Source organism: Stenella coeruleoalba, assembly GCF_951394435.1.
Source record: "Stenella coeruleoalba genome assembly, chromosome: 1".
NCBI lineage: Eukaryota > Metazoa > Chordata > Mammalia > Artiodactyla > Delphinidae > Stenella > Stenella coeruleoalba.
In genome coordinates, this window is record NC_137169.1 from 187,840,572 (window position 1) to 188,274,066 (window position 433,495).

Consider the following 433,495-nt stretch of genomic DNA (forward strand, 5'->3'; position numbering starts at 1 on the left):
GCTGCACAAAGCTCTAAAGCAGTGGCCTTAGGCTAAGTAAATATTGAGCTCACTTAACAGCCTTGCATCACGTCCACAGAACAAGAAGGACAGCCTTCTAGAACCACTTGACAGTAAGGGGCAGGGCACGAGGAAAATACTCAACAAACTTTTGTTGCCTAAGCATAGCACGGATAAGTTGCAGAGAAAATGGGAGCGCAAAAAGAAAATGGTGGAGAGATGCAGGTGACGAAATTAGCATTATCCAAACTAAACCATCTCCCTGTAGGCTTCTGGTATAACCCCGTTCACTGGGGAGACTCTGCAGTCTGACTCACTGGGATTAGTAGGTGAGACTTCTAAGAGCTCTACACCTAGCAGGTTCTCTGCTGACAACTTTCCTAGGATCCTGCTTAACTATCCAGCGAGGAGGGAGACTGGCGCCCACCCCCACCCGGGCTACCACAGCCTGAGAAGGGATGCGAGGTCACTGCTGTCCAGGTAGACACAGCGATGCTGGTCAGCGAGGGCTCCCCCAGAACCTCCACACCAGCCGAAGCAGGAGCCTGGGTGGAGAGGGGCGAAGTCACAGCTGGATTACCCAGGAGAAACGCTCCCGGGGAGCCGGCGTGCACCTCTGAGCCCGACCCAGAAGGGCCCCCGCCACCGTTACTGATGGTCCACAGGCACGGGTAGGGGCTGCAGAGAAACAGAGAGAGAGAGAGAGAGAGAGAGAAAATGCTTGTCGACACACCCAGGAAGGATTGCCACCTGACAAGCACGCACGCAGTGCTGAGAGGGGCACAGGTCTAGGAAGAGGGCATCGGACCATGGCGTTATTTCTAGCTCGGACACACACTGGCCCAGTTTCTGCAGAGAAGCAGCAAGATGTAGTAGAATACACATAGGATTAGGTGTCCTGAGACCCGCATTTTGATGCTGGCCCTACCTCTAGCAGGTTGTTCAGTGCTGAACATGCATTTTATTTCTCTAGGCCTCACTTGCCACCTGTGTAAATGGACAGGGGAGTGAAAGGATGATATTTGGGCAGCATGATCTGTGAGTAAGGTCCCTCACTGACCAAGAGAGGTGATGTGGCCTAATAGCCAGGATACATTGTTGTCAGAAAACCTAGGTTTGAACCCTCGCACTACCACTTATTAGCTCTGTGACTTTGATCAAATTATTTATTGTATGAGCCTCAGTTTCCTCATCCTCAAGATTTGGAGTGATAATTAGACATACCTTACAGATGTTGTTATGAGGATTAAATAAGGAAATGAGTATGTGATGACTGACACATAGGACTCAGTAAATGATGGTTCTTATAATTAATTCTTCCATTCCAGGTTTCTACCTGTCAGCTCTGGTCCCTGGTAGAAAGGCTGGGGAGCTGTACCGCTATCTTGGACTTCTCTTATCCTATGTCACTGGTTCACAAACTTGACTGCACACGGGAATCACTTAGCGAATTAAAAAAAAAAAAAATACCGATGCCTGGGTTCTATCCCCCGAGATTCTCATCTAATTAGTCTGGCATTGTATTGCTTGATAATAGGCTCATTAACTAATGTCAGTACTGAACACATTTGCTTTCCTCTAGCAAAACCTTTATAGCATCAGCAATGGGTTAAACATGCCACTGATGAAGCCAGAGGTAGCAATGCCACCCTGCACTCTCTGCCGTATTTCAGATACCGCAGACCTCACTGGACCATATGAAACCTGCAGAAACCCAGGCTTTGGGGTTTTGGTGTTTTTGTTTTTGTTTTTTAGCCAGCTCAGCTTGCTGGGATTCTGACCCCAATTCCCCAGTTTCCAGAAGAGACTCTTCTACGATATCAGTCAGAGCCCCTTTCTCATGCTTCCTGGGCCGGTGGGAAAACCACGGGCTCTGAGTTACATTACTTACTGTATGACCTTCAGGCAGTTTTTTAATGCCTCTGAGCTTTAGTTTCTCCATCAGGAAAATAGGAATTTTAATAGCAGCCTTATGGATGTCTTTGAATCCTATAAATGACTTACATAAAGGATCTAGTACAAAACTTGGCACATGGTTGTTTAATATCTTCAAAGACACTCTTTCCCTCACTTTCTACACAGTCCCAGTCAGTGCATTTCCCTGAGGTCCTCCTGTCAAGCACTGTCCAATAGGCTAAACTTTTGAGTAGCCACATTTTAAAAAGAAAAAGAATGAAAAGAAAACAATGAACTTACTGTTAATAATATTTTATGTAACTGAGAATATTCAAAATGTTATCATTTCCACATGCATTCGGTATTAAAAAATTGTTGAGATTTTTATTCTTTGTTTTGTACTAAGTCTTCAAAATTCTGTGTGTTACACTTACAGCACATCTCAGTTCGGAACAGCTGCATTTCAAGGGTCCAGAGCCAGAGGCGGCTGGGGGCTGCTGCATTGAACAGTACAACACTAGACCCTCGGGGGCCCCAGCAACATTAGCAACAAAATCAAGATCACAGTTTACAGCAACACCTGGAAGCTGGTTAAAAATGCAGAATCTCGGGCTTCCCTGGTGGCACAGTGGTTGAGAGTCCACCTGCCGATGCAGGGGACTCGGGTTCGTGCCCTGGTCCGGGAAGATCCCACATGCCGCGGAGCAGCTGGGCCCGTGAGCCATGGCCGCTGAGCCTGCGCGTCCGGAGCCTGTGCTCTGCGGCGGGAGAGGCCACAACGGTGAGAGGCCCGCGTACCGCAAAAAAAAAAAAAAAAAAAAAAAAAAAAAAAAAGGCAGCATCTCAGGCCTCAACCCAAACCTATTAATCAGACTGTACAGTTGAACAACATCCCAGGTGATTCTAATGCACATTAAAGTGTGAGACGCACTGCTGTGGATCAAAGTTCTACCTTCCCCAAACTTTTTCTAGACCTGCAAGTCATAAGTCATCTACCATCGGCCCCCTCCACCGCCAAAAATAAAGGATGGGGACATCTTTTCATTTTGAATCCCCTTTTGGACCTTCTCAAAATTCTGCCTACTTACATTGAACGTAACAGTTGACGTGTATATATGGATAGAATGTTACTGCTTACACTGCATTATAATGCTTTTTCTAATTTGGGTGCTCACCATACCCTACAGGGTAGCTCACATTATTGCCATGTTACAGATAAGAGAGCTGAAGCTCAGTGAGGCTAAGAAAATTGCCCAAAGTCACAAAGTCAATAAGGAGTCAAACTGGGGCTCAAGCCCACATTTGTCAGACCCCAGGCCCCTTCCCTTTCCCCTCCACCACGCGGATTTCCAGTCAGAACTGAATGCAGGTCTCTGGTGTGAGAGGTATGCCATGGGTCCTACAAGCTGCACTCAGCCCTGTTGCCTCCTATTGCCTGGGTTGAGGCCCGGACACCCAAAAGCTGTCCCCCTGTTAGAATGAACAGCTTGTAAGGATATGGACAATCAAGGGTCTTGAATTCTCAGTGTGTATTTACACGTTTCCCCTTCAGTTTCCCAATATTCGGTATCTATCTGCTACCACCACAGTTCACAGTATTTCTTCCTGGTTCGAGATAAATGATTCCAGGCCATAATATCTTTTCCCTTCTAAAAATAAAATACGGAAGCTACAAAGAAAAGAGTACATGACTGAGCACGTGCCTTCCCACCACCCTTTCTCCAGGAATGACAGGTTGATCCTGTCGTTACTTCTACTTCCTAGTGGCTTAGAAGTCAGGACAATAGCTTAGACCAAGCCACTCCAGGAAAAAGAATGAACTCGAGTCCCCAGTGCTGAAGTCAACCCTCAAGACCAATGAGCAAGTTGCTGGTGTTGGGCTTACCTAGGCCCTGGATTGATCGGTCCGCTGGTGTGAGGTACAGACAGGATGCTGGCGTGGGGTGTGGAGGGTAAGGAAGTCCAGCTGTCGGCTCCAGAGAAAACTTGCAGATTATTGCTGGGGCTTTCTATCAAATTCACTTTTGGGAAATAACAACAGTTCAATCGATGGAGCATGGAAAACATAAAGATGGTGACCAATGACATTATCCTAGGTCAAAATATAACCACGGCCTGTGCCACATGTGCCAACAGTTGTTCATCCTTTCTGAAGGCCACAGAAAGGAGTGTGGAGCTTAGGTTAATTCAGTGGCAACCATATGTCACGTACCGCTCATCTCTTAATGTTCACAACAGTGACGACTCATCGCCATTTTATAGATGAGGCTCAGATAGGTGGGAGGATTTGTCCTTTATGACACAGATCTAGCTCATGTCACCGCACTCACCTCCCCTTTAAAATGGGCCATGTCATCATCTCAAGACAAGCCTAAGGACCACCAGTGTCCCAGATGAGATTCTGAGGACCAGGACCTATCTTCTCAGCAACCCCAAGGAGATTTAAACATCTCAAGAATAGTGCCTTCTGTCTTTGAATCGCCATTTGCATAAATAGTGCCTATACAATAGAGAGGAAGAAGGAGAAGAAGGAGGGGAGGAAGGAGGGGAAAAAGGAAAGAGAGGAAGAGGATTCCATGTATATCTCTGGCCACGTCACTCCTTTTCATGATGTGGCCCTTGCAACTTCCTCAGCTTCAGCTCTTTCATCCACCACCTCGCCACCCCCTCCCTCTACACTCTTTTCCCAAACTATTCCCCAGACAACCTAGGTTCTCTCCTCCTTCTGTGTCTTTGCTCATACCACTCTCTCACCTGGAATGCCCTTCACCTCTGCCTGTGTCCCATGTCATCTCTCTTTCACCCCTGCCCTCTCCCACCCCTGTCCTTTTCTATTTATTCTTCAAATCTCAACTTAAACGCTAAGCCGTCTGGGTAGATCTAGCTGCTCTTTTTCCTTCATTCCCATAGCACCTTGACTTGTGTGTTCTATAGAATGTTTCTCAAACTTTAATGTGCATAGGAATCACCTGGGGATCTTGTTAAACTGAAGACTCTTTCAGAAGGAGAACCTGAGAGCCTGCATTTCTAACAAGTTCCCAGGAGATGCTGCAGGTCCGAGGACCACATTAGAGCTCTCACTACGTTGTATTAGGATTAATTATTTATGTATTCATGTAGCACTGAGCTCCTTCAGGGAAGAAATTAGACCTTAATCACCTTCCTAGCCCCACTGCCTAGAAGAGTGCCTGGTGCATAGCATTTGCTCAGAAGATGTGTTTTGTGTGCTGACCATGGGAAAGAACCAGAAAGTAGATGAGAACCCTGCTCAGTTTCTGATACATTAACCTACATTTTCTCCCTTCCTGGCAGCAGCTATCGAGGCTGCCGAGAGTAGCAGGTGGTGGGGCACAGGGACAGGTACCTGGTGACCAGCAAAGCCCTCTGCAGGTACAGAGCTCAGAGTGTCCCTGAGGCTGGAACTTTAACACTCTCCTCCATCTCCCATGCCATGAACTTTACCTATTTGTTTCATTTAGTGTCAGTCCCCCCATATGAGAATAGAATCTCTTTGAGAGGTAGGTATTAATTTATTTTGTTCATGGACAAAACCTGGCTCATAGTCAACCCTCAATAAATATTTGCTGCATGAATAACTGAATGAGAAATCAACCCTTGGTTTCATGTCTCCCTTCCTTCATACGAATCTAATAACCAGGCAAGATCTGGGCTTACATGAGGCCAAGGCAGACAAGGCAGCAGCCAATGAGGAAGAAACTGCACAAACAACAGCATCAGCTTAAAAACTAATCAGACTGCAAAAATTATCAAGGTTGAATTTGCACGCCTCCAACTGAATCAGACCAAAGCAAGGATGTTGAGTCATCCACCTTCCCAGAGACCTTCTTAATAGCTCTCCAGTACTGGGCCCAGTATTCCCTGGACTGAGCCATACACTACAAATGTAGAAAAGAGCCATGTGAGGGCAATGAGCTGAGGGTCTCAGAGTCCCACGGCTTAACTTGGCTTTTAGAGATGCAGCCTGAAACTGCCCAGTACACCAGCGCCCTGGGAGGAGGACTTTCACAACCATTAGAAACTGGGTGTCTCCCTGTTTTTGTAATTATTTGAAGTAATTACAAAACACTAATAATGTTGTAACTATATAATCAACTATTAGTATATAAAATAAAAAATTAAAATATTAATACACAATAATTTTACATATATTAGATGAAAGGGATTCTATCTTCAGATATTTCCCCATTTCTAGCTGTTTATCCATTTCTCACCACCACCACCGACACCCACACCCCCAAGGGTTTAATTAGCAGAATCACACACCTGAGGGAGAGTGGTTTCTGTGCATGTACGCAGAAGGGTATGGAGCCTGCCGGTGGTGTCCTCGGAGGCCAGAATAGTGCTCACAGCCATGGTGGGTGTGGGGAGCAGACAGAGGCAAAGGAGTAGCATACTGGTAATTGGCGTTTCCTGCTGTGCATACTCCATCCGGATTGGAAAAGATCCAGCCTCCCACTAGAAGAGATAAGAGGAAGACACAGAGAATGGCTCTGAACTTCCACACCAAAATCAGGTTACCAGCCACTTTGCATAGTTATGTTTCTGTGTGAATGACACAATGGCTGTCCATGTGGAGTTACATACCACCACCCCCACTGCCACTCCCCTTCTATGTTAGCAGCAAAGTTGGCTTCTTTGGAAGTGGATGAAGAAGCAAAGTTGGCTTCTTTGGAAGTGGATGACAGGTCCTATCAAAGTTTGCAAAACCTCTTAAGAAATACTGTGGAATCACAGCTATATAAAATATTATTTGAATGTATAAGTCAATAGAATTGCAAAAGTTAAGTTGCTTCTGACTTAATTGGATTAAATTAAAAGTCAATCTAAGAAGGAGGTGTTAGATGTATATCCTACTCACTGATCTACAGCTACCGAATGTTTAATTTGGTTACCCAGAAAGAGTGAAGGCCTCTCTGTTTCTGCCCAGTGGGAAGGTATCTTTAGTTCTCACTCCAAGCATGAGGAGACATGATCCCTCCCATCACCACCCCACAAAGAGGATTCTGAAAGCAAAAAGAGAGAGAGCTGGCTAGACAACTTGACAAGAATCTTGTGACACATTTTGGAAAACTGCAAAATATTTCACAGAAATGTGTTTGTGAATGACCATCTCAATTGATGCAGAAAAAGCATATGACAAAAGTTAACACCCTATCGTAATAAAAACACTCAACAAACATAGAATACAAGGAAATTGCCTCAACATAATAAAGGCCATATGGGACAAGCCCACAGCTAACATCATACTCAATGGTAAAAAACTGAAAGTTTTTCTCTAAGATCATGAACAGGACAAGAATATCCACTCTCACCACTTCCATTCAACATAGTACTGGAGCAAACTGGAAAAAAGGAAAAGAAAGAAAGAAAAAGCATCCGAATTGGAAAGGAAGAATAAAATTATCTCTGTTCACAGATGACACAATCTTACATGTAGAAAACCCTAAATATTTCACACACAAAAAAAAACTTTTGGAACTAACAAACAAATTCAGCAAAGTTGCAGGATACAAAATCAACACACAAAAATCAGTTGCATTTCTACACACTAACCATGAACGATCTGAAAAGTAAACTAAGAAAACAATTCCATTTAGAATAGCATTGAAAAGAGGAAAGTACTTTGGAATAAATTCTACCAAGGAGGCAAAAGACTTGTACACTGAAAACTACTAAACATCGATGAAAGAAATTGAAGAAGATATAAATAAGTGGAAAGACATCCTATGTTCATGGATTGGAAGACTTAATATTATTAAAATGTTCATACTACCCAAAGCAATCTTTATCAAAATCCCAATGGCATTTTTGTCAGAAACGTAAAGCAATACTAAAATTCTAGTATTCTAGCTAGTTGGTGAAAGTATGTGCTTCTTGTTCCAGGGCCTGTATTACTAAGTCTCAATCTTTTCCCATGAATTCACTTGAAGTAGAGCCTTCTACTCAGAATGTTCACTAAATTTTTTTTATTGTGGCAAGAAAACATGACATAAAATGCACCCTCACAACAATTTCCACATGTACAGTATAATATTGTTAACCACAGGCACATTTTAGTGCAACAGATTCCCAACACCATTTGCTGAAGAGACTATCCTTTCCCCATCATGTAATCTTGGCACCCTTGTTGAAAATTATTTGACCATATAAGCAGGGTTTATTTCTAGGCTCTCTATTCTTCCATTGGTCTATATGTCTTTATGCCAGTACCATACTATTTAGAGTATTGTAGCTTTGTAATGTGTTTTGAAATCAGGAAGTGTGAGGCCTCTAGCTTTGTTCTTATTTCTCGGGATTGTTTTGGCTATTTGGGGTTCTTTGAGAGTCTATATGAATTTTAGTATCCGGTGATATCCACATGCAAAAGAAAGAAGTTTAACTCTTATATTACACCATATAAAAAATTTAACTTAACTTAAAACAAATAAATAAAAAATGTAAGACCTATAAAACTTCTAGAAGAAAACACAGGAGAAAACTTCATGAAATTGGATTTGGCAATGATATCTTGGATATGACACCAAAACACAGACAACAAAAGCAAAAATAGACAAACTATGTCAAACTTTAAAACTTCTGCACAGCAAAAGAAGCAGTCAACAGAGTGAAAAGGAAATCTACCGAATGGAAGAAAATATTGGCAAACTATATATCTGATAAGGGATTAATGTCTAGAATATATAAAGAACTCCTACAACTCAACAATAAAAACAGCAACAAAACTCCAATTAAAAATGAGAAAAGGACTCGAGTAGACATTTCTCCAAAGATATACAAATGACCAATCAGTATATGAAAAGATGTTCAACATCACTATTCATCAGCGAAATGCAAATCAAAACTAGATATCACATCACACTATTAAGATGGCCATTATCCAAAAACAAAAAAAACAAAATAGGAAACAACAAGTGTTGGTGAGAATGTGCAGAAATTAGAACCTTGTGAACTGCTGGTGGGAATGCAGAATGGTGCAGCTGTCATGGAAAACACTATGGAGTTTCCTTTAAAAATTAAACACAGAAGTACTGCATGACCCACCAATCCCATTTCTGGGTATATATCCAAGAGAATTAAAGACATTTGCAAACCTGTGTTCACTGCAGCATTATTCACAGTAGCCAAGAGGTAGAAGTAATCTAAATGACCAACAACAGGTTATTGGATAAGCAAATTTGGTATATACATGCAAGTAAATATTATTTCAGCCTTAAAAAAGAAGGAAATCCTGTCATATGATACAACATGGATGAGCCTTGAGGGACATTAGGCTAAGCAAAAGAAGCCAGTCACAAAAAAACAAATATTGCATGATTCCTCTTACACTAGGTATCTAAAGGATATGCAAATAGAGATAGAAAGTAGAACAGTGGTAGCCAGGGGCTTTGTGGAGCGGGAGATGTGAAGAGATGTAGTTTGGTGAATATATGTAGTTTCAGTCATGCAGGAATGGGGGCGGGGGGCGGGCAGGTGGTTCTGGGAATCTGTTGCACTAAAATGTGCCTGTGGTTAACAATATTATACTGTACATGTGGAAATTGTTGTGAGGGTGCATTTTATGTCATGGTTTTTTGCCACAATAAAAAAAATTTAGTGAACATTCTGAATAGAAGGCACTACTTCAAGTGAATTCATGGGAAAAGATTGAGACTTAGTAATACAGGCCCTGGAACAAGAAGCACATATTTTCACCAACTAGCTCTCAACTGAGGGGCCCACAGATAAGGATTCAGACACACCAGAGATGTTCCTTAAGAATATTGACTAGGGATTGTCACCAGGGCTTCAGTAATGTGGAAATGGAACTTTTATTAAAAACCATTTGCTTAATACTTTTTAAGTATAAGTAAGCAAATTGTACAGAATTCATATTACAAAATGTATGTCAGTCATTCTCAACAAATCCTTTTGTTATCTTCATTTTCTCATTTTTGTATAGACATGTGGCCCAAGGGATCCCTACCTGAACAATAGATCAAGATTCAGGTGTCCAGTGAGCAAAGCTAGGCAAGTGGTCCCACAGAACTGGACTTTTGTCCATGTAGTTTGCCGCATATAAGGTATATATCTTAAGAAGCTTACTAAGAAGACTGCAACATATGAATTTTGAAAAGGTATGGTTCCACATGTGATACTATCCTATACAAAAATGCTTTTTATTCCAGGTCACTTAAAAAGTGCTTTTTCTATGGATAAATTTCTAGAAATGTACAATCTCCCAAGACTGAATCAGGAAGAAATAGAAAATATGAACAAATTGATTACCAGTAATGAAATTGAATCAGTAATCAAAAAACTCCCAACAAACAAAAGTCCAGGACCAGACCACTTTACAGTTTAATTCTACCAAATATTTTAAAAAGTTAACACTTATCCTTCTCAACTATCCCAAAAGCTGAAGAGGAAGGAATGCTTCTGAACTCATTCTATGAGTCCAGCATCACCCTGATACCAAAACCAGACAAAAGCACCACAAACAAGAAAATTATAAAACAAAACAAAAAGGAAAAAACAACAAAAAAGAAAATCACAGGCCAATATCTCTGATGAACATAGATGTAAAAATGCTCCAAAAAATTAGCAAACTAAATTCAACAGTATATAAAAAGGATTATATATCATGATCAAGTAGGATTTATTCCAGAGATGCAAGGATGGTTTGATATCTATAAATCAATGAATGTGATACACATTAATAAACTGAAAAATAAAAATCATATGATCATCTGCATAGAGGTAAAAAAAAGCTTTTGACAAAATATAACATCCATTTATGATAATAACTTTTAACAAAGTGGACATAGTGGGAACATACCTCAACATATTAAGACCATATATTGACAAGCCCACAGCTAACATCATACTCAATGATGAAAAGCTGAAAGCATTTTCTCTAAGATCAGGAACAAGACAAGTGTGCCCACCCTTGCCACTTTTATTCACCATATTATTGGAAGTCCATAGCCACAGCAATCAGACCAGAAAAAGAAATAAAAGGAATCCAAATTTGAAAGGAAGAAGTAAAACTGTCACTGTTTGCAGATGATACTATATAATGAAAATTCTAAAGACACCACCAAAAAATTACTAGAACTAATAAATGAATTCAGTACAGTTGCCGGATACAAAAATAATATACTGAAATCTGTTATTTCTATACGCTAACAATGAACTATCAGAAAGAGAAATAAAGAAAACAATCCCATTTATAATTGTATCAAAAAGAATAAAATATCTAGGAATAAATCTAACCAAGGAGGTAAAAGATCTGTACTTGGAAAATTGTAAGACACTGATGAAAGATAGTGAAGATAACACAAACAAATGGAAAGACACACCATGTTCATGGATTGAAGTAATTAATATTGTTAAAATGACCATGCAACCCAAGGCAATCTACAGATTCAGTGCAATCCCTGTCAAAATACCAAAGATAATTTTCACAGAACTAAAACAAATAATTCTAAAATTTTTATGGAAACACAAAAGACCTTGAATAGCCAAAGCAATCTTGAGAAAGAAGAACAAAGCTGGAGGTATCATGCTCCCTGATTTCAAACTAAACTGCAAAGAGACAATGATCAAAACAGTATGGCACTGGCACAAAAACAGACACATACTTCAATGAAACAGAATAGAGAGCCCAGAAATAAACCTACACTTACATGATCAATTAATCTATGACAAAATAGGCAAGAATATACAATGGGGAAAAGATAGCCTTTTCAAAAAGTGGTGCTGGGAAAACTAGACAGCTACATGAAAAAGAATCAAACTGACTACTTTCTCATATCATATACAAAAATAAACTCAAATGGATTAAAGACTTAAATGGAAGGCCTGAAAGCATAAAATTCATAGGAAAAAACATAGATAGTAAACTCTTTTGACATCGGTCTTAGCAATATATATATATATATATATATATATATATATATATATATATATATATATATATATATATAGGATCTGTCTTCTCAGGAAAGGGAAACAAAAGCAAAAATAAACAAATGAGACTACATCAAGCTAAAAAGCTTTTGCACAGAGAAAAAACAAAAAAGGCCACCTACTGAATGAGAGAAGATATTTGCAAATTATATATCTGGTTAATATCGAAAATATACAAAGAACTCATACAACTAGTCATCAAAAAAGCAAACAAGCCAACTGAAAAATTAGAAGAGGAACTGAAGAGACATTTTTCCAAAGCAGACCTACAGATGGGCAACAGACACATGAAAAGATGCTCAACATCATTAATTATCAGATTAATGCAAATCAAAACCACAATGAGATATTAGCTCACACCTGTCAGAATGGCTATTTTCAAAAAAATAATAAGCGTTTGTGAGGATGTGGAGAAAATGGAACCCTTGTGAGTGGTTGGCAGGAATGTAAACTGGTATAGCCACTATGGAAAACGGTATGGAGTTTCCTCAAAAAATTAAAAATAGGGACTTCCCTGGTGGTCCAGTGGTTAAGAATCCACCCTCCAATGCAGGGGACGTGGGTTCAATCCCTGGTTGGGGAACTAAGATCCCACATGCCGCAGGGCAACTAAGCTCATGCACCACAACTGCTGAGCCCGCACACCCTAGGGCCTGCACGTCACAGCTAGAGAGAAGCCCGTGTGCCACAATGAAAGATCCTGCATGCTGCAGCGAAGATCCTGCGTGCCACAACTAAGACCTGACACAGCCAAATAAATAATTTTTTTAAAAAATTAAGTTAAAAAAATTAAAAATAGAACTACTGTACAATCCAGCAATTCCACTTCTCAGTATTTTTCCGAGGAAAACAAAAACACTAATTGGAAAAGATATATGTACCCTTATGTTCATTGCAGCATTATTTACAATAGCTAAGATAGGGAAGCAACTTAAGTGACCATCAAGAGATGAATGGATAAAGAAGAGATACAGATATAGATATATCTAGAACTATCTATATCTATAGATAGATAGATAGAGATATAATGAAATATTACTCAGCCATAAAAAAGAATGAAATCTTGCAACAACATGGAAGGACCTACAGGGTATTATGCTAAGTGAAATAAGTCAGATTTAAAAAGTTAAATACCATATGATTTCACTTACACGTGGAATCTAAAAAACAAAATAAATGAGCAAACATAACAAAGCAGAACGGACTCATAGATACAGAGAACAAACAGGTGATTACCAGAGAAGAGGGGGGTGGGGAGGAAATAAATAGGTGAGGGAGATTAAGAGGTACAAACTTCCAGTCACAAATGAGTCATGAGGATGAAATGTACAGCATAGGGAATATAGTCAATAATATTGTAATAATTTTCTATGGTGACAGATGGTAACTAGACAAAAAAAAAAGACTCCTGAGAAAAGTTTTTTTAAATGCTTTTCTGAGAGCTGCTTCTCTTCATGGGGCTATACTGCCACTTCTGCAATGAAAAATGCACTGAGGTTTAGGGGAAGGAGAGAGTGAGGAATACCATAGCTGGAAAACTGCAGAAGGAATCCTAGCAAGCCACTATCATCTAAAATAAAGAGTATCTCAGACACTGATGCCACTGACTGTGTGTTACTGTTGCAGGTTTAGAGGACCTGCTCCACCATGGGACCTTCTCTCTGATCTGAGACATGGAGAGAGTGGCACCCTGTCAGGAACATCCAACCTACCTGCAGAATCCCAGGTATCTTACTCCACTAATACTGCAGCTTTCCAGTCAACAAATGCAGAAGCTTCCTCATATGCAAAGCGATAGCCTTCCTGAGGCATTGCAACAGCGACCAACTCAAAAACTAGCAAGCACTAAGAACAAGAGAAATCCAAAACAGAGAGGCGCGAGCGGAGTGTAAGGGTAGGAGGTACACCCAGAATGCATTTTTACGAGCTCTTTAGCCTCACTGACACTAAAACGAGAGTCTAAGAAATTTACTATTTCCATTCTTCTCTCCTGCCTAGGATTTGAGTAAGCCCCCCATGAGCACTGGTTCTCTCTGGGAATTCTTGCAAGGGAATATACTTGTCTTGAGTGGAAGAAATAACCTGTTGGGTCTTGATAGCAGATTTGGGACAAGCCTGAAGCAGTCATGACAGGTAAAAAGTCTGAGTGCGGTGGAGATGCTCCTTGTGTAGCCCCAGGCCTCTCCCACCCAGTGTTCACCCAACTCACAGTGAGAATAGGCCACATGCTGGCTCTCAGACATAGCTTCCGGAACGTCTTTGAGGTGGTTCCTGAAAGAGCAATGAGAGTGCACCATGGCTGTCCAGCTTATTATACAAGTCTCGTATCAAGTACACCCAAGATTCTCTTTGGAGAGCAATACATTTCTTGGAATAAGAAAATCAAACACCTTTTTTTCCCTCAAAGTTATTATCTTTCCCACAATATCCTTCTCTTACTTTACCTACTTGTGCAACTGCTATTTGAATTGCAATTTTATAGTCACTCCAGTTTACCTTATTTACACCTATCCCTATTTAGCTTGATCTTACTGATTTGTGATCAGTGCTCCTGCTGACAAAATTCAAGCAACAATAACAATAGCTAAGATTTGCATAGGACTTCAGGGCACAATCACATCTGTGATATGCTAGATCCACCAATGATCCTGTGAGAGAGTATTACTACGCCCATTTCGCAGATTTAAAAAATGGGTCCCAGAAAAGTAAACTGACTTATGCAAGCCAGGAAATGGCAAAGCCAGGACTCAAAGCTACAATCTCTCACTCAAAGTCCTAATTTTTTTTTTATTATACTCCTTTTCTTATCTGAAAAAGTTATTTCTTCTACATAGTCAAAATTAAATCAAGTATTGACAGCACAGACCCCTGTGACGCATCACTGTAAATATCTGTCTATTAATCTAGAGCCTTTAAGATGAAAAGGAAAAATTAGACAGTTATAGGAGTTAGTGTAAAGATTTGAAACAGACAATAAAATCTGAACACTTCAAAGGAAATCATTCACACCCCCAAAAGTCTCTGACTTCTCTTCTCTCAGACCTGAAAGACATGAGCCTCTCACCTTTACGAATATCTCATATGAATTACTCACCTTTCCTAGGTGAAATCTAGTTTTTTAAAAAAAACTTATTGAAATCATATTATTCAGATAATTGTAAGAAAGACAGAGTGAATTATTAAAAATTTAAATCACTCATTTTTTTTAATGGGATTGTACTACTTTTAAGAATCTGTAGTAAAACAGGGCTAATGAAACATGGCCAGTTCCGGGATCTCCTGGACCCATATTATAAGGGACAGGTAATTATGAGTTTGTTCTATTTTGCTGATTTTGTTGGACATTGAATTGAATATTAAAAACATGCTTCTATCAAAGGTAATGCAAGTGCTACTAGTTAGTTCCTTTTAAGATGATTATAAATTTCACATTTACAGAAATCATAAGATTTCACTGAAATTTCTCTACTCACCTTTCCTTAGCATCCAAGAAGGCTTTGGCAAAAGGGTTGTACTTGATTTTGAGAGCTGTTATCTTGTGTTTACAAAGACAAGAAGTGTTAGTGAAAGTAGAACATGCATGGGCAGACAGAACCCTTTATCTTCACCTGTGAATTTCTGTAAAATCAGAATAATTCTCCTTTCTCTTTTTTTCTCCCGCTCCATGTCTCTTTGCTTACTTCTGCACAAAATCACTATTGCACTGTCCAACAAGAAACGTTTTATCGTCACATGTGGTAAAAATGCCAAATATAGTATAAAGTGAGCAAAGAAAGGACAAAGCATTAGACATGCACAAGCCTTATGTGCCAAACCCAGCATTCATTCCGTTACTCATTCATTCTTTTCAACAACAATTGAACACCTACCATCTGTCAGTTAGTTTTCCAGTCACTGAGACACAGAGGAGAGTTATACAGGTGAGAACCTGCCTCCAGAGTCTTGAGTACGGACTAGTAGCAACTCCCTAACTCTTAAATAATCACTTACCCTTTGGGCCATGTTAACACAAAAAGCAAACTATCACTTCCAACCACTGTCACTCTTTATCCCCCTGGCCTTAGCCTGCTTCATTTTTCTTCAGAGCCATCTGACCAAATATATATATATGTTTGGTTTTCATCTCTCCCCACTGGGATTTAAGTGCCTTGAGGACAGTGCAGTATTACCAGCATGTAGTAATACTCAGCAAATATTTGCTGAATAAAGGAAGATTTTGGCTCCCTTATCCACCCCTGTGGCCACTCTCCTCTCAGGGTGCATCTACATCAAATTGGCAGGGATCCGTCATCAGGAGACGGAGGCTCTGAGGTTAGATTTTCCTGAGCTTGATTCCCCTGAGGCATGTTCAAGACCAGAATTACAGCATCAGGCTGGTAGCTTGCTGGAGGTGTGGCCTTAGCCCTGCTTGTAGTTCAGAGGGAACTGTCCAGCCCATGTCTAGGAAAAGCTTCTGAGCACTTACCCAGAGGGCAACCAGATGATAGATTCCACCAGCCACGCACTAAGAGAGCAGGCAGCATGTAAGTGGATAAGGGGCATTGCCCGGAGGCCAGAGGAGGCCAGGATGGGGTCCCCAACTCCTCCCTACTTTCCAAAATTGCAAAAGCCCACCCTCCCCTCATAGACCCAGACTCCATCCTACAGAGAGTAGCAGAGGGAGGAGGGCAATCTGATGAACAAAGTGGTTCAGCCTGTAAAAACTGAACAGTACTTGAGGGCCTATTTAAATTAAGAGATATTTAGTTAATTTCTCTTCCCACTGACCTGCTGGAGGGGCTCAGCTAAGAGGCCAGATTACCTATAGAAGAGAAATTACATTTCCCTGCACATCTGTAGCGTGAGTTAAATCTGCAACTAATTTCACCTGTAGGCACTAAGGCAGCAGTTTCCAAACCTGGATGATTATCAGAATCCTTTAAGGGGACTCTTAAAACTACAGATTCTGGGCACCGTCACTGGAGATTCTGACTCAGTTGGCTGGGTGGGATGCCAAAAATCTTTTAAAGCTTCCCAGGAGGGCTTCCCTGGTGGTGCAGTAGTTGAGAGTCCGCCTGCCGATGCAGGGGACACGGGTTCGTGCCCCGGTCCGGGAGGATCCCACATGCCGCGGAGCGGCTGGGCCCGTGAGCCATGGCCGCTGAGCCTGCGCGTCTGGAGCCTGTGCTCCACAACGGGAGAGGCCACGGCAGTGAGAGGCCCGCGTACCGCCAAAAACAAACAAACAAAAAATGTTTAGGGGTGGGGGAGGGATAGATTGGGAGTTTGGGGTTAGATGCAAACTATTACATATAGAATAGATAAACAACAAGGTCCTACTGTAGAGCACAGGGAACTATGTTCAATATGCTGAGATAAACCATAATGGAAAAGAATATAAAAAAGAATGTATATGTATAACTGAATCACTTTGCTGTACAGCAGAAATTAACAACATTGTAAATCAACTATACTCCAGTAAAACAAATTTTTAAGTTTAATCAAAAAGAATCCAGCCCATCAGGTGTCCTGGTGACCAGCAGGCCTAGAAACTCCTAAAGTATGTGGATGGACCAAATAATTCTGCTCCCACAGAGTTCACGGAGACCAGATTCTGGCTACTCCGCTCTAACCACCAGAGGGGCTCAAGTTAAGCAGGAAAAGACCTACATGTGCTCCAAAAAAGCTAACAAGTGGGACAGATAGCATCACACAAACCCGAAGAAGATGCGCGATTGGATCAATTCCCACAGATTTGCTTTAAAATAGGAGAGACATGCAGCTCTTTGTAGGCCAAGGGCCTGGAAACAAAGACTTCTGAGTTTCTGCTAATTGTATTACAATGCACAGCTGTGCCTTATTGGCACCAGGAAAAGAAGCACTGGGGGGCCTTTGGCAAACGAGGAGGAGGGTGTGGAAAGCGACTACTGCACTGTTTAACTTCATTTTTGCTGAGTGTATCTGAGTCCTGGAAAACCTACCTTTCATCCATGCTTGGTCATGGCAACAAAAGCACCACCACCCAATCCTACCACATTCTCCCAGGTGACATCTACACACACACACACACACACACACACACACACACACACACACACACACACACACACTCACCTCCTCGTTCTGATAGGCAGTCACAGCTATGAACTGGGTTTCAGGGAAGGAGCAGTTCATCACCATTCGATGGGCACCTCCAACACGCACTATGTGAACCTGGGGTTCATATTTATGCAGAGAATTCAACATTATCTGTTGAGGTGGAAGGAGAGAGAGGACATGCAAAGCCTGGGGCGGCACAAGTGACAGATGACCCAGCGCCTTTGGTTAGTCGCAAGCTCAGCACCCACCTCCGTGAAGGCTACACACACCGAATCCCCGGTCGCCCAAGCTGCCTCCACCTCTCTGAGAAATTACTGAGGGGACATTTTTTAGAAGCTCTCAGGGAGCATAACTTTGGAGATGCTTATAGCAGGGTGAGGGGTGGGTTGCCAGGGAAGAGCTGGTCTAAAGAGTGTTCGGTTTTCTGCCAAAATCCTGGCTTCCTTTTTTTTCTCTCTCATTTTCAGCACAATGATGTGGATTTTGCTCTGTTAAAACATACTGTTTTTCTTCCTATAAAGAATCCTAATATCTCAAAATCCTGACACGGGCTGCATTACCTAAAGTATAATGACAGCTGACATCTGCCAGCTACATAAAATCCACTCTTGGTGATTCAAACCAGAGGTTTATTGAAAATCTCATGTTATGAAATCTGGGGGGGGAATAATAGTTTACTTTTCAATTTCCTGTTTTAATAAATAACTGGAACCTTCTGAATATTGCAAAGACTTAGGTGGATGACTTCCGCTCTTAAAACAAGAACCCCTATGTCCCAGCTAGGTAAGCACAGAGATCAGAGAAGGGGTGAAAACTCTGAGGGCTAAGAGGCTGACCAAAGGGAAATCTGGGGGAATGAGACCTCTTCCTCCCAGCTGTGTCTCTAATCCCCCAAAACAGTCTACATTTTATAAAGCAAATAACAACCTTGCACAGTACCCTAGTGTTCACAATTCTACCAGAGGAAACAAAAGAATAAAAAGCCTCAAAATCTTGTTTACTCTAATTGGAGACCTTAAATAAAACCTTCCTTATTTAAGGTTTGTTTGGATATTTTTTTCTGAAAACCCAAAGCTGATTCAATATTCTATTGATAATTATCACAATACCCAAGTGGAGGGAGCAATTATTTCATTTCGAAGCAGCTTTTTATTAAGGTAGTTGTCTCTTGCCAACATGCCACTTACACCAAAAAGAGGGGAGAGGGAACAACAAAACCCTGGTACCCACAAACATCTCCCTCCTCCCCAGCTGGGTAAAAAGCACCACACACAAGACAAAACTCTGAAAGGCCCCCCGATGATGATTAAGTAAACTACTGTGCTCTCTCACTCTCTCTTAACATCAGGAAGTCCATTAAAAACTGAAAGCACCAATTAAGAGCTGTTTATTCCTGTTCACATTTGGACTCCGGGGAATAATTGGCTTCCGTGAGAGAAGAGGTCGGTGAGGACCCCCTAATTGCCTAAATGCACCCTTGAAATTTCTTGATTGGTGTAGTGGGGTTAGGGTGGCCAGGCAACAGTCGTACCTGCCCACCTCCGTTGAGCTTGTTGGTCAGCTTCACTTTGCTGAAGGAGATGGGCGCCTTCATCCAGTGGGCCCCGAAGTTGGGGGAGTCCGGGTGGATGTAGACACAGCTGTGGCTGGAGACCTCTGGCTTGCCCGCGGGCACCCATTCCCCATTGACGTACTTCCAGCGGTGACTGTCCGTTGGGACAAAGTCCAGCAAGAGCGAGTACATGGCATTGGGGTCCAGCCCCGTGACGCTAATCTTTAGGACCGGGAACATCCGTCTAAAAGAAAAGGCAGAAATTGAGCCACAGGAAGGATGTTAGAGTGTTAGGGACATCTCCCTGCTTGTCCAGCCCTCTCTCCACTCAGAGGAGACCTTGCATTTTCTGTCCCAGGGGTGCAGAAAATGCCCCGGGGGAGGCCAAACAAAGAGGGGCCAGGCCAGCGGCCCCAAGACCAGCTAAGCCTCTTTTTAGCAATGTATTTTATATTGGAATTTTACTTTTAAATGTTGTGCTCCACTTTAAAGTCTGAAAACCACTGATCTAGTCATTTGACTAGAATGAAGTACCTCCTGAAGCTTAAGGTATATAGTCGGATGCCAGGTTCTCACAGAGCTTTCTCCAGAGGTTTCCTCCCAGCCTACGTCAGATTCTCATGCTACTGACACAAAGCAGCCCTTCTCCATCTCACAAAGGACACCAGTTCTGAATAATAGTAATAGCGTTATAGGGAAAACATGGTTTTTCGGTAAAGTGAGTGAAGGGAACACTTGACTATACATCAATTCAGACCACTTCCTTTCCTGCAGGACTTGTCAGAGGCTTTAATGTGCACTGTGAACCTTTGGAAAGGAGGTTCGGGGTTGTGCACACTCTGCACTTATGTACCAGTGCTACCTTCTCACCTATCATCTTGCGGGAATTTGCATTCAAGAAATACACTTTGAGACACGCTGATCTGGATTTGGGGGTCCCTTCTCCCACCCTCTAGGGCAACACCAGCAAGCTTACTCTCACAAATATTTGGAGAAGCTATCTCAGCTGGCTTCTGATTCTCTTTAGTTGCCTTTCCCTTCACCAAACTTTCCAAGTTGCTCCAATCTCCTCAAAAGACCTAGTTTCCAGACAGACCCTCACCACCTCGCAGTTGCCCCAGAGGCTGTCTTATTTGTCAATACATCTTTTAAAATCTGAATCCCCAAGTTGAGAAGCTAACAATCTAGGGTCTAGACATGTGCTGCTCAGAGTGGTCCATGAATCAGCGGCATCAGTATCAGCTGGAAATTTATCAGAAATGCAGAACCTCAAGCAGCACTCCAGACCTACTCAGTCAGGATCTGTGCTTTTGCAAAATCCCCAGGTGAGTCGTTGGAACATTAGAGCTTAAAAGGTACTGGTCTAGGGAATCTTTAGCTTTTAAGACAATAACGAAGGAGATATCCAAGGGAATAAGGGGGAGTCACTCTGAGGATTTGTGCTTCTGGTGAGGCTGGGAGGAGAATGAAAAGGGGGAAACTGGAATGTGTCCACTGCTAAGAGAAGGGGTTGCCAGGAGCGGAAGTGTTAAAAGCAGAATGGCCAGGAACTGGAGGGTCACAAAGAGCACCTCCTGTGTCCAGAGGTTCCTGGTTTTGAGGTGAGGTACAATGGGAATTGATACGTATGTTAAGTGAAGAAACTGACCGACAGATGACAAAGGATGGATCTAGAGATGGACTCGATCCATCCAGGCTTCTCAGTCTCCTGAGTTCAAATTACATGGGCTCCCTGAGCTCTCTGGACAGAAAGGATTTTTTTCCCTTTGGTTCGCCCACCTCATCAATAGTTCCTTTCCGACTCCTTTGCTGGATCCTCTTCCAGCTTAGTCCTCCAGTTGTGGATGCGTAATGGGGATCTGTTTTCAGCACCCCCTCTTTTCTAAATGTCCTACCTTAGAGACCGCTTCTAATCTCATGGCAGAATACAAAGAGCCTGGAGGATTTTATACCAACCAAGTTTCATACCCCTGGTAGGGTGCTTAGCAAGCATTTAATAGATAGTACCTTTGAGTACTAGAGGGTGGGTGACTGAGATAATGAAATTGAAGCTTGGTGAGTTTAAGTAAACTAGTTTAAGTCCATATATTCAGGAAGGGTGGGAGTTGAAACCAAACAAACTGAACCAGAACCTACCCTTGAAATCATTCTTCACACTCACTAGGATGGCTATAATAAAAAAGGTGAACAACAGCAAACACAGGTAAGGATGTGGAGAAACTGGAACCGTCATACATTGCTGGTGGGAATAGAAAATGGTCCAGCCACTTTGGAAAAAAGTCTTGCAGTTTCCTCTGTTAAAATACAGAGTTGTCATATGACCCAGCAATTCCATTCCTAGGTGTATACGCAAGAGAAATGAAAACATACACCCATAAAAACTTGTATACAGACAGTCACAGCAGCATTATTCATTACAGTCAAAAAATGGAAACAACACACGTGTCCATTGATGAGTGAATAAATAAAACGAGGTATATTTATACAATGAAATGTAGTTTGTCAATAAAAATGCTATAACATGGATGAACCCTGAAGACATTATGCTATACTTTAAATCGGTGAATTGTACAGTATGTAAATTATCACAATAAAGCTGTTAACAAAAGAAAAGTAAAGAAGCAAAGACGCCATGGTGTCCTGGCTCTTGGAAGGACACATCCAAAACGTGGTAGAACCATTTGTTGCTTTATTCTCTAGTACTTCATTTGCCAAGGATTTTACGATTTTTATTTTTTATCACAACACAAATGAACTAAGAGACGCTATATATTTTTATCTCCATTATGCCAATGAGGAGTAAATATAAGTCAGTCAACCAGCCAAAAGTCTTGTAACTGGCAATGGAACTCACCCTGTCTCTAAGCCAAGTTCAGTTCCTCCTGCCTCCCCCCTGCCTCTTTCTCTGGCCTCACAAGGACCGGGATGTGTTATCTATTTACTTATGGGCAGCACTCATGACCAGGCTATGCTGTGAGGGATAAACTGCACTTCTTATCAATTTGATCTTTTTTCCCTTTTCCTCCCAAGGTGTGGCTAACCACAGAGATGGCCAAGAGTCTCTGAGAAGCTAAGAAATATGTAAATCAGACCCGATATCAGAGAGAGAGAGAGAAGCAAATGTGGCAGGGCATATAAGCACTCCTCAAAACCGGGCTTGAGGAACCACACATGCTTAGGCTTGGCCAGTGAACTCCGTGTTGATTTGCTGTGAGGCTAGTTTTTCAGTTTTCATTTCTCTAACAGAGGATCTTGAGAGCCAGCACTGCTGGAGAAGGCTCTGAGGAGTGAGGTCTGTGGGAAGGAAGAAAGAGGGCAGAGGGCTTCCCTGGTGGCGCAGTGGTTGAGAGTCCGCCTGCCGGTGCAGGGGACACGGGTTCGTGCCCCAGTCCGGGAAGATCCCACATGCCGCGGAGCAGCTGGGCCCGTGAGCCGTGGCCACTGAGCCTGTGCATCCGGAGCCTGTGCTCCGCAACGGGAGAGGCCACAACAGTGAGAGGCCCGTGTACCGCAAAAAAAAAAAAAAAAAAGAAAGAGGGCAGAGATAAAGCAGATTTTCTAGGAGATGGTTAAAGGCAAAATTCCAGAAGTTTCATTTGTAAACTCCTTCCTCCATTTCCCCACAGAACTATAATAATCCTGAAACACTCATCAGAGCTTTTGGAGTGCGCGTGCTTGTGTACCCATAGGACACGGATGTTGAGGCGTATAGGAAGAGCAGCAAGAAACCAAAGCAGCCTGGTTAGAGGCAGATCACACAAATACATATGATCCTCATCAACTGCAATTGTAAACTTCAGAGACAAATATCCATGGACTGCAGGGACATGGAAAATTATTTCCTGATGTGCAACCTTGGTTTCCTCTCCTCTTGCAACTCCATCCCTGGAAACTATGAACATCAGCTCACTGCACCAACATCACTTAATCACTGGCAAGTTCAACTTAATGATCCTAACACTTATTTTATGATAACAAATGGATTCACCAATGACATCAGAAGTCCTTCCAATTTCTTAAAATCTCCTCAAGGCATATTTAATCCAAATGAAATTAAATTATTTAACTGCATGGAAATACACATGAAATATAGCTGTTTCCCCTAAGGTGAAGATGTTACCGTAGAGAAAACAAAAGGTGCAAGAGATTTCACTTACCTGCCACTGAAAGCTGAAATAAATTTTTTTCTGCAACCTAAAATATAAGTTCCTAGCTTAAAGGATGGAGATAAAAGGAAGTACTTACAAGCTGGATGCACTAGTGGTGATTCAAATGAGCTCTAGGGGAGTATTATAATTGTTATTGTTAGTTCTGAAAGACTATTGAATATGAATAAGTAAACATTTTAAATAAAAAAGAAGAGAAGAAAAAAGAAAGAGGAACGGGAAAAGAAATAGTAAAACGGGGGGGGGGGGGGACAGGAGTGGGAGGAATGAAGAACCATCAAAATCCCAGTTTCTGGGGATAATTCAATGATTTTCAGGGAAAATCTCTGTTTACTACTTCTGATCAATGTCAGAAGCAAGCCTCCTATTTACACACATAAATAAATCTCCATTTGAAAATGACTCAATTCATCAGCCCGTCCTATGCTGGGTTTTTTTGGTTTGTTTTTTTTTTTTTTGCGGTACGCGGGCCTCTCACTGCTGTGGCCTCTCCCGTTGCGGATCACAGGCTCCGGACGCGCAGGCTCAGCGGCCATGGCTCACGGACCCAGCCGCTCCGCGGCATGTGGGATCCTCCCGGACCGGGGCACGAACCCCTGTCCCCTGCATCGGCAGGCAGACTCTCAACCACTGCGCCACCAGAGAAGCCCCTATGCTGTTTTAAAACTTGCTATTACACAGAACAATTACACTCAAATGTGCAAGAGCTATCTGATTACCCTCACTGAAGCTTTAGAAAAGTCAGAAAGTCAACTGCCTGCAGGGGCAGGCGAGTAACGCGAATGAAAAGGGCGAGGACTGGGTGTTAACAACCAGGAATGTTTTTCTCCCCAAAGAAGGGCCACAAATCCATCTACCTCAGGCTCAGGAGTTTGTGTGAAAGGCAGGGATGCTGCATCTAGAGTAGACATCATTCTACAGCCAGAGGAAAATGGGTAAAATGGAGAGATACAGGAATAGATGGTGAGGAGAAAAAAAGTGGGGGGGGGGGGGGGGAGAGATGAAGATGAGAGTAAAGAAAACAACAAAACAAGAAAGATGTGTCTATATCCAGTGTTGTTAACAATTTATTCTGAGAAGCTAAGAGATTGAGAGTAATTCCAAACCACGCTCATTCATTATCAACCACATCAATTTCTTAGAGATCTGTCTTCCCTTCTTTATCTGAAGTACAAAGGGAACTTTCTATCTCCTGGCAAAATCTTGACGCTAAGGGGTTCAGAAACCCTAAGAAAAGATTCAGTTCACTAAGGAGGTGAAACGTCGCCAGGACCTCCACAGAAAATAAGAATAACCATGTTGACCATAATTAGACTCTTTCTACAAAGAATAAGTTTCACATAGTTAATGACTTTAAACATGTGAAGACTTTTCAGTTTTAAATATGAAGAAAAAATTATATAGGCGCAAAAAGGCAAGAGAAAGCTCTTCTGAAATTATAAAAGTACATACCAATGTGACATATTATTAAATTGAATTTTATAATGGTTTTAGAAACTTTTATTTATTCCTCATTGAAACAGATTAACTATATTTTTTTCTTGACGGTTGTACTTATTTTACTTCCATATATGACTGCTTTGACAGCCAAACAGATAGCATGAGGCTAAGTATTAGTGTAACTACAAAGAATAATGAACAGAAAGTTCTACCTGTCATCAGACATCATAAAATTTTTACCATTGTGTCATCACTCATCTTTGAAAGGGAAGAAAGTAAATCCAATTAGGAATTGGGGATGATTCTTTGAAATTAAAAACACGTTTTCTATTTCTTTCTACCAAAAATAATGTGTCAATACAGATCAAGAGTAGGAACAGGTGTAATTATAATTACAAATATTAAAAATAATAAATCCTATATATGAAATAAATATGGGACCCATTTAGAGAGCGAAAACAGAAGCATCAAGCAAGGTTGATATTCCTGCTACTATTAATAATCACAATTTATTGAAACGCCCTTATTTCTGGAACACGTTTTACTTACCAAGCACTTTAATGTCACACAACAACACTCAAGTTCATAATTTTCCCGGATAGATGGGAATGGTTCATTCTCTATACCGTGCATTTTATGCAGCAATGGAAAAGTGAGACATCAGGAATGGAAGCATTTTTCACAAGGACAAAAGCCTGCCCGAAGTTCAACTAGCTTGGACTTTTCTGTCATTGGAGAACAGAATTTCTCTCAAGGGTCATAATCAAAGTTCTGCTGAAACTAACCATATTGAAAATGCCTTTCGACGTTTTGTACTTTTGTGACCATGTGAACAGAAAGATCAGTGTCAACTGAATGTTGGGACCTGTTTGGCCAAGCTGGGAGCACTGAGATTTTCTTTCTAAATATTTTTATCTCCTCTACTAAATAGAAGCTCTTAATATTACCTAGACGTCACTTGGCAGGGCTAGATTTAATAGAACCCAAGAAATGCCAACAGAGATCCATTTCAGTTAATCCCTAATTTGTTGCAATGAAAAAAAAAAGGAAGGCATCTTCTCTTTACTCAGGTCAGTATATTACGGTTTCATTAACTATTACTGCAACGACTCTCACATCGTCATAAACACACACAATCTCAAATGAACACTCACCACAAACACACAGGAAGAAGCAGATGCAGGGATAGGCAGTGAGATTAAATTTGCCTTTTTGCCTCTGAATCTTCAACTAGTCAGAAATGTCTGGCAAGTTCGCTACACTTCAGAGGAAACCATCCAGCTTCCAAATAAAGTTGCCTGTTACCTTATCTGAACAGAGTTGGGGCTCAAAGAATAATAATCTGCTCCAGGATATACAGTCAGTCAAAAATTAACATTATTTTCTGACATTTGAGTGCATTTCCCAAACCCATGGGACATGCCCCCCTTTATAATAATTTCCCAGAATTTCTTCATTTAAAATGCACGCAGGACAGGTGGCTTCACCCTCCACTTCTCTGATGATCTCAGAGAAATTAATTAAGTTGGCTGGGGGAAAGCCGTGGGAGACTGTCCTCCTCGGGAGCATGTTTAATCAGACCCCGCTGCCTCTGAGTTAAGAGCGGCAGCTTCTGCGATACTCAAGGGGCTTCGCTTCCCTTGCCAAGCCCCGCCAGCCCAAGCAGGGCCGTGGATAAACTCACCTGCCGTTCTTGGTCACGATCATTTCATTAGTGACTTCCTTGAACCTCTGCCAGAGAGGGGCATCCTCCAGGATGATCTGAAGTTGCTTCTCCGTAGGGTCGCCTTTTTCCCTCCCTGCCTGAAGCTCACTTTCCACCACATTGAGCAGGCGAGAGACGGTACCATCGCTGGTCTTCTGTGTGCCCAGCTCACTCATGGCCACAGGCCCCTCTCAAACTTTGCTGAGAAACGTTACCTACTTTGCCTGCTTCCACCTCTTTCCTCCTGTCACTTGCCTGCTTTTCAAATCCAGCTGGACATGCCTGGGGAGCTGGGGAAGAGACGCCCTGTCTCTTGCCTAAGCTCCTAGCATGACACCCCTGAAAGTCTCCAAATTATAACACCAACCTGTTAAGCTTCAGTTGGGGTGGGGGATGGAGGGAGGGGAGAGATGGGGAAGAAAAAGCCCTCTCTTAATTACTCATTGGATCAGGTGGGAGACAACCTGGCTTTCCCATTGGCTGCTGTGTATAGAGTAGACATTTAAGAAGAGTACTCCATCCAAATTATCAGGCTTTTATCTTGCCGTACCTGAAGAGGTCTAATCGGTGTATTGAGGGCCATTTTCCTGTTAATTAAAATTGTTCTGGGCCCAGACTGCAACAATCAGGCAAATCATGTTTGTGTATAAATCATGGCATGTGGCACCTATAGGGAAAGAGGTCCTGGGGAGGATCGACAAACTTGATGCCAATACAGGTTTCCTGACCCAGTCGAGAACCTAAATCCATAAGCTATTCGCTAGCTCTGAATAGAACAGCATATATGGAAGGCCAAGGGCACGGTGCCAAGGAATATGACAACTGTGTCGCAGAATGAAGGACGGTACTCTGTGCGCCACCTGCTCAAGGGTCAGAGATCAGGAGCAAAGCGCTAAGGACCTCTTTCTCCCAGGGTATCCCGTACTGTCATCGCTCTCCTGAGGAATCCTACACATTCACACCCTGCTCATCTCAAGTGTCCTCTTGTCTCTACAAGCAGATGAGCTCTGAACCTGGTTCCTCCTCCTAGAATCCACAGCCTAAGTATTTCTTATCTCCAAACCCAGCCAGTGGGAGAAAAAAAAAAAATCATTTCGCATCATATTAATCTAAGGAAGCACTCTGCCCCCAGTGAGTGAAAATAAGCTTTTTACATTATTAGGCAGGACAATTTTAATCCCAAGTCCAGAAAGGCATTCTGGCTTTCCCCTTAGACGGTCCATGGCCTATCTGGCATTCTGGGGTGAATCCCCACTTTCCCTTGGGAGATAATACTAGTAGAAAACATTTCTTTTACCCATGACACATAGTACAACTGGGGAGGGGTGAAGGGCAGAGATAGCTCTACCTCCTCAACTCTGAGTAGATCCTGGGACTTTGTGAGTTTTTCTCTTGCTACAGCAGAAAGCTATAGAAGATACAAACAAAAGGAAAATAGTATAACTGACTCACTCTGCTGTACAGCAGAAACTAACACAACAGTGTAAGTCAACTATACTCCCACAAAGGAAATTTTTTTAAAAATGTATTTTCCCTTAAAAAAGGAAAATAAAAGCAAAAAGGTAAGATAAAGTCAGGGTGAGGATAATATACAAAATGCATTCAGTGCCTCCTAAGTGCCAAATACCAATGAAGCATCCAATGACGAATGAAGCAGAAATGGCCCTGCCTTCGTGGAATTAACAACCTGAGAGAGAAGATGAATGACATAAACAACAACTGAGTAATTACCAATAGTGATAAGTCTATGAAGACTATGTAAAGGCGTGAGGTGGTGGAGAAAAGTGGGTGCAAAGCAATGTGGGGTTGTACGGACAGTCATCTCTGAGGAGGAGACATTTCAGCTGAGACCAAAAAGATGACAAGGATTTAGTCAGGAAAGAGTTGGGGGAAGAGTTCAGGCAGAGGAACCGCATGCAAGAAGCATGGCTTGGGCCATTTAGAGAAAAATGAGGGGGGCTGGCGTGGCAAGAATATGGTGGTGAAGAGAGCAGAGTGAGATGTGCTTTAAGAGGGGCCTTATGAGCTCTAGGAGGGAGTTTAGATTTTATTCCATATGAGAAAGGAAACTACTGTATTAGTGTGTATTAAAGTAGGAAGATGGCATGTTTTGCTTTGTGGTTTTTGTGTTTTTTTTAATCTGGATGATTTATAGAGAATATAGTAAAAGGCAAGAGTTGAAGAGAAAAATTAGAGAGCTGTTATGGTGGTTCAGGCGAGAGATGGTGGTGGCTTAGCCTAGGGTGGTGGCTGTGGCCACAAAGACACGTGATTGGACTCTAGATACATCTTAGAAGTGGATATGGCAGGACCACATGAGGGACTGGATGTGGGGGGAGGGAGGGAGTGTCTGCGGTGAATGATTAGTAGATGGGAGGGCCATTTACTGAGATGGGGAAGGATGCAGGGAGAGGGGTTTACAGAGGTACTGCTTTAGTTAGGGAAAGAAAAATGTTCATTTGCACAGAATTAATATTGAGAAGATTGTGACAGTCTGAATAAGATGACCATGCCCTAATCCCCAGAACCTGTGAATATGTTACCTCACGTGATAAAAAGGAACTCTGCTGCTCGACATCATAGGTCCTCAGGAAAATGCAGGTTAAACCAATAATGAGTTAACACTACATGACTATTAGAATGACCAAAACCCCAAACACTGACAACACCAAACGCCGATGAGGATGCAGCACAATAGGAATTCTCACTCACCACTGGTGGGAATGCGAAATGGTACACCCGCTTCGAAAGACAGTTTGGTGGTTTCTTATGAAACTAAACATACTCTTACCACACGATCCAACAATCACACTCCATGGTATTTACTCAAATAAGTTGAAAACTTATGTCCACACAAAAACCTGCACACATGTTAACAGCAGCTTTATTTATAACTGCCAAAACTTGGAAGTTACCAAGAAGTCCTTCAGTAGGTGAACGAATTAATAAACTGTGGCACATCCCAACAATGGAATATTATTCAGTGCTAAAAAGAAATGAGCTATCAAGCCACGAAAATACTTGGAGGAAATTTAAATGTATATTGCTAAGTGAAAAAAGCCAATCCAAAAAGGCTACATACTGTATAATTCCAACTATATGACCCTCTGGAAGAGGCAAAACTATGGAGACAATGGTTGCCAGGGGTTGGGAGAAAGAGATGAATAGGCAGAGCACAGAGGAATTTTAGGGCAGTGAAAATACTCTGTATGATGTCACAATAATGAATACCTGTCATTATACATTTGTCCAAACCCATAGAATGTACAACACCAAGAATGTAAACAATGGACTTTGGGTGATGATGACATGTCAATGTAGGTTCATCAATGTGACAAACGTACCACTCTGGTGCAGGATATTGAGAGTGGAGGAGGCTATGCACGTATGGGGGTAGAAAGTATATGGGAAATCTCTGTACTTTCTGCTCAATTTTCCTGTGAACCTAAAACTGTTCTAAAAACTAAAGTCTATTAAAGGGGCGGGGGGAGGAGGCTTTGCAGGTATGACTAAGTTAAAAATTTGAGATGGGGAGATTTTATCCTGGATTATCAGGGTAGGCTCAAGGTAATCACAAGGGTCTTTATAAGAAGGAGGAAAAAGGATCAGAGTCAGAAAGGATGTAGGCACAGAAGCAGAAGTCAGAGAGAAGAGAAGATAATGTGCTGCTGGCTTTGAAAACGGAGGAAGGGGTAACAAGCCCAGGAAGTTGTAAAAGATAAGGAAATGGATTCTCCCCTACAGTCTCCAGAAGAAACACCTGCCAACACCTGGATTTTAGTCCAGTGAAACTGATTTAAGATTCCTGAGCTCCAGAACTGTAAGGTGATAACTTTGTGTTGCTTTAAGCCACTAAGTTTATGGTAATCGTTACAGCAGCAATAAGAAACTAATAGAAAAACCACAAGACATCTAAGCAGAGATTTCAAGAAGGAACTGCTTAGAACTATGGCACAAGTGTGGCTGTGAGCTTCCTAGCAGCCCATGCAAAGTGGGGGAAATACAATCTGGCATACATTACACTGTGCTCCTAAACTAAAAACAAGCCATTTGCCCAAGAAAAATTTCTCCTATGAATCTTTAGAGAAAAACACTGTGTGATACACTGAGCAGTGTTTTCTCAAACAATCCATAAACACCAGTAAGATGAGGATCCCTACCTTCAAAGACTGTAACGATCTAGAAGAGAGAAAAAGGCATATGCCCAGGGAATTCCAATACAGATATGTGTGAAGCGTACCAGTAAGGGAGAAAAGAAGGAAATAATACTATTTTTCTTATCAGTTATATCCAAATCAGTGTGCTGCTGAAAACTAGGTTAGCACATGAATATCTTCAACCAGTGGGCCCAGTAAAGAATGGCCCTTGGAGAATAGCACAGGCAATGGCTCTGGGGTGAACCCCAAGAGTCACCTAGCAATAAAAGATGGTTTACATTCTCTTGACTTTTAATCTGACCTGAGTAGACAATGGCTTCACTTTCCAGGCTATGTCTCCTCTAAGGTCTGTACTATATTAGATAGTTTAGATTGAACCATATGAAATTACTGTTATTCAACCTTTGTTTTATTTGAAAAAATAGCAATTTCATATGATTCAACTAATCAGATTTGAAACTAATATAAAATGCTTTGACTGAGACAGCTATCTAATAATATCATTTTACTTAGATCATTGTTTTCTAGTTACTAAGTATCTTGCTATAGATAATTTTGAAAAATATAAGCAAGTAAAGAAAAACTACCCATAATCACAACACCCAGAGATGACCTCTGCTAACAAGTTTGGTGTAGATATTTTTTACTTACAATATATGCATACTTTTTCCTTTAAAAATGGAATTTTTAAATGCTTCTGAGTAGGCATGGCAGATTGAACACATTCTTTTCTATCTGCTCTCCAAACAGCTCTAAAATGGTACTAAGGTAAAATGAAATGGAAACCCACAAAGTTGAGGAGTACAAGAGAGGAAACAACAGCAGATAAGAGATGTCAACAAAATTCTGGAAACTGACAAAACAAACGGCTGAGTGGTAACTGATGAGGCAGATCAGAGAAAGTTGAAATCTAAGTTTCAAGGTGAAGAAGCCAATAAGAAGCAAGCCAACTGTGCCACAAAACTCTGAACTATCTCAGGGATTTAATTCATCATATACCTCTGAAAGGAAGAGTGGGCAGGTAGTTCTGGCTAGGACCAAATAGGAAAATTTCTTGACATTTTATTTAAGAAACGGTTAACTTTTGAGATCTTTACCCCTCAGCCAGGCAATTGGGTCTACCCATCGCAGCAGAAAACAAGAGAATGACTTTCAGAAGAGAGGGGATTTGAGAGGATTTGTACTCAAAGACAGCAGTCGCTGGTGGGGGTAGTGGTGAGGAACATACTGAAAACAGAGTATTATGACACACTCCTTAGGTAATAAACTTGGTGATTCCTCAATGCAATGACCCATCCCCAATGACCACTAACCCCAATCAAATGGGAAAAGCAAACCTTTGTAAAACTCTGCCCATGCACATAGGCATTCCATTGGCATTTACAGGCACACCTCAGAGATATTGTGGGTTCAGTTCTAAACCACCACAATGAAGCGAATATTGCAATAGAGAGAGTCACATAAATTTTTTTGGTTTCCCAGTGCATATAAAAGTTATGTTTACACTATACTGTAGTCTATTAAGTGTGCAATAGCATTATGTCTAAAAAACAATGTACATACTTTAATTAAAAAATTCTTTATTGCTAAAAATGCTTTATTGCTAAAAAAATACTTTATTGCTAAAAAATGCTAACCATCAGAAAATGCTAGCCTTCACGGACTTGCCTGGTGGTCCAGTGGCTAAGACTCCACGTTCCCAATGCAGGGGGCCCGGGCTTGATCCCTCATCAGAGAACTAGGTCCCACATGCTGCAACTAAGGGTTCACATGCCACAACTAAAAGATCCCACATGCCGCAACTAAGACCTGGAGCAGCCAAATAAATAATTTTTTTTTTAAAAAAAGAGTGGGGGCTTCCCTGGTGGCGCAGTGGTTGAGAGTCCGCCTGCCGAAGCAGGGGACACGGGTTCGTGCCCCGGTCCGGGAGATCCCACATGCCGCGGAGCGGCTGGGCCCGTGAGCCATGGCCGCTGAGCCTGCGCGTCCGGAGCCTGTGCTCCGCAACGGGAGAGGCCACGACAGTGAGAGGCCCGCGTACCGAAAAAAAAAGAGTGAATTTAGAAAATGCTAGCCTTCAGAAAGTTATAATCTTTTTGCAATAGTTACATCACACAGATCACAACAAATATAATAATAATGAAAAAGCTTGAAATATGGTGAGAATTACTAAAATGTAACACAGAAACATGAAATGAGCAAACGCTTTTGGAAAAATGGCACTGATAGACTTGCTCGACACAGGGTTGCCACAAACCTTCGATTTGTAAAAAGAACCCACTATCTGTGAAGTGCAATAAACCAGGTATGCCTGCATGGGCCTCAGCCTTAAATATGACAGTAAGAGACCATCAGACATCAGATGCGGAAGTCAGAGACCAAAGCAATAAACAAATAAATTTAAAAAGGAATTCTGAGTAAACAGAGACCATGCAGGGAGCAAAATATAACAAAAGAAAACTATAACTATTTTCCAGTTAAACATAAAAGAAAATCTTGCATTCATGAAATAAGACAAAGAGGAAGGAAGGAAGGAAGGAAGAAAGGAAGGAAGGAAGGGAGGGAGGGAGGGAGGGAGGGAGGAAGGAAGGGAGGAAGGGAGAAAGGAAGGAAGGAAGGAAGGAAGGGAGGGAGGGAGGGAGGGAGGAATTGTGGAGGACAGGAGAGAAGGAAGGAAGGAAGAGAAAAGGGGTCAGAAAGGAAGGGAAGGAAGAACTGGAGGACAAAATAGAGCTCTTGAAAATTAAAGACATCAAAACATGAATTTAAAATTCAATAAGAGCTTGGAAGATAGAGTTGATGAAATCTCTAAGAAAGTAAAACAAAGTGACAATGAGTTCCAAAAAGAAAGAACAGAGAAGACAAAGGGGCAGAAATTCTCCAATAAATAATACAGAAAAAGTTCCCAGAATTGAAGAACATAGGTTTCCAGAATGAAGAGTCCATGGAGGGCCCAGCACAATGAATAAAATATATATCTGCTCCAAAACACATACATCATTATGAAACTTTAAACACTGGTGATAAAGAGAAAAAAAACATAAAAACCTTTTAGAGAAAAAAAACAGGTCATATACAATAAATCATAAATTATAATGCCATCAGCCTTCTCAATAACAACCTGAAAGCTACAAGAAAATTAATTAATGCTCTCAGAATTGTGATGGAAAATTATTATTCATTCAGAATTCTATACCCATTCAAACTATCCAGTGTGAGACTAGAATAAATAAATTTTCAGACCTACAAGATATCAAAAATTTTATAATACTTCCCATGCCCTTTTGCTCAGAAGTTGCTAGGTAACTTCTTTTAAGTGTTCACCTGATGAGGCCAGACCCACCTAAGATGATCTTCCTTATATTAACTTAGAGTAAACTGATTAGGATTCTTAATTACATATGCAAAGTCCTTTTTGCCATATAATTAGCATAATCTCAGGAGTGATGTCTCCTCATATTTAGAGGTCCTTCCAACACCCAAGGGGCGGGGATTACACAGGGCATGTCCACCAGGGAGCCATCTTCGAATTCTGCCTACCAGAGTATATTAAAAACAAACAAGCAAGAAAACAAATGAAATAAACTGAAGCAACTATGAACTACAAGGGAAAAAACAAGTTGTCCAAGAAAGGAAATGTAATCACAGTATATAACAGCTCAGCTGGAACCAAAATTGTAAAAAAGTAAATATTAAATGTTGATTTAGTAGAATGATGACAGTTGAATGATGAGAAGGGGAAGCTTGTATTGTGAGAGGAAGGGGATGCTAAATTCTCATCTTCTATGGTAGGAAGACAGTAAATATTGCCTAAAATGGAAAAATCAAGAAAGAGCAGTACAAATACGATGTTTAAAAATCTAGAGATAGGGGCTTCCCTGGTGGCGCAGTGGTTGAGAGTCTGCCTGCCGATGCAGGGGACGCGGGTTCGTGCCCCGGTCCGGGAGGATCCCACGTGCTGCGGAGCGGCTGGGCCCGTGAGCCATGGCTGCTGAGCCTGCGTGTCCAGAGTCTGTGCTCCGCGACGGGAGAGGCCACAGCAGTGAGAGGCCCGTGTACCGCAAAAAAAAAAAAAAAAAAAAATCTAGAGATAAATGGCTGAAGAAATAGTAAAAAGAAAGGAAAGTGACTACTTTTGGAGAGAGGGACAGATGAATGCTGGGTTTTTCCTTAAAATAAGTTTTTAAACATATGAGTAAATAAAATACTAATAAGATTTATTATTTTTAACAATGTATAAAGAATATTTTCCCATATCATCAAATAACTTCCTACATTGTTATTTTAATGCTTGCAACTTATTCCATCTTATGAATGGGTCATGTTTTATCTAACCAATCTTTTATACTTACATATATGCTGTTTCTCCATTTTTTATCATTTTAAATAATTAGATAAGAATTCTGGACAACAAATATTTGGGAAAACATAATGATTGTTTTCTTACGCATTCTAAAATTACACATGTAATTTTAGAAGCAGCGCTAATTGACAAGAACAAAATATGCTAACTATGTTATATGCATTATCTTATTTAATCCTTGTAACAAGTCTATAAGGTAAGTGCTATAATTATATCCATTTTTTAGGTGAGAAAAGTTGAAACTCAGAGTGGTGAAGTAACTTGTCCATGGGCATCTAGACAATGAGTAGTAAGGCCAGTATTTGAGCCTAAGGATAGTTTATTCTCTTAACCGTTACATTATACTGATTATTTACTATAGACCAGGCACTGTATTATGTGTTGTATGAGTGACTTCATATAATATTCATAACCTTGTAAAGAATCATTGCCATCCCCTTTTTTTAAAATGAGGAGGGCACTCCAGCTCTGAGAGATTATGTATGCTGCCCATGTCACATAACAAGTAAATGGTAAATCCATTTCAGTCTGGGTCATTCTCGTTCTGAAGGCTGAGTACCAATTTATAGTCCAAATAGATAGACTTTATTTTAACCCATCTATCTCCAGGAATTTATTCATTCAGCAACTTAATGATGAAATCAGGAGATCCTAATCATCTCCATATTATAGTAGATGAAAAAACTAGGTAAAGAAGGAAAAATGATTTGTCCAATAAGACGTGAACCAGGGAAAGAGTTAGAAAAGAAATGACCCTCCCACCCCCCGTGAATCTCCACCTGAGTACACAGCATCCCAGTGCACAAATAAGTGCACTTTTAGGGATCAAGGAATACCTCATGGGTGGTCCTCTATCCCCTTGCTAGGCTGGACAGTTAACAGGAAACTAGCAGGTGGGAATCTTCACCCCACCTTCCTCTTGCTCCACTGAACATCCTTCAATCACAGAAATTTTTTTCTACATTAGATAATGGGCTGCCATGGAACTTTTTGTTTGTTTTTTAAAGAAAAGGTGGGAAGGTGTTCTCATATTTTAAGAATAGATATATAAACTTTAAATATACATTTCAAAATCCTTGGACTAAATGATGCCAAAGGTGTTTCCCAGCTCTAGCAATCTAGCATTCCCTCTGATATATATTGGTGGTACTACTATAACTGTTGTTATTTTACGTACTAGCAAAGGACCTTTTTTTTTTTTTTTGGCTGCGTTGGGTCTTCGTTGCTGCATGTGGGTGTTCTCTAGTTGCAGCAAGCCAATTATTTTACATATTAAAAAAAAAGCTCAAAACCCCTCTTGGAAGTCTTCTCTTCCTCAGATATAATATGCTATTCCAGCTTTCCATGACAGTGAGTTGCCACTTTCTGAATTATTTTCTAAAAGCCTCACATGTGGGTCCCTGGCATATTTTATAAGTAGGGGTTCTGGTCAAGCTTCTTAGAAAACAAATCACTCGTTTTTTTTCTCTCTTCAGGTGTCTTTACAGCACGATGCCTACCTGTAGAGTTAAATCTTAGACAATATGTGATTCGGTATCATATCTTCGATAGTTTAAAATAGAGCTTCATATCTACATGTTAAGATTAAATCACTAAATTGTTTTGCCTCCAATATCATAAGCTCTTACTACTTTTAACCGTAAAGTCAAGTAGCTAGCATATAGTAGGTCCTTTATAATTAGTGATTGATTTATTGTTTAATATGTCAGATGCAATGAAGTAAAAATTCATGTTTATTAAGAAAAAACCATTGTGTTTATTTAATGACATACTTTTAGAGGCATCATAACATATTTTTATTAAAGTATAGTTGATTTACAATATTATATTAGTTTCAGGTGTACAGCATAGTGATTCAGTATTTTTACAGATTATACTCCATTAAGAGTTATCACAAGATAATGGCTATATTCCACTATGCTATACAACGTATCTTTGTTGCTTATCTATTTTATACATAGTAGTTTGTATTTCTTAATCCCATACCCATAACATGCCCCTCCCCCCTTCCCTCTCTGCATTGGTAACAACTAGTTTGTTTTTTATATCTGTAAGTCTGTTTCTGTTTTGCTATATACATTCATTTCTATTATATTTTAGATTCCACATACAAATTATATCATACAGCATTTGTCATTCTCTGATTTATTTCACTAGTATAATATTCCCTAGGTCCATCCACATTGCTGCAAATGTCAGAATTTCATTCTTTTTATGGCTGAGTAATAGTCCATTGTATATATATACATATATATATATATATATCTTCTATATCCATTCATCTGTTGATGGACACTTGGGTTGCTTCCATATCTTGGCAATTATAAATAGTGACGCTATGAATGTTGAGGTGCATATATCTTCTCAAATTAGCATTTCCTTTTGTTCTGGATATATCCCAGGATGGGATTGCTGGATCACATGGTAGTTCTATTTTCAGTTTTTTGAGGAACTCCCATACTGTTTTCCATAATGGCTGCCCAATTTATATTCCGACCAATAGCGTATGAGGGTTCCCTTTTCTCCACATCCTTGCCAACATTATTTGGAGGCTTTTTCATAATAACCATTCTGACAGGTGTGAGGTGATCGCTCCTTGTTTTGATTTGCTTTACTCTGATGAGTCACAATCTTGAGCATCTTTTCATGTGCCTATTAGCCATGTGTATGTCTTCTTTGGAAAAATACCTACTCAGATCTTCTGCCCATTTTTTTTTTTGATTGGGTAGTTAATTTTTTTGATGTTGTATTACATGAGCTGTTTATATATTTTGGATATTAACCCCTTGTCAGTCACATCATTTGCAAATATTTTCTCCAGTTCCGCAGATTGTCTTTTTCTTTTGTTGATGGCTTCCTTTGCTATGCAAAAGCTTTTAAGTTTAATTAGGTCCCATTTGTTTATTTGCTTTTATTTATTTTGCCTTGGAGACAGATTGCAAAAAATATTGCTATGATTTATGTCAAAGAGTGTTTGTTCTATGTTCTCTTCTAGGAGTTTTATGATTTCAGGTCTTACATTTAGGTCTTTAATCCATTTGGAGTTTATTTTTGCATATGGTGTGAAGAAATATTCTAATCTCATTGTTTTACATGTAGTTATCTAATTTTCCCAGCACCATTTATTGAAGAGACTGCCTTTTCTCCATTCTTGCCTCCTTTGTCAGAGATTAATTGACCATAGGTACATGGGTTTATTTCTGGGTTCTCTATTCTGTTCCATTGATCTATGTGTCTGCTTTGGCTCCAGTACCATGCTGTTTTGATTACTGTAGCTTTGTAGTATAGTCTGAAGTGTGGGAGGGTTATAACTCCTTTTGTGTGTGTGTGTGGTTTCGTATGAATTTTAGGATTATTTATTCTACTTCCGTGAAAGATGTCATGGGTATTTTGATAGCAATTGCTTTGGATAGTATAGCCATTTTAACAATATTAATTCTTCCAATCAAAAAGCATGAGACATCTTTTCATTTCTCTGCATCACCTTCAATTTCATCAATTTTTTTTATAGTTTTTAGAATATAGGTCCTTTTACCTCCTTGGTTAAATTTATTCCTAGGTATTTTATTGTTTTGATGTGGTTTTAAATGCGATTTTTTTCTTTACATTCTCTTTCTGATAGTTCATTACTAGTGTACAGAAAAGCAACAGATTTCTGTATGTTTATCCTGTATCCTGAAACTTTGCTGAATTCATTTATTCTAATAGTTTTGGGGTGGAGACTTTAGGGTTTTCTATATAAAGTATTAAGTCATCTGTGAGTAGTGACAGTTTTACTTCTTCCTTTCTAATTTGGATGCCTTTTATTTCTTTTTCTTGGCTGACTGCTGTAGCTAGGACTTCCAATACTATGTTAAATTGGTGAGAGTAGGCGTCCTTGTCTCATTCCTGAATTTAGAGGAAAGCCTTTCAGCTTTTCGCCATTGAGAATGATGTTAGCTGTGGGTTTGTCATAAATGGTCCTTATTATGTTAAGATATGTTCCTTCCATACTCACTTTCTGGAAAGATTTTATCATGGATGTTGAATCTTGTCACATGCTTTTTCTGCATCTATTGAAATGATCATATGATTTTTATTCTTCCTTTTACTAATGTGGTGTATCATATTGATTGATTTGTGAATGCTGAACCATCCTTGTGTCCCTGGAATAAATTCAACTTGATCATGGCATATGATCCTTTTTATATATTGCTGGATTTGGTTTGCTAATGTTTTGTTGAGGATTTTTGCACCTATATTCATCAAAGATATCATTTTCTTTTTTTGTAGCATCTTTGTCTGGTTTTGGTATCATGGTATTGGTGGTCTCACAGAACGAATTTGGGAGTGTTCCCTCCTTTTCAATTTTTTGGAATAGTTTGAGAAGGACAGGTATTAGTTCTCCTTTATATGTTTGGTATTATTCCCCTGTGAAACCATCCAGTCCTGGACTTTTGTTTGCTGGGAGCTTTTATTACAAATTCAATTTTACTAATAGCGATTGGTCTGTTCAAATTGTCTGTTTCTTCTTGACTCAGTTTTGGAAGGTTGTACATGTTCAAACAATAACAAGGAGTCAAGCCTGTGGAATATTAGACTAGAGAGGAAATGATAAATTGCTTTGGATACTCAGTATTTCCCACAAGGAAACAATTTTAGGTGGCACGCAGCCTAACACTGATTATTATAGTAGTTACAGCAGAGAACTGTAAGTAGCATGTGAAACCCATGCCTTTAAGGATAGTATTTCCGAGGACAAGTAAAAAGTAAAACTAAAAGGAGAGATGTGGTTTAAATTAAAATAATAATAAAGCAATAGTGAAGGTAAAATTTGAACATCACAAAGATGGTAAGAAGATGATTGAAGATTAGCAAAAGCAGCTATAGGTGATTAGGAGCCACTGTGTAACTTTAAGCAAGTAGACAACCTGAGGAGATTGACACTTTAGGAAGAGTGCTTTGGTGGCAATGTGGAAGCTGGACAGAGAAGTGCTGGGATTGCAGGCAGGCAGGGAGAATGCTGCAGAAACCCTCAAGAGGGGTGGTGAAGGAGAACAAGGCAGGTGCAATGGAAAAGGAGAAGATGCAGTAGATGCGAGAGCTATTTAGGAGGTAGAAGGCATATGCAATGATATCAAGCATCCGGCTGGATGACTGGGCAGACCATAGGACCATTCTCAAATAGAGAAAACACAGAGGAGACGAGTTGGGAGGAATGGTGTTCCACATTCACCAGGAGATGGGGCATTAACTTCCAAGAACAGCCAGTAGCTCACAGGCTGTCTGTGAACACACCCTTAGACACCACTTGAATATTCGGAACGGGGAACTTGAGAAAGCAGATGCCCAGTTCTGTGACCTCTGGTGCTGAATGCTGCTAAAGGGATTAAGGGGGCTAAATGTTCCTCTTCTTCCTGATGACTTAATGGAGTTATACCCCACAGGCCCAGCAGCTGCCCTGCTGGAGGTGGGGGGCTACTAATTAAGGTGTGCAGTCTAGCTGATACCTGATAGCACTGCTGTGTCCTCTGGCACACGGCAGCCCATGTCTCAGACTTAAAGGGCAGAAATTGAACGCCACGCAACCTGAGCTCATGAGCTTGAGCTCCCCTGAACAGTGTCCACATCCCTGGCCATACACCAGGCAGAATTCATGTCTGCACATTCAGTCCTTGCAGCGTGCAGAAACCTAACACCTTTCTCCACCCACCTACAGTGCCACCAGGAAATTAACACTCACCCAGGTACTGGGTCATAATTAAACTGAACAAAAAGACAGCTGCTCCTACCTTTCTTTTTTAATCACCAACATGCAGCCCTAGGGATTACTAGCTTTGGGGTGATTTAGGGAGGATTACTCTTTCATTAGTGTCTGGGGTCAGTTCCAAATCAACGTCACAAGAGCTTTTTAAGATACCCTCCCATGCCAACAGCTCATCCCTCTTCCACGTCTGAAAGGTTAGATTTTACAAAGCCACTGGCAATCTATTTGTCAGACCCCCAAATATCTGTGATTTTTCACCAGAAACCTCACTCAAAAAAAATTAATTTGGCCCTGAGTTTCTAGGTGGCAAATGGTAGGTTGGAGCCCACGATCATAAACACAATTTGGGCTGCTTTTCACTGTATGCTTAGTCATCTACCACTTTTGTGACAATTCATAAGATTTGGTTGGATTTTCCTGCATTTTTCCATCAGCTCAGAATTTTTACTTTTCAGATGGATTTTGCATTATCTACAAATTTCTCAATTTCACCTGTAATTCCTCTGGAGGAATATTTATGAAAATGTTGAAATAGAAGCAACCTCAAGTTTGATCCTCAATGGACCTCACGGTTTGACATATTCCTTTATTTCTTACTTTAATCCCCCAATCCCATGATAATTGAGTAAAGTTTTACTTGCTTGTTTAGAAAATAAGACATTTCTATGTAGAAACTTATTAGTGATTTTTGGAGATATTGCCCATTGGTTGATTGGCTTATCTACCTTAAATCAAGTTCTCTGATGTTCTTCCTAGAGGGCAACATTCTTCCCTTCTTCCTAAGTTAGCTTTAGGATAAACATAACTCCAGAAAACAGAATCATGAGTTCCATGAAATAATTCAGATGAAAATAAATTGAAAGATTTTTATTAATTACCCACTATGAATATACATGTCTAATGAGAATTTTAAAAATTATATATATATATATGAATAACCAAAAGACAAGTTTTTAAAAAATGTACAGCTCAAGCGTTTTACCTAAATTACTAAATATTATAGTATCTTCTAATACTAAATCCCCAAACAAAAAATTTCTAAGGCCCAACAAACTACTGTTTTTATGAGGAAGACAGGAAGAATGAAAACAAATTTTACCTTGCATATATAGACATATTCACAACACAATTTTTTTCTTTTGCATTCAGCTTTGATATAACTCGAGAAAAGATGCCAAATAAAAAAAGAAAATGTGAAAGCTGAACAAAAAATGCAAAGAAAATAAAAAAGGCAGGGAAGGAGGCTAAATAAGGTCATTACTCTTATTAGTCAAAAGCTTAAACATCATAAAAAGCATGAAAAGGCCATTTGTGACTATGATAGAGGGCATCGCAAAAGTTGATAGGAGGGCATTTTTGCTTCCATTAATAGCAAGCCAAATAATCTGAACCAACCCTCATCCTGAGGACAAACAGAAAAGCTGGACAAAATATAATTATCTACTTGAAAGCATCAGAGATGCAACAAAGTGGTGAGGAATTATAAAGTCAGGATAGGGAAGAAGACAGAGTCTGGGGAAGTGATCTGGGTGTTTGGGGTGCTTTTTCTGGGAAGGTTTTGCTGATTCCAAAAGAAGAGACTAAGGGTCTAGCAAGCACTTCTGAAGGCTTCCTGAATCTTGGTAGGGGCAAGGAGACTAGGACATAAGGAGGGGAACAAGTGATGGATCCTCCTTATCTTTGGGTTTGGCCTTGAAGAGCTGTGCACCAGGAGATAGAGTAAACCAGGAGTAACTTAGCTACCAATCATCTTGAAATTACCCTCAGTGCTGGTACTTCCAACCACTTGCCAGAAGTAAATATAAATTATCTATGGAAGATTCTAGGCTTCAAATTATTTCAACATAGCTTTCTGCAAATGCAACACCTAGCACAAAATAAAAATAGTCAGGTAGGGGCTTCCCTGGTAGCACAGTGGTTAAGAATCCACCTGCCAATGCAGGGGACACGGGTTCGAGCCCTGGTCCAGGAAGATCCCACATGCCGCGGAGCAACTAAGCCCATGAGCCACAACTACTGAGCCTGTGCTCTGAAGCCCGCATGCCACAACTACTGAAGCCCGCGTGCCTGGAACCCATGCTCGGCAACAAGAAAAGCCACCACAATGAGAAGCCCATGCACCGCAACAAAGAGCAGCCCCCAGTCACCACAACTAGAGAAAGCCCGCGTGCAGCAACAAACCCAACGCAGCCAAAATCAAGTAAATAAAATAAATAAATTTATTTTTTAAAAAATAGGCAGGTAAACAAGGGAACAAGACACGATGAATGAAAACCAGAAAAACCAAAAGACACTATAAACAGAACTATCGGGGCCTTCAGAAAATGGATTTAACAGACACATGCTGACCATTTTCAGGGAGATAAAAGATAGTATAGGGATCTTTCAGCAGAACACTGGAAACTATTTTTTAAAGTACTAAATGAAAACTCTAAAACTAAAAACACAACTGAAATTAAGAATTCAATGTGGATAGGTTCAACATTATATAAGACACAGCTGAAGAGCAAATGAACTGGAAGAAGCCAGAAGATAATACCTAGAATTAAATGTAAAGAAATTAAAGAACTAAAGCACACAGAAAATAGGGTAAGAGATATAAAGTATCAAGTGAGACTGTCTATCATATTAATTAGAGTCCCAGAAAGAGAGGAGAAAAATAATGTAAGAGATAACCGCTAAGACCTCTCCAAAACTAATGGAAGACACTGAGGTAAAGGTTCATGAAGCCGTAAAAGTTCTAAAAAGATAATAAAAAGAAATGGACATTTAATTACATCACAGTAAAATACTGAGTACAAAGAGCCAGGTGGGAAAAAATAGATTGCTTTCAAAGATGCACCAACTATCATAAAACTGATTTCTTAACAGAAACAATGAAAGTAAAAGATGATGAAAATTCTGAGAAAGTGGCAGAGTAGAAAGCACCAGGAATCTGTCTCCTCACCTAGACAATAACTGGACTGGCAGAATCTATCTGATATAACTATTTTGGAACTCTGGGGTCTGTTGAAGGCTTGCAACTTTGAGGAGAAGGCTTGGACAATAAATTGTGGTTGATTTTAGTCAATTTCAGCTCTTACACAGTAATGGCTACCCATCACCCATCTCCAGCCACCTGGAAGGCAGCTAGGCAGTGTGTCTGGAACAGCCTGCACAGAGCTTATGGGAGCTAGGGTGGTAAAAAGGATTCAAAGGTGGATTTAAGCAGGTAGAAGAAAGAATCAGTGGATTTAAATATAAGACAATGGAAATTATCAATGCTGGGAAACAAAGAAAAAAAGATTGAAGAAAAGCGAACACAGTCTAAGGAACCTTTCCAATACCAGCAAATACGCCGACATATGCATTGTGGGTATCCCAGAAGGAACAGAGAGAAAGGGAAAGAGAAAATATTTGAAAAAATAATGGCTGAGAACTTCCCAAATTTCATGAAATACATGATTATAAACATCCAAGAAGCCCAACAAACTCCAAGTAAAGTGAATTCAAAGAAACCCACACCAAACTTTCAAAAGCCAAAAACAAAGAGCAAATATTGAAAGCAGCAAGAGAGAAGCTAATCATCACATACAGGGTATCCTCAATAATATCCTCAATGAGATTTCTTATCAGAAACTTTGAAGGCCAGAAGACAGTAGGCCGATATATTCAAAGTGCTAAATGAAAAAAACTGCCAGCCAAGAGTCATATTCAGCAAAACTGTCCTTCAAAAGTGAGGAATAAATCAAAACACCTAGAGATAAACAAAAGCTGAGGGAGTTCATGACTACTAGACCTGCCCCACAAAAAATGCTCAAGAGAGTCCTGCAAGGTGGCATGAAAAGATACTAAACAATACCTCAAAGCCATATGGAAGAACAAAGATCTCAATAAAGGTAAATACCTAGGCAATTATGAAAACTAGTTTTATTGTAACAATGGTTTATAATTGTATTTTTGTTTTCTACATGATTTTAGAGACTAATACATTTAAAGAAAAAAAGCAATTATTAGTCTAAGAGCTTGTATTATTATAACTTTGGTTCGTAACTCCAAATTTTGTTTTCTACAGAACTTAGGAGACTAATGCATTTAAAAGAATTCTTAGTTTATATTTTCAGGCACACAATGTATAACGGTGTAATTTTATGGCATCAGCAGCCAAAAGAGGTGACAACAAGAGCTGTAAAGGAACATAGTTTTTACATGTTACTGAAGATAAGCTGCTATACATTCAACTTAGGATGTTAAACATAATTCCCAAGGTAAACACAAAGAAAATAGCTATAGAAAAGCACCAAAGGAAACTGTGAAGGTTTTTAAATAATTCACCACTAAAAAATCAACTAAACACAAAAGACAAAAATGAGGGGCAAAAAAGTTGTAGGGCATATAGAAAACAAATAACACAATGACAAAAATAAGTTCCTCCTGATCAGTAATTACTTTAAATGTAAATAGATTAAACTCTCCAATCAAAAGACAAAAACTGGGGCTTCCCTGGTGGCGCAGTAGTTGAGAGTCCGCCTACCGATGCAGGGGACACGGGTTCGTGCCCTGGTCCGAGAAGATTCCACATGCCGCGGAGTGGCTAGGCCCGTGAGCCATGGCCACTGAGCCTGCGTGTCTGGAGCCTGTGCTCCACAACGGGAGAGACCACAACAGTGAGAGGTCCGTGTACGGCAAAAAAAAAAAAAAAAAAAAAGACAAAACTTGGCAGAATGGGTAAACAAACATGGTCCAACTACATACTGTCTACAAGAGACTCACTTGAGAGCCAAAGACAAACAGGTCGAAAGTAAAAGGATGGAAAAAGATATTTCATGCAAATGGTAATAAAAAGAGAGGAGGAATGGCTATACTTATATCAGACAAAACAGACTTTAAGCAAAAAAGTTTACAAAAGACAAAGAAGTACATTATATATTAATGAAAGTTTCAATACAGCAAGAGATATAACTATTATAAACATTTATGCACACAATGACAGAACATCGAAATATACGAAGCAAAAACTGACAGAACTGAAGGGAGGAACAGGCAGTTCTGTTATAGTTGCAGACTTTAATACCCCACTTACAATAATGAATGGAACAACCAGACAGAAAGTAAGGAAACAGATGACTTAACACAATAAACAAATGAGATTTAATAGACATACAGAACACTCCAACCAACAACAGCTTAAACATTCTTCTCAAATGCACATGAGACATTTTCCAAGATAGCCCATATGTTAGGCCATGAATTAAGTCTCAGTAGATTTTAAAAGATACATATATCATACAGAACATCTTCTCCGACCACAAAGGAATTAAGTTAAAAATGAATAACATAAAGAATACTGGAAAATTCACAAAATTATGGAAATTAAACAACACACTGTTAAACAACCAATGAATTAAAGAAGAAATCACAAGGGAAATTAGAAAATATTTAGAGATGAATGAAAATGAAAACACAACATACCAAAATTTATGAGATGCAGCAAAGGCAGTCCTGGGGGAAATTTACAGCTATAAATGCTTACATTAAGAAACAAGAAACAGTACTTCCCTGGTGGTCTAGTGGTTAAGAATCTGCCTTCCAATGCAAGGGACACAGGTTCTATCCCTGGTTGGGGAACTAAGATCCCACATGCCGCAGGGCAACTAAGCCCGCACGCCACAATTACTGAGCCTGCACGCCACAACTTCAGAGCCCACGTGTCACAACTACAGAGCCCACACGCTCTGGAGCCTGTGTGCCACAACTACAGAGCCTGAACACCACAACTAGAGATAGCCTGTGCACCACAACTACTAAACCCACGTGCTCTGGAGCTCACGCGCCACAACTACAGAGTCCGCTCACCACAACTACAGAGCCTGTGTGCCACAACTAGAGAGAAGCCCACATGCCACAATGAAGAGCCCACACGCAGCAACGAAAGATCCCGCATGTTGCAACTAAGACCCAACGCAGCCAAAAATGAAAGGAAGGAAGGGAGGGAGGGAGGGATGGAGGGACAGAGGAAGGAAGGAAGGAAGGAAGGAAGGAAGGAAGGAAGGAAGGAAGGAAGGAAGGAAGGAAGGAAGGATGAAAGAAAGATCTAAAACCAACAACCTAAATTTACAACTTAAGGAACTAGGGAAAAAAAGAACTAAACCCAAAGCTAGTAGTAGAAAAATACTAATAATAAATGTTAGAGCAGAGATAAAATAGGGAATAGAAAAAAATCAATTAAACAAAACAGATCAACAAGATCTATGAAAAAAAGAGCAACAAAAAGATCAACAACAAAAAAAGATCAATAAGATCAACAAACCTTTAGCCAAATGAACTAAGAAAACACGAGAGACAACAGGAATTACTGAAATCAGATATGAAAGTGGGGGCATTACTACCAATCCTACAGAAATAAAAAGGACAAGAGAGTTCTATGAACAATTATATGCCAAATAGTCAGATAACCTAGTTTTAAATGGACAAATTTCTAGACACACAACGTTTGGTAGTCCTTTACCAAGACTAAATTACAAAGAAATAGAAAATCTGAATAGACCTATAACTAGTAAGGAGGTTGAATCAGTAATCAAAAATATCTCCACAAAGAAAAGCCCTGGACATGATAGATTCACTGGAATTCTACCAAACATTTAAAGAAAAACTAATCCTTCACAAACTTTTCCAAAAATTGAAGAGGGAAGACTTCCTAACTCATTCTATGAGAACAAAGAAACCATTAAAAAAAACTAGAGGCCAATATCCCTTATGAACATTGATGCAAAAATCCACCCCCCCCAAAAAGAAAAAACCAGCAAACTGAACTCAGCATGATATTGAAACACACACACACACACACACACACACACACACACACACACACACACACACAGGAATACTATTCAGCCATAAAAAAGGAAACCCTGCCATTTATGACAACATGGTTGACCTTGAGGACATTATGCTAAGTGAAGTAAGTCAGACAGAGAAAGACAAATACCGTATTATCTCACTTATATGTGGAATCTTAAAAGACAAACAAACAACAACAACAAATAAAACCTCACAGAAAAAGAGATCAGATTTGGAGTTAACAGAGATAGCGGTTGGGAGGTATGAAAACTGGATGAATGTGGGTAGAAGTTACAAATTTCCAGTTATAAGATAAATAAGTGTTGGGGATATAATGTACAACATGATAACTATAGTTAACACTGCTGTATTGGTGTATCTGAAAGTTGTTAAGAGAGTAAATCCTAAAAGTTCTCATCACAAAGGAAAAAATATATTTTTCTTCCTTTGATTTTTTTTTTTGGATCTAAATGAGATGATACATGTTAACTCTACTTATTGTGGCAATTAATTCAAGATGTATATAAGTCAAGTCATTATGCTATATGCCTTAAACTTATACAGTACTGTTATGTCAATTGTATCTCAACAAAACTGAAAGAAAAAAACTCTGAAGAAAACCAAGGAAGCGACACTATAAAATCAGGATACTGGTCACCTTTGTGAAGGAGGAATACAAGAAGCAATAACTGGAAGGAAGCATAAGGGAACTTTGAGATGCTAACAACATTCTATTCCTTGACCTGGGTGGTGGTTATACAATCATTTTGTAATAATTCATTGAGCTATACATTTTTGTTTGTTTCATATTTTATTTTGTTTCTCTATGCATATTTTATTTTTTAATGTTTTAAATAAATTATAAAAAAGCTGGTTGAATGGATAGTTAAATTCAAATTATAATTAACACATCTCTCTCAGTAACTTATAGAAGTAGACAAAATCAGTAAGGTTAGAAGGTAAACAGTACTATCAACCAATCTGATCTAAACTGATAGCTATACAGCACTCCACACAGCCACTGCTTAATATACATGCTTTTCAAATATACAGGGAACATCCATCAAGATGGACTATATGCTGGGCCATAAAACAAGTCCCAATATATTTAAAATCATGAAGATAATATAGAATATGTTCTCTGACTACAATGGAATTAAGTTATAAATCAATAACAGACATCCAGAAAATCTCCAATATTTGAAAATTAAACACACTTCTATATAATCAACAGGTCAAAGAAAAAAATCATGGAGGAATAAGAAAATATACTGAACTGAATTAAAATGAAAATACAATGTATCAAAATTTGTGAGATGCAGCTAAAACAGTGCTTAGAGAGAAATTTATAGTATGAAATTATATTAGAAAAGAATGATCTAAAATCAATTATTTAAGCATCTAACTTAAAAAGCTGAAGACAGCCTCATCCACCAGAGGGCAGACAGCAGAAGCAAGGACTACAGTCCTGCAGCCTGTGGAACAGAAACCACAATCACAGAAAATTAGACAAAATGAAATGGCAGAGGTATATGTCCCAGATGAAGGAACAAGATAAAACCCCAGAAAAACAACTAAGTCAAGTGGAGATAGGCAACCTTCCAGAAAAAGAATTCAGAAGAATTATAGTGAAGATGATCCAGGATCTTGGATAAAGAATGGAGGCAAGGATCAAGAAGACGCAAGAAATGTTTAACAAAGACCTAGAAGAACTAAAGAACAAACAAATAAAGATGAACAATAAAACAATAAAGTAACTGAAATGAAAAATATGCTAGAAGGAATCAATAGCAGAATAACTGAAGCAGAAGAACAGATAAGTGACCTGGAAGACAGAATGGTGGAAATCACTGCCATGGAACAGAATAAAGAAAAAAGAATGAAAAGAAATGAAGACAGCCTAAGAGACCTCTGGGACATTAAATGCACCAACATTCACAGTATAGGGGTCCCAGAGGAGAAGAGAGAGAGAAAGAACCTTAGAAAATATTCAAAGAGATAATTGCTGAAAACGTTCTTAACGTGCGAAAGGAAACAGTCACCCAAGTCCAGGAAGCGCAGAGAGTCCCAGGCAGGATAAACCAAGAAGGTACATGCCAAGACACACAGTAATCAAATTGACAAAAAGTAAAGACAAAGAAAAATATTAAAAGGAACAAGGGAAAAACAACAAATAACATACAAGGGAACTCCCATAAGGTTAACAGCTGATTTCTCAGCAGAAACTCCGCAGGCCAGAAGGGAGTGGCATCATATATTTATGATGAAAGGGAAGATCCTACAACCAAGAATACTCAACCCAGCAGGCTCTCATTCAGATTGGATGGAGAAATAAAAAGCCTTACAGACAAGCAAAAGCAAAGAAAATTCAGCACCACCAGACCAGCTTTGCAACAAATGCTAAAGGAACTTCTCTAGGTGGGAGAGAGACCAGCAACTTAGAACAACCTTGTACATATATAGACTACTATATTAAAACCTCATGGGAACAGCAAACCCAAAAACTACAAGAGATACACATGCAAAAAAGAAAAAGCAACCCAAACACAACACTGAAGAGGATCATCAAACCACAAGAGAACAAAAGAGGAAGGGAAGAAAAAAGACCTACAAAAACAAACCCAAAACAATTAAGAAAATGGCAACAGGAACATACATATTAATAATCACCTTAAATGTAAATGGATTAAATGCTCCAACCAAAAGACACAGACTGGCTGAATGGATACAAAAATAAAACCCATATATATGCTGTCTACAAGAGACCCACTTCAGCCCTAGGGACACATACAGACTGAAAGTGAGGGGATGGAAAAAAGGTATTCCATGCAAATGGAAATCAAAAGAAAGCTGGAGTAGCAATTCTCATATTAGACAAAATAGACTTTTAGATAAAGACTGTTATAAGAGACAAAAAAGGACATTACATAATGATCAAGGGATCAATCCAAGAAGAAGATATAACAATTGTAAACATATATGCACCAAACATAGGAGCACCTCAAATACATAAGGCAAGTACTAAAAGTCATAAAGGGAGAAATCAACAGTAACACAAGAATAGTGCAGGACTTTAACACCCCACTTTCATCAATGGACAGATCATCCAGACAGAAAATCAATACGGAAACACAGGCCTTAAATGACCCTCGAGGACCAGACAGACTTATACTTAATTGATATTTATAGAGCATTCCATCCAAAAGCAGCAAAATACACATTCTTCTCTTGTGCACATGGAACATTCTCCAGGCCTGACCAAATGCTGGGCCACAAAGCGAGCCTCAGTAAATTTAAGAAAATTGAAATCATATCAAGCATCATTTCTGACCATAACACTATAAGATTAAAAATAATGAAAAAAAACTATAAAAATCACAAACACGTGGAGACTAAACACTATGCTACTAAACAACCAATGGGTCACTGAAGAAATCGAACAGGAAATCAAAAAATTCCTAGAGACAAATGAAAACGAAAGCACAATGATCCAAAACCTATGGGATGCAACAAAAGCAGTTCTAAGAGGGAAGTTTATAGCAATACAAGCTTATCTCAGGAAACAAGAAAAATCTCAAATAAATAACCTAGCCTTACACCTAAAGCAACTAGAGAAAGAAGAACAAGCAAAACCTAAAGTTAGTGGAAGGGAAAAAAGCATAAAGATCAGAGCAGAAATAAATGAAATAGAGACAAAGAAAACAATAGCAAAGATCAATGAAACTAAAAGCTGGTTCTTTAAAAAGATAAACAAAATTGATAAACCTTTAGCCAGCCTCATTAAGAAAAAAAGAGAGAGGACTCAAGTCAATAAAATGAAAAAGGAGAAGTTACAACTGACGCCACAAATATACAAAGGAGCATAAGAGACTACTACAAGCAACTGTATGCCAATAAAATGGACAACCTGGAAGAAATGGGCAAATGCTTAAAACGGTACACTCTCCCAAGACTGAACCAGGAAGAAGTAGAAAATATGAACAGACCAATCACAAGTACTGAAATTGAAACTGTGGCTTCACAGGACAATTCTATCAAATATTTAGAGAAGAGCTAACACCTATCCTTCTCAAAACTTGTCCAAAAAAATTGCCGAGGAAGGAAAACTCCCAAACTCATTCTACGAGGCCACCATCACCCTGATACCAAAACCAGACAAAGATACCACAAAAAAAGAAAACTACAGGCCAATATCACTGATGAACACAAAAATCCTCAACAAAATACCCGCAATCCGAATCCAACAATACATTAAAAGGATCATACAAATGATCAAGTGGGATTTATCCCAGGGATGCAAGAATTTTTCAGTATCTGCAAATCAATCAATGTGACACACCACATCAACAAATTAAAGAATAAAAACCATATGATCATCTCAACAGATGCAGAAAAAGCTTTTGACAAAATGCAACACCAATTTATGATAAAAACTCTCCAGAAAGGGGGCACAGAGCGAACCTACCTCAACATAATAAAGGCCATAGATGACAAACATACAGCTAACATCATACTCAATGGTGAAAAACTGAAAGCATTTCCTCTAAGATTAGGAACAAGACAAGGATGTCCACTCTCACCGCTATTATTCAACATAGTTTTGGAAGTCCTAGCCATGGCAATCAGAAAAGAAAAAGAAATAAAAGGAATACAGATTGGAAAAGAAGAAGTAAAACTGTCACTGTTTGCAGATGACATCATACTATACATAGATAATCCTAAAGAGGCCGCCAGAAAACTGATTACTAGAGCTAATCAATGAATTTGGTAAAGTTGCATGATACCAAAAAAATGCACAGAAATCTCTTGCATTCCTATACAGTAACAATGAAAGATCAGAAAGAGAAATTCAAAAAACAATCCCATTTACCATCAAACCAAAAAGAATAAAATACCTAGGAATAAACTTACCTAAGGAGACAAAAGACCTGTACTCCGAAAACTATAAGATGCTGACAAAAGAAATTGAAGATAACGCAAACAGATGGAGAGATATATCATGTTCTTGGATGGGGAGAATCAACACTGTGAAAATGACTATACTACCCAGGGCAATCTACAGATTCAATGCAATCCCTATCAAACTACCAATGGCATTTTTCATGGAACTAGAACAAAAAATCTTAAAATCTGTATGGAGACACAAAAGATCCCAAATAGCCAAAGCAGTCTTGAGAGAGGAAAACGGAGCTGGAGGAATCAGGACTTCAGACTATACTACAAAGGTATAGCCATCAAAACAGTATGCTACTGGCACAAAAACAGAAATATAGATCAATGGAACAGGTTAGAAAGCCCAGAAATAAACCCATGCACCTATGGTCAATTAATCTACAATGAAGGAGGCAAGACTATACAATGGAGGAAAGACAGTCTTTTCAATAAATGGTGCTGGTAAAACTAGACAGCTACATGTAAAAAAATGAAATTAGGACACTCCCTAACACCATAAACAAAAATAGACTCAAAATGGATTAAAGACCCAAATGTGAGACTGGACACTATAAAACTCTTAGAGGAAAACATAGGCAGAACACTTTCTGACATAAATCACAGCAATATCTTTTTTGACCTGTCTCCAAGAGTAATGGAAATAAAAACAAAATTAAACAAATGGGACCTAATTAAACTCAAAAGCTTTTGCACAGCAAAGGAAACCATAAACAAAATGAACAGAACTCACAGAATGGGAGAAAATATTTGCAAATGATGTGACTGACAAAGGATTAGTCTCCAAAATATACAAGCAGCTCATGCAGCTCAATATCAAAAAAACAAACAACCCAATCGAAAAATAGGCAAAAGAACTAAATAGACATTTCTCCAAAGGAGACATACAAATGGCCAAGAGGCACATGAAAAGATGTTCAGCATTGCTAATCATTAGAGAAATGCAAATCAAAACTACAGTGAGGTATCACCTCACACCAGTCAGAATGGCCATCATCAAAAAATCCGTAAGCAATAAATGCTAGAGAGGGTGTGGAGAGAAGGAAATTCTCCTACTGTTGGTGGGAATGTAAATTGGTACAGCCACTATGGAGAACAGTATGGAGGTTCCTTAAAAAACTAAAAATAGAGCTACCATATGATACTGCAATCCCACTCCTGGGCATATATCCAGAGAAAAACATGGTTCAAAAGGATACCTGCACCCCAATGTTCATTGCAGAACTGTTTACAGTAGCCAAGACATGGAAGCAACCTAAATGTCCATCTATAGAGGAATGAATAAAGAAGTTGTAGTACATATATACAATGGAATATTACTCAGCCACTAAAAAGAATGAAATAACGCCATTTGCAGCAACATGGATGGACCCAGAGATTGTCATACTGAGTGAAGTAAGTCAGAAAAAGAGAAATATCATATCACTTATATGCAGAATCTAAAAAAAAAAATGATACAAATGAACTTATTTACAAAACAGAAACAGACTCACAAACTTAGAGAATGAACTTATGGTTACTGGGGGGAAGGGTGGGGGGAGAGGGAAAGTTAGGGAGTTTGCGATTGACATGTACACACTGCTATATTTAAAATAAATAACCAACAAGGAAAATAAAAAATAAGAGACTGAGCCTTAGTCCATTGGGTTTTATCCCCAAAGTCTCCATTTTTTTAACTAAATATGTTGTTTTAAATTTTTATAACTTGAATGCTGGATGTATAAGAATAAACAGGAAAAATGTAAATAAATTTTAAAAAGGTGGAAAAGATAAATCTAAAGTAAATATAAGAAAAGAAGTAATAAAAAGAAATCAATTATTGTAAAAGCAAGCACAATAAACAGTTATTGGACAAAACAAAAACAAAAAGAAATCAATTAAATAGAAAACAGACAACCAATAGTGAAAATCAATGAAACCAAAGCTGGTTCTTTTATTATAAAATATAACACATCACAGAAGTGCACATACACAGAAAACACACAGTGCAATGATTTACCTGTGAACACCTTGTAAGTACCACCTGATCAAGAAATAAAACACAACCAATACCCAGGGTTTCCCTCCACATCCTGTCCCTTCCCAATCATTAACCTCTCCGTCCCTCTCAAACCAATCACTATGCAAACTTTTATGCAAATAACTTCCTTGCTTTCATTATAGTTTTACCACCTAAGAATGTGTCTTTGAAGTCTAGAATTGAGTTTTACCTGTTTTCATTAAACTTCATATAATGATAACATTGTATGTATTAGATGTGCTTGCTTGCCATTCACATATCTTCTTTAGTTAAATGTTCAAATTTTTTTAACTGAGTTATCTTTGAAACTATCAATACAATTGATAAACCTCAAGCTAAACTGATAGAGATAAAGAAAGATACAAATAACCAGTATCAGCAATGAAAAACTGGCATAACTACAAGTGCTACAGACATTAAAAGAATAAGGAGATATTATTAAAAACCTTTTAGTAATTAATTTGACAACCTAGTTTACATAAAGTGACTTATCCAGCTAGGTGTGTGGGAATATTCCAAAATAAACATTTGAAATGTCTTACCTTTCAAAAACCTTCAGAACTGTCCTTAGACCTGTGTTTATCCTGAAGTCATTTGAAAGAGAGGCTAAACATATCAATTTATCTCAAAAAACATCTTTTAAGTGCCTACGATGTACACTACCATTAAGGATTCATATTAAAGACATGGTCTTTTCTCATAGTCCTGCAATCTTCATTTGGCTCAGTGACTCCTGGAAAAACAAACATGAATAAGAGACAACACTAGATTTACTAAAGATCATAATGCTATCATTTATTGGAGGAAAAAAGCAAAAAAAAAAAAGAATTGTTTTGTGATACTTGGGGGAAAAAACCAGCTTACTTAACAGTAAAATTCTTTCTCTGAAATGAGTTAGTAAAAAGAAAACAATCTTCACTGTACGAAAGAGCATCTCAAGGTAGGAAAAGCAGCACACAAGAATATATTTTGCGATATGAAAATTTAGGTATGCCACCAGCAGCATTCAAAATTAGCTGAGTATCTATACAATTACAAAAATTGATGTTTTAACAAAGTGTTTTAAAAGCTCATCATACTAAAACAGGTACAGCGTTCTGAACGCATATAAATTCCCCATGGGCTTTTGAGCATCCTTACCCTTAACTGCACAATCAGAATGTACAAAAGCAGTGAAAGATCAGAGGTTTTTTTTGTTTTCCTTGTTCCAAATGGCAAAGTCAAGCAAAAATATTGAAAAAGGCAAAATAAGCACTTCTCATAGCACAAAGACCACAAGATTGCATGTAAACTATGGTTCCCCTTTAAGACATTACACAAGGTTCATCTGTACTTAAGGCTCATTACTTCTTGTAGTATGGTAGTTCAACAGGCAGAGGGCAACATTCTCTGACAAGTCTCAGTTTGGTCTCAAAGGATACCTCCCAAGGATCCACAAGGATATTAAGTCTACGCAGCCATTTATATCAGGGAACTTTTGTCCATGCTATGTCTATTTTTTGGTGCTGTTTATTAAGTGTAGTGTCATTACTTTGTTGTGAATATCCACATCAGTAGTAATTGTTTATTACGATGCTGTGGACTGACCTTTCACTCCAAATAGCCATGTTCCTCCTATCTAGTGAACACACTCTTCCCTGCTTTCAGCTCATCCCGTCTATAGAAAATGTTTTGTACATTTCCAAGCCCATCGTCAGTTTATCAGCTCCTGCTAAGAAGCACATAATTTTATTCAGTCAATGTACATTAACAAAGGCTCTGATGGACCATGGGCTCTGCTCACAAGCTCTGCGGTGAGACCTCTGCCGGTGCTTTGTGAGGCCCTTTGTGAGGTCAAGGGACAGAAATCTGAGCCCTCAACAGCAAAGCTTAAGTGTACCAGGGGCTTAGGAGTGTCACCTATGCATTCAGGGTAGAACTAGAAATAACCGAAAAGCGGGACTAAACGCCCTATCTCAAGTAAACTGGAGGCAAGAACACTGCACGGCACTCTCCTCTTCACTTGACAAAAAATCCTCCAGATCTCAGAACTGCATAAAATTATGAATTAGAAGGTGCTTGAAAGTCACATGATTTAATCCCCCAACTTCTTAAATAGAAATTGCTAAAAAATTTAGACTTCTAAATGTAAATTCTTTTGTCAGTCTTACCGAGAGCTACACAGATATCAATCAGTATTTAACTTCAGGTGAAGGTCTGTTCGCTTTCTTTAAAATGCTATCTGCAAGGAAGCTACGGCACATCTTCAAACTTATCTTAAAAATTTTGTCTTGGATTTTTAAAACCAAAAGAACAATGCCTGTAATCTAGCAACATGGCTCTATAAACCTTAAACACTGATTTCTGTCGTTGTTGATCTGCTGAAAATGAAGTTGAAGGATGGGTTGTGGATTTTGAAGTATCTGGAATCCTACAGCAGACTCTAGTCAGAAGTTATCTAAGGAAAGAGACGAGAAGGCAAGACAGGTGTAGGCAGCCCCATAGAAAAAGGACTCCACAGCCACAGGGCTGCAGCTCCATTCCCTAATTCATTCCACCAAGTCTCATCACACGTGTTCCAACACATGTCACTCTCGTGGAGCTATCAAAAGCAGAAGCAGCCAAACCGGTATCCTCACACCCCTTTTGGTTTTTTTTAAGGTATGACCCACTTCTTAATTATCTTTTCTAACAGAAGTATCCAAAAGTAATTTTATTTAGAGGCATTTCATGATTGTATTTCCTGCTCCCTGAGCATGTACCGATTAGGGTGGAAGGTAGCACTCAGGTGGATAACCCACAGTCACCGTATAGGCGTGATATGCACAGGAGCTCCAAGCACTGAGACAGTGAAGCCGGTGAGAATGCTCAGCTGCGGAGAGTGGTCGGTCCTTCCCAAGGACAAGACGGCCCGTCTGTGGGAGGGAGGGAGAGCAGGAACCTCGACCGGGTCTCTGCAGCAGTGGCCACAGGCACAGCCACGCAGAGGGGCTGGAGAGCCAGAGGTTCCCCTGAGCACATCGGGCAAAAGGGGAGACCTCTTAGACAGCGAGACAGGAGGAGATGGGAAGCAGCGAGTTAGTAAACAGACCCGCCCAGTCTCTCAGGGGTGGGGTGAAGGCAGAGAGGGCCAAGAGCACTGGAAGCCGATTCTCCAAGTCTGGAGAGCAATGCTGCTCCCAACACAGCGGTCACAGGCAAACACGGCCAGGGAAGAGCGTTCAGGCCAGCGCTCCCACCCAGCGGTTGGAAGCACAGCCTTGCATGAACACATTCCTTGTCTACAAAACAGCTGCCTCAAGGGTTCCCTTCGTTCCAGAATGCAAGGATCTCTCCTTCACCCAGCAGTGAACAGGGTAGGATAGAAGGCAGGGGAGCAGGGAAACAGAGACCACAACCAACCACAGGACCTAAAACCCTAACTCTCCACTCGTCATCTCACCCACGAGGTTGCTTTTAACCAGCACAGTTGCTTGGTAACAGCTTTCAGCATATTTGAAGTAGATTTCTTACTCCTACAGGCCGGCAGACAAAAACAAGTAGGGAAGCAACCAAAGGGTAAGGCGGCAGAAGGAAAATTTCAGTCTGGAAGATCCTGGAAGGCGGGATCACCCACAAGCTGCCGAGGTGTCCGGACTGGAGCTGTCTGAACAAACTGGCCACAGGCCTCCAGAGATAAGGCAAAGCATGAGCTTTCACGCAAGAGCTAGCGCCCTCGGCTGGTGAGATCTGGTACAGACCCCTTACCCGCTCTGAGGCTCTCTAATAATGGAGACAAGTCTGCTAGCCTGGCAAAGTGATTGGGAATATTCAACAAGATAGTGCATGGCAATGCCTACAGTGCCGGACACATACTACCAAATAAGCTTTTTCAGATGAATTAATGGCCAGAGATAGTCACCCTATCACCTTCAATGGTCATCCATTATTTCCGGGATTAAATAATAATACCCACCTTTGACGGAGATATCATTTACCTATGCTGGGCCCCATGCTAAGCACTTGACACGTTTCTCATTGACATCCTGTGATGATCCAGCAGGAATCATTATCCCCATTATTTTTAAACAGATGAGCGATGTGAGGACGAGAGGTTAAGGAGCTTGTTCAACATGACACTAGCAGGTGACTGAACCACAATTCACACCCAGCCCTGTTTCATAGCCCACGTTCACCACCACTACATTACACAGGCCTGGTGACATCTTAACCTCATGTCTCACAAAGTCAAGTCCAGCCTCTGAAAAGGGCCCAGAGGGGTCAGCCTTTTAGGTGTATTACTCCAGGCTACTTGAAGCTCATAGTGACCAGGCTAGCCTCACATCAGCTCTAAAGAGAAGACGACTTCTGACCGCCTTCACAGAGCCCTTCTGAGATCTGAGCTGTCTCCTGGAAGCACCTGGCCTGTGAACGAACCCCACACAAGCCAGATGGTAGCATATACTTTCCACTCCTGGCTGAAGGTAGGTTAGGGGCCTCGGCAGAAGACAGGATGCCCTCAACAGCCTAGAAAAGGACCCAGGAACATTGGCTCCACACTCTGGCCCCGTCAGGCCTGTTCATACCTCCCCAGTTCAGAAGAAAAGCCTCACCGGTCTGCGGTCTTGGCCGCAGCAGGAAAATGAATTCAGCAATCGGCCACAAGCAAGGAGACAAGCAGTGGACCACTGCCTTTGGTTTGGAGATTCCCAGAGCAAGAGCCTGAGCGGACCGGCCAACCTGGGAGAAGAAGAGAAAGGCAAACCCAAACAGACTTCTCCTCTGGAGGTGACTTTGGAGGTCCTGTAATGCCAAGAACTCCAACGATCAAGATAGGGCATTCTGATGGTCAGGCCTCAAGGAGGAGCTAAAGGGCACAAAAGGCCTGATGGAGATCCTACAGAGCCAAGAGGAAGCTTCCCAAAGGGAGACTGAGCAGGAGAAGATACAATGACGTAGAGAGCTTGCAACCAGAAAAGGCACAGGCCTGGCGGATGAAAACGGGGAAAACAGTTACAGGAGGTAACACCAGAGCCACACTGGCAAAACGCGGTGTCATGAAGGGGACAGAAGCCGGGGCACCCAGGCTTGGGGCTCAGTTCTGCCATCGACTGTGGCTCTGGGCAGATCTCGTAACTTCTCTGAGCCTTGATTTCCTTGACTGCCTAGTGGGATAACAATCCCTGCTTCATCACAAGGCTCCTACAAGGACTAGACAAGATCAGGGACATGAAAGCACTTTGTCTATGGCCAGACATCAAGCTGCAATATGGCCACCCCGCTGCCCCTGGTGTCTTCTCCCACCGTTTCTAGGACAGGCTCCACTGCAAACGCTGGGACTGTTTAAAGGTCACTGGGCAGGCGTGCCTACTTCCTGCTGCCTCCACGACAGGGCTCTGTCTTCCCACCTACTCTCCCCTGGCCCCGTTTTAGGGGAGAATGGAAAACAAAATCATTTTAAAAGCAAACATTTATAAATAATGGGGGGAAAAAATAGAGCAGAGAGCAGCAACATTTTTCACCTCCTACCAGGTCTTGTCCAAAGGGAAGCAGTGTTTGCTGCTGCTGCGTTGTTCTCTCTCAATCTCGTTCCAAGAGGTCAAGAGTAAAGATATGTGGCGGGGAGAAAGAAAAACCCAAGAGAAAAAAAGTGTGCACTGAATGTTAGAAAATACATTCTATGGGCAGATGTGGAATCAGAACAGCAAAAGAGCCACGGCTCAGGTCTAAAACAACACACATCACCAAAAAGTGCTCCTTTTCTACTTCAGTCCACGACCAGACTCGCCACGGGCTCGTGTGCAGCTGTCAGGAGGGCAGAAGCACTTGTTCCCAGACACCAGAGTAGAAGTGTGTCCACGCTGTGTGGGGCAGGGGTGACGGATGCCACGCTGAGGAACAAATCTACGAAGTCCCTGTAGACCCCCAAACTCTATCCCTTCCTGTTGCACCCCTGGGACTCCAACAGGGCGGCCTGTTGCCAGCTGGGAATCACTGGCTCCCAAGGCTTATCTGCTGCTGCTTAACAAGGTTTTTATTTACGAGAACTCAGTGGAACACCATGCAAAGGCGCATGAGGAAGATTCCACTCCATCAGACACAGAACCCATCTCTCATATCGTGCTACAGACATTTGCGTTTGGGAACACACCGTTGCCTCCAAAAGCAACCCTCAGGTGTTCAGAATGCAAGCAGCATGTCGCTGCAAGATCAAAGGCACATGTCTGTGAGACAGAGATTTAGAAGATATTTACAACACGGTCCACGAGCTTCCATCCACCATGCTTTCCAAAGCCTTGCAAAACCGGCCGTGTGTTATGCAAGACATACAGCAAAACACTTCTTCACAGCGTTCCTAGGAAGAAAAAACACAAAGATAAATGGGAGATCATCACTCCAAAGGCTCCTGGAAGTGGTAAAGATCTTCCTTGAGATTTTCTGGGTACCCAGAGTAGCACGCTGCAGAGAAGAAAGCACCCAGACCATGGAGTCAGATCTACATGGCATCAAACCTCAGCTTCAACATCTACTACTAATATTATCCCAGGGAAGGGACTTGCCTTATTTGAGTATCAAATTCCTCATCTGTAAAAGGGCACATCCCCACTTACCCTGTAGACCAGTCTGGGAATTAGTGCACTGAACAGAGTAGGTATTTAATAAAGAATCGCTACCATGACCATCAGAGGAAAAGATAGGAAGAAAGTGGAAACTATCTAAAACCAAGAAATTAGTCAGGACTGTGTACTTTAATATCAACCATAATCACAGGATGCACCGGAAGCATTAAGTCAAATAGGCACTAGGGCCTTTCTCCTTTCTAAGCAGGCAGCAGAAACTTGCTAAGGGACATCTTGCAGGAGTTCCCTAGCACAGGGAGCTCTCTATAGGTACTGAGCACTTGCTGCCCTGATGTATGAGCTCTATCCCAGGCACTTGCTCCTTGGAATTCAGTGTAGAGCGTGCAAGGAAAGAGTGAGGGCTCAGCAAATTACTATTCTATTCAAGCAGGCACATCCATCCCACCGCCATATCTGGCCATGTTCTAGGGCTTCTCACCCCAGTTCTACTCCTTTTGTTCTCAGCTGCATTTGTGCCAAGGACACTGGAGTCACATGAGGGAGGGAGGGAACATGAGAGAATGTATTCGCATGAGCGGGCGCTGCATTTTGCTATCAAGATAATTCTAGGACAGCATTAATTTTTTTTTTTTTTTTTTTTTTTTTTTTTGCGGTACGCGGGCCTCTCACTGTCGTGGCCTCTCCCGTTGCGGAGCACGGGCTCCGGACGCGCAGGCTCAGCGGCCATGGCTCACGGGTCCAGCCGCTCCGCGGCATGTGGGATCTTCCCGGACCGGGGCACGAACTCGTGTCCCCTGCATCGGCAGGCGGACTCTCAACCACTGTGCCACCAGGGAAGCCCTAGGACAGTATTTCTTAAGATACGCTCTGCACTGAAGTCCCAGCGGTTGCTCTGCACAAGACAGGGTTTTAGGGACAAATAAGGTCCCTTGTGGCAGCTCACAATACACATATTAAAGGACCTGGAAAGCCTACTCACAAAGCCACCCAGCTGCCTTTAACGTGGTGGGCTGGTTAACTTCTCATCTAATCAGTCACTCGCCACCGTCTTCCGATCACTGTCAGCAGCAGCCTCGGAAGGCCTAAGCTTGCTCTCCCTCCTTCCCAGCTCTCGCACATGTCTCATTGCCTCAACACGGTTAAGGAAAAGCCTCTTTTTAGTTCACAGGTCATGAAAGAGAGGAATGGAAATTAAATGGTGACATGAGAACAGAGTCAGAGGCAAAGATCACTGAAAGTGCTAATTAAAGGAGGTTTGGAGGTCAGAAGCTCGGAGTGAGAAGGGGCCAACCCAAGTCAGTTATCACGAGTCCTTTCAGGCCGGGTGGGGGGGGCAGTCAAGTGAGCTGCTCAAGGTCACACTGCTAATTAGGAAACCCTGGTCCTCCAGAGTCCTGGCCCTGCCTACTTTCCCTTTATGAATTCTTTTCTGAAATGTTCCCATCAGTGGGATAGTCTAAGAAAACAAGCATGAACGTAGACCCCCTCCATCCCTCGCTCAGTGATACTAAGGTGATATTCACCTTTAGGAAAATCTCCTCAAACCTACAGGTTAAAAGAGTGATAATGAGCATATACATACTGTCTATCACAGCAGAATGTTCCCAGCGCCAGGAATCGGTAGACCTGGGTCAATGCCCATCATTGGTTGTATTATGGGGTGGGGGGGGCATTACCTTACTAATCTATAAAATAGGTGTATAATATCTGCCTATTCGTCTCAAAGGATCTTCATAAAGATAAAATGGCATGAACTCTCTGAAAGCACCCTAAACTAAAGGGCCCCATGCAAACTACCCTCATCCCCAAATGACAGACATTATAATCCTAAAGACACTCTTACCTTGCGAATGGTATGTAGGAAAGGCTATACCTACAATGAAAAACAAACAGAAGATCAAGTCAAATGAAGGGAGTGGAAGATGACACAGTGGACTGGGTTTCTGAGCTGCAAGAGCACCTGCGGTGATGTATCCAGACCCCCTCCCTCCTCAGCGTGGAGGGCGTATGCGCACACGCACACATTCACGCGCGCGCGCGCGGTGCCACGTGTATAACAGGGAAGGGGGTGTCCTCTGTAGCCAAAGTAGGAGGGCAGAAGGCCCGTAGGGAGACAACTGTCACCTCAGCCTCACGGGGTTACTGCTTTAACCAAATGAGCCAGCAGCCTTACCTACAACAGGCGGATTCCAGATAGCCAGATGACCTGGAAGCCCTATGCTAAAGGAACATCAAATAAAACGCAGATCAGCTGTCCTCTAACATGTTACAAGTTCGCAACAGAATACAACTTCTACCCCGTTGGCATAAATTTTCTGCTCTGTGCCTAATAATTTTAAAAGAAGAGAAAAGAGAGCAGGAAAAGAAAAAGAAAAAAAAAACGCACTACCAACTGCCCTGTGGATGAAAGTATATGCAAGCTATGATTCTTTAAGAACCCAAGCCCACAGATACCTTGGTGGTCCCAGTTAGCTCAGCCCCCTCGCCCAGAATGGAACCACAGAGGGGAGGAAGCTGGCCACGCCCCCAAAGACCAGGCCTGGGTGTCAGGCGGGCTGGAAGCCAATCAACTCTAAGAAGGCACATAGAGTTGGAACACATCAGGGTTGGAATAGGGCCGTCTGACTATGCACATATGAACGCGGAACCTTTAAAAAATGGCGTCAGAATCAGTCTATATGCAAAGAAAGGCATGTGTACGTAGGGATTCATTTCTGCCCCGAGAAGAAAACCAAAATATAAACATAAGCCATCACACCAGGCCCTTTCAGTACCCACTACCACACTGTATGTGTCACATTAAAATCAGGCCGTCCTGCTTCTCCGTAGCTGACTCTCACCATGTACAAAAGCTGACTTACTTGGAATAAATTCCAAAGGGCATTTTGAAAGTACATTTATTCAAAAGTCGAAAATTACTAAAAGGAAGGATGGGTGTTAAGCTTGCAGTCTCAAGATGCATTTCTATCAAATAAGACAACATTTGATCCTTGGAAGCTTTAAAACGTTCACAGTCTTCCTTTCTTCGCATTAGAGCCAACATTTTTTCCCAAAGTAGATCAAGTCACATTTTTATGAAACTGTTCTGGCAGATATCATCCCTTGATAAACCGTGAACATATTATAGAAACGTCTCAGAAGTTATTGATTCCATACGTGCCACCACCCCCGTACTTTGACGTTGGACAGGTTTGAAATGGCCATGAAGCTACAGCCCCATCCATGGCTCTGAATGATAATGTCTCCAGTGGTCCTCTCACTATGCTTGGCCCCTAGGGCACAACTCCCTGGTTTTGCTACGGCGCACAGCCACACGGTTTTCCATTGCGTCAGTCACTGCTACTCATCTGCCGCTGACAATTCACTCTTTGTCCTTCTGTTAAATGATTCATCCCACCACAAATGTAACACTCACGATTTTCCTTACCAGTTTCCCTTTTCTTTAATGCCTGTTTAACTCACAAGCGTCTTTTTACCAGCCCCTACACAACTTCATTGTCCTTGCCCTTACCAGACGTGAGTGGTTGAATAACGTTTGTAACATCTCAAAATCAACCCTGAGCCCAGCAAAAATGCCACAGTGGGCAAAGAGCCTCCCACGACCACTCAAGGCCACTAACGCCACCTACTGGCGGTGGGCTGAGTCGACAGGCTTTGGTGCTCTGCGGTGTGATTTGACTCGCATCATTAAGGATTCTGAAGTCGAAAAGCTTCTGTTTTCCCAATCCTCCTACCCACACCATGTGGGATTTTATCTCCTTCAGCTGCGTTAGTCAGAGATCGATGTGGGAAGGGACTGTCGAAAAGGTTACTTACCACGTCAGGGCCAGAGACTGCAAAATGCAGAAGATGAGAGCAAGCCCTCTGTTGTGCCACTGGAAGAAAAATGATACGGTTACAGGTACGTGTGTGACAAGAGGCACACACCAAGAAGGTTAAGGAAAATTAAAATACACACTTACCCAAAAGGCAGAACACAGGGTAAGCGTAATGCACAACTAGAGAGAGAAAGGAAACTTTATTTAATTAATACAATAACAGGGAGGGGAAGAAACTGTAAAGACATCATTCTTGACAAACTTACAACAACACATCAAACTGCAGTAATCAGATTCTGTGGTTATCACAGCAACCAAGTGCATCCTTCATTTCAAAGCACTGAAGCTACGCGAGCACCCGTCTTCAGCAGAGGAGTTCAAATCCCAGTGAAATGAAACTGGCCAATAAGGATTCATGTAGATTAAAAAGAGAAGGATCCTCTTCTACTTTCAAATTTTCCCAAAATCTCTGCCCAGCAAACACAAGCACATTTCTGGTCCACCCATCCATCCATCCTTCCATTCCAACATATACTAAAGTAGGTTAAACAGACACCTCTTTAACTCCTGCCAAACACTAGTGTCTGGAGGAGAAAGGGCATGTGAGGACAAAGGTTAACACTAGATGTCAATCTCACAGCCAGAGAGTCAATTATTTGTTTACACGTCACCTAACACTGTCCCTGAGTCCTTTCTTAGTAAGTTCTTTTTGCAAGAGACTTATCCAGGCCATCTACATCCAGGGATGGCCAAAAACAAAGAGTAGTCCAGCTGTCAGTCATGCCTGTCCTCTCCGTCCTGCTGTATCAGTAACCACTCAATAAATATGACCAAAATAATTTCTTGGTGTCCAGCATGGTGCCCAATGCTCTGAAAGGACACAAAACAGGAGCAAGTGTGGCCACGGCCTTAGAGAACTTACCCACCTGAACAAATGAGACGTACACAAATGAAACTACAAAGTATGCTGCTCAAGGTCTGGACATTGCAATACTGATAACTGTAACAGCAGTCCAGAGGACGTGGTCTGGAATGATGGGATGGTCCCATGGAAGGAAAGGGCCCAAGGAAGGGACAGGCATTCTGGGTTAATGGGACAGGAAGATAGGACAAGACTGAAGACACTGTGGTGAGAGCAGGGAACGGGGGTGCTGGGCCATGAGGAAACCACACGTGCTTCAGGAAAACTGACAAAAACAAACAGGATCCCAAAGTCAGAGAATGACAAGGGGAAAAACAGCCCATGCTAGGAGACTGGACACCTACTTGAGAGGATGAACCCTGTGTTCCCCAGTTATTCCCTCTAAGCTTTCCTTGTATGTGGCATCACCCACCACCAGGAGGGTGTCCGAGTCCTCTTATTACCACATGAGTTTGCCAAATTTAAGAAGCAACACCTTCTGGAGGGGCTTTATAGAAATGGTAGTACCTTAACACCAACTGAAACACAAGTCGGGGGAAGAGAGGAAAAATCATTAGATGAAGAATGCTCCCTTCTGCCACAGTGGTTACAGGCATCAGATAGTAAGTCAAGATGAAAGGGAAAAGGATAGAAGTCTTTAGGTTTAAGAGGAAAAAAATTGCAAACAGCAGAAACAAACACTCCTATTTTAGACATCCAGGGAACAGGCAGACCTTACCAGCACCATGATGGTTGCAATCAAACGCGTAGGCTCTATCATTCGCTTCAGCTGTTTCATTGGTCCCATGAGGAAGACAGTGCTAAGAGGCAAACGCACACAAGCCGTTCAGACCGGAACAGAACCACACGAGGTAAACCAAGGTGCCTCCCCATCACCTCCCCCAGCTCACCTGCGGCAATAATAGCAGTAATAGTAGCTGACCCTTGAAAAGCTCCGACTGAGCTAGGCACTGTGCCTCAGGGCCTTTTGTGCCTTATTCTTATTTAGTCCATTAACAATTTATGAAGTTGATTATAGGAACAGTCATCATACTTATTTTGCAGACAAACAAGCTTAAGTCCAGAAAGGACCTGTTACTTATCTAAGGCCACCCAACTAGAATACACGGTAGAGTGAGGACGTAGATAGATGCACGTAGGTCTGACTCCGCAGCCACGTCCATAACCACTAGGTTAGAGGACCCCTCCCTTCCAGGTGCTGCCTTGCCTCCTTCACAACCTACCCGTGGAAACAAACAAACCAAAGTGACTCCGGTAATCTAAAAAAGAAAAACCACATCTTACAGGCTTAGGTAGTTTATGTTAAAAGGTAGGGCATTTCATTTTCTTTTGTAATTTCCAGAGGATAGTTCTAATGTTGATAGGAATATCATCTGTGATGCGTGGAACACTTGCTAAGCGTTAGATATCGCGTACATGATCTCATTTCATCCCCTCAACAACTCTGTGAGTTCGGTGTTATTACACTTATTTTAGAGCTGAGAAAATAAAAGCTCAGAAAGGTTAATTTACTTATCCAAGATCACACAGCTAAGCCCATAAAAGAGCTGGCATTCCAACCCACATCTATTGGATTCCCAAGCTCCAAAAGACAGCCCCAGCATGCCTTCTGTAGGGATGGAACTTGACAGGTGGCCAGTGAGAAAGAGTAAACACAAACGAAGCAGACACGCACGCCTAACACGGCAAGTGCCAGGGCCCGGTATAGGTCATGCTTCCCGACTCCTGACAGAAACGTCCCGTGTGGCATCACCCCAGGCGTAGCTGGTTTACAGCCAGCATTTAATACAAGCCCACCAGCAGGTGACATTAGCTACTGAGTGTTCTAAAAACAAAACTTTGTTAAATAAGTCTACCTCTCTTTGAAGTGTCACTAAGCTTCCATTTGAACTCAAAGCTGCACTCCCAGGTCAAGTGTTTGCGCTGAGTGCACTCTTGAGCCTACGTTGAACAAGAAGCGATAGCCAAGGGTGGCCTTAAAAATTACATGCAGCATATATACAAAAATATAAAAGATTACAGGCAGAGCCACAAACTCCTAGACACACCCAGTAATAACAATTCGCTCCCTTTATTATCTCCCTGGGCAGTGCTTCGAAAAGTTGGTCCCATTAGGATTTGCTAAATAGTTCTTTTGGACTAACCAACACACCCATATAATTATGCTCAGTCTAGACTATACATTATAACCTATGCTGTCTGCCCAAAGCAAAACCCCCCAAAAGTTAGTATTTGAGAGAGCTTTGGAGGCAAGATTAGACATCTCCAAGGGCCAGCATTATACTATCATAAGAATTAATAAATTTAGAGATCATACTAAGTGAAGTAAGTCAGACAAAGAAAGACAAATATCATATGATATCACTCGTATGTGGAATCAGAAGAAAAAAATGATACAAATGAACCTAAAAAACAGAAACAGACTCACAGACTTTGAAAACAAACTTATGGTTAACAAAGGGGAAACGTGGTGGGGAGAGATAAATTAGGAGTTCGGGCTTAACATATACATACCACTATACGTAAAATAGATAATCAACAAGGACCTACTGTATAGCACAGGGAACTCTACTCAACATTCTGTAATAACCTATATGGGAAAAGTGTCTGAAAAAGAATAGGTATATGTATATGTATAACTGAATCACTTAGCTGTACACCTAAAACTAACATAACACTGTAAACGAACTATACTCTAAAATAAAATAAAAATTAAATTTAAAAAAAACAACTTGAAAGAAAACAGAATTAATAAATTAAGTTTAAGCATGGCCAGTGCATTGCACTTAATCATTTGGTTAACATTTCCAGGCAGAAAAAGACCTAGGTTTGGGGACAATTAGGGACAAGTAAGACAGAAGTGTAGCCCTTGTCAAGTGGTAGACTTGTAACAAGTCAGTGTAATAAAATGCTATCTGTGTTGTCACATAAATATATATGGGATAGACAGAGCCCATATAAAGGAGGTCATTGATTCTGGAGGGGAAAAGGGAATTAAGAGAAGTCTCATGGAAGAGGTGACTTCTGAGTCAGGTCTTGACAAATGAGCAAGTACCCATCAAAGGGGGGGCGCAGACGGGGCAGCATCCCAGGCACAGAAAACAGCCCAAGCAAAGCACAAGGACGTTTGGAGAAATCCAAGTTCAGCCTGGCTGAGGAGAACGACTCGAAGAGTCTGTCCTATATGCATGCTGAGGGTTTTGGACTTCACCCGTTGAGAGGGAATGGGAAGCCACTAAGGGGGCTAAGCAAGGCTATAAATGAATGGCTCCACAGTTCTGTGGAAAATGGCCTGGCGAGGGTCCATAAAAGAGGCAGAGAAGCCCACCAAGGAACTCCTGTAGTGAGCAGTGATAGAGGCCAGAGCTAAAAGCAGCTCAGATATCACCTTCTATGGGAAGCCCTCCGGTCTCCCCAGGTCACGTCAGATCAGCTCACTTGCCCTTCCCTGAGCATTGCTCAGGGAGCAACTGAGCATTGCTCAGTTTATATGTCTGTCTGCCTGGCCAGCCAGTGAGCTCCATCACAGCAGGAACCAAACCCTTGAATCCTCAGAGCCCAGTACAGGGTGTGAGCATGTGAGTCAATCAGCAAGGGGCAGCAGCAGTAAGACTAGAGCAATGGAGAGGGCAGTGTGGTAAACTTTGAAGAAATCATACAACTCTTCCGTGCCATGTAAAACCACAATGGTAGTACAGTTCCTGCCTTCTCCAGTGGTACTTCAAGGATGAACTAAGATATAAAAATATGTTGAAGTTAAAAAAGAAAAAATATATATATGTTGAAGTTTGGAGGGTTTTTTGTTTGTTTGGTTTTTTTTGCAGTACATGGGCCTCTCACTGTTGTGGCCTCTCCCATTGCGGAGCACAGGCTCCGGACGCGCATGGCTCACGGGCCCAGCCGCTCCGCGGCATGTGGGATCTTCCCAGACCGGGGCACGAACCCACGTCCCCTGCATCGGCAGACGGACTCTCAACCACTGCGCCACCAGGGAAGCCGGAAAGTGATGTATTTTAACTACTTCTTTTCTCTCCAAATCCTTAAAACTATGGAAGCATCCTCTTTCACCTCCCTCCAAACACAACGCACGTCCATTTTCCCATCTAATAATTGGCTAAGGTTAGATTTTACAAAACTGTTACCTCCCAAGAGATGCGATGTTGCCAAAGGTGTAAAACACTGCGAAGAGGTATAGTCCCTTCCTGGGCACCCAGAGCAGAAGAGTTCCCTGAAAGATAAGGCACAGATAAGATAAGGCACGTGTTCCGCACGTGCAGAACACCCCACCACAGCCACCGAACCAGGAGTGCACAGAGGAACCTTTTCCCCTCCGCGCCCCCCTTACCTCCCTCACCACTTCCCTTTCCTCCCCCTCCTCTTATCCATGCATTTCAGTGAAGAGCAGAAGAGAAAAGGAGGTAGATGAAAGTGGAAAGATAGCGGGAAGGAACGCAGGGGGAAAAGATGGCGGAGGGGTGGGCGGTCTTACCAGCAGTGAGCAGAGAATTCCTGCAGCAAAACAGGCAATGAAGCCTTTTATTCTGGTGCTCGAGCTTAATGAAGCTGCCTCCACAACCTGAAATATTTAAAAAACTAATTACATACATGTATATGCATATTTAATCACCAAAAACAAAGGACACATACTTAAATTTAGAATTTGTACAGAGAAAGGCAGCAACACAGAATCCTAGTTGTGCACAGCTACAGGAGCCCTCATGATCACTGAATCCGGCCATGAATCTCTTCTCCAGCAGCTGATTAGAGGCTACCGATCCTCTGGTTGGACATCTCCAGAGGTGGAAACTCTGTCTCAAGCACAATGCACTTCACAAACAGTGAAGTGGATTGAAGAGATGGGCTGGTGGGACCCGAGCTGTGTCCCACAGCTATGCTGTGTCTCACCCAGGAGCCCAAAGTTCACGAACCGGTTCGAATTGCCTATGACAGGCCTCGGGGTCGTCCCGTGTCCAAGAAGAAGAAACGCCAGGACTTTGATTTCGCCCAGCAGAAACTGACCGACAAGAACCTGGGGGTCCAGATGCTACAGAAGATGGGCTGGAAGGAGGGCCACGGCCTGGGCTCCTGTGCGAAGGGCATCAGGGAGCCCGTCAGCGTGGGAACTGCCTCGGAAGGGGAGGGGTTGGGTGCCGACAGGCAGGAGCACAAAGAAGACACGCTTGACGTGTTCCGTCAGAGGATGATGCAGATGTACAGACACAAACGGGCCAACAAATAGTTCCAGGGTCTCTTCCATGAGGACGACAGGCATCCGGAAAGCGCTAACTCACCACTTTGGGTGCCTACTGTCTCTGCCTTGTTTCCATCACTGGAAATCATATAGAGAAATTTAGCATTTTTGGTTCTTGGTAAAATCTGTGGCACAAACGGAAGTCCCTTAACTTTATCTTGACAATGTATAGGTATTATCTACTTTCCTACTCCATAATGAACTGCAAAATCGTCCATGGAAATTTAAAGATAACTTCTGGTTTCTTACTCCGTAGGGAATTATAAAATTATCCAACAGATGCTATTGAGTTCGAAAGAGGAGTTAAAGAAAACTGTGGAAAAATAGTGAATGGAATGATCACTGGGTTCTTTCTTTTGAGTGCACTGTTCTTTATATTACAAAATTTTTAAAGTTTTATTGCTTTAAAGATATGTGCCTTTGTAATAGATTTAGATCTTAGAAAAATTATATTTGAAAAACACATGCATTCCATTTTTCCTAAAGAGTGTTTATTATAAAAAAATCTATCTAGTGCTGTACTGTGTCATGTATGCTATACGTACTTTCTCTTGTTTTTACCACAAAATGATTTGACCATGTTTATGACGAAATCACGGTACTTAGAATAAGATACCGTTAAACCACAAGTCAAATTATGCCAAGGTTGACCTCAGAGACTGTTCCAGAATATTATCCTATGCATAAATGCTCCACCATGTTCTGTTTATTATAAGTAAAATCATCTTCAAATATCTTTGACATTAAGTAAGGACAAACATATTAGTATGGGATATTATGTAGCATGAGACAGTTATATTTCAATTTAGATGATTCAAATTCCATGAGAAGAATGGTCACTTATTACTGTTTTAATAATAGTAAAATATCTTTTTTTTTTTTTTTTTTTCGGTACGCGGGCCTCTCACTGCTGTGGCCTCTCCCGCTGCGGAGCACAGGCTCTGGACGCGCAGTCTCAGCGGCCATGGCTCACGGGCCCCGCCACTCCGCGGCATGTGGGATCTTCCTCGACCAGGGCACGAACCCACGTCCCCTGCATCGGCAGGCGGACTCCCAACCACCGCGCCACCAGGGAAGCCCAGTAAAATATCTTTTGATAACATTTCCACTCTCTCTGATGTGGAAAGATATTAGGTGTGTGAGTACAAATATGGCCACTTTCTCTTGGTCATTTATTAAATTATGTATACTATTTGTTGTTATATATGAAGTAGATATTCAAATACAGAAGCAGAATTAAAGGATCCAGGCCAACATAAAGAGCTGACAGAAACCATACATGTGAAAGAAAATACAGAAACCTGGAAACGCTGAAATCTAAAAAGGACCCATATTTAAGAAATTTTTGGCTACGCATGTCAAAGACTGTTACGTCCAATTTTCTGCTGGTTTCACAGCTATTTAGAAGTGTATCGTTTACTGTCCTTAGAATAAGATGTACTTTATTATAATCACCACTCCCCTTTAATTAATTTAATTAGTCTTACATTGTAAATGAGCTTGTCTCCTCAAATTTTAGGTAGATACAATTACTCAGTCTTTGAGTATAGCATGATTGTTTTTTAAAAACTGTAGTTGATTTACAATGTTGTGTTAGTTTCAGTTGTACAGCAAAGTGATTCAGTTATACATGTACGTATTCTTTTTCAGATTCTTTTCCATTATAGGTTGTTATAAGATATTCACTATCGTTCCCTATCCTATACAGTAAGTCCTTGTTGTTTATCTATTTTATATATAGTAGTGTGTACCTGTTAATCCCAAACTCCTAATTTTATCCCTTCCTTCTCCCCCTTTCCCCTTTGGTAACCATAAATTTGTTTTCTATGTCTGAGTCTGTTTCTGTTTTGTAAATAAGTTCATTTGTATCACTTTTTCAGATTCCACATATAAGTGATATCATATATTTGTCTTTGATTACTTCATATGATAATCTCCACATCCATCCATATTGCTGCAAATGGCATTATTTCATTCACTTTTATGGCTAATATTCCATTATATATAATTAATATGTATATTAATATATATATTCCATATAAAATGGAATATGTGTGTGTGTGTATATATATATATATATATATATATATATATATATATATATATATATATATATACACACACACATACACCACATCTTCTTTATCCATTCCTCTGTCAATGGACACTTAGGTTACTTCCATATTTTGGCTATTGTAAATAGTGCTGCTATGAACATTGGGGTACATGTACCTTTTCAAACTACAGTTTTCATCTTTTCTGGATACATGCCCAGGAGTGGGATTGCTGGATCATATGATAACTGTATTTTTACTCTTAAAGGAACCTCCATACTGTTCTCCATAGTGGCTGCACCAATTTACACTCCCATCAACAGTGTAGGAAGGTTCCCTTTTCTCCACACCCTCTCCAATGTTTACTGTTTGTAGACTTTTTGATGATGGCCATTCACGCTCTAGGCACGTGGACTTCAGTAGTTGCAGCATGTGGGCTCAGCAGTTGCAGCACACAGGGCCTACAGCACACGGGCTTCAGTAGTTGTGGCATACAGGCTCAGTAGTTGTGGCCTGCGGGCTCTAGAGCGCAGGCTCAGTAGTTGTGGCGCATGGGCTTAGTTGCTCTGCAGCATGTGGGATCTTCCTGGAGCAGGGCTCGAACCCATGTCCCCATGGACACGGCACCCCACGTCTGCAAGACAGCAGACCCTAGAGCAGCCTCAGCCTTTACGGCAGCCTAGGCAGGATAAGGACCACAACTGGAAAGCTGTGAGCTCCCCCAGGCAGGGCCCAGGGAAAGGGGAAAAGACAGGGGTGGCACTCGCGCAGTTGGATCCAAGGGGCACCGTCTCCTAAGTCAACCAGCCAAGCTTCAGGACTCACTGCTCCTGCTGGCCTTTCTGGGACCCGGGAGGGCTCAGGCTCTCATCCTAATCAGGACTCTAAGCCGAGTCTATTCACTCTTGGTGCAGAAGTTGTTCTTCAAGGTGCCGGCATCAGTCAAGTCATCCACATGTGAGACGGATCCTAGTTAAGTAATGACTGCCCTACTCATCCCTCTGTCACCACGCTTAATCCTTCCCAAGAGCAAAGTTCAGAGGAGGCCGAGATTTCCAGAAAAGCCCCACTAAAGCACGGGAGCCTGTGAGTAACTCCTGAGGATTTCTTCCCCATGTCAAAGATGACAGTCAAGTGTCTGCACCAGAGACCTTCCTAGTCTGTCAACCTCATGCAGTGGCCACAGCTGCTCCAAGCTGCACAGGCAGCTGCCAGGGAGACCAAAGGCCTTTCCTCCTGCCCAGCCAAGGCAGGGCAGCCAGGCCCCCTGCATATTCATTCACCCAGGGCTCACCTCAAGTGGCCAGCACAGTCCCCATCTGGCAATGTGGTGACCACACGTGCCCCCAGCTGATGGAGGAAGGCAGTGGTGGCAGAGGTCCCCAGGGTCACTAAACCGGCAACTCCCTCAGCCTTGACTGCTCCCAGCTCAGGGGCCTATTCTCAACCCTGTCTCTAAACTTCCTGTCAAACTAGAAGCTGGAAGACCAGAGGTTTCCTCAGGCGTGGCAGGCTTCACTACAGCATGGCTTCCTCCCCACTCATGAGACAGGTATTCAGGGCAGGTGATCTGCCCCATATGTTCACACATATTGAAAGTGGGGCTCATCACACACACACAGCACTTGCAGAAACATATGGCAACATATGACCCTACACAGAATGGCACGCTCAGGATGGTGACACTCCGGGGGAGTAGGGTGTTAGGAGCTGACAGAGGGGCCACCTGGTCCCACGTTAGGAACCTCTCCCCCAAAATGAGCCCTGTGATGCTCTGTTACCAGTCTTCACTGGCACCCCAGACACTCGGGTTAGACCCCTTCTGACTCACCTGTTCAACCTCCCACAAGGACAGGAGAAAATCGAAAGCCACCACTCTTCCTACTCATGCAAGCACCGAAGAACTTACCTTGCCAAGGTGGAAAACTGAACAGAGCTACGTGGAAGAAGAAAATTGTGGTAGTGGGATTGCACTGGATTCAATCCAATGCTTGCCTGAGCATTACTTGGCATCAACAGAGACATTTTAAAAGATTTACCCGTTTGTTTGTTTGTTTTTTGCGGTACGCGGGCCTCTCACTGTCGTGGCCTCTCCCGCTGCGGAGCACAGGCTCCGGACGCGCAGGCTCAGCGGTCATGGCTCACGGGCCCAGCCGCTCCGCGGCATGTGGGATCCTCCCGGACCGGGGCACGAACCTGTGTCCCCTGCATCGGCAGGCGGACCCTCAACCACCACACCACCAGGGAAGCCCTCACCCATTTTTTTACAGGATAAGCCACAAGGTTAAGTATCAATTTGACATGGCCTTGGTATTTAGAGCACAAAATAGTCTCGACAGGACAGTGAGATGCCAGCTCTTGTAAAAATTAAAATCACTCGTGATAGGAAGCAGTTCTGGTTTCTGCTTTAAAAAGGAAAGTAACACGCTGGTTCTACATGTCTCTCAAGCTGACTCCCATCCAAATGTCACCCTATTTGCCAAAATGAGGGAGGGGGCGATAACTTTTCATCTACATGGTTGCACGTTCTTTCACTAAGCATGCTTAGTCACAGGCCAGAGGAAACTGTTGCTCCACTTCCAGCCGGATCCAGTGAAAGCTAAACACTTCTTTGTGCCAATTTGTGAAAATCAACTCCATTGATGTAAAATAACTCCTTAAATTCATGGTTTCTGGAAACTGTGCTAGCGCACTTTTGGGAAATTAGAGTAGCTGGAATAGCACCTGGATAGAATCTGTAGGCAAAGAGCTCACAGGCTGTCTGACGGGCAGTTATGCACAAGGGTCCCTTTGACTCTGGGATGTGGAGAGAAGAGGGGCTCTTGCCAAAAGAAGAAAAGCTGAGAACTGTTCGGGGAAACAGGGTTGGTAACAGGAAGAAGGTGAGAAAGGAACACTGCCTCATTCCTGTGCTTTCAAACCAGGTACAATTCAGACCCTCCGTGTCCCTGCAATCCTGTAGAGAAAACACAAAGCCCGTAGTTTCAGAAAGAAGCCCATAGAAACTGAATTGAAGATTGAAGGTGGGTTTATGAAGACCAGGTATCAATCACAAAACTCATCAAGAGGCCATCTGTGATTAGACATCACCAGGCAAGTTTTATACTTCCCCAGTTTCATATGTAGGAGAAACAGAACTAGTCATATTTTTATTTTTGCATTAAAAGAATAACAATTTTTTCACATCTTTATTGGAATAAAATTGCTTTACAGTGTTGTGTTAGTTTCTGCTGTATAACAAAGTGAATCAGCTACATGCATACGTGTAACCCCATATCCCCTCCCTCTTGTGTCTCCCTCCCACCCTCCCTATCCCACCCCTCTAGGTGGTTGCAAAGCACCCAGCTGACCTCCCTGTGCTATGCAGCTGCTTCCCACTAGCTAACAGGATAACAGTTTTTTAAAGCACTCACTTCTGGTGACGTCTGACTGTTTTTATAACTGAATGTGAAGAGACTTTAAGGCCACCAAGTCCAATATCCCCCACAAAACAGAAATTTCACCAGCATCCTCCAGCCTTGCCAGCCTCAAAATCATGGGAAATGTGAGACAATCAAGTCAGTACCAACATTTTCAAGGAGGTCCTGCCCTAATAAGTAAAAACTGAGCCAAAAACAACCCTGAGAGTGAATTCAGCTGGACGCAAAATGCTTCCTGGTTAGTTGCGGACTCAGGAAGTGCCACACAATGATGTAAACAGGAATCTCACACTCAGAGAGAGGAAAGTGACAGCAGTGTTTTAGAACCAGACAGAAGCACCTAGTCTTTCTAAAATAGATTCTACATGCCTGAGCTTACAACTCTTTAAAGCCCTTCATTGTGTCCAACACAGGCATTCACTATTTTAGGTAAAAACTAACTCAGCATTTTATGTTTTCAATCTGCACTACATCGTTCACTCCTGAGTGTCTGTCCACTTCATGATGATTTTCTAAATCAAAATATCTGCATCATCCCCGCTCTCTCCACAAGAGTCCACAGGAAGAGAAAGCAACGCCCTCTTGAACCCCAGCTGCTCTAAAACCTTATTGACAGTCCGTGCAACAGAAAGCTTTAGATAAGCATGACTGTCAACCACATAAGTTTTCTTAGGCCCAGTCTGAGGTTTGGCTTGTGAGTTCATACAAGAAGCCAGATATCAAAAAACGAGGAACTCATGAAATTATTAGCGAGCCTTGACCAATTCATAAAGGCAACAGATTTAAAAGAAGCCACAGGCTGTTTGGAAATGTCAAAAAAAAGTTAAACTCCAATTTCTAAAACACTCAATGTCTGTAGTGTTGCTTCTTCAAGGTGAAGATTCAGAGAGCAACTTTTAGGGTTCCAAGATTTCATGGTGGGCGTGGAGGTATCAGGGTCACACAAAAGTCAGAATAAAATCAACAACCACAAAAGCGAGTGAAAACAGCATGCTGAGATAGCCACGTGAGACACTGATGACAATCAGAGGGAAAACTTAGGCTCCAACTTGAAAGAAGCCATATTATCTTGTGCAGGAGCTTCATTTTACAGATGAGGAAACTGAGGCCCACGGAATATGCCAAAAAATAAAGAGAAATCTTATTTTATCATTCACGGAGGAAAAAAATAACAAAACTCTAAGCACTAGAAATAGGAAATAAACATCCTGTGTGGCTCTAGAAGATAGGGCATTAATGCCCAAGTTTCAGCTCGACCAAACCTTTCTAAAAAAACAAACAAGTGTGCAGGCGGCCTCATGAGGTCCTGGGCGCCTACGGAGTCTACGTGAAGTGTGTGCACAGAGAAACAAGATGTGGTCCCAGCCGTCCAGGAGTTCACGGTTTTCCTGGGGGTAGTTTACAGCAAGAGTGCGCACAAGGTCGGGTGCGAGTGTCACACCCCACAGCCTAAACTGGGCAGGAACGCAGCCGGGAGCACCTGGGCGCGGCCACCAGCCCCGCCTCGCGCTGGGCAGCGAGGAGGGGCGGTCACCCAGGCCCCCGGCGCAGGCGATCTACCCTAGAGGCCCCAGCCTAGCTCGGCCCTAAAGCCCTTTCCCTGGCCTGCAGGGATGGGGCCGCCGAACGGGAATATCCGCCCTCCCCTTCGCAGATGTTTCTAGGTTTTGCTCCAGCTCGGCCCTCCCTTTGTGGGGGGATGGGACGCGGAAGGCTGAAGGGTGCAGGACAAAAAAGTAAACAGGTGCCGACTGTCCTGTGCAGAGTGTCTGGGCCCAGGTGCCTGAGGTGGGGAGTGGGGGGAGCGCGGGGGTCCGGAGCTCTGGAGAGGAGGGGGAAGGAGCAGGGGCAGAGCTGCTTTCCACGAAATCCTGGAAGTCCTGCTTGCCTTTCCTACCAGCCAGCAACAGGCGCCGGCGGAGCTGGGGGCGGGGCTCCGGTGTCACCCGGACCCCCGAGCCCCGGCGCGCTCCCAGGCCCCCCGCCGACCCTCCACCGAGGCGGGGGCGCAGCAGCCTCGGGGCGGAGAGGGCGCGGCCAGGCGGCTGGGCGCCGCGGCGCACTCACCTCTGACAGGCCGCCCCGGTCCTCGGTGTCCTGCCCGCTCAGCACCTTCTTCAGCTTGTCCATGGCGGGCCCGGTCCACCCCGGTTCCAGCCCCCGGCCAGCCGCCTGTTGCTCTGGCTGAGTCGCGGGCTCTTCCGAGTGCTCGGCCCCCGCCGCAGCCAACCACGGCGCGCCCCGCCCAGCTACCTGCCCACCTGGCGGCTGCCTGCGCAGGCGCCCGGCGATCCCGCACCCGCCTCTAGCCTGCGCCTAGCCCGCGTTTAAGGGCTGGTTTTGGTCCGGGAAGGAGGGGCGGGCAGGAAGAGGTTTAAGGTCGACCGAGCGTGGCTAAACCTCAGTTCTGCGTCCGGCGCAGCGTTCCACGCCCTAGCCGGCTCCCCTCCCTCCCGGGGCCCTCGCAGGTTCAGTCGACAAACGCGGAGTCCCTAGCACATGCGAGGCACTGCAGAAACAAAGACGGTGAAGCCTGGACCCCCCTCTCCCCGTATCCTACACTCCCTCTGGTGTGGTTGCAGACTTGTAAACAAATGCTGTGGGGAATCCGCGTTCTGATTGTAGTTATACTGGAAACAACTGTTTAAAAATCCCTTGAGGCCAACTGGAGCAAATTCAATCTCTAACAAGCTTTGTGGAAACATTAACAAGAAAAACACTACTGTAGTTCCAACTGAAAATGCATCGAGAGGAATGATTTGGGCAAAAACTTGAGAAACGGGTAGAACTTGGGTGAGGGAGTGGGGAAAGGTATACCAGATCGTTTTGTGTTTCTTGGATGGTTTGTTTTACTGACCTCAAACTGGACTCCAGCGCTAATGATTCTATGTTGGAGAATCCATGTAACCCCCAGGATGGTGCCAGAGACAGGACGTGGGCTCACATCTCAAACTGCTTGCTGGAGAATGTCTGGAATACTAACTTGGAGATTAAATAGGCTTAGAAAAAACAAATCCAAGAGAGGTTACCAGGAATAGCCACTAGAGAATCTTCCTGCACCCTCCTGCACCCCCATACACACACACACACACACACACACACACACGCGCGCGCACACACACACACACGCGCGCGCGCGCACAGGAGAATATTTATGAAAGAGTAGGAATCTGTGTCTGAATGGAGAGAATTTAGATGTTACCAAGAACTTGTTAGAAGGTATTATAAATCAACCAAGCAAAGGGATTTGCAAAGGACCCTATACAAGTCAGTCAAATGGCTGTAATTACACCCCTATGTGATTTCATCTTTATGGAAGGCAAATATGCTATGCTTTATAATTTTAATTTACACCTGAAATCTTGAATAACAAATGCCGGTGCTCTTGCCTGGGTGCTCTTTACCCTCTTGTTTCACTCAAGTAAATTCCTACACATCTTTCAAGGCTCTTGAAATATCAGCACAGAGTGGAAAGTCCATCCACAGTGGAGTTAGGAAGATCTGGGAGTTACAACTCTTAACACCACCACATACTAGATGTGGGGTATTGAGTTACTTAACCTTTCTGGTCCTCAATTTTCTCATCTGTAAGATGGACATAAATGACCACCTCTGAAAGTTATTGTGGGAAGTAAACATGACAGTATATGTAGAGAGCCTGGAACATGGCAGGCATTCAGTTAGCAACTAATGGAAGCTAATATTACTCTGCCATGTCCTCTGACGCCTTCTCTAAGCCAACCCACACTGATGTTGCAGTTGCTCTTTCCTCTGTGTTCCCAAAGGACCTTAAACACACCTGTAAGTACTCACCTCACAGTGTTACCTTTATTCATGGTCAAGTCTGTCTCCTCTACGTTGTGAGACCCACCTCACAGTGTCATTCAGTTCTTTACTCCCTGAACCCAGAAAAACACCCACAAAACGTGCTCAGAAAATCCACATTGAGTGAGTGAATGAATGAATGAGAAACTTTGTATCTGTCTTTTGCAATTCAGTGAATTGTAGCAGCCAGATTGGCAGATAGGGCAACACTTAAATGACTATGCTACCCAAGTCAGCCGGGAAAGCCTATTTTTGTCAGCAAAGTGAGAACGTTGGGCCGCCCTCCACCTCCACCTCCACTCTGCATTCCTCCCAGAAAATGAGATTTTGATCAGAAAGATCATATACCTGTAATCTCACCCCATGCGTAAAATCAGTATTTCTCTTAGGGCTGCGTAGGGATAGACTCCGCTCTTGGCCCATGCTTGCAGGGAAGCCTGCCAATCACAAACACACACAAATGCGTTAAAGAACACACGACTCTTTGGTTACTTGGGACCTGACACTCAGCACTGCGACACCCCCTCTCGTGGATAACACTGCTCAGGTCCCAGGGAACTGCTTCTTCATGTTTCCTGCCCAATGTCCTTGACACAAAAGGTGACAACATCTGAATGCTGTGAAGCTCCTGGGTTGTGCCACTACCTGTGCACACAGAGACTGTTTCAGAGCCAGTAGGATATGAAACAATGCAAGAGCTTAGGTAACAGGAAAAAGACAAGTGCACTTGTCAGATCCCCCCACTAAGATGCCTTGGATGCAATAGATTCTTGTATGAGAAAATACCACCTCCCAGTAGCACCAAGTATACATTTTCTTGTTTCTCTACATGCTCTAATTTAAGGTCCCAGAGGTACGCACAAATTAATGCAGTATCTGCAACATATCACATGGAGGCTGATGAGTATTTTGCAAAATTAAACACTTCGTATTACTCTTAAATGTATATATGTAGGTCTAGGCATAACGTATGTGAAACGTGACACTGACTTGACACTGAACACTAGAATCATCAGTAGCTTTTGATAAAAATATTTAATAAGATTTTATTGCATTTTCAAAAAGTCAAGTAAAAAGTTTCAACTTTATTTAAATACTTGGTTTAATTTTTAACATTTGTTAATTATAAATTATATTTCTTCCCTTTAACTTTTAATTTTGAATATTTTAGAAAAATAATTCTTGAAAACATAAAAAGTGACAATTTTATTTGAAAATTGAATTTATGTTGTCATGATAATATATTCCAATTTTGTAATAATAATTGGATTCAGTCATCTTTGATATTTTGCCAATTTTCAGTCATATGAAAACTACAGAGAATTCCCTGGCGGTCCAGTGGTTAGAACTGGGAGCTTTCACTGCCAAGGGCACAGGTTCAATCCCTGGTTGGGGAACTAAGATCAACAACAAAAAGAAAACTATAGCTCTACGTGTATTTGTCAATGTAGGAGGATCAAACATAATTTAACAATTGTTTAGCTTGATTTATAGCTTTAAAATATTTAGACAGGGGCTTCCCTGGTGGCGCAGTGGTTGGGAGTCCGCCTGCCGATGCAGAGGACATGGGTTCATGACCCGGTCCGGGAAGATCCCACATGCCGCGGAGCGGCTGGGCCCGTGAGCCATGGCCGCTGAGCCTGTGCGTCCGGAGCCTGTGCTCCGCAACGGGAGAGGCTACAGCAGTGAGAGGCCCGCGTACCGCAAGAAAAAAAAAAAAAAAAAAAAAAAAAAATATATATATATATATATATATATATATATATAAATTTAGACATATGGACTTCCATTTGTACTATTTCCCAGACCCTACAAATCTTAGGGGCACACTTGCCTGTAAGTGGTCCAGTCAAAGGATTTGGGTTGCCTGAGGGGAAATGCTAGATGCGTTCAGATGTAAAAGGACAAGGATTTTCTGTTTTAAATTAGGAGAAAAACAAGCCTGCTATCAAAGTATCAGTGTACAAGCTTTATGTTCAAGCAGTGATGAAATTACCTGAAGCAGGGGGTTATAAGTCTTATAACCCAGACAGCCCCACCTACAGCAAAACTCTTAACAGAATTTCAGCCTGAGGAAGACGGGTGAGGTATCTGCATCCAGCAGGATTGGAGCATGGGATCTTACCCCAGGGAAAACCTGGTCAGTCTCCTTTCCCTCCAAGGTCTCTCTACTTTCTCCAAGGCAGCCTCCCTGTCCCCCATTGACTTAACCTCACAGAGTCCTTCAGTCCTTTCACATTTATTGAGCACCTACTACATACCATACACAAGGCCAGGTGCTTGATGTACAAATACAAAACTAAAGAGACATTATCCCTGACTTCAAAGAACTTTAGAGACCAACCTCCTCTCCTGCTGGAAAGAGGAAGGAAGCACTTTGAGTTAATTGCAGGACCCATAAGAAAGAGGGAAGGAGGCAGAATATTAGAATCTGCGCTGGAGCCCAATATAACTAGTTATATCACTATGCAAGTAGTTATGTAATGCTTGAGGAACATTATCTTAAAATATAAGGTATCTTAAAATATCTTAAAACTAACTTCCTCCCCCCTCCTTGTTCTCAAGGTTGCTGATTCATTTTTTTAATTGGTCTGTTATTCGGTTAAAAAACATTTATTGAGTGCTATGTGCCAACGAAGAAATATGCAGTTCCTATTTTCAAAGAGGATAAAGTTACAAATGATGACTTTTTGACCATTTTAGCAGGGAAATGAGGTTTTGACCATTTTAGCAGGGAAATTTTAGCAGGGAAATGAAAAAAGACAAAAGAGAACCCACAGGACATATGTCAGCGCTTATGAAATATTTACTATGCAGTATATGACAATGTGTCATGTGTATGTGGTGGTATAATCGCCACACTTCTTGGGAAGAATTGTTCTTTTTTCTGTAATTACTGTTGATTTTCTGAAGTGATAATGATAGAAAAAGGCAGGTGTTTTTAAAATATTCTTAGCAGGATTAAATATTTGTGGTCTTCCACAACTCTGTTCATAGTGCCTTGACCTGACGCTTATGTGAGTTATATACGTGATATTACGGTAAAATGGTCAAGATATCAGTTGTCATACTGTGAAAACCATGTCTATGAAACCTGTACGTCTGGGAACCACTGGTCTCATGGATCCCCATCTATAACTAGTTCTTCTCTACCTTCATTTCTTTTTCCCAACCATAAAATAGGTGTTGCCTGCTCTCTGTTTTCTCTCTTTACACATTCACCTTTGGAAAGTTTATTCCTTTCAGGGTTTCAACAACACATTTCTACAGTGCTTTACAATTTATAAAGATCTTTTACAGCATAAAGTAGTCCCTAGTGTCGGAAGGATATGGGTTTAAATCTAGTTCCTCCTTTTATTAGTTTTGTGATCATGTGTAACCAAACTCAGGTTTGGCTGTTTGCCACTTGAAAGCCGATGCTCAAGAGAAAAGTGTTGGTTGGAAAGGAAAGGTTGCTTTATTCAGGAGGCTGACAACCTGGGGAGAAGGTGGACTCATGTCCAAGAACCAACTTCGAAGATTCTGCTTAACCATGAAAGTTTTTAAAGGGAGAAAGTGGAAGTTAATCACAGTTAATCATTTGGGGAGGGGGTCAGCATCTTCATTATCTTCCACTGTGTGCAGACTTTCTTCTGATTGGTTGGTGGTGAAGTAAGAGGGCAGTGCTCCAGGAATCTGGTGCTCAGCCTGAAGTTAGCATCATCCACCTGGGTGGGGGCCTCAGTTCCTGCAGAAGAACTCAGAGGTATATTTTATGTGTATTCCTTGAGGGGGAACTAGGATCCTTCTTTATCACTGCATTATTGTTTCTTGAGTGCTCCTCCTTTGTTTCTGCATTCCCTCACTTTTCTGATCAACAACTGTTTGAATCTGCCCTTTGGAATTCAGGGAAGGTCTAGGAGGCTGAAGTCTTTTTCCTACAAACAAGAAATGGGGGGACACAGAGAGGATTTGTACCCAGGACAGCCCCACAGAGTCCTGCTTGGTTTCACATGGTCAAGTTATTTCATCTTTCTAAGACTTGATTTCTTCATCTGTAAAAAGAGATAAAAATAATACCTGCTCCCAGGGTTTTATGGGATGTGAATGAGATAATCAGTATAAAATGCTCACCATCTCTTTCCAACAAAAGGTGCCAGGACTACTAGATATTGACATACAAAAGAATGAATTTGAACCCTTTCCTCAAGTCATATATGAAAATCAAGTGAAAATGAATCATAAGCTTAAATTTAAGAGGCAAAACTGCAAGCCCTCACCCCAATTTTGCCTATAAAACTCTTCCCTGAAACCCAACAGGGAGTTCAGGTTTCTTGAGCACAAGACACCCATTATCCTTGCTTGACCTACAGTAAACCTCTCTCTGCTCCACACTCCTCTGTTTTCGTTCGTTTGGCCTCACTGTGCATTGGGCACATGAACTTGCATTTGACAACAAAAGTATACAACTCTTGGGAGAAAATATAGGAATAAATCTTCATGACTTTCGGTTAGGCAAAATCTTTTTTAGATTTGACATCTAAAGCACAAATGACAAAAGAAAAAAAATAGAAAAATTGGACTTGATCAGAATTAATAGCCTTTGTGCTCAACGGACACCAAGACAGTGGGAAAAAACAAGCCATCGAATGGGAGAAAGGATTTGCAAATCATCTATCTAATAAGGGACTTTTATCTAAGAGGTGTAAAGAACTATTACAACTCAATAATAAAAGGACAACCCAATTTTTTAAATGGGAAAAGGCTCTGTATAGACATTTCTCCCAAAAAGATACACAAATGGCCAATGAGCACATGAAAAGATGTTCAACATCATTAGTCATCAGAGAAATGCAAATCAAAACCACAATGAGATAAAATTTCACATCCACTAGGATAGGTATGATGAGAAAGACGGATAATAATAACAAGTGTCATTGAAGATGTGGACAAATTGGAACCCTCATACACAGCTGGTAGGAATACAAAATAGGGCAGCCACCTTGGAAAACAATTTGGCAATTCCTCAAAAGTTTAAAAATAGAGTTACCACATGACCTAGCAATTCTACTCCCAGGCATATCCTCAAAAAAAGTGAAACCATATGTTTACACAGAAACTTGTACACAAATGTCCACAGCAGCATTATTCATAGTTACAAAAAAGTGGAAACAACCCAAATAAATAAATAAATAAAATGTGATCGATCCATACAATGGAATATTATTCTGCAATAAAAAAGGAATGAAATAATGATACGTGCTACAAAATGGATGAACCTTGAAAACACGCTAAGTGAAAGAAGCCAGACATATAAGATCACATATTACGAAAAGACAGTCCACGGAATGGGAGAAAATATTTGCAAACAAATCAGCAGACAAAGGATTAATCTCCAAAATATATAAACAGCTCATGCATCTCAATATTAAAAAAAACAAAAAACCCAATCAAACAATGGGCAGAAGACCTAAATAAATATTTCTCCAAAGAAGACATACAGATGGCCAAGAGGTACATGAAAAACTACTCAACATCACTAATCATAAGAGAAATGCAAATCAAAACTACAATGAGGTATCACCTCACACCGGTTAGAATGGGCATCATCAGAAAATCTACAAACAGCAAATGCTTGTCCATTGACAGATGAATGGATAAAGATGTGGTCTATATATACAATGGTATATTACTCAGCCATAAAAAGAAACGAAATTGGATCATTTGTAGAAACGTGGATGGACCTAGAAACTGTCATACAGAGTGAAGTAAGTCAGAAAGAGAAAAACAAATATCGTCTGTTAAAGCATATGTGTGGAATCTAGAAAGATGGTACAAATGAACCGTTTACAAGGCAGAAATAGAGATATAGATGTAGAGAACAAATGTATGGACACCAAGAGGGGGGAAAGCTGGGGGGAGGGGGGAATAGGATGAATTGGGAGATTGGGATTGACATGTATACACTAATATGTATAAAATAGATAACTAATAAGAACTTGCTGTATAAAAAATGGATAAACAAAATAAAATTTTTAAAAAAAAGATCACATATTATATGATCTCATTCATATGAAATGTCCAGAATGGGCAAATCCAAAGAGACAAAAAGTAGATAGTAGATTAGTGGTTGCCAGGAGTTGGGGCAGAAGGGAATAGAGAGTGACGGCTAATAGGTACAGAGGTCTTTTGAGGGTGGAAATGTTCTAAAATCAGTTGTGGTGATGGTTGCACAAACTGTGAATATACTAAAATTTAAAAGCTATTGAAGTGTACTCTGAGTGAATTTTGTGGGATATGAATTATATTGCAATAAAGCTGCTTAAAAAATGCTTAGTACAGTGCCTAGTACGTTTCCCAATCCATGAATGTTATTTATTGTACAATGTAGCAGGTGTCCATCCTTATCTCACCCTAAATGTGTCCAAGTTTGAACCCTGAGTATTAGACTCTTAATTTATCTGCGGATACGTGCACATGCGCAAACTGGCCTGTGTACAAGGCAATTCATCCTGGCATTGTCTATAATAGCAAAAGATTGGAAACAACCTAAAAGTCCATCAGTGGGGGGAATAGTTAAATAAATTATGATATACTCAGTCATAAGAATACAAAATAGTCATTAAAAGACTACTAAAAAAAGAATGAGAGGGCTTCCCTGGTGGCGCAGTGGTTGAGAGTCCGCCTGTCGATGCAGGGGACACGGGTTCGTGCCCCGGTCCGGGAAGATCCTACATGCCACGGAGTGGCTAGGCCCGTGAGCCATGGCCGCTGAGTCTGCGCGTCCGGAGCCTGTGCTCCGCAACCGGAGAGGCCACAACAGTGAGAGGCCCGCGTACCGCAAAAAAAAAAAAATAAATAAATAAATAAAAAGAATGAGGGAGTCTTAATATACTGATAATGAAACTCTTTCCAAGATATACTGTTAGGAGAAAAAAATCAAGTCTAAACAGTGTAGGAGAAGATAGATAGATGATGAATACATAGATAGATGATAGACATATGTGTGTATATATATGTATATTTGCTGTTTTTCCTTTGTCTTAGTTTTAATTAACTCTACAATAAATGTATAATCCGACAAAACACAATAAATTTTAATTTTAAGAAAAGATGGTGGGTTTAGAGTCAGATAACAGAATTCCTATATAGACCTGGTGAAAATATTCATCTTAACTCAAGTGATGGCATTCCATCATACTTATAACATAATAAAGAATGGTAGATTAAAGAAGATATATATTTATATATGCATATTTGCTTTTATATGCATGAAATATACCTGGAAGGGCAGAAAAACAAAAATAATAATAAACAAAAGATACTGAGGTCACTCCTTACCTTCAGGGAAGGAATTAAGCGACCATGGGGCAGAGAACATATCACTATCTTTCACTGACTTTTCAATTATGAAACTTGTGAATGTGCTGCTACTCAATAATAAATATAGACACAAAAGGTCACATATTGTATGATTCCATTTATATGAAATATCCAGAAGAGATAGAGCCATAGAAACAGAAAGCAGATTGGTGGTTGCTAGGAACCGTGGGTGGGGGCGGGGGGGGGTGGGAGGCGGGATGGAGAGAAACTGGTTCCTGGATAAGGGGCTTTACTTTAGAGTGATGAAAATGTTTGGAAACTCAATAGCGGAGGTGGTTGCACAATACTGTGGATGTACTCAATGCAACTGAGTTGTTCCCTTTGAAATTGTTAATTTTATGTTATGCAGATTTCACCTCAATCATTTTTTTAAAAAAGAAAGAAAAATGGAGAGGTAGGGGAAAGAGAGAAAGAGAGAGAAGAAAGGAAGGAGGGAGGAAGGGAAGTATGCAGAATTTCCATCTGAGGCAGCTGGCTTGGAGGGGTTTTGTGCAAACAGCCTCTCATGGAGTAGCCTGTTGCTAAGAAAGGAAACGAGGGCGGAAACAATTGACACAGCGACCAGGGAGGTACCGGTGAGAGGACCAGGCACTGGGATCGGCGCCAGAGCACAGCGACGCATGCGTCCTTCTGTCTTCTGGGCCCTCCGCTGTGATGTTCAGCGTGTGTCCTTTAACTACCCGCACAACAGCTGGAATCGGCCGCGGCCTCGACCTCCCACCCTCGAGAGGACTCAGAACACTACACACTCCTTCTTCCCACCCCCTCCTCAGAACCACCCTCCTCCGGCCCCTCTGCGCTTAGGACCACTCCCATCCGGTTGCCTAGTTGGCGGTGGCCCCCATCATGGCCAGGCAACTCCTGCTTTTAAAATTTAACACAAACGGCTGATTCTCCCAGGAGAGTAGGGGTAGTTCCTGCTCCTCTCCAGGGCCTCCCAGAACTTCCCCTCTGCACAAACCTCATTTTGTCATCCTCAGCAGTGACCCACCCTTCCCAAGGTGAGCAAGCCAGCTCTGACACCTCCCCACGAGGGCAAGCAGAAACTCTCAGTGGCTCCCACCGCACGGTTGTCACTCTGCCTGCCTACCAATCTCTCTTGATCCTACCCTTGTACTGTTACTACTCTACCACCTGTCGTTTGAACCTACCCTTATCAGCTCTAATTTATTGGAAGGAAGATTTCCTTCAAGTTTTCTTCTCCCCTCCATTCCCCCTGCTTCCCTCCCAGTCGGGTCCCAGTCACCTCACATGTGGGAAACTGCACTAGCTTCCTAAGTGGCCTCCCTCTCTCTTCCTTGCTTCTACCTCAGATCCCTCCTGCCACCAATGCACGTTTTATCACCTTCAGTTACCGTTTTCATCAGGTCATGCCTCTGACTCCAAAGCCTGCACCTGCTTCCCTCTGTCTTCACCATCAAATCTGAAGGTCTTACCTGCCACTCAAGGCCCCTTTAGACTTCCCCAAACTGACTTTCCAGTCTGTTCCCCAAGCATAATATTCTGTTGCCCAAATCATTATGTTCCCCAAACATGATGATTTAAGCATCATGCTCTGCACAATATATACTGATTGACTTTAAACACTACACATTAAAATTAAAAATGTGGGCTTCCCTGGTGGCGCAGTGGTTGAGAGTCCGCCTGCCGATGCAGGGGACACGGGTTCGTGCCCCGGTCCGGGAAGATCCCACATGCCGCAGAACGGCTGGGCCCGTGAGCCATGGCCGCTGAGCCTGCGCGTCCGGAGCCTGTGCTCTGCAACGGGAGAGGCAAGCACTATTCCTGCTAAGCATTTATCAATTGTACGGTGTCAAGTCATGAGCAGGCTCTGATAGTCTAAGAGAACAATATTACTTGTAGGTGATTTCTGCGTTTAAATGTAGCTAAACCATCCCACTAAGAACCAGGAATTCTTTCAGTGCTGCGCATAAACAATATCTATCTTTTCGTGGACTGGTTCAACAAGTTGATCAGAGGCCACTGGGTGAAATGTGCTCCATCTGATGGTTTTCCAGCCACCTCTGCTCAGGAACCTGATGCCAGAACATTAGTCATCACCAGAATGTGCTTTGTTGAGTCCTACTCATGTGCCAATCAATGTATCATATTTAGTTTACTCCTCTCAACAACCCCAAAAGGTAGATACTATTACCATAATCCAGCTTTCACAGATGAGGAAATTGAGGCTTAGAAAGGGGAATTCACTTGCTCTGGGTCTCTGAGTTCCACATTCATCAGTCTAACTCCTAAGCCCCTCTTCTAACCAAGGCTGCTACCCAGGGTGGGTACAGTGAATTTGCTGTAACTTCCTTCAATCCACTGTTCCACCATGCTATTTCATGTTAGGTTTTATAAATGTCTTCAGGGGGTTCTTTCTGACTGGGTCACTCCACCCCCTGTAGGATCTTTGTAAACCTAAGTGTTGCCCTGCTTAAAATCTCCCACAATGTGGTAAACTGAAAAATGTCCCCTACAAGATATCCATGTCCGAATCACTGGAATCTGGGGATGTTATCTTATATGGCGAAAAAAACTGTGTGTGTGGCAGGGCATGGGGGGGATTATGCGGATGTGATTACTTTAAGAATCTTGAGATAGATTATCCTGGTTTATCCAGGTGGGCCCTAAATGCAATCATATGTATCCCTAGAAGAAGGAGGCAGAAGATTTGACACAGACAGAAGAGGAGAAGGCAACGTGACCAGAGATTGGAGGGACACAGCCGCAAGTTAAGGAATGCCAGAGGCCACCAGAAGCTGGAAGAGGAAAAGAAAGGATTCTCCCCTAGAGCCTCCAGAGGGACGCAGCCCTGGCAACACCTCGATTGGTGCCTTTCTGGCCTCCAGAAGTGTGAGAGAACAAATTTCTGGTGTTTTAAGCCATCAGATTTGTAGTAATTTGTTACAGCATTCCCAGGAAACGAATGCACATGAGTCCCCACTACCTACAGATAAACTGTGGCTGACTCAGCAGCACATACTTTCCTTTGTGAATTCATTTCTCCCCTTTCTCTGACATGCCTGGGCCCCAAACATAAGAGAGAGTAGTTCCTGAACTCATTGCGTTCCCCACCTTGTCCTCCGGGAAAACACCTGCTCTCTTACCATCCTTGACCCCTTCTCTCTCCCAGCACACAGTACTCCCAAGTCACCTGATTCTTACCTCTATTTTAACACTTAGCACAGAATGCTCTAGTTGTTCGCATGCTGTTTCTTCCATTCACAAAAAGGTCCCTACATGGCATGGACCCTGTCTTATTTGCCTTTGCATCTCCAGCACCAGCACAGCGCAGGAACACGTAGTAAGTGCTCAAAGAATGAATAAGTTTAGCACCATAGTAGGTGTTAAGTAATCTACTGCATCATTGCTACTAGCCATTCTTCTCACTCCCCACTGTGCAATGCAGAGGCAACCAGCTCCTCCAGGCTGTGTGATGCACTCCTGCAGAGCCTCTCTGTACGTCTGTCTTGCCAGGGCGGACAAGCAGGCAGCTTTTAGTTGAAATTTCATGTGTGCCTTGTCGAATTGCATCCTCAGCAAGAGCTAAAAGGAAAACAGCTTTTAGAGAGTCTCTAAGAAATCTGTATTCAGGGCACTTTACGGAGGTAGCCCCGAGGGAAGAGAAAACAAGACAGACCTCTGATCCTTAATGCATGAAATTAAGACAGAAACCGTTGGATTTATCCAATGGATTTTCTTTAAAATCACATTCCTGGTGATTTTAAAGAAAAAGGCCTAAAAGACGTTAAGATATCAAGATTGAATGTCTTAATATATCTGGAGAGGAAAAAGGGGGAGAGAGGGAAGGAAAGCCGATTTTTCAGACTGATTCATCCTAGAGGCTAAAGAAGAGTCTAAGGCAATGTTGGCAAAGCCCATTTAACCACGGGACAGGTAAGATGTGGTTCTGGTGCATGAATTCTGCCTAAACCAGGTGCATCCCCATCACACTTGTGAGAACCTGGGGCCACTGACTGTGCAAATCCTGAACTTTATTCTTTTGCCCTGGTTTCTTGCTTACCAAGCAGCTTTCTCCATTATAACCTGCCGCTCCCAGGAAGACATCAGACCTCCGAGTGGTCGCAAGTCAGGCCTTGAACATCTGAAGCCAAAAGGCTGGACTAGGGAGACCTCCTCAGGGTTATGGTACCCTGTGGGGATTTGTCCGGGCAGCCAGACTTCCCCTCTCCATCCAATGCATATTCTTGCCTTTTCTTGAATCCTCCACATGAAGTAAATAAGTGAAGTAGAAAAGGAGCCTTGGTGAGCCAATGAGGATAGCGGTTCTTATTCTCTTTTGGTGTCATAGACCTTTTTGAGAATATAATTGCTTAGAGCCTCTCTCCCTAGCCCATGTGAAGAAAGGTTGCCTCCAATTCCAGGGGACTTAACGTAGAGCAAAAGTTCAGCCATTGCTTATGGGTGCCTGGTCGAGAACGCAGGTTTAGCAGGGAAACAGACACCAGCTTTCTTTTGCTACAAGCCCTAGATTGTTTTGCGTGTTCACTTGATTTTAATGGTGGTGTGAGAGTTTAGATATATTTTTTCAAAGTCCCTTTGGGGAGAGGCATGATCATTTCAAGGAGGAAAGAGAACTGAAGAGAAATGGTTTGACGTCCTATCACCACTCTTCGGGGATTCTCACCACCTGGTAGCCCCTTGATCAATTACAACACAGCTGGCTGATAAAGGAACAGTTAAGTGGACAGGGGTCAGAGAAACCATTTCAGTTCAGGAGTGCACAGAATTGGGGATAATAAAAACAAGACTCTTCTCGTCATCACCGCAGGGGAGTAAGTTTGCAATACATGAATTTGGGGTTTTTAGTGAGGGCTGTTGATGCCCCCTTTCATATTCCTTCGCCCACCTGGATCCACTTGCACCTGTGGCAGACATGCTGGCATGCAGACGGCATCTCTTCCCAAGCCCTTTCTTGCGCATGCATGTGTGTGTGTGTGTGTGTGTGCGCTGGGGTGTGGCAGTTAAGGGGGGAGCTATCCCCTGGAGCCAGGTCCAGTGGGGTGGGATTATAAATGCCCCAGGCCCCCCTCCTCTGCTGGGACAATCCAAGGCTCGTTCCTTGGGACAAGGCATCTCAGAAGTCTCCAGCAAGAGGTAACCTGCTCATTCATGACACCACATTGTGCCTTGCCTCCCTATCTCCCTTTCTCCACGTTCTCACTTGTTTGTTCTTCCAGAGATCACGTCCCAACTACCTGCATCTTAGTGCTGGTCTCAGGCTATGCTTTGCAGAAAACCCAAACCAGACAGGGGTGATATTTGCTGTAATGAGCTTTTATTTCGGTCTCTGACAGAGTCAGGTCTCATGCTCACACAGAGGCCTGTCACTCTAACACTAGTCCAGCCTTCGAAGCCACACGGGTGTCTCTCTGCCAGTGCCCTAAATACACCCTGAGTAGGAAACCCCACACACCTAAACATGTTTCCTGGAGATGATACCAGTGCAGGCAGATTTCCCATAAGCACCGCCTGACCTAATAGTTACAGTGCAACTCAGTGAAGCCCCAAAGCAAGAACAGGGCTCACATTGACAGGAGTATTACAGCATGACATCCTAGGGACAACTAAGTGTGTGCCCCTAGCAAAGATTAGGGAAAGCCTTTGATGTTCTGTAAATGCCTGAGGGAGGCTATGTGGTTAAGCAAGCAAGGAAAGAAACTAGATAATTTCTGGTTTTTGGAACCAGTGTTATCTGGAATCTTATTTTGATAGACTTAATAATAATTCTTTACAAAGTTATTGTGAGAAATGGCTGATAAACGAGTATAAAGCATGAGGCTTTCAATCGCTTCACTTACAATAATACCAATTGTTCCACTGGTTATACCCTCTCCTGAATCACCAGTCTGATTACTGGACTATTCCCATAGATGTAACTGTCCCAGCAACACCCCAGCTACCAGCCCGATTCTGTGAAGGCAGCTTTGCTGAAAGCTCTGTCATTTCTACATTTGCTTTTCACAGTCCAGTCTGGCTTCTGACGTCACTACTCCCCCAAAACTGTATCAAAACCAGCTATACCTCCATGCTGCCATTAGAAACCCCTGTCCCCTTACTAGCTGCCTTGACAGCATTCCCCACGAATGACAACTCCTACCTTTAAATATGCTGCTCTTCCCTTGGCTTCTGCTGCTTTCCCCTGGTTTCATCTGCTCACTGGCTGTTCTTTCTCCCGTCTCTGACGTCCAAGGGTTGCTCAGGGATCCCTGCAAGGCCTTCTTCATTTCCTTAAAAAATTCTCAAAGCGATCTCAATCATTGCTATGACTTTAAATGTTATCTATATTAGCGATAACTTTTCTCTCTTTTTAAAAACTATTTATTTATTTGGCTGAGTTGGGTCTTGGTTATGGTGCGTGGGATCTTTGTTGCAGCAAGTGGGGTCTTTTGTTGCGGTGCGCCAGCTTCCTCAGGGCGTGTGGGATCTTAGTTCCCCGACCAGGGATTGAACCCGTGTCCCCTGCATTGGTAGGCGGATTCTTAACCACTGGACCACCAGGGAAGTCCCCACTGAGCTATAGATTTCATTACCCATTAAACTACACATTAAACATTTCCACTTGGACATCTCAAAGGCATTCCAGACCTCACGTGTTCAAACAGAACTTTCATTGCTCTAAATTTGTCTCTCCTTTCTGTCCCCATCACATTGCATAACACCAATATCTCCCTACTTGGTCAAAATAAAACCTTAAACGTCCCCCTTCATGCCTCCATTTCCTCCATTCTTCATGTTGAATTTATCAGAAAACCCAGTGAATTCAACTTTAAAAGTATATATATATATATATATATATATATATATATATATATATATATATATATATATAATTTTTTTTTTTTTTGCAGTACGCGGGCCTCTCACTGTTGTGGTCTCTCCCATTGTGGAGCACAGGCTCCGGATGCACAGGCTCAGTGGCCATGGTTCATGGACCCAGCCGCTCCGCAGCATGTGGGATCTTCCTGGACCGGGGCACGAACCCATGTCCCCTGCATCGGCAGGCGGACTCTCAACCACTGTGCCACCAGGGAAGCCCCAAAAGTATATTTTGAGTCCAGTTTTCTTAATAAGCTCTGCTGCAATCCTAGTTCAAATGGCATCACCCCTCACCTGGCCTACTGCTACAGCCTCCTTAATTGATTCTCTGCTTTGCCTCTTCACACCTTCAACCCATCCCCACATCACAGCTAAAGTGAATGGAAAATATGTCAGATCACTTGCCTCCATACTTAACTTCTCATTGTTTCTCATTGCATCAAAATCTATCCTCCTTACACATGGACTATAAACCCCTAAATGATCTGGCCTTAACCAGTTTCTTTAACCTCACTTTGTGTTCAAGCAACCCAGCTCTGTCCACTTCCCTGAATTTGCCGGTCTTTCCTACCTCAAAGACTTCTCATACTGTTCCTCTCTTAGAAAGCTCTTTCCACTCCCAAACAAATCACATGGCTAAATTATTTTCACCCTTCAGGTTTTAGTTTAAATGCCATGTCCTCAGAATAGTCCCCAGACCAACTCTTCTTGTTTTTTAAATTGCTCCTCAAATTCTTTTTGTTTCTAAATTCATGTTTATTGAGGTATAATTACATATAAGGAAATTCACCCATTTTATGTGTACAATTCAATGAGTTCTGAGAGACCTATATGGTCATGTAACTACCACCGCATAAAAACATGGCATATTCCATCACCTCCCCCAAACTTCCCTCATATCCCTTTGTGTTCAATAATCTCCCTTTCTCTTGCAACCACTGATCTGATTCCTGCCCAGTAAGTTTGCCTTTTCCAGAATGTCATTGTGATGGTTAATTCTATACATCGACTTGTATGGGCCAGACGGGTGCCCAGACATTTGTTCAGACATTACCCTGGGTGTGTCTGTGAGGATGTTTCTGGAAGAGATTAACATTTGAATATGTAGACTGAGTAAAGCCAATTGTCCCCCCTAATGTTGGTGGGCCATATCCAATCAGTTGAAGGCCTAAATAGAACAAAAAGTCTGAATAAAAATGCACTCCTGGCTACCTTGAGCTGGGACAAAGGTCTTTTCCAACCTTTGGACTTGAACTGAAACATGGGCTCTTCTTGGGATTGGCTTTCAGACTGGAATTTACCCCATTGGGTCTCCTTGGTCTCTAGCTTGCTGACTATAGATCTTGGGAGTTTTCAGCCTCCATTATCACATGAGCCAATTTCATATAATAAATCTTTTATACATGTATATATCTCCTGTTGGTTCTATTTCTCTGGAGAGCCCTAATACAGCTATATAAATGAAATCATACAGTGCATAGTCTTTCACGCCTGGCTGCTTTCACTTAGCATAATGGTTTTGAGATTCACCCATGTAGTGGCATGTATTAGTAGTTAGTTCCATTTTATTGCTGAGTAGTAAAGATACACCATAATTTGTTTATCTGGACATTGTTTCCAGTTTTTAGCAATTATGAATAAAGTTGTTACAAACATTTGTACATAGGCCTTTGTGTTGACGCGTTTTATTCCTCTAGGATTATTGGGTTGAATGGTAAGTGAAAGTTTTTACGAAACTGCCGAACTGTTTTCCAAAGTGGTTGAACCATTTCACATTCTCCCTGGCAATGTGTGTGTGAGATTGCAGCTGTTTCACATCTTCACTGCCAATTGGTATTGTCAGATTTTAAAAGTTTAGCTATTATAATAGGTGTAGTGATATCTCATTGAAGTTTTCATTTGTATTTGCCTAATAACTGATGAATTTTTAGCATTTTTTTCTTTTTAGCATCTTTTCATATGCTTATTTACCATCCACAACTTTAAAAATTGGATTGTCTTATTATTGAGTTGAGTTCTTTATATATTCTGGGTATAAGTCCTTTATCAAATACATATCTTACAAATATTTTCTTCCAGTATGTGGGTTATCCACTGATATCCTTAACAGTATCTTTCAAAGAGTAGTTTTTCATTTTAATGAAGGCCATTTTATCATTTTTTTCTTTATGTTCAATGCTTTTTGTGTTTTATTGACGAAACATAAAGTCACTAATGCTTTTTGTGTTTATTGAAGAAACCTAAAGTCTAAACCTAAGATCTTTGTTTACCTCCACAACTTTCTTCATTTTAGGTTTTACATTGAGGTCTATGATTTAATATTTGTACATGGTGTGAAATAAGGTTCAAAAAAATTTTTTTTTGCATTTGGATGTCTAATTGTTCCAGTGCATTTGTTGAAAAGACTATAATTTCATATAAAATAAACAAGGACCTACTGTATAGCACAGAGAACTATACTCAATCTTTTGTATATTGAGTATACAATATAAGGGTAAAAAATCTAAAAAAGTATATATGTATGTATGTGTATATATATACATACATATATAACTGAATCACTTTGCTGTACACCTTGAACTAACACAACATAGTAAATCAACTATACTTCAATAAAAATATTCTTAATGTTAAAAAAAAAAAGACTAACGTTTCTCCACTGAATTACCTTGGCATTTTTGTTCAAGGTAGATCTTTAGGTCTCTTTCTTACTATTCTGTTCCATTCATCTGTATGTCTATGCTAAAACAATTGTCATGTGGTCTTGACTATTGTAGCTCTAAATGTTGAAATCAGGTAATCTGAGTGCTCCAACTTTATTCTTTTCCAAAATTGTTTTGGCTGTTCTAGATTCTTTGGATTTCCACACATATTAGAATCATCTTAAAAAATGTCTAATGAAAAAGCCGCCTAGGATTTTGAATGGGATTACATTGATTCTGTAGGCCAATCTGGGGAGAACTGGCATATTAACATCTTGAGTCTTTCATTCTATGATCATGGTATTTGTCTCCCTTTACTTCTTTCTCTCATCAGAGGTTATTTGGGTATTTTCCAGATATCTGTTACTGGTTTTTACTAGTTTAATTCTGTTATGGTCAGAGAACATAATTCACAAGATTTCAAGTGTTTTATTTATTGAGGTTTTATGGCCTAGAATATTCTGTATCTTGGTGAACGTTCTAGATGCACTTGAAAACAATGTGCATTCTACTGTTGTGTGAATTTCATGCCCATCTCCCAGTGGTAGACTTCTCTTTTTGCTATCCATATAGTATCCTGGGCCCAGGTTTTTCTGTTCCTCCTCCAAGGTCAGAGGTTACTTGCTTATACTCCTTCTCCAGTAGTAATGGTTCTTCGTGGCCTGAAGGCAGAGCATTTCCTATTCCTCCTCCCAGAAGCAGATGGGTTTTGCTTTTATTCCTCCCCCAGAAATAATGGATTTTGCTGGGGTCCTGGGGGGTGATATTTGTTGCTCTTCCCCCAGCAGCTTAAGTCTTTTGCATCCTTCAAAAGAGGGGTCTAGGACAAATGGGCAGGGTTTCATACCTATCCCTAAGCAGGAGCCAATTACCTCCTGCATGCTTGAACCACTGACAGGGACTTTCTGGTCCCCTGCCCTGCCCCAGTGTTTCTTGTGAGCACTGGGGTAGGCCCCTGGGAAAGAACCTGTTGAGTGTATGAAGTCCTCTTATTTGAGACTCTCAGCTCTTCCAAACTGACAACTAGCCCATACTAAGCCTTTCAGAATTTATTAAAATTTTAGTTAATTTTTTTCTTACCTGCTTGTACGTACAGTGGCCACCTGTTTCTCTCATGCTCTAAGATGAAATGATTGGTAGTTTCCACCTCTTGTTGGAGGGCTTATCACTCTTTGGGATTTAGTTTACTTTGCTTTGCAACCTCAGCTGTCTGATATGCTCAAGAAAAACTGTAATTGTATAGATTACCCAGATTTTTCTCCTGGGTAAGTTAGGAGTGACATTCTCTTGAGGCTTTATACATGCTTTTCCAGGTAGAACTCTACTTCTACCAAAGGTGATTTTGTTATTCTCTTTAAAGTCAGTATTATTTCTGTCATTGCAATTACTAAAATTTGTAATTATTTTTACTTTGTCTCCTCCATTAGACTTTAACTCCATGAAGACATATAATACAGTCATCCCTCAGTATCCACAGAGGATTGACTCCAGTCCCCTCCCCCCACCAAAATCTGAGGATACTCAAGTCCCTTATATAAGATGATGTATTTGCATATAACCTACACACATCCTCCCATATACTTTAAATCATCTCTAAATTACTTACAATACCTAATAAAACGTAAAGGCTATGCAGATAGGTGTAAATACAATGTAAATGCTATGTAAATAGCTGCCGGGTACACCGCAAATTCAAGTTTTGCTTTTTGGAAATTTTTTTCTTTTTTTTTTTTTTTTGCCACGCCGCGGGACATGCAGGATCTTAGTTCCCCTACCAGGGATTGAACCTGTGCCCCTTGTATTGGGAGCACGGAGTCTTAACCACTGGACCACCAGGGAAGCCCCATGGAATTTTTTTTTCAATATTTCAATCCATGATTGGTTGAATCCGCAGATGCAGAAACTGAGGATACTGAGGGCCAACTGAATCATCTCTTCATTACTGTAACCCCTGTACCTAGCACCATATTGGACAGTACTTAAAACTAAATGGAATGATACATACCACAAGTATTTATATTTTCAAAAACAGAAAGCATTAACCTATCATAGAGAAAACAATGGCTAATTAAAACATCCACAGAAGTACTGGGTTGGCCAAAAAGTTCATTTGGGTTTTTCCACAAGATGTTACGGAAAAACCCAAATGAACTTTTTGGCCAACCCACACTAGGGGACAGAGAGAGAGGAAGAACAAGAGCCCAGTAGCTAAACTGGAGGATTATATTCTGGACTATCTGTTAGATTTTCATTTATAATCTGTCTGGAGAATCTGGCTATAATGTTGACCAAGTTCAAAACATAAAGCACAAACAAGAAAGGTATACCAAACCATTTTTTAATTAAGCTTCAAGAAAAACGAAATTAAATGAAATAGCAAAACACAGATGGGTAATTATTTATTGTTTATTCTCCTCTTACAAAAAGACACTTGGAACAAATAAATATAAAATGGTATATGTCTTGTTTAGCAATGGGCAAATATAAGTTTTCTTGGCATTCTCCACAGGAATAAACTAATGAAGCTTTCAAAAGTACACTCATCCTATCCACCTCCCACCTTCTTCTATAAAACAGTCAATTCTACAATTTTTAACAACGGATTCTCAAAATAAGTAATTTAAGACTGACTCAGGGACTAAGACATCTGAATCAAGTTAAAAGTATATGTGTAATATGATGCTGCCCAGAAACCTCTAATTCAACTAATAAATATTATTACAGTTTTTCATTTTTTAATAATTTGTATGACTAAAGAGTCTGTTCTGTTCAAATCTGCATGGCAAATAAAATAAACAGAAAGCAGAGTACAATATATACACTTTTCTGTCCTAAGGGAAAACATTAAGTACCGGTATACTTAACATACAGTGAACATGCCATGTATTTTCTCAAAGCCAACAAAATCCTGATTTCCTATCCCTTGAAGGTGATGTAGCAGAGAGCAAACAAATACCCAAATCATTTGTGACCAAATTTAGCTAATAAAATTAGCTAAAAAAACAATATACACAGCAACACACCAGAGTCTGAGTAATGATGAATATCCAACTGTATTTGTTTCACTAAAATTTATCTTCAGGCTAATACCTGAAGAGTTTTGCTAATACTTACAATTAAATATTCTTCTTTAATGATTTATGTATCAAGTGGAAATATGTACAATAGCTGTTTCAAACAAGAAAAAAAGGGGGTAATTCTTTTCCCCTGCCCTTTAAATAAAATATTTTTTTAATCCATTTAAAGTAATTTCTTACTTGGTGCTTTATAACCACTTGCTACTTTATGGAGACCATTTTAAAAGGCAGAAAAGAATATAAAATGTTTAAAGGGTCACCATCAAAATAACCAAATGGATTTCAAATTTACTTTTGTAAACTTTCTGTACTACCTAGATCTTGTACTAATTAATTACACTTTATTGGATCCCCTGTAATGTTAAAAACATGAATCTTTTTTTTTTTTGGCCATGCTGCACGGCTTGCTGGATCTTAGGTCCTTGACCAGGGATTGAACCCAGGCCCTTGGCAGTGAAAGTGTGGAGTCCTAACCATTGGACTGCCAGGGAATTCCCAAAAACATGAATCTAAAAAAGGAAAAACTGGCTTTTAGATTTTAAAATAAGCCCCTTCCTCCTCCACAGCTACCCTTCAAATATTTTAAGCAGAAAATTAATCTGGTTGCTTCAGAGGCTGATGTAATTTCTGCTTAAAACAATCCATATTAACACTTCAAACCTTTTAGGACCAATATCAAATTCAATATCCAAAAGATTTATTCACTCTGAGGGTGCGTGGAAGCTGGAAGTAAAAAACGTCAGTACAAATAGAACCACACATAAGAAAAAGCACCTAAAGATGGAGGAGAGACAGCTCTGACACCCTGTCAGTGGCAAACCATGATTGTGTGTTTCCATGGACACAACACCTTAAGTTCTCCAAAAACCTAGTTTATTTGTTTCTATGTCTGAAACTTTCTTTAAACTTCAAAAGCCAATTAAAATTTAGGAGGGTAATTTTTTTTTTAATTTCTGGGTACAGATCATTTAAGATCAATTTCCTAGGAGGGAAGTCATGACTCTCCAGAAGTGTGAATAAACATCAAAAAACCCAAGGTAAAGAGCCACTACATCAACGTGAACAATTAGGAATCATATGAAAGTCACAAGGTGTTACGATTCACTGATTTAAAGTAACTTCCTCGTGGTAGAAGATAGTGTTTCATGATAGATACAGGTTATGGCCACTGCTTCTGAGAGATACACACATCACCCCCTACTGGTGAGACCCCACTTTGTGACAATTTAGAAATCTGAATTTAACTCCAGAAGATATAAATTTCTGGAATATGAATTTGAAGACAGAGAGTACAACAGCAGTTGAGTGGAAACTGCCTGCGACACTCTTTTATTTATTTATTTTTCCTTTAAGGCTACAGAAAATCTGCACATAGACAAGGCAATTAATTCTCATAATAAAAATACCCCCTCCAAATAGCCCCAAGGTCTCCAGTCGGATTCCACGGTCAGTATATGTTGTAATAAATTCTATTCCACAGGTGTACATTCTTTTGAGTCTGCAGGGTTAGGATCAATTCTTTCTGGAAATATTAGCTTCTCACAAACTGCCTCCTTTATCGGCAAATACTGTGATATTTCATTAGGTTCCGTGAAGAGGGAAGGTGAAACATGCTAGGAAATACATAAATCATATTAGCATATATTAAATTACTGCACTGATAGTTTTGAAAATGCTTTCGTTCAAGCATTCCTAAAGCATGCCAATTTTAAAATGAGATGCCATATATATATAGAGAGAGAGAGAGAGAGAGAGAGAGAGAGCGAGAGCATCATCAGGTGTTCCTAATAATATCAGGTATCTCTTGTTACTGACTCAGCTCTGTTACTAGATGGTTTCCTCAAAGATCACAGGAATATATCATTTATAATGCTCCCATAAATGTTCTAAGAATTTAATACATCTTAATCTAATCCCTTTTTCCTGTTATTTTTGTACCTTGAAAGCACTAGCCTTCAGTTAGATGCCAATATGTGGTCTACAAGAGACCCTATGTAACTTTTCTAACCTATGTATATTCTATATATAGACAGAAATAAACACTAAGAGTGAATAAAAAAATCAAGTTAGCAGGAAGGTATCAATTTTTAAACAACCCATTATCAAATGCTATAGACTTGTAGAAACCCTTTACAAGTCCCAGGGGAGCAAAAAAAAAAGCAGGGGAGATTATGCCCCCAAAAGTAAGTCATGGAAAGAACATCCTATTGCAGCTCCACCACCAACTAGCTGTGCGACTTGGAGTCACACCTCTGGGTCTCAGTTTTTCCAAAATAAAATGTGGAAATTGGATTGGATGATGGTTAAGGTACCTAACAACTCTAACTGTAATTGAGATAAGTTCCAGAAAAAATACACTCCAATAGGATTTCTCCTATAGAGCCCTATTAGGTAAATGAATGGATTTAGGGATGTAGATTTGGTGGATGGGTGGGGCATGGGGGAATACCATACTTAAAATAAAACATTAAAATTTAACTTCTAAAAACTGATATTTAAATACTGTACCATTAAATTAGCAATTTTGCTCTCTCGTGATGTATATTCTCGTAACATGTAGGTCTTGTCAGCCTATGTTTAAAAATCAAAAAAATTGCAATAAATTTATTTATATTGATTAACAAAATTCTTTCTATTAAACAGAACTGCCCACATTTTAGAACAGGTTGTGAAAGTACCATTAAGTCTGATAAGAACATCTAATTCTACAGTGAGATAACTAATTCAAGAATTATGAATTATTAATTCTAATCTCTGTAAATCACATTAATATCTGATACGTATATGTAAACAGATTTAATAATTATCATGTAAGAAAAACACAAGCAAAGGTTTTACTTTGAAAGAAAATGTGTATGTTTGTAAATGAGATATGCAAGAGATTTTAATATTACTTCAAGTTTGGAACTACATCTTTTCCTTAAGCTATATTACCATCTACCTATATAACCGTGGCTACTTTTTATGTTCCTCCCCAAAAAAGTTTAAACAAATTTTATTCTTTCCCATTTCTAATAAATTCTTATCAAATTGTTTATTTACAGCCACTTTTTTGGTACTTCAATTTTCCCATTTAAGACTTTTTAAAGTGAGGTTTTAGAAAGCAATTTATTACAATTTGTTTTTTGGTAAAACATTATTTAATAAAAGAAAAATCACAAGATTATGCTCCCTTAAAGTTTCAATCTTTTATATCAACAAAACAGATTAATGCTCATTGTTAAAAAAAATCAAACACTATAAACGTATAGAGTATAAATCATCAGCAATCACAATCTCTACAGATAACACTATCCTTAACATTTAGAAATCTCTACATAAAATCTTATATAGATTCATACTTGCATCTTAAAAGTCAACATTAATATGCGCATCTTTCCAAATCAGTTAAACAACTTTCTGCCATTCATTTTAATGGTTGCATATTTTTCCACTATATGGACTGTAAAAAATTAATAAACAGAAACCTCAATTAAATAGATTTGGGAGACTAGCATGGGGAGCTCTCATACCCAGCAACCATAGCAGAGCCCAACAGAAAAAAGAAAGACTCCTCTTATTTCCTGGCAAGGACTCAACCAATGGAAAGTCATGGATTCTCTGTTTACTGTAGCACTCCCATTTTCCTTTTCCTCTCTATAAAAGCATTCTCCTTCCCTTGCCGTGTGGGGACTTGCACATGGCTCACCATGGTTACAGACCTGAATTGCAATTTTCTGCTGATCCCGAATAATTCCAACTCTGCTGGAGAAATATCTGGCAGTCTATTTGTTGTAGGCCAACAGGATATAAATGGCCATTTAACCAATGCTCATTCAATGGGCATTATAGCGCCTTCCTTCTTTCCTTTTAGCTATTATAAACAATAGCATTGCCATGAATATTTTATATATACAACTCTATACAGCTGCCTGATTAATATTTGTGGGTTACTGTATGTAAGAATCTTTTGAGGATAAATTCTGAAAAAAAAATCAATATTGTTGAGTTAAAGTATAAGCATTTCTAAAAATTTAGATTTCATTTTTTCTGAGGGAGTAAAGTATAGCTTATTTTTAGTACTTTACTATCACTTTTAAAAAGAAAAAGATCCATCACAGTGACCATGTTATTTCAAAAGAAAAAGAAAGTGCAGGATTTAGGAAAATACCAATCCAATCACATCTTACTGGGCTTAAATTCCAGTTCTGCCACCTATTAACTGTATAACTTGGGCAAGTTACTTAATCTCTCTTTGCCTTAGTTGCCTCAGCTGTAAAACAGAGATAATAATAGCATCTATTTCATAGGGTTGTTAGGAGAGTTAACTATTACTACGATTACCCTGACTGATACTGCCGGTTTCTTCTTTCATTCGTCATTCTATGTGATCACAAATATGACGTTAAAAATTCATTCAAAAAGGATAGGCTGCTATAAAGCTACAAGAAGAATTTTCATGACTCAATTTAAGCCTCCCCCCTAGTTTCTTCACTTATTTTTTTAAAAACTTCGTATGTTAACAGTTCCTTGAAATGGAGCACAGAGCTTTCAAATATTAAAACAACTATCAAAATAATTGTATAATACAAATTTCTGGAGGCCATGAGATTGGTATTTCTAATATCAGGACATTACATAAACAACACATACTACAAAAAAAGTAAGAGTTAAGGGACAGTTTTCTTAAAGAGATTAAGTTTAAGAGGTTTTTAAAAAGCATCAGACTCCCCTCTACCAGGGAGTGTCTTTTGGAAAACATGTTCAACTCGTAGAACTTTTGGAAAAGAAGATTTAATGTTTCGATAACTGTGCAGTCAACAGTGAATATGACACACCCGATCTTAAAGGTTAGACAAATAGCCTATAATATAAAGCACTACTGAATTTCAAACTGTCAGACTGACAACGTAACAACATGAACAAGCTCAACGTCAATTAGTACTTTCATTAAATGAGAACAGATACCTCATGGTAAAGTCTTGTGTCATTCATCCTAATAAGCACCCCATCAATTCTCAAGAAAAACCGCAACAGCAAGAAAAAGCTAGAAGGCATCACTCTCTGGAAAAGAAAAACGTAAAAAGTGTTTTATGAAAATTAAATATTTTATTACTTTGCTGAAAGAAAAAACATTTTTAAGGCATTGGAGGAAGGCTCAATTAGCCCTATATAAAACTCTCTGAACTAGAGGTTCTTTGCCCTAGCGCCAACCAAGGCTCAAAACCTTGTTTATACTACGTAACATACTGGTTTCAGTTTCCTACAATAGAAAAATATTTTTTCTAGGTCAAAAGATAATGAGGTTAAAAAGATTTAAAACTCACCTAAATAATGTGAAAAAAATAATTGTACTTATAGTAAATGTCAATACCAGTAATATCAAAATGAAAGAACAACCTAGTTCTTTTATTAACTTTACATAAAGACAAGAGGGCTTTAATGGTATGCCCTAATTCAGTGCAACCAATTAAGTACTATTTCATACTGCCAAAGTCTGGTTTATGAGATCATTATAACACGTTCTTAACATCTTTGATCTGTGTCACATCCATGTATTTCTATTTTCCAAGTATTACCACTGAAGAAAGTCAGAGTTAGTGGAGAGTGGGTCCTGGTGGCAGGGAGGGAGGGGATGGATGAGGTGTGGGGTCTTTAGATCTTTCAAAAGAATATCCCTCATGGGAGTGCTGTCAGAAACATGGCTACCCGTCTCTCTCCTTCAATCTACAGCCCGCAAAACATCCACAACTCAACAAAAGTATACCTCTGCCCAACTCAACAGGACACTGGAGAATTCCACACATCTGTATATCTAAAGGTGGGTGGACTGGAACACATGGAGGAGGCGGAACCAAGGGAACAGTGAAGTCGGTGCCTGCAATCCCAGCCCTATGACCGAGACGGATGAGCCCACAGCTTCAGAAAACCCAGTAGCAGCAGGAGAACCAGCACACAAGACTTTGGTCTCCCAACTGTGGGAGCACCCGTGGCCACAGGTAACTGGGAAGCAGTGGCAGTGGGGCCTGGGACCCTGTCCCTCCCACAGCCCTGGCCCCCCATCCACAGTAGCAGAACCCTTATGACACTCAACATGGTGGAGGAGCCTGCACAACCCTGCTCCCCTCCAATTATCCTCCTCTTCCCACAGAGCCTGTGTCTCAGGGGATCCCAGACACAAGGGAAGAGCCTACCATCCTCATGACATAGCAGCTCCGGCAGAAGCAAAGCAGCAACTACCCCAGAGGCACAAGAAGTGACAAAGAAGGCATGGAGCCACACCTCTTACAAAGACAGTGGGGGCTGGAAAGTGACAATTCTCAAAAACAACCAGAGGTAGCACAGATAAGATAAACCAAAAACTTGTGTTACAGCACCACCTACCAAAAAACAAAAGAAAGCACTCTCACTTCTAACCTGTCATTTAACTTCAAATGCACAAGCAGAGGAACATTTCATTAAGCACCATGAAGAACCACAGTAATACTATACGACAAAAAGAAAATGACAAATCTCCAGAAACCAAACTTAAAAGTCACAGAATATTTCAATCTAACTGATAGAGAATTCAAAGTAGCTCTCATGAAGAAACTGAACGAGATACAAGAAAACTCAGACAGGCAGTTTAATGAGCTCAGAAATAAAATTAATGAGCAGAAGGAATACTTTACCAAGAAGACTGAAACTCTAAAAGACCAAACAGAAATTCTGGAGCTGAAGAACTCAATAAACAACATGAAGAATGCATTAGAAGACACTGGAAATAGAGCACAGCATACGGAAGAGAGTATTAGTGAGCTCAATGGTAGAAATCTAGAGATGATACAAGTAGAAAAGGAAAGAGAAATAAGATATTTTAAAAATGAGAAAATTCTACAAGAGCTCTGTGATTCTTTTAGGAACTGGATAATGGGTATCTTAAAAGAAGAAGAGACAGAGAAGGGAGCAGAGAGATTATTTAAAGAAAGAACAGCAGAGAACTTCCCAAACCTGGAGAAGTAACTGGACATACAAGTCCATAAAGCTCAGAGAACACCTAACCACCTCAATGCAAAAGACCTTCTCCAAGACATAATATTAAAACTGTTGAAAGTCAATGACAAAGACAGAATTTTAAAGACAGCCATGGAAAAAAGGATAGTAACTACAAAGGATCTCCCATTAGGCTATCAGCAGATCTCTCAGCAGAAACCCTACATGCCAATAGGGAGTGGAATGACATTCTCAAAATATTGAAAGACAAAAATTGTCACCCAAGAATACTCTATCCAGCAAAGTTGTCATTCAGATATAAAGGAGAAATACTTTCCCAGACAAACAAATGATGAGGAAGTTCATCAACACTAGATGAACCTGCCTTATAAGAGATGTTAAAAGGAGCTCTTTTCCTAGAAACAAAACAGCAAAAATACACAAAACTTTGAGCAAGGTGATAAATAGACAGAACCAGAGAATTGCAACTGTTTATCAGAATAGGTTGTAAAGAAAGCAGAAAAATAACTATCGCTATCTCAGTTTGGTAACAAACTCACAACATGAAAAAGGATAATTTGAGACAACAAAAACATTAAAAGGGAAGAGGAAAAGGACAGAATTTATACAGGTAAAAGAAGGTGAGATGCTATCGGCAGGAAAAGGACTATTTTCTCTAGGAGAGGTTTAATAAAAACCTCAGGGTAACCACAAAACATAAACATAGAGCAGAGATACAGAACAGAAAGAAGAGGAATTTGAGAAAGGTTTAATAGAGAATCACCAACACAAAATGGCAAACAGAAACACAGGGAAAAACAATAGAAATATAGAGCAACCAGAACACAAAAGATAAAGTGGCAGGACTAAATCCTCATCTATCAATAATCACACTAAATGTAAATGGATTGAATTCACCAATTGAATGACAGAGAGTGGCTAGATGGGTTAAAAAACAAGACCCAACTATATGCTGCCTCCAGGAGACACCACTTAGCTCTAAAGAGATATACAGGCTAAAAGTAAAGGAATGGAAGATAGTCGATGCAAACAGAGCCAAAAGAAAGCAGAGGTATCCATGCTCATATCAGACAAAATAGACTTCAAGCCAAAAAGGTCAACAGGAGACAAAAATGGACAGTATCTAACCATAAAGTGGACAATTCATCAAGAAGATATAACGGTGATTAACATGTATGTACCTAACAGATAAGTACCAAAATATATGAAACAATTAACAGACCTAAAGGGAGAAATTGGCAGCAACACTAATAATAGCAGGGGACTTTAACACCCCTACTATTAGCGGCCTTAAATAAAACATTAGACTAGATGGATTTGATAGAATTGTACAGAACACTCCATCCAAATGCAGCAGAATACACATTCTTCTCAAGTACACATGGAATTTTCTCAAGGATAGAACATACGTTGGGACACAAAACAAGTCTCAATAAATTTAAGAAGACAAATCAAGCATCTTTTCCAACCACAACAGAATGAAACTACAAATCAACTATAAGAATAAAACTGGAAAAATCACAAATATGTACAGACTGAACAACATACTACTGAAATATTGCTATTAGATCAATGAAGAAATCAAAGGAGAAATCAAAAATTACCTGAAGACAAATAAAAATGAAAATACAACATACCAAGATCTACAGGATACAGCAAAAGTAGTACTAAGAGGGAAATTTATAGCAATACAGACCTACCTCAAGAAACAAGAAAAATCTCAGCAATCTAACCTTACACCTAAAGGAGCTAGAAAAAGAAAAACAAATAAAGCCCAGAGTTAGTAGAAGGAAGGAAGTAATAGAGACAAGATTGGGCACATTCAGGGTGGTATGGCTGTAGACGGAAGGAAGTAATAAAGAGCAGAGCAGAAATAAATGAAATAAAAACTAAAAAGATAATAGAAAAGATCAATGAAACTAGGAGCTGGTTCTTTGAAAAGACAAACAAAATTGACAAACTGTTAGCTAGACTCACTAAGAAAAAGAAAGAGAAGGCCCTGATGAATCAAATCAGGAACGAAAGAGGAGAAATAACAATGGACACCACAAAAATACAAAGGATTATAACAGAATATTATGAACAGCTATACACTAACAAATAGGACACCTAAAAGAAATAGACAAATTTTTAGAATCATACAAACTTCCAAGACTGAATCGTGAAGAAATAGAAAATGTGAATAGACCAGTCACTAGTACAGAGATGGAAGCTCCCAAAAAACAAAATGTCCAGGACGAGACAACTTCACAGCTAAATTCTATCAAATATTCAAAGAAGGGGCTTCCCTGGGGCGCAGTGGTTGAGAGTCCACCTGCCAATGCAGGGGACACGGGTTCGTGCCCTGGTCCAGGAAGATCCCACATGCCACGGAGCGGCTAGGCCCGTGAGCCACGGCTGCTGAGCCTGCGCGTCCGGAGCCTGTGCTCCGCAACAGGAGAGGCCACAACAGTGAGAGGCCTGCGTACCGCAAAAAAAAAAAAAAAAAAAAAAAATTCAAAGAAGATTTAATATCTATCCTTCTCAAACTATTCCAAAAAACTGAAAAGAAGGGAACACTTCCTAACTCATTTTTCAAGGTCAACATCATGCTGATACCAAAACCAGACAAAGACACTACAAAGAAAGAAAATTACAGGCCAATAACTCTGATAAACATAAATGAAAAAATCCTCATCAAAATATTAGCAAAATGAAATCAACAATACAGCAAAAGGATCATACACCATGATCAAGTGGGATTTATTCCAGGGATGCAAGGATGGTTCAATATATGCAAATCAATAAATGTGATACACCATATTAACAGAATGAAGGAAAAAACCATATGATCATCTCAATAGATGCAGAAAAAGTATTTGACAAGATTCAACACCCATTTATGGTTAAAAAAAAAAAAACTCTCAAAAAAGTGGATAGCAAAGGGACGTACCTCAACATAAGAAAAGCCATATATGACAAACCCACAGTTAACATCATACTCAATGGTGAAAAATTGAAAGCTATCCCTCTAAGATCAGGAAAAAACAAGGATACCCACTCTCACCATTCTTATTCAACATAGTACTGGAAGTCCTAGCCAGAGCAATTAGGCAAGAAAAATAAATAAAAGGCATCCAAATTGGAAAGACAAAAAGTAAAATTGTCACTATCTGCAGTTGACATGATTTTATATACAGAAAACTCTAAAGACTACATACACACACACACACACAAAAACTATTAGAAATAATAAATGAACACAGCAAAGTTGCTGTGTTCAATATACAAAAATCTGTTGCATTTCTATGTGCTAATAATGAGCTGGCAGAGAAATTAAGAAAACAATCCCATTTACAATCACAACAAAAAGAATAAAATACAACTTGTCAAAATTTCCTTATTACAGGGCTTCCCTGGTGGCTCAGTGGTTGAGAGTCCGCCTGCCGATGCAGGGGACACGGGTTCATGCCCCAGTCCGGGAAGATCCCACATGCCGCAGAGCAGCTAGGCCCGTGAGCCATGGCCGCTGTGCCTGTGCGTCCGGAGCCTGTGCTCCACAATGGGAGAGGCCACAACAGTGAGAGGCCCGCATACCGCAAAAAAAAAAAAAGTCTTTATTACATAAAGCAATCTACAGATTCAATGCAAGCCCTATCAAAAGCCCAAGGACATTTTTCATAGAAATAGAACAAAAAATTCTAAAATTTATATGGATCCACAAAAGACCCTGAATAGCCAAAGCAATCCTGAGAAAAAAGAACAAAGCTGGAGGTATCATGCTCCCTCTTTTCAAACTATATTTCAAAGCTATAATAATCAAAACAGCATGGTATTGGCAGAAAAACAGATATATGAATCAATGGAACAGAACTGAGAGCCCAGAAATAAACTTACACATATATGAATCAATGGAACAGAACTGAGAGCCCAAAAATAAACCTACACATATATGGACAATATATGACTAAGGAGCAAAAAATAAACAATGGAGAAAGGACAGTCTTGCCAATAAATGGTTCTGGGAAAACTGGACAGTCACATACAAAAAAAAAAAAAAGAAAAGAAAAGAAACTACAGTACTATCTCACACCATCACAAAAATTAACTCAAAATGGATTAAAGACTTGAATGTAAAACCTGAAACCATTAAATTCCTAGAAGAAAACATACACAGTATGCTCTTTGACATTGGTCTTAGTAATATCTTTCTAGATATGTCTCCTCAGGCAAGGGAAACAAAAGTAAAAATAAACAAATGGGATTACATCAAACTAAAAAGCTTCTGTACAGCAAAGGAAACCATCAATAAAACAAAGACATCGAATGGAAGAAGATATTTGTAAATAATATATCTGATAAAGGGTATAATATTCAAAATATATAAAGACCTCGTAAAACTCAACAACCAAAAAACCAGACAACCCAGTTAAAAGATGGGCAGAGGAGATGAACAGACATTTTTCCAAGAAGACATACAGATGGCCAATAGGCACATAAAAAGATGTTCAACATCACTAATTATTACAGAAAAGCAAATCAAAACCACAATACAATGAGAAATCACCTCACACCTGTCAGAATAGGTATTATAAAAAAGATAAATAACTGTTGGCAAGGATATGGAGAAAAGGGAAGAGTCGTACACTATTGATGGGAATTTAAATTGGTGCAGTAACTATGCAAGACAGTATGGAGATTCCTCAAAAAATTAAGAATAGAACTACCATATTAACCAGCTATCCCACGTCTGGGTATCATCTAAAGAATATGAAAACACTACTCTGAAAAGATATCTGCACCCTCGTGTTCACTGTAGCATTATTTACAATAGCCAAGATATGGAAACAACTTAAATGCCCATTAACAGATGAATGGATAAAGAAGATGTGGTATATATATAGAATGGAATACTACTCAGCCATAAAAATAGATGAAAGCTTGCCATCTGCAATAACATGATGCACACTGAGGGTATTATGCTACATAAAATAAGTCAGATGGAGAAAGACAAATACAGCATGATTTCACTCATATGTGTAATATAAAAAATAAACAAACAAAAACAAAGTAAGTGAATAAACCAAACAAACAAAAACAAACACATAGATACAGATAACAGAGTAGTGGTTACCAGAGGGGAAGGGGTTGGGGGGAGGGCAAAATGGGTAAAGGGGAATCAACTGTATGGTGACGAATGAAAAATAAATTTTTGGTGATAAGCATGTTGTAAAGTATGCAGAAGTAGAAATACAATGTTGTCCACATAAAGCTTATATAATGTTATAAATCATTGTTACATCAATAAAAAAATTAAATTTTTTTAAAGACTGACATAAATTGGTGTGTGACAAGTACATATTAATTCATTACTGAATTCTGTCTAATCATCAGGGAAATGCAAATCAAAACCACAGTGAGATACCACCTCACACCTGTCAGAATGACTATCATCAAAAAGAACACAAATAACAAATGTTGCCAAGAATGAGGAGAAAAGGGAGCCCTCGTACACTGTTGCTGGGAATGTAAATTGGTGTAGCCACTGTGGAAAACTGTATGGAGGTTTCTCAAAAAACTAAAAATAGAACTACCATATGACCCAGCAATTCCACTCCTGGGTTTATACCCAAAAAAAACCAAAAACACTAATTTGAAAAAATACATGCACTCCAGGGAATTCCCTGGTGGTCCAGTGGTTAAGACTTTGCCTTCCGATGCAGGGGGTGCAGGTTTGATCCCTGGTCGGGGAGCTAAGATCCCACATGCCTCGTGACCAAAAAAACAAAACACAAAACAGAAGCAATATTGTAATAAAGTCAATAAAGACTTTAAATATAGTCCACACCAAAAAAATCTTTATAAAAAAAGAAAAAGAAAAAATACATGCGCTCCAATGTTCATAGCAGCATTGTTTACAATTGCCAAGATATGGAAGCAACCGAAGTTTCCATCAACAGATGACTGCATAAAGAAGATATGGTAATATATATACAATGGAGTACTACTCAGCCATAAAAAAGAATGAAATTTTGCCATTTGCAGCAACAAGGATGGACTTGGAGTGCATTATGGTATGCACTCCATACCATTATGGTATGGTGAAATAAATCAGACAGAAAAAGACAACTGCCATATGATATCACTTACATGTGGAATTTAAAAAATACAACAAACTAGTGAATGTAACAAAAAGGAAGCTGACTCACAGATGTAGAGAACAAACCAGTGGTTACCAGTGGGGAGAAGGGATGGTGGGGGGAACACAGGGGTAGAGTATTAAGAGGTACAAACTATTAGGTATAAAGTAAGCTACAAGGATATACTGTACAACATGGGGAATATAGCCAATATTTTATAATAACTATAAATGGAGTATAACCTTTAAAAATTGTGAATCACTATATTGTATACCTGTAACATATAATATTGTACATCAACTATACTTCAATAAATTTTTTTTAAATAAAAGAGAATTGTGTCTACTTTTGAACATATTTGAAAGTTTTATAATGAAGGATTAGTAAAAAAAAAAAAGAATACATTTGACCATTTACTAAATAAATACTATTGTCTACTAAGTGTCAAGTTCTTATTATAGTAGGTCTTGGATTTATACAAATGAAATACAATCTCAATTCTCAAGAAGTTTATCAAAGAGGGAAACAGTCAGACAGACAAAATGATGTGGTAGCTGCTATAACAGAGGTACACACAAGGTTCAATAAGCACTCAAAGAAATAAGTAGCTAAGCCTGCTGAAGAAAATCAGAGAAGGCAATCTTTGAGCTGACCATGAAAAGAAAAGCTGGGGTGGGAAGAAGAATTCTAGAAAGAGGAAATAGTACGTACCAAAAAAAGAAAAAAAGTACTGGGGCATGAAATAGTAAGATACATTCAGGGAACTGCTTGTAATTCCAGATAAGCACAGGGCAATGTTAATGAAGAAAGAAGAAATAACAAGGATAACCCAGTAACCAAAGTAGCTTTACTGCCCGGAGAGTCACCAGCCACAGGCCAACCTCTCCTGCCCTAGGACCTTTCAATACCCTGTTCCCTGACTTGGAGCTGTTCTCCTGGCTAACGCTTACTTGTCCTTCAGATCTCAGAATAAATGTCACTTCTACGAGGAGGCCTTTCCTACTGTTTCATAATCACAGAGATTTCTTGTTATTCTCTCTCATAGTTCTCCATCACAAATGAATGAACATACCTGTAACCGTATTCATTTATGTGTTTACTTGCTTAAGCCCTCTCTCCTCCACTTGGCTGTAGGCTCCACAACAGTGGGAATACCTGCTTTGTTCATCATTGTGTCCCTATTGCCTAAAAAAGTTGCTAGCACACAGCAGGTGCTCATTAACTATTGGCTGAATGAAATAGAGGCTAGAAGCTCTTTGATGGAGAAAAGGCTCTGAGTCAAACTGTATTCTGCAGGTTAACAACAACAGACTTAAAAGCAAGACTTACGGTAATGAAGAGCTAGAGGAAGAACCTGACTTATGATAACTTAGTATCACAACAAATTGAGAAGCACATCATTAGCACTGACAGAGTGCTGTTTGTAATTATTGGAAAGACTTATTTGCAACATTTCTTCAGATTTCAAAATTAATTATTAACAGTCATACTGGACATAACACGTGAAGCAAGTTGAAGTATCGTTTCAGCATGGCACAATGGGGAGACTAAGAATAAGGGACCAAGTTCTAGTCCCAATTCTACAATTCAGCTGTATATTTTAAGGCAGTAGTTCTCTCCAAGGAGACGTTTGGAAATTTGAGGGTGTTTTTCGTTGTCACAAAGATGAGCAGCCAATACTAGCAATTAGCAGTTAAAGACCAGAGACATCAGATGTTCTGTAGTACCCAGGATGATCCTTTACAACAAAGTCCAATTCTGCATCCCACAAAACCGTCAAATATCTCACCTGGCATTTATGTGGGTGAAAAAAAACCTGATTTATAATTATCTGACGTTTGAACCTAATTCCATTTTACATATAAATATAAAATTCACTCAATTTCCAGGAAGGCAATTACCTTGTAAATCAAGGGAAGATTATACTTTGTTTTATTTGACACTTCACTAAGAGTTGTTCACCACTTTGAAAAATTACATCACTGATGACAGTCCCGATTGTGTTAACTGAGTCACTGACTGATACCTGGCATATCTGTCAGCCTACACTTGTAGCTGTCACATTCACAGTGATTTAGTATGCAAATATAAGTATCTGACTACTTATACAGTCATACTATGCATTTACATATTGAAATTCCTATCATTTTACTCTAAATCAATTTTTAAATTTCCCTTTTATCTTATAATTAGAACATTATGTTGATTTATTAGAAAGAAGGTGGCTTATATTATCTATGAATTTCTTTCAGGTTAGTAAAAGGTAGAGGGTGCTTAAAGTATTTGGTTAAAAAAAAAAAAATGGAGCAATGGGTCCGATAAGGTTGAGAACAACCAACTTAGAGCAAGTTTCTGAACCACCCAAAGTCTTCTCTTTCACCTACAAAGATAAGGGATGTAAAGAAACAATCTCTTGGGTCCTGTGTCTGTAAAATATGACAATTCTATGGGACTACGCGTCCAATAAAAGCTACCTCTGTACAAGCATTGTAGAATTCTCTGTACACAGAGATGAAAGATATGTCACTGCCCAGTATACTTGGACTCTAAATAAAACATGGGAGAAGGCAGACAATGTTCACTTTTGACTCTACTCAGCATGGAATTAACCACTAGCTGTTAAAGCCATTACAGAACATCACAGTGCTGCCAGTATTTGGTAGATAGGAAATTAATTTTCTTTGAAAGTTAAAAACTAACATTAGCACAAAAAGAGCTTCTCTTTAAGTCTCTGTTAGAGCACAGCCCTACAAGCTGTAAGCCCTAACAAGAAAGTAGGTTAAGACACAAAATCCTAACCTAAAAACAAACATTGCTGAGAGAAGCTAATTTAGAAATACAAAAGAAAATTAATTTCTGAAACAAATATCTCCTAATTAGATATAGGTAATGCCACTCACACAAAGTTATCAAAACTCATAATAAACTCAATGAAGCAAATCCAAAATATCCCAGGCCTCATGGTGCACAGAGCTCTAAATCCACTCTTTCTCACTAGGGAACTGTACCACAAAGAAATTATGATTATTTTTTAATAAAAGTTGTCTGGGTTGAAATTTGAAGGTGGAAAACACACTTTAAAACCTGAAACAGTTAAATAAATTAAGAGAATCTAAAAGGCTCAATCCAACAATATCAAGAATCTAAAGTACGTTATTTTGTTTATTTAAGCATCTTCCACATTTCAACAGCATTTTTCAGAGTGTTTTATAGTTATTATGGAAACTGGAAAAACAAACATTCGTAATCAACTACTTTGCAGTTCTAATAACTTTTTAGCCGTCCTCCGGCCAAGGTTAAAACACCAAATAAAAGCAATGTATCTATTCTTTGTCCTATAGTGTTAAAAAAACAACTAAATCTCTAATGTGCCTAGGAATTCTGATAAAACTCCAGGTTTAGGAATCACTGGCATAGAGGCTGACTTAACTGCATCCTGTTCTCCCTTCCTCCTATCACTATGGAAGAAGCATCTCTCTCTCTTAAGGCTAGTCCTTCTACTGATGATCTAGATCCTAAAAGATTATGAACAAAGGCAGAGAGACAAACGTATCCATTGTATGACTGATGTAGGGCAAGTTACTTAATATTTCTGAAAATAAGAATAAGTATTCACTGCATAGAATTTTCAGGAGGATTAAATCAGATAATATAGATAATTATCTAGCATGGTATCTGTGAGATAATAGAGAATCATACACTGGTCTCTACCCCTGGTTTCTGAAATAGGACTTCTGAAACCCTTATAAATCCCTAACCGATAAGAGCACTAGAAGCAAGCAGCTTTTGTTCCAATGAGGTGACTCTGGGTGGGCTCCTGGATGGGAGCTGGTACCCAGAAAGGCCAAGCCATGATTATAAGCTCGGAATTTCCAGGCCCACCTCCACTCTCCAGAGAAGGGAGAGGGGCTAGAAATGGAATTACTAATTGATCATGCCTATGTGAAGAAGCCTCCATAAAATCCCAGTGGCGTGCGATTCAAAGAGCTTCCAGGCTGGTGAACACACCCACATACTGGAAGGACAATGCACCTCTACTCCACAGGGACAGATGCTCCTAGGCTTAGGACCTTCCCAGACTTCACCCTATGTATCTCTTCATCCGTATTCTTTAACACAGCCGTCCCCAACCTTTTGGCACCAGGGACCAGTTTCGTCGAAGACAATTTTTCCACGGACCGGTGCGGGGGGCGGGGGGATGGTTTGGGGATGATTCAAGCGCATTACATTTATAATGCACTTTATTTCTATTATCATTACATTGTAATATATGATGAAATAATTATACAACTCACCATAATGCAGAATCAGTGGGAGCCCTGAGCTTGTTCTCACTTGCCACTCACTGATAGGGTTTTGATATGAGCCTGCAAACAATTGATTTATTATGGTCTCTGGGCAGTCAGACCTCTCTGCTAATGATAATCTGTATTTGCAGTCACTCCCCAGCGCTAGCATCACCATCTCAACTCCACCTCAGATCATCAGGCATTAGATTCTCATAAGGAGCGTGCAACCTAGATCCCTTGCGTGCGCAGTTCACAGTAGGGTTCGCGCTCCTATGAGAATCTAATGCCATCGCTGATCTGACAGGAGGCAGAGCTCAGGCAGTTATGCAAGTGATAGGGAGCGGCTGTAAATACAGATGAAGCTTCTCTCACTCACCCGCCCCTCACCTCCTGCCGTGCAGCCCGGATGGGGACCCCTGCTTTAATATTTTCTTTAATAAACCGGTAAACATAAGTGTTTCCCTGAGTTCTATGATCTGTTCTAGCAAATAATCAAATCCAAAAGGAGAATGTCATGGGAATCTCCAACTTGTAGCCAAGTCCAACAGAGATTGTGGGTAACCTGGGACCTACTACCTGCTATTGGCATCTGGAGGGAGGGCAGTCTCATGGGACTGAGTGGGACCTGACGTTATTTCCACGTAGATAATGTCAGAACTGGATTAAATTGTAGGACATCCAACTGGTGTCACAGAATTGCTTGGTGCTGGGAAAAAACTCACACATCTGGTGTCAGAAGTGTTGTGAGTGGGAGAGTAGTGTGAGAGTAAAGGAGAAACACAGGAGAAGACTGGAGTTTTTCCAATCAGTCTCACATACAGCAAAGGCTCAAAGCCTTCCTCTTCCTCCCATACTCATCCTCAGAAACCTCACTCCAGCCATTTTCACCCCTTTCTCTACAAGTCTACAAGTGAGTCCTTCCTGTACCTAAACATGCTAAAGTCTTCCCCATATTTAAAAACACAAACACACACATTCCTCTGTCAACCTCATGTTCTCTCTTAGCTATATCTATTTCCCCTCCTATATCAGTAAGCTTTAGGAAAGTTTGGTCTTTATCTACACTTTGTCTCCACCTCCACATCTTTTATTTACCCCCTAAGTATGTAACTTACCTTGATCTTGCCACAGTGAAGAACAATATCCTAATTGCTAAAACCAATAAACAAATGTTTTAGTCTAGCAGACCCCATCCCATTCTAAGCTTATTAAGATCTCTTTTCAGCATACTGACCTCCACGCCAACCTTGAGAAGTTCTACTCCCTTCGATTCCCAGGCACCACATTCCTGGTTTCTCACCTACATCCATATTTACCAGCCTAATCTTTGCTTCTATAGGAAAGAACTTCATTTGTCCATACCCTATTGCCTCTAAGCCAGAAATTATGGCATTTATTTTATTTACAGCAATATCTGTTACATTCTGAGAAAGAAACCAACCCAGAAAGGAAATTCACTGTTCTAATGAAATCCTTCCAGGCATTCTTAAAATGGAACCCTATCACATACTTTTTAAGAGTTACACTAGGTAAGAAGAAAGCATTTTAAGATGATGTTATGCTTCAGCTTGAGACTTACTATTTATTCTGATACACACATAATACATTTATGCCCATACCCTCTCCAACTCCTTCAGCTGCAAAAAACAAGTGCTCCCTACATACCTACTCACTTGTATACACTGTAGACTATCTACCCACTCGGATACAAATGCACATCCAGATATGCAAACTCATAATGAACATTCAACATAGTCAATTCCGTAGGTAGGCAGACAAGTGGAAAGGTACATGACTGGATGAGCTGGAGAATGAACAAATCTAAATGACAAGAGATAAACTGGGGGAAAACTATAGGTGAACAAGGAACAATCATCTAATGCTAGAATAATGATATATGTTAGATGGTACAAAGAAAACTTTGTCACTAATTAGTGTCACAACCTTAGATAAACTAACATTTTGGGCCTCATCTACAGAGGCTAGACTAAATGATTCTCTAAAAATTCATTACAATTCCAAAATCCTATGATTCTACAGAAAAACTCAGCTTAAAACACACTTATTGCTGCTTTTGACTTACTGTTTTCATTCTTTATTATTATTTAAATCACAGTATCCATAATCGTGCTCCAAGAACAATGTTTGATGCTGGGGTCCTTGTTTTTGGCAGTCGTTATGATAAGTGCTATAATAGAGGGGTTAAAAAAAAAGTAAAAAGGGCTTCCCTGGTGGTGCAGTGGTCGAGAGTCCGCCTGCCGATGAGGGGACACAGGTTCGTGCCCCGATCTGGGAAGATCCCACATGCCGCGGAGCGGCTGGGCCCGTGAGCCATGGCCGCTGAGCCTGCGCATCCGGAGCCTGTGCTCCGCAACGAGAGAGGCCATAACAGTGAGAGGCCCGCATACCGCAAAAAAAAAAAAAAAAAAAAAAAGTACCATATAGGAGTATTGTAAAGGGATATTTGACTCTGCCTAGGGGAGCTGTGGAAGGCCTTATAGAGGAGGTGATATTTTAGCTGGATCTTAAGGATAAGGCATTTAATAAAAAGTTTCAGTTGAAGTTTCTCTGGAAAGTGTTAGAAACCCAATTATAACCTAATAGTAAACAAATAGGGGGTCTATTTATTATTCTTTTTTAGCATCTTCCACCAATAACACTGTTAATGGAAGTAGTCTGTCCTCCACTGGTAGAAAAGAATACAAAAAAAAAAAGAAGGAATTAACACTTGTCATTTCTGTTTTCCACTTCCATGCTGGAGACTAAAGTGTATTTTAACAGGGCACTGAAAATCTGACACATGGGTGACTTTTTAAAATGACATCCAGGGGCTTCCCTGGTGGCTAGGAATGCATCTGCCAATGCAGGGGACACGGGTTCGAGCCCTGGCCCAACAAGATCCCATCTGCCACAGAGCAACTAAGCCCGTGCACCACAACTACTGAAGCCCGCACGCCTAGAGCCCGTTCTCCGCAACAAGAGAAGCCACCGCAATGAGAAGCCCACGCACCGCAACGAAGAGTAGCCCCTGCTCAACGCAACTACAGAAAGCCTGCGTTCAGCAACAAAGACCCAATGCAGCCAAAGATAAAAAAATAAAATAAAATAATTTTAAAAATAAATAAACAAAATAAAATGACACCCACTGTGCTGTCTGCAGATCCTTTCAATTATCATTTTTAATTCAGAAATGTGAAAATTGAGTCACAGTTTTCATTTAAATTAAATAATAAACAAACAGCAAAGTAGCCAGACAGGTCTACAAAAAAATGATTTGCTAAAGTCTTAACAATATACAAAATATACAGAATACAATATATAAAATACGTAAGATTTCGTGAATTTTATGATGGATATTAACAAGATGTATTCTAGACCCAAGTGAAACTTTGCATGACATCACGTTAAGATGGTATGATTTCAAGTTAGTCTTGTATTTCTGACCAATGGTAAAAATGGAAGAAGTTAATTTTAAACACATCCACAATACTCACAATTTTCACACTCAGGCTTGAAACTCCATGATCATGAAGTTCATCCTCAAACAGGAGAACTTCTTCAAAAAACTTAATCTGTTCCCTGGCTTTCAATTTCTCTGTATCTATATGATCTGTTGTAGGTACAACCTAAAAGAAAAAATATAAGAAGGGGCACATAAAAAAAAAAAAATTTAGACAGCTTTCCTACCAGTATTTTCTGCATAGCCAGAACACCCGGTTCTAAATTTGGGTGTTATCAGTAGACACGAAAAACGAGATACAAGCCTTGTCCCTGAAAAACCTAAGATGTCTGATATTATAGCTTCACAACACAAAGAGTCAAAATTCATCGTCTTTCATATGAAAATCATTAAACAGAACACATTAAAATCAAGTGCTCTATTGTGACTATGAGAAAATTAACCATCTGAAAATTAGTCAATGTGATGAAGTACTACTATCATAGAAGTTCAAAGCAGTTTTGTGCCATAAAAGTCTACTTTTACGACATTTATTTGGAACTTAAAAAATTTTTTTCCCATTAGAATGATCGTATATATTTTAGATCCACAAATCTACAAACAAAGGTGCTTTAAATTCTGAGGTAAATAAGAACTTTCAGAGAAATCCTAAGGGAAACTCGTAGCATTCCAAAGGGCTGTAGAGGATACCAGCTATTTTTTCCAAAGTATTATTTTGTAGCCCCCGGACACAAACATACATAACCCAACAAAAGCACCAACAATCTCAAGGCAGGTCACGTCAGTAGGTCACTAAATCCAAGTGTCTCCTAATAGTAACACGAAAGTATGATTTGTGATACCATTCTTTACTACATTCAATTTCACTACAAAATGTTCAGCTTTTCAATTCTTTGACATAGTTGTAACATAAATAAACACAACAATGCTTGTCAAACCATAAGAATTCAGTAAATGGTAGCTATTATTTTACTTTACTTAGCAGCTATGACTAGGTCATTTGTTTGACTCATGCATAGAATTAAGAAATGAAGAGTAGTTTCAGAAAACTGGACAAGAATTAGAAAAATATGATACGGATGTCCAAGAGATTACATAGATTTTGTGGGAAAATGATCTTAGGGAGTATTAAGTGATGCAGAGGGGGAAAAGGTTGCTATGAAAGAAACTAGCAGTTTGTATGTGATTCCCAAGAGGTGAAAAAAATGTCCATAGTTCTTCCATGTTTACCTACAGATAACATTTTAGCCCTCTGCAATTTTATTCCAACATGAGACCACACGTGAAGGTGAAATTCGGAATGGGGAAGGAACGTGAGGGATAGGGATAGGGCAGCATATATAATCAGTCCCTTGCATCACTTGCATGTTTGTGATCTATTTAAGACCAACGTTGGTGCCTCTAGGATTCCCTAAGAGCATAAAACTTTAGTTACTATTAAATAAACACAACTTCTAAATTCCTTACTTTTTAATTAGTTTTAGTTCAAAGGAACACATCTGAAAATCCTCCTTATAGATACATCTGACTTCCAAAAAATTAATCATTACATGAATTTTCTCATTAGTAAATGGCTACTTCACTAATATTTCATATATGCCTTCAGTAAGTGATTGGTGAACATGAATCCATCAGTTTTGCCAGTTACTTGTTCTTATAAAATGTTTGAAAGAGAAAGACAAAAAATAATTAGATAACACATGGATTAGGGAAATTCAATATATTTATCTATATACTATCTTCTTCATTCATAAGGACAAATATGTTTAAAACTTTGTATTTCTCTGCCTTTTCTCTTCCTCAACTCCACTTATCTCCTCCCTGAACGCAAGCATCTGAAAAGAAAAGGTAAAACAGCTACACTTAAGACATATGGAACATTTCTGGCTTCTGGTATTGTCAAAATAAGTAACCTGGACAAACCCTCTTGCTGAAGACAATTTAAAAAGCTGGATGAAAAAACAAAAACTTCTTAAAAGCATTATATGGTCAAGGCACTAAAGAATGACTGGACTGATATCTGGAAGAGGACTGGAGCCCAGGAAAGTGAAACTGAGCCTACGGTTTTCCAGCTTTGGCCTTGAGGCATCAGCAATGACTGGACAGAGGAGAGGCTGAGCTCTGCTGGCGCCATAATTGCTCAGTATTCACTAAGGGCAGAGGCCTTGGAGAATTCCTTGCCCTGCTCCCAATTTTGGGATAACATCTCAAAGTGCTATGCTGGCTGCAGAGCTTCTTATATTACACGCCCAGTAAACCTCAAACCCTGGCCCCATACCAGAGGTTAGCAAACTAAGACTTCCAAGCCAATGTGGGCTGCCACCTATTTTTGTATGAACTGCAAGCTGAGAATCCTTTTTACATTTTTGAAATGACTGGGGGAAATTTTTTCTTAAGAATATTTCATGTCACATAAAAATTATATGAAATTCAAATTTCCATGTCCATAAATAAAATTTTACTGAGAAACAGCTATACCCATTCGTTTGCATATTGTCTATGTCTGCTTTCGACTACAGCAGCACAGCTGAGTAACTGCAACATAAACTCTATGGTCCTCAAAGCCTGCAATACTTACTATCTGGTCCTTTACAGAAACCGTTTGCAAACCTATGCCCTTGACTATGAATGCCGTCAGCTGCCCACCAGAAATAAACAAAAATCTTCTGTGGAGGAAAAACAGGATTCAAAGAAAAATAAGAAAGCATATTAGGAGTCTAGACACCATAAATCGGAACCAACAGAAATAACAAGACAATAAAAGACACTGGGGACTCTAGATGTTGAAAATATGAGGCCCAAACTGTAAAACAACAATGCACACTAGTTTCAAGGAAATAAAAGCTAAGGTTGAAAATTTCAAAAGATACTAGGAAATATTTTTTTAAAAGAACTATGATCGGGAAGGGTCCTGCTTGGGGGTGCTCACAATGTTCTATTTCTTTTCCTGGGTGGTTGCATTTTTCAGTTCATTAAACTCTACCTTCATGTTTTATGGACTTTTCTAAGTTATTCCACAATCTTTAAAAAGCTTAAAAAACATACGGAGCACTACAAATATTCTTGATACATTACAAGAAAAATAAGTCCTGGTCACATCTTTCAAGTGGAACCTCCCTCACATCAGATGGAGGCTTATAATAAGGAAATTACTTGACATAAATATTTTTAAATTTATCATATAGTTAATTAACAGCAGATGCTAAGAACCCTATGTTAAATTCCCTTTTTGAAAACTGCTGAAAGTTGTGTGTGTGTGTGTGTGTGTGTGTGTGTGTGTGTATACATCCCATTAGGAACATACAGTGAAACTGCTATGTTTTACAATGATTTTTCTTTTTTTAAAAAATGGAGACATAACTCCCATACTATACAATTTACCCTTTTAAAGTGTACAATTCAGTGGTTTTTAGTATATTCACAAGACTGTGCAGTCACCACTATTATCTAATCCAGAACATATCATCATCCCAAAAAGAAACTGCCATACCCATTAGCAGTCACTCTCCATTCCTCACGTCCCCCGGCCCCTGGAAGCCAATACTCTAATTTCTGTTTCTATAGATTTGTTTGTTCAGCAAATCATTCTGGAATCATATACATGTACCCTTGTGTCTCGCTTCTTTCACTTAGCATACTGTTTCCAAGGTTGTAGCATGTATCAGTGTTTCCTTTCCCTTTTCAGGACTAAATAATATTCCACTGTCTAGATATACCAGTTCTGTTTATCCACTGATGAACATCTGGGTGGTTTTCACATTTTAGCTATTATGAGTAATGCAGCTATGCATATTCATGTACAGGTTTTTATGTGGATATACAGTTTTCAATTCTCTTGAGTGTACACTTAGGAGTGGAATTGCTGGGTTACATGGCAATCATGTTTAACTTTTTTTCTAATTGCTGGCCAAAAAAAAAAAGGGCATAACAAGAAATCCACCATCTTAACCATATTTAAGTGTACAGTTCAGTAGTGTAAATTATATTCACATTGTTGTAAGATGGATCTCTAAAACTTTTTCATCTTGCAAAACTAAAACAGTATCAGAATTGCTAACCCATACCTCTGAGGAAAACAACTATCAACAAGCATACAGTACTCATATGCAGTTCTTTTTGCCTTTTGTCTTATAAACTCCATTCATTTCCAATGTTTATGTCAGCACATTCCTGCCCTAAAGTTACTTTTAAAAGCTCAAGATATTAAAGATGATATACAAATGACCAACAAGCATAGTGATGTTCAACATCACTAGCCATTAGGGAAATGCAAATCAAAACCTCTCATACACTGCTGGTGGGAATGTAAAATGGTACAGCCGCTATGGAAAACAGTACAGGGGTTCCTCCAAAAATTAAAAAAAAATTACCATATGATCCAGCAATTCCACTTCTGGGTATATACCCCCCAAAAAAATGAAAGCAGAATTTTGAAGAGATATTTGCACACCTATGTTCACAGCAGCACTATTCACAATAGCCAAGAGGTAGAAGCAACCCAAATGCTCACTGACAAATGAATGGAAAAACAAAATGTGGTATATACATACAATGGAATATTACTCAGCCCTAAAAAGGATGGGAAGTCTGACACATGCCACAACATGGATAAACCCTGAGGACATTATGCTAAGTGATATAAGCCAGTCACAAAAAGACAAATAATGTATGATTCCACTTATATGAGGCATCTAGAATAGTCAAATTCACAGAAACAGAAAGTAGAAAGGTGACTGCCAGGTGCTGGGAGAAGGAAGAAATGGGGAGTTGCTGTTCAATAAGTATAGAGTTTCAGTTTTTCAAGATGAAGAAGTTCTGGAGATTAGTTGCACAACAACATGAATATACTTAACAGTATTTAATACACTTAGAAATAACTATGATAGTAGATTTTATGTTACATATTTTTTTACCACAATGAAAAGAAAAGGAAAAAAGAAAGCTCAAGATACTGAATCGCACTAAGTTGGGCAAATGTTCCAATGTGCTTAAAAAAAAAAAGCTTTTTAAAATGCATGAACACTAAGCATGTTTTATTCCTAAAAAGCAGTATCAATAGAAGAGGCAGTCTTCTACTTATATTCTCCTGCATATTCAATTTATTTATTTAATAAGAAAACAGCCAAACGTTGATAGGTTACTATAGGCCAGGTACATATTAGGCATTTGACCTGTCTTCTCATAACATTCTCATACCACAGTCTGAGAGAAGTGCCTATGGTAGCCCAGACAACAAATGACAAGGCTGGATATGAATCCAGCCAGGTCAGTACAACTCTGTGACTGGCTCTCTCCTCTTACACCATGCTACAACTCAGAGTAATAGGCTTAACAACCTAAAGAGTGAGAAATCATTAAACACACACACACACATACACACACACACACACACACACCAACAGGCCCCAGCAACTAAAACCCAACAATTTAAGGGCAAAGGAAAGGCTTCATTCTAATGCCTCATTCTCTGATATTCTTACTGTACACATAAAATACCTTCTCCCACACAGGCAAACACTTCCTATACATACCAGGGCTTCTGAATAGTATTTTAAGGAAGAGCTGAAGGATTAAATAATTTAAAATCTCAAATAATATTACAGGTCAAAAAATCCTTAGGTATTAAAACAAAGTTAAAAGTAAAAAATGTTCCTATGAAAGTGATCTTCCACATATAACAAATGTGCTTAAAAGAAGCTCTAACATCAGTGTTATGTTACTAAGAGACACATACTTTAAGATCTTGAACCCATTTCTTCGTCTACAAAATAAGGATAAAAATGCCTATCCTACAAGACTATTTTGAGAATTAAGCAACAAAGTCCTAACAATTTTACCTGGAAAATAGTCACTCTATTTTTTAAGGCAATAAAGGAACACATTCATCAACTCTGTTTAGACCATAAAGCAAGGGTAAATACTATTTAGACAATATAGCTACTTTTACTCTTGGTATTTCAATAATATTAACTTAGTTGCCTTGACATTTGAGATATGATGTTATCATAATAATAGCAGCTGCCATTTATTAACATCTTATTGTGTTAACAGACACTGTGCCATAAACACTTAATACATGTTATCTTATTTACTACCTCACAACTGATATTATCCCTAGTTTACCAAAGTGAGAACTAAGGCTTAGCAAAGATTAAATTGCTTTTCCAAGCTGTTAAGTGATGGTGCTGGGATTTGAACTCAGGTTTGCCAAAGCCTGAGCTCCTTACCACTAGTGAGTGTTTGATCACACTGACATTTGTCAGCAACACCTTAGAACAAATTACATGACAGGCTGACGTGCCAATAAAGGGTACTGAGCACATGTCTTTCACCTCCTACTACTCTCTCACTCCCTGTCTCTACTGCCGTGGATCTTGCTCCTTGATCACAGCTAATGCTACTTCATAGCCTCCAGGAGGCTTTTGTAAGTCAGCCCGCAAAGTAAGTCATCATCATTATCGCATTGGGTTAAAACAAGCTCTCGTTTCCTCACTCCTTGAAATGAAATATCAAAAAGCCTACACACTTTGCAAAGTTTTTCAATCAGGAGTGAAAAGAGAGAATATTAATCTATGAAGTATTAATGGACTAGAAAAACCTTCCTCCCCCATTAGACTGTAATGGAAGGATTTTTTTGTCTGTTCCCTGCAGTATCCATGGCTCTATGTAGCTAAGCTCCCAATATGAGGCCTACCAATTCCACCGTCCTGGTGTCATTTACCACGAAGTGAATCTCTTCCTAAGCAGGGCTTACACAGATGCAACTTAACATTAATATAGAGATTTAGAATTCACTGGGAATTTTCCCTTAGATTTATCTTATATCTGCTGTGAGGTAGATATTTCTGTTTATCCAATTTACTGATAAAACAAAACCAGTCAGATTAAATAACTTGCTTGAAGTCACACCAGGTTCACACATAGTGTAGGCAAACAATAATCCAAGCTGTCTGACCAAAATTTCTATCTGCCCACATATCTGTTCATCTGTAAAACTGTAAGCTACTAGCTAGCAGGTTCTGTCTAAATCACCTAATACATTACACCAAGAACAGACACATTTTAATGCTTCTTGATAGCGATAATGATAACATTAAGGCAGTCTGCCATTGCTACCAACCACATTTTTAGCAAAAATTGTTCCCCTATGGCTTTCTTTTATTTTGTGCTGATAATCAACAAGCAAAATCCCTTTACATTAGGTTCTGAAGCCTCGCACAATAGAAAGTAAAGTAGCAGCATAAAATAACTCATTACTAGAAAGTTCTAACACTGAAACTGTCCAAGGCAATCAATGACTCATAAAAGCAAAAAATAAGATTTACCTTTAGCTTAAGTGATTCTCCAAGTAACGTTCCCTTATAATCTGTTGTATAGGTCCAGTCATACGGCTTAATAACCTCCTTCGAGTGCTCACCCTCCGTCCTCAAACACCAAAATGAGAAGGGTCAGTCAGTGATGTAGAATATAGATCATGTGTCTTCATTTATCACACCCAATTACATTCTACAGATAATATAAAATACCCTACTAAATACATATGCTTGTCATAATTCACTAACACAAGATCTGTCTTAGTTTTTCTGCACATTTATTGTTATTTAACTTGTCATGTACTGATAGTGTCGTCTCTCCAATTAATCTGTACACCGCCTGAGGACATGGTTTAAAGGCTTATACTTTTTTCAAAGAACCTAGTACACAATAGGCACAAAGTAAATAAATGCTGATTTGATTATGAAAGAAAATACATTTTTCTTAATTTCAGTGCTCCTCAAATTTTCAACGCAAATCATAAGTAAACACTGTTCTTCAAAACTAGGAACATTAAAGTACACGGTGTAATGCCTCTTCACTAAAGAACACTGAAAGCTCAAAAAAGTAAACCCTACATAGCTCAGCTCAATTGTAATTCAATTTAATTCAAGAAGTGTTCAAGAGCAGGGTAATTAACCTCCATTTTATGGATGAGAAAAATGAACTCTAGAATGATTCAACTATCAGATTTAATAATAGTACTAGCCATTCTAATAAAATACACATATCACAACTGAATATTTTTTCAACTCTTTTCTGTTTTGTTTAACCCATAACTACCCAGATTCTCACCTGCTTTCCTGCCACTCTTCAGCGCAGGCTACTTTAAGCATTCCTTGGTAGTTGTTCACACATCTTAATGCATCTGTAGCATTGAACTCAATCCCAAAGCCAGAGCCATGCTGGATTCTTAAAACGTTGTCTCCAAACATCATTTCAGGGAGAGATGGCATATGCAATTCATCAGCTAACCTATGTATAACCAAAAGTCAGCAGGATTATTTTATATCACTGTTGGCACTTTTGCTTCCTTCTGATCCCCACAGAATACCTTCTACTCCTAAATGAGTTAAATAATACATGATTTAATAAAATGATATATTTGTAAAGTCTATAAGGGGTTTCATCATCCATTCTCTCTGTGTATATCTTTTTGGCACTGTATTAGGTAGTGGGCTAAATTAGACAGATAATAAATATACAAATAAATACACAATATAATGTCAGCTAGTAACAAGTGATATACAAAAATTAAAGCAAGGTGATGGGGGAGGCACTGTTTTAGGTAGGATGATCAGAGATCACATCTGAGACACTTGAATTTGCGCCTCAAAACTACCCTGTGGGGCTTCCCTGGTGGCGCAGTGGTTGAGAGTCCGCCTGCCGATGCAGGGGACGCGGGTTCATGTCCCGGTCCGCGAGGATCCCACATGCCGCGGAGCGGCTGCGCCCGTGAGCCATGGCCACTGAGCCTGCGCGTCCAGAGCCTGTAGCTCCGCAACGGGAGAGGCCACAACAGTGAGAGCCCCGCGTACCGCAAAAAAACAAAACAAAACAAACAAAAAAAAACTACCCTGTGAGCTAAGAAAGGCTCAGAGAGTTTAAGCAGCTAACTCGAATCACAGAGCCAGTTAAGTGGTAACACCAGGCCTATTTCCACTATATAAGACTGCTTTTAAAGACCTGGACCTCATCTAGCTAGCCTCATTACATAAGAAAGTTATATTAGACATACTATAAGACCAGGATCACAAATTATGAACCCACAGATGTGTTTTGATTAGCCTACACAATATATTTTTTAATATTTGAAATAACTGGCAAAATTATTGAGGTGCCAATAAAAATTGAGAGATTTTTGAGAAATCTGGACTTCTAGTTTCTCTTAAAAAAAAAAACACTTGGCAACATTGGACCTGTATTTCCACGTGACACCAACTGGCTGGAGCTGAGTGGAGGTTGCCCCCTTCAAGTGGGGCATAGGCTCTCTGGTTCACCAGTCTCCTTGGCCCTTTAAAAGCTGAGTCTGTGACCCCTGTTATAAAGACTTTTAAGTGGCTACTCGTTACTTCTGAAAAAAGTAGGTCAATGTATAGGTTACCATGCCTTATGACCCCAACCCCTGAGTGACAACCAGGACTGTCAATTTAGGGATGAAAGTTTTGCTTCTCAACCAAAGGCAATTATCTATGGGCTGGCAGGAACCCCTGAATTTTAGCCTGAGAACTCTGCCCGAAACACTCATGCTGAATTGAATAACGGCCAATTAAACTTACTCTGATCCCTCTTTTTATAAGTCTGAATGACAGTTAAATGAAGCACAGACTAAGAGACATGGCATGACACAGAACCATGAGGTAGAGAAGAGGGGAGAGTGAAATTTTTAAGTAATAGCAAGAGAAGCAGATAGAGCAAAGTAGAGACTGAGAAATAAGGGTGACAAGAAGATTAGAGACATCTATAGTTGGGGCCACAAGAACTGCTGTTCATTTTCTGAGCTAATTCCGTGTTTAGTTATTTCCTCATGTATGATTAAATTCTCATCACTTGAGGCAACACGGGGGTGGGCAGTGGACGGGAGTCTCTGTTCCTTACAACCTGAAAGCACAACTAACACAGAGGTTCCATGGAAGTGATTTTCTGGTTATCTTATGTACCAATTTTTTTCTGTTAATACTGATTTTGGAAAATTTTCATAATGTATTGTACACTTCTCTTTGTTTTTAAACAAAATATATAAAATGTTATTTTACCTTTTCTTGCTGACCAGAGATCATCATATTTTTTTTTTTTTTTTTTTTTAGTGGTACGCGGGCCTCTCACTGTTGTGGCCTCTCCCGTTGTGGAGCACAGGCTCCGGACGCACAGGCTCAGCGGCCATGGCTCACGGGCCCAGCCGCTCCGCGGCATGTGGGATCTTCCTGGACCGGGGCACGAACCTGTGTCCCCTGCATTGGCAGGCGGACTCTCAACCACTGCGCCACCAGGGAAGCCCGAGATCATCACATTTAACAATCTTGTAAGACAATGTCCTCAAGTTCAATTGCGTGTGTATACCTCTAGCTACTCTAGAATGTAGGTATCTGCCCCTGAAGCAACCTCATCCCTTTTTATGGAAAGGATGGAAAATCAAACAATCATACTCCTTAAAATTGCATAATGAATAAAAAAAGAACATGAAAAATGCTAACAATTCATTTATTAGGGCAAAGTGACTATATGGAACTCTTTTCCTTCCTTACATTTCCAATATGGTTACAATTATAAAGTATGCAATAGAGTCAAAAGTGTAAATATGCTCTGAATGAAGTTCTAACGGATCCTGAACAAAGCACAGAATTTTAGTGCAAGTGTTATATGATAGCTACTTTAGCAGAACCGAAGGCTTTTTCTTTTTTAAGACTTCTGGATTTTTGAACAGCTACATAGTTATACTTGTTAGGTAAAGTAAAATAATGCTATATTAAAGAATATATTCTGACATAAAACTAACAAAGGATCTATGCATATCCCAAGACCACAATTACTCTCTTTCCAACTGCTTTAAATCTATTTCCAATCAGACACACCAATCAAGTCTTGTATATATATTAAAAACAAACAAGCAAAAAACCTTGCATAAACAAATTAAAATACTTAAGCCTTAAATGGAAAAAATATTGATTCTTATTATAAACAACTACTTCATTCCTGGATCATCAAAGCCCCACCACTTTCAAGAATAAAGACGGGTTCTAATTCCACCATGACTGCCCAGGAGAGGACTTAATGCACCACAGTCCCATGTTTCCATAAGCTTCCTATCTCTGGTGAACTTTTTGTTCTTACACAACAATTATATTAATTTTGGCTATGAAGAAAAGATAGCAATTAAAGATCCTGTTTCTTGTAGGAAAACACCTTCGCCAGTAAAATTCTCTACTTGTTGCAAGCTTTAAAAAAAAAAGCAAAAGCACCCACTGAGGGAAACAAGCACTTGCTCACTTGATTTTCAGAAGAACTGTATCAATTTACATTCCACCCTGAGGCAAAAATTAAGAAAAAAGTACCAAGAACTTAATCAAATTTATATTCTTTGACCCAAAATATCAGCTTTGGGAAATCTGTAATATAGAAATAATCCCCAATGTAGGAAAAAAAAATTATACACATTAATACTCATAATCATCTTATTTTTAATAGAAAATACTCTAATTATAAAGAAATAAATGGTTAGGTAAACTATAGTATATCTATATGATGAAATATTATGGAACCATTAAAAATACTTAAAGGGAGAATATAATGGAGAAAAATGCTTATGATACAATAGTAAAGAAAAAACAGGCACACTGTATGTTTATTTTATCTCTGTGTTTATGTATATGTGCACATATCAGTGATCTAACCTTTTAAGTTGTCCATCTTTAGTATGATGTCTAATAACATTAATTTTTCATCATAAATTTAAGTGAAATTTATTCTTTTGCTATTAGGAAATAGAAAATATTAAATACTAGAGAGATCAACACTCCCATGCAAATGTCCATAGACATATGAATGGATAGAGAAAACGTGGTTTAAAAAAAACAAAAAAATAAGAAAAGAAAATGTGTTTTACACATACAATGGAATACTATGCAGCCTTTAAAAAGAAGGGAATTCTGCAATTTGTGACAACATGGATGACACCTGAGGACATTATGCTAAGTAAAATAAACCAGTCAAGTAGTAAAGTTTTAACGACTTTACTGGATAATGCATACCAAACATGAACTAATATAAGATGTGATTCTCTGGATTTTTCCCAACGTATCTGGAAAAATCTGGTAGTCCTATGAAATATTCCAGTCATATATGTAAAAGAATCACTGCCACTAACTTACACTTCTTCAAATGTCCTAAATTCCGAGTATCTTAAACACAGGCCAAACACAGAGTATCTTAACCCCATTTCTAATGTCAAGCTTCACCATTAACAAATAGGTAGGACCATTTATAAGGCAAGGAAGACAGGAAGCCTCTATGGGATTAAGATGCCTAAATTCATTAAAGGAAGTTTCGTTAATCCAAAATTTCCCCTAATTCATTTATATAGCACCCAAGAGGTTTCTATACCCTAGGGCAAGGCATCACAGAAAAATTTAGGATGGGAGCAGATAAACTTTTCTTTTTTGAAGGAAAAAGGACTAAGTATACTCAGGCAGAGCTGTTTTAGAAATAATAAACAAGGAGATTAAAGATCTGGAATTTGATTCCCTTAGAACTCTCCATGCATCCAGCACCTCTTAGGGAGTCTGTAAGTAAATTATATGGGTAACCGCAATTTGAAGCTGACTGCTTTATATACCACAATTATATATATGGTGCAATACGTAACAGAGAAAGTTATATGGAGAGGAAAACTCAGAGAGTAACTCAGTCTGTGGTGGGATGAAGGGAATTTTTTCCCTTTCTTTTCTGTATTTTCTCAATTTTTCTTAGTGACTCTGCAAGAATGTTACTTTTTTTTTTTTTTTTTTCAATTAGGAAGCTAAACATCCTTTCATGACTCTCTTCTCTTCCCTGGTCACTTCCCTCTGCCTAAATCTTAAAATGTCAGTGCTCCCTAGGGTTCCATCTCATGACCTTTTCCTTTTCTTCTGGATAACTTCTAGATGATCTTAATTCACTCCCAAGGCTCCAGGTATCAACTATAAGCTGATGATTCCCAAACCTAAATCCATGGACAAGTCATCTTTTTTAAGCTCCAAAATAAACGCCTAAGACACCTCCACTTTATAACCCACACACAACACATATTTCAACAAAACTAAACTCATCCTCTATCCAACATCTGCCCCCAATCTGCTCCTCCTCCTGGGTTTCTCACCTTGTCCAATGGCAATGAAATCTTGCCAAGGGTATAGATTCCTCCTCCTATCAAGTGGCCATCAAATTCAGGCACTTAATCTTCTAAAACCTCTCCTCTCACCCCTTCTAACCGGTTTCCTTACCCAGTCCTGCAGCCCACCAATCTATCCTCCACATCACCTCCAGAGAAATCTTTCAGAGTGTACATCTGATAATGTCGATCCTTTGTATAAAATGGCACCCGGTAGTAGTCAGATAAAATTCGAAACTCCTGAGCCTGGCATAAAAGTTCTATCAGTGGTATCTCCACTGCCCAGGGCCCTACCTGCCTCTGGCTTCTCACTACAGTACTCCCCCTCTGATACCTCACACTCCAATCACACAGAAACAGTCCTTCATGGCTCCCACTCTCTCTGACCCACCGGCTTGCCACGTGCCCCCGGACCCCGCCCCACCCCCCGACTTTGTCAAGATTCAGTTCAGGCATCACAAACGCATCACAGCTGTCACTCTCCCTGGCCTTACACAGGCCCCCAAGCCCCACCCCATCCCACCGACTTTATCAAGATTCAGTTCAGGCATCCCAATTTCCCGGATGCCTTGTTCCCTTAAACAATCTCAAATAACCCTGCATATACACCTATATCAATTCACACTGTATTATAATCGTCTGTCTCTCTCACAAGACTGTAAATTCCTCGAGGCAGACGCTGTCTTTCATCTTCTGTATCTCACGTGCCTGGCACGGCCCCTGACATGCTAAAAACCAAGCATATATATCATCCCCGTTATCAACCCCTAAGAAAACAGGTCATATCCACCCAGAAAGAAATAGTCTAAAGGTGGCGCAGGCTGCGTCAGGTAGAGACCTACGGGAGGGGAAAGTCCACCGCAACAATCATGCTCTGCTCAAATCCAGGCGGAGTGACAATTTCACGAAGGCAGCGCCTGGCGGCCCGAACCGAAGGACAGGAGGTGGAGACAGGAATATTTCCTGGTGTTGTCAATTCAAAGGTTCCGTCCGGAGGGACCCGAGCCTCCGCCCCCCAGAGAAGGGCTGGGGCTCCGCCGAGTTCGCCCTGCCTCCCGCCCAGGCCCAGCTCCCCAGCTCGCGCCCGAATCCCAGCCCCGGAGCCTCACTTCTCCACATCCGCTGACTTCATGATGTGGGTCTTGGACGCCGTCAGCTTCCAGGGCCCAAAGGAGAAGTCCTGGTGGCTACTCTGGAAGCCGTGGATCATCATGGCCGCAGCGGGGCCCGCGTGGGCCACACGGAACAGGCTGGAGCAGCGGCGGCAGCGGCGGCGGCGGCGACCGACACCGGTCCCTCCGCCTCCCCCCGACCCAGCCCCCTCGGCTTCCGAGCCGTTACCATGCCCGGCCCCACCCCGCCCCCTGCCGGCCTACCCGGACGCAGACCCTCCTTTCCGCCTTCTTCTCCGCCCCTCGGGTTTTGCTTCCGGGACCAGTTGCCAAGGTTGCGTGACCTACGTCTTACGTCACGACGCACCTGAAAAGAGGGGAAAAACTGCTGAGGGGCGAGGCTCTGGCAGCAGGGGGTGTGGTCAGGGACGCACCGCCCCCTGAACTCACTGGATGACGTCGTCTTGGGGCATTTCAAGGAAGGTCAGTGTTGGAAAAGGCGAATACAACGTAATGCTAGACGACTTTGCAAAGCAGGGAATTACCTCTCGTGTTGGCGAATTGGTGTAGAGAGGAAATGCCCTACATTTTTCCGTTGAGGACAAAATTTTAAAGTCACTCAGAATTTAGGAGTTTCAGCATCAAGTGCTGCATGACAAGTGGACATCTAGCTACTATGGACTAAGACTCCTATCAAAAATTTCATCCTTCAAGGCTTCCCTGGTGGCGCAGTGGTTGAGAGTCCGCCTGCCGATGCAGGGGACACGGGTTCGTGCCCCTGTCCGGGAAGATCCCACGTGCCGCGGAGCGGCTGGGCCCGTGAGCCATGGCCACTGAGCCTGTGCGTCCGGAGCCTGTGCTCCGCAACAGGAGAGGCCACAACAGTGAGAGGCCCGCGTACCGCAAAAAAAAAAAAAAAAAAAAAAGATAGAGGCTTACTATCTCTAAATAGCCTGTGCCCTTTAATGATTAGAGCTTAGGTTGAGGTAAAACCTGCTTCCTTGTTACTTACATTATTTGAACTTGGTCTTGCCCTCTGGGGCATCATAGAACAGGCATATTCCCTCTTCTTCATGACTGTTCTTGTTCTTATTTTAAAACAACTTTTACACCTTTCCCTTGTCTTTTAATTCATCCATTTACTTATATATCTACCTATACATCCATTCACCTGTCTGCTTATTTAGTCAATGAATATTTACATTTCTAAGGTCTGAAGCACAGTACTTGGAGAAAAGCATTAAAATGAAAAATATGAATATGCTATGACATTCCCCAGCCTCAAGCAACTTTGTTCATCTGTGCCACATGCTAAGCATATTAGATACATAAGACATTGTCTATAATTTCAAGTATGAGATCAATTGCACTCAAGTATAAGTAACAAAGTAATACAAACAATACCATGTGACATCTGGGCAATAAAATGGTATGTGTACATGGACATGGTACAGGAGGCAAGAGTAATTAACTCTCTCTGTATAGGTTAGGAATGATTCACAAAGAAGATGATGCCAGAGCAAGATTTTAAAGAGAAGATAAACGGTTTCACCAGGAGGAGACAGTCCACTTCATGGACAAGAAACAGCAGGTGCATAGGCATGGAAGCATAGAGCAGCACAGAATAAGTAAGGAGTAAGAAGTCGTTGAGAACAACTGGAACCTAAACTTTTATGTATGTAGGAGGATGTAGGGGATGAGGTAGGTGTGGGCCAAATCAGGAGGGAACTTAATGCTGTGCTAAAGAACTTGGGATTTCTTCCAATGGATGATTAGGGGTCATTGCCTAGATGAGCAACCTTGATGGCCTAAACTTGTGTCTTCAAAGCCAGATACACACACATACACCAGGGTATGTACCAAATGCACTGGAATGGAGGAAGAAAATATTTATATTTATCTCATCTTTTTTGAATTCTATTTCTGTGTATGTTTCATAATGTACATAATAAATCATATATTCACATGGCTTTTATTTATAAACAAATATTGGGATACATGCTCGGTTTTTTACAGATATTGATGGCAAGTGATCAAAAGACTTTGTGGGGCTTCCCTGGTGGCGCAGTGGTTGAGAGTCCGCCTGCCGATGCAGGGGACACGGGTTCGTGCCCCTGTCCGGGAGGATCCCACGTGCCGCGGAGCGGCTGGGCCCGTGAGCCACGGCCGCTGAGCCTGTGCGTCCGGAGCCTGTGCTCCGCAACGGGAGAGGCCACAACAGTGAGAGGCCCGTGTACTGCAAAAAAAAAAAAAAAAAAGACTTTGTGGACCATTGGTCTAATTGAAGGGCGTAGTAGAGGGGTTAGAGAGGACATATATGGGAGAGGAGTAGGGGACTGACTGAATGTAAGGGGAGAAATATCCAGTCTGTGGTCTGGAGATCACAAAGCCATAATCAGGGTATTGTTCAACTGGTCTCTGTATTCTGTAATGACGAGGAGGAACAGGGACCACCAAGAGAAAATACATGGCCATATGAAAAGAGAGAAGAAAACAGGATTCTCTGAAGAAGAGCCAGTGCAAAGGAAGTTTCAGATCTGTCTGAACTTCCTTTGTTCCCCCTCATGTGACAGTTCATATGGTGCACATTGGCAGTGAATGCTAATACCTGCATGTGGGGTCACTTCTGAATGAATGATCGTGATTATTAAAGAGAATCAGTATTGTTCAAATTTGTATACTGCATCAGTTATAAATTGATTTAACTGTCTCTTCTATCTCAGAATGATTTCTTTCTGCACTATAGAATGGCATGCAGAAAGACTGATCTTGAAATTGCTAATAATTTGGCCAAATTGCCCATCCTCAAGGCTACCCAGCTTCTCCTTCCTTCAAGGAGTTCAGGATCTGTGAACTGACTCAGATCTGAGAGTTAGGGGAGGGCTCTGGCTCCCATGGTGACACCATCCAAGTTGGGGTTCTTTTTGGTTTTGTTTTTTAACTATACTCACGGTTGTGTTTGTAATATCGATCAAGTAGAACCTTAATGATCTGCCCATCTATTTCTGACCCAAGGACCCATCAACAGTTGCCCCTGCCCAAGCTCTCTGTGGGTCAATTCATTCTGATGATCACTTTGTCCTTGCTGCCTATTGTACTTACCGTATTCACATTGCCTCTGGTCAATTAAATGCTCCTCTTAGGCTTTTGCCATCTTGGACATTCCAACATCTCTATGGAAATCAAGGAGCCTATTCCAGTGGAACATCTCCCACCTCTATCCCTTCACTACAGAAGTAAGCCATCGAAGCACTTTCCAAGGACAGTGGTCCCCCTTTCACCATTGCATTTCTTGGTGAAGAACGTGTCCTCTAATCCTCGCAGGGAACATAATTAGGAGGTGGATGAGCAGGTAACATGTGAGAAATTCACCCCCACATTCTTATCACCCTATGTTTTGGCTTTACTTCTACATTAAGCCAAGGAGAATCTGTATCTCTAGTTCTGTCATCGTCGGTCATGGCTGCATTCAGGTTTCAGTCAGCCTACTGAGCAAACGAGTCCCAGCTGTTCACACCAGCCCTGAATGGACATATCAACGCATTCAGCTCACTCTAAAATTACATTCCTCCCGCGCTGGATCAGCATCCTCGGATTTTATTCCTACACTTGTTTCCTGGGACTTTGCCAATATAAATTAGCAAAATATTGCAATTTTCTTGCTGTTTATGAATTCTGGATTTGACTTTGCAACTTGTTCTCTGGATAGGCTGAGAATGAGTATAGGTAAGGATCTAGAGGGAATGAGAAGTGCTAGGTGTGGGGCACAGAGAGAACTGGAACCCTTTTGCAAATTACCTGCCTCAGATGAGGTCATCCTAGAGTTTTCAAGCAAGGCAGGACTATCTCATCTGAGAGAGGAAGAGGGGCTGGGGATTGCAGGATCAGAGTACTTGAAGTTTTCCATAATATGAATAGTCCAACTCTAAATTTCCCACTTCTGGTTTAATAAATGTCCTAAAGTCACATAGGCAACCTGCACACGGGCAAATTGAATCTGTGTTTATAGTCAGCTACCACCTGCAGGACCGTCACTGAAGCTAATTTTTTTTCTTTCGGTACGCGAGCCTCTCGCTGTTGTGGCCTCTCCCGTTGCGGAGCACAGGCTCCGGACGCACAGGCTCAGCGGCCATGGCTCACGGGCCCGGCCGCTCCGCGGCATGTGGGATCTTCCCGGACCGGGGCACGAACCCGTGTCCCCTGCGTCGGCAGGTGGACTCTCAACCTCTGCGCCACCAGGGAAGCCCCCACTGCGCCACCAGGGAAGCCCCATGTGCACTCTTTATTCGTGGTAAATAGAACCTCGAAAACTCTGGAGAATAATAATAAAAAAAAGACATGGAGATAATCTTCTTATGTGAGCTCCGTGAAGGCAGACTTTGTCTACTTCCCCTTAGTAAACCAGCCACCCCGAGGGTGCTTAGGAGATATCAGATGTGTGAAAGAAGGGCTGAGCAAGATAAATGCCTCGGGAGTTCAGAGAAAAGAAGGCTGCCCGGTGGTCAGGGAAGACAAAAATGCTTACATTAGGACTTGAAGGACAAAGTACGATTCAAACAGCAGAGGAAGGAAAAATTACTCCAAACGCTGAAGCATCATGTCCAGAGGCCAAGAGCTAGGAATGCTCAAAAGAATGAGAAAAGGGGCAATAAAAATGGCCAGTGATGGGCTGTTCTGGACACTGTCAAGAGACACACTCCCATCCAATCTTCACATGCAACAACTCTGTGAGTTATGTATTATTATTGCCCGTTGTACAGATGAGGAAGCTGAGAATAAGAGTTAAATAACCTACTTGCCCAGTATCATACAGTAACACAACCAATAAGAAAAAGAATAAAAATATGATAGGTATTTGATATAGCCAATGTATTTTCTTTAAATCATATTAAATCCAGCTCAGACCCTTGCCAAATAGAATAGGGACTCCTCACCCCAATACCATTCACCACTATCCTTAGGATAATACAAAGGTCTAAGGATCTAGACCTTAGGCAGGGGAAAATGCTTGAGGCAGCTTCTCTGGTTTTGGCCCACGTGCTCACCCTGAGATGCCCACAGCCCCAGCCTGCAGGCTTCCAGAAGCTCTGCTGCCTGTGCTCAGCCTCCTGGGTGTTTCCATCCCTCTAAGACTCGGCTCTCTCCCCAGGCTTCAGGAGGGGCAGGGATGAAGGCGGGTGGGGAATGGAAGCAGAGAAGGAGGTCTCTCCCCCTCAAGGTTCCCCCAACTTTCCATATCCTTCTCAGTTTGGAGAACTGTTAGTGTCTCTCTTTATGCCTATCTCTCACCTACCCTCCCCTCTCCGTCTCCCGCCAAACACTGCAAATCTCCCTTGAAAGTAGGAGCACAAAACCTTGGCTGCCTTTTAGAAGAGTGGAAGGAAAATACTGAGAGCACAGCACAGATAGCTTTTTCTTTTGGACAATTCCACAGTAGTAAAAAGAAAATGCAAATTAGTATCTCAATAAATTACTCTACCACAAATAGCTAACATTGTTTTAAAAGTTTGCTGCATGGCAGGGACTATACCAAGCCCTTTACAAAGGAGATAGATATAATTATTATCCCCATTTCATAGCTGAAGAAACCAGAGCTTAGAGAAGTCAAATATCTTAAGATCACAGGGCTCCTAAGTGATAGAATCAAAACGCAAGTTCAAGAATGTCTGGTTGGAAAGCCCAGGTTCTCTTCCCTGCACCATATAAGGGAAGCAATCCTTCCCCTCTAGAATCCAGAACAGAGGTTTTTTTGTTTTTTGTTTTTCCTTTCTCTTTAAAAAAAAGAAAAGCTACCTAATTACAGATACTGCATTCAATAACAAATCCAAGAAGAAACTTACTCAGTCTCATAAAAAATCAAATCAAATTTCATCTTCGTCACCTTCTAGAACTTTGCATTTACATACATAATTTTTACATATTTACCATAATATCATAAATAGAATTTTATAGCCTACCTTTTCAATTGCCTTTATACTGCTACAGCCTCACTGTTTTAATATATTCTATCTACTTTATAGGTTATATGTACATATATCAACTTTATATATTTTATTCTTTCATATATGCAAACATAAATATATTTCTATAATTTTGCTATTGTTTCTCTTTAAATACCCTTGCCCTCTTCCTATGCCCACCCCTGTCCACAAACAAAAACAATTGCAGCTTGGTGTGTATTTCCCATACACTTCTCCATAGTCATACAATCACCTAATAATACAAGCATTGGGGGATTGGCCACTGATTATTTTAGACACTTCCTACAATACATAGTTTTATACACTTATATACTCTTATGAAATATCTATTTTCACTTATTGCTTTATTTTTTTTAACAGTATGCATTGTGAAAGTCCTTCCAGATCAGCTGATGTCCCTTTAATGCTTTCTTGTTGAATGATATAATCCATAGGAGGGGCTACCCTACAGTTCATTCAGCCTTTCCTCTATTGGATGGGCATTACCCTTTTTACCACAATGGTCAATGGTGTAATAAACTTTCTTGCATATGTATAGTCTCCTGTACTGGTGCTTTTATTACTATGGGATAGATTCCTGGATTTCTGGGTCAAAGGGCATATAGTTATTTTAATTTAATAGATATTGCCAGATTGCTTTTCAAATTGTTACACAGATGTACGCTTTTACCAGCAGGGCCCCGGTTTCAATGCTAGCCTGAGGACAATCACACCTCCAGAAACGTTCGTTTAGTAGTGTCTCCTTGTACATTAATAGGTTCATTAATAGGTTCGCCTCAGTGCAGGATCCACCACAAGGGAGGAATAAGGGGCAGGGATTAGGAAAGTCATTCGACAGGGACTCCCTTTTACAAAGGGCTTCAAATTTAGACTTTACATGTTATCACCAAATAAGTCATAAGTAACAAAGGTACCCTGACAGGACTAAAAAGAAGAAAGTATTAATAATTCAACCTTACATTTATATCTCATTATCGATCATCCTCACTGGTAATATTTATCTTTTATTTTTATTTTTTTTTTTGCTGTACGCGGGCTTCTCACTGTCGTGGCCTCTCCCGTTGCGGAGCACAGGCTCCAGACGCGCAGGCTCAGCTGCCGTGGCTCACGGGCCCAGCTGCTCCGCGGCATGTGGGATCTTCCCGGACCGGGGCACGAACCCGTGTCCCCTGTATCGTCAGGCGGATTCTTAACCACTGTGCCACCAGTGAAGCCCAATATTTATCTTTTAATAAATTTTTGTCATCAGCACAATTATATGGTAGAACACTGCCACTTGTGATGGAATATTTTAAATTCAGTTAAATCTATAGCTTATGTATGACATATGGCCATCATTCAAACAGTAATTAGAACAATTTTTCTGCAATATTACTTTTCTGTATTATTTTTCTTTATGTCAATCAAAAATATTTCAATGTTCTAATTTTTCTGGGTAGAGAAACAAATTATTGCATCATTTTGGAGAAGATTATTAAAACTATTTATTTACTAAAAATAACTACTGAATATACCATATGTTTTATAAGCCTGTACAGGCATTTCCTCATTCTTTTTTCTTCTCTTTTTCTATTCTTTACACTCTCCCTCCCTCCCTCCCAATCTTTCCCTCGCAGCTTTTTCCTCTCTCCCTGCTTTCCTCCTTCCCTCTTTCCCTCTCCCTTTCTGTCCCTTCCCTCTCCCCCTGCCTTTCCCAACGCCCCTCTCTCATTTACTAGCACCAGATCCACCTCCAGGCCCACCAGGTCTTAGGCTGGGGTTACTGCAGCTCCAACATTGGCCACTAGGGGTCCTCTGTTCTCCTGGCCTGAAGGAAGAGAAACATGCCTTTTCTCTTTTCCAACTTTCTTAATAAAAATAGTCTCATGGGTATTTTCAAAAAACTATCCCCAAACAAACCAAGGGAAAATAAAAAGAAATAAAGAAAAGATGCTCCAAACAGCAAATGTGGTTTCCGCGTTTAAGCTGACTAAAACCTACTTTTAGCTGTCTTGATTGAGACAGCTGACTGGGCACAGCCTTTGTTCCTCTCGTACCTTATCTGCGGAAACAGACCAAAGATAGTTAAATTGGCCATGATATGAAGGTTAGCAGGAAACTTACTGCCTCCCAACTCTTCGCTCTTAGTCATCTCTCTTGGTATGACCTTGGGAGGATTCTCCCAGCTCCTGCCTCTCCTCTTGGGGGAGATTTTCCTCTGGAGCCATCCTGGTCTCTGACTATCCCTCCACTGGCCCAGAGGGAAGATCTCTGGTCCTCCAGCACCAGCCTCACAGGTGTTTCTTTAGCCCTCTTAGAGGTCTTTATGACTGTCAGCATTGGCAGTCGTGGTCCCTTCAACTTCTTCCCTTGCTAGTTTCTGACTTGACCCTTTTAATCCCCATCTCACTGTGGAGTCACCACTATCAGCAAGCTGGGGGCAGAGTCAGGAGCAGAATTCAGGTCTTTTGACTCCCAAACTGTGGACTGCCATGTACACTATAATCTCTCCTTCAAAGGGCCATATGTAGAGGTGATATATATAAATAGATATAAATACACATATATATATGACAGTGTCAATAAGAACAGAAAGGTATGCATTTAACATAACTAGCAACACTAATGGATCTTGAGCTCTAAAACTGGACAAATTAAGTGTGCAAAATAAAATACATCTATGCCTTTTCAGCTGGTTCAGATTTTCATTGGAAAAAAAAGATGATTTTCTCCACCCTGCAGTGTACTGGTCTTCAAAGACTCACGTTTTAATCTGACAGGATACTTTCAAGGTACTCTGGATTTGCATTCCATTGCTGGCCAAAGCCAATTGCTAAGAGGCAACTCGAAATTAGCACTGCAGCAAACTGACAATAAACAGCGGAGAGAAAACCTACTCAGGGTAAAAACCATAAGGCAGGCGGAAAAGTGTTGGTAATGTTCCTGACTTTGCCTCCTATTCCACTGGGCCTTTTTTCTCAACTGACAGTCAGTTAAATCAGTAATTATTGCTTCAAGTTTAGCATAGCCAATTTTTTGTCTTTTCTTTTCGCCTTGCTCAGCATCCATCCCCCATTGAAACATTTATGCAAGAATACTTTCTAGATGGTGCTCTGCACTTTTTATTGTATATTGCATCCCATTTTTTTTACGTGATACGAAGATTAATCAGTTGTCCATCAACCATTCCCCTAATGATTTTAGTATCCATTGATGATTGTCGCCTACAACTATTATTTCATGAAAGGATGAAAAATGGTGATTTTAAAATTCTATTCTTTCTGGAGGATTACAGTGGAAGGGGCAAGCTGTCGTCCATTTCAGATGGGGCTCGTCATGCCAAGGGCTCAGGGGTCACTGGTTCTCCAAGTGCCAGGGATGGGCAGGTGGTGGCACCGAACCCCCTCCAACACTGTGCCCTGGTGGAGAAAGCACTGACCTGTCCTGCCCCCCAGTCCCCCTCTTCTGACATGCCTTTTGCACCCCTCCCATTAGGATAATCAGTCCCCTCCCATTTGGGAGCCCCCTTTTCTTTCTGTCTCCTAGCCTCTCCTGGCACCCAGCCACCTGCCCAGGGGTGCCCCTCCTCTCCCATCCTCCCCACCCTTGTGGCCAGCCCAGCTGGTTTTGTAACATACTGGGTTGGTATACAGTCATTTTTGCTTCTTGTAATTTAAACAGGCCCAGCATTGTTGGTTTTATTTGATGGACACGAGATAATGTTAGAGGTTTTAAAGTGATTAAACATGCAGACTATGCAAAACATATAAATAAATATAAATTAAAAATAAAATTCTGGGCTTCCCTGGTGGCGCAGTGGTTGAGACTCTGCCTGCCGATGCAGGGGACGCGGGTTCGTGCCCCGGTCCGGGAAGTTCCCACATGCCGCGGAGTGGCTGGGCCCGTGAGCCGTGACCACTGAGCCTGCGCGTCCGGAGCCTGTGCTCCGCAACGGGAGAGGCCACAACATTGAGAGGCCCGCGTACCGCAAAAAATAAATAAAATAAAATAAAATAAAATTCTATTCTTTCTTGTGCATTTATGTGCTGGAATTTTACTATCAAGAACTTTCCCTCACATACCCTTAGGTTACATTGAAATGCAATTCTTACAGGAAAGGTGGAATGAATGTTTGATTTATTCCTTTTATTAATTTTTCAGAGGAATGAGTTGGTTACCTAGCAATCACCAATGGTGACCAACAGATTAAAAAAAAACCTACAAACACAAAGACTGTTATATATTGGATATGTTCCACTCCGTTGCAATTATTATTCTTTCTGATGCTCAAATTGTCCCTTTAGATCGACTCTTGTATCTTTGTGAAACTACTTTATCAATCTTTGAAATCTCTTTTCTTTTCCTGTTCAAGAAGATGTTCCGGACCCATTTTATACATTTTCTAGTCCAGAACAGTAATATGCCATTTCTGCAAAGAGCCTTAGTATTTCTTAATGAGAAATGGTATTTTGAGACCACATCTGGTTGCTACGGGTATTCGTTGCTGCAAAAGTGCTCATTACTTCCGGGTTGTTTTTTCTTTTTTGCCTTTTGAGTGGATAGAGTTAGAAAATAGACTTTTTAAGAGGAAAAAATCATGAATTCATGCTAACATTTCCAATTCAACTTACTCTTTTAAGACTTTTGCTTAACCTTCTCAATTTTTTACTTGATCTTTTTTTTTCATCACTAAAAATCTCAGGTCCCACAGCATAAACATAATTACTTATTTGCTTTTTCCTACATTACAGGTACAATTATTTCAAACAATACCAAATTACCACTGACATAAAATGACTAAATTAGATTAAAATTTTTATAAGGTTCTTTTTATCCTTAGAACATATCCCACTAGCGAAGTACAGTCAAAATACTATATTCTAAACTCATTTTAAATTCTTTCTCTACTTTGTTGTGGCAGAATTTGAAGGAAGATGGCTTCACAAAGGCGTCCCACCATAATCCCTGAACCTGTGAATATGATATCACGCCTGTGATTATGTTATATGGCACAATTGACTTCAAAATAGGGATATTATCCAGGTAGTCTGACCTAATCACATGTGCCCTGAAAAGCAATGAGGTCTGTGTAGCTGATTGGGGACTTAGGGGAAGCCAGAGAGATTTAGAGTGTGAGGAGGACTTGACACTCCTTGGTTGACTTTGAAGATGGGGGAAACCTTATGACAAGGATGCAGGCAGCCTCTAGGAACAGAGAGTGGCCCTTGGTTGACAGCTGGCAAGGAAGTGGGGACCCCAATACCCAAACCATAAGGAACTGAATTCTGCTAACAACTTGAATGAGCTTGGAAGCAGATTCTCTCCTAGAGCCTCTAATAAGAGACCAACATAGCCAACACATTTTTTTAAAATATTTTATTTACTTATTTTCTTTTACTATTTTTTGGCTGCGTCAGGTCTTAGTTGCAGCACGCGGGGTCTTCTTTGAGGCGTGTAGGTTCTTTTGTTGCAGCGCAGGGGCTTCTCTCTAGTTGTGGCGCGCAGGCTCCAGGGTGCGTGGACTCTGTAGTTTGCGGCACTCGGGCTGTCTCGTTGAGGCACGCGAGCTCAGTGGTTGTGGCACGTGGGCTTATCTTAGTTCCCCGACCAGGGATTGAACCCCCAGCCCCTGCATTGGAAGGCAGATTCTTTGCCACTGGACCACCGGAGAAGTCCCCTAACCAACACCTTGACTTTGTCATTGTGAGCCCCTATGAGCAGAGAACCCAGCTGAGCCCACCTGGACGTCTCCCTAAACTGTGAGATAATAGTTGTTTTAAGTTGCTAAACGTGTGGTAACCTGTTATGCAGTGCTAGAAACCTAATAAAGGTCTTCTACCACCAACTTGAAGTTTTTTTTTAGTTTTTCTTCAGATTTTATGGGTTAATTTCTTTTTGAGTTAACTTTTTTCAATTTTGTTGAAAAAACTATATCTTTCAATAAAGATATAGTTAGTTTCTAAGTCAAAATTGCACAACCATAATATTTCCAGAAATCTTGCTTTCTTTTCTGTTGCCTTTACCTATTTCTCCCTTTTCTTTATTGGAAACCACCCTTTTATTAGCTTTTGGTTTGTTCTTCCATTTTTTAATAATTTAAAAACTATAAGCAAATACCCATATATTCATATTCTTTCCCTTTCTCACACTAAAGATAACATATAATAAATACTCCTACACGTTTCATTTAACAATATATCTTGGTGGCCACTCCATAATGGTTTACAGAGATTTTATTCATTCTTTTGTACTACTGAATCACAAATTATTCAATCAATCCCCTATGGACAGACATCTGGAACATTTTGATGTTTTCAGTCTTCTTTAATGACAAATAATTCTGCCTTTTAAAGGCAACACTTTATATTTTAGATAGATTCCTTGTAGTGTTACTGTTATAGATCAAAGGGTAAACGTGTATGTAACTGAGGGTCTCCCCCTCCCCAATTCCAAATGCATGGTGTCTTTTCCAACACCAACAATTCTCTGAATCTCTGACTCCAATCTGGTTGTCTAACAATTCAATTCAAGGCTGACACAGGCTCCTGGAGTCAGCTCAGGTCCCGGCAGTCAAGGGCTCAGTCCCACAAGACTCCCTCCACTTCAGATGCCAGCCATAAATGAGGTGCCCAGGCTACTCACAGTTCTTTCCAGGGACTACAAATTCAGGGGTTCCAATGGCTCCCCGACAGGTTCAATAATTTGTTATAATGACTCACAGAGCTCAGGAAAGTACTTTCTTACTATTATTGGATACTGCTTTCTTATTATTACAAAGGATACACTCAGGAACAGCCAGATGGAAGAGATGGATAGGGCAAAATATGGAGGTGGGCGGCGCAGAGCTTCTGTGTCCCCTCCAGCTATGTGTGAGTGTGTGAGAGTGCCTGGCTCCCTAGAGCCTTCTCATGAAATATGGTGTCAAACTTTTGAATTCTTGTCAATCTGATAGGAGCAATACAGAACGTTAGTGTCGTTTTAAAAAACTATCTACTGAAGTGTAATACACATATAAAAAGTGCACATACCAGAAGTATACAGCTCACTAAATTTTCACGGTGAACACCATTGTACAACCAACACCCAGCCCACAAAACAGCAAGTGACCCGCACTAACCACCACTGCTACGCACACATTCCCTTCCAGTCACTGCCCGCTCACTGCACCCATGAACCCAAACTCTAAACGCAGAGATTAGTTTTACCTCTTTTTGTACTTTTTATAGACGGAATCGTATAATATAGCTCCTTAGGGTCTTCTTTAAAAAACGTATCATTCTGCTTGTGAGATTCACCCATATAGTTGTGTAAAACAAAGAATATTGCCCGCAAGGTTCAGGTCATTAACCACTGCAGTCAGTCACTGACCTGCTATCCACCCTGAAAGGAGTTCAGGATGAAAAACAGGATGAAGCATTCTGTGTTGTAGATATGTGGGTCCCTAGATAGTTAACATGCATATCTAAGGAAGAATTTCAATGACCCCAGGTTCTTGCGTCTTCCCATACATAGATAAGCACTAAAATCATTAACTTGAGATGTCTGTTCCTTGTGATGAGCAGTCATCTTTTACCAAGATGTATGCTTCACTACATGTATTTCCCAGCCAAAAAATTCATAAATCCTGGTTCCTTCCCAGTTCCTCAGAGCTCTCTGAGAGGCTCTTTTCTGGGCTCTAGTCCTCAGTAAGGTTTCCAAATACAACTGAAACTCACAGCTCTCATGTTGTGCATCTTTTATTTTAGCCAACAGTTGTATGAGGTTGTAAGTCATTCATTCTCATCACTGCATAGTATTCCATTGTGGAAATATTTTATGATTTAGTTATACATTCTGTTATTGATGGGCCTCTAGGTAGTTTCTACTTTGGGGCTATTATAAACGGTGCTGTTATGAACATTCTGATACATGTCTTTTGTGAACATATGTACACATTTCTGCTAGAAGTGGAATTGCCAAGGCATAAGGTATGTAAGTTTAGGTTTAGTAGACAATGGTTCACATTTTTGCAACGTGGCTGTACCAGTTTACACTCCCAACGGCAGTGTGTTTGAGTACTGGTTGCTCCACTTCCTGGTCAACACTTGGTCCTAGAGCAGTTTTAATTTGCTTTTCAGTTATTAGGAGTGAAACTGAGCATCTTTCCCTGTGCTTATGGGGCATTTCACGTTTCTTTTTCTGTCTTCATCATTTGCCCATTTTTAATTGTTTGACATTTTGCTTCTGAATTTTTAACAGCTCTTCACATATTAGAGATACTAGCTTGTGCTGGTTATTATCTGTTTGCCACCTCCCAACCGTCTGGATGTATGCCTGGGAGGCTGCCCCTGACATATTCCATCACCCTGACTCCCCTGATAGTTGGCTTCTGGTTGGGTGTAGGCAGTGGGGGACACTGGCAGAAGAAGGGAGGGTAGGATGAGAGAGAGGCTGAGTTATTTTCCCCTTCGTCTTCCTGGTTCAGCAATGACTGCATGCCCCTTGATAAAGTTCTCATTAGCACTTCCTTCTCAACAGTGCAGCTCCCAGCAGACTCTGATAACAGTATTTCCTCCTCGTCTCTTCAGCCCTAGGGGAGCTGAGGACATCCTGATGCTACTTGTCTCTGCGAAGGTCACACCCCTGGTTTGCTCCCTGCTTATAGCTCTGCCTGTAATCCCTTCATTAAAATATCTTTATTTGAGCCATTTGGGAGTGAATTCTCATTCCTGCCAGGACCCTAATTGTTACCTATTGCTTTGTTTGTGACACAAGTTGCAAATATTTTTCCCCCCTTTTATCATTTTTCTCTTTGACTTTGCTATGGTGATTTTTCACCAAAAAAAATAGTTTTTTCAACTGTGTGGTCAAATTTATCTTTTTTATTATTATTACTTCTGGATATGATGTCATAGGAAAGTTTTTCCCACTTATAAAGGAATTCATCGTTATTTCCTTCCAGAATTTATTTGGGTCTCATTTTTTTTTTTTTTTTTTTTTGGGTCTCATTTTTGACATTTGGATCTCTGATCCCTTTGGGGTTTACACTTTACACAAACTCTTGAGCCACCACCTGTGCAAAAACTTTATTGGTTTGGTATATGCTACTTTCTGGGGAGAGTCGTAATAACGGTGAAAATTATTATACTATTTTACATTCCTCTTCAGTACATTACAGTTTAAGACAGATTCTAATATAGTAATAATCTTGATAATAAAATAGATGACAATAGCTAAACTTAACTAGAGCTTTAAATAACTAGAGTTTGCTGAGTTCCAGGCATTTTACAAGCACTATAGCATTTAATCCTCATCACAGCTCTATGAAATAGGTCCCATTGATATTATCATACCCATTTTTCAAGGGAGGAGAATAAAGCTGAGGGAGAGTAAAAGGGAGTAATTGCCCAAAGATACTCCATCACCAAGTGCTGGTGATGGGGTTTCAAGCTAGGCAGTCTAACTCCAGAGTTTTCAGGTTTTAAACCACTGTGTGTATGACCACGTTTAACTCTCAGAAAGAATCCGTGAGGTACTTTATTACTATCCCCATAGTGTATTCGAGAAACTGAAGTGAAGAAGCATTACCTGAATTAGCCAAAGTTTGCATTTTGTAAATGGGAGATCTGGGTCTGGCTGGAACCCAGATCTGGGGACTGGGAGACCTGGGTTTTTGACTCCCACCTCTGCCTCCCATACCTGTGTAGACCATCAGAGTCAGGTCCAGCAGAACCCTGCAGATTTAAGGGGGGGCAAGCTGAAGAGGGTGGAAGCAGTTAATCCTGGCTATCTTGAGCAGTTGCCAAAGTCTCCCTGGCCGGAACCTGAAGGCCCCTCACTGCCCTGGGAACCCAGGTTTCCACTCTACTTGTAACCAGAGTGATGACCGATAACATTGTAATATGAAGTTCCTTGGGAAAGCTAATAAACTGTGTGGCAAAAAAAAAAAAACCCCAAAAAACACTTTCACTTAGCAACATGGAGAAAATTCGTTTGAATGAACTGAGAGACCTCCGTAAGCCTTAAATCAAGGCATTCAAGGGGGACACAGGGTATCCTTGGTAAAAGGGTCCAGAAGACTGGCTTGGAATAGAGCCGGGATATATGGATATCGGGTGTATGTGTATGTATATGTAAATTGTGTGTGTGTGTATTGTTATGTATCTATGTATATTGGCATATGTATATACATATAGACGTACAAATGTATCCACATATATTAGGATATATGGATATATTTCATCATTTTTTAAATATTTTCCACCTTTTAACATCTCTGAAATCATAACCTATCTTACCATCAGTGGTATCTTGGATTCGATGAAATACTTTATATTCACACTTGAATAAAAATAGCTACCCTGATAGGTTCCACTTTAAATTCATATCATGAAACTAATGAGCGCTTGAGGCTGACCCACAATCATACACCAGACCATTTGTTCACATACTCTCCTGGATGATATTTTCACGACTTCTCTTCTTAGCCCGCCCCAACTCTCATTCTCAATCTTGGCTTTTTACCTTGCTTCCTTCCTCATTAAGAAAATTGAATCATTCAGAAGAAAACGTCCACGGACTCTCACCACCACATGCACTACAGCCAGGTCTGGGGACTTCCCACCACTTCCACAGATGACCCACCCCTGCCGCTGCCTAAGCCAACCCCTCCATCTACGCACTGGATCCCATTCCTCCTGCCACTCAAGGGCATTTCTCCAGCAATTCTCCCCTCTCTCTCCTACATAATTTTTTTCATTCTACCTGATTATTCCTATCAAAATAAAAGTATGCTCTTTCTGCTCCTATTTAAGAAAGAAAGAGGAAAAAAATCTTCTCTGGACACCATTTCCCATGCCAGGCAACACTTGATGTCTTTGCTTCAAAACTCCTCAAATGAATTTCTATACTCATCTGATTTCTCTCCTCCCTGTCACTCTTGAACTCACTCCAGTCAGGCTCTGGCCCACACACTCCTCCAAAATGCTCTTGTCAAAGTCAAGTGGAACCTTTATGAAATGCAGAGATGAATTCTCAAGCCTTCTCGTCCTTGACCTGTGTGCAGCTGATCACTCCCTTCTCCCAGACATGCTTCCTGCACTTAGCTTCCAGGACACCTCCCGTCTCAGCCTCCCTGAACAAGTTCTCCTTTTCTCAACCCCTCAGTGTTGCAGTGCTCCAGGGTTCAGTCCTGGGTCCTTTTCTCTTCTCTACCATCACTCACTCCCTTAGTGATACTATCCTCAGTGTTATGGGTTGAATTGTGTCCCCCAAAAGGTATGTTGAAGTCCAGTACCTCAGAATGTGACCTTGTAATTTAGAAATAGGGTTATTGAAGATGTAACCAGTTAAGATGAAGACAAGATCCTACTGGAATAGGGTGGGTCCTTAATTCAATATGACCGTCGTCCTTTGAAGAAGAGACATAGAAATAGAGATACATGGGGGAGAGCAACATGTGATGACAGAAGTAGAGACTGAAGTGCTGCAGCTGAAAGCCAAGGAATGCCAAGGAGAGCCAGCAAACCCCCAGAAGCTAGGAAGAGGCAAGGAAGGATTCTCCTCTACAGGTATCAGAGAGAGCATGGCCCTACTGACATTTTGTTCGGGGATGCCTAACTGCTAAAACTGTAAGTCAACAACTATTTTTGGTTTTAAGTCACCCAGTTAGTGGCACTTTATTACAGCAGCCCTAGGGAACTAACACACCCAATCTTGTAGCTCTAAAAACCATTTATATGCTGAAGATTCCCAAATTTATGTCTGTGGCTCACACTACTTTTCAACTGTTTACTTCCCATCCCCACTTGGAAAACCAACAGACATCTCAATCTCAATGTGTCCAGAATGAATTTCTGACCTCCATCACTTACCTCCACCTCCAGGCTGCTCCATCTCTGTTGACGGCAACTCCATCCTTCCCCCTGCTCAGGACAGTAGCCCTGGAGTCAACCCTGACACTTTTTTTCTTATACTCCACATCCAACTCATATTACTTATGAAATATAGCCAGAATCCAATTCTCTCTCACCTCCTTCACTGATTGCATCCTGGTCCAAGACACCATCATCCTCTGTTCAAATTTCTTCCAATTCCACTCCTAGTAAAATTCAAAGTCCTTGCCATGAGCTGTGAGGCCCTAGATGAATCCCCTCTTCTCTCTTATCTCTTACCTGTCTGACCCTGTCTCAGACTGCTCCCCTGGCTTGCTCGCTCTGCTCCAGCCTCCCCAGGTTACTCGCTGTTCCTTAAAGATGCAAGGAACACTCTTGCTTTAGATTCTTTGCCCTAGCTGATCCATCTGTCTAGAATGCCCTTTCTCAGACATCTTAATGATTCTCTCCCTCACCTTCTTCAGGTCTTTGCTCAGGTATCAAATTCTCAATAAACCCTATCCTCATCACCCTATTTAATGTCCTCTGCATGCAGATCCTCCTTTTCCTGCTCTAATTTTGGTTAGAATGTAAGTCCCCTGAGGGCAGGAATCTTTGTCTCTTTTGCTCACTGATGTATCTCAAGAGTACTTGATATGTGCTCAACACATACTTGCTGTAGATAAAAACACGTATTAATATGTATATTTGGATATATTTATCAAATGTTTAACTGCATTTTTGCTTTAAAATTATATCTTGAAAATCATGAACTAATACATCCTTTCTATAAAGAATTCAATACAGAAAGTGTATAAAGTAAAAGTGCCTGTTTCCACTAATCCACATTCAAATGTAACCACTGTTTCTGGTTTGGTGTGTGAAAATTGATAAAGGGAAACCTCACGGAAATAAATTCCGGAGGCCAGAGGAGGAGCCCTCAGGCAGAATCACTGCACCTCAATCACAGGAAGAATTGTCAATTACAGACAGAGGAATCATCAACAGGAAATCATCATCACCTACAGGTCCCAACAGGGAAAGATGAACATTGTATCTCCTAAGAAATCAACTACCCCAGCAATTCAGCCAATGAGAAACCGGTCATCACTCTGAATTCTCACTTTTCTCCAATGGACTGTCATTCAAAACAACCCCTCCCAACTTCCTTTTTTTAAAAAAAAAAAAAAAAGATTTATTTATTTATTTTTGGCTGCCTTGTGTCTTAATTGTGGCATGCGGGATCTTCACTGAGGCATGCGGGATCTTTCGTTGCGGCGCGCGGGCTCTTCGCTGTGGTGCACGAGCTTGTGGCGTGTGGGTTTTCTCTTCTCTAGGTTGAGGCACGCGGCCTTATTTGCCGCGGCATGTGGGGTTCCCTGACCGGGGATCAAACCTGCGTCCCCTGAACTGTAAGGCGGATTCTTTACCACTGGACCACCAGGGAAGTCCCCCCTTTTTTTTTTTCTATAAAATAACGTTCCTCTCCTTTGTCTGTTGGACTTCCCTGTGGTTTTTACTGTGGCTTGCTTGTCCTGAATTGCAATTCTCTGCTATTCCTGAATAAGCCCATTTTTGCTGGTAAAATGACCCACTGTTTCATTTTTAAGGTCAACAGGTATATACTCTTCCAGACTTTTTTTAGTGCACATGCAAACATGCACACAGACACATATATGTTTACAAAAATGAGATCTTCCTAGTTATATATTTCCTGGAACTTTTAAATTTCCTATATCATGGGCAGCTTCCCATTTCAGCACAGATAGATCTATTTCATTATTTTTGTCTCGTGTGTTCTACTGCATGGATAGCTAAGATATTTTTTAATGATGAAGTCACTCGTCTGTGGAGATGATTTATTACCTAAAGTTTAATTCTAGCAAAATGTCATCAATTTTAACTTGAGAACTGAGATATTTGGCAAAGAGATTGTTCCAGTTTACCTTTACCTATAAATAAATTATAAGAAGAAAAGTCATTTGTAAATAGTATTACTCATGAACAGATAATATAAGAAAATAAGTACTTTTATATTACCATCTAATAAAGGTCATACTAGAGAAGGCCCATTTATTTTGAAACTATATATATTATATATATTAACCAGAGGCCACTCTTTACCATTTACTAAACTAGTTTGGGACTGTAAGGTCAGAGCTCTTTGGATGACCCATTTGTGCTTCCCTGTCCTACTGCACCCAGAGATAGACACTGCAGATACAGGTCTGACTGAAGCATGGCAAGGCTGCAGAGGCAGCAGGGTGGAACACAGTTCATATAGTACTTATCCAGTGGCTGAGAAGTCCAAGACCGAGGTGCCAGAAGATCTTGGGTCTGGTGACGACCTGCTTTCTGGTGTGCATATGGCTATCTTTTTGTATCTTCACAAGATGGAAGGCAGAGAGAGAGAAGCAAAATCTCTTGCATCTCTTCTTATACAGGTACTCATCTCACTTATGAGGGCTTTGTCCCCATGACCTAATCACCTCGCAAAGGCCCCACGTCCAAATGCCATCATATTGGGGATTAGGCTCCAACATGTGAATTTTGGGGAACACAAACATTCAGTCCACTGCAGTGTGTGTAAGTGTATGTGTGGGTACACATAAGTGTACCCACACACCTGCATTTATTGAACACCTACTATGTGTGGTATTTTCATTTGTTACTTCATTTAATCTTCACAAGGATCTAGTGAGTTAAGTACAAGCATGGTCCCCAGTTTACAGACGTGGATACTGAGGCAGAGAAAAGTTACATAAAATGTTCTGGTGGGGGTGGGAGAAAGGACTGATTACAGAATTGAAGTTCTCACCTTTGAATTTGACGAACAGAGGTCTCTGGCAACTAGCAGCTCAAAAGTCATTAATGGGACTATGAAATAATACAAATAAAATGCCCAGTAGGGACATCAGAACATAGTAGGAGCCCAATATATATTTGTCAGATCTGAATATCTGTGTACTCTGTACAGACCATCTTTAGAAAAAGTTGCCTGGGTTTAACCAACAATTTTACACACATAACCCACCATCCTAAAAGCAAAATGTTTCTATAGAAATTTTCAAATGCCCGTATCTCCTGTAATTTTGGACAGATTCTTCTCCCTTCTCTTTTTCCATCCTATACACACACACAAACACAGAGCAGATGTTGCAAGGTGAGACTGTTGCAGGTGAGGTCTGCAGCCCATAGAATCATGGATGGCTCCACTCACAGGTAGACACAACCCAGAGTAAAACCCATCCCCAAGAAACCAGCTTGTGGGAACACTTGCTCCCTCTTCCTTTCCTGGTTTTCAGTTTTCTAGAGCTATTTTATCAGTCATATTGTGTCCATGTCTTCTTTTGTAAGACTCCTCCAACATGTTCTGGAAGCATGCACAATGCAAAGGCAGAAGAGAAAACTGCTTACGTACGAGATATCACAAAAGAAGAAAGAACTGAGCTGGAGGTTTGAAGGCTTGTTCTCCAACTCATGGGTCCCGGCCATGTGCATCATGATCACCTGGGGGTATGTGACAAGATGCAGAATCCTAGAGTGCCATCCCAGACCTGCCATATTCGTTAGTGGAACAATTCTCAAGTCTAACATACCCTTTTAAACAAAGAACAAATATTTGATAACAACCTTTTAGTATCCTGAAATGAAATTTATAATAACATAATCTACTTACATATGGAATTTCGAAACTTCAAAATGATACTCTTAATGTTAATAATCATAATGAGTGCTTAATTCACATTTCTATCCATAACTTTTCTCACCCAGAGAAAAGCCAAAGGATCTGTAAGACATCTGGCCTCCTGTTTCCTCTCTGAACTCAGATTCTATTTCTCTACCTCTTACTCATGCTCCTCACGCCACACTCATCTGACTGTCCCTTTAACAACCTAAGGATGTTGCCTCCTCTGGGTCTCTGCACTGGCTCTTCTCCATGCCCGAAACACTCTTCCCCAGATGTCTACTTGGCTGACTCCCTCACTTCCTTCAAGTCTTTTCTCGAAAGATACCTTCTCAGGGAAGTTCTCCGTGACTACCCTATTCAAGCCCCATCCCTACTTCTGAGACTTCATCTTCCTTTCTCAGCTTCATTATTTTTCTTAGTACTTATCACTACCTAAAATAGAATATATTTTGCTTTTTTATTGTGTCTTCACCCAAATATCAGCTCCACGAAAGCAGGGATTTCTTTCTTGTTTCCTGGCATATTGTGGGTACTCAGAAAACAGTTGTTGAATTAATGAATGAATAAACAACAAAATTATACTCATTTCAATATGTTAACCCTACTAGATGACACTATAAAGTGGTCAGACACTCGCAGTCATAGATAGGGTCACTGTGAACATGACATATAAAAATGTAGACCTAGTCACCTAACTTGTATTGGTAAAACTGATACCTTAAGTGACAGTGATTTTCCAAACTGATGAACAAATCTTGGTGAAGTCTGAACAAATCAAAGTACACTCTTTCCTCAGTTTACACAGTAATGGCATTCCTGAACACACTGGTGTATAACAGAACCATGCAAGACAAAGCAAACAACACCTTTGTGATCAGATTAAGATAGTTTGATTCTAGACTCAGAAAATGGTAAAGTTTTTTTTGTGGGTCCTTCAAAAGTCACAGCGTTCTTTTTGCCTAGGACAGTCCCACATACTTCAAGACGTCTGGTATCCTTGGTCCCCCCCCCACTAAATGCCAGGAGTGCCCTCTAATTATCGTGACAACCCCCAAATGCTCCCACAGATTTCCAAAATGTCATATTGAGAACTACTCAGTTCGATGCTTTGTGTTCCAAGTAACAGAGAAATAAACCCATATAAGCTTAAAAAAATATTTGTTGGGTCCTGTAACTGATGGGTCCAGGGGTACATCAACTTCAGGGAAGGCTTCATCCAGGATCAAATACTTCAGCCAGGGCCTAAATTCTCCTATTTCTCACCCCCAACACATACCTTTCTGTACTTCCTAAGCTTTGGTCCCACCCAGCATTGTCAGCAAAATGTCCTTGAGGCTTCAATCTGACTGGTCTCCATCCCTGAACCAATTATGTGGTTGAGAAGGATGGGAGATGCTGACAATCAGAGTCCAACCCTGGAGAAGGAGGAGAGGTCAACTCTATGTAAACCCCATGGCTGACCCCTAGGGGGAAGCAATGGTTTCCCGAAGGAAATTTAAGGCTATACTGCCTGCAGGAAAGGAAATGGATGCTGAACAGCAAACAGCAGCTACCCACACTCCTGAAGAGTCATTCTCTCTGGGAATGCAGCCTGAAACTCAGCAGCTTAACAAATTTCCCAAGGGATTCTTTTGATTTTTTAAAAGAGCTTTATTGAGACATAATTTACATACCATAAAGTTCATCCATTTAAAATGTAGAATTCACTGTTTTTTAATATATTCACAGTTGTGTAACTATCACATGATCAAATTTTAGAACATTTTCATCATCTCTAAAAGAGACCTTGTACCCTATTATCAATCACTCACGGACCACTCCACCTCCAGCCCTAGGCAATCACTAATTTTCTTTCTCTCTTTAGATTTACCTATTCAAGATATTTCATATAAATGGAATCATACAGTATGTGGCCTTTTGTGTCTAGCTTCTCTTATTTAGCATAAATAGTGTTTCCAAGGTTCATTCATGTTGTAGCATGTGTCAGCACTTCGTTCCTTGTTATGGCTGAATAATATTCCATTGAATAGGCCACATTTTGTCCATCCATTCATCCACTGACAGACATTTGGGTTGTTTCTACCTTTTGGCTATTACGAATAATGCTGCTATGAACATTCATAAACAGATTTTTGTGTGGGCGTATGTTTTTAGTTCTCTTGGTTAGATATCTAGAAGTGAAATTACTGGGTCATAAGGTAACTTTATGTTTAACATTTTGAGGAACAGCCAAACTGTTTTCTAAAGTGGTTGCATCATTTGACATTCCCACCAGCAATGTACAAGTATTCTAATTTCTCCACATCTTCCACAATACTTGTTATTGTATTTTACATTATAGCCATCCTGATGGGTGGAAGGTGGAAGCTTATTGTTTTGATATGCATTTTCCTAATGACTAATGATGTCCAGTAGCTTTTCATGTGCTTATTGACCATTTATACATCTTCTTCAGAGAAATGTATGTTCAGATCCTTCACCCATTTAAAAAATGAGTTGTTTACCTTTTTATTATTGAGTTGTAGAAGTTCTTTATATATTCTGGATACATGTCCTTTATCAGATATATGATTTGCAAATAATTTATCCCATTCTATGGGTTGTCTTTTCATTTTCTTGATGGTGTTCTAGGAAGCACTAAAGTTTTAGATTTTTATGAAATCCAACATATCAAATTTCTCTTTAATCACTTGTGCTTTTGGTGTTGTAGCTAAGAAATCTCCAAGGGCTGCTTATATATCCCAAAGTTTGGGAACCAGAGGCCTCTGAAGACATACTTTATTTTTATTTTTTCATTAATATATTTTAAATATTTTATTGGGTTAGGCCCTGGTCCTATAATGGTAAATAAAACAGATAGAGTTCCTATTATCATGGAATTTATGTCTACAAGTGGAGGTATACTATAAACAAATACATAGAAAAAAGATATATATATATAATAAATTGGGATATATTTTATATTGGGGATCTGAGAGAACAGGGGTTAGAAAATGTCATTTAGATTGGTCAGGGAGGACATTTAAGCTGAGTTGTCAAGGGTAAAAAGGATTCAGTGTGTGAAGAGTGAGGGAATAATATTCTATGTGGAACATGCAATATACGTCCCAGTTTTGCTTTGACTAGTTTTATGTGAACTGCTATATTGAAAAGATATTTTATATCCCCAATGTCTCATCATGTGTAGATTCTTCAAGCAGCATTTAGGATTCATTTGGATGAGGCCTCGCATCTTTTTAGTTCAGAAGTCTTTGGGGGGAACCCCAAAGGAAATGGCTTATGAAACTGATTTGGGAGAAGAAAATTATTATATATCTTTTGTTTAAAAAAAATAATCCTTGCACAAAAGCAATGTCATGTTTTCACACGACTGTCATCTGCAGTATAGTTGTATAGATGACATCTATACAGTATCATCTATACAGTGATATATAGTAAAATAATTAATATTTTTTGTTTTTTTCTCTGTGTCTGACTGAATACTCCTCCCAGCTCAAGACTAACTTTAGAAGAAAAAAAATTTAAGAGAGCAATTGAAAAAATGCATTTGTTGGCAACAATTTCTATCCTTGAATGCACAGTAAGTTCTGAGCTTATGAGCTATGGGAAGAAAAGCCTTTGTGATAAATAATATATTTGATAATGCACAGCAGGAGAAAAAAAAAGTTTTCAATTGAAGAGTTCAAAATGAAATAGAATAAGTCTGGGAAGGACCTCTCTTGCATCATGGGTGGATATGGAGCTGAAAGAGCCATAATTGTTTTTGATTCTCATTCTCTCATGCCAGTCTATGGCATATATTACCAGACCTTTCTTGAATACCAGCTTTCAAAAGGGTTTAGTTCTCTATGGCATTGGGTGACTTAACTTACATTCTCTCATTTCATCTTTTTAACTCTACAGTATAGGCAGGTGTGAGTATGCCTATTTTATATATGAATAAGCTGAGATTCAGAAAGGTTAAATAACTCCCCCAGGGTCACAAAGCTTATCCAGTGTCTGAGTCAATGCAAATGAAAAAACTAAACAGGGATTTCAGAATAAAAGTCTAAGATATGCTCTAGAACAGCCTGCTTCAAGCTCCTTCAAACATCTGGCTTACTGGTGACCTAGACTCTGAGAGGAGTTTCAGTTTTTAGTTTTTGACCAAATAGAGCATCTGTCCCATAGGAATACTAAGGCATCCATTTACTTTTTGTGTCCCCATTATCCCATTTGTCCCTGAAGACAAGCTGGGTGTTTGGCAGGTGCTAGATAGTAAATTATCATTCTAAAGGGTACCTCAGGGTCCTAATGATAGTAAGGAAGCAGCTCCCACAGTGCCAATCTGTAGACAAGGGAATAACTAATGCGTTTATCAAAGCAGATGGATTTCAGAGGAATTTGAATCCTGCTCTGGGCGTAGCATCAGTTTTTGCTGGAGTTCGGTGAAATGGGCTTTATAACTTCTTACCCGATTCTTTTGCTGCCCCATTTCTCTCCCTTCGTTTTTAAAGCAATTCTATTGTTTGCTTCAACTTTTTGTCCCCTTATTGAGGCTGCTCCACAGGAAACGCAGAAGGCTAGGGATGGTATAGAACGTGGGTAGTGAGGAAGGGGGAAAAAAAACCCAATATGGGAAGGAAGTGTTCTGTCCTCTGAACTGGCAGCACCCTGGTTTGTGTACTGTAATTACTGCTCCCCAGCCTTTTGGCTCAGAGGGAGAGTAGAGTAGCACTATAAACATCTGTTTACATCCACCCTCCCACTCCCAGGAGCTGTGGGCTCCTCAAAGGCTGGCTTCGCGGGTTGATTCACTGTGATATTCCCAGGGCGCAGGACACTGCCTGGCACCAGGCAGACGCTCAGGCACGTTGGCTACGTGAATGAAAGGTGAGCAGGAAAGGCAATGCCAGGAGTCCACGGCGAGACTGGAGGAGGAGAACGGGACTGTGCGGAGCCTACGGGAAGAATCCGAAAGTATAAGCGTGATGGAAAGACAAATGGAAAAGGGGACGTCCCAACGGCTGGAACTGGGACGGAGGAACGGGATCGGGGAAGGCCCGAGGAGGGACCACAAAGGTTTACGGGAGAGCAGTGGTGCGAGCCGAGAGGGTAGGGGCGAGACAAAGAGCAGCAGCTGAGGCCGATCGTGGGAAGAAATGGAACAGTGGCCGGGAGGGAGGGCAGACGCGAAGGAAGGGGCGTGAGGGATGGGAAGCGGCGGCGCCCGGGCGGGGAGGAGAGGCGGCGCGCGGGGCTCGGGTGGGGCGGTGCGGGGCGCGGGGGGACTGGGGTGGCCGGCGGGCGGAGGGGCCGGGACGGCGGAGGAGGGGCGGGCGGCGCAGGCGGAGGAGGGGCGCGAGCGCCGCAAAGTTACTTGGCCTGCACCCGGGCAGGGTCCGCGTGCTGGTGGCGGGGCGGCGGGAGGAGCGAAGCGGGGCTCGGCGGGGTGAAACCCGAAACCTCCGGTCCCCGAGCGCGGCCGAGAGGAAGGAAGCGGCGGCAGCGGCCGAGGCGGGGAGGCGGCCAGGCGGGGCCCTGAGCTGCCGCGGCGTCGGCTCCCGGGTGAGCGCCGGCGGGGGCGGGGGCGCGGGCACGGGCGGGGAGGGGGGCGCTGGCAGGGTTGGAGCGTGGCCGAGTTCATTGTGCGGGGCGGGAGGGCGCGAGGGCACAGGCCAGGCGGGGTCTCTGCGCCCCCTTCCCCCACGCCTCCCCGCCCCCACGGCTCATAGCTTCTCTACGCGCCCCCTTGGAGGTAGGGGACTGTCCTCCTGGGCGCACTCCGCCTTGCTTCGGGGAGCCGGGGCTCTTTGTGGGAAGATCTTGGGGGCGCGCCCCTCCCCTGGGGCCAGGGGCCTCTGAGAGGCCCTTCCCACTAGCCCGCCCCGCTTTTCCGGCGCCGCCCGTAGCCCCATTCTGAGACCCCCGGAAAGGGAAGACCTTCGTTCGGGCCCGCGACCCGGCTGATAGGGATCGGGCCGAGGGGCTTTACGCCCCGCTCCGGGACAGGTGTGTGGGGCAAAGCGGCCTCGACCCTCAGCTGAAATCCGTGAGGACCAGGTGAGCTACATCTTTTCTGTCGGGGCTCAGGGCGCTGTCTCTCGAGCAGGGCGGAAGATGCGCCCAGAAGTCGCTCGGCCCACCTTAGCGCCGCCGGGTAGGCGTCTCTGTTCCTCAGGTCTTCGAGAGGGAGATTCGGTTAGCTTTGGGGGCACTTGGCCCACCTTCTGGGCCAGAGCTTAACTCCTGTGCAACCGTTTGACAAAGGCATGTGGGATGAGAATTGTCTGTTGGTTAACTGGGATGCTCTGGGGCGCTTCAGAAGGGTCTGGTCTCCAGTAACCACACACTGGTGTGTTGGCATCACTTTATCTCACATCTTTGAGACTATTTTTGTTTTTTATTGTACCTTTCATCTGTTTTGCAAAGTGCTTTCAAGAGCAGGTCATTTGATCCTACTGCCTGTGAAGGTGGTGTGGTTTTGGAGGGAAAGGACTTCAGCTCCTTGATGTGTCCAATTGGGATAATGATAACACCAGGCGAGGGAGGGGGGCTGGGGGGTGGCGATGGAATGGGCATCACCGTGCACCCTCCCCATCCAGCCAGCGCAGATTCCGCCTAGCCTCTTCTTCCCCAGTGACCTGGACCTGGAAATGAGCTTCCGAGAGCTACTCCGTCGGGAAATACTAGGTGGCTTTCCCTCATTATCCCTCTTGCTGCGCCGCCGAGACAGGTTAGGAAATGCCTTTCCCAGGCCCCCAAAGCAGAGAGAGGAGGTGGGAGGTACCTCAGATTGTACAGACAGGGGTTCTTCATCCAGCTCTCTTTAACTGAGATCCAACCACCCATTTCAGTCACTTCCTCCACCGTGCCCCTCTTTTGCTGTCTTAGTCTACACTCATTTTATACTTCTAAGATGCTTCCAAGCACTTTTATATACACTTTAAAATCTCATTCACGTAACAGCCCTGTGAGATGGTGTGAGCTCGTTTTACAGGCGAGGAAACTGAGACTCAAGAGAGAAGTGCTCTGCTCAGCAAGGAAGGAGCCCAGACTGAACTCGGGTCTTTTGACTTGGCAGTGCTTTTCACGTGGGCTCCATCACACAGGTGGCTCCTGGAGCTCAGGATGTTCTTTTGCCCTACTGCTCCAGCGCCGTGACAGGAAGAATAGGAACTTTTCCCGAGGAGGCCTGCTTGGCATTTAGAAACTAAGTCCAAGCCTCAGGTAGTCAAATCATACTCTTGTGTTGCAGCCCTGTGCCGCGGGGGTCAGGAACGAGGCCTGGCCTCGTGATCAGAGGGGCCGCGTTCCTTGTTTGGGTTCTGTGGAGGACCGAATGGGCTGAGCTGGAACTGATCTAAATGTCAGGCAAAGGAGGTACAGTTCTGTGATGTAAACTCTGCTGCTGGGGCCCGTCAGGAAGGCTGCGTGCAGGAGGAGGGCTGTGCGGTGGGGGGGGGGGCGGGGGGCTGTGTGTAGAGCACGCCTTCCCATAAAGAGACAGGAGCAGGTGGGACAAGGTTCCAGCAAACTGCCTGATCTGGATTTGGGGGGAAGCTGCAAACTTTCATGGAAGAAAGCTTCATGTTTGTAAAGTTGGCAACTAATTCAAAACATTTTTCGAAATGTGCCAGGCAACCAAATTATGTGTTCGGGCTGGTTGTGACCTGCAGACTGCGAGCCTGCAACCTTAGGAAGTACTTGCTGTCCTTCTGAGATGCAGTAAAGCATGACTGCAGGGGAGAAGTGGTGTCTTCTTGCTGTTTTGCTTGGAGAGCAGAAAACATCAACCAAGTTGGAGATAGCGCTCTGTGCTACCTGGAGTTTGGAAGAAGCATTGACCTGGTGACTCAGTACTTCATTCATTCAGCCAGTACTAATCTCATCTGTGATTCTAGTCCTACACCAAGAGAGTACTCACACTAGTTGCTATCTGTTTCGCTGGCCAGTTTATGTGCATAGCAGGGCAGAGGATGGCATTCATGGCAGATATGTTCAGGGAACGATGGGAGCATAAAGGAAGGAGTTTTCAGTGTGGCCAGAGGTAAAACCTGGAGGTGCATTTGCTTTGGGTTTGTGTTTGATTTTTACTCAAGTAACAGGTAAGACCACACCGTATTAAGAGCACAGTCTGACGTCAGCTAGCCTGCACCCAGCCCTGCCACTTACAAACCTGTGACCTTGGATAAATAATGGAAAGCATGCCAGGAATGTAGTAACTTTTCAAAATTATAGTTATTATAAAAGATTTTAAAAATATAAAAATATATAGGAAAATAAAGTTCCCTCTACCTCACCTCAACTCCCTCTCTCCATCTGAAAGGTAACCTCTGTACCTGTATTATTTTCTAGGTCTTTTTCAATGCAGAAATAAATGCTCACCCAGTCTGGAAATACAGGTGAATATGAATACACAATATATAGTTTATTGATGTTATATTGTAAAACATGATAAAAATATTATTTGCATTTCCAACTTTAGGACCAACCTTAGTATATTGGATATACCTTTAAAAATATATAAGCGGGGATCATATATAATTATATGCTCTGTGACTTACTTTTTTGATTTAACAGTAAGACTTGGATGTCTTCCAATATCAATATCATAGATACACGTCATTCTTTTTAATGGCTACATAGTATTTCATAGTACAGATGCGCTGTAACTCATTTAAACATTCTCCTACTGAGGGACTTTTAGATTGTTTCCAACTTCATCTATTATAAACAATTCTATAGTGAACATCCTTGTACGTAAGTCTCTGTGTACTTGTAGAGTATTTCTGGATAAAAGTTACTCTTAGAAGTGGAGTTAGTGGGTCAAAGGGAATGTGTATTTTAAACATTTATTTAAGCAGAATTCCCTGTGTGTATTGGGATCTGGAGACTGTGCAGAAAAAGAGATTGAATTTGTTTAATTACTTAGGTTTACTTTTTGGAGATAGGTAGTATGCATAAAGAATGACATTCAAAGGCTATAAAAGGTAACACCTCCCTCCTACCCTAGCCCTCTATTTCCCTTTTTGGGTACAACTAATTTTGCCAGTTTTTGTGTATTCTTCTAGAGACAGTCCATGAGTCTATAGGCCAATTAAATGTATCTTCTGTTTTCTTCCTCTAAAAAAATAAATATGGTAGTATGCTAAATACCCTCATTCTGCTTATGGAATTAAAAAAATTTAACCTGTATCTTGGAGACCATTCAATATCAAAGTTATGTGCACTTTAAGTGCTGATAGATTCTTCCATGTCTACCCTTAAAACAACAACAACAACAAAAAGCTTAATGAATTTACACTCCCTCAAATTGCCCAACAAATCCTTTAACAATTTTTCCATTGAATTGTTGGTGATTTCATCAATTTTTGAGGCTTTTTCTAAATTTTGGATTTTAATCCTTTTCTTGTTAATAAATCAAATATCTTGCCTTTTTTGTCTTCCCAGCTTATTGTACCTTTGATTGTGCAGAAGTGTTTAATTTTTATGTGGTTAAATCTATAAGACTTTTCTCTATGGCTTCAAGTTTTCTGTTTTATTTAGGAAGTCCTCTCCTATCTCAAAATTAAATTTTCCTAAATTTTCTCTTTCCTCTCCATTCCTACTTTGCTTTTTTCATCTAAAAATACTTAAAATTATATCTTTTACTTTTCTGCAGTTTCCCTCCTTTCTGACACTGGGGAGGTCAAGGTTTGAATTTGCTGGTGAGCCTCTTTAGCCAGTGTAGCATGTTTATTTCCTTCTATTTTTACAGTGACTATTTTCACCAAGTCTTAAGGATGAGCCCTTCTCCAGGTGGGAGAATAGAGAGAGAAAGGGCATTCTGGACAATGGAACCATTGTCAGGTACATTGTCAGGTACAAAGTCATGGAGAACAGCAGTGCTTACTTGGAGAACTGTGATTTATTCAGTATAGCTGAAGTGGAGGGTCCTGTAAATGAATAGATTCTGCAGATGCCAAAGAATGATATGGCATGACCAGGTTTGTGTAGGGGGTGATCAGTCTTGTAGCAGTGGGGAGGACAAATTGGAGTGAGGGTGAGATCAAAGACAAGAAGATGAGATAGAAACATCTGATTGTCATTCAGGGGAAAGATGGCGAGGCTCTGAGCTGGGGTAATGGTAGTGAGGACAAAGTTTTTTTTTTTTTTTTTTTTTTTGCGGTACACAGGCCTCTCACTGTTGTGTCCTCTCCCGTTGCGGAGCACAGCCTCTGGACACGCAGGCTCAGCGGCCATGGCTCACGGGTCCAGCCGCTCCGTGGCATGTGGGATCTTCCCGGACTGGGGCACGAACCCGTGTCCCCTGCATCGGCAGGCGGACTCTCAACCACTGCGCCACCAGGGAAGCCCAAGGATGAAGTTTTAAGTTAGGATTTAGTGGTGCCCTAGATGTCTGTGATGGGGAATGGAACCAACCAACATTTATTGCTCTACATACATTACCTCATTGAATCCTAGCAATTCTGTATGAAAATCCAAAGCTCAGGTATGTCCATTACTCTACCCAAGGTCACACAGAAAGTGTCATTCATGGCCTTAGCCCCATCAGGATTATCTGACAAGAGTGGTCTAGGATGTCCCAGGTTCTGTCTTGAGTGATTTGGGTGAGTGGTGATTTTTGTTCTAGGGTAGAGAAAAACATGAAGAATAGCATATTGAGATGATAGAAGCAGAGATGATGCATTCCATTTTGCACGTTATATCTGAGGTGTCTGGGTGTGACATATGGGGGAAAACATCTACTAGGTGGGTGGATATGAATCTGGGGCCCCCAAGAGTTGTCTAGGCTATAGATGGAGATTTTGGAGTCATCATTGTTTCGGTGAGTACGGAGACGGAGCACACAGAGAGATGAGGTATCAAATAGGACTCTTCTCCTGCAAGTCGTAGAAAATCCAGTTCAAATTGGCGTAAGCAAGAAGGAACTTATTGACTCTTATCACTAAAAAGCTCAAGAGTTGTATTTGGCTTCAGGCATGGGTTCAGGATTCAAATGATTGATCAGGACTTGTTTTCTTACCTCCCCTTGTCTCATGCTGTCCTCTCGTGATGGCTAGGCGAAGCTGCAGGTTCAGATCCAATGGACGGGGGAAGCTGTCTTTCTCCCAATTATCCCAGCAACAGTCCTGTTACGTCTCATAAACTGATTTGCTCAGAGGGACTTGGAATGTGCTCTTGACCAGGTGTCGATGGTGTGTCACATCCATGAAGGCACATGAGCTCAGAGGAGGAAAAGGATGAGTCTTCAGAGGAAACTCGGGCAACTACAGAGCAAGGGGAAGAGAAGGAAGGGAAGTAAACAGTTAATTTCCTCTGCAGATGAGAGGAAGAAGTAGTGCCCCAGATGGCATCTTGGGAAACAGTAACACTTAGAGGACAGGATGATTCCAGGTAGGTATAAGGCTGGTAGGGAACAAAGCGGGGAGAGGCAGGAGAGAGCTGGGTCAGGGGAGTCAAGGGAAGAGGGAGTCTCAGGAAAAAATGAAAGTTGTCAAAGGTGTCAGATGCTGGAGAGACCCCAAGGAAGGACCCATTGGATTCGGCTAGGAGGTCATTGGTGACCTTGCCCTCAGCAAAGGTAGTCATTTATTTTAGACTTGACTGGGACTACTTTCTAGAGGGTTCATATTCCTACATGTATTCTGCATTCCCCACCCAGGCCTGGGGATGGCCAGGTAAGGGCAGAGGTGTCGTGATGGCAGTCAGGAAACTGGGGTTTGTCAGTAATTAGGTATATGACTCTGTGTAACTCACTTCACCTCTTTGGACTTTCAAGTTTCATCATCTGTAAAATAACACAGTTAGAATGAGTTACTTCTAAGGCCTCGTTTAGCTCTCAAATATTGGGGATTAATGAACTTGATCCCTTCTCACCATCTCTATTACCACAGCCCTGATCCAAGCCTTCATCTCTCACCTGGGCTGTAGCAGCAGCTTCCTGATTGGTGTCTCTGTCTCCGTCTCCATGCTTGATCCCTGCAGTTCCTTCTTCACCCAGGAGTAGAGTAACCCTTCTAAAACATGAGTCAGATGCATCACTCCGGGGGCCTCCGATCCCATCTGGAATCTAATCCACCCTCCTCACCACGGCCCACAGCACCCTGCAGAATCCAGCCCCTGACCGTCTCCATGTCTGCCATTCTCCTCTTCCCTCACTCCTCTCCAGCTTCATTGCTATTCCTTGGACATGCCAAACTCATTCTGGCTCAGGGCTTTTGCGAGGGCTCTTCCCCTGGCCTGAAACTCCCTTGCATCATTTTTGGTCTCAAATGTCAGCTCCTTGGAGAGACTGCTGACTCCTCACTCCCAGCCCACCCACCCATTCACCCCATCTCTTTACCCTGTTTTACTTATCTTCATAGCACCCACCACTCTCTGGAATTAGTTTACCTATTTATTGTCTACTTTTTTAGATTTTAATTTTATCAGATCATTTCTTTCTTTTCATTTTTTTCCAGATTGATTGAGATACAGTTGACATACAGCACTGTATAAGTTTAAGGTGTACAGCATAATGATTTGACTTACATGCCTCATGAAATAGTTATCACAATAAGTTTAGTGAACATGCATCATCTCATATGATTCAAAATAAAGAAATAGGGAAAAATGTTTTTCTTTGCGATGAGAACTCTTAGGATTTACTCTCAACAATTTTCATATGGCTGTGTTAATTATATTTATTATGTTGGACATTACATCCCTAGTATTAATCTTATAACCAAAAGTTGCTACTGTTTATTATTTATTTGTTTGCTGTCTGTGTCCCCTGCACCCTGAACGGAAGCTCCAGGAGAGGAGAGATCTTGGCGTCTTGTTCAGTGCTGTGTCTCAGCTGCAAAGTGGAGCCTGGGACCAAATAGGTATTCATTAAACATTTTTGGGGGTAGCTGAATGAGGAATGAGAAGGGGGAAGTTAAGAGTGTCCAGGAACGAGTGGCAATGTGGTAAGGGAGGGAGGGGACATCCCCTGTTCTTCAGGGCTGTATATGATGGCATCTGTCTCAGACATGGTCATCAGAAAAAAATGTATTCAGAAGGAATACCACTTTAAGCCATTTAAAAATATTATTCTCAGTTTTAGCAATATGAGCTTAATTAGTTTGCTGGGCTCTATGAGGATAATGAGCAAAACAAATAATTAAGGGTAAAACCAGTTAGCATAGTAATCATTGTTTATCTTGTGATAGAAGTAATCATCTCAGTCTTAAGTCTCAGCATAGCTTCTGTCTCTTCTTGTCTCCGTGGAGCATCTATGTGAATTTGTTTATGGAGGGAGTTGTTTAATTTTTCTTCATCTGTTTATTAAGGATAAATAGTAAAATATAGAATGAACTCAGTTACTCCTATAGAACAGGATTTCTCAACCTCAGCACCACTGACATATTGGGCTGCGTAATTCTTTGCTGGGGGTGAGCGGGAGGCTGCCCTGTGCATTATGGGACGTTTAGCAGCATCCTTGGACTTAGATGCCAGTAGCATTCCCTGAGATGTGACAACCAAAGATGTCTCCAGAAATTGCCAGATGTCCCTTGAGGTGGGAATGGGGACAAAACCGCCCCTCCTTGAGAACCACTGATGTGGGGGAGTGACTGAGTCTGATTGTTATCTAGAATCTTCTGATTGGACATTTTCAGACCCTCCCAGCCATCCTGATTCCCTCTTTAGCTTTAAAAAAAGCGATTTGCTCCTTCAGGGTAGGGGTTGTGAGCATGAAAGGTCAGTTCCCCTCATCGCAGATGGAGGTAAATTAAAATTGCACGTTTCTCAGTCAGCGAGCACCTGCCTTACTGGTTACCGAGCAGCACAGTTCTGAGCTGAGCGCTTTTCTGCGTTGACGGAGCTCTCAGGCCCTGAGCCCCCGAGTGGAGTCAGAGATGCTTCCATTTTGCAGTCTCTTGCAATGCAGCTTTTCTCTCCTCTTTTTATCCACTTAAGTGGTCAAATGAAACCTCTTTGATTTAATTAAAATTTGAAGGGGAAAAGAGAATTGAGTTTTCTTTCCATGTCTTAAATAACTTTCTTAAACAGTTTTTGAGTTTATCTCCCAACAGCCACTCCACTAGCTGCTTTCACATGTGTTACTTCATGTAGTCCCCTTGATAATTATATGAAGTAGGTTCATTCCACTCTCTTGTTCCTCTCGGAGAAATTGAGGCTCAGAGAGGTTAGGACATACACAGGCACATGAAATTCAAACCTAGGTTCAGTCCAGATTCCAAAAAACATGTTCTTTCTATTGACTATCAGATCAAAGTAGATGTTAATGAGTAGGGGGAATATAAAATATTTATTTTCTCCCACATGCAAAGTGCTTTTGGGAATTCAAAGGGGAAACCGAGGAAGAATTTATAATCCATCTGCAGGGGAAAGCATCCTCACCTAAAATAAAAACTTGTGCTAAGACATGCGTGTCTGAAAAGATAATATAAAAGAAGAACTAGATATAAGGTGTGGTCAGGGTCATTGTGGGGATGGAATGTTCCAGAAAGACTTCTTGAGACTTTTGCTCTTATGGTAGATGTAAGGACCTGCAGCCAGATGTTATTCATATAAGTGTCAATAAGGGGGTAGGTGGCCTGGGCTTATGATAGTGGTCTCCAAGCTCTGTCAGGCTATGTGGGTCCACCTGCCCTTTCAGTATCACTTCAGTTGGAGAAAAGAAAATGCTTAATTACAGAAAGCTGCTGTGAATCAATAACAATGTAAAAAATGAATTCAAATTTTATTGACCACAACAGCATATATAGACATTTGAAGAACAATAGTTGGCATATGTGTGAGACATCATTTATTTGGTCTACAAACAGTAACTGCTAACTGGAGTTTGGGAATGCCTGACTTAGAGGACGTGTGATAGGATAGTTTATAGAGGAAATAAAAATAAGAGGGAAGCAAGGTAGCTGAGAAATAGTAATACTCTACCTTGTTATGCAAGCCTGTGCAAATATCTTCTGCAAATATAGCTATAGTCTCTTCAAAATTCATATTTTTTAGACTTAGCCTTTTGGAAGATTCTAATGTCAGTCCTTCACTATATAACAGATTTGTCTGCACTTACATATCTGTCTTTCTGGTGGTATAGAATCCAATAGGACTCGACAATCTCGCTTTTAAATTCGCAGTTTTCCTCTTACCACTTAAAAAAATATTAAAGTTAAATGGAGAGCTCTGAGCTGTTTCAAGGGTCGTTGTTTTTCTGGAAAATGCCACAGTTACTCACTTGAGCCATATAGATACAGTTAGCATGTCACTTATCTGGCAGAGTGCTGAGAAGTAGAAAATCAACCCTCCCCAAAGGTGCAGGAGGAGATGACATCTGTATGACAGAAGCCATACCTGGAGCACTTTGCACTGAAGCCCCCCCTCAGGATATCAGCCCCTACTTTACATAAACCTTTCCTTAGCTTGGCAAGGAAAACTACAGGTAATTATACTCTGTATAGGGAAAAGGGCCACCAAAGGTTGAAACAAGTTGCAGAGAAAGTTTCAAAAAGAAACAATGTGCAAGGCACACTTGGTACAACAGGAAATAACATTACCCTTATCCAACTTGAGGGAATCACTGTGTTTCAAATCATGAACATCTCACAGTGATAACCCCCCAGCTGAGTGGGAAGCTGAACAGTCTTCTCTAAGATTTTAAATGAGAGCAATTATATTAGCACTGATCTGTAAGGTCAAAATTTCATTTATCTTGGCATTTAATGACCTTGAGTCGTCATGAAAATCGTTATGTTTTGTATCCTTTGTTTTAAAATATAGGGAAATGTATGATGAATTTTCATGAATTTTGCCTAAAGGCTTGAAACAAAAAGTTTTAATGTCTTAAGGTGATAAAGGCCCGCCAATTCATAAAACTGGCCTATCCAGAATGAGGCATTTCGAAGGATTAGCTTGGGTTTTAGTGCAGTTTTGGAGGGGAAGTTGTTACTGGAGGCCCTCTCTTTTTCTTTTTTTTTTTTAATTGAAGTGTAGTTGATTTACAATATTGTGTTAGTTTCAGATGTACAGCAAAGTGATTCAGTTGTACATATATCAATATATGTATATTCTTTTCCATTATAGGTTATTACAAGATATTGAATATAGTTCCCTATGCTATACAGTAAATCTTTGCTGTTTATTTTATATATAGTGACGTGTATTTGTTAATCCCATACTCCTAATTTATCTCTCCCCTCCTCTTTCCCCTTTGGTAACCATGAGTTTGTTTTCTATATCTGTGAGTCTGGTTTATAAATAAGTTCATTTGTATTATTTTTTTTAGATTCCACATGTAAGTAATATCATATAATAGTTGTCTTTTTCTGTCTGGCTTACTTCGCTCAGTATGATCATCTCTAGGTCCATCCATGTTGCTGCAAATGGCAATGTTTTGTTCTTTTTTTGTGGAGACCCTCTCTTTCTAATGATTAGAATCTTTGATTGTATATAGAGTTATCATGGAAAAGGGTGAACAAGTTAGGGTTATAGGGTTGTTTGCACCTTAGGGTCAAGGGGAATGCAACAGGGGTAGATGGGAGAAGAGGATGGGTGGATAAATGGAGACCCTATAGCACCAATCCGTACCAGCAATTTTTTTTTTTGCACCATAATATTTATGCACAGCACGGTTTGCCTTCCTCAGCATCTCTTCTCACCTTTGACCTAAGTGTCAAGTTAGGATAGCTTTCACAGCATGTAAAGGAAACCCTACTCCAAGGACTTAGTCAGTAGCCGTGGCTGGACACAGTGGCTTTACAACTCAGTAGCTGATTTGGGCTACTGTAGTCTTTCTGCTCTGCATTGCATGGGACATCCAGCCACATGGTCAAAAGATGGCTGCTTCACCTTCAAGCACTGGGTTTGAGTTCTAGTCAGGAGAAAGGGAGAGGGAAAAGGGCAGAAGCCACAGCTTGAGTCTGTGTCTTTTTGTCAGGAAATGGATAGATTTCCGTCACCTTGTAGACTTCTGTTGACTGGAACTGGATCTAATGGCCACCGAAGCTCTGTGCAAGTGAGTTTATTTTTGTAGGTGCATTTGATGTCCCACATCAAGTGAGGGTTCTGTTGATAGGGGAAAGGGGAGAATGGATATTGACTGGATAATGAATAGTTTAGTAGTTTATTAGTTTAATATTTGCTACATCTGCAAAAATAATTCTCTGAAGGCAAGAAATGCCTAGTGTGCCAAGATGTTCAGTGTCCCATTTTTTATACATATCTTCACTTATTTATCACAAATATTGGGCACCTACTGTTTGCCAGGCACTGTTCTAAATGCTGACCCCAAAATTTATAGGCCAGAAATTTCTCAATTTCAGGGAGCCTACAGTCCAGTGAAAGGGAAAGACATTAACAAGATAAATAAGTACAGACATATGCACTAAAGAGAAAAAGTAAAAAAGGGAATGGGGCCATGAAGTATGGGGTATGAAATGTTAGGTAGTGTGAACTGGGAAGGCTTTGCTGCAAAGGTGATATAAATTAAGGCCTAAAGGAAATGAGAGAGCAACCTACAAAGATATGTGAGGTGAAGCCATTCTAGGCATAGGAAACAGCAAGTGCAAAGGCCCTGAGGTAGACACATGCTTGATGTGTCTGAGAAATGGTGAGGAGGCCAGTGTCATCGGAATGGCAGTAAAAAGGTAATTTTGATTATAAGTTGGACCAGTAATGGAGAGCCAGATCATGTAGGAAGCTGCAGGGCTTATTCTGAGTGACATGAGAATCCTTTTGGGGTTTTGAGTGAAGCAGTGACTTGTTCATGTTTTTGACCTCTGTTTTAACCAGCTCACTCTGGTTGATGCGTTGAGGAGGGGGGCAATGGCAGATGCAGGTAGACTAGTGAGAAAGCTATTCTAATAACCCAGAGAAGACATAATGTAGCCTGGACCACAGTGATGGTAGCAGAGATAGTAAGACATAGTTGAATTCTAGACACATTTCAAAAGCAGAGCCAGTAGATTTGCTAATGGACCAGATAGGAGATGTGAGAGAAAGTGAGGAGTCAGGAGTGACTCCAAAGTTAGGGTCTGAGCAACTGGAAGGATGGGGGTACCGTAACATGAGATGAAGAGATATGGGAAGAGCAGGTTTGAGAGGCAAAGGACTTGAAGTCTGGTTTTGGACATGTTAGGCTTGTGGTGCCCATGCCATCCAAGTGGAGATGTTGAGTAGCCAGTTGGGAGCTCCAGGGAATGGCATTGGCTTCTCTGCCTGAGCACGGCCTCCTAACCAGACCCTTGGTCCAGTTGCCCCGTGAATCACCATAGCCACTTCTGGCATCAGCGCCAGGTAGACTTAGAACAGCCTAGGGCAGGTCTGACCTGGTCCAACCCAGCTTTGCCTTTGGGATTTGCTGGGATCCCAGTTTCAGGCAGGCTGGCCATGGGCCAGTGTCTGTGGAGGTGGAGGCTTTTCTGAGCCTGCCCTGGGAAAGCTGGCGTTTCTGCTCTTCTCCCGCCCAGGGGAGTAGCGTGGTCCAGGCTGGTGTCCAGTGGCTGGCAAAGGAAAGATGGCTGCCTCGCGTGCAGCTGGGAAAGCTATTTCTGTAGTGAGATCCGGCCCGACCTTCAGGCTGCTAAGGCCCTCCCCAGAGAGCTGTGGTCAGCCCGCCACTGCTTTCCCTCCCTTTCCCTAAAGAGCTTTTCTGCTGGGGCTTAAGACTCTCCCCTGAGTGAGTTATCTTCATCATGACTTCAGCCGGTATTTTGTGGATTTTTTGGGAGGCCGAAGTGGACCCTCCCCATCCGTGTTCACCGGGAAACACAAGGGCAATGATGGCCGCTTTCAGTGTCGCTGGGGGAGGCCTGGGAGAGAGGCCAGTGGCCCTTTGAAAAAAAGTCAACAGACAGTCCATGGCTCAGAGTCCAGCTTGGCTTAGTACTGAGTGTTCCTCACATTCTACGACAAAAACTGCACCAGAGAAGTTTGATGAACAAAAAGTTGAGTTTTGGTTTACCATGTCATCTGGGGACAGTGCAGCACGATGAATCATTTTACTCAGTGGGTTTACCTTGGAAGTCACTGCCGGACTAGTCCCTAGTGAGGAATAATCCAGGGCAGACGTAGCCTGTGTTTCCTCGTCCGATGCAGGAAAAGGTTACTCTACGTGCCGCTGAGGTTCTTCTCTTCTTCATCAGCGGGTGAGATGCCGTGAAGTCAGCTGACTTCCTTCATTTCATGACTCTCCAAACCCCGTGGGGAGAGAAGTTAAAGAGAAGGTACCCTGGTATATTTCTCCAACTTTTTTTTGTTGCTGTAAAATATGCCTAACATAAAATTTACCACCTGAGCCATTTTTAAGCACACAGTTCAGTGGTATTAACACACTTATATGGTGCAATCATTACTACCGTGCATCTCCAGAATTCTTTTCACCTTGTGAAACTAAACCCATTAAACAGCTCCCCCTGTCCACCTCCCACCAGGCCCTGGCAACCACCATTCAACTTTCCATCTCTATGATTTTGACTACTTGTAAGTACCTCATATAAGTAGAATCCTACAATATTTGTCTTTTTGTATCACATAATGTCCTCAGAGTTCATCCATGTTGTAGCATATGTCAGAATTTCCTTCCTTTTTAAGGCTGAATAATATTCTTTTATGTGGATATACCATATTTTGCTTATCGGTTCATCAGTCAATGCACCCTTGGGTGGCTTTCATGTTTTAGCTACTGTGAATAATGCCACTATGAACATGGTGTACAAACAGCTCTTTGAGATCTTGCTGTCAGTTATTTTGGGCATATAACCAGAAGCGGAATTGCTGGATCATATGATAGTTCTATGTTTAATTTTTTGAGAAACTGCTGTACTGGTTTCCACAATGGTTGTACTGTCATCTTCACCAACACTTATTATTTTCTGGGTTTTGGTTTTTGTTTTGGACAGTAGCCATCCTAATGAGTGTGAGGTGGTATCTCATTGTAGTTTTGACTTACTTTTCCTAATCATCATTGATGTTGGGCATCTTTTCATGTGCTTATTGGACAGTTGTATATCTTTTTTGGATGTGAGTTGTTCTTTTTTGTTGTTGTTGAATTTTAGGAGTTCTCAATATATTCTGAACACTAATTTCTAGTCATATATATGATTTGCAAATATTTCCTCTCAATCTGTGGGTTGCTTTTCTACTCTGTTCGTGGTATCTTTTGATGCACAAATTTAAAAAGTTTTCATGAAGTCCAGTTTGTCAGTTTTTTCTTTTGTGCCTGTGCCTTTGGTGTCATATCCAAGAAATCATTGCCAAATCCAATGTTCTGACTTGTTATATTTTTTGTATTGCTTTAAAGCCTCATCGCCTGTACACACTTCTTTCTTTCTTTCTCTCTTCAATCAAGTTATTAGACCAATAGATCAATAACACATTTTAGACTTCATAAATCTTTATTCACTCATTCCACAAACAGGGAGAGTGTTCCGACTAGAGAATAGGCAGAAGCCAGAGCAAATTGGAAATGGAAGCACGTAAGCACAGCTGGCTGGAGCGGAACGTACATGAAGGGGTTGGTGGGTGAGAAGTCTGGAATTTAGATGAGGCCACACCATGTCGAATCTTATCTGGTGTGGTGAGTAGATGGATTGAAGGTAGTCTCACAGTCATAGAAGCAAGTTGGAGAGCTACTACCTAATGCTCTGTTGAACTGGGCACTTAACCTTTCTGAGCCTCAGTGTTCCCATTTTATTCATTTATCAAACACGTGGTACCAAACTCTATTCTAAGCACTGTATAAATATTAACTCATTGATTTTGTCCACCAACCCTATGAGGTACTTACTCCTGAGCAAGGAGTATTATCTCCATTTGACAGAGTGGGGAGCTATGCCCAGAGAGGTTAGGTAACATGTCAAGGTCACAGAAGGCAGTAAGTATTGGAGCTGGGATTTGAACCCAGGCTCTCTAGTTCTGGAGTTCATGCTCTTAACAACATGTTGTATTGCTTCTGTGAAACAGGGAGAAGGGTAATTCCTTCCTCTAAAAGTTATTCAGAAGGTGAAGTGAAACAATGTATGTAAAGTTACATTGTATGTTGCACACTGTTTTGCCAATACTGATTATCATTAGTTAATAATAATTTAACAACACTTTGGAAATGGGTAAGATTCTCAAGGACATAGGGAGAAAGGAATGGATCAAGGACTGAGCCTTGGGAAATGTTTTTGCTGAGTAGCAAGAGCTTGGTTTTGGAAAGACATTTGACAGAGTCATGGCTGACGCCCTTGTGGACAGGGTCATGGTCAGTGAAGAGCCCCAGCCTCCAGACTTTCAGTCCCTGCTGAAGGAAGTTTTGGAGGTTGGTAATGTTGATAATGTACATACAGAGGGAACCAAAGCCAGGTCTCTCCCACTGACAAACCAAGAATTCGGACAAGGACCATAAGGCCACTAGGGTTCTGATTCTAGCTTCTCTCCCACCTTCTGGTGCATGTTCCCAAACAGACCAGGGCTTGGACCAGCTTTACAGGTGAAGTGAAAGGTTTCAAACCAGGAAGTTACTAGGTTTATGGTGCCCTTGTGGGGACAAGAGCAAAGCACTGTACATTGTAACAGACCCTGGACTGGCTGGGTGGGGACATCCCTCTGGGGTTGCAGAGGCTGAGTCGCTGCACCCACCATCTTTGGAACAACTTTCATGTGTGTGCCGCAGAAAGACGGAGGGAATGCAGGGAAGGAGACCGGGGATTCTGTGATCTCTTTCCGGCTCTCAACGAGTTGTGTGGTCTGGTTTGTGGGCGGGATGGGGGATTCACTGTCTCTCTCAGTTACCTTAGTGCAAATCAAATGGTTATTCGAACCTTCCTCCCAAACTCCACGCCCTCAACTGCTCCAGCTGGTGATTGATGTGTATAAAATGCTTTGAGGTGCTGAGATGAAGAGCCCCTGAGAATATGGCCAACATAGCATCACAGTGACCTCACGTGAACTTATTTGAAGTGGTGTCTTAGGAACATTTCCTCACCTGGAGAGTTGTTTATTCGAGCATCTTACGTGCCTACCTGTTGGCATGTGATTTCTTTAGAAGAGGGCATCTGGTGGTCCCGGCTTTTAGGGTGCTCAGCTCTTCATAAAAATGGGAGACCACAGAGGAGGAAGTGAGCCGCTACCCTGATTGGGTATATTTAAGGATATCAGAAGAGAACCTTAAACTAAAAGAAATGATTTGCTCTGGAGAAGACTTTTGAAGAGGTCAGGTGTGTCTTGTCGTGTCCAGCGCCCTTGTTAGGTGCCAAGAGTCCTGCATCCTCTGACCAGCATGGTCTCCCAACACAAACCCAAGCCTGGGCCTGCTGTCTGTGGACTCTCAGGCCGCCCCTTCGATGGGCATTTGTAATGGGCATTGTGCAGGTGAGTGAGGCCTCCTTTTCCTTGCAGTGGCTTATTGACTGGGTCACGGACCACCTGATCCCCAAGAGACTGCATATACTCTGGGGGGTGAAAAGCTTCTCTCTGCTTCCATATGAAGAAACTCCACCGTACTAGGGTCCATGGTTCCATGGCATGGTCCGTGGCGAGAAGAAAAGGATAAGGTCTCCAGCAGGAGGCTGAGGAAGGCAGAGCTGTGCCTGAGGAGTCGGCCTAATCCTGAGAAAGGGAAGGTTCCTGGTACCAGTGTCCAAAGAGGTGGGGTCTTGACGTGTTATATGCAGATCATGGTGTATCAGAGTATCAGTCAGGATTCTTTAAGTTGCAAGGGCCAGAAACCCTGCCAAATTAGCATAAGTGAAGGAGAAAATTCACCAGCTCGTATAACTGAGGAGAACAAGAAAATTCAGAATCACACATTACTTCATCAGCATTTGTGAATGGATTCGTTGCATGTTCTCCCTGCCCCCTTCTTTTTCTCTCTTGCTCTCTTTCTCTCTTTCCCCCTTTCTCCCTCTCTCTCTCCTTCTCTCACTTTTATTTGCCTGTAAGCACTTTCCATGTAGTGTCTAAGATGGCCAGCTGCTGCAGCCCCAGGCTCATGGTATCAGCCTACCAACCCCATGGTAGGCTAGTCTGTCCTCCGGCTGTTCCAGCCAAAGTCCTGGGTCATGTGACCATGGCCTAAGAATACGGGAAGGGTCCTCTCGCAAAGTAAAATCAGGGTGAACGCTTCAGATAGAAGCCACAGTATGAAGTGAAGGCTCACTGTGTGCCAGACGCTGTTCTAGGCACTTGATACAAATAAACACACTGTTCTTTTTTACAGGAGCTGGGCTTCAAACCCAGGCAGACTTCAGAGTCTATACTCTTAACCACCATGCCACACAACCTCTGACAAGTATAGGGTAACAGCCATATGAGCAGGAAAAAAGTCGGCTATAAGTCAATGAAAATCAGAGTTCTAGGTAAAAATATGAGGTGGGACTAGCACATATCCAAATTTATACAATTAAATAAGGGAAAGCGAGGGCAGCCACCTTTATATTGTAGTAATTCTGTTTTTGCAAAGCAAGGCATTTCTAGAATTATTTCTTGGGAATTAGCATGCAGGCCAGTTTATAAAACACAATAGATACCTGTCTCAATATTCTATAGTGTTGCCTTGTTTGTTAACCCAAAATGATATTGATCACTCCCTCGAGTGACAAGATTTGGCTTTGAATGACTTGAAGCTGTTGCCAGTCTAATCCAGCAGACGTGTCACCGTCTGTGGGAATATTCAAGAGAACTGAAGGCAGTTCCCAAAGAGGACTGACTGATACTTGGAGCCATGACAGTAAAGACAAGGACCCGCACGCCCAGGCTTCCCTGGTGACCTGACTGAGAGGGCTGGCTCTCTTTCCCAGGAATGATTTCCGATACATTTATTCAGACCTCAGTCATGTTCCAGTGGTGTAAAGTGATTTATTTGGTCATGGCAGGACGTGGAGAGTGTGGGAGTCTGAAACACCTTCGTGTCTGGCACCAGCACTGGCCAGGAGAGTGGTAATGTGAGTCACACTTGAATTTGCTTCCATTCAAATGGGCCCTGGGGAAGCTGGCTGCCTGCCAGGAAGCCTTCCCTGGCTGGGACATTCCACATCCTATCTCTTGTTAAAGTACACCCCTGGGGAATCTGCTGGGGCTTGTGCCTTTCCCTCTCCAGGCCTCCTGGCAGAGGCTGGGGCTTTGGATTTCCCTGGGTGGTCAGCTCTTTGACCACGTCCCCCCGCGCCTCCCGGAGAGGGCTGTAGCTGAGGACCTCAAGGATAGCACTCAGCCCTGGGCTCTCTGATTCTGGCGTTCACTGGTGTCCCTGCTAATAGGGCCACTAGAGAGCCACCAGGTCAAGTAATACTTTATTCCTCCCCCCCCTTTTGGATTGAAAGTTTTGCATCCTATTTTTATTCTTTTAGTGGCTACCTTTGTAATGTTAACACTCATATTCAACTTAACAATGACCGAGTTTTGAAGGCTAGTCATTCATCAACAAATCATTATTGAGTTACCTACTATGTGCTAGGCACTTGTCCGGGTGCTGGGAAAACAGCCTAACCAGGTCTGCCCTGAGTACAAAGTAACTTGGAATATTTTTACTCCAGTCATACCTCTAAGAGCTCCCATTTTGCTTAGTGTTTTAATTTCCTCTTGTTTTCAAAGCTCCCAAGTTAGCTATTTTTATAAAATTTGTTGTCGCTGTTTAACTTTTAAAATTTAATTGTTTGCAGTTCTGATTTTAGATTCATCCATATAGTTACCATTTTCTTTTCCTTATTTCTGGATTCAGTTTCCTTCATGAATTGTATCTTTAAGGGCATCATTCAATAAGGAGTGATTAGTAAACATTCAGTCTCTGCTTGCCTCAAAAGTATATTGTGCCCTGTCTTGAATGGTATTATAGAAATTTAAGGCAAGAGTTCTTTTCTTTAGCACTTCCAAGAGATTATTCCACTGCTTTCTTCAAAAGAAGAGTCTGCTGTTTATCTAATTGTTGCTTCTGTATAGGAATTTTTTTTTTTTTTTTTTTTGCTGTACGTGGGCCTCTCACTGCTGTGGCCTCTCCCGTTACGGAGCACAGGCTCCGGATGCGCAGGCTCAGCGGCCATGGCTCACGGGCCTAGCCGCTCCGCGGCATGTGGGATCTTCCCGGACCGGGGCACGAACCCGTGTCCCCAGCATCGGCAGGCGGACTCCCAACCACTGCGCCACCAGGGAAGCCCAGAAAATTTGTTTTTACCATTTTCTCTTTATCTTAGTGTTTGTCATTTTTCGTTGTGTTGCACCTTGGTATAGACTTTTTCTGACTTATCCTTAGAACTTGATATGCTCTTTTGTTCTAAGGACTCATGTGTTTCTTTAATTCTAGAAAATGTTCAATTATACCTCTAAATAATGCATCAACCTTAATGTAGGCAGTGTAGGTCCACCCTAACATAAGTTGGATGCTTTTGACTCAAGTAACAGACACCTAACTGGAAATAGCTTTAAAAATAATTTTTACAAATGTATTACTTCGCATAACCAGAAGCCAGGATGAAGGTGACTTCCGGATTTGTTGATTCAGCAGCTCAGGGGTCCAGGCTTTCCTCTTTGCCATTCTCAGCATGTTGGCCTCACACTTCTAATGATCCCAAGGTGGCTGCCACAGCTCTGTGCTCTCTAGTGCCTTTGTGAGATCATCAAAGCAGCTTTTCCCAGAAATCCACTGACTTCTGCTCCTGACTAATATGCCAGAATTGCAAGGAGAAAGGCAACACAATGATTTGTTTAGCCCTCTCAGGACTCTGAGAACCAGGGATCCGATCAGCCTTCTCTGAGTCACTGGAGGAGGATTGGACACCAAAACAAAGTCAGAGGTCTGCCAGTAAGGGAAAAAAACCTGACACTGGTTACTGGATAGGCACCCAACAGTATCTGCTACCCTTTCTCTCTAATCTCCCCTGATACCACTTCTTTCAAACATACGTTGAATCTTCTTAACCTGCTCTTCATGTATCTTGACTTTTATTTCATATTTTCATTTTCTTAATCTTTTTTTGTTGCATTCTGGATAACTTCCTCAGAGCTGTTTTCCAGTTCACCATCTTTGTCTTTAGCTGAATCTGCTGCTCTGCATACCCATTGAGTTTTACATTTTGTTAGCTAAAATTTTAATTTCTAGAATTTCTATTTGGTTCTCTTTCACAATTGCTTATTATTTTTTTCATGATGTCTTATTCTTTCATTATGGTTTCTACCTCTTTTCCTTTTAAAGCTTTTAATTGTATTTATATTATGGTCTCTTTTATGTTTTTCTATTAATTCAGGTTCTGGGAATGTCAATTCTCCTGGTTTTTGTTTTGTGGATTCTCCCTCATGGCAAATGCTGTGCACTCACTTTCATTAAATGTTTGTTTTGTGAGTGTGGAAATTCACTATAGAGCCATTTTGTGTTTACTTTGGCCAGCATTCATTTTTGCATGAATTTATTAGCTTGGATTTCTGCACCACGCAGAACTTATAAACTTGGTACCCTCATCAGCATGGCACGTGTCTCAGTGTTTGACTTCTCATGGAAAAAAAACTTCAGTGCTCCACCCAGAGCTTCAGGTAAATGACTGTTTTTGCCACTTCCCTTTGCCAGTAAGAGGAGTTTTTCTGATTCTTTTTCATGGAGGAGGCAGCCCTTCTAGAACCCACTCTTTAGGCAGGATATTGGTTCCAGTTCTCTGCCTTGTGGAACCCAAAGTCATCCTCCCACATAAAAAATCTCAGCCCAGGGCTTCCCTGGTGGCGCAGTGGCTGAGAGTCCGCCTGCCGATGCAGGGGACACGGGTTCGTGCCCCGGTCCGGGAAGATCCCACATGCTGCAGAGCGGCTGGGCCCGTGAGCCATGGCCACTGAGCCTGCGTGTCCGGAGCCTGTGCTCCGCAGCGGGAGAGGCCACAACAGTGAGAGGCCGCGTACTGCAAAAAAAACCCTCAGCCCTAGGGGTCTTGAACTAGGTCTAATACCCTTTTGGCCACAGTTGTGAGATTACAACTCTGGCTTTGAGTTTTCTCTCCGTTTCTGTTACCTATGGATTTCCCTTTCTTTTTCCAAGGTTGGCTTTTTTTTTTTTTTTTAAATTTTGGGTCATATCTAACCCAGCCTTTCTATGAATTTGGAGTAGGAAAGGTGTTCCCATCAGCTGAGTTCACCACGTTCCCAGAAATGATTCCCATAATAAGTGAGAAACACTGCTTCGCTTGGGTAAAGTAATTATACCTTATAAAGTTCTTTCTGTTCATTCTCTCATTTGCCTTCTATATTATATTTTTAATTTCTTAATTTTTCTGACTGCATTCTGGGAAATTTCCTTGAACCTGTTTTTTTTTTTTTGCGATATGCGGGCCTCTCACTGTTGTGGCCTCTCCTGTTGCAGAGCACAGGCTCTGGACGCGCAGGCTCCGCGGCCATGGCCCACGGGCGCAGCCGCTCTGCGGCATGTGGAATCTTCCCAGACAGGGGCACGAACCCGTGTCCCCTGCATCGGCAGGTGGACTCTCAACCACTGTGCCACCAGGGAAGCCCCGAACCTGTTTTTATATTTATATTTGAAGAGTGATTTCATACTGATGCCTGCAATAACCAAGCTAACACCACAGGGTTCTTCTTCACCTTTATTCTGTAATTCATATCTCCTTTCTCCCATGATTAGAAATGTGTTTCCCAACATAAGCATGTATACTCAGTTGCTGTACACTCAAAAGAATTGTAAACTTAAAACACCATTAACAACATCTAACCTACTAAGTAAACTTAGTTCTCTTGTCTTTACAATATATGCCATTAAGAGTTTACAGTCAAAATATCATATTTAAAAGCTACTTGACTTAATTCTTTTCTCTGTATGATTATGTTATCAATCTAATATATACTTAGCCTTATTTTTTTTCAGTTTGCAGTCAATTTTATATCTACTTTTTGCATCCATTTTTACTTAACTTTTTTAGTATGTAAAATAGTTACTTGGTTCAAAAGGCAAAACTGTAAAAACAAACTGAGAGAAGTCCACTTCCTTCTGTATCTTTGCTTCTGGTTATCTTTCCTATTTTTCTTTTTGTATAAGTAAGCATATATTTATGTATATTTTATGGGCAAATGTATTTTTATTTCCCCCTTTTTCTCACATATTTTCTTTTTATAACAACTACTGCCTCAATGAATAAAATAACCGTGGGCATCTGTTACTTAATATTACGAACTTATGTCTTCAGGATAAATATCTAGAAATGGAATTGCTGGATCAAAGGCTCTGTGCCTGTGTAGCTTGGTTAGGTATTGCCAAATCCCCCTCCCTAGGGCTGTTACATTTTGCGTTCCCATGTGGAGCGTTGGAGAATGCCTGCTTCCTCCCAGCCGCACCGGCAGGGACTGTTGCCAAGCTTTTGAATCTTTAGTGGCATGAAAGGAAAGAAATGGTACCTCAGTGTAGTTTTAAAGTGCATTCCTCTTATTTTGAAGCAATGGGGCATCTTTTCATGTGTTTAAGTACAAATGGTATATCTTTTTCTGTGAACTCTGTCTTTTTTTTCTAGTTTTATTGAGATATAATTGACACATAACATTGTATAATTTCAGAGGTACAACATGATGATTTGATGTACGTGTATATTGCAAAAAGATTACCACTATAAATTTAGTTAACATCCGTCACCTCATATCGTTACACTTTTTTAAAATGTCTTTTACTCACTTTTCTATCTTTTTCTCTCTCTTTATTTTTAAGTTAGAATGATTAGTCCTGTGATATGTTTTAAATAGTTTCTCCCATTTTGTCATTTGTCTAACGATTCAGAATTTGTTTTCTTTACCACACTGTTATCACTTAGGCAGTTAAGTATAACATGCTTATGTAGGACTTTATTTTGAGATACCAGTTAATAATTTACTTATAAGAGTGAACAAAATTCAGAACTCAAAAAATAAAAGCAAAACCCAGAAATAAGCTTACAAAGACACAGACATAGAAGGCATAATTCTAAAGTATATTTACTGCACAAAGCTAGAGTACCTAACGTATTGCATAACTGAATCAAAATTCAGAATATTTTAGCAGCCTGGAAATACGGGCCAAAAGGCACAAAGTAAAATTTAGTAGACATAACGTTTTGTATTTAGGCTTAAAACCACTAATGCCATACATTTAAGCCTGGGGAAACCTGCCTTCACAGAAACTCAAATGTGTGTAAACTTTGGGTTTTAATTGACCACACATTTATGTAAGTCCAGCAGGGTAATATGGTTGCCAAAAGAAAATGCACTCCTAGAGTGAATAGTATCAGAAGATTATCCTGATCATGGAGAAAATTGCCCCTTTATGTACTTACTAGACCATGTCCAGAACGGTACGTTCAGTCTTGGGGTCCACAAATCAAGAGGGTCATTGACATCCATGGGCAAGTCCAAAGCAGGGAGTCTGAGTTAGTAAAGAGTCTAGAAGTCACATCAGGAACCTGGGAGTTTTAATCTGGAGAAAAGAAAGCAAGTAATCTGTGAAGTATTTGAAGGCTGTCAAGGGGAGGAGGGATTAGAATTATTTGACGTTACTCAAGCTCGCAGCATCTGTGGTTGTGACCTACGAGTGCGCCTGTTGGTAAAGGGAGACTTTCTAACTGGCCTTTAGGGCTGCTGGGAAGAGGAAGAGCCGCCTTCCTCACCTACCAGCTCCCTATGGCCAAAGGTGTCTGGACAGAGGTGCCAGGTCGGGTGGGCGCTGTCGGGAAGGCTCTGCTGCTGTGTGTAGGCAGTCTAGGCACCAGGGTTCTTGCTTTCTGGCTCGGGGAAAGCAATCTTTCCTTCCTTTCCAGTGTATTCTCTTTGCTGGGAACAAGAGCAGGTGGGGAAAGTGATCTGTGGGATTTTTTTGGCTGATTCAAGTAGATGAAACTTTTGGAGAAACATTCGTCTGTAGGATTGAATGTTAAAATGTGTCAACCTTGAGTTTTCAGCAAGATCCGGAGCCAGCGTCCCAAGAGCAGGGACTGCCCCTTGTTGAGAACGGTGTTTGTGGGCAAAGACCTCAAACTGTGCCGCCTCTTACCCATTTATCATTAGTGCCAGCTCCTTGCCCTCCCTCACCGTGGCTGATGAGAGCAGTAGTGATGCCTCAGTATGAACTGTACTTGTTTAAACCCTGCTTAGGGATCTCAGAATGATTCCTATGCTAATCTTATTGTCCAACTTGAATGGGCACATGAATCAACTGGGGACGGCATTAACGTGCAGGTTCTGATTCAGCAGTTCAGAGGTGGGCATGAGATTCTGCATCTCTAGTAAGCGCCGGGTGATACTGATGCTGCTGGTTCCGGGTCCACCCTGCATTGCAGGAGTCAAAAGCAGCCGTCCGCCTAGCCCAGGTGGACTGAATCAGAATCACCTGCCCTGTGGTTGTCTGAAATGCAGACTCCTAGGCTGTACTTCTGTTCTCTGGGACCAGACATCTCTAGGGATGGAGCCCAAGAATCAGCTCTTTGAGATGGTACTGCAGGTGATTCTTAGGTACATTAAAGGTTTTGAACCACTGGTCCTGGGGAGAATGGATAGGGTGGTTTAGACTCAAGGAGCGGGAGTGGACTTCCCTGGTGGCTCAGTGGTTGAGAGCTCACCTGCCAATGCAGGGGACACGGGTTTGAGCCCTGGTCTGGGAAGATCCCACATGCCGCGGAGCAACTAAGCCCGTGCGCCACAACTACTGAACCTGCGCTCTGGAGCCTGCGAGCCACAACTACTGAAGCCCGTGCGCCTAGAGCCTGTGCTCCGCAACAAGAGAGGCCCCCGCTCACTGCAACTAGAGAAAGCCCGCATGTAGCAACGAAGACCCAACGCAGCCAAAAGTTAAATAAATAAATAAATAGATAGATTGGGGGAACACATCGTTCACAGGGACACGGTGAGTCGCGTAGAAAGTCGGTTGTGGAAAGCTGGCCACTTCTGTAGAGCTTGCGTGGAGACGACTGGCTGGGTGACCCGGGGCCTCTGCAGCTCTTCTGTAAAGTGCCATGCTATGGATTGATGACTGCTCTCCTGTCTCTGGGTCTTGTCTTTCCAGTCGTCCAGCATGCTCTGCCCACCCCCCGCCGAGGCGCACTGACCATGAGCTTCAACTCCTCCCTCAGCCACAGGAAGGAGCTGAGTAACCTCACCGAGGAGTACGGTGGCCAAGGGGGCGTCGTCGTCACCGAGTTCATCGCCATTGTCGTCATCACCATTTTCGTCTGCCTGGGCAACCTGGTCATCGTGGTCACCTTGTACAGGAAGTCCTACCTCCTCACCCTCAGCAACAAGTTCGTCTTCAGCCTGACGCTGTCCAACTTCCTGCTGTCCGTGTTGGTGCTGCCTTTCGTGGCGACCAGCTCCGTTCGGAGGGAATGGATCTTCGGCGTGGTCTGGTGCAACTTCTCGGCCCTCCTCTACCTGCTTATCAGCTCGGCCAGCATGCTCACCCTCGGGGTCATTGCCGTCGACCGGTAAGCTTGCATCACACTCAGAGAATCGAAGGGTTTAGGAGTGTGGGTGGAGGGGGAACCTGAGAGATCATGTGGGCTGTGCCCTCCAGGCTGCCTCAGTTCCTCGGGAGGGTGTCACGTCTGTGCTGGGGAGGGTGAGAAAGCAGAGTTCTGCCTCTTCTTCTATCCCCTCAACCAGAGCACCTCTGATTTTATCTGGTCTAGCTTGCATGTAGCTGGGAACTTCCCTGGTGGTCTAGTGGTTAAGACTCTGCGCTTCCAGCTGCAGGGGACGTGGGTTTGATCCCTGGTCAGGGAACTAAGATGCCACATTCTGTGCAGCGTGGCCAAAAAATGAGAAAAACAACTTAGAAAGAAAAGTTCTATTAACTTCTGCTTCTCAGTTGATAGTTGAGAAACAGAAGCTGAGGGAGGTGACGTGGCAGAGGAGGTATCAGATCCAGGTCTTCCCCAAAGTGCTGCCTGCTGTCTGTTGCTTTGGGTTGGGCCAGAGCTGCACCAGGGCAGCCCAAAGAGGAAATACTCTCTATCGTCCACAGTGCAAGGGCCTGAGCATCAGCTCAGTGCTGGATGGAAGGAGAGCAGGGGAAGGGAAGACAACACAGGGAGTAAGATGGCGCCTGGGAGAGACAGTGTGTGCTTTAAAACATCTGGGCTCTCCCTTCTTGTAGCATAGCTGGCTCCAGCAAGGAATAGCACTGCTGACGCCCCTCAGCTCTATCTAGAAGGTTCTTCCAGATTCCTGCGTTAGGCTGTCAGATTTAGTTGTGAAAGTCCTGCAGGCTTTGACAGAGAGTTTCCGACCCCTGGAGTCTTCTTTATTAGGATTTTGCCAATGGTCACTTCATTCATCCCAGGCAAGGGTTCAACTGTACAAGGGCAGAGGGGGGAGATTCAGAGTCTCTGTGATTTATAGAATTGGGGAGGGAGTCAGGGAAAACACAGAGGGGTTCCCCAGGACTGTCGTCACTGGGTGACACGAGTCCCCTGGCTCCCTTGGGATCGTCCATTTTTGAGCCGATGAGCGGTGGCTGGATGGTCTACCCAAGGTGCAGGCCTCCACTAGGGCCGAGGCCGGAATCCTTTCAGCCCTCTGCACCTGAGGGGGGTTAGAGTGAAGGAAGCCATTGGTCAGAACTAATCAGGTGGCTTCTCCAAATATCTCCTTTCCCCCCAACAGAAGAAAATAATACCAAAAGTAGAAAAAGTACAATCAGAAATATCCATAATCCCACCAATCAGAAGCAACCACTGTTTACTTTTGTTTGTTTGTTTGCGGTACGCGGGCCTCTCACTGCTGTGGCCTCTCCCGTTGCGGAGCACAGGCTCCGGACGCGCAGGCTCAGCGGCCATGGCTCACGGGCCCAGCCGCTCCGCGGCATGCGGGATCCTCCTGGACCGGGGCACGAACCCGTGTCCCCTGCATCGGCAGGCGGACTCTCAACCACTGCGCCACCAGGGAAGTCCTCCATTTTTTTAGTATACTTGCCTCCAGGGATTTTTGGCCGCATGCAGTAAATTTAGAAAATAGACTCAAGGCACATGTGGTTTTGTGACCTGCTTTTTCACTTAACAAGTGATTGTGAGCATTTTTCCCACCTGCAGATATCCCTGGAGAACATGATTTTGAATGGTTACATGGTATTCCGTCCTCTGGATGGACTGCAGTTTATTTTTACAGTCCCCTGTTAGCTTACTGTTTTATATAGCACTTTGATGAAGATGTATGTTTGTGGAATTGTGTTTTCAGTCACAGGAAACACACTTTGAAGATTCTTGATGTGTAAAAGGCAGGCTCCCCTTCAGAAGCTTGTACAGGTTGTTACTTCAGCAGCCGTTCATCGGCGTCCTAGCAAGACTGATAATAAGCACTGCAGACATAACTGGAAGTCTGTTGGCAGTAGGATGGGATGGGGAATCATTACTTTTGGGATATCCCGTCCTGGGTCCTGTGGAAGGTGGAGTGGGGGCCAACAGCTCAGGAGCAGAGCGGAGAAGTGGGTTTTTAGATGCCTCTCGCAGAACTGTGTATACGTGGATTCTCAGTAAGTGGAGGCAGCTCTCGGAGGCCGTATACTGCTTATTTGGATCTGAGGTCTAGGTAAGCGCGAGTGCGATTTCCACCAGCAAGCATGACCGATTCTCAAATCACGCCATCAGAATGCATCAAACGAGAGAGCATTTGCCTCTTTCGACGCCTTGCTCTTTCACGCTGGGAATATTTGCTGGGTGTCTACTCTGTGAAAGGCCCTGTGCTACATCCTCGGATGGTAGGATACAGCATGAGCAGGACGCAGCCCTTGCCCACCAGGAGTTCACAGCTTCATGGCAGAGGCTGACCCGTGGGAGCTGGTGTGAACACAAAGCAGAATTAAGCGCTATGACAGCTCCCGTGGCTGCTTCTGAGGGCAGGGCCTGCAATGCTCCGGGGAAAAGGTGGCATTTGAGCTAAGTCCTAGCAGTGAATAGGATTGCAGGGGCCCTTCCAAATGAACAAGCCGCCTCCATTTATTCATTTGATAAAGTTATGGAGCACCTAACGTATGCCTGGCCAGGTGATTGGTGCTGGGAACGCGCAGCTGAAGGAGATGAACAGACACGCTGAGGAATTCGCAGTGTTGGGGGGATAGACATGTGGCCAGGTAATTTTAGGACCACGTGGTGTGTACGCAGAGCCAGTGTGTTCGAGGTGCTGTGAGAACGCAGAGGAGGGAGCAAGGCCGGAAGTAGTGAAAAAGCATGGCGCGTGGGACACAGCTGGAGACCGGGGGAAACAGCTGGTCACGGAAGAGGTGACGCACGTGAACAAATTGGCGTCACCGGTCATCTCACTAGAGATTTAATCCAGGCACCCCAGACCCCACAGCCCACGCCAGGGTCACCCAGTGACAGAGCTGTGAGTCGAGAAAGGGCTTCTGCCTCTCCCAGCGGTGACAAGTCACCAAGGCCTGGTTGTCTCTGGAAAATAGACCATTTCCTCCTGCGAGTGTAGCAAGATGGATTTGGCCATCACAGTGCTTTGCCCAGATCTTTGACTATAAGATATAGACTGCTGTCAAATTTGGTGTCTTCAAATATTTTCATGGCAGGTGCGATTAATTTTTTTTATTATTGGTCATTCGTGTGGCTAAAAATACAAATGGACTGGACCAGCGAATCGATCATGTTCATATAAATGATCACCGTCTGACCAGGATTTCAAATACCCCTTCCCCTGTCCCCATGAATTTTAGGGAATTAAATTTACTTGATATTAGTGATTTTGAAGGTTACATATTTGCCTTCTATGTGGGAAACCTAAAGATGCAGCTGTGTGTGTGTGTCTGTGTGTGTGTGTGTGTGTGTGTGTGTGTGTGTGTGTGTGTGTGTGAGAGAGAGAGAATGAGAAAGAGAGGGAGAAGCAGAGACAGAGAGAGGTGGAGGGGATGGGTAGGAAGGAAGGGAGAGTGAGAGGGAGGGAAACAGGCGAGAGGAGGCAGTAGTAAAAGATAAGTGAGGAGAGAGGAGAGAAGAATAAGAGAATGGGGGTGGAAGAAAGAGATGGGAACATCGGTAAGAAAGTGGAAGAAAACAAGGGCGGGGGGCTAGACACCTGCCGGGCACTGCACTATGCCGTTAACAAATGTTTATCCCAGCTAATCCTCACAATCACCCTATCAGTCCTCATTTTGCAGAAGAGCCTAGCGAGGTTTTGCAAACTCGCCCAAGTCCATGTGGCTGGTAAGTAACTCGCTCAGTTTCTGAGATGCTAAAGGCTTTGGTTTTAGGCTTCTTTTGGCTAAATGTACATACATTGCAATGCTCACATCTACACCTTTATCAAGATATAAACATGCCAACATCTGTCCACAAAAAGAATTTCTTTAATGGGTTTCATAGATTTGAAACTTCATTTTTTAAACTTAAGCCTCATTTAGGCCTAGTTGCAGGTTCAAAGGAAAATATAGAACAAAAGCAACTCCCTATTCCCTGCAGGTTAATACAGGCCAAAACGGAGGGGTGTTCCTTTGTTTTCCGTACTCTTAGCTGTCTTCTGAAGCTCTCCATCTTTTCTCCAACAACTCATTTTTAGACATGAGCCCAAGCACCACCCTTGGTCCCCAAAGAGCCTTTTGTGATGTCACGTGTAACTTCAAAGTGGTAATGCCTGTAGGGGCTCCAATGCTTAGCTCTCCTGCCACGAATCACCCACTTAGATAATGACCCCTGTTTTTACTTTTTTTTTTTTTTTGCGGCACGCGGACCTCTCACTGCTGTGGCCTCTCCCGTTGCGGAGCACAAGCTCCGGACGTGCAGGCTCAGCGGCCATGGCTCACGGGCCCAGCCGCTCCGCGGCATGTGGGATCTTCCCAGACCGGGGCACGAACCCGTGTCCCCTGCATCGGCAGGCAGACTCTCAACCACTGCGCCACCAGGGAAGCCCCATCGTAATGGTTGAACGTGGCTGGTCAGAGGAGGTGGGGACAGCTCATGTTCCCCAAGCCTGGCCTCCCACACCTACCTGTACACTCACCCCTGAAGTGTTGCCTGAGGTCAGAGGGCCTGCACGCATTTTAAATGGGCAGAGGAAAGGAGAAATATCCGCCTTGTTTCTTTTTAAAAGTGGAGAAAACCTTCCTGGAAGTGCCCCCAGTCCCACCCCAGCAAACTCCCCTCACATTTCATTTGCCTGATGATGTCACACAGGTCAGTGCCTCAGCTGGTCACCTGGCAAGGGAGGGGATACCACCAGCATGGCCTGATTCATCCCCTGGTGCTTAGAAGGGCCCAGCGTCCCCTGTGGTCACAGCAGTTTTGCAGGAGCAAGATAGGGATTCTGTCTTCAGGAAGAAAGGGGGAAAGGTCAGTGCACAGTGTCCCAGCTCTGTCCCCGCTGCCATCTGAAGGGAGGTCCCATCCAGCCCTTTCCCCCGACTCGAGCCCATTCTGTCCTTGGAGCAGATCCATGCCAGACGTTCTGTGATTCCCATCTTCCTGGTGAAGGAACTGAAGCTCTGAGAGCTTAGCTCAGCTACCCAAGCTCACACAGCTAGTGGACAGCAGAGTCGCCATCTGAACCCAGGCATCGCCAACTCCAAAGGCATGCTTCTTTCACGGGGCTGCACGGCCTTTGCAAGATGCGAACCCAGATGTCAGCAGAAGACAGGAATTGCTTTACCCCAGGCTCTGTGCAGGGGTTCTGTTATCCATACCATAATCGCGGTGGTTTCCTCTCATCAGGCTCCACGCTCAGAAACACTCCTTCCAGCCTAGACCTTGGTGGGGCCTCGAGCCTTGAGACCAGCAGTCCCCGTCTTGCCTCTGATTTGGAAGGCCTTTCATACAGGGACCCCTCCATGAGAGCCTGCCCCAGGCAGCAGGTGGTAATTCAGGCCATGGCCCCCGTCCCTGAGCTCTAGTGCCCAGGGGTGACTCAGGAAGATCCTGGTGGAGCAGGTGGTTCACAGGTGGTGTGTGAGGCTCATAGCCACAGTCATCTCCTAAGGTTCCGCCTGTAGCAGGCAGCCTCAGCATGGTCACCCCTGTCCCGCCACACGTTGCCCTCCTGCAGAAACTCCATCATTACAGAACATTTCCTTTGGATAAAACGTCCGGGTGGGGAGGCTGGTGGTTTACTTTCAACCCCATGGTCTAAATCCTCCCACTCACTCCAGTTAAAGGGTCAGAGCTCAGCTGGCTGGCAAGTCTCTGCCCGTCCCGGCCCCCTGGCTCCTTTTCTCCCCGCGCACCATCACCCCGCGCCGGCCTTTTTGAGCTACAGGCAGCTTCCTCATTGAGCCGGTGCTCAGGTACATCTCCGCGTCTCGCCAAGGCTGGCGTTCTGCCTCAGCTGCTCCTGGGCCAGTGCCTCTGTTCGTTCAAGACCTGAGTTTGTGTGCCATCTGGTCCAGGAAGTCCGCCCTGACCCTGCAGTCTGGATCCGAGGCCCCGTCAATATGAATCAGTCGCTCTCCAGGCCTCTCTCCTTCTTCACAGAGCTGAGGGGTTAGGAACCACCCCTGGTCTGTGGACTCCGGAACAAGCCGGTGTGCAGGGAATTGCTGGCCTGTGCGCTGGGGACTGTAGAGTTAGGTTGCCCGGGGTTTTATCTTGTTTCTTCCCCTTCCTTATCTAGAGCAGATTATTTATCCTTTCTCTGCTGTTAAGATGAGGATAATGATAATGCCAGTCACTCGAAAGACTTCTTGTGAGGATTAAATATCCCCTTTCTGCTCCAGAGCCTTGTACCCTGCTCATGTGTCTGTCTCCCCCCGCACCTTCTTACCTGTATTCCCGGTGCATAGCACGGTGCTTGGCATGTGGCAGGCCTTCAGTAAACATTCACTGAATGAATGTACCCCATAATCCTTAGATGTTCTTCTGGTTTCTGAGGACCCTCTGAAAACAGCTCTAAAAGGATTACTGTCAGAAACACAGAAGGGATCTGGCTCGATGCACGGTCCCTTAGAACTCCTGGAGATGCCTGAAGACTAGCCACACCCCCAAATGTGAGTGGGCTCTGGAAACAGGGCCGCCTGAGCTCTGTGTTCTTCCTGGTGTCCAGCCGTTCTCCGATGAAGAGTTGCACGGGGCTGGGTCACGTGGCCAGGCTGTGACTTGTCCGGGGAGGGTTGAGAGGAGGTGCTCCTTTTAGAAGCATTCACCCATGGCCGTGTTGAGTGAGAGAAATCCAACAGAGCTCGCCACCTAGGAGAGCGGTGGGTGCCCCTCCTGGTGTGTCTTCTCTATTTTTAGTCCTCTCCCTCACCTGCCTCCGTTCTTTTTCCAGCTACTATGCGGTCCTGTACCCCATGGTGTACCCCATGAAGATCACAGGTAATCGAGCCGTGGTGGCGCTCGCCTACATCTGGCTTCACTCCCTCATCGGCTGCCTGCCACCTCTGTTTGGTTGGTCATCGGTGGAGTTTGACGAGTTCAAGTGGATGTGTGTGGCCGCGTGGCACCGGGAACCTGGCTACACCGCCTTCTGGCAGATCTGGTGTGCCCTGTTCCCCTTCCTGGTCATGCTGGTGTGCTATGGCTTCATCTTCCGCGTGGCCAGGGTCAAGGCACGCAAGGTGCACTGTGGCACCGTGGTCCTTGTGGAGGAGGACGCGCACGGGAACGGGAGGAAGAACTCCAGCACCTCCACCTCTTCCTCGGGCAGTAGGAAGAACGCCTTTCAGGGCGTGGTCTATTCGGCCAACCAGTGCAAAGCGCTCATCACCATCCTGGTGGTCATTGGGGCCTTCATGGTCACTTGGGGCCCCTACATGGTCGTCATCACCTCTGAGGCCCTCTGGGGGAAGAACTATGTCTCCCCAACCCTGGAGACCTGGGCCACTTGGCTGTCCTTTACCAGTGCCGTCTGCCACCCGCTGATCTATGGACTCTGGAACAAGACGGTTCGCAAGGAACTACTGGGCATGTGCTTTGGGGATCGGTATTACCGGGAACCGTTTGTGCAGCGGCAGAGGACTTCCAGGCTCTTCAGCATTTCCAACAGGATCACAGGTAACTTGGGAACTTGTCAGGGAAGGGATGCCCACCCTCAGGTGGGTGTAGCCTGTGGTCCTGCAGGCGCTCGGGCAGGTTGATGGGCGAGGTCTCAGACTGACTGCTGCTTCAGGGCTTAAAACACAGGTTTCCTCTGGGGAAGGAACATCGCAGAGTGTCCACTGTGATTCCCAAGCAGATTTCCTGAGCTTAGCAGTTCAAGACAGGGTACACCAGAGTTCAGAAATCCGTGTTCTGTGACCCCAGCCATGGCCCGCTGGCCTGGAGAGTAGATCTAGATAGATCTATCTAGAGAAAAAAGAACCCAAGCATTGGACCAGGCTGCCTTCACCTTTCAGTGTTCCTTGGAGGCAGGGTCCTCTTTAAAGCACTTCCTGCCCTCCTCAGCTACTCCTCCTGGACATACTCCGTCTTGGGCCTTTCCTCACGGGTCGGTGGTTTCCTCGTATTGTCGCTAATAATTCAGGACGTGTCGATGACGGACCTCCACTCTCTCATTGAAATGTCACTATCTGGTGTGTGGACAGCTGCTCCTCCATTTGGTAATTGATTTCGGAGCTCACAGTTTCTGGACATGATCCCATCCCCTTTGATGAGACCCAGAGGAATTACTCTAGTGGGGGATAGATTTTTTTTAAAAAAAACCTTTTTCTTTTGAGATAATTTTAGACTCAGTGAAGCGTTGGGAAAACAGTACAGAGAATACCCATCCACCCAACTTGTCCTAGTGCTGACATCTTGCCTAACCGTAGCACAGCTACCAAACCTAAGACATCGCCAGGGGTGCAGCGCTATTAACAACTACAGACTTGACTCGGATTTCACCCATTTTCCCATGATGTCCTTTTTCTGTTCCAGGATCCAGTCCGGGATCCCACGTTGTATTCAGTTGTCACATCTCCTTTGTCTTCTTCAGTCTTTGACAAAGTCTTTTTTTTTTTTTTTTCCCCTTGTCTTCCATGACTTGACACTTTTTGTAGAGTCCTGATCGGGGAATTTGTAGAAGGCCCCTCAATTTGCATGTAGCTCATGTGTTCTCAGGGTCACAATGAGGTAATACCTTTTTGGCAGGCAAGGCTGGGCGGGTGATGTGCTCTTCCTAATGAGCGTGCCAGGGGTACATATGTCAGTAGGTCTTCTCACTAGCTAGTTCTTACCCTGATCTCTCGGTTGATGTCTTAGCTTGGGCTGCTACAACAAACTACCGTAGACTGCATGGCTTAAACCACAGACATTCATTTTTTCACAGTTCAGGAGGCTGGAAGTCTGAGGTCAGGGTGGCAACATGGTTGGGTTCTGGTGAGGACCCTCTTGCAGGCTGTCCTTTTGCTGTGTCCTCCCATGGCGGAGGGTTAGGGAGAGGGACAGGAGGGAGCAAGCTCTCCGGTCTCTTCTTATAAGCACCCCACCCTCATGACCTCTTCTAAACCTCAGTACCTTCCCAAGGACCCATCACATTGGGGGTTAGGGCTTCAGTGTATGAATTTGGTGGCAAGTACTTTCAGTTCCTACAGTTAAGATGGCGTCTGCCAAGTTGCCCCACTGTAAACTCACTGTTTTTTCCATTGTCATTAATAAGTACAACATAACAGATATTTTGAGGCTCCCGCTGTTTGTAGCATGCACTCGTGGATCTTGTCCCTGCAGTTATGACTGTGTTGTTTGAGGGAGACTGTCATCTGGACAGGCTGTTGGAAGAGAGACTCTGAGGGCATTTATCAGACCATATTCAAGGAAAGCTCCAGTTCAGACTGCAGTTCTAGTCTCTTGCCAGATGACTTTGGGCAACTCATGCTGCTCGAGATAATTTTTCCTCCTCAGGAAATAGGTCTTCCACCTACCCTCTCAAGAGAGTGGAAAGAAATAACAACTCTTAATTATCATGAATATTCAGTGGTAGTGATGATAGGAGTCTTTTCCATGTGGCAATTAAACAAACCAATGTCACTGATTTATCTCAGGGACTGATGGAGTGTTCCTTCTTGAGAAAGGAAGGAATTCTGGGACTTTTAATTTTGACTATAGGAGAAAAAAATCTCTCAGGACCCCAGTATTTTAATTCCTGAAATGCCCACCCCCTGCCACTGGCAAGACCATGATTCCAAGTGTGACTTGTGAGCCAGGAGGAGTACATTCAGGGTTTGGTTTCATTTCACTGATGAACTTATTTGTTCAGATTTTGTAAAATCACTTACCTTCTAGGCAAAAATAAATAAATAAAACATTAAATGTTTTCGATTCCATTGAAGTTAGGAATGAGGAAGGGAAAAAAATGAGGAAGGAGAATGGAGGAGGAGAGGGTAGATAGAACAGAAAGAAACATCTGCTTTGGGGGCCAAGATTTTCCATGCAAGCCACTTGAGATTATCCTGGAAGAGTGTGTGAGGCCGTGAGAACAGGCGGAAAACACCCGCTGTGGTTGGGTTGGCAAGTCCAAGGCGGTGAGCAGTCTCCTCACCGAGGGAAAAGCAGTCTTGTGGGATGTGTTTGGGCTGAAGAGCATGTGGGATGATGGGTTCTGAGTTGCTGGCCTTCCCCTTGAATGGGAGCTGGGGGCATCCCTGCTGTCTCTTCCCGGGACGTCCTGACATCAGGAGGTGGGCAACAGCGTCAGCAGGAGTCTTGGAAAAAGAGCAGAATGCAGTGCCCACCCCAGCTCCGCACTCTGCTCCAGCCACGCCAGGAATGCCCACAGCCTTTCTGGTCAGGAGGGAGAGCTCTGCCTTCCACCTGGCATCCCCGGTAAGAAGGATGTTAAGATTTGTTCCAAAGCCAGCAAGAAAAGGCTCGGAGGCCCTGTCTCGGTTTTGTTCCTCTCCGTTTGCATAGGCATCTGCAAAATTTTCTCCAGAGGATTCAGTACATGGAATTATAAACTTTCCTAACCGTGCTTGTGAGCACAGGTGCAGTGAAGTGGCATTCCACAGACAGCTGGCGCTTTCCTGCTGACTCCGGGAGGCCAGGAGTTTTACACATGCAGTCATGTTTATTTCATACATAGATTTCAGCCATAATCCGTGGATTTTGGTCTTCTCGTTCTATTAGCCCCAAACTGAAGAAGTGCAGCAGCTTACGTTTTCCCTGGGTGCCAGCTGTCACCAGGCCACCACAATACGTTCTGCTTGTGAGTCTCATTAGCAGGTTCCCATGGGGCTCCCCTAGGAATTGAGATCTCTGGCCTCCCTGGGCTTTGCCGGGCAGGGCCACTGGATGGTGGGTAGGTCAGCCCTGGAGTGGACCTTGATTCCAGTGCTGAAACGTGAGCTAGATGCTTACGTTTGGTCTTGGGAGGCCAGACGACAACTCCAAAGCTGACAGGTGGCTACGGGTGATCGGAGCAAAGAAGGGGCCTTCAGGAGAAAGGGCCACGGGCTTCTCCAACAGCTCTGCCACTCGCCAACCCAGTTGGGGTGGACAGCCCAGACATCAGCCCAACCCAGGCTTCGAGGGAGGCCTGGGCATGGTGGGAGGCCAGCCTCTCCAAATGCTGCCCTCGTGTGATGCTCGAAGCTCCTGGAACCGGGAACAGAGCCTTCCCAGCTGTCTTCTGCAGGGAAGGACGCTGACTCCCATTTGCTCAGAGGAAATGCCCCACCTCAGGGCCCTTGTGAGGTCTGGGCTGGAGGGAAGGAAGGAGACCCTGGGGCCTTTGAATTTTCCTGCCTTGTTTTGCCAAGTTCCCTTCCTGGCGCCACCTAGAGGTCTTCTGGTTACTTCAACGTGCCAATGTCACCCCAGAATTGCACTCTGTTCTTTTAGCCGCTCAAAGGCACTCATGACTCTTCTGGCCACTCCAGGCTTCTGATCCGATCCCTGTGCCTGTCGTTTTGTGCCTTTTTCTTTCTTTCTTTTTTAAAAAAATTTTGTGAAAGGGGGTGGATTGGGCCCAGCCCAGTAGATGTGTTGTTGTTTCATGTGAAAAAACTCAGGGTAACTGAGTCTGCTCTCCAGGGGTAAAATGCTGGATAAACAGGATAGAGAGTTGCCGCCCGGCTGCCCTGTTTCCACGTCTCTTAGCCGAGCCGCATTGGTCTGGCTCCAGTGATTTCTCCCACTGGTAGAGACCAGGACTTGTGCCTGGCTTTCACTGCAGCCTCAGAGATGGCGTCCAGAACCCACTGTGGCCTCAGCCGTCCCGGGTGGCAGTGGATGTTCCCCCGGCGACCCACCCCTCCGCAAGCCGGGCTTCCAGCTGAGACATAGTCATATTCTGAGGCCAAGACCCTGGAGGTGGCTGACCATGTTTGGGCTCTTCTCTGGCCCCAGACCTCCACACCAACCCCCAGGAGAGGGGAAGGCTCCTTGCAAAGGTGCTTTCCCCACAGGCCATGACAGGGAGCTTCTGAGAGCAGCGTGCTCTGACTGCACGGGTTCAGCCCCCATCATTTCCTCCATGGCTCTGAAGGAGAAAGGAGGGCATGTGTGTCATGTTGCTTTGTCCCCTTCATTAGGATGAAGGTACAGGGTGGAGGTGTCTCCTGTGTGTAGGTTTGCTGGGGAGGAACGCTGGTGGCCTTCGTGGCAGGTAGGTAGGTCTTCCTCGTGAGATCGGAGGAGTTTGACTTTTCTGTGCTTTTTTTTAATTGCTAAGAGTGCCTTTTTTGTTAACTCCATGGTCTTTATGGCCTCCAGCTCTTTTGTTCATGGAGTCATTATTTTCTCAATTTTCTGAGGACACCCAATTAGAATTCTGTTTGTTTTCTGAAGCTCCCTGCATCGTCTCCCGAGACATCCTTTTTTCTCCCTTCTCTCCTTCCTCCCTTCCTTTTTTATTCCCCCATTTCTGCTAGTGCCTTTCCTTAAGTATCTGGTGATCTCCGCCGTCCCTCACGGTTAGTAAGTCGGCCCAGGAAAGCCAGCGGGAAGCCCTGGGCGGTGGTGGGACTGGGCCATCTCACGGGGCGCCCAGATCTTGGGGTCTGTGGGGCTTTTCTCTCTGGCTGGCTGGATTTCCCTGGGGATGGGGTCTCTGGTCTCCTGCCCAGGTTAGGTGAGGCAGTGGGGCGGGGCCCCCACTGGTAACTATGTAGCCTCTCATTGTTCCCTCGGTTTTTGCCACGTTGCCATGTGCCTGGTGTCGCTAAGGCCAGAGTCCCCCAGTTCACTCTATCCACTCTCCTGCCAACATGGGGAACGGGAGCCTGGACCCCGAACTGGGAACAGCAGTGGAGGGGACCCACTGCTTCCTGTAGAGACTTTCCATCAAGCCCCACCTGCCTGCAGAGACTCCGGACCTCCAGTTCCTGAGCTTCTTGGGGGCCTCCTTCCAGGCCTCCCCCTCTGCCAGCCTCAGCTCTTTCCTGGGCTAGTTTCACTGCCCACTTCCCACCTTCCAACTTACAAACATCCTCTTCATTTGGGGGTTTTGGCCTCTTCAAAAAACATCCCTTTTGGTATTCAGGTAGGATCTCGGGAGTTAAACACGCACCCGTGTTTAACTGGAAGATCTTCTCCCAGGACTGTTCACCTCATTTTCTCTCCCACCTGCCTTGTTGGTGTTTGACGTTTGTCACGAGCGCTCCCCCTCTGGGGGGACCCAGTGAATCCTGTCACAGACTCCCCGGGATAGGAACAAGCGGCGAAGTGAAGGAAGGGCAGCTAAGAGCTTCGTGTCCTCAGCGCGTGGAGAGCACGCTTTGCGAGGAGGACAGAGCGGACAGGGGAGCGGAGGCGAAGCCCCTGGGGACTGGGTGGGCCGTGGATTGTACAGTCAGTGCTGACCTTGCCTTGCAGACCTGGGCCTGTCCCCACACCTCACGGCACTCATGGCAGGCGGGCAGCCCCTGGGTAACAGCAGCAGCACGGGGGACACCGGCTTCAGCTGCTCTCAGGACTCAGGTAAGCCCCTCACCTGTCGCGCTTCCCCAGTGCCTGCCGGGTGGGAGCTGGTGGGGAGAGGGATGTCTCCCAGGGTGTGGAGGGGCGAGAGGCAAGGGTCTGGGTGTCCAGTCACGGCTCTTCAGCATCTCTGTGCCCCAGTTTCCTCCTCTCTACAGTGGGGATCTCAGCTCCTGTTCTCTCTGCCATGCAGGGTTGTTGTGAGATTCAAATTAAGTGAAAGCTTTTGAAAAGTTAAAATGCTAAATGATTGTCAGTTGTTACTCGAATTATAATAACCATCGTCCAGTGCAGGCTCCGGAGTCAACCTGCTTGGTTTTCAGTCTCGAATTGACTTTTTTTTTTTTTTTTTTTTTGCGGTACGCGGGCCTCTCACTGTTGCGGCCTCTCCCATTGCTGAGCACAGGCTCCAGACGCGCAGGCTCAGCCGCCATGGCTCACGGGCCCAGCCGCTCCACGGCATGTGGGATCTTCCCGGACCGGGGCACGAACCCATGTCCCCTGCATCAGCAGGTGGACTCTCAACCACTGCGCCACCAGGGAAGCCCTCGAATTGACTTTTAAGAGCTGTGTTATCTCAGACAAGCTGCTCAGTCTGTTTCTAAACCTTCGCGTTTCTCCATTTGTGAGCTGGGGCAGCCGTCCCTCTATCAAGGGCAGCTCCAACCAGGTCAGATACCTTGTCACCATCATTAGATGCCCTGCAACATGCCTATGGGGAACTCGGTCTCCCCAAAGAAACACATCTCCAGCAGCATTCTCCAGACCCTCCCTGTAGCTGCGGCCCAGGGGATGGTGCCGCCCAGGACTCCTCCCCCCAGCGGCAGGCTCTGTGATGTCACAGTCTGCTGTGGACCCAAGTGCCACACCCCGTGCTTGCCAGTTCATGACTGGATGAGAGGCTCGTGGGCAGAGGCTGTCGGTGTCCCTACGTCAGTCATTCATGGAGCTGACGAAGCACCCCGTCCCGGGGCTGCTGTCTGTCCGTGTTCTGGGCGTGAAGGGAGGGTGCCAAATCCTGGCCCTCGACAGCAGGCTGTCTGTGGGCATTTCCCTCCCTGCTCTTGCATCTCTCCTGCCGGGACCTTTGGAAAACTCCTCTCTGCCTTGACCTGTGTTTCTTGGCCTGAGCCTGTGTCCCGGAATTCCGGGGGGCCCGGCCGTGGGCAGGGACCCAGCCCAGGCCTCCTGTCGTGGAGCATTTCCCCGCAGGCAGAACGTTCCCTGAGGATGTTCTCCCACTGGCAGCCCGGAGGCTTGAACCACTGGTAGCACCCGCCCTTGTAGGCCCGAGTCCCTGCTGTGACTTGAAGGACGGGAGGGTCTCTGTCTCTCCTCGGGCTCTCTCCCTCTTCTCAGACAACCAGCAGGAATCCAGAGGCAGAGTGACATTCATTCATTTAACAGAAATTTACTTGCCAGGCCCTTGCTTTGAGCAGACACTGCGCTAGGTTCCGGAGATGTAGTGGTAAACTGCCCTCATGGGGCTTTCCGTCTAGTGGGAAAGACGGCCATCCCATGCGCTTTAAATGGGTGAATTGTGTGGGATGCGAATTATACCTCAATAATTCTGCTTTTACTAAGGGTTATAAGGGTGATGAGAGCTATGGAAGGGGAAGCCGAGTGCTGTGAGGACACGTAACGGGGTCGTATGTGCCCCCTGTTGGGGAGAACTTGTCGGCGGGGAGGGCAGTGTTAGAAAAGCTTCTCTGAGGAAGTGATGTGAAAACCTGAAGAGTGAATAGGAGGTGACCAGGCAAAAAGGAGTAAGGGGACAGTGTCGTAAGCCAGCGGTCCCCAACCTTTTGGGCACCAGGGACCGGTTTCGTGCAAGACAATTTTTCCATGGACCAGGGAGGGCGTGGTTCAGGCAGTGATGCCAGCGATGGGGGAGCCGCAGGTGAAGTTTCGCTCACGTGCCCACCATTCACCTCCTGCTGTGCGGCCCGGTTCCTAACAGGCCGCAGCCGGTACCGATCCGCGGCCCGGGGCTTGGGGACCCCTGTTGTAGGCAGAAGAAAGAGCATGGGCTTTGGGGGTCACACAGACCGGAGTGTGAGCTTCAGCCCCGCTGTTTATTAGCCGTGTCCTCACGCGTGATGACTTTCATTGATGAGGCACCTGTTGTGCGCCAGGCAATGTGTCACATCTTCACACGTCTCAACTCAAAATCCTCCCAACAACTCTATGAGGTAGAGAGAATTACCATCCCCATTTTGTAGGCATGGAAGGATGCTGAGGGACTAAATATCCTGCCTGTGATCGTAGATCTGTCCGATTTGGGAAGCTGTGTGCTTAACCACCATGTTGTGAAGTCCGCTAGAGGAACACGCCTTTTCAGGTTGCTCTGCAAAAACACATGAGGGGGGCTTCCCTGGTGGCGCAGTGGCTGAGAGTCTGCCTGCCGATGCAGGGGACACGGGTTCGTGCCCCGGTCCAGGAAGATCCCACATGCCGTGGAGCGGTTGGACCCGTGAGCCATGGCCGCTGAGCCCGCGCGTCCCGAGCCTGTGCTCCGCAACGGGAGAGGCCACAGCAGTGAGAGGCCCGTGTACCGCGGAAAAAAAAAAAACAAACCATATGAGGAGCTCCCAGCTCCCCTTTCTTCCTAATTTCCTGAGCACCAAGGCCTTGAAGGACTGATAGCTGGAGACTAAGACAGAACAAGACTGGTCCCCCCGCCCCGCCCCTGCCTGCCCACCTGCCCAGCTCTCTCTCATAGGACTTCCTTCCTTTCTGCCTTTTCCCCACTTTTTGGAGGGCATATTTCTCAATCCCTTTTTGGCCCCCAAAGAACTTTACATGTTCAGCTTTGAAATGTTTATTTAGCACAGCATACTTTAACTAGAATGATAGAAATTCACACTGTAAGAAGAATCACTGTGAACACAAAGCCCCTTTAATAGAGCCCCCTCCTCCGCTCAGCCCGACTGCCCTTCCCCATTCCAGGTCTTGTGAGTCTGCTCGCTGTGGCGGGTAACCCGTCCGCCTGGATAACGCTGCTGTATTTTTGGTGTGTCTGAAGCAGCCCCAGTGGCTGGCTGCAAACTCCCTGAAATGGGACGAGAGACAGTGTGTGTCCTGGGCAAATGCTGCAGGGCACTTGGTTGCACCTGATTGTGGGTTTGAATACATGAAAGGGGAGAGAGGGACGCAAGGGGTGTGAGCGAGGGCGAGAAAGGTGGCGAGAAGGACTTGGTGTTGCCTGTTGTAGGCGCACAATCGGCCCTTGGTTTTAGGAACGGATGTCATGCTGCTCGAAGACTTCACGTCTGATGACAACCCTCCCTCCCACACTTGCCCACCCAAGAGGAGGAGCTCAGTGACGTTCGAAGATGAAGTGGAACAAATCAAAGGTGGGTTTCTGTGACTGACGGCTTCAGGGAAACGGGGGAAGGGAAAGGATCTTAGGAAAGCTCCTTGGCCCAGCCTGCTCCCATCCCCAGCCCTCCGCGGTTTCTTTCCTTCATGGATGATGTGTGGTTACGAGTCTGAACCTGCCCTCTTTGAGCCTGGCTTCCTCCCGTGGAAAACGGAAGTCGTTGCGCAGTGAGTGCGCCGACTTCCCCGGAGGCAAAGGCCGCCGTCTCGATTGGCCTGTTGCCTCTGAAGCTGATGGGGGCGCTGGGATCCTGTGAGAGGAATGAGTTCTGCTGTCATCCAGTCCCTACGTTTTTCTGCTCCAGTTGCTCTGAATTCAGCCCTCAGCGCTCTCGGTGCCTCTGGAACTTGGGGTCTAGTTTCCCATCCAGATATGCTGATTAGAAGAGCGACAAAGGAGCCATCCAGGCTGCCCACAGATGGAAGAATCTCTTTTTTTCTGAATCCCACCCGGTGGTGAGGACAGCCACCGACATGGCCGGATGTGGATGTGGTGGAAGAGTCCAGGGACTTTAAGATATAAATTCTTCAGAAATGCTGAGTACCAAAATAAATATGGGCCGGGGCAGAGTTTGAGGTTCATAATTTGTCCCATCTCTTCTACCACCCCCTCCCCAATTCCAGATGAATGGAGGGGTGGTCATGGGCGTCAAGGAGGCAGATATCAACTCGTCTGCTTTACGGGCAGAGTGGATGCAAGAACAGAGCTTGGATTAGCAGCTTCATGGGCTCTATAATATGTTACTCCCGTGTTAAAAAAAATGGATTGAAGCCCTCTGCAATCCACCCAGCCCGCATAGGGCCAAGCCTGCCCCATCCAGCCTACGTGTTGGGGGACGGCAGTTCCAAAGGCGCCTTCTCTGCACGCAGGGCAGGGAGCAGGCACGTGTGTAAGACCTTGTCAGTCCTCCCGGGAGTGAGTGGCAGGGCAGAGGTCCTCCCCTCTTTCCCTCCTGGAGAATGGGGTGGAAGTTGCCTACTCTAGACAACGTGAGGTGTAGGGGATACGCCGTTCCTCCCAAAATGTCAGGAGAGAAACAGGCAGTGAGATTAATAGTCATAAGGCCATGGATGTGAAATTGAAGGGCCCCCTCCCTCCCTCCCTCCCTCTCTCTCTTCCTCCCTCCCTCCCTCCTTCCCTCCTTCCCTCCCTCCCTCCTGTGCACTTTAGGTGTCAGGAGTCCTAATCCTGGGGGAAGGGGCACCTGAACCTTTAATGTCCTTCCAGTCCTGAGGTTCTCCATGGCTTTGGGGAATCTCTGAGCGAGGGTGGAGAGGACAGAGACCACATTCAGGTTTGTGGAAGTTTAGAGCCAAAGCTATTACACACTCCAGGGAGCTGAAAGACCAGAGAACTCTTTCAAAGATGTAAAAATTTGAATGTCATTAATAGAAAGTATTTATCAAGCCTTTTTCTATGAGCCAGACCTAGGCTAAAGCACCTTAGGAAGAGCTGTCTAATTATCACGGGCACAGGAACCCCATGACGTAAGGAGTGTGCCAGGATCTTCTCTTTACAGATGAGGTAACCGACGTGAGATTAAACACTTCTAAGATTTCCCAGATAGTAAGTAGGGGAGTCAAGGATCGTCACCTTACGGACTGTGACTCCAGAACCCACACCCTTAACCTCAGTTTGCTTCCGCTCCCAGGGGCAGTAAAGCAAGGGCAGGCCTCTCCCGGGACAGCCACGGTCCTGGTCCCTCGCTAACCTTTGCTCTGCCTTCTCTCTCAGAAGCCGCCAAGAACCCTGTTCTTCACGTGAGAGCCGAAGTGCACAAGTCCTTGGACAGTTACGCAGCCAGCTTGGCCAAAGCCATAGAGGCTGAAGCCAAAGTCAACTTATTTGGGGAGGAGGCGCTGCCTGGGGTCTTGCTTGCCGCACGGACCGTCCCCGGGGTTGGCTTTGGGAGCCGCCGAGGCAGCAGAACTCTCGCGAGTCAGAGGCTGCAGCTGCAGAGCATCGAAGAGGGGAACGTTTTAGCCGCGGAGCAGACGTGAGGGTGGATGCCCTCAACATACCCTGGTGTGCAGCCATCAGAAAAAACGCTGAACACAATGTCTGTAAGTGACTTCCGTGTCTCTGTGAGACCACACGTGGGCTTCCTTGAGGTCTCAGCGATGGGACCAGAGGCATCTAGAGTACAAAGCAGAGCCAACGGAGGTGTGGCTGAGACTTTGTGGGAGGTGGGCCGTAGAGGGGAACTAGAGACCACGGCTTAGACGGAGACCGCCGCGTGGGTCACTTCCTCCTCTGCACATCCTGTGCCCTGGGGGTCCAGCCACGCACTGTCCCGGAGGCCTCAGGAGGCGAGCCCTTCCCAGGGCCCTTCGGAGGATGACGCTGCTTCTGGGTGGTTGATGTGGACCCTGCCGGGCCGTCAGTTTTACACTAAATGGTCCCCAGAGGAGAGCCCAGGAGCCGAGCTCCCCAGATCCAGGTGCTGCGCCCTGGGGTCCTGGTTATGACCTCGCCTCTGGTGGCGCCACCTGCTGGTGCTAGTAGGGACAGCTCACGGGCCGCTGGGCGGACGCAACAGGCCTGGGGCTGCTGTGGCTGAGGACGGGGCCGCCTCCCTAGTGACTGAGTCTTTGCTATTTCATAAGAAGGGAGAAACCACTGTAAAAGACAGGAGGAAGGAGCAGATACCAGATGTTTCATTTCTAGAATTAAAAAAAACAAAAAAATCCATTTGGTTAGGATGAAACCACGATCTTAACTGAGCCTGAAAGGGCCATGGGGCCAAGCGCTGCTGGGAACTAGAGATACTGTTATCGTTGGAGGGAATCCCCTTCACATAGGAAGACCTCATGGAATAGACTCGGCTTGTGATGTTTGATGGACTGTTTCATTAGCTGGCCTCCAGGGAATACTCCCGTAGGCAGCAGCTACTGTTTCCCCGCCCTGAGCAGTGTAAGAGGAGACAGACTTGAAGAAACGCTGGACCTGGCGTCAGCAACCTGCGCGCAGGCCCGGCTCCGCCGTACCTTCCTCATGTCATTGGGACTCCCTGTCACCTCTAGGCCATCTGGAAAATAAGGGAGTGAGGAGTTGGATTGAATGGTGGCCGGGATCATTTCTAACTCTGATCTTTGATGTTCTCTGAATTTGTAAGTTAGAAAAAAAAAAAAAAGTGACCCATGGACCAACATTTGCACAGCTTTTGAGTGTGGTTTCTAGTGGGCACGTGAAGCACTGCTGCAAGCCCGGGTACGTGGGCTGATCCGATGTGTCTAGAGCACCGTTCTGACAGGATGCCAGCCGGCAAGACACTTCAATGGGGGCAGAGGCGGAAGTGGGCCACGCATTGTGGCTTGTATGTTAGGTCTCTCTCCCTTGGAGTTGGGATGGCCGTTACATGTGTGGGCTTGGAGCGGTGGCTGTGGTGACGTGAACCACCTGTGCCTGCCCTTCAGCTTGGGTGATTAGGCCAGCCAAGTGCAGGCCTTTCCCCGCCTTCAGAATTCCGGGGGGTCAGCAGAGGGTACATCCTGAGGAGATCTACCTGCGTCTGCTATGAGGCAGCCATCCCAGAAAGGGAATCACTTTTGTGGCGTTCCATTGGGGTCTAGCTAGCTCTCAGTGAGGCAGTGTCTCTTTGCTGCGTGGCAGAGACCCAGTGGTTGGCTGGTCCCCTGGTCTGCAATTTACAGAAGACTTCCTGAGACCTGGGGGCTGCTACCTTCACGGTGATCAAACTCATCAGCAACTCCTGTGGGTCAGCCGGGTGCCAGCCACGGGTCTGCATTCTGGATGGGAGTGGGAAGGATCAAAAGGTGGTTTCACCCTTGGGTTCTGCCGATGAGATGTGCAGATCAGTCAGACTCTGCTGTCACTACTGGGTGGCATTCCGAAACCTGAGGGCATTTTATGTTTTCTGCATGTATTTTTTCCTAGCACTGGTCCTTGTCTAGTTTCGAAAGGGACCATACGCCTGAGCTTCTAGTTCGCACCAAGGTGGAACAGGGCAGGGACCTTTACCTCTAGGTTGGAATAGCCCACGATGCCACCCCTCCCCCACCCCTTAGGGCATTTTGAGTGCCGCAAAGTGACTTGCAACCCAGGGGCTGGAGAGTGCTTCCCCCGGACTGTACTTAGCTGGGCTCTAGGGAGAGAGTCCTGAGACATCTCCCGGCCTCCAAGTCCTCACTGGCTGATCCCAAACTAGCTTAGATACACGAGGATTTAATCTAAGCCAATCTAGCAATACTGCACTTCCTGAAAGCATTCTGTGCGTTTCCTCTTTTCTACCGAGGTCCGTTTATTTATTCATCTACCAGACACTGCACCTCCAGCGTGTGCAAGGCACCAAGCTAGGCTCTGTGAGTACTAACACTAAAGTGTGTTCACTCTAATATAGGGAGAGACCTGGGAGAGACTGAGGCTAATAAATTGCAAAGTCCATGAATGATTATAGAAAGAACTGTGGGCTCCAGAGGGAGGTGAATATTTCCGATTAGAAGGAGTTAGGGGTAGCACCATGTAGGAGGTGACTGTTTGAGCCAAGCCTTGGAGGATGTCTGGCAGCTGGAACCATATTTTCCATATTCATGAATTCAGATTTTCCTTGATTCAGCCTAAGCGAGAGAAAGGAGAGCAAAAGGAGGTGGATGGGGGAGAGGGCGAGGACATAATCCCCACATGCTCTGACGTTTCTGAGAGGATTTTTGAGGACCCCTGTCCTTAGTGCAGAACCCCAACTGCCCCCGCTGAACCCAGGCCCATTATAATGCTTTATTCTGCTGTGCAGTGGCAGCCTGAGGACTTCCTGAGGGGGCCACGTGGACAGTGGCAGGTGGGACACTTGGCCACTTGTTCACGTCAAAACCTCAGTCCTGCATCTTCTGGTTTTGACAGGACCACGTTTAGGACTGTTGCCCATCTCTGCTTCTTTCATAGAGATTGCCACTTGACCGGGTCCCCCCCAGTGCTATACCCCAGATACCAGGTTTGGGGGCTAGTGTGACCCAGAAGGCAGTGGAGTGCCACGCCACTGAGCACACAGCTCAATCCCTAGCCTTTTCCCAGGCCAGACGCACCAAGACTGGAGTTCAGGGCCTTCGACACTAGGTGGCAGCAGTGTGGCTGCGATGCCGCTGGCAGTTCCCCACCGGGAAGAGCTAAGGGTAAAGCTGAAGGCTCGTTTGCTTCTGGCTTCGAGCACCTACTCTGAGCTCCTGGTCTCCACTGCAGTCCTCGGCCTTTAAAGGACCACCCAGCTAGCTTGCTTACAAGTGTGACCCCATTCGGGGTTGCAGGTACTGCCAGTGCTCAGCTGTGTGAGCTTAAGCAAATCACTGCTGTAGAAACGGGGTTGAGGAATGTTAAGACAAGGGCCATCTGGTGCTAATGTTCTTTGATTTTCATTTAAGGAGCTGCTGGGTAGTCTCTGAGTGAACGGCGGGACTAATTCAAGTGTTTGCAATAGGCCAAGGTAGTTTGGAGTGGACAGGAGAGGGAGGAAAAGCGCTTTGATACAGTGAGAGACTTTACTGGCCTGTTCAGATTTAACTAGATGAGTATTTTGTCTATCCTGATAGTGGGTCCCTGAAATACTCGCAGATTAGAGACAGGTCTGCGGATGGACCACGGGATATACTCACGACAAGGGTTCAGCCTTGAGCCCCAGCCGTCTCCCGTCTGGAAGGAACTGTGAAGGTGATGTGGCTACCAAAGGATGAGACAGGGAACTAGCACATAGTGCCTACTGTGTGCCTGACCTGTTAAGACATCTGAGTGCCCGTCATGTGCTAGGCATTAGTTGGGCACTTCCAAATGCTTTATCTCACTGCAAATGATACAGTGGGGATAGTGCAGGCTTTGGTATGGGACGTTCTGGGTTCGGATTCCACGCTGCTGCTTCTGAGTAAGGTGTCCTTGGGCTAATTACTCGATCTTTCTGTATTGCAGTTTCCTCATCTATAAAATGAACTTTGTATTCTGTTTCTATGTGGGGACACAGACTCCAGGGGGCCCTCTGATTATGTGGATTAGGGCATCCAGCACAGTGCCTGGGGCATAGCGGATGCTGAACCCTTGCTGTTTCTTCTCCACTCTGCAGGTGGGTGTATTATTCTTGTTTTACAGGGCTCTGGTGATAAGAAGTGAGAATCTTAAAAAGATAACCGTTATCCTAGATAAGAGGTGTTGAAGGTTGTTGCCGTAGGAATCGTCACGTCTGCCGTACAGCATGAAGGGATGTGGTGAGAAAGGAGAAGACGATAGAGAGGAGGGGGTAAAGGCTAAGTGGCACTTGGGATTCAGGAGATCTGAAGGGGCGAAACTGAGCTTTTCTGTTACTGGCTATCGAAGATGGTAGAGCCCCAGGCTGCTGTGGCATCTGGAATCAAAGCACAAGCTCAGCTTTGAGCTCCCTTACAGCCCAGAAGGGATGCTCTCCCTGAGATGTGACCTGGAGTCTCAGGGCAGCCCCATCCTGCAGTGACAGTGACTGCTTGGCCTTGGCTTTGGGGTTCAGATTCTCTGAGTCTCCGAGCCCCTGAGGGAAGAGGCAGCGCAGGGGCAGGAGTCCATGCTGCCACCCACAGTGTACACAGAACCCCAGGTGAATTCCATGGGAGAGTGAAGGGAAATCACATTTTTCACCCTGAAGCAAAGGAAAACGGCTGTGAGCACAGTCGTATGTGACTACAAGAGGGGGCAGAGCCGGACCGTCCTTCTGGGTTGGGAAGGGGCACACACAGAATCCAAGGAGGCCTAGGGAGGTGAAGGGAATTGTCCAAGGTCTCAAAGGAGATTAAGCCAGGGTGGGGGCTGAAACGCCAGGTCTTGGCCATGTGACTGAGAGAGGGAAAGAGCCAGCTTTGCAGCTCGAGGAGGATGAGGGATAGTTAACAGTCATCATTATTAGAAGGCCAGTAGGGCTTTACTGGGTAGGTAGGACTATTGTAAAGCAAGGAGTTTGGGAGACTGGAATATCTGCTTGCCAGACCTATAAAAAACTGCAGGCCTAAGGTGGCTGGATTCACTGGAAAGAATTCAAAGCACAAACTCAAATCTGCATAAGATTACCAAGAGCACAGTTCTGCTCACTGTTATTTTTAGGAGAACAAAGTACGCAAAGCTGTGTTCATTTCCCTCAGAAAGCATTTTCCTGAGCAGTATTAACAGCTTAAGAATTAAAAGCCACTTCTGTTTTTCCTTTTTTTTTTTTTTTTTTTTTGCGGTTTGCGGGCCTCTCACCGTTGTGGCCTCTCCCGCTGCGGAGCACAGGCTCCGGACGCGCAGGCTCAGCGGCCATGGCTCACGGGCCCAGCCGCTCCGCGGCACGTGGGATCCTCCCGGACCGGGGCACGAACCCGTATCCCCTGCATCGGCAGGCGGACTCTCACCCACTGCACCACCAGGAAAGCCCTGTTTTTCCTTTTGACACCACCATCTTGAAGTATCACTAATCATTGGTGAGTCTGACCCTCCCAAAGGAAAAGACAGTCCTAGGGAGGATCACAGGCCCGGGCAGGCGGCCAGGGGAAAGAGCCTGTCTGGCTGGAAATAGGTCTGTCAGTGACGTGGACATGCTTAAGGGACAGAGCCCTATGCTGTGTTCTGATAAGGGACCCCTGGATGCAAAGGTGGTTCAAAACCAACCTTCAAGATAAAGACCAGCTGATCCTAAAATATAGTTCACTTGAAGTTTTTGGACGCTTATTTTTAAGATTAAAAAATGCTTAGGATTATTATAAACCAATATTTATCAAAAAGTAAGAGTGTACTTAGAATAGTTTTGTTTACCTGATTAAGTATCTGGGTTTTGGTCTGTGTAGGGCTGTGCAAATTGTGAACTTGTGCTTGAGCTTGTGGACGTTTTCGGGTGTCTCCCCCTTTACCCCCACCCCTGTTTTCCACAGACTTGTCTCTGTCTCCAGCCTCCCTTCCCATGGGCTAAAGAGAGGAAGGAGACTGAGCAGGAAGGGGCCAACCGTTGCACAGTCCATACCACAGTCGCCTGGGTCCATCCATCCATGTGTTTTTCATGAATTCCCGCAAGAAAATTAGCTTCATGGAATATCGTTAAGTGGCGTGGAAGTGACCAAGAAAGAGACAACAAACAAACACTGTTAACCCAGAGTTCTAAAGGAGGTTTAATGAATAGCAGTGCTGTCTCTCGATATGTCCGTCCCATAACCGAAGTCAAAGGGCGGGTGGTAGATTATCAGAGACTTGGAACAGCCTCAAGGCACAGAGCCCACCACCTCTGTCTGACCCAACACCTGCCACCACTAAAGCCGCATTCCTTGTCTAAGTGGGTAAGTGAGCCCTGGGGTCCACTGTCTCCCCTGCAACAAACACTGGACCATGGAAGCGGCCAGGACTCGTGAACTCTGCCTCTGTAGAATGTCTTCTCTCCTAGCTGCCTCCTTGACTGCTTGTCTGGCCTGCCCTGCTCCTTTATAACATATAACACCCAAACTACAAAATCGCTAAAGGCAGGGGGCCTGATTCCTTGGACAAATACCACTTTGTAATGTTTGGGTTTTAAAAAAAAAAGAACAGTTTTAGAGCAGTTTTAGGTTCCCAGCAAAACTGAGCAAAAAGTTCAGAATCCCCCCACTCCCACCTGCTCAGCCTCCTCCACTATCGACATCCTGCGCCAGAGTGAACAAACGCCATTGATTTTCTCCTCTTGCTCTTCCTGCCAGAGTCACCCTTGACCCCACTGAGTACTCCAGTCTGGGCTGTCGGTTTTCCAGCACTTCTCTACGGCATAATCCCTCTGTAGTGTCATATTGTGCGCCGCAGTTGTCCTTTCAGTTATTCTGTAAACCCTTCAACCTCTCGTGGGGTCCTAACACAGCCCCTGGGACATGGGTGGTGCAAATATGACTACCTCTATCTGAGGGAGGAGGAAACAGAAGCCCAAAGAAGTCACATGGCTTGAGCAGATCACATAACTATTTGGGTACCAGAAACTGAGACCTGGCACTTTTTGGAAATCATGCCTTTGCCCTGTTTGGCTAAACTTCTAACTCACTCCTTTCTTTCCCTTTGACCATTCAGCGTATTCCTAATATGGAGACATATGCGTCCTGCCCAGGCTAAGAGCTAGATGTTGAAGTCCAACTGAAGTTACCGAGCCAACTAGAGTTATTTTTCCTCTCTCCAGAAAGCCAGTCTGTCTTCTCTCAGCATCAGGTGTCCTTGGGCTTGCAGCCATGTTCCGGGGAGGCGCCATCCCTGGTCTCCACACGGGAGAAGGATGCTTTGCCTGGCCACACCTGTGAGTCTGTTCATGGCCCAATGAGAGTGGGCATGACAGTTTAGGAGACAGGAGAGAGGATGGCTGAAGGGTTAAGTCTGCAGGTGCAGCTTCAAGTCGTAACCTGCAAGACACAGACCTGGGTGTGGATGGCTTAAGTCGAGTGAAGGTGGACCCCAGAGAGGAGGAAGACCGGGAATTAGAAGACTGGATGGTCAACACTTTCAGTTGAAACCTAGAAGTTGGAGAAAGGAAGGCTAGAAGCCAGAGCTCTCAGAACTGGCTTGTGCTAATATGGTGTGTGAGTATCCATGATGCTCTGGGATTGCTCATAGCCTGACCCCTGAACTCAGGTAATGAGGGACCACTGATCGTGAGAGATGATGATTGGGGGTGGAGATAAAGTACTTTGAAAGGAGAAATGAAAAAAAGCTCTTCTGTGTGATTCTGTCACACAGAAGTCAAAACTGAAAAGGTTATTTAATCTAGAAAAGAACAGAGAAAGACAATCTTAGGTTACAAGAAAAGATTTGGAAAACGTGGGTCAAGGTATCAAGGCATTAAATAGTCAAAGTCAGGATATCTTAAAACAACCAACTTCTTTAATTAGAAAGCAACAAACATGCAAATGGCAAGTGTAGAAATTTATTTGAACCAACATTTTCACTATAATGGAAATTACTCTTCAACAGTGATCCAAGCTCCCACATTTGAAGGTTAGGGAAAATATTGCACTTTGCATTTTCTAGCACTCCTCATACATGGCAAAAAGTTTTTAAAACATTTCGCTAGTTTTGTTTTACACACACTCCCAAATTCATGCACACAGTCATTCCAAACCAATGTTAGGTCATCCCCCCAAAAGGGAAAAACTCCAAAAAACCACAACCTTAAAATTGCACTGAAGCTCTGTAAAGAAAAAAATATAAATGTCTTATACAAATTTCCGAACATCTAAGTGCTTGCCGATAAGAGCTGATTATTCCTCGTCCTCATTTTCATTCTCCTGACCGGAGCCTTCTGATCTGTCACTCTCCAACCGGTCTGGAAGACACAGATATGAGACAAAACGAAATACCTTTATTATTACAATTAAAATAAGTTTCAATGCCTTTTGTTCAAAACTGATTAAAATGTATATAATTCAGCACATCATCATGTAAAAATCAGTTCACAGCTGTGTGTAGAAAAGTTATTTTTGCCTCTGGAGACAAAGAGTAAAGGAAACACAGCACTCTCAACTTTGAATATTCATGTAATTCCAAAGATATAAAAAGTACAAAGAAAAAACCCTAAAGATCTTGATCTACTGTGGTCTACTGCAATGATTTCAAACCGTGTTCCTGGGAGCCTGGGAGCCCTAGGAGGTGTATCAGGTGTCACCAAGGGGAGTGAGAGGCAAGCTGTGCGAGAGAATTTGGTGGTCGTTCTTGAGGATCTGTGTATTTGTTTATAAAAACATTTCTTAAATATCTGCTATGTTCCAGGATACAATGGTGACCAAAACAGTCACAGTCTCTGTCATCAAGGAGCTTATCTAGACTGAACACTCAAGGGAGTGTACAATTACAGCCCGGCGAGTGAGCACGGCACGTCCTCTCAAGTTCCATGATTTACACTTGCTGTTCCTCTGCTTGGGACACCTTCACCCAGTTCTTCAGCTGTAATGGTTCTGCTTACTCATCTCAATACGACTATTATTCCCTGTGTGAAACTTCCCCCAGACTTTTTCAAATACCCAACCTGCAGAATTATGAACTCCTTCCTTCACACTCCAGAATATTCTGTGTGTATCGTGTAATAATTACAGTAATAGCTTGTTTGCCTGTCTTCTTACAGACTAGACTGTGAGCTCCCGGGAAGATGGTAGTTATTTCTTTTATGTCCTAAGGGTCTAGTAGAGGTTCAATGAAGGTTTATCAAATAAATGAACGTCAGTTTTACTAAGATAAGATATATTACGTTAGGGTATGTAAAGAAGGCAACAGTACCGAATCACTACCACCACTAGCGTGGAACCCTTTCTATCACAGAAAGATTTCTCCAGGGTAAGCTGCGGGAAAAAAGGCTTAGACACGGGGGAAACAGTTCCGTCCCACTGTCAACACCAAGAGAAAACGGAATCCTGAGATTTTATTATCTACAGAGGCTTAAACACTCCCATTGGATTCTAAGTCAACAACACCAGTATACAGAAGGGATTGTATGTTTAATTGTCCAAGTGAATTAGATTAAATCCCCTCAACGCCAACGCCATTTCAATGTCAAACTAATGAGATAATGTATGTGTGTATGATTTGTAACCTGAATTATACAAATTTTAGCTGTTATTATATAATAAGTGTTCAATACACATTTGTAAAATAAATGAACAAAATAAGATGATGACAGACCTTCACAGGTCACTAAGGAATCTAAACACAGTGGAAGACTTTCTGATCAATAAAAGGCTACCTAAGGGATGTTAGTATAAAAGAGATTACACTCTTTTTATTGGATGATATACTTTCATGAGAGAAAAAAACATGAAGTTGCTATTCTGCTTAACCAGAGTATCGTGAATAGGATACAACAACTGAGTATATTCAACAAACCTATTCTGTCATATTACTGGAGACTGAGGAAGCACTATCAGCCTATTTCAGAATGTGTAGGGTGGCCCAAATTCTCTCTGGTTGTCACACTTACGAATGAAGAGGGGGACATGGAGGGGAAGGAGGAAATGTCACAGCCTTCAAATCAAGCAGTTTACAGCAGACATTAGAATTCTGCAGAGTCCAAAGCAAGTGATAAGAAGGCGAGGGAGGGCCCATGGAGTCTCATACGGGTCACACGGTAACTGACAGTGGCTTGTGGAATGAGGAAGAGGGCAGAGCAGCTGTCCGTTTCTCAAATCCTTCTCACTTAACTGCTGCCGAGTCATGTCTCAGAATAGAAACCCAATTTCTAAGAATAAATTAAATGAAATCTTTTTGTCCACAAAGTGCTACTGAGGTAGGAAAACTGATAAGCAGTTCAACACTTTCACAAATCTCTGGCTGGTAATTACAGACCACGGAGATCTGAGAACACTGTGTTCTTTTAAATGAGAACTAGAAATAATCACTTCTGTATCCACTGTTTTCAAAAGTTGACAACACCAAACTGCTCCTGTAAGTAAGGTTTACATTTGTGGAAAGGTTCCTGTAATTCCCTGTTAGAAATATTTCTTCAAGAAATTATTTTTGATCGGAAAAGATAAGATCATGAAGAGATATTAAGTTTGCTGGGGGTGTGGGGAGGGGACAAGGGAGATATGAAAAAAATACCCCAAGGAAACCTGTGTTCCAACAAAACAGAGTCAATACAAGACTCATCGTTAGCTAAAGATTTGATACTAGAAGTTCATTCATTTGTTCACCCGTTCATTCACAAAACACTATTATATGCTAGTCACTGTTCTAGAAGCTAGCTGTCCAGCTGTGAATAAGACAAACTAGGTCTCTGGTCTTAATGAGCTCACTTTCTAGAGGAGAAAAACAGAAAATAAGAAAGGTATTTTTCTCCTTTAATCTGTGTAGCAAGACAAAAATAAAGAAATGAAGTTAGAATAAGTACTTGATGAAATAGGCAATGACCAGAGAGTGACTGAATGAGAAGGAGGGTGTGAGAAGGCACATGAAACAACTTCACACTGGGCAACTAGGGAAGGCTTTTCTAAGGAGGTAACACTGGAGCTGAGACCTCAATTGTATGTTCAATTATTAGTGAAGTTGGACGAAGTTGCCTAAAAGGCAGAGGGAACAGCCAGTGAAAAGGTCCTAAATATGCTAACAAGCTTGACGAATCTGAGGAGGAAAGTAGCCATTTATGGCTGAAATGTAGTGGGCGAGGAGAAAACTGGAATGTGTCGACTCAGTGGCTGGCAGGTCTAGGTCATGTAGATCAGAGTATGAAGTCTGGGTTTTAAGAGCAGCTGGGGAGTCCCTGAGAATTTTAAGCAAGGGTGACATAACCTAATGTATATTTTTAAAAAATGGGTCAGCAAACTATGGCCCCTGCACAAGTCCTCCCACAGCCTATTTCTGTAAATAAAGTTTCATTAAAGCAGAGCCATGCCCTTGATCTACATATTATCTGTGGCTGCTTCTGCACCACAATGTCAGAAATGAGTAGCTGCAACAGAAACCGCATGGCCCACAAAGCCTATTTACTGTCTGGCCGTTTAAAGAACAAGTTTACTGACCCACGTTTTAGTTTTATTTTTGGCTGTGTTGGGTCTTCGTTGCTGTGTGCGGGCTTTCTCTAGTTGCGGTGAGTGGGTTTCTCATTGCGGTGGCTGCTTCTTGTTGCGGAGCACGGGCTCTAGGATTGCGGGCTTCGGTAGCTGCAGCATGTGGGCTCAGCAGTTGCAGCCCCTGGGCTCTAGGGCGTGTGGGCTTCGGTAGTTGTGGCTTGCGGGCTCTAGAGCGCAGGCTTAGTAGCTGTGGCGCACAGGCTTAGTTGCTCCGCGGCACGTGGGATCTTCCTGGACCAGGGACCGAACCCGTGTCCCCTGCACTGGCAGGCAGATTCTTAACCACTGCGCCACCAGGGAAGTCCCTGACCCATGTTTTAAAAAGCTCCCTCTGTGCTGTGGAAATCAGATTGTATGAAGGCGAGAGCAGAAGCAGGGAGACCAAGGTAGATGAATATGTGTTATATTCTGGAGTAAAGCTACCATAATTGATGGAGTGAATCTGTGTATGACTGGGTAAGTGCCTGTGAGTCAATATGATGTTACGCTCTATAGATCCATCGTGGAGAACACTGTGGCGATCTAGATGTACGTGTGCCAAGGTCCAGAGGTATGAAGGGATGCTTCAGGGTTTTATAAACCATATTAACATATTTGGACTCTATCCTAAGAGCATGAGGAGGCCCAGGAGAATTTTAAGGAGGGGAGTAAATTGATCAGATTCTAACATATTTTAGAAAAGATTAGAATGGTTCACACACCATCTCTCCAAAGCCTGTCAAAACTTCTAGGAATCTCAGAACTGCCTTTCTCTCTCAAGAAGTTGCCTAGACTAAAAGTCTTTAGTACAGCATTCATGAGAATAATTTTGGTTGCTTTTTTAAAATGCAGGAGCTCAAACGCTATTCAGATGAAATGAATCAGAATCTTTCATGGATAGGAACCAGGTATTTGTAGTTTTAAAAGGGGGATTTAAAGTGCACTCTTCATTAAAAATCACAGCTTAAGCAGGAAGGAGCTGATTTCCCAGGAAGCCTTGTGGAGTAATGGAAAGGCTGAAGTATTCTGTGGCTAGATTGTGCTTCCATGATCAAAGTCTATTACTAACTCTCCTTGAATACGCAGACATTATTGTACTTGGAATACAGGACAATGAAGGGAAAGAGAGGAAAGGAGTAGTTGACTCATCAAATAACTAGACATCTTAAGGATAAAAGCAGCAGAAATACAAACTCTTGGGTACCTTTTTCTATCTAGTCTTTTACCTAAGAGAAACAAGAGGGTGAGTTAAGTTGACTAAACCTTGACTGCTGACAAAAAGAAATAGAAGAAAGGGAACCTTTATATTATAAAACATCTAATTCTAAAATCAAAGAAGGATGGTAATAACTATTAGTTAACAAACCATTGACACATTAGCACCTATTTAAAATAGATTCTTGGACTTCCCTGGTGGCGCAGTGAATCCACCTGCCAATGCAGGGGACACGGCTTTGAGCCCTGGTCCGGGAAGATCCCACATGCCGAGGAGCAACTAAGCCCGTGCGCCGCAACTACTGAGCCTGCACTCTATAAAGTCTGCAAGCCACAACTACTGAGCCTGCATGCTGCAACTACTGAAGCCCACACGCCTAGAGCTTGTGCTCTGCAACAAAGAGAAGCCACGGCAATGAGAAGCCCGCACACTGCGATGAAGACCCAATGCAGCCAAAAATAAATTTATTAGAAAAAATAAAATAGATTCTTGCACAAATGAAAGGAGAATTAGTTTCCTATAGGAAAACTCAGGAAGAACCATTCACCAGATGAACTCTTCATAAGAACAAGGAAATTTTAGTTGTCATAATCAGCAAATGTTTTTCTTGTTCTATAAAATGCTGCCTCCTCAAATCTGAAATCCAAGTGAATTTTTAAGGTTACTGATTGTTACTGAAGAAAACAGATCAAAAGATGTTACAGTGGTTAGAAGTACTACAATAATATTTTGTTGGACTACAAACATTTTCTGTTTACATTTTAGGTTTATTTTTTGTTTTGACTATTTGAAATTTTCACTCTTTCCTGGTAATAGTTAATATTTACAATTTGAGGGTTATTTTCTCTCCAGCTCTTTTAATTACAGACATAAGGGGCTTCTTTCAATGCTTCAGAGGTACTACAGTCTCTCTCCTCCAGGACTTAGACAAATGCTACATACTCTTTATTTTGCCTGGAATACTTAGCTCTTCCTTCCCCACCCTCTGAGAAAGTGATATATAATCTACTGCTTATATAGACCTGAAGGTCTGAAATGGAAGTTATCCTAATAAAGAGTGAGGATGGGAGGGGACATCATGATTAGAAAGATCTCTGAAGTGAAAGAGTTTGATGTACCCCAAAATTCAGAGAGGGCCAGAGTGGATGGAGTGGATAGAGAAGGAAAGAATGCACTAGAAAAGCAGTTTGAGGTCAGGTCCTCCAGAGGACTGTGTGTCTTATTCATGACTTGAACGTGTTCCTGAAAGTGAAATTTGTAGGTAAAAGGGGAGTAAGTGCTTGGAAGCTAGTTTCAAATTCAGGCTTTACCATTTATCAGTTATGTGACCTGGGGTGAGTTATTACAAATAATCTACTTTGTAAAGGGTTGGAGCTAACTGAGGATAAATTTGTGAAATGACTGGTATATTGCCTGATACATTACAGGTATTCCATAAATGGTGGTGGTTGTTTTTATTAAATAATACCCAACATATGAAGAAATTTGTGATATCAGTGAAGAGTGATAAACACTTTGTTTATAATGGATACTGGATATTTTCTACTGTTATGAACACAGGTTATTCCATTCCTTCTTGAATATTAGTTATAATATATGCAATTTTGTATCTGTGGCACTGAACCTCACAGTTTATCATCTAAAACAGAAAAATACTGAAAAAAACATACTGAGCTATCTGTTTCAACCTCTGTAGTAACACGTTACATTTATTTTTGTCTCGGCTGTGACTGATTTTGACCAAACCTACCATTAAAGGGTACTTACTATAACGTATCTTAAGGTTTATGGTATGATCTTCCACTCTGAGAAGAAAAGCACAGCTGATAAAATTTTCAAATGACTTCATCTTTTCACTTTGACACTTTTCAATAAAGTTGGCTCATGGGGATATAAATTACTGTACTAAGATCAAGAATTCATAGAACTCATTCAAAAGTTAAGCTGCCTTCCATGCACCTGTTCCCTCTGAGAGGACTTAATGTCAGCAAGAAATAAACTTCTCTTGTGTTAAAAAAAAAAAAAGTTAAGCTGCCTTGACTTTGTAATTTAAGGAAATTTTTACTTTACTTTTTACTTTTACTTTACTTTTTACTTCACTTCACTTCACTTTATTGGCTGTGCCGCATGGCACACGGGATCTTAGTTCCCCAACCAATCGAACCCATGCCCCCTGCAGTGGAAGCTCGGAGTCCTAACCAACGGACCACCAGGGAAGTCCCCCTTTTTTTAAAAAATAAATCCCTTTAAAGTAGATCTTAAATAATAATGTTTTTCAAATATAATAATGATTTTAATAGTACACTGACAGTTCTTACCAGCTCGAATATGATTCAGTGAAGCCAACATCCTCAACATGAAAGAGGCTGGAACTGTAATGGTATTTCTAGTCTCTTCCAGCATGAGTTCATTTCGAGTTATAACCTATGAGGCAAGTTAAATAACCATGTCAAAGATCACAGGGTAACTGTACCTTTTCCTTAGAGATTAGGAGAACAGTAAAAAATTAGCAGGAATTATTTCATTCTTCATATGTATCTATATATGTCTATATTTCCACCTTAAGGCTACTCAGTACCAAATAATTACTTTAACTTGCATTCGACAGAGTAAGATCAGAGAACACTACTCTTTCAACTGGCAGAAAGACAAAGGTCAAACCTTGAGGCTACTTAAAACATTCAAGAATTCAATTTATTTTTACTTATAATTTGTTTTCCAGAGCAGTCTACTTTGTGTCAGTTTATTATTTTCCCATCTAGTAGAACTGATACTTCTAGTGACAGAGCAGTGTTAAATTATTATCCCTGGGTCACTTGGGTCCCTCAAGAAAAATGTTACCTTGACTGAAGCAAAGTAATCTTGAAAAATAAACCTTTGGATAAGAGTTACCAATGAATTTTGTCTTAAGTACCAAGCATTGGACTAAATGAACATCCATGAACACCTAGGGAGCTAATGGATAATCACAGGCAAAGGAAAAAAGAAAGAGGAAAAGCAAAGGTCATGGCAAAGGAAAAACAGGAAGAAAGAAAGGAAAGCATGAGAGGAAGAAAAAGATGCTAACCTGATCAGCAGTCCCCCAATGATATTACAATACTTTTTCAACTCATCGGGGTGCCCGACAGGGCCCTTTACAACCATGCCCCAACCTAGCTTTTTAGTCCAACTGAGCTGCTTTCATATGTGTCCTCTAGGTTTCAGCACACTGGTGGTTCACTTACCTTACAGTAACTTGAAGCACACTGATCCTTCTGTCTCAAATGTTCCTTTGATCCTTGTATGCCTAGGAAACTCAGTCCAATTCTTATTTCCTCTGTGAAGACCGTCCCATCCCATCTATTCCATTTGCAAGCATGGCTGTTCCTTTCTACGGGCTTCCAAAACACTATGTGTACATCTCTGACACTGAGCACACTATATTCTAGCTGTTTATATGTCTGTTTTTTCCACGAGTCTTTCAGTTCTGAAGGAGGGGGTTATCTTTCTAAATTCAGCACTGTGCCTGACATACACCAAGTGTTTTATATATGTCTATTAAATGAGTAAAAGTATACGTGGGAATTTCACTGTGAACTGTCAACCTTGGTCTAGAGAACTAGTTTTCCAACTCATTAATATTTTTAGCAATGAACTCTTATTTTATTAAGAGGGGGTGGTATCAACCTTAGTTGCAATCCCCTCCTCACAGAAGTTCAACAATTAGTTAGTAGCTGATTAATGCAATGGATCCTTATTTTCATAAGAAATCTTATACGGAAACCCAAAAATGAAAACCCTCGTTGCAGTTGGGAAGGAAATGCCCAGAGTTTAGCTTTCATATCATCCATCTTCCTGCTTCCAATTCTGTAAAAAGCCTAGAGCTTCAGAGAACTCAGTTTGAAAACTAGTGATGTAACAGTAGCTTCAGAAGCTGAGGAAATCTTAAAATATAATCGTAAAGGAAAAGAGTCTCCAATCGTTTGTTCTGCTACCTATTTGGCTATGATTATGGGGAACAGCTATAGCAAAACTATTTTCTTAAAAGGACATCGTGGTTTTTTTTTAATGATTCTTCATTGCAATAAGCACAAACAGTCACCCTATGTTTCTTCAACTACAATATACTATATCTGTTACTACCAATAATCAATATTCTACTTATCCAAATAATATTCCAATTTTTACCTCTCTAGTATTGTGGGCATGTTTTATTCTTGACTTTTCTTTTTCTTAAAATTTGACCTCATTAAATGAATTAACTTGTTTTATGTTACCAGCTAATAACAAAATGAGCTGCTTTGATTCTTCTTCAAACAGCAGTTCAGGAACAAAGTGACATATGTTCTATAATAAGTATAATAAAAATCTTACTTCATCGGCGAGTTTTCGGTTAAAAATCCTTGACTCTTCTAGGGGTGACCAGATCTTTATGTCATAATCTATGCCAGATGAGGCTAGAACTAGAAATAAAATGCTCACATTAATATAAAGCTTAGAAATATGCCATTAATTCATGTACATTTATAATGTATATATGCATGTATGTATATGTTCAGCAAAATTGAGTTAGAATGGAAATTGTACTGATACATTTAGTTGTTAACTGAGAATATTATTTTGAAGATTTCCTAAAAGTTACTCTAGAACACAATTTTAAGACCATCTTGAAATCACTCGAATTTTTTTCTTACTTACTGCTCTTTTATGAGAAACATGGGCAATTTCAAATGGAAGGCAAGAACAAGCCAATGCTCCTTTGTTCTGGTAAATTAATTCAGACATGTGAAGACTAAAAGGCTTGGAGGTTCAATTTGGTTAAGTAGTGAAAAGTTCAATCAGCCAAACGTCTTACAGCTGAAAAAACTTAGAAGCACTCTTAAGAGTATAAACTCGTTAACCTATTTCCCCATATTTTCTGCCCAAAGCAGGTTATAAGTGTTTTTTGTTTTAAACCCCAAATAGTAATACTTGACCCTAGTGGCTGCCTTCTAGGATAATTTGGATTATTTTTATATTAACAACTAGGAAAAAGTTGAAGCTGATTAATTATACTAATGATTTCTAGCCCTTGCCTTATAAAAGGTCATCTTACTTGGGTCAAACGGGTGTGGCTGCAGGCAGTTTACCACGTGATTATCAGCTTCCAGAAGCATTAAATGCTCAGCAGTGTGACGATCCCAGATGAAGATATGGCCACAGTCAGAACCACTCATTACAAAGTTAGCACCCCAGAAATTGGCTTCTTTTATCTAAGGGTTAAAAAAAAGGAAATGATAAGAGAATTCAAATCAAAGTTATTAAAAAAGATTTAGTCTATTCTCAAGTTAAAACAGTTAATTGGCTCAGAAAATAAAAAATTGAAGAGAGCCTTTGTCTTCTAGTATATTGAAATCATGATAGAGATTTATCAGCAGGGATAAAGTGGCAGTAAGTAATGAAAAGTCCCCCATGAAGATAGGGATTTGCTTTGTTCAATGCTATATTTATAGTGCCTGAAACAGTACTTGGCACACAGTAGGTGCTGAGTTAATAACTGCTAAATGAATGAATGGGATTTCTGCGTTTTGAACAGTATAATGGAAACATATATATATGTTATTGAACTTTCCAAAAACGGTTCCATTTTCGATTTTACAAGATAATAAAAACAATTCATAGAAAAAAATGAATTGTTCCCTCCTGTATCTTGCTTTATGCCAAAAGAACAAAAAGTACCAATCTTTTTATTAGCTATTAGAAGCTCTCACAATCAAGAAGGAAAGATATAAATACATATTTACTTTTATGAAGCAATGAGACAAAGGATATGTTAGAATGGTTATGATGGAATTTTTCAGCAGATGCACATGAATGAACCATCAAAAATCTTTCTTTGTACTTCATATCAGAATTTTTGAAATCATTTTAAGTGCAGCTGCTACTTTGCTATTTTTGGCAAAGCAAAGGAGGGGAGGAGTTTTTTTGTTACTTGGAATACTTTTATATTTACTTGTCTTCTTTTTTTTTTCCATTCCTGTCCCTAATTATTTTCATTCAAAATTTTAACCAGCAAAATGCAAGAAATATAAATTGGTTACCTCTATCAATAATGAGTATGCTTTCCAGAATGATTAAATTATTACTACCAATGATATCTATAGAGACAGCTAATTGTTTCCCCATCCCAAAGTTACTTTTTGCCTTGACTCTAAAGAAAGCAGATTAAAACCGATTCTGTAGATACTTTTTGATAACTCAATGAATATATGAGAACACTTTCTAGATATAAATGGTTCGGAGTAACAGTTACGTTAATCATCTCACAAGATTCTCTTAGTAAACAGTTAATATTGCATTGGGTATATAGACTTCTGGGTTATAAAAACTTGAAAAGATCTTAGAGATCATCTGGTCTATTCTTATTTCATAGATGAGGAAATTAAAGTCTAGAAAGACAAGGTGACTAAAACAAATCTTTACTTGTCAATCTTTAAAAGAGTTATCATTAATATGACTATATTTTGCAAGGAACCTGGATTTCATGTATCCAAATCTTTCTCTCCAAAACCAACAAAGGGCACTAATATGAACTAAAAAAATCTAGGAAAGTAGACAACAAGTGTGAGAGAGCAAAAAAGAAGCAGTGGGGACTTCCCTGGTGGCGCAGTGGTTGAGAGTCCGCCTGCCGATGCAGGGGACACGGGTTCGTGCCCTGGTCCGGGAAGATCCCACATGCCGTGGAGCGGCTGGGCCCGTGAGCCATGGCCGCTGAGCCTGCGTATCCGGAGCCTGTGCTCCACAACGGGAGAGGCCACAACAGTGAGAGGCCCGCAAACCGCAAAAAAAAAGAAGCAATGGTTACTTGTACAAGCTAAAATTTTTAAAATTCTACAATAGTTCCTCAGTAGGGTAGAGTTTTCTTATAAAAAATGATGGTCTTTCACAATATATTATAGGACGAAAAGAACTATGTTTGGGTAAAGAGATAACTGTGAAGGTGCAATAATATATTGGAGTCACACTAGCATATATGAAAATAATCATTATGGAAAAAAATTCATATTACAAAATTGCAGTTCTTCCAAAGAATGTCATGAGTATATGGTACCATTGTCCTGGAGTTGCGATGGCCCTTATAAACCATCTTTACTAGTGGCCTTCGAATGTTCAAGGTATCCAATTCCTCCATTTCTTTTCTTTCTTTTCTCCGCCTGAAGAACTCCTGAATTCGGGCAACAGCAGAGCGTCTATAAATTACATATTAGAAGAAAAAACAGAAATAAGTAAAAAACATTCACAGGCCACTACAGAATGAAAATGAGCAACATTAAAATACAGTAAAGTCTAGAAAACATTTAAACTAAACATTATGTCAATAAGGCATCCCCAACCAAAAGCATAAAGAGGCAGACACAACAGTGAGACTACACCAGACTAGTTGAGTTACTAAAACAAAATGTTTTAGTTAAGAGATCACTTAGAAATTTGGTACTGGTTGAGAGAGTAAAGGAAGTAGCATGCGGCACACTTTTTAAATGGCTGTTTTATAAAAACATAATACAGACAAAATTAATTGCAATTTACTACAAATAAAACAAAACCTATTCCATATTATTTGTCCTCTCCATGTTAGGATATGTAAAGGCATAAAGAGAAACCAGAAGAAGAAACTAAGGTTAACATATAATTTCAGTAGATAAACTTATGTTTTGAGCTTTTGTTTAAAGATATTTGTTCTCAGCAAAGAACAGACTAGTCAAGAAAAACAATATTAATATACATGAATAAAACAAGGACCTTCAAATAGAATCTATTCTATATGAACTCCATATTAGAGTACAGATTTGGAGCTAATGAGGCTGATTTTACCCTCCTAAGAACTGAGTTGGCCACAAAACTAGAGAATAAAGAACAATGGACTCTTTAAGACTGATTTAATTATTAGAAGGAACTTTTCCTAACACATGTTTACTGAATAACTTTGTTAGTTTGAACTTATTTAAAACATTATATTTTGCCATATAATAGACCAAAAATCCAAAATATATAAAGTGTCTACAAATCAGTATGAAAAATGAACACTATAATAGAAAAAGAGTAAAGAACATGAATAGGGAAATTATAGAAAAAAGAGACTTAATAAATATACAAAAGGATGCCCAGCCTCACTAATATTAAGATAAAAATAAAAAGAAATTGATCTTTTTGTATGTCTATCAGATTAAAAATTTTTTTACATCTATCAGAGTGGCAAGAATACAGGAAAATAGGCACTACTGGTAGGAGTTTGAAAGTTTTATATATAAAAAAGTGCACTCTTCTGTTGTAAACTTTTGACTGAAGTAGAACACATATTCAGGAAGGTATAAAATCATAAATGTGTAGCTCAGTGCATTTTTGCAAAATAGCCCCATGTAACCAGTACCAGTATGAGAGAGAGAGGATAAATAGAATTCCAGGAGTCTCTCTATGCTCCATTCCCATTATTACGTTCCCCTTATAGGAAACCACTATTCTGACTCCTAACATGATGGATTAGTTTTGCCTGTTTGTGAACATTAACTAAATGGAATCATACAAAATATATTTTGTGTCCAGCTTCTTTATCTCATTATTACATTTGTAAGAGTCATCCATGTTGTTGAATTTCGCTATAGTTCATTCATCTTCTTTGCTGTAGAGTACTACTTTGTATAAATACATTATAATTTACTTTTTCCATTCAACTGTTGGTGAACATTGGGTTGTTTACTGGTTTTGATTACTGAAATAGTGCTTTGGCGAACATATGTACATATTTCTGTTGAGTATATATCCAGGAGTGGAATTGCTGGACCACAGGTATGTGCGTATGGTCAGCTTTAACAGATACTCCCAAACGATTTTCCAAAGTGGTTACAGCAATTTATAATTCCACTGGCAATATATTAGTGTTCCAGTACAATATATTTTTGAGGAGAAATTAAATAATATCCATTAAAATTTAAAACATATATTTGCTTTGATGTAGCAATTTCATCTTTTAAACATATATGCTGTAGAAAAATATGCAAATATATATATATATATATACACACAATATATACAGACACACACACACACACACACACACACACATATTCACTGCAGTACTTTGAGAAACACTGGAAATAATCTAAATGTCTTATACACAGAAAGGATAGGTTAAATAAATTATGGTACATCCATATACTGGAATACTTATGCCACCATTAAAAACAATAAGAAAGATCTATAAGCAAGAACATGAAAAATGTCAGCATTATCCTACTGAATCTACAACATAGGTTAAAAAATAATTCATAGGGGAAAAATTTATATATATACATAGAAAGAGTCTAGAAAACCAGACACTAAATTGTTAATAACACTTTCTAAAACAATTACATAACCATTATGTAGTCTTATAATAAAAAGGTATTTTCTTTTTCATAAAATGGTATCATAAATTCTATAGGCTTATTTAAAAAGTGTTTAAAAAACTTTATCCTATGCTATATATATGTTAAAAAAAACAGGGTCTGAAATTTTAAGTTAGATATCGTTAGAAACTACCACACAGAAAGCTGACATGTTTAGGTTACTCTGATTATCTCTTTCTGATTGGGAAGTGATAAATGGGAAGGGCTGAGAGTTCAAATGTTCTCAAAAGAAACATAATTAATATGATTGAAACTCTCTTTTTTCTAAAGTGGAAGAGAAAAGGACACTCAATCAGTTAAAAGTATGTGATTAACAAGAAACCAATAAAGAAAAAAACCCTTGCTAAGAAAGAGTATCTAGAAACTAACACAACATTGTAAATCAACTATACTTCTATAAAATAAATTAAAAAAAAAAAGACTATCAGGTAGTAGAGGAAATAGAAATAATCCTGCTGATAAACTGAAGGCCTTGGGAGCTATAAATGGAAAAAGAAACTATATGACAAATTAAGAATTAGACAAAAGCTGAAATCACTTAAAACAAGGTATGTGGGCAAAATTAAAGTTGAATGAGTAATGAGATGATAGTAATTAAGAATTGATGGTACCAAATCATAAGTGTTCATTTCACTTAAAAGTTTGCTGTAGAATATGGTCTAATTTATTGCTTAATGTTTGTTTGGCTTAATCCTGATAAAGAATAATTTTGAAAAATAGATCTCAAGTTATGTAGTCTGTATTGTACAGTTTAGATAAAAGATTAGGGCACCTACCACTATCTCGCTATAGGAAAATGATCTAAAACAGAAAAAAAAGCTTCAAGTACACACATTTCAAATTAGACGATAAAAAGTGACAGTAAATGTCAGGTAATGTCCAACACAGCAAACAGTTCTAAAAGAGATGAATAAACTTAGAATAAATACATTGAGGGGAATTCCCTGGCAGTCCACTGGTTAGGACTCAGCACTTTCACTGCCAAGGGCCTGGGTTCAATCCCTGGTCAGGGAACTAATATCCCTCTGGCTGTGTGGCCAAAAAAAAAAAAAATTAACACACTGATACCACTTTCCTAGAGGATATTTCATAAGAAACATCAAAAGAATATAAGATGTTGAAAATAATAAATTTGTAATTTATTACTTTGCAAATTTAATAAAATTAAAATGATACATACATATGAAGAACACCAATCAGCAAATAACTATTTATTAAAAGCCTACTATTTGCAAAGTTGTTTTTGAGATTATTAGTTATGAGTTCTTTTATATATATATGATAGCTTATGTTAACTTGGCATGCAATTTAAAATTCATAAAAGATAATACAAAGTTCAGTAAGCATGGAAAATTTCAGAAGTAAACAATAAATAAAGAGTATACATTCCAACCCAATGGAGGAAAGAAAATGAAAAAAGCAAAATAACATCAGCAAAAAGATAAAAATCTTAATCCTAAAAAAGACAGGAAAGTTAAAAAAAATTAGGTAAAACAGGATAATCAGAAGTAAAAAGTTGGAAACAAGTCCAAAAGTAGCCATGATAATAATAAAGAGACTAAATTCACCAATGGAGAAAAATGAGATTGTCTCAGGCATACCTAAAGTATTATGACAAGGAAAGATTTCAGGGAAAAAGGATATTGTGCAAATACTAATCAAATGAAAGGTGGCATAGCTACAGTAATATCAAACAAAACAGACTAAGATAAAAAGTAGCATTAAAGGTAGAGAGGATTACTACATATATAATAAGTTCAGTTTACCAGGAAGATATAACAATTTAACATATATGCATACAATAAAAAGCCTCAAACTGCATTAAAAAAGAAAATGACAGAACTACAAGGAGAATTAGATACATACACCATTTTAATGATTTCAATACCTCTCTCTCACTATTTTATACGTCAAGCTAGCAAAAAATAGGGATAATATGAACAGCACAATTAGTCTTAATCGAATGGTCACATATAAAATTCTACATTAAAAATTAAAGTCATATGCTTTTCAAGCACACAAGGCACATTTACAAATTTATCATGTACAAGGCCACAAAGCCACTTTCTACAAACTTCAAAGTATGCGTCTAAACCAACCATGTTCTCTGACCACAAATTAGATGTTAATGAAAAAAAGCTGAATGTATACAACTAAAGAAGTTAGAAAAAGAACCACAAAGGAATCTCAAACAATATACAAGGAAGGAAATAATAAAGAGAGAAGAAAACTAGAAGTATAAAACAAAGGGGTTAACAAATATGAAAGAAATCAACAAAGCCAAAAGTTGTTTCTTTTTCTTTTTTTTTTTTCTTTTTTTGGCTGTGCCACATGGCTTGCCAGATCTTAGTTCCCTGACCAGGATAATGGAGAAAAAATTAAGGGGGTTCAAAGAAATAATGTTATGAATAAAAAGGTGGCTATAACTAAAGACACAGCAGGAATTAAGAAGACAATAAAAATACTATAATAAATTTGAAAAGTTAGATGAATCGACAAATTGAAAAATATCACCTAAAACTGACTAAAGAAGAGAGAGTTGAAATAGTCCTGTAATTATTAAAGAATCAAAATAATACTTAAAAAACATACCCCAAAGAAAATACCAGTTCCAGATAATTTTATAAGTAGGGTCTAGTAAATTTTCAAAGAAAAGATCATTCCGATCTTATACAAACTCTGCCAGAGAAAAGAAAAAGAGGAAATATTCTTCTACTCATTCTCTGAGGCTACTGTAACTTTTTACCAAAAAAAGGGTCATGAGACTATAAGAAAGGAAATTCAGTCAGAATATAGATGCAGAAGTCCTCACAAAATATTAGCAAACTAAATCCAACAACATGTCCAAAAGATAATCTATCATGACCAAGTTAGATTTATCTCAGGAGTATAAAGATTGTTAAATCTGCTTCCACATGCAAGGAGCTTGAAGGTTCCCACTTCAAAGCTAATAAGTAAAAGCTGAATGGACTGAAAAATCAACAACTCTTCTTGGATCCCTAAGAGAGGGGAGGACACCAGGCATCACAGAACTCCAGAATGCGTCCCCTCCCCCCCACATCACCACATTACTAAAGGCCTACGTACCACAGTTCCTATTACCTAGTACAACATATACAGCTATGGAAAAAAATTACAAGGCATAACAAAAGGCAAAAAACAATCTGAAGAGACAGCATCAGAACCAGATATGGCAGGGATGTTGGAACTCTCAGACCAGGAATTTATTTATTTATTTATTTTAACATCTTTATTGGAGTATAATTGCTTTACAATGGTGTGTTGGTTTTTGCTTTATAACGAAGTTAATCAGCTATACATATACATATATCCTCACATCTCCTCCCTCTTGCGACAGACCAGGAATTTAAAACAACTATGATTCAGGACTTCCCTGGCGGTCCAGTGGTTAAGACTCTGCACTTCCCATGCAGGGGGCGTGGGTTTGATCCCTGGTCGGGGAACTGGGATCCCACATGCTGCACCACGTGGCCAAAAAAAAAAAAAAAAAAAAGATCCTTCCTGCCATCAGCATCCTCAGACCTCCCCTGTCCTCCAGACTACTGCAACAGCTCTGAAAGCTTCCTGACCTCTCCCAACGCCAGCCAGCTTATAAAGCCTCCTCCCCCAGCAACTGGGGAATTTGTCTTCAGGGCTTTCATTCTCCTTTAAAAGAATAAAAAAATATATAAAACAACTATGATTAATATGCCAAGGGCTCGCTAACTGATAAAGTAGACAGCATGCAAGAATAGATGGGCAATGTAAGGAGAGAGATGAAAATCCTAAGAAAGAAACAAAAAGAAATGCAAGAGATCAAAAACACTGGAACAGAAACAAAGACTACCTTTGATGGGCTTATTAGTAGACTGGACATGGCTGAGAAAAGAATCTTTGAGCTAAAGGCTATATCAACAGAATCCTTTAAAACCAAAAAGCAAAGAGAGCAAAGATTGAAAAAAACAAACAGAATATCCAAGGACTGTGGGATAACTATCAATACAATAAGTGTAACATAGGCATAATGGGAATATCACAGTGAGAAGAAAGGAACAGAAGAAATATTTGAAACAATAATGACTGAGAATTTCCCCAAATTAATGTGAGACACTGAACCACAGATCCAGGAAGCTCAGAGAACACCTTGCAGGATAAATGCCAAAAAAGAACTATACTTTGGCATATCACTTTCAAAATATGAAAATCAAAGATAAAGAAAAAAATCCTGAAAGAAGTCTGAGGAAAAAAAAAACATACCTATAAAGGAATAAAGATAAGAATCACATCCTACTTCTCCTCAGAAACCATGAAACAAAAAGAGAACAGAGTGAATTAATTAAAGTGTTGAGAGAAAAAACCAAAACAAAACCACCAACCTAGAATTCTGTACAGTGGAAAATTATCCTTCTAAAGTGAATGAGAATAAAGTCTTTCTCAAACAAAAACTGAAGAAATTTGTTGCCAGTAGACTTGCCTTGCAAGAGAAGTTCTTTACAGAGAAGGAAAATAATAAAGGTCAGAAACATGAACTGACATAAACAACAGAAGGGCATCAAAGAAGGAATGAGTGAAGGTAAAATAAAAACTTTTACTTTTCTTATTCTAACAAATAACACTGTTCAAAATAATAATAGCAACAAGCATTCCATTATCTATGTACATATATATATATATGCTTATGTATGCTTACATTAAAGTGAAATGAATTACAGCAATGACACAAGGCACAGAAAGAAGGAACTAGGATTTTGTTATTATAAGGTACTCTACCTATGAAGCGGTATAGTGTTATTTGAATTAGCTGTAAATTTATATTGCAAACTCTAGGGTAACCACTAACAGAGGTAAAAAAAGAAGTACAAATGCTATGCTAAGAAAGGAGAGAAAATGGAATCATATAAAATGCTGAATTAAAACCACAAAAGGTGACCTTCGAGATGGCGGAAGATTACGACATGGAGATCACCTTCCTCCCCACAAATACATCAGAAATACATCTACATGTGGAACAACTCCTACAGAACACCTACTGAACGCTGGTAGAAGACCTCAGACCTCCCAAAAGGCAAGAAAGTCCCCACGTACCTTGGTAGGGCGAAAGAAAAAAGAATAAACAGACACAAAAGAATAGGGACGGGACCTGCACCAGTGGCAGGGAGCCATGAAGGAGGAAAGGTTTCCACACAAGAGGAAGCCCCTTCGCGGGCGGAGACTGCAGGTGGCAGAGGGGGGAAGCTTCGAAGCCGCGGAGGAGAGCGCAGCCACCGGGGTGCGGAGGGCAAAGCGGAGAGATCCCCGCACAGAGGACTGGTGCTGACCGGCACTCACCGGCCCGAGAAGTTGTCTGCTCCCTGCGCTGGGGCGGGTGGGGGCTGGGAGCTGAGGCTCCGGCTTCGGTTGGAGCGCCGGGAGAGGACTGGGGTTGGCGGCGTGAACACAGCCTGAAGGGGGCTAGGGCGCCACGGCTAGCCGGGAGGAAGTCCAGGAAAAAGACTGGAACTGCCTAAGATGCAAGAGACCATTGTTTCGGGGTCTGTGAGGAGAGGGCATTCAGAGCACTGCCTAAACGAGCTCCACAGACGGGCGCGAGCCGCAGCTATCAGCGTGGACACAGGGACGGGCATGAGACGCTAAGATCCCTGTGTGCAAGCACAGGTCACTATCCACACCTCCACTCCCGGGAGCCTGTGCAGCCCCCCACTGCCAGGGTCCCATGATCCAGGGCCAACTTCCCCAGGAAAACACACAGCGCACCTCAGGCTGTTGCAACGTCACACCAGCCTCTGCTGCCCCAGGCTCGCCCCTCCCTTCCCTGCCTGAGGTGAGCCTGAGCTCCCTAATCAGCTGCTACTTTAACCCTGTCCTATCTGAGCGAATAAAAGACACGCTCAGGCAACCTATAAACAGAGGCGGGGCCAATCCAAAGCTGAACTCCAGGAGCTATGTGAACAAATAAGAGAAAGGGAAACCTCTCCCAGCAGCCTCAGGAGCAGCGGATTAAATCTCCACAATCAACTTGATGTACCCTGCATCTCTGGAATAGCTGAATAGGCAAAGAATCATCCCAAAATTGAGGTGGTGGACTTTGGGAGCAATGATAAATATATTTTTTTGCTTTTTCTCTTTTCGTGAGTGTGTTTGTGTATGCTTCTGTGTGTGATTTTGTCTGCGTAGCTTTGCTTTTACCATTTGTCCTGGGGTCTGTCCGTTTTTTTTTTTTTAGCATAGTTTTTAGAGCTTGTTATCAGTGGTGGATTTGTTTTTTGGCTTGGTTGTTCTCTTCTTTCTTTCTTTTTTTTCTTACTTTTTAATATGTTTTTATTTTCAATAATTATATTTTATTTTAATAACTTTATTTTATTCTTTTTCTTTCTTTCTCTCTCTCTCTCTCTCTTTCTTTCTCCCTTTTCTTCTGAGCCATGTGGCTGACACGGTCTTGGTGCTCCGGCCGGGTGTCAGGCCTGTGCCTCTGAGGTGGGAGAACTGAGTTCAGGACATTGGTCCACCTGAGGCCTCCGAGCTCCATGTAATATCAAATGGCGAAAGCTTTCCAAGTGATCCCCATCTCAATGCTAAGACCCAGCTCCACTCAATGACCAGCGAGCTACAGTGCTGGACACCCTATGCCAAACAACTAGCAAGACAGGAACACAACTCCACACATTAGCAGAGAGAATGCCTAAAATCATAATAAGGTCACAGACACCACAAAACACACGACTGGACACAGACCTGCCCACCAGAAAGACAAGATCCAGCCTCATCCACCAGAACACAGGCACTAGTACCCTCACCAGGAAGCCTACACAACCCACTGAACCAACCTTAGCCACTGGGGGCAGACACCAAAAACAACAGGAACTACGAAACTATAGCCTGCGAAAAGGAGACACCAAACACAGTAAGTTAAGCAAAATGAGAAGACAGAGAAACAAACAGCAGATGAAGGAGCAAGGTAAAAACCCACCAGACCTAACAAATGAAAAGGAAATAGGCAGTCTACATAAAAAAGAATTCAGAGTAATGATAGTAAAGATGAGCCAAAATCTTGGAAACAGAATGGAGAAAATATAAGAAATGTTTAACAAGGACCTAGACGAACTAAAGGGCAAACAAACAATGATGAAAAATACAATAAATGAAATTAAAAATTCTCTAGAAGGAATCAATAGCAGAATAACTGAGGCAGAAGAATGGATAAGGGACCTGGAAGATAAGACACTGGAAATAACTACTGCAGAACAGAATAAAGAAAAAAGAATGCAAAGAATTGAGGACAGTCTCAGAGACCTATGGGCCAACATTAAACGCACCAATATTCGAATTACAGGGGTCCCAGAAGAAGAAGAGAAGAAGAAAGGGACTGAAAAAATACTTGAAGAGATTATAGTTGAAAACTTCCCTAATATGGGAAAGGAAACAGTTAATCAAGTCCAGGAAGCACAGAGAGTCCCATACAGGATAAATCCAAGGAGAAACATGACAAGACACATATTAATCAAACTATCAAAAATTAAATACAAAGAAAAAATATAAAAAGCAGCAAGGGAAAAATAACATATAAGGGAATCCCCATAAGGTTAACAGCTGATCTTTCAGCAGAAACTCTGCAAGCCAGAAGGGAGTGGCAGGACATATGTAAAGTGAAGAAAGGGAAAAACCTACAACCAAGATTACTCTACCTGGCAAGGATCTCATTCAGATTCGAAAGAGGAATTAAAACCTTTACAGACAAGCAAAAGCTAAGAGAATTCAGCACCACCAAACCAGCTTTACAACAAATGCTAAAGGAAATTCTCTAGGCAGGAAACATAAGAGAAGGAAAAGACCTACAATAACAAAGCCAAAATAATTAAGAAAATGGTAATAGGAACATACATATCGATAATTACCTTAAATGTAAATGGATTAAATGCTCCAACCAAAAGACACAGACTGGCTGAATGAATACAAAATCAAGACCCATATATATACTGTCTACAAGAGACCCACTTCAGACCTAGGGGCACATACAGACTGAAAGTGAGGGGATGGAAAAAGATATTCAACACAAACGGAAATCAAAAGAAAGCTGAAGTCGCAATTCTCATGTCAGACAAAATAGACTTTAAAATAAAGACTATTAGAAGAGACAAAGAAGGACACTACATAATGATTAAGGGATCGATCCAAGAAGAAGATACAACAATTGTAAATATTTATGCACCCAACATAGGAGCACCTCAGTACATAAGGCAAATGCTAACAGCCATAAAAGGGGAAATCAACAGTAACAAAATCATAGTAGGGGACTTTAGCACCCCACTTTCACCAAAGGACAGATCATCCAAAACGAAAATAAACAAGGAAACACAAGCTTTAACTGATATATTAAACAAGATAAACTTAATTGATATTTATAGGACATTCCATTGAAAAATAACAGAACACACTTTCTTCTCAAGTAGCCATGGAACATTCTCCAGGATAGATCATATCTTGGGTCACAAATCAAGCCTTGGTAAATTTAAGAAAACTGAAATCGTACGAAGTATCTTTTCCGACCACAACGCTATGAGACTAGGTATCAATTACAGGAAAAAATCTGTAAAACATGCAAACAGATGGAGGCTAAACAATACGCTACTTAATAACCAAGAGATCAGTAAAGAAATCAAAGAGGAAACCAAAAAATACCTAGAAACAAATGACAATGAAAACACGACGACCCCAAACCTATGGGATGCAGCAAAAGCAGTTCTAAGAGGGAAGTTTATAGCAATATAATCTTACTTTAAGAAACAAGAAACATCTCAAATAAACAACCTAACCTTACACCTAAAGCAATCAGAGAGAGAACAAAAAACCCCCAAAGTTAGCAGAAGGAAAGAAATCATAAAGATTGCCTTACACCTAAAGCAATCAGAGAGAGAACAAAAAACCCCCAAAGTTAGCAGAAGGAAAGAAATCATAAAGGAAAGAAATCATAAAGATCGGATCAGAAATAAATGAAAAAGAAATGAAGGAAACAATAGCAAAGATCAATAAAACTAAAAGCTGGTTCTTTTAGAAGATAAGCGAAAATGATAAACCATCAGCCAGACTCATCAAGAAAAAAAGAGAGAAGACTCAAATCAATAGAATTAGAAATGAAAAAGGAGAAGTAACAACTAACACTGCAGAAATACAAAGGAGCATGAGAGATTACTACAAGCAACTCTATGTCAATAAACGGACAACCTGGAAGAAATGGTCGAATTCTTAGAAAAGCACAACCTACTGAGACTGACCCAGGAAGAAATAGAAAATATAAACAGACCAATCACAAGCACTGAAATTGAGACTGTGATTAAAAATCTTCCAACAAACAAAAGTCCAGGACCAGATGGCTTCACAGGTGAATTGTATCAAACATTTAGAGAAGAGCTAACACCTATCCTTCTCAAACTCTTCCAAAATATAGCAGAGGGAGGAACACTCCCATACTCATTCTACAAGACCACCATCACCCTGATACCAAAACCAGACAAAGATGTCACAAAGAAAGAAAACTACAAGCCAATATCACTGATGAACATAGATGCAAAAATCCTCAACAAAATACTAGCAAACAGAATCCAACAGCACATTAAAAGGATCATACACCATGATCAAGTGGGGTTTATCCCAGGAATGCAAGGATTCTTCAATATATACAAATCAATCAATGTGATACACCATATCAACAAATTGAAGAATAAAATCCATATGATCATCTCGATAGATGCAGAAAAAGCTTTCAACAAAATTCAACACCCATTTATGATAAAAACCTTTCGAAAGTAGACACAGAGGGAACTTATCTCAACATAATGAAGGCCATATATGACAAACCCACAGCGAACACTGTTCTCAATGGTGAAAAACTGAAAACATTTCCACTAAGATCAGGAACAAGACAAGGTTGCACACTCTCACCACTATTACTCAAGATAGTTTTGGAAGTTTTCCCACAGCAATCAGAGAAGAAAAAGAAATAAAAGGAATCCAAATCAGAAAAGAAGTAAAGCTGTCACTGTTTGCAGATGACATGATACTATACATACAGAATCCTAAAGATGCTACCAGAAAACTACTAGAGCTAATCAATGAATTTGGTAAAGTAGCAGGATACAAAATTAATGCACAGAAATCTCTTGCATTCCTAGACACTAATGATGAAAAATCTGAAAGAGAAATTAAGGAAACATTCCCATTTACCACTGAAACATAAAGAATAAAATACCTAGGAGTAAACCTATCTAAAGAGACAAAAGACCTGTATGCAGAAAACTATAAGACACTGATGAAAGAAATTAAAGATGATACAAACAGATGGAGAGATATACCATGTTTTTGGATTGGAAGAATCAACATTGTGAAAATGACTATACTACCCAAAGCAGCGTACAGATTCAATGCAATCCCTATCAAATTCAGTGGCATTTTCCACAGAACAATAACAAAAAATTTCACAATTTGTATGGAAACACAAAAGACCCTGAATAGCCAAAGCAATCTTGAGAAAGAAAAATACAGCTGGAGGAATCAGGCTCCCTGACCTCAGACTGTACTACAAAGTTACAGTAATCAAGACAGTATGGTACTGGCACAAAAACAGAAATATAGCTCAATGGAGCAGGATAGAAAGCCCAGAGATAAACCCACTCACATATGGTCACCTTATGTTTGATAAAGGAGGCAAGAATACACAATGGACAAAAGACAGCCTCTTCAATAAGTGGTGCTGGGAAAACTGGACAGCTACATGTAAAAGAATGAAATTAGAACACTCCCTAACACCGTACACAAAAATAAACTCAATATGGATTAAAGACCTAAATGTAAGGCCAGAAACTATAAAAGTCTTAGAGGAAAACATAGGCAGAACACTCTATGACATACATCACAGCAAGATCCTTTTTGACCCACCTCCTAGAGAAATGGAAATAAAAACAAAAATAAACAAATGGGACCTAATGAAACTTAAAAGCTTTTGCACAGCAAAGGAAACCATAAACAAGATGAAAAGACAACCCTCAGAACGGGAGAAAATATTTGCAAAGGAAGAAACAGACAAAGGATTAATCTCCAAAATTTACAAGCAGCTCATGCAGCTCAATATCAAAAAAACAAACAACCCAATCCAAAAATGGGCTGAAGACCTAAATAGACATTTCTCCAAAGAAGATATACAGATCGTCAACAAACACAGGAAAGAATGCTCAATGTCACTACTCATTAGAGAAATGCAAATCAAAACTACATTGAGATATTACCTCACACCAGTCAGAATGGCCATCATCAAAAATTCTACAAACAATAAATGCTGGAGAGGGTGTGGATAAAAGGAACCTTCTTGCACTGCTGGTGGGAATGTACATTGATACAGCCACTATGGAGAACAGTATGGAGGTTCCTTAAATAACTAAAAATAGAACTACCATATGACCCAGGAATCCCACTACTGGGCATATACCATGAGAAAACCATAATTGAGAAAGAGTCATGTACCACAGTGTTCATTGCAGCTCTATTTACAATAGCCAGGACATGGAAGCAACCTAAGTGTCCATCAACAGATGAATGGATAAAGAAGATGTGGCACATATATACAATGGAATATTATTCAGCCATAAAAAGAAATGAAATTGAGTTATTTGTAGTGTGGTGGATGGACCTAGAGTCTGTCACACAGAGTGAAGTAAATCAGAAAGAGAAAAACAAATACCGTATGCTAACACATATATATGAAAGCTAAAAAGAAAAAAAATCGTTATGAAGAACGTAGGCACAGGACAGGAATAAAGACGCAGACGTAGAGAATGGACTTGAGGACACGGGGTGGGGGGGAAGGGTAAGCTGAGAAGAAGTGAGAGAGAGGCATTGACATATATATACTACCAAATGTAAAACAGATAGCTAGTGGGAAGCAGCCGCATAGCACAGGGAGATCAGCTCAGTGCTTTGTGACCACCTAGAGGGCTGGGATAGGGACTTGGGAGGGAGACGTAAGAGGGAGGAGATATGGGGATATATGTACATGTATAGCTGATTCACTTTGTTATAAAGCAGAAACTAACACACCACTGTAAAGCAGTTATACTCCAATAAAGATATTTAAAAAGAAAAAAAAAACACAAAAGGCAAAAAAAGAGTGGAAGACCAAAATAGGAACAAACAACAAGGGCAAGAAATAGAAAACACCAATGAATACGGTAGACATTAATCCAACTATATCAATAATCACTTTGAATGTCAATGTTCTAAATATACTAATCAAAAGACAGAGCTTGTCAGAGTGGATCAAACAATATGACCCAACTATCTGTTGTCTACAAAAAAACTCCCTTTAAATACAGACTCCCATAGAGTAAAAGTAAATGAATGAAAAAATATATATACCATTCTAATACTAGTCAAAACAAAGCAGGGGTTAACTATAATTTTTTCAGAGGGAGTAGACTTCAAAGTAGGCAAAATTATCAGGGGTAAAAAAGAGCATTACATAATGATAAAGGAATCAACTCTTCATGAAGACATAACAATCCTTAATGTGCATGTCTAACTACAGAGGGTCAAAATACGTGAGACAAAAACTGATAGAACTGCAAGGAGAAATAGGTGAACCCACTATTATAATTGGAGACAATTAGGGACTGAATATATTATACTGAACGAAAACATTTAGAGAATACGGAGAAAGACGGGCATTAAACAAACCATCCCTGAAATAAATGTATGATTACATACATACATACATCTGTCCACTCTTCTCATTTCCCACTGCTATCACCTTAGATTGGACCCCTCATCATCTCTCACCTGGCCTACTGCAATAGCCTCTTATGTAGTCTTGCTGTTTTCAATTTTACTCCCTTCCAATCAGCCATCTATGAAGCTGCCAAAATGATCTAAGACATAAATCTAGTCATGTTTCTCCCAAGTTGGAATAATTTCTATAGCATCCCACTGCTTAAAAAATTGATTTACTCACTCATGCAACAAATATTTACTGTTTAATGAAAACAGATATGCTGTTACGTCTTAGAAAATTAAATCAGAATCCCAAACAGCGTACAAACAAAAGAGGCAGCTTATATAAGGACATTTTAACAGTGTATAACCTTTTGCCAAAGATGTTTTTTTGCTGAATATGTATACACTGTGATTGGAATGTAATTTTTTGTTCAGAACTGAATCTCTGTGTCCATTGAACAATTCTCCTATTCTCCCTTATCCCAACCTCTGGCAACTACCGTTCTACCTTCTGTTTCTAATGTTGCATCCTGACACTGGAAAAGAGACTGTTACAAACTAAGTGCTTTAAGCACCTTCAGCCCTCTAATCAGTCTTTCCAATGTCCTCCCAATTCTCAAAGATGGGAGCTCAGAGGAATATTGGCTTTTCCCGATCCTCCCTCTTAATTGGCTTGGAGAAACATTTCTCCAGATTGGGGAATCTCTTCCAGGCCTGACACCAAAGCCACACTCAGTGCTCAGCCCACTACTATAAAACGGCCTCTGCCTCGGAGTAATAAACAATTCAAATAGTGGGGATCTCTAATGAACCTCAAGGGGGTTCCTGCCTCTGAATCTATTCCTTCTCGTTTAGGTGTTTGAGAGATACATGCCCTATTCTCCTTAGTTCCTCCATCCCTCTACCCCTACCCATTTATTAAACTAAGACTTCTTAGAGAAGTATCATGCTGGAATTTATTTCTCCCAAAAGGGAGAAATAATTCTAGAAATTGATAGTAGTCATCAAAGTAACCCACCAGGTGAATTAAATGCTCCTTCGACATCTTTTATTTGTTTAGTTTCTAATAGAAGTAGAGCAGAGTCTTGGAAACACTGACCATTTGTCCCTATTGAATCAACTACCACCTTCCTTATGGGCAAACTGATGTTGGCAAAATTCACAGTGCACCTCCCATCAAAATTCAAATAAGTCCCTCAAAACTCTTCCCAGAATTAATTAATATCCTTTAAGTATAGAAGCCCTTCAAGGCATGAAACCCATAATAGAAGATTACAAGGCTCAAGGTCTCATTACCCTTTATACTAGCCCCTATTACTCTCCCATTCTTCTGGTGAGAAAACGTAAGGGCCGAGGGTGAAGGTTTGTCCAGAACCTCTGAGCAGTAAATAACACTGTCATCCCTTGACACTGTTGTTCCTAACACTCATACGTTACTAACAGCCATTCCTGCCGGAAGCAATTTTTTTTTTTTTTTACTGTAATTGATTTATGCAGTGCATTCTTTAGTATTCCAGGTGATGAAGCTAGCTAATACCTTTTTGCCTTCACTTAGGAACAAAAAATTTTCACCTGGACAGTAATGCCTCAGCGTTTTACTAAGAGTTCTTATTTAGCACAAATTCTGAAGGCTGATATAAAGTTCCCTAGAAACTTATTTACAAACAGAAGTAGAGTCACGGATGTAGAAAACAAACTTACGGTTACCAAAGGACAAGGATGGGGAGGGATAAACTGGGAGACTGCGACTGACATACACACACGACTGTATATAAAATAGATAACTAAGAAGAGCCTGCTGTATAGTACAGGGAACTCTACTCAATACTCTGAATGGCCTATCTGGGAAAAGAATCTAAAAAAAAAAAAGAGTAGATGTAACTGATTCACTCTACTGTACACCTGAAACTAACACAACATTGTAAATCAACTATACTCCAATAAAAATATAAAAAACAAAACGAAACGGAAAAGTTCCCTAGAGGTTCTACTTTGCAATATGTGGGTGATTTGCTTCTTTGCTCTCCTTCTCAAACCTCCTCAAAGGAAGACAGTATTCACTTGCTAAAGCTTTTAGCCTTAAAGGCTTAAAGTTGCCAAAGAAAAACTGCAGTTTGCCCAAACCCAGATTCAATATTTAGGGCATCTGATATCAGAACGAGGGCTAAACCTAGACCTGGACAGACTTCATGATGTCCTAAGTTTCCCAAAACTCAAAACCTAGTGCCAACTGTGAGGTTTTCTTGGTTTGGTTGGTTATTGACGAAACTGGATTCCAAATTTCTCTCTTATGGCCAAATTTCTATGTTTTCCTTAACAATAACAACCCTGGCCCAATTTTATGCGAAGAAGGAGACAACATAGACTTTAAAGGCCTTAAAGGAGAATTTGATGAACCCACCCGTCTTTGGGCATCCCAATTACCACATCCCCCCTTTTCTTTTTGTATATGAAAAGAAAGGGAATGCCCTTGGGGTGCTGACCCAAAAACATTGTCCCATAGGGTATTACAGCCAGCAACTGGACCCTGTGGCACAGGGATACCCCCCTTGCCTTAGAGCTATTAAGGCCACTGCCCTTTTGGTTAAGGCCACTGAGAAAATCATTATGGGATCCGCTTTAACCATTTTTGTACCTCATGCAGTAGAAGCTCTCCTGAATTCTCATCACACTCAACATTTCTCTGCCAGCTACCTCACCTCCTGTTAAATCCTTCTGTCAGCTGCCCCTCACATCATTCTTCTACGTTGTAATACCTTATCCTGGCTACTCTTCTCCCCTCCATCATTTTCAAAGTCCCTCATGACTGCTTAATGCTGATGAACTAACTCCTGACTCCTGGTGATGATCTACAGGAAATTCCATCAGGTAATAATGCCGACTTCTCATGGCTCACTGAGGGTTCTTTAAAAGGTGACAATGGCGAATACTGTGCTGGGTATGTTATTCCAATTCCTTTTAGTGTTGTTGAGGCAGCATCTTTTTCTATGGCTACTTTGACCCAATAGGCTGAATTATACACCCTTACACAGGCTTGTACTTTAGCCAAGGATAAAACTGCCAATATTATATTTGAGTTGGCCAAAAAAGTTCATTCAGTTAGTGAATACGTTGTTCAATAGAATTCTTGATGAAAATGAAAAATGTCTTTTATTTTTACTTAAAACAGAAAGAAACTTTTTAGCCAACTCAATACTAATAGTAGATATGCTTTTGGAGTAGCTCATGATTTTGGAATGTTATGGAAGCAATGTGGCTTCCTTACTTCCGGTGGACATAAAATTTTAAAATGGCCCCTATGTTCAGAAATTATGAATGCAATACTCTTACCTCCCACTGTCAGCTATTATTAAGATTCTGAGGCATTCTAAACTTGACTCTCTGGAAGCTAAGGGAAATCACCTTGCCGATATTTCTGAAAGGAAGGCTGCCCTTAAAGGAACCAACAATAGCCAAACCACTGTCATGGTCCAAAGGGATATTTCTCCAAATGATAATTTAGAAAAACTGGCTAGAGAATCCCAACAATTGGCCTCAGAAAACGGAAAACAAGATTGGAAATTCAACAACTGTTGGTGTGATAAAAAAGAGAAAGCTCTGGTTTGGACCAAGTAAGAACCCAGTTTTACCCTGGAGTCTAAAATTCCCACTTCTCACCACTGTACATGCATTAAACCATTAATCTACTAAAAAAATGTTAGTCTTCATGAATCAGTATTGATGGGGAAACATTAATAAGGTTGCAAAAGTATCTCACTTGTCCCACTTTTCCAAAGTACAACCCAGGGAAGCCTGTTCATACTGTTCCCAGACATTTTAAACTGCTTAATGGACCATTAGGGATCCAGCAAATGGATTTCACACAATTTACTCCATCTAATGGATACAAATATGTTTTAGTTATGGTCTGTATGTTTTCACACTGGACCAAAGCCTTCCCTTGCAGACAGGCTACTGCCTCTTCTGAGGATAAATTTCTTTTGGAAAAGATTATCCCTACCTGGGGAAATCTTCCTTAACTTCACAGTGATTGCCCAGGTGCTTCAAAATGTCTATGCTGTTTGGCTAGTTTTACAACACTATTACTGTTCTTACCACCCCCAATCCTCTGGTTTAGTCGAACACACTACTGGTATTAAGATTCAACTGTCAAAATTTGTAAAGGCCCTCCAAATACCTTGGCCAAAAGCATTGCGGCTGGTCCTTCTAAATTACAGGTCCGCCCCTTTTGGAACTCATAAACCCTTAGCCTTTGAGATAGTCACGAGATGCCCAATGCACTTGGCTTCTGCTTCTTTTGACCTAAAACTGATAAAAGGAGAGATACTCTAATATTGCAAAAGCCTAATTGCTTCTATTAAAAATAATGTTTTGGGAATTCCCTGGTGGTCCAGTGGTTAGGACTCCATGCTTCCACTGGAGGGGGATCAGGTTTGATCCCTGGTCAGGGAACTAAGATCCTGCAAGCCGTGTGGTGCGGCCAAAAAAAAAAAAAAGTTTTGACAGATCAATCTTTTCACAGTGTGCCCTTGGGAGACAAAAACTTGAAACATCACACCTTGCAATCTGCAAATTTTGTCTTTTAAAAAAGACACTTCCAGATGAACTCTCTTCAACCTTGCTGGAAAGGCCCCTATCGAGTACTGCTAACCAACCCTTGTGCTGCTGCCAAACTCCCAAGGAATAGACTCTTAGAGTCACATGAGACACCTAAAGAAAGCACCAAACCCTGACTGGACCTGCACATAATCTGGTGACCTGAAAGAAAAGATTTCCTGGAATTGACGCAGATGACATCTGATGAAACAGTTTTCCCCAGATATCCAGAAAATGCTTGTTGGAAATTTGTTGCTAAACCTTTGATGATGACATAATGCTTCAGGTGATCTCCAATGTCTATGATCTTGATAACATATGGCCTTTAGACATAAAGTACCTTAGAGTTTTCCCTCCTACCCCTCCTTCCTTGTTACTCAAATGTGACCTTAACAGGCTTCTAATCTGTGCACTTTCCCTCCAACGTGAGATGCTACACCCAGCAAAAGTCCTTCATGATACTGAAGGACAAAAAGCTAAAACTAGAAAACGTGACTCTTGATCAGCAATGCTTTCAGAGAAAGGTCTTGATCAAAAGGGGGAAATGTTAAAAATTAAAACACAGAAATTTGAATTAAATACAGTTGGGAGTTTGGAAGGGGGAGATCTCATGTCCTGCGACTACAGCAGAGCCCAATAGAAAGAAGGAAGACATCTCTTCTTTCCTGAAAAAGACTCAGCCAATGAAAACCCATACTCTTTATTTACCATAGCCCTCTCACCTTCCTTTTCCTCTCTATGAAAGCATTATCCTTCCCTTGTGGGGGTGGGGTGGGGGAGGGGGAGACACCTGAGTGTAGCTCATCATGGTTGCAGACTCCAAACTGCAATTCTCTGACTGATCCCAAATAAACGCATCTTTGCTAGAGAAATATCTAGCAGTCTATTTGTTTCAGGTCAACACTGGAAACAACCTAAATGCCTATTAACAGGAAAAAGGATAAATTATGGTAGAGTCGTACAATAACTTATAATACAGCAGTAAAGCTGATTGAGCAACAGCTATACATAACAGTATGGATCAATCTTAGTAACATATTGTTGACTGGAAAAAAAGACAGCAAGTCCCATTTATAGTGAGATGTCCTTTTTTATAAAGTTCAAAAGTGGGTAAGATAAATTAAATAATACATTGTTTTTGCATTTACGTCTGGTAATTATCTGGTAATTCTTTGTTTTTTAAAGCAAGGCACGATACACATAACATTCAGATGAATGATTACCACTGGTATAGTGGGCAGGGGGACAGAATGAGGAGGAGTATAGGTAGATCTAAGGTACTAGCAGTTTTCTAGTTCTTGGGTTGGGTGGTGGGTTCATGGGTATTTATTACATTAATAAATAATAAAGAAAATGAGCCAACCATGAATCAACAATGATAGTGTGTCACAAACCAAGAATTATAAAAATACAATTCTCCCTTTCCTCAGATTAGGCCCTTAATAATCCCATTGCCTATGCAAGGCTCTATCACTGCAATTACTGTGTTGTAATTATTTATGCGTGTCTGTGTATCTCACTGAACCAACAGCTCAGAGAGAATGTGTCTTCATTATCCTTATATCACCAGCATCCACGACAGTGTCTAGTTCATACAGTTTATTGAATTAACTAATCAATACAAAACTGATTATCCGGGAATTTCAAAGTAAAAACAACTCAAAGTATTAGCTATTATTTTATTTTGAAAATATCATTTAATAGATGGGAAAAAAAGACAGTGAATCTGAAGGAAGTACATTTGACCTAAGAAAATAAAACCTAGATTCCTCACTTTACATTTTGATCCTTTTCTCTTCCCTGAGTCTTTATATTTTATTTTTAATACTTCATATTCTAGAAAATTCTGTTTATAAAATGGTCAGCAAAATTTCTTAAGATGTCTCCAAGCTCAAATTAGAAAGTTACATCAATCAGAAAGAGTCTATAAGCCTTATTTTTTAAAAAAGATATTAAACTGGCACATTTAGTAGTTAAAAAGACAACTAGACCGAACTACAAAAAGACATTCTTAAATAGCACTAAAAATATAAAGTGAATTACTTTGCCCATTGTTTTCAACATGGTAAAAAAATCCTTTTATAAAACATATTTACATATAGCTAGAGTTGGAAATTCCCTGGCGGTCCAGTGCTTAGGACTCTGTGCCTCCAGTGCAGGGGGCATGTGTTCCATCCCTGGTCAAGGAACTAAGATCCCCCATGCCAGGTGGTGTGGCCAAAAACCAACCACAACAAAACATATAGCTAGAGTGGTAAAATTAATCAATACTATTGATATTATTAAAATAGCTTGTAAAAGAACAAAATATTAGGGTAGAAAAAGATGGCTTAATCAAAAATTAAATCTTTCCATCTTAAAATAAGTTGAGTTTGCAGACTTCCCTGGTGGCACAGTGGTTAAGAATCTGCCTGCCAACACAAGGGACACGGGTTCAAGCCCTGGTCCGGGAACAACAAATCTCATGTGCCACAGCTACTGGCTGAGCCTGTGCTCTAGAGCCCACAAGCCACAACTACTGAGCCTGCGAGCCACAGCTACTGAAGCCCACGTGCCTAGAGTCCGTGCTCCGCAACAAAGAGAAGCCACTGCAGTGAGAAGCTCGCACACCGCAAAGAAGAGCGGCCCCTGCTCGCCGCAACTAGAGAAAAGCCCACGCGCAGCAACGAAGACGCAATGCAGCCAATACATAAATAAATAAAAATAAGTTGAGTTTGCATTTATTTATAAAACTTGAGATTGACTTTTTCCATTCAAAGATCAAAATATTAGGTTTTTATAAGCATACGGATGCTATTCTCAATCCCTACCTCTTCCCCTGCTCCCTGCAACAGGAGAGTTTCTGTAATAAATATTTTCTCTATTTTCAGAACAGCTATAAGACTTTGGGACGAGAACCAAGTTGCTATGGTATATGTCAAAGAAACATTCCCTAGGCAAAAGATATTAAAACAAAAGAATAAGTTAAATTCTACTTACTTATGCCTCACTGAATATGCTCATTTTAACTCTAGATACCAGTATACGAAGTTCAATTCTCTTAATTTATACTATATATACATTTTTCTCATATTAACTTAGTGGTTTTTAGAAAGAAAACCTCATTGACTTGAGCCTCCAAATTTAGAGTTTGTGATTATTCTGAGTTAAGCTCAAATTTACCTTTAAATTATCAATTAAAAAAAAGTTTGTTGGCCAAATGAATCTATGAATAGAAATTTAGAAAAGATATGTTACTTGTGTTTCTAAAAATAATACTTTTGGGCTTCCCTGGTGGCGCAGCGGTTGAGAGTCCACCTGCCGATGCAGGGGACACGGGTTCGTGCCCCGGTCCGGGAAGTTCCCACATGCCGCGGAGCGGCTGGGCCCGTGAGCCATGGCCGCTGAGCCTGCGCGTCCGGAGCCTGTTGCTCTGCAATGGGAGAGGCCACAACAGTGAGAGGCCCGCGTACCGAAAAATAAATAAATAAGTAAATAAAAATAATACTTTTAAGTTCTTTAAAGCACTTGTTTATAGTAAAAGCCATGTTAGTGTTACTAAGTCATCTACTGTCACCAACAAGGTCTCTGGATTGGAATTTCAGTCATTTCAACACATACCTTTTACAAGTATCCGAAATAAGAGAGGTGGATGAGTTGCTAGAGAATCTTGCTGTTTCTAGTCCTTTTGTGTCTGGGTGGTGGTGGAGGCAGGCAGATTGTATTCTTTGCCTCAAAATGTGTTGGTAAATAAAAATAAAGGATGGCAGGCCTGATGCTTCTACCTCTAAAGAGAACTTGACCTTTATGTAATGTTTCCTCCATTGTTCTGCCTGTCTGAGACACTGAACCCTGATGTACCTGCTTGCCTAGACGGTCTGTACAAATAATGTGATTCATGGTGAACACCTACTTTCCTTCAGGGTCTGGAATTTAGGGGGTTGTGGCTGGGTGCAGAGGGTGCCTATATGATCAGCCCCAATAAAACTGCTGGATTTCGAGTCTTCATTAAGCAGGCTTCTCTGGGCACAGAAGCAAGTTAACAAGTGTTAACTGCTTTTTATCGCTGGAAGAATGAGCACATTGTATGGACCACACTGGGTGGGAGAATGTTGGAAGCTTATGCTTGGATTCTTCCAGAGTCCATCTGATGTGTTTTTCCCTTGTCATAATAAACTATAGCCATGATTACAAGTGACTCTTAGTTCTGTGAGCCTTTCTAGCAAGTCATCAAATGTGTGGAAATGTTGTCAGACTCCTAAAAAAGTAATTCATAGCTTTTCATTTATTTCAACTTTTAGGAAGCAGAGGAAGAAGACAGTAAGCTGGATTATCTAAGGAAATATGAATAAAAATTTAGTTAGCTATAGTTTTAGATAAAAAGGTGTCTTCTTTGTCAACTTTTATTTATGTATTCATGTATGTATGCTGGCCTTAAAGGTGCTTACATCTTACATAGGGAAACATGTACACACATATACACAATAAAGTGTTACAGGTAGCATAACAGATACATATAAATGCACACAGAAGACATGTTCAATCCTACTTGGGATTATGCAATGTATAGCCAGGAAAAATTTCAAGAAAGAGCAGCTTAAGATGCATGTTGAGGGGACCTCCCTGGTGGGCCAGTAGTTAAGAATCCGCCTTCCAATGCTGGGGACACGGGCCGGATCCCTGGTCGGGGAACCAAGATCCCACATGCCACGGGGCAACTAAACCTGCATGCTGCAACTAGAGAGCCTGCATGCCACAACTACTGAGCCCGCGTGCTCTGGAGCCCACGCACCACAACTAGAGAGAAGTCCATGTGCTGCAACTAAGACCCGACACAGCCAAAAATCAATCAATCAATCAATATTAAAAAAAAAAAAGATTCATGTTGAAAGTTGAGGTGGCCAAAATGATGATGATGGTGATGGTAATAGGAGGTCATTTCAGTTAGAGGGCACAGAGTAAGATATGGAGGCATAAGGTGTATTCAGAGACACTCCAAATATGTAGAGTATGAGCAATTCTTGGCAACAGCCATAACACAGAATGCCTTCTACTTCAATGTTTTAGCTTTTCTATAACTCACTTAGAGCGACATGGTACTTTTAGGTTGCAATCTTCACTGTAAAAGTAGAAATTGGCTTTGTGTGCTTAGGATGCAGGGTATAAGTCAGAAAATCAAAAAGCCCTGAAACAAATTCCATTCTACTATAATTTAATTAGAAAGTACTAATTACCAACAGACCAGTTTGCAAAAAGTTACTCCAAATATACCTTAATGTTAAAAAAGTCTATAAACACCAGCACAAAAGCAAAAACAATTTTGAGATGTTTATATGAGAATCCTTGTGAGAATGGGAGGTAACCAGGGCTTTCTATGTAGCTACAATATTTCTAGCTTATTTCATCATTTCTGTATTCCCCATGAGGAACTCTACGAATTTTACATTTCTGATTGTTGCTATATATTATGTTTTATATTCCCCTTTGTTTTAGAAACATATGATAAATAACAGACACGTGCCACTAGAATTAGGTACAAGGTCGATTTTGTCAGTAACCCAGGTTTTGGGTAAATGAATAATGGAACTGAGGTTCACTTTAAAGTAACATTTAAAAATGTACCCCCTTGCTAGTCTTCAAATTACAGAAGTGTTTGAGAGTTATGTATCACTTGACATGTGATACTAAGTTACTAACCGATTTATGAGAAAACTGCTTTCTTTAAAAAAATCAGAATCTTAAAACTATGCACAGAATTAGACTCAAGTCCATTTTTTGTTACTGATCTCAAGGAAAAGGAGCATTTTTGAATAATACCAGAAGGTTGCTAATTGTTACCTCCAATCAAGTTTTAGAAAAACATAAGTTGCATTCTTCAACAAAATAGTCAAAGCAAGTAACTAATATTTAAAATACATCATTTCACATTATAGTTACTTTATCATATGACACACTTGAAGTGAACATCAATTATATCTGCACACAGGAAATTTCTTTTCATTCTATTCCCATGCAGTGCATGCAGCTAAATATAGCTTGTGAAAAGCAACCCGCTTTATAATACTTAGCACTTAGAGTTCAGTTAAGTTCAAAGAAGTATTAACTGTTAATAGGAAAGGTGGTTAGCTGTGGAAAAAGAGGACCTGCAAATTCATCATAAAGAAAAAGTAAAATAATGAAGGAACATACTGAATTACCTCATTATTCTATCACCTATTGTTGTTCCTCTGATATTAAATCTAGTGAAGGGAACACAATAACTAAAGTCACTCACAAAGACTTCAAAGAACCAAATATTTAAAGCATTAAGGCCACCACTTTTATCGTTAATCATCTAAATCTAAAATACTTTTGTTTCCCTTTGTGACTTAGGGTATTATGTGAGAATATGTCATTCAACTAAATGTGTATGAGCAAATTAAGGAAACAGAAACACTCACTGAAGATAGATTAGAAGGAAGACATTGCACTTAATCCCTTTTATCTTTAAAAAAAATTAGAACCTAACCCTGTTAGGTTCAGATTCATATTATCAATACCCTCAACTGGAACACACTAGCTCCCCAGGGCTGAGTTGCTCTTTGGGAACTAAATAATTAAGTCCTGAGCTGGCTCATTTGTCCTAACCATAAGACTGTATAACCAGCAAGCAAAGAATAATAGAGCTTTTAACTCCCTAGGAGTTCAGTTCTTTCTCTATGATTACTTTTCCTCTGCAATTTTAATAAAGAATAAACTTGAATCACTAGAAATACTGAGAAAGTGATTATAATGATGACTAAATAGATGACAGCAAATTTACAGTATGCAAAGGATTTTGGCTTTAAAAATGAAGGCCATGTTCCACAGAGTCCAGAGTAGGTAAATGGAACCAAATTTCTATGCAAATAAATATTTTTTTAAAAAGTAACTAACAGGCAATATACAGTTAATATCTTTAATCTTTACATAAAAAATCTTTACAGTATCTTAATTGAGTCTATTAACTAAAAACTATTCAAGACTATGTGAGAACTTCTTCAGGAAGCTTACTTAGATACTCGTCTTTTTTTTAGAGAGCAAAAAACCTCTCGGGTTTGGCAAGAGGAAGAGCTATCAGCCAGGCCATCATTCTGTTTACTAGAAGATGGATTTGGCGCTGTGAAAACAGTTTACATGAAGACCATCTAAATAATATACCTGACCACTTTCCTTTCATTCCAAGGGCACCTGTTTACGTTTCTAAATCCAATATATAAAATCACTAAGAGAAACACATACTCCTTTCATTTACTGCTTTTTTTATACCATATTAGAAAGTATATGTTTGATTAATTGTTTCTTTCTTCAATTTAGTTTCCATTTAACGTTCTGTGTTCCTGCTGTAGACAAAGTTAAAGGGGACTGAACGTGGTGATTCATAGATTTCACTGTTTTAAACTTTGGTTATCTGTCAATAGAGGCATTTTACCATACACTATAGCTTGGTTTCTCTCTATAAGACCTATTTGCTATAAAGCAGGGATCAGCGAACTATGGCTCTTGGGGCAAATCTGGCCAGCTGCCTGTTATTCTAATGGCCCATAGAAGAATAACAGTTTTTACATTTGTAAATGGTTACATTTTTTAAATGATTATAGACGTGCCTACATAACTGCCTCCATTTTGCCTCTTGGCCAACAAAGCCTAAAATATTTACTATCTGGCTTTTTAGGAAAAAGTCTGTTGACCTCTGCTATAGAGAGTCCCAGTTATATTTATACCGAGACTAGCTATAGTTAATGAGCAGAGCATTCCATTTTAAAGTACCTATGTTAGTTGTTAAGGCCTTTATTTTCTAAGACATTTCCTTCTCATGCTTGTTCTCAGCTCAGAAATGAAAACCTGGGTCATATTTATTTAACCAAATTATAAGAATGCAAATCTTTATTAAAAAATCATAACTTTGTGTTGCAAAGAACTGTTTTGATATTTTTGTTAAATGCGTTGAAAATGGCTTAGCTATAAACTTTTTAGGTTTCATTTAAAAAATTAAATGTGTGGCAAAAAAATTATGAGATCCACTATGTAATTCTTCATACAAATTAAAGTACAGATCTAAGTATATACTCTTTTACCATTTTCAATTTTGGGACCATCTCTAGCCTAACCAAACTAATCTTAACTGGGTTTCTTAATGACCTTTAAGACATGCATCCTTTTAGTTGGGCATTTCATCCAAGTGTGAAATGTTTCCTTAGATTCTAAGAACCAAATGGTATTTTTACAGTAGAGCTTTGAAATTCTTTGTCCCTTTGGAAATAGAAATTCTCAAAATTCATATGCCTATTTATAAGCTGGTAAATTATTCTTTTCATGTTCTGAAGAAGCAAAATTTTCTTAAACTTTCTCTCTTTAGAATAAAAGTCAACATACCCATTCCTCCAAATTTAGAAGTAAGATAAATGGGCAGTTTTCTGAAGGATGAACAGCCCTTAGAAAGGTACAGAAATGAAAAGTACATTTTATATAGGTAGTTCAAGATTTAATCAAGATGGTGCTCAGGAAGTTAGGAACTATCAAAATTACTTAGAGAAAAGTCAGAAGGAAGATTTTCCACCATTTACAAATTTTTGGTAAATAGCTAGGAAAGAATAATGCAAAGGAAAACTGATGTAACTGTGAAACAGTCACTATAATCACTTTAGCATTACCTCAGTATGCACAACTTTGTGTGTGTGTGTGTATATATACACATATATACATATATAATATTGAATTTATTTCATATATTTATGAAAACTGTTTTCCATGTTCTTATAAATGGCTTGTGTATCTGTCTTCTCTTTTCAGTAAGTTAACTTTCTCAATGGGAAGAATTTTATTATTCTTCTGTTACTACTACTATGTCCTATAGAATAAAACAAAATAATATATAGGACAAACTAAGGTTAAATACCTAAACTGAGTGTACAGAATATTAATAATATTTAGTTTAAAAAACAAAAAAAGCAGGGAAGCAAATGTAGACCCAGAGGTGGTTTCCAATCTGGACCTAACCATGAGAGCATGAATTCAAGAGTACGTGCGTGAAGTGGGGTCACTTCCAGGTTGTTGTCCCTGATCATCTCTCCTCTAAAAGAGTCTGCTAGTCTAGTTCAGCACCTGGGTTTCTTGGGTCAAGGAAGCTATCAGGTGCCAATTTTGTGGCAGATCCAAATCTCAGGAGAATCCCTAAAACATATAAATCATCTAAGTATTATGAAAATGATAAGTAAGTGATAACACTCTATAGAAATACACTATCATTTCTAGTCAGATATCCAAAATAAGGACAATATGCTGCAAGATATTTTGCATTCTCTAGGACCCACTCTCCCCACAAATCCTCCTTTCTCATTCATGTTATACTACTGTGTAAAAAAAAAAAATCTCCTTAGGTCTAGAATATACAAAACCCCTGCTTAGCACCTCAGTTTCCTCAGCTATAAAGCAGGCTAGGTAAAAGTGTTAAATAATTAACCTAAATAGAAGATGCTAAATAATTATGATTTTTTGCAAGTGTCTAATATTTACCAAAAATATATGATTTCTTATTTAAACAGACCTGGTAAGTGACATGGTGCATTTTACTAGAAGTTGATACTTAAATTTTATTTTCCATTATGACCTTAGTATCATTTTAAGCTATGTAAGTACAGAAAAAAACCAAGGACATATGTTTGCTTACATCATTAGAAAGCCATAAATTTACGAACTTAAAATAATTATAGACTCTAGCTCTCCACCCAGGGTTTTAGAAACCATCAACTTGATTTTCAAATTGTGCTATGCTTGCCCACCTTCTCTGCATACATCAAGCGGTAATAATATCGTAAGGGACTCCCTCTGGGTATGGAAAGAAATGAAACTAAGTTTTACTTGTCTAAAATATATACTAAGAACTTGAAGACTAATGTGTGGCAGGTAACGAGAAGATGTTTGATTAGTCTCTAAATACAAATATAAGCAAAGATTACTCCCTCTACATTTAAAAACAGGGTCATTGCAAAGTAAACACGTTGACCAAATATGACCAAAGGAAGATACATATCTATCTTCATAGTTAAGAAAAGGCAGTTTCACTGAACTGCAAGCTACAACGTTCAGGAATTTTGCTTGTCCTCTGTTAGTCTTTATCCCTGTAGCCATTCTTACTGTAATTGCTTTTTAAAGTCTAAGTAGCTACACAGAATATCTTGGTTGTTTAATACACCTGTCATTTATTCAGTGCTTTCAATTTGAGACAAGTCCTTGCACTGATTGATTTTTTTCTAAATTCTGACAACAATTCTAGACAATCATAACCCCATTTTATAGATAAGGAAACTGAACCTTAAAGAGACATTAAGTAATTTGAATGATGAAGCAGCTAGTAAATGGTAAAAACAGAATATAATTCATTATGCTCTTAACCATTATATAACATTGCCATTCTTTAATGGGAAATTAATCTTTTCACTTGACAGAAATGTCAGCATATTTTATAAATAGCAGAACATTGAGCATAAAAATATGTGATGTGGGTTCTTCATGCTTGTGTAAGCTAGGATTTTAAAGATAAAATTTCATTCTCTGGAAGAAGACAGAACTTACAATGAGATATGATGGCACTGATTATGGAAATAGCTTTAGAAATGTACGGAATGCAATACAGTTTAAAAGATTTACTTTATCTACTAAAAAATAAAATATATCCTTATGAACACATAATATGAAAAATGGAAAAAGTATATGAACGTATTAGCAATTTAATTCTTTACTGTAGTTATAATATTTGTTACTTGGTGTGATTTTTCATTTTTGAAATTGAGTTACTAAGTTTAGTAGAAGTCAGAGAAAAACATACTGTTCTCAAAAAGAGAACTTTATCACGCTACCTTAATCCAGGGTCAAGAGAGAAGCAGAAAAACTGAACGTTAAAAAAACCCAAAACTGATAAAGGCCAGGATGTCTACAGGGCAATCTGACAACTAAATATAACTAACTTCATAAATAACCTGTTGGTCATTCTCAACATTCCTTTCTCTTGATCTGTAAATTGAGGACCAAGCCTTAGTGCTGAAGATACAGAGCAATGAGACATTCTATTCTCCACAGTTTGCTCAAAGAATGTAATACATGAAATTATTTATAATTTAGAAAATTCTATGAGTTTATATGACTGAGACACCCTTAGAGGAAAAAGCTGTCAAAAATGGAGAAACTCCTTTATGTGACTTCAAACAAAGGCTTGTGAATTATACTCTTTATAGTTCATGTTAATTAAAAATTTACCAACCTATCACCAGGTCCTGCTCGATACCTTGCACCTGGGATCAGCACTGGGTCATCATCACTGTCATCTGTGTCCTGGAGAGCAGAGTCCCTGGCCAATGTTTCCTCATGAGCCAAAGGCCCAATGGCTTCTGTTTGTGATTGAGGTTCGGGATTGCTGGTACTCTGACTGGTAGCACTTTCAGTGCTAGTTTGATCTGAAGTTCCTGGTTCCTTGCCTTTTTCAGACAAAGTGGATTCTTCGGGGACCCCACCAGGGCTATCAAGATTGAAGTCATTCCTTTCTCCTGAACCGGAATCCAATGGCTCAAAAGTAAACTTATCTGATTGTGCTGTCAGAAAATAAGTAGTAACAATTGGTCATGTTGGCAACACTAATTATTTAATCTAACTTCAGAGCTGACACTTAGACAATTTCTAATATAAAGTCTAATCCCCCTATATGAAGAACAAAATTCCACAACACATCTATTTGGAAATGGTCTCTAACTCTGGAGAGACTAATACAGATTAAGGCTTCTTTTTCCTATATGAAGGAATTATCTAAAAAGAACATGACAACTCACCTATATCTATACTGTTCTGAACTGTGCTTTCTGCAGACGTACCTCCCTGAAGTGTTGTCACATCCTCTGATGATTCTTCAGGAGCTTCTGGGAATTCAACCAAATTATCATTAAATCCTAATTTTGTTTTTTAGAAAAATAAACACCAATTGAATACTCCAGCTTTCCTATATATAAGCAGTTCTTAACCCTTTTGGGGTCGTAGAAACTTTTGACACTCAGATAAAAACCTCGCCCTGCCAGTGTAATGCAAATACTATGTATGTACCCACAAAACTGTAAAACGCTATTAGGAAGAAATGTGCAATTGTGCCCACTGCCTCTTCCTAAAGCCTATGTGTGGACCTTCGTGAACTCCATGTGAAGAATCTCTGCTTTAGATTAGCCCTCACAACTGACATTTCTCAATCTTGCTTTTTTTTCCTCTAAACTTCAGAGAATCTAAACTTAAAACTGAGTATTTTTCTGCCCTTTTGTCATGCATTTGGTCTAATTTGAACTATCAAGAACAAATAGTAAAGTTAGCCCCACCATAAATTCTGTTTGGCCATTGAAAATACTTATTTCTGGATTTCATTCCAAGACCCATGAAGGATCAGTCTTTTTTGTTCCTAATTGGACATTTGCTTACCAGACAGTCATCTTATACGTACTTGATTCTTGTTAGCTCCATTATACTGAGGTATGTATTCATTTAATGAAAAACAATTCATTTATTCCTTCATTTATCAAGTATGTACTGAAAATCTACTCTGTTCTAGGCTATACTAACCCCTAAATTTCATTTGATGATCACATAAAACTATTCTAGGAAAGGGTTCTAAAAACATACTCTAAATGGCACTTCTTGTATGAAACAGGATTTACTCATAACCTGTTTAAAGTTTATCCCTTTTTTCCCTCCATAAACCACCTATACTCTTTGAAAAAATCCAGATAGGTACTCTGTATTTCACTGCTAGGTATAAAAATGGTAAAGATAATTCAAACCAACATTTCTATCTAACGTACTGTCAGTACGATGACCACCTATCCTGGCCACTGTGTCCGCAGAGGGGAACTGTGCTTTACTGTGACGCCCCATCTTAAATGCTTAAGGTCCTTATCTTTTGCGTTTGTTATCTGTTTATCAACAGCAGTAACTGGACTATTGCGGCAAAAGTAATTGATTAAAAACAAGAAACAAAACTGTAGCACTGAGGTATCCGAAAAATAGGCAAACATCCAACACTGGGTTTTGTCATGACAAAAACAAAATTAACATCTTACTTGCTTCATTCTCTCCTCCTAATGGTTGCATGGAGCTCTGTGGGACCAAGGATTCCTCCTGACCCTCAGATTTGCAGTGGCTCCCATTTCCTCTAGAACTTGAGGCAGTACTGCTCCTACCATCAAGACAAGATAAGTGATCCCACCAAGAAGTTAATAAACATGAACTTTTAGGATAATTTTTATATTTTACAACTAGAGAAGTTGATCAAAAAACTTGACTACAAATAAAATACAGGATTTATTATTTTAATAGTACTTGAAAAACATCACTTTAGAAAGTCTAGGTGGTTATTCTAATCCACTTTAATATTTAAAAAGAGATTTAAAAATATGAAAGGACCACTTCTTCACTATTTTGATGCTTCTACGATCTGGTATATATTTTTACAAGTCTCTCTATTGAATTTTAACTTAATTATATATTCTCTCTTCTTGTTCTCACTACAGATGGTTCACCACATTCAAATTCTTAATGATTTTATAGACTCTGATCATAGGTCCTTTTAGACTTTGTTGTTCTAGGCTACTTTTAAATTAATACTTGAAAAGAGGCCTGGAAATTTCTTTGGTCTTTGAACTGCCCTCTGTGGACCACTGCCAGTTATAGATTGTTGTTCAAATACGGCAAGTGATTGAGCACCATGGTTTTGTAGAAGGATAATGTTTTCTGTTTTAGTTTTAATACCTACCTGATGATGATCCTAATTCTGTTAAAATTTTTAGCTAGAGCAGAATACCAGACCAATTTAAATAAATAATTTTCAATGAACATTCTGTGACAAATCATGACATATGTGTAAGAAGGGGACTGAGTGGGAAGGAAAATAGAGGAAAATGTATAACAATCTGACTAAGATTAAAATTAAATTCACAGAAATGCAACAATTTCTTAAATATAGTATAGATGTGAACAAGAAAAAGAAATTGAACAGCTACAGTAACTTAAAAAACGTTAATTATAGACAAACAGCAGTGACTCAATAAACAATGCAAATTATCATGGAACTTTTGTCAAAATTTTATAAAAATCTTTTTAGGTTAATTGCAGAAGTCAATTTGATTTTTTTAAAAGGGCATCCATATATAATATAGTTTTAAGAAAAACGTATATCTACATGGGTATATGAGCAGAGAAAAATGTCAGAAAGGATATTCACCAATGTTAAATGTCATCTCAGTAGGATTACTGTAAGTGATTTTTTTCAATTTCTCTCTAGATTCTGATTTTTTTTGCAATGAACACATATTTCTTTTTAGCCAGAAAGAAATGCATAGCAATTTTGGTAAAGAGAAGCCAATGTGATACATAAATCTTTTTTTTTTCCCATTGAGAAAGCTATGATACAGGCTTAAATAAAATGCTCAATGTAGAATAGTTATGATAATTAAAACATTATGGCATTGATGTAGGAATACAGAGCCATTAGTGGAAAAGACAAAGTAATCAAGTAAATACATTTAGCGTGTGTTAATATGGCATTTTAAATCACAGATAAACGACTAGATTGCTCAATAAATGGTACTGGGACAAGGGAAAAGCCATGTAGAAAAATTGAGCTATAAGCTCTACATCATACTTTATGGTAAAATAAATTGTAAAAGGATTAAACATATATTTTTGATATAAAATCACAGAACTATAAGAGGAAAACAAGAAGAAACTTTCCCCCTAATCCTGGGAAGGACAAGGAGTATCAGCTCACAGGCTGAAACCATAAAGCGAAACTACCATAAGTAAACTGAAAGACAAACAACAAACTGGGAAAAATATCTGCAACGAATGAAAGACAAATGATATTACCCTCACTTAATTCTATAATATATAGCTCTTATAAATCAATAAGAAAAAGATAAACACCACAGTAAAAAACTGGGCAAAGGACTTGAAAGGCAATTTATAAAAGATGACTATTGTAGCTAACAATTATTTAAAGCCTATCACGTGCTAAGTGCTATGTACTTTTTCTGCATGTTCTCATTAAATCTTCCCAACAAAGTCTGAGGTAGGTTCTATTAAATATGCCCTTTTTCAGATGAGAAAACTGATACTTAGAGAGGTTCAACAGCTAGTCAGGTTCAGAGCCCAAACTCTTGGTCAGTGTGCTCAATTGCCTTATCTGGATCAAAGAAACTAAAATAAAAGCAAGACACCATGCTGGCATAGATGAAAAAGACTGCATACTCTTTTGAATTTTTTTTTTTTTTTACAATGAATACAGAATACTTTCATAATCAGAAAAAAGTTAATTACTTTTTTGATAAAGAAATAAGAGAATATAATTCATGGTCAGTTTTTAAAGAAGGAAAAGTAGCATTCAAAAGAAGAGTGGGACTAAAGATGTTTGGTTAAAAAATGTTCAGATGAGATTGTTTGTAAGATATCAGTCCCTTCTGTACAGAAACATGAGAATAGAAAAGACTTAAGAATAACTATGACAATCTTCTGTGATCTTAAATCATGTACTAAGAAAAAGGGCCATAGATATCATTATTTTTAAAAGTTGAGGTCAAACACTAGAGTTCCTAAGGAAATTCTATTAACGGTACCTTCAAATATATATCTAGAATCCAGTCTCTTCTGACTACCTCCATTGCTCCTATCCTGGTCCAAGACACCACTACCTCTCACCTTGCTTACTGCCAAAGCCTTTTATCTGGTCTCCCAGCTTCTACCTAAGGCCTATTCTCTACACAGCAACCAGAGATATCCTTTAACCTTTTAAAGACCCTTCTCACTTACCTGGCTGACCTTATCTGCTACTACTCTCTCCTTTGGTCACTCTACTCCAGCTACATTGTTTTTTTTTTTAAAGATCCTTGAACATACTAAGACTGCTTCTGCTTCAGAGCCATTGTACTGGCTTTCTCTCTGCCTAGAATGCTCTTCCCCCAGATATATGCATGGCTCACTCCTTCTTACCCTTCAAATTGTCCAAATGTCATCTTCTCAATGATGCCTACCCTTTCCCTAGATCTCCCAAACATCTTTACCTGTCTTATTTTCTTTCATAGCACTTAATACCATCAAACATACTACACAATTCACTTATTATGTTTATTGTCTGCCTCCCATACCTAGAATGTAAGCTCCAATAGGGCAGAGATATTTTTGTCTATTTTTTTCATTGATGCATTCCCAGTGTCTAGAACAGTCTTTGGAATGTAGAAAGGTATTCAATAAGATGTGAAAATCCTATTTAATTGAAGCGTTTAATATTTAAAAACACACAGAAACACAAATGGAAACCAGTGAATTGGAATAAATAAATATTATCATATATCAACATATAATTAATTATATATTAATAAACAATATATAACTATATTATATATTATTTATATGCAATATTATATATTATACTAACATAATATATAATAATATACAATTAAATATGTTAATATAATAATATATTAATCATATAGGATAATTAATATATTGGTTATTAAATGATTAATATAATCACCCTGTATTAATCACATATAATTATACTAATATATAATTAATTATATATTAAGAAAGATGGATTATCTATATATTAATTTATATAATAATAGTAATAAATTCAAATACAAAATTTTGGGTGCTGTCTCTCTCACACACAAGGCAATGAGACAGTGGCAAAGAATTTAAGAAGTTCACATAACTAGATTTTTTTTTTAATGTAAGATTTAACTAGATTAAATGAACAATAAATATAATCAGAAATGTCATTAAAAAGAATCTATACAACTATTAAATAAGTTCAAACTCACCAGTAATAAATTAAATAAAAATAATTTAAAAATCAAATATATGTTACAAATAAATGAATATATTGAACATTGGTCTGGAGACAGCAAAACATGTACTTTCATATGCTGCTGGGAGAAATGTAATAACAGATTATCCTTTTGAAAATAATTTTGTAATATCTTTCAATCTAGATATAGTTTATTTCTAGAAAAATATCCCAAATCCATAAACTTAAAGGTAGGAAAAAGCTTGTAAACAAAGATATTCATTATAGTTTTATTTGGTAAAAATAAACAAATAAATTCACTGCCTAATTAAAGGGAAATGGTTAAGTAAAACTATGGTACATCCACTTGATGGAATCTGTTATACAGAAAATAATACTTATGAAAACTAAGTAGTATTGCGGGAATATTTACTATAAAGTTAACTCAAATAAATGCAGGGGAGAACTGAATATATTAGGTATGATTAAAATCATGTTTTAAAACTCAAACCAAAAATATATACGTATATATACACATACACATACCTTTTACATAGGACCAAGACTGCAAAAAGCTCCAAAATGTTAGGTTTATTAATTTTTGCACTGGTGGTCTATTGGTGATTGATTATTTTTATCTTTTGCATTTTCTATCAGAAGAAATATCCCAGGACCAGCAATATTAGTATCACCTGGGAAGTTTTTAGAAATGCAAATTCTCTGACTCCATCTCAAACTCTGAGAGTGGGGTCTAGTAATCTGTGTTTTAACAAGCTCTCCAAGTGATCCTGAAGCACACTAAAGTTTGAGAACCAATGTATTATTGCAAAACAAAGATGATGAAGTGCTAAAAATAATATCTAATACAATCCTACAAAATGGCTAAGAACATCTTCACAAAAATATTAACTTACCATTCATCTGTAAAGTTCAGTTTTATTGTGCTTGTAGTTGTTCCTTCTGTGCTGTAGTGCAAACTTAAAACTGGTTCACCTGTCCCTGGTTTGGGGCTCAGCTTTTCATTATTGTTATCTGAAAATTGTGTTTAAAACATTTGAAAAAAGTCTCTGAAACCAATAAAAAGATGACATTTCCTAAAATTTATAAAACTTAAATTAGGTTGTCCTTGTCATAACTCTTTCTCACATCTGCATGGTTCTCACTTAAAGTTCAAAGCAAGTGTTATAGAAACACTCTATATTTCAAAAGTGGCATTGCATCATTTTCTAGCTTTGTGTACATGACTCCCTTTGATTCAGATGAAAATCACACACATTTGAGAACCATATTTAGTTTTTAGGGAATCAAAGAATATTAACATGCAATGACATACTTTATAAACTTGGTACTTTTATTTAATGGAACGCTCAGGATCTTTTTCTTCAGTTGCTACAGCATCAAGAATAACTATCATTGGCTCCTTCAGAAACACTGAGAAGTAAGATGCAAGGGCTCCAAAAGAAGTTGTTTAGTAAAAACTTTGCTGCAATTAAATGCTATCAAATTCTTTCTGTTCTTTCAAATTCATAGACTTATAATCTAGGGAGGGATTACAGCCTGTACACTATTGGGAAGGAGGCGGGAGAAGAAAATTTATTGTGCTCTGTTATTTTCTAAAACTCTATGTTATAAGATCGTACGTTTTGGTATAATTCCATCCTCTTCTCCTGACTAATCTTGCAAGAACTTTGTTTTCTAAATTATGGAAAGGCAACTCCACCTTAAGAGTCTATAGGTGATAATCATAATATACATCCATCTCAACATATAAAATCTTTGTAAAATGGTAAATAAAAATCAAGAAACTCTACAGAAATGGATACAAACCACTTTGAAGTCACTTCTCCCCTCCCCATCCAAAAGGAGTACATGGATATTCAAAGACAAATTTGAATAAAGCTTTAAATTTTTTTTCTTTTTATGATGAATAACAGCTTGAGGGATCATTAAAATATATAGGGAATAAAAACTGCTATATAATCAAACATGTAACATTTCTGCCAGTCGCTTGCAGAAAGGAAACTCTTCTGTGTCATAATTGTTTTCTCGATACAAGAAACTCTTCTGTGTCCTAATTGTTTTCTCGATACAAGTTCAAGGACTTGATGTAATAGTACTAAAAATAAGCTTTCTGTCTTGAAAACGGTATCAACAAAAGCATTAACAACTTAATGAAATCAAAATTACTTAGGATTTTTGGTTATTAGGTCCACTTTATATTGCAATGAAGGACATATCTTTTTGCATTCCTCTTGAAGACGGTGGAGCACTTACTAAAAGAGATTCTCATAGAAACTCTGCTCTAGCTTTTATCCTGTGAGAGGACAATTAACAAGACTTAAAAATACAGAACTGTAGCAGAAAGGAAAAAGGATTCTCCCCAAGAGATGAGAAGCCAAGCTGATAAAACTCAGGATTATCAATTCTTACGTCTTCACTTCTAACTCCTGAGAAATCCTCTCCTATAACATTAATTACTATTTGAAAATAATAGTATGAATCAATTATAAAGCTGGCCTACGAACTGACAAATTCACTTTGTTTCTGTACTACTTTTGTTATGATTATGTCCTTGATATAAACAGCTGCTGGAAAAAGAATTAACAATCCATTATGACTTTCGAAGATTCAATATTACATTCAATGTTTTAGAGGACGTATTTTACCAAATGGCATTCTGATAAAATAACCAAACTAACATATTTTAACTTACATAAAATTATCAAGAACACGACTTTTTTTTTTTTTTTTTGGCCACGCCGCATGATTTGTGGGATCTTAGTTCCCCAACTGGGGACTGAAGCTGATCCCTCGGCAGTGAATGCCAGAGTCCTAACCACTGGACCACCAGGGAATTCCTGAACGGGATTTTTAAAATATCTGTCCTATCCTTGACAATCTTTGAAAAATGTGCTGTTAGTCATTTGTCCACATACAGTTTTCCCTTATTCTTTAGTTATGTTGCTAAAATTTCTGTCCCACTGCTGCCCAAACCACAGTCATCCTTAGGGATCTGGAATTGGTGAAGATAGCTGAAAGACTGAATGAATGATCAAGGAAACTAAGAGGTAGAGCTGGGGCTACTTCTTTCATTATCTCTCACAACATTTTGTAAAGTGCTTTGCTATTATTTTTCTTTTAAAGTAGAGAAGAAATAGGGGGGGAAAAAGCAGGTGTGAGAGAATTGTAGGATTAAATTTCATAGATCTACCTTGATTATGGGAGCATAAGTTTTAAGAAGCCATTTAACACCTGAAACTAACAAACACAACACTGTAAATCAACTATACTCCAACAAAAATTTAAAAAAAGAAGCCATTTAAATGCTGTATCAGAACTTCCTTTTTGAGTAAAATTAGAGGCAGCTATAGATATTTGCATGCTATGACTAAAGGAATATAGTAGACAAATAGCTAGCTGTTAAGAGGTCAAAATGGTGTAGAAAATATCTACCAACCTCCAAGAGCACCCCCAACCTCCAAAAGCAAGAAGCTTCCTGAGATGATCAATGTTAATTCAAACCTTCTTCTTAGGTTATCTACTACCAAGTTATTATTTAATCTCTCTGGAATATAGTAAAAATCATGTAAAACACAGTAATAGTACTCATTTAATTTATAAAGTGACTATAGTTGACAGGATTTGTTCATTTAAGTTGTCAATGAAGTCATCAGCCTGGAGTAAAACTGGCCCATCACATTATTTCTGTTAGCAACAAATACTTCAGACCCCTAGTCTAGTTATCTCCTTGTAGACTGCATATAAATAATGTCTCTGGCAGAAACACTATGCAGTGTAGAACATGGTTTCTTCAACTGAGGCATTAATGGAAGTGTATAACCGAGGTTTAAAAATCCATTTCCTAGCCTTGTTCCATTCTACTCTTCCTAGTTTAATACTCCTCTTCTTGACCATATACAACCTATCAAATTGAATTTTCTTGGAAATGTAGATCACTGGTTTACTAGTAAATTAATTAACAAATTGTTTCTGATAAAGTGCATATTTTAAGTTAAAAAGGTCTATAAAAAATCTACGTTAAAGAACTAAAAAATAAATTTTATTATTACTTTATTTGAAGAAATATTTGTAACCATTTTAATTTTCCATAACTTGCTCTGTGTGTTAAAAGTTGGATTAGCAAACACATTCTAAAAACTGTATTATTCAAAGCCTTACTTATATAATGCACAGAAATATATTAATATTACTGAAATATTTTGCTTAACAAGCAGAGATTTTAATTTAACAGCCTTAGGGTTTAGAACTTCACCAAACCCAATGACTTTATGTAGAACGCACAATCATAACAATAACCAAAATTTCGTTAACTACTATGTCCCAGGATATATATGTATCCTTTGTTAAATCTCTGTAGCACATATTTTAATCTCCATTTTATAGATGATGAAATGATGATAATGAGCTAGATTCTTTTTCTCTAGTAACCTAAGTTTCTTTCTATATGAAGTTGCTACTTACTATACTATCTTGGAAATAATTTGAATACTCAGTAGAAAATAAGATTCCTTAAATAAATATTTTAATTAAGAAATATCAACTGCTGGTATTGTTATCTCTCAGAAGTGATGTATAATTCATAACAGCAACTTTAACTGATAAAAGTTCTGGTAGTCCAAACTGTCACTTTGGTATCAGAGTATTGGAAAACTACACTGTATCTTTTCCAGGGCACTGAAAGACTGAACTATTTCTTCTCACTCTAAAAACATTATAGGAGAATAAAATTAATTGTGGTGCACTCAGCACAAGGACAGTGTAGTGGGGGGGAAAAATCAGTTTTAACTTGTTCAACACTGCTAAGATGGCCATATATATTGCTTTGTAGTTTAATTATTAAAAACAACTGATGATGTTAGTAGCTTAGAGCAGTCTCTATCCAGGCAAATGACCAGCCTTTATTAAAATACATGCTTTAGGGCTTCCCTGGTGGTGCAGTGGTTGAGAGTCCGCCTGCCGATGCAGGGGACACGGGTTTGTGCCCCGGTCCAGGAAGATCCCACATGCCGTGGAGCGGCTGGGCCCGTGAGCCATGGCCGCTGAGCCTGCGCATACGGAGCCTGTGCTCCGCAATGGGAGAGGCCAGAACAGTGAGAGGCCCGCGTACCGCAAAAACAAACACAAAAACAAAAAAAAACATGCTTTAGCAAGCACAGTCATAACCACATAAAAATCAAGACAATATCCTGTAAAAGAGTTTTTGGAGTTAGAAGTGAATAGTCAGTAACATAAGATTCTGGGAAGCAAATTTAAGAGCTCCTTTCCCAAAAGAGCCCTTTCAGATTAATGCATTGGCTCAGAAAAAAATCTCAGAATGGGCTGGAATACAATTTGAAAGCAACTTCTTTGAACTTTAATTAGGTATCTTTCAAGCTTTGATTCACAGTAAGAACCACAAATAAACTTTTTTTTGGTTAATACACATATTTTCAAACCATTCAATCTGTGCATTTCAACTATGAAATTAATCATTTGTGGTTCTAAAAAAACATGCTGAAAGGAGTAATAAAATATGCTATCTTGGTAACTAGGTTTGTATATCATCTAAATATTGATATGGATGTTTGGTGTTTTAGCTAGGATATCCCTGGAGGCCCATCCTATGTGTAAATTTAAACAAAGTTATCAAAATGATGATAATTAAGTAGCATATGGCCACAATAATTTGTTTAGAACCACTATGCCCAACATTTTCTCTGCTGCTGGGTCACCATTCTAACTGTACAATCATCCATTAATCACCTACAGTAGCTTAGATATCCTGTGGATCATATAGAAATAATATATTCTTTGCCTCAGGGATTTTCTATTGCACAAGGAACTTGTCAATATTTTTCCTTCGATTTTGCCAAATGTTTAAAATAAAAATCAATCTAAAAGGAAACAAAATATATGATGAAATCCTCTGAAAAAGCACTGACATAGCAATGATAAAGCTCAACTATCTCCGCAAATTTTGCACCCCAACTTGCTTGGCATACATAGAAGAAAAGGCAAATTTCTCAAGTATAATTTCTAGGCCAATGCAAACTTTCCAATTTTATAGGTCAGGGACCTGTAACTTTTCTGCATACCTCAGACTACTGGATATCCAGGTCTTCCAATCATTTGTATAAGGAAGCATATTCTGATTCAAAGTGCAGAAACTGTTTCTAGGAGTAGATTCTAAACAGAGAACTCCTATCCACCACATAGGTGACTGTGAGGCAAGGCTTTTATTCTAAAATTGAGTGTTCTCACTAGTGCAATCTGACTTTACCCAGAAATTAACAATAGTTAATTATGAAAGCCAAAAACAAAGTGCAACTTTAATACTGATATTTACTAGGAAATCTCTCCTATGTAATCTTTTGGAAATAATACCCTAGTCAAATTTTCTTCCTGACAATCAAAACTCAACCTGTGTATCAATGACAATAATTTTAATCCAATACCTTTTTTCATAACACAGAAATGTGAATTGAACTTAAACGTGGGGTTGGGATACATACAGACTCAGACTGTGCCTGGTTCCATTTTCTCTCTAATATTTAAAATGTATGGATTGAAATGTAGTAGTCATTTTACCTATGCTACCTAGGCTTTCTTTCCCTGTACTTCAGAACTGCTAGTCTTATACCCCTCTGTTCATAAAAGTCTTCTATTCCTAGTTCACTTTCAGTTTGGAGGGAGAACACATAGAAAATAAGTAAAAATGTGTACCCCATGTGGCACATAAACCCTGCCAAAATTCTCATCCAAGATTTTTCTTTTTATGACTGTTTCCTCACCTATATTCTCTATTAAAAAATCAAACCTGTCTGTCATACTCTGATTGAATAAATGTGACTTCCAGATGAAAATGAACGAATGAGGTAGACAGCTTAGGAGAACACTGTCTTTAACCACTTTCCCCTCCAGCTACTGTCCTCCTTGCTTATCGTTTTTAAGTACTTTTCTTAATTCTCATCTCCATTGAGAAGTACTTTTCATCTTCTCCTACTCTACTCTGGCCTCTATCAGCCAGGTGAAACTGCCCTCACTAATGAGATTGATCACCTCCGTGTTGATTAATCTAGTGGAGAATTTTTAGAACCCATTTATATTTGGCCTCTCAGCAGCAAATAGACAACTCTCTTGTATTTGAAAATTTCTCTTCTTTTGATCTCATGACATCACACTGTTCTACTTTACCTATTACCTCTCAATGTGGTTGCTACTTCTCCATCTCCTTTATCAGCTCTCCTCTAGCAAAATATTTAATTCTGGAATCTTTTCTGATTTTTTTTTAGATGTTTTAGATGTCTCACTTTTTACTTTCATCCTAGGTGATTTCATCTACTTTCGTACCTTCAATTATCATCTACATGCAGAAAATTCTCCAATTTTCTTCTCTAGCTCTGCCATCTTTGCTAAATGCCACAACGATACAATCAACTGCCCAACAGACTTTCCTACTTGGATGCCTCACACAGATAACTCAAATCAACATATTCAAACTAAGCTTGTGATCTCCACCTCCTTCTACATATCCTCTCCCATATATTCTTCCTTTTCCAGGGTCACCTGTTTCAGGAAGTAGCCAATCAATTGTACTCAGTCAAAACTTGGGAGTTACCCTTGCAGCCCTAGAAATGTCACCTGCTAGTCTCTATTATTACCTTTCCCAAACCACCACAAATAAATGTATAATCTAAGTCAAAACACTGCATTTACTGTATAAAAACAGATTTAAGCGCTTCCCTGGTGGCGCAGTGGTTAAGAGTCCGCCTGCCGATGCAGGGGACGCGGGTTCGTGCCCCGGTCCGGGGGAATCCCGCATGCCGCGGAGTGGCTGGGCCCGTGAGCCACGGCCGCTGAGCCTGCGCGTCCGGAGCCTGTGCTCCGCAGCGGGAGAGACCACAACTGTGAGAGGGCCGCGTACCGCAAAAAAACAAAACAAAACAAAAACAAAAAACAAAAACAGATTTAAGACACACCCTGACCCTGCTCTCTCCAAGCAGATTGCCATTGCTAAACCACCCCCCCACATAGAAATTCCAGAGTTGTTACTGCAATTTATACTCTGCACTCCTCCTCAATCCTTTGCCTCGTTCATCAAATCCCATGTACTCTACATTTGAAATATGTCATGAATCTCTTAACATCTCTACCTTACTTCTATCATCAGGTCAAAATCCTTATTACCAGAAGAACCACCTAAGTGATTTATTAGTCTCTAATCAATTTTTCTTACTCTATTCAGAACAAACCAGATCAGGCCATGTTCCCTATTTTAAATCCTTCATTGGTTTCCTACTGTTCCTAAATTAAAATCTAAAACCTTAAAAAAGTCTAAAAGGTCCTTCTCAATCTGGACTCTACCTATCTCTTGAAGCCAGAGCAAACGCCAGCCATACTGGGCCTCCTCTAGTCATTCTAATGTGATTATCTCAGAGCCTCTGCACATGCTCTTCATGATCCCCTTTCCTCCCTCTCCTTGACTTAACTTACTCATACTCATCTTTCAGACTGCAGCTAAAATGTCTCATCCTCAGGAATGCCTTATTTGGCCCCCTACCAGAAGAGACAGACTCATTCATATGCTCCCCACTGAAGCTTACTTCCTCTTTTATAACACTTAGGACACTTGTATTTATTTTTCTCATCACCTGTCTTTACTGTTAGATGAAGCAAAGGACAGTGGTTATGATCACAGACACTGGAACCAGGCTGCTTGGATTTGAATCACATCTCTAACACAGACACACAGTGTGTGACCTTGGACAAGTTTCTTAACCTCTCTTTACCTCAGTTTCCTCATCTGAAAATGGGGATAATAATGGTACGGCTTGTATACGGCTTTGGTGAGGATTAAGTAAATAAACATATAAAAATTGCTCAAAGTAATGTTTGGCACAAAGAAAATGTAATGTAAGTGTCTATGTTGTTATTATTACGGTTAATCAACTCTATTATCATTATCATTATTATTATTATTAATCAACTCTGTTCCAAGCACAGGGAGCATTAGCTTTATTCATTCATGCAAACTGGTGCCAAGCCCAGTATTTGCTACAAGGTAACAGGCATTTAATATGAGTTGAATTAATGAAACAGATATACAAATATGGCTCTACCACTTATTTCACTTGTCTTTACATATTTCTTGGAGTCTTGGTTTCTTCACCAGTAAAATGAGGATTACATTAGTACTCACCTCATTAAATTACAACAAATGAGATAATACATACAAAATTCTTAACACAGTGCCAGTTACATATTAAAAACTCAATAAATGTCAGTTATTTTTATCATAGACAATTCTGAGTTAGAAAACAATTTAACTAGAAATATAGATATTGATTTGGTTAGCAGGAGTGGAACAAGTAAGCATATGCAATAAAAATTAAATAGTGTTTACCTTCCAAAAGATGAAATACATCACTAATTTTAAGAACCTAGACTAGTAGTTGGGGAAAAGGGGATTAGCTACTTCATTCTAAGCAACTGAGTGATAACTAGTTCTAAGGAATATAAAAAAAATCTAAATGAAGTCTGATTTCACTAACTTTATTTTCTAGAATTTAAAATACGACATATACAGAGGTAGTCCAGTGTAATGAATACTGAACTTATCTGTCCCACTAATACAGCAGTCTTCAATCATCTGATATTTATTTAATAAAAATTAGAGTTGTCAAAGTACATTTAATGGCAATTTAAAATATTGCTTGATGTACTATCATCAAGATGATATTATTAAAATAAAATTTCAACTTGGTGACAGTATATAATCTTTTTTTTTTTTTTTTTTTTTGCGGTATGCAGGCCTCTCCCTGTTGTGGCCTCTCCCGTTGCGGAGCAGGGGCTCCGGACGCGCAGGCTCAGCGGCCGTGGCTCACGGGCCCAGCCGCTCCACGGCATGTGGGATCTTCCCGGACCAGGGCACGAACCCGTGTCTCCTGCATCGGCAGGCAGACTCTCAACCACTGCGCCACCAGGGAAGCCCAGTATATAATCTTAAGGGAATAATACTTAATGCAAGACAGGTCCAGTTTTTCCATTCCCAATCTACCCTAGTAGATTTAGTAAAATCTGTTTCACTGCTTTCTGATCATCCACAAGTCTCTTTCTGTGAGTAAACATTTTATTAATGTCAAAAGAAGTCTGTTTATATAAAATAATGGATAATTAGCATTTATGTTTCTAATGCCTACAAATTAGCATTTTTATTTCTTTAAATCTAGAGTAGAAAATGAGTGTCTGACAGATGCACAATTGCCTATAGGTGTAAGTTTCAAATTTAATGGCATTATCAACTTCCACTTAATGATCATCACTGTAAAATGAATATAAAGTAACTTGCTATAGTCATGGCCAAAATTTAAAACTCAGGCAAAATTAATTCCTCATATCCTCTCAAAAATTAAATGTTAAGATTATGGGTTTCTTTTGTTATTGTTGTTATTGTTAATAAAAGAAGGGGGAATTTCTGGCCTAAATATTTTTAACAGGAAAAATTTGTTAGTTTTAGTAAGAGGCAAGAGAAATATGTCCAAAGAGGATTTTCCCCCTTACAATATAGTTATAACAGAGATATAAATAAAAGGAAAATCAAAACTACTCATTAAAATATATTGTTCAAACTAAACAAAATGCATGACAGATATAACTGTGCTTATTCAAATACTTTCTAATTAGCACAGAAGGGTTGTCAATGTGTGTACCCACCGCCCTAAATTTGGAGAGTAAATCAAAGTATGTTATCACAGGATAAAAACAATGTGCATGCTGTACACTTATTTCCCTATCATTTATTTCTTTAAAAACTATTTTGATAAAAGAAAATAAAAACTACTGAGGCAACCAGGCAGCTGCATTTATGGCCTTAAGGTTTACATTAAATATATTAGACAAAGTGTGGTGCTTTTTAAAATAATTCAAGATAAATAAGCAAAAACACTGTTTGCAATCAACCAGTTCAATAATGTGTATATAATTGTTGAAAGAAAAGAAATCTTTTCAATGAAACAAGTCAATTACAATTTAAAAAATTTTATTAGTAACATTTTTAGCCTAGTAATCCCTCAAAATAAAGAAAATCTAGGACTTCCGTGGTGGCACAGTGGTTAAGAATCCACCTGCCAATGCAGGGGACAGGTTCTATCCCTGGTCCAGGAAGATCCCACATGCCACGGAGCAACTAAGCCTGTGCGCCACAACTACTGAGCCTGTGCTCTAGAGCCCATGAGCCACAACTACTGAGCCTGCGAGCCACAACTACTGAAGCCCGCTCGCCTAGAGCCCGTGCTCCACAAAAGAGAAGCCACCGCAATAGAGAAGCCACCGCAATGAGAAGACATCGCACCGCAACGAAAAGCAGATCCCGCTCGCCGCAACTACAGAAAACCCCGCACGCAGCAACGAAGGCCCAACACAGCCAAAAAATAAATCAAAAAAAAAAAAAGAAAGAAAATCTATGAACTACTATGGGAAATTAAATTAAGCAACATGTAAAAGCACCTGGACAGCTGGAAGATGAATACTGTCAGGTAAATATAAAACTGAATTATCAATTAAAAAATATATTAGTGTCTTTTAAAAGTATGAAAAAGACATTTAAAATATGCTTAAAATAATCATTAGAGATATATCCAGGAAAAAACTTATTAAATGTACTACTTTTTCCATTCTACAGGGTAAAATAGAGAACAAGGGTCTTGACAAAGATTAAAACTTGAAATAATAGCCTATCTGGGGACATCAACTATTCACTATACCTTTAAGCTCTTCTACAAAGATTCTTTCTTATTTTATAAACATGCTCAGTTTTGAAATTGTAACTCCCTCCCAGACATTACCTTTTCTCTATCTTTTCATTTTTAATTGAGCTTATTGAAAGTCATCTACATACCAATGTGTCCACTTTTTTAAAGAAATCTTTCTCCTCAAACCACTGCTATCTGGCTTTTGCCTCCACATATAACTGCAGTGCCGAAGCAGTCAGTAACCCACATAGTGCCAAATTCAAAAACATTTCTCTGTCCTTTCACTGTTTCAAATGCACTACTGACCAGTTCCTCCTTGAACTTTTCTTTTCTCCTGACGTTGGTTATGGCATTCTTTCTGCCCTATTTCTCTGATCATTCCTTTTCTGTCTCCTTAGCCAGATACTTTTCGCTGCTTCCTCCTTGTAGCATAGACTTTCCTCTTTTCCTAGACAATTTTATCTACTCTCGTGGTTTCAACTGTCATCTGTAAATTGACGATTCCTAATTTTTATCTCCACCTCAGGCTTCTCTGTTGACTTCCAGAAACATATCATATCTCCATCCAACTGTCTATGATATTTCTCCATTTGGATGTCCAAAGGTACTTCAAACTCAACATATCAAGAAAATCGCATGTACCTTTTCCCCCCTATAACTGGCTGTTTCTTCTGAAATCCCTATCTTGGTTCAGTATTACTATCTATCACCCTATCAAGACACCTGGATATCATTCTCTCATTTTTAATAACTAATCAGTCTCAAAGTCCCATCAATTCTAGCTCTTAAATATTTTTTAAAATCTGTCTATTCTTCTCATTTCCCACTGCTATCACCTTAGATTGGACCCCTCATCATCTCTCACCTGGCCTACTGCAATAGCCTCTTATGTAGTCTTGCTGTTTTCAATTTTATTCCCTTCCAATCAGGCATCTATAAAGCTGCCAAAATGATCTAAGACATAAATCTGGTCATGTTTCTCCCAAGCTGGAATAATTTCTATAGCATCCCACTGCTTAAAGAATTGATTTACTCATTCATTCAACAAATATTTACTGTTTAATGAAAACAGATATGATGTTAGGCACTGAATATATTATAGTGAATGAAAACATTTAGAGAACACGGAGAAAGATAGGCAGTTAAACAAACAATCCCTTAAATAAACGTATGATTACAAATTTTGACAAATGCAACGAAGGAATATAGCAGGTCACAAAGAGAAAAAGAGGGGAGAACTATTTCAGATTAGAATGTCATATTACTTTTGGGAAAGTAATATCTAAGTGAGTTTTGATGAGTACAAGTTGCTAAAGGGAAAAGCATTTTTGGTAGAGGGAATACCATATACAGGAGATTTGAGAGGGAAACGAGCTTAGAGTGTTAGAAAAATTGAAAGAAGGCTTAATTGGCAAGAGCTTAATGAGTGAGGGAAGGGGCCAGGTCATGTACAGCTCTGCAAGCCAAGTGGTATGGATTTAGATTGCCTAAGGGCAAACGCACACAGTTTAAAAGTTTTAGGCAGATGAAAGACATGATTAGATGTACATTTTTAAAAGTTCACTCTGGCTGTTGGTAGAGAAGAGATACAGCCTGAGTGGATGTGAGGAAACCAGTTAAGAGGTTACTGCATTAGTCCAGGTGAGAAAGACAGTTGTGGGAAGTTTCTGTTAACTTGTATAGTAGAGGTTATCTTTAGGTAATATAAGCCTATAATGTAGAAGTCCCCAGTACTTTAAAAGATGTCATCCTGCTGAACAAAAAGGCATGTAAAAGTTCAGGATTCAATTCATTTGGATATACTGTCATTAGAACATTTCTGCTCAGAGAACTTATTGCAAAGCTACATTGATGACGGTCTATCATCATGCAGCTTCTGCCAAACCTATGCAATATCTGACCTTTTATCTAACATCTCTACTCATATGACTAAAAGGCATATCACACTTTACATGGCCAAAAAAATAAAGAACCTTTTGATTTCTGCCTCCGAACTAGTTTACCCTAGTAAATGGCACCATCATTTACCCAGGCATTGATGGCAAAAATATGGGAGTTATCCTATATTCTCATCTCTTTCTGTCATATGCCGTAACATATGTACATTAATTACCAACTTAAATATAATATTCAATGTAATTCTATGGAAATTATTCTGTAAGATTAAATAAAATATGAATTTGGCTACAAACTCTCTGGTAGTATTTACATTCATATAGCCTTACCAAAAACAGATTATTTCATTAGAGGGCAGTTTTAAACAGTAGTAAAATATATTATAATATAGTGCTATAATTGTTTTATACCTTAATTCTTCTTTACTGATAATACCTCTACAATAAATGTATAAAGATAAAGCACGCATAATTTCTTAGTTCTCAAATTCATTCATTCATTCTCAAGAACAGAAAAATCTATAGCAAATATCTGTCAACTCAGGTCTATAAAGAATAGTAAGATCAGATGTACAGAAGTTTTCTAATTTGTTTCAAAATTAGTTTCTGAATAATTCTCTAAGAAGACAGTTAAAATTAGATCTATTTCACACACAATAGGTACTTCCTCAATATTTCATTTCCCCCGATACTGTTGACCTATGAGTCATCCTACATATGTAAACTTTTAGCCAACTAAAGCTTACGGCTATAGTGCTAAGTTATTCTTTTTTTAAAATATTTGTAAAATCTACTTCATCAGCCTCCGCTCAAGGCTTCAAGGTGGATTCTATACCTCTCCTACTTCAAAAGTGCAAGTGGAAGTGGAAGCTACTTTCCCTTCTGATTGGTGGCTTTGGAGCTTATCTCTGCATTCGTAATTGTATTCCTTAAAGTTAAAGCTATCAGGAGTTTAACTACCAGATAAGTGAGACACAAAATCAAGTATCATTATTATAGCAATGCAGTAATACAGAACACTACTATGTTCAAATAACTTTTTCTAAATTAGCCACTAGGTAATATGCTAACTTCACATCCACAGTTCTACACAATTTTATGACAGCTAGAATTAAAAAGAGGATCGATATGATATCCATTATAATACCATTATAGGAAGGGATTCCAAAGTTGGCATAAAGGGCCAAAGGTAGAAATTAGCTTATACAGAAAATAATTTGTATAGGCCAAGGAGGCCCTTTGTGCATAATACCACCTAAGGTAATTCAGCCCACAAAATATGGACTATCAGACCATAATCAAAATGAAATGCTTTGAAAAAGTGAGAGAGAGCTTGGTTTATGCATTGCCATAAAACTATGGATGGATGGGCATAGCGCATCTCCTGTTGCACGCACCCTGTTGCTCGTCAAGTGACATGGATCCGAGCTGTTTGTTAACCACAGAAGAAGGAGAATCTGAAACAAAAATGAGATTTCAACTTAAAAGTAAGCAGCAGAAAACTGCACAGCAATGTTATGATCATCTCTAAGCTTAAGAAACAAATGTATAAGGTTGGGGAATAGAAGTAAGTACTGTGGTGTGTTTCCCAAGCAGTGAGTAAGCAGGGCCATGTGCTTAAGATATGTTATTCCAGGCAAGCGTTTAGCAACTTTGAGAATGAGTTGAGAAAATATTCTTCTACTTCCATGCATATACCTTTTATCAAATTCATTTAGCACAGGCACAAGGTGCAAGGTAGATAAAATAGAAACAGTGTATCTCCCTCGCTAAAGGGAAGACTCCTTGATCTTCTCAAACCCTCTCTCCAGCTCCTCAAGATGGCTTTCATTTTGGATTGGAGGATTCAGAGCCTGAAATAAGATGTTCACTACACTTAGCTAGATGTTATCTTGAGCTGAAAAAAGAGCTCCAGTGAAGATTTATGACAAAGAAAATAGTTTATAAGAGAAATATTCAATGAAGTAATTACCATTACAGAAACATAGATGACTTTTAAAACTCTGTGGTATGTTGTGCATGTTAAAACTGTACTGTGAAGGCTTAGGTTTCTTTAGGTGCCCGGTGAGAAAAGGAAAAGAGAGGCAACGAGAAGGCTTATGGTCTGGGCTTCATGCTTTCCACCTTGGCTTCAAACAGAACATTTTATTTTTATCCTTTGGATTTCTATGTACAATAATTTGTTTTATAAATAAATGGGTTCTATTGCTTGAAAAACACTGGTATAATGAAAGGCAGCATGATAAAATGGAAAAGCACCGGTCTAGAGTTATTCAGTGTTGATTCCAACCCTGGTTTGACAATAATTAGCTATGTGACAGAGGACAAGTCCCATTTTTAGATCCAACACTCTCCTTCCTTCCTGGTCATCCTAGGGACCTGGTAACTAAGAAAGGCACTGGGGAACAGAAGGAGGTGGCTACTATTCCTGGCTTGGGTTCTAGTGTGCTAGTGAAGCTACAGGAAGAGGGAAAATGTGGATAGCAAGCATAGCTCTCTACTAACTGTAAGAATAATTCCTAGTTTCTAACAGCCTATGCTCTGTTCATAGCAAATGCTGTTAATAAAACAAAAACTCTGCACTTTTGACTGATCGGTTTCTATTCATAGTGGTACATTATTCCCCCAAATGTAAATATTTTGATTTAAGAGTGTCCTTAACTCAATAGCTAAGAGTTTCTTAAATATCCTTGATTCTCAGCAATTTCATACCACTTGACTGCTTCAGTCTGTACACTTTAAAAAGTCTGAATCCTGCTACTGGGACTACTGGTATCAATCTTAAATTGTCTACCTTCTGAGATAACCAGTGTGCTCATAGATTTTTGTATTACTAGATTTTGATAAAGCATGATCATTATTTAAATAATAGCTTTTACTTAAAGTATCCTTACTTATCACCTCTTCATCAGAATATTCAGCTCAAAAATCTGTATTACACAAAAAAGAAAGCAGGAATGATAGTATTTTAATCGGTTCCCTAATCTAGCCATGCTTTGCTTTGCTTTTCTAAGACTTCTCAAATATCCATCTCAGAGTTAGATACAACATTCCTATCTATGTTCTTTTTGAAGAGCAGATGAGTCAGTCTTTAGAGACAAACAAAATTATATTCTTTAAGAAAAACAATAAAAATGTGACTCACAGTGAAATAAATATTGGAAAATCTTCCTAGAAAGCCTCTCATGAAATATTTTTTATCCCTTTGGATTTGTTATACATTTCATTATACTCTCATTAAGAACCCTCAGAAAAGTAACAACTCTCCAAGCAATGTTTTTTCAAATATTTAATATTTTCATGAATATTATGGAACGTACAAATCTTATTAAAGTGCATGTTATGTAAGCTTTTAAATAAAACACATTGAGAAAGGATCTAGAATGCTATCATCTCCACAAAATTGTGTGTTTTCAAACTCTTGAAGTATTTAAAATATTAACAAAGTTTAGGTTAAGACAGAAAGATATTAAGCTAAAAGGGCTTCCGTTTTGGTTTTACAGTCTGTCACAGATATCGTGTATATCTGGGGAGTTGTCGTTCTTTCCATGTTGAAGACCAATCTTTAAGAAGAAATCTTTCTTGATCATTGCTTCCATTCTATTTTTAATTTTGAGTAACATGCAACTGTTTTTGGAAGGATTACTTTTCCTGTCACATAAAACATTTGAAGTAAAATGTTTCTATATCACTAGATATTCAGAAATACAATACCCATATCTTCCAACTTACAGAAATATTTCCAAATGTTAACACAATAATCATCAGAATATCTAATATTAAAAAGACAAACAAGTATTAGTTCAATGCTGATTGTTTCAGTGTTTGCATACTCTATTCCATCTTTCTGTGAAATGTCTTCTAGAAAGCACTATCACAAAATAAAAATCTGACCATATGGTCCAATGATAATTTATTACAAAATGCAATAGAGTTGGTCAGCCTATTGGAAATATCTTAGATTATTATTATTTTTAAAGTAGAGATAAACTTTAAGCAAAAGCTCCTTCAGTCTAAGCTCAAGGTGTCTCATGGTTAATTACTGTGTATCTCCAAAAATTTTGTGTTTTAGTTTTGAGAAAATTCTTTAGCTCCTTGACATCTGAACTTTTTCAACTGTAGAAAAAAATAAGTAATTATAATCTAAGTAACAAGAACTCTTTAGTCAGACTCCCTGGGTTCAAATCTGGCTTTCCTACTCAGTAATACTGTAACCGTGGGCAAGTTATTTAACGTCTCTAAGTCTCAGTTTCTCCATCTGTAGAATGGGGATAATTACAATATCTACCACATACTGTTCTTGCGAAGATTTAATGAGATAATCCATGTAAACGACTTAGACAGCATATATGTTATTACTTGCTTGTTTTTCAGAAACATGGTGTTGAATGAAAAATGATGATAGGAGGCTGTTCTGAAAAACATGGAGCATGGTCCCGCATTTAAAGTGCCAAGAGACCCATCACTGTTTTGCTCAGAACCCTATCATTCAAAGTAGTTAAGAAGTACTTGCAGAACTATGTCAACATTACATCTGATTTACTAACTGCGTATGTTATTATAATCACTAAAAACCTGGGTCAAACGCATCCGTTTGAGAAGAGCTACGTGTAACTGACATCACGGACACTGTGGGGAACTGGATGTTGTATAGAACCTGCTTGCACAGGACAGGGTAAGTGCTGATTTTTTCCAATATGGCTCAGTTTTGAAAAGCCCTTTAAAATATTCACCAATGTTTTATACCCTTTAAGGGGTATAAAATTTACGTTTTTCTTTTCCAATCGGCAAAACCGTGCCATAAAGTGAAAAAACAGTTCCTACCTGACACCCTCTCTAGGCTGGCTCCATGCTCCAGTGGGGCTCTGTGGTGGTTGGGCCAGTACCAGCAGACTCCACAGGGTGTTGTCACTCTGAGCAGGAGCCAGCAACCCATGACTTCAGGGGACCTGAAATGGAAAAAAAGAGTTGGGTTTAAAATCAGCCATATGCTGAATGCCTCTGCCATAGGTGTTTACGGCATTCATCTGATAAACATACATACAGCTCATTCAAAACCCTGAACGCGGGCTTCCCTGGTGGCGCAGTGGTTGGGAGTCCGCCTGCCGATGCAAGGGACGTGGGTTCGTGCCCCGGTCTGGGAAGATTCCACATGCCGTGGAGCGGCTGGGCCCGTGAGCCATGGCTGAGCCTGCGCGTCCGGAGCCTGTGCTCCGCAACGGAGAGACCACAACAGTGAGAGGCCCGCACGTACCGGAAATAAAAAAAAAAAAAAATACCCTGAATGCTATCAACCTTACATGGCCATAAAATGAGGACATCTTGAGGTAGTAAGTTAAAGTCACTATAATTAAGATAGTCCATTACTATGTGTACTGTTCTACTTAGGAGTATAAAAACTTTATACAGTATTCTCTATCCCATTCTTATGCCATCTCTATAAATTATGGCAGGCCACGCTACTTAAATAAATCAATAATTGGGAAACTGAGGCATAAAGCAGCCAAACGACCTGCCCAAGGTCATTTGTCATAGGGCCAGGGACAAGAACTCAGTCAGTCTAACACCCAGGCAGTGATCTGATGAAGGCAAATTCATCTCTTTATGATTAAAAAAAAAAAAAAAATGGAAGACTAGAAATGAGTTGTGATGTATTTCCTAAAAGCCTAGAAAAAAGTGCACTTTTTAAAAAAAACTAAACTGAAAATATTTTTAAAACATATATACACTGACTTTGAAAAATAAAAATTTGGAAATTAGCTATGAATAATTATCATTTACAGGTGTCAAAAATTCTTTTAGAGGAGTGGTTTTCAAAGTGTGCTTCAGAGAGCAGAGGTGGCTTGGGGGTGGCAAGAAGGACAAGGAGTTGGGTTGTCATTTCTTAACTCTCTTTATGTTCAATCACAACAGTGTCACTTTTATGTATTTTATATTAGAACTTCTCCATGAAATTCTGATTTCACAGCTGAAAAGAAGGGGGGGAAACCATTGTTTAAACATACCTTAACATCTATCTTATTTAGCTCATTTTAAATAGCACTTGGCGCCTTGGAATGATGTTTTAGTTTCCAACTGCCAAGAAATATTGCCATCACGCGCCTTCCCATTTGATCTCATTAAAATGTAGATTATTTCTATAAAATGGCTTGATGGCTTGATCCCATTTTCCTACAGAAATTAGGTATTAGGCAGATTCATCTTACACTTAGCCTTTCACAAAATATTCTCATGAGTCCTATATTTTGAAAAGAGAATGAAGTATTTATCAGACAATGTAATCATTCAGAAATTCTACACTTGTTAAAATTTCTTGGTTTCCAAATCACATTAATGGCTCCTTTGAATATCTTATACCTAAAAGGCTTCAATAGGTGAGAAAATGACAGAAGTATCATTTATTGACAGTATCATCACTTGCTGACACTGTGAAGACAACAACATATAATGGGAAAATGTTTTATGAGAATTGCAGTCTTCTAGTGTTAAAAAGTTAAAATCTAGAATGTTAATTCTGTGCTATTCTATATTGATGATTTTAGTAGTAACATCTAGCATGAGTGAATGGATCAATTAATGTCCATAATATACATACACAAAATTGTATTCATACATCATGAAGTATAAGAAAATGTTTTGCTAATTGTTATTCAAATAAAACCTATCTCCCTGTTGAATTTCATAAATTTAATTCCTATTCTGTATTTTTATAATTTGAATGTTTTGAAATGAAGAATTTTGCATTAAGTCAACTCATCTTTCCTCGCACCCAAAATTTCCTAAATGGACAAAATATATATACTTTATTAGTTGCCCTTTGTAACAAACTAACAATACATTATTTAACTGTTCTTAAAGTTTTTAATTACCAAATAGTGTTCCTAACATATGAGGATAGAATAAGATAAAAGTAACACTAACAAATGAACCCAGGCCATGTTACAGGTTAGACTTACTAGGGGTCTCATATGAATGCTATGTTAAAAGCGTATGACATAGATGACGTATTTCACCTTGTAGGTGAAGGGAGCAACATACACTGAGTGACAGCACTAAGGGCCTCTAATATTGGTCCACGTGGGCAGCCTCAGCAGCCCAAGTAAGTTGTTTAATAACAAAATTAAGATAACATGTTTCTCAACTTCAAAACTGGCAAGGCATCTAACTCAAATTTGGCTTTTTAAAATATACTGGTTATCAAACTAGGCACTATTTAATAAGAATGATGCTTAGAGTTGGGAAAAGAGCATCTTATTTTACAAAGACCATATAATCACACTAAACCTTTCTGATTCTATAAAGAACTTGCTTTGATTCAAATTGATAAACTAGATATAAAGACTGAGTGTCAATATTTTCCTAATGTCCACAATGTACATTTCCCTACTGATAATGTAGACAGTTTTGCTTTATACTCAAATTCACTTTAATACTTGGTTTGTTATCTGCTAAATTTCAGTATTTAAAAAATATTTATACATGTAGGGATATTTTATCTTCCTTCTTATTGTTTTATATGTTGTATATTTTTACTTTTAAAACCCCTGAGCTAGAGTTTTATACACAGCACAAAATCATAGCAAAATTTTTATTATTAAATGTCACAACTGTAATCTAATCAAACTTTCTTGTGAGTTTTAAGTATAGGAAAAGATTTCCCTATAGTAAGAAAAAAAAAAAAACCGACAGAGAGAGAGACATCTTCTTTGCTTGACTGATATTCTCTCTATTAATATAACACTAAGTTAAAAATCAGGTCCATAATTTGTTCCAAACATCACACCTATATTGCAGTTATTCAAATCTATTTTTTTTCACCATGGTATTATATAATATGCTTTTATTACCACAGCACTTAGCGGAACAGATATTTATAAACTGGAGGTTGTCCAGTTCTACCAATAAACAGATTAATTCCAAGTAATTTAATCAGAGTTCTCAAAGTGACTAATTCCCAACTCATCACTCCTTAGGGTGCCAAAACAAAGTGTATCGAAGTAGTATAATCTCGTTAGTATAATAGCACCTACTATAGTACCTATAGTACAGGATACATAGTATCTACTATCCATCTTGAAAGAATTAAGTTGACAGATTCTTTTATGTGATGTCTTTCACTAATTCTTTCAACAAATGTTTATTGAGCATCATGAGCTTTTTGGCCATAAAAAAAAACTTGAGCCACTAAAATACTCAACGAAAAAGAGAGTGACACAGATTATTACTGTCTTATCAGAGTTTTATCACATAAAAACAGGAACATAAAACTGGAATATTTTTGTTGCCCTGTATACCAGAAAGTTGATTATGTGTAGGAGGAATAAGTAAGCAAATATTGAAAAATTTCAAATAATTACAGAAGGGGATGATTGAGTCAGCATGCTAGAACAGCCAAACAACATTATAATTCTAAAATCTATCAGTACTAGGTTTATATGGGAATAGAAATACTGGTTAACTTTCAAAGCAAAAAAAAAAAGAAGAGGAGCTAGGAGCCGTAAGTACAGTTATCATCTCAGCATATAGGAAATTTCAACAGAACTATCAATGCAGGCTCTAAGTTCACTAGATTATCACATAGTATCTCATTAGCCATAAAAGTAATAAATATTTGCCCTTCTCTAAAACTACAAATAAAATAATGGACTATTTTATATTTGTCTCTCTAGCAAGTGCTGCTGCCAATCTGTCCCTCTAGCATGTGATGGTAAATTTCACCATATGCAAGAAACGGAGGGAGAAGCTGCAAGCGCATCAGCTTTCTTTGGAAGGGGAAAAGGGAAGCATCTTATTACACAGCAGCAGTGTTAAAAAACCAACTCTACGAGCTGCTTAAGGACACTGGACATTAATAACCTGAAGCCTGAGGGTCCTGTGAAGAGCCCTCACGAGAAGACTGATCAGAAGTGGAAGGCTGTTGCTGGGTACGCACAGCTAGCTCCTGCTGCCTCTGCTGCTCAGCCTTCTTAAGCCTCAGTTGTTGCAGGCGCTTACGGAGCAAAGCTATCTCAGGCCCCCTTAGAAATTCTGACACAGATAGGAAAAGAAAGGTGAAAAGATAATAATAAAACAGAACATAGTAAGAATCTGATTATACATTAAAGACAGAAGGGTATAAATAAAACACATGTCTCATAGAGGAATACTAAAAACAAATTACTCAAAAAAATTACTGATCATTAAATTACGAAAAACTATACATACTTACACACCCAAATGCTTCTATTTAACTATGATGAATTAGACACATAGAGTTCTCTAAGAGTATTTAAGTAATTAAACGGAATGAAAGTAAAGTCTTCCATAAGCAAAAGTGAACACTGCTTTCCTAATTGCATCTCTTTTTACAATACTAAGAAAAATTGAAAACTATCAGTTACCTCATTTACTCTATATACAAAAACTACTAATTTCAATCAAATAATAATTAAGATTATGAAAAAGTTATGCATTTGGAAATAACTCTTGAAATTTATTAGTAGAGAGCCCTTTAAAAAGTAAAAGTTTTATATTTTTCAGCTAAAATGTTTCTTTTTATGTTGGAATTATCATTTACTTTTTCTTTTGAGCTGAAAAATATTTACATAATCTTTAACATTTTCTTAAACTTTATCTGAGGCAGTGGTCACAGATAAAAAATAAAAATAGTATATATAACATGAAATTCTGCAGAGAATACTGAGTACCTACTAGGTATGAGGCACTGTTTTAGGCTCTGGGGATAAATAAAACATTGAACAAAAAAATAGTCCCTACTCATTTGTTCTGAGAGGAAAACAGACATCACTGCACACATACACACACATATATAATATACATGTATGCATTTATCTGTGTCAAGTAGGGATAATTGCTATGAAGTAAATTGGGCAGGGTAAGATCAGGGTGATGAAGATTGTGGGAGAGTGGTTGTTGTTTTATGTATGGTCATAAGGGAAGGCTTCTCCTCCTAAGATGATTTTTGAACAAAGACCTCAAGGATGTGAGGGAGTAAACCACATGGATATCTGGAGGAAGAGTGTTCCAGGCAAAGGAAAGAGCAAACACTAATGTTCAGAGGGGGAAGTATATCTGGATGTGGGATATATACTACAGGTAACGGCAGAAAAATTTGCTGATAGTTTAGATGCAGAGTGATCCCAAAGTTTTTGGTGTAGATAACAGGAAAAATGGAGTTGCCATTTATTGTGACGGGAAGAATAGAGAAGGAGCAAGTAGTATTGGAGGGAAGAAAAAAACTAACAGATATCCGAGTGGAGAAACTGAGTAGGGACTCACTGTAATAGTCTAGAATTCACCAGTAAATGTGGATGTCACTGATGATGTTACTTTAAGCCACATTAAGAGAGTAAGTGATAATAAAGAAGTCTAAGAACTAAATTTTGGGACACTTCAGTGTTTAAGAGAAGGAAGAACAGGAAGAGTAAGGAGAATCCAGTGAGGAGGCTGGAGAACTGAGTGAGCCAAGTTTTGTGAGCTCAGTGATGAAAGTGTGTCAAGAAGGATAAAGTAAGCAGCTGTGCCTGCTGATACAATGAAAAAGATACTGACCAAGAACTAACCACAATGAAGACTTTGACAAGAGCCATTTCAGTGAAGTCACAGGGGCCAAAACCTGGCTGAAACAGGTTCAAGAGAAAGGGGAAGTAAAGAAGTAGAGGGACAAAGCATATATACTTTTTCTAGAAGTTTTGCTGCCAGTGAGGAACAGAGAAATCGGCTGATTGTTGGTGGGAGAACAGAATCAAGGGAGGTTTGTTTGTCTTAGTTTGGGAGATAATTCATACGTTTGTATGCTGATGGACAATGTTTAATTGGGAGGAGGAAGAAAGATAATGAATGAGAAGTGGGCAAATGTGGGAATGATGTCCTTGAGTAGACCAAAGGAGGTGAATTACAGTGGATAAGAGGAGGAATTGGCTTTAGATAGGTGCAGAAAAATGTCATCCACTCTAACCAAAGAGGAGGCAGAGTATATGAGTAGAGATTAGTTGTAGATTTGATGGAGGGAGCACATGGAATTTCTCTCACTGACACTGACAGCAAATTATACAAACTACCAAATAACTTTCAGCCTCTTTTATATAGATTATAAGAGTGTAAAATTTGGTTTGTTGTTTCAGAATCAATCATGCCAGAGACACTAACCTCTTGTTACCATGTCCCCTATTTATAAAGAATTTTATTCAATTGGCAGTTAAGGTTTAACAATTCAAGTGTCATCATAGTCTCTCATTGCTAGCTCCTCCTAGAAAATTCTCCAGTACCAAGTAGAATAGTATTCATTAACAAATAAATTGTGACACTCAATAGTGTAATGCCTTCTTTTTAGGTATATACATATACCATAGTTACTGTCAGCATAGTAGTAACACTTTTAGCAACATAAAATAAAGCATTATTATGCAGCCATAAAGTTTGTCATTTTATACTTCAAAAGAAATTACCATAAAGAGAGAGATTACAGATATGTCAAGTTTTGCTAAGAAAACTGGAAAAAAAAACTCACAAAAAATTCACCCAACTTCATGGTTGTTTCAAACCCTCTCTCTTGCACTGCCAAATGTTTTATGTCTCCATCCTAGACCCACTAGGTGATGTAGCAAATCAATAGCAGGCTCTAAATATAAGCAGTGGTGCTCTGTAACTTGGAAAATTAAGATTTAGTTACCAAAAAAAAAAAGATTTAGTTATGATAATGTCATGAACCATTAATTCAATGCTCCCAGTGCTTTTCAAAGAAGAATTTGTTTGCTTATTTGAAGGCTGGTTGTATGTCTCCCCAGCCAAGTTAAAAAAAAAAAAAAAAAATTGAGGCTAGGGAAAGAAGTCATCACACAGCTAACTAGGAAAGGCAAATATTGAATTAAAAATTCCAAGCAGAAATACCCATCTAAACATATAGTTCTGCTAGCAGTTTGAAGTATTAAAGGCACATAAGACACATACACATTACATCTTTTTAAAAATGTATAAACAAACATATATAATTTGTAATATGAATAAATGCTTGGAGAACTAATTTTTGTTAACATTAGCCAAAATCGAAAGTGAATTCACTGAATACCTTTGGGTTGAATTTTAAAAACAATAACAAAACAATCCTCAATAATGAGTCAGGAACTGCTAATGGGAAATTTGTACTTTCATCTCCTGAAACTACTAACCTTGCTCTTCTTGTTTTTTTCTGAAAGACTCTAGGCTAGTCTCCCTAATGACAATTCCCACTGATGGAAAAGAACAATAAACAATAGTTGAGCCAACAAAGGTCCATTTGGTTCTAACCTCAAATCCTGCCTCTCTTCCAATACATAGGGTCTTTTGTCCTAGACACTGGATTATTTTTATATCTAATTTGGTGATACTTTATCTGCTTGCTATCAACTGTCCCCCACTCCCAACTTGCTCCTCTGTCCAGGTGATCCTTGTGTTTTTTTCTCCTAGAACTGCTCACTCCTTTACTGACTTCCAAGTTCCTCTGATCTCTTCTTTAGTTTCCCCAAAGTGGAAGTGACTAACCTAATATTTCCACTTGTTTCTAATCTCTAAATTGCCTATATCTCATCTGACTAGATGCTGATCCCCTTTAAGGAAATTATAAACTGAATATCTGGGCTTTGAAAGGTTTGTTTTGCTATGCCATACAACAAAGTTCTTACTTCCCCAGGAATTTTTCTACAGAGCTCAATTCAGCTATAACAATTATGAAAGGACCTAAATAAATGTATAAACCTGAGCAGACACAGTAATTTGTAAATAAGCAGGAATCCACACACAAGCCATGAAACACTATCTTTAAAAAATTCAATTCTCATGGTCTGAGTGGTCCATTAATTAGAAACACATGGATCCTTTAGGTGACTCACTTCTCAAGGTGAGCCCCCAAAACTGAGTTTTGTATGTACTGATATCCCCACCCAATCCAAAGAAACCACCTTCTCTTTCTTAGATTAAAGTAAGACCAAAGGAGGCAATTAAACTATAACACACTGGAATGAATGCCTCATTTAACAGTCTCTCATTATAAGAAGCTCCTTACCATGGAAAAAAATTACAGATAACACACAAAATGAAGACATTTCTAGACTTAGTTTAAGAAACAACTAAAAGTGATGTCTGATAGGCATTACCAAGAAAGAAAAAAATATTTTATAGTTACTTTGAAATATTTTTTATAAATAAAACTATGAAGATTTCATTTTAACCTATATAGTTTCAGCTCACAGTCATACCTATCTGGTTTTTAAATAGATAATCTTATAAACATATTTTCAAAGGTACAGTCTTTTGTTAAATATTCAAAAAAAGAACATGTATGACATAATAAGAATCAAAATGTTAGATTCTGGGTTATATATATATAGAATGTAGTTTCAAATGGTCTGCGTGAATGAAAATAAAATTCAAGAATATGAAGGGTGAAGATGTCCAAATTGTAAAAAAAAGATCTACCAACTGACTTCAAATTCCACTTCAGTATATTTTATCTTCCTAATTCAGCTACTATACCCAAAGCCAACTCTGTGGCCCCCTCTAGATACACTATTCTTCAGGTATGCATTTTATATATTAACCTCACTGTGGCTCCATTTCTTCTTCCTACCCATATTTCTGTCTTGATTTTATCATTTATCAAAATGATTTTTTAAAAGTATTTCCAGGGGCTTCCCTGGTGGCGCAGTGGTTGAGAGTCTGCCTGCCGATGCAGGGGACACGGGTTCGTGCCCCGGTCCGGGAGGATCCCACATGCCGCGGAGCGGCTGGGCCCGTGAGTCATGGCCGCTGAGCCTGCGCGTCCAGAGCCTGTGCTCCGCAACGGGAGAGGCCACAACAGTGAGAGGCCCGCGTACCGCAAAAAAAAAAAAAAAAAAAAAAAGTATTTCCATAAGTTATCATAAAATATTTCTGGAACTAAGTTATTCAGTCTTATGTGGTCTGGACAGCCAAGGGCAAATAATGGATCCAAAAGCAATAAATGACGGGATATCCATTCACAGCATCTTCCCTAGGTATCATAAAATTTGCAGAGCCTACTGGAAACATCCAGAATGAATGAAACGGGACTGAAACTATAAAGACTATAATATAGCTAAATATTCTATATAGGTTATACTAGCTTAAAGATAACAGTCTTAACAGTATCACTAAAGAGTGACTATTGTTGGGAAGAAAAAGAGGCTTAGGTAGAACAAGATAAATAAAATCTCTGTCTTTATGAGAGCATTTTCTAATAAGAGAGAATAAGTCATAAATAAATGAATAAAAAATAAAATAATTACAAATTTTAATAAGTACTTTTCAGGAAATAAATAGGGCTATATAAAAGAAAAGAAAATTTTAGGGAGGATAGGAAAGGAAGATGAATCTAGCTAGGGTAGTTATCAAAGACCTCCCTTGGGTGACATTTGAGCTGAGAACCAAAAAAAAAAAGGAAGAGCTTCTCAGGTACAGAGATCAGTAAGTACAAAGACTCAGAATCCAAAAGAAAGAGGCAGAAGAAAACTTGGCACATTCCAGGAACTGAAAGAAAACCAGTACAGCTGGAGCGTAATGATCGTTAGGAAGTGAGAATGTGGTATGAAATGAGGCTAGAGATAGGCAAGGGCCCAGCCATATAGGTTCTTTTAGGTCCACAGTAAGGACTTTGAGTTTTTTCTCTTGTATTTATATTTATAAACGCAATTAGAAGTCTTTGAAGGGTTTTAGACAACAAAACTATATAATCTGATTTTACATTTTAAGATACTCATACTGGTTGCTGCATGGAGAATAAATTATAAGGGAACAAGAGTAAATGAAGAGAGATCAATTAGTGGACAACAAATGATGTCAGATGGAAAGATGTAGAACATATTTTAGACACAGAACAGAACTTGCTGATGGATTGGGTGTGGGACATGAAGGAAAGCAAGGAATCAGTAACTCACAGCCTATTAAAATAAGCACATGAGCAGTAGTTACAATTTACTAAGATATGAAATGACCAAGATGAAAGAGATTAGTAAGACTGGAAGGATAGGAGGATAAATTAAATTTCAGTTTGGACATGTTAAACCTAAGATGTCCAAAGATAACCAAAAAGAAGTCAAATAAGCAGTTGGACACAGGAATCTATAACTCAGGGTAGAAAATCAGATTGTCAATATACATTTGGGAATCATCAACTTAGAGGAGATATTAAATGCTACGGGAATTGATGCAATTAACCAGGGATACAGTGCATGTAGAGAAGAGAGCACAGACTAGGGGTTTTACTAAAATACTGAGAATTATAGAATAAGAAATATCAAAAATGGTTGCTGAATACCAGCCAGAGTTGCTAATAAGAGTAAGTAGGCAAAAGTGGTGTCATAGATGCCAAAAAAGGAAAGCGTTTCAAAAAAGAAGTGACAGGCTATGTTAAAAGCAACTGGGTTAAAAAATCTACTAAGTACGAACAAAGAAGTATACTTTAAAACAGGCAAAATGGAAGTCACTGGTGACTTTGACAAAAAGGTTCAGTGGAAAAGGAGGTTAAAAGGCAGAGTGGAGTTGGTTGATAAATAAGTGGAAGATGGTAAGAAAATGGAGACAGTATATGTAAGCTATTCTTTTGAAGACTCTGATTATAAAAGGAGCAAAGACATGAGTCTGGAGGGGAATATGGGACAGTTAAGAGATATTTTTAAGACAGAAGATAATTATAGAGCATGTTTGAGGTGGAAAGGAAAAATTCAGTAGAAAAGGTAATAATAAAGACGCAGGAGAAGGAGCAAAGTCCTTGAGAAGCTGGAAAGAGGTGCACTGGCCAGCTTGTGTTAGGAGCAGATACACTTCTTCCCAAAATGGGACTGCTTCTGTCACAGACAATGTGAGTCTAGATGCTGGAAAGTTGGGAGATTCAAAAGAAGGAAAGTGAACGCTTTTTTTCCCCCACTGTGAATGAAAGAAGGTTATCAGCTAGGGGGTGGGATGAGGGTAAAGGGCGGTGCTAAAAGTTTGAGAAACTTGAAGGTGTGAAACAGACATCCTGTCTAGGTGCTGAGCAACAGTGTTGGAAGACTGCTTTAACGCGGAGCACCAATGAAATCTGTGGTCGTGAATTTCTTCACTATCAGTGACTCAGCTGCAGACTAAGAGAAGGCAAATAATTAGGTTCAGTCAGAAATGGAGTTTTGCCAGGCAAGTCTTCACATTCCCACTGTCCCTCTCCCTCAATCCGGTAAAAGTGACAGAGGAAATGCAAAGGACCTGAATGAAAGATACAAACATTTACATAAAGAGGTATACACAGCAAGGCAAGAAGTTTGTTTTCTCCATCTCTATGCAAGGCAATAATAGAAATCATGGTTCTAGGGTGATACTCCCACCTACATGGACAATTCCTACCATCCACAAACCCATCTGGACTTAGAAGCGAATAAAAGATTGAGAAAAAAAACAACACAAAACATAAAGAGCATTAAGTCCTTATTGTTAAAATGCTAAACTCTGGGATTATGAAAGGCCTATTGTCAAAACAATCACAGACATAATCTTTAGATGTTACATCTAATATCAAATCATCTTCCTCAACAGCAATACTGTCTTGGTAACATGGAAATATTCCAATTTTCCATAGTTTAGTCAGCCAAAATTCTTTCCATAACCTACCAGTTAAAAGTATCTCCTATGTTTCTTTGAAAAATGTATAGACAAAAGTGCCAAGTCATGTTCAATGTTGCTTGATCATCACAAAAATGTTGTTTTCTATTTCAATGATTCAATGAAATAAATAGTATTCAAGTATTTAATACTTACATCAAATATTAAAAAGGATTTAGTAATTTCAAATGTAGTATTAGAATGTGTTAAGTATCTAGGACAAAAAGGAAAAATGAAATTCCATACTAAGTAGTTTACTCAGAAATGTGTTTAAGAAACAATTGGAATCAGTTAAGATTCAGTGGAACGTGAACATGAGCTAGGGAATTCTTCTTGCTAAGTTTTGGCCAAACTTATAATTGATCAGAATCTTTAAGACTATTCCCAAGAATGCTATCACTTTAAAAAGTCTTGTTTTTACCAATTTTACCTGTTTTGAAAAGCAAACTTTTAAAGAATTCTGTCCAGACTTCCTTAACCCTCCAAAATATTTTATTTTCCCATAACTTGAAATGCTGTATCAATTAGAATGTGGAAAATCTAATTTCATAGCTCATCTTTAGGTTATTATTATAGGTAAATTGTACACAAGTGTTATTTAACAGCCACATAATTGAGTCTGGCTTCTATTCCCCTAGAAACTGAAAATGAATTACCAAAAATGGGATATACTGATAGAAGAGTGCTTAATTTAAAACACCCCATATTTGGTGATCTGGCATCAGATTTCAGAGAAGCAAGAATAAAGTGACAGTTTGGCAGTTAAGCTGTTAGGAATTTTTTTTATAGGCTTTAGCTGAGGCCTGCCAGATGTATCTTTAGTTGCTAATATTTTTGATTATATATCGAGGAATATACTTCCTTAGAAAAACTCAAAGAAAAATATGAATGAACATCTTGTTGGTTATTATAATTACATGTATATATTTAAAATGTCAAGTAAACTACAGACATATCTGCTAAAGATTACTATGTAAACGCTAGCACATTCCATAGCTGGGGGTGGGGTGGGGTGTTTGAACATGAGGAGTTGTAATATTGAGAGGAAAACACAATTTTAACAGAATTTAGAAGTTGATTTTTTTCACTAACATCAAATACCAAGAAGACAAGGATTTGTTAAAATAATTTTTTCACGTAAATACAGGAGAAGTAATTCTTTTGGTAAATTGTATACATTGTTGACAAGAGACCATGTAAAATTCATCATAAAGAATGTATTAAAAGTATGTCATGATTTGAGGAAAAATAATAAAAAAGAACATAAATACAATGGATCTAATAATAATCAGGGCTATATTTTCACTATCACTTTAACACAGACAACCAAAAAAGCTTAAGAAAGATATTTTGGTCTATAAAAATAATTGTTAAGTCAAGTGCATTAAACTATGTCAAAGTACTATCTGCGGGTACTTACATTTTTTAAAGAACTGTCTTGTGTAAACTGAAGATTCCTGCTATCAGTTAAAATTCATGCAAGTGAGGCATACTTGAATTTTGTTTTTAAGTTACACATTCACATATTACATGTCACTTTGATCATTTATTCCAGCAAGAATAAGTTGATGTGATTTAGTATCTTTCAAGATAGCCCCAAAAGAAGTTTTCATTATCAGAAATCATCAGATGAACCACAGCCTATTTAAAGAGTAACATCCTCACCAGACTGATGATGTGTATGGTGTCCAGATGCCTCAACAGACTGCCTTTGTTCACTGACTGGAGAAGACAGCAAAGAAGTAGAATGAGGGCTTTCTGTAGAAGATGATGCTGAATGAGCCTGAGCTGACATCGTAGAGGATGTAGAAGGTTGAAGAAACTGTTCAGCTGGAGTGTCTACTTCCATAGCAGTTTCATTTTCCCCCACTTCCAAATCAGTACTTGATGGGACCGTAGGAAGAGTTGAAACATCTGACTGACTAGTTCCACCTTCAAAAAACACATCATAATACAAATTCAAATACTAAATGCTTTCCAAAACTAACTACTCTAGAGATATGTTCAAGAAATACGTGTGCGCGCGCACACGCGCACACGCACACACACACACACACATACACACACACACACACACACACACAGAGAAACAGATAATTTCAGGATATCAAAAACACCCACCAGGCTAATTAACAGGGGTAAAAAATCTACCTATGGCACATTCTTGTTGTAATAATCAACCTTTCAAGCAAAATGCTCAGTATGGTAGCTTGACTTACACAAAGCTAAATAACAGCTTGAAAGATTCCTATTAATAATGTCTAGTTCCTTAAGTTTGAAGATGATGATTCTGATTTAATAGCTGGATAATAGGATAATGGACTTATATTAATATATTTCTACTCTATAACATAATGTCCTTGGTAAAATATTTAATAAAAAAATTTTATTAACAAGAGTAAAGCTACAAATAGGTCATAACAAGATTAAGTTCCTGATTCCCATTTCATTAGCAGTAACGTTTTAACCACTAAAATAACATGATGCAGTCATGATTTTAAAAGGCTTGAATGTCTACTATGTGTTGTGCTAGGCCTTGTGCTATCTGCAAAGGAATAATTAAGAATACTCAATAAACATTAAAAATTTCCTTGATTTTGCTTCAAATCTATATTATTAAAAGAAAGATAGAATGAACTAATCAAGTTCATGTCTTGCAAGATCCAACTACTACAGAATATAAAAATTTTTCTTTTAATCATCTTTATTTAAATATTTCTTAAATTTAAGCACAAATGTAATAACTCTTAAGCAAATCCATAGTCTAAGAAATTTTTTTAAGTTTGTATGCAGAATTTAACAAGAACCATTTATGGATGAAATTCAATAGAATTTTTCATTTTGGGACTTAAAACATTTAGGAGTTAACTTTCACACTCCTGATTTTGGACAGAGATAAGTAACTTGCCAAAGACCACAAAGCTGGAAAGTAGTGAACCAAAATATGGAAACAGGTCAGCTAACACCAGACACAGCAATTGACAGCCATTGTATATAAGTAACCAAAAGAAGAAACTACTTAATTATATAAAACTTATCTAAAGAGTTTTATCTGTATCCCTTCTCAGAGCACATACAAAAGTATTTACAGTATGGGATATCAGACTCTCTTACTTTTTATGAGAAAAGCAAAAAATGAAGGCTAGGTCTAGAGGAGCAAATTATACCAAATACCCTTTGTTCTCTACTGCTCCACACAATACAATAAGAACCTTATGATTACTAAAGATATAAAATATGGTATACATTGGATGATATAAATAAAACTGACTTCAATAAATAGTTTTTGCAGGTTTTCTGGTAACTTTAATTAATAACAAAAATTACCTCTGGGTCGAGATCTTCCTCGTCCTCTATTGCTTTGTGCGACTTCGCTTGCTTCTTCAAACCACCTTGATAACATGTCAGACATTCTCTGCATCAATGACACGTTGGGACTTTGCTCTCCTATGACAACACAGGTCTTATCAGTGAATTTAGGAATAGGTCAGGATCTTTCATTAATGCAAAAACCTTGATTTGAAGGCTTTAAAATGAAAGCAATTTTAAAAACTCAAATTGCCTAAATAAATTATATGACTGTATATATAAACCTATTAGGGCTATCATCACATTTTATAGTAAATGTTTATATGAATGACTCTCCATCTCTATTTTGAGTTCCTCAAGAACAGGACTTACATCTCCTACACGTTTGCCAATTCTTAGGTACTTCCACACTACCACCCCTACCCCAACCCACATCTTTAGTTCTAAGAGCAGACAACTAGGAAGGGCTCATGAATTCTAAGTTGAACAGATTGAAAGAAAAGTTTGACCTCTCACTTAAATTTCCTTAAACTGAAGGTTTGCTCTCTCACTTAAATTTCCCTAAACTGAATTTATTTTTATCATCATTTACTGCAAATTCCACATAACTGAAATTAACAGAAACCAGAAAATTTTTTATTTATCTCTTTCCTCCCGCCTTGTCTCCCCTCAAATATATGAGTATTTTCTTAAGGACATTTTCAAATTAAGTATCACATCAAATTGAAACTGTGACAATTCTATTTTACAATCATATAATTTAAAATGGAAATCATTTGTTTTTGAATTTTCTGTGAAAGCAGAATTTATTTTATGCTTTATTACCTTTATATAATGTAGCTTTATATTTTAAAATATATTAAATAATACCAACAATAATATATTGGGAAATATGCTTTTGATCTTAAAAGATTTCAGAAATCATTAGAATAAGATTTTTGCTATAGATCCGTTTATTAAAATCACACATATTACTTCTATTTTAAATGTGCCGTCTTAAGAGACTTCCCTGGTAGCACATTGGTAAGACTCTGCACTCCCAATGTAGGGAGCCCGGGTTCAATCCCTGGTCAGGGAACTAGATCCCACACGCATGCCACAATTAAAGAGTTCACATGCCACAATTAAGAGTTAGCATGCCACAACTAAGGAGCCTGCCTGCTGCAACTAAGACCCAGTGCAACCAAATAAATAAATTATATATATATATTTTTCTTAATTCTGTAAAAAAAAAAAAGTGTGCCATCTTAACACTCCCAAAATAGTAGTTTCTTATGCTTATCAAAGGCATCTGATAGGAGGAAAAAACAATTTTTTAATGTGCTCTTATAAAACTCTCAGATTGGAAACTGGGAGTTTTCATTGCTCTTTATATCAAATACAAAGGCAAAAATTACTATGTTTGATAATACCCAATGTTTTTGTGGCAAAAGACATTCTTACACTTTCAGTAGGAATACAAAAGAGTGCATACTTTTCAGAGGGTAATTTGATAACTATCAAAATTAAAATGTAATTATCCAGTGACCCACACATTCTACTTTTAAGAATTTATCCTAAGATACACTTGCACAAGTATGGTAAGATATGTATGAAGATGTTTGTTACAGCATCACTTATAATAGTGAAAAAAATGGAAACAAGTTAAAATGTTAATTTTTAAATACCATATTTTTTAAAAGCTGACCAAAGTATAGTTACCATCTCTTTCTCGTTCACTTTCAGGCCTTGCTCGGGGTCCAGTATCTGACCAATCACCACGAAGTCTCAAACGCTTAACTGGAGGCTGTCGTAACTAAAAGATGAGGAGAGAACTCTCTTGCTCAATTCTTAAAGCACACTGTAAGTCTAATAGATTCTTTCCATCTTCTTACTTCCTTTATTGAGATGCTAATCAAACTATGAAAGATAGCCATAAATATCCACTGATGTTGACAGCCTGTACTTATTATCTTTAGCCTAAAGTTTGAATGCAACTTTAAAATCATGTAAATGTGATATCGAATCCTACCTGTATCACTTTCCAACTGACAAGAGGAAAGTTATCTAACTACATTGAGCCTAAGTTTTCTATTATTATGATAAATACAGTCTAGGTAAAGTACCTAAATACCGAACTGGCAATAGAAGTAATCATTATTTTATTATTATTATTGACAATTTGCTCTCTGGTTCTCCCCCAGTACCTATTCCAACCCTGCATTACTCACCTCGGTGTCTCTACTCTACCTTGTTGCTCTCATTCTCAACTATTAACTTTTCCTCCTACTTCAGAGAAAATAAGGTCAGTTCTATAGAAATGACATAAATTTCCTCAGCTGCATTCTACAACTTACCTATATCTACTTCTTAATTCCTTGCAATCATTCTCAGGACATGGATCACTTGTTTTGTTTAAGCTTAATCTCTACCTGTGCTTTTTATTTCAGTCCTTGAACAATTATTCTCTCTATATCTACATTCATCTCTTCTCTCTTGGTTCTTCCTCACAATATGCTAGAGGTTCTTATCATTTTTAATAAACAGAACACCTCAATTTCAAATTTCTATCCAGCTACACTCTTTTCTCATGCTTTCTGAAGCTTTACTGTCAAGCCTCTTTTAAAAAGTCTATATTCAGGGTGGGGGGGATCAACTGGGAGACTGGGATTCACATATATACACTAATATGTATAAAGTAGATAACTAATGAGAACCTGCTCTATAGCACACAGAACTCTACTTCACTGTACGGTAGAAACTAACACAACATTGTAAAACAACTATACCCCAATTTTTAAAAGTAAGTCTATATTCGTTCTATTTTTATCTACCACTCCTCTCTCAATTCATTGAAGTCAATCTTATGTTCCCATTTTTCCACTGAATTCATTCTCACCAATATCACCAGTGAATGATCAACGACTAAGTTCACTGATCAATGATAAAATGATTAAAACTCAATTTCCAATTCAAATGGCACCTTTCAGAGATTATTTTATTTGGTGTCTATGGCATCTGACACTCTTAATCACTCCCTTTAACCGTTACATTTTAACATCTTTTTATTGAGATATAATTCACATACCATAATATTTACCCTTTTAAAGTAGACAAATCAGTGGTGTATATTCACAAAGCTATGCAACTACTTGTATCACACTAATCCAGAACATTTTCATCACCTTAAAGAGAAACCCTATAGCTATCAGCAATCATTCCCCACTTCTCCCTCTACTCAGCTCCTGGCAACTACGAATCTACTTTCTGTCTCTATGGATATGCTTATTCTGGACACTTCATATAAATGTAATAACATAATATGTGGCCTTTTGTGTATGACTTCTTTCACTTAGCTTAATATTTTTCAAGGTTCATCCACGTTGCAGCATATATCAGTATTTCATTGCTTTTTATGGCTCAATAATATTCCACTTTTTGAATACACCACATTTTGTATATTCATTCACCAGATGATGAACATTGAGTTCTTTCCACTTTTTGGCTACTGTGACTAATGCTGCTATGAACATATGGGCAAGTTTTTACGGGGACAGGTTTTCAATTTTCTTGGGTATATATCTAGGAGTGGAATTGCCAAATCATATGATAACTTCTATATTTAACTTTTGAGGAACTGACAAACTGTTTTACAATGCACCTGCACCATTTTATACTCCTACCAGCAATGTGTGAGGGCTCCAATTTCTCCACATTTTCATCAACAATTGTCACTGACTTTTTTATTTTAACCAACCTAGTAAGTGTGAAGTGGTGCCTCACTGTGGTTTTGATCAGTGATGTTGAACATCTCTTTATGTGCTTAATGGTCATTTGTATACCTTCTTTGGAGAAATGTCTATTCAAATCCTTTACCAATTTTTTAATTAGGATACTTGTCTTTTCATTGTTGAGTAGTAAGTGTTCTTTATATAACATATTCTGGATACTGGATTCTAAATCATAAACCAGATATATGATTTGCAAACATTTTCTCCCACCCTGTGGGTCACTCCCTTTTATTTTTTTCTAACATAACATTCATTGATTTTTTTTTTCTTTCACAATTAAGCAGGTTTTAATAGAAATCTGGTGACAGCTTAGCTGTAAATTTTCTATTTTCTCCTGGAAACCATACCAAGCAACAAGGAGAACGGGAAAAAAAAGTCTCCATCCTCAGCAAAGGAAACAGAAAAAAAAAAAAAAAGAACCCACAAGTTCCATGTTATGTGTAAGTATGGTTAAAAGCAACTGAGAATAACAAAATCTGCAGAGGAAGTCACAAGTGTGACAAAGAATAATCATTAGATTAGAGGATGCCTAGTGTGGCAGTTATCTAAAATCTCAGACAAATAATCATTTCCAGAAAGAGAGAGCCTCACCCTGTATATAAATTGTACTTAGAATTAAGAGCTCTGTTCCATGGTTAGAAGAGAGAAATTTTTATATTATACAGGCAATGAACTGATGTTATAATCTATTATAATATATCTATTATGATCTATAATCAGCAACTATTTATGGAACAAGATCTTCAAGTTAAAAACAGTCCTAAGTTTGATTTTTTGATATATGCGAAATAACCGACTCAAGAATCCTGAAAATCATACAGCATTCATTCAATCAGTCATTCAATAAAAAATTTTTTAGCACCTTTCATGTGTCAGGTACTACTCTAGGTATTGGGGAAAGATCAATGTATAAAACATACAAAAATTCCCAATGTCACAGAGTTTATAGAATACATGAAATTAAAAAATAAAATATACAGAGAAAGTGGTAAGTGTTACAGAAAAAAATAAAGTATCAATAGAAAAGGGTGATAGGTAGTACCAGATAATTAAGGGTTACAATTTTAAATAATGTGGTAAGGTAGGATCTAACAGAGAAGGGAACATAGGAAAAGCCCTATAAGAAGTAAAGGAAGAAGAAATCCAGATATCTAGAGGAGATCATTTCAGGCAAAATAAATGCAAAAGCCATAAGGTAGCTTAGCCTGTCTGAGTAAACAAGTAAGTAGATGTAGGTAGAGCAGAGTAAACAAAGGAGAGAGCAGTAGAAGTAACAAGAACCAGATGATCTAAGATCTTGAAGCCACTGTAAGGACCTCAGTTTTGTTCTGAGTGAGGTGGGGAGCCATTTGGAGTGTGGATCAGAACAGTGGCGTGATTTGACTTATGTTTTAAAGGATTACTTTGACTACCGTGTAGCTAACTAAAGGACTGGAGGGGGTGGGTATGAAAGCAGGGACCTGGTAAGAAAGCTACCATAATAATCTAGGAGGAGAGATGCTGATGACTCGGATTAGAGTATTAATAGTAGAGTGGGAAGCAGTACTACAGACTTTGGATACAGGTTTCCCCTACTATCTGAAAGCAGAATGTTCCTATGAAAACTTTCATACGTCGAAATGGAGTAAAATGAAGAAGCAATTACCTTAGGACACATCTTGCTAATGGATGCACAGAATAAATTGAGATAAAGCACAGATGCTCACAGACACAATTCAATGCTACGACAGCTTGAGGCTGAGACAGAGACACAATTCAAAGCTACGGCAGCTTGACGCTGAGATAAGACACAATTCAATGCTATGGCAGGTTGATGCTGAGATGCCGAGTATATTTCACTGGGAAGGAGCTTGGTGATGCCACTTGCTGCTCAGGGTGCACACTGCAAACAAACGCCAAATGCCATTTTCGCTTTTCACCTTTTTTCTGTAAAAGCAAAAATCCTCTTTGGATTTTTTAGTTAGTGAAAGCAGGTACTAAGCAGGTCTTTAGTAAAAGCAAAGTGATATAGAAGCAAACATTCAAAAAGCAGGGGATACATGCAATACTTTTAGGGATAAGTTATGGGGACCAGGAGAAAATGAGAGATTGGCTTCAACAAAGCAGTCCAATAATGTGCTAGGTAGGTGGGGGAAATGTCAAAAAGATATGAGAGAAAAACGAAAAGAAAGAAAAGACAATAAAAAGGAAAAAGGAATACCAAAATAAAGGAAAATGAGAAGTGGAAAAAATTTGAATAAGACAAAAGAATATGCTAAATAAAGAAGGGGAACAGAAATTCCCTGGCAGTCCAGTGGTTAGGACTCTGAGCTTTCACTGCCAGGGGCCTGGGTTCAGTCCCTGGTTGCGGAACTAAGAGCCAACAAGCCAAGAGGCGTGGCCAAAACAAAAAGGGGTGGGGGGTGAAAGACAAATTATTAGAGGACAAAGGAAATAATATAGGAAATAAAAAGAGACCCCTACAAGTTAAGAAAATATAAAAATATGAAAACGTAAGAAAAAAATCATATATTAAACTTTTATTCATACTTTAAAACCCTGCTCAAGTGTTTCTTACATTCCCAATCAAAAACAATTATTTCTTCTTTTGGTCTACTTATATAGAACATAATTCTTACATACAATTCTATTATTTTAAGTTTCACACATTTATTTATAAACTTTATTCCTTTATAAATTTATTTATTTGTAAACTCCTGAATGAGAGATCATGTCTTTGTTACAGTCATCCTTGATTTTCTAAAGTTTAGTATAGTAGGTAGTATAGTAGCCACCCAGTAAATATTTGGTGAGCTGAGATGAGTTTGTCTGAACATTACTGTCAAGGATTTAGCATAAAACACTGAAAGAAAAGATGGCTAGATTAAGAGGAGGACAGGTTATTAATTTCTTTTTCTATATAGACCTGTGAATTATTTCATTTATTACAATAAGCATAATTTATTTTTTTAATTTTAATTCATTTTCAGAATTATTTTTCTTAATTTAGTTAATTCAACAAAGAATACTGAGAAAAACATGTTCAAAAAAACCAACTGTTCATAATTAAGCCTCTTTCACTCATTATATAAACATCTTTAGGCTAAGTATTCTATGGGATAAAAAAGCTAGTTGGCTCACTTAAAATGTTTCTGTATTTCCAACCCTTTCATTCTGTAACAGTCACAAAGTATGACTGTAACTTTACTGAAGCGCATTATCTCAAGAGGAAATTACATAGCAACAACAAAATGACAGAGCAGATTTCACATTTTCAATCAGACCAATAAACTCAAAAATTGCTTCATTAGCCATCATACCCTCTTCTTCACCAATTTCCTAATTCACTTAAACACAGTGCCAAATTTAAAATCCCAAAAACACATTTATAAAGTAATCTTGATTTTTTTCTAATTTTATAGCCCTCTCAACCTGCAACTATAAGAACTGGATTTGGTTTTGCATCTCATAGGAATTACAAAATTGTTATTGTTCTTTAGTACCTTTAAAATGTATTCATTAAGAAGAGTTGGACCAATACCTAAAAGTCACTGATAATTAATAAAAAGCAATGGTTAATTTCAAAAGACATTTATAATCCAAAGAATAGAGTGATTAAACACAGGACACTATAGGGACCTCCCTGGTGGCGCAGTGGATAAGACTCTGCACTCCCAATGCAGGGGGCCCGGGTTTGATCCCTGGTCAACTAGATCTTACTTGCATGCTGCAACTAAGAGTTCGCATGCCACAACTAAGGAGCCTGTGTGCCTCAACTAAGGAGCCCGCAAGCCGCAACTAAGGAGCCCACGTGCCGCAATTAAGGAGACCTGGAGGTGCAACTAAGAGCCGGTGCAACCAAATTAAAAAAAACAAAAACAACCATAGGACATTGTAAAATAAAAAAGCCAAAGTGAAAAACGTGGGGAAAGAACCTCAACAAGGTTAAAGCAAACATTTTTCTACTGCTGTGTACTGTCAAGGATATACTATTTCTGGTTATTGCTTTTCATAAGTAAGAAAAATGATTTAGTATTTTAGAGTCATTTTAGGAAAAGTAGTTCTTTCACCTAGGTTCCAATACATAATATATATCTATATTTATATCTAGAAATTGATAAAGAGGGTATCTACAGATATAGATATATAGATATAATGTAATGTATAAACTTCTAAAAGACTAAATGTTTATATTCATGCACCAATAGGAGTTTTACCTATTACCATTCACTATTTATATGAGGACAGCAATCCCCTCCTCTCCCAATTCTGTGTATGTGTTGTGTTGTGTGTGTATGTTCAGACACTTTAACTTACCTTTGTCTCACTCACTCATATGGGTCATTGTTTTACAAAATGTACCTAGAGATAATATTACATGTCACTAATTCATAACTGTGAAAGAGGCAGAATCAGGAGAAGACAGGAAGGACTGCTATCAACATATGAATAGTAAACATTGTTGCATGAATATAAACATTTAGTCTCTTGGAAGTTTATACATCACATTTATTTATTATTTTAATTGCCTCTTCTGCAACTGTCAGAACTGTTCATCTTTCTTGCCTGCTGCTGTGCATCCATAAACTTGGAAAAACATTTTGCTATTAAATATTTTCTCTTTAAAAATACTTTCGCCTAGCACCTTATCCTTATTTATTACTCCCATTCTTTCATGCGTATTTTCATGTCTTTGCTCCTTAGACTGTAAATGCCATGAAAATTAACTCTATTTTTTGAAGCCCTTCAGGCCCTAGGAGTTACTGAATTAATGCTCCAGGAGTTAGTGAGTTAATGTTTTCTGAATTCAATAAAGAGCATGGTTTTGAGTACACTTACCTCTTCTCTTCTCTCTTCTGCAGAAGGAGTTTTAAGTTCTCGTGCTGTATCATCTTTTGGGTCAAAAAGATATATGTAATCTGAAGAGTAACTAACAAGAATCTCTTGACCATCTTCACTGTAACACAGAGATGTCACCCTGCAGGACTTGTTATTAAGATGGGAAGGGATAAAACGGGCAACCATTCCAGTAGTTCCTCGACCTGCATAATTCCCTAAATAAGAAAAAAGGAATTGTTTAAAATTCAGAATATTTTTCAAGAAAAACACTTGAAAAACTCTTAATCTGAATTATGAGATATGTGATTTAACGTAGCAATATAAATCCAAGCGATCATATTCTATTTCTGGAAAAGACTCTTTAATCATCAGTCAACTTTTGTAACAAAATAAAAATGAATATAATATAAAGGTTACATATCTTCCAAAAAGAATTCATGATTTTCTAGAATTCCAGATTACATCAATGTTTTATTGGAAATATGAGTTATTTAATCAATTTTATATTGTGATTACAGTCACACTAAATCATCTCTTAAAAATTCCCCACATTAAGATAATATAATTTTATAATATAAATCGGAAAGCTGATATTTACTAGCATACTAGATAAAACAGTACAGTATCTTTTTAATATGATTTACCTTTTACTTTATGTCATTAAAAGGTTTTTGATTGCCATGAAATTCTCCTCTTATAAGATAACAGAGTGGGAATACCACTCTAATTTTAATTAATTTTGGTGGTCGTCAACATAATGCAATACGATAGGGAGAGGTACGACTGGCACTTTGTGCTCTGCAGACCCAGGAATGCTAAATTCTAAGAATCCCGCAAAGCTGTATTATCCTGCCCTGCCCAAAATTTCAATCATGTCCCATCTGTTGAGAAATGATAACTGAGCCTACAGTTCCATATATTATTACTGTTCCCCCTAAACATGCATGTCCAAATAGACAAGACTCCTCAATCACAGTTCAAGAAAAGAAAAAAGATCCCATCTGGTTTTCCCATTTCAGTAATCTAGGTCCATTTTCACTGGACATAAACTGACATTGAGATCAACATAGTTAATTTCTGGCCCAAGTCAACTTTTATTTTTGATGCCATAAAATATGTGAATATATATATAAATGTGTACATATGTATGTATATTTGGGGTGTGTGTGTGTGTGTGTGTGTGTGTGTGTGTGTGTGTGTGTGTGACAGAGAGACAGAGAGAGAGAGAGAGAGAGAGAGAGAGAGAGAAAGAATGTGCAATCTTGACCTTCCTTGACAGAAAATGCTAATGGAAGTTAGCTTTGAGGTGAATATTTCAGAAGTGGTTTGATCCCAAAGCAGATGAGGAACAAATAGGAGTTTAAGGCAAATTCAAATTCAGTACTGCAGCATCATTTACAGTACTTTAGCTAGGCTACTAAGTAGGCATAAATATGTTATATATTAATACACACTCAAGTCACTGTTCTTTCCTAACCTTTCTCTCCACCACGCTTACTATTATCCCCTTGATTGAAAAGATGGCAAAGAGAAATTAGGAAAGCCAAGTGTTGTGAGCTGAAGAGTGTCCCCTGAAAATTCATGTCCACCAAGAAACAGAACGTGACCTCATTTAGAAATAGGGTCTTTGTAGATGTAATTATCAAGATGAGGTCATACTGGATTATGGTGACCCTTAAATACAATGTAACTAGTTTTCTTATAAGAAGAGGGAAATGCAGGCACAGATACACAGGAGAGAATAGCATGTAAATATGGAAGCAGGGACTGGACTGATACATTTAAAAGCCAAGGGATGCTAAGGATTGTCAGCAACCTCCAGAATCTAGGAGAGAAGCAGGCAATAGATTCTCCATGAGAGCCTCCAGCAGAACACCACCCTGCAACATCTTGATTTTAGACATTTAGCCTCCAGAAATGTGAGAGAATACATTTCTGTTATTTTAAGCCACCCGGTTTAGAGTAATTTGTTATGATAGACCCAGGAAATTAATATATCAAGTGTTACAACTTTTTAAAGTGATAAACTGCAAAAGTATCACACTGATGGGTCATAAAAACTTGGTGATATGCTATTTTTTATAATAATCCATAGTATTTAAATACATTCTATTTACTAAATTTTACGTGAAACTAATGAAATTTTTAAATTGCAATACATCATAAAGATTTATCCTTTGGGGACTTCCCTGGTAGTGCAGTGGTTAAGAATCCGCCTGCCAATGCAGGGGACATGGGTTCGAGCCCTGGTCTGGGAAGATCCCACGTGCCGCAGAGCAACTAAGCCCATGCGCCACAACTACTGAGCCTGCGCTCTAGAGCCCGAAAGCCACAACTACGGAAGCCCGCACACCTAGAGCCTGTGCTCCGCAACAAGAGGAGCCACCGCAATGAGAAGTCCACGCACCACAATGAAGAGTAGACCCCGCTCACCGCAACTAGAGAAAGCCTGCATGTAGCAATGAAGACCCAATGCAGCCAAAACTAAACAAATTTATATTTAAAAAAAGATTTATCCTTTGAACTGATAGGATCTCATATTTTCTCCAATATATGTCTTTTTACCTGTAGCTCTTGTACCCAGCATTCGCCGATCATATATTCGTACTGAGCTATCAGAACAACCAACAGCAAGATAATATGGTATTGGTGGACAAATAGCTACAGATGTGGCAGCACGTCGGCAGTTAATTAAAATATCCTACAAAAGATTAAAAAATACCAGTTACATAAGCTTTACAACAGATAATAGTCTATTTAAAACATTTTCCCTTCAATTAGAACAAGAAAATCTTTTTCAGAAATCCTAATTCAGTCAGTATGACAATGAGGGAGGAAAAAAACCAACATGCCTCCTAAATATTCTCATACTCAGGAATAAAATGATCATCTTTAGAAATATTCAAAAACTCATACATTACCTATGTAATATGTCATTAATGTCATTAGAAATGCCTGCGATCATTGGTCCACTGGACAGTAAACATGGAGGTATAATCAACCTTTGTCTATCATAAGTATAATCATTTTATACGGTACTCATGATATTTTAATTTTAATTATTGCTATTAAAATATAACAAAAATATCATAACCTGATATTAAAATTTTGTATTTTTAACTTATAAAATCTGCCTCCTTACCCGTTCAAAAACAAAGTACATACATACATATAAAATTGAAGCCATGTCAAAGACAGGCTTCACTATAATGTCACTACTTATCTCTATACAAGCATTAGAAAATATAAGAGTTATCACCCCAAAGATATAGCTTTAAGGTACTGTTAATTCTATACTATTTTGTCTACAACTCTAACTCCTCACTCTTCTCAGAATAGCTGAGTTTGTAAGTTACATTTATGCTAAGTTTTATGTATTTAATTATGGGCCTCAGAACATTATTCCTATTACATAGAATTTATTCACCAAATACTGCTCATAATTCTAAATTTTTAGGATTTAAGAATTACCCTAGTTACCAATTTTCTTTATACTCTCTCTATTCCTTTTTACATATAAAGAAATCAAAAGTTTTATTGAGAAAAAATTTAACAATATTTCACTTATTAGCTTTGCTTTATTCTTTAGTTTTACAGAGTTTTTGATTATAAAAACAAAATTAAATCCAACTACATTGTATATGAAACTACTGCTTAAAAGATTTTGACATAACAAATTTTAGGACCTATTATTTACTAAGAAACAGGTAAACCAAATGCCCCTAATAAACAACCTGCTATTTTAACCTTATTTCTGCCTTCAGTTCAACGTTCCTAATTGTGTATGTGTATACATGTATACAATATAAAAACTGACAACGTTTTTTTATTTCTATTTTTTTTCTTCTCTGTTTCAATGTATAAAATAATCTTTTCTCCACCTAAAGTATGTTAACAATAGTAACTGGTTTAATTAGCAAACACTCAACCTGATTACTAGTAACTTTTTTTTTTGTAACTATCAGTAAAAATGTATTTAGCAATACTTGCTTACTTCATTTACTACTCTAAAATGATCTGAGACAAAAGCTACTGTCTCTAAATAACATTTAGGGTTAGTTGTCTGGGGCCTTACACTGACTGATTTCTCAGGTCTTTTTCAAGTTTAAAATACTATTTTAAAAAATACAAAATTGATAGTGAAGCTCTGTCTTTAGAGAAGTGAGCTAAATCTGAATGAACATGTTGATAAAATGGTATCTAACTGTCTAAAACAAAAGATAGCATATAAATAAATCTTGGTTTAAAGGACAGGGTAAAAATAAAAAGAGACACTAAACTTCTACATGCTTTTATCACTGCTATTGGTAAGCCAAAATTGCCTCCATAAATAAATGGAATATACTGATAAATACTTCAAGTTTTTATAATGCTATGGTATATACTGAAAAATTATATAAATTTTTATAAATATATTTGAACTGTACAATTTAAGTATAAGTTCCTTAACTTTACTATTAACATTTTAATTAAGATTTTTTTTGATTATAAAAATATACTTATTGAAAATTTTATAAAATAAAAAATTCTTAATTTATCCATAAGCTCATAACAGAGTTAACTTACTACCCAATTTTAAGGATAATCTTAATTTTTTTCATCATTTGTACAAAAACTTGATTCTTACATCTTTGCAATCTTCTTTTGTGCAGCTAGTTTTGATGCGTGTATCAAACCACCTAACAGTTCCATCTTCACCACAAGAGAGAAAAGTATACGGGTCATTAGGTACAGTCATAATCTGAAGATGAAAACAAAAGTACAGGTAATGTTTGTGAACATTTAAACAGATGACTTTGAAAAACATTATTGCTATATCATAAAATGATTATGGCAAAAGCAACTAAGAACCATTTATTTTAATTATTTATGACTTACCCGTATCATAATGCAAAATAGTGCTATACATATAGAAATATGCAAGAGGTAACTGTTGAATTAATGTGACTCATTACTTTGAAGTTTGACATTAATGTACCTTCAGACAGAAAGCTCTTTACATTATAAACTCCTAACAACTTGACAAGAAAAATCCTACCCTTGGAAGCTTGTTCAAACTTCGAATAGCCAAATTTTTGTTTTCTGGATGTGAATTTACACTTGTATTAGAAATACACTGTAAAATTTTACTCTCTGATAATGTTTATAAAAACTATGTGATGCTGAATTAAGCATTTAAACTGACCTCTCAAAAATTTTTTGAGTGATGGTAATGGTTCTATAACAATGTGAAAGTACTAAATGTCACGAACAGTACAGTTAAAAATGGTTTGAATGGCAAATGTTATATTATGCATATTTTACAAAAATTAAATTTTGTAAAGAAATGAAACATTTTAGATATTCCTGTATCCACTTCTGGTTTAGCAATAATACTGTAAGTTGAGGCCCTCTGTGAACCCACCTGTCCAACAAATTCCTCCCCTTCTCTGTCCTTAGAAGTAGAAACTGCCAAAATTGGGTATTTAGCATTCTCACAAAGGTTTTTATGTACCCATAAACAATGGAAGGTATATTCCTATGTATACATGAAAAGGTGCTCAGATTCATTAGTGATCAACTAAACACAAATTATAATCCTAAGTAAATATCACTACACATCACCAGAATGACCAAAATGAAAGGGACTAGATTAATATCAAATGTCAATGAGGACATGGAGCAACTAGCGCTTTCACACGTCATTGATGGGGCTGTAAAACAGTACCATCACTTTGAAAAACCATGTGTCAGTATCTACTAAAGTTGGTCATATGCCTCTTGCATGACCCAGCAATTCCACTACAAATAAATGTATGCATAAAGGCACCTAAAGATGTGTACCAGAAAGTTCATAGCAGCATGATTCATATTAGTTAAATACTTGAAACAACCCAAATGGCCAGTAAGAGAATAAGAACATAAATTGTGATTTACTCTTAAAATACTAAAGCAATAAAAATAAAGAAATACATTGCTCTCAAATTATGTAAAACCAGTGATTAAAAATAAGATTTCTTGCCAGAAATCAGTGGAGTAACATCTTTAAAGTAGTAAAAGAAAAAAAAAAACTGTCAAACTAGAATTCTATACCCACAGAAATATCTTTCTAAAACAAAAATAAACTAGACTTTTTCAGAAATAAGAAAGCTGAAAGATTATTCAGTAGCATAGAAGCCAGTAAAGGATGCCTCTTACCTAACTATGACCCATTATTTTTGTAAATAAGAGTTTGAATGAAACTCAGCCACATCCAATCATTTACATATTATCCAAGTCTGCTTTCCTGACACAATGGCATATTTGAGTAGTTGTGACAAAGATTATATGGCACACAAAGCCTAAAATATTTACTATTTGGTATTTTACAGGATAATTTTCCAAACCTCTACAATAACAGACAAGCACAATATAAATACATCTTCTAAAATCCTTCTTGTAAAAGGAAAATAATACCTGTCATAATCTGGATCTATGCAAAGGAATTTAAGATTAGAAATAATAAATATGTAAGTAAACATAATATAATTTTTACTTTGTTTTAAAATCTTTTTAAAGATAATTGACTATTAAAGGAAGACTATTAACAATGTATTAAGGAAATTATGAAACATATAAGAATAAAATGTAAGAAAAAAATATCCAAAATTCCAGGAGAAGAAAACTGAAAGTACAGTATTATAAGATTCTTATACTATATTTGAAGTGGTACCATATTACTTGATGGTACACTGTGATAAAGTTCATGATGTATACTATAAACCCTAAAGCATACACTAAAACATCAACAAAAAAAAAGTTATAGCTAATAAATCAACAAAGGAGGTAAAGTGGAATCACAAAAATACTCAGTTCTTCCAAAAAACAGAAGAAGGGGAAAAAACTGATGCAACAGGAACAGAGGGAAAACAAAGAGCAAGACACAAAATTTAAATTCAGATACCTACATATCAATAATCACATTAATTGTAAATGATATAAACAGCCCAATTAAATAAAAGGCAGATGTTGCTAGATTGGATAAAAAAGCAAAACCCAACTATAAATTGCCTGTAAGAATCTAACTTTAAATATAAAGACACAGATACCTAGACTAAAAATAAAAGGACAGAAGAAAGAGATACCACAATAACTCTAATAATGAGAAAGCTAGATTTGCTACATAAATAGCAAATTTCAAAGCAAAGAGTATTAATGGGGATAAAGAGAGTCATTTTACAATGATAAATGGGTCAATCCAAGAATAGAAACATCAAAATCCTGAATGTTTATGTAACTAAAAACAGATTTTTGAAATATATGAAGCAGTAATTGACAGAACTGAGTGGAGAAACAGTCCAAAAATATTAGATTTCAACACACCTGTTTCAATAATTGATAGAACAATCAGAAAATCAGTAAGAATACAGAAGAATTGAACATGGTTATCAGTCATCTTGACATAACTGATATTTATGGAACACTCTACAAACAAAAGAATAAGCAGTTTTTAAAGTGCATAAGATAAATTTACCAATAGACTATATTCTGGAACACAAAACCAGTCTCATTAAAATTAAAAGGATTTAAGTCATACAAAGTACATATTCTGACTGAGATGGATTTAACTAGAAAATAATCATTGTAAATCAATCCATACAAAGACAGTTACACAAGTGATTAAAATAGCTTCAACTGCAATTAAGCCCAAGCTGGAAAACAACTCAAATATTCTAATATTTCCAAATATTTGGAAACTAAATGACATGTTTCTCAATAAATGATGAATCAAAGAAGAAATCACAATGGAAACTAGAAAATATATTTACTAATTTACTAATAGAAGAGAAATGGAAGTTCAGCATATCAAAATTAGTGAAATTTACCTAAAGGAATACTCAGTGGAAATTTTATTTTACTAACTGCCTGTATTAGAAAGGATAAAGGTCTCAAATCAGTAACTTCAGCCTCTACTTTAAGAAACTAGAAGAAAGAGAACAATGAAACTCACCATAGTAAACAGAAGAAAGGAAAAAATGGAGATCAAAAATAGAAAAAGAAAACAAGAAAATAGAGAAAACCATGGAAACCAAAGTTTGTTCTTAGAGATGATCATTAAAATTGATGAAATCTCTACTCAGACTGCTAAGAATAATAGAGAGAGAAAGAGAGAGAATACAAACGACCAATATCAAGAGTGACAGAAGTGACATCACTATAGATTCTACAGATATTAAAAGGATAGTAAGGAAGTACTGTGAACAACTTACACCAACAAATTCAGCAATATACATGAAACAGGTTCCTTGAAAAGGATAAAATACCAAAGCTCATTAAAGCAGAAAGATATAACCTGAATCACCAAATATTCATTTTAAGAAATAAATATGCAGTTATAAACATCCTACAAAGAAAACTCTAGGACCAGATGGCTTTATTGGTGAATGCTCCCAAACATATAAGAAACAAATATTACCATTTCTACACAAACTCTTTCAGAAAATTGAAGAGGACAAACTTTCCAAGTTATTGCAATAAGGCAGCATTATGCTAACAACAAACCCAAAGACAGTGCAAGAAAACAAAGCTAAAGATCATCTCTCATGAACACGTCTGCAAAAAAAAAGTCCTTAACAAAATGAATACAACAACACAGAAAGAGGATAATATATCAATATATGACCAGGTGAGGTTTATCTCTGGAATGTTAAGTTGGTCTTAATGTTTGAAAAATAAATGTAATTCACCCTGTTAAGAAACTAAAAGATCCAATTAAAGATGTTTAAGAAAAAAAAAAGAGTGGAATGCACATTGATCTCAAGTCCATGTGAAATGTTTTTCAAGATGGACTGTAGCTACACAGAGCAAAACAACTCTCAATAAATATTAAATGTTTAAAATCGTAAAAATATCTTTTCTACTATAAAAAAAGAAACTAAAAGAAAAGCAATACAATCCTTTCAAAAAATGAAAAAATACAGAGAAAACACGTGACAAAATCCAATATCCATTCCTGATAAGTGTAAGAATATGAACAGAATTAACTGAACCTGCTAAAAAGCATTATTGAAATATACCTTCTGCCATAGTTAATAGTGAAAGATCAAAGATCAAAACAAGGGAAGGATGTTTAGTCTTACCACTTTTATTCAGTATTGGACTGAAAGTTCTAGTAAGTGTGATAAGATAAGAAAAAGAAATAAAAGGAGTCCAGATGGGAAAAGAAGAAAAATTGTCTCTATATTCACAGATGACATAATCACCTAAGGAGAAAATTCTATGTAATCTTTTTGTAAAAAGTTACTAGAGCTAATAAGTGAGTGTAGCAAAACTGCAGAATACAAGATCAATATATAAAAATGAACTGCATGTGAAAATACTAGCAACAAAACCATCAGAAATTGAAATTTTTAAGATAATACCATTTACAATAACATTAAAAAATATGAAATATTTAAGGGTAAGTCTTAAGACACACAAACTGAAAATTATAAAACATTGCCAAGTAAAATTAAAGTCCTAGATAAGGGAGATATACTGCCATCATGGATTGGAAGATTTAATAATTGTTGTCAATTCTCCCTAAATTGATATATAGATTCAAATAAATCCCAGGAGAAATTTTGGTAAAAACTGACAATTTAATTATCAAATCCATGTGGAAATACAAAAGACCTAAAATACCTTAAACAATTTTGAAAAAGAAGAAGAAAGGACTTATACTACCCGGTTTTAAGAGTTAATATTAAGCTATAGTAATAAAGTAAGTGTGGTACAAGCATAATCATAAATCACTGGAAGAGAAAAGGTACTGACCAGAAATAGGTGAAAATAGATGTGGTCAAATGACTTATGATCATGATGCAAAAAAAGTTCAGTGGAGAAAAACAATGTTGGAAAACCAGATATCCATATGTAAAATAATGAACTTAAAGCAGTATCTCATACTTTATGAAAAAATTAACACAAAATGGATCATCGATCCAAATGCAAAACATAAAAGTATAAAACTTTTAGGAGTGGGCTTCCCTGGTGGCGCAGTGGTTGAGAGTCCACCTGCCGATGCAGGGGACACAGGTTCGTGCCCCGGTCCGGGAGGATCCCACATGCCGCAGAGCGGCTGGGCCTGTGAGCCATGGCCACTGGGCCTGCGTGTCCGGAGCCTGTGCTCCGCAACAGGAGAGGCCACAATAGTGCAAAGCCTGCGTACCACAAAAAAAATAAATAAATAAAATAAAACTTTTAGGAGAAAATCGTTGTGACATTTGGTTAAACAAAGATTTTTAGACACAACATTGGTTCCCCTCCCAAAATAATAAATTTGATAAAATGGGTTTCTTTAAAATTAAAGAACTTCTTTTTGAAAGATACTGTAAGGAAAATGAAAAGACTAGCCATCAACTCAGAGAAAAAAATTCAGTCACATACCTGAAAAATACACAGAACATACTTTTAAAAACCCTCAAAACTCAACAATAAAAAATGAAACAATGGGCAAAAGATTAAACAGACAATTCACCGAAGAAGGCACATGAAGAAACAGGAAAACATGGCTCAAACAAACGAACAAAGTAAATCTCCAGAAACTGACCCTAATAAAAGGGAGACATATGAATTACCTAAAAAAGAATTGAAAGTAATGGTCATAAAGAAATTCAGTGCGCTACAAGAGAATACAAATAGACAGCTAAACAAAATCAGGAAAACAATGCATAAACAAAACGAGAATATTACCAATGAGAAAGAAACCAGAAAAATAGCAAAACAAAAATTATCGAGCTGAAAAATATAGTAACTAAATTTAAAAATTCACTAGAGGACGATCAACAGCAGGCTGAATCAAGCAGAAAAAAGAATCAGCAAAGTCAAAGATAAGCCATTTGAAATTATCTAGTCAGAGGAACAAAGAAAAGGAATGAAGTGAAAAAGCCTAAGGGACTTATAGGATATCACCAAGATGACCAATATTCCCGTTATAGGAGTTCCAGATGGAGAAAGGGGAGTGGGTAGAGAGCTTATCTGAAAAAAATAATGGCCGAAAACTTCCCAAATCTGAGAAAGAAAATGAACATCCAGATTCAAGAGACTCAGAGGACTCCAACTAGGATGGGCCCAAAGAGGCTCAAATCAAGACATACTATAAACAGCTAGTCAAAAGTGACTTAATCTTGAAAGCAGCAAGAGAAATGTGAATCATTACATACAAAGAAGCTCCCATTTGATCAGTGGATTTCTCAGCAGAAACATTACCAGCCAGAGGGAAGTGGGATAATACATTCAAAGTACTGAAAGAAAAAACCTGCAAACCAAGAATACTATATATCCACCAGAACTGTCCTTTAAAACTGAAGGAGAAATAAAGACGTTCCCAGATAAAGAAAAACTAAGAAAGGTTATCACCACAAAGACCTGCATTACAAGAACTGCTAAAGGAAGTCCTTCAAGTTGAAATCAAAGAAGCTAGACAGCAACACACAGCATATAAAAATATAAAGATTTTGTGGTAAAGGTAAATATACAAATATAGAAATCTGTAATACTGTAATGGTGGTACATAAATCACTTTTGAGTATAGAATTTAAGAAATAAAAGCATTAAAAATTATTATAACACTATGTTAGTGAATATAAAATATAAAAAGACATAGTTTATGACACTGAACAAAGTGGGGCAAGGATGTAAAGGAATAGTATTTTTGTATGTAATTTAAGTTGTTATCAGTTCAAGATAGATTGTTATAACTATGTTTTACGTAATCCTCATGGTAAACACAATGAAAAAAACCTATAAAAGATGCCAAAAGAAAACAAGAAAGGAATTAAAGCATGTCATTACTAAAGAAAAAAGAAAATCAATAAAACACAGTGGAAAGCAGAAAGAGAGGAAAAGAGTGACCAAATATTTGCAGGACACACAGAAAAAAATTTTTAATGGCAATAGTGAGTAGTTCCCTATAAGTAACTACTTTAAATGTAAATGGTACAGTACTAAGTGGGAAGTTTATAGTAATAAATATCTACATTAAAAAAGAAGAAAGATCTCAAATCAACAACCTAACTTTACACCTCAAAGAACTAAAAAAAGAACAACAAACTAAAGCTAAAGTTAATAGATGAAGGAAATAATAAAGATTAAGCAGATATAAAGGATATGAAGAATAGAAAAAAGTATAAATGAAATTAAGTTCTTCTCAAAAGAGTATCAAAATCAACAAACCCTCACCTAGACTAACAAGAAAAAAAAACAAAATGACTCAGCAAAAATCAGAAATGAAAGAGGAGACATTACAACTTATACCACAGAAATAAAAAGGATTCTAAGAGACTACTATGAATACAACAACAGATGGAATGACCTAGAAGAAATGAATAAATTTTTAGAAATATACAACTTACCAAGACTAAATAATAGATTAGACAGATAGATAGATACAGATAAACTGAACAAAGCTACACTACAGTAAGGAGACTGAATCAGTAACCAAAAACATCCAAAGAAAGGAAAGCCCAGAACCAGATGGCTTGACAACACCACTTACATTAAAAAATTTACATCAAGGGCTTCCCTGGTGGCGCAGTGGTTGAGAGTCCGCCTGCTGATGCAGGGGACACGGGTTCGTGCCCCGGTCCGGGAAGATCCCACATGCCGCGGAGCGGCTGGGCCCGTGAGCCATGGCCGCTGAGCCTGCGCGTCCGGAGCCTGTGCTCCGCAACGGAAGAGGCCAGCAGTGAGAGGCCCGCATACCGCAAAAAAATAATAAAAAAATAAATAAACAAAAGAAAGTAAGACTACAAACCTGTATTCCTGATGAATACTGATATAAAAATCCTCAGCAAAATGCTAAAAAGAAAAAAAAAACCCAAAACAATAACACACTAATAGTCTAAGTCAGATTTACTTCTGAAATGCAAGGATGGTTCAACATACACAAATCAATCAAAGTAATTCATCTCATTATCAAAATGAAGGACAAAAACCATATGATCATCTCAACTAATATAGAGAAAGCATTTGACAAAATACAACACACTTTCATGATAAAAAACACTCAACAAACTAGGAATGGAAGGAAATTACCTCAACATAATAAAGACCATATATGAGAACCTCATAGCTAATATATTCAATGGTGAAAAAGCAAAAGCTTTCCCTCTAAGATCAAGAACAAGGCAAAGATACCCACTCTCGTCACTTCTATTCAATATAGTATTAGAAGTTCAAGCTACAGCATTAAGGCAAGTAAAAAGAAATAAAAGACATCAAAATTGGAAAGGAAGAAGTAAAATTATCTCTATTTGCAGATAACCTGATCTTATACATAGAAAACTCTAAAGTTTCTGCAACAAAACTATTAGAATAAATGAATACAGCAAAGTTGCAGTTATAAAATCAACACTTAAAAATCAGCTGTATTTACATACAGTAACAATGAACAACCTGAAAATGAAATTAAGAAAACAACCCATTTACAACAGTATCAAAAAAATAAAATACTTGGGAATAAACTTATTCAAGGAGGTGAAAGATCTGTACACTGAAAACTACAAAACAATGCTGAAAGAAATTATAGAAGACACAAATAAATGGAAAGATGTTCTGTGTTCATGGACTGGAAGACTAAATATTGTTAAAATGTCCATATTACACAATGTGACCTATATTTAATGCAATTTCTATCAAAATTCCAAGGACATTTTTACAGAATCAAAAAAAAAAAACCCTAAAATTCATATGGAATCTCAAAGGACACAAAACAGCCACAACAATCTTCAGAAAGCAAAACAAAGCTGGAGGCCTCACACTTGCTGATTTCAAAGCGTATTACAAAGTTACTACATTTAAAACATTATGACAGACCTACAGACCAATGGAACAGAGTAGAGAACCCAGGAATAAATAAACCCTCACATATGTGGTCACATGATCTTTGAGAAAGGTGCCAAGGCTACACAATAGGGAAAGAATAGTCCCTTCAACAAATGGTATTGAGAAAACTGGATATTCACATGTCCAGTTTTGAAGGAAGTAAGGAAGGAAGAAGGAAGTTGGACCCTTATTTACACCACATACAAAAATTTACATGTATTAAAGACATTTTAATGTAATACTTAAAACTATAAAACTCCTAGAAAAAAACCCTGGGGAAACACTTCATGACTTTAGATTTGGCAATGATTTCTTGGATATGACACCAAAAGCTCAGGCAACAAAAGTGAAAATAGACAATATCAAACTTAAAAACTTCTACACAGCAAAGGAAACAATCATCAGAGTGAAAAGAGAATCAACAGAATGGGAGAAAATGCACACTGCATCTTATAAGGGATTAATAGCCAAAATATATAAAGAGGGACTTCCCTGGTGGTCCAGTGGTTAAGAATCTGTCTTGCAATGCAGGGGACGCAGGTTCAATCTCTGGTCAGGGAACTAAGGTCCCACCTGCCATGGGGCAACTAAGCCCACACATCGAAACTACTAAGCCCACACACTCTGGAGCCCGCGTGCCACAGCTAAAGAGCCCACGCACTGCAACTACACAGACCACATGCCACAACTACAGACCCCATGCACTCTGGAGCCCGCACGCCACAACTAGAGAGCCCGTGTGCTGCAACTAATGAACCTGTGCTCTCTGGAGCCCACACACCACAATCAGAGAAAAGCCCGTGCACCACAATGAAGAACCTTCATGCCCCACAAAAGATCCCGCATGCTGCAACTAAGATCAGACCCAGACGCAGGTACATAAATAACATATATATATGTGTGTGTATATATATGTGTGTGTATATATATATGTGTGTGTATATACATATATATAGAACCTCTTCAATTCAACAATAAAGCAATCCAATTAAAAAATGGGCAAAGTACTTGAATAGACATTTTTCCAAAGATATACAAATGACCAACATACACAAAAAGAGCTAACTCAACATCACTAATTAAGGAAGCAAATAAAAACCTCATTTAGCTATCTCCTCACACGTTAGAATGGCCACTATTTTTTAAAAAAAAGAAAATAACAAGTGTTGACAAGGATGTGGAGAAATTGCAACCTCTGTGCACTTTTATTGGGAATGGAAAATGGTACAGCTGCTATGGAGAAAAGTATGGAAATTCCTCAGAAAACTAAAAATAGAATAATCATATGATCCAGCAATCCCACTTCTGTGTATATATATCTAAAAGAATTGAAAACAGAACCTTGAAGAGATATTTGTACACTCCTGTGTTCATTACAGCATTATTCACAACAGCTAAGAGGTGGAAGCATCCCAAATGATCATTGATGGGTAAACAGGTAAAGAAAATATGGTATATATATACAATGGAATACTATTAAGCCTTAACAAAGAAGGAAATCCTGTCATATGCTACAATACAGATGAAACTTGAGGACACTGTGCTAACTAAAATAAGCCAGTCACAAAATGACAATTTCTGCATGATTCTACTTCTGTGAGGTATTTAAACTTATCAAACTCTTAGAAACAGAAAGTAGAACGGTAGTTGTCAGATGCTGGGATAAGGGGGAAGAGGAGAACTGTTCAATGGACGCAAAGTTTTAGTTTTGAACAAAAAACTATATTCCAATCACAGTGTATAGATATTCAGCAAAAAAAAACCTTTGGCAAAAGGTTATATACTGTTAAAACGTCCTTATATAGGCTGCCTCTTTTGTTTATGTGCTGTTTGCAATTCTGATTTAATTTTCTAAGAAGTAAATTATGTTTATACAAAAAAGATCCATAGGGGAGAAAAAAATAAACTCCTACTTCATATTAGCAGAAAAATCAAATCCAGGTGAATTATAAGATTTAAATGGAGGGCTTCCCTGGTGGCACAGTGGTTGAGAGTCCGCCTGCCGATGCAGGGGACACGGGTTCGTGCCCCAGTCTGGGAAGGTCCCACATACCGCGGAGTGGCTGGGCCCGTGAGCCATGGCCGCTGAGCCTGCGCGTCCGGAGCCTGTGCTCCGCAACGGGAGAGGCCACAACAGTGAGAGGCCAAGTACCGCAAAAAAAAAAAAAAAGATTTAAATGGAAAAGACAAAACAATAAACTTTCTAAAAGAGAAAACAGAAGAATGCCTCCATAACCTTCATATAAGATTTTTTTGACATCTTTATTTAATAGAGTATAATTGCTTTACAATGGTGTGTTAGTTTCTGCTTTAAAACAAAGTGAATCAGTTATACATATACATATGTCCCCATATCTCTTCCCTCTTGCATCTCCCTCCCTCCCACCCTCCCTATCCCACTCCTCTAGGTGGTCACAAAGCACCGAGCTGATCTCCCTGTGCTATGCGGCTGAAGAAAAGTTTTTTTCAGCAGGATGCAGAAAGCGCTAACAATAAAGGAAAAGACCAATGCATTAGACAACACTGAGAACTTCTACTCATCACAAGACACCATCAGGAGGGTGAAAATACAACCACAGAGTGGAAGAGATAGCTTCATATGCAGAAGATATAAGAAATTTCTATAAATCAACAATAATAATGAAATAAAATGGACAACCCAATAGAAAGATTAGGAAAGAAATCTGAATAGGCACTTGACAAGACAGTACATCCAAATAACCAATAAACATATGAAGAGATGCTCAACCTCAGAAGTATCAACAGAAAAAGGCATTTTAAACCACAAGAACCTGTCAAAATTAGAAATCAACAATACCAATTGTTGGTAAAGATGAGGAGCAATAGGAATTCTTATATGCCATTGGTGGGAATGAAAGCTGTTACACTTTGGAAAACTATTTGGCATTATCTCTAAAATAAACAAATACGTACCCTGTGACCGAACAAGTTTACCTCTAAACATAAATATACTGAAAGTCATGTAAAGGAATGTTCTCCAAACTGGAAATCAAATTTAAAATTTTCATCAACAGCAGAACAGATCAATCAGCTGTGGTTTATTCACACGATGGAATACTAAAAAGCAATGAAAATGAACATATTATACTTGTACCCAACATGGATGAATTTCACAAATGTAAGATAAGATTTTGTTCAGCAAAAGACATCAAATTCAAAAACAAAAAGAAACAGAAGACCATTTAATATGACTTCATTTATATAATGTTCAAAAACAGAAAAACTAAGGTGGTTAGAAAAATGAGGTGTTGGAAGTCAGGATAAAGGGGCTTCTGGGAAACTTCATGCCTTATATTTCTTTTTCTTTTTTAAAATATTTATTTATTTATTTATTGGTTGCACAGGATCTTAGTTGCAGTAGGCAGGCTCCCTGGTTGCGGTTCCAGGGCTCCTTAGTTGCAGCAGGTAACCTCTTTAGTTGCGGCATGTGGGCTCCTTAGTTGTGGCATGTGAACGCTTAGTTGCAGGATGCATGTGAGATCTAGTACCCTGACCAGGGACTGAACCCAGGCCCCCTGCATTGGGAGCACGGAGTTATCCACTACGCCACCAGGGAAGTCCCAATGCCTTATATTTCTTGATCTTTGTGGTTGTTACATGTACAGATTCACTTTGTGATATTTTACTGAGCTATATGCTTAGTGTTTATGTACTTTACCTACATGTTTTATACATCAATGGAAAAAAACAATTTTAATGGTAGATAGAATAAGAAGGTCTTAACATGTATCTCATCAGAATTCCAGAATAAAGGAATACAGAGAGGAGGCTAGGAGATCTGCCTCAGATACCTGACACAAAACAAATATTAAAATATTTGCTTCCTAAGAAACGGGCTTTCAGATACAGTTCCTCAGACAACACTAAGGCAAGGGAAAGAACCTCAATCTAGCTGAATTAAAAGGTAAAGAAAGTACAACTTCAGGTGGAGGAACCAAGATGGTGGAGTAGAAGGACATGCTCTCACTCCCTCTGGCAAGAACACCAGAATCACAACTAGCTGCTGGACAATCATCAACAGGAAGACACTGGAACACACCAAAAAAGATACCCACCAACACACCAAAGAAGAAGAAGGCACAATGAGACAGTAGGAGGGGTGCAATCAGAGTAAAATCAAATCATCGACAGGAAGACACTGGAACACACCAAAGAAGATACCCACCAATACACCAAAAAAGAAGGCACAATGAGACAATAGGAGGGGTGCAATCAGAGTAAAATCAAATCCCATAACTGGTGGGTGGGTGATTCATACACTGGAGAACACTTGTACCACAGAAGTACACCCACTGGAGTGAAGGTTCTGAGCCCCACGTCAGACTTCCCAACCTGTGGGTCCAGCAATCGGAGGAGGAATTCCTAGAGAATCAGCCTTTGAAGCCTAGTGGGAATTGACTGCAGGACTTCAACAGGACTGGGGGAAACAGAGACCCCAAACTTGGAGGGCACACACAAAGTAGTGTGCATATCGGGACCCAGGGGAAGGAGCAGTGACCCCAGGGGAGACTGAACCAGACCTACCTGCTAGTGTTGGAGGGTCTCCTGCAGAGGCAGCGGGTGGCTGTGGCTACCATGGGGACAAGGACACTTGTCTAGCAGCAGGAGTTCTGGGAAGTACTTCTTGGTGTGAGCCTTCCCAGAGTCTGTCATTAGCCCCACCAAGGAGCCAGGGTAGGCTCCAGTGTTGGGTTGCCTCAGGCCAAACAACCAACAGGGAGGGAACCCAGCCCCACCCATCAGCAGTCAAGTGGATTAAAGATTTACTGAGCTCTGCCCACCAGAGCAACAGTCAGCTCTACCCACCACCAGTCCCTCCCATCAGGAAACTTACACAAGGCTCTTAGATAGCCTCATCCACCAGAGGGCAGACAGCAGAAGCAAGAAGAACTACAACACTGCAGCCTGTGGAACAAAAACCACATTCACAGAAAGATAGACAAGATGAAAAGGCAGAGGGCTATGTACCAGATGAAAGAACAAGATAAAATCCCAGAAAAACAACTAAATGAAGTGGAGATAGGCAACCTTCCAGAAAAACGATTCAGAATAATGACAGTGAAGATGATCCAGGACCTTGCAAAAAGAATGGAGGCAAAGATCTGGAATATGCAAGAAATGTTTAACAAAGACCTAGAAGAATTAAAGAACAAACAGATAAACACTACAATAACTGAAATGAAAACTACACTAGAAGGAATCAATAGCAGAATAACTGAGGCAGAAGAATGGATGAGTGACCTGGAAGACAGAAAGGTGGAATACACTGCTGTGGAACAGAATAAAGAAAAAAGAATGAAAAGAAATGAAGGCAGCCTAAGAGACCTCTGGGACAACATTAAATGCAACAACATTCGCATTATATGGGTCCCAGAAGGAAAAGAGACAAAGAAAGGACCCGAGAAAATATTTGAAGAGATTATAGTCGAAAACTTCCCTAACATGGGAAAGGAAATAGCCACCTAAGTCCAGGAAGCACAGCAAGTCCCAAACAGAGTAAACCCAAGGAGGAACACATCGAGACACATAGTAATAAAATTGGCAAAAATTAAAGATAAATTACTGAAATCAGCAAGGGAAAAACAACAAATAATATACAAGGGAACTCCCGTAAGGTTAATAGCTGATTTCTCAGTAGAAATGCCACAAGACAGAAGGGAGTGGCATGACATACTTAAAGTGATGAAAGGGAAAAACCTACAACCAAGATTACTCTACCCAGCAAGGATCTCATTCAGATTCGATGGAGAAATCAAAAGCTTTACAGACAAGCAAAAGCTAAGAGAATTTAGCACCACCAAACCAGCTCTACAAAAAATGCTAAAGGAACTTCTCTAAGTGGGAAACACAAGAGAAGAAAAGGACCTACAAAAACAAACCCAAAACAATTAAGAAAATGGACAAAGGAACATACATATCAATAATTACCTTAAATGTGAATGGATTAAATGCTCCAACCAAAAGACACATGCTTGTTGAATGGATACAAAAACAAGACCCATATATATGCTGTCTACAAGAGACCCATTTCAGACCTAGGGACACATACAGACTAAAAGTGAGGGGATGGAAAAAGATATTCCATGCCAAATGAAATCAAAAGAAAGCTGGAGTAGCTATACTCATATCAGATAAAATAGACTTTAAAATAAAGAATGTTACAAGAGACAAGGAAGGACACTACATAATGATCAAGGGATCAATCCAAGAAGAAGATATAACAATTATAAATATATATGCACCCAACATAGGAGAACCACAATACATAAGGCAACTGCTAACAGCCATAAAAGAGGAAATCGACAGTAACACAGTAATACTGGGGGACTTTAACACCTCACTCACACCAATGGACAGATCATCCAAAATGAACATAAATAATGAAACAGACGCTTTAAATGACACAATAGACCAGATACATTTAATTGATATTTATAGGACATTCCGTCCATAAAAAGCAGATTACACTTTCTTCTCCAGCACGCACAGAACACTCTCCAGGATAGATCACATCTTGGGTCACAAATCAAGCCGCAGTAAATTTAAGGAAATTGAAAACATATCAAGCATCTTTTCTGACCACAACGCTATGAGATTAGAAATGAAATACAGGGAAAAAACGTAAAAAACACAAACACATGGAGGCTAAACAATAGGCTACTAAAAAACCAAGAGATCACTGAAGAAATCAAAGAGGAAATCAAAAAATACCTAGAGACAAATGACAATGAAAACAATGATCCAAAACCTATGAGATGCAGCAAAAGCAGTTCTAAGAGGGAAGTTTATAGCTATACAAGCCTACCTCAAGAAACAAGAAAAATCTCAAGTAAACAATCTAACCTTATACCTAAAGGAACTAGAAGAGAAAGAAGAACTAACAAAACCCAAAATTAGCAGAAGGAAAGAAATCATCAAGATCAGAGCAGAAATAAATGAAATAAAAACAAAGAAAACAATAGCAAAGATCAATAAAACTAAAAGCTGGTTCTTTAAGAAGATAAACAAAATTGATAAAGCATTAGCCAAACTCATCAAGAAAAAGAGGGAGAGAACTCAAATCAATAAAATTAGAAATGAAAAAGAAGAAGTTACAACAGACACCAAAGAAATACAAAGCATCCTAAGAGACTACTACAACAACTCTATGCCAATAAAATGGACAATGTGGAAGAAATAGAAAAATTCGTAGAAAGGTATAACCTTCCAAGACTGAACCAGGAAAAAACAGAAAACATGAACAGAACAACCACAAGGAATGAAACTGAAAGTGTGATTAAAAATCTTCCAACAAACAAAAGTCCAGGACCAGATGGCTTCACAGGTGAATTCTATCAAACATTTAGAGAAGAGCTAACACCCATCCTTCTCAAACTCTTCCCAAAACTTGCAGAAGAAGGAACACTCCCAAACTCATTCTATGAGGCCACCATCACCCTGATACCAAAACCAGACAAAGATACCACAAAAAAAGAAAATTACAGACCAATATCACTGATGAAGAGAGATGCAAAAATCCTCAACAAAATACTAGCAAACAGAATCCAGCAACACATAAAAGGATCATACACTATGATCAAGTGGGATTTATCCCAGGGATGCGAGGATTCTTCAATATACGCAAATCAATCAATGTGATACACCATATTAACAAACTGAAGAATAAAAACCATATGATCATCTCAATAGATGTAGAAAAAGCTTTTGACAAAATTCAACATCCATTTATGATAAAAACTCTCCAGAAAGTGGGCAGAGAGGGAACCTACCTCAACATAATAAAGGCCATATATGACAAATCCACAGCAAACATCATTCTCAATGGTGAAAAACTGAAAGCATTTCCTCTAAGATCAGGAATGAGACAAGGATGTCCACTCTCACCACTACTATTCAACATAGTTTTGGAAGTCCTAGTCACGGCAATCAGAGAAGAAAAAGAAATAAAAGGAATACAAATTGGAAAAGAAAAAGTCAAACTGTCACTGTTTGCAGATGACATGATACTATACATAAAGAATCCTAAAGATGCCACCAGAAAACTACTAGAGCTAATCAATGAATTTGGTAAAGTTGCAGGATACAAAACTAATGCACAGAAATCTCTTGTATTCCTATACACTAATGATGAAAAATCTGAAAGAGAAATTATGGAAACACTCCCATTTACCATTGCAACAAAAAGAATAAAATACCTAGGAATAAACCTACCTAGGTAGACAAAAGACCTGTATGCAGAAAACTATAAGACACTGATGAAAGAAATCAAAGATACCAACAGATGGAGAGATATACCATGTTCTTAGATTGGAAGCATCAATATTGTGAAAATGACTATATTACCCAAAGCAATCTACAGATTGAATGCAATCCCTATCAAATTACCAATGGCATTTTTTTACAGAACTAGAACAAATCATCTTAAAATTTGTATGGAGACACAAAAGACCCTGAATAGCCAAAGCAGTCTTGAGGGAAAAAATGGAGCTGGAGGAATCAGACTCCCTGACTTCAGACTATACTACAAAGCTACAGTCATCAACACAATATGGTACTGGCACAAAAAACAGAAACATAGATCAATGGAACAAGATAGAAAGCCCAGAGATAAACCCACACATGTATGGTCAACTAATCTATGACAAAGGAGGCAAGGATATATAATGGAGAAAAGACAGTCTCTTCAATAAGTGGTGCTGGTAAAACTGGACAGCTACATGTAAAAGAATGAAATTAGAACACTCCCTAACACCATACACAAAAATAAACTCAAAATGGATTTGAGACCTAAATGTAAGACCGGACACTATAAAACTTAGAGGAAAACATAGGAAGAACACTCTTTGTCATAAATCACAGCAAGATATTTTTTGATCCACCTCCTAGATTAATGGAAATAAAAACAAAAATAAACAAATGGGACCTAATGAAACTTCAAAGCTTTTGCACAGCAAAGGAAACCATAAACAAGACGAAAAGACAACCCTCAGAATGGGAGAAAATATTTGCAAACGAAACAGCAGACAAAGGATTAACCTCCAAAATATATAAACAGCTCATGCAGCTCAATATTAAAGAAACAAACAACCCAATGCAAAAATGCACAAAAGACCTAAATAGACATTTCTCAAAGAAGACATACAGATGGCCAAGAAGCACATGGACAGCTGCTCAACATCACTAATTATTTGAGAAATGTAAATCAAAACTACAATGAGGTATCACCTCACACCAGTTAGAATGGGCATCATCAGAAAATCTACAAACAACTAATGCTGGAGAGGGTGTGGAGAAAAGGGAATCCTCTTGCACTGCTGGTGGGAATGTAAATTGATACAGCCACTATGGAGAACAGTATGGAGGTTCCTTAAAAAACTAAAAATAGAATTACCATACATATGTCCCAGCAATCCCACTACTGGGCATATACCCAGAGAAAACCATAATTCAAAAAGAGACATGCACCCCAATGTTCACTGCAGCACTATTTACAACAGTCAGGTAATGGAAGCAACCTAAATGCCCATCAACAGACAAACGGATAAAGAAGATGTGGTACATATATACAATGGAATATTACTCAGCCATAAAATGGAACGAAATTGAGTCATTTGTTGAGACGTGGATGGATCTAGAGACTGTCATACAGAGTGAAGTAAGTCAGAATGAGAAAAACAAATATTGTTTATTAACGCATGTATGCAGAACCTAGAAAAATGGTACAGATGACCCGGTTTGCAGGGCAGAAGTTGAGACACAGATGTAGAGAACAAATGTATGGACACCAAGGGGGGAAAACCGCTGTGGGGTGGGGATGGTGGTGTGCTGAATTGGGCGATTGGGATTGACATGTATACCGTGATGTGTATAAAACTGATGACTAATAAGAACCTGCAGTATAAAAAAACAAACAAACAAACAAAAAACAACTAATACTAAACTTTCTTTGGGTTATTTGTATGGAAATATGTTAATATAAATGTTTCAGACATTACAAGAAATTTCTAAAAATCTTATATGTTCTGGTATAATTGTATAAGTCATAATTCTAGTTATTACTTTAAAATGTATGTCTCAGAAATAACTAAATTTCCTTGTCAATTGCATTATTATGAACTTTCATCAAATCTTTAACCATGGTCATTTTTTTAGTCTTTTGTCATTTACAGACAGTTCTGGGTGTACTCTGATGCTTTTGCAAAAATGTTCCTATAAAAGGCTTTCATCTTCAAGGAATTCATGGAAAAGACTTTGACAAGTACAGGTTTCTGGTAACTGACTATACTGCTGAACTGAATGAATAAGCATTTTCAGAACTCTAATGGAAAACTGATGAATTCATACAAGTGCTAACAAAACATCAAGATAAAAAAAAATTACATGGGACTGAGTGAACTGATGAGGATGATTATAATTTTTGTGACTTTCTGTTTGAATAAAAAAAAAAATCCCACAAGGACTCAGAGGTAAAAAATATACAAATCAATTCTCACTGCAAAGTAAAGGAGCTGTTACAGTGGAGGATTACTGGACTGAATGTCAATCTTACGACATAGTATGAGTGTGTTTCGTGTTTGGTAATTGCAATCGTTGCTTTTGTTGTGGTCATGTATTTACAATGCTTGGTGTCAGTTTATTTATCTCTTGTAAAAATAAAATACAGTGTGTGTGTATGTGTGAAAAAATTAATTAATCAATTAATTAATCAATTAATTAAAAAAATAAAAGGTAAAGGACAAAAAAAATACAGAGAATGGTAGAGAATAATCAAAGACTTACTAACTACAAATTTCCCTCATTTTTCAAGATTCCAGTTTCTAAGATCAAGAACATAAATTCCAAGTATGAAAAATAAAAAGCAAATCCATACCTTGATACACTGTTGTGACATTAATTAAGAAGAAATAAAAACAGTGAAGAAAAACAGAATTACCTGTAGTCAAGGAAGAGAGATAAGTTAACTACAAAGGAACCACAATTAGACTGACTTCTCAATTTTAAAAGTAAGGGCAGAATACAGTGGAATATCACCTGAAACAAAATAACTGTCAAACTATAAGTGTGTACCTAGTAAAACTACCTTTGAAGAACTGACATGAAAAAGATATTTTCTGGAAAAGGATGAAAAGGGAAGAAGTGAATGAAAGAAAGGAAAGGAAAATAGGAAACTAAAACTGTTTTAGATCAACAAACTCTCACCTAGACGAACTGGTAAAGACTGTACTTTACCAGGTACAAAATGACCCCACATAGAAAATCCGTAACAGAAGAGCCAAAGGTATTGGTAAATATGTCGGTAAATCTAAACAAACACTAACTAATAAAACAATGATAATATTTTAATTCATGAGAGGAAAAACAGAATATAACTACATTCTGAACAACATAAAACTTATATCTATATAAAATTAGACAACGGATGAAGAGATTATAATGTGCTAAGGTGTACATTCAGGAGAAGGGCAAAGTTATTTATTGACTTTATACTTTGTTAATTACTCTTGTAAAACATGAATGTCCATCTTCCTTGCAAATAGCGGAAACAAAATGGGCCAAATGCAAAACCTTCAAGCAATTCAAAATGAAGGCAAAAAGAGGAGGGGGAAATTAATAGGGGAAAATTTTTTCAAATAGAAAACTTATAATAAGATATAAAAATAGATCCAAATATATCAGCACTCACAATAAACATAAATTGACTGAAATCTCCAGTTAAAAGCCAAATTTGTGAGAAACGGATAAGAAAAAAAAATCCAGCTATAGAATACTATTTTTATAAGTACACATCATAAAATAAGGGTACAGAAGAACTGAAATTCAAGTAATGGAAAAAGATATACCAGGTTAAAAGAATATAGGAAAACAATGAATCATCTGATACAAAGAAATGAAATGACAAAATTATAAAGGAGCATTCTGAAGAGTAGGCAATTTTTCTGAACCAAAGCAGTATAATTGAGTCTCAGATTCATTTCACCTCATTTAATTCAGTTTAGGGCTTCAGTTTATTAATATCCTTTAGGAATCGGATTCTTTTGTCTACTGTACTAGCGTCCCTTCTGACCTGAACGTTTGATAAGCATGCCGGTAGTGACTTTATGCAAAACAGTGAGAAAGTGGTTACGAAGTTAAAGCCTAGTATAGAGCCCTATAGCACAATAAAGAAGCATCTATAAAGGCTGATATCTGTTTGCTTAGAGTATAGTTGCTCAAGGAATTACAAACCCCATTACTATTACTCACATCTTATTCTTTAACTTTATTCACAAGCCTATCAAGATACATTTTCTCAAATACTGAAATCTAGATATTGTCAATAATATCTTTACCTATTTATGCATGAATGTGTACATACACACAAATCTTCACATATGTACATACACATATCTATCTACACATACATACACACCTATACAAAACAAACACAAATATGTCATATAGATAAATCACAGTAATACTGTACCTCATAGGTAGTTCCATAATGGCACGTAAATTGGCATTGTCTGTTGGTTTCTGCATCTTGCTCAACATTGGTATAAAATATTACTCCATCTCCAGAGCAGGATACAATCTGCTTATCATTTGTGCATGGTAAGAACTTTGCACTAAATATATTTGCTCGGTGCCCTGAACGAATTGTTGTCAAAACCTAAAACACAGAGAGGAAGTAGTTCTTAGTAATTTATTAGTTCCTAAAAAGAAACATTCAAATTCAATATAATCACAGCCAGGAATAAATTCTCATTAACATTCTCATCTCAAATGAAAAAATATCATTTGATTCCAAACTATTGTAATTAGAAAAAAAAGATATCAGAATCTCACATATTTTCTTTATTTTTCTCTGAGATGTGAAGAAGATTAAGTATCAACAGGAATAGTGCTGAAACTGAGTCCCCCTAAAACTGAGTTCCTCTGCAGAGTTTATGATTAACCTGTCTATCCAAATTTTATTCCCTGTCTCGTCCAACATCTGTTCCTCTCATGACTGAGGAGAATCAAAGAAAACGGGGGACTGAAACCAAGCAGGACCCTGTGGGGCCATCCCAGGCATAAAAGCCTTTCAATGTCCCCTGTTTCTTGTTTGTAGGAAGAAGGCTTTTAGCCTCCTACGCCTTCCCTGAGTTCCAAAGGGCAGATTAAACAGTTACGAATTAGGGGACTGAGAAAATGCAGAAACTGCAAAGGGAACCGGTCCTGGTTCTCTGCAGGAAGGAGAAGGGATTGTGCATAACAATTTGATACATATCTTTGAGTTCTTCTATAGGAACTAAGCCCCTCCCACCCAGGTGGAGGATGGTAACTTCAGGCTGGGCACAAGCATGTGGACCCCAGACTGACTGGAGATTCTTAGAACACCACCCTGTTACCTCACCACCAGCCAACCAGAGGAGGGTTACACACCCAGCAGCCCTCCCCCAGATTTCTGCCTATAAAAATTTCTTCCCTGAAACCCATGGGGAGTTTGGGTCTTTTGAGCAGGAGTCACCTGTTCTCCTTGCATGGCCCTTGCAATAAACCTTTCTCTGCTCCAAACTCTGACATTTAGGTTTGTTTGGCCTCATTGTGCATCAGGCACACAAACTTGGCTTCAACAACAGTGTCTTGAAAATTAAATATACATATTTCCACCTACTTGGTGTATCTGACTCATTCATAAACCCTCAGTAAATATAAAAAGACTATCTTGATTGACTTTTGAAACTGTTTACTAGATGATTATTAAGTTATTCCCTTTCAGGATGAAGAAATAAAAGTAAACTGAATTTAAATGAATCATAAAGTAATGAAATTGTACAGATGAGGATACAGCAGAACTTCCTACATCTAACTCCTTAATAATTTAAAAGACCAGAATTCCTGTTACAGAAATACAGTTTAAAATAAATATTTTAATATTTGTAACATACACTGCAGGTAAAAGACGAAATCCCCCAACAGTGTTTAAAAATTGAGAGGGGGGGAAAAAAACCCAACAAAACCTGATTTTTTTAAAAATGGGCAAAAGATCTGAAGAGATAGTCCAAAGATATACAAATGGCCCTTAAAAATGTGAAAAAGCATCTAAGTTTATTCATAAAGGAAATGTAAATTGAAACTACATTGAGATTACTAATTCCCACTTTTCAGACTGGGAAAAATTCAAAAGCTTGACAACATACTGTATAAGTGAGTATGCGGGGCGGTGGGGGCGGAGGGGGGGGCGGCGCGGAACACCAGGCTCTTTAAACAATTCTGGTGGGACTGCTAAATGGTACAAGACCAATGGGGAGGAATTTAGCAGCACCTCACAAAACCATATATGCGTTAACCCTTTGATCAGACAAGTCTATTTCTAAGAATTTATGCTGAAGATACACCTCCAATAATACTAAAAAAAAAAGTACCAAGTTACTTACTGAGTTATTTATAATAGCAAAACACAGGAGACTGGCTGAATAAATTATGGTACATCCCCACAATGTATTATATACAATGGGAATTTAATGCAATGGGAATATCTGGTGTGCTTTTTTAAAAAAAAATGTGCTCAAAATAAGGGAATATGTCAAAACACAGACACAAAGTTGCTTTAGTTCACTTTAAATGTCTTACTGAACAAAACTAACACAACACTGTAAAGCAACTATACTCCAATAAAATGTTTTAAATAAATAAATAAAAGAACAACAAAAAATGTCTTACTGAACAAACTGGGGCAATTCAAGCATCAATAAAAATATCAGTGATAGATTATAATTTATTGAATAAAAATAAAAATCTATAATCCCACAGTAATTTTTTCACAAAGGTGGCAAAGACAAAGGAAATGCTCTTATTCACAGAATAATGTCAATTAATAAATGTAGAATGACAGAATTAAAAATCACTATTTATAACCACATTATAACAACTGATTAAGGCAAGAATCAATGAATACTGAAACCACTGTGTGAAAGATTGCTATGAAAGAGAATATTCACACAGTCCCAACACACTACTCCCCCGTAGCTTATAATCACAAAGGGTAAATGTACCTACACAATGGAAAGATCAAACTTAACATCACCAATTAGGGGACAAATTAATATCAGGTACTACAACATCACCCATGGAGAATTCCTAGCAAAATGTTTAATGTTAATCTACTCATGAAGAAACAATCAGACAAATCCAAATGGAGGGACATTCTATAAAATAACTTGACTGATATGTCAATATAACAATAAAACAACATATCAATGTCATGAAAGACCAAAAAGTTGAATGAACTGTTCTAAAGGAGACAAAGGAAATATGACAAATAAATGAAATATGTGGTGCTGGATTGGGGGTTGGATTGAAGGAGGCATGGCAGTGACAAAATTACTGAAATGGGAAAATTTGAACATGGACTATACATGTATATATGTGCACGTATTATGTGTGTATATATGTAATATACCATGGACGAAGAATGTCACCTGCCATATCAGTAAACAAAGGATGTTGCATCCAACCGTCACTGCAGGCCCCACCCCCGCCATGGTGCACCCTGAGGGGAACTCAGAACAGCGATAAGCAGGCTGCCAGCCATCAAGCCATCAGTCTCTGCAGCCACCCCCAATGGTGCACCCTGAGGGGATTCAAGATAGAGAAAAAGAGGATACAGACCATAGATAGTTAAGGTACATAGCAAAGGAACAATTTCAATAAGCCCAGATTCTTGCATCTTCCCAAACAAAGAGCTAAATTCTTGAACTTGAGATGTCTGGGGTTTTTTAATTAGCAGTAATCTTTTGATGTTCTGACTACCTAGGGTTTTTTTGCAAAAACTCATATATCCTAGCTACTCCTTTACCTCTCCAGAACAGTCCCTCAGAGCTATCTGAGAGGCTGTCTCCCTGGCTTAAGTCCTCAGTATATCCACCAAATAAAACATATTTCTCAACTTTTAGGTTGTGCATTTTTTTCAGTTGACAGTACAAAACTGTATATATTATACAAATATGATAACAGCATATGGTCAATTCTCATTACTACTGGTAGTTGTGCTCTGTAAAGTCACCACAAACACTGAAAAAGCAAGTGCTGAATCACTGCTCCTACGGAAATACAGGGTTAGGTTCCTGTGAGGCTCTGGTCACAATATTTTCATCAACTAATCAATAAGTAACTTTGTTTCATGTGTTTCTGTTTAAAGACACTTTATTTGATATATATTGTTGATTCATTAACATTGAACTTATGGCCAACAGCACTGTAACTCATGCCTAAATGAAGCTTGTCTAACATATTTTCTCCATAAAGCACATCCCAGGTTTCCTGTACTTAGGAATACCAGATAGTACTTCAGCACGATACCTGAGGACCACTTCAACATTGAAATCACTAACAAAAAGCACAAAAACACAAAACCTATGACACTAAATGTATCACAAAAAGGATACAATACAGTATGCTTACAGTATTTGATTTGAAACAAGAAGTCTGAGTGTCACTTTGTTTGATCTCACCTGGGAATGTGAGTGTTGATGTATGTGCTGGGCAACTCAAATTTTTTGCCACTCTATACATGTATATGGCCATAAATGACGAGGAAAACACTGGAAGTACTGATTTGGGGGTTAAAAATAAACTTAATGAGTAGGTGAATTTGCAAATATGGAATCTGTAAGTAATGAGGATCAACTCTATATTCAATATTACATATCTTGACCATGGTAACTGCATTATAGCTATATAGGATAATGTTATTGTTCTTAGTAGACAGATGTCAAAGTATTCATGAATGAAGTGCATAATGCTTCCAACTTACTCTAAAATACTGTTTTAAACAATCTATTTGTGGATGTTCATTGTACTATTCTTTCAACTTTTTCATCAGTTTTAAAATCTTAAAATAAATTTAGGAAAAGATATTTCAACTTTATTTTTGGTTTGGTTTTAAGTGAGTATTTACTGTATAACACTGACAAATTCATAGCTGAAGTACGACACCAAATCAGAACACAGATCTGGTATAAGTATTAGCAGCTACTTACCTTGACCGCCTTAAGTATTTAAGTCACCTCATTTTATCTAAGACCTAGGGTCATGAACAAAATAAGGATTTGCTGAGTACCATACAGTACTGTACTGTAAGTCTTATTAATACACATTTAATTAAGGTCAAATTTAAAAAAAGGGGAGAGAATTTGCACCTACATCAACCAAAGCCAATGGAGAATAAAAACTGTTAAATGTTTTAAAAATTTTCATTCCTCTCTCCAAGTATAAGACACTGAGACCTGGTCAATTAAGGTACAAGAAATAACACAGAGAATAATTAATGTAAAGCCTTTAAACAAGATAGAATCATAGCCTTTAATGCTGTCAAATATCTCAGCATGGTTTACCAAGTATCTAAGTATATATGTCACTACATACAATGTAAGTAGTTTCTTAGTCTCATAGGCCTTTGACTTTGCTTTAGTCACATTCAGCAGACATTATTCTTAACAATTTGATTTATCTCCATTCAACAGGTTTATGTATAGCTCCAGAAACAAAAGGAGAAACCTCATTCAATACATTAACATGTGTACTGGCATATCACATACCACTCAAAAATTGAAAGAAATTTCTTTATTAAAGTAATCAGAGTAACCATTAAAGTAATTAGTAAAAAACTGAAGTCTTTTCCCTCTGAACAAATCTCTTGATTTCAGATGTCCCTCTCCAAACTTACTCCTTTTTCTCTAGTATTCCCCATCTTAATAACATCAATATCCACCCACACAGTTGATCAAGTCAAAAACTAAGGAAGCATCCTTCATTTCTCTTTCCCTCATCCACTATATAAAATCCATCAGCAAATCCATGTCCAAGATACATTTCAAATTACTTCTCACCACCTTTAATGCCATTATCTCTGCCTCAACCATCATCTGTTCTCAACTACAATCTCAGAGATTTTCATCTCAGTCTCTGGATTACATCAATGGCCTCCTATCTCCTAGCTTCTGATCTTACTCAAACGCTACTCTCCAAAAAGCAACCACAGCTAACTTTTAAAAAGACAAATCATATCATTTCCATGTTTAAAATACTCTAGTGATCAGCTATTTCAATTACACTAAAAAGTAAACTCCTTAATCTAGCCTATCAAACCTACTACCTGACCCCTGCATAATCATGTTAACTTCATTTTGTACTGCTTCTTTCCCTAATTTATTAATAGATAATTGTTGGAAGAACTATAGTACTCATCTATATACAGTTAGTAATTTCACCAAAGGTCGGAATTTGTTTTTAATTGTTGAAATGGAATCAATACAGCCAATACAGATATGCACGCTACTGGAGATAAATAGCAGTAAAGTCGATTTAAAAAAATAGATGTGCAGCTGCAGTTACAATTTTTGAAAGCTAGATTTATTTTCTTATTTGTGCTTTCCTTGGATTAATGCGTTATAATACTTTTTCAGAAAACATCTAAGAATAATGGCCTACAGAGGTGGAAGATGGCAGAGTAACTTAATCTAAAATGAACAAAACATATTGTTAACTACAATTAGTAATAAATATGAAAGTGAACTAGCTGTAATGTCTATCACTTTGCTGATCATCAGGTTACTCTGACTAATCTAGCTGGCCAAGCAGGTATCTCTTCCCTCCTGCGTCACGTTATATACAACACTTTCAAAACTTCATGCTTGGTCCAGGAGTATCTAGATAGAAGATGCTAGCTCTTCAATCTCTTAGTAAAAATCACCCCTCCTCCAACCCATGCCTACCCTTGTCTAAGGCATTGAATACAGAAACTTCTTGCCTTTCTTTTACTAATATTTATTGGGCACCTACTACATGACAGGAAATTTACTAAGTGTTGAGGAAACAAAAAGGAAAAAGAAATGGTCATTGTTCCAAAGAAGTTATAGTCTAATGGTGAGCAACATGCAAACAAACATAATAATTGAGTTATCCATAAAATACGAGAACACAGAGGAAGGAATGCCTGCATCTGCCTTGGTAAACTAGAGATATATCACAGATAAGAGCTGAGGCTTGAAGGATGAAATTAAACTTGCCAACTAAGTAGGAGGTGCATGGGACAGCAGAACATCCCACAAAGAGAGAAAAGCAGAAGCAAAGCATAGAAGAAACAAACAACATTTTATGCTCTAAGAACTAAAGGTAGCTGAATGAAGCCAAATCAAGAAAAATTCTGCATATACTCAGGATTTCTTTTACAGAAGATGCTGCAAGGCTACCTGAGGGCTAACTTCCTTCTGTTTCATCTATACCTTGAGGAGGAGGCCCTTTGGGGGTCCCAGAATATTGTGCGAGGTCTCTTATAGGAATCCATACCTGACTAGGATCCTGAGCTTTGTTTCTATTTACCTTGACCTTCAAGGCCACCAAAACTAAAGTTTAGATATGCCAAGACTGACAAATATCTTCAGGGCAAAAGTGGCTATCATGCTCACTTCTCTGGATTCCCTTTTTCCCTTCCATTTTGGACTGATAATTCCTTACTATCAAGACAGTTATTTACTTTTAGGATAATTTTTAAAGTTTTTAATCAAGCATTTTTGAGTTGATTTCAGTGGGAGGATTGGTCCAAATAAACTAGCCTGTAATTTTTGAAAAAAGAAGCTTCTCTTTTTTATGTATTTGAGATCTATGATATATATAACTAAGACATGATGCCATTAGTAAGGAACAGTTAAATCTATTTTTAAAAAGTATCAAAACTTTTATATGCAATAAATTAATCTTTCCATGAACTCACAGGATTTAAAAAGAGAGTAAAACTATAGGAACAGATAATATCTGACTCAAGATCAAAAAACTTTATTTTCCTATGTAGTGAATCATCAGTGTTTAAAAACAAAAAATATTCCTATATGACAGCAAATTTGGATCTATTAAAACCACTATGTGAAAACTATAAAGTCTTGTTATACTCAAAATCTTTTAAAGTATTATCTGATTAATCATTTCTCAAACTGAAAAAGAAGAGTAATCACTTTTCAAATATATATATTCTACTGGGAACCATACATCAAAGTGATTATCATTTTTTTAAAATAAGCAAATAAAGGAAAAATAAGATCTTTTAAAAATTATTCCAATGGGGATATTCACAAAATAACTGAAGGCAGGGACTTGGAGAGATATTTGTACAGCTCTGCTTATAGCAGCATTATTCACAATAGCCAAAAGGTGGAAATGACCCAAGTGTTCACTGACAGATGAAAGGCTGAACAAAACGTGATACATACATACAATGGAATATTTGTCAACCTTAAAAAGAAAGGAAATACTGACACATGCTGCACATGGATGAACCTTAAGGACCTTATTCTAAGTAAAATAAGCCAGTCACAAAGGACAAATACTGTATAAAACCACTTATATGAGGTACCTGGAGTAGACAAATTCATAGAGACAGGAAGTAGAACAGTGGTTGTCAGGGGCTGGGGGAGGGAAGAATGAAGGGTTATTGCTTAATGGGTATAGAGTTTCAGTTTTGCAAGATGAGAAGAGTTTTGCAGCTGGATGATGGTGATGGTATCACAACAATATGAATGTACTTAATGTCAGTGAACTGAACTCTTAAAAATGGTTAATATGCTTAATTTTATGTAATGTGTATTTTACAACAATTTTTATAAGAAACAGTAAAGCTCTGGGACTTCCCTGGTGGTCCAGTGGTTAAGAATCTACCTTCCATTGCAGAGAACATGGGTTTGATCCCTGGTTGGGGAACTAAGATCCCACATGCTGCAGGACAACTAAGCCTGCATGCCGCAACTACTGAGCCCATGCACTCTAGAGCCTGTGCGCCACAACTAGAGAGCCCGTGCGCCACAGCTACTGAGCCCACGTGCTCTGGAGCCCGTACACAACTAGAGAGAAGCCTGCACACCGCAATTAGAGAAGCCCATGCACCACAACGAAAAGCCCACACGCCACAACGAGAGATCCCGTGTGCCGCAACTAAGACCTGATGCAGCCAAATAAATAAATATTTTTTTTAAAAAAGAGTAAAGCTCTGTATCTTTTCAAAACAAAAAAATTATTCCATTGGTATCTAGATGAGTGATTTAAATACTGTAAACATTAAAATTCTGATAGTGATGATCAAAAAGCATTCCACATATACATTATTCCAGGAAGGTTCTCTGAGTAATTGCAGAGCTAAGACAAGCAGGATTCTGAAACATCAAGTTTCCCTCTGCTAAGTCAGGACAATTAAGTAAAGCTATCTCTGAAATAAAACTATGACCTGTCCTTTAATCAAGGATAGCCTCCATACAAACCTTTTATTAGGTTGAAGAACCACAAACATTTATTTAAATATCTTAACTATTTAAATGTAGAAAAACAAAAAATACATGAACAATTTATTCTGTAAGATTGCTAATATTAAATATGACTTCAGTCTGCCAATCTACAGTATTCTCATTCATATAAAAGTATTTGTATACTTACTCTTATAAAGTCAGAAGAAGGGCCAATAAAAATCAGAACATAATGCAAATTAAAATTTAATATGATATCCCAGTTTACTGAATTGGATGTTATGAAGCATTTCATTAGAACCTAGCCACTGTTTGTAAACTGATAAAATTCAGTTTCTTAAACTGCTTGGCTGAAGATTAGATTCTGTGAGCATAAAAGAAAAAAAATCACATTTTTCCCCCAAAAGAATGGCTTATTGAGATAATGTCACTTTTGGCAATTTTATCCACATGCATAAAATGAAGCATATTTAAATTTTCTAGAGTCAAAAGGCTGAATGAAATCTAATGTTTTCTTAAAGAAACTAAGGAACTTGCATGTGATAACTTCCAAATTATATAACTTTAGAAAAATAGGGATATTCTTTACAAATGCCCACTCCATGATTATTCACTATTTCTTGATTTCTAGCTTCTTGATTTTTGTTTTTCTCATTAAGTTGTAGATTTTTAAAACCACTTTACCTTTCTGCTGTAAGGATTACTAATTACTAACTTGGTGTCATCTGAGCCAGATAAAATATATTCTCCAGTCTCATTCCAACAGATCGTATTAACCTAAAAAGAAAGCAAAATAGAAATTTAAGCAGACTGAAAGTAAAATGAGTATGCCATCTTCACTTAGCTGATGGTTTAAAATTTATATCTCTAATGACGTTATGTCTATGGTAAATAGTATTTACCAGTTTACTTAGTGAAAATGCATACTGAGTGCCATTTGGCAAGCACAATGTTCTATAAATTCACAATGAAATATGAGTCTTTCTTAAGTTTTATTTAAATTTATTTTAATTAGTCCATTTTATATCCAGAGACATAAAACCAAGTCACCTAAAAAGGAATTAGAAAAACTTACTACAGAGCTACAGTAACCAAGGCTGTGTGGTACTGTCATGATCATAGACATATCAATCAATGGAATGGAATTGAGTCCAGAAATAACCCATACATTTATGGTCAGGTAATTCTTGACAAGGGGTCCAAGACCATTCAATGGAGAAACAATAATCTTTTCAACAATTGATGCTAGGACACCTGGATATACACAAGCAAAAGGAATTTGGATCCCTACTTCACATCACATACAAAAATTAACTGAAAATGATCAAAGATTTAAATGTAAGAGCCAAATGGGACCTAATGAAACTTCAAAGCTTTTGCACAGCAAAGGAAACCATAAACAAGACCAAAAGACAACCCTCAGAATGGGAGAAAATATTTACAAGTGAAGCAACTGACAAAGGATTAATCTCCAGAATTTACAAGCAGCTCATGCAGCTCAATAACAAAAAAACAAACAACCCAATCCAAAAATGGGCAGAAGACCTAAATAGACATTTCTCCAAAGAAGATATACAGACTGCCAACAAACACATGAAAGAACGCTCAACATCATTAATCATTAGAGGAATGTAAATCAAAACTACAATGAGATATCACCTCACACCAGTCAGAATGACCATCATCAAAAAATCTAAAACAATAAATGCTGGAGAGGGTGTGGAGAAAAGGGAACACTCTTGCACTGCTGGTGGGAATGTGAATTGGTACAGCCACTATGGAGAACAGTATGGAGGTTCCTTAGAAAACTACAAATAGAACTACCATATGACCCAGCAATCCCACTACTGGGCATATACCCTGAGAAAACCATAATTCAAAAAGAGTCATGTACCAAAATGTTCACTGCAGCTCTATTTACAATAGCCAGGAGATGGAAACAACCTAAGTGCCCATCATCAGATGAATGGATAAAGAAGATGTGGCACATATATAAGATGGAATATTACTCAGCCATTAAATGAAACGAAATTGAGCTATTTGCAATGAGGTGGATGGACCTAGAGTCTGTCATACAGAGTGAAGTAAGTCAGAAAGAGAAAGACAAATACCATATGCTAACACATATATATGGAATTTAAGGGAAAAAAATGTCATGAAGAACCTAGGGGTAAGACAGGAATAAAGACACAGCCCTACTAGAGAATGGACTTGAGGATATGGGGAGGGGGAAGGGTAAGCTGTGACAAAGTGAGCGAGTGGCATGGACATATATACACTACCAAATGTAAAATAGATAGCTAGTGGGAAGCAGCCGCATAGCACAGGGAGATCAGCTCAGTGCTTTGCGACCACCTAGAGGGGTGGGCTAGGGAGGGTGGGAGGGAGACGCAAGCGGGAAGAGATATGGGAACATATGTATATGTATAACTGGTTCACTTTGTTATAAAGCAGAAACTAACACACCATTGTAAAGCAATTATACTGCAATAAAGATGTAAAAAAAATTAAAAATAAATGTAAGAGCCAAAACTTTAAAGCTCTTAGAAGGAAACATAGGTCTCAATCTTCATGAAAACTAAAACCACAATGAATTACCACTTCACATCATTAAGATGGCTATAATAATTTAAGAAAAAGAAAACACAAAATATAAGAAGAATTAGAATGTCAAGAAACTGGAACCTTGATATATTTCTGGTAGGAATGCAACATAGTACAGCTATTTGGAAAGCAGTTTGGCAGTACGGTCAAAAACTGAAACAGAGTTACGCTAAGAGCCAGCAATTCCACAACAAAATGTATACCCAAGAGAACTGAAAACATGTCACAGAAAAACTTCTACACTCAAGTTCATAGCTGCATTATTCATAACAGACAAAAAGGGAAGCATTTCAAATGTTCACCAAATAATGAATAAACAAAATGTGACTAACCCATTTGCTCATAACAAAATATCCATACAATGAAGTATTATTCAGCCATAAAAAGAAATAATGATACATGCTGCCACATGGATGAACCTTAAAAAAGTATGCTAAGTGAAAGCCAGTCTGAAAGGCCACATATTATATGGGTCATTTACATAAAAAGTACAGAATAAGCTTATCTACAGAGACAGAAAGCAGATTATAGCGACTGCCAAGAGCTTGGTGGAGGGGGAATGGGAGTGACTGATGATTGGTATGGACTTTTTCTTTTGGATGGTGAAAATATACTGGAATTAGATAGCAGTGACAGCTATACAACTTTATGAATATAGTAAAAAGGCACTGCACTGAACACTTAAAAGAGATGAATTTTATGGAATGTGGACTATATCTAAATTTAAAAAAAAGAGAAGGAATTACTGACTTCCACTTTCAATCCAGGTGGAGTAACTAGGACCAGATTTACTATCACATCTGAAACAACCAAAAACAGCAGAATATACATTCTTTTTAAGTACACATGAAATATTTACCAATATAGAAGATATTTACTATGGGGCATAAAACAAATCTCAATATATTTAAAAGACTTCAAGTCCCATAAAATGTTTTCTGTCCAAAATGGAATTAAATTAGAAATCATTAACACAAAAAAATATTTGAAAACTGTAAAATTGCACATGGTCAAGAAAGAAATCACAAAATAAATTACAAAGTATTTTTAACTGAATGACAATAAAAGCACAACATATCTCAATTTTGGGGTTGTAGCGAACATAGTGCTTAGAAGGAAATTTACAGCACAAAAACACCTATATTAGAAGGATAAAGGTCCCATAACAATGACTTCCACTTCCACTCAAAAAGGTGTAACAAGAAGGCCAATGAAATCAAAAGTCAAAAGAAGATTGGAAATAATGAATATAAGAGCAGAAATCAATGAAAAAGAAAACAGGAAAACAGAGAAAATTGATAAAACCAGAAACTGGTGCATTGAAAAGACAAAGTTAATGAACCTCTACTCAGACTAATCAAGAAAAAGAAGGGGTGGGGGAACTTATTACCAGTATCAGGAATGAGAGCAGTGACATCATTACACATTCTACAAATATTTAAACATATAAAAGAACACTGTGGACAACTTTATCAAAAAAATTCAACAACTTGGGGAGTTAACAAAATCCCTGAAACACACATACTAAACAAAATTTACTCAAGACATTGTCCATTTTTATTAACAAACTGCAGTTAGAATTTTCAACAAAGAAAACTCCAGGCCCAGACTGCTTTGCTGGTGAATTTTGCCAAGTATTTTAAAAACATAAAAGATGAAAATTCTGTACCAAGTATTTTAGAAAACTAAAAAGAACAGTATACTTACCAACTCATTGATACAAGAAAACTATGGACCAATATCCTTAATGTACACACAAAAACTCTAAAACAGAATTTTAGAAAACTGAATAAAACAATATATGAAAATAGATAATACATCATGACTCAAGGAAAATGTAAGAATGGTTTGACACTCAAATATTAATCAATGTAACCCATGATATTAACAAACTAAAAAAGAAAATCATATGGTCACTGCAATAAATGCAGTGACATCTGAAAAAAGAACAGACATTTGAAAAAAATCCAACAATGATTCATAAAAAGAGCTCTCAGCAAAGTAGAATGGAACTTTTTCAACCGGACAATGCACATCCGTTAAAAAACCATCATACTTAATAATGAAAGACTGGATGCTTTCCCTCTAAGATCAGAACAAGACAGAGATGTCTGCTCTCACCACTTCTGTTCAACACTGTCTAGGGTACTAGACAGCACAGTAAGACAAGAAAAAGAAATAAAAGGAAACCGGACAGGAAAAGAAGTAAACCTATCTTTATTCTCAGATGCCATGATTGTTTATATAGAATATCCTACAGAATCTTAAAAAAAGGGGGCTGGAACTATTAAGCTTAGGAAGTTTGAGGGATACAGATGAATACCATATTCCCTTGGTATCCAATAGGATGGGTTCCAGGACCCCCTGACGAATGCCAAAGTCTGTAGATGCTCAAGTACCTTATATAAAATGGAGAAATACAGTCGACCCTCGGTATCCACAGATGCAGAGCCTGTGGATATGGAGGGATGACTGTATGTAAAAATAGATAGCACAAGGAATTAAAACCACATATTGCTATTGCTAAATATCTATTAGAATGTCTGAAATTAAAAAGAATGACTGAAAAAAAAAAGAATGACTGTATCAGGTCTGAAGGAAGAAAGAGAACAGTATAATAGTAGCAAACTTCAACACCCCACTTTAAACAATGGATAAATCATACCGACAGAAAATCAGTAAGGAAACATTAGACTTGTATTAAACTTTAGATCAAATGAATCTAACAGATACATATAGAACATTCCATCCAACAACAGAACATTCTTCTCAAGTGAACACAGAACATTCTCCAGGATAAATCATGTTAGACCACAAAACAAGTATTAGCAAACATTAAAAGAATGAAATCCTACCAAGTATCTTTCCTGCCCACAGTGGTATGAAAATAGAAACTGACAGGAGGAAAACTGAAAATTTCACAAACATGTGGAAATTAAATAACACACTCCTGGACAACCAGAGCATCAAAGAAAAAAAATCAAAAAATATCTTCAGACAAGTGAAAATGGAAACAAGACACATGGGATGCAGCAAAAGCAGTTCTCAGTGGGAAGTTTATAGCAATCAATGTCTACATTAAGAAAAAAAGAAAGATCTCAAATAAACCATCTAAATTTACACATTGAGGAACTAGAAAAGAAAAACAGCCCAAAGTTGGCAGAAAGAAGATGATAAAGATCAGAGCAGAAATGAATAAAATAGAGAACAGGAAAATAACAGAAAAGATAAAAAAAAAAATTAAAAGCTGGTTTTTTGAAAAGATTAACAAAATTGACAAACATTTCGAAGGACTTAACAAGATTATAAAATTATAAATAAAAGACATTACAACTGATACCACAGAAACATAAAGAGTCATAAAAGACTACTATGAACAATTATACACCAATAAATTAGACAACCTGGAATAAATTCCTAGGAACATATAACTGACTAAGACTGAATCATGAAAAAAGAAAATCTGAACAGAACAATAATGAGTAAAGACATTAAATAAAAAACCTCCCAACAGTAACAACAACAAAAAATCCTAGGACCAGATAGCTTCTCAGGCTTTAAATGTTTACCAAATGTTTCAAGAAGAATTAAACTCATTTTCTGAGGTAAGCATTACCCTCACACCAAGGCCAGATAAGGATACTACAGGAAAAGAAAACTACAAGCCAACATTTCTGATGAATATAGAGGCACAAATTATCAAGAAAATACTAGCAAATCAAATTCAAAATCACATTAAAAGTATCATACACCAGGACTTCCCTGGCGGTCTAGAGGTTAAGACTCTGCCCTTCCAATGCAGGAGGTGCAGCTTCGATCCCTAGTTAGGGAACTAATATCCCACATGCCACGCAGCGCAGACAAAAAATTTAAAAAAAAAATTTTTTTTACACTATCATTGACCCATACACCATAATCAACTGGGATTTACCACTGAAATGCAAGCATGGTTCAATATAAAGAAATCAATAATTTTAATACACCTCATTAATGGAAAGATAAAAATCATGATTGTCTCAATAGATGCACAAAAAGCATTTAACTAAATTCAACATCTTTCGTGATAAAAATTCTCAACAAACTAGGAATAGAAGGATTACACCTCAACATAAAAAAGGCCATGTATAACAAGTCCACAGCTAACACCATACTCAAGGGTGAAACGTTGAAAAAAGCTTTTCCTCTAAGATCAGGAGCAAGACAAGGATGTCCACTCTCATCACTTGTATTCAACATACTACTGGAAGTCCCAGCCAGAATAATTAGACAGGAAAAAGAAATAAAAGGCAACTAAATTGGAAATGAAGATATAAAACTATCTTCGTTTGCAGATGACCTCATCATATATATATTGATAGAAAATCCTGAAGACTTCACCAAAAATTTATTAGCACTAACAAATGATTTCAGTAGTTTCAAGATATATCATCAACAAACAAAAATCAGTTGCATTTCTGTATACTAACAATGAACTATCTGAAAATGAAATAAAGAAAACAAGCCCATTTACAACAGTATCAAAAACAATAAAATACTCAGGAATAAAGTTAACCAGGGAGGTGAAAGATCTATACACTGAAATCTATATGACAAAGATGAGAAACACTGAAAAAACAAACAGAAAGACACATTCATGTATGAAAAAAGTTAATATTATACTATACTACTCAAAAGCCATCTACAGATTTACAGCAATCCCTATCAAAATTCCAAAAGCATTTTTCACAGAAATAGAAGTCCTGAAGTTTGTATGGAACAACTCCCTCTTGCGAGAGTACCGTAATCACAACTGACTGCTGGGCAGTCATCGACAGAAAGACACTGAAAATCATCAAAAGATACCCAACACCCAAAGAAAAAGAAGAACCCCCGATGAGATGGTAGGAGGGGCGCAATCACAATAAAGTCAAATCCCATAATTGCTGGGTGGGTGATTCACAAACAAAAGAACAAGTATACCTCAGAAGTCCACCCACTGGAGTGAAGGTTCTGAGCCCCACATCAGACTTCCCAAATTGGGGGTCTGGCAATGGGAGGAGGAATTCCCAGAGAATCAGACTTTAAAAGCTAGCGGGATTTGATTGCAGGACTTCGACAGAACTGGGTAAAACAGAGATTCCACTCTTGGAGGGCACAGACAAAATAGTGTGCGCATCAGTACCCGGGGGAAGGAGAAGTGACCCCATAGGAGACTGAACCAGACCTACCTGCTAGTGTTGGAGGACCTATGCATAGGAGGGGGGTGGCTGTGGCTTACAACAGGGACAAGGAGACTGGCAGCAGAAATTCTGGGAAGTACTCCCTGGCATGAGCCTTCCCGGAATCCACAATTAGCCCCACCAAAGAGCTGGGTAGGCTCAAGTGCTGGGTCGCCTCAGGCCAAACAACCGACAGGGAGGGAACAGAGCCCCACCTATCAGCAGAAAAGTGGATTAAAGTTTTACTGAGCTTTGCCCACCAGAGCTACACCAAGCTCTTCCAACCACAAGGCCCTCCCAGCAGGAAGCTTGCACAAGCCTCTTTGATATCCTGATCCACCAGAGGGCAGAGAGCAAGAGCAAGAAGAACTACAATTCTGCAGCCTGTGGAATAAAAACCACATTCACAGTAAGACAGAAAAAATGAAAAGTGACAGGACTATGTACCACATAAAGGAACAGGATAAAACCCCAGAAAAACAACTAAATGAAGTAGAGATAGGCAACCTTTCAGAAAAAGAATTCAGAATAATGATAGTAAAAATGATCCAGGACCTCAGAAAAATAATGGAGGCAAATATCGAGAAGATGCAAGAAATGTTTAACAAAGACCTAGAAGAATTAAAGAAGAACACCTAGAAGAATTAAAGAACAAACAAACAGAGCTGAACAATACAATAACTGAAATGAAAAATGTACTAGAAGGAATCAATAGTAGAATAACTGAGGCAGAAGAACGGATAAGTGACCTGGAAGACAGAATGGTAGAATTTACTGCCACAAAAGAGAATAAAGAAAACAGAATAAAAAGAAATGAAGACAGACTAAGAGACCCTGGGACAACATTAAACACACCAACATTCGCAACATAGCGGTCCCAGAAAGAGAAGAGAGAGAGAGAGAAAGAACCCGAGAAAATATTTCAAGAGGTTATAGTCGAAAACTTCCCTAACATTAGAAAGGAAATATCCAGCCAAGTCCAGGAAGTGCAGAGTCCCAGGCAAGATAAACCCAAGCAGAAACACGTCAAGACACACACTAATCAAACTGACAAAAATTTAAGAAAAAAAATTATTAAAAGCAACAAGGGAAAAATGACAACATACAACTCCCATAAGATTTACAGCTGATTTCTCAGCAGAAACACCACAAGCCAGAAGGGACTGGCAAGATATATTTAAAGTGATGAAAAGGAAGAACCTAAAACCAAGATTACTCTACCCAGCAAGGATCTCATTCAGATTCGAAAGAGAAATCAAAAGCTTTACAAACAAGCAAAACCTCAAAGAATTCAGCACCACCAAAGCATCTCTACAACAAATGCTAAAAGAAATTCTCTAAGTGGGAAACACAAGAGAAGAAAAGGACCTACAAAAACAAACCCAAAACAATTAAGAAAATGGTAACAGGAACATACATATGTATAATTACCTTAAATGTGTATGGATTAAATGCTCCAACCAAAAGACAGGCTCACTGAATGGATAAAAACACAAGGCCCATATATATACTGTGTACAAGAGACCCACTTCATACCTAGGGATACACACAGACTGAAAGTAAGAGGATGGAAAAAGATATTCCATCCAAATGGAAATCAAAAGAAAGCTGGAGTAGCAATACTCATAAAAGAAAAAATAGACTTTAAAATAAAGACTACTAAAAGAGACAAGGAAGGACACTACATAATGATCAAGGGATCAATCCAAGAAGAAGATATAACAATTGTAAATATTTATGTACCCAACATAGGAGCACCTCAATATGTAAGTCAAATGCTAACAGCTATAAAAGGGGAAATTGACAGTAACACAATAATAGTAGGGGACTTCAACACTCCACTTTCCTATTGGACACGTCATCCAAAATGACAATAAATAAGGAAACACAAGCTTTAAATGACACATTAGACCAGAGAGACTTAATTGATATTTATAGGACATTCCATCCAAAAAAAGCAGATTACACTTTCTTTGCAAGTGCACGTGGAACATTCTCCAGGATAGATCACATCTTGGGTTACAAATCAAGTCTCGGTAAATTTAAGAAAACTGAAATCATCTTTTCAAACCACAACACTATGAGATTAGAAATAAATTACAGGGAAAATAACGTAAGAAACACAATCATATGGAGGCTAAACAATATGTTACTAAATAACCAAGAGATCACTGAAGAAATCAAGAGGAAAATAAAAAATACCTAGAGACAAATGACAACAAAAACACAATGATCCAAAACCTATGGGATGCACCAAACCCAGTTCTAAGAGGGAAATTTATAACAATACAAGCCTACCTCAAGAAACAAGAAAAATCTCAAAGAAACAATCTAACCTTACACTTAAAAGAACCAGAGAAAGAAGAATAAAGAAAACCCAAAGTTAGTAGAAGGAAAGAAATCATAAAGATCGGAGCAGAAATAAATGAAATAGAAACAAAGTAAACAATAGCAAGGATCAATAAACCTAAAACCTGGTGCTTTGAGTAGATAAACAAAATTGATAGACTTTTAGACAGACTCAAATCAATAAAATTAGAAATGAAAAAGTAGAAGTTACAACAGACACCACAGAAATACAAAGCATCATAAGAGACTACTATGAGCAATCTATGCCAATAAAATGGACAACCTGGAAGAAACAGATGAATTCTTAGAAAGGTATAACCTTCCAAGACTGAACGAGGAAGAAATAGAAAGTATGACCTGATCAATCACAAGCACTGAAACTGAAACTGTGATGAAAAATCTTCAAACATGCAGAAGTCCAGAACCAGACCCTTTCACAGGTGAATTCTCTCAAACATTCAGAGAAGAGCTAACACTCATCCTTCTCAACTCTTCCCAAAAAACTGCAGAAGAAGGAACACTCCCAAACTCATTCTACGAGGCCACCATCACCCTGATACCAAAACAAGACAAAGATACTACAAAAAAAATTACAGACTAATATCACTGATGAACACAGATGCAAGAATGCTCAACAAAATACTAGGAAACAGAATCAAACAACACACTGAAAGGATCATACATCATGATCAAGTGGAATTTATCCCAGGGATGCAAGGATTCTTTGATATATGCAAATCAAACAATGTGATACACCATATTAACAAACTGAAGAATAAAAACCATATGATCATCTCAATAGATGCAGAAAAAGATTTTGACAAAATTCAACACCCATTTATGATAAAAACTCTCCATAAAGTGGGCATAGAGGGAACCTACCTCAACATAATAAAGGCCATATATGACAAACCCACAGCCAACATCATTCTCAATGGTGAAAGATTGAAAGCATTTCCTCTAAGATCAGGAAGAAAACAAGGATGTTCACTCTCGTCAGTATTATTCAACATAGTTTTGAAAGTCCTAGCCATGGCAGTAAGAGAAGAAAAAGAAATAAAAGGAATGCAAATTGTAAAAGAAGTAGTAAGACTGTCACTGTTTGCAGATGAGATGATACTATATATAGATAATCCTAAATATGCCACCAGAAAACTACTAGAGCTAATCAATGAATTTAGTAAAGTTTCAGGATACAAAATTAATGCACAGAAGTCTCTTGCATTCCTAGACACTAGTGACGAAAAATATGAAAGAGAAATTAAGGAAACACTCCCATTCACCACTGCCACAAAAAGAATAAAATACCTAGGAATAAACATACCTAAGGAGGTAAAAGTCCTGTACTCAGAAAACTATCAGATACTGATGAAAGAAATCAGAGATGACACAAACAGATGGAGAGATATACCATGTTCTTGGATTGGAAGAATCAATATTGTGAAAATGACTATATTACTCAAAGCAATCTACAGATTCAATGCAATCCCTATCAAATTACCAATGGCACTTTTACAAACTAGAACAAAAAAATCTTAAAAGTTGTATGGAGACACAAAAGACCCTGAATAGCCAAAGCAATCTTGAGGAAAAAAGAACTGTAGGAATCATACTCCCTCACCTCATACTATACTACAAAGCTACAGTAATCAAGACAATAGGGCACTGGAACAAAAACAGAAATATAGATCAATGGAACAGGACAGAAAGCCCAGACATAAACCTACACACCTCTGGTCAACTGATCTATGACAAAGGAGGCAAGGATATACAATGGAGAAAAGACAGTCTCTTCAATGAGTGGTGCTGGGAAAACTGGACAGCTATATGGAAAAGAATGAAATTAGAACACTTCCTAACACCATACACAAAAATAAACTCAAAATGGATTAAAGACCTAAACGTAAGACCAGACACTATAAAACTCTTAGAGGAAAACATCGGAAGAACACTCTGACATAAATCACAGCAAGATCTTTTTTGACCCATCTCCTAGAGTAATGGAAATAAAAACAAAAATAAATGGGACCTAATGAAACTTAAAAGCTTTTGCACAGCAAAGGAAAACTGTAAACAAGAGGAAAACACAACCCTCAATGTGGGAGAAAATATTTGCAAACAAATCAACGAACAAAGGATTAATCTCCAAAATACATAAAAAGCTCATGCAGCTCAATATTAAAAAAACAAACAACCCAATTAAAAAATGGGCAGAAGGGGCTTCCCTGGTGGCGCAGTGGTTGAGAGTCCGCCTGCCAATGCAGGGGACACGGGTTCGTGCCCCGGTCCGGGAAGATCCCACATGTCGCGGAGCGGCTGGGCCCGTGAGCCATGGCCTCTGAACCTGCGCGTCCAGAGGCCGTGCTCCGCAACGGGAGAGGCCACAACAGTGAGAGGCCCGCGTACCGCCAAAAAAAAAAAAAAAAAATGTTTGTAACCATAAAAATGGGCAAAGACCTGAAAAACCTTTTTTCCAAAGAAGACATACAAATGGCCAAAAAGTACATGAAACAATGCTCAACATCACTAATCATCAGAAAAATGCAAATCAAAGCCACAAATGAGGGAGGACCCTGGAAGTCCAGTAGTTAGGACTCGGTGCTTTCACTGCTGTGGCCCAGGTTCAATCCCACGAGCTGCACAGCATGGACAACAACAACAACAAAAAAACACAATGAGATACCATCTCAGACCTATTAGAATGGCTATTATCAAAAATATAAAAGAAGTGCTGGTAAGGACGTGGAGAAAAGGGAACCTTGTGCACCACTGGTGGGAAGGGAAATTGATACAGCAACTATAGAAAACACTATGGAGGTTCCTCAAAAAATTTAAACTAGAACTACCATATAATCCATATAATTTTGGGTATATATTTGAAGGAAATTAAAATACTATCTTGAAGAGATATCTGCAGCACCCCATATTCATTGTGTCTTTATTTACGATACCCAAGACACGAAAAGAACCTAGGTGTCTGTCAATGGATGAATGGATAAAAACACACACACCCATGCACACAATGGAATATTTTTCAGCCATAAAACTGAAGGAAATCCTGACGTTTGCAACAATGTGGATGAATGCCGAGGGTGAGATAAAGAATGACAAATGCTGTATGATATCACTTATATGTGGAATCTAAACACGCTCAACTGATAGAAACAGAGAGTAGACTGGTGGTTGCCAGAGGCTGGAAGGTGGAGGAAATGAGATGTTCAAAAAGTATAAACTACCAGTTATAAGGTGAGTAAGTTCTGGGATCTAATGTACAGCATGGTGTTTACAGGTAGCAATACTGTGCTGTATACTTGAAAGATACTAAGAAAGTAAATATTAAATGTTCTCACCACCACCACAACAACAAAATGGAAATTATGTGAAGTGATAATGTGTTAACTAAGCTTATTGTGGTAATCATTTTGCAATATATATGTGTATCAAATCATTACATTTTACACATTAAACTTATACATTTATATATGTAAATTATATCTCAATAAAGATGGGGAAAAAATAGAGTAGAAGGATACCCATGAAACTAAAACAAGTGGTTATGTGTTTTAGGGAACAGAAAAAAATGGGGAAGACAGGAACAGGAGTGAGAGCCACACTTCTCAATGTGTACTTTTTTTTTGTTAATTTAGTGTATTTATTTTGGCTGTGCTTGGTCTTAGTTGTGGAATGCGAGATCTTCATTGTAGTATGCAGGATCTTTCATTGTGGCGCATGGGCTTCTCTCTAGTTGTGGCGTGCAGGCTCTAGAGCACGCAGGCTCAGTAGTTGTGGTGCACAGGCTCTCTAGTTGTGGCATGTGGGCTCAGTAGTTGCAGCACGCAGGCTCTCTAGTGGTAGCACACGGGCTCTAGAGCATGTGGGCTCAGTAGTTGTGGCACGTGGGCTTAGTTGCCCCATGGCATGTCGGATCCCAACCAGGGATCGAACCTGCATCCCATGCATCAGAAGGTGGATTCTTAACCACTGGACCACCAGGAAAGTCTCTCAATGTGTATTTTTTTATGTAGTTTATTTTTGTACAATGAGAAGGCATCACCCGTTTTAAAAAAATGCAAAATAAAAATAAGGACAAAAATTTTTTTAGTATGCAAGCAGAAAAGATATCTTTAAGCTAGCAAGAAAAGTTTATGTTCCACTCATCCTTAGAAAAATATTTGAGAAAATACTCAGTAAAACCTGAAAGTAAATTCAAAACTGGAAAGATACAGAATCCACAGCTTGTAAAAACTTCAGAATACCACAAAGGCAGTTATACATTATGCAAGAATCCATCTGAAATTAACACTAGAAAATTCTCCTTTGAGTAAGGAGAAAGACTTGACCTTAGTTCCTTAAAGAAACACATAAAATCCAATATGTAACACATGCTTTTGTCTCTTCAATAAACACTTCATAAGTGCCAAATATGTGGTAGGCACTCCCCTCGACACTAGACGAAGAAAATAAATTTATGAAGATATATTTGGTGTCCAGAGTGCTAGAGTAGAGGGAGGCAGGTATGCAGACTATGAACAAATAAATAAATGCATAATTATAATGTCAGTATTATGGTGAAAAAAACAGAAGAAAGAGAAAGATACTGATGAGGAGTGGGGAGCTATTAGGGTGGTCAGGAAAAGCGTCTCCGACAGATTAAGTTAAAGCTAAATGAAATGACGAGGTAAGCTTCAAAGATATGTGAGGAAGAAAGTTCTAGGCAAAAAACAAAATACGTACGACAGAGGTGTACTAGGTGCATTTAAAGAAACAGCAAAAAGATGAGTATGACTAAAACAAACATGTATAATGGAGAATACAGTAAGGGATGAAACGGAAAAGAAGGCAAGTGCCAAATCATGTAGGGTCTCTGAAGCAATAAGGCCTTTGGATTTACTATACGTAAGCCAGAAACCCATTAGAGAGTTTTGAGCAGCTGAGTGTGCTCACCTATAAAATAGATGATATATTATATAATTTTCTTCCTCTTCTCTCCTTATTGTGAAGAGCTTAATGAAAACTATGACATATACATATGTATAAGACATTAACACTGTTTACTGAATTTTGACTTTTAGAATAAATACATTGACAAATTTCAGAAAATAACAATGGCTACAGAATAGGAGGCAAATGAAATCAACACTGACAATACAAAAGCATATATAGCTGAAAAAGGTGTGAAATAGAGATAGGTAGGTGGAAGAAGGGTGAAAGCCTTAAATATACTTTACAGAATAGGGATTCAAGAAATACTGTCTATGAATGACAGAAAAACAAAACGATGCTTAAGTGTGTTGTTTAAAATTAAAGTGACAGCTGGAGAGACTGAGAACAGTAACAAAATTTGTGAGAAGCCTACATCTTAGACAATTGCATAAATTAGTTAATTCCTCTTCTATCATAGCAGAAAAACAATGGACAACACCCAAAGTTGACACTTCAAGAAAGACCAACATAACACTATCACACAGAAATGAAAGAAATTACCGGAAGATCTGAAATAAAACACGGATTAAAAGAGGCTGCTTAAGGAGGATAAGAACAGAATAAGGTAGTGCAGTACATGTCCATTTCTTTTTGTTATGATCCATTTTTAACCATGAGCATCAGGAGAACCTCAAGAGTGGTGCTAAGGTTTAAAATAAATAACATATATTGATATCAAAAGTGTATTTACAGCATAATTATAATACCACAACTGTGAACAGGAAAAAGATAACATTTGGAGGATCGGACTATAGACACTTTTCCCCTCTTTGCTTAAGTTTTAAATGTTTGAATCCTTAGAGTTAAGGCCTAGACCCTCCAGTTTGCAATTTCTTTCCATGTGCTCGTTCTAGTCTCATGTTTTCAATTAGTAGCTATAGCACTGTTTTCCAAAGTATGATCCACAGATCACCTAGATTAGAATCACCTAAAGTGTTGACTAGAGATTCCGGGGACTTCCCTGGTGGTGCAGTACTTAAGAATCTGCCTGCCAATCAAGTACCTTTTTGGACCACAACACTATGAGACTAGCTATCAATTACAGGAAGAAAACGGTAAAAAAATAAAAACATATGGAGGCTAAACAATATGCTTCTAAACAACTAAGAGATCACAGAAGAAATCAAAGAAGAAATCAAATAAATACCTAGAAACAAATGACAACGAAAACACAATGACCTAAAACCTATGGAATGCAGCAAAAGCAGTTCTAAGAGGGAAGTTTATAGGAATACAATCCTACCTCAAAAAACAAGAAAAATCTCAAATAAACAACCTAACCTTACACCTAAAGCAATCAGAGAAAGAACAAAAAAAAAACCTGAAGTTAGCAAAAGGAAAGAAATCATAAAGATCAGATCAGAAATAAATGAAAAAGAAATGAAGGAAACAATAGCAAAGATCAATAAAACTAAAAGCTGGTTCTTTGAGAAGATAAACAAAATTGATAAACCATTAGGCTCATCAGGAAAAAAGGGAGAAGACTCAAATCAACAGAATTAGAAATGAAAAAGGAGAAGTAACAACTGACTGCAGAAATACAAAGGAGCGTGAGAGATTACTAAAAGCAACTATATGCCAATAAAATGGAAAACCTGGAAGAAATGGACAAATTCTTAGAAGAGTACAATCTTCCAAGACTGAACCAGGAAGGACTAGAAAGTATGAACAGACCATTCACAAGCACTGAAATTGAAACTGTGATTAAAAATCTTCCAACAAACAAAAAGCCCAGGGCCACATGGCTTCACAGGCAAATTCTAACAAAGATTTAGAGAAGAGTGAACAACTACCTTTCTAAAACTCTTCCAAAATACAGCAGAGTGAGGAATACTCCCAAACTCATTCTATGAGGCCACCATCACCCTGATACCAAACAAGACAAATATATCAAAGAAAAAAAAAAATTACAGGCCATAGATGCGAACATAGATGCAAAAATCCTCAACAAAATACTAGCAAACAGAATCCAACAGCACATTAAAAGGATCATACATCATGATCAAGTGGGGTTTATTCCAGGAATGCAAGGATTCTTCACTATATGCAAAACAATCAATGTGGCGCACCATATTAGCAAACTGAAGGATAAAAACCATGTGATCACCTCAATAGATGCAGAAAAAGCTTTTGACAAAATTCAACACCCATTTATGATAAAAACTCTCCAGAAAGTGGGCATAGAGAGAACCTACCTCAACATAATAAAAGCCATATATGACAAATTCACAGCCAACATCATTCTCAATGGTGAAAAACTGAAAGCATTTCCCCTAAGATCAGGAACAAGACAAGGTTGCCCACTTTCACCACTATTATTCAACATAGTTTTGGAAGTATTATCCATGGCAGTCAGAGAGGAAAAAGAAATAAAAGGAATCTAAATTGGAAAAGAAGAAAAAGTGTCACTGTTTGCAGATGACATGATCTATACATAGAAAATCCTAAAGATGACACCACAAAACTGCTAGAGCTGATCAATGAATTTGGTAAAGTAGCAGGATACAAAATTAATGCACAGAAATCTGTTGCATTCCTACACACTAAAAATGAAAAATCAGAAACAGAAATTATGGAAACAATCCCATTTACCACTGCAACAAAAAGAATAAAATACCTAGGAATAATCTACCTAAGGAGGCAAAAGACCTGCACGCTGAAATCTATAAGACACTGATGAAACACATTAAAGACCATACAAACAGATGGAAAGATATACCATGTTCTTGGATTAGAAGAATCAATATTGTGAAAATGACTATATTACTCAAAGCAATCTACGGATTCAGTGCAATCCCTATCAAACTACCAATGGCATTCTTCACTGAACTAGAACAAAAAATTTTACAATTTGCACAGAAACACAAAAGACCCCAAATAGCCAAAGCAATCTTGAGAAAGAAAACAGAGCTGGAGGAATCAGGCTCCCTGACTTCAGACTATACTACAAAGCTACAGTAATCAAGACAGTATGGTACTGGCACAAAAACAGTATATCAATCAATGGAATAGGATAGAAAGCCCAGTGATAAACCCACACACATATGGTCACCTTACCTTTGAGAAAGGAGGCAAGAATATACAATGGAGAAAAGACAGCTTCTTCAATAAGTGGTGCTGGGAAAACCGGACAGCTACAGGTAAAAGAATGAAATTAGAACACTTCCTAACACCATACACAAAAATAAACTCAAAATGGATTAAAGACCTAAATGTAAGACCAGACACTATCAAACTCTTAGAGGAAAACATAGGCAGAACACTCTATGACATAAATCACAGCAAGATCCTTTTTGACCCACCTCCTAGATTAACGGAAATAAAATCAAAAATAAACAAATGGGACCTAATGAACCTTAAAAGCTTTTGCACAGCAAAGGAAACCATAAACAAGAGAAAAAGACAAACCTCCAAATGGGAGAAAATATTTGCAAACGAAGCAATGGACAAAGGATTAATCTCCAAAACATACAAGCAGCTTATGCATCTCAGTATCAAAAGACCAAGCAACCCGATCCAAGAATGGGCGGAAGACCTAAACAGACATTTCTCCAAAGTAGACATGCAGATTGCCAACAAACACATGAAAAGATGTTCAACAGCACTAATCATTAGAGAAATGCAAATCAAAACCACAATGAGGTATCACCTCACACCGGTCAGAATGGCCATCATCAAGAAATCTAGAAACAATAAATGCTGGAGAGGGTGTGGAGAAAAGAGAACGCTCCTGCACTGTTGGTGGGAATGTAAATTGATATAGCCACTATGGAGAACAGTATGGAGGTTCTTTAAAACACTGAAAATAGAACTACCTAATGACCCAGCAATCCCACTACTGGGCATATACCCTGAGAAAACCATAATTCAAAGAGTCATGTAACACAAAGTTCACTGCAGCACTATTTACAATAGCCAAGACATGGAAGCAACCTAAATGTCCATTGACAGATGAATGGATAAAGAAGATGTGGCACCTATATACAATGGAATATTACTCTGCCATAAAAAGGAACAAAATTGAGTCATTTGTAATGAGGTGGACGGACCTAGAGCCTGTCATACAGAGTGAAGTAAGTCAGAAAGAGAAAAGCAAATACCATATGCTAACACACATATAAGCAATCTAAAACCTAGTGGGAGGACAGGAATAAAGACACAAACGTAGAGAACAGACTTGAGGACACAGAGTGGGAAGGGGAAGCTGGTACGAAGTGAGAGAGTAGCATTGACATATATACACTACCAAATGTGAAATGGATGGCTAGTGGGAAGCTGCCTCATAGCACAGGGAAATCAGCTCGATGCTTTGTGATGACCTAGAGGGGTGCAATAGGGAGGGTGGGAGGGAGGCTCAAGAGGGAGGGGATATGGGGATATATGTATACATATAGCTGATTCACTGTTTTGTACAGCAGAAACTAACACAACATTGTAAAACAATTATACTCCAATAAGAATGTTTAAAAAAAAAAAGGAGATTTTTAAACAATGGGGGAAATTTGATTATGGACTATGTATTAGATGATACCAAAAAATATACTATCTTGTTAAATTATATAATGCCATTTTGATTACATAAAAAAATGTCCATTACTTTTAGCTTATATACAGAGGTGAAATGATTTCACATCTGAGATTTGCTTTAAAATACTTCGGCAAAGAGAAAAAAAATGAAGTGGTAAAAGAAAATGTGCCAAAATCTTGATTAACTGCTAAATCCAGGTCCTGAGTATATGAAAAGCATGATTAAAGGGTTTTTTTTAATTAATTGATTGATTGATTTTTTTATTTATTCATTCACTCATTTATTTTTGGCTGTGTTTGGTCTTCGTTTCTGCACGTGGGCTTCTCATTGTGGTGGCTTCTCTTGTTGCAGAGCACGGGCTCTAGGCACATGGGCTTCAGTAGTTGTGGCACACGAGCTCAGCAGTTGTGTCTCACGGGGTCTAGAGCACAGGCTCAGTAGTTGTTACACACAGGCTTAGTTGCTCCGCGGCATGTGGGATCTTCCCAGACCACAGCTTGAACCCATGTCCCTTGCATTGGCAGGCAGATTCTTAATCACTGTGCCACCAGGAAAGTCCAGTGTCTGAAGTTTTCCTAACAAAACCTTACAAGAGTTTTGTTTTGACCTTGTTAAATTTGGGGTGCTATTAGACATGCAACTGGAAATGTTAACTAGAGAGTTATTTACATAAATCTGGAGTTCTGGGAAGAAGTGGAAAGTTGGAAGTCATGTTTTTCAGCCATGGGACTAAACAAAATCACTTAGAAAAGTGAAGAGAAAACAGGGTGGGAGGAACCAAGATAGAATGTTGGTACATCCAACATTTGAAGGTGAAGAGGTGGAGGAGTCAGGGAAGAAGACAGAGAAGATGCAACAAGTCAATGAGATAGAAAGAAAACCAAGAGAGTGTGGTGTTAGCAGAATCCAAGAGAATAAGTATTTCAAAAAAGAAAATGTATTCAACAAATGTCTAAAGTTTCTGAGAAGTGACCACTAGATTTGGAGACATTAAGATCACTAGTGACTGTCACAAAATCAGTACCAATAGAGTGAAAGAGATGAAAACCTTTTGATAATGTTAGAAAACTCATCATTCTTTAAAAAATCTCCCATATGCTTTCCTAAATTCAAAGTATACTTTTACGTTTTAATGTAAAACTTAATTCTCCCATTTTCTTATACTTAGTCCAATCTCTTTTGGGAGGACTGGGGCAGTTCCTCAAACACCTGAACACTTAGTATTAAAGTCCTTCATAGTTGAGAATTAACTATTACTTACACAGCCATCATGCACATTCAGGGTTGCTTCAAGTTTTAATCTTTGGATAAATTCTCTTCTTCCTGTTTAAAAAGAAAGAACTAAATAAATCATACAATTCATTGCTTAGACAAGTGTAACACTGTTAAGAGCCTAGGAACTGTCATGAGGTAGAGTCAAGCTCTAATTTTAATTCTTCCATTTACGGGCTGAGTGACACTGGGCAAATTAACTCCTCCTCAGCCCTAGTTTCCTCATTAGAGTACCTACCTACCTCATGTGGTTATTAAGTGATTCAAGGAGAGAAAGGGCTTAGCACAGTATCTGGAACCACAATAAACACTTAAATGTTCCCTTCATTCATCCATTCATTCAACAAATATATTGTGTACTTACTCCATTCCAGGTCGTGTTCTAGGAGCTAGAGATACAATGGTAAAATAAAAGAGAAAAAGATCCCTGACTCTAGTTAGCTTAATGAAAGAAAATAAACAATATGTGACTTGCTAAAAACTCTATATGGAAAAATAAAGCAGAGAAAGGGGATAAGAGAAGACTGGAGGTGGGGAATAGGTTTTCAATTTTAAAAAGGATGGCAAACTGTTTTAGAATATGCCACCTATTTTTAAACATCTCACTTTCAGAAATGCTAAAATACTTAGAAGTTCATTTCACAGTGATGAAATGTGAGAGCACAAAAATTAAATCAGCCTAAATATCCATCAATAGCAGAAAAGTTATCATACTTCAAAAATATAATAAATTCCTCTTTGAAAAAGAGAAATTATGTTTCTTTAAGAAATGAATCATTTTTACCAAAAATGGACCAAAAAGCTTCATGCTTATTCAGAAGCTGTAATGAAAGGAAGCCGAATATATATATGACAAAGAACAGTAATTAGCTAAGTAATCAGGCTGATGAGATTTCAAAATTAAATCTGACTATGCTCTCTATATACTGTCACAAGGGACTCTATTATGTTTTCTTGCATTCCACGTAAAGAGCAAGATCTTCTTGAAGCCAGACTGTTTTCTCTGTCCTTGCCTGTAACTGGTAAGATCGCTAGATAATGGATGAACACGTGGGTTAAAGATTTTGCGTGTGTTCGGGTGGGGTATACTTCCTAAACTTATTGGAATAAAACAACCTGCAGAAATTCAGCAAAGTATTTTCATGAATTAGGTTATACTTTATATAATTAACTTTTCAAATCTGATTTTCAGTTTTAAAAAGATGCTAACTAGTAAACAGAAAAAATTTTTTTAAATCTTTTCCTTTTGGCCAATTCCTTTGGCAATCCTACTGAGTTATAAATTAAGAGTTAAGGAAAGAAGTATTCAAATTAACAACACGACAGTAATTAAAATTCATTAAAATGCTAAGAAAAAAGTATTAAAAATTTTCTTCCAAATTTTTAAAATCTGGGCTTGAAAACATGGCTCCAGCCATTTCCAACTAGAGAAAATGGTAGTGCAACATGAGAGAATAGAAGACAAAGTGAGTAATTTGAGCAAGAATTCTTCCATATGACCTTGTACATAAAAACATGCACTGAGACACGATAGGGACAAGACAGCTCCTAAATGATATTTTTATATGTGACTTAGGAGATCAAAATGATTGTATTGGGCTTCCCTGGTGGCCCAGTGGTTAAGAATCCGCCTGCCAATGCAGGGGACACGGGTTTGAGCCCCGGTCCGGGAAGATCCTACATGCCGCGGAGCAACTAAGCCCATGCGCCACAACTACTGAGCCTGCGCTCTAGAGCCCGCGAGGCACAACTACTGAAGTCTGAGTGCCACAACTACTGAAACCCGCGTGCCTAGAGCCCATGCTCCGCAACGAGAAGCCACCACAATGAGAAGCCCACGCACCACAATGAAGAGTGGCCCCCGCTCACGACAACTAGAGAAAAGCCTGCACGCAGCAACGAAGACCCAACACAGCCAAAAATAAATAAATAAATTTATTTATTTTTTAAAAAATTGTATTGCCCCACATTCCATAAAATGGGCTTCTAGAACAACCTAGTATAAACCTCCCCTACCCTTTTGGTAATTAAATGCACTACACCAAGAAATAGGAGCTGAAAGCTAGGATAAAAATAAGAACTATAAGTTTAAAAAAAAAAAAACTGAGTCCTCTCAAATTAAAATAAAAATAAACTCATGCCTATTATCAAGAACTGTGATGAGTCTGGCCTACTTGTAAGCTAACAAGCTACCTGCCACCATTTCATGGATGCTGGCAGAAGACACAGGACTTCTGAGTCAGAGGCAAAGGATTTTACTCCTCAAGGAGAATGAGCTTCAGGTTCACATTAGTTCCCCTTGTCCCCCAATTCCCACAGGGCAATGCAGAGGGGTCTGGGGGGATACTGCACATGCAATGGGTTTGAATCACAGCTGGGGAACCCTGAACTGAAGGAACGCAAATCTTATATCAAGCAAATCTGCCTAACCTTTGTCCCAAAGGAAAACATTATCTTTATTATTCTGGACAATAAATAAATCTGCCCTCTGCTCCACAGGGAGATATTATATCTCCCAAGTCTGTTCTCTGAAAAGAGAGTCCAGAACAAAGCAGCCAGTGCCTCTGCTCACAAGATGTGCAGAAATACAAAAGAGACATGGAGAACTGTCTCCCAACAATTACCCATTTGTTATGGATGAATTTACCTGTCACTGAGACTTTCTCTCCAAGTCTTTCTTGCAGCCCAAGCTGCCTCATGTAATTCCATCTCTTTTACATTCTATTCTATATTAATAGATTGTAAGCTCCATAAAAAAACACTCTTTTGTTCACTCAAGTATCCTAAGTGCCTAGAACAGTGCCTAAGACAAAGGAGGCACTCAATATACATTCCTGAATCAGTGAATAAATGAACAGGCTCATAATACTGATTCTGTTCTTCAACGTGTTTTCACTCAATAATACAAGGTGAACATCTTTCACTGGCAACAAATATAGACATATTGCTCATTTTTAATGGCTCTGTAACTTATGAAACAGCTTCATAACTTATTTATTCAAGTACCTATCTCTGTTACTAGACTGAGATGCTTGGGACAAGAAATGTTAGGCTTAAATCTAACTTGGAACATACTACACATACACTGGGCAAAACTTAACATCTCAGGGCCTTAGTTCTACATTTGTAAAAATTTTATATTTGATGGGAATAATACCATCAACTTTACAGGTTTATTGTCTGGAATAAATTAAGTAGCATATGCAAAACTCATAGATGTGACTGATCTACTATAGACACTTAAGATTCGTTCTCTCCCTATGTACACGTGGGATTGTTCTAAGTTAATATTGTCTGAAAAGAGAAAATGATTTTTTTGTTTGTTTTTGTTTTTAGGCCGCACCATGTAGCATGTGGGATCTTAGTTCCCCAACCAGGGCTCAAATCCGTACCCCCTGCACCCGGAGTGCGGAGTCTAACCACTGGACCACCAGGGAAGTCCCGAGAGAAAATGATTTTTAAAGAATGACTTCATTGGGCTTCTCTGGTGGCGCAGTGGTTGAGAATCTGCCTGCCAATGCAGGGGACCCGGGTTCGAGCCCTGGTCTGGGAAGATCCCACATACCGCGGAGCAACTAGCCCCGTGAGCCATAATTACTGAGCCTGCGCATCTGGAGCCTGTGCTCCGCAACAAGAGAGGCCGCGATAGTGAGAGGCCCGCGCACCGCTATGAGGAGTGGCCCCCACTTGCCGCAACTGGAGAAAGCCCTCGCACAGAAACGAAGAGTCAACACAGCCATAAATAAATAAATTAAATTTTTTTAAAAAAAGTCAAAATTCCTTTAAAAAAAAATGACTTCATTAAGGAGTTGGGGTAACTTCAACTGGTTAAGAGAAAAGAATAAGGTTGCTGATACTGAGAAACAGAGACAGAACAGCACTTTAACAAAACTTTTTGTAAGGTCGGATCTTAACAAACGGCACCGCGAAACAGAGGAAAGCTTCAAGTGAGCTTTATTAGGGAGCGCTCCCGGGCGAGGTTCACTGGTCCGAGAGAAAGGGGCCAGAGAAGTCGCGCCCGGGCGAGGGTTGGGCAAGATTTTATAGGGGAAGAAGGGAAAGGGGTGTGGTGAATCTGGGAGGGTGCAGGGTATTCCTTATTTGGTGGTCTTTTCGGGTATCCTGGGGGACCGTTAGTCCCGCGCCTCGAAAGGCGGGAAGGCTGGGCTGGGTGCAAAGTCCGCAGGTCAGTTCCTGGAACTGGGTGGTCCGGAAAGTCTCCAAGTCAGTTTCTGGAACTGGGTGGTCCGGAAAGTTTCGGCCTGATGCAACCTGTGAATCTGATTGTGTTCCCCTGCCTCGGGCCAGTTGGCCTTACATCCCGACATCTTTGGTGTAATGGGGCGGCGTTCTGATCTCTGGCTACTTCATGCTGAATGGGGGTGTCAAAAGGGGAGTCGGGCGACCAGAGGTCCGAGGCTTAGGGGAGACCAGTGGGGGGTTCTGTAGGAAGCAAGGTGTAAGGACCGAGGCGCATTTGGTTTGTGGCCACCAGAGAGACTTCCTCCATGCGCCTGCGAAGTAACCTAAGAAAACAGGGAGCAAGCATGCTACGAAGAGGGTGCAGTCCGGGTTTGAAAGAGGGGTGTCAAAGAGTCCCTCTCTCGGCGGGCTCAGGGCCTCTATGACTTGGGGGCAGGAGTGGGAAGGGGAGGTCCCGGTGTCGGAGATAGGCAAGAGGGAGGCCGGGTTTAGGAGGGGGAAGAGGTCGAGGGAGATAGCAGCGTTTTCAATGAACAGTAGGTGGAACTCCTGGATGCGGGAGGGGCCCAGGAGGGAGAGAGACTTGTGGCCTAGGAGGTCGACCATCCGGTGGGAGGAAAACACGGTTAGTGGGTGGGCCAGAGTCAGTTTTTGTTTGGTCAGTTCGGCTGCCGCTGCTAGGGCCCGAAGGCATGGTTGCCATCCCCGAATGGTTGGGTCTAGCTGTTGGGAGAGGTAAGCCACGGGGCGGTAGGAAGGCCCTACAGGCTGGGCAAGGAGTCCAGTGGCTATTCCGGGCCCGTTCATCCACAAAAAGGTGAAAAGGTCGGTTTGGGTTGGGCAGAGAAAGAGGAGAAGATATCAGCGCGTTACGGAGAGTGAGAAAGGCCTGTCGAACGGCGGAAGGAGAGGTGAGGGGTCTTTGAGGGGTTTCTTTAGCGGCTAGATATAAGGGTTTAGCGAGGAGAGCAAAGTTAGGGATCCAGACTACTGGGTGGAGAGGAATTATGGCCTCATTGATTAGTCGGAGGTCCTGGACCAGGCGATAATCCCCAGAGGTCTTGCGGACAGGCAGGATGGGGGTGTTGCAGGGAGAGTCAGTGGGGATAAGGAGTCCCTGGTTTAGGAGTCTGGTGATAATAGGTTGTAGGCCCCTAAGGTGAGTCTCAGAGATGGGAAATTGGGGCCTTGATGGAAATTTGGAGGGGTCCTTTAGGCGGATGAGGACGGGGGGATGGTGTGTTGCTATTATGGGCTTAGAAGTATCCCAGACTTGGGGATTGATTGGGTTCGGTGTGACTGGAAGAGGGGGATAGGAGGGGGAGGGTTCTAGAGACAGGCCGAGAAGAGGAAGCAGGAGTTGGGAGGAGGGGACCTTAGGGTCAAGTCTAACCAGCTGGAGGGAGGCCCCTAAGTGGAAAAGGACATCTCGGCCTAGCAAGGGAACTGGGCAGGATGGTATGACTAAGAAAGAATGAGTAAAAGGGAGTCCTTCGATATGGCATGCGAGTGGACCGGTCTGGAGTGGGAAGGATGGTTTGCCATCAATACCCATGACCGAGATCTGGGAAGGAGAAACTGGCCCGGAATAAGTAGGCAGGACCGAATAGATAGCCCCCGTGTCCACCAGAAATGAGATGGACTTACCCGCTACCTGTAGCGTTACCCTGGGCTCGGCGAGGGTGATGGGGGTCTTCGAGTCCAGGCGCCGTCAGTCGTCAGCCAATCCCAGCAGTTCAAGTGGTAATGCCATTGGGTAGGCCTGCCCCCCGCGTGGAGACGCTGAGGGAGGGCCAGTCGTAGGGCAGTCACTCTTCCAGTGGCCCGTTAGCCCGCAGCTGCGACAGGGCTTATAAGGAGGTTGGGGATTGGGACATTGGCGAGCCCAGTGGCCTTCTTTTCTGCATTTGAAGCAGGTCCCCGGCGGGGTTGCCTTTTGCAGACCCCGTGGATGCTGTGATCCATGGGAGATGGCCGGCCTTAGGGCGGCTACAAGAGCTTGGGTTTGGAGGGCCACCTTCTGGTGCATTCGAGCCTGTCGGCTGGATTCTGCCAAATCCTCACGGCCATTATAGACTCTAAAGGCCATCTTTACCAGATCTCAAATAGGGGTTTGAGGGCCGTCTTCTGCCCGTTTTAATTTCTTTCGGATGTCCGGGGCTGATTGGGTGATAAAATGGGTGGCTAGGACCGCTGCCCCTGCCGGGGTGTCGGGATCCAGCCGGGTGTAGAGAGTTAAGGCCTCTGTAAGGCGATTGAGAAAGATAGCTGGATTTTCGTTAGGTTCTTGGGTTATCTCTTTTAGTTTTTCAAATTTGACTGCCTTATGAGCGGCAGCCTGCATGCCAGCCAGGAGGCATTGGATCATGAGGTCGCGTTTATGACGGCCATCTTGGCCATCCTGATAAGTCCAGCCTGGATCGGTGCCAGGTACGGCAGTCGCTCCGACAGGCATGGAGTTGTCGACAGGCATGGAGTTGTCAGTAAGGTGAACCTGATCTGCATGGTTTCGGGCAGCAGTTTGAATTCTTTCCCTCTCGTCAGGGGTCAGAGTAGAAGATAGGATCACAAAGATACCGTGCCAGGTTAGATCGTAAGCTTGAGAGAGAGAGCGAAATTCTTTAATGTAGCGGGAAGAGTCGGCAGAAAAGGAGCCTAATCGCTTTTCTATTTGAGAGAGATCTTGGAGAGAAAAGGTAACGTGAACTCTAACTAATCCTTCCGCTCCTGCTACCTCCCTCAGAGGGCAGAGGAGATGTGGATCTTGGGAGTCGTGAGAGCGTGTATGTGCGCTAATTGGCGAAGCAAGGGGCGTGGGAGGAGAAACCTCGGAGGAACGGTTGGAGGGGAACGGGTTCGGGAAGAGGAGGGACCGCTTCAGGGTAGGGTGGAGGTTGGAGAGGAGCTCTGGAGGGGGAAGAGCGAGAGATTCGGGTGGGTCGGCTAGTGGAGAGGGGTTATCGTCAAAGGAAATTAGGGGCTTGAATGTAGGAGATGTCTGTTTGGCAAGAAGGATCTGGGAAGTGGAACAATCGACGCAGAGGGAAGGGTGGGAGCGTAAATAACAGAAGGCCTGAACATAGGGGACCTCGGACCATTTGCCCGTCCTGCGGCAGTAATTCTCTAGATCACGGAGGATGTTAAAATCGAAAGTCCCTTCAGGAGGCCATTTGGATTGATTGTCTAAAGGATATTGTGGCCAGGCCACAGTGGAATAGAAAATAAGCCGTCGGCAACGGAGATCTTGGGAGAAACTGAGAGCTGTAAAATTGGCTAGGAGACACCCCAGGGGCGTCTTAGAATCTGGTTTCGATTGTGAGGTTCCCATGACCCCCAGTCTGTCCCTGAGTGAATGGAGAGGGAGAGAGGCGTCCCTGGTCTCCGTCTCCAATTCACGGCAGGTCGGAGGGCGGTCAGGCGATTGGGACGTCTCCACAATCACCCGAGGCCCGGCGGGTCGGAGAGCGGTCAGGCAATTGGGACGTCTCCACAGTTGCCCGAGGCCCGGAGAGAGGACGGAGGAGTCCCTGACGCGCCGCGGGGACAGGGAGTCCGGTGGGTAGGGACTCTGGGGGTCGGAGGGAACAAGGGAGGGGGACTTACCCCGTTTTCTGCCAGATCAGGTGGATGAGTAGAGGTTCCCTGGTTGTCTCCTGGGGGAGGGGAGGAGCGTCCCGCGCGGTAACCCGCGGGGCTTGGTACCCCTCCCGGGTTTCGGCACCAAATGTAAGGTCGGATCTTAACAAACGGCACCACGAAACAGAGGAAAGCTTCAAGTGAGCTTTATTAGGGAGCGCTCCCGGGCGAGGTTCACTGGTCCGAGAGAAAGGGGCCAGAGAAGTCGCGCCCGGGCGAGGGTTGGGCAAGATTTTATAGGGCAAGAAGGGAAAGGGGTGTGGTGAATCTGGGAGGGTGCAGGGTATTCCTTATTTGGCGGTCTTTTCAGGTATCCTGGGGGACCGTTAGTACCGCGCCTCGAAAGGGGGGAAGGCTGGGCCGGGTGCAAAGTCCCCAGGTCAGTTCCTGGAACTGGGTGGTCCGGAAAGTCTCCAGGTCAGTTTCTGGAACTGGGTGGTCCGGAGAGCTTCGGTCTGATGCAACCTGTGAATCTGATTGTGTTCCCCTGCCTCGGGCCAGTTGGCCTCAAACTTTTCACTTTACTTGACTCTATTGCCCCTTTGAGCAACTTCTTTTTAAGGCCAAACTTCCTAGTCAACTACAAACGCTGCCATCTCTAGCTCATTGTCAGGTCTTCCTTTTCCTGAACTGTCTGTTTTGCCCCCTCCTATTCATTGGTTTTGTTCTCAGAAATCGTGGGGTATCAGTAAATTCAATGGTCTCTTTCAAGGCACATTTTTCATAACCTCATAGCATCATTAGCTGTCATAGGTAAATGCTGTCTCCTTGACATAATCTTCTTTGGCTTCCAAGACATCTTGCCAGATAACCAGGAGAACTGATAATTAAAGTGTAACAAACTCTGAGGAGAGAAAGAACACAGAACTGTTTTACCTTTGACAATGAACAGGACAAAGAGATGACTGCAATCAAAACGTGTAAGAAGAAAATAGTAAAAACTCAAATGAATGTTTAAAGGCCAAATGTGGGCTAGAGACACAGTTTAGAATCTCTAGGATCCTAGGCACAGAGAGAATCTACATTCAGTCACCAGCTCTTTTTCATGAGCCTCCCCCAAGTACTCATGTGAAACACTGAAAACAACAGGAAGCCTGAGACAGTCCCTGTCTGGTAAGACTTAAAAAGGAAACTCCAGTCACTTTTCAGGCCCTTCTCTCATGGGAAGCAAAAGTCTTAAGCCACTGGGGAAGCCCTAGCTAAAAAGAGCCTCAGCAAAGGTCCACTAGCTTTAAGAGAGGCAGGAAACCCTCACGTCCATTTCAGGCAAAGGCAACTGCCTCCAGGAAAGGAACGAAGTATAAACTGCCTATCCTTAAGGGAGGGACAGGAATCCCCCTCCCATCCCTACCAAGAGCCTTACAATGAACAACAAGCAGCATTTAAGTGTGGTGGCTTTGAAATGTGTCAACTCACAACGAACCATGTTTCCCAGAATTTTTTCCCTGTATGATTCATGTTACTTGAATTACCAGTCATATTTGCACAAGATTGGTGGGTGGAAGTAAAGTAACAGCAATACTGATTTTTATTGATGCTTATATTGTTTATATACATTGTTACTTGTCTGGCTCACCTCATTAGAATGGGGAGCAACTAGGCCTATAACCGTCCTGCCTACCCATAGATGTTCTTTTAAGGTTCTTGGAATACTAGGCCAATTTGTGTTTAGGTCCATGACAAAGGGTACCAGTTTCTCCTAAAAAAACACCTACATCTATAAGACTGAAGACAGTGAGAACTGGCATAGATCTTATGTTTTCATGGGTTCAGGCCTGTCCTTCCTATCCCCAATTTACCATCATCCTTTCCCAACTGTCTGTCCTGAGGATGTCAAGCCCCAGCAAAAGACATGAAGAAAACAACTTTACAGAGACAGTTTAATGGGTTCCCACAACTACACGAAGTCAAATGCCAGTAACACATCTTTGTGTGTATGTTTGTATATCTCCTAGTAATTCTGCTTCTTTGATTGAACTCATTCATGATTAACATTTCCAGCAAACTAGCAACAGAGGGAAACTTCCTCAATCTGGTAATAAGCACCAATAAAAGACCTAAAATATATCATATTTCATGGTGAAAGACTGAATGCTTCCCACTTAAAATCAGGACAATACAAGGAAGTCCACTCTCACCACTATTATTAAACACAGTCCTGGAAGTTTTAGACATTGGAATAATGTTAAGGAAAAAAAAAAAGACACATAACTTGGAAAGGAAGAAATAAAACAGTCCCTATTGAAAGATGACATGATTTTCCACATAGAAAATCTCCTGTAATATACCCAGAAATCTCTGAGAATTAATAAGTTTTGCAAGATCACAGCATATGAGATCAACACACAAAAAAAATCACACTGTTACATACTAACAATGAATGGGTAGAAGTTGAACTTAAACACAATACATTTGGGCTTCCCTGGTGGCACAGTGGTTAAGAATCCGCCTGCCAATACAGGGGACATGGGTTTGAGCCCTGGTCCGGGAAGATCCCATATGCCGTGTAGCAACTAAGCCCATGCGCCACAACTGCTCAGCCTGCGCTATAGAGCCTGCGAGCCACATTACTGAAGCCAACACGCCTAGAGACCGTGCTCTGCAACAAGAGAAGCCACCACGATGAGAAGCCCGCGCTTCTCACACAACGAAGAGTACCCCCCACTCGCCGCAACTGGAGAAAGCCCGAGCGCAGCAACAAAGACCCAACTCAGCCATAAATAAATAAATAGATTTATTAAAAAAAAATACATTAATAATTGCTCAGAAGAAAATTAAACATTTGGACATAAATATAACAAAATATGCTGAAGATGTGTATCTTGATAATTATAAAATGCTGATGAAAGAAACCAAAGAGCTAAATAACTGGAGTGATGTACTGTGTTTATGGATCAGAAGACTCAACATAGTAAAGATGTCAGTCCTTCCCAAACTGATATGTGAGTCCAATGCAATTCCTATCAAAATCCCAGCAACGTATTTTGGAGATAAGGACAACCTTACTCTAAAACTCATATAAAAAGGCAAAAGACATAGAAGAGCTAAAACAATTTTGAAAAAGAATTATTGAGGGGAGAAAACGTCACTCAACTTGATGTAAAAACTTACTATATAGCTACAGCAAGCAAAACAGTATGGTATTTACAAAGGGACAGATACACAGATCAATGCAAGAGAATAGAGAACACCGATTAGATACACATAAATGTGCCCAACTGATTTTTAATAAAGGTGCAAAAGCAATTCCATGGAGAAAATACTGACTTTTAAACAAATGGTGCTAGGGCAAGTGGACATTCATAAGCACAAAAATGAACTTCACGGTAAATCACATACCTCATACAAAAATTAACACAAAATGTACTCTGGACTTAAACATAAAAATATAAGACTATAAAACTTCAGGGAAAAAACATAGGAGGTAATCTCCAGGACCTAGGGTTAAGTTAAGAGTGTTTAGACATCAGACCAAAAGCATAATCCATAAAAGAAAAAAACTGATAAACTGAACCTCTCCAAAGTTAAAAACCTTTACTCTGCAAAAGACTCTATGAAAAGAAGAAAAAGACAAACTACACACTGGGAGAAAGTATTTGCAAACTACATATCTGACGAATGACTAATACGTAAACTATATAAATAAGTCTCAAAAAACAACAGTGAAAAAACAACAGTGAGAGACATGAAAATAAACCCCACTGAAAATATAAAGATGGCAGGACCCCTCCGAGCACCAACAACCAGCTGCGTTGGGACCTGGCCTTACCTGCCAGCTGGCCAGCATCAGCCCAGGACTCCTGCACTGCACAGCCAGCCATACCAGGACCTGGCCCCAGCCACAAGCAGCTGGAAGCCTCTGCACTATGCAAGGCCCCACAGCCAAGTGGGCTGGGAGCCAGCCCCATGTACCAGAGTGCCACAGCAATCAGCCCCACCACAACAAAAGGGCCCACATAGCCCACACAGGGGGCACCCCTAGGTCATACGACTCCGGTGACCTGAGGGGAGTGTACTTATCCCACAAGCTGCATGGCACGGCCAAAAAAAAAGAAGATGTAACAATTGTAAATATATCTGCACCTAACATAGGAGCACATAAATACATAAACCAAATATTAACAAACATAAAGAAATTGACAGTAACATAATACTACTAGGGGACTTTAACACTCCACTTACATCAATGGATAGATCATCCAGACAGAAAATCAATAAGGAAACACTAACTTTAAACAACATATCAGGGACTTCCCTAGTAGTCCAGTGGTTAAGAATCCACCTCCCAATATAGGGGATGCAGGTTCAATCCCTGGTTGGGGAACTAATATCCCACATGCCAAGAGGCAACTAAGCCTGCACTCTCTAGACACGTACACCACAACTAGAGAGCTCACATGCCACAGCTACTGAGCCCACATGCTATGGGGCCCACATGCCACAACTAGAGATCCCCACGTGCCACAACTACTGAGCCCATGCACTCTAGAGCTCACACGCTCTAAAGCCCACACACCACAACAAAAGATCCCGCATTCCACAACTAAGACCCGATGCAGCCAAATAAATAAATAAATAAATAAACATTTTACAAAATGGTTAAATGTTCTGTGTATCTTACCTCAGTTAATTAAAAAAAAATCAAATCAGACGAACTTAATAGATACAGAAAGAACGTTCCATTAAAAAGCAACAGAATACACATCCTTCTCAAGTACACATGGAACATCTCAAGGATAGAGCACAAGCTGGGCCACAAAGCAAGTCTCAATAAATCTTCTTAAGACTGAAATCATACCAAACATCTTTTCTGACCATAACACTATGAGCCTAGAAATCAACTATAAAGAGAAACTGCAGACACAAAAAACACATGGAGGCTAAACAACATGCTACTAAACAACCAATGGATCACTGATGAAATCAAAGAGAAAATCCAAAAATACCTGGAAACAAATGAAAATGGAAACACACTGATCCAAAATCTATGGGACTTAGCACAAGCAGTTCTAAGAGAAGTTTATAGCAATACAAGCCTAGCTCAGGAAACAAGAAAAATCTCAAACAACCTAACTTTACACCTAAAGCTACTAGAAAAATAACAAACAAAACCCACAGTTAGCAGAAGGGAAGAAAAAATAAACAGCAAAATAAGTGAAATAAAAACTAAAAGATCAATAGAAAAGACCAATGAAACTAAGAGCTGGTTCTTTGAAAAGATAGACCAAATTGATAAACCTTTAGCTACACACATCAAGAAACAAAGAGAGGGCCCAAATCAACAAATCAATAAAATCAGAAATGAAAAAGGAGAAATACAAAGGATCATAAGAAATTACTATGAAAAACTATGCACCAATAAAACGGACAACCTAAAAGAAACCGACAAGCTCCTAGAAATGTACAATCTCCCAAGACTGAATCAGGAAAAAACAGAAAACTTGAACAGACCAATTACCAGTAATGAAATTGAGTCAATAACCAAAAAACTAAGAATAAGCAAAAGTCCAGGACCAGACAGCCTCACAGGTAAATTCTACCATTTAAAGAACAGCTAATACCTATCCTCAAACTATTCAAAAAAACTAAAGAGGAAGGACTTCTGAACCCATTCTATAAAGCCAGCAGCACCCTGATACCAAAAAAAATTTTAAAAATTAAAAAAAAGATCACAAAAAAAGGAAATTACAGGTGAATATCACTGATGAACACACATGCAAAAATCCTCAACAAAATACTAGCAAATCATTAATTCAACAATACATTATATGGATCATACACCATATTCAAATGGGATTTATCCCAAGAATGCAAGGATGATTCAATATCTGCAAATCAATCAGTGTGATACACCATATTAATAAATTGAAGAATAAAAATCATATGATCATGTGATCATCTCCATAGATGCAGAAAAAGCTTTTGACAAAATTCAATATTCATTTATGATAAAAATCCTCAACAAAGTAGGTATAAAGAGAACACACCTCCACACAATAAAGGCCCACTTTACTGACAAGTCCACAGCTAACATCACACTCAACAGTGAAAAGTTGAAAGCATTTTCCCTAAAATCAGGAATGAGACAAGAATGCCCACTCTTGGTACTTTTATTCAACATAGTACTGGACGTCCCAGACACAGCAATCAGACAAGAAAAAGAAATAAAAGGAATCCAAATTGGAAAGGAAGAAGTAAACTGTCACTGTTTGCAGATAACCTGATACTACATATGGAAATTCCTAAAGATACACCAAAACACTATTAGAATGAATGAATTCAATAGTTACAGATACAAAATCAATACATAGAAATCTCTTGTTTCTATGCAGTAACAATAAACCACCAGAAGAAGAAATTAAGCAAAAAATCCCATTTACAATTGCACCAAAATGAATAAAACACTTAGGAATAAATCTAACCAAGGAGGTAAAAGACTCAGAAAACTATAAAACACTGATAAAAGAAATTGATGATGACAAAATTGGAAAGATATACTGAGTTTGTGGATTGGAAGAATTAATATTGTTGAAATGTTTACACTATCCAAGGCAAGCTATAGATTCAATGCAATTCCTATCAAAATACCAATGGCATTTTTCATAGAACTAGAATAGATCATTCTACAATTTCTATGGAAACACAAAATACCCCAAATAACCAAAATAATCTTTAGTAAGAACAAAGCTGGAGGTATCACACTCCTTGATTTCAAACTATACTACAAGCTAAAGCAAATAAATAGTATGGTACTGCCACAAAAACAGACACACAGATCAGCGGAACAAAATAGAAAACATAGAAATGAACCCACACGTACGTCGTCAATCAATCTACGACAAAGGAGGCAAGAATACAGAATGAAGGGAAAGATAGCCACTTCAATAAATGGTGCTGGGAAAACTGGAAAGCTACATGCAAAAGTATCAAACTGAACAAACTTTCTCACATCGTATACAAAAATTCAAAATGAATTAAAGACTTAAATGTGAGACCTGAAACCATAAAACTTCTAGAAGAAAATATAGGCAGTATGCTCTTTGACCTCAGTCTAAGTAATATTTTTTTTATATGTCTCCTCAGCAAGGGAAACAAAAGCAAAAATAAACAAATGGGAGTACATCAAACTAAAAAGCTTTCTGCACAGTAAAGGAAACTACCTACAAGACTAACAGACCACCAATTGAATGTTAGCAGATTTTTGCGAACTATATTTCATAAGGGATTAATATCCAAAATACACCACGAACTCATATGATGCAATATCAAAACAAAACCCGAGGGACTTCCCCTGTGGCGCAGTGGTTAAGAATCCACCTGCCAGTGCGGGGGACATGGGTTCGATCCCTGGTCCGGGAAGATCCCACATGCTGCTGAGCAGCTAGGTCCATGCGCCACAACTACTGAGCCTGTGCTCTAGAGTCCGCGAGCCACAACTACTGAACCTGCATGCCACAACTACTGAAGCCCATGCACCTGGAGCCCATGATCTGTAATGAGAAGCCACTGCAATGAGAAGCCCATGCGCCACAATGAAGAGTAGCCCCCACTCGCTGCAACTAGAGAAAGCACGCGCAGAGCAACGAAGACCCAATGCAGTCAATTAACTAATTAATGAATTAATTTAAAACCCAATTATAAAATGGGCAGAAGACCTGAACAGACATTTTTGCAAGGAAGACATACAGATGGCCAATGCGCACATGAAAAAATGCTCAACATCCCTAAATATCACGGAAATGCAAATCAAAACCACAATGAGATATCACCTCACACCTGTCAGAAAGGCTATTATCAAAAAAACAACAAATAACAAGTGTGGGAGAGGATGTGAAGGAAAGGAAACTCTCATGCACTGCTGGTGGGAATGCAAATTGGTACAGTCACTATGGAAAACAGTATGGAGGCTCCTCAAAAAACTAAAAAGACAACTACTGTACTATCCAGCGATTCTGCTTCTAGGTAATTTCCAGAAGAAAACAAAAGCATTAATTCGAAACAATATATGCGCCCCTATGTTCATTGTAGCATTATTTACAGTAGCCAAGATGTAGAAGCAACCTAACTGTCCATCAAAAGATGAATGGATAAAAAAGATGTGGTGCATATATATGTAATGGAATACTACTCAGCCATGAAAAGGATGAAATCTTGCCATTTACAACAACGTGGATGGACCCGGAGGATATTATGTTAAGTGAAGTAAGTCAGAGAGAGAAACACAAATATCATATGATTTCATTTACATGTGAAATCTTAAAAACAAAACAAATGAGCAAACGTAACAGAACAGAAACAGACTCATAGATACAGAGAACAAACAAAACAAATGAACAAAAGTAACAGAACAGGGGCTTCCCTGGTGGCGCAGTGGTTGAGAGTCTGCCTGCCGAAGCAGGGGACACGGGTTCGTGCCCCGGTATGGGAAGATCCCACATGCCGCGGAGCGGCTGGGCCCGGGAGCCATGGCCACTGAGCCTGCGCGTCGGGAGCCTGTGCTCCGCAACGGGAAAGGCCACAACAGTGAGAGGCCCGCGTACCGCAAAAAAAAAAAAAAAAAAAAAAAAAAAAGTAACAGAACAGAAACAGACTCATAGATACAAACAGGCGGTTGCCTAAAGGGAGGAGGTTGGGGGGAATAGTTGAAGGAGATTAAGAGGTACAAACTTCCAATTACAAAATAAATGAGTCACATCAATGAAATGTACAGCATAGGAAATACACTCAATAATATTGTAATAACTTTGTACGGTGACAGTAACTATACTGATCATGGTGATTATTTCGTAGTGTACAGAAATGTCAAATCACGATGTTGAGCACCTGGAACTAAATTAAATACTTCAATTAAAAATTGATACTTCAGGGCTTCCCTGGTGGCGCAGTGGTTGAGAGTCCACCTGCCGATGCAGGGGATGCGGGTTCGTGCCCCCGTCCGGGAGGATCCCACATGCCGCGGAGCGGCTGGGCCCGGGAGCCATGGCCGCTGGGCCTGTGCATCCGGAGCCTGTGCTCCGCAACGGCAGAGGCCACAGCAGTGAGAGGCCCGCATACCGCAAAAAAAAAAAAAAAAAACAGTGGCAACACTAAATGCTGCTGATGATGCAGAGAAACTGGATTACTCATTCGTGGCTGATGGGAACATAAAACGGTTCTGCCATACTGGAAAAAGGTATGGCAGTTTCTTACAAAAGTAAACAATGTGCTTATCATATAGTGCAGTAACTACAATTCTTGGACACTTATCCCAGAGATGAAAATCTATGTTCATACAAAAACCTGTATATGGATGTTCATAACAGCTCTCTATTTAATAGTCAAAACTGGAAACAATACAAATATCTTCAACAAATGAACGAATAGTTATATATTGATATCATGAAATACTAATCAACAATCCAAAGAAATAAACTATTGTACACACAACCTGGATGAATCTTAAGGGAATTATGCAGAGTGAAAAAAGCCAATCTCAAAAGTTTACATGCTGTTATTTAGAACATTACATATATGTTATTTATGTAACATTCTTGAAATGACAAAATTATAGAAAGGGAGAACAGATTAGTAGTTACCAGGGGTTAGCTGTTGGGAGGGAAGGAGGTAGCTGTGGCCAAAAATGGGATCACAAAGGACTATTGTGATGAAACTGTTCTGTACCTTAAATAAGGTGGTAACCACTTTAATCTATTAACATTAATTAACATTAATTTATTAAAATTATTAGAGAAATGCAAATCAAAACTACAATGAGGTATCACCTCACACCGGTCAGAATGGCCATTATCAAAAAATCTAGAAACAATAAATGCTGGAAAGGGTGTGGTGAAAAGAGCACCCTCCTCCACTGTTGGTGGGAATGTAAATTGATACACCACTATGCAGAACAGTATGGAGGTTCCTTAAAACACTAAAAATAGAAAGCAATCCCACTACTTGGCATATACCCTGAGAAAACCATAATTCAAAAAGAGTCACGTACCACAATGTTCACTGCAGCACTATTTACAATAGTCAGGACACGGAAGCAACCTAAATGTCCATTGACAGATGAATGGATAAAGAAGATGTGGCACATATTTACAATCGAATATTACTCAGCCATAAAAGGAACAAAATTGAGTTATTTGTAGTGAGGTGGATAGACCTAGAGTCTGTCATACAGAGTAAAGTCAGAAAGAGAAAAACAAATACCATATGCTGACACATATATATGGAATCTAAAAAAAAAAAGGTACTGATGAACCTGGTGGCAGGGCAGAAATAAAGACATAGACATAGAGAATGGACGTGAGGACATGGTGGGGGAGGGGGAAGCTGGGGTGAAGTGAGAGTAGCATCGACGTATATACACTACCAAATGTAAAACAGATAGCTAGTGGGAAGCAGCAGCATAACACAGAGAGATCAGCTCCGTGCCTTGCGAAGACCTAGAGGGGTGGGATAGAGAAGGTGGGAGGGAGGCTCAAGAGGGAGGGAATATGGGGATATATGCATGCATATGGCTGATTCACTCTGTTGTACAACAGAAATTAACACAGCACTGTGAAGCAATTATACTCCAATAAAGATGTATTAAAAAATAATAATAAAATAAAATTTAAAAAAAAAATAAAAACTAAAATCAGTGCTAAAATTGCATGGAACTAAATACACACATGCAAAAGTGCATGTAAAACTGGGGAAATATGAGTAAAATTCATAGATCTATCTATGTCAGTTTCCTAATTGTGATATATTAATATAGTTGTACAAGATACTACCATTGGGAAATTGATTGAGGGTATATGAGATCTCTTTGTATTATTTCTAACAACTGCACATGCATCTACACTTATCTCTAAATTAAAAGTTAAAGTACTAATCAAAACAAAACCTTCCCACAAAGAAAACTCCAAGCTCAGATGGCTTCAATGATGAAATCTATCGAACATTTAAGGAAAAGGTAATTTCAAGTCTACACAAACTTCAGAAAAAGAGAAGAACACTTCCAACACATTTATGAGGCCAGCATAATCCTGATACGAAAAACAGGCAAAAATATAACAACTGTGAGCTAATATCCTTAAAGAACAAAAACACAAAATTCTTACCAAAAGTGAAGCCAGCAATATATAAAGGACAATTTATCATAACCAAGTAGGATTTGGCCCAGGAATTGAATGTTGGTTCAACATTCAAAAATCAATCAATATGTTAACATAATCTATGAAACAGAAATCATATAATCAATTCAACAGATGCAGAATAAACCCTGACAAAATTCAACAGCTAGTCATGATAAACACTCTCAGCAATTTAAGAGTAGAAGGGGATTTCTTCAATGGGTATCTACAAAAACCTACAGTCAACAACATATTTAATAGTTAAAGACTGAATGCTTTCCAGGATGAGGAATAAGGCAACAATGTCCACTCTTACTACTTCCTTTCAAGATTCTACTGGAGTCCTGGTCAATGCAATTAAGCAAGAAAATTGAAAACGGAAGAAAAAAACAACATAGGTAAAAAAGGAAGAAATCTTGTTTTTTGGTTATTTTGGTTTTTCTTTTTTTGGTCACACCACGCTGCTTGTGGGATCGTAGTACCCCAACCAGGGATTGAACCTGGTCCCTCTGGGCAGTGAGAGCACCAAGTCCTAATCACTGTACCACCAGGGAATTCCCAGGAAGAATCTTAATATGCAGTGACATAATCAACTACATAAAATCCAAACAAGCCTGCAAAAAAAAAAATTTTATAAGAACTAATGAGTAGGGCTTCCCTGGTGGCACAGTGGTTAAGAATCCACCTGCCAGTGCAGGGGTCACAGGTTCAAGCCCTAGTCCGGGGAAGATTCCACATGCCCTGGAGCAACAAAGCCCGTGCGACACAACTACTGAGCCTGCACTCTAGGGCCCACAAGCCACAACTACTGAAGCCCGTGCACCTAGAGACCGTGCTCTGTAACAAGAGAAGCCACCACAATGAGAAGCCTGCACGCCACAACGAAGAGTAGCCCCTGCTCGCCGCAACTAGAGGAAAGCCTGTACGCAGCAATGAAGACCCAACGCAGCCAGAAATTAATTTTTTTAAGAAAGAACTAATGAGTAGGTTGAGTAAAGTTGCACGATATAAAGCCAATTTTAAAAAATTTTATTTCTATATATGCACAATGAATAATTTGATATTACTTATAAACTTATAAAATGATACTATCTAAAATAGTATAAAAACATTAAATATATAGGAATAAATAGAGCAAATATATATATAGGATCTGTACACTGAAAAATATATAACATTGCTGAAAGAAATGAAGGAACAACAAAATAAATGGAGAGAAAAGCCACCATTATGAATTGGAAGATTCCATACTGTAAAGACTACAATTCTCCCTGAAATAAGGTACAGATTCAACACAGTATCAATCAAAACCCCAGCAGTCCTTTTTATAGAAATTGACAAGCTGATTCTGAAATTTAAAAAATGAAAAGGACTCAGAATAGCCAAAGTAATTTTGAAAAAAAGAACCAAGTACAAAATATCACACTAGCTGATTTCAACACTCACTATAAAGATCGAAAGTAATGGCATAAAGGCAGACACCTAGATCAATGGAATGTGGTAGAGAAATTGACTTACACAAACTGGGAGAAAATATCTGCAAAATATATATCTGATTAAGGACTTGTATCAAGAATATATAAAGAATTTTTACAATATTAAGAAGGTAAATCTGAATATTTAACCAAAGTATAAGAATGGCAAATAAACCATGAAAATATACTCAAAATCATTAATCATTAGGATTAAATCAAATGCAAATTAAAACAATAGTGATATTATACCTACATTATCAACTAGAAAAGCTAAAATTAGGAAGACTCATAATGCCAAGTATGGATGAGAACGTGGAACAACTAGAACTCTCAAACACTGCTGATGGGAATGCAGTATGGTACAACTGTTTTGAAAAAGTTTCTTATGAAGTTAAACACACTTATTATACAACTCGGCAATCCCATTGCAAGTATTACTCAAGAAATGAGGATTTGGGAATTCCCTCGCAGTTCAGTGGTTAGGAATCCGGGCTTTCACTACCGAGGAGGGCCTGGGTTCAATCCCTGGTCGGGAAACTAAGAACCAGCAAGCCGTGAGGCATGGCAAAAAAAAAAAGTGAGGATCTAAAAGTGTTGTACTGTATTTTTGCCAAAGTATAAATTAAAAGTTTTGTTATTTATATCTTCTTTATTTGCCATCAGCGCTATTCAAAAAACATTTTTTTTAGTCTACTACAACTACTTGGGAAACACACCCACCCTAACTTTGAAGTCAGTAACATTCAATTATAATTATTAAAAAAACACACCACTTAGAACAGCTTTGTGAACCTCAAGCCAACACTCATTAGTGGATATTCTACTGGGTCAACACCAACATTTTTAACAACACGATATGGAACAGAAAAAAGAATGCACCACACCTAGTAAGGGTAAATGTCATTTGGGGAATCTTTTATTTTAGTTATGTGTATCACAAGTTGCCATGTAAATGTATATTTACTGTGGATCAGGGTCAAAACATTTGAAAAACACTGACATAAAACATACCTGAAATATAAATTTTGTGCTACCAGAAGCTCCTATCCCTTTTAAGCACTTTCATCCTATACCAGGTAGGAATGAAATCTACAGTAGAGCTATTCAATTGTCTGCTGTTGTTATGATTGATAACAGGCATTTGGTGGCCTTATCTTCAGGAATTAACAGCATATTCTATTACAAATATTTGTCATATTTAACTGTCATTATTAACTATTAAAATCAGACCTTTTTTAGCTTTCATTGAAATTTTAAGACTAAAGAAACAAAATACAAATACTTCACTAACTTTTCCCCAGTAGTTAACAAGGAGGAAAAACTCAGAATTTTCTGACCCTCATAAAATATGTTTTAACCCGGCAACACTTTATGAAGAACTTGGTAAGTCTGAATACAGATGTATTCAAGATACGCTAAAGACTAATCTAAATGCAAAATTATCCATTTCAGTACATACTGACCCTAACGATATTCAAAGGACACAGACTTCCTAATCGCCTGAACAAAAAGAGATTTCAATCTCCACTATAAGGCTGTCACTGGCTTAGTGGTATAGTCTGAATGTTCGTGTCCCCGCATCACCCCACCCGGACCAATTCCTCTGCTGAAATCCTAATTAGGAGGTGGGAATCTTCGGGAGGTGATTAGGCTTGGATTAGTGCCCTTATAAAAAAGATCCCAGGGAATTAGCTCACTTCTTCTGCCTTGTGAGGTTATGGTGAAAAGATGGCTATGAATCAGGAAGCAGGCCCTCACCAGACTCAGAACCTGACCATGTGAGCACCCTTATCTCAGGCTTCCAGCCTCCAAAACTTTGAAAAATAAATTTATGTTGTTCAAAAGCCACCCAGTTTATGGTATTTTGTTACAGCATCCCAAGTTGACCATAACACTGCCTAATCATAACTTAAACACTTCGTATTAAACATATAATACATTAGGGCAAACAACTCCCTTGAAAATTTCCCTTAAATTGCTTTTTGTTAGTCAATTACTGTCTTTAATTTAGAAGGGTTAGAAAGTGTAAATTCAAATTGTACGCAAGCCTGTCTAAAATGAGAGAAATAGGAAGAGAAAGAAGAAATGTACAGATAATTTCTTTTATAAGTAATGTTTATCTCTATAAAACTATAATGAAATATGTATGGCTAATAAATTATTATAACAATCACTGAGTTCCAAAAGCACTACTCTATAACTAGTATACGGTATCTTAAGAAACATTTAGACAGGTGTCTCTGACTCTGGACTTTGACAACTGCTCTTTAAAAAAATAAATCCTCCATTGAAATTTAGATCGGGCTCATAAAGATTACAATCCCTGGCCTAGCCTCTGAGTTCATGCTAGACAAAACACTTCATTGGTTCAGGTGAATCTTGTGAATTTGTGGGCTGTAAGTAAACATATACATCTTCTTCTAAATAATACATGACAAATTATCTTTATTCTCACAATATAAAAGGATGTTTTGTGAACTTCAATTTTTTTTGATGGGAGGAAAAGAGAAAATTAACCAAATTTAAATAAAATCACCTGTAAAACATGAATACTACTATTGAAAAGGCACATGCTATGGTTAATTTGAAATGCACGTTACAAGAAAAATCTGTCAATTGCTTCTATCCCAATTTTACTGTTATTTAGAAGTAATTCATTATTAGAAATACAAATAATGGAGATAAATTAGAAAAATATTTAACCTACAGTACTAGAGATAAACAATCAAAATGTTTAAATATTGAAGTCCCCCCCCCGAAAAAATCTACTTACCTTTTAAAACACTTGGACTTCTTAAAAAGAAGACTTTATAAGAGTACTTCAAAATATCATTTTTTTTAAATCTCATTAATTCAGGCAATACCAATGTGGACTTTGCTGTTTCCTGCTAAGCCAAGATTAGCACTGGAGTGTGAAAGAGATGGATAAACTAAAGGTGTAAAGAAAGTCTCCTAAGGCTAAGAAATTACTCAAGCTATTTTTGAATATTTTAAAAAAAACACTTTTAAAGGATGTGCTAATTATAAAGTATATATTACTACCACATTTAAAATATTATGTAAGATATGGAATTTCCTGCATGAATATACATATATTTGAAAATCTATAATTTCGACTTTCTACTAAAGACAGTGGACTCTTACTCTTCAATTCTCCTCCACCCAACACACGAATTCCACTCCCATTATGGAGCTAGAAGAGGAAGGGAAAAAGAAAATGTATGGTTTTATATTTTAATTGACTCTATCATAGATACAGCTGAAGTAACTGAACCAGCAGAAAACATTAATACATAAACCTACATATAAGTACTACTTATTTAAATGCTCCAACTAATAGAGATAAAGGACCACATATAAATTCATTGGTGTAGAACACAAGTTTTTTTTATTAAGCTAAAGTTAAGTTCTTTCTCAGCAAGTATTAAAAGAAATATTGCACATCTTTTAGGTTAATGGTTTAAAAAGCACTCTCTATTGATATTAAATTTTAAAATGATTAATCACCACTCCAGGTACTTATCCTAGAACAAATGCACAAAAAGCATGTGCAAGGAGGTTCACTGTAGTGCTGTTAGTAACAGCAAACGTCCAAAAAAAGAAGAAAGGCTGAGTCGACGATGATACCTTCATACTGTTAAATACTCTGCAATAGTTTAAAAGACTGTATAGCTCTATTTTTACTGCCATGCAAAGATCTCCAAGATGTTATGTAAAAAAAAAAAAACAAGTTGCAAAACAGTTGTTTACAGTATGACACCATATATTCAGGTCACACACACACTCCTACAGCATTTCTATATGTACACATGTGCTTGTAAGAATTCAAAGAAAAAGGTCTGGAAGAATACTCAGGAAACAGAGAACACTGTTACCTCTCAAAGAGTGTGTGTGTGAAACTGGAATGGGAGAAATCACAAGGATTTGTGCTTCATTCTTATTAAGTTTTTACAAGGACAATGTATTCATGTCACTTGGGACACTAAAAAACAGGAGCAAGGGGAAAAAAATGCCTGCTAACTTCTCTCAAATAACTCATAAACCAGAACTGTTAGGTGTAGCGAAATTTCATTTTCTTTTATTGATTTTAAGTCAAAACCAAATGACATCAACAAATACCTAGCAAAAAGTAACAAAATTGCAAAGAAAAAAATTTTAGTTATGTTGTCTTATCTTCAAAGTAAAAAAAAAAGAAAAGAAAAAGAAGAAAGAGTAATGAAAAGATTGCAGAGGAAGGAAGAAAAAAGACCCCTACTATATCCGTCCACTTTTAGCTCAGGCGTGACCCAGAATCCTCACAAATCCACTTTACGCAAAACGAAAAGAACTGGACTACCGTTCCCCCAAGTATCGAAGGTTGTTTTTAGAAGGCTTAACTAAGTAACAGTAAATGCCAAGTGTGTTTCACAGGGGTGGGAATGGGAACGTGAAACCCTACACCTCCTTAAAGCGGTCGAAACCACCGAACAGCAGAGTCCAACTGGGAAAGCGCGCGGGGGTGGGGAGAGCTCAGCTATCACTTTCAGGTTTTGGCTCGGAGCCGCACAACAGTTTACACCGAGTCTGTTTGGAGCGTGGAGTCCCCGAGGGTGGTCAGCGCGTCGCCACGGACACCTAAGCCCTCCCGAGACTTTAGGGGACGGGCGGTCAACACAAACTTAGGTCCTTCGGCTGAGCGAGGAGAGCGCTGGAGAAGAGCAAAAGCGCCAACTTTTGCTCTAAACGCGGCAGCTCGGGGAGGTTCGACAAGTCTTCTCCCGAGTCCCACTCCAGAAGCGACCCCAACACCTTTCTCGGCCAGTACCGTCTGCCCCCTGTCCGGCCCCCCGAAGGAAAACCCAGTAAGGGCGGCGGCTGGCAGCATGAAAGGGGGACTTAGCCATGGGAGGACACGGGCATGGGATCCGTCCGCCAAGGTCCACCCAGCACCTCGGCGTCTCCGGGGCGTCCCTGCCCAGGCGCTGTCCCACCTCCAATAGCCCCAGCGGCGTGGCCCCCTCCCCCACCTCTGGGCGGCGACCTCAGCGCCTCCGCCCCAGGGCCCCCGCTCACCCAGGTAGCGGCTCCGCAGCCGGGACGGGTCCTCCAGCCCGAGGGACCTTTTCCTCACGTCCCACAACAGGTGTGGGCAGCAGCCACCTCGAGACATGGCTCCGCCGGGCCGGGGGAGGAGAGGAGACCACCGCGTGGGGGAGGGGAAAGGGGGGAGGGGACACGCGGATCAACACCCGAGCCGCACCAGCACCATCCGCGCGCCGGGCCTCGCGGTAGCAGCGAGTTAGATGGCGGTGGCAGCGGCAGCGCCTTCGCCCCCGAAGCCCGGCCGCACCCGGGCCTGAGCTCGCCTCATACTCTCCTGCTCAAGACTACCCAGAACATCCAGAGATCAGCAACTGTTCCCTCCCTCAGCACCCCCTCCTACAGGAGGAGGTGGAGGAGGCGGAGGCGGCCTCGACTCCTCCCTCTCCTCATTCTCGACACCCTCCCTTTCAAGACTTTCTCGCGAGATAACGACCACCCTGGAGACTGAGGCAGGTGTGTGCCAGGGCTGCCCTTACCCTAGAAAAGTGGGTTCAGACCACTCTAGTCAAATCCTTAATACTCTGGATAAATGAGGAATACAGACGGAAGAAGCTGAAATCGGAAGTCTCGCGCTCACGAGTCTCATTCCAAAGGAAGGAACAGAGTTGTGCGGCGTCATCTTTAGTCGGGTCATGGAAGGCCCGAAAAGCCCATTTTATCTAGGGGCCTCCTTAACCAAAGTGAAAGGGGATTAGCGCCGGTGCAGCTTCACTTTCCCTTCTCCAACATGGCCTCCGGGCCAGGAAGAAGAAATTGTAGGTTTGGTCTGGACCCCGCCCACGCCCCGGGGCGGGCCAGTCACCGCGGGTCGCTCTGCTTGCGCAAGCGCGCTCCCGGTAGGGCGCCGGGTTGACTCGGTGAGGCTGTCCGTTTACCACCTGTTTCCGTGACTCCTCCTCCCTCTAGGCAGTCGGAGACCAGGAGGCGGGCTGGGGGCGGGCCGTCGCAGAGTCTCCGCCCCCACAATCTTCTCTAGGCGCGGGCCGCCGGGTGGTTCACAGGGGAGCAGGCTGAGCTGCCTTGGGGGAGAGGAGGGCGCGAGGCGTTGAGAGGCGTTGAGACAGGGGAAAGTGACGAGCTGCCCTTCATTGCCAGCTAGGGAGGAGCACACGGCCGCTGCCTTACCTGGCTGCCCACGATCACTCGTCCGCAGAAATGTCAGCCGCCGGCGCCCGGGGCCTGCTGGCCACCTACCACCGGGTCCTTGATAAAGTGGAGCTTCTGCTGCCTGAGAAACTGAGGCCATTGTACAACCACCCGGCAGGTAATGAACCCAGAGTGGCTCCCACCGAGACCTTCCATCCCTGTCCCTTCCCTCCGTTTTGAGGCCCACTGACAACTCTGCTGCTGGAGGCATCACCCACAGCCCCAACCCCCTTCCCTCAAGTGAATCCGTGTACTTTTCCATGCTCCCTGCTTTTCATGTTTTCTTTTCCAGCATCTCTCATAAACTCGTTATTTTCAAGTCTGCGACCTTTGTCGCACCCCTTCCCTTAGGCACAACTCAGACCCTGACCGGGCCTCTGGGTTTGATCCTTCTCCATTTCTGCGGCCAAGAAAGGGTCTGGGCCACCAGGAAACCTCATTCTCTCCTCTTTCCCTCCATGAGTAGTGGTATATTGACCCACGCGGAGAAGAGCTGTCTTTCCGCCCTGGAGGGTTTGGAGTAAAGGTCATACTTCCTTCAGCTCCAGCTGACAGGCCTGCAGAAGTGTTAACCGGTTTCTGAGTCAGTGTCATTCCTTGCCCCATAGGTCTAGTTTGTTTAAGTCTATCCTTATTTATGAAATTACTACTGAACAAGCTCTCCCTGGACCTTTTTGTGTGGACAGACCTGGTTTTAAATTCTGCTCTGCTGCTTACTATCGATGTGACCTTGGGCGAAATCCTAGATCTTAGTTTCTGTAAAATGTGATCGATGTGAGAGTTAAAGATAACGTATGTGTTTGATTCTTCATAAATGCTCAGTAAATGTTAGCTCTCTCTTTAATCTATTGGAAAACAATGTTCTTGTGGTTGAAAAAAATAATTCTTTAAGAAACTGGAAGATCCCAATTCTTCCAACTCTGTCTCCCCACATATCTGACTATGAAGAAGCTCTTGGGAGTGTGAGATGGTTACTAAATCTAATTTCCAGTTTGATAATGGGGTGAACTGTGTCTTGGAATTATACTTTAGTATAATATTACTTGTTGCAGTAGTTTACCCCTTATAAAATTGATCTTTAAAGAGAGGTTTTTATTGATGAAGAGGCTTATTTAGTTTATTTGCCTTTTGGTTCTTTTAACACGCAATTTTTGGAATTGTGCTGTGTTTTGTGGCAGAGATTTTCAGGAGGGAGAATTGGGCAATGCTTCTGTAATAATCTGGGCTTCAGACTCAACTGAATTCTGTGTAGTCAACCCTGACCCTCTTAAGCTCTGTGTTTGGGTTGTAGGATAAAGACAGGATAGAGGAGGAGCAACTTTAAACTACTTTAAAACAGAATTGGAGGGTAGTTTTATAGTGATATTTTGCAAGACCTTGGCTTTAACCACGTATAATCATTCTTTATAATACTTTATTCGACTTTTATAATGAAAAGGAATTATCTTTCATTTGAGATTTGTTAGTAGATTGTGCATTTTATCTGGATACTCTTGGACTAGTTCAGTTATCGTAACCCTTTTTTTCAGAGTAATGGAAGGAGCATAGGCTTTGAAGCCATACTGACCTGGATTTGAATCTTGGCTGTGTGACCTTGACCCCAAACTTTAGTTCTAATCTATGAAATGGGGATAATAATTATCACCATTTAAGGATTGCTATGAAAGTTAAGTGATGTATTGTCTGTAAAACATGTAGCAGTGTTTGCACGTAGACTCTCAACAAATGTTGGTGTTAGTTCCCTCTTATTAAGCTTTTCACCAATATGCAGAGTAAGAATACCTATCCTCTTATTAAGCTTTTCACCAATATGCAGAGTAAGAATACCTATCACTGCAAAATGATTTGTGATTAAAATGTTGTAGGGTAGGCACACCAATTGTAGAAATGAAGAAACATGAAAAATATAACTGTTGATTGATTCATAAGTATTCAATAAAATCTGAGGAAATACTGATTATTGTTCCAAGAGTCATCAGAGTGAATATTCAAGGATTTTGCGTACTATTTTGCATAATAGTATGTTATTGAATCATTATATTAAACATTAGAGTAGATTCACATACTGGAGGTTTTTACGGTAATATGCAAGGCTAAATTTTTGATATTTCATTGTATCATTGACAAGTACGTTGAGACAGGTTACAAGAATATGTTTTTATATAAATATATATTAGAGTAGAATATTGCATTATATATAGAGTTAGACCTGTGGCCTTCATCATCCATTTATCTACATATTGTCTCTGGCACAGAATGATCTACTTCTGTAGAGTAAGAATAGTGTTCTGTATACATAGAGAATCCTAAAGAGGCTACCAGAAAACTACTAGAGCTAATCAATGAATTCGGTAAAGTAACAGGATACAAAATGAATGCACAGAAATCTCTTGCATTCCTGTACACTAATGATGAAAAATCTGAAAGAGAAATTAAAGAAACACTCCCATTTACCATTGCAACAAAAAGAATAGAATTCCTAGGTATAAACCTACGGAAGGAGACAAAAGACCTGTATGCAGAAAACTGTAAGACACTGATGAAAGAAACTAAGTATGATACAAACTGATGGAGGTATACCATGTTCTTGGATTGGAAGAATCAACATTGTGAAAATGACTCTACTACCCAAAGCAGTCTACAGATTCAGTGCAATCCTTATAAAACTACCAATGGCATTTTTCACAGAACTAGAACAAAAAATTTCACAGTTTGTATGGAAACACAAAAGACCCTGAATAGCCAAAGCAATCTTGAGAAAGAAAAACGGAGCTGGAGGAATCAAGCTCCCTGACATCAGACTGTACTACAAAGCTACAGTAATCAAGACAGTATGGTACTGGCACAAAAACAGAAATATAGATCAATGGAACAGGATAGAAAGCCCAGAGATAAACCCACGCACATATGGTCACCTTATCTTTGATAAAGGAAGCAAGAATTGTATAAATTCTCCATTGTATAAATGGAGAAAAGACAGCCTCTTCAATAAGTGGTGCTGGGAAAACTGGGTAGCTACATGTAAAAGAATGAAATTAGAACACTCCCTTACGCCATGCACAAAAATAAACTCAAAATGGATTAAAGACCTAAATGTAAGGCCAGACACTACAAAATTCTTAGAGGAAAACATAGGCAGAACACTCTATGACATAAATCAGAGCTTGCTTCGGCAGCACATATACTAATATTGGAATGATACAGAGAAGATTAGCATGGCCCCTGTGCAAGGATGACATGCAAATTTGTGAAGCATTCCATATTTTTAAAGAAATTATACTCCAATAAAGATGTTTTAAAAAATAATAATAAATAAATCACAGCACGATCCTTTATGACCCACCTCCTAGAGAAATGGAAATAAAAACAAAAATAAACAAATGGGACCTAATGAAACTTAAAAGCTTTTGCGTGGCAAAGGAGGCCATAAACAAAACGAAAAGACAGGCTCAGAATGGGAGAAAATATTTGCAAATGAAGCAACTGACCAAGGATTAATCTCTAAACTATACAAGCAGCTCATGCAGCTCAATATCAAAAAAACAAACAACCCAATCAAAAAATGGGCAGAAGACCTAAATAGACATTTCTCCAAAGAAGATATACAGATTGCCAACAAACACATGAAAGGACGCTCAACATCACTAATCATTAGAGGAATGCAAATCAAAACTACAATGAGATATCACTTCACACCGGTCAGAATGGCCATCATCAAAAAATCTACAAACAGTAGGGCTTCCCTGGTGGCGCAGTGGTTGAGATTCCACCTGCCGATGCAGGGGACACGGGTTCATGCCTCGGTCCGGGAAGATCCCACATGCCGCAGAGCGGCTAGGCCCGTGAGCCATGGCCGCTGAGCCTGCGCATCCGGAGCCTGTGTTCCGCAACGGCAGAGGTCATAGCAGTGAGTGGCCCGCTTACCGCAAAAAAAAAAAAAAAAAAAAAAAAAATTGGTCCTGACGAACCTAGGGGCAGGACAGGAATAAAGACGCAGATGTGAGGACACGGGGAGGGGGAAGGGTAAGCTGGGATGAAGTGAGAGAGTAACATTGACATATATACACTACCAAATGTAAAATAGATAGCTAGTGTGAAGCAGCAGCGTAGCACAGCGAGATCAGCTCGGTGCTTTGTGACCACCTATAGGAGTGGGATAGGGAGGGTGGGAGGGAGACGCGAGAGGGAGGGGATATGGGGATATATGTATATGTATAGCTGATTCACTTTGTTATACAGCAGAAGCTAACATAACATTGTAAAGCAATTATACTCCAATAAAGATGTTTAAAAAAAAAGAAAAAGAATAGAGTTCTAACCAAATGTGTGTCCTAGTAAGTTCAGTTCTCATAAGATACGTCAGTCCCCCCACCATCTCCTGACTATAAAAGTATTTGACTCGACACTAACCAGCTGCATAACTACCCTCTAGATATTTGTTCAAAGAAATAACCTTGAAGTCATGCTGCCCAGTGTTTACTTAAAAGCTTAGTTGGGGAAAAAAATTATTAGTGGAATGTCATTCCTTTGTATGTATGAGCTCCAAAATGGGGTGAATCATCCCAAAGCGTGCACAAAATGAAACATTGGAATGTAGGAAGAAAACAAGAGGACTTCTATTAATACTTACTATTACTTTATCTTTTTAAAGTTTACAATATAAAAATAAATTAGTACACATATATATATGTATGTATAAATAGTCCCTTTATTACGATGGTTAGACTTAAGATTTTTCAACTTTACAAGATGGTTCAAAAGCAATCCAAATTCAGTAGAGACTGTACTTTTTTTTTTTTTTTTTTTTTTTTTGCGGTACGCGGGCCTCTCACTGTTGTGGCCTCTCCCGTTGCGGAGCACAGGCTCCGGACGCACAGGCTTAGCGGCCATGGCTCACGGGCCCAGCCGCTCCGCGGCACGTGGGATCTTCCCGGACGGGGCACGAACCCGTTTCCCCTGCATTGGCAGGCAGACTCGCAACCACTGCGCCACCAGGGAAGCCCAGATACTGTACTTTGAATTTTGATCTTTTCCTGGGCTAGTGATATGTGGTACAGTGCTCTCATGTTGCTGGGCGGCAGCAACGAGGCACAACTCACAGTCAATCATGCGGTAAACAATCAGTACGTCCATTCTGCTCCCCTATAGCCATTCTGTTTTTCAGTATAGTATTCAATAAATTACATGGGATATCCAACAATTTATTATAAAGTAGGCTTTGTGTTAGATGATTTTGCCCAACTGTAAGCTATAAGTGTCCTGAGCATGTTAAAGGTAGGCTAGGTTAAGCTATGATACTTCAGTAAGTTAGGTGTATTCAATAAATTTTCAATTTATGGGGCTTCCCTGGTGGCGCAGTGGTTGAGAGTCCGCCTGCTGATGTAGGGGACACGGGTTCGTGCCCCGGTCCGGGAGGGTCCCACATGCCGCGGAGCGGCTGGGCCTGTGAGCCGTGGCCGCTGAGCCTGCGGATCCAGAGCCTGTGCTCCGCAACGGGAGAGGCCACAACAGTGAGAGGCCCAAAAAAATTTCAGTTTATGATATTTTCAACCTTCAATGGATTTATTGGGATGTAACCCCATCATAAATCAAGGAATATCTGTACACAACTAAACTCTATGGAGTCTATATGTATTAATTTATATATATGTATATATATGCACTGTATATAGGGGATGTATGCTCAAAAAAAATTTTTTTTAACTGATGGGGCAATGTGTTCAAAAGAAGTTAGGAGACCTCAGCCCTAAAGAGTCCAGAGAGTCTCTAAAGAGTTATATCTCGGGAATTCCCTGGAGGTCCAGTAGTTAGGACTTGGTGCTTTCACTGCCATGGCCCGGGTTCAATCCCTGGTTGGGGAACTAAGATCCCACAAGCCACGTGGTGTAGCAAAAAAAAAAAAAAGAGAGAGAGATATCTCAATAGAACTGGGGGAAAAAACGGAATTAAATAAGAAATAAATAATAAAAATAAATAAATAAAAACTATCCTTCAATTAAGTCAGCCCAGAAAACAGCTATCTGAGCCATATAATTTTTGCTTACCATAGCTTTGCTTATATTGAATTACATTTTGGCTTAAGTGGAAGAACTGTTGAAAAAATACTTCTATGAAACATGTCGCAGTGTTTAGTTTGCTGTTGCTGAGAATATTCTCTACTTTGCATGGCGTTCTCTCTGGGAAGGCTTATGGGAAAAGTTACTTTAAGATCTTCATAACAGGGATATTTTCATTTTTCCTAGGTAAGAGAATTGGTTTTTCCTCTTTATCTTACAGACCTAGAGAATATTTTTTAAAATAAAAACATACTAAATGAACCATTATTAACAGTGTTCATAAGGGAATATCTTTATCAAAAAAATTCAAAATTAAATGCTCAGGGAATTGATGTTATACTAGATAGTTTAATATAACTTAGTTCAGAGAATATTTTGTTTTATTTTATGTAAATAAAGCCAAATGGGGATCAAATAAATAACCAGTGTAGAAACCCACACAGTTATGTATTAACATGGTTATTTAGCGTCTCTGTTAGAACATTTTCTTCCTACAGAGATTATCTGAAGAATTTTAATGCCAGTCTAGGATAGACATCTAGATATCTATATCATATTAAATATATCTGTATTATATACCATGTATAATACATTTCTCTATATAAATATATTCTTAGACATATTGTTAATGTATATTATGTTTAAATATATACACTAAATATGTAAATATACATATATTATTTTTTACAGTTATAACCTCTGTTACCTTAAAATTAAGGAATGAGAACCAAAATGGAAAGTTGGGATTTCAAATACAATTGTAAGATATTGATGAAAAATAGAAGATCTTTAAACTAGTTAGCTCCAAGAAAGTTGAATTATTTAATATTTTTTGAGGGCTTGCTGTATATTAGATACTGTTTTAGCATTTGAGATATTTTAATGAATAAAATTAAAATCCCTAGCCACAGAGATTTTGTATTCTCAGAAGAGATCATAAAAGTAATACAATCCTTGTTGTAGTTGTTAGTGTGACACTTAACATAACTTTTGCCCACTAACCTGATCTTAAACTAATTTTAAGAAGTTAAGACTGTTCATGCCTCATCTAATTTGATTCACTAGATGTACTAAAGGAGAAGCAAGCCCTAAGAGAAGCTATAAATCGTTTGTTATATACACTCTGCTATATATAAAATAGATAACCAACAAGGACCTACTGTATAGCACAGGGAACTATACTCAATATTTTGTAATAATCTATAAGCAAAAAGAATCTGAAAAAGAATATATATATATTCAGTTTTATATATATAAAACTGAATCATTTTGCTATACACCTGAAACTGACACAAGATTGTAAATCAATTATACTTCAGTTTAAAAAAAATTATCTCTTATTTCCAAGTCATGTAATAATATTAATTTTGTCTATGAGAGAGTGTGAAATACATTTAAAGTGTGGTCTGGCATAGCAGAAAGAGGACTGAGATCAAAGAGGCCTGTATTCTGGTCCTTGCTGTATCTGGAACTATCTGAATATGAGACACATTACTTAACTTTTAAGTGCCTTTTCTTTTCATGTATAAAAGTAGAAGAATTTGGATTTTCTTTAAGTTTCTTTCTAGCTGTAATAGTCTACAATTTGGTATTTCTGCTAGGACCTTTCTTAGTTTCAGAGGCTTCAAGAAACTCAGATTTCATCAGGGAAGACTATATAATTATTGTTAGATTAGGTTTTAGGGATCTAAGTTTTTATCCTTGTTGTGCTATGTATTTTATGTAAGTAATTTTACCTCTCTGGGCCTCATTTACCTGATTTATAAAATGAATGCCTGAACTAGATGATTTCAACAGTCTTTCTAAATCTAGAAGTCATTGATTCTTTGTTACTGAAGAAATGTATAAATTTAAAATGTATCAACCCTAAAATGCATATTGGCTATCATAGCTAGTCACTTCACCTGTTATTTTTCTTTGGCATTTTCACCAAAGCCTGTTTAAAATCAACATTTTAAAAATCATTATACACCTATGACGTTCTGGGTGCTATTTGAGTGAGCTCTTTCCAGGGCCTTCCACGAGATATAAAGACTGCTTGGCTCTAAAACGGTAGCCCCGTCATGTTCTCGGTATGAAATCAGAACTAGCTTTAGCACAAATAAAAATGAGTAATCTTTGTCAATATCTGTGTGAATTTGTAAGTAGCTGGCTACATGATAGCAAACAGATGGACTTGCTTAATACAAGGAATGTTAGAGGAAAGTTGAGGGATGTTGAAAGCAGTAAACCGAAGAGAAATGGTATGAAAGGGATTCGGTGGAGTAGTGGACAACATTCAGTAAGAACTTTATTCTTAACATTGGGAGCACCTCAATTCAATATTTGTATATGTGTACGTTTGCATGTGTGTAAAAGTTACTTATTCTGTTCCAAGAAGGAAGTCTTTCCCTAGGAAGAGAATCATACGTACAATAAATGACATACTTTCTGGGTAGAATTTATAAAGTATTTCATTAGCAGTCATTCCTCTCAGGTAAGGAAATTAGGAAGTAAAATTATGTCATTGTTTTATTAATAGGTTCATCAAAGTTCAACAAGGCAACTAGATTTGTTAATTTGTTTGAAAATGTAGGTCTCTTATGTCTCTTACATATTTGGTTGTGATATTCCCTTGCAGAATTTTTCAAATTCTTCCATGAAAGTTTGAACTTTAGAAAACATCAGTTTCACTTTAAAAATCAGAAAAACATATAACAACACAAAAGAAAATGACCATTATATTATTATTCGTATTTTTTGTTATGCTTGAAAATAGTTCATAGTTTTACAGTCAATCCTTGTTGCTCATGTATTTTATGTATAGTAGTTTGTATCTGTTAATCCCATACTCCTAATTTGTCCCTCCCCGCCTTCCTCTCCCCTTTTGTAGCCATATGTTTGTTTTGCTGTATAATTCATCGTTTTAAATAGTCAGCATTTGAGGCCTTTTCCAACCTCCAAGAGTGGACTTATAAGAAACAAGATGAAAATGTGTTAATTGTTAGTTAATTCTTTGTCTAAAGGAATGTATATTTATATCTGATGGGGACACATTTCCCTCATCTTGGACTTCAAATTAAATTTCTTAAGAGCTGCTTTTTATTCGATATATTTTCAGTAATTTAAAATTTATGCCTAATCAAGTTTTTTCATTCATCGTAATGAATGTTAACTAGATACTCTATTTATACTTATGCTTATCTTGATTTTAAGGTGTTATAATCACTTCAGGTATCATGATTATTTAATGACTTCATTTTTTTAATGCTCTCCAGTGAGAATAGCTATGTCATTGTAGAACATAAACTATTTTTCCCAGGTCTAGAAAGACAATGTGACATTATATTCTCACTGTTTATGTGATACCTGTTTCCAAATATGTTTTTGTCAAAACTTTTTGTTTTAGGTAAATAACAAGGACCTACTGTACAGCACAGGGAACTATGTTCAATATCTTGTAATAACCTGAAAATGGAAAAGAATTTGAAAAAGAATATAGTTATATATGTATAACTGAATCACTTTTCTGTACACCTGAAACTAACACATTGTAAATCAACTATACTTAAATAAACAAATGTTTTTAAACTTTACATTTTAAATGTCAAAATCAGTTGGGATGTTTCCTCATTACCATTTCCATTATTGACTGATTGCTGTTTTCAAGAAGATAACCTCTCTTCCTGAATTCATACACGTCTATATTTATTTGACTTCTTTACTTTTAAGGTAGAAAATGATTAGCTAAGATAAAATGGAAGGGTGAACTAAAATAAGTTTTCTTTAAAATATGTTGTTAACCTATTATATGATCATGGGTATTACTAGCTATTTTTTCCTTTTTTTAACAATGAAGAAAACACTGCTTGTTTGCACTTACAGATCTCCAACCCTAATTATTTGTGTCAGGTGTCAGCATCCTCTGATATTTCAGAAAAAATTAGAAATTTAGAATGTCTTATTAATATATATTTGCTACTGATGTTTTTAAATTCAGTGCTTACCAATTGTTAAACTAATTTAGGCTTTGTTTTATAGTTTAAAATTATGCACTAAATAAAATATTTAAAGTTCTCTTTGGCCCATGTTCTGGCAAACATAATTTCATGTTCGAAGTTTTTGTTTGGTTCAGTTGTGTGGGAGAAGGGCGGTTTTTATTTTAATATTATCACCTAGCTCAGAGCAGTTGAGTAAATTAGTTACCAGGCAAACCTACTGAAAAGCTTGACGTTCATTAACCCTAAAGGGTCAACCATTTCAGCTCGTAAAGAAACCAGAACCTTAGAGGCATTGCTCAGGAAACAGCTTTTGGGGTGGCAGAAGAGGAAGCATGAGTTTTGAAATATGAAGAGAGGAGTCTGTTGGGGAATCCAAAGCCGGAGACGAAAACAATGTATTGGCTTACCCTTGAGAGATGAAGCCAAGCTTCATGCAGGGATAAAAAATAAACTTGGTAATTGATACTGCATATGACCCTGCGGCTTTGTATATGATAAAGAAAAATAAACCAGGTGTGATGATAGGAATCTCAGAAACTCAAACTAAAATAACCAGAGTTTGAAAAGATTGACTTATAGGATTAGTGCATTATGGCATCAGACTCATGGGAAGAATTTTCAGGAGCCAAAAAGGGAAGTATCATGGTCTAAGAGTAGAGTAACTAATGAGTGAAAGTCTAGTACCAGTTCCCTGATGTAAAGGGAACCTGATGTCCCTGAAATCCCAGCCTTGAGGATGAAGCGGTGTCAAGGCAAATCTGGGTCAAACCTAAAATTTGAGTAGCGTTGATTAGCATCTCTCCTGGATATGGTTAATCCAATTCAATTCTGTTCAAAAATATTATTTGTCAAGAAAAACTAAGAAACAGGCTTTGACTTCTAGACCTTGCCTGATTAAAGTGACAGATGCGTAAATAGATCAGTTTAATTGTTAAGTGCAGAAAACTAGAAGAATAGACAGGCTGCTTTGGGAGTTCAGAGAAGGAGCATTTAATCTAACCTGGAGATGTTAAAGAAGGCTTCCTTGAGGAGATGAAACCTTCAATGAGTTTTTGAAGGATATTAGGAGTTAGCCAGATAAGGCCAAGTAAGGCCAAATAAGGGGACTAGTAGCTTGTGCTTAGGTCCTTTAAAGCCAGCACTGTGTTTTATTTACCAGTGCATCCCCAGTGCCTACAACACTGTAAAGCATGCAGTAATTATTATGGGTGAATGAATGAGTGGTCTTCTTTGCAGCAAATTAAACCTACAACTATGACTGGATCTTAACTTAGCTATGTGCTTTTACTTTTTTTTTAGCTCCATGCTTTTTCAATTTCATTATCTTTTGTTTTGTTCCTAAATAATAGGTTTGAGTCAATTCTATCTTTTAAATGTTATTTATGTGTATGTGAACAGAAACATTCCTTGATTATTAATGACAGTGAATGCTCACCCACTGGGGGGAAATTGGATAAATCCATCTTTACCTGCTGGTGCTATTTGAGAAATATTACTGGGAGTAGATGAAGAGAAATAAATGTGTTATATTTGGGTGATGATGCCATTTTAGATGTGATTTTTGTGATCCATAAAAACTATTTATTCTTAAAAAGTAAAGTGGAATATTAAGGGAGAAATAATACAACTAGATTTATAATTATATAATTAGAATATAAATTATAATTAGATTTTTTAATTTCGAATTTGCTTAAAATCACTGTTGTCTTATGTGAAATTGATTAATTTTTGTGTTAAGAAATAAATGTCTTTTGTTGATCCAGTGTGTTGAGAGCATACATACCATATTAATTTGTATTGGATTTAGCTTTTAAATTACCATGGACAAAGTCTGTTTCTCTCCTGTCACTGTATCCCCTGGAAGGTTAAAAGAGACATATAATTTGGAAGAGTTACAAGTGGGCACAGTTATGTTATGTGGTTAAAGAGCACAAGTTTAAGAGTTAGAAGACTTAGGTTCTAGTTACAATTCTGGGCTTACTAGCCGCATGACTGGAGTAGGTTATGGAACTTCTCTGAGCCTTATTGGTAAAATGAAGGATTTAGATTAGATGATCTCTGGGTTTCCTTCCAGCTCTGAAACATCATGCTTCTCAAATTCTAGGTTATCTAAGAAACCATAGTCGTTTTCAATACTGTCAACATTTATTGAACATTTTGCACGAGGCAGATGAGTACCAGGATAACTAAAACAAGGACCCTGCTATTAAGGAGCTTACAAATCTAGGCTTTCCACTTTCTCATGTGCCCTTTAAAGTTAGGTTCATTAATTTTTTACTAGAATATATAGAATTTTTATAAGAAGTTTTACTAGAATACGTGGTGACATGTCATTTATAATAATAAATATTAATAGAATTAGTGAATATATAAATATCTGGGACTTCCCTGGTGGCGCAGTGGTTGAAAATCTGCCTGCCATGCAGGGTACCTGGGTTCGATCCCTGGTCAAGGAAGCTCCCACATGCCGCAGAGCAACTAAGCCCGTGCACCACAACTACTGAGCCTGTGCTCTAGAGCCGGCGCGCCTCAACTACTGAGCCCACAGCCGCAACTACTGAAGCCCACGTGCTCTAGGGCCCACGTGCCACAACTACCAAGCCCACGTGCTGCAACTACTAAAGCCCGCGCGCCTAGAGCCTGTGCTTAGCCACCGCAGTGAGAAGCCCACGCACCACGATGAAGAGTAACCCTCCAGCTCGCTGCAACTAGAGAAAGCTTGCACGCAGCAATGAAGACCCACTGCAGCCAGAAACTAATAGAAAATATCTACTGTGGCTTGTATCACCAAAATTCCATAATTTGTCATTTCCTCAACTTGAAGATTATCCTAAAGTGAAATAACATTAAGTTCCATGTTCAAGGCAAAACGTTAGGAATGGTTTCCGAAACCATCTCCATTATACTTTAGCTAATTTTAATAGTTCACAAAAATACAAATAATTGACAAGGAGATCAAAGCAACTTGTATGAAAGATTGATAGTGTGGTGACTCTCTAAATTTTAACTTAAATACAAAGTATGCAGAAAGCATAGTAAAAATTATTAGAAATGGATTGATAAACCTTTGAGTTTTTGAAATGTGGTGATGGCTATTAAAAGACATATTGAAAATAGTTGGTTTATTGCTAAATTTTTCATTTTTTATTTTCAGGTCCCAAAACAATATTTTTCTGGGCTCCAATTATGAAATGGGTAAGTCTTGAATTTTTGCAGAAGCTACTGAAAAAGATATTCTTTAAAGGAGCTTATTAATTTGAAGTAACTTTTCTGAAGGATGTACTTTTAAATGTTCATGGTACGTCTTGAAGTAATTTTATACAAATACTCTCAGATGTATCAGGGTTTTTGGGGGGGGGGTTACCAAATTACTTTATTTGAAGGAATGGTACTAAGGAAAGGACTTGTAGATATTTTGATACAACTTACAGAAAAGGTAAGGTAACCCAAACATGCATGCACTGCCTTGGTGACCAGGGAAGTCACCCCTGTGGCTATGGGAAGCCAGCCTAAGGCTTAGCTCTCATTATCACTATATCCCAGAGTGTGCTTGTCAAAAAGATACTGAGCCATGCCAGATTCGGGGGCCCCCATCGTGCGCAAGTTGGTTACGTGGTCACCCAATTCTTTAATGGATTTCACCTGCTCATTCAGATAATGAGTCTCAATGAAGTCACACCAATGGAGGTCATTTTTCTCCGCGGCCAGTTGGTGCAGTTCCAGTAGTGACTGATTCACACTTTTTTCCAAGTGTAGCTCACATTCCATTGCATTCAGCCCATTCTCCCAGTCATCACGATCTGGTTTCTTGATATCCTGAAGGAAGATTCGGCCACCCCGTTGGTTCTGCAGCTTCATCAGTTTCTCAACATGTTCCCTCTCCTCACAAGATTGGTGAAGAAAGTATTTGGCAAAGTTCTTCAAAGCCACATCATCGCGGTCAAAATAGTACATGGACAGGTAGACTTAGGAGGCGTAGAGCTCCAGGTTGATCTGGCGGTTGATGGCGGCCTCCGAGCCCCGGTGGTAGTTCTGGCGCACCTGTGAAGGGGACGCGGCCGTCATGGCGGGCGGCTGAGGTGAAACAGTGGCGGTGGCTGCGCGGCGCTGTAACGGCGGCGGGGACCTTGGGGCGGTCGGAGGGCGCCGTGAGGTGGTGGCGAGGGCTGGCTCTGAGCGGCCGGCCCGAGCGGGGGACGAGCGCCGGGTTCCGTCCAAGCACTGTTGAAGCAAGAAACCGCGGCGACTCTCCGCGAGGACTGTGGCCAGATGTATCAGTTTTACTGCATAAATCCTACTACCTACTTTAGTTTTTCTGAACTCATTAGATAGGTGAGAGCCCTTTGGGGAACGTATTGTTATCAAAAAGCTTATAATTATGGGCCCTAGGAACATGAAACTTCATTCTAAAATTTTGTGACTATGTAAAACTTTAAATTAATTAGAACACCCCCAAATTAACTTTTGTTATTAATTTAGTATGAGAACTTCAGATACTAACACTAAAATAGAGGCAAGGAAAGTTATTCTCAAAAAGTAGAAGAATTTATCCAAGGGTATATATATTAACATTTGGGAAATGATAGAATATGGGACTTCTGACTCCAAGACCAATGCTTTTACACTAGAGTTTCCATCCTAAAGCTCTCATTTAGCTGAAAAGAAATAATTGCGATGGCTGTTAATAACAAATCATTGATTTTATGTTGGAAGGGCCAGTTTGGGCTTAATGCAGTGCTTCTCGAAGCGTCATCCCTGGACCTGCAGCATTGGCATCACCCAGGAATATGTTAGACATGCAGATTTTCAGGCCACATCACAGATTTACTAAATCTGAAACTATAGGGATGGAGCCCAGTAATTTGTGTTTTAATAAGCCCTCCAGGTGATTCTGAGGACTTCTAAAGTTTGAAAACTACTGGTCTGCAGGCTTTTTTTTTTTAACTGTAAAAATATACACATAAAATTATCATTTTAACCATTTTTTTCGTGTTGAATACATTCACATCAGTGTGCAACCAATCTCTAGGACTCTTTTTATCTTGCAGAACTAAAACTCTGAACCCATTAAGCAATAGCTCATTTCCCTCTTCCCCAGCCCCTGGAAACCACCATTCCACTTTCTATCTGTGAATTTGACTACTCTTGGTACCTTATATAAGTGAAATCATACAGTATTTGTCTTTTTGTGCCTGGCATATTTCACTTAGCATAATGTCCTGAAGGTTCATCTATGTCATAGTATGTGTCAAAATTTCCTTCCTTTTTAAGTCTGAATATTTCATTGAATGTATATATCACATTTTGTTTATTCAGTCATCTGTTAATGGACACTTGGGTTGCTTCACCTTTTGGCTAGTGTGAATAATGCCGCTATGAGCAATGGTGTACAATATCTGTTCCAGACCTGCTTTCAGTTCTTTTGGGTATATACCTACGCGTGGAATTGCTGAATCATATGGTAATTCAGTATATTTAATCTTTTGATGAACTGCTGTACTATATTCCACAGCAGGTGCACTATTTTACATTTCCACCAGCAATTCACGGGGGTTCCAATCAATTTCTCCATATCCCTGCCAACACTTGTTACTTTTGTTGTTGTTGTTTTATAATAGCCATTCTAATGGGTATGAAGTGGTGTCTCATTGTGGTTTTGATGTACATTTACCTAATATGATTAGTTATGCTGAGCATCTTTTCATGTGCTTATTGACCATTTCTACATTTTCTCTGGAAAAGCATCTATTTAAACCCTTTGCCCAAGTTTTAATAAAGTTGTTTTTTGTTTGGGTTGTAGGCTATTTTAATTCTCTTAAATGTACTGTTTTAATTTGTTAGAACAACTCGGAAACTCAGCTGTAAATCTAAGTAGTTGAGAACGTTAGAACTGGAATTACCTGTCCCTCAATTTTATGGCCTTAGGCAAGTTCAGTCTCCGCCCTTTTGTCTCATCTATAAAGCAACAAGATTAGAGTAAATTAGTGGTTGGGAGCTATATTTTACAGAGAACTAGGGAGCAGTTCTCTTTTTAGATTTATAAGTTGAGAAAAGCTTCCATCAGTTTAAAAAAGAAGCTTCAATATATCATCTTTAATGATTCTTCTCATACTCTAAGCATTTAAAAGTGATATTAAAAAAAAATACTAAGAAATGTAGATTACTATTTCCTTTCTCTTTGCTCCCTACCAACGCTTAAAATTATATATCTGCAAAGTGGAATTAATTGCTGAAATATTGTTTCTAGCACCATTATTTAAAAAGTGAGAACGATAAAATAAATAACTCATAAGGACCTACTGTATAGCAAAAGGAACTCTACTTAATACCCTGTAATGACCTATATGGGAAAAGAATCTAAAAAGAGTGGATATATGTATATGTATAACTGATTAACTTTGCTGTACAGCAGAAACTAATACAGCATTGTAATTCAACTATAGTCCAAAACAAGTTAATTTAGGGCTTCCCTCGTGGCGCAGTGGTTGAGAGTCCGCCTGCCGACGCAGGGGGCACGGGTTCGTGTCCCGGTCCGGGAAGATCCCACATGCCGCGGAGCAGCTGGGTCCGTGAGCCATGGCTGCTGAGCCTGTGCATCCGGAGCCTGTGCTCCGCAACGGGAGAGGCCACAACTGTGAGAGGCCCGCGTACAGAAAAAAAAAAACTTAATTAAAAAAAATAAATTGATAAAAAATAAGAATGACTTAATGTATTTCCAATAAATTGGGAGCACCCCGACCCCAAATTTACCACAGTTTAGAAGTTTATTGATTTTTACCAATAGCTTTTTTTTTTTTTTTTTTTTTGCGGTACGCGGGCCTCCCACTGCTGTGGCCTCTCCCGCCGCGGAGCACAGGCTCCGGACGCGCAGGCTCAGCGGCCATGGCTCACGGGCCCCGCCACTCCGCGGCATGTGGGATCTTCCCGGACCGGGTCACGAACCCACGTCCCCTGCATCGGCGGACTCTCAACCACTGCGCCACCAGGGAAGCCCGCCAATAGCTTTGATGTTTCTTTGATCTGGTCCATCAGTGTTTTGAAACATTGACAGTATTATATACTCATAAGTGCTTTCTCGACTGTCTCCTTTAAAAATATCTATTTTAAGTTCATGTTGACATCATACATAGTCTCCTGATGACAGCATAGCACTGGAAATTTCTGTGTTTTGTTCTCTGGTGGGGAAACTTTTTTTGATATTTAGTTTATGCTTTCCTTTCCCAGAGCATTTGATAATAATTAATCTATAGTAAACTATATGTGACACGTAGCAGTTGATGCTGCAAGCCACCTAAGTTGTACATTAAGAATTTTAGACTATACTTCTTTAGAGATTTAACTGTGGTCGAATCCTTCTTAGCCACTTCAGTTGAAGCCAAATAATTAATTATAAAGGTCAAAGTGGATAATTCTAAAAAGCAATACTACACACCCTTAAATATTTTATTTTAACTTAAAGATTATAAGTATATATTCATTTATCAATCATTTACTATAAGGCCAAAGCTTTGATTTGTGTATGGATCCACTGGTTTTGAGTTCCACATCATCTGTCTTGGATGAATTATACCATAGTGCATCCTACATGATTTCAGTTTAGTTTTCTTTAAAGCAGAGCAAGTTCATAGACACTTTCATGATAACAGAAACCTGCTAGATTTTTATGTCTCCCCACCATCTTTTAAATTTTATTTTATTTTATTTATTTTTGGCTGCATTGGGTCTTTGTTGCTTCGCGAAGGCTTTCTCTAGTTGTCGCGAGCAAGGGCTGCTCTTCCTTACCCTGCGCGGGCTTCTCATTGCAATGGCTTCTCTTGTTGTGGAGCACAGGCTCTAGGTGCATGGACTTCAGTAGTTGTGGCACATGGGCTCAGTAATTGTGGCTCGCAGACTCCAGATGCGCAGGCTCAGTAGTTGTGGCTCACGGGCTTAGTTGCTCCATGGCATGTGGGATCTTCCTGGACCAGGGCTCGAACCCATGTCCTCTGCGTTGGCAGGCAGATTCTTAACCACTGCACCACCAAGGAAGCCCCTCACCCCCATCTTTTTATATCTGTCTTGTTCACACCAAATTTGACAGCAAGTTTAACTTGCCTTTATTCAATCTTTCCAAAACAGTCACTTTAGATTTCATAGAAATAACAACCCTCTTTCTGTGTTTCACCTGTTTACCTAGTTCATTAAATTAGGTAAATTACAGTAGCGAGTAAAACTGGTATAAACAGGTTTGAAGACAAACACAGTGACTTGATAAAAATATAACTCAACTGGTGAGAGCAAAAGTGCATGAGTGCAATACAGAATAAATAGCCTCTAGCCATGAGTATTCAGCCATGGGCATCGTTAGCTTGTTTACAGAAGGAATGGATATCATTGGCTAATCTGGGGAAACTATTATGTGAAGGTCAGTTGAGGGAGCTTTTTTCTTTTTGTTCATAGTCTGTTTGTGCAGACTGGGTTTTATATTCTTTTTTTCTTTTTTTTTTTTTTGGCTGCTCTGTGCCGCACGTGGGATCTTAGTTCCCCGACCAGAGATCTAACCCAGGCCCCCTCCAGTGGAAGTGCAGAGTCCTAACCACTGGACCACCAGGGAATTCCCGACTGGGTTATAGTTAACTCTTGAACAGTATACCATTTTGTGTGGCTAATTTTTCTCTTTTCTGTTCTCCTTAGGAATAAGTCAAACTATATTTCAAGATTACCTCTGCAGATTTTTAATGTCTATCTACTTGCTTTTCCAGCTGGAACTACTTATATAGACTAATTTGCAGTTTAAAATCTTGAGAACTTTGTTATCCCTAAGCATTTTGGAATTGGAATATTCTATTATGGTATTTCATTTTTAGTCCTCCTCTAGAAGTGTCATATGACTTTTTTTTACTAAAGGAGAAAATATTGGAAGGAAGGGAGGAAGAAAGGAAGGAAAAAATGTTTTACACTATCTGATGAGTATTTACTCCACCCAGTGGAGATAACCAGGTGCCAGAAAGAATCACACATTTGAAAACTAGTTTTTAATTGATGGAAACACAGAGAACTAACTTGAATCTACTAGATGCCAAACTCTCTGTATTGGGTTATTTAATACATCATCTAATATTTAATCTTCACCAGAAAAAAGGTGTAAAGGTACTGAGGTTCAAAGAACTAGAACTGTTGTAAGTGACAGAGTCAAGATTTGAACCCTCAGTTCTAATTTGACTTCAAAGCCTAGGCTCTTAAACACTTACAGGACCCCCTTTAAAAGTCACTGTGGCTCTTTCTGTAATTGGTACTTTCTCCCCATGTTAGGGAGTATTTTACATAACCTTGTGATATACTCCACACACTCTCTGACTCTACAGTTCTATTATTTGAATAAAGTTCATAACAAAGAAGAATAGGAACACAGACCTTCTGCCCCTGAGACTAGAAGTACAGGAAAAGGTACAGAGACTAATATTCCCTTATCTCTGCTTCTCTAAAGATGTAAGCTACTATTTGTTGTTGATAATAATAATATTTTCCAGGCACTATGGTAAATATTTTTGAAGCATATTATCTCATTTAATCATATATCTCTTTTGCAAGGGTAGCTATTCATATTCTCATTTTATACATGAGGAATTTAAGACAATGTGTTATGTAACTTAACCAAAGTCACCCAGCTAGTAAATGGCAGAGATTAGATTCACAGTAAGATTTTATAAGGTAATTTACATGAGGTTAGAGTGGTATAGAAGTAGAAAGCGTTTTTTTTGTTTGTTTGTTTGTTTGTTTGTTTTGGCTGCATCGGTCTTAGTTGCGACACACTCGGGATCTTCATTGAGGCATGCGGGATCTTTCATTGCGGCACAGGCTCTTCATTGCGCCGTCGCGGTGCGCAGGCTTCTCTCTAGTTGTGGTGTGCAGGCTCCAGGGTGCATGGGCTCAGTAGTTGTGGCACACAGGCTCTCTAGTAGAGGTGCGCAGGCTCAGTAGTTATGGTGCGCGGGCTTAGTTGCCCTGTGGCATGTGGGATCTTAGTTCTCCAACCAGGGATCGAAGCCAGGTCCCCTGCATTGGAAGGCGGATTCTTTACCACTGGACCACCAGGGAAATCCCCTAGAAATCCCCTAGAAAGGGATTTTTTTTTTTTTTTTTTTTTTTAGAAATGCGGGAAAGGAAACTAATATAGTATTATAAATCAACTATAATTTAATTTAAAAAGAAGAAGACTAAAGAGGCATAACATCCAAATGCAATGTATTATCCTGACCTAACTACTCTGGACAAGAAAAATAATGTTTTAAAAGACATCTGGGGGCAGTTGTCAAAATTTAACTATGCACTGTGTATTAGACAACAGTGTCTTATCCATGTTAAATTTTGTGATTAGATTGTGGGTATATAAGAGAATGGGAAGACAGTCTTGTTCTTAGCAAATGTACACTAAAATACTAGGGAGTCAAAGGGCATGATGTCTACAACTTCTTTGTAAATGGGTCAGAAAAAAATATATGTACATATAAAGAGAGAGGATAATAAAGCAAATATTTCAAAAAAATAGAGAGAGAAAGAAACGTGGGAGAGGGGCCCTCAAGACCTCTGTGGGAGAGCACAATTACTAACATGTCCCAGAAAAATAAAATGTATACTCTGAGCATAAACAAAATCATGGCTGCTACCTTCCTCCAAAAGACAATGCTAGAATATAGCCTATAGTCATCATAGATCTGTTACAGTGTAGTAATACGTGGACTGAGTAGAATAATGCTAGAAATCAGTCCCTTTCTTCCCCTCTACAACGGCAGTATTCCACCCTGCCAAAGTGGAACAGATATGCAACGGAGAAAATGTACATTGGGACCTGGAAGAAGAATGTAAGAGTGATGATTAGGAACCATTTGGGAAGAAAATCACAGGACTATGGGTGAAAATTAACAAGAAAAGTAGTATTGGTCATGATTTACCTCTACTTATACTTCAGTATTTAACTATTTGCCCCTTTTTTAAGCCAGAATCATTGCTTCCTTGATCTACTGACTTTATTAAATCAAAACCATTTGGATTTGGTTTAAATTTGTAAAAATTCACAAGTATGCATATGTTCTATTTAGGAGAAAAAAACCCTGTGCTGATTTATATTTTTCATGTAAGAGCATCTTTTAGAAACTCAAAAAAACCTGAAAATGAATTTCTTAGAACCATATTTTCTAATGACATATTTAGGATTTGATTTTAAAATTGGAGAAAGGGAGGAGGAGAGGTGATATAAATATGGCAGAATGTCAATAATTGTTGACTGGGTGATGGGTATGTAGGGGTTCTTTCTACTAGTCTCTCTTATTTTACATAGGTGTGAATTTTTCATCAATAAAAATCATTCTGTTATGTATTCTAATCTCTGCAATAGAGTAGCATAACTAATATTCTAGTGACGACTCATTACTAAACTTTCTCAGTGTTGCTGATGGTAGGGTATGATTCTATAAAAAACAGTGTTAAAAACATACCAGAGAAGAAATGACCAGGTATACGTTGACATTAAAGAAAAATTATCTAGCCAACAAACTAAAATTATAGCAGAGTTTTTCTGATACTTCCACTTTTAAAAAAGAATAACGTTGCAAAAAACATGAAAGGAGGAATTTATACAAATAGCTGTCAGGCATCTTCCACACCAGTGGTTCCCAACATGCATAAAGAATATATAAATTCTTATGTGAAAGAAGTATCATTTATAGAACAAAAATACAAATATACTTATAGAAAAAATATATACACACACTACTGATTTTCAAATATATGAAGCTGTTTAATGTGATTAACAAAATACAACTTAATTCAAAAAGCATTTCTGAATTCATTGTAACTTTTTGTCATGATACATTTTTTCTTAATGCATGGATACTAAAATCATAGCTACAGTCTGAAAATCTCTGAAATAGTTTGTGTTTTAGTTAGAATTGAGAACCATTACTACATACTCATGATGCTTTTTTTTCTTTCTTATGTGTTAATGTGTATTTCCAGGGGTTGGTGTGTGCTGGATTGGCTGACATGGCCAGACCTGCAGAAAAACTCAGCACAGCCCAATCTGCTGTTTTGATGGCTACAGGTAAATTAAATGAATATCTTCCATACCGGGCATTCAATAATTTTGTTTTATATCAATGTACTTAACTGCTTCATGTTTGAAATACATATACACACACTCACACAGAAAGAAATTAGCAGTGTTATCTCTAGGAAGTTATTAGACTATAGCCAAAGAAGGCAGAGGAGGGTTATAAAAATTTCCCTTTGATGTAAGAACTGAGTGTTTTGTGAAATGCTGAATTATAGCAACTTCATTAAAGTCTCAAATTATAGCATTTCTTTGTCCTACTTTGTGTTGTCATAGTCTTATTTATAATTATTTTACTCTAATATTAAATGTTCAAATAAGATTGCAGCAGTACCTGTGCTTTTTTTTAAAAAAAATGTATTTCAACAGGGTTTATTTGGTCAAGATACTCACTTGTAATTATTCCCAAAAACTGGAGTCTGTTTGCTGTTAATTTCTTTGTCGGGACAGCCGGAGCCTCTCAGCTCTTTCGTATTTGGAGGTAAGCTTACCACAGATGTAAAAAAAAAAATCTGCCTCAGAAGCCATCCGGCTGGCAATACTTTTTTTTTTTAAGATTCATATATAATGCTAAGACAGGATGTGCCTGAAGCAGACATTAAACATTTCTAGAAAGCCTAGGGGTTTGAGTTAAAAGTGTTAGGCAGTATATTACGTAGGTTTTAAATCTGTGTGTTACCTAGATGTACAGCCCTTTGATAGAGTCTCTTTTATTAAGATAAGATAACATATATAATTTAGGATATATTAGGTAATTTTCTGCATGAACTTTTTATCACTTACTTTCAATCAAATATAATAAAGTTAGACTTAAATGTATAGTTATGTAGTACTGGAAATGAAGTTTAAAGTGAGGCTGCTAGTTTCATTGGAAAGTATGTATTCCGTGAGCATTGGAAATTTTTAAAATTCAGTGATTAATGTTATTTGTCAGTGACTGGTTAACACTCTGCAGTGAGCTTAGATGAAGGCTCTGGCTTGATTTGAACCATAGAACCTTCCTAAATTACAAAACAATGTTATGAATAACAACTTTCTTTAACTAAAAAAATTGAATGATTTCAGTAAAGAAATAGAAAACATTGAGCTATATAATTTACTTTCAGAAGGCATTCTATTCTGCAGAGTATAGTACATTTTAATTTCATTCATCTGTACCATCCCTAGCTTTACTAGTAGCTTAATTCTGTAATCTTTTTATAATATTCTAGCACATAACGCATAGATGAATAAATAAACTCACTCATTCTACACAATGCCTGACAACCATTTTTAGGGCTTACTTATATCAATATAAGCTTCAATTAGTACAGAGATTTTATTCACAGAGTACTTTTCTCATGCACCATCTCATTTTGACCTTCTATTAACTCATGATAGTAGAACTATGAGAACACTAAGTGTCACATTCAGAAATATTATTTCTAATATCAGAAATTCAGGTTTAGTTTGACAAAAGGATTTTTGGCCTGTCGGTTACAATAGCAGATTAGATTTAGTTAGAAATATAAATGTTGGACTCTCTGGAGGACTTAGGAAAATACTGTTGAATGTTTGAAATCAGGACCTTTTGAGAAATCTAGGAGGTATGGTAGGCTTCATGGAATAAGTTCTCTCTTGTGCTTATTCAGTTTTCCACTTTATTTTCAGCTGAGAAGAATAGTAAATGAAGCCCAGGGTGATGTAAAAGGGAAAGACTCTGTAGCTTTGTGGTTAATTCTTCTTTGAATTAATGATAATTGAAGAAATTGTCCTTAGTTTCAATAAACTTTAAGTGTTACAACCTCCTAACCCAGTAGCCTGCCTGCATCACAGAATTATATTTTATTTTTAGTGATTAGACAGGCCCATTCCCAATTGATTTTATTCTCAGGAAAGATGCTTTGTGAGTATAAAATTAAAAGTTCTAGATGACCATGTTTTGGTAAACTTTATACATATATTCACGTTTGTCATACTCTTGTACAGTTCCAGAATGAAAATATTCTTACATTAAAATAATATTTTTGTACAGGGAACTGTATGTCAGTTAAGACGTTTTGACAGTTGGAAACCAGATTCAAAAAAGTCCTTGGATTACTCTCCCATCTGCCTGTTTCTCTATAAGCCTCTGGGAAGATTGTATTTACAACTGTATAGCCTCTTGACTAGAGAGAAAGAAGAGATGGAATATGCTTCCCACTCCCTTCTTATTATAAATGTATCTATTGTGATTCATGATTTTTTTCTTTCTGTTTTCTTTATAGATATAACCAAGGACTAAAAGCTAAAGCAAACAAATAAGAGTTCTTGATCACCCTAACAACCTGGATGTGGACATAACCTCTGGGACGTAGTTTGATTTATTATTCAGTTGTCAATGAGGTGATGCTAACTGTGCTAACATTTGTAAGGCATAAATTCTAACTGTAATTGGGAGATAGTACTTGATTCAACAGAAAAATAAAGCAAACTTTTAATAATATTGTCTCTTTACATATTACTTAAGGAATTTATCTATGGATATTAGTAACATTTTTTTTACTATTTGTCCATAATAAATCATACTGCTCGTACATACCACTGGCCTCCTTCTGTTCTAGTCAACCAAAGTGTGTACATCTAAGAGCACACATATTCCAGTGAGTCAAAAGATAGTCGGAAAGTTAAATAATCTGTGTACAGTGAAGGATGATGAAGTAGCTAAAAGTGAAAGGAAATAGAGCTAAAGAGAGCGAGAAATGGGTTGTGGAATGGCCAGCAACATGACACCTCAAACTGTTTTAAAATATTTTAACTTGAAGAATCTTGGAAGAATATTATTTTTGGTATATTGTATGAAAGTCTTTTACTGCTACAGAGTAACGAAGGATTTGTAAATTTTTGAAATATATTCAATAAGTGATGTGATGTGGCAGAAAAGCTCTAGAGTCAGACAGACCTGAATTTGAATCCCAGCTGTGTGACTTATAATCTCTGACTTTGGGCAATTTAAGAAAGTGTCCAATAAAATACACTGTGTGTGTGTGTGTGTGTGTGTGTGTGTGTGTGTGAAAAAAAGAAAGAAAGAAAGTGTCCAGCAGAGTGCCTGGGACATAAGTCAGCTTTCTGTAAATGTTTGTGACCTTTGTCCCCGTTATGAGGATTCATATTTGATTTGAATTCCCATTTGGGGTACTGACCTTTCTTCTGAAAATCCTAGTAAAACCAATCCTGGTTAGAACTGTAGTCAGAGAAATCAGCAAAGCCAGTTATTTCTAAATTTGAAGAAGCAAGTGACAAAAAGAACTTTTTGAGTAATAATATACTATAATCAAAATTTGGCAATTAGCAATTGAAAACCTTGCACTTTATCTTTTAACCCTTCAGCATTGTCCATGTTTGTTTTTTTAACCAATAAAATTATAGTGATTTTAACTGAAAACCACAAATGTTTATTATCTCATAGTTTCTGTGGGTCAAGAATCCTGGAGCAGCTCATATGAATGCCTCTGGCTTGTGCCTGTGGCTCAGGGTATCACAGGATGCAGTCACGTGGCCAGCCAAGGCTGCAGTCACCTCAGGCTCACCTCTGGGGAGATCTGTCTCCGAGCTCTCTCACATGGATATTGCCCATTCTCACATCCTCTCTGGCTCTTGGCCAGAGACATCAGTTCTTCACCAAAAGGGCTGCTTTCCCCAGAGTGAAAATACCCGAGAGGGAGAGAGGATGAGAGAGCGTTCCTAAGACAGAAGCTGCAGTCTTTTTATAACCTAATCTCATAAGTTATATCCCATCACTTCTGCCATGGTCTAGTTTTGGGGTTTTTTTTTAAACTTTTTATTTTATATTGGAGTATAGTTGATTAAAGCACTGTCCATCTTTGAAGAGGAAGGATTAGAAAATTTGACACAGGCAAAAGTGAAGAGGTCCTCAAGCGTCAAAGTATTACTGCTTTCTCTTTTCAAGCCACACTTATATTTGTTTGGCATGTGAATGCACACATGTGTACGTATTTTCTAGGGTTAAGCATTTAAGGAAAACATATACTCTGAAATATGGCACAGATACAAAAAAGTTTATGAAAATATGTGTGTTGAATTGGTGTTTCACTTCCTTTTCATTAAAACCTGCTCTTTCCTATATGGGTTCTCCTAAGCCCCACTTGTCAGTCAAATTAATTGTAGCATTTAGATGCAATCACAGACAATCCTTTTGATTCCCAGAAGCTACATCGACAGACTGTCTCATGCTTCCTTTCTGCCCAAAAACTTTCATCCATCCCACTATTAAATCTTAAAAATTAAAGATTCTAATATGTATCCAATCGAAAACTCTCGCTGTCAGTGATCAGTTTCATAACTACTCTCAAAAACTTAGAAAGAAGCAACTGTATACCAGAAGTCCTTACTATCAATATAGCTACTAAACTTCATAAAAGAAGCTTTCACAGTGGTAAAAAATCACTCAGTCTAGTTGAGTTTAACTCTATATCAAAATTTTCTAACAAATCCTTATTGATCGCCTCAATAGGTACATTTTCTCAAGGCCAGGTCTGATAGGCCTGTGTTTCAACCCAACTCTGCCACATATTAACTGTGAGACCTTGTTAATGTTTGTTTCTGAGCTTTAGTATTTTCAAGAGTAAAATGGGGGAAATAATAGTACTTACTTCATAGGATTGTCGTCAAGATAATCGAGGTAATGTTTTAACACAGTGCCTGGTGCGTGACAGGTGTTAAATAAAACGTAGAAAATGTCAGAAAATGGGAAGTTTTTTTTTTTTAATTTTATTTTTCTTTATACAGCAGGTTCTTATTAGTTATCTATTTTATACATATTAGTGCATATATGTCAATCCCAATCTCCCAATTCATCCCTCCCCCCGCTTTCCCCCCTTGCTGTCCATACATTTGTCCTCTACATCTGTGTCTCTATTACTGCCTTGCAAACCAGTTCATCTGTACCATTTTTCTAGATTCCACATGTATGCATTAATATATGATATTTGTATTTCTCTTTCTGACTTATTTCACTCTGTATGACAGTCTCTAGGTCCATCCATGTCTCTACAAATGACCCAATTTCGTTCCTTTTTATGGCTGAGTAGTATTCCATTGTATATATGTACCATATCTTCTTTATCCATTTATCTGTCAATGGGCATTTAGGTTGCTTCATGACTGGTTAGTGTAAATAGTGCTGCAATGGCCATTGGGGTGCATGTGTCTTTTTGAATTATGGTTTTCTCTGGGTATATGCCCAGTAGTGGGATTGCTGGGTCACATGGTAATTCTATTTTTAGTTTTTTAAGGAACCTCCATACTGTATCAATTAGTGGCTGTATCAATTTACATTCCCACCAACAGTGCAAGAGGGTTCCCGTTTCTCCACACTTTCTCGAGCATTTGTTGCTTGTAGATTTTCTGATGATGCCCATTCTAACTGGTGTGAGGTGATACCTCATTGTAGTTTTGATTTGCATTTCTCTAATAATTAGTGATGTTGAGCAGCTTTTCATGTGCCTCTTGGCCATCTGTATGTCTCCTTTGGAGAAATGTCTATTTAGGTCTTCTGCCCATTTTTTGATTGGGTTGTTTGTTTTTTTAAATGTTGAGCTGCATGAGCTGTTTATATATTTTGGAGGTTAATCCTTTGTCCATTGATTTGTTTGCAAATATTTTCTCCATTCGGAGGGTTGTCTTTTCATCTTGTTTATGGTTTCCTTTGCTGTGCAAAAGCTTTGAAGTTTCATTAGGTCCCATTTGTTTATTTTTGTTTTTATTTCCATTACTCTAGGAGGTGGATCTTTCTGTGATTTATGTCAAAGAGTGTTCTTCCTATATTTTCCTCTAAGAGCTTTATAGTGTCCAGTCTTACATTTAGGTCTTTAATTGATTTGGAATTTATTTTTGTGTATGGTGTGAGGTAGTGTTCTAATTTCATTATTTTCCATATAGCTGTCCAGTTTTCCCAGCACCACTTATTGAAGAGAATGTCTTTTCTCCATTGTATATCCTTGCCTCCTTTGTCATAGATTAGTTGACCATAGGTATGTGGGTTTATCGCTGGGCTTTCTATCCTGTTCCATTGATCTATCTTTCTGTTTTTGTGCCAGTAACATATTATCTTGATTACTGTAGCTTTGTAGCATAGTATGAGGTGAGGGAGTCTGACTCCTCCCGCTCCATTTTTTTACCTCAAGATTGCTTTGGCTATTCGGGGTCTTTTGTGTCTCCATACAAATTTTAAGATTTTTTTTGTTCTAGTTCCGTAAAAAATGCCATTGGTAATTTGATAGGGATTGCATTGAATCTGTAGATTGCTTTGGGGAATATAGTCATTTTCACAGTATTGATTCTTCCAGTCCAAGAACATGGTATATCTCTCCATCTGTTTGTGTCATCTTTGATTTCTTTCATCAATGTCTTATAGTTTTCTGAGTACGGGGTTTTTTTACCTCCATAGGTAGGTTTATTCCTAGGTATTTTATTCTTTTTGTTGCAGTGGTGAATGGGATTGTTTCCTTAATTTCTCTTTCTGATCTTTCGTTGTTGGTGTATAGGAATGCCAGAGATTTCTGTGCATTAATTTTGTATCCTGCAACTTTGCCAAATTCATTGATTAGCTCTAGTAGTTTTCTGGTGTCATCTTTAGGATTATCTATGTATAGTAACATGTCATCTGCAAACAGTGACAGTTTTACTTCTTTTCCAATTTGTATTCCTTTTACTTTTCTTCTCTGATTGCCGTGGCTAGGGCTTCCAAAACTATGTTGAATAATAGTGGCAAGAGTGGATATCCTTGTCTTGTTTGACTTTATTGTGATTGCACCCTCCTACTGTCTCATTGCAGCTTCTCCTTTGTCTTTGGATGTGGGGTATCCTTTTTGGTGAGTTCCAGTGTCTTTCTGTCGATGTTTTTTCAGCAGTTAGTTATGATTCCATTGCTCTCGCAAGAGGGAGTGAGTGCACGTCCTTCTACTCCGCCATCTTGAACCAATCTCCTCGGGAAGCTTATTAATTGAAGACAGACCCAAAAAGCACTTTCTTAAACAAAGGAGTTTTAATTTAGCTGCCCAAAGGATATAATGTGTTAACTTATTTGCACACCTTCTGAGGCCCTAACTGTTGGAATTCTTGAGGCTTACACAGGTTAAAGCAGAAAACAAGCTGTTTGGGGGTGGTGGGCCAGAGGTGAGGTAGAGAGGCTCAGTAAGAGATAAATTCTTAACCTAATCTGTTTTATGGTTTGGCATTCATTTCAAAAAACAACATTGATCCAAAGTACATCAATACTGTTGTTTCTCCATGGTAAACAGATTGTTTTTTTAAGTTGTTATAATGATGGTGAAAGGTTGAATCGAAACAAGGATTGACCTCAAAGCCTAGATTCCTCTCTGTAAAACAGAACAGTTTTACTGGAGCTTGTTTATATAAGGAAACAGAGATAGAAAGTACTTGTATTTATTAAGACTGGCTTTCTCCCTAAGGAGTCTGTTTAATTATATGAGGTATGAATGTAACTATGTTAAGATCGGTTTCCACAATGCCAGAAAATTTACTCAGCAAACATAATTAAATGAGCTTCTTTTTCTCCTCCCTTAAGAAAACTGTGTTTTTCAACATTCTGAAATACACAGTAAACTTAATTATAGGGCTGGGCTTTGTTTGAAAATGTTTGCTTGTTTTTCAGCTCAACTTTTTAAAATTCAGGTTTTACAAATGTGTCACTAAATATTAATTGTCATTGTGATATACATAAGAACAGCTAGAAAATCAAAATTGATTTAAGCTGCTAGAAAATATGCCGCCCTGGGCTTCCCTGGTGGCGCAGTGGTTGAGCGTCTGCCTGCGGATGCAGGGGACGCGGGCTCGTGCCCCGGTCCGTGAAGATCCCACATGCCGCGTAGCGGCTGCGCCCGTGAGCCATGGCGGCTGAGCCTGCGCGTCCGGAGCCTCTGCTCCGCAACGGGAGAGGCCACGGCAGTGAGAGGCCCGCGTACCGCAAAAAAAAAAAAAAAGAAAAGAAAGTATGCCGCCCTCTTAAAACACATTTTGCCAGTGTCCATAGGATGAAGAAACTCAAATCCAGTGCCACATTGTATTGCTGTTATCTGTGGGGTGAATTTGAGTGGATGTATGGGCTTGACCAGTCAGAAAGAACAGGTCAAAATTTTACCTCACAAAAATCTCTGAAGAGAAGTATTGTAACGTAAATTTCATAGTCCTGGTAAAAGTCACAGTCATTATTGACCAAAATTGGGTGTTTACTCAGGAGATACTTGTCTTTACGATAATCACCTACCAACTATTGCCTAATTTCAACCACCCACCACATAGAGAAAGAGTTGTGAAAACTACTCTGGCGTCTTATCAGTCTCCCTGACCCTTGCCCCATATATCCAGTCTAGAGAACCTGAAACAGTCCTTGCGTGAGCAATAGGCCACTGGGGCTGGTGGGGGAGGGGAGGGCAGTGCCAGCCAATCAGAAGCATAGTCAGTGCCCATGAAACAATGAGCTTCTGATGAGGTTGTGGCCAGGAAAACGGTTTTTAGACACAACTGTCATTTTATGTGTCAGCTATAGACAGACATGGCACTTCTGCTGTCTTCTGAATAATGTCATCCAGGCCCCTTTCCTGTTTTCTGCACTCCTGAAAGATCTAGGCCCTAATGTAAGCTCTGACTTTTCCTCAGCCTTGAAGAAAGAAGAGGTATGTGGCAGTAGGAGTCTGAGTAGAAAGAATGGTTGCAGAGCTAAAGATGAGGGCAACCCTTGGGGAAGAAGACAGGTTTGGGAGCTTAAGGAAAGTGGGAAGGCCTTGGCCAAGAATAGAGGTCCCCCTTGTATATGTCTGTGTCAGTCATTTAAGTGAGGTTAGAAGCTTGAAGGTTTCAATGTTACCTCATCCTATTTACCCTAGATGCTCTATTTTTTTAGCTTCCTGTCTACTTACCTATCTTCTGCATCTTCTCACATAATATCCTTCTTATCAGTCATCAAATAGCAAATGCCTACCATGTGAAGGGGCTCTAGAAAGATACTATGGAGGAAACGAACATATATGTAGAACGTGATCTCTAACACAGAGAAGCTTCAATTCAGAGAAGCCATAAACAGAATAATAGATAGTCAAAGATTTTTAAATAGATAATAAAGCACTTAAGTTTACAAACACTAAGTGCCCTAATAGCTCAGAGGAAAAATTGCCTTGGCTAGAGTGGTCTGGCAAGCTTTCGTGACAGATAACATTATCCCTTTATGTTGAGAGTATCTCCTTTGGATTCTTGTAAAACCTGACTTTACGTATTGATGAAAAATGGGATGAAAACTGAAATCTATTAGAAGTTTCTAGAAAAGATATTTAGAGAAACAATAATGGATATAATTGATTGATCTTTAGTTTCATTTGCCTTTGGGGGTACTGCTGAGTTCTCTTTAAGCAGAATAAAACTGGACACACACTCTCCATTCAGGAAAATCTGTGTTGTTGGTATATCTTTGGGGCCTTGCTCTTTCACTCTGTCAGGTACCCTCATTCCTAGATGCTTTCATGCTTTCTGAGTGTCCGCTCTCTGTTCAAGCTCTATTCTTGATTGTGATTGAATCGGCCAAATATTTGATGAGGGTACCATCAACATGCTTTGAAAGTGCTCTAAAATTAAATACATATTTTCTCTAGGTCATAAACATCCCCAAAGTGTCATAAAACATATACAAATGGGGTATACCGTGGTATAGTAGAAAGAATATGGACTTTGAAATTCCACAGACCTGGGCTTGCTTTCCAGCTATGTGACCTAAGGCAAATTCATCTGAGCTTCATTTTCTGTATCTATAAAATGGGGATGAGGCCTACTTCACAGTGCTGTTTTGAGGATTAAATGAGGCAACCTCTGTAAAATGCTTTACATTAAAAAGGTCTTAATAGGGCTTCCCTGGTGGTGCAGTGGTTAAGAATCCGTTTGCCAAAGCAGGGGACATGGGTTCAAGCCCTGGTCCAGGAAAATCCCACATACCACAGACCAACTAAGCCTGAGTGTCACAATTACTGAAGCCCGTGCGCGTAGAACCCATGCTCCGCAACAAGAGAAACCACCACAATGAGAAGCACATGCACCGCAACAAAGAGTAGCCCCTGCTCGCCACAACTAGAAAAAGCCCGTGCGCAGCAACAAAGACCCAACGCAGCCAAAAATAAATAATTAATTAATTTAAAAAAGATTATTTTAAAAAAGTTCTTAATAAATTATTATTACAATGTGGTAATATGTGCCATATCACTAATCATTTTCTGATGTTGCAGAACTTAAAGCAGAAAACTAGGTCTTCTAAAAGAGAAAATTCCAATTGTGTTCTTATGGATGTTCATGAAAAAAGCTCAGGTGTTCATCTTAGATGTCTTTGCCTCTTCAGCCCATGAACAAATAATTTTGTTATTCTAGTTTCCCTTCTTTATTTGTCATCTTAATCTCCAAATGCATCTACTTTCCTTACCCAGTAATCGTAAACTTAGAAAAATCTGTCTAAATCTTCAAATCACCTCATTTAATCACCTGAAACATTGTAAATCAAGTATACTTCAATAAAAATGGAATCTTAGCAATCATCTAATTCATCTTTCCACTAAAGAGGAGAATCACCTCTACAACCTTGAAGGCAGATGGACATGCAGTCTCTCACAAGGAAATCCAATATTTCCTAAGACTACCCAGGTCCAATGTTCATCCTTACACTGTTTAAATTTGCCTCCCAGGCATTGCCAGCCGTTGATCCCACTTGATCCTTTTGAATCAATCAATCAATCAATAAATAAATCTAACCCGTTTTAGTGTGAGTTTTAAGACTAAAGCAAAACATTCCGTACTGTGCATGTGAAGAGTATGTGGTATTGCCAACATTGAAGGGGCTGGTAGTAGAGTTGCTAAATAAAATGTAATATTTGAAATATATTTATATTAAAAAATTACTCATTGTTTATTTAAAATTCAAATTTAACTGGATGTCCTATATTGTTATTTGCTAAATCTGACACTCTTTCAAGTGACAGCAAAAGAGAGCAAAGTTGAGATAGTCAACAAAGAGGGGCAGGAGAGGGAGGAATAGAGCTACACCCTGCTCAGTTCTGCTCAGTCCTAACTGTTCATGGCCGCTCAGCCCATCTGTGGAAGCCTGTTCGGAGCACCCATTCCTACAGAACGTATACTATTTAAGGTTACCTATTCTTTGATAGAGTAGCTCCCTCCACTGAGGAAAAAGAACGCCAGCTTTCCTTTCCCTCTTCAGCCCTCCCATGAAGTTTTTTCTTGCTTAGCCAAATCCAATCCCTACCTGAGGGAGAAAGTAGGGGAATTCTTTTGTTAAATTCAGGGGTCTGCATTAGACTTTGCACATGTATCTCCTGGTTACTCCACAACTTTCACAGTTCAGTTTAAATACCGGAAGACAGGAAAGCTTCCGGGAAGATGGCGGAAGAGTAAGACGCGGAGATCACCTTCCTCCCCACAGATACAACAGAAATACATCTACACGTGGAACAACTCCTACAGAACACCTACTGAATGCTGGCAGAAGACCTCAGACCTCCCAAAAGGCAAGAAACCCCCCCCACGTACCTGGGTAGGGCAAAAGAAAAAAGAATAAACAGAGACAAAAGTATAGGGACGGGACCTGCACCAGTGGGAGGGAGCTGTGAGGGACGAAACGTTTCCACACACTAGGAAGCCCCTTCACGGGCGGAGACTGGGGGTGGCGGAGGGGGAAAGCTTCGGAGCCGCGCAGGAGAGCACAGCAACATGGGTGCGGAGGGCAAAGCGGAGAGATTCCAGCGCAGAGGATCAGGGCCGACCGGCACTCACCAGCCCGAGAAGCTTGTCTGCTCACCCGCCTGGGCGGGCGGGGCTGGGAGTTGAGGCTCGGGCTTCGGTCGGAGCACAGGGAGAGGACTGGGGTTGGCGGCGTGAACACAGCCTGCAGGGGGTTAGTGCACCACGGCTAGCCGGGAGGGAGTCTGGGGAAAAGTCTGGAGCTGCCGAAGAGGCAAGAGACTTTTTCTTCCCTCTTTGTTTCCTGGTGCACGAGGAGAGGGGATTAAGAGCGCCGCTTAAAGGAGCTCCAGAGACGGGCGCGAGCCGCGGCTAAAAGCGCGGACCCCAGAGACGGGAATGAGACGCTAAGGCTGCTGCTGCCGCCACCAAGAAGCCTGTGTGCGAGCACAGGTCACTATCGACACCCCCCTTCCGGGGAGCCTGTCCAGCCCGCCACTGCCAGGGTCCCGGGATCCAGGGAAAACTTCCCCGGGAGAACGCACGGAGCGCCTCAGGCAGGTGCAACGTCAGGCCGGCCTCTGCCGCCGCAGGCTCGCCCCGCCCTCCGTGCCCCGCTCCCCGCCCCCCCGCCCCCCCGCCCGCCTGAGTGACCCAGAGCCCCGCATCAGCAGCTCCTTTAACCCCATCCTGTCTGAGCCAAGAACAGACGCCCTCCGGCGATCTATGTGCAGAGGCGGGGCCAAATCCAAAGCTGAGCCCCTGGGAGCTATGAGAACAAAGAAGAGAAAGGGAAATCTCTCCCAGCAGCCTCAGAAGCAGCGGATTAAAGCTCCACAATCAGCTTGATGTCTGTGGAATACATGAATAGACAACGAATCATCCCAAACTGAGGAGGTGTACTTTGAGAGCAAGATTTATGCTGTATGGCTTTGCTTCCGCCATTTGGCCTAGGGTTCTATCCGTACATTTTTAAAAAATTTTTTTTCTTAATAATTATTTTTTATTTTAATAACTTTATTATATTTTATCTTACTTTATTTTATTTTACTTTATCTTTCTGTTTTTCTTCCTCCCTCCCTCCCTCCCTTCTTTCTTTCTACTTCTACTAATTCTTTCTTTCTACTTTTTCTCCCTTTTATTCTGAGTTGTGTGGATGAAAGGCTCTTGGTGCTGCAGCCAGGAGTCAGTGCTGTGCCTCTGAGGTGGGAGCGCCAACGTCAGGACACTGGCCCACAAGAGACCTCCCAGCTCCACATAATATCAAATGGTGAAAATCTCCCAGAGGTCTCCATCTCAACACCAGCACCCAGCTTCACTCAACGACCTGCAAGCTACAGTGCTGGATACCCTATGGCAAACAACTAGCAAGACAGGAACACAACCCCATCCATTAGCAGAGAGGCTGCCTAAAATCATAATAAGTCCACAGACACCCCGAAACACACCAACAGACGTGGACCTGCCCACCAGAAAGACAAGATCCAGCCTCATCCACCAGAACACAGGCACTAGTCCCCTCCACCAAGAAGCCTACACAACCTTAGCCACTGGGGACAGACACCAAAAACAATGGGAACTATGAACCTGCAGCCTGCAAAAAGGAGACCCCAAACACAGGAAATTAAGCAAAATGAGAAGACAGAAAAACACACAGCAGTTGAAGGAGCAAGATAAAAACCCACCAGACTTAACAAATGAAGAGGAAATAGGCAGTCTACCTGAAAAAGAATTCAGAATAATGATAGTAAAGATGATCCAAAATCTTGGAAGTAGAATGGACAAAATGCAAGAAACATTTAATAAGGACCTAGAAGAACTAAAGATGAAACAAACAATGATGAACAACACAATAAATGAAATGAAAAATACTCTAGATGGGATCAATAGCAGAATAACTGAGGCAGAAGAACGGATAAGTGACCTGGAAGATAAAATAGTGGAAATAACTACTGCAGAGCAGAATAAAGAAAAAAGAATGAAAAGAACTGAGGACAGTCTCAGAGACCTCTGGGACAACATTAAACACACCAACATTCGAATTATAGGGGTTCCAGAAGAAGAAGAGAAAAAGAAAGGGACTGAGAAGATATTTGAAGAAATTATAGTTGAAAACTCCCCTAATATGGGAAAGGAAATAGTTAATCAAGTCCAGGAAGCACAGAGAGTCCCATACAAGATAAATACAAGGAGAAATACGCCAAGACACATATTAATCAATGTATCAAAAATTAAATACACAGAAAACATATTAAAAGCAGCAAGGGAAAAACAACAAATAACACACAAGGGAATCCCCATAAGGTTAACAGCTGATCTTTCAGCAGAAACTCTGCAAGCCAGAAGGGACTGGCAGGACATATTTAAAGTGATGAAGGAGAAAAACCTGCAACCAAGTTTACTCTACCCAGCAAGGATCTCATTCAGATTTGATGGAGAAATTAAAACCTTTACAGACAAGCAAAAGCTGAGAGAGTTCAGCACCACCAAACCAGCTTTACAACAACTGCTAAAGGAACCTCTCTAGGCAAGAAGCACAAGAGGAGGAAAAGACCTACAATAACGAACCCAAAACAATTAAGAAAATGGAAATAGGAACATACATATCGATAATTACCTTAAATGTAAATGGACTAAATGCTCCCACCAAAAGACACAGATTGGCTGAATGGATACAAAAACAAAACCCATATATTTGCTGTCTACAAGAGACCCACTTCAGACCTAGAGACACATACAGACTGAAAGTAAGGGGATGGTAAAAGATATTTCATGCAAATGGAAACCAAAAGAAAGCTGGAGTAGCAATTATCATATCAGACAAAATGGACTTTAAAATAAAGACTATTAGAAGAGACAAAGAAGGACACTACATAATGATCAAGGGATCGAGCCAAGAAGAAGATATAACAATTGTAAATATTTATGCACCCAACATAGGAGCACCTCAATACATAAGGCAAATACTAACAGCCATAAAAGGGGAAATTGACAGTAACACATTCATAGTAAGGGACTTTAACACCCCACTTTCACCAATGGACAGATCATCCAAAATGAAAATAAATAAGGAAACACAAGCTTTAAATGATACATTAAACAAGATGGACTTAATTGATATTTATAGGATATTGCATCCAAAAACAAAAGAATACACATTTTTCTCAAGTGCCCATGGAACATTCTCCAGGATAGATCATATCTTGGGTCACAAGTCAAGCCTTGGTAAATTTAAGAAAATTGAAATTTTTCAAGTGTCTTTTCTGACCACAATGCTATGAGACTAGATATCAATTACAGGAAAAGATTTGTAAAAAATACAAACACGAGGCTAAACAATACACTACTTAATAATGAAGTGACCACTGAAGAAATCAAGAGGAAATTAAAAAATACCTAGAAACAAATGACAATGGAGACACGACGACCCAAGATCTATGGGATGCAGCAAAAGCAGTTCTAAGAGGGAAGTTTATAGCAATACAATCCTACCTTAAGAAACAGGAAACATCTCGAATAAACAACCTAACCTTGCACCTAAAGCAATTAGAGAAAGAAGAACAAAAAAACCCCCAAAGTTAGCAGAAGGAAAGAAATCATAAAAATCAGATGAGAAATGAATGAAAAAGAAATGAAACAATAGCAAAGATCAATAAAACGAAAAGCTGGTTCTTTGAGAAGATAAAGAAAATTGATAAACCATTAGCCAGACTCATCAAGAAAAAAAGGGAGAAGACTCAAGTCAATAGAATTAGAAATGAAACAGGAAAAGTAACAACTGACACTGCAGAAATACAAAAGATCATGAGAGATTACTACAAGCAACTCTATGCCAATAAAATGGACAACCTGGAAGAAATGGACAAATTCTTAGAAATGCACAACCTGCCAAGACTAAATCAGGAAGAAATAGAAAATATGAACAGATGAATCACAAGCACTGAAATTGAAACTGTGATTAAAAATCTTCCAACAAACAAAAGCCCAGGACCAGATGGCTTCACAGGCGAATTCTATCAAACACTTAGAGAAGAGCTAACACCTATCCTTCTCAAACACTTCCAAAATATAACAGAGGGAGGAATACTCCAAAACTCATTCTACGAGGCCACCATCACCTTGATACCAAAACCAGACAAGGATGTAACAAAGAAAGAAAACTACAGGCCAATATCACTGATGAACAAAGATGCAAAAATCCTCAACAAAATACTAGCAAACAGAATCCAACAGCACACTAAAAGGATCATACACCATGATCAGGTGGGGTTTATTCCAAAAATGCAAGGAATCTTCAATATACGCAAAACAATCAATGTGATCAACCTTATTAACAAATTGAAGGAGAAAAACCATATGATCATCTCAATAGATGCAGAGAAAGCTTTCGACAAAATTCAACACCCATTTATGAAAAAACCCTGCAGAAAGTAGGCATAGAGGGAACTTTCCTCAACATAATAAAGGCCATATATGACAAACCCACAGCCAACATAGTCCTCAATGGTGAAAAACTGAAAGCATTTCCACTTAAATCAAGAACAAGACAAGTTTGCCCACTCTCACCACTCTTATTCAACATAGTTTTGGAAGTTTTAGCCACAGCAGTCAGAGAAGGAAAGGAAATAAAAGCAATCCAAATCGGAAAAGAAGAAGTAAAGCTGTCACTGTTTGCAGATGACATGATACTATACATAGAGAATCCTAAAGATGCTACCAGAAAACTACTAGAGTGAATCAATGAATTTGGTAAAGTAGCAGGATTCAAAATTAATGCACAGAAATCTCTGGCATTCCTATACACTAATGATGAAAAATCTGAAAATGAAATCAAGGAAACACTCCCATTTACCACTGCAACAAATTGAATAAAATATCTAGGAATAAAACTACCTAAGGAGACAAAAGACCTGTATGCAGAAAATTATAAAACACTGATGAAGGAAATTAAAGATGATACAAATAGATGGAGATATATACCATGTTCTTGGATTGGAAGAATCAACATTGTGGAAATGACTCTACTACCCAAAGCAATCTACAGATTCAATGCAATCCCTATCAAACTACCACTGGTATTTTTCACAGAACTAGAACAAAAAAATTCACAATTTATTTGGAAACACAAAAGACCCCGAATAGCCAAAGCAATCTTGGGAACGAAAAACGGAGCTGGAGGAATTTGGCTCCCTGACTTCACACTGTACTACAAAGCTACAGTAATCAAGACAATATGGTACTGGCACAAAAACAGAAAGATAGATCAGTGGAACAGGATAGAAAGCCCAGAGATAAACCCACACACATATGGTCACCTTATCTTTGATAAAGGAGGCAGGAATGTACAGTGGAGAAAGGACAGCCTCTTCAATAAGTGGTGCTGGGAAAACTGGACAGGTACATGTAAAAGTATGAGATTAGATCATTCCCTAGCACCATACACAAAAATAAGCTCAAAATGCATTAAAGACCTAAATGTAAGGCCAGAAACTATCAAACTCTTAGAGGAAAACATAGGCAGAACACTCTATGACATAAATCACAGCAACATCCATATTGATCCACCTCCTAGAGAAATGGAAATAAAAACAAAAATAAACAAATGGGACCTAATGAAACTTCAAAGCTTTTGCACAGCAAAGGAAACCATAAACCAGACCAAAAGACAACCCCCAGAATGGGAGAAAATATTTGCAAATGAAGCAACTGACAAAGGATTAATCTCCAAAATTTATAAGCAGCTCATGCAGCTCAATAACAAAAAACCAAACAACCCAATCCAAAAATGGGCAGAAGACCTAAATAGACATTTCTCCAAAGAAGATATACAGACTGCCAACAAACACATGAAAGAATGCTCAACTTCATTAATCATTAGAGAAATGCAAATCAAAACTACAATGAGATATCATCTCACACCAGTCAGAATGGCCATCATCAAAAAATCTAGAAACAGTAAATGCTGGAGAGGGTGTGGAGAAAAGGGAACGCTCTTGCACTGTTGGTGGGAATGTAAATTGATACAGCCACTGTGGAGAACACTATGGAGGTTCCTTAATAAACAACAAATAGAACTACCATATGACCCAGCAATCCCACTACTGGGCATATACCTTGAGAAAACCATAATTCAAAAAGAGTCATGTACCAAAATGTTCATTGCAGCTCTTTTTACAATAGCCAGGAGATGGAAACAACCTAAGTGTCCATCATCGGATGCATGGATAAAGAAAATGTGGCACATATATACAATGGAATATTACTCAGCCATAAAAAGAAATGAAATTGAGCTATTTGTAGTGAGTTGGATATTCCTAGAGTCTGTCATACAGAGTGAAGTACGTCAGAAAGAGAAAGACAAATACCGTATGCTAACACATATATATGGAATTTAAGAAAAAAAAATGTCATGAAGAACCTAGGGGTAAGACAGGAATAAATACACAGACCTACTAGAGAATGGACTTGAGAATATGGGGAGGGGGAAGGGTAAGCGTGACAAAGCGAGAGAGAGGTATGGACATATATACACTACCAAACGTAAGGTAGATAGCTAGTGGGAAGCAGCTGCATAGGACAGGGAGATCAGCTCGGTGCTTTGTGACCACCTGGAGCGGTAGGATGGGCGGGGGAGATGCAAGAGGGTAGAGATATGGGAACATATGTATATGTACAACCGATTCACTTTGTTATAAAGCAGAAATTAACACACCATTGTAAAGTAATTATACTGCAATAAAGATGTAAAAAATATAAAATAAAAATTAAAAAATAATAATAATAAATAAATACCGGAAGACAGTGGCCATTTCCACCCAAGTGTCATCATCTGACAATGTTTCCAATCTCTCCCATCATTCCGCACATTCCATAGTCCATGAACTTCAAATAAAGTGGGCAAAACTAAACCCAATACTCCGAATCAGATATGAACACTGCTTACTACCATAAGGTTTGCATTACATCCAAATGGCCAATAAACATATGAAAAGGTGCTTAATATCATTAGTACCACCAGGGAAACAAAACCACAGATAACACCACTCACCTACCAAGATGACCAAAATTTTAAAAGACTGACAATAGCAAATGTTAGCTGGGTTATGGAGCTTCTGACTTCTCACATCTTGCTTGTGGGGTGTAAATTGACCCAGCAGTTCCACTCCTAGGTATATGCCGAAGTGAAATGCATACATGTGTTTACGAAAACACATATACAGGGATGTTCTTAGCAGCATTATATTTCTAATAGCCTAAAACGAAACAACCCATAGGTCAGTAGTAGAAGGGATAAATAATTTGTGTATAATCAAGCAATATCAAACAGCACTGAAAATAAATGAGTACTGTATACACACAACAACATGGATAAACATCACAAACAATTGAGAAAAAATAAGAAAGTATATATGATTCCATTTATATAAAGTTAAAAAATAAGATAAAAATGATCTATGGTGCTAGAAATCAGGAGATAGGTCACCTTTGGGGAGATGTGGGGGGAATGAGCGGGAGATAATATGAAACAGGCTTCTGTAGTGCTGGTCATGTTCCTTATTTGTTTTTTGAATGAATGAATGAATTTTGGTTGTGTTGGGTCTTCGCTGCTGTGTGCAGGCTCTCTCCAGCTGCAGCAAGCTGGGGTCACTCTTCGCCACGGTGTGCAGGCCTCTCACCGCGGTGGCCTCCACCATTGCAGAGCACAGGCTCCAGCCGCACGGGCCGCAGCAGTCGTGGCCCACGGGCTCCAGAGTGCAAGCTCAGCAGCTGTGGCGCATGGGCCCAGTTGCTCCATAGCATATGGGATCCTCCCAGACCAGGGCTCCAACCCATGTCCCCTGCATTGGCAGGCGGACTCTCAACCCGCCACTGGGGAAGTACTGTTCTTTCTTGATATGAGTAGAGAACATGGATTTGTTCACTTTATAATAATTCATCAAGCTACCAGTTAGGAATTTTGCATTTTTCTGTGCATATGTTATGCTTCAATAAGTAAGTTTTTTAAAAGATAACATTGGATTTGCAGTAAATCTAGTCTTTTACACCACATGCTTATGCATTTGATTTTGTTAAAATTCTAAGCACAGCACTTATTTGCATTTATTCTTCCAAAACTTCATTGTTATTTCAGTCAATTAAAATATTTTAAGATCCTGATTCTATCATTCAGTACATTAGCTCTCCTTCCAATTATATCTTTATCTGAGTCCTCTAGCACACTCATGGAGGCCCCCTCTGAATGGACACTAGAACACAAATCAATATCCTTTAGGTCTAATTGTTAACCAGCTAACTATATTTTCATCACTCCTATAATTTTGTATGTTACCCACAAAGATGTGAGAAATTTGGCCAAATGCCTTGTTAAAGTCAAGATATACTTTGTCAACAGCATTCTCTTGATTTTAAAGTTTAATAAATCAGAAAAAGAAATATGGGCTTCCCTGGTCGTGCAGTGGTTGAGAATCCGCCTGCCAATGCAGGGGACACGGGTTCATGCCCCGGTGCGGGAAAAGCGGCTGCTCCCATGAGCCATGGCCGCTGGGCCTGCGCGTCCAGAGCCTGTGCTCCGCAACGGGAGAGGCCACAACAGTGAGAGGCCCATGTACCGCAAAAAAAAAAAAAGGAAATAAGGCTAGTTTGTTCTCAGCTCTGAATCCCTTTCGACTACTTTTAATCACCTGTTACTGGCTAAGTGCTCACATATTATCAAGTATGATTAATCACCTGTTACTGATTAAGCGCTCACATATTATCAAGTATGATAACTCACAAATATCCCAGCTCTCACTCTCACTGCACACATGGTAGAATTGCACTTTCCCACTTAGGTGAAATTAGATATGTTGCATAACTTGCTTTGGCCAATGTCATTTGAGTGGAAGTGAAATATATCGCTTCTGGGAAAACACTTTAAGAAAGAGTCTGCAATCAAATCCTCTTTTCCCACTGTCTCCACAACCAAAATGTCCCAGCCTGTGTCCCAAAGTGAAGGCAACGATAGAGTAGGGCCTCAGACAACCTATAATGGACATGTAGCACCAGCAGGAAATGAATAAGAAATAAGCATTGGCTATTTCAAGCCATTGAGATTTTGGATTTTTTTGTTAATGAAGCAAAACCTAGCTTATACTGACTGATACATCACGTTTACCAGATGATGTTTTCAGGAATCCACATGTAGTCTCATCTTTTGAAATTCAGAAGAGAATGTACCTGTCTCTAGTTTTCCAGCCTCTCTCTCATTCTACATTATTCTTTGAGATTACTGACATTACATCTGTCAGTTCTTCCATATATTTCAGTGGATATAGGTTATCTGGGAATGGCTATTTGAATTTAAATGACTAGTTTTTTATCACTGCTTTCTTATCTTGGACTTCAACTCTTTCTTGTCAATATTTGTTATATTTTCAATTCTCCATAGTGGAGAAGACAGAAACAAAGAAGAGCTGTGTAGTACATCATAGTTAAGCTTTGTCCTTATTCCTCTTTTATTAATTACCTTGCTTTCAATAAAACCTAAAAGTCCCTCTGGGTTTTCTTAACTTCATAATTTTTCCTAAGTCTCAGCTCATTCTGGGCATTCTCACACCCTTCTTTGATAAATTCATATAGCATTTATCAAATTCACTCTCTGAAATTTTTTATTTGATGTATTTGTTATCTGTTGACTGTTCCTAGCACATGCTGTGTTTTAATGATACTTTTATTTTTTTTAACCTTAGTTATATGCTTCTCCTTCTACCTTTTGTTCACTTCTTAACATTTGCATTTACCAATGTTTTTCCTTTTAAAGATTATCTAATACTTAATATTTAGTACCCATTTTTAGAGGTTTCTATCCATTTTAAGGTTTGTTTTTTTTGTTTGTTTGTTATATATACTAATATACTAATGTTTTCCCTGATTTTAAAAAAAAATGCTTTCCTGAAGTCTAAGATATATGTTAACTCACTTTTTCCTTCTAATACTCTTATGTACCCCAACATGACCTATGTTTGGTTGAAATTACTAAGCAGGTCCTCCATGTTGGTGAGTTATCAGTTCCTCCTTTTTTTTTTTTTTTAATTCACTTAGTATCTTTATCACTTATTCCAAGAACTTGAATTGCTCTGAAAATACTGGGTATGCTATTCCTGTTCAGGGTGGTAGAGCATGATTTTTACAACATTCAGGCATGATCATTTCGTCAGCCCCAGCAGCTAAATGAACGCCTTAGGAAATCCTAGTTTTCTCAAAGCTAACTGTGTAACACATTAAAATTTCAATATTTCCTCCCACTTACAGTTTAAAGTCTTACACACACACACACCCCTTTTAATTCTTTCTCTCTATTTCTTTACGCCTATACCTTAAAACAATCTCTTTCTTATATATAATACTCCACTTTGCTACTCACCTTTATATAAATATCCACAAACATAAACTCATGTCTACACTTTCTCTTTTAATTTTCAAAAAGGAGAGAGAAAAGATGAGAGACCAAAAGGGAGAGAGAGGGAAAGTGGAGACATGTGGACAGAAGGAAAAGGGGCTTGGACGGAGGGATTAGTACTACTGGCCCCTCTACCACAGCACTTGTACCCTGAGGGCTCACCCCTTCACGGAAATGCATAGTCAACAACTCAGCCATTATCACCTCAACCACTTAAATAAGCAGTCCACAGGTTAGACAAAGCAAAAGGGAAGAAAGAAATAGGAAAGTGAGTGAATGAATGTAAGTCAGATTGCCACCATTCTCAGCTTTGCTTTCCAGAAGGTCTATCTGGGGACTGTCTGCGGTGACCATACAACCCTGAACATCTGCCTTAACATGAGCACTCAAAGAGAACATGAATCACAGGATCGGTCCATCGTCAAAATAGCAGCTCATTTACCGGACCTCATTGTCTATGGAGATTTTTCTCCAGAGCGACCTTCTGTGGATTATTTTGACGGAGTCTTGATGTTTGTTGATATTTCAGGCAAGCACAAAAGGGATGTTTAATGTGCGGGAACAACAGGCTTGAATCGGAATTACATGCAGAGCTTGACTGCTGAGTGGGGGCGGGGGGAGCGGCATTTTCGAGTTTTTGTGCTGTTACTGCAAATATTCCTACTGAGAAAACTGGAGGGAGGAGGGATAACCCGTGGACCTGGCTCCCTTTCTT

The 433,495-nt window shown here is 39.7% G+C and overlaps 6 protein-coding genes and 1 pseudogene across 16 annotated transcripts; 2 read left to right on the top strand and 5 right to left on the bottom strand.

The window, feature by feature from the left end:
• Nucleotides 1-392: 392 nt before the first annotated feature.
• On the bottom strand, nt 393-26,982 carry TBX19 (T-box transcription factor 19; the record flags this gene model as incomplete). Its single annotated transcript, XM_079937157.1, has 8 exons — nt 393-678; nt 3,782-3,917; nt 6,181-6,372; nt 14,075-14,136; nt 15,339-15,400; nt 17,959-18,093; nt 19,475-19,739; nt 26,786-26,982. The coding sequence occupies 8 exons, from the start codon at nt 26,980-26,982 to the stop codon at nt 393-395; spliced, it is 1,335 nt and encodes a 444-aa protein (XP_079793283.1).
• A 27,396-nt stretch (nt 26,983-54,378) lies between these two features.
• On the bottom strand, nt 54,379-79,380 carry SFT2D2 (SFT2 domain containing 2). 2 transcript variants are annotated; one of them, XR_013827022.1, is made up of 9 exons: nt 78,932-79,380; nt 70,630-70,716; nt 70,283-70,368; nt 66,859-66,940; nt 65,363-65,398; nt 65,217-65,275; nt 63,244-63,273; nt 58,796-61,174; nt 54,379-55,594 (listed from the first exon to the last, which is right to left on the bottom strand). XR_013827022.1 is itself a non-coding variant. In XM_079912561.1 (8 exons), exons 1-8 carry the CDS (start codon nt 78,992-78,994, stop codon nt 61,135-61,137), a joined length of 483 nt encoding a protein of 160 aa, XP_079768687.1. In that variant the 5' UTR covers nt 78,995-79,380; the 3' UTR covers nt 54,380-61,134. The 2 variants fall into 2 exon arrangements, 1 of the variants encoding a protein (XP_079768687.1); XM_079912561.1 differs by having other exon boundaries at nt 54,380-61,174.
• Nucleotides 79,381-99,981: 20,601 nt separating this feature from the next.
• TIPRL (TOR signaling pathway regulator) lies at nt 99,982-136,031 on the bottom strand. Of its 2 annotated transcripts, XM_079923144.1 has the most exons (7): nt 135,800-136,031; nt 129,620-129,799; nt 128,836-128,935; nt 121,545-121,676; nt 105,618-105,713; nt 103,179-103,241; nt 99,982-102,283 (listed from the first exon to the last, which is right to left on the bottom strand). In XM_079923144.1, the coding sequence occupies exons 1-7, from the start codon at nt 135,901-135,903 to the stop codon at nt 102,140-102,142; spliced, it is 819 nt and encodes a 272-aa protein (XP_079779270.1). In that variant the 5' UTR covers nt 135,904-136,031; the 3' UTR covers nt 99,982-102,139. The 2 variants fall into 2 exon arrangements, with proteins under 2 accessions (XP_079779270.1, XP_079779271.1); XM_079923145.1 differs by lacking the exon at nt 121,545-121,676.
• Nucleotides 136,032-162,783: 26,752 nt separating this feature from the next.
• Nucleotides 162,784-207,398, top strand: GPR161 (G protein-coupled receptor 161; the record flags this gene model as incomplete). Its single annotated transcript, XM_079937147.1, has 8 exons — nt 162,784-162,852; nt 165,643-165,689; nt 170,081-170,156; nt 188,264-188,681; nt 195,451-196,175; nt 201,912-202,016; nt 205,256-205,372; nt 207,133-207,398. Exons 4-8 carry the CDS (start codon nt 188,308-188,310, stop codon nt 207,396-207,398), a joined length of 1,587 nt encoding a protein of 528 aa, XP_079793273.1. The 5' UTR covers nt 162,784-162,852; nt 165,643-165,689; nt 170,081-170,156; nt 188,264-188,307.
• Nucleotides 207,399-214,628: 7,230 nt separating this feature from the next.
• On the bottom strand, nt 214,629-387,665 carry DCAF6 (DDB1 and CUL4 associated factor 6). 6 transcript variants are annotated; one of them, XM_079939965.1, is made up of 21 exons: nt 387,316-387,665; nt 361,834-361,895; nt 341,595-341,687; nt 332,123-332,308; nt 310,442-310,555; nt 308,380-308,515; nt 305,815-306,029; nt 298,928-299,021; nt 297,245-297,364; nt 295,583-295,849; nt 286,151-286,321; nt 278,692-278,751; nt 264,564-264,681; nt 259,928-260,043; nt 258,659-258,745; nt 258,097-258,424; nt 227,156-227,294; nt 225,161-225,317; nt 224,440-224,528; nt 222,405-222,510; nt 214,629-215,659 (listed from the first exon to the last, which is right to left on the bottom strand). In XM_079939965.1, exons 1-21 carry the CDS (start codon nt 387,410-387,412, stop codon nt 215,595-215,597), a joined length of 2,820 nt encoding a protein of 939 aa, XP_079796091.1. In that variant the 5' UTR covers nt 387,413-387,665; the 3' UTR covers nt 214,629-215,594. The 6 variants fall into 6 exon arrangements, with proteins under 6 accessions (XP_079796091.1, XP_079796087.1, XP_079796086.1 ...); XM_079939961.1 differs by lacking the exon at nt 286,151-286,321 and having other exon boundaries at nt 258,701-258,745; XM_079939960.1 differs by lacking the exon at nt 286,151-286,321.
• A 51-nt stretch (nt 387,666-387,716) lies between these two features.
• On the top strand, nt 387,717-413,172 carry MPC2 (mitochondrial pyruvate carrier 2). Of its 3 annotated transcripts, none has more exons than XM_079940012.1 (6): nt 387,717-387,798; nt 388,441-388,609; nt 401,682-401,722; nt 410,522-410,606; nt 410,985-411,096; nt 412,862-413,172. In XM_079940012.1, exons 2-6 carry the CDS (start codon nt 388,501-388,503, stop codon nt 412,896-412,898), a joined length of 384 nt encoding a protein of 127 aa, XP_079796138.1. In that variant the 5' UTR covers nt 387,717-387,798; nt 388,441-388,500; the 3' UTR covers nt 412,899-413,172. The 3 variants fall into 3 exon arrangements, with proteins under 3 accessions (XP_079796138.1, XP_079796137.1, XP_079796139.1); XM_079940011.1 differs by lacking the exon at nt 387,717-387,798 and adding an exon at nt 387,840-388,100; XM_079940013.1 differs by lacking the exon at nt 387,717-387,798 and adding an exon at nt 388,187-388,202.
• On the bottom strand, nt 402,044-402,770 carry LOC307196213 (ferritin heavy chain-like; annotated as a pseudogene). Its single transcript has one exon. The product of its transcript is annotated as a ferritin heavy chain-like (transcript).
• Nucleotides 413,173-433,495: the final 20,323 nt, after the last annotated feature.

What these genes read in the sequence shown, in the direction of transcription:
- SFT2D2 (XM_079912561.1), bottom strand. Translation starts at nt 78,994, where the DNA reads ATGGACAAGCTGAAGAAGGTGCTGAGCGGGCAGGACACCGAGGACCGG. An exon ending in AACATCGCATCTCTTGGGAG is followed by an intron (nt 66,941 to 70,282) that starts GTAACAGTTTTG and finishes TTTGCCTCTTAG; the next exon opens with CACTGTCTTCCTCATGGGAC. An exon ending in CAGTCTCTGGCCCTGACGTG is followed by an intron (nt 63,274 to 65,216) that starts GTAAGTAACCTT and finishes TTTTCATTGTAG; the next exon opens with GTATAGCCTTTCCTACATAC.
- TIPRL (XM_079923144.1), bottom strand. Translation starts at nt 135,903, where the DNA reads ATGATGATCCACGGCTTCCAGAGTAGCCACCAGGACTTCTCCTTTGGG. An exon ending in GAGAATCACTTAAGCTAAAG is followed by an intron (nt 121,677 to 128,835) that starts GTAAATCTTATT and finishes TTTTTCTTTTAG; the next exon opens with GTTGTACCTACAACAGATCA. An exon ending in CAAGCCTGAGTGTGAAAATT is followed by an intron (nt 105,714 to 121,544) that starts GTGAGTATTGTG and finishes TTTCTTTTCCAG; the next exon opens with AGAGTGATGCCTTCTAGCTT.
- DCAF6 (XM_079939965.1), bottom strand. Translation starts at nt 387,412, where the DNA reads ATGTCTCGAGGTGGCTGCTGCCCACACCTGTTGTGGGACGTGAGGAAA. An exon ending in AGGAGGAGAGAATGAAGCAA is followed by an intron (nt 258,746 to 259,927) that starts GTAAGATGTTAA and finishes TTGAATTCCCAG; the next exon opens with AAGCTCCTGAAGAATCATCA. An exon ending in TCAGAACAGTATAGATATAG is followed by an intron (nt 258,425 to 258,658) that starts GTGAGTTGTCAT and finishes ATTTTCTGACAG; the next exon opens with CACAATCAGATAAGTTTACT.
- MPC2 (XM_079940012.1), top strand. Translation starts at nt 388,501, where the DNA reads ATGTCAGCCGCCGGCGCCCGGGGCCTGCTGGCCACCTACCACCGGGTC. An exon ending in GGGCTCCAATTATGAAATGG is followed by an intron (nt 401,723 to 410,521) that starts GTAAGTCTTGAA and finishes GTGTATTTCCAG; the next exon opens with GGGTTGGTGTGTGCTGGATT. An exon ending in CAGCTCTTTCGTATTTGGAG is followed by an intron (nt 411,097 to 412,861) that starts GTAAGCTTACCA and finishes TTTTCTTTATAG; the next exon opens with ATATAACCAAGGACTAAAAG.